At 39.1% G+C, this 576,716-nt stretch overlaps 3 protein-coding genes across 3 annotated transcripts; 1 reads left to right on the forward strand and 2 right to left on the reverse strand.

Annotated features, from left to right (window-relative positions):
- Positions 1 to 15,939: 15,939 nt before the first annotated feature.
- Positions 15,940 to 17,067, reverse strand: LOC148777601 (endogenous retrovirus group K member 6 Gag polyprotein-like). The gene has a single exon (XM_088837010.1). The coding sequence runs from the start codon at positions 17,065 to 17,067 to the stop codon at positions 15,940 to 15,942; it is 1,128 nt and encodes a 375-aa protein (XP_088693136.1).
- A 112,642-nt stretch (positions 17,068 to 129,709) lies between these two features.
- On the reverse strand, positions 129,710 to 130,612 carry LOC129537119 (histone H3.3A-like). The gene has a single exon (XM_055396465.2). The coding sequence runs from the start codon at positions 130,434 to 130,436 to the stop codon at positions 130,026 to 130,028; it is 411 nt and encodes a 136-aa protein (XP_055252440.1). The 5' UTR covers positions 130,437 to 130,612; the 3' UTR covers positions 129,710 to 130,025.
- Positions 130,613 to 131,402: 790 nt separating this feature from the next.
- On the forward strand, positions 131,403 to 468,005 carry CPNE8 (copine 8). Its single transcript, XM_055396464.2, has 20 exons — positions 131,403 to 132,484; positions 181,951 to 181,991; positions 183,633 to 183,679; positions 217,074 to 217,177; positions 230,171 to 230,210; positions 244,918 to 244,994; positions 282,637 to 282,700; positions 294,410 to 294,513; positions 303,617 to 303,721; positions 305,070 to 305,111; positions 360,187 to 360,262; positions 379,654 to 379,707; positions 380,606 to 380,667; positions 398,280 to 398,326; positions 411,720 to 411,901; positions 419,481 to 419,608; positions 447,390 to 447,492; positions 449,590 to 449,647; positions 455,609 to 455,682; positions 466,075 to 468,005. The coding sequence occupies exons 1-20, from the start codon at positions 132,351 to 132,353 to the stop codon at positions 466,261 to 466,263; spliced, it is 1,731 nt and encodes a 576-aa protein (XP_055252439.1). The 5' UTR covers positions 131,403 to 132,350; the 3' UTR covers positions 466,264 to 468,005.
- Positions 468,006 to 576,716: the final 108,711 nt, after the last annotated feature.

Genomic DNA, 576,716 nt, shown 5'->3' on the forward strand with positions numbered 1-576,716 from the left:
TGCTCCACGTTTTGTAAATAATGACTATGTAACAGCTAAAATCATTTATAGCACTGTGCATGAACATCATGAGGTACGTGCTTGATCATAGGTTTGTGTGCGGTATACCTGTATAAGCTTCACCTGGAAAAGCCCTGATGGGTTGTGTGCAGTAATGTGTTATACTATGTCTGCTGCTATGCTGTTGCACCAGCAAGGAGAGAATAAATGTGTCTGCAGTTCCTATGGCTCCTTGCATCTTCTTCTAGCCTCTTAGCTAGAGCCTTGCCTACCCTAGTTTCAGTGAACAATGTGGACAGTGTGAACAGCAAGACAACTGGGGCTCTGAGCAGAATGAACAGCAAGACAGTTGGTGTCACGAACAAGATCAGCAACATAGGCTGGTATCTGTGAAGTGCAATTCTTCTTCTTACCCATTTCAATCTGAGTGTTCTAGATTTTGCTCCTGTGGGATACTACAACTTCTTAACTGGATTCTAGAGATCTCATAAGGTATTTTGGCAGGTCTATCTTTGGTAAATCAGTGGTTCCAGGAGAAAACAAAGGCTGAACTTTCTATTCTGCTGTCTTACTGCTATCTGTTTTTAAGTTTATATTACCTAGGAAATTCTATTACAATGATAGGTAAATATAGCAACTCCCTTATGTCCAATATAGCTTCTCCAACTTAATCATAAAGTTGCCAGATAAAGTGATAATAAGCTTACATGTTAAACAGGGTTTTACTTCATGTGCCCGTTAAGTTACTATCAAATAACTGCCAACATTTTTAAAAATATTTCTGAATAGACTATTTAAAATTTAGTTAATAAGATATTTAGACTTCTAGTATTAATGTAAGATAGGAAGTCTTTCATATCAAGTGTACTGAATAAGTACAGGACTGTGAAAGTATCTGAATTTGAATCCTAGCTCTGACCTTTGTTAGCTTTTCAAATTTGGACTAGTTTATTAACCTGTTTCCTAGAGTTTACTTGTAAAATGAGGATAGTGAAACTACTTACCTTATATGGTCTTAGGGATATTCCATACATATACAATATCAAAATATATAAAAGTATATAATAAATGCTATGAGTTAATTACAGTTATTATAAAAATTTTATTAAATAAATTTTAATAAAAGATGCCATTATCTTTTGTTTTGAGGCAACAAAGTTGGTTCAGAATTGCATGTTTTGTTAGAGGAAATCTTTCTATAATTTATGAAAATATTTAAATAAATTTACATGGACAAGTGAAACATAATAAAAGGTATGCAAGATAATAATGAGGCAGTTTAAAAAGATGAAAGCCTTAATCATTTGGAGATAGGAAATTATAATTGAATCTAACAAAATTCAGTTTAATAAATCAGCAATGAAGACTACAGATAGAAAACAATAATGACTGGTTTAAAAGCATGGATAAAGATTTGTTAGACTCTGTATCTGAGACTGTATCAACAGAAATTGAAAGAAAAAAGATTATTAATTTGTCATTAAAATGTATAAAATATTTGATATTGACATTTAAAGAATCTATAGAATTTTCTTTACTTCATTTAAAATGGAAAATGTATGGCACATTGATAAAATTAAAATGATTTAAATTTCCCTCCATTTTGATTTCTCATAAGCATTCCTAATGCTAACTTATATAAGCAGCTCTGTTGAGGTTGAGAAATATATTATACGTTGTTGATTTCCTATGCAGCTACTCTTTCAGTACTCAACCATTTTCTTCTTAACGAAATCTTGTTTTATTTGGAATATCAGGGAGTCATGCACTTCAGAGGAAACTAGGCCACCTTTGATTTCAAGGGATGCATCTTAGTTTTTTATTCAATTAAAAAAATTCTGATAATATACACATAACAGAAAATTTACCATCTTAACCATTTTTTAAGTGTAAAGTGGAAACAAATACAGTCATGATGTTGTGCTATCATCACTACCATGGAGGGAGGAATCTTGGTTAATCTAATGCACTTGTGGAAATTCTAAACCCTTTTGTCAGAAACTGGTTTAATTATGAGCATGTGATGCAATTCTGGCCAATGAGATGAAAGCATTACTTCTAGAGGGCATCAGAAATATTTCCTCATCCTAAAAGTAAGACACAAAAAAGAGGTACTCTGTCTTCTAGCTTTCAATCATAAAAAGAAGTGTCTGAGGATGTGAGAGTTGGACTGTGAAGAAAACTGATCACCGAAGAATTGATGCTTTTGAACTGTGGTGCTGGAGAAGACTCTTGAGAGTCCCTTGGACTGCAAGGAAATCCAACCAGTCCATTCTAGAGGAGATCAGTCCTGGGTGTTCATTGGAAGGACTGATGCTAAAGCTGAGACTGCAATACTTTGGCCACCTCATGTGACGAGTTGACTCACTGGAAAAGACTCTGATGCTGGGAGGGATTGGGGGTAGGAGGAGACGGGGACGACAGAGAATGAGATGGCTGGATGGCATCACCGACTCGATGGAGATGAGTTTGAGTGAACTCCGGGAGTTTGTGATGGACAAGGAGGCCTGGCGTGCTGTGGTTCATGGAGTTGCAAAGAGTCGGACACGACTGAGCGACTGAACTGAACTGAACTGAGGACAAAAATCAGCAGACCAAAGATGGCAGAGATGGAAGATGGAAAGGACAGGGGTCTATGATGAGGTTATAGAGTTCTTGAACTAGATTTCTCTGGGATGTCAAACTTCAGAATTTTTCATTTTATGAGTTAATAACTGTCTTATTGTTTAAGACATTTTTAGTAGGTTTTCTGTTACTTGACACTGAAAATTTACTCAAGAAAAGAGGGAGAAAGGAGTATGTGTGTTGTGTGTTCAGTCAGTCAGTTGTGTCCAACTGTTGGTGACCCAAAAGACTGTAGCCCACCAGTCTCCTCTGTCCATGGAATTTCTCCAGCAAGAATACTGGAGTGTGTTGCCATTTCCTACTCCATGGGATCCCCCCAACCCAGGGATTGAACCCAAGTATCCTACATCTCCTGTGCTGCATCTTCAGGTGGCTGGTTTCTTTCCCCTGAGTCACCTGGGAAGCCCCATGAATAGAGTATATTTGCATGTAATAAACAGAGAACATAGTCTTCACCTACTAACAGAAGAAAACTTGCCATAGTTGAGAAAGAAAATTTCTCACTTTTTAAAACTGTGTGGGGTTTTTGGTGAAAAGAAACAACAAAACAACCACAAAACTTTTCAGGATCTTCTTGGTGGAAAATCTGTAGCTTTTATTATATAGTCAGTCTTCAATCTTATGGGAGCATGCACTGAAGCCTTGGATAGAAATAGTGACTATACTACTTCTTTGTAACCTCATGGACTGCAGCATGCAAGGCCTCCCTGTCCATCACCCACTCCTGGAGTCTATTCAAACTCATGTCTATTGAGTCGGTGATGCCATCCAACCATCTCATCCTCTGTCATCCCCTTCTTCCACTGCTTTCAATATCTCCCAGCATCAGGGTCTTTTCAAGTGAGTCAGCTCTTTGCATCAGGTGGCCAAAGTATTGGAGTTTCAGCTTCAGTATCAGTCCTTTCAATGAATATTCAGGACTGATTTCCTCTAGGATGGGCTGATTGGATCTCCTTGCAGTCCAAGGGACTCTCAAGAGTCTTCTCCAACACCACAGTTCAAAAGCATCAGTTTCTTCTGTGCTCAACTTTCTTTATGGTCCAACTCTCACATCCATACATGACTACAGGAAAAACCATAGCCTTGACTAGATGGACCTTTGTTGGCAAAGTAATGTCTCTGCTTTTTAAAATGCTGTCTAGGTTTGTCATAACTTCCCTTCCAAGGAGTAAGTATCTTTTAACTTCATGGCTGAAGTCACCGTCTGCAGTGATTTTGGAGCCCCCCAAAATAAGTCAGCCACTGTTTCCACTGTTTCCCCATCTATCTGCCATAAAGTAATGGGATGGATGCCATGATCTTAGTTTTCTGAATGTTGAGCTTTAAGCCAACTTTTTCACTCTCCTCTTTCACTTTCATCAAGAGGCTCTTTAGTTCTTCACTTTCTGAGTTAAGGGTGGGGTCATCTTCATATCTGAGGTTATTGATATTTCTCTTAGCAATCTTGATTCCAGCTTGTACTTCATCCAGCTCAGCATTTCTCATGATGGGCTCTACACATAGGTTGAATAAGCAGGGTGACAATATACAGCTTTGATGTACTCCTTTTCCTATTAGGAACCAGTCTGTTCCATGTCCAGTTCTAATTGTTGCTTCCTGGTCTGAATACAGATTTCTCAAGTGGCAGTTAGGTGGTCTGGGTTTCCCATCTCTTGAAGAATTTCCACAGTTTATTTTGATCCATACAGTCAAAAGCTTTAGCTACTTCAATAAAGCAGAAATAGATGTTTTTCTGGAACTCTATTGCTTTTTTCATGATCCAGCGGATATTGGCAATCTGATCTCTAGTTCTTCTGCCTTCTCTAAATCCAGCTTGAACATCTGGAAGTTCACGGTTCACTAATTGCTGAAGCCTGGCTTGGAGAATATTGAGCATGACTTTACTAGCGTGTGAGATGAGTGCAATTGTGTGGTAGTTTGAGCATTCTTTCATTGCCTTTCTTTAGGATTGGAATGAAAACTGACCTTTTCCAGTCCTGTGGCCACTGCTGACTTTTCAAAATTTGCTGACATATTGAGTGAAGCACTTTCACGGCATCATCTTTTAGGTTTTGAAATAGCTCTACTGGAATTCTCTCACCTCCACTTTGTTCATAATGATGCTTTCTAAGGCCCACTTGACTTCACATTCCAGGATGTATGGCTCTAGGTGGGTGATCACACCATCGTGATCAACTGGGTTGTGAAGATCTTTTTTGTACAGATCTTCCGTGTATTCTTGTCACCTTTTTTTAATATCTTCTACTTCTGTTAGGTCCATATCATTCCTGTCCTTTATTGTGCCCATCTTTGCATGAAATGTTCCTTGGTATCTCTAATTTTCTTGAAGAGATCTCTATTCTTTCCCATTTTATTGTCTTCCTCTATTTATTTGTATTGATCACTGAGCAAGGCTTTCTTATCTCTCCTTGCTGTTCTTTGGAACTCTGCATTCAAATGGTATATATTTCCTTGCTCTGTGGCTTTGGCTAAATCACTTGACTTTTCTGTCTCTGTATCTGGAGTTACTTTTGAGGGGTTACCAGAAACTGGGAGTGGAGTCAATAAAATGTAAATTTTGTGCTAAGCTATTTATGTTCTAACCAAATCCTTTGTGGGCTATTTCCTGTCTAGAACTGTTCCTACAGAGTCGACGAGCAAGGAACTCAATTAGGCTATACACATGGGTCAGACAATCGAGTGTTAAAAACAGTAGTAGCAGTACTGTGTAAAGTTCTGTCTGATGTCATTTTGGAATTTGTCATGAGGTGAATTCCAATGGAGCTATTTGAAATCCTGAAAGATGATGCCGTGAAAGTGCTTCACTCAATATGTCAGCAAATTTGGAAAACTCAGCAGTGGCCACAAGACTGGAAAAGGTCAGTCTTCATCCCAATCCCAAAGAAAAGCAATGCCAAAGAATGCTCAAACTACCGCACAATTGCACTCATCTCACATGCTAGTAAAGTCATGCTCAAAATTCTCCAAGCCAGCCTTCAGCAATATGTGAACCATGAACTTACAGATGTCCAAGCAGGTTTTAGAAAAGGCAGAGGCACCAGAGACCAAATTGCCAACATGCGCTAGATCATGGAAAAAGCAAGAGAGTTCCAGAAAAATATCTATTTCTGCTTCATTGACTATGCCAAAGCCTTTGACTGTGTGGATCACAATAAACTGTGGAAAATTCTGAAAGAGATGGGAATCCCATAACACCTGACCCTCCTCTTGAGAAACCTGTATGCAGGTCAGGAAGCAACAGTTAGAACTGGACATGGAACAACAGACTGGTTCCAAATAGGAAAAGGAGTACCTCAAGGTTGTATATTGTCATCCTGCTTATTTAACTTCTATGCAGAGTACATCATGAGGAACGCTGGGCTGGAAGAAGCACAAGCTGGAATCAAGATTGCTGGGAGAAATAACAATAACCTCAGATATGCAGATGACACCACCCTTATGGCAGAACGTGAAGAGGAACTAAAAAACCTCTTGATGAAAGTGAAAGAGGAGAGTGAAAAGGTTGGCTTGAAGCTCAACATTCAGAAAACAAAGATCATGGCATCTGGTCCCATCACTTCATGGGAAATAGATGGAAAAACAGTGGAAACAGTGTCAGACTTTACTTTTTTGGGCTCCAAAATCACTGCAGATGCTGATTGCAGCCATGAAATTAAAAGACACTTACTCCTTGGAAGGAAAGTTATGACCAACCTAGATAGTATATTAAAGAGCAGAGACATTACTTTGCCAACAAAGGTCCGTCTAGTCAAGGCTATGGTTTTTCCCGTGGTCATGTATGGATGTGAGAGTTGGACTGTGAAGAAAGCTGATCGCCGAAGAATTGATGCTTTTGAACTGTGGTGCTGAAGAAGACTCTTGAGAGTCCTTTGGACTGCAAGGAGATCCAACCAGTCCATTCTAAAGGAGATCAATCCTAGGTGTTCATTGGAAGGACTGATGCTAAAGCTGAAACTGCAATACTTTGGCCACCTCATGCGAAGGGTTGACTCGCTGGAAAGACTCTGATGCTGGGAAGGATCTGGGGTGGGAGGCTAAGGGGATGACAGAGAATGAGATGGATGGATGGCATGACCGACTCGGTGGACATGAGTTTGAGTGAACTCCAGGAGTTGGTGATGGACAGGGAGGCCTGGCGTGCTGTGATTCATGGGGTCGCAAAGAGTTGGTCGTGACTGAGCGACTGAACTGAACTGAACTAAGATTGAACTTAGCAAAAGACAGAAGACTCCTGCAATTTCATTTTTGGGTGTCATAACTTATGCCCAGTTTTCAAGGCTCAGAATGACAGCAGAGTCAGCCGTAAAGACATTGACCTAACAGGAAGAGTTTTCTACTGATAAAGAATAGACAGACTAATGCATTAGCTCTAAAGAATCTGCATTTGAACCCTGTCTTCACTACTTGATAATTGAATTTTTGGGTAAGTCAATTAAGTTCTTTATTCTTCAGTTTCCCTGTCTAAAATAATGGGCCTTATTATTATAATAAGCACATATGTGATGATGCTGGAATTTTTATTCCTTGTTTCCAAATCTTTTATTAAATTTCACTTTCTTACTCATATCTCCATATTTAAAATTATAACTCTCTTGTCATACCAAGAATTTCCTTTTATCTGCTCTATTTTAAAAATAAACTTGTTAATAACTATGTATAATTATATATACACAGAACATTGCCCCAATGTGAGCACATTCATAAAATAATCACCCAGAACAAGACATATAATGTGACCACCAGCACCTCATAAATTCTCCTTGTGCACTCATTGCCCCAAAGGAACCACTATCTTGATTTCTAATACCATACCCTTTGTTGAATTTATATGAAATTTACATGAATGAAATAATATAGTCAACCATCATGGCCTTATTTTTTCCTCAACTTGATTAACCTTGAGTTTCATTCTGACTCTAGGCCCCTGACCATCCTTAGAGCATTTATTTTGGAAAATTTGTGATTGTAAATTCTTTCTTTACCCCCTTAAAATGCATTCAAATCTTCTCCCAACCAATTGAAACATTGTTGAACCATGAAAGACACCGAGATTCTTGGCCTCTGGAGGAGAAGAATTCAATCCGGAGCCAGTGAGGGGGCTTGATCACTCAGAGCTTTTGTGTAATAAAGTTTTATTAAAGTATAAAAGAGATAGAAAAATGTTCTGACATAGACGTCAGAAGGGGGCAGATAGAGTGCCCCTCTGCTAGTCTTTAGTCAGATGTTTTATGTCTGTTAGAAAGCTATTAATCAGATAAGAGAGATAGCTCAAGGCTGATGAAGTTTCACCAGGCCCCTCTCCCACAATATGCATTTTTGAGATAGAATGGTACTAGGTGTGTCATCCCCCAGCCATAAAACAATTGATATGAATACTGGTTTGTTGAGTTATTATCAGCCCAAGGTTTTGGAAAGGAAAAAAAGTTAGTCTTAGGTGGAACCATTTTGAAGAAAGGTGAATTCCAAAGTAAATACATATTTCATTAACATAACTTAAGAAAAATATTTCCAAAAGAAAAACACATTGGTTAGTTCAAGGCTTGAGAAAAGTTAAGTTCAGGTGAAACCAAGTGTCATCACAGCAACACAGAACTTTAAGAGAAAAAAATCTGACACTTGCAGCCTATTTCCTTGGTTTGGAGATCCTTGACCTTCCTGCCTGTTACCCTCTCACTATGACCAACTTTATGGTCCAGGAATATCTCTCCCAATGACCTGGGTGTCATCCCTTTGAAATGTCCTCATTCACCACAGATAGTCTAATCACAGAAAAACACATTTGCCCACTCAGTATATTGGACGCATCCCATTGGCCAGCCTCTCTCCTCGTTTCTTCTTTGTCCCATTGAACCAGTTGGAACTGCCAATAAAATGTGGGTCCTTCCAGCACCAAACGTGGAATCCCCTCTCTCCCTTTCCCTTCTCCTGCCCTGTAGCGCTCCAAGACAGAAGCCAGAGATTGAGGGGAGCCTGGGTCTCGACAAGAGAGCCGCCCGAGATTAGCCCCTCCGGGGGTCTAGATCAGAAGGAGCAAGCCCCAAAGAAGAGGTGAGTGGACTGCCCGCCCCACAGCCTCCCTCGCCTGGAGAGAGACACTCAGACGCAGCAGGGGTTATGTCAAGGCAGTTCCGTTTTATTGGTGTAAGTTCCTCGTATATATAGGCAAGCGCAGGGTTTTTGAAAAAGGCTTTCCAATCACATTAAAGCATGCAAGGGGAGGTGTTCAGGAGCCAATCAGAATTTTTTGTGGCTATCTGGGGCCGCGTCCTCCTGACATCTGTCAGGCGCCATCTTGTTGTGAGCACATGTAAGGCGCCCTATACATCCCACTTTTTTATTTGTTTTTTACGGGGGAAGGAGCCATCGGGGGGCCACCGGCATGGCCTTGCTGGAGACTCAGTGACTGTGCCTGTCTTAGGTTGTCCCCCTCTGGGGATCTCACCTGTCATTGGCTACCCAGTCAAGCATAGGCTCTGGTGGCTTGAGACCTGGCTGAAGGTCTTTTGGAGGGCTGGCTGGACTTAGGCTCTGTGGCGAGGGGCTTGGCCCTAGACCCACCGGGTATTGAGGTTCTTGGGCCCTTTGTGTCCTGGGCGAGTAGATTGGCTTGTTGGGGCAGTTAGAGTGTCCCTCACCTTAGGCTTGTAGCCTAAAGGAGGCAGACGGTTGCCAGGGATGTTTTGGGATTTTGGGTCTGTCCCCCGTATTTGAGCGAGGAGGATGGTCTTCACTTGTTCCCAGGAAATGGTCCGAATCCGCTCCTGTAGGAACTTTTGGAAAAGGTTGACAAGACAGGGTCCAACCAAAAGAAGAATAACAATGATCATTATTGGTCCCAGGATGGAGAGCAGCCAGGGGGACTTATTAAACCAAGCCTTGAACCAGTCCTGTGCCTCTGTTTCCTTCTTTCTCTTGGCTAGTCCTTCTCTAACCTTAGCCATAGATTCTTTTATTACTCCCATGTGGTCAGCATAAAAGCAGCATTCTTCTCTTAGCATGGCACATAGCCCCCCCTGTTGGAGGAACAGCAAATCAAGCCCTCTTCTATTTTGGAGTACTACCTCGGACAGGGAGGTGAGGGATCTTTCTAGATGACTAATAGAGGTCTCTATTCTTTCTAGATCTTCATCGACGGCTGCCCTCAGGGAGGTCATGCCTGTTTGTTGATTGACCAGGGAGGCTATGCCGGTCCCGTCCCCATACTCCCAAGCTGAACAGAGTGGCAATAGTTAGTGCAGTGAAGACCTCTGTCTCACTTCTCCCGCCTGTACCTCTACTCCAGTGAGAATACATGGTTTCTTCGGAGTGGTAGAGGATGCGGGGAATCACAGTCACTAGAATGCAGAACTCTTTAGAGACTTTAAAGACTGAGGTTGAGAGGCACTGGGTGAGGCCCGTTTCAGTGCACACCCACCACCCGCCGTCTCTCAGGACAAGCCATTTTGAGCCATCATTCCAACTAGGGGAGCTACTTATGGAGGCGCATAAATCTTGTCTATCCCATGGCACCTTTCCTAGGCAGGTCCCGCTACCACTCATATGCTGCAGGGTCAGGCCGACTTTGCGGTCCCCCCACAAACACTGAGAGGGACTTGTATCAGATGATATATCATAGGTGATGTTTAGTCCTAAAGCTTCATTAAATGGTGGCTTTATATCATAACATAACCACCATGAGGCTGTGAGGTTAGGGTTGGTAGCATTAAGGGTCTCATACATAGTGCGCATCAGCTTCCACAATGGGTCCTTGGAGGCCTGTAACCTCTGGGGTTGAGAAGGACTCCTAGCAGGTGTTTCCCCCCTGGGTGGTCGGGTGGATCTGGTGACCTCCCTGGGGCTTTGGGGTCTTGTAGTCTTATTTGAGGTGCCCTTGTCACCTGGGCTCTTGGTAGGGGTGGAAGGCTCTAATACCTTATTTGGACCTATAGGAGCTGTATTGTTCTGTGCCTCCTTGATAACCTGTTTAATGGTTAAGAATCTACCTGGGTAAGGGCCGGGCCAATTCAAGTGAAGCTGAAAACCCCAAGTTAACCCAGACTTCCAGTGCTTTTCTGCTTTAGCCCGTTCCTGGTTAAACTGTACTCGCACCTGGGGTACCCTGTATCTGGGGTCGGGGATGGTGAATTTAACTAAATCTCTGTTTCCGACATTCCATTTCCAGGGCCCATCACAAGAGGTCACACAACTCCAGTCCTTGCAATAAAAACTTTCCATGCCACCGCAGATTTCCCAGTTACCTGCCAGGACAAGCCCAGAACCCTACCGTCCATTTCCCATTGACCCTAACTGATGCTTCCCGCTACGGTCGTTACCTCCTATCCTCTGTCTGGATCCAAAGAGTTCCCTGATGTCAAAATATAAATCTGGCCACCATGTGGAGAGTGGGGCTGTGTGGGTAGTCTTGTTAAGTGTTTTACCCGTCTGTCCATCAGTCAGGATCCATGGCTGTTCCCAAGGTTTATGAGGATTGGCTCTTGTGTGGTCTCCCTTCCAGTCGTTGAGCAGGGTCAGGACCAGTAGCCATTTCACCATCATTATTCAGATTTAGCAATGGGTAGTAATAGGGTTTTGGGGATAAAGAGTTTAGTAGGATTTGAATTGTGTTTTGAAAGGTTGGGGGCGGGAGGAGAAGGGGACGACCGAGAATGAGATGACTGGATGGCATCACCGACTCTGTGGACATGAGTTTGAGTGAGCTCCGGGAGTTGGTGATGGACAGGGAGGCCTAGCGTGCTGTAATTCATGGGGTTGCGGAGAGTCGGACACGACTGAGCGACTGAACTGAACTGAACTGAATTGTTTTTAAGTTGGAGTAGAAGGCTGGGAATGTCTGTCTCAGGCGAAGAGGATATAGGCAAAAATCAAAGTGGAAAAGCCTATTTGGGTATCAGTGTAGGGGAGGAAGGTGCCTTGTAACCAGAAATTGGTAGTTGCTTGAGTAGAGGTGATAAAGTCGGTGATAGGAATCGCCAATTGGAGGTCTTAGAGCAAGTCTGTCAGGAGAAGTTTAAGGCTGGCTAAGGTTAGAAACCTGAACTGGTAGGGAAGAACGAAGGAACAGTAACAGCTGCCTAGGCGTATACAAACTAGTAGATAGAAGAAGCCTTAAAGGAAGTGTTGAAAGGGCGACCAGTCGCTGGGGGCAACAGAAATTAAGCCAACAGCAAACAATAGGGCCAGCAAGGATGGCAAGGCTAAAGGAACTAGGTCCCAACTGAGCATTACTAACTTCAGCAGTAGGGGTCATTCGTAGATAGGTGTTGGCCTCTTCTGTGGGCAATCTGAAAGAGAGAGAGAGAGAGTACCGCCTCATGAACTTTTTATTGTTCTTGGGCTGAATGTTTATTATCTTCAGGATGGTCAAGATATTTAAGATTTTGGGCTGGCACCCAGATTGGGTTGGTTTCTCCTATGGGATAGATGCATCCAAATCCTCTCCCGGTGGTTAGCAGCTGATCGGGTCCGCTCTATTGCCCCGTGAGGGGATCCTTCCATCTTACTACCACCTCTGGCCTTGGCTCCTGGCTGGTCCAATGTTTTTGGAAGGCTGTGAGTGGCTCATTTTTTGAAAAATTTAAAATATTTAAGGTAAAAAGGGCCATTCCTGGCTGCTGGTGGGGGTTTATTCCCCCTTTTTGTTTTTGTAATTGAGTTTTTAATGTTCTGTTTTGTCGTTCTATGATTGCCTGTCCCTGAGGGTTGTAGGGGATCCCTGTGGTATGTTGAATATTCCATTGTTTGAAGAATTCTTGTAGTTGTTTGCTAATAAAGCGTGGTCCATTGTCATTTTTTATCTGTATTGGTAGCCCCAAAGTGGCAAAACATTGAAGGAAATGACTCAGCGTGTTGTGCCTTTTCTCCGATGTGAGCTGTGGCCCAGCATGCATGGGAGTAGGTGTCAATTGAGACAAAAATGTATTTAAGTTTGCAAAGGGGGGGTAGTGTGTGACATCTGTCTGCCAGAGAGTGTTGGGCCTCATTCCTCTGGGACTGACTCCTGCTGATTGTAGAGGGCGGACCTGGAGGAAGGGGATGCATGATCGGCAGATATGTATGATTCTTTTTAGGTCTTTGATAGGGACCTGAGGGAATCTTTGATGTAGTCCTTTCCAATTAACATGGGTAAGATCATGGAATTTTTGGGCCTGTTGAACAGTGTATGTATTGGCAGAGGTGGTTTGGTCGGCCATTGAGTTTCCTAAGGAAAGAATCCCTGGTAGGGCTTGATGGCCTCGGAGATGATGTAGGTAGAGGGGTTGGTTCCTAGCTTGGAGAAGGGAGGGGGGTAATAGGATTATCATCAAGCTGAATATGAGAATCAATAAACCCACGGAGGAGGTTTTTTACATAGAGGCTACCAGTGAATAGATTCATGGCTTCAGGGACCTTGGAAAGTGCAAGAACGATAGCAAATAGCTCTTCGTATTGCGCTGACCCTTCACAGGGGGAGTAATGTGTATGGGGGTTGTCTTTAAGTCGGTAAAGATGATTATGCCACTCCCTGTTTTCCCCCATCAGTGAAAACATTAGTAGTATTTAAGATAGGCTTAAAAAAAAAGCCTCTTGATGAAAGTGAAAGAGGAGAGTGAAAAGGTTGGCTTGAAGCTCAACATTCAGAAAACAAAGATCATGGCATCTGGTCCCATCACTTCATGGGAAATAGATGGAAAAACAGTGGAAACAGTGTCAGACTTTGTTTTTTTGGGCTCCAAAATCACTGCAGATGCTGATTGCAGCCATGAAATTCAAAGACGCTTGCTCCTTGGAAGGAAAGTTATGACCAACCTTGATAGTATATTGAAAAGCAGAGACATTACTTTGCCAACCAAGGTCCGTATAGTCAAGGCAATGGTTTTTCCCGTGGTCATGTATGGATGTGAGAGTTGGACTGTGAAGAAAGCTGATCGCCGAAGAATCGATGCTTTTGAACTGTGGTGTTGGAGAAGACTCTTGAGAGTCCCTTGGACTGCAAGGAGATCCAACCAGTCCATTCTAAAGGAGATCAATCCTGGATGTTCATTGGAGGGACTGATGCTAAAGCTGAAACTGCAATACTTTGGCCACCTCATGCGACGAGAAGACTCACTGGAAAAGACTCTGATGCTGGGAAAGGTTGGGGGCGGGAGGAGAAGGGGACGACAGAGAATGAGATGACTGGATGGCATCACCGACTCTGTGGACATGAGTTTGAGTGTACTCCGGGAGTTGGTGATGGACAGGGAGGCCTGGCGTGCTGTGATTCATGGGGTCGCGGAGAGTCGGACACGACTGAGCTACTGAACTGAACTGAACTGAAAGGGGAATAATTGGGGAACCTTCCATGGCAGCCGAGAGAAAGCGGCTACCCATTTATGGGGCCCGTAGTGGCAATCAACCTTTCCTAGGAAACCTTCTAGGGCCAGGGTTATCCTTTTATTATTTCTTTGAGCCCATTGGAAATCTGCCATCCTATATGGTACAACAATCTTGTCAGGATCCCGGGCGAAGCATCTAAGAGCCGTATCTCTGCCCCTTTGGATTAAATCGGCCATTTGATCTAGATGAGTATAGACCCAAGGGGCTCCCCCCAAGGAGATATGTATCCATTGAAGGGGCTTGTCTTTTTGTATCAATGTGGCTAGGAGTGTCTTGGGAGAGGTTATCACCCATAGTTGAAGCTCTTGGATGGGATCAAATCTGGAGAGTTGGACGGCATCAAGGGCTTGTTGGACCTTCTGGAGGATTGCCTCGTGGGGGGGGCAAGAGGATTATCGTGTCATGAGGGAGTTTACCTCGAAGGAGGTCGAAGAGTAGCATTAGCTCACCAGTGGATATGGAGAGCCAAGGTCGTAACCAGTTAATCTCTCCCAACAGGCTTTGGAGTTCTGTTAGGTAGTAGGATTTTTTGATTGCTATCTGAGGTTTTAATGGGGAAACGGCCTCTAGGGTAAGTTGAGAGCCCAAAACCCTAAAGGGAGGCACATGTTGAATTTTGTCGGGGGAAATTATGAGTTGCCCTCTGGTGAGGCACCCAAGCAATAACTCGGATGCCTGCAAGAGTTTTGGGGCACTGGGCATGCCAAGGATGATGTCGTCCATGTACAAATATAATAAAACACTTGGCAGTTGTCGAACGGGTTGTACTAGATTTGATACAAATTGTTGGCAGAAAGAAGGACTATTGGCCATACCCTGGGGCAAAACAACCCATTCATACCGTTCGTCAGGTCCCTCAAAGTTGGTGGAGGGCACCGAGAAGGCAAATTTTTCACAATCTTTAGGGTTCAAAGGTATTGAGAAAAAAACAATCCTTAATGTCTATCACTAAAAGGTGTAAACCAGTGGGAATGGCTGGGACCCAGGGCATTCCCCTTAAGGGGGTTCCTTGTACTTTCATTCTTTCATTAATTTTTCTAAGGTCTTGTAGTAGTCTCCATTTCCCTGAGGCCTTTTTGATCACAAAAATAGGTGTATTCCAAGGACTGTTGGAGGGTCTGATATGTCCAAGTTGGAGTTGTTCTTTTATCAATAATTTTAGGGCTTGAAGTTTTGCTGAGGGGAGTGGCCACTGCTCCACCCATATTGGGGGTCCCAGCGTCCATGTGATAGGGGGTTCCGAGGGAGCAATGGCCTTTAGAATTGGGGGTGCTTCTCCTTTTCTCAACTTTTCGAATTCTGGGTCCCCTCGGTAGTTTGGGATACCAGGGGGTGTAAATTGCTGTTGGTATCCTTCCTCATCTAATATATCTTGATAGAACCCTCTGTAATCTGTGGTTATGTAAGCGTCTGCCTGTCCCAGGATATCCTGACCTAGTAAGTTGGCATTAATCCTAGGGGCGATGAGAGGCTTGACTAAACCTTCAGTCCCGTCTGGGTCTTCCCATTTTAGCCATTTAGCAGACTCTCGAGAGGGGGTGCTACCCCCGATGCTTGCTAATTGAGGGCCGTATATTGTAGACCAGGTGGGGGGCACTTCTTCTTGTCTCAATATAGTTCTGTCAGCACCTGTATCAACTAGGCATCTGAACTTTTTTCCTCCTATAGTCATGTCCATTTTTGGCCTAAGTCCGGGCACTATGGGGACTGTCCATTTGACTTCAGGCTTCCTATATATAGGCTTATTAATGCCTATTAATTGGTAAGGGGGCTTTCTGGTAGAATTGCACCCGGGGAAGGGCTTTTCTAATTTATCAGACATCTCTTGGGAGAGTTCGATAACCTCAGGAATGGCATACCCCAGGAGGAGGGCTTGGGGCTTCCCCTTGGGATGACGGGGCTGGGGAGTGCCCCTCACTTAGTTTAAAGGCTTCCCGTCTTTATCAAATCTGGACTTTATCAATCTATTCTCCAATGGTATCCCTTTTTACAACGTGGACAGGGGCTTGTAGGTGGTCCTCTATTTCCAATTCTCCCCGGCCTCAGGGGGCAGTCCTTTTTAAAGTGCCCTTCCTTTCCACATTGGTAACAGCATCTGCCCTTATTCTCCTTTTGGGTCCCTTCTGAGCCTGAGTTTTGAGTGTTTGTCACTTTGTTAAGAGCCGAGGACAAAGCTTCAGCCAGAGCCTTAGTTTGAGCCTCTAGGGCTGCCACCATTGTTTGCGCCTGGTGATGATGTGTTCCAATATCTTTGGTGGCTATTACCCAACGTTCCATTGACCTATCTTTCTGCCCAGCACAAGCCAACTTGTGGTCTGAATTCATTCCTTCCCATACCAACATTTTAATGAATTGGTCTCTCAAAGGGCCTGGAGGGAACTTTCTTTGCATGCTCTTTTCTATTCTGTCGATAAAGGTGGGGAGGTCTCCATTATTTTCCTGGGTGATCCCTGATATTACAGGCTCACTGGGACCCTCCTCTAACTTTTCCCAGGTGGCTAGGCAAATGGTCTGAACTTGATCCATGTATTGGGCCAGTATGGTGGCTTGTTGTATATCTGTACTCCATTGATCGGCCGTGCCAGATAACATTCCAAATGTTATGGGGATAACAGGATTGGCGGCCTGGTTCCTCTCAGCTTGGGTATGGCATTCCTCCTTAAAGAAGGCGCACCATTTAATGTACTGGTTACTAGGAAGGACCACTTTACATAACATTTTCCAATCCTGTGTCATACAGGGTTGGTGGGCTAGGCCCTGGAGAATAGTCTCTGCCCATGGGGAGTTGGGGCCATCTTCTGCTACTGCCTTTTTGAGCTCTTTGAGATCATTTGGTTCCCAGGGGTACCAAGCTGCTGGTCGATTGCCCCCAGGGTTTACATTAACAGGGAAGGCTTGTATTGAATTTGTAAAAGGTGGTGGCCTTCCCCAAGGGTCCTCTGGGTAGCTTTTTCTTCTCCAAGGGGATTCTCCTACCAGATGGGGCTGGGCATCATTGACCTCTTTTTTGTTGGTGGGCATCAATGGAGGGTAGAGGTGGGATTTGGGAATCTTCAGGCTCGGGTGCACTAGGTGGGTTTTCGCCATTATTGGGTTTATCTTCCCCCTATATTGGTGGCCATAGGTTATTATTTATGGTGATGCCCTTTTCTCTCTCCTCACTTCCCCGGGGTCAGCTGTTCTTTCTCAAATTGTTCCCATTGTTTATCACAATCAGGTGTAGAAGCTCCTTCTCCATTGGGGGATTTAGATTCAGTAGAGAAACAACTCTTAAGGGCAGTAATGGTGGGGTAGAACCCTAGGGGTGGGTCTTCCCCGTCTCGTATTTCCCTTTCTTGCTAGGACATGTATTCTGTCCCAAGTATCCCAGGAGAATAGGTTGGCTGAGTCTACCCATGGGGCCAACCGGGTGATAGTTCCCCAGACCTTAACGCCCTGGGTGTCAGAAATTTCTAGTCCCCTACTTTTGAGCATATATCGTAGGGCCTTAAGGGCAAGTTCATCTGTCTTACTTATGGAGTCCCCCATGATTCAAGAGAGACTGCAGATAGTTAAAAGGTTGCCAGGGATATCCACCGAAAAAGCCTCATGGGGTGCGGGGGTGGCCTATATCTTGGGGTGGTGGTATGCTTTAACAATGGTGTGCCTGAACGTTGCACGGAAATTTGTTTCCAGGAGGTGGGCACCCTGATGGCTTCTGGCCCGTTCTGTGCCCTCCTTATCCCATCACGGGAGTCTTCTAGTGGCGGGCGCCCTAGTGGCTCTTAAGTGACCGACCCGTGCCCACAGGTTGGTATTGGTCTTGCCCCTGGCAATGAAAGAGAAGGAGGGAGTTCACCCGACTGGGCTCCCGTTACTAGACCACCAACTCAGAGAGCCTTCAGTTATCCCCCAGGGAGTGCCCTGGGCAGGAAACCTCAGTTGCTCCACCGAATGATTGCCGTTCACTGAACTCCTTAGAAAGAAGGAGAAGAAGAAACGGGAAGAGAGAAAAATGAAGAAAGGATGAAAATGTGAAGAAGTAGGGTCAGTTGGTGTACTCACCCCTGGAGATGTCTTTTCAACCTGCAAACACTTACCTTGGGGTTGTGGCCCTCAGTGGGACCGCTGCACTGAAGCCGGAGGGCTGTCTCGTTGTCTCTCTTTCAAGACCGTGCAGTGGGGGTGGCTCTCACAGAGAAGATCCGAGTCATGGCACCAGATGTGGGTCCTTCCAGCACCAACCGTGGAATCCCCTCTCTCCCTTTCCCTTCTCCCGCCCTGTAGTGCTCCAAGACGGAAGCTAGAGATTGAGGGGAGCCTTGGTCTCGGCAAGAGAGCCGCCCGAGATTAGCCCCTCCGGGGTCTAGGTCAGAAGGAGGAAGCCCCAAAGAAGAGGTGAGCAGACCGCCCGCCCCACAGTCTCCCTCGCCTGGAGAGAGATGCTCAGATGCAGTGGGGGTTCTGTCAAGGCAGTTCCGTTTTATTGGTGTAAGCTCCTCGTATATATAGGCAAGCGCGGGGTTTTTGAAAAAGGCTTTCCAATCACATTAAAGCATGCAAGGGGAGGTGTTCAGGAGCCAATCAGAATTTTTTGTGGCTATCTGGGGCCGCACCTTCCTAACATCTGTCAGGCGCCATCTTGTGAGCACATGTAAGGCGCCCTATAAATAAAATGTAGGATACAAGTTGTGAGATTAATTTGCCTAATTGCCAAAGTCAGTGAGAGAGATGTAAATATTTTACTATTATATTTTATGTCTATTTTAGGCTTTTCATAGTACTCAGAATGAAGTTCCATTCTATTCTTAATTTGTTAAGAATTCTTTTCATCTGTACATGTTCATTTCTTTTCAAATGTTTTTAATTTGCAACATGTATTCATGTGATTTTTTTCTCCTTTTGTCTGTTAAAATGGTGGATTATAATAGTTAATTTCAAACTTTAATATCTTGCATTCTTACAATTAAAACAACTTAGTTGTGAGATATTATTTTATTTTATATATCTCTGGATTCATTTGATATTGTTTTTGCTTAGTATTTTGTGTGTATTTATGAGACATAATGACCTGTAATTTTCTTATAATTAAAAAAATTCGGTGTCAATTTATTCTGGCTTAGAAAAAATAAATCCAGCTAGGAAATGTCCATCTTATATTTCAGAAAAAGTTTATATAATATTCACTGGGAAGCCATTAAAGCCTGTAGATTTACTTGTGGGACAATAATAGATTCACCTTCTGTAATATACATAGGACAATTCTGATATTCTATTTCTTCTGTCCATTTCAGTAATTATGTTTTTCAAGAAATTTATTTCATGCAAATTTTAATTTTTTCTGATATAAAGTTGTTTATAATTTCTTATTTTCTTTCTAATGTTTTTAAGACATGTAATGTTGTGTTGGAAATGTCAGAAAAGCCATTTATTTCCCATTGAGCTGTTTTGGGACCCTCTTGTAAAGTTAATCATAAATGGAAGAGTTTTCTTCATTCTACTGCATTGACCAATGTGTTTAGCCTTATGTCAGTACCACACTATCTTGGTTACTTAGCTTTGAAATGAGTTTTGAAATCCAGTTGTGAAGGAGGAAACAGACAGAACAGGCTCCATCTTGAAAGCAGGACTCCATCTTGGGCTTGACTGTGGACTTTGAGCTATATGCCCAGTTCCTATGGAAACGACATACCAACTGGAAAACCAGACCCCCCAGATGGAAGAGTCCCAGGGCTTGTACCTAGACTTTCCTTTGCCTAAAAGAATACCCTAATTACCTGTGTAACCAAATAGAATTATAAATTGTATTATGCTTATTGGGGTATGACCACAGGCCAATTGATAATTGTCCACTGTTAACTACCTAGACTTAAGGCATATGAATCATGGGTTAACTTTGATTGTATCTTTCTTTTCCTTTGTTCAGACTAGTTTCAGAGAATTTGGGGAGGTGGGTTTGAGCATGTACACTTAAGGTATGTAAGACATTCACAAAAACTGGTCGGGGTCCTTGGCTAAGAGGAGACTCTGTCTTGGGCATGCTGGTGTAATAAACTGCACTCCACTATCTGCATTGTCCTTCTGAGTGAGTTTGTTTCCCAGAATGCATGGCTACAACATTGCAACTCCTTCATCTTTTTTCTTTTTAAAGATTTTTGAGCTATTCTGGATTCCTTGTATTTCCATATAAAGTTTAGGAGTAGCTTTGCCATTTGGCAAGAAAGGAAGCTGAGATTTTGATAGAGATTACACTGAACTGTAGATCAATATGAAGATCATTTCCATCTTACAATATTAAGCCTTCTTATTCATAGAGAATCCAAGGGAACATTTCACGCAAAGATGGGCTCAATAAAGGACAGAAATGGTATGGACCTAACAGAAGCAGAAGATATTAAGAAGAGGTGGCAAGAATACACAGAAGAACTGCACAAAAAAGATCTTCACGACCAAGATAGTCATGATAACATGATCACTGACCTAGAGCCAGACATCTTGCAATGTGAAGTCAAGTGGGCCTTAGAAAGCATCACTATGAACAAAGCTAGTGGAGGTGATGGAATTCCAGTTGAGCTATTTCAAATCTTGAGAGATGATGCTGTGAAAGTGCTGCACTCAATATGCCAGCAAATTTGGAAAACTCAGCAGTGGCCACAGGACTGGAAAAGGTCAGTCTTCATTCCAATCCCAAAGAAAGGCAATGCCAAAGAATGCTCAAACTACTGCACAATTGCACTCATCTCACATGCTAGTTAAGTCATGCTCAAAATTCTCCAAGCCAGACTTCAGCAATATGTGAACCGTGAACTCCCAGATGTTCAAGCAGGCTTTAGAAAAGGCAGAGGCACTAGAGAACAAATTGTCAACATCCGCTGGATCATGGAGAAAGCAAGAGAGTTCCAGAAAACCATCTATTTCTGCTTCATTGACTATGCCAAAGCCTTTGATTGTGTGGATAACAATAAACTGTGGAAAATTCTGAAAGAGATGGGAATCCCATACCACCTGACCTGCCTCTTGAGAAACCTGTATGCAGGTCAGGAAGCAAGAGTCAGAACTGTACATGGAACAACAGACTGGTTCCAAATAGGAAAAGGAGTGCGTCAAGGTTGTATATTTTCACCCTGCGTTTTTAACTTATATGCAGAGTACATCATGAGGAATGCTGGGCTGGAAGAAGCACCAGCTGGAATCAAGATTGCCGGGAGAAATATCAATAACCTCAGATATGCAGATGGCACTACCCTTATGGCAGAAAGTGAAGAGGAACTCAAAAGCCTCTTGATGAAAGTGAAAGAGGAGAGTGAAAAGGTTGGCTTGAAGCTCAACATTCAGAAAACGAAGATCATGGCATCTGGTCCCATCACTTCATGGGAAATAGATGGAAAAACAGTGGAAACAGTGTCAGACTTTATTTTTTGGGACTCCAAAATCACTGTGCATGCTGATTGCAGCCATGAAATTAAAAGACGCTTACTCCTTGCAAGGAAAGTTATGACCAACCTTGATAGTATATTAAAAAGCAGAGACATTACTTTGCCGACAAAGGTCTGTATAGTCAAGGACATGGTTTTTCCAGTGGTCATGTATGGATGTGAGATTTGGACTGTGAAGAAAGCTGATCGCCGAAGAATTGATGCTTTTGAACTGTGGTGCTGGAGAAGACTCTTGAGAGTCCCTTGGACTGCAAGGAGATCCAACCAGTCCATTCTAAAGGAGATCAGTCCTGGGTGTTCATTGGAAGGACTGATGTTAAAGCTGAAACTTGACTCAATTAGAAGAACCTAAAACTGGAAAGGAAAAAAAAAAAGGCAAAAAGACGCCTTTTAAAATCAAGTGAGTAAACTTAACTGATTCCAACTGTTATTTATAAACCAATGAATTTTATATTATAATAACTGATTCATGACTGTCTTAAAATGAAGCTACAAGATCTCTGATAATGTCTACCTTTATGTCTGTGTGTAAATTACAAGTATGAAATAGCTTAAACTCTGGATGATTTTACCAAAATTAATTTGTAAATGAGCTCTAATTGGCTTAAAGGAAAACAAGGGATAGAGAAATTCTCAGAAATTTAAATAAAACTACTCTGAATGAATTTCAAGTTCACATGATCTGAGAAATATTCAGCATTAAATTAATATCTAGTATTAAAGTTAGCTTAAATTTGTTGTTTTAATTAATACAGACATGTATTTAGAGTCATCAGTCTTAAGTATGATATTTTTATTTTGCCTAGGTTTATGAAAAGACAGTAAGTTCCTATTATCTTTGCTGCAAAATTTCTCAGCAAGAAAAATAACATGATATGATAAAATTTTAAGTAAATAAAATGTAAATGAGATAATGATGTTTCAGTTCAGTTCAGTCGCTCAGTCGTGTCCGACTCTTTGCCACCCCATGAATCACAGCACCCCAGGCCTCCCTGTCCATCACCAACTCCTGGAGTTCACTCAAACTAACCTCCATCGAGTCGGTAATGCCATCCAGCCATCTCATTCTCTGTCGTCCCCGTCTCCTCCCTCCCCCAATCCCTCCTAGCATCAGTCTCTTTTCCAGTGAGTCAACTCGTCGCATGGAGTGGCCAAAGTATTGCAGTTTCAGCTTTAGCATCAGTCTTTCCAATGAACACCCAGGATTGATCTCCTTTAGAATGAACTGGCTGGCTCTCCTCGCAGTCCAAGGGATGTTCAGGTCAACTCTTTAGAATGATCGTGTTTTAGACTGTCTACTTAAAAATAGCTTCTCCAGATTTTTGATAACGTGAAACTTTAGAGTTTTGCTAAGTTAAATAGAAAGATGAGCATTCATTGAATATCCAGGTCATTCCAAATAAGATAAGACATTGGAACGAAAATCACTAAACAGGTCTATCTCCTTTGTCTCCTTATGAAAGAACAACTAAAGATACTTGGATTTATTATACACATATCTTTTGCCACATTAAGGAAAGAAATTACATTGTGAAAAAATGTATATTTCTAGAAGTTGTCATATATGTTCATAAGTTTGCCAAACAGGAAATGCTGATATGACAAACTATCAACAGTTATTTACTTCTTGGTTTTTGCTAGAAACAACCTAGACATCATATTAAAAAGCAGAGACATTACTTTGCCAACCAAGGTCCGTCTAGTCAAGGCTATGGTTTTTCCCGTGGTCATGTATGGATGGGAGTGTTGGACTGTGAAGAAAGCTGATCGCCGAAGAATTGATGCTTTTGAACTGTGGTGCTGGAGAAGACTCTTGAGAGTCCCTTGGACTGCAAGGAGATCCAACCAGTCCATTCTAAAGGAGATCAGTACTGAGTGTTCTTTGGAAGGTCTGACGCTATAGCTGAAACTCCAATACTTTGGCCACCTCATGCGAAGAGTTGACTCACTGGAAAAGACTCTGATGATGGGAGGGATTGGGGGCAGGAGGAGAAGGGGATGACAGAGAATGAGATGGCTGGATGGCATCACCGACTCTACAGACATGAGTTTGAGTGAACTCCGGGAGTTAGTGATGGACAGGGAGGCCTGGCGTGCTGTGATTCATGGGATCGCAAAGAGTCAGACACGACTGAGTGAATGAACTGAACTGAAGATTTGTGAAGGTTAAAAACTGTAACATATAATTAAGTCCGCTAGAAATAGTAAGGGAAACATTTCAATATGCAAGAAAAGTAGGACATGTGTTTCAGTAAAAGAAGGCATAAGGGATTGAAATGCACTTGTTAAAGGAAAAGAAAGTGATTTTTTAAAAAAAGCTGGTTATTTATAAATGTGAAACAAAAAAGGGAGAAACTAATATGGATACAGAAAATTATAAAATTTGGTTGAAAAGAACCCTGGCGAAAAATGTTTTGTACATGGTCAGGACTGGCTAAGATTAGATTGAATTTATTTAAGTAAATGAATTTTGTTATTAAAAGTAAGCTGATTCAAGACTGGAGTTTGGTTCTCTCTCTCTGTTGAGAGAACTAAGTTTTCTTGGACTATTGAGCTATTTTTTTTTTTTATTACAGATTGTAAATTTCTTTACCTTTTAAGTGATCTGTTGTAACATTCTGTACTTGCATTTCAAATATTTTATTATCACTATGGTTAAATGAATAGGTATTATTTCACAGTGACCTATGATCACATTTATCCAAATGTTTTAAAGCCTTTTTGATATCTTTAACATACATCCCAAGGATTGAATTCAAATTGAAGTTCTTCTGACCTCTAGCTAACTCTGGGATTCTTCAGAGGACCCCTTGGAGCATCTCAGAAAAAAAAAAAAAATTGAACTAATTAGAAGTATTTTGTACATTAAATTACATGAAAAATATTATCACAGGGGTGGTGATAAATCTTCTTTGGTTATCTTGCATGGTAAATGTCATAAATGTTATGGAAATTATATGAAATTTTTAAAAATTATATATGTCCTGGTATAACATGATAGTCATCTTAAAATATATGTTACAGCAATAGCCAGTTTTTTTTTGTCTAGCATGTTGTAGTCAGATGTGTCCTTTAGTATTCTGTCATTCATAGACAGTTATTGTGTCACTGATGCTTTTGCAAAAATGTTTTATCTTCAAGACTTACAATAGAAAAAATTTTTGATAAGTACATATTTCTGATACCTTTCATATCATATGGCTGAAATTAAAGAAATCGAATAGGTCAAAGGGGAACCCTGATGGCTTCATAAAACTGCTAAAAACTAAAATCAAGGATTAGTTACGTATGTCCTAGTGAACTGATGGATATGATTATAGTTTTTATAGTTTTTGTCTGATATACTATGTTTTTTACATATAAGGAAATGTCATACCTTCAGTAAATTATGACTTAGAACATCGTGGACCTTAAACTTTTGTAAGTAGAATTGGAACATTTATCTGTTCTAACCTAGTTCTCCCAGAATATGGAAGATCCTAGTGAATATTCTTATTTTCATGGATATAGTTATTTTCATGAGTTTAGAAAGAATCTCTTCTCATTATAACAGGACACAGTGAAAATATGGGTATATTATCATGGCTTTGACTGAAATGTCATATATGGGAATATACATAAAATAAAATATGACCAGATAGTTTAAAGAACTAAGGTGGACTCTTTGAAGGTATAAAACTTCTTGGAAAGACAACCTAGTACGTACTTACAGAGTTCCCAGAAGGATTTCCAGGTAAGAAAGAAAGGCCACTTCTCTGTAGGTACAGGAACCTGTATATTTTGTACCCCAAGAAGAGAGGCAGTCACCCAAATCTATAGATATTGCAGGCAAAATCTGTAACTTTCTTGGCCTTGAGACCTCTTTCAAAAAACTCAGCTTGAAATTCCTTATGAAAAGTCCTAGCAAAAACCCATTTTAAAAGAACCTATGTGGTAAACTACACTTACATAAGTAATTAGGCAAAATTTATTGAAACCAGGTTATATTGTAAACAAATTGGTCTTCATCTGGCTATGTTTGGTAGAAATGATAATTTTTGGAGGGAAATTATGTTTTAATAATTTACTTTTGTGTATATTGAGGTTTCACATACACTGAGATTTGGCATTTATTATTGTGTCTAAGATGGCTCCTTGTTGTTATGATACACGATTGTAAGGTTCAATTGAAATATTAAAAGGAAGTTCTCAGCTTGTTTCTGAAGCTGATCATAATAATCTAGCTTTGAAGATCAGATGCCTAATGGCTGGCAACCAGGAAATTTTGCATATTGGAAAATAAATTACTTAAAGAATTCTCCAACCTAGATGAAAGTGTGCTCATGAGGTATTCTTAAGTAGCTCATACACAGTGAAACTGAAGGTAATTGACTCTCCAATTCATATTTCCCACTTACAAAGGGTTTTGGCACTGGTCTAGTCTCTTAAAAGGACTGTTAACCCCAAATGACATCAACACCAGGACGAAAAGATGACAGCAGTGGTAGACAATTAATTCAAGAATCTAGACTAGACCTGTAAGAACCATCCTTCTAATTCAAGTGAACTGTTACCAAATGTTTGTCTCTCAATCAAAATGAAGTTATTGTTTTACTTCTAAATATACTTTTGACCACAGTGTTCAGAATGGAAAGAAAATTCTCTAGTGTAGTTGTCACAGAGTATAATCACTCATGACATGTACCACTGCTTGTTTTAAATCTACTAATAATGGATTAAACGCCTCGACTGAAAGACACAGACTGGATGAAAGTATTCAGAAACAAGACCCGTGTGTATGCTACAAGAGACACACTTCAGACTGAAGGACACATGCAGACTAAAAGAGGATGGAAAAAGATATTCCATGAAAATGGGAATCAAAAGAAAGCAGTAGTAGCAATATTCATATCAGGCAAAATAGACTTTAAAATAAAAACTGTTACAAGAGATAAGGAAGGATACTAAATTATAATCAAGGGATCAATCCAAGAAGATATAATATTTGTAAATATTTATGAATATAACATAGAAGCACCCCAATACAAATGTGGTTGTTTTACCCCAACAACTGTAAAAGGGGAAATCACAATAATCATAGGGAACTTTGACACCCCAGTTACACCAATGGACAGATCATCTGGACAGAAAATTAATAAGTACAATCCTTAAATCACTTATTAGATTAGATGGACCTAATTGATATTTTCAGGACATTCCATCCCTGAAAGCAGAATGCACTTTTCTCTCAAGTGCACATGGGGCATTTTCCAGGATAGATCAAATCTTGGGTCACAAATCAAGCCTTTGTAAATTAAAGAAAATTGAAATCATATCAATAACCTTTTCTGACCACAACACTATAAGATTACATATCAACTACAGGAAAAAATAATGTAAACCACAAAAACACACGGAGGCTAAACAAGACACTTCTAGATAACCAACAGGTCACTGAAGACAACAAAAAGAAAATAAAAAACAATAATTAGAAACAAATAACAACAAAAACCCAATGACACAGAACCTATGGGACACAGCAAAAGCTGTTCTAGAGGGAAGTTAATAGCAATACAAGCCTACCTTAAGAAAAGAGAAAGACGTAAAATACACAGCCAAACATTACACCTAAAGCAACTAGAAAAAGAAGAACAAAAAACTTTCAAAGTTAGTAGAAGAAAAGAAATCATAAAATAAGAGCAGAAATAAATGAAAAAGAAATGAAGGAAACAATAGCAAAGATTAATAAATCTAAAAGCTGGTTGAGAAGATAAACAAAATAAGCAAACTACTGCTGAGACTCATTAAGAAAAAAGGTAGAAGACTCAAATCAGTAAATTTAGAAATAAAAAAATAAAGGAGATACAACAGAAAATGGGGAAATACAAACGATCTTAAGGGACTACTATGAGCAACTATGTGCCCAAAAAATGGACAGTCTGGTAGAAATGGACAAGTTCTTAGAAAAGTACAACTTTCCAAAACTGAAACAGGAAGAAATAGAAAGGATGAACGACCCAATTACAAGGACTGAAATCAGAAATGTAATAAATAATCTTCTGACAAACAAAAGCACAGGTCAGATGAAGTCACAGCAGAATTCTAACAAAAGTTTAGAGAACAGCTAACATATAACAATATGGACATCGCCAGATGGTCAATGTGGTCAAAGATGGTCAAAATCTGATTATATTCTTTGCAGCCAAAGATGGGGAAGCTCTTTACAGTCAGCAAAACAAGACCTAGAGCTGACTGTGGCTCAGATCATGAGCTCCTTACTGCAAAATTCAGTCTTAAATTGAAGACAGTAGGGAAAGCAACTCAACCATTCAAATATGGTATAAATCAAATCCCTTATGATTACACAGTGGAGGTGACAAATAGATTCAAGGATTAGATCTGATAAACAGATGTTTGAAAACTATGGAGAGAAGTTTGTAACAGTACATGAGGTGGTGACAAAAACCATCCCCAAGAAAAAGAAATGCAAGAAGGCAAAATGATTGTCTGAGGAGGCCTTACAAATAGCTGATCAAAGAAGAGCCATGAAAGGCAAAGGAGAAACAGAAAGATATACCAAACTAAATTCAGAGTTCCAGAGAAATTAAAAAGTATTTAAGTAAACAATGCAAAGAAATAGAGGAAAACAATAGAATGGAAAAGACTAGAGATCTCTTCAAGAACATTAGAGATACCAAGGGAACATTTCCTGCAAAGATGGGCTCAATAAAGGACAGAAATGGTATGCACCTAACAGAAGCAGAAGATATGAAGAAGTGGTGGCAAGAATACACAGAACTATAAAAATTTATGACCCATATGACCATGATGGTATGGTCACTCACCTAGAGCCAGACAACCTGAAGTGTGAAGTCAAGTGGGCCTTAGGAAGCATTACTATGAACAAAGCTACTGGAGGTGATAGAATTACAGGTGAGCTATTTAAAATCCTAAACAATGATGCTGTTAAAGTGCTACACTCAATATGTCAGGAAATTTGGAAAATTCAGCATATCCACAGGACCAGAAAAGATGCACTCCAATCCCAAAGAAAGGCAGTGCAAAAAAAATGTTCAAACTACCACACAATTGCACTCATTTCACATGATAGCAAGGTAATGCTCAAAATCCTTCAAGCTAGGTTTCAGCAATACATGAACGAAGAAATTCCAGATGGACAAACTGGATTTAGAAAAGGCAAAGGACCAAGAGATCAAACTGCCAACATCCACTGAATCATTAAAAAGTGAGAGAATTCTAGAAAAATATCTGCTTCTGCTTCATTGACTACACTAAAGCCTCTGGAAGTGAAGATCACAACAAACTGTGGGAAATTCTGAAAGAGATGGGACTATCAGGCCACCTTATTTGCCTAAAGAAAAACCTGTACATGGGTCAAGAAGCAACAGTTAGAATCAGACATGGAACAACAGACTAGTTCCAAAGTGGGAATCCTTTCAAGGATTTCAGTACGTTAAGGCTGCATATTGTCACCCTGCTTATTTAACTTATATGCAAAGTACATCCTGTAAAATCCAGTCTGGAAGAATCACAAGCTGGGTAAAGATTACTGTGAGAAATAACCACCTCAGATATGCAGATGACACCTCTCAAATGGAATAAAGTGAAGAGAAACTAAAGAGTTTCTTGATGAGGGTGAAGAAGGAGACAGAAAAAGCTGGCTTAAAATTCAACATTTAAAAAACTAAGATTACAGCATCCAGTCCCATCACTCCAGGGCAAATAGATGAGGGAAAAGTGGAATCTGTGGCAGATTTTATTGTCTTGGGTTCCAAAATCACTGTGGATGGAAACTGCAGCCATGAAATTAAAAGATGCTTGCCCCTTGGAAAAAAAGCTATGACAGAACTAGACAAGCATATTAAAAAGCAAAGACATCATTTGCTGACAAATGTCCATCTTGTCAAAGCTATGGTTTTTCCAGTAGTAATATATGGATACGAGGGTTGGACCATAAAGAAGACTGAGCACTGGAGAACTGATACTTCTGAGTTGAGATGCTGGAGAAGATTCTTGAGAGTCACTTGAACTGCCAGGAGATCCAACCAGTCAATCCTAAAGGAAATCAGTCCTGAATATTCATTGGAAGGACTGATGCTGAAGCTGAAGCTCCAATATTTTGGCCACCTGATGCAAAGAGCTGACTTGTTGGAAAAGACCCTGATGCTGGGAAATATTGAAGGCAGGAGGAGAAGGGAATGAGAGAGGATAAGATGGTTGGGTGCCATCATATATTCAGTGGATGTAAGTTTGAGCCAACTTTGGGAGATAGTGAAGGACAGGGAAGCCCTGTGTGTTGTAGTCCATGGAATTGCAAAGAGATGGATATAACTTAGCGACTTAATAACAACGATAACAACATCTATCCTGTTCAAACTGTTCCAGAAAATTGCAGAGGGAGGAAAGCTTCCAAACTCATTCTACAACATCACCCTCATACCAAAACCAGAAAAAGGTATCACAAAAAAGAAACAACATCACCCTCATACCAAAGAAACAACACCCTCATACCAAAGAAACAACACCCTCATACCAAAGAAAAAAACATCACCCTCATACCAAAACCAGAAAAAGGTATCACAAAAAAGAAAACTACAGGCCGATATCATTGATGAACATAGATGCAAAAGTCCTCAGCAAAAATTTCCAGCAAACAGAATCCAACAACACACTAATGGTATCATACACCATGATCAAGAGGGATTTATCCAAGGAATGCAAAGATTCTTCAATATACACAAATCAATATGATACTCCATGTCAACAAACTGAAAGATGAAAACCTATGATCATCTCAATAGATGCAGAGATAACTTTTGACAAAATTCAGCATCCATTTATGATTTTTAAAAACCCTCCAGAAAATAAGCATAGAAGGAACCTACCTACACATAATAAAGGCCACATACAACAAAACTACAGCAAACATTATTCTCAATCATAAAACACTGTAAGCATGTCCTCTAGATCAGGAACAAGACAAGGGTCTCCACTCACCACTATCATCTAATATAGCTTTGGAAGTCCTAGCCATGGAAGTTACAGAAGAAAAAAAATTGGTGAAATCATCTTTTTGGAGTCTAAGAAAATAGTCTGTCACTGTTTCCATTGTTTGCCCATCTATTTGCCATGAAGTAATGGGACTGGATACCATGATCTTAGTTTTTTGAATGCTGAGTTTTAATCCTGTTCTTTCACTTTCCAATCTATATTCCACCTCTAGATTTCATGAGGACAAGGGGACGACAGAAGATGAGATGGTTTGATGGCATTACAAACTTGATGGGCATGAGTTTGAGCAAGCTCGAGAGCTGATGATGGGAAGGAAAGCCTAGCTTGCTGCAGTTCCTGGTGTCTCAAAGAGTCAGACATGACTGAGCGACTGAATTGAACTGAACTGAGATTAGAGATGAAGTAAAACTCTCACTGTTTGCAGATGATATATTACTATACATAGAGTTAATCAATGAATTTAATAAAGATGCAGGATACAAAATTAATACACAGAAATCCCTTGCATTCTTATACACTAACAATGAAAAATCAGAAAGAGAAGTTAAGGAAACAATCCCATTTACCACTGCAGTAAAAATGATAAAATACCTAGGAATCCATCTAAATAAAGGGACAAAAGATCTGCATGATGAAAACAATAAGACACTGATGAAAGAAATCAAAGATGATAAAAATAGATGGAGAGATATACATGTTCTTGGATTTGGAGAATCGATATTATGAAAATAAGCACATTACCCAAAATAATCTACAGATTCAATGCAATTCCTATCAAACTACCAATGGTATTTTTCACAGTAATAGGCCAAATATTTTTGCAATTTTTGTGGAAACACAAAAAACCCAGAATAGCTAAAGTAATTTTGAGAATGGAAAAAGGAGCTAGAGAAATCCACTTTCATTACTTGAGACTATACTCCAAAACTACAGTCCTCAAGACAGTATGGGACCAACACAAAAACAGAAATATAGACCAATGGAACAAGACAGAAAGCCCAGAGATAAATCCACATACTTATGAGTACCTTATCTTTGACAAAGGAGGCAAGAATAATATACAATGGAGAAAAGACAGGATCTTCAACGTGGGGTGCTGAGAAAACTGGGCAGCTACATTTAAAAGAATGAAACTAAAATTCTTCCTAACAACAAACACAAAAATAAACTCAAAATGGATTTAAAGATGTAAATATAAGTTTGGAAACTATAAATTTCTTAGCAGAAAACATAAGCAGTACACTCTTTGACATACATCACAGCAAGATTCTCTTTGACCCTTCTTCTACTAGAGTAACGGAAATGTAAACAAAAATAAACCAATGGGACTTAATTAAACTTAATTACACAGTAAAGGAAACAATGAACAAGATTAAAAGAACCCTCAGAATGGGAGAAAACAATAATAAATAAAACAACTGACAAAGGATTATTCTTCTAAATATATAAGCAGCTCATGCAGCTCAATAACAGAAAAACAAACAGCCTGTTCAAAAAGTACACAGAAGACTTAAACAGAAATTACTACAAAGATGTTAAACAGATGGATGATGAACACGAAAAGATGCTCGACATCATTCATTATTTGTTGTTGTTCAGTCGCTCAGTCGTGTCTGACTTTGTGCTTTCCTGTCCTTCTCCATCTCCCTGAGCTTGCTCAAACTCAATGTCCATTGAGTTGCTGATGCCACCCAGCTATCTCATCCTCTGTAGTCCCCTTTTCCTCCTGCCTTAAATCTTTCCCAGCATCAGAGTCTTTTCCAAGAAGTCAGTTCTTCAAATCAGGTGGCCAAAATATTGGAGTTTCAACTTCAGCATCAATCTTTCCATTGAACACCCAGGACTGATCTCCTTTAGGATGGCCTGGTTGGATCTCCTTGCAGTCCAAGGGACACTGAAGAGTCTTCTCCAGCACCACAGTTCAAAAGCATCAATTCTTCAGTGCCCAGCTTTCTTTATGGTCCAACTCTTACATCCATACATGACTACTGGAAAAACCATAGCTTTGACTAGACGGACTTTTGTCAGCATAGTAGTTTCTGCTTTTTAAAATGCTGTGTCGGTTTGTCATAGCTTTTCTTCCAAGGAGCAAGTGTCTTTTAATTTCATGGCTGCAGTCACCATCTGCAGTGATTTGGTCAAGCAAACCAAAGCTTAGTTTGCTACCAGCTGGGTCTATTAATTAGCCTGCTTTTTAAATTTGCCTTTCAAAGCAAATTTTAAGTAAAAATATTTTTAAAAGTAGTGCCCCTACCCTGAAATGCTAAAGTGGGAGCCCCAAATAGACATTATTGAATAGATTAGCAGCAAAGTGCCAGTGACATTTTATAATTATAGCTTGCCAGGGTTTTTGAAATCCAAAGTGGGAGAAGAGAGAAGGATTGGAAAACTCTAATTTAGCAACACGCCTTTGCCCATCTCTAATAAGCTGCTTCCTTTCTTGCCTGGGAGTTTCCTAGGAAATAAGCTGCCTGTGACATAGTCAGGGCAACTTCAGTGGCTTTATTTTTTTGTCTCCTGTTTCAGTGAACAGGCAGTACACAAACCTGTGAAGCTAGTCAAGAATTTAATTTTTTATCTAGACTGGGAAATTAAACTAAATCCTTTAAAATGATCATAAACTAAATCCTTTAAAATGATCAGCTACAGACACTGCAGAACAAACAAGTGTGTGGCCATGGGAAAAGCAGGCTGAGAGAAAATTCAGAGCTAAAGCAGGAAGAGCACCTCTTGTTTCAGTCTTCACAGGTGAGTTACCAGGGAGATGATTTAATAGCGTCTTCTTGCTCAGCTGTTGGAAGATATATTTTTATTATTCTTTCAAAGAGCCTCCCTGGTGACTCAGACGTGCAAGAGACATGGGTTCCATCCCTGGGTTGGGACAATCCCCTGGAGAAGGGAATGGCTACTTACTCCAGTGTTCTTGCCTGGAGAATTTCTTGGCCAGTGGACTCTGGCAGGCTATAGTCCATGGTGTTACAAAGATATATTTTTACTATTTTTTTCTCTCAACAAAAGTTACCACTGGGTTTAACAGTACAGCATCACATACTATATATAATAATACCTTTTGTGAATGGATGGGAAAACCATGCTACCCAAAGTGGAGAGAGCCATCCAGAAGGATTTTGTATTTTTGGTCACTATTTAATCATTTTCTAAAATTAAGTAAGATGATTAAACTTTAGATACGATTAATCATTCAGTCCATACAAAGACATGATGTAAGGTTCCCATACAAGTGGATATTAAGAGACATATTCTCATCAAATCACTCTGGGGAATTTACTCAGAGGTAATGGACTGGAGTCCCACCTCTGCGTTTTACTTGGCTCTGTCTCTTAATCCTTCTTTGGTTTAGACTTCCCACATGCAGACAGGGATAATGATACCAGGCCTGCCTAGTCACAACTTTCTGTGAGCAATTCCTAAGAAAATAAATTTAAAAATATTCTGGAAAGCACTGGGATACCACTGAATATGAGACAGTAGTACTAATAATTTTATAATTTTGCCTTAAAACTTGACAGCTAAAAGTGTGTTAATTCTGTGTCAAATAAGCTGTTTGCAGTGTAAGCTGGTTGATCTGTTAGTTACTTCAGCTGAAACTGAACATAGATGTTTGTAAGAAATTGATTCTCTAATCCAAATGTCTTCCATCATTTATCAGTTGATTTCATAAGCTTCACAGTGTTGGGAAATATTTAACAGTAAAATTCTTATATTGGTAGGGGTTGAGTTCTTTGGTTACATCATATTTTAGTTTGAAAAATCTTGATTATTTGTATATGATTTTTTTATAGACAATTTTCTGGCTCACAGAAAATTACAAACTTATTTTGTGTTTTCTACCCAAATTCTGGTCCTCTTTTGGTTTGACTCTAGCAGTTTGAACTTGTGAAGCTATAGTTTACATTATATGGTGAGAAAGCAATCTGCCTTGTGTTATCTGCTCTGTCCAGTTCTAACAAATGTGTAGTGTTGCATCAAGCTTCTCTGTAATTTAGGTTTCCTGTGACTAACCAAAACCATTACTGTAGCTAATTTTAAAACATTTCTCTATATATGTTGTCTACAAGAGATCCACCTCAAAACAAGGGACACAAACAGATTGAAAGTAAAGGGCTGGAAAAAGATATTCCACACAAATAGAGATCAAAAGAAAGCAGGAGTAGCAATGCTGATATCAGATAAAATAGACTTTAAGACAAAGGCTGTGAAAAGAGACAATGAAGGACACTATATAATGATCAAAGGCTCAATCCAAGAAGAAGATATAACAATTATAAATATATATGCACCCAACATAGGAGCATCACAATATGTGAGACTAATACTAACAAGTATGAAAGGGGAAATCAACAATAACACAATAATAGTGGGAGACTTTAATACCCCACTCACACCTATGGATAGATAGACTAAACAGCAAATTAACAAGGAAACACAAAAGTTAAATGATACAATAGACCAGTGAGACCTAATAGATATCTATAGGACATTTCACCCCAAAATAATGAATTTCACCTTCTTCTCAAGTGCACACAGAACCTTCTCCAGGATAGATCACATCCTGGGCCATAAATCTAACCTTGGTAAATTCAAAAAAATTGAAATCATTCCAAGCATCTTTTCTGACCACAATGCAGTAAGACTGGATCTCAATCGCAGGAGAAAAACTATTAAAAATTCCAACATATGGAGACTGAACAACACGTTGCTGAATAACGAACAAATCATTGAAGAAATCAAAAAAGAAATAAAAATATGCATAGAAATGAATGAAAATAAAAACACAACAACCCAAAACCTGTGGGACACTGTAAAAGCAGTGCTAAGGGGAAGGTTCATAGCAATACAGGCATACCTCAAGAAACAGGAAAAAAGCCAACTAAATAACCTAATTCTACACCTAAAGCAACTAGAAAAGGATGAAATGAAGAACCCTAGAGTTAGTAGAAGGAAAGAGATTTTAAAAATTAGGGCAGAAATAAATACAAAAGAAATAAAAGAGACCATAGCAAAAATCAACAGTCAAAAGCTGGTTCTTTGAGAGGGTAAATAAAATTGACAAACCACTAGCCAGACTTATCAAGAAACAAAGGGAGAAAAATCAAATCAATAAAATTAGAAATGAAAAGGGAGAGATCACAACAGACAATACAGAAATACAAAGGATCATAAGAGACTATTATCAGCAATTATATGCCAATAAAATGGACAACTTGCAAGAAATGGACAAATTCTTAGAAAAGTACAACTTTCCAAAACTGAACCAGGAAGAAATAGAAAATCTTAACAGATCCATCACAAGCATGGAAATTGAAACTGTAATCAGAAATCTTCCAGCAAACAAAAGCCCAGGTCCAGATGGCTTCACAGCTGAATTCTACCAAAAATTTAGAGAAAAGCTAACACCTATCGTATTCAAATTCTTCCAGAAAATTGCAGAAGGTAAACTTCCTAACTCATTCTATGAGACCACCATCACCCTAATACCAAAACCTGGCAAAGATCCCATTAAAAAAAACAAAACAAAACAAAACAAAACTACAGGCCAATATCACTGATGAACATAGATGCAAAAATCCTTAACAAAATTCTAGCAATCAGAATCCAACAACACATTAAGAAGATCATACATCATGACCAAGTAGATTTATACCAGGATTGCAAGGATTCTTCAATATCCGCAAATCAATCAATGTAATACACCATATTAACAAATTGAAAAATAAAAACCATATGATTATTTCAATAGATGCAGAGAAAGCCTTTGACAAAATTCAGCATCCATTTATGATCAAAAGGCGGGAATAGAAGGAACATTCCTCAACGTAATAAAAGCTATATATGACAAACCCACAGCAAACATTATCCTCAATGGTGAAAAACTGAAAGCGTTTCCCCTAAAGTCAGGAACAAGACAAGGGTGCCCACTCTCACCATTACTATTCAACACAGTTTTGGAAGTTTTGGCTACAGAAATCAGAGCAGAAAAAGACATAAAAGGAATTCAAATAGGAAAAGAAGAAGTAAAACTCTCACTGTTTGCAGATGACATGATCCTCTACACAGAAAACCCTAAAGACTCTACCAGAAAATTACTAGAGCTAATCAATGAATATAGTAAAGTTGCAGGATATAAAATCAGCACACAGAAATCCCTTGCATTCCTATACACTAATAATGAGAAAATAGAAAGAGAAATTAAAGAAAGAATTCCATTCACTGTTGCAACGAAAAGAATTAAATACTTAGGAATATATCTACCTAAAGAAACAAAAGACCTATATGTAGAAAACTATAAAACATTGGTGAAAGAAATCAGAGAGGACATTAATAGATGGAGAAACATACCATGTTCATGGATTGGAAGAATAAACATTGTGAAAATGAATATATTACTTAAAGTAATTTATAAGTTCAATGCAATTCCTATCAAGCTACCAACGGTGTTTTTCACAGAGCTAGAACAAATAATTTCACAATTTGTATGGAAATACAAAAAGCCTCGCATAGCCAAAGCAATCTTGAGAAAGAAGAATGGAACTGGGGGAATCAACCTGCCGGACTTCAGGCTCTACTACAAAGCCACCGTCATCAAGACAGTATGGTACTGGCATAAAGACAGAAATATAGATCAATGAAACAAAATAGAAAGCCCAGAGATAAATCCATGCACCTATGGACACCATATCTTTGACAAAGGAGGCAAGAATATTCAATGGAGAAAAGACAATCTCTTAAGAAGTGGTGCTGGGAAAACTGGTCAGCCACTTGTAAAAGAATGGAACTAGAACACTCCCTAACACCATACACAAAAATAAACTCAAAACGGATTAAAGATCTAAATGTAAGACCAGAAACTATAAAACTCCTAGAGGAGAATATGGGCAAAACACTCTCCGACATAAATCACAGCAGGATCCTCCATGACCCACCTCCCAGAATATTGGAAATAAAAGTAAAAATAAACAAATGGGACCTAATTAAAATTAAAAGCTTCTGCACAGCAAAGGAAACTATAAGCAAGGTGAAAAGACAGCCTTCAGAATGGGAGAAAATAATAGCAAATGAAGCAACTGATAAAGGATTAACCTCAAAAATATACAAGCAACTCCTGCAGCTCAATTCCAGAAAAATGAACAACCCAATCAAAAAATGGCCAAAGAACTAAACAGACATTTCTCCAAAGAAGACATACAGATGGCTAACAAACACATGAAAAGATGCTCAGCATCACTCATAATTAGCGAAATGCAAATTACAACCACAATGAGGTATCATTTCATGCCAGTCAGAATGGCCACTATCCAAAAGTCTACAAGCAATAAATGCTGGAGAGGGTGTGGAGAAAAGGGAACCCTCTTACACTGTTGGTGGGAATGCAAACTAGTACAGCCACTATGGAGAACAGTGTGGAGATTCCTTAAAAAACTGGAAATAGAACTGCCATATGACCCAGAAATCCCACTCCTGGGCATACACACCGAGGAAACCAGAATTGAAAGAGACACATGTACCCCAATGTTCATCGCAGCACTGTTTATAATAGCCAGGACATGGAAGCAACCTAGATGTCCATCCACAGACAAATGGATAAGAAAGCTGTGGTACATTTACACAACGGAGTACTACTCAGCGATTAAAAAGAATACATTTGAATTAATTCTAATGAGGTGGACAAAACTGGAGCCTATTATACAAAGCGAAGTAAGCCAGAAACAAAAACACCAATACAGTATATTAACACATATATATGGAATATAGCAAGAGGATAACGATAGCTCTGTATACGAGACAACAGCAGAGACTTGGATGTGTGGAGCAGTCTTTTGGACTCTGTGGGAGAGGGTGAGGGTGGGATAATTTGGGAGAATGGATTGAAACATGTATATTATCATATGTGAAATGAATCTGACGTGGTTGGGGGCTCTCCACCTCAACACTCTGTGTTTTTAAGAGGCTGTTCCTTCCGGAAGTGTATAAATTAGCCTGAGATAGAAACTGCATGCTGAATTTACTAATTAAGAAATGAGAAACCAGAACTATAAAGGTGGAATAGAAATACGAGAAACTATTCTTAAGTAATCTTTTAAAACTTTGAACAGAGTTACAGATTTTGCCATTTGTTATAAACTGGTATATGTAATTTAACCAGAACCATGAGAAAGTTGGTATTGTGTGAATTCTGAGGCACTTTTAACATGTTGTAGGAGTGATGTGGACTTTTTTGAGTTTTACACATTCATAAGTGAATGGTCTGTATCTCGTGCCTTTGTTGGTTTTCTGTGAGCTGTAGTTTCTGGGAAATGAGCAGCTCTCATATCTGTAACTCTTGTAACCGAGTCATTCGTGTGCCTCCTTTATGAGGATTCAGTGCGGCTGTGGTGCTGTTATCCCTCTGATAGGAACTCTAACTCAGTGTAAAGCCCCAAAGATCTGTTACTTATTAGCAAAGTGATACAGTCATATATATATATATATGAATTAACAAAACCAGTTTCTGTCTTTTGATGGGGAGTTCGTGGTTTATAATATAAATGGCATTATTTTTAGAGAGGGATAACTTAGGTAAGGTATTGGGTTTTTTTTCTTTTTGCAGCTTGAGGCAGTTGTAAAATAACTTAATGTAGCTTTTTGCAACTGTGTATTCTATAGTATTTTTTTCATTTGGTGATATTTTAACTGTTAATGTTTATGGCAGTGTACTTTGTACCATTTATTAAATTTTATAAATAAAAAATAAAAAAATAAACTTAATCATTGATAAGTTAAAAAAAAATAATAAAACATTTCTCCTAATTAGCTTTTTATAGCTCCCTCCTACATTTGTTACTAAGAAAAAATTTAGACGAATATCATAACAGCGGCTTCCCAGGTGGCACTAGTGGTAAAGAACTTGCCTGCCAGTACAGAAGATGTAAGAGAGGCAGGTTCAATCCCTGGATCAGGAAGATCCTCTGAAGGAGGAAATAGCAATCCACTCCAGTATTCGTGCCTGGAGAATCCCATGAACAGAGGAGCCTGAGGGGCTGTAGTCTATAGGATTGTAAAGAATTGGACACAACTGAAGTGGCTTAACACACATCATAACATCTTGAGTCATGAGTTGTGTAACTCATTTGAAGTCCTTGAATTTCAAAGGAAACTTCAGAGTAAATCCATACGTACAATCCTCCCTGAAGCTTATCAGGCTAAAAAAAGTGAAAACCACTTACTCAGCTTTTGAGCTTTGCATTTCATTTCCAAAGTCTATACACAGTTGGTATGAGGCTCGCTGTAGTCAATCATAGAGGAAAGAAGAGACTCCTATTCAGCTCCTTTACTGACTAAATGAGAAGATGGAGCTCTGGAGAGATAAATTGACTTGCTTAAAGTTACACAGCTGGCCCTGAGTACAGAGCTGGAGTCAGGATGCAGGTCTTCAGTACAGAGAAATGCCTTTTCCACTACTCCACTACTTCATGGAGCCTATCTAAATTCTTTACTGCTTCATGTGCCTTTCTATAAGAAAGTCCAGAAATGCAAGAATTTTGCCTGTTTGAATACTTTATTTCCTGACAAAGTCTATTTGACTACTATGAAAATGTTGATCAGTGGAAATGCAACTGATCATAGGCTTTCTTTGAAGTACAAACACAAATGGGAAAAGATAGTAAAAACTTTTTAATTGTTATCAAATCAAATTATAGGAAAAGAAACTTTCCCATCTCAATGAACAACTATTCAGAGAAGCATCAACATGAAAATACATTTGTTGATATATGAAAAGCAAATGAATTCTTCCTGCTTCACAGAACTGACTTCTTTAACCTCTGTAAGTTCATCTAATTGACTTTGAATAGAATAAATAATCTGATGATTTATTTAAGAATAAGAATTACTCATGTCCTCACTTAGTACTCAAGTTCTTGCTTAGTACTAATGAGATTTTTGGTTAACAAGCATGTTTTACCTTTCTAGTTAATATATTCACATTTATGAGAGCAAAATAGTCAGTATTAGAATTAGTATTAAAATATGATGAATAATTCCTGAGCACTGAAATCTTTAACAGTCCTCAGCTTTTTATTTGCCATTTAGTTATGGATCAGGCCCACAGAAATTTGGGCATAAGAATTTTTCTAAGCATACTGAAGGATTATTTGGAAGATAATTTTTTCTTCTTCTTCTCTAGAAAGCATATATTAATAATGTGGGGATGTTTTTCTAGTTTAAAGATTAAGAAGTTACTTGAAGTTAATTTTCAATAAATTTGAAATCACAGAATAATCTCATGTGATGAAACCATCATAGTGCAGTGGAAAGAGTAATGAATTTAGAATAAAAGCAGCTGATTCAACCTCCCATTGATTAAGAGATTAAGGGAAAGTTGTTTAAGGTTCTCATTTTGAGGTAAAAATTCTTACCATTCAGAGTTGTTCAGACAATTCCATGAGAGGATTTTTTTTTTAAAAGAAATAACAGGACCTAGTGCATATGGAATCCATAAATGAAAAATTATTCAATATACAAAATTTAATTCAAAGTAAGATAAAGTAAGGAAAGATAAGGCATTAAAATAAAGTAGGTAGTGATGACAAGCTTTCGACTTTATTTTTTATTCCTCAGAATATTTAAACATTTTGTTTCAGTGAAGTTCTATTTATGTTAGAAATTATAATGGGATTAGTTTTCATTAGCCAAACTAGTGTCTATTAAATTTTGTCTTTAATTAATGTCTTGGCCTGTAAGAGTGCTATGAGTGCTGACTCAAGCAAATCGAAAGGACAATGTTCAGAGCTGGAGTAAGAAGTGAGGTCATTTAAACTATGTCATGTTCAGTTATACATAATTAGTAACATTTATCAAATGTCTAAAATCTTTCTTCAAAACAAAACTAAAATAGCTATTTAGAAATAAAATGACAAAAAAACTTTTGTGACAATGTCCAAGCTTGCTCTGCTCACCACATGACAGGCCAGTGAATCCAAGAGATGAGGTGTTGAGGCAAGGAAGAAACTTTAATCAGGGAGCCAGCAGACTGAGAAGATGGCAGACGGCTGCTGCTGTTACTAAGTAGCTTCATCATGTCCGACTCTGTGCGACCCCGTAGATGGCAGCCCACCAGGCTCCCCCGTTCCTATGATTCAGACTAGCACCTCAAAATAAGCATGCTATTGGGGTATGGATGCCAGGTTCTTTTATAGATCAGAGAGAAAGAAGCAATGGGGAACTAAAGTCAAAAGACAGACTAGAGAGGGAGATGCAGTGGGGAAGTAAATTGAAAGGGTCTTCAATCTTATAAAACATCTCCAAGGGAATGTCCGGCTTTCAGAAGGGGTGTGTTCATCTCTTTTATTCACAGAAGGGCAGGGACAAACTATCTCTGAGCTGAACAAAGGCACTTTAGTTTACAGTCAAGCAGAAGGCAGAGTTCTCCAGGCAAGCTATTGAGTATGATTATAATAATAAAAACAAGTCAAAGAAACAGTTTCAAACATGGAGTCAGAATTGGCTTCTACCCTGAAACAATTCACCACTGTCAAAGTCCATTCCACAATCTTGTGGGAAAAGGTAGTGATAACCTTTCTGCTTAGTCAGGTGGATCTTTCTGGGAGTGTCCACTATCTTTGCCAGTGTTTCAAGCATTGATATTTGTCTTCTTTTTGATCCTCTTTTGGAAACTGTCTATTTTACACCTGTAGATTTAGAAACACTGAACTTCAAATACATGAGACAAGATCTCACATTAAGAAATTCAGTGCTTTTATATAAATGGGAAGATGCAAGAGTCAGGGTTCACTAAAATTATTTCCTTGGTATGTACCTCAGCCATCTGGGGCCTGTAATCCTGCATTCTGAGTTTCTTCAGGGTTCACTGTAGGAAGTGGCTGGAGTGGCTGCAGTCCAATGACTGCCAGGTGGCAGGTATTCCCCTTCCTCAGGGTTCACTGGCTCATGCTGAAGGGCTGCAATAGCTGGTTCCATTACTGAAGTCTTCCCTTTTTGGTCATGAATAACCATTATCTGGGAGACATTTCATGATCAACTTTTGTCAGCAGCACTGGGAGGCTCATTCCAGTTCAGTCAAACATTCTTGATATGGCACTCCAAGTGTTAAGTTTTGCACCAGGTCCCATGAATAATTAAAATTCTTTGGATTCTAACTACAACCCAGGAGACATTTTCCCTTGTTGCTTCTTTCATACTTAGAATTGTTAGGTAGTTAGAATAGGAAAAAGGAGTCCAGAATGGCAGAGGCTAAAAGACAAGGAATGGAAAAGCCTACGCAAATATAACAAAGGAAGGTCCAGGGATGGGAGTGAAGACCTCGGGTAGAATAAACAGAACTCCTGGTTAGTGCAATTTACATAGGGCAACCCCAGGGGGAGGAAAAAAGACATATAAAAAGAGGAGCCAAAGGGCCGGGGGTCGGTCTCTCTTCTCTCCTTTGAGTCTTTTGGTCAGCATACCCTCATGCCTCAAGGATGTATTTTCCTTTATTTTCTAAATAAATCTAAGCTGTAATAAGGAGCTGTAACACTGATCTGTCCAAGAGCTGTGACATGGTCTGTCTGAGGGCTGTAATGCTGGTCCGTTGCTGCAAATTTTTGTTGTGATGAGACAGAACCGAGGAAATTACACGTTCCTCCGACAGAATCATACTACTGCAATTTTTTATGTTACAAATGTGATCTTCTCAAAACATTTAGACATGGAAGTTTTGGTGGAGTCCTAATTCAGTTCAGTTCAGTTCAGTCGCTCAGTCGTGTCCGACTCTCCGCAACCCCATGAATCACAGCACGCCAGGCCTCCCTGTCCATCACCAACTCCCGGAGTTCACTCAAACTCATGTCCACAGAGTCGGTGATGCCATCCAGCCATCTCATTCTCTGTCGTCCCCTTCTCCTCCCGCCCCCAACCTTTCCCATCATCAGAGTCTTTTCCAGTGAATCATTTCGTCGCATGAGGTGGCCAAAGTATTGGAGTTTCAGCTTTAGCATCAGTCCTTCCAATGAACACCCAGGATAGATCTCCTTTAGAATGGACTGGTTGGATCTCCTTGCAGTCCAAGGGAGTCTCAAGAGTCTTCTCCAACACCACAGTTCAAAAGCATCAATTCTTCGGTGATCAGCTTTCTTCACAGTCCAACTCTCACATCCATACATGACCAGGGGAAAAACCATAGCCTTGACTAGATGGACCTTTGTTGGCAAAGTAATGTCTCTGCTTTTTAATATACTATCAAGGTTGGTCATAACTTTCCTTCCAGGGAGAAGGCGTCTTTTAATTTCATGGCTGCAATCAGCATCCGCAGTGATTTTGGAGCCCAAAAAAATAAAGTCTGACACTGTTTCCACTGGAGTCCTAATTACACATTAGTTATTACAAGAGACCAAAATCTTATTTATAAATTAAACAGTATATAAGTAACGCAGACAATGATAGAGTGCAGCAGGGAGACACAAAGCACAATTTGAAAACAAAGAACAAATTTAAACAATGATTATTATAACAAGTGTAATCCAGTTGTGGGGCTTCCCTGGTGGCTCAGAGGTTAAAGCGTCTGCCTCCAATGCGGGAGACCCGGGTTCGATCCCTGGGTCGGGAAGATCCCCTGGAGAAGGAAACGGTAACCCACTCCAGTATTCTTGCCTGGAGAATCCCATGGACGGAGAAGCCTGGTAGGCTACAGTCCATGGGGTCACAAAGAGTCGGACACGACTGAGCGACTGAACGGAATCCAGTTGTGGCTTATTTTAGTCTTAGTCAATCCTGACTGATCATGTGCAAAATCCTTTTGGTGGTCCATTTTTCACAAATCTTTCAGCACAACTTATTTCAACACAATTTTAACTATCAAGTTGTAAAATATCTGAAGAAGTTACTTTACAATGAATTGGGACACCACCTACTTGTGGGAGCATCATTTAGCTTGCTGATGTGTTTCAAAGGGCATGTACTGAGGCTTAAGGTTCAGTTGAAGTTGACTACTGCACTATCATGGCTCACATAGCCATCATTTTGATGTGGAACTGCTGTAACTGCTTTCTTAGTCTTCCTGTAAATCTCCTTGATAGTGAAACCCTTTCTTGATATCATGACAGTTCAAAATAATCTACAAATAACAAAAAGTTAAATTCATGGTTAAACATCTGATAAATTGATAAAGACACTTAGACAATACTTATTCTTTAATCAAAATAACAAGAGATCTCAAAAGCAAATATAAATCACTTTAAAAATGAAAACTTTTCTCTGGAAGAGAGAAAAAGCCAAATCCAAGTCTTAGGAAATCCTGATCTTGCATAACTCTTTTCAGTATTTCTTTTTCTTCACAGCTTTTTCTACTGAAAAGATGTCTTAGTTTCCCTAAAGTTTTTTCCACAATGAAGTACATAACTTGTTGACATATTTGTAACATATATAATACCTTATTTATGTTAAACTTGGCACAATGGAAGTACTATTACTTAATATTATATTAAATATGTTGATGACTCAAGACATGTCTATATTATTATAATTAGATCAGAAAACTTAAACATTAATACCAGGTAGTAATTTAATATTAAATATTTCCCAGTTCACATGAACCTGAAACTCATTTAACTTAATTTTTCATATATTTAGAATTGTTTGGTTTGTAAGTGCTTATTGTTATTGAAGCTAATTAAATAGAGCTCTTTTTACAAGTCAACTGGGGAAATTTTATTCAAATATATCTATATGTAGATATAGAAATACACACACACACACACACACAAACAGTGAGGCCTCAGTTCTTACCTCAAGATTTCAGTTCTGACTCAGGTGCAGTAAAGTAAAACCCATCTGTTTACAAAAGAGGTTGGATTAAAATTGGGGTTCTCACAGATGAAACAAGTCAGACTCACTTGACTAAATATTCTATTTGCAAAAAAAGCAATTTCTCATTATCTTGGACAAGCCAACTTCTAAATTACTTTACCCCCCTCTAAAATTTGCATCTCAGAAAGACAGCAGAGATAAGGTTCCAAGGAAAATCAGAGGGTACTTTCATCTCAAAGATACAGGCAAGTTCTTCCTAGGATGACTCTTTTTCCCCTTTGTTTAGCATTTATGAGCTTCATAAGATGAACAGAGAAGGTTTGGGGAGTGGTGAAAGGATTTTTGGAACCACGCTTCTGGTCCTGAAAAGACTAAAATTGTAAACCAAGAGCAGTTTTGTTTTTTCCTTCTTTCCCAAAATTATTGAGTGCCTTTCCCAAGAAGGACAGTTACATCTATCCATCCATGTTAGAAAGTCTCACATCTCCTCCTCTAGCCTAATGGAGAAGGCCTCTATGGAAGGCTTAGGGGAAACACTCAGGCTTCCACAAGAAAGAGACAAAAATAACAGGAAAGATAGGGAAGACTGAGAAATCCATTCTGTGATCCACTGGCCTGGTCCTCAGAAAGGAGTAAAAAGGAGAGACCCTCACCCATTTGGGTAGCAGCTACTGGGGCCCAGTGAGCATTGGGGCCTTTGTTTTTTTTTTTTTCACTTTCTTTATTTTATTTTATTTTTATTTTTTTATTTATTTTTTAATTGATAATGAATTTACAGAATTGTGTTGTCTTCTGCCATACATCATCATGAATCAGCCATAGGTATACGTACGTCCCCTCCCTCTGAACCTCCTTCCCATCTCCCTTCCCATCCTACCCCTCTAGGTTGATACATTGGGGCCTTTGGAACACACCAGAGGGTAATCCTGGTCAGAGTTCCTCAGTTGCTTCCATAGCCACTGGCCTGTTTGCAGAGGGTGTAAAGAGAAAGAAACGAGGAGAAAACCATAGAGAATGCCTTAGAAGAAGCAGTACCACATGTATGCACATCACCAAAGTGATCAGAATAAAGCAAAACCTAACCAACTGGAAAGTCATTAACATGGCTTCCCAGTCCTGTTAGACTGTTGACCTTTCTCCAAAGCACCTTATAAATGGAGTTTCCCTTCACAGGGTGACTAGCCCATGTCGGAGCCATAGCCTGCCGGGTGGGAGCCAAAGATCAGATTGTACAAGGTCAAAAAGGCCACCATGGTATCCTGACGTCAAACTGTTCGGGCCAAAAGGTTATTTGAGCATTTAATTTACAAAGGAGAGTAGTATCTATTGGAGAGACGGTCAACTCATTCCCCACTGTCAAAATTACCTGGGGCTCCTGTAGGGAAAAATAGAATTGGATGCTGCAAGTGCAAGGGAGCCCCCGTGGGCGTTTATTATCAGCACTTTGTCACGTGTTCCTTGAGTGACAGATTGTTCTTCTGATCTAACATGTCTCATGTGCACCCTGAAGATCTTTCCTTCAAAATATATAAAATATTTCCCACTTTTATAAACTGTCTTAACACCAAACAGAAAAGACACAGACAAATTTCAACAAAAATGGCACAAACAGATTCTAGCATCGATGCATCCAGACGAAGTGATTCCCAGATAGGGTTACCGTATAAAAAATGAATTAATTCCAACTAGGCTACCCACCCCCACATGGACTAGCTCCCAATTAACCTGTTCCTACTGGACCAGTTCCCAAATCAGGTAAATAAATACCTTACAAATGAACTAATTCCTAGAGTGGGCTTGCCCCATGAGGACTAGTTCCTTATGAACCGGTACAGGGTAGAGTCCAAAAACACCTCCCCTTTGCAAATGGATACCCAACCAAATGACTAATCCTGTAGAGGAAAAGCCCAGACTGAAGTGGGAAAATGTTCCTGGTGTGCACACCTTAATGACTTCAGTTCAGTTCAGTTGCTCAGTCGTGACCAACTCTCTGTGACCCCATGAATCACAGCACTCCAGGCCTCCCTGTCCATCACCAACTCCCGGAGTTCACACAAACTCACCTCCCGGTGATGCCATCCAGCCATCTCATTCTCTGTCGTCCCCGTCTCCTCCCACCCCCAATCCCTCCCAGCATCAGAGTCTTTTCCAGTGAGTCAACTCGTCGCATGAGGTGGCCAAAGTATTGGAGTTTCAGCTTTAGTATCAGTCCTTCCAATGAACACCCAGGACTGATCTCTTTTAGAATGGACTGGTTGGATCTCCTTGCAGTCCAAGGGACTCTCAAGAGTCTTCTCCAACACCACAGTTCGAAAGCAGAAATTCTTCAGCGCTCAGCTTTCTTCACAGTCCAACTCTCATATCCATACATGACCACTGGAAAAACCATAGCCTTGACTAGACGGACCTTGGTTGGCAAAGTAATGTCTCTGCTTTTTATTATGCTATCTAGGTTGGTCATAACTTTCCTTCCAAGGAGTAAGCGTCCTTTAATTTCATGGCTGCAGTCACCATCTTCAGTGATTTTGGAGCCCCAAAAAATAAAGTCTGACACTGTTTCCACTGTTTTTCCATCTATTTCCCATAAAGTGATGGGACCAGATGCCATGATCTTTGTTTTCTGAATGTTGAGCTTCAAGCCAACATTTTCACTCCCCTCTTTCACTTTCATCAAGAGGCTTTTTAGTTCCTCTTCACTTTCTGCCATAAGGGTGGTGTCGTCTGCTTATCTGAGGTTATTGATATTTCTCCCAGAAATCTTGATTCCAGCTTGTGCTTCTTCCAGCCCAGCGTTCCTCATGATGTACTCTGCATATAAGTTAAATAAGCAGGGTGACAATATACAACCTTGACGTACTCCGTTTCCTATTTGGAACCAGTCTGTTGTTCCATGTCCAGTTCTAACTGTTGCTTCCTGACCTGCATACATTTTTCTCAGGAGGCAGGTCAGGTGGTCTGGTATTCCCATCTCTTTCATAATTTTCCACAGCTTATTGTAATCCACATGGTCAAAGGCTTTGGCATAGTCAATAAAGCAGAAACCCTCCAAAATTAAACCTGTCAGCTCTTAACACAAAAGGACACATAAAACGAGTGAACTGGCTGAACCAGCTATTGAATTGGGTAGACTTACCCGACAAACAAAATTGAGTCCATCAGCTGTAGAATTTTGTTGGTTCCTTGTCTCAATGGCCAACCATTGGGGGCAGCAGGTGCCTCTTCAGGGAATCTTGAAGGAATAAACCTCAGGACAACAAATGGTCCTGGCAACTGCTACGGTCTTCCCTGATTGGGCCCGGCTAGCCACGGGTAGCAAGGCTTCTGTTACCAACTGTTACCAAATCCAATCTCTCTCTGCATGATAGGCCAGTGAATACAAGAGATGAGTTGGTGAGGCAAGGAAGAGACTTTAATTGGGGAGCTGGCAAGCCAAGAAGATGGCAGTCTAGGGCTTCAGAATAACCATCTGATTGGGGCCTGGATGCCAGGTTCTTTTATATATCAGAGAAAAAGAAACAATGTGGAACTAAATTCAAAAGGCTGAATAGACAGGGAGATGCAGTGGGGAAGTAAAGTGAAAGCGTCGTCAATATTGTAAAACATCTCCAAGGGAATGTCCAGCCTTTAGAAGGGGTGTTTTCATCCCTTTTATTCACAGGCAGGCAAGGACAAACTATCTCTGAGCTGAGCAAATACAGTTTTGTGCCTTTTGCAATCAAGCAGAGGGGCAAGGTCCTCCAGCAAGCCATTGAGAATGATTACAATAATAAAACCGAGTCAAAGAAACAATTTCCATCGTGGAGTCAGAATTGGCTTCCTTACAGCAACATTTCTTTAAAAATATGAAAATTAAACTCAGAAAATTAAGAAAAATTGAAAAGAAAATTAAGCTCTGAAAAAAATAATGCAACATTGATACAACTCAGCTGACTTCAAAAGTTAATCTGCCATTATCAAGTGTGACTGCCTTGGCAGAGTTTTCCTTTGCAACAAAAACATGTGGCATGCAGTGAACCAGGTAGCTTGTTGCATGTGTTCCAGCAATAGAATTTGTAATGGCCTCTTTCCTTAATATCAATTCTACACATGCATGCCTAAATGCCACACCTCCAATACAAACTTACCTTTTATTATTTCCAGCCTAAATTCTCTACTTCTGTCTTTAGGCGTCAATCTTACTCATTTCTACCTGTTTCTCTTTGTACACTTCTGTTAGTTACCTATCTACCTAGAAAAAGCTATATTTTCCATTGCTTCTATGACATTTTTCAGCTTACTCCAGGCTTTTCTAATTTTCTCTTTTAGCCCAGGCCTACTTATGGCACTTTTTATCTGTTTCAGACATTTTGGTACATGATTATCTTCTGACCAAATAATTTCATATTTGTATATACATATATATACTTAATAGACACATTAAAGGCAAGAATAAATATTATATATTTTATCAATACTTACTAAATTATTTTTTATTGAACTGAATAAACACTTGTATCTCAAGAATTTGTGTAATCCTTATTGCATTTCTACCTCTTATTTACTTCCCAAAGTTCTAATATTTGAAAAATGTCTTAACTTGCAGTAATAACAAATAAGTTTTCTGTCAGAAATTGGAAATGAAAATCTTCTCACTTCTTACTGGAAGTAACTGTACTATCAAAAAATAAAGATTCAACACAGGCTTTGTTTCTTCTTTTCTTTTTGTTTCTCTCTGTGTTCTATCTATTCCATCTACCATCTGATATTTATCATCCATCTACTTGTAGCAGGAGCTTCCCTTGTGGCTCAGCTGGTGAAGAATCCTGGGTTTGAGACCCTGGGTTGGAAAGATCCCCTGGAGAAGGGAATGGATGCCCACTCCAGTATTCTGGCCTAGAGCATTCCATGGACTGTCCGTTCACAAGTGAAAAGAAATATGATAGCTAGTTGTTTGGTGCTTCCCTCATAGCTCAGTGGGTAAAGAATCTGCCTGCAATGCAGGAGATTCAGGTTCGATTCCTGGGTTGGGAAGATCTCCTGGAGAAGGAAATGGCAACCCACTCCAGTATTCTTGCCTGGAGAATCCCAAGGACAGAGGAGACTGGCAGGCTACTGTCCATGGGGTAGCAAGAGTCAGATACGACTTAATAAATAAACCACCACCACTTGTAGCAGGCACTATACTAAACAATTTATATGTATATTTCCCCGTTTTCTCCATTTTTTGCAATACTTCAATAAGTCTCTAACATTCTCTGAACCTTGATTGTTCCACCTGTAGAATGGAAGCCATAGTATCTCTCAAAGTTATAGAAGGATTACACGAGATCATATCACACCTTGCACTCAGTCTATAAAATACAACCATCTAACTTATTATAGTCTTCCTTGCTTACATAATCTTTTACTTGAAGGACAAATCAATAATGCCATAAAACTGTAAACATCTAGTTATGGAAACATTTCTATTTGTTATTTCAAAATTCCAGAGAGGTTTATAAATGTGGATTTTAATTTAATCAGCTCTTATAAGGATCTAGTATTTTGAAAACAGAGACACATGTCATTTACACGATGTCATTTTATAAAATCAAATGTTGCACTTAAGCTTATACTAAGGATATATCCTGCAGAAGTGACATGCTTATCTTTGTATTTTGAGATTCCATCAGAGGATAGGTAGGTGAAAGGGAATTTAAAATATAACTTGAGAATCCACTTTTTTTTTTCCTCTTGCATTTTAAATGATAGATTGATTTTAATTCTTTGTTTAAAAATTCTGTTCTCATGAAGGGTTTGAATGTGAGGGCATTAGAGATCTTTGGCATTTAGATTTTCCATCAATTTCACAATCAGAACAGACAGGTGGAGTCATCCTTGTGTTTAAGCAATTATTTTGCATAAAATTGGAATCTGTTGACATATCCCTATTAAATATTTCCACCCATAATACAACTCACCATCTCACTTTTTGTTAACTGTTGCAGTCAGAAAACCTTCATTTTGTGATATTTTTTCTATGCTGTGCTATAGTCCATGTATCTGGAAATATGGGATTTTTCTTTTTTATGAGCAATAGGCACTTGACTTTATAAACACTCTCAAATTATTATTGTCCAAATTTCATAACTTTGACAAATGAAAAAATTTGCCATAGTTCAGAACAAAAAATTACTAACTTTACGATTACTAACTTTACGAATGTGAACTGAAAATCCATCTCTTTTTTCCTTTCCTGTCTCTGTTCCTACACTTCACTGTGTACTGAAGGCAGGTTACTTTTCCTCCCTTAGTTTCACTTTTGTTTTTAGTAAAACTAGAAAGATACCTTGTTCATTCCAACTGAATTTAGGTTTCACTAAAATATTTCATTTTAAAATGGATCCTTTGAAAAGTTCCTGTAGTTTTTATATTTTGTTAGTGTCAACAGCAATGGTTACCCAAACATAATGGTATTTGGATCCATCTTATTTTCAACTCTGCCCAGAAAAAAATATAAGCCAGAGAAATGTAAAGACATTGGATTTTTTTTTTTTTTTCCTTTTCTTGAGTCTGGCAATGTAGTGTTCTGGAGATGAAAATTTATCAGGTTCTGAGTCGGTTCTGACTCAAGGCTCAGTCAACATATACAATAACTTTGATTAAAGATTTGTAACCTTTGATAATTTGTAACCAAAAATTAGACCCTTTGTGAACATCCTCACCCTAATATTTCTTTTGCATTTTTCAGCAGGCAGGATCCATGACTTTCATCAGACAAATCAAAGGGTCTATGAGACAAAACTTGTTAAGAACACAGTTTCCTGTGGTTTTCCAAATTACAGATTGCTTAGGAACTTCAGAAAGTGACAGTCAAAACACTAAGTTCAACAAAGCTGTTATAATAAAAGGAAAACAGAGTTGTAATTTTCCAGAACTTGGATTACTCTTCAGAGATACTTCAGTATTATGAATAAGAGGATGTTTAGTGCTGAAAATGAAAGTGAAGTTGCTCAGTCGAGTTGCAGCCCCATGGACTGTAGCCTACCAGGTTCCTCCGTTCATTGGATTTTCCAGGCAAGAGTACTGGAGTGGATTGCCATTTCCTTCTCCAGAAGATCCTCCAGACCCAGATATTGAACCTGGGCCTCTGACAGTGCAGGCAAACATTTTACCATCTGAGCCACCAGGGAAGTCCTGTTTAGTGCTGAATGAGAAGGTAAACCTATGAGGATACAGCAGACCACAGAATAATGATTAGGAGCAGAACACCTTTCCTAAAACTGAGAAAGGGTAGCCTATCACATCATAACCTGTGATATATGTTGAATATGAGGCTGGTCTTATTTTTTAAATGTTAATCTTCCTTATTTTACCTAAAATATTATCATGAGATATTTGTTCTTTCTATTAAGAAGGCTGTCTTCTGAAAAACTCATATTAAAATATATACATCTGTAAAAATGATTCTTAAAAGTCTGTTCTGGGATTCATCCTAAATATATATTTATTACATTGTTTTTCAGTCACTAAGTCATGTCCAACTCTTTGTGACCCAATAGACAGCAGCATGCCAGGCTTTCCTGTTCTTCACTATCTCCTGGACTTTGTTCAGACTCATGTACAGAGTCAATGATGCCATCCAACTGTCTCATGCTCTGTTGTCCCCTTTCACTCCAGTTCTCAATCTTTCCCAGTATCAGGGTATTTTCCAGTGAAAAATATTGGAGCATCAGCATCAGTCCTTCCAATGAATATTCAGGGTTGATTTCCTTTAGGATTGACTGATTGGATCTCCTTGCTGTCCATGGGACTCTCCAGAGTCTTCTCCAGCATCACAATTCAAAAGTTTCAATTCTTTGGCACTTAATCTTCTTATGTTCCAAATCTCACATACATACATGGCTACTGGAACAAACATAACCTTGACTATGTGCACCTATGTCAGTAATGTGATGTCTCTGCTTTTTAATATACTGTCTAGGTTTGTCATAACTTTACCTTCAAGCAGTAAGCATCCTTTAATTTCATGGCCGCAATTGCCATCTTTAGTGATTTTGGATCCCAGAAAAATAAGTCAGCCACTGTTTCCACTGTTTCCCCATCTATTTGCCATGAAGTAATGGGACAAGATGCCATGGTCTTAGTTTTCTGAATGTTAAGCTTCAAGCCAACTCTTCTTTCACTTTAATCAAGAAGCTCTTTAGTTCTTCTTCACTTGACGCCATAAAGGTGATGTCATCTGCATATTTGAGGTTATTGATATTTCTCCTGGCAATCTTGATTCCAGCTTGTGCTTCTTCTAGCCCAGCGTTCCTCATGATGTACTCTGCATGTAAGTTAAATAAGCAGGGTGACAATATACAACCTTGACATACTCCTTTTCCTATTTGGAACCAGTCTGTTGTTCCATGTCCAGTTCTAACTGTTGCTTCCTGACCTGCATGCAGGTTTCTCAAGAGGCAGGTCAGGTGGTCTGGTATTCCCATCTCTTTCAGAATTTTCCACTGTTTATTGTGATCCACACAGTCAAAGGCTTTGGCATAGTCAATGTAGCAGAAATAGATATTTTTCTGGAACTCTCTTGCTTTTTCCATGATCCAGCAGATGTTGGCAATTTGATCTCTGGTTCCTCTGCCTTTTCTAAAATCAGCTTGAACATCCGAAAGTTCACAGTTCACGTATTACTGAAGCCTGACTTGGAGAATTCTGAGCATTACTTTTCTAGTGTGTGAGATGAGTACAATTGCGCAGTAGTTTGAGCATTCTTTGGCATTGCTTTTCTTTGGGATTGGAATGAAAACTGACGTTTTCCAGTCCTGTGGCCACTGCTGAGTTTTCCAAATTTGCTTGCATATTGAGTGCAGCACTTTCACAGCATCATCTTTCAGGATTTGAAATAGCTCTACTGGAATTCCATCACCTCCACTATCTTTCCTCCAGTGGTGCTTCCTCAAGCCCACTTGACTTCACATTCCAGGATGTCTGGCCCTAGGTGAGTGATCACACCATCGTGATTATCTGGGTCATGAAAATCTTTTTTGTACAGTTCTGCTGTGTATTCTGTCCACCTCTTCTTAATATCTTCTTCTTCTGTTAGGTCCCTACCATTTCTGTCGTTTATTGAGCCATCTTTGCATAAAATGTTCCCTTGTTTGTAGTAATGCTTCCTAAGATCCATTCCAAGATGTTTGGCTCTAGATGAGTGACCACACCATCATGATTACCTGGGTCATCGTTATGGTCTTTACAGACCGGGACCTGGAGCCTGGAGTCGAAGAAAAGAGGCCAAGAAAAGAAGGATGTGGGGGATCCAATTCTCGAGTGAAACAAGGGTATTTTATTTGCAGAAATGCATGCTTATATATCTTCAATAAAATGATTCCTCAGCCATTAAGATTTAAATTCCATCAGTTGCAACAAAATGGATAGTCCTTTAAGTAAAAGATCACTGAAGAGAGTCACTGAAGGGAGTCACTGAAGGGAATCCAAGCAGGTGCTCTTTCCCATGATCTCAGTCCTGAGAACTGCGTGCAGCTCTGCTCATTCCTGCCTGCATTCCAGGAACTGATAAGGAACAGAGAGTCCTTGAGAAACGGCACACAAAGGAAGAACATGCAACATATTGGATCCCTTAAAGTTGAACGTCCCCTGACAGGTCATTAAAACCTTTTTAAATAAAACATGTCAGGGTCAACTGGAAAAGAGAGTGTGAAGATTAAACATCTTGCCAAATCCTTTAAAAGTCTCAGATGCTGATATTGACTCAAGATCTCCAGTTTAAAAAATGTCCTGGGGCAGAATAAATTTCCCAAAATCCTAGCAAGGACTCCTGCACATCAGAAGAGACAATGGGAGATTTTAAAAAGCTATTCTGGCTTTGATGAACAAGGGGAAAACATCAAATATTTATCACTGTTGAGGAACATCTTACCTATAAATTTATCCCCAGAGACATTTTAAATTTTCAAGAAGAACTTTTAAAGAACAACATAAAACAAATTTTTCTTTTCAGAAGATACAGGCCACACCACTGACAGCGTGTCACATTCCATCAAAACATCACATCATGACTATCTCCCTGAACAAGCTTTCTGCTGTAAGAATTTTTCAAGTCATTCCATTGAATTCTTAGCAGCATTATCAAATTTCTCTCATGATACGCCTTTCAAAACAAATGTGATTTTAAAAAGAGAAAAAATTGCAACATATTGAAATGAATCACTTGATTATCACCTTTAAAATGGCTTTTGAACTGTTCTCTGCCACTTTGTTAAATCAATCTTCTTGCACTTTAAAAAATCTTAGATCACATAGAACTGTCACAAAATCCTTTACACAACATCCATTAATAAAGGCTTTTATGGTTTCTTTGTTTTTATTTATACATGATATATAATATTAATGTATTTTACTAGAAACAGGCATTAAACATAAATAACATTCAATGAAAATATTATGATTGTCAAGCCTAACTCTACCAGGAAGCATGGCATTATTTTTTTTTCAAATATATTCTGAGGCCTAATTACAGTCTGCATTGTTTTGATAGCACATATCAAAATAGTATTACCTAGGTCCAATTTCAACCCCAGAACATGTTATCACATGGGGTGAGGAAGATGGAGGGTGTATCACAAAGTGTAATTCACATATTGATTATGAATCAAATTTCTTTATTTTCTAGCAAAACAGGGCTCTCTACTTATTTTCCTCAGTGAATTTATACAGAAGGCAGACTCACTCTGCTTTTCCACATCAAGGAAAACAAACAATACTGCAATCGGAAGGAAATTGGTACCAATTAAGACAATTGTGCAGCTGTGAAAGAGGGCATGTTTATGCTTAGACTACTGCCATTATGGTATGCTTAATAATGGCAAGTCTAACAATATGATATAGAAATCAGGCTTATGATTTCCTGCAAAGTTTTAACTTTTATTTACCAAATGGTACTATTTTTATTCTGGCTCACAAATTGGAACAGATATGTGTAAATTATTTAAAACACATTCTGTAGTGTTCATTGTGTTGTCACATTTTTCCATTTGCATTCTCCGTTCTGTCATTTTTTTTCCTCAGAGAATTCTGTATATGTTAAAATAGATCACTTGTTGAGTTGTTAATTATGTATAAGGGAAGACCCAACTGTGAATAGATTGGCCTCATCAAGGGTTTTCCAGTTTTAGCCTTTAATGTTTTCTTATATGTGGTAGTATTCAGAGCTAGGTGGACACAAAATAATGTCAGGAGCACATCCTGCATTCTCAGATATTTTGTAGATGGATTTGTGGGCACCTTACAGACATACAAGAGAAAGGATTCCAAATACAGAACATATAGGCATATGATTAAATTTTGCTGTTGTACAGTTGTTCAGTTGTGTTCGACTGTTTGCAACCCCATGGACTGCAGCACACCAGGTCTCCCTGTCCTTCACTATCTCCCAAAGCCTGCTCCAACAGAAGTATTTCTGATTAAATACATATATATATATATATATATATATATAAGCATGCTGCTGCTGCTGCTGTTCTAAGTCACTTCAGTCGTGTCCAACTCTGTGTGACCCCATAGACGGAAGCCCACCAGGCTCCCCCATCCCTGGGATTCTCCAGGCAAGAACACTGGAGTGGGTTGCCATTTCCTTCTCCAATGTGTGAAAGTGAAAAGCGAAAGTGAAGTCGCTCAGTCGTGTCTGACCCTTAGCGACCCCATGGACTGCAGCCCACCAGGCTCCTCCATCCATGGGATTTTCTAGGCAAGAGTACTGGAGTGGCTTGCCATTTCCTCCTCCGATATATAAGCATATATATATATATATATATGTAATTAAAGACATATATATGATTAAATACTCATATTGCATAGAAGCATAGTACAAGCTAGTTTTTTTTAAGTAAACATGATGGCATTAAGATAAAGTAAGTGGCTTCTCTGATTGTTAAAATTTTCGTACATGAGGAAGAATTCAGCTTTCAAATGAATTTTTTAAAGTGATCTTATTGGACCTAAGGAAGGAAATTGGAGGGATCATAAAGTATAAGACAGAAAACACTTTCAAAGTAGAAAATTTTGCAAAGCTTTCTAAAGGATGGAAAGTAGCTTATAATGTCACCTCTGAGAAGTTCATTTTAAATCAAATTACAGTTGCACTGAAGGCATTCCTCTCTGTTGAAAGTGAAATAAAAATAAGACTGTGTGCTTTTGGACATAAGAGATTAGTTGCTTTACTCTCCCATCTTTAATAACTGATAAAAACAAAATACATGAAACATTTTGCAGGCAGTGGAAAACAGGCAGTTCAGGACAGTAATCCTTGAGACAGAAAACAAAGGAGGCAAATTTTAGGAGTACTCCAGGGTTGACTTTAAAAGTGCACAACTTGAAAGTTGCGAGTTAAGTTTTATTTGGGACAAAATGGGAGCTGTAGCCTGGGAGACAGGAACTCAGATAGTTCTGAGAAACTGCTCTAAAGAGATGGGGGGAGGACAGTATACATGTGGTTTTGATGAAGGAAGAGTACATGCAATCAAAGCACATAGGCCAGAGGATTTCTACTAGTTTCATGAAACTTTCTTCTAGTTACAAGGAACAGTTGTCACCATGAAGGCTATAAAGAGATACAAGAATTGGACTCATAAAATCAACTCTTGAAAATATCTATCTGAAGACCTGTCCTGAGGTTTTCCTCCAAGAACAGAGTGCTCATTCTGCTCTTCACCTTGAACTCCTTTCAAGGAGTGTTGAAAATGAGCAGCTGCAGCAATACTTGTTTTAATCCTTGTAGAGGTATATGACAAGTGCCAGTGGTAAGTGCCAATTTTTAGTTAACATCAGCTTCTTTCCAGGGCAGAGTTTCCAGGCCATGGCTCACAGAAGGGACTCAGACACAGCACAGCTGACTGCCCAACTCAGGAGACATCGAATTTGGAACCCAGACGCCAAGGCAGAGAACCAGAGAGGAGAGAGTTGCTTTATACTTCCATGAAAGGAGTCTAAGATTGTCAAATAAATCAAATATCATTTTTTTAAATTGAGTTCTAGCCTATTAATCTAAAAATCTAATTAACTAATGAAAGTAAAACTGAAACAGTCCTGGCATAAGTCCTTTTGAAGGACATACCATAATTTGATCTCAGGCCAACCTACAGGCAGGGAACACAGCCCCACCCACAAACAGAAAATTACATTAAAGATTTACTGAACATGGCTTCTCCCATGAGAGCAAGACCCATTTTCTGATATATAGAGTGCCTGAAGAATTATGGATGGAGGTTCATGACATTGTTCAGGAGGCAGTGATCAAGATCATCCTCAAGAAAAAGAAATGCAAAAAGGCAAAATGGTTGCCTGAGGAGGCCTTAAAAAGGTTGAGAAAAGAGAAGTAAAAGGCAAAGGGGAAAACGAAGGATATATCCATCTGAATAAAGAATTCCAAAAAATAGCAAGGAGAGATGGAAAGCCTTCCTAAATGATCAAGGCCAAGAAATAGAGGAAAACAATAGAATGGGAAAGACTAGAGATCTCTTCCAGAAATTTAGAGATACCAAAGGAATATTTCATGCAAAGATGAGCACAGTAAAGGACAGAAACTGTATGTACCTAACAGAAGAAGAAGATATTAAGAAGAGGTGGCAAGAATACACAGAACTATACAAAAAAAGAAATGACCTTTCTTTTTATCTTAATGACCCAGATAACCATGATGGTGTGATCACTCACCTAGACCCAGATATCCTGGAGTGTGAAGTCAAGTGGGCTTTAGGAAACATCACTATGAATAAAGCTATTGGAGGTGATGGAATACCAGCTGAGCTATTTCAAATCCTAAAAGATAATTCTGTGAAAGTGCTGCACTCAGTATGTCAGCAAATTTGATAAGCTCAACAATGACCACAGGGCTGGAAAAATTCAGCTTTCATTCCAATCCCAAAGAAAGGCAATGCCAAAGAATGCTCAAACTACCACACAATTGCGCTCATCTCACATGCTAGTGAAGTAATGCTCAAAATTCTCTAAGCCATGCTTCAACAGTACATGATCCATGAACTTCCAGATGTTCAAGCTGGATTTAGAAAAGGCAGAGGAACCAGAGATCAAATTGCCAACATACATCAGATCATAGAAAAAGCAAGGGAAGTCCAGAAAAACATCTACTTCTGCTATATTGACTATGCCAAAGCCTTTGACTGTGTGGATCACAAGAAACTGTGGGACATTCTTCAAGAGATGGGAATACCAGACCACCTGACCTGCCTCTTGAGAAACATGTATGCAGGTCAGGAAGCAACAGTTAGAACTGGACATGGAACACCAGACTGGTTCCAAATTGGGAAAGGAGGATGTGAAGGCTGTAATTGTAACCTTGCTTATTTAACTTATATGTAGAGTACATCATGTGAAATGCCAGGTTGGATGAAGCACAAGCTGGAATCAAGATGCTAGGAGAAATATCAATAGCTTCAAATATGCAGATGACACCACCCTTATGACAGAAAGCAAAGAGGAACTAAAGAGCCTCTTGATGAAGGTGAAAGAAAAGAGTGAAAAAGCTGGCTTAAAACTCAACTTTCAAAAAACCAGTATTATGGCATCCCGTTCCAACACTTCATGGCAAATAGATAGGGAAACAAAGGATTCAGGGACGGACTTTATTTTCTTGGGCTCCAAACTCACTGCAGATGGTGACTGCAGCCATGAAATTAAAAGATGCTTGTTCCTTGGAAGAAAAACTATGACAAACCTAGACAGCTTATTAAAAAGCAGAAACATTACTTTACCAACAAAGCTCTGTATAGTCAAAGTTGTGGTTTTTCCAGTAGTCATGTATGAATGTGAGAGTCGGACCATAAAGAAACCTGAGTACTGAAGAATCGATGCTTTTGAACTGTGCTGTTGGGAAAGACTCTTGAGAGTCCCATGGACAGCAAGGAGATCAGCCCATTCAACCCTAAATCCTGAATATTCCTTGGAAGGATTGATGCTGAAGCTGAAGCTCCAACACCTTGGCCACCTGATGAGAAGAACTGACTCATTGGAAAAGACCCTGATGCTGGGAAAGATTGAGGGCAGGAGGAGGACAACAGAGGAGGACAAAGATTGAGGGGCCGATAGATGCTGAGATGCTTGGATGGCATCACCGACTCAATGGACATGGGTTTGGGTGGACTCCGGGAGCTGGTGATGGACAGGGAGGCCAGGCGTGCTGAGGTTCGTGGGGTTGCAAAGAGTCTAACACGACTGAGCGACTGAACTGAACTGAACTGAAACTTACAAGACAGATAGCAGAGTTTCTACAATAAACAAATTTCAAAGGTGGGAGGGGAATGATCGAGGGAAGGAAATCTTATATTAAAGCAAATTTGACGCATATACCAAAAATGTGCAGTCTTTATTTTGATCTGATTAAACCAAATAACATAAAAAAATGTGAAAAAATATTTGTCAGGAAAATGTGAATTCTGTTTGGATATTTAATAATAATGAGGAGCTGTGATTAACTTTTCAAGTAATATGTTGGTTTTATGATTATGTTTTTAAACTTGACTCCTTATTATTTTAAACTACATGTTGAAGTGTTTAAAGATGCAGTGATATGATGTCTAGAATCTGCTTCAAAATAATTTAGAATAAGGGTGGAAAGGAACTAGATAAAAATGAAACAAAATTGGCTTTGAGTAGGTAAATACATAAAAGAGGTGATAGGTACATGAGGTTTTATTATACTATCCTTTATGTATTTTTATATTTTAAAATTTCATAATAAACTCAAAAAATCTCTAAGGAAAAAAAGCAATTATTTTTCTTTTTCTTCTTCCTCTTCTTTCCCCCTCTTCTTGCTTCTCTTCCTTTTTTCTCCCTTCCAACTTATGTTTCTCTTCAGTTCAGTTCAGTTAAGTCGCTCAGTCGTGTCTGACTCTCTGCGACCCCATAAATCACAGCACGCCGGGCCTCCCTGTCCATCACCAACTCCCGGAATTCACTCAAACTCATGTCCACAGAGTCGGTGATGCCATCCAGCCATCTCATTCTCTGTCATCCCCTTCTCCTCCCGCCCCCAACCTTTCCCAGCATCAGAGTCTTTTCCAGTGAGTCTACTCGTCGCATGAGGTGGCCAAAGTATTGCAGTTTCAGCTTTAGCATCAGTCCTTCAAATGAACACCCAGGATTGATCTCCTTTAGAATGGACTGGTTGGATTTCCTTGCAGTCCAAGGGACTCTCAAAAGTCTTCTCCAACACCACAGTTCAAAAGCATCAATTCTTCGGTGATCAACTTTCTTCACAGTCCAACTCTCACATCCATACATGACCACTGGAAAAACCATAGCCTTGACTAGACAGACCTTTGTTGTCAAAGTAATGTCTCTGCTCTTCAATATACTATCTAGGTTGGTCATAACTTTCCTTCCAAGGAGCAAGCGTCTTTTAATTTCATGGCTTCAATCAGCATCTGCAGTGATTTTGGAGCCCAAATAAATAAAGTCTGACACTGTTTCCACTGTTTTTCCATCTATTTCCCATGAAGTGTGGGAACAGATGCCATGATCTTTTTTTTCCGAATGCTGAGCTTCAAGCCAACCTTTTCACTCTCCTCTTTCACTTTCATCAAGAGGCTTTTGAGTTCCTCTTCACTTTCTGCCATAAGGGTAGTGTCATCTGCATATCTGAGGTTATTGATATTTCTCCCAGCAATCTTGATTCCAGCTTGCGCTTCTTCCAGCCCAGCGTTCCTCATGATGTACTCTGCATATAAGTTAAATAAGCAAGGTGACAATATACAGCCTTGATGCACTCCTTTTCCTATTTGGAACCAGTCTATTGTTCCATGTACAGTTCTGGCTGTTGCTTCCTGACCCGCATACAGGTTTCCCAAGAGGCAGGTCAGCTGGTCTGGTATTCCCATCTCTTTCAGAATGTTCCACAGTTTATTGTGATCCACACAGTCAAAGGCTTTGGCATAGTCAATGAAGCAGAAATAGATATTTTTCTGGAACTCTCTTGCTTTCTCCATAATCCAGCCAATGTTAGCTATTTGATCTAGGGTACCTATGCCTTTTCTAAAACCTGCTTGAACATCTAGGAGTTCACGGTTCACATATTGCTGAAGCCTGGCTTGGAGAATTTTGAGCATGACTTTACTAGAGTGTGAGATGAGTGCAATTGTGCGGTAGTTTGAGCATTCTTTGGCATTGCCTTTCTTTGGGATTGGAATGAAGACTGACCTTTTCCAGTCCTGTGGCCACTGCTGAGTTTTCCAAATTTGCTGGCATATTGAGTGCAGCACTTTCACAGCATTATATTTCAAGATTTGAAATAGCTCCACTGGAATTCCATCACCTCCACTAGCTTTGTTCATAGTGATGCTTTCTAAGGCCCACTTGACTTCACATTCCAAGATGTATGGCTCTAGATCGTGATTATCTTGGTCCTGAAGATCTTTCTTGTACAGTTCTTCTGTGTATTCTTGCCACCTCTTCTTAATATCTTCTGCTTCTTTTAGGTCCATACCATTTCTGTACTTTATCGAGCGCATCTTTGCATGAAATATTCCCTTGGAATCTCTAAGTTTCTTGAAGAGATCTCTTTTTTTTCCTATTCTGTTGTTTTCCTCTATTTCTTTGCATTGATCACTGAGGAAGGCTTTCTTATCTCTCCTTGCTATTCTTTGGAACTCTGCATTCAGATGCTTATATCTTTCCTTTTCTCCTTTGCTTTTCGCTTCTCTTCTTTTCACAGCTATTTGTAAGGCCTCCTCAGACAGCCAGTTTGCTTTTTTGCATTTCTTTTCCATGGGGATGGTCTTAGTCCCTGTCTCCTGTACAATGTCATGAACTTCTGTCCAGAGTTCATCAGGCACTCTATCAGATCTAGTCCCTTAAATCTATTTCTCATTTCCACTGTATAATCATAAGGGATTTGATTTAGGTCATATCTGAACGGTCTAGTGGTTTTCCCTACTTTCTTCAATTTAAGTCTGAATTTGGCAATAAGGAGTTTATGATCTGAGCCACAGTCAGGTCTTGTTTTTGCTAACTCTACAGAGCTTCTCCATCTTTGGCTGCAAAGAATATAATCAATCTGATTTCGGTGTTGACCATCTGGTGATGTCCATGTGTAGCTTCTTCTCTTGTGTTGTTGGAAGTGGGTGTTTGCTATGACCAGTGCGTTCTCTTGACAAAACTCTATTAGCCTTTGCCCTGCTTCATTCCATGCTCCAAGGCCAAATTTGCCTGTTACTCCAGGTGTTTCTTGACTTCCTACTTTTGCATTCCAGTCCCCTATAATGAAAAGGATGTCTTTTTGGGTGTTAGTTCTAAAAGGTCTTGTAGGTCTTCATAGAACCGTTCAACTTAGGCTTCTTCAGCGTTACTGGTTGGGGCATAGGCCTGGATTACTGTAATATTGAATGGTTTACCTTGGAAATGAACAGAAATCACTCTGTCATTTTTAAGATTGCATCCAAGTACTGCATTTCAGAGTCTTTTGTTGACCATGATGGCTACTCCATTTCTTCTAAGGGCTTCCTGCCCATAGTAGTAGATATAATGGTCATCTGAGTTAAATTCACCCATTCCAGTCCATTTTAATTCACTGATTCCTAGAATGTCTCTGTTTACTCTTGCCATCTCCTGTTGGACCACTTCCAATTTGCCTTGATTCATGGACCTAACATTCCAGGTTCCTATGCAATATTGCTCTTTACAGCACCGGACCTTGCTTCTATCACCAGTCACATCCACAACTGGGTATTGGTTTTGCTTTTGCGCCATCCCTTCATTCCTTCTAGAGTTATTTCTCCACTGATCTCCAGTAGCATACTGGGCACCTACGACTTGGGGAATTCCTCATTCAGTAGCCTATCATTTTCCCTTTGATACTGTTCATGGGGTTCTCAGGGCAAGTATACTGAAGTGGTTTGGCTGTGGTCCTAGTGATCAGATCGACTAGTTTCCTGTGATTATGATTTCATTGTGTCTGCCCTCTGATGCCCCCTCGCAATACCTACCGTCTTATTTGGGTTTCTCTTACCTTGGGTGTGTGATATCTCTTCACAGCTGCTCCAAGAAAGCGCAGCTGCTGCACCTTACCTTGGATGACGGGTATCTCCTCAAGGCCACCCTTCCTGTCCTTGAACGTGGAGTAGCTCCTCTCGGCCCTCCTGCACCCGCGCAGCCACCGCCTATTGGACGTGGGGTAGCTCCTCTCAGCCTCCGGCCCTGGCTTCATGCGTGGGGTAGCTCCTCACCTTCACGCCTCTTTGCATGGTCGGTTGCGCCGGGACCGGCGGTGCAGACGCGAGAGACGCCGGCCCTGGAAGCTAGTTGAGTAACATTTCTAAGTCATAGTAATTTCCAAACTGTCTTACCAATTTCTAAAATGGAGATCATTAAACTCATAACCCTACAAGAAATATTTGTGTGTGTGTGTGTCCTTTTGTATGTTTCTCCCTGAGAGGGAGGGAGATCTTTTCCTTTCTTTGGACTCTCAAATAGATGCAGATCTCTTTGAGAGCAAATATAAGTGCAGTGTGCAGAATTTTATGAGAACATAGAACTTAGACTATGTATTTTACTATTTAATTTTCAGTAAATAATTAATTTTGTGCATTCAGATAAATATAGCTTGATTAACTATAAAACATAAAGCATACACCGTCTTCTACCTTTAGTCCTGACCAAACTGAAACTATAATAATTGAAAACTTCATCTGAAAACAATTTTACCATGAAGAAATAAGTTCCTTTTTCTTCTGATTACTCAAGATGCATATTACATGTGGGGGAAAAAACCCAAAACTGGGTAAGTATAAATAACTAAAAAAGAAATCCTACTGCTTCACAAAATATTCTTCTTGAAAATATCTACCATATAGTTTAGTGTGTATCCATTCAAATTTTTCTATGAGTATATATCTATATGTCTATTAGAACGAATGTACATTTTAAAAATACTTAAATGGAAACATTCTATATATTTTTCCTGTGATTTGCTCTTTCTCCTTAACAATAATCATTAGGATATAATCCTGGGCAAGCTGGTATAGATCTCCTTGTTCTACTTAACCACTGTGAAGAAGGCTGATCGCCGAAGAATCGATGCTTTTGAACCGTGGTGTTGGAGAAGACTCTTGAGAGTCCCTTATACTGCAAGGAGATCCAACCAGTCCATTCTAAGGGAGATCAATCCTGGATGTTCATTGGAGGGACTGATACTAAAGCTGAAACTGCAATACTTTGGCCACCTCATGCGACGAGTTGACTCACTGGAAAAGACTCTGATGCTGGGAAAGGTTGGGGGCGGGAGGAGAAGGGGACGACCGAGAATGAGATGGCTGGATGGCATCACCGATTCTGTGGACATGAATTTGAGTGTACTCCAGGAGTTGGTGATGGACAGGGAGGCCTGGCGTGCTGTGATTCATGGGGTCGCGGAGAGTCGGACACGACTGAGCGACTGAACTGAACTGAACTGAACTGATGAATGCATTATGATGCTAGTCCCTTACTGTTAGATACTAAGTTGTTTCCAGTGTCCATATTACAAACAGTACTGTGATACATATGCTGTACTTGTAATGGGTGACATGAAGGATACTTGCTTATATCGGTAGGATTAATTGTGAAATTACTCAGTCAATAATTTTCTTTAAAGCTCTGTTCAGTACCAATAAGTTTCCCTTGAAAAGCTATACAAATTACTTTCTCATGAGCAGGGATTTTCAGGGCCTATTTCCCCATACCCATGATAATAATAGCTATTATCAACTCACTGAATTTAATTACATTTTATGTATAAAAGTAGTAACTCATTTATTTTTCTAACTCTTAGACAGTTTACACATCATTTACAGATTTATGGACCATATCTATTTTTTTTTTTTTTTTTTGTAATTTTTTCTCTCTATTCTTCTGTGTTTAAAAGAAAAAAATTGTGTGGACACTCTTTCCATACAATTGCTACTATTTTCTCTATATTTCAATTTCAGATATTAACATTCAGCTCTGTGTCTTTAATTATGATTATACAATCCATTCACATAGAGAAATTTTGATTTTTGTGCAACTTTCTAGCAAATATCATATTGTTTCTTGCTAGGAAAGCCCTCCCTGAACATCAACATTTTAAAAATATAGGTGTATATGTTGATTTTAAAAATGTATTCTTCAGTAGTGTTACAAACTTGTACTATACATTGTGACTTATAATCCACTTGATATTTTTGGAATGGGGTGTGAGGTAGGGATAATTTTTTTAAACTTTATTGTTAATTCCCTTAACAGGATTTAATAGATAAATTAAATAAATTATGCTTTTGGTATCTCAGACAGTAAAGAATCTACCTGCAATGCTGAAGGCCCTGGTTTGATTCCTAAGTTAGGAAGAGCTCACAAAGAGTCAGACATGACTGAGCAACTAACATTTTCACTTTCACGCTTTTCCCATTTATTTGAATTGTCAATTTTATCTCATTTCCATTAAAACATTTTTTTCTTTTTATAAATTCTTCTGTAAAAAGAGTGGTATTTTTATTTGTTTTAATTAGCAGAGACTTCTATGTATTTTGGCGTAAATGACAACAACTTCAGTATTCATGCCTAGAGAATTCTGGGACAGAGGAGACTGGCAGGGTACAGTTCATGGGGTCTCAAAGAGTCTGACGTGGCTGAGTGACTAGCACTCACTCACTGTATGTATTTTAACATATGCTAAGTCTAGTCAAGTCTATGGTTTTTCCCGTGGTCATGTATGGATGTGAGAGTTGGACTGTGAAGAAAACTGATCACCGAAGAATTGATGCTTTTGAACTGTGGTGCTGGAGAAGACTCTTGAGAGTCCTTTGGACTGCAAGGAGATCCAACCAGTCCATTTTAAAGGAGATCAATCCTGGGTGTTCATTGGAAGGACTGATGCTAAAGCTGAAACTGCAATACTTTGGCCACTCCATGCGACGAGTTGACTCACTGGAAAAGACTCTGATGCTAGGAGGGATTGGGGGTGGGATGAGACGGGGACGACAGAGAATGAGATGGCTGGATGGCATCACCGACTTGATGGACATGAGTTTGAGTGAACTCTGGGAGTTGGTGATGGACAAGGAGGCCTGGCGTGCTGTGACTCATGGGGTCGCAAAGAGTCGGACACGACTGAGCGACTGAACTGAACTGAATGGTGAATATTGGGGTTTCCTTGGTGGTTCAGATGGTAAAGAATCTGTCCACAATGCAGAAGACCCAAGTTCGATTCCATGGTCAGGAAGAGCCCCTGGAGAAGGGAACACCAATTCCAGTATTCTTGCCTAGAGAATTCCATGGACAGAGGAATCCGGTGAACTACAGTCCATGGGGTTGCAAAGCATCAGACAGGACTGAGCGACTAACACTTTCACTTTTCGCACTTTACTGCTAAGTCTGCTAACCGTTTCAGTCGTGTCCGACTCTGTGTGACCCCATAGATGGCAGCCCACCAGGCTCCCCCGTCCCTGGGATTCTCCAGGCAAGAACACTGGAGTGGGTTGCCATTTCCTTCTCCAATGCATGAAAGGGAAAAGGGAAAGTGAAGTCACTCAGTTGTGTCTGACTCTTAGCGACCCCATGGACTGCAGCCTACCAGGCTCCTCCATGTATGGGATTTTCCAGGCAAGAGTACTGGAGTGGATTGCCATTACTATTCTGTTTCACACTTTCTTTTCTTTCTTTCTTTCAGTCGCTCAGTCGTGTCCAACTCTTTGTGACCCCATGAATCACAGCATGCCAGGCCTCCCTGTCCATCACCAACTCCAGGAGTTCACTCAAATTCATGTCCATAGACTCAGTTATGCCATCCAGCCATCTCATTCTCTGTCGTCCCCTTCTCCTCCCGCCCCCAATCCTTCCCAGCATCAGTCTTTTCCAGTGAGTCAACTCTTCACATGAGGTGGCCAAAGTATTGCAGTTTCAGCTTTAGCATCAGTCCTTCCAATGAACACCCAGGATAGATCTCCTTTAGAATGAACTGGTTGGATCTCCTTGCAGTATAAGGGACTCTCAAGAATCTTCTCCAGCACCATAGTTTAAAAGCATCAATTCTTTGGCGATCAGCTTTCTTCACAGTCCAACTCTCACATCCATACATGACCACTGGAAAAACCATAGCCTTGACTAGATGGACCTTGGTTGGCAAAGTAATGTCTCTGCTTTTTAATATACTATCTAGGTTGGTCATAACTTTCCTTCCAAGGAGTAAGCGTCTTCTAATTTCATGGCTTCAATCAGCATCCGCAGTGATTTTGGAGCCCCCAAAAATAAAGTCTGACACTGTTTCCACTGTTTCTCCATCTATTTCCCATGAAGTGATGGGACCAGATGCCATGATCTTTGTTTTCTCAATGTTGAGCTTCAAGCCAACCTTTTCACTCTCCTCTTTCACTTTCATCAAGAGGCTTTTGAGTTCCTCTACCCTGTCTGCCAAAAGGGTGGTGTCATCTGCATATCTGAGGTTATTGATATTTCTCCCAGCAATCTTGATTCCAGCTTGTGCTTCTTCCAGCCCAGCATTCCTCATGATGTACTCTGCATATAAGTTAAATAAGTAAGGTAACAATATACAGCCTTGACGTGCTCCTTTTCCTATTTGGAACCAGTCTCTTTTTCCATGTCCAGTTCTAACTGTTGCTTCCTGACCTGCATACAGGTTTCTCAAGAGGCAGGTCAGGTGGTCTGGGATTCCCATCTCTTTCAGAATTTTTTACAGTTTCTTGTGATCCACACAGTCTAAAGCTTTGGCATAGTCAATGAAGCAGAAATAGATGTTTTTCTGGAACTCTCTTGCTTTCTCCATGATCCAGCGGATGTTGGCAATTTGATCTCTGGTGCCTCTGCCTTTTCTAAACCCTGCTTGAACATCTAGGAGTTCACGGTTCACATATTGCTGAAGCCTGACTTGGAGAATTTTGAGCATGACTTTGCTAGCATGTGAGATGAGTGCAATTGTGCGGTAGTTTGAGCATTCTTTGGCATTGCCTTTCTTTGGGATTGGAATGAAGACTGACCTTTTCCAGTCCTGTGGCTACTGCTGAGTTTTCCAAATTTGCTGGCATATTGAGTGCAGCACTTTCAAAGCATTATCTTTCAAGATTTGAAATAGCTCCACTGGAATTCCATCCCTTCCACTAGCTTTGTTCGTAGTGATGCTTTCTAAGGCCCACTTGACTTCCCATTCCAAGATGTCTGGCTCTAGGTCAGTGATCACGTTATCATGATTACCTTTGTCGTGAAGATCTTTTTTTCACACTTTAGTACTTATCAAATGAACATAATTTGTAATATATGATGCATTCATGTGAACAATACAGTTTATAAACAATTTTCAAAAGATTTTACTCTTAATACATATTTCCTGTTCTCTTAAAATTTCAGTTCAGTTCAGTCGCTCAGTTGTGTCCAACACTTTGTAACCCATGGACTGCAGCATGCCAGGCTTCCCTGTCCATCACCAACTCCCAGGGCTTGCTCAAACCCATGTCCATTGAGTCAGTGATGCCATCCAACCATCTCATCCTCTGTTGTCCCCTTCTCCCCCTGCCTTCAATCTTTCCCAGCATCAGGGCCTTCTCCAATGAGTCAGTCTTTGCATCAGGTGGCCAAAGAACTGTAGCTTTAGCTTCAGCATCGGTCCTTCCAATAAGTATTCAGAACTCATTTCTTTTAAGATTGACTGGTTTGATCTCCTTGCAGACCAAGGGACTGTGAAGTGTCTTCTCCAACACCACAGTTCAAAAGCATCAATTCTTTGTGCTCAGCTTTCTTTATAGTCCAACTCTCACATTCATACATGACTACAGGAAAAACCATAGCTTTGACTAGACAGACATTTGTTGACAAAGTATTGTCTCTGTTTTTTAATATGCCGTCTAAGTTGGTCACAGCTTTTCTTCCAAGGAGCAAGAGTCTTTTAATTTCATGGTTTCAGTCACCATCTGCAGTGATTTTTTAATCCCCCCAAATAAAGTCTGTCACTATTTCCATTGTTTCCCCACATATTTGCCACGAAGTGATGGTACTGGATGCCATGATCTTGGTTTTCTAAATGTTGAGTTTTAAGCCAACTTTTTCACTCTCCTCTTGCACTTTCATCAAGAGACTCTTTAGTTCTTTGTTTTCTGCTATAAAGGTAGTGTCATCTGTGTATCTGAGTTTATTGATATTTCTCCCGGCATTCTTGATTCCAAATTCTGCTTCATCCAGCCAGGCATTTCTCATGATATATTCTGCGTGTAAGTTAAATAAGCAGGGTGACAATATATAACCTTGATGTACTCCTTTCCCAGTTTGGAGCCAGTATGTTGTTCCCCATATGGTTCTAACTGTTACTTCTTGACCTTCTTACAGTATTCTCAGGAGGCAGGTCAGGTGGTTTGGTATTCCCATCTCTTTAAGAATTTTCCACAATTTATTGTGATCCACACAGTCAAAGGCTTTGGCATAATCAATAAAGCAGAAGCAGATATTTTTCTCGAACTCTCTTGTTTTTTCAGTGACCTAGCGGATGTTGGCAATTTGATCTCTGGTTTCTTTGCCTTTTCCAAATCCAACTTGGACATTTGGAAGTTCACAGTTTACATCCTGTTGAAGTGTGGCTTGGAGAATTTTGAACATTACTTTGCTAGCGTGTGAGATGAGTGCAATTTTATGGTAGTTTGAGCATTCTTTGTCATTGCCTTGCTTTGGGATTGGGATGAAAACTGACCTTTTCCAGTCCTGTGGTCACTGCTGAGTTTTCCAAATTTGCTGACATATTGAGTGCAGCACTTTCACAGCATTTGAAATAGGATTTGAAATAGCTCAACTAGAATTCCATCTTAAACTTTAGCATCTCAAATTCTTGCTGTTCTATTACCATAATTGCATATAGTAACTTCATAAATTTGGCTTTAATTTATTGACAAAAGCAAAATATATCTATTTAATTGAAGCTTATTTTATACTATTCAAATTCAATAGTTTTATTCTCAGAGCTTTTAGATAATTTTCATTCTTATTCTAGCTCTGGAACAAGGAAATGTAGAAGATGAACATAAATCTTATCTTTCCATACCATCAAGCAAGAAGCTATCAAAGAGTCATGTCAAAAAAGCTTAGGATCCAATTTGAATAGGCTCTTAGGCTAAAGATGAGAAAAAGTGGTTGCCAACCAAAGTAGTATCTTCAATGGCTTTAGACAAGAATATATTTAAATTGATATGTTCATAATAGTAGTAGAAAGTCATTTGATAATTTTGAGATTGCTAATGAAAGCATTATTTGGAAAGCTAAGAAACAAAAGGAAATAATAAGTTGTCATGCCTTTCTTATACACACTGTACCTCAGGTAACCAAATATTTAATGAGGGATGTATTAATATTAATATTTAAAGAGACAAAGAGCCACTAGATCTATCAATTTCTAACAAATGCAGAGGGTAGAAGAATATGTTAATATATAAAGCACAGAGGTACTCAGCAAAATAATGACTATAATAAACTCTGCAGCACAAGTAACACAGTTGCTTAAAACACAATAAAACCTCTCCAGAAAAAAAGAAAAATCACAAGAAAAAATATGGAGGGGAAAACTTGAGAATAAAAGAGACATAAAATATTTATCAAACAACTAAAACATATGTGTGCTTTGTTTCCTAGTCTAAACACTAAAAGACAATGTAAACTAGCTGGATATAAAAGAATAAAAGAAATTTGTTTCTTTTTAAATTGTATAACAAAATCGAAGTTATGTTTTAAACTTTATCCTGAACAAATGTTGACCTTGTAGTCAATAATGCAATCTAGCTACATTTATATTGCTATACATCCATTTGCTAAAGTTTTAATACCTTATCACTTTTTACATTTCCACACTCTTTTTTCTGAGTTCAGTTCAGGTGCTCAATTGTGTCCACCTCTTTGTGACTCCATGGACAGTAGCACGCCAAGTTTCCCTGTCCATCACCAACTCCCACTACTTGTTCCAATTCACGTCCATCAAGTTGGTGATGCCATCCAACCATCTCATCCTCTGTCATCCCCTTCTCCTCCAAGTGCCTTCAATCTTTCCCAGGATCAAGGTCTTTTCCAATGAGTCAGTTCTTCACATTAGGTGGCCAAAGTATTGGAGTTTCAGCTTCAGCATCAGTCCTTCCAATGACTATTCAGGACTGATTTCCTTTAGAATTGACTGGTTTGATCTCCTTGCAGTCCAAGGGACTCTCAAGAGTCTTCAACACCACAGTTCAGAAGCATCAGTTCTTTGGCACTCAGGTTTCTTTAAATCCAGTAATATGCTGTGAATATAATAGGTTTTAAATTTTCTTTCAATACATCATTTTTAGCTTAATGTGTTTTAATGTAGTACTCTACTCATTCTTCCCTCCCCCTCAGATATTAGTCATTTCATTGACTGAATTCAGTGCTTCTCTTTCAAAATGTTGATTTTCCCTAAATTATTACAACTCTTTTTTAGAGTCTTAATATTTTAAATATGTGTAATTTCTAAGGTGAAATCTGACATACAGGTGAGAATTAGCTAGGTAAGACAAGGAGAAGAGCAGAAAGAGTGACAAAGTGAGGAAAAACTCAGGATGAGTACAAAAATGTACATTGTTTAGTAGAGCTGAGATAAAACTTTTAAAGGGGTGTGATTATTATTTTTTTGTAGGTGGCAATTTTTAATAAACAAGGGAACTTACATACAAGGCTTGCCTTGGATAGCTATGGATAAGTAGATTTCTGCACCCACCAGACAGAATCTCAATGTTTTTATAGAGGTTTTAATGGGGTACCCAGTCAGATAGAAATACCACATTTCTTTCTCAAAGCTGTATCCTCAGAACACTTCTGGAAGTGAAGAAGGCAAGCGGAAGGCACATTCCAAGCAAGGGGGAAGGTGATAAGCTGCCAATTGTTGGGGTAAATATGTGTGATTATGATAGAGTAGGCTAGAAAGTTAAAAAAAAAAAAAAAAGGAATGGCTTTATGTGTAATACTAAGACACTTTGGACTTTATTATACAATTTATGTGGAGTAATAATTGTGGTTTACAGAAATTACTTAGAATAAATGGTTTTCAAGGAAATGTGAAGCATCTTTTTGTTTGTTTGTTTGTTTTTTAAGAGAATGAGCTTCAAAGACATAGGCTTGGTTTGATAGCTGGCTTCACAACTTGCAAACTTCACAGTGTAAGGCAAGTTATATTACCATGCCTTGATAAATTTCAATGCCTTTCAAAAATTTCAGCTAATAATACTCATCTCATGTGTTCTGTAAGAATTAAGTTAGTCTAACATGGCACTAACAAGACCATGAGAGAATACTTGAGGAGATAATAGTTGAAAACTTCCCTAAAATGGGGAAGGAAATAATCACCCAAGTCCAAGAAACCCAGAGAGTCCCTAACAGGATAAACCCAAGGCGAAATACTCCCAAGACACATATTAATCAAATTAACAAAGATCAAACACAAAGAACAAATATTAAAAGCAGCAAGGGAAAAGCAACAAATAACACACAAGGGGATTCCCATAAGGATAACAGCTGATCTTTCAACAGAAACTCTTCAGGCCAGGAGGGAATGGCAAGACATACTTAAAGTGATGAAAGAACATAACCTACAGCCCAGATTACTGTACCCAGCAAGGATCTCATTCAAATATGAAAGAGAAGTCAAAAGCTTTACAGACAAGCAAAAGCTGAGAGAATTCAGCATCACCAAAGCAGCTTTCCAACAAATACTAAAGGATCTTCTCTAGACAGGAAACACAGAAAGGGGATATAAACTCGAACCCAAAACAATAAAGAAAATGGCAACGGAATCATACTTATCAATAATCAACTTAAACGTAAACGGGTTGAATGCCCCAATCAAAAGACAAAGACTGGCTGAATGGATACAAAAACAAGACCCCTATATATGTTGCCTACAAGAGACCCGCCTCAAAAATAGGGACACATACAGACTGCAAGTGAAGGGCTGGAAAAAGATATTCCACGCAAATAGAGACCAAAAGAAAGCAGGAGTAGCAATACTCATATCAGATAAAATAGACTTTAAAACAAAGGCTGTGAAAAGAGACAAAGAAGGAAACTACATAATGACCAAAGGATCAATTCAAGAAGAAGATATAACAATTATAAATATTTATGCACCCAACATAGCAGCACCACAATATGTAAGATAATTACTAACAAGTATGAAAGGGGAAATTAACAGCAATGCAACAATAGTTGGAGACTTTAATACCCCACTCACACCTATGGATTGATCAACTAAACAGAAAATTACAAGGAAACACAAACTTTAAATGATACAATAGACCAGTTAGACCTAATAGATATCTGTAGGACATTTCACCCCAAAACAATGAATTTCACCTTTTTCTCAAGAGCACACGGAACCTTTTCCAGGATAGATCACATCCTGGGCCATAAATCTAGCCTTGGTAAATTCAAAAAAATTGAAATCATTCCAAGCATCTTTTCTGACCACAATGCAGTAAGATTAGATCTCAATTACAGGAGAAAAATTCTTAAAAATGCCAACATATAGAGGCTGAACAACATGCTGCTGAATAATGAACAAATCATAGAAGAAATCAAAATATGCATAGAAATGAATGAAAATGAAAACACAACAACCCAAACCTCTGGGACACTGTAAAAGCAGTGCTAAGGGGAAGGTTCATAGCAATACAGGCACACCTCAAGAAATAAGAAAAAAGTCAACTATTTTACCTAACTCTACACCTAAAGAAACTAGAAAAAGAAGAAATAAAGAATGGCAGGGTTAGTAGAATGAAAGAAATCATAAAAATTAGGGCAGAAATAAATGCAAAAGAAATAAAAGAGACTATAGCAAAAATCAACAAAGCCAAAAGCTGGTTCTTTGAGAGGGTAAATCAAATTGACAAACCACTAGTCAGACTCATCAAGAAACAAAGGGAGAAAACCCAAATCAATAAAATTAGAAATGAAAATGGAGAGATCACAAGAGACAACACAGAAATACAAAGGATCATAAGAGACTATCAGCAATTATATGCCAATAAAATGGACAACTTGGAAGAAATGGACAAATTCTTAGAAAAGTACGACTTTCCAAAACTGAACCAGGAAGAAATAGAAAATCTTAACATAACCATCACATGCACGGAAATAGAAGCTGTAATCCGAAATCTTCCAACAAACAAAAGCCCAGGTCCAGATGACTTCACAGCTGAATTCTACCAAAAATTTAGAGAAGAGCTAACACCTATTCTACTCAAATTCTTCCAGAAAATTGCAGAGGAAGGTAAACTTCCAAACTCATTCTATGAGGCCACCATCACCCTAATCCCAAAACCTGCCAAAGATCCCACAGATAAAGAAAGCTACAGGCCAATATCACTGAGGAACATAGATGCAAAAATCCTTAACAAAATTCTAGCAATCAGAATCCAACAACAAATTAATAAGATTACACATCATGACCAAGTGGACTTTATCCCAGGAATGCAAGGATTCTTCAATATCTGCAAATCAAACAATGCAATACACCACACTAACAAACTGAAAAATAAAAACCATATGATTATCTCAATAGATGCAGAGAAAGCTTTCAACAAAATTCAACATCCATTTATGATAAAAACCCTCCAGAACGTGGAGGAAGGAACATACCTCAACATAATAAAAGCTATATATGACAAACCCACAGCAAACATTATCCTCAATGGTGGAAAACTGAAAGCATTTCCCTTAAAGTCAGGAACAAGACAAGGGTACCCACTCTCACTACTACTATTCAACATAGTTCTGGAAGTTTTGGCCACAGCAATCAGAGCAGAAAAAGACATAAAAGGAATCCAAATAGGAAAAGAAGAAGTAAAACTCTCACTGTTCGCTGATGACATGATCCTCTACAAAGAAAACCCTAAAGACTCTACCAGAAAACTACTAGAGCTAATCAATGAATATAGTAAAGTTGCAGGATATAAAATCAACACACAGAAATCCCTTGCATTCCTATACACTAATAATTAGAAAATAGAGAAATTAAGGAAATTATTCCATTCACTTTTGCAACGAAAAGAATAAAATACTTAGGCACATACCTACCTAAAGAAACAAAAGACTTATATATAGAAAACTATAAAACACTGGTGAAAGAAATCAAAGAGGACAATAATAAATGGAGAAATATTCCGTGTTCATGGATTGGAAGAATAAATATAGTGAAAATGAGTATACTACCCAAAGTAATTTATACATTCAATGCAATCCCTATCAAGCTACCAACGGTATTTTTCACAGAGCTAGAACAAATAATTTCACAATTTGTATGGAAATAGAAAAGACCTCGAATAGCCAAAGCAATCTCGAAGAGGAAGAATGGAACTGGGGGAATCAACCTGCCGGACTTCAGACTCTACTATAAAGCCACAGTCATCAAGACAGTATGGTACTGGCATAAAGACAGAAATATAGATCAGTGGAACAAAACGGAAAGCCCAGAGATAAATTCACCCACCTATGGACACCTTATCTTTGACAAAGGAGGCAAGAACATAAAATGGAGAAAAGACAGTCTCTTTAACAAGTGATGCTGGGAAAATTGGTCAACCACTTGTGAAAGAATGAAACTAGAACACTTCCTAACACCATACACAAAAATAAACTCAAAATGGATTAAAGATCTAAATGTAAGACCAGAAACTATAAAACCCCTGAGGAGGACATAGACAAAACACTCTCCGCCATAAATCACAGTAGGATCTTCCATGACCCACCTCCCAGAATATTGGAAATAAAATCAAAAATAAACAAATGGGACCTAATTAAAATTAAAAGCAAAGGAAACTCTAAGCAAGGTGAAAAGGCAGCCTTCAGATGGCAGAAAATAATAACAAATGAAACAACTGACAAAGAATTAATCTCCAAAATATACAAGCAGCTCCTGTAGCTCAATTCCAGAAAAATAAATGACCCAATCAAAAAATGGGCCGAAGGACTAAACAGACATTTCTCCAAAGAAGACATAAAAATGTCTAACAAACACATGAAAAAATGTTCACCATCCCTCATAATCAGAGAAATTCAAATCAAAACCACAATGAGATACCATTTCACACGACTCAGAATGGCTGCTATCCAAAGGTCTACAAGCAATAAATGCTGGAGAGGGTGTGGAGAAAAGAGAACCCTCTTACACTGTTGGTGGGAATACAAACTAGTACAGCCACTATGGAGAACAGTGTGGAGATTCCTTAAAAAACTGGAAATAGAATGGCCATACCATCCAGCAATCGCACTCCTGGGCATACACACCGAGGAAACCAGAATTGAAAGAGACACATGTACTCCAGTGTTCATTGCAGCGCTGTTTATAATAGCGAGGACATGGAAGCAACCTAGATGTCCATCTGCAGATGAATGGATAAGAAAGCTTTGGTACATATACACAATAGAGTATTACTCAGCAATTAAAAAGAATACATTTGAATCAGTTCTAATGAGGTGGATGAAACTGGAGCCTATTATACAGAGTGAAGTAAACAAGAAAGAAAAACACTGATACAGTATACTAACGCATATATATGGAATTTAGAAAGATGGCAATGATAACCCTGTATATGAGACAGCAAAAGAGACACAGATGTATAGAACAGTCTTTTGGACTCTGTGGGAGAGGTGAGGGTGGGATGATTTGGGAGAATGGCATTGAAACATGTATATTATCATATGTGAAATGAATCACCAGTGCAGCTTCAACGCATGATACAGGATGCTTTTGTCTGGTGCACGGAGATGACCCAGAGGGAGGATAAGGGGAGGAGGGAGGTGGGAGGGGGGTTCAAGAAGGGGAACACATGTACAACCGGGGCGGATTTATGTCAGTGTATGGCAAAACCAACCAATATAATATTGTAAGGTAAGTAGCCTCCAATAAAAAAAAAGAAAAAGAAAAAAATATTGAAGAAGTGTAGAAAGTAATGGAGGAGATGGAGAAAGTTCTCAGTACATGGATGTAGGATCAGTATCAACTTCGAGTTCCACTCAGCTTATTGTTGATTCAAGGGAAAGCTAAAATCTTTTATGAAGACTTAAAGAAGAAACACAGCAAAGAATCAGAGGACATATCTTTTTATTTTTTTGTACTATAAAGAAAGCTGAACTCGGAATTGATGCTTTTTTAAAATTTTTTATTTAATAAATGGTAAAAAGCACAATGCCAAAAACATTAACAGTTAAAATTTCACCAAATGAAAAAATACTATAGAATACACAGTTGCAAAAAGCTACATTAAGTTATTTTACAACTGCCTCAACCTGCAAAAATAAAAAAACCCAGTGCCATACCCAAGTTATCACTCTCTCAAAATAATATCATTTATGTTATAAACCATGAGCACCCCATCAAAAGACGGGAACTGCTTTTGTTAATTCATATATATATATATGACTGTATCACTTTGCTATACACCTAAAACAAACACAACACTGTAAATAAAATATGCTACTGCTGCTAAGTCGCTTCAGTCGTGTCCGACTCTGTGCGACCCCATAGACAGCAGCCCACAAGGCTCCCCTGTCCCTGGGATTCTCCAGGTAAGAACATTGGAGTGGGATGCCATTTTCTTCTCCAATGCATGAAAGTGAAAAGTGAAAGTAAAGTTACTCAGTCGTGTCCAACTCTTTGCGACCCCACGGACTGCAGCCTACCAGGCTTCTCTGTCCATGGGATTTTCCAGGCAAGAGGACTGGAGTGGGGTGCCATCACCTAGTATACTGTTAATCTCCACAAGGAGGGATATTTTATACAGCACTTTCCAAATTTATTTAACCACATTAAAAGCTCTTAATATCATACCTATTATAACATTTCCCAGAGAAGTGCTGCTAGAACACAACTTAGGAAACACTGGAAGGGATCATTTGAAGAAAAAGAAAACTAAAGACACATAACTGAACAAAACTTTAAATAAAGCAATACAAAAGAGCTGTTGCAAAACCTAGCAAGATCTTACTGTTACAAGCATGTGCTGTGCTGTGCTTAGTTGCTCAGTCCTATGTGACTCTTTGTGACACCCCCAAACCTCTACCCCCATCCGCCACTGTCTGTAGCCCTTATGGCCCCTTTGCTCCTTTGTCCATGGGATTTTCTGGGCAAGAATACTGGAGTGGGTTGATATTTCCTCCCTCAGGAGTTCTTCCCAACCCAGACATCAAACCCTCGTCTCCTGTGTCTCCTGCACTGCAGGCAGATTCTTTACTGCTGAGCAACTCGGGACTCCTAATACATGTATATAATTCAAGAAAGAGTTGTATCTCAAAAGAACTCATAAAGATTAAAAAAGATAATACCAAATGAAGGTGAGAATATTAATTGCAATTAGTACAAACTTGTCTTCCAAAAAGGGTGTAATTTTTATCAAACTTTTTAAAAGCAGATCCTGTTTACCCAAAAATTCTATTTACAGTAATTAATCTTACATTTAAAAAACTCACAAATATGCACCAATAAATGTGCTATGTTATCATCTACAGTAATTGACACATGAAAAATTAGAAACCTCTATGTCCATCAATTGAGGATTGATTAAATATACCGTAACCTATGATGATATATAACAAACATTAAAAAGAAAGATGTGCATCTCTATGAACTATTAAATGCCAAGGAGTATACTATAGTGGTTAAGAGCTTTACTCTAGGAACAGCCTCTGTGTGTGTCCTTAGTCACTCAGTCGTGTCTGATTCTTTGCGACCCCATGGATCACAGTCTACCAGGTTCCTCTGTCCAAGGAGTTTCCCAGGCAAGAATATTTCAGTGGGTAGCCATTCGTTTCCCCAGAGATCTTCCTGATCCAGGGATCAAAACCAGATCTCCTGCACTGCAGGCAAATTCTTTACTGTCCGAGCTGCCAGGGAAGCCCTAGGAACAGCCCTAGGAACAGTTCAACTCATAGTTTAGCCTTTTCTCATTGTGGCCTCTTATTACAGTAATTTGAGCAAATTACTTAATCTCTCTCTGCTACAATTTCTTCTAATGCAAAATGGAGATATTGATACTATAATAAGAATTAAATAAATTAATAGATTCTATGGCAGGCTCTAGAAAATTATCTCATACTTGGTAACTCTCAGTTAACTCTGTATTATTACTTCCACTAACATGAAAAGTTGTCCGAACTATTATGAAAAAAGAGGAAGGTACAGAATACATATGAGTAAAGATCACAAACTCAAACACCTACCAGGCAAGGCAGATAACAAACAGGTTAAGTGGGAATTGTGGGAAACTGGAGAATACATGCCCTATCTCAAGAGGACAGCTACTCTAACCAACTACTGTCCTATGGGAAGAGATTACAGCATTGCTGATCTTAAAAAACTAAAAATACAGGTTAATATAAAATGCCTTTTTTAATGTTAGAAAGATACTTTCTTGTAAAGACACAGTTTGGGCCTAATGAAAGGTTGCACTGGTTACTTATGGTCCATAGTCTACCACTGACTGCCACAAAAAGGCATCTATAATAGATGAGAAACTACAAGTAGGGAAGGGGGCAAGTGTGTAAAGTCACAGCAGAAAAGAAGACACTACAGAGAACTACAGTACCATACACCACAACAAAAGGGATTCAGAATAGAATACAGAAATATAACTGCTCAGAGTACAGTTGGGCCTGTGCTTGAATTCTGGCAGGGCTGCAGGTGCAACCTTGAGCAAGTTACCTAATCTCTATTTCTCAGGCAGAATAAAAAGGAATAATATATTTCCTTATAAAGGCTATAAAGAGTAAATTACATGTGCTAAGTGCTAAGTACAAACAGGACATATTCATGCCATACAAATATGTATATATATATAAACTCGACAGATGTTAGCTATAATTACTTAAACCTGATTAAATAAGATAATTAAATTATGTTCAATACTTTCTATCTTAGAAAGCAGAAAATGTGTAATAGTTTAAAAATTTGTATCAAAAATGGTTTAACGTGAAACAGTTTTGGTACTTATACTTAACCACATCAAATAAAATACAGAAGCACTTTATTCCTCAAAATGCAACATAAATGAAATATGATTTGTCAGAATCTCACTGACTAAATAGTGTGTTCCTGTTGGTACTAAAATATAATCTGCAAGAGGATGACTGTGTCTGTCTCACTCACTGTGGTATCCCTCACTTTAGCACAGAGCCAAGCACATAGTAGGTACTATGTGCCTACTATTGCTTTCTGTCTCCCTCACAGTAACTGGATAAGGTAAGTAACAGACCTTTGGGGCTTTACACCGAGTTAGAGTTCCTATCAGAGGGATAACAGCACCAGAGCCATACTAAATCCTCATGAAGGAGGCACACGAATGACTGGATTACAAGAGTTACAGGAATGAGAGCTGCTCATTTCCCAGAAACTGCAGCTCACAGAAAACCAACAAAGGCACAAGATAGACCATTTACTTATGAATGTGTAAAACTCAAGAAAGTCCACATTATTCCTACAACATATTGAAAGTGCTTCAGAATTCACACAATACTAATTTTCTTTGGGTTCTGGATAAATTATATATACCAGTTTATAACAAATGGTAAAATCTGTAACTCTGTTCAAAGTTTTAAAAGATTACTTAAGAATAGTTTCTTGTATTTCTGTGCCACCTTTATAGTTCTGGTTTCTCATTTCTTAATTAGTAAAATCAGCGTGCAGGTTCCGGAAGGAACGGCCTCTTAAATCCACAGAGTGTTGAGGTGGGGAGTCCCCAATCACATCAGATTCGTTTCACATATGATAATATACATGTTTCAATCCATTCTCCCAAATTATCCCACCCTCCGCCCTCTCCCATAGAGTCCGAAATACTGCTCCACACATCCATGTCTCTGCTGTTGTCTCGTATACAGGGTTATCATTATCTTTTAATGCTACCTATGGCTGGTTGTGATGGAATTCCAGTTGAGCTATTTCAAGTCTTGAAAGATGATGCTGTGAAAGTGCTGCACTCAATATGCCAGCAGATTTGGAAAACTCAGCAGTGGCCACAGGACTGGAAGAGGTCAGTCTTCATTCCAATCCCAAAGAAAGGCAATGCCAAAGAATGCTCAAACTACCGCACAATTGCACTCATCTCACACGCTAGTAAAGTCATGCTCAAAATTCTCCAAGCCAGGCTTCAGCAGTATGTAAACCGTGAACTCCCAGATGTTCAAGCAGGTTTTAGAAAAGGTAGAGGCACCAGAGATCAAATTGCCAACATCTGCTGGATCATGGAGAAAGCAAGAGAGTTTCAGAAAAACATCTATTTCTGCTTCATTGACTATGCCAAAGCCTTTGACTGTGTGGATCACAATAAACTGTGGAACATTCTGAAAGAGATGGGAATCCCAGACCACCTGACCTGCCTCTTGAGAAACCTGTATGCAGGTCAGGAAGCAACAGTCAGAACTGGACATGGAACAACAGACTGGTTCCAAATAGGAAAAGGTGTACGTCAAGGTTGTATATTGTCACCTTGCTTATTTAACTTCTATGCAGAGTACATCATGAGGAACGCTGGGCTGGAAGAAGCACAAGCTGGAATCAAGATTGCTGGGAGAAATATCAATAACCTCAGATATGCAGATGACACTACCCTTATGGCAGAAAGTGAAGAGGAACTCAAAAGCCTCTTGATGAAAGTGAAAGAGGAGAGTGAAAAGGTTGGCTTGAAGCTCAATATTGAGAAAACAAAGATCATGGCATCTGGTCCCATCACTTCATGGGAAATAGATGGAAAAACAGTGGAAACAGTGTCAGACTTTGTTTTTTTGGGCTCCAAAATCACTGCAGATGCTGATTGCAGCCATGAAATTAAAAGACGCTTGCCCCTTGGAAGGAAAGTTATGACCAACCTTGATAGTATATTAAAAAGCAGAGACGTTACTTTGCCAACCAAGGTCCGTCTAGTCAAAGCAATGGTTTTTCCCGTGGTCATGTATGGATGTGAGAGTTGGACTGTGAAGAAGGCTGATCGCCGAAGAATCGATGCTTTTGAACTGTGGTGTTGGAGAAGACTCTTGAGAGTCCCTTATACTGCAAGGAGATCCAACCAGTCCATTCTAAAGGAGATCAATCCTGGATGTTCATTGGAGGGACTGATGCTAAAGCTGAAACTGCAATACTTTGGCCACCTCATGCGACGAGTTGACTCACTGGAAAAGACTCTGATGCTGGGAAAGGTTGGGGGCGGGAGGAGAAGGGGACGACGGAGAATGAGATGGCTGGATGGCATCACCGACTCAGTGGACATGAGTTTGAGTGTACCCCGGGAGTTGGTGATGGACAGGGAGGCCTGGCGTGCTGTGATTCATGGGGTCGTGGAGAGTCGGACACGACTGAGCGACTGAACTGAACTGACTGATGGCTGGTTTCATTGGTTCAAGCTAGAACCAAACTTCACAACCTAAAAGTAAGTGGTAAGGCAGTGAGTGCAGATATGGTAACTGCCCAGCAATTTCCTGAAATGCTCTGAGAAACTATTGATGAAGGCACTCATTTACCTGAAGAAGTTTTTAATGTGGATGAGACAGGGCTGTACTGGAAGAGAATGTCAGGCTGAAGTTACCTCAGTAAGAAGGAAACGTTGATGCCAGGCTACAAAGCAGCAAAGGATAGGCTAACTGTTTTTTGGTGGCAGTGCTTCTGGCAATATGAAGCTGAAGCCTCTTAGTTTATCATTCAGAGTACCCAAAAGCCATTAAAAACAAAGCCAAGGGCTTTTTTCTTTTTGTGTGGAAGAGTAACCCCAAAGCCTGGGTTACACAGGCCATTTCCCAGGACTAGTTTATCCCAGAGGTAAAGAAATATTGTTTGGAGAAAGACATCTCATTCAACATTCTTTTGCTCCTCGTCAATACTCTGGACCACCCAGCCATTCATGAATAACTTTCATCCCAACGTCTAAGCAGGGCATTTGCCACTGAATACTACCTTATTCCTTGTTCATCCAACCTATGCGCCAGGGAGTTACAGTGACTTTCAATAAATATTACTTATGTCACACTTTTTGTTAAACAGTAACGGCAAGTAATGAATCAGGAATGACTTTGTGATAATTGGAAGGACTAGTCAAGGCTATGGTTTTTCCAGTGGTCATGTATGGATGGGAGAGTTGGACTGTGAAGAAAGCTGATCGCCATAGAATTGATGCTTTTGAACTATGGTGTTGGAGAAGACGCTTGAGAGTCCCTTGGACTGCAAGGAGATCCAACCAGTCCATTCTAAGGGAGATCAGTCCTGGGTGTTCATTGGAAGGACTGGTGCTAAAGCTCCAATACTTTGGCCACCTCATGTAAAGAGTTGACTCACTGGGAAAGTCTGATGCTGGGAGGGACTGGGAGCATGAGGAGAAGGCGACGACAGAGAATGAGATGGCTGGATGGCATCACCGACTCGATGGACATGAGTTTGAGTGAACTCCGGGAGTTGGTGATGGACAGGGAGGCCTGGCGTGCTGTGATTCATGGGGTCGCAAAGAGTCGGACATGGAACCAAAACCTATGCCATCATCATCAGGTATGAGTGAAATTGCAGCTAACACTCTGTCTCACAATGCTGATGATCCCTCAGCTTTACCATCTCCCACATCTCCTCCCTTCTCCAGTCAGTAAGTCTTCTTGCCTGTTCACTTGATGTTAGACCCTGAGGATCAGGTGTTGTACTTCCTACTGTACTTTTCAAGGTACTATACTGTAAGATTAAAAATGTTTCTGTTATTTTTTAATGCATTATTTGTGGGAAAGTATGAAACCTATTCCAGTACAGTACTATATAGCCAATTGTGTTAGTTGGATACTTAAGCTAACTATGTTGGGTTTATGAACAAATTGGACTTAGCAAACATGCTCTCAGATCAGAACTCAGTCATATGTAGGGCACTTATCACAGTAAAAATCAAGGAGTTTACATTTTAATTTGGGCAGAGATTCTTAGTGCAAGCAAAATGTTCTATATTTCCTTGTGTCTCTTTCAGTAAATTAGGGGCCATTTAATTAGTTTTAGCTACTGAAATCTGAGATGTGGTATATGGCCATACCATAAAGAACTTATAACAGTGAAAGAACTTCTTTGGTATTATTGTTCACCAGTATGGGGGTTGCCCACTCACCCAGTGGGTATGGGATTTGATTTTATTATGATTGTACCTGCCATCCCCCCACCGTCTCATTGTGTCTTCTCTTTTGTCTTTAGACATGAAGTATCTTCTTCTGTTAGGTTCCAGTGTCCTCCTATGATCGTTGTTCAAAAGCGAGTTGTGATTTCAGTGCTCTCATGGGAGAAGGTTTGCACACATCCTTCTACTTTGCTCAGTGAGGTCCTACAGTATGGCATAGGGAACTTGGCTCAATGTATTATGCCAGCCTGGAAGGGAGAGGAGTTTGGGGAAGAATGGATATCTGTATAGGTATGGCTGAGTCCCTATGCTGTCTACCTGAAACTATCACAGCATTATTAATTGGCTATACTCCAATATGAAATAAAAGTTCAAAATACACACACACACATACACCTTATAGATCATATGTTGCATATAGCATAGCTAAAATATAGAAGTGAGATACATGATTTACACAGGTGTGTGATATTGTTGTAGCCTCGCATTCCGGGAAAAAAACTCACTTGGAAGGATAATGCAGATAGAGGAGTGCAGTTTATTACACAGGCGGGCCCAAGGCAAAGTCTCCTCTTAGCCAAGGACCCCGACCAGTATTTTTTTTTTATTGGAGGCTAATTACTTTACAATGATATATTGGTTGGTTTTGCCATTCATTGACATGAATCCGCCCCAGGTGTACATGTGTTCCCCTTCTTGAACCCCCCTCCCACCTCCCTCCTCCCCATAGCCTCCCTCCAGGTCACCCCCGTGCACCAGCCCCGAGCATCCTGTATCATGCGCCGAACCTGGACTGGTGATTCGTTTCACATATGATAATATACATGCTTCAATGCCATTCTCCCAAATCATCCCACCTTCACCCTCTCCCACAGAGTCCCAAAGACTGTTCTATACAACTATGTCTCTTTTGCTGTCTCGTACACCGGTTTAAGGTTACCATCTTTCTAAATTCCATATATATGCATTAGTATACTGTTTGATGTTTTTCTTTCTGGCTTATTTCACTCTGTATAATAGGCTCCAATTTCATCCACCTCATTAGAACTGATTAAAATGCATTCTTTTTGATGGCTGAAAAATACTCCATTGTGTATATGTACCAAAGCTTTCTTATCCATTCATCTGCAGATGGACATCTAAGTTGCTTCCATGTCCTCGCTATTATAAGCAGTGCTGCAATGAACGTTGAAGTACTTGTGTTTCTTTCAATTCTGGTTTCCTCAGTGTGTACGCACAGGAGTGCGATTGCTGGATAATATGGCAGTTCTATTTCCAGTTGTTTGAGGAATCTCCACACTGTTCTCCATAGTGGCTGTACTAGTTTGCATTCCCACCAACAGTGTAAAAGGGTTCCCTTTCCTCCACACCCTCTCCAGCATTTATTGCTTGTAGACTTTTGGATAGCAGCCATTCTGACTGGTGTGAAATGGTACCTCATTGTGGTTTTGATTTGCATTTCTCTGATTATGAGGGATGTTGAGCATTTTTTCATGTGTTTGTTAGCCATCTTTATGTCTTCTTTGGAGAAATGTCTGTTTAGTTCTTTGGCCCATTTTTTTATTGGGTCATTTATTTTTCTGGAATTGAGCTGCAGGAGCTGCTTGTATTTTTGGAGATTAATTCTTTGTCAGTTGTTTCATTTGCTATTAATTTCTCCCATTCTGAAGGCTGTCTTTTCACCTTGCTTATAGTTTCCTTTGCTGTGCAGAAGCTTTTGATTTTAATTATGTCCCATTTGTTTATTTTTGCTTTTATTTCCAATATTCTGGGAGGTGGGTCTTGGAGGATCCTACTGTGATTTATGGCGGAGAGTGTTTTACCTATGTTCTCCTCTAGGAGTTTTATAGTTTTTGGTCTTACATTTAGCTCTCTAATCCATTTTGAGTTTATTTTTGTGTATGGTCTTAGGAAGTGTGCTAATTCCATTCTTTTACAAGTAGTTGACCAGTTTTCCCAGCACCACTTGTTAAAGAGACTGTCTTTTCTCCATTTTATATTCTTGCCTCCTTTGTCAAAGATAAGGTGTCCATAGGTGTGTGGATTTATCTCTGGGCTTTCTATTTTGTTCCATTGATCTATATTTCTGTCTTTATGCCAGTGCCATACTGTCTTGATGACTGTGGCTTTGTAGTAGAGCCTGAAATCCGGCAGGTTAATTCCCCCAGTTCCATTCTTCCTCTTCAAGATTGCTTTGGCTATTCGAGGTTTTTTCTATTTCCATACAAATTGTGAGATTATTTGTTCTAGTTCTGTGAAAAATATCGTTGGTAGCTTGATAGGGATTGCATTGAATGTATAAATTACTTTGGGTAGTATACTCATTTTTACAATATTTATTCTTCCAATCCACGAACATGGTATATTTCTCCATCTATTAGTGTCCTCTTTGATTTCTTTCACCGGTGTTTTATAGTTTTCTATGTACAAGTCTTTTGTTTCCTTAGGTAGATATATTCCTAAGTATTTAATTCTTTTTGTTGCAACAGTGAATGGAATAGTTTCCTTAATTTCTCTTTCTATTTTCTAATTATTAGTGTATAGGAATGCAAGGGATTTCTGTGTGTTGATTTTATATCCTGCAACTTTACTGTATTCATTGATTACCTCTAGTAGTTTTCTGGTGGAGTCTTTAGAGGATCATGTCATCAGCAAATAGTGAAAGTTTTACTTCTTCTTTTCCAATTTGTATTCCTTTTATGTCTTTTTCTGCTCTGATTGTTGTAGCCAAAACTTCCAGAACTATGTTGAATAGTAGTGGGGAGAGTGGGCACCCTTGTCTTGTTCCTGACTTTAGGGAAAATGCTTTCAGTTTTTCACCATTGAGGATAATGTTTGCTGTGGGTTTGTCATATATAGCTTTTATTATGTTGAGGTATGTTCCTTCTATTCCCACCTTCTGGAGGGTTGTTATCATAAATGGATGTTGAATTTTGTCAAAGGCTTTCTCTGCATCTATTGAGATAATCATATGATTTTTATTTTTCAGTTTGTTAATGTGGTGTATTACGTTGATTGAATTGTGGATATTGAAGAATCCTTGCATTCCTGGGATAAAGCCCACTTGGTCGTGATGTATGATCTTCTTAATGTGTTGTTGGATTCTGATTGCTAGAATTTTGTTAAGGATTTTTGCATCTATGTTCATCAGTGATATTGGCTTGTAGTTTTCTTTTTTTGTGGGGTCTTTACCAGGTTTTGGGATTAGGGTGATGATGGCCTCATAGAATGAGTTTGGAAGTTTCCCTTCCTCAGCAATTCTCTGGAAGAGTTTGAGTAGAATAGGTGTTAGCCCTTCTCTAAATTTTTGGTAGAATTCAGCTGTGAAGTCGTCTGGATCTATACTTTTGTTTTCTGGAAGATTTCTGATTACAGCCTCTAATTCCGTGCTTGTGATGGGTCTGTTCAGATTTTCTATTTCTTCCTGGTTCAGTTTTGGAAAGTCGTACTTTTCTAAGAATTTGCCCATCTCTTCCAAGTTATTCATTTTATTGCCATATAATTGCTGATAGTATTCTCTAATAATCCTTGGTATTTCTGTGTTGTCGGTTGTGATCTCTCCATTTTCATTTCTAATTTTATTGATTTGGTTCTTCTCCCTTTGTTTCTTGATGAGTCTGACTAGTGGTTTGTCAATTTTATTTACCTTCTCAAAGAACCAGCTTTTGGCTTTGTTGATTTTTGCTATGGTCTCTTTTATTTCTTTTGCATTTATTTCTGCCCTAATTTTTACGATTTCTTTCCTTCTACTAACCCTGGTGTTCTTCATCTCTTCCTTTTCTAGTTTCTTTAGATGTAGAGTTAGGTAATTTAGTTGACTTTTTTCTTGTTTCTTGAGGTGTGCCTGTATTGCTATGAACCTTCCCCTTAGCACTGCTTTTACAGTGTCCCAGAGGTTTGGGTTGTTGTGTTTTCATTTTCATTCATTTCTATGCATATTTTGATTTCTTTTTTGATTTATTCTATGATTTGTTCATTATTCAGCAGCGTGTTTTTCAGCCTCCATATGTTGGCATTTTTCTCCTGTAATTGAGATCCAGTCTTACTGCGTTGTGGTCAGAAAAGATGCTTGGAATGATTTCAATTTTTTTTTGTATTTACCAAGGCTAGATTTATGGCCCAGGATGTGATCTATCCTGGAAAAGGTTCACTTGAGAAAAAGGTGCACTTGAGAAAAAGGTGAAATTCATTGTTTTGGGGTGAAATGTCCTATAGAGATCTATTAGGTCTAACTGGTCTATTGTATCATTTAAAGTTTGTGTTTCCTTGTTAATTTTCTGTTTAGTTGATCTATCCATAGGTGTGAGTGGGGTATTAAAGTCTCCCACTATTATTGTGTTGTTGCTAATTTCCCCTTTCGTGCTTGTTAGTAATTGTCTTACGTATTATGGTGCTCCTATGTTGGGTGCATAAATATTTATAATTGTTATATATTCTTCTTGGATTGATCCTTTGATCATTATGTAGTTTCCTTCTTTGTCTCTTTTCACAGCCTTTGTTTTAAAATCTATTTTATCTGATATGAGTATTGCTACTCCTGCTTTCCTTTGGTCTCTATTTGCGTGGAATATCTTTTTCCAGCCCTTCACTTTCAGTCCGTATGTGTCCCTCGTTTTGAGGTAGGTCTCTTTTAGACAACTTATATGGGGGTCTTTTTGTATCCATTCAGCCAGCCTTTGTCTTTTGGTTGGGACATTCAACCCATTTACGTTTAAGTTGATTATTGATAAGTATGATCCCATTGCCATTTTCTTTATTGTTTTGGGTTCGAGTTTATATCCCCTTTCTGTGTTTCCTGTCTAGAGAAGATCCTTTAGTATTTGTTGGAGAGTTGGTTTGGTGATGCTGAATTCTCTCAGCTTTTGCTTGTCTGTAAAGCTTTTGATTTCTCCTTCATATTTGAATGAGATCCTTGCTGGGTATAGTAATCTGGGCTGTAGGTTACTTTCTTTCATCACTTTAAGTATGTCTTGCCATTCCCTCCTGGCCTGAAGAGTTTCTGTTGAAAGATCAGCTGTTATCCTTATGGGGATCCCCTTGTGTGTTATTTGTTGCTTTTCCCTTGCTGCTTTTAATATTTGTTCTTTGTGTTTGATCTTTGTTAATTTGATTAATATGTGTCTTGGGAGTATTTCGCCTTGGGTTTATCTTGTTAGGGACTCTCTGGGTTTCTTGGACTTGGGTGATTATTTCCTTCCCCATTTTAGAGAAATTTTCAACTGTTATCTCCTCAAGTATTCTCTCATGGTCTTTCTTTTTGTCTTCTTCTTCTGGGACTCCTATGATTCGAATGTTGGGGCATTTAACATTGTCCCAGAGGTCTCTAATATTGTCCTCATTTCTTTTAATTTGTTTTTCTTTTTCTGTCTCTGTTTCATTTATTTCTACAATTCTATCTTCTATCTCGCTTATCCTGTCTTCTGCCTCCGTTATTCTACTGTTTGTTCACTTGAGAGTGTTTCTGATCTCATCTATTGCATTATTCATTGTATATTGACTCTTTTTTATTTCCTCTAATTCATTATTAAACATTTCTTGCATCTTCTCAATCCTTTTCTCCACTATATCTGGAACTCCATTTTGCTTTCCAGATTTTGAATCATTTTCACAATTAAAATTTGAAATTCTTTATCAGATAGGTTCCCTATATCTTCCTCTTTTGTTTGTGTTGGGGAGCATTTATCCTGTTCCTTTGTTTGCTGGGTATTTCTCTGCCTCTTCATCTTGCTTATATTGCTGTGCTTGGGGTGGCCTTCCGTCTTCTGGCAGTTTGTGGAGTTCTCTTTATTATGTAGTTTCCTCACTGTGTGTGGGGTTGGACGGATGACTTGTCAGGGTTCCCTGGCTAGGGAAGCTTGTGTCAGTGTTCTGGTGGGTGGAGCTGGATTTCTTCTCTCTGGAGTGCAATGAAGTGTCCAGTAATGGGTTTGAGATGTCAGTGGGTTTGGATTGGCTTTGGGAAGCCTGTATATTGAAGCTCAGGGCTATTCTCCTGTGTTGCTGGAGAATTTGCGAGGTATGTCTTTCACTGAAACTTGACCCTTGGGTGGTGCCTGGTTTCAGTGTATGTATGGAGGCATTTGATGAGCACCTATCAATTAATGTTCCCTGGAACAGGAGATCTCTGGTGTTATCAGGATTTGAACTTAAGCCTCTGACTCTGGTTTTCAGTCTTATTCTTGCAGTAGGCTCAAGACTTCTCCATCTGTTACTTCCAAGGCCGTTCCTTCTGTTAAAGCTCTTTTGTTTGCTGGTCTCTTTAGTGTCTAATTCCCGTCCTGACACCAGGGGGCGGTGGTGGACCCTTTTTTTTTTTTTTCCAGCTCACCTGTTCAGTCCTGCTATGGGGAGGGAGGGACCTTGCTAACAAATATTCCTGGCATCTGTGGGGAGTATGCGCAGTGTCTCAGCAACACTGGGATTGCCCCCACTCGCGGCATGTGTGCTTTCCCTGTTTATGCTGCTTAGGCTCTAGGTTGCTCTGCTGGGAGCTGTCCATGGCCAGTGCTGGGTTGCATGCACTTCCCAGGTCTGATAGGCTCAGGTTCAGGTCCTTGGGTACTCCACAAAGGCACAGACCTGGTTGGGCCTGCGTTTTGTGCCTTCCCTGGTCTGAGCAGCTTAGGTGACCAGGCATTTGGTGAGCGCAGTCACTGCGACTTATCGCCTCCCCGGTCCCTGCCGCTGGGTTTTCTAGGTGTACAACCGACGCACCTTCTCCGGCGGATATCGACTGGCCGGGACCCAAGAAGTTGGTTAGCAATGAAGCCTGCCTGCCGCTTGGTATAGGAAGCCTCTCTGGGGCCACGGTTGCCCCTTCTGACGCTGGCTGCCCTCCCTGCCTGTCCAGGCGGGGGCTGGGGGATGGGCCGCCCACAGCCGGCTCACTCTGCTGAGTCCTTTGTTCTGTGAGCGGGGCTGGTGGAGTCTTGCTGCTGCTGCTGCTAAGTCGCTTTAGTCGTGTCCAACTCTGTGTGACCCCATAGACAGCAGCCCACCAGGCTCTGCCATCCCTGGGATTCTCCAGGCAAGAACACTGGAGTGGGTTGCCATTTCCTTCTCCAGGCGGAGTCTTAGGTTGGGGCTTTTCGCCTTTTAGCTGCAGTCTGCTTAGCTGTCTCCCGTTAACGCCCTCAGCTTGCCCTCAGGGAGTTCAGGCCCGGTCCTCTCTCTAAGCGCTGCTGCCGCGCCTCCCTGCCCGGTCCCCACTTGCTAGTGGGGGGTGTGGGTGTCTGCGCCACTTCTCCGCTGAGAGTTTCCTCTGAACACTTAGTCTGTGGGTTTTAATTATTTATGTCTTTTCTCTCCTGGTTATGTGGCCCTCTGAGGTTACAAGGCTGGCCACAGACTCGTCAGTGCCTGTTTCCAGGCGTTTGGAAATGTCTCTCTTTTTTTTAAAGCCTCCCTTCCTGGGACGGAGCTCCATCCCTCCCTCTTTTGTCTCTCTTTTTATCTTTTATACTCTTTCCTACCTCCTTTCGAAGACAATGGGCTGCTTTTCTGGGTGCCTGATGTCCTCTGCTGGCATTCAGAAGTTGTTTTGTGGAATTTACTCAGCATTCAAATGTTCTCTTGCTGAATTTGTGGGGGAGAAAGTTGTTGCCCTGTCCTATTCCTCTGCCATCTTCTCCACCCCGCCCCAACCAGTTTTTGTGAAAACTTTATATACCTTAAGTGTACATGCTCAAACCCACCTCCCCAAATTCCCTGAAACTAGTTTGAATAAAGGAAAAGAAAGATACAATCAAAGTTAACCCGTGATTCATATGCCTTAAACCTGTGATGTGTATGCCTTAAGCCTAGGTAGTTAACAGTGGACAATTTTCTATAAGCCTGTGGTCATACCCCAATAAGCATAATAGAATTCATTATTCTATTCACTTACACAGATAATTAGGGTATTATTTTGGGCGAAGGATAGTCTAGGTATGAGCCCTGGAGCTCTTCCATCTGGGGGATCTGGTTTTCCAGTTGATATGTTGTTTCCATAGATACTGGGCATATAGCTCAAAGTCCACAGTCCAGCCCAAGATGGAGTCCTGCTTTCAAGATGGAGCCTGTTCTGTCTGTTTCCTTCTTCAATATAAAGGAGAAATAAAACTTTGTTTTGTTAAGTTTTATTGCTTTGTTAAGTCACTCAGGTTTGAATGTTTATTTGTTACTGAAACCTATTTGACAGTACTAATAGTAAAATATGATCAAATTATAAATGGTAGAATGGGGGACCTACAAAAAATTTCTAAAATACTGGAACATAGCGAAAATGTTTTTACAGGAGAGTTTGTGAATTGGCTGTAAGTAAAGAGGGAAATTTGGGGGACACCAAGGGAGTAAAGTTTAGAACATAGTAAACATGTTGAAAGGGAAGCCTCTAAGGCACCAGAATAGACCTTCTGATTGAGAATTTAAGTGATAACTTGAATCTTTCACAAGTGACTAAGATGAAATTTAATCTGTACTGTAAACTTTGATAGTCCCTGATCTGAAATATGGCTTTAAGACATTCAAATTACTAGAAGAAAGAATGCATGTGTTGACTTTAAAAAATAGTCAAAACCTAAAAGTTGAGAGATATGTTTTATTTGGTGAGAATTTTTAGGACTTTAAGCCCAGAGACAGTATCTCAAGTGACCCTGAGATAAGTGTTCTGAGGACGTGGGGGGAGGAATCAGGTTATAGAAGTTTGCAGCAAGGTGCAGGTCATCTGAACATCAAAAGATTATTGTTAATTAAGGAAAACCATATATCCCAAGTTAAGGACTTTAGTGCTTTTCTATGCAGAACCATTCAGAAGAGGCAAGAGTCTGGGCTTGCTGAAATCATTCCTGTCATATGCATCTCAGCTTTCTGGGGCCAGTTCTTACCATGAGGAGTGGCTAATCGTGCTGCCTGAGCTTTTTTACATCTCTGATGGCTGCTGGATATTCATTATTGCTCTTCCTGAACAGAAATTCATATTGCAGGGCCAGAATTACTGATTGCTGTGACATCCTTGTTTATTGATATAGCAGGAAATACTTCATTTCACACATGATAATTATGAGAGATATAAAAGTAAAGTGGTAGAAGAGCTGTTGACTTAAAAAATAGTCACAACCTAAAAGTTAAAAGTTATGTTTTATTCTGTGGAAATTTTTAGGACTTAAGTCTGGGTAGCAGCATCTCAAGTAGCCCTGAGAGAACTGTTCCAAGGAGGCAAGGGAAGGAGCCAGGTTACACAGAAGTCTTACAGCAAAGTGCAGGTAGTCATAACATTAAAAGATTATTGTTAATTAAGGAAAACCAGATATCCCAAGTAAAGGAATTTAGTGCTTTTCTATGCTCGGAAAAATGCAAGAGTCTGGGCTCACTGAAATCATTTCTTTTGCATGCATCTCAACCATCCTGGAACCAGTATCCTGTGTTTTTCACATCCTGAGTTTCTTGGGTTCAGCAGAGGGATTGGCTTCAATCTGATGGCTGTTAGATAGTGGGTATTTTTCTTACTCCTGAGTGCCCCAGAAAGCTGGAATTGCTGATGACTGTAACATCCTTGCTTACTGATATGGCAGGAAATACTTCATTTCTCAGAGCTGAGTGTACATTTATAAGATGTTTTATGTCTAGTTCTGTTTTAGACACTGGGGAAGATGTGGAGATGGTTGATTTGAGATGGGAGATAAAACTGTCAGGTGAGTGTAATCTCCTTGGTTCTTGTCACAACAGAGATTTGAAGCGATGGACATTAAAGCCCTCAGTGCATCACAGCTCTTGGACAGACTGTGTTATTGCTCTCGGGTCTCAAACAGACCGTGTTATAGCTTTTAGACAGATCAGTGTTACAGCTCTGTGTTACAGCTCAGTTTTATTTTAAAAATAGCAGGAAAATACATCCTCAAGGCGTGAGGGAATGCTGACCCAAAGACGTGAAGAGAAGAGAGAGACCCGGCCCTTTGGCTCCTCTTGTTGTATGTTTTTTCCTCGCCCTGGGCCTGCCCTATGTAAACTGGGCTAGACAGGAGTGCTGTTCGTTCTACCTGAGATCCTCACTCTGGTCGTCAGACCTTCCTTTGTTCTGTTTTCACAGGCTTTTCCCTTCCTTGTCTTTTTGTCACCACCATTTTGGACTCCTGTTTCCTATTCTAACTACCTAACAAAACTATGATAAAATTCTGATAGATGAACATAGGCAATTCAGGTGAAGGAAATGATATAAGCCAAAGGATAATAGGTAGCTCAGATGGTAAAGGATCACCTGCAATGCAAGAGACCAGGATTCAATCCCTGGATCAGGAAGATCCCCTGGAGAAAGACATAGCTACCCACTGTAGCTTCTTCCCTGGAGAATTCCATGGACAGAGGAATCTGGCAGGATACTGTCAATTGGTTCACAGAGAGTGGGACATGACTGAACAACTAACACTTTGACTTTCGCTTTCATTTTCAAAGGAGAGTAGAGGTAGATATTGAGCTTGCATCAAAGGCAATCTAATAGCTAATCTTTGTAAATTGCTTACAAAGTTTAAGCTGAAGATTTTTAAGTATAACTCTCCAACTTTGATTTCTCTCCCTATGTTATAGCAGGATGGTAGCTAGGTATGGGGAGAAAAATGGGGGCAGGGGCCAGGTGGCAGGAAATTAAACATCTTGCAAACAACTGGGGCCCATAGGCAGACAAAGGAAAGAAGGAACCTCCACACTGACTGGAAACCACACATTTTGTGATAAGAGTCTAGGTAGCAGACAGAGAAAGGTGGCAAAGGGCGGGAATCTGCTGCATCCAAATGTAACTTGTTGATCACTGTTAGGGTTCACAAGTGGCTCATAGTGTATTCTTTAAAAATGGCCCATTGTGGTGACCTGACAAACAAGGGATGAAGCCACAGTGGCCACATAGCCCTGGTGGCATTCCATTTTTTCCTTAAGGCGACATCCTGTTTTTCCCTGCTGGTGCCAATTTCTCAAGACTACATGATCACCCAATTATGACCAGCTGTGGGCTGAAGACAAACTAAGGCCCCCTCCCTTTGGGGTGCAATTTCCCATCAATAAGGTATAAGAAGTGTGACTGTAAAGGGAGAGCACTGGTTTTTCACTAAAGCCAGTTACTTTCTCTCTTCCTATAATAAATCCTTATCTGCCTGACTGCCTGGCTTGCTCTCTTTTTCTCTGGTTTAAATGTTCTCATTACAAAAGAAATAACCTTACAGATAATAAGTACCCATCATGCACCGACATCATGACACTTTCTGATCTAAGCTAAATAAGGACAACAATCCCTCCTCCCCTCGGGAAATTGGAATTGGGATGAGAATCCTGGGAAGATGACCCCCAAACTCCTCCTTCATTAGTGAATATTCTGCCCCTTCGTTTGTACATCCCTCCTAACCACCTTGCCAAAGAAACCAAGAGCAGCAGGTTCTCACTGGTCTGCCTGCTCTCCCTCAGAGAGCACACAGCATATCCTTGCTTAAGTAAACTTTTACTTTACTTTCTTAACTTCTCTGTTTCTTCTCTGAATTCTTTCATGATGAAGAACCTTAAATTCACTGACAACATCAACATCCTGTTGCAAAGACAAAGATTAGAGTTTCTGGTTTCATATAGATGTTTGAATTAACCTATAATATCTTAGAAATTCCTTTTTAAATTGATAATTTCATAATTAAAGAAAATAATTTTCTGCTAATATTGTGCACTGATTTTTATTATAAATTTATAATGCTGTAATAGCAAGACTTAAATTTATTACTTGTTTAGATTTTTTCCATAAATGGATGGATTACTAATCCTTCTTGCTATGACAATTGTTAAATTTTCCTAGCTCTTCAACTAAATAACAGTTTTTAGAACTCTCCTTAGATTCTGAGTCATGAAAGATCTCCAAGATGTGTTAATTAATGACTTCCAATGGAAACAAAGAAGGAGATTGTGGAGGAGTGATTGATATTTACATCCTGTGGTACTTCAGTTAAATTATACCACTGAAACCTAGAACAACGCAATACTTTAAAGACCAGGTTTTGCATTCTTAAATGTTCTATGCCTACTTATTCTGGAGAACTGTAGGTTATTTACAGGCTCTAGGGGGGAAGGTCTTTGTGTTTTAAGCTAGGTGAGAACTCATTATTTGGTGTCTATTATTTTTTATGACACCTCATCATCAACGACTACTGCTACGGCCTTTACACAATATTACTCTAACTCCTGTTTAGTGTGTTACTATAGAAATACATGTTAATATAAAAATACCTCTTTTGACTTAAAAATTAAGTTTTAGCTCAATTTCCTACTTATTTGTTACATTCCTTGAGTAAAATGCATGAAATCCTTTGGAACAAGTGTCATAATGTGAAATATAATAGGAAATATATTTTTCTATACCGTTTGTGTTAACTTTTCCTACCTTTCAGCTAGAGAAAATGATGTGTTATTTCCTACAATTATTGGTAGGAACTGTATAAAAGCACACAATGAGTAAAACTTATAAAAGCACACAATGAGTAAAACTTTTCAAGTCACCATCTCACAGGAAAAACAAGTCTTGGAACAGGCTCTTTCTAACCAAATTTTAAGTATAGCAACACAGTGCTATTTAATACCAAAAATCAAAGTAGGAAGTAAGGAAAATATGAAATAAGTGGCCCCTGGTGTCAGTATTTACGGGTCACTTGGGTAACATTTCAGAATATTGGTCTTATGATATTAGCTTTTTCTGCCAATTGGCACATAGGGTTGCATTTTCTGGTCTAAATTCCAGACTTAGAATGAGTAGCTTAGAAACTGAGGAGAAAGGGTGCCTGCTAACTTCTAGTTTAATTTTAGAAATGTTTTTAAATGTAGTCAGCTTAATTTTTAGTAAGAGTATGCATATAAATTAATGGAAGAAATGGATCAGTTCATTACTGTTGACACTGCACAACTAACAGAATCAATCTGCGAATGTGGTTTTTCCTTAATTTATTTATTCAATTATTCAACACTTTAGAGGATTTATTTCTATGGTAAGATTTCTATCAAAGTTTCTGAAAAGAAATAGAGACATGAATAAGACGTGGCTCCTGGCTTCCAGAAATCAGTACAGGCTAGTGAGAGTTTAATATTGCCCTTGCACGTATGGGGGGATTTTAAATTGTTGATCATTTAGATTAAAATTTGGCATTTGCAACTGACTAAAAATAGAAGAGCATAATTGGATGAAGTTTATTAAGAAGATATCATTCTAAATCACTAATGCAGAGAAGGAACAGATTTCTCATTCTATGAGACTCATGTCCCCCTCTAACTGAGGTTACTCACAATCTCAAGTCCCTATTCTAATCAGCAGTGAAAGCCTGTTCTTGACTTTACTCTTTAGGTGCTGCTGCTGCTGCTGCTGCTAAGTCGCTTCAGTCGTGTCCGACTCTGTGCGACCCCATAGATGGCAGCCCACCAGGCTCCTCCGTCCCTGGGATTCTCCAGGCAAGAACAGTGGAGTGGGTTGCCATTTCCTTCTCCAATGCATGAAAGTGAAAAGTGAAAGTGAAGTTGCTCAGTCGTGTCCCGACTCTTCGCGACTCCATGGACTGCAGCCTACCAGGCTCCTCTGTCCATGGGATTTTCCAGGCAAGAGTACTGGAGTGGGGTGCCATTGCCTTCTCCGCCTCTCTCCCTTGGTAAGCATTTAATTTTCTTGCATCTCAATAGCATCATAAGAACATAAGGTAGAGATACAGAAGTTTGAATTCACTCATGCTTGATTCCTGTCCCTGTGTTCTGGCCTCTACTTTGTAATAATGAAGATACATTTCTTGGATAAAAGTATGTTATAAGGGATGCAATGACAGTGATTAATGTTTGGCTGTATGAGCACTTAATGCAGAATGCTTTCAACTAGTCCACACAGTAATGATTCTGTTGAATTAGAGCTGTGTCTACCAGCTGGGCAGATGATTATTATCTTGCTTTTTGAGGTTATTCAGTCAATCAGTATTCATGAGATACATATTTGTGGTACAGTGAGCTGATTTGCATGGGTTTTCCTGGGTTTACCATATACCCTAACATTGAGAGGGTTTCCCTGGTAATTCAGCTGGTAAAGAATTTGCCTGCAATGCGGGAGACCTGGGTTTGATTCCTGGGTAGGGAAGATCCACTGGAGAAGGAATAGGCTACCCATTCCAGTATTCTTGGGCTTCCCTGGTGGCTCAACTGGTAAAGTATCTGCCTGTAAGGTGGGAGACCTGGGTTCGATCCCTGAGTTGGGAAGATCCCCTGGAGAAAGGAATGGCTAGCCACTCCTGTATTCTGGCCTGGAGAATTCCATGGGCTGTATACTCCATGGGGTCACAAGAGCCAGACACAACTGAACAACTTTCACTTTCACTACCACTGAGAAGCAGTTTGTCTTATAAAAGAGTAGAAAACTCGGGAAGAGTTGGGAGTCAAATACCTGTGAGGTTGTGAAGTGTTAGTCACTCAGCTCAGTTGTGTCCAACTCTGTGATCCCATGGACTCAGGCTCACCAGGCTCATCTGTCCATGGGATTCCCCAGGCAAGAATACTGGACTGATTGCCATTTTCTTCTCCAAGGGCTCTTCCCCACTCAAGGATAGAAGCCATGTCACTTGTGACTCCTGCTTTGGCAGGTGAATTCTGTACCACTAATGCCACCTGGGAAATTCCACTTTAAAGATTATTGAGACAAAATTATGTTGGAATAAGAAAAGCCATGAGCATCCTCTAGAGAGGATCTTGAAACAGGTTATAGTAACTAATATGTCTTTGTGGTGATAATGAGTGTCCATTTGATGTGCAAGGCATAGTTACCATGTGTTATATGTAATCATACAAGTGGGTGTATGCATCCAAATATATATTTAGAAAGTCTGTATTTAGAAATTCAGTGAAATTTGTATTTAGAAATTCAATGAAATACAAAGAAATTTGTATTTAGAAATGGCCTCAATATGATCTATCTGATGGTTAAAAATGCCCCCCTGAGGACTCACTTAATTATAATACCATCCTCCAACTAGACCTCTTTTGTAGATGAGAAGGAAAATGGTCAGAAGTCCCATATGTAAAGGTTATCTTTGTTTGGAGATAAAAATCCTTCTTATGCAGGAGTTGTGGGCTTGTTCCTTCTATGATACCTATAATTTCCCCCAAACCTTCAGGTTCAAACTGTCCCCCTTTTCTAGGGCTGCCCAAACCTAGCCCACAGGGGCCTCCACAATCTCCAGTAATGCCTCCATCACGAGCAGCAGCTCCTACCCCAGTGGATCCTAACCCAACTCCAATGACCTCTAGGCTGTATCCTTCTGTCCTTCCAGTACAGGAAGTTACTAATGGGGACTTGGGGCCCACACCAGTCCATGCCCCTTTCCCTCTCCAAGATTTAAGACAAATTAAATTAGACCTAGGAAGCTTTACTGAAGATCCTGACAATTATATAAGTGTTTTCCAGGATCTAACACAATCTTTTGAAATGGCATGGAAAGATGCCATGCTTATCCTGACTAGCACCCTTACTGACAATGAAAGTAGTAGAGTAATTAAACATGCCCAGTAATGGGGAGATGAATGGTATTGTACTAGCATGCAGGGTAGATCTGACAGTGAATAAGCCTGGTTACCTACAGGATTCCAGGCAGTGCCCATAGATGATCCTAATTGGTCACATAACAAAGGCAGTGTGACTGGAAGAGACTTCACTTTTTCACTTGCATTAAGAAAGGCTTAAAAAAAATCATGAGTTAAGCCCTTAAACTATTCCAGATGGTTTAAGTATCTAGGGATACTGGATACACTGGATATATATCTGGAGTGACTCAAGAAAAGGAGGAAAATCCCACAGCTTTTCTGGAAAGGCTCAGGGAGGCATTGAGAAAGCACAGTTATTTGGACCCAGATTCCCCAGAGGGCCAACTTATTCTTAAAGCCAAAGTTACTATTCAGTTGGTTTCAGATATTTGGAGGAAACTCCAAAAATTGACCTTTGGCCCTGATATGGATTTACAGTGCCTCCGAAGAGCTGCCACATCAGTATTCTTTAATAGAGATTAGGAGGAACATAAGGAAAGGAGAGAAGCGATAAGAGAAAGGCCAAAGCTCTCATTACGGCCTTACAGGGAGTTAACTTTAGGGCTCCAAAGGTGAAAGGACAAAAGCAAAAACCTGGAGCCCATTTCTGTTGTGGCAAGGATGGACATTTTAAGGAACAATGCCCCCAAGGCAAGCAGAGGCCACCACCCAGGCCTTGCCACACTCTCAAAGGAGATCATTGGAAGAGTAACTGTTCCCAGGGAAGTGGGTTTAAAGGGTCAGAAACTCAGATCCAGGATCAAGACTAACAGGGCCAAGGGCTTTCCACTTTGGCTCCTGTCCTGATCACGACACAGGAACCTTGGATGACTCCAACTGTAGGAGGCCATCCTGTTAACTTCCTACTTGATACAGGAGCCACTTTCTCAACCTTCCTCTCTAATCCAGGTCCTTCTTCTACTAATTCAGCTACTATACATGGCATTTCTGGAAAGTTGATTACAAAATTCTTTACACAACAGTTGAGTTGTAGCTGGGATTTCATACTTTATTTCTCATGCCTTTCTGATAATACCAGAAAGCCCAACCAGCAGCGTAGAAAGAGATATTCTATCTAAAATGCAAGCTTCAATTCATATGGAAAAACTTACCCCTGACAGAAGCAGAAATTAACCCCCAAACCTAGGCAACTAGAGGAAAGACAGGAAGAGCCATCTCAGCTAAACCAGTACAGATAACTCTTCAGTTCAGTTCAGTCTCTCAGTTGTGTCCGACTCTTTGCAACCCCATGAATCACAGCACACAAGGCCTCCCTGTCCATCACCAACTCCCGGGTTTCACTCAAAGGCATGTCCATCGAGTCAGTGATGCCATCCAGCTAACTCACTCTCTGTCGTCCCCTTCTCCTCCTGCCCCCAATCCCTCCCAGCATCAGAATCTTTTCCAGTGAGTCAACTCTTCGCATGAGGTGGTCAAAGTATTGGAGTTTCTGCTTTAGCATCAGTCCTTTCAATGAACACTCAGGACTGATCTCCTTTAGAATGGACTGGTTGGATCTCCTTGCAGTCCAAGGGACTCTCAAGCATCTTCTCCAACACCACAGTTCAAAAGCATCAATTCTTTGGCGATCAGCTTTCTTCACAGTCCATCTCTAACATCCATACATGACCACTGGAAAAACCATAGCCTTCACTAGATGGACCTTTGTTGGCAAAGTAATGTCTCTGCTTCCTAATAATTTTCCACACAAAGTTACACACATTTTGTGTAACTTACACACACACTTCCACACTTCCACCCAAAGAAACAATACCCTTTAAAGCCAGAGGCAAAACAGGGATTCATTCCCTTGATTGAGAACCTCAAAGGGCAGGGGCTCTTAATTGAATGTAACAGACCTTGTAATACACCTATCCTGGGAGTCCAAAATTCTAACGTGGAAAAGCATCTAGTTCAGGACCTCCACCTCATTCAGTTCAGTTCAGTTCAGTTCAGTCGCTCAGTCGTGTCCGACTCTCTGCGACCCAACGAATCACGGCACACCAGGCTTCCCTGTCCATTACCAACTCCCGGAGTTCACTCAAACTCATGTTCATCGAGTCGGTGATGCCATCCAGCCATATCATTCTCAAAATCAAAATCAATATCAAAATCAAAAGCTCAAATGAGCCAACAGTCAAATATTTAGGACTCAAACTCTCCCATAGAGTTCAAACCCAGGGAAAGGAAAGAATGGAACCCATTTTACAACACCCTCTCCCTAATACTTTTAGACAACTCCTTGGTTTCCTCACCATAATTGGCTACTGCCAGATTTGGATTCCATGATATGGAGAGCTGGCTTGACCTTTATATAAGTTACTAAAAGAGGCTCAGCAATCAAGACAAAGGTACTGCAATGGGAATCTGGAGAAATATCTGTGATTATGACTTTAAAACAGGCTCTTCTTCAGGTTCCTGCTCTAAGCCTGTTTACAGGAGACCAATTTAATCTTTTTGTAACAGTCAGTCAGTCAGTTCAGTCTCTCAGTCATGTCCAACTCTTTGAGACCCCATGAACCACAGCACGTCAGGCCTCCCTGTCCATCACCAACTCCCAGAGTTCACCCAAACCCATGTCCATTGAGTCGGTGATGCCATCCAACCATCTAATCCTCTGTCATCCCCTTCTCCTCCTGCCTTCAATCTTTCCCGGCATCAGGGTCTTCTCAAATGAGTCAGCTCTTCCCATCATGTGGCCAAAGTATTGGAGTTTCAGCTTCAACATCAGTCCCACCAATGAACACCCAGGACTGATCTCCTCTAGAATGGACTGGTTGGATCACCTTGCAGTCCAAGGGACTCTCAAGAGTCTTCTCCAACACCACAGTTCAAAATTTCTCTAAATTTTTGGTTGAATTCAGCTGTGAAGCCGTCTGGTCCTGGGCTTTTGTTTGCTGGAAGTTTCAGTTACAGTTTCAATTTGCATGCTTGTGATGAGTCTGTTAAGATTTTCTATTTCTTCCTGGTTCAGTTTTGGAAAGTTATACTTTCCTAAGAATTTGTCCATTTCTTCCAAGTTGTCCGTTTTATTGACATATAGTTGGTGATAGTAGTCTCTTACGATCCTTTGTATTTCTGTGTTGTCTGCTGTGATTTCTCCATTTTCATTTCTAATTTTGTTGATTTGATTCTTCTCCCTTTGTTTCTTGATGAGTCTGGCTAATGGTTTGTCAATTTTATTTATCTTCTCAAAGAACTAGCTTTTAGCTTTGTTGATTTTTGCTATGGTCTGTTTTGTTTCTTTTGCATTCATTTCTGCCCTAATTTTTATTGTTTCTTTCCTTCTACTAACCCTGGGGTTCTTCATTTCTTCCTTTTCTAGTTGTTTTAGGTGTAGAGTTAGGTTACTTATTTGACTTTTTCTTGTTTCTTGAGGTAAGGCTGTGTTGTTACGAATTTTCCCCTTAGCACTGCTTTTACAGTGTCCCATAGGTGTTGTGTTTTCATTTCCATTCGTTTATATGGATATTTTGATTTCTTCTGTGATTTGCTGATTATTCAGAAGCATGTTGTTTAGCCTCCATATGTTGGAATTTTTAATTTTTTTCCTGTAATCCTACTGCACTGTGGTCAGAAAAGATGATTAGAATGATTTCAATTTTTTGAATTTACCAAGGCTAGATTTATGGCTCAGGATGTGATCTATCCTGGAGGAGGTTTTGTGTGCACTTGAGAAAAATGTGAAATTCATTGTTTTGGGGTGAAATGTCCTATAGATATCAATTAGATCTAACTGGTCCACTGTGTCATTTAAAGTTTGTGTTTCCTTGTTAATTTTCTGTTTAGTTGATCTAGCCATAGGTGTGAGTGGGGCATTAAAGTCTCCCACTATTATTGTGTTATTGTTAATTTCCCCTTTCATACATGCTGGCATTTGCCTTACATGTTGCAGTGCTCCTATGTTGGGTGCATATACATTTATAATTGTTATATCTTTTTTGGGGTTGATCTTTTGATAATTATGCAGTGTACTTCTTTGTCTCTTTTCACAGCCTTTATTTTAAAGCCTATTTTATCTGATATGAGTATTGCTACTCCTGCTTTTCTGGGGCCTCCATTTGTGTGAAATATCTTTTCCCAGCCCTTCATTTTCAGTCTGTGTGTGTCCCTCATTTTGAGGTGGGTCTCTTGTATATAGCATATTTAGGGGTCTTGTTTTGTTTCCATTCAGCCAGTCTTATTCTTTAGGTTGGGGCAGTCAACCCATTTTCATTTAAGGTAATTATTGATAAGTATGATCCCGTTGCTATTTACTTTGTTGCTTTGGGTTCGAGTTTATACACCCTTTCTGTGTTTCCTGTCTAGAGAAGATCCTTTAGCATTTGTTGGAGAGCTGGTTTGGTGATGCTGAATTCTCTCAGCTTTTGCTTATTGTAAAGCTTTTGATTTCTCCTTCATATTTGAATGAGGTCCTTGATGGGTACAGTAATCTGGGTTGTAGGTTTTTCTCTTTCATCATTTTGAGTATGTCCTGTCATTCCCTTCTGACCTGAAGAGTTTCTATTGAAAGATCAGCTTTATCCCTATGGGAATCCCCTTGTGTATTATTTGTTGTTTTTCCCTTGCTGCTTTTAATACTTATTCATGTTTGATCTTTGTTAATTTGCTTAATATGTGTCTTGGGGTTTATCCTGTTTGGGATTCTCTGGGTTTAGTGGACTTGTGTGACTATTTCCTTCCCAATTTTAAGGAAGTTCTCAACTATTATCTTCTCAAGTATTTTCTCATGGCCTTTCTTTTTGTCTTCTTCTTCTGGGACTCCTATGATTTGAATGTTGAGGCCTTTCACATTGTCCCAGAGGTACCTGAGGTTGTCCTCATTTCTTTTAATTCTTTTTTCTTCTCTGCTTCATTTATTTCTACCATTCTATCTTCTACTTCACTTATCCTATCTTATGCCTCAGGTATTCTACTGTTGATTCCCTCCAGAGTGTTTTTGATCTCATTTATTGCATTATTCATTATTGATTGACTCTTTTATTTCTTCTAGGAAGAAATAAAAAGGAAGTTAGTCATGAGTGTTCATTGGAAGGACTGATGTTGAAGCTGAAACTCCAATACTTTGGCCACATGATGCAAAGAGCTGACTCATTTGAAAAGACCCCAATGCTGGGAAAGATTGAGGGCAGGAGAAGGGGCTGACAGAGGATGAGATTGTTGCATGGCATCACCAACTCCGTGGAGATGAGTTTTAGTAAACTCTGGGAGTTGGTGATGGACAGGGGAGCCTGGCATGTGGTGGACCATGGGGTCGCAAAGAGTCAGACACAACTGAGTGACTGACCTGAACTGACGTACATCAAAAGATTTGCTTACTTCATCAAAAGTATGCAGGAAAAGTATTGCAAAGATCTTTTAAAGCAATGCTAATCAAAGTTCTGCTAATATTTAGTATTCACATTTTAATAATGGTATGCAATAAAACAGAAGTAAAATAATTTCAAGGGGGATAAAGTGTAATGATTTGGCTAGGCATTATACCAAAGTGGCTAAAAAAAAAAAGAGCAAAATTCAAAGAAAGCCCAGAGGGTATATGGTAAAAAGTCTATTTCATGCTTTCATCTCCAAATCAACTACATTCAGGGCAGATGTAAATGGGGACAAATGATAAGCATCAATTTTATGTGAACCATTTCAGATAATTTTAAAACATAAATACATGTATATGTACATGCAAATATATTTTTAACTTTTTAAATACAAAGGTTAGCATAACATACACACTGTTCTGCATCTGTTTTCTATTGCTTGATATATTAGAGATAATTCTATACTAGGGACTTCCCTGGTGGCTTTGGGACTTTCTTTCCCAATGAAAGGCAATGACAAAGAATGCTCAAACTATCGCACAATTGCACTCCTCTCACACGCTAGTAAAGTAATGCTCAAAATTCGGCAAGCCAGGCTTCAACAATACATGAACCATGAACTTCCAGATATTCAAGCTGAATTTAGAAAAGGTAGAAGAACCAGGATTGAATTGCCAACATCCATTGGATCATCAAAAAAGCAAGCAAATTCCAGAAAAAATATATATTTCTGCTTTATTGACTATGTCAAAGCCCTTGAGAAGGACATGGCAACCCACTCCTGTATTCTTGCCTGGAGAATCCTGTGAACAGAGGAGCCTGGCCGGCTGCTGTCCTTGGGGTAGCACAGAGTCGGACATTGGAGAATCCCAGGGATGGTGGGCTGCCATCTATGGGGTCCCACACAACTGCAGTGACTTACCAACAGCAGCAGCAAAGCCTTTGACTGTGTGAAACAAAAGAAACTGGAAAATTCTGAAAGAGATGTGAATACCACCTGACCTGCCTCTTGAGAAATCTGTATGCAGGTCAGGAAGCAACAGTTAGAACTGGACATGGAACAACAGACTGGTTCCAAATCAGGAAAGAAGTACGTTGAGGCTGTATATTGTCACCCTGCTTATTTAACTTTTATGCAGAGTACATCAGTACATCATGAGAAATGCTGGGTTGGATGAAGCACAAGCTGGAATCAAGATTTCTGGGAGAAATATCAATAACCTCAGATATGCAGATGACACCACCCTTATGGCAGAGAGTGAAGAAGAACTAAAGAAACTCTTGATGAACATGAAAGAGGAGAGTGAAAAAATAGGCTTAAAGCTCAACATTCAGAAAAGTAAGATCATGGCATCTGGTCCCATCACTTCATGGCAAATAGATGGGGAAACAGTGGAAACAGCGACTTACTTTATTTTTTGGCCTACAATATCACTGCAGATGGTGACTGCAGCCATGAAATTAAAAGATGCTTACTCCTTGGAAGGAAAGTTATGACCAACCTAGATAGCATATTAAAAAGCAGAGACATTATTTTGCCAACAAAATTCCATCTAGTCAAGGCTATTGTTTTTCCAGTAGTTATGTATGGATGTGAGAGCTGGACTGAGAAAGAAAGAAAGCTGAGCGTCAAAGAATTGATGCTTTTGAACTGTGGTGTTGGAGAAGACTCTTGAGAGTCCCTTGGTCTGCAAGGAGGTCCAACCAGTCCATCCTAAAGGAGATCAGTCCTGAGTGTTCATTGGAAGGACTGATGTTAAAGCTGAGACTACAATATTTTCGCCATCTGATGTGAAGAGCTGACTCATTTGAAAAGACCCTGATGCTGGGAACGATTGAGGGCGGGAGGAGAAAGGGATGACTGAGGATAAGATGGTTGGATGGTATCACCGACTCGATAGACATGAGTTTGGATAAACTCCGGAAGCTAATGGACAGGGAGGCCTGGTGTGCTGTGATACATAGGGTCGCAAAGAGGTGGACACGACTGAGTGACTGAACTGAACTGAACTGATTTTATACTAGCAGACAATAAACTTATTCTTTAATATGCCTACCTAATATTCAGTTGTGAAACATGATTTATTTATCAAGATCCTTACTGGTGAACATTTCACTTGCTTACATTCTTTTGGTATTATTAACTATGGTACAATAATTTATCATGGGAAAATATAATTTCACACACTTGTAAATACTGATATTTTTGTAGAATAAGATAGATTTCTGAATTGAAATTTCCAGGTCAAATGGTTTATGCATTTTAAAAGTAGCTTTATTGAGGTTTTATTGACATACAATAGACTATACATGATTAAAGTGTTCAATTTAATAAATTTTGATGTATATGTACAACCATGTAGCCATGATCACAATCAAGATTATGAACATATCCATCTCCTGCCAAAATATATTCATGCCCCTTTGTATTCTGTCCTAGTCTGTCCTTTTGCCTAAAACCTTCTGGTTTTTAGGCAACCAGTGATCAGTTGTATTTCACTGTGGGCTAGTTTACATTTTATAAAATTTTATGTAATCAGATTTATGCAGTATGTAATCTTTTCTTTGGAGTTCTTTCATTGGAATAATTATTTTGAGATTTATTTGAGTTGTTGCCTCTATCAATAAATCATTGTTTTTATTGTGTGCCTGTCAGCAAATCTGGAAGTTCCAGCAGTGGCACAGGACTGGAAAAGATCAATCCTCTTTCCAGTTCCCAAGAAGGGTACTAAAGAGTGTTCAAACCATCAGACAATTGCACTCATCTCCCATGCTAATAAGATCACGCTTAAAATCTTACATGCTAGGCTTCAACATTGTTCAAACCAAGAACTTCCAGACATCCATGCTGAGTTTAGGAAAGGCAAAGGAACCAGAGATCAAATTGCCAACATTCTCTGGATCATAAGCAAACAAGGGAATTCCAGAAAAACATCTACCTGTATTTCGTCTTCTAAGCTAAAGCCTTTGACTGTGTGGATCATAGCAAACTATGGAAAGCTCTTAAAGAAATGGGAATACCAGACCATCTTACCTGTCTCCTGAGAAACCTGTATGTGGGTCAAGAAGCAACAGTTAGAACACTGTATGAAACAACTTATTAGTTCAGGATTGAGCAAGGAGTAGGACAAGGCAGTCTGCTGTCACCCTGTTTGTTTAACCTACATGCTTCATAAGAAATGCTGTGGTGAATGAGTTACAAACTAGAATCAAGATAGGTGGGAGAAACTTCAACATTCTCTAATGGCAGAATGGCAGAAAGTGAAGAGAAATGAAAAGAGCCTCTTGATGAGGGTGAAGGAGGAAAATGAGAGATCTGGCTTAAAACTAAATATTAAAAAACTAAGATCATAGAATCTGGTCCCATCACTTCATGGCAAATAGAAGGAGAAAAGGTGGAGCTAGTAACAAAGTTCCTCTTCCTTGGCTCTAAAATCACTGCAGATGGTGACTTCAGGCATAAAATCAGAAGGTGATTTCTTCTTGGAGGAAAGCTATGACAAACCTAGACAGTTGTGTTGAAAGCAGAGACATTACTTTGCTGATAGAGGTCAATATAGTCAAGGCAATGGTCTTCCCAGTGGTCTTGCATGGTTGTGAGAGTTGGACCATAACTAAGGCAGAGGGCCAAGAATTGATGCCTTGTCTGACTCTTTGTGACCCCATGGACCAAAGCATGCCAGGCTTCCCTCTCCTTCACTATCTCTGGGAGTTTGTTCAAGATCAAGTCCTTTGAGTGGGTGATTCTATCTAACCATCTCATCCACTGCTGCCTCTTCTTCTTTTTCCTTCAGTCTTTCCAAGCATCACAGTCTTTTCCAGTGAGTTGGCTCTTCGCATCTAGTGGTCAAAGCACTGAAGCTTCAGCTTCAACATCAGTCCTTCCAATGAATATTCAAGGTTGATTTCCTTTCAGATTGACTGGTTTGATCTCCTTGTAGACCATGGGACTCCAAGAGTCTTCTCTAGCATCACAAAAAGAAAGCATTTTTCTTTTTGCCCAGCCTTTGGTGGGCAAAATTCTTTGGTGCCCAGCCTTCTTTATGGTCCAACTCTCACATCCATACATGACTACTGGGAAAACCATAAATTTGACTAGACAGAATTTTGTCAGCAAAGTGATGATTCTGCATTTTAATGTGCTGTCTAGGTTTGTCATAGCATTCCTTCCAAGGAGTAAATGTCTTTTAATTTCATGCTTACAGTCAATATCAGCAGTAATTTTTTAAATGTTTAACTTTTTAAAAATAGATGGTCAAATTGTTTTGTCTGTATTTTGCTATCTTATTAATATATTTAAATTGAAACATAATTGATTCACATAATTATATTAGTTTCAGGTGTACAGCACACTGATTCAATAATATAGATTATACTCCTCTTAAATTTATTGCAAGATAATGACTATATTTTCCTGTGCTATACAATGTATCCTTGTTGCGTATCTATTTTACAAACAATAGTTTGTATCTTTGAATCCCATGTCCCTGTCTTGCTTCTACTAGTTTTCCCCCACTGGCATCTACTAGTTTGTTTTCTATATCTGTGAGTTTGTTTCTGTTTTGTTATATGCATTCATTTATTTTATTTTTTAGATTCCACACACATGTGATAACGTACAGTATTGTCTTTCTCTGAGTTATCTCACTAAGCATAATAATATCTAGGTCCATTCACACTGTTGCAAATGGCAGAATTTCATTCTTTTTAATGGCTAATTAATATTCCATTATGTGTGTGTATGTGTGACATTTTTCTTTATCTTTTGATAGGTACTTAGATTGCGTACATATCTTGGCTATTGTAACTAGTGCTGTTATGAGTATTTGGATGCATACATCTTTTTAAAATAGCATTTTCATTTTCTTTGGATATGTTCCCAGCAGTGGAAATGCTAGATCATATGGTAGATCTCCTATAATTTATCTTCCTGTGTTCCATAGTGGTTGCAGTAATTTACAGTCCCACCAACAGTGTACTAGGGTTACACTTTGTCCACATTTTCACGAACATAGACTTCTTGGTGATAGCCATATGTATAGGTATGAAGTGATAACTCACTGTTTTTATTTTTTGGTCTGTGTATCTCTGATGATTGGTGATGTTTTACTTTTTTTTCATGTACCTATTAGCCATCTGTATATATTCTAACTTCTTATTTCTTAATGAAGTTCTTTATGTTTTTGATGTATGAGCTGTTAATATATACTGAATATTAACTACTTGGCCGTATGATTTGCAAATAATTTCTCCCATTCAGTTGGTTGCCTTTTCATTTTATTAATGGTTTCCTTTGCCACACAAAAGTTTTGAAATTTAAGCCGGTTTCACTTGTTTATTTCTGTTTTTACTTATTTTACCTTAGGAGATAGATCCAAGAAAATATTGTAATTGTGACCTTACAGAATGAGTGTTTCTGAATAGATTGGAAATGGGTATTGAATCTTCTTTATATGTTCAGTTGAATTCCTACGTGAAGACATTTGGCATTGAACTTAAAAAACAAAACACTTTTTTCTGCACTAGGTTTCTATTGCAAAGCACAGGCTCTTTGTTGATGCATGTGGGCTTTCTCTAGTTGTGGTACATGGACTCTTGAGTGAGTGGGCTCAGTAGTTGAGATGTGTGGGCTTTGTTGCCCCATGGCATGTGGAATCTTAGTTCCCTGGCCAGGGATCAAACTTGAATACTTGCATTGGAAGGCAGACTCTTAACCACTGTACCACCAGGAAAGTCTGTGGTTTTGAACTTTTGTTTGCAAGGAGATTTTTGCTACAAATTCAATTCCACCACTAGTGATCAGTTTGCTCAGATTATCTATTTCCTCCTGATTCAGCTTGAAAGGTTGTATGTTTCAAGAAACTGCCAGTTTCTTTTTGGTTGTACATTTTATTGGTATATAACTTTAAAAAATTTTTATTGCAAGAAACATTATTGACATAGCTATGTTAAATCATAGTTTCCTTTCTTTTTTCTTTTTTAAATCTCTATGGTATTGGTTGTGATTTCCCCTCTTTTATTTCTCATTTTATTTGTTCAGGTCCCCTCTCTTTTCTTCTTGATGAGCCTGGATATGGTTTATCCAATTTGCTTATATTTTCTAAGAAGAGCTCTCAGTTTCTTTGATATTTTCTGCTGTATTTTAGTCTCTATTTTATTTATTCCTCTCTGATCTTTATTTTTCCCTTTCTCTTGCTGATTTTGGGCTCTCATTGTTTTTCTTTTCCTAATTCCTTTAGTTGAAAGGTTAAGTTTGTATAGCAGATTTTTTCTTGTTTGAGGTAGGCCTGCAATTGCTATTCTAAAACTTCCCTTTTTGAACTGTTTTTGCTGCATCCCATTTTCATTTGTCTTGTGTGTCTTATTTTATGATTTCCTCTTTGCTTCCTCATTGCCTTTGGTTTTGTAGTGCTATGGTGTTTATTCTACAGGCATTTGTACTTTTCCCATTTTCTTTCCTGTGATTAATTTATAGTTCCACTCATTGTGGTCAGAAAAATGCTTGATATAATTTCTGTCCTCTCAAATTTGTTGAGATGTGTTTTGTGGAATAACATATAATCTATTCTATAGAACGTTCCTTGTGCACTTGAAAAGAATATGTATTCTGCTGGTTTAGATCAAATGTCTTATAGATATCTATTAAGTCCTCTGGTCTATTATGTTATTTAAGACCACTGTTGCCTTATTGGTTTTCTGTCTGGGTGATATGTAGATTGAGGTAAGTGGGTCATTAAAGTACCCTTCTCTTAATGTATTGTTTTCAGTTTTTCTCTTAATGTCTGTCAATAATTGCTTTATATATTTAGGTGTTCCTTATTGGGTCCATTTGCATTAACCAGTGTAATGTCCTATTTTGGTATTGATCCTTTCTTCATATTCTTCTTTCTTGAAATATTCTTCTTTGTCTTTTGTTAAAGATTTTGTTTTAAAGTCTGTGTTGCCTGTTATGAGTATTGCTAATCCCACTTTCTTGTTATTTCCATTTCCAACTAATGACTTTTTCCATTCTCTCACTTTTAGGCTCTGTGAATCTTTAGTTCTCCGGTGAGTCTCCTGTGAGCAATATATAGATGGATCTTGTTTTTCATTCAATCATCCATCCTCTATCTTTTGCTTGGAGCATTTAGTCCATTGCCTTTTAAAGTAATTTTTGATAGGTATGTTCGCAATGCCTGCCATTTTGCTACTTGTTATATATTTGTTTTGTAGTTCTTCTCTGTTCATTTCTTCGTCATTATGTTTCTTCCTTGTGGTCTGATGATTTTCTTTGGTTGTATACTTGTGCACCTTTCTTTTTCATTTTGCATTATCTATTGTAGGGTTTTGATTTGTGATTACCATGAACTGTGAAGAAAGCTGATCGCTGAAGAATTAATGCTTTTGAACTGTGGTGCTGGAGAAGACTCTTGAGAGTCCCTTGGACTGCAAGAAGATCCAACCAGTCCATTCTAGAGGAGATCAGTCCTGGGTGTTCATTGGAAGGACGGATGCTAAAGCTGAAACTCCAATACTTTGACCACCTCATGCGACGAGTTGAATCACTGGAAAAGAGTCTGATGCTAGGAGGGATTGGGGGAGGGAGGAGAAGGGGACGACAGAGAATGAGATGGCTGGATGGCATCACTGACTTGATGGACATGAGTTTGAGTGTACTCCGGGAGTTGGTGATGGACAGGGAGGCCTGGCGTGCTGTGATTCATGGGGTTGCAAAGAGTCGGACATGACTGAGCGACTGAACTGAACTGAACTGAACTGATGGGGTTCCAACCAGTCCATCCTAAAGGATATCAGTCCTAGGTGTTCTTTTGAAGGACTGATGTTGAAGCTGAAACTCCAATACTTTGGCCACCTGTTGTGAAGAGCTGACTCATTGGAAAAGACCCTGATGCTGGGGAAGACTGAGGGCACGAGGAGAAGGGGACGACAGAGGATGAGATGGTTGCATGGCACACTGACTCAATAGACATGGGTTTGGGTAAACTCTGGGAGTTGGTGATGGACAGGGAGGCCTGGCATGCTGCGGCTCATGGGGTTGCAAAGAGTCGGACACGACTGAGTGACTGAACTAAGCTGAACTGAACTACTATGGGGTTCATTATGTGGACCTATAACTAGATCTATTTGTCTCAAACAGGTATTCCTTTAAGTTCAAGCATATTCTTAAAAAGCTATATTTTTTACCCCCTTCTCCTACATTTTGTGTTTTGATTTAACATTATCATGTTTATCCCTTTACTGATTATTGTAGATATACTTTATTTTGCATTTATCTTTAAGCTTCATACTATCTTATTTAAGCTATCATCTTCAGCCTTTATTATATGTTTGCCTTTAATAGAGAAATTTTGCCTTTTCAATAGATATTTAACTCTTACTGTAGCTTTTTGTTTTCCACTTTGACAACAGCACTTAATATTACTTTTAGGGCTCTGTGCATGATGTCACTTCAGTCATGTCCAACTCTTTATGACCCTCCTCTGTTCATGGGATTCTCCAGACAAGAATACTGGAGTTGTTTCCCATGCCCTTCTCCAGGGGATCTTCCTGACCCAGGGGTTGAACCCACATCTCCTAAGTCTCCTTCATTGCAGGTGGATTCTTTACCACTGAGTCACAAAGGGAGTCCATTTTAGGGTTAATTTAGTAATTATGAACTCTTAGTTTTTCCTTGTTTGATAAGCTGTTTATCTCTCCTTCAATTATAGCTGTCTTCCCTGGTGGCTCAGATGGCAAAGCATCTGCTTACAATGCAGAAGACCGGGTTTGATCCCTGGGTTGGGAAGATCCTCTGGAGAAGGAAATGGCAACCCACTCCAGTACTCCTCCCTGGAAAATCCTATGGATGGAGGAGCCTTGTAGGCTACAGTCCATGGGATCACAGTAGAGTATCCTAAGTTGTAGGTTTTTCCCTTTTGGCACTTTAAATATATTATGCCACTCCCTTCTAGCCTTCAGATTTTCTGTGGAAAAGTCAGCTGATAGCCTCATGGGGACTCCCTTGGATACGACTCTTTGTTTTCCTCTTGCTGCCTCTAAAAATCTCTCTTTATATTTACCCTTTGCCATTTCAATTATATATATTAGCATGGGTCCATCTCAGTTTATCTTATTTGGGACCGTCTGTGCTTCTTACACCTGGATATCTCTTTCCTTCTTCAGGTTGAGAATTTTTCAGCCATAATTTCATTAAGTTCATTTTCAAGTCCCTTCTCTTTCTCTTGCTTTCTAGAACCACTATAATGAAAATGTTGGTTCATTTCCTGTTATCTCAAACATCATTTAAACTGCTATCATTTTTTTAATTTGCTTTTGTTAGTACTATTCTGATTGGGTGATTTCCATTATTCTGAATTCCAGATCATTTGTGTGTTGTTCTGATTCATCTACTCTGCTATTTATTCCTTCTACTCTGTTTTCCATTTTACTTACTGTATTCTTCAATTCTGACTCATTCTTTTTATGTTATTTTTAGCTCCTTGTTAAAATTCTCACTGTGTTTATCTATTCTTTTCCAAAGTTCAGTTAGCGTTCCTGTTTCTGAGAGGGTTAACAGGTAGGAAGGTCAGAGGTCGCCAAGCAGCAGGAAGAAATAAATTGTAAGTGGCAGACTTTTTCTTTTTTCCTTCTCTATTGGTTCAGAACATCTGGTTCTGTATGAACTTAAATTTTCTCAAACCTTGAGCTAACCAATGTGTTTTTCTTATGAAAACATTTGGCTTAAGCTATGTTAATGAACTATACAAAAAAAATCTTCATGACCCAGATAATCACAATGGTATGATCACTCACCTAGATCCAGAAATCCTGGAATGTGAAGTCAAGTGGGAGTTAGAAAGCATCACTGTGAACAAAGCTAGTGGAGGTGATGGCATTCCAAATGAGCTATTTCAAATCTTAAAAGATGATGCTGTGAAAGTGTTACACTAAATATGCCAGCAAATTTGGAAAACCCAGCAGTGGCCACAGAACTGGAAAAGGTCAGTTTTCATTCCAATCCCAAAGAAAGGCAATGCCAAAGAATGCTCAAACTACCACACAGTTGCACTCATCTCAAACTCTAGTAACGTAATGCTCAAAATTCTCCAAGCCAGACTTAACAGTACATGAACCGTGAACTTCCAGATGTTCAAGCTGGATTTAGAAAAAGCAGAGGCACCAGAGATCAAATTTGCAGCATCCTCTGAATCATTGAAAAAACAAGAGAGTTCCAGAAAAATATCTACTTCTGTTTTATCAGCCATGCCAAAACCTTTGACTGTGTGGAGCACAAGAAACTGTGGAAAATTCTGAAAGAGATGGGGATACCAGACAACTTAACCTGCCTCCTGAGAAATCTGTATGCAGGTCAGAAACAACAGTTAGAACTGGACATGCAACAACACACTGGTTCCAAATCCAGAAAGGAGTACGTCAAGGCTGTATGTTGTCACCTTGCTTATAACTTATATGCAGAGTACATCATGAGAAATTCTGGGCTGGACAAAGCCCAAGCTGGAATCAAGATTGCCGGGAGAAGTATCCATAACCTCCGATATGTAGATGACACCACCCTTGTGGCAGAAAGTGAAGAAGAACTAAAGAGCCTCTTGATGAAAGTGAAAGAGGAGAGTGAAAAAGTTGGCTTAAAGTTCAACATTCAGAAACCTAAGATCATGGCATCTGGTCCCGTCAGTTCATGGAAAATAGATGGGGTAGCAATGGAAACAGTGAGACTTTAGTTTTTGGGCTCCAGAATGACTGCAGATGGTGATTGAAGCCATGAAATTAAAAGACTTTTGCTCCTTGGAAGAAAAGCTATGAACAACCTAGACAACAACATATTGGGAAGTAGAGACATCACTTTGCCAGCAAAAGTCCATCTAGTCAAAGCTATGGTTTTTCCAGTGGTCATGTATGGATGTGAGAGTTGGACTATAAAGAAAGCTGAGTGCTGAAGAATTGATGCTTTTGATCTGTGGTGTTGGAGAAGATTCTTGAGAGTACCATGGACTGCAAGCAGATCCAACCAGTCCATTCTAAAGGAGATCTGTCCTGAGTGTCCACTGAAGGACTGATGTTGAAGCTGAAATTCCAATACTTTGGCCACCTGATGCGAAGAGTTGACTCATTGGAAAAGACCCCGATGCTGGGAAAGATTGAGGGCAGGAGGAGAGGGGGACGACAGAGGATTAGATGGTTGCATGGCATCACTGACTCAATGAACATGGATTTGGGTAGACTCTGGGAGTTGGTGATAGACAGGGAGGCCTGGCATGCTGCAGTTCATGGGGTCACAAAGAGTCAGACATGACTGAGCAACTGAACTGAACAGACATAAAACACCTTGCTAAAAACTAGCAAACAGACATTCTTTCTGCCCTCTTCTGATGTCTATGTCAGAATCTTTCCCTATCTCTTTTACACTTTAATCAAATTCTGTTACACAAAAAGCTCTGAGTGGTCAAGCCTGGTCTTTGGCCCCAGATCGAAATCCTCTCCTTAAGAGGTCACAAATCCCAGCATAGCACACAGCTTGCAACTGCAACCTTTCATCTCTAATGCTTTGAATTATTTATCTGATCATACATCATGGCCAAGTGGGCTTTATCCCAGGAATGCAAGGATTCTTCAATATCCGCAAATCAATCAATGTAATATACCACATTAACAAATTGAAAAATAAAAACCATATGATTATTTCAATAGATGCAGAGAAAGCTTTTGACAAAATTCAACATCCATTTCAAAACCCTCCAGAAGGCGGGAATAGAAGGAACATTCCTCAACGTAATAAAAGCTATATATGACAAACCCACAGCAAACATTATCCTCAATGGTGAAAAACTGAAAGCGTTTCCCCTAAAGTCAGGAACAAGACAAGGGTGCCCACTCTCACCATTACTATTCAACATAGTTTTGGAAGCTTTGGTCACAGCAATCAGAGCAAAAAAAGACATAAAAGGAATTCAAATAGGAAAAGAAGAAGTAAAACTCTCACTGTTTGCAGATGACATGATCCTCTACACAGAAAACCCTAAAGACTCTACCAGAAAATTACTAGAGCTAATTAATGAATACAGTAAAGTTGCAGGATATAAAATCAACACACAGAAATCCCTTGTATTTCTATACACTAATAATGAGAAAATGGAAAGAGAAATTAAGGAAACAATTCCATTCACCGTTGCAACGAAAAGAATAAAATACTTAGGACTATATCTACCTAAAGAAACAAAAGACCTATATATAGAAACTATAAAACATTGGTGAAAGAAATCAGAGAGGACACTAATAGATGGAGAAACATACCATGTTCATAGATTGGAAGAATAAATATTGTGAAAATGAATATATTACCTAAAGTAATTTATAAGTTCAATGCAATCCCTATCAAGCTACCAATGGTGTTTTTCACAGAACTAGAACAAATAATTTCACAATTTGTATGGAAATACAAAAAGCCTCGCATAGCCAAAGCAATCTTGAGAAAGAAGAATGGAACTGGGGGAATCAACCTTCCAGACTTCAGGCTCTACTACAAAGCCACAGTCATCAAGACAGTATGGTACTGGCATAAAGACAGAAATATAGATCAATGGAACAAAATAGAAAGCCCAGAGATAAATCCATGCACCTATGGACACCTTCTCTTTGACAAAGGAGGCAAGAATGTTCAATGGAGAAAAGACAATCTCTTTAACAAGTGGTGCTGGGAAAACTGGTCAACCACTTGTAAAAGAATGAAACTAGAACACTATCTAACACCATACACAAAAATAAACTCAAAATGGATTAGAGAGCTAAATGTAAGACCATAAATTATAAAACTCCTAGAGGAGAACATAGGCAAAACACTCTCCAACATAAATCACAGCAGGATCCTAGATGACCCACCTCCCAGAATATTGGAAATAAAAGCAAAAATAAACAAATGGGACCTAATTAAAATTAAAAGCTTCTGCACAGCAAAGGAAACTATAAGCAAAGTGAAAAGACAGCCTTCAGAATGGGAGAAAATAATAGCAAATGAAGCAACTGATAAAGGATTAACCTCAAAAATATACAAGCAACTCCTGCAGCTCAATTCCAGAAAAATAAACGACCCAATCAAAAAATGGGCTAAAGAACTAAACAGACATTTCTCCAAAGAAGACATACAGATGGCTAACAAACACATGAAAAGATGCTCAACATCACTCATAATCAGAGAAATGCAAATTAAAACCACAATGAGGTACCATTTCACGCCAGTCAGAATGGCTGCTAACCAAAAGTCTACAAGCAATAAATGCTGGAGAGGGTGTGGAGAAAAGGGAACCCTCTTACACTGTTGGTGGGAATGCAAACTAGTACAGACACTATGGAGAACAGTGTGGAGATTCCTTAAAAAACTGGAACTAGACCTGCCATATGATCCAGCACTCGCACTCCTGTGCGTACACACCAAGGAAACCAGAATTGAAAGAGACACATGTACCCCAATGTTCATCGCAGCACTGTTTATAATAGCCAGGACATGGAAGCAACCTGAATGTCCATCCGCAGACGAATGGATAAGAAAGCTGTGGTACATTTACACAATGGAGTACTACTCAGTGATTAAAAAGAATACATTTGAATCAGTTCTAATGAGGTGGACGAAACTGGAGCCTATTATACAAAGTGAAGTAAGCCAGAAACAAAAACACCTATACAGTATATTAACACATATATATGGAATATAGCAAGAGGATAACGATAACTCTGTATACGAGACAACAGCAGAGACTTGGATGTGTGGAGCAGTCTTTTGGACTCTGTGGGAGAGGGCGTGGGTGGGATAATTTTGGAGAGTGGATTGAAACATGTATATTATCACATGTGAAACGAATCTGACGTGATTGGGGCTCCCCACCTCAACACTCTGTGGTTTTAAGAGGCCGTTCCTTCTGGAAGTGTATAAATTAGCCTGGGATAAAACCTGCACACTGAATTTACTAATTAAGAAATGAGAAACCAGAACTATAAAGGTGGCATAGAAATACAAGAAACTATTCTCAAGTAATCTTTTAAAACTTTGAGCAGAGTTACAGATTTTGCCATTTGTTATAAACTGGTATATGTAATACCAGAACCATGAGAAAGTTGGTATTGTGTGACTTCTGAGGCACTTTCGACATGTTGTAGGAGTGATGTGGAATTTCTTTTTTTTTTTTTTTAAAAAAGAATTATTTATCTGGTAAATTCTCTACTTTTGTTTCATTCATTGTTAATTGTGTTTTCCTTTCTTTCTTTTGCTGGGATTTTCTCTTGCTTTTTCAATTGAAACCAGTTCTTCTCTGTCTTTTCATTTTACTAAAAACTCTGTCTCTATGAATATAAGTGAAACGATTATCTGTTGTTTTTTCTAAGCATGTACTTATATTTTAGTGTCCTTATCAGTCACCTTGTGCCCATATCTTTTTGATCTGAGAGCCCGAGTTGATGGGAATAGGAGTCATGTCTTTCCTCAGGGTATATTTGCAGAGATCATCTTTGTAGGTGGTGGGCCTGGAAATGAAGGGCCTAGGTCCAGTCAGATGTCAGCTGAGGCTTCCAGTCTGTTTAGTGACCATTACCACCCTATCAAGGGCTGGTTTCGATTCCAAGTATCCTTGCACCAGAGGGTAGCAACACTGTAGTAAGAGAGGTCCATGTGGGCTTTTGGCTTGTAACAGGCATAAGCTGTGATAGGCTGGCCTGAAACAGAGGTTTGGTCTGCCTCTGTTGTGTAGTCTGTGCAACCACCAGCAATGTCAGACCCACTGTATCTGAGTCTCCTTTATATCTCACAGCTGTTGACCCCAGCTTCCACTGCTCCCACTCCTTTGTGGCATTGTTCTCTAGGACATGAAGGGCCTGTGTGGGCTTTCAGAATGTACGTGGTATGGGCTGTGGCTGTCTGGATGCTGTCAAAGTTTGGGACCATCTATCAACTCTCTCTGTGCAAGCAATTGCAATGGCCACTTGCAGTGTGTTCACATACTACCCCTGGTCCAGTTCACCTCGTGTCCCACAGTTGAGCTCTCACTCAGTTTAACTTTAGGCACACATGTGGAAGTCATGGGAAACTAGGCAGTCACTGAAACAGTCCTCAGTCTGTCCTCTCTGCTCTGCCTCAGTGGCAAGTCAGTGTTCATATGCTCCTCGTGAGCAGAGCTCAGGATTCCCAAAGTTTAGCCTGTTAGTCTAAGTTGCCCTCCAACAAACCATGGGGGATGCTCTTCTCTGTGTCTGACTTCAGGGCTGGCACACCCAATATGTGGCTTATAGCTCACTCCCAAGGGCAGATCTCCACAAGTATATTATCCCGTTTACTCTGAGTCCTCTCCCAAGGACAAAAGTCCCAACCCGATCACATTTATTCCCTTACTATTCAATTCTGTGTGGGTATTTCTTACAGCTTTGGTTATAAAGGAGTCTTTCTGCCAGTTTCCAGTTAGTTTTCAGTGGTATTTATTCTACACATAGACATATTTTTGATGTGTTCATAAAGGTAATCGAGTTCTATGTATTCCTACACTACCATCTTGATCAACTTCTCTATGTTGAACTTTTAAGGAACTACCAAACTGTTTCCCAAGGTTGTTATATCATTTTGTGTTCCCACTAGCTGTATAGGAGAGTTCCAGGTGTTCTAGACCCTTGTCAGTGTTATGTAGTGTTATGAAGTGTTATGTCAGTGTTATGTAGTGTTATGAAGTCTAACTTCAACATTCTAACAAATATGTAGTGGTATCTAGTTGTGGTTTTAATTTATAGCTTTCTAACCAATAATGTTGAGCATTTTTTTTGTGTTCTTATTTGCTATTTGTAATCTGCCTCCAATGTGGGGTACCCGGGTTTGATCCCTGGGTCGGGAAGATCCCATGGAGAAGGAAATGGTAACCCACTCCAGTATTCTTGCCTGGAGAATCCCATGGACGGAGAAGCCTGGTAGGCTACAGTCCACAGGGTCGCAAAGAGTCGGACACGACTGAGCGACGGAACAGAACGGAACGAACAGAATCTTTGGTGAAGCTGTTATTTCTTATAGATTTTGAGTGTTCTTTATATATTCTGGATATATGTTATTGATCATATATATAAATATTATAAAATGTTCTCCCAGTGGGTGCTTTGTCTTTTTATTTTCTTCATAACATCTTTCAAAGAAAAGGAAAATTTTAATTTGAAGTTCATTGTAATAGTGTGTTCTTTTATGGGTCATGATTTTTGTATTTTATCTATGAAATCTTTGCCTAACTCAAGTTTGTAAAATTTTTCTCTTACGTCTTTTTCTAGAAATTTTATAATATTAGGGTTTTTGTTGAGATATATGATATATTTCAGGTAATTTTTGTATATGGTATAAGGTTTGGATTAAAGCTTATTATTTTTCAAATAGATATTCTATTAAATTATTTTTAACTGGGATAAATATTATCACATTGTACTCTTTAAAGGTCATACAATTTAAAATTCTAACAAAAATGTATGAGGGTGTCTCTCAGTCTGACTATACTTGTATACTAGGAAAGAGTAGTGTCTTCATCTATTGTTGAATTGCTTTTTAAAATTGTGAAGTTAAGCATCATTTTTGATACGTTAGAGCTATTTCATTTCCTTTCTGTGAACTAATTATTTCTGTCCTGTGCTCATTATTTTCTATGGGATGTTGGTCATTTTTTTTCTATTTTAGGAAAATAATTTAAAATGTTGAATTTTATTTTATTGCTTTTGTAAAAATAAAATAACTTTCAGAGTATAACACATGAACACTGAGTTTGTAAAAAGTATTTGAACTTTTAGCACTCTAAAATAGTCTTTTAAAAGGGCATCTCAAATGGTTTCATTAGAAAACTATTGCCAAGTTAAATGTAGGACTTTCAGTTCAGTTCAATTCAGTTCAGTCTCTCAGTCGTGTCCGACTGTCTGTGACCCCATGAATTACAGCATGCCCGGCCTCCCTGTCCATCACTACCCAGAGTTCACTCAAACTCATGTCCATCAAGTCGGTGATGCCATCCAGCCATCTCATTCTCTGTCATCCCCATCTCCTCCTGCCCCAATCCCTCCCAGCATCAGAGTCTTTTCCAGTGAGTCAACTCTTCGCATGAGGTGGCCAAAGTATTGGAGTTTCAGCTTTAGCATCAGTCCTTCCAATGAACACCCAGGATTGATCTCCTTTAGAGTGGACTGGTTGGATCTCCTTGCAGTCCAAGGGACTCTCAAGAGTCTTCTCCAATACCACAGTTCAAAAGCATCAATTCTTTGGCAATCAGCTTTCTTCACAGTCCAACTCTCACATCCATACATGACCACTGGAAAAACCATAGCTTTGACTACACGGACTTCTGTTGGCAAAGTAATGTCTCTGCTTTTTAATATAGTATCTAGGTTGGTCATAACTTTACTTCCAAGGAGCAAGTGTCTTTTAATTTCATGGCTGCAATCAGCATCCATAGTGATTTTGGAGCCCCCCAAAATAAAGTCTGACACTGTTTCCACTGTTTTTCCATCTATTTCCCATGAAGTGTTGGGACCAGATGCCATGATCTTTGTTTTCTGAATGTTGAGCTTTAAGCCAATCTTTTCACTCTCCTCTTTCACTTTCATCAAGAGGCTTTTGAGTTCCTCTTCACTTTCTGCCAAAAGGGTGGTGTCATCTGCATATCTGAGATTATTGATATTTCTCCCAGCAATCTTGTTTCCAGCTTGTGCTTCTTCCAGCCCAGCATTCCTCATGATGTAGTCTGCATATAAGTTGAATAAGCAAGGTGACAATATACAACCTTGATGTATTCCTTTTCCTATTTGGAACCAGTCTGTTCTTCCATGTCCAGTTCTAACTGTTGCTTCCTGACCTGCATACAGGTTTCTCAAGAGGCAGGTCAGGTGGTCTGGGATTCCCATCTCTTTCAGAATTTTCTGCAGTTTATTGTAATCCACACAGTCTAAAGCTTTGGCATAGTCAATGAAGCAGAAATAGATGTTTCTCTGGAACTCTCTTCCTTTCTCCATGATCCAACGGATGTTGGCAATATGATCCCTAGTTCCTCTGCCTTTTCTAAAACCTGCTTGAACATCTGGAAGTTCACGGTTCACATATTGCTGAAGCCTGACTTGGAGAATTTTGAGCATGACTTTACTAGTGTGTGAGATGAGTGCAATTGTGCAGTAGTTTGAGCATTCTTTGGCATTGCCTTTCTTTGGAATTGGAATGAAGACTGACCTTTTCCAGTCCTGTGGCCACTGCTGAGTTTTCCAAATTTGCTGGCATATTGAGTGCAGCACTTTCACAGCATCATCTTTCAAGATTTGAAATAGCTCAACTGGAATTCCCTCACCTCCACTAGCTTTGTTCATAGTGATGCTTTCTAAGGCCCACTTGACTTCACATTCCAAGAGGTCTGGCTCTAGGTCAGTGATCACGTTATCGTGACTATCTTGGTTGTGAAGATCTTTTTTGTACAGTTCTTCTGTGTATTCTTGCCACCTCTTCTTAATATCTTCTGCTTCTGTTAGGTCCATACCGTTTCTGTCCTTTATCGAGCCCATTTTTGCATGAAATGTTCCCTTGGTATCTCTAATTTTCTTGAAGAGCTCTCTTGTTTTTCCTATTCTGTTGTTTTCCTCTATTTCTTTGCACTGATCACTGAGGAAGGCTTTTTTATCTCTCCTTGATATTCTTTGGAACTCTGCATTCCGATGCTTATATCTTTCCTTTTCTCCTTTGCTTTTTGCTTCCCTTCTTTTCACAGCTATTTGTAAGGCCTCCTCAGACAACCATTTTGCTTTTTGCATTTCTTTTCCATGGGGATGGTCTTGGTCCCTGTCTCCTGTACAGTATCATGAACCTCCGTCCATAGTTCATCAGGCATTCTATCTATCAGATCTAGTCCCTTAAATCTATTTCTTACTTCCACTGTATAATCATAAGGGATTTGATTTAGGTCATATCTGAATGGTTTAGTGTTTTTCCTCACTTTCTTCAATTTCAGTCTGAATTTGGCAATAAGGAGTTCATGATCTGAGCCACAGTCAGCTCCTGGTCTTGTTTTTGCTAACTCTACAGAGCTTCTCCATCTTTGGCTGCAAAGAATATAATCAATCTGATTTTGGTGTTGACCATCTGGTGATGTACATGTGTAGAGTCTTCTCTCGTGTTGTTGGAAGAGGGTGTTTGCTATGACCAGTGCGTTCTCTTGGACTTTGTAAGATTCAGATCTCTTTATTTACCAAGATAATTTTCAGTAACATAGACTGATCAGAACAGCATTTGAGAAGTCCAGAGACACTGTGAGGACATCTAAATAAGCTGCTTTGACTTAAATGGGTTGTTGCTTTACTTTATTTTACTGTCTATATTTGCAAAACAAGACCTCAAAATAAAAAAGCTTGACGCCAGTCAATAAGATAACTTGGATAACTATTCTAACTAGGATAACTATTATCACATTGGGTCTCAACTGACTGATTTCCTACTATGAATCTCTTTAACAGTATCAATATTATTTGGCAAATATATCTATGGAGCTTTGGTCCCTCAACCTCCATAGGCAAAAACAGGAATATGTTGCAATGTTAAATCATTAAGATTCCTTGGACAGCTGTTGATGGATGAATTTTAACTAAGGAGGAGCTTAATAAATGCCATAAATTATCTTTCATTAAAGCAGAAACTAAACCACGACACATTTTCATAGAATAAATAACTCAGGTTATTCTTTTTAAAACAAAATCATCATCCTCAGTGTCTATGTAAACTTTTCTTGAGCATCTAAAAACTAAAATCCATGTTTATTTCTGTTAACTTACAACATTCTAAGAGACTCACTTGAGAAACACAGTGGTTTAATTATTCGAATTTGAATAGAAAATACCCCATTTACTGTGACAAATCATGGTAAATTTAACAGCAATTGTTAAGGTATGAAACAGTTTTGTGAATTACAGAATTTTGCCCAATCTCTTGGGCATTAAGGGAAGTTCCACTGAAATAACTATTTTAAAATATACCAAAAATGGTGCTAAGTGTTAATATCACTAAATTATTAAATATGTAAGATTTATATACTTATCTTGTATGCTTCTCTAGTTTCCAATAAAACTTTCACTTTAATGCACCTTCTAATTGTCCAAGCAGGTAAGAAACCAGAGTATACTCTGACCATAGACTAATTAAAACTTTATCTGCCTTGCCTTAAGAAAGGTCTAAATAAGGTTTAAAAATTAGGCATTAGTTTCTTACATACTACGGCCATAAAATGCCAGAGAGCTTGTTTCTGTGTGAGGTCCTCAGCAATGCAATTACTTACTCGATGCCTAGTTTTTGCACTAATGACTTCTGAAATAGGGTGGGCTTCATGCTCAAGGCAGTAATATGGGGCTAAAGGTGAGTTTCCAGAAGCATTTCAGCAGAAGAATCTGAAAAATAGACCTGGAATAATAACTGAAAATCTTTAGTGTTCTGTAATATCGGTAATTGTCCAAGTAAGAGAACGAGGCAAGTGCAGAAACAGAAAAACACAAGGCAGTAATGTGACCTCTGCAGGATCTGCTACAACGATCCTGTTGGTCTTTTTCCCTTGAAAGCCTCTTCTTCCTTTTCTTTAGTGTCTTTGTCTTGTTTTCTTTTTTCTTTCATATTTGTTCAAGTGCTTCTTCCCTACCCATTTCTTTGGTGGGATACTTCTTTGTCTTTCGTCCAGGGCAGATACTCATCCTACTTGATTCTTATTTTTATATTTTTTTCTCCTTTTTTCCCTGGAGTGTTCACCCATATCCTTGGATTCAACTCTAACTCTAAGTCATTGGCTCCAACCTCAGAAATCCTGTTTCTTCATCATAGCTTCAAAAGCCTCTTGTACTTTCCACCTGAGTGTTCAGCTCTCAATTGAACTCATGTATCAAAGCAATTATGACACATTCAACAGTTGCTAGCCAAATAGCACCTGAATCACATCTTTTTACTCCATCATTTAGTTCAGTTCAATTCAGTTCAGTAGTTCAGTCACTCAGTCGTGTCCGACTCTTTGCGACTCCATGGACCGCAGCATGCCAGGACTCCCTATCCATCACCAATTCCCGGAGTTTACCCAAACCCATGTCCACTGAGTCAGTGATGCCATCCAACCATCTCATCCTCTGTCATACCCTTATCCTCCTGCCCTCAATCTTTCCCAGCATCAGGGTCTTTTCAAATGAGTCAGTTCTTCGCATCAGGTGGCCAAAGTATCAGAGTTTCAGCTTCAACATCAGTCCTTCTGATGAACACTCAGGACGGATCTCCTTTAGGATGGACTGGTTGGATCTGCTTGCAGTCCAGGAGACTCTCAAGAGTCTTCTCCAACACCACAGTTCAAAAGTGTCAATTCTTCTGCACTCAGCTTTCTTAATAGTCCAACTCTCACACCTATACATGACTACTGGAAAAACCATATCCTTGACTAGTTGGACCTTTGTTGGCAAAGTAATATCTCTGCTTTTTAATATGCTGTCTAGGTTGGTCATAACTTTCCTTCCAAGGAGTAAGCGTCTTTTAATTTCATGGCTACAGTCACCATCTGCAGTGATTTTGGAGCCCCCCAAAATAAAGTCAGCCACTGTTTCCACTGTTCCCCCATCTATTTGCCATGAAGTGATGGGACTGAATGCCATGTTCTTAGCTTTCTGAATGTTGAGCTTTAAGCCAACTTTTTCACTCTCCTCTTTCATGTTCATAAAGAGATTCTTTAGTTCTTCTTCATGTTCTCCCATAGGGTGGTGTCATCTATGTATTGGAGGTTATTGATATTTCTCCCAGCAATCTTAATTCCAGCTTGTGCTTCATCCAGTACATCTCGTGATGTACTCTGCATATAAGTTAAATAAGCAGGGTGACAATATACAGCCTTGATGTACTCCTTTTCCTATTTGGAACCAGTCTGTTGTTCCATGTCCAGTTCTAATTGTTGCTTCCCGACCTGCATACAGATTTCTCAAGAGGCAGGCCAGGTGATCTGGTATTCCCATCTCTCTCAGAATTTTCCAGTTTCTTGTGATCCACACAGTCAAAGGTTTTGGCATAATCAATAAAGCAGAAGTAGATGTTTTTCTGGAATTCTCTTGTTTTTTCAATGATTCTGAGGATGTCGGCAATTTGATCTCTAGTTCCTCTGCCTTTTCTAAAACCAGTTTGAATATCTGAAATTTCACAGTTCATGTACTGTTGAAGTCTGGCTTGGAGAATTTTGAGCATTACTTTACTAAAGTGTGAGATGAGTGCAACTGTGTGGTAGTTTGAGCATTCTTTGTCATTGCCTTTCTTTGGGATTGGAATGAAAACTGACCTTTTCCAGTTCTGTGGCCACTTCTGGGTTTTCCAAATTTGCTGACATATTGAGTGCAACACTTGCACAGCATCATCTTTCAAGATTTGAAATAGCTCCACTGCAATTCCATCACCTCCACTAGCTTTGTTCATAGTGATGCTTCCTAAGGCCCACTTGACTTCACATTCCAAGATCTGGCTCTAGGTGAATGATCATACCTTTGTGATTATCTGGGTCGTGAAGATCTTTTTTGTACAGTTCTTCCATGTATTCTTGCCACCTCTTCTTAATATCTTCTGCTTCTGTTAGGTCCATACCCTTTCTGTCCTTTATTGAGCCCATCTTTGCATGAAATGTTTCCTTGGTATCTTTAATTTTCTTGACGAGATCTCTAGTCTTTCCCATTCTATTATTTTCCTCTATTTCTTTGCATTGATCACTGAGGAAGGCTTTCTTATCTCTCCTTGCTATTCTTTGGAACTCTGCATCAAATGGGTATATCTTTCCTTTTCTCCTGTGCTTTCATGTCTCTTCTTGTCACAGCTATTTGTAAGGCCTCCTCAGACAGCCATTTTGCTTTATTGCATTTCTTTTTCTTGGGGATGGTCTGATCCCTGTCTCCTGTACAATGTCATGAACCTCCATCCCTAGTTCATCAGGCACTCTGTCTATCAGATCTAATCCCTTGAATCTATTTCTCACTTCCACTGTATAATCGTAAGGGATTTGATTGAGGTAATCCCTGAATAGTCTAGTGTTTTTCCCCACTTTCTTCAATTTAAATCTGAATTTGGCAATAAGGAGTTCATGATCTGAGCCACATTCAGCTCCTGATCTTGTTTTTCCTGATGGTATAGAGCTTCTTCATCTTTGCCTCCATCATTACTTAGTCAAATTTCAATCATCCCTTATGGCGTATATGTGTCCAATAAATACCTCTGCATTGTTTTCAAATAACTAATCTGACAGGATGACTTTATGAACAGAGAAGAATCAAAGATGAAATTCTATGATTATTTTATTTTATTTATTTTTTTTTATAGTTTAATGTATTTTAATAGCAAACTTACAGGAACAGCACAGAAGACAGACAACATTAAAAACATGTACTTGCATGTAGGACAACTCAGTTAGAAAAGTATAGTGAATGGATGGAAACTACCGTATGATAAAAATGCTACAAACACCATTTAGTTGCAGTCAATAAGAAATTTACTTGTTTTAAAAAAATCCAAATGCTGGCATTGTCCAGAAAAATTTAACAGGTTTATTTATAATTGTTATAAAGTTGAACTGCTGAAACTTGTTCACTGAAACATTTTGACTTTCATTAATGCTTTATGTCCCCGCATTTATATTAAAAATTCACACACAAATGAAAATGGAAAAACTGCCAATACCCGATTTCTGTCCCCTATTTTTCCACTTGCAATCATATACTTAGGTACCTTTTGACCCCATGGAAAAAAAATATCTAACGTTCAGAACTACCAATAACAGGAAGAAGAGAATTTTTTTTTTTTTTTTAAAGAATGAAATGTTTCCCATCATAGTGGATTCTTAAGCACGTTCTCCACGTATGCGGCGTGCTAGCTGAATGTCTTTTGGCATAATTGTTACACGTTTGGCATGGATAGCACACAGGTTGGTGTCTTCAAAAAGGCCAACCAGATAGGCCTCACTTGCCTCCTGCAAAGCACCGATAGCTGCACTCTGGAAGCGCAGATCTGTTTTGAAGTCCTGAGCAATTTCCCGCACCAGACGCTGGAAGGGAAGTTTGCGAATCAGAAGTTCAGTGGGCTTCTGATAACGTCTAATTTCACGGAGTGCCACAGTACCAGGCCTGTAACGATGAGGTTTCTTCACCCCTCCAGTAGAGGGCGCACTCTTGCGAGCGGCTTTTGTAGAGAGTTGCTTCCTCGGTGCTTTACCACCGGTCGATTTGCAGGCAGTCTGCTTTGTACGAGCCATGGTATAGAGACCTCCTTACTTACCCCCCTTCTCCTTCGGCTGGAGCTCGGCGAGCTAGAGGCGGCGCTGGTGTTGGAGAGCAACGGCGGCGCGGCGGCGGCTGCGAACCTAAATTCTATGATTATTTTATCTAACAAGAAAATTGAAGTTTACATTTCTTCTAGAATTATAGATGTTCATCTGAATATGGTTATCTAGTGATAACTAGCCAACTTTAAGAACTTTTTCGGAATAAACCCAGCATTTCTTGAAATGCTTAAAATGTCTTTAAATGATGCTTTTATTAAGAATTTTACAAGAACTTATTTTCATGATTACTAAACACAGAATAAGTCTTATTTTTATTTCTTCAATAGACTTCTATAAAAGTATGGTTAGCTTAAAAAATATACTTAAGTCTCTTCCCCAAAACTAATTTTGGTTATTACAATGGAAATGTCTAGAATTTTAGGGCATCTCCAAACAGGGAATGGGAAAGAGAAACAGACAACTCTAAACTAAACTAAAGGGTGACAAGTGCTGGGTTGGGGGGACAAGAATGAAACGTGGGAAGGATTCTTGGCAACATAAAGCCTCAAGACTGCACTCACACATCCTCATCTGCAACTCTATAGATTCTCTAGTCAGGTGGCTCCCAGCGTATTAAAATATTACAACGTAGGGCAGGTCCTCAACCACGAAAACGGTTTGCCCCCTGAGTCAGTCTTGCCAGCTGGCAACTCTCGTTATTGGTGCTGTAAAGGAAGATGGATATGTTCTCACTCATCTTCCCTCCTCCAGTCCCCGCCCCTCTCCTACTTTTGCATTACTCCGAGTGCTGATCTCTGTCTCCCCCTGGTGGCAACCGTCCAGGGACAAGCAGGCGCTCCGGCAAGGCAAGGAGGGAACATGCCTCTAATAAAGATCGCGGCAAAGGAGCTGGGAGGAGGGTACCTCCTATGGCTTTTGCAGCTTCTACATACTGGTACAAGTCTGGCCTTCCCAGAAAACAGTTTCCCCAAAGTGGCGCTCACTCTGTCCCGCTTCATTCAGGTCTTACGGGTTGGGAGTCCTATTTTGTTGTGACTTTCAGGTTTTAGGGCGTCACTTCCACGCATTTGGAAGTGAGGGGGCGCAGGAGAGTCCAGACGGTAAAAGGATTACAGGCATCAGCGCCCCCCGCCCCCCGCCCTTATTCAGAAGAACTGAGGGAAAGGGAAACCAGATTGCTCCCTTAAATCGCAAATAGTTCCCCGCCCGCCCCTCGCTCCACCTTAGGTTTCCCCTGCTCTCGCCTTGTTCCGTATATTGATCCGTTACTTTACCACTGCTTAGAAAAGGTTGGAGATCGTCCCGAAGGCCGTCTCATTGTCCCCAGCCCTTAAGTGGCCGAGAGTGGGCAGTCCAGAAGCGAGGATTCGGCTCATCTGCTGTAGGGAACAGTGTGTGTTGGGGGGGACCTCCGTGGACTCCGAGGGCGAGATGAGGATCGCCGGTAAATGGGAAGGGGTGGGCTTGTGACGCGGGATTTAGGAACAGGCGTGGGTGTAAAGAGGCGGAGATAAAACACCAATCGCTTGCCAAGCCGGCCAGGGTTTGTACTACTAGACGGCTGGGGTCTGTGTCTGATGCCCCCAACCCCGCTAGGCTGCCCAGTGGCTCCACCGAGCCTGAAGCCTAGAGAGAGTAAAGGATCGCGGAGTGTCCTCAGCTCGGGCTGAGGGGGCAGGGAAGCCGAAAGCCCCGGGCGCCACTTCCTCAGCAGCTTCAGCTTCTGCGGGCCTGTTCCCTTGCGGCTTGACGCTGAGATCCGCCTCTTCGCTGCCTCCCCCTTTCCGCGAACTGCCTCCGCCTCCTTCCTCTGCCTCCACCCTCGATTCCCAACCCTGTTTGTCTGAAGCTGGGCTGGGAGCCCTCGGTCGGCCAGAGCTCTGGATGTGGGTGCCAGACAATTCCACGGCGCCTCTCAAGATGGACAGCCGCTGCACCAGCTCCGCGGGACTCGGGGATTTAAACCCGCTGAGCACGGCCATCCCGGCCACGCGAGTGGAGGTGTCCGTGTCTTGCAGGTGAGGACGCAGCCCTTCCCCTCCGTCCTTTCCCCCGCATCTACTGGGTCGGTAGCGTTTGGCGAGCGCGCAGGGTACGCCGAGGCGCTGCGAGGGTGAGAAGTCGCGCCATGAGTGGGAAATAGCTCAGTTGTGGGTCTCGAGTCACCGCCGGGTCGAATCGCAGAGCGAAGAGTCAGAACTCGGAGCGAGTGGTCGGCTACCGGACTGAGACTTTCTTTCTGGGAAATGCTGTAAAAGTTGGCAGGGCTGTGACTCAGCGCCGGGAACCCCTGGCCGCCGCCCACTTTACGAGCCCTTTTTCACGTCCCAAACTCGAGCTGTGGGGTTGGATGATGACAGGAATCGAAGGGCACAGCGTTGCCAAAAGCGCTTGTGACCAATGCGCGCAGTGGCCCAGGACTCCCTCTGCTAGGCTATGCAAACCTGAGGTTGGCACAGTTGGCTCCAAACCGGGCAGTTCCTCCCAACCCACTTCCTGGAGCCCTTCAGCTTGGTTCCCCGCCTCCCCGCCCCCACCTTCCCCGGGGGAGCCTTTTCGCCTTTGACCTACTACGTAGAGATTTCGACCGCAGCCTTACCTAAACTGTGGGAAGTCACGACTTTATGCCTGCAAGTGGATGCTCTGCTGTACATTTCGAACTCCTTTGGCTGACGTTCTTTGGGTCAGTTTCCTTGTAAATAAAGTAGCGTAATTGCTATATCACAGATGATTTTAAGATGACAACACTGAGTGGAGCCGACTCCCATGTTTGCAGACTTTGATCTTTCTCAGTGGAAAACTCTTAACGTGTACACTTTTCACTTGTTTTTAAAGCCCTCAAATCCTTTCCTCCTTTTTTTAAAGAAAAAAAAAAAAAGGAAGAAATCTAATAAACATGGTTAAGGTTAAGCCCCTAGGCTTAAAATACTATTAATCTAATGATATTTAATTTTGCATTGTCACAAGACTAAACCTGAAAGCCAGATGAATGATTTCTTAAGGCTGACTTCAGACCATTAAACACCAATGCTGATAGTGATGGCTAAATGCTGCCTGAGATTTCTGTCAGTTGAACAAGTGAAACTGTATGGAAAATTCTTCTTAGACATTTATTTCTAGATATTTTTCTCTTTTCTGAAGCTGGCTTTGGATGCTAGAGGGAGGTTATCAGTATTTAACAAGTAATGCATAGGCTGAAGTCCTACCATAACAGCATTTTCTAGAGTTCTTATTTTCTGCTGAAATACTGTAAATCTGAATGGTATGTGGCCTGTATGAGGAATGAATACAAATGTAAGTTAAGTCTGAATTTCCCATAAACTTTTTAGGGGTTGTGGGGAAATTATACTTTAGCTACTCTTCCTGCCAGTAAGGTCCATATTTAACCACTTTCTCTACTCCCTCTGATGCTTGTTTGCTGTGGTGCTGGGAATCCTGGTCAATTGGCTTTAATCTAGTTTCTTTCAGCTTGCTCCCCTTGTTTCACCCCCTTTTTTTGATACCATTGATTTCATGTATTGTTTTTAATTTTTAATGTTCAAATAAAATAGTTCTGGAAGAGAACCCAAGTACTTGTAGTACTTATATTGTTGATAATCGAATCTTGTGATGATAGATGTTGGTGTCCCTGGGGCTTTGGCATAAGAGATCTGGTTATACATTCTGGCTTTATATATATTCTGATGTCTAAAATGAATATAATTTTGGCATTTATCTTATATAGGATGCTATCAGAGTTTAATAAAATGATATCTGAAAAACACTAATAATATAGACATAAAAGAAAATGTTAAAAATATTAGCTATTATTATGATATTGGAAATAGTACTTATTGAATCAGTGTACTTACTGAACTTATTGCATATGGTTCAGCTATGGAATTCTGTAAATAGTCCTTCTCTTTTGAACTTCAATAAATTGGTGAAAGAAGACACAGATAGAGGCAGCCTCAGGATATCTGTTCTTTATTTCTCTTTCCTCTTTGATATATATATAAAGAGCATATTTCCTAGATATTCTGTGGGGATTTTATCTAGCAGCAAGGCAGAGTTGTGGGTCCCTTACCCTTACCATTGGCAAGCAGAGCAAGGAATCACCTTGCTTTTTCATATTGAAGACTTCTGATGATTTGCTGATGACCCTTTGATAACCTCCTTTCATTGTACCCTTTCTAAAGTTTTTTAAAAGCTTTATAATGTTTGTATCTTCATTTTGAGTAAGGTGAGAAAATCAACAATTGAAGCTTGAAGTTAAATATAATTCATGGAAATCATTTAGTCTATTCACTTAAGTAAGTGTTTGAGTGTCTTTTATGTTTAGCACTATGCCATGTTCCATGAGAAATGCGTGAGAAGTTCTCTAGAAAAGTGAAATCTTCTTGGGAGATAAATATAATATTATATAACACATAATAACATAGGACTAAATGCAAAGATTAGGTTCATGAAGAGGAATGGAAGAGATCATTGTGGAACAGAGTACTTGGAATGTGTTGCAAAGAGGAGATGGGGGCGTGAGCAGAGACAAAACAGACTGGCATGGTTTTATGAGAGAAAGAGCAGTGGAGTTTCTGTAGTAGCTACAAAGTTGGTGTGTTAAAGTGACAAATATTTTCTAGCTTTATTTATGCAGAGATAAAACTCCTACTCTTTAACTTACCTTCTACTCATTATTCAGCTCTTCTTGCATTCATTAAAAAAATTTATGTTAATTTGTAAGTTTTAAGATTTTTAAGTTATTGGGTTACCTAATTAAAATGTCTATAGATGAAATGACACAACCTTAGAAACATAAAATAACATTCCTGTTTTATTCGGAAAACAGATTAATATAAAATAAAGGTAAAATCAATGGGAAAAGTAATACGCAGTAATTAACTGTTTTCCCTGAGAACTTGGTTTGTTGCACTGTTTCTTACACATTGTTTTGATGATTTTTGTGATGCCATTTTGATAAGCCAATGAGAAACTGGCTTATCAAGTATAAAAGCAGGGATAGCAGTCTATATTTCTAGACATTGTAGATTGGATATCACAAGTGAATCTTATTGAAGTAATAATCCTATAATGTTAATAAAATTAATTTTAAAATCTAGTGTGGAAGGAAGAATACAAAGTGGAAAGTAATGAGTGCCTATTTTGTACTCAGTTCAGTTCAGTTCATTTCAGTCGCTCAGTCGTATCCGACTCTTTGCAACCCCATGAATCACAGCATGCCAGGCCTCCCTGTCCATCACCAACTTCCGGAGTTCACTCAAACTCATGTCCATCGAGTCGGTGATGCCATCCAGCCATCTCATTCTCTATTTTGTACTAAGAATTCTAAAAAGCACTTCCTGACATGGCTTTAGGAGGAGGCAATGGCAACCCACTCCTGTACCCTTGCCTGGAAAATCCCATGGACGGAGGAGCCTGGTAGGCTACAGTCCATGGGGTCGCTAAGAGTAGGACACGACTGAGCAACTTCACTTTCACTTTTCACTTTCATGCATTGGAGAAGGAAATGGCAACCCACTCCAGTATTCTTGCCTGGAGAATTCCAGGGATGGAGGAGCCTGGTGGGCTGCTGTCTATGAGGTCGCACAGAGTCGGACACGACTGAAGCGACTTAGCAGCAGCAGCAGACCTGACTTTAACTGTCTTGCCTAATCTCCCACTACTCCTCACATAAGCTATATGACTGAACATAGTGTCGATTTAAAAAATAGTCACAACCTACAAGTTGAGAGTTACGTTTTATTTGGTAGGAATTTTTAGGACTTTAAGCCCAGGAGACAGCTTCTCAAATGACTCTGAGAAAACTGCTCCTAGGAAGCACAGGGAGGAGTCAGGTTTTATGGAAGTTTGCAACAAGGGGAAGGTAGTCTGAACATCAAAAGATTATTGGTAATTACGGAAAACCAGATATCCCAAATTAAACAATTTAGCGCTTTTCTATGTATGGGAAGATGCAAGAGTCTGGGTTTACTGAAATTATTCCTTTCATATGCATCCCAGCTATCTGGGACAAGGTGCTTACCAGGGGGATTGGCTGATGGCTGCCGGATTGTTTTTCTTGGGTGCCCTCTGGGCTCAGAAATTCATATTTGGTGGGCCGGAATCACAGATTGCTGTGATATCCTTATTAGTTGATATAGCAGGAAATACCCATTTCACAATAACCTAACAACTATATGCTTAGTATATGCAAAAGTTGGTGCCAGATAAAAGTTGATTACAGAACAGTACTAAGAGGTACAGTCCCAAAGCATGTTCTGTTATCCTGTTGAACTAGACTTTCTTTGCGTGTGTGGCTGTGCACATGCTTTTCTCTGACCTGAATATCCCTTCCTCCATACCCTTCCTTTCTTGATTAGCATTGTCTCCTTCTTCCAGATTCAGATATAACATAATTTTCTATCATGATCCCCTCCCAAGCTGTATTTTGCTATAGTCTCAGAGCAGCTGGAAATGGACGCCTACTCCAGTATTCTTGCCTGGGAAATCTCATGGACAGAGGAGCCTGGCAGGCTACAGTCCATGGGTTGCAAAGAGTTGGACATGACTGAGTAACTAAGCATTCAAAACAACTTATATGTACCAATATCATAGTTATAATTACTGGTCTCTGTAGTCTTCTTGAGGACAAGTTTTGTCTCTTTCATGTTTATGCATTCTGAACTTGGCACAGAATAAGTAGTCAGTAAATGCTGCTGCTGCTTCTGCTGCTGCTGCTAAGTCGCTTCAGTCATGTCCGACTCCTAGCGACCCCATGGACTGCAGCCTACCAGGCTCCTCTGCCCGTGGGATTTTCCAGGCAAGAGTACCGGAGTGGGTTGGGTTGCCATTGCCTTCTCCATCAGTAAATGCTAGATGCTGTAATTTTCTGAATGATTCATCTGGCATGGGATGGAGGTTTGCTTGTTAAAATATAGACTCTTAGGTTCCAAACTAGATCTGCTGAATGAAAATGCCTGGAACTAAGGCCCAGGAATCTGTACCTTTAGCATGTTTACCATGTGCTGGTGACACACATTAAACTAAAAAAAATATTGGTGGAATGAACAAATCTGTGATTAAATCAACACTGAACCTAGTAGTCAGAAATTTCTGTTTGCTTTGTATAGTGTCATTAGTGATTAATTCTCAACTTGTACCACCCACCCCAGCAAGCTGACAAGATGTCAGGCTCTCTTGGCACTGAAGTCTTCTCAGACACCTCATATATATATATGTTTTAATTGGAGGATAATTGCTTTACAATGTTATGTTGGTTTCTGTCATACAACAACTTGAATCACAGAGAGCATGGAACTCAGTTCCCTGTCTTATACAGCTGCTTCCCTCTATCTATTTTACACACGGTAGTATATTTGTCAGTGCTATTCTCTTAGTTCGTCCCACTCTTTCCTTTCCCCACTGTGTCCACAAGTCTGTTCTTTACAGCTGTGTCTCTATTACTGCCGTGCAATAGGTTCATCAGTACCATTTTTCTAGATTCCACATATATGTGTTAATGTATATTTGTTTTTCTCTTTCTGATTTACTTCACTCTGTACAACAGGCTGTAGGTTCATCTCCACCTCACTACCACTGTCTCAAATTTGTTCCTCTAATGGCTGCGTGATATTCCATTGTATAACACAATTTTTTTATCCATTCGTCTGTTGATGGATATATAGGTTGCTTCCATGTCCTGGCTATTGTAAATAGTGCTGCTGTGAACATTGGGGTATATGGATCTTTTTGAATTATGGTTTTCTCTGGGTATATGCTCAGGAGGAAGATTGCTGGGTCATATGGTAGTTTTATTCCTAGTTTTTAAAGAAATCCATATTGTACTCCGTAGTGGCTGTATCAGTTACCTTCCTAACAACAGTGCAGAAGGATTCCCTTTTCTTCATCCTCTCCAGCATTTATTGTTTGTAGATTTTTTTTGATGATGGCCATTCTGACTGGTAAGAGGTGATACCTCATTGTAATTTTGATTTGCATTTCTCTAATATGTGATGTTGAGCGTATTTTCATCTATTTGTCAGTCATATGTATGTCTTTTTTGTCAGACACCTCATATTATATAAGACTTATGGATTGTCTTTTGGAAATTTTTTACCAGACTGTTTTTTTTTTTTTATTTTACCATTTCTCTGTATACCAAAAGTTTTTTTTTTTTTTCCTTTTCATTCTTGAAAAGGTGTTTTTCTTTTTTTTTTTTTTGTAGTTAATTTATTTTTTATTGGAGGCAAATTATTTTACAATATTATATTGGTTGGTTTTGCCATACATTGATATGAATTTGCCCCGGGTTTACATAAGTTCCCCCTCCTGAACCCCCCTCCCACCTCCCTCCTCCCTTTATCCTCCCTCTGGGTCATCCCTGCATGCCAGCCCCGAGCATCCTATAACATGCATTGACCCTGAACTAGTGATTCATTTCACATATGACAACATACGTGTTTCAATGCCATTCTCCCAAATCATCCCACCCTTACCCTCTCCCATAGAGTCCCAAAGACTGTTCTATACATCTGTGTCTCTTTTGCTGTCTCGTATACAGGGTTATCATTTGCATCTTTCTAAATTCCATATATATGTGTTAGTATACTGTATTGGTGTTTTTCTTTCTGGCTTACTTCACTCTGTATAATAGGCTCCAGTTTCATCCACCTCATTAGAACTGGTTCAAATGTATTCTTTTTAATGGCTGAATAATACTCCATTGTGTATATGTACCAAAGCTTTCTTATCCATTCGTCTGCAGATGGACATCTAGGTTGCTTCCATGTCCTGGCTATTATAAACAGTGCTGCAATGAACATTGGAGTACACGTGTCTCTTTCAATTCTGGTTTCCTTGGTGTGTATGCCCAGGAGTGCGATTGCTGGATCATATGGCAGTTCTATTTCCAATTTTTTGAGGAATCTCCACACTGTTCTCCATAGTGGCTGTACTAGTTTGCATTCCCACCAACAGTGTAAGAGGGTTCCTTTCTCTCCACATCCTCTCCAGCATTTATTGCATGTAGACTTTTGGATAGCAGCCATTCTGACTGGTGTGAAATGGTACCTCATTGTGGTTTTGATTTGCATCTCTCTGATTATGAGGGATGTTGAGCATTTTTTCATGTGTTTGTTAGCCATCTTTATGTCTTCTTTGGAGAAATTTCTGTTTAGTTCTTTGGCCCATTTTTTGATTGGGTCATTTATTTTTCTGGAAAAGACAGCCTTCAGAATGGGAGAAAATAATAGCAAATGAAGCAAATGATAAAGGATTAATCTCCAAATTATACAAAAGTTTTAATTTATTAGTTTGATGACTTTATGTCTCTGTGACTATAGTTTCTTGGTTTGGATTAACAATACTGTCAATTAAAAATAAAAACACATGCAACCTAAAAGTTGAGAGTTAGGTTTTATTCGGTGAGAATGCTAGGATTCAAGCCTGGGAGACAGTATCTCAGGTGACTGTGAGACACTGACTCAGAGGAAGCAGGGGAGGAGCCAAGGTATATACATGTTTGGAGGAGGGGAGGTAATCTGAATATTAAAAGATTACTGTTAATTAAGAGAAAGTTAAATCTCTCAAGAGATTTAGAGGTTAAATCAAAAGAGATTTAGTGATCTAAAGAGATAAAGTGATCTATGTATGGGAAGAGATTTAGAGATCTTCTAAATAAAGAGATTTAGGGATCTTCTATATATGGGAAGCTGCAAGCATACAGTCTTGTGAAATCATTTTTCATATGCATCTAACATTCTAAAGGGATGGGAATCCCAGACCACCTGACCTGCCTCTTGAGAAACCTGTATGCAGGTCAGGAAGCAACAGCTAGAACTGGACATGGAACAACAGACTGGTTCCAAATAGGAAAAGGTGTACGTCAAGGTTGTATACTGTCACCTTGCTTATTTAACTTATATGCAGAGTACATCATGAGGAACGCTGGGCTGGAAGAAGCACAAACTGGAATCAAGATTGCTGGGAGAAATATCAATAACCTCAGATATGCAGATGACACCACCCTTATGGCAGAAAGTGAAGAGGAACTCAAAAGCCTCTTGATCAAAGTGAAAGAGGAGAGTGAAAAGGTTGGCTTGAAGCTCAACATTCAGAAAACGAAGATCATGGCATCTGGTCCCATCACTTCATGGGAAATAGATGGAAAAAAAGTGAAAACAGTGTCAGACTTTATTTTGGGGGGCTCCAAAATCACTGCAGATGCTGATTGCGGCCATGAAATTAAAAGACGCTTGCTCCTTGGAAGGAAAGTTATGACCAACCTAGATAGCATATTAAAAAGCAGAGACATTACTTTGCCAACCAAGGTCCATCTAGTCAAGGCTATGGTTTTTCCTGTGGTCATGTATGGATGTGAGAGTTGGACTGTGAAGAAGGCTGATCGCCGAAGAATCGATGCTTTTGAACTGTGGTGTTGGAGCAGACTCTTGAGAGTCCCTTATACTGCAAGGAGATCCAACCAGTCCATTCTAGAGGAGATCAATCCTGGATGTTCATTGGAGGGACTGATGCTAAAGCTGAAACTGCAATACTTTGGCCACCTCATGCGACGAGTTGACTCACTGGAAAAGACTCTGATGCTGGGAAAGGTTGGGGGCGGGAGGAGAAGGGGAAGACCGAGAATGAGATGGCTGGATGGCATCACCGACTCTGTGGGCATGAGTTTGAGTGAACTCCGGGAGTTGGTGATGGACAGGGAGGCCTGGCGTGCTGTTATTCATGGGGTCGCGGAGAGTCGGACACGACTGAGCGACTGAACTGAACTGAACTTTCTGGGGCCAATCCTGCTTTCTTTATTATTCACATACTAGTTCCTTGTATACTGTAAAAGATGGTGAATGTGGCAGATGGCTACCTAGCTCTCACTTCCCCCTAGCTCCTCTGTGCTTACTGGGGAGGAAGTATCTGATGGCTTTCTAATAACTGACTTTCTTTAACCTGACCTCAGAAATTTGCATTTGGAAAAGACTTGTTTACTGGTAGACCATAGAGGAGAAAACATTTCATTTCATAGTCTCTCCCCATGGTTGGAAATTCGACCATATTGGGAGATATTTCATAACCATTGTTTCTTTTTGTCCCATGGTGCTGGGAGACTGATCCTAGGTCAGGTGGAAATTTTTTGTTGGTAAGTCATTCTAGGTGTTAATTTCTGGATTAGACCCATTGATGAATAATACAAAGATTCTCTGAATCCTCTATCTTCTAACCTTATAGGATCCAGGAGATATTTCCCTTGTTGTTTCTTCCTATACCTAGAATCACACTATTAAAATTATTCTACATTATAAATATGATCTGTTTCTTCAAGCTGTTTGAAAAAAAAAAGTGAAAGTGAAGTCGCTTAGTCGTGTCAGACTCTTTGCGATCCCTTGGACTGTAGCCTACCGGGCTCCTCAGTCCATGGGATTTTCCAGACAAGAATACTGGAGTGGGTTGTCATTTCCTTCTCCAGGGGATCTTTCCGACCCAGGGATCGAACCCGGGTCTCCAGCATTGTAGGCAGATGCTTTACCGTCTGAGCCACCAGGGTAGCCCAAAATAAGCTAGATTGAACCCAGGTCTCCCACACTGCAGGCAGATTCTTTACCAGCTGAGCCACAAGGGAAACCCAAGAACACTGGAGTGGGTAGCCTATCCCTTCTCCAGCGATCTTCCTGACCCAGGAATCGAACCAAGTTCTCCTGCATTGCTGGCAGATTCTTTACCAACTGAGCTATCAGGGAAGGCCAAGCTGTTTAGCTGTCATTAATTTGGCTGGGGCCTGGTTATACATAATCTAATACAAGAGACAACAATCTTATGAAATAAACAGATTACAAGCAATATAGCTAATAACTTGTTAAAGTTACAAGTAGAGATTCAAACCATGAGCTTCCGAAACAAAACTGTCTTCCTAAAAGATCACCAAGGCTAGGAAATGGATCATCTAAGGCAGCAATATAATTTTTCCTGTGAGTCATTAAATATGTTATATTAGAAGATTCATCTGGTATGAAAACATAACATTTAGTTTGAATTATAGCACTGTTGTCCCCTTGAGATGTGCTAAAGATATCAAGGGCCATACGATTTTGTAATACAGCTTTTCTCCACATAGAGACTCAAAATTTAGTAGGCTAATAGCCTGGCTGCTATCATTTAAGGCCTTTTGAGTGAATTCTGTTAAAGTTTCAATGTGAGAAATAATATTTTTTCACGTTGCAAAGAAGGTGGAAAAGTAGCTGCTAAGTGATCATACCAGTGAAATACAGATCTCTTGATTCTTCAGGCTCATGTTGATGGTAAATTTGCTGGAGTTACATCTAAGTTTGTACATAAATGGCCTTGAGCCTAAGGGAATCCTAATGTATACCTTCCTAGCCCTCTTGGCAGAAGCCAGGGTCATAAATTAAACCCACAAAGCCATTCAGTCCCATGAGTTGCCAGTCAGTTTATTTCTCGGAGAAGGCAATGGCACCCCACTCCAGTACTCTTGCCTGGAAAATCTCATGGATGGAGGAGCCTGGTAGGCTGTGGTCCATGGGGTCTTGAACAGTCAGACACGACTGAGAGATTTCACTTTCACTTTTCACTTTCATGCGTTGGAGAAGGAAATGGCAACGCACTCCAGTGTTCTTGTCTGGATAATCCCAGGGATGGGGGAGCCTGGTGGACTGCCATCTATGGGGTTGCACAGAGTTGGACACGACTGAAGTAACTTGGCAGTAGCAGCAGCAGGAACCCAATCTGTTCCATATCAATCACTGTCTTGAAGAGACATGGTACACTGGCAGTTTTCATAAGATACCCAGCCTAATTTTCTAGTGTTATTAAGTTGGTTTTCCTTGATATGATTTAGTTGTTCTAAGCATAGGGGGGGCCTTTAGGCTTAGATGACCATAGCCTAGTGTTAGCAGATAAAGCCATCCCATAACTGAGGAAGTGTCCCTCCTAAAAGTCTAGAGTTAACATTTTTTTTTTTGTTTTTTTTTTTAGTGGAATTTAGCATGTTGTTCCGGAGAAGGCAATGGCAAGCCACTCCAGTACTCTTGCCTAGAAAATCCCATGGACGGAGGAGCCTGGTAGGCTGCAGTCCGTGGGGTCGCTAAGGGTCGGACACGACTGAGCGACTTCACTTTCACTTTTCACTTTCACACATTGGAGAAGGAAATGGCAACCCACTCCAGTGTTCTTGCCTGGAGAATCCCAGGGATGGGGGAGCCCGGTGGGCTTCCGTCTATGGGGTCACACAGAGTCGGACACGACTGAAGTGACTTAGCAGCAGCAGCAGCATGTTGTTCTGACTAAACTAGAATAATCTTAAGGGAAAATTCATATTTATGTCCAGGGTTAGAATAAGTGTGTTTGACTGGGCAAGTAAGTGAGTCCCATTTAGTAGCCCAAACAGAAAACTGTAATTCCTTTCTTCTAAAATAAACTTTCTAAGAGCCATCCAATCAGAACTTTGGAGGGGACAAACCTACCAAGGTAAACCAGAGGTAATGGATGCAGGTAATTGACCACAACCAAACAATTTGATTGATTTCTAAAATTTGCATAAGATTGTTCCAATGATAGAAAAAAAAATTTGATTTACCTGCAAGAGTTCAAGAGAACAAGAAGAAAACATGAACAATCATAAGGTCAGGTCCAGGATCTCGGTTCAGTTGTCTACTTCTGATGTCATCTTCTTGTCCTGGCGTTGGTCTTTCCCTGTTGTCAGAGCACTGATTTAAGGTGACTTTGAAAGTCAGCAGTTCTCTTTATATACCAGTCTCATGCAGGAGCCCTTTTTAGGTGAGAATTATGAATTCAAGAGTCAATTCCCTGTCTCCCAGGCTTGAGTTCTAGCATTCCCACTGAATAAAACTTAATTCTCAAATTTTAGGTTGTGCATATGTTTTTAGCTAACAATACCTTCCTCAATAAGGTGTTAGAAATATACTTTTCAATGGCATGTTGCAACTGCTTTAATGGGATTCAGATAGGAATTTATGTGCTGCTAGTTAAACAAAATGATTGTAAAAATGTAAGTTATATAAACCTAAAGTTAAATAGATTACAGTAAAACAAAATTAAGGCATACTCAAAAGTTATTACTTTCTATTTAAGTAGCTGCATTTTGTTAGACATCTAGATTCTCTGCTATAATCTATGTTCTGTTTTTTTAATCTGCGGGTTGAGAATATTATGCATTCATGTGCTATTGCTCATCTCATTTCAATCCATGTTCAGTGACATCACATTTGGTTGCTTGAAATTGACCATAGTGGGAATATTTATATTATGGAAAGTGACAAACACTGCAAATCAGAGTTTGATTTATTGTTTTGTTGTTGTCTACACATAAGACAGTCTGTGGGAATCAGTTGGCTCTACAGAATTTATAAGAAAAGTATTATATATATATTATTTATATATTGTGTGCTCATCTACACATACTTTATATCCATAAAATTTATAATAAGGTACACACAGCACATACATGCATTTAGCTTTTTTAGGGAAAACCTGTGGTTAAAGATATTTGCACATCACTGTTTATAGGCCTTTTATAAAAGATACAGCATATTCAGGGGAAAATTATTGCTGTTGTTTGTCACTATTAGAGATGGTGGAAAATTCTGAAATAGATGGGAATACCAGACCACCTGACCTGCCTCTTGAGAAACCTGTATGCAGGTCAGGAAGCTACAGTTAGAACTGGACATGGAACAACAGTCTGGTTCCACATAGGAAAAGGAGTACATCAAGGTTTTATATTGTCACCCTGCTTATTTAACTTCTATGCAGAGTACATCATGAGGAACACTGGGCTGGAAGAAGCACAAACTGGAATCAAGATTGCCGGGAGAAATATCAATAACCTCAGATATGCAGATGACACCACCCTTATGGCAGAAAGTGAAGAAGAACTAAGAAGCCTCTTGATGAAAGTGAAAGAGGAGAGTGAAAAGGTTGGCTTGAAGCTCAACATTCAGAAAACAAAGATCATGGCATCTGGTCCCATCACTTCATGGGAAATAGATGGGGAAACAGTGTCAGACTTTATTTTGGGGGACTCCAAAATCACTGCGGATGCTGATTGAAGCCATGAAATTAAAAGACGCTTGCTCCTTGGAAGGAAAGTTATTACCAACCTAGATAGTATATTAAAGAGCAGAGACATTACTTTGCCAACAAAGGTCCGTCTAGTCAAGGCTATGGTTTTTCCCGTGGTCATGTATGGATGTGAGAGTTGGACTATGAAGAAAGTTGATCGCTGAAGAATTGATGCTTTTGAACTGTGGTGTTGGAGAAGACTCTTGAGAGTCCCTTGGACTGCAAGGAGATCCAACCAGTCCATCCTAAAGGAGATCAGTCCTGGATGTTCATTGGAAGGACTGATGCTAAAGCTGAAACTGCAATACTTTGGCCACCTCATGCGAAGAGTTGACTCACTGGAAAAGACTCTGATGCTGGGAAGTATTGGGGGCGGGAGGAGAAGGGGACGACAGAGAATGAGATGGCTGGATGGCATCACCGACTTGATGGACATGAGTTTGAGTGAACTCCGGGAGTTGGTGATGGACAGGGAGGCCTGGTGTGCTGTGATTCATGGGGTCACGGAGAATCAGACACGACTGAGCGACTGAACTGAACTGATTAGAGATGGTGATATCAAGTTTGGCTCTGTCTCTGGTTTTACTCTTTATTATAAATGGAGTTATGTGGTCTTTTATAATCTATGAAAATTTTGGCAGCCTGCAAGTATTTTGGGAGTGAAATAAGATGATTGAAATTGTGTATACTTTTCCCTTTCTTCTCCTTTTCATGTGGTTCTCTCTATATCCTTATTCTTCTTTACTTTGAAGAGTTTTTTGTTTCTCCATCTACTAGTGGAATGTACTTTGCAAATTTAGGTGTTACAGTTCCAACTCATTTAGTGATTCATTGACCACTGGGGGAAGCAAACTGAGATTTGAAGAGACAGAATCTGATTGGTCCAGTGAGAAATGGTCTAGTTTGAAACAGATACTGTTACTGTTTTGAATTCTTTGGTGAAAGAGAATCAAAGTGCTCAAACACAATTGGCAGCTCTACCCCAGTCCACCTTGGTCTATTTCTTAGACACATTTTACCATTCTTTTGTCAGACAAAATGTTTGATGTTAGCATGTAAGTAGTGTTTCACATGATGCTGATAAATTATAAAGTTACTATGAGCTAGGAAAATAAGTCACAATGTGGGAGTTGCCTAGATATTTCTTAGCAGAGAAAAGCTTTGCTCATGTTCTGTCAGTAGTTTGGTCCACCCTGCATGTATGTATGTATGTGTGTGCTGCTGCTGCTGCTAAGTCACTTCAGTCGTGTCCGACTCTGTGTGACCCCATAGACGGAAGCTCACCAGGCTCCCCCATCCCTGGTATGTGTGTATATATACATATATATATATATTAATGCTAACATACATATTAGCACTTGGTTCAAAACAGCCTTGTGATGTCGAGAATGTGCCTCTAGAAGCAATTCACAAAGCAGGGCCCCATGAGAGAGGGTGCTTAAGCTGTGCTTTTTTAGGTATGCTGTTTGTTGCATGACAGGCAGAAACCTGAATTCCTTACTTGATTTTATGCAAGTCAGAGAAGAAAAACTATTCCTCTCAAAGAGGTTTTATTCATTTGTTAGCCTGTTTTATAGCAATAGCCAGTTTGCTTACTCTTGAGGAGCATGGGTGTGGAACCAGACCACATGAACCTCTTTGTTTCTCAACTTCTTCGTTTGTAGAGTGGAGATAACAATAGTCCCTACCTCTTATATTCGTTTTGAGGGTTACATAAGCTAATACAGCTACATGAGTTAAAATAATGTTTGTCATGTAATTGCAAATAGATATAGGCACAAAATAAAAATCACCCAGTATTTCATCAAACTATATCCGTTTAGTTCATTTCTCTCTGTTAGGAGGTGAAGATATTGAGTAATAGCCTCTGAACTGAGAAGGAATTTTGAGACTGAAAAAAGGAGCAAGCAAATGAAGCTTCTGTCATGAAGTTTACTGTAGTAAAGTATAGGCAGGAAAGATGGGGTGGACAGAAGATCCAGAGGCATTGACAACTTTACTCTGCACTGCCAAAAGAGATACAGGGGGTTCTAAAGGGGCCAAAGGTAAAAACAGAATCTGACTACCAAGTGAGAAGCATATCCACAGTTTAGAACTGGGGGCACCCACCCAACTTAACCATCTCAGCAAAAGGCACTATTCCAGCTTTCATTTTAAATGAAGGCAAGGGTAAAAGGGAACTCAGTCTGGCTTGAGTGCATTAGTTTGTGAGTTAGGCTAAATCTCAGTCAGGTGGAAAGCACTGCAGACCTAGATGGAGCTGAAAAGGTGGAGCCAGTATGGTTCAGCTACACATTCCACCCACACCATCTATATGGCCCACACTATATTTATCCACCATTCTTCCAAGAATACTCTAGAGCCAGATATCAGGAGTTTACCTGCCGTCCCCACATATTGTCCCCATGTTATAAGGTTGAAAGATAACGACCCCTGACATAACTTCAGCAATGGACATTGGCAGCAATCTATACACCTGTAAGTCAGAGCAGTTGTGGATGTCAGCATAGGTAGTGGCCCAGGACAGGAATGCAATAGTGGAGATATGTGGCACTAATCCTAGAAGGAAAACGCTAAGGATAATAAGTGTTTTAAAGGTAGTGCTTGCCTTAGTTGTTCAACCATGTCTGACTCTTTGCAACCCCACCAGGCTCCTTTACTCATGGGATTCTCCAGGCAAAAATACTGGAGTAGATAGTCACTCCCTTCTCCAGGGGATCTTCCTGACCCAGAACTTGGGTCTTCTGCATTTCAGGCAGATTCTTTATTGTCTGAGCCACTGGGGAAGCCCCTTTAAAGGTAGTAAGAAAGACAAATCTTCATTCAGGATCTGTACTGTAGTTTGTTCTCCATGAACCAGGATCACCCTGGACTTTGACACTTCTCCCATAGGACAATACCAGACATTTTGTCCCTTTACATTAGAACCAGGCAGGGAGATATTATATGTGGGGACTTTAGTAGGGCCCATAAAAGAAGCCCTATTTCAGTCTCCCATTTGATTTCTATATCAGAGATCACCTTGGTTATTCTGGGCCTTCACTTAGACAGAAAGATTGAGGAATTACTACGTCAAGGCCTAGCCTAGCCCTTGTCCCCAAGGTAAAAGAATGCCAAACCCCTGTGAGGAGTATACCATTACATCTCCAATCTAAAATAATCTCCCCAGGTAGGAGGTTCTGTGGCACCCCTAGGATAAGGCCTGAATCCCCCTGGATAGGTCTCAGTCCTTCTTCTAACACTTGAAATTTTAAGGATCTAGTTGGTAGAATAGGTACAGTCAGCCTCTCAGAAGCAGACATGTGGCCTGCTGCGGTTCGGTGTTTAACAGCCAGATGGCCTCTAATAGTGGTCAAGATAGCCTCTTAAAGACTCATCTGGAGAAAGCTTCTTCAATGTCTCTTTCAGTTCTTTCTACCAAGCCTGCATCTGTTGGGTTATATGGCAGATGGAAGGTCTGTGAAACCTCATGGGCTTCAACCCATTCCTTTAGGTTGTGCCCAGTGATATGGGTCCCTTGGTTGCTATTTATATAACTGGGGACTCAATGCATACTTTCTAAGTTGGTCAAGCCCCTAATAGTGGCTTTTTGATTTGCTCTTTTACTGGGAACAGTTTCTATCAGTCAGATCTCTGAATCTGCACAGGTCAGTCACACTTGTGTCCTTCTGATAAAGGCAAGGGGTTGATATAGTCCACTTATCATCTGGTCACTGGGCTAGTGGCTAATCTGATGTGATCAGGAATATGTCTCAAGGGTTGTCACCACAAGCTGCGGTGGGTCAGTCCCTGTCAAATGCCTGCCCGTCAGTGTATTTGATATGGAGGTGTAACCTCTTGGCTGTCTCCCAGGTGGTTTTGGGGCCTCAGTGTCTGTCTGTTTTCAGTGAAGGCACTGTGCTATATCCAGAGAAGTCTTTAAGTCTTCTAGGACAACAGTTCTTGCCTTGGCTAAGGTGTCTGCTTTGTGGTTCCCAGGTAGTGTAGTTGGAGAATATACAGAGATGTGTCTTACCTTGACGGCAGCACTGGGTCGTGTGCACACATCCCATATGTCCCTCCATAGGTTAACTCCCCACAGGGGCTATCACAAGATAGCCTAAATTTTCTGATATGCTGTGGCATCCACATGGCCAGACCCTTCACACAGTCCACCTGTCTGTGTTTGTGTAGAAGGGCATAGATTCCTGAGTTACCATAGTCCTTACTGCCCTCAGTTTAGTCCATTGCCTGCTGTGCTTAATGTCTTCTGCAAACCAAGTGATATTGAAATCCAGGAGAACTGCTGAAGTGGGCCAAGTGTAGGTATTGCCTTGACTGCTGCCATTGTGAAGCGTGTCTCAGGATGGAGGGAGCCCTAATTCTCTTTTTGACTTGGCTGAGAAGGAGAGAGATGGGTGGTGTCTGAGGGGCCATATCTGGATGCATGTAAGACACTGGCCCAAAGACAGAATGTAATTCCATAGATGGCAGACTTGAATTGTGCACATTGCCTTGTTGCAGATACGGGTGTCACTTTTGCAGTATGCTTACTTGGGCACAGTTACTTTCTGGTTTGAGAGGCATGTTCTTAATCCATTTACTTACAGGAAGTAAAGTTTGAACATACACTTATAAGTCAATGGAGAGGCCTGTTTGCTGCAGGGCCAGGATGACTATCAGAGCTGTTTTCCAATAGAACTTTACTTCACTTGGGGTCCCTTCCACAACTGAGACTAAAATCCTAGTGGGATGTGTTTCCATTCCTGCCTTTCCCACAGACCCTAGCCAAAACCTTCTTGGTACAAGTTTACATCTAATTCACAGGCAGCATTCCATATACATATGCCCAGAGCTTGAACTTGTTTTACTACAATTTTGGCCTTTTCAAAGGCTTCCTAATGGTGGATGCCCCATTCCCATTTTTGTCCCTTTCTAACCAGAGAGTATTATGTGAAGAGAATGTCGCTCAGTTGTGCCCGACTCTTTGCGACCCCGTGGACTATACAGACCATGGAATTCTCCAGGCCAGAATACTGGAGTGGGTAGCCTTTCCCTTCTCCAGGTAATCTTACCAACCCAAGGATCGAACCCAGGTCTCCCACAATGCAAGTGGATTCTTTCTGAGCCTCCAGGGAAGCCCAAGAATACTGGAGTGGTAGCCTATCCCTTCTCTAGTGAATCTTCCTGACCCATGAACTAAACTGTAGTCTCCTGCATTGCAGGCAGATTCTTTACCAACTGAGCTATCAGAGAAGCCCAGAGAGTACTGTAGGAGCCAAATTATTTGTGCCAAACACATTATGAAAGGATCACATTCTGGTGATCCCAGAAAGGATTGTAATTCCTTGACTGGCTGGTGTGGCTCAGGCTTGGATTTTATTGATAACTGAGGCTGGGATAACTTTTGTCTTACCTGACCAAATAACTCCCCAAAACTTTACTTACTACCTGGGTCCCTGGATCTTGTCAGTTTTTACTTCCCATCTTTGGTTCTGTAAATGTGTCTATAAAGAGGCAGCAGTTTGGGAGAGAAGGGACAAGTCATCACAGGTTATTGATGTCATCAAGACATCAATCTAATGAAATAATTCCAACTCAGGGTGGGACATTCACCAGATTTCTAGGTCCTGACTGACCAAACTATAACAAATGATAGGACTGTAAATAACCTTGAGGCAACACCTGAAAGGTTCATTGCCTCTCATCCCAGACGAAGACAAATTGATCTTGAAAGCTAGTACCCAAAGGAATGTTGAAAAAAGGGATTACACAGGTCAAGCACACAATGGAAAGTTTTCAGTGCAGAGAAGACCTGTTGTAAGAGAACAGCAATATTGGAGACCTCCACACGAATGAAACAACACTGGTCAAGAATCAGCAGTTAGAACCCTGTATGGAACAGGGTTCAGGACTGAGAAAGGAGTACAACAAGGCTGTTTATTGTCACCCTGTTTATTTAACTTATATGCAGAGTATAACATGTGAAATGCCAGGCTGGAAGAGTTAGGAGCTGGAATCAAGATTGTCAGGAGAAATATCAACAAGCTCAGGGACGCGTATGATACCACTCTAAGGCAGAAATCGAGGAGGAACTAAAGAGCCTTTTGATGAGGGTGAAGGAGAACAGTGAAAAAGCTGACTTAAAACTCAACATTAAACTAAGATCATGGCATCTGGTCCCGTCACTTCATGGCAAATAAAAGGGGAAAATGTAGCAGCAGTGACAGATTTTCTCTCCTTGGGCTCTAAAATCACTGCAGATGGTGACGGCAGCCATGAAATGAGAAGATGATTACTTCTTGGCCAGAAAGCGATGACAAACCAAGACAGTGTGTTAAAAAGCAGAGACATCACTTTGTCGACAAAGGTCACATGGTCTTTCCAGTAATCATGTACAGATGTGAGAGCTGGACAGTAAAGAAGGCAGAACACTGAAGAATTGATGCTTTTGAACTGTGGTGCTGAAGAAGATTCTTGAGAGTCCTTTGGAAAGAAAAGAGATCAAATCAGTCAATCTTAAAGGAAATCAACTCTGAATATTCTTTGAAAGGACTGATGCTGAAGCTGAAGGTCCAATACTTTGGCCACCTGATACGAAGAACTGTCTTATTGGAAAAGACCCTGATGCTGGGAAAGATTGAAGGTAGGAGGAGAAGGGGAATCCAGAGGATGAGGTGGTTTATGGCATCACTAACTCTATGGACATGAGTTTGAGCAAGCTCTGGGGGTTGGTGATGGACAGGGAGGCCTGGTGTGCTGCAGTCCATGGGGTCACAAAGAGTGGGACACGACTGAGCCACTGAACTGAACTAAACTGAAGGTCTACTCAACTGTGGTGTCTACAGCTCTAAGATTTTTTGTTTCTGCTCAGTAAGTCAGTCAATAAATCATCAATTCCACTTGGAGCCTCCAGTTACTTCCCACCACACACAGTAGAGGACAACATTGTCCCAACTTCTGGTTACTCTGCATGTAGGGAATCTACTCTGGGGTTCTACTTGCAGTGATGGGACTCTGGGACACATTGCCAAACATTTATGGTCAGTAGACACAGGAGTGAACTGTCTTTTGTTAGGGCTTTCTGCAAAGATAACAGGTCTGAATTATGTGGTTTATCAGTGTCTTCTTTGAAGTCCTTGCTACTAATAATCCTCCAAATTTGTTTCCATGTCAGCTGCGTTGGTCCTTTCTCTGTTTTTTTTCCATCCTTTGTTTCACCTTTATTTTTTTATTTTCTGTTTCCCTGGTGGTGGACTCTCTCTGTTTCACTGAAATCTGCTATAATTGCAGCTATTAGAGCTACTGCTTTACTAACCATTGGTGCCAGGACTGATAATAAGGTGCCACACCAAACACCAGGAGTAAAACTGTAAGATGCAATCCTTCATGTGTGTGTGCTTAGTCTCTCAGTCATGTCCAACTCTTTGCAACCCCGTGGACTGTAGCCTACCAGGCTCCTCTTACCATAGGGATTCTCCAGGTAAGAATACTGGAGTGAGTTTCCATGCCCTCCTCCAGGGGATCTTCCCAACCCAGGGATCAAACCCAGGTCTCTTGCATTGTAGGTAGATTCTTTATCATCTGGTCCACCAAGGAAGCCCAAGAATATTGGAATGGGTAACCTATTCCTTCTCCAGGGGATCTTCCTGACCCAGGAATCAAACCAGGGTTTCCTGAATTGCTGGTGGAGTCTTTACCAGCTGAGCCACCAAAGAAGCCTGAAATCCTTCATACCTGCTACAGATAGCTATTTATCTGGTCCCTAAAGTTTTCTGCATATATAGCATGTCTCATTCCCAATTCTCTAATGAAATCATAAGTCTTCTATTGGAGTTTTACCTGAGTCCTAATTCAAGTAACCAATTCAGCTACCCATCCTCAGTTTGTCTCATTCCAGCATCATATGACCTTTATCTCAGGACTGGCTATTCTTTCACTGAGGCTATTTGGACACCTCTAGGTCATTTAGTATGATATTGTCTCCATCCTTGTCCCATAGGCAGTTGCCATGCAGCTACTTCTTGCCTGGTCTCTTTTTGAACCTAATGTCAACTCAGCTACTTCTGCAGAGGAGTATTTCCTCATAGTTATCTTTTGGCTAGTTATTATCTCTTATTGATTCACAAGTTACCTTAGTCTTTGTTTAAATGAGGGAATGAACCTTTAGGTCATTTTTTCTTCAACAATTTTATCTTCCTACTCAGAGGAATCATTATACCTTGGATCCACTATTTGGGATTCTGGTCTTCCTGTGTTCATTTTCTTGGTGAATGCAGGTGCTGTATGTGTGCTTAGTTGCTCAGTGGTGTCCAACTCTTGGCAACCCCATGGACTGTAGCCTGCCAGGCTCCTCTGTCCATGGGATTCTCCAGGCAAAAATACTGGAGTGGGTAACCATTCCCTTCAGGGGATCTTCCTGACCCAGGGGTTGAACCTGGGTCTCCTGCTTTTCAGGAGCATTCTTTACCATCTGAGCCACGAGGGAAGCCCAAATACAAGTGCTACCTTTGCATTTTTAGCATGCTTTCCAGGTGTTCTTATTGTTATATCTTTTTGACTAGTAGATCCCAGCTAGAGGAACAAGCCACTTGTAGATCTTATTCTTATGCCAGAACTTCTTTAGATTTTTCTAGTTCCTACCTGAGCTGGAGCTCATTTTCTCTAGCAGTCTCAGGACCCAAAGCAGAGGGCATAACCTACCTACTTTCACACCTTAGTTTCTTTTTCCCTGTTGTTTTGGTTAGAATGTCTAGTAACTCTTTTGGTGTTTTCAGGGTGTCCTCAAACTCATGTGCCTATCTGGAGCATTCCAAACTTGGCAAGATATCCCTACATGGAGGAGGTTGGGCACCCTGGGATTTCCACCACTGACAATGGGCTTTCCCTCGAAACAGTTTCTTTACCCATGCCTGTTTCATTTTTGGTCTCTGGCTGGCTTGCCAATTGTTGGGAGGCTGAGATATTGAATAATATCTCCCAAAATGTGAAAGAACTTTGAGACCAAAAAACGAAGCAGGCAACTCCATAAATTTCGGTGGGTGGATGGGAAGGGAGTAGGCCTGGGGGCTTAAGATAGAGCTGACAAAATGGAGTCAGTGCGATTCAACGATTCAACCACATACTGTCATTTATAGTATCACATTTATACTCTCTCCTTCTGTATATGTAATTATGTGTATGTTCACAAACACCGTATAGTGGGATTACACTATAATTCTATACAATTTATCTTTTGCACTTTTCTATTAATTTTATGTCATGAAGAATGTTATTAGTTTTTTTGCAAATACAACCCTCTATACCTGTGCTGTAGTCTGTTATTTGGGTATACCATATTTATTTAACTCATCTCTTATTTTCCAAAAGTTACTGTTCAAAATATGCTTCAGATGAGCATTCTTAGTTATAAACACATGAATACATTCTTTTTTTCTAGGGAATAATTTTCTAGAGCTAAAGTTATTGATAAGCTATCTTCTCAGGGGGATTTTAATAGCTTATTTTGGTTATTTCTCCTTATTCCTCTTTAAATAAACAGAGCCAAGTATAAACTTCTTGCTGTACCTTTCTAAATACTTTCATTCCCATGAGTAAGTTGCACTTAAAGATTAATGAGAATTTGGGGCAGCAGAGTGAAACAGCAAGAAAATGGATTTAGCAGTCAGAAGGTATCTTTAAATCTCATTTTTGTCACTTTTTGTAATGTTATTTTGGATAACATTTCAACTTCTGGAATCTTATTTCCTAATCAGTAAAATTGAAATGATTAAAAACCAAATTAGTAGGATTATTGGGGAAGTAAATGAAGTAAAGTCTATAAAATGCCTAGCACTTTATAGTCACTGAAAGGAACTCAATAACTGTTAGTCTTATCTCAGTTTCTTATCAGTACATTTCCATGTGGCATACAGGCAATGGGGCTTCCCTAGTGGCTCAGACTGGAGAAGGCAATGACACCCCACTCCAGTACTCTTTTGCCTGGAAAATCCCATGGACGGAGGAGCCTGGTGGGCTGCAGTCCATGGGGTCGCGAAGAGTCGCACACAACTGTGCGACTTCACTTTCACTTTTCACTTTCATGCATTGGAGAAGGAAATGGCAACCCACTCCAGTGTTCTTGCCTGGAGAATCCTAGGGACGGCGGAGCCTGGTGGCTGCCGTCTATGGGGTCACAGAGAGTCGGATCTGACTGAAGCGACAGCAGCAGCAGCAGCAGCAGCAGCAGCAGCAGTGACTCAGACAGTAAAGAATCTGCCCGCAATGTGGGAGACCTGGGCTTAATCCCTGGGTCAGGAAGATCCCCTGGAGAAGGAAATGGCTACCCACTCCAGTATTCTTGTCTGGAGAATTTAATCGACAGAGGAACCTGGCAAGCTACAGTCCATGGGGTCGCAAAGAGTCAGGCACAACTGAGGGACTTTCACTAGTGTATTTTTCATTTCAGTTATTATGTTCTTTATCTCTCGTTGTCTTTTGTATTTTCTAATTCTTTGTTGAAAATCTCTAACTTCTTGCTCTATGCCTCTACTCCCAAGTTTTTCAAACATTTTTATGATCATTACTCTGAACTCTTTCTCAGGTAGATTGACTTATTTCCACTTTGTTTAGTTATTATTCTGAAATTTTATCTTGTTTCTTCATCTGGACTTTATCCCTCTGCTGCCGATTTTGTCTAAGTTGTTACTTTTATTTTTGTATCTGTGGTATGTTAGTTATGTTTCTTAACCTTGAAGAAGTGGCCCATTCTAGGAGACATCCAATGTATCCCAGTGATCTACTCTGTTATTGCCCAAGTTATATGATCTAGGGACCATCAGTTCGGTTCAGTTCAGTTCAGTTCAGTCGCTCAGTCTTGTCTGACGCTTTGCGATCCCATGAATCACAGCACGCCAGACCTCCCTGTCCATCACCAACTCCCGGTGTTCACTCAGACTCATGTTCATCGAGTCGGTGATGCCATCCAGCCATCTCATTCTCTGTCATCCCCTTCTCCTCCCACCCCCAATCCTTCCCAGCATCAGAGTCTTTTCCAGTGAGTCAACTCGTCGCATGAGGTGGCCAAAGTATTGCAGTTTCAGCTTTAGCATCAGTCCTTCCAATGAACACCCAGGATTGATCTCCTTTAGAATGGACTGGTTGGATCTCCTTGCAGTCCAAGGGACTCTCAAGAGTCTTCTCCAGCACCACAGTTCAAAAGCATCAATTCTTCAGCGATCAGCTTTCTTCACAGTCCAACTCTCACATCCATACATGACCACGGGAAAAACCATAGCCTTGACTAGATGGATCTTTGTTGGCAAAGTAATGTCTCTGCTTTTTAATATACTATCTAAGTTGGTCATTACTTTCCTACCAAGGAGTAAGCGTCTTTTAATTTCATGGCTGCAATCAGCATCCGCAGTGATTTTGGAGCCCCCAAAAATAAAGTCTGACACTGTTTCCACTGTTTCTCCATTTATTTCCCATGAAGTGATGGGACCAGATGCCATGATCTTTGTTTTCTGAATGTTGAGCTTCAAGCCAACATTTAGGTTTTTCTGTTATGGCGTAGGTTCTTCTGTTATGGCAAGCTATTAGGGAAATTAGATGGAGGTAGTCTTGTTCAGACTTCAGAGACAAAGAAAGCAGAGCAGGCCTCAGACCTTGCTTCTAACCTGCCTGGATACTGCCATGATTGAGCGCCTGCTGTGAGTACAAGCAACATGGCACCATAGAGAAGATACGGGAAGGATCTTGAGATTGTTGAGACCCTGGAGGGGGTCTGGTCAACCATTAAAAACACTCCAAGATTTACAAAGCAAAGCAAACAGCAATAACATGAAACCAGAGCTGCAATTTGCTCACAAGTTAATGAGGATATCATTTTGAGCCCTGAGATTATAAATGAGAATCCTCAAACTGCAATTCTGAGGTCTCACCTGTGGAGTGGATGTGCTACCCAGCACCTTTCCCAATTAGAATTACAGATTGTGGTGACACAGGGATTTCCCAATGCTGTTTCAATTCTAGATGTTGGTCAAAATACAATTTGGTGATGTTATCTGCAGTTCTATTTCTCTTACCTTTTCAGTTCAGTTCAGTTCAGTCACTTAGTCATGTCCAACTCTTTGCGACCCCATGAATCACAGCACGCCAGGCCTCCCTGTCCATCACCAACTCCCGGAGTTCACTCAAACTCATGTCCATCGAGTTGGTGATGCCATCCAGCCATCTCATTCTCTGTCGTCCCCGTCTCCTCCTACCCCCAATCCCTCCTAGCATCAGAGTCTTTTCCAGTGAGTCAACTGGTCACATGAGGTGGCCAAAGTATTGGAGTTTCAGCTTTAGCATCAGTCCCTCCAATGAACACCCAGGATTGATCTCCTTTAGAATGGACTGGTTGGATTTCATTGCAGCCCAAGGGACTCTCAAGAGTCTTCTCCAGCACCACAGTTCAAAAGCATCAATTCTTCGGCGATCAGCTTTCTTCACAGTCCAACTCTCACATCCATACATGACCACGGGAAAAACCATAGCCTTGACTAAACGGACCTTGGTTGGGAAAGGAATGTCTCTGCTTTTTAATATGCTTTCTAGGCTGATCATAACTTTCCTTCCAAGGAGTAAGCGTCTTTTAATTTCATGGCTGCAATCAGCATCCGCAGTGATTTTGGAGCCCCCAAAAAATAAAGTCTGACACTGTTTCCACTGTTTTTCCATCTATTTCCCATGAAGTGATGGGACCAGATGCCATGATCTTTTTTTTCTGAATGTTGAGCTTCAAGCCAACCTTTTCACTCTCCTCTTTCACTTTCTTCAAGAGGTCTTTGAGTTCCTCTTCACTTTCTGCCATAAGGGTGATGTCATCTGCATATCTGAGATTATTGATATTTCTCCTGGAAATCTTGATTCCAGCTTGGGCTTCTTCCAGCCCAGCGTTCCTCATGATGTACTCTGCATAGAAGTTAAATAAGCAGGGTGACAATATACAACCTTGACACACTCCTTTTCCTATTTGGAACCAGTCTGTTGTTCCATGTCCAGTTCTAACTGTTGCTTCCTGACCTGCATACAGGTTTCTCAAGAGGCAGGTCAGGTGGTCTGGTATTCCCATCTCTTTCAGAATTTTCCACAGTTTATTGTGATCCACGCAGTCAAAGGCTTTGGCATAGTCAATGAAGCAGAAATAGATGTTTTTCTGGAACTCCCTTGCTTTCTCCATGATCCAGCGGATATTGGCAATTTGATCTCTTGTGCTCTCTGCCTTTTCTAAAACCTGCTTGAACATCTGGAAGTTCACGGTTCACATATTGCTGAAGCCTGGCTTGGAGAATTTTGAGCATGACTTTACTAGTGTGTGAGATGAGTGCAATTGTGTGGTAGTTTGAGCATTCTTTGGCTTTCCCTTTCTTTGGGATTGGAATGAAGACTGACCTTTTCCAGTCCTGTGGCCATTGCTGAGTTTTCCAAATTTGGTGGCATATTAAGTGCAGCACTTTCACAGGATCATCTTTCAGGATTTGAAATAGCTCAATTGGAATTCCATCACCTCTACTAGCTTTGTTTGTAGTGATGCTCTCTAAGGCCCACTTGACTTCACATTCCAAGATGTCTGGTTCCAGGTGAGTGATCACGCCATTGTGATTATCTTGGTTGTGAAGATCTTTTTTGTACAGTTCTTCTGTGTATTCTTGCCACCTCTTCTTAATATCTTCTGCTTCTGTTAGGTCCATACCATTTCTGTCCTTTATCGAGCCCTTCTTTGCATGAAATCTTCCCTTAATATCTCTAATTTTCTTGAAAAGATCTCTTGTTTTTCCTATTCTGTTGTTTTCCTCTATTTCTTTGCATTGATCGCTGAGGAAGGCTTTCTTATCTCTCCTTGCTATTCTTTGGAACTCTGCATTCAGATGCTTATATCTTTCCTTCTCTCCTTTGCTTTTCACTTCTCTTCTTTTCACAGCTATTTGTAAGGTCTCCTCAGACAGCCATTTTGCTATTTTGCATTTCTTTTCCATGGGGATGGTCTTGGTCCCTGTGTCCTGTACAATGTCACGAACCTCCGTCCAGAGTTCATCAGGCACTCTATCTATCAGATCTAGACCCTTAAATCTATTTCTTACTTCCACTGTATAATCATAAGGGATTTGATTTAGGTCATAGCTGAATGGTCTAATGGTTTTCCCTACTTTCTTCAATTTCAGTCTGAATTTGGCAATAAGGAGTTCATGATCTGAGCCACAGTCAGCTCCTGGTCTTGTTTTTGCTAACTGTATAGAGCTTCTCCATCTTTGGCTGCAAAGAATATAATCAATCTGATTTCAGTGTTGACCATCTGGTGATGTCCATGTGTAGAGTCTTCTCTTACCTTTTAATGATTGTTTATTGAAATTAAGTTCAGTAATTCTCTATTAAATATTAAAATTGTTTATTTGTGTATAACAAGTGGTTCATTTTCTTAACAGATCCTTTGAATGTGAGATGAAAGTTAATAAAACTTTGGAGAGAACATAGGCTATGTGGGTAGTCTGGTAGGCTTGGTTGGTCCCTAGTCTGATTGGTTGCCAGATCCTGCCTTGTGCAGGTGCTGCTGGCTGCTGTGGTCACAGAGTGACTGGGTTGCAGAACCCTAGGAGGTCCTAGGGCTACTTCTGGCTCACTGAAGGGTGGAGTTATGGTCCCATAAACTCTGGGGCCCACCACTGGCAGGTGAAGCCAGATTATGGCATTAATGCTAGCAGTCAGGGCCACTTCCTGGAGTCTGACTTCAGGGCCCAGGAATCCCAGAGCTCATTTAAGGTCATTGGTTGAGGAGGGTCAGTTCTTAACATAGCTGGGTATGTAGTCTTGGGTGTACTAAAGGTCGTGTTGGTCTGCTATTGGGCAGGGTCAGGGACCAGCTGGTTCTAGGGTAGGATCTGGCTTGTGTTATGGGATCACAGTTTTCTTGATTCTTGCATCTGCCCCTTGGTGAGTGAGGCTGGTCTAGAGGCTTGTGCAGGTTTTCTTGAAAGAGGGACAGTGCCTGCACATCAGTGGGTGGAGCTGGGCCTTGGCCCTCCTGTAAGCAGGGTGGTATCTAGGGACATGTCTGTAGGCAGCTGTGGGCTCAGGAAGCCTTTAGATATCCTGTGCTGATGGGTGGGGCTATGTTCCTACCCAGTTAGTTGTTTCACCTGAGGTGTCTCTGCACTGGAGCCTATGAGCTCTTGGATGAGACCAGGTCATCTTGCTAATGATCTAATAGGTCAGCCTCCAGAAGTATTCATCTGTTTGAATGTTCCCCAATATGTGTGTCACCCGTGTCTGTCTCCCACTTAGCCACGGCTGCCCACTGCCTCTCCAGGAGACTCCTCAAGACCAGCAGGTAGGTCTGGTCCAGTGTCTTATCAAGATACTGCTTATACTCATATATGGGTCCCAGTGCAAGTGGGATTTTGTGTTTGCCCTTTAAAAATGAGATCTCTGTTCTCCCATTCCCATGGGACTAATGAAATTAAAAACCCTACTGACCTTCATAGATGCACTGGGAGCTCATTTTCCTAGTGCTGGAGCCCCACACCAGGTGCTCAGAACTCTCACTCCTTTGGGAGACCCCCTGCAATGTAATTATTCTCGTTTGTGGATTGTGCACCCATAGGGTATGGCATTTGATGGCATCACAAGTCTGTCCCTCATACCTATCTCACTGTAGTTCCTTCTTTATGTCTTTAGCTCTAGAAAATCTTTTCTGCTAGGCTCCAGTCTTTTCTTCTTCTTTTTTTAAATCAATGTCTGTTTTATAGATGTGATTTTGGCGTGCTTGTGAGAGATGAGCTCAGGGTCTTTCTACTTTACTCTCTTGGTCACTCTCCCCTTTGATTTTAGCTTGACTTTTCATTTTAAAAGTATGTCTATAATATCTTTACTTTAGAATTTAAGGGTGAAGGTGTTTCTTATCAGAATTTAGGTGTTGGTGACTGAAGAAAAACCACAAAGCTGGGAGAAATCATTATAGTAGATGATTATCAATACTATCCCAAAGGGGTGTATGGAATTCTTTTGTATTTTTTCCATCATCACTTGGTGAGACTATGGGGAGAACAATTCAAATGAGTGACAAACTTTGACAATTTGAGTTTTATTTTCCACCTTTTTTCACTGCTGAGTTACCTAATGAAGATATGAGAAATTAAGTAAGGAGAGGACTATTTAACTAGAAACCAAAAGGCAGGGTGAGATGAAAGCTAAAGACTAGAGAACGGTGATGAAGTGGGCAAATGAAAAGTGTAGGAATATTAATTGAATTATTCTTTAGAATTCAATGTAAATAAAATAATTACTTAGATTTTGAAAATGTTGCAATAGTTTTATGACTGAGTTGTGACATGAGTTTATAAAGTCAGTATTTTCTACTTTGCTAATTAACTGCTCTCTTTCTTTGAGTCTATATATGTGTGTGTGTATATATATGTATACACACATACACGATATGTATATATTTATAATATGTGTATGATAAGTACAGACTATTTTTTTGGGCTCAAAAATAACTTTGGATGGTGACTGCAGCCATGAAATTAAGAGATGCTTGCTCCTTGGAAGAAAAGCTATAAGAAACTTAGACAGTGTATTGAAAAGCAGAAACCACTTTGCCAACAGAGGTCCATCTAGTCAAATCTATGGTTTTTCCAGTAGTCATATATGGATGTGAGAGTTGGACCCTAAAGAAGCCTGAGCACTGAACCATTGATGCATTTGAACTATAGCTCTGGAGAAGACTCTTTAGAGTCCTTTGGACTGCAAAAAGATCAAATCAATCAATCCTAAAGGAAATCAACCCTGAATATTTAATGGAAGGACTGATGCTGAAACCCCAATACTTTGTCCACCTGATGCATAGCCGATTCCTTGGAAAAGACCCTGATGCTGGAAAAGATTGAGGGCAGGAAGAGAAGGAGGCAACAGAGAATGAGATGATTGGATGGCATCACTGACTCAATGGACATGAGCTTGAGCAAACTCTGGGAGATAGTGAAGGACAGGGAAGCCTGTGTGCTTCAGTCCTTGGGGCTACAAAGAATCAGACATGACTGAAAGATTAAACAACAACAACAAATTTAATAAATAACAAGTGATGCATTAGTTTCGTTAAGGTGGGGGTGGTGGTTTAGTCACTCAGTCATATCCACCTCTTGTGACCCCGTGGACTGTAGCCCACCAGACTCCTCTGTGCATGGGATTTACCAGGCAAGAATACTGCAGTGGATTACCATTTTCTTCTCCAGTTTTATTAAGAATGATCTTAAATGTTATTAGAGAATGTAATGAACCATATATGTTTATCATTGTCATAACTGGTTAAAAACAACACATTTCTCAGCCTTAGTTAGCATAATAGTGATTTTAGAATCATTTTGAGAAATTTGTTCCTCAATGTGTATAACTCTATGAGCATTCTTATAAACTTTAAAAAAAGAAAAATCTAAATGAACTCCCATAAAGGGAGTATCATATTATTTATGGTTTTCTGGGTAATTGAAAGCTCAATTGTTCCTCTTTAATGTCTTCTGTCAGGTTTCATGTTTCTCTGCTATAAAGCAAAGAATATAAAAGCCAGAGAGAGAGCTAGTAGAGTGAGAGCTACCGAGACTGATACTTCAGAACTGTATCAGAATAATACATTTATTTGCTAAGCACTTCTAAATGACCTAAAGCTATTTTGGACATAGCTTATTTTCTGACTTTCCTTGATATCTCAACTTTCAAATTAATCATGAAAGCAGAAATATTAAGAAAATTGATTGCGATTGATTTTTATGCTGGTGGTTTCATATAATGGGTTTTGGTAGGCATTGGGAGACAATGCATCATCAATATTAAGTTAATAATGAAAACTTTTCTTAATGGTAAGTTCAGTTAGTAAATTGAAAAATATATTTGGGGACTTCTCTGGCTTACCAGTGGTTAGGACTCTGCCCTCCCAATGCAGTGGGCATTGGATTAACCCCTGGTTGAGGAGCTAACATCCAATAGACCTCACAGCATGGCCAAAAATTAACTAAATAAAGTACAAAATCACACAATATATTTTAAAAAATAAAAATATATTTGTAGTGAAGCTTGAAATATACTTTTAGCTAAAAGATTGATTTCAACTTGATATTTGCATCATGGGGTTCTCAAGGCAAGAATGCTGAAGTGGTTTACCATTCCCTTCTAATTGGCAAAGGAGTACGTCAAGGCTGTATATTGTCACCCTGCTTATTTAGCTTGTATGCAGAACACATCATGCAAAATGCCAGGCTGGATGAAGCACAAGCTGGAATCAAGATTGCCGGGAGAAACATCAATAACCTCAGATATGCAGATAACACCACCCTTATGGCAGAAAGCAAAGAGGAATTAAAGAGCCTCTTGATGAAGATGAAAGAGGACAGTGAAAAAGCTGGTGTAAAACTCAACCTTAAAAAAACAAACAAGATCATGGCTTCCGGTCCCGTTACTTCATGGCAGATAGATAGGGAAACAATGGAAACAGTGAGAGACTTTATTTTCCTGGGCTCAAACAATCACTGTGGATGGTGACTGCAGCCATGAAATTAAGATGCTTGCTCCTTGGAAGAAAAGCTATGACCAAACTAGACAGCTTATTAAAAAGCAGAGGCATTACTTGGCCAACAAATGTCTGCCTAGTCAAAGCTGTGGTTTTTCCAGTAGTCATGTATGGTTGTGAGAGTTGGACCATAAATAAGGCTGAGTGCTGAACAATCAATGCTTTTGAATTGTGGTGTTGCAGAAGATTCTTGAGAGTCCCTTGGACTGCAAGGAGATCAAACCAGTCAATCTCAAAGGAAATCAGTCAAGAATATTCATTAGCAGGACTGATGCTGAAGCTCCAATACTTTGACCACCTCATGTGAAGAGCCTGATGCTGGGAAAGATTGAAGGAAGGAGGAGAAGGGGACGACAGAGGACAAGTAGTTTGATGGCATCACTGACTCAATGGATATGAGTTTGAGCAAGCTCCAGGAGATGGTGAAGGAGAAGGAAGCCTGGCGTGCTGCAGTCCATGGCGTCACAAATAGTCGGACACTATGAAGTGACTGAACAACTGAACAGCAACTGCAAAATTTGCTTCACAATTTAAATGATTTCAGTTTCTTTGTTTCACTTAAGTCATTTTGCCATTTTAATGTCCTTTATATGACTTTGTTTCCTCATAGAAAATGTCAGCAAGTACAGTGGAAATCTCTGAGTTTTCATTATGTTTCTGACACTGGTTTTATGACCTTTGACAATCTCACCATTCTTGGGCATTTTTTTCTAGTTGATTTGATATGTTACCTGCAACTTAATAATTATTAATAATAATATCACATGCTTAATAATAATAGCATCTATGATTTTAGATGTGGGAAATTGTGTTTTAGTCACTCAGTCCTGTCTGACTTTTTGCAATTCCATGGACTGTAGCTCATTGGGCTACTCTGCCCATGGAATTCTCCAGGCCAGACAACTGGAGTGGGTAACCTTTCACTCCTCCAGGGGATCTTCCCTATTCAGGGATTGAACCCAGTTCTCCTGCATTGCAGGTGGACTCTTTACAGTGTGAGGCATCAGCCAGAAGAGAACCTTGAAATAAAGTGCAAACATGCTCTGTTTTAAGGAAAGGTAATCATCAATGCACATTTGAAAACTTAGGCTCTAATTCTAGTGTCTGAGTTTTTAGAGGAATATTTTGGTAGATTTAGAATGTTAACTACTTTCTACTTCAGAGCCCTCATTTTACTTAATATTCTCCCTCAGGGATGCCAAGTTCTGTAGTTGCTGTTCTAGTTTTTCCTCTCAATAGGGATCTACAGCTAGCTTGCTTCATCCTGAAAATGAATGTTTGATATTAATAGATATCTGTACCTTTTTGCAATTTACTTTTGTAATATGTTACCATTTTCTCTCTCCCCTCACCATTTATATCTCTGTGGCAAATCTAGGGCTTATGGTGGAGAAGACAAATGGATTCAATCTTGTGTTAACTGGTTAGTTGTTAGTAAATGCTGGCTCCCTGATGTTGCACCTAGAAGGGCTTTTGAGGGAGTATCTAGGTTTTGTGGGAAAAAAATACAATAGTTGACTTTTGAAGTAAAGTAAATGTAGCTTGTAAACTATTACTTTTTTATCATTAACCTTTGATTTACTGACTGATCAGTCACTGAAACTTGTTATTCAGCAGTTCAGAGTATCTGTTGCTTCCCTCCCTTTCTATTTCTGCTGCCACCATTCTTATTCAGGAAGTTGTCACCTTACCCCAACTGTTAAAATGTTTTCTGAATTATTCTCTGTGACAACAGAATTCATGTCTGATCTATTTTTCAGTTAGCTTCTCAAGCAAACATTGAATTGTGTGATTTTTCTTTACAGAAACTTTCAAGTGTTTCTCCTTTGCTTACAGAATGGGATCCAAGCACCTTAACATGCTGTTCAAAATCTTTCCTCATCCTGACCACATATCCCCTTCCAGTCATGTCTCAGACATGAGGTCTAGAAAAAGTGGATTATTTATTAAATGCCAAATCGCTTGTGTGTACTCTCACTTCCCACTATTGGTACTTTCCTTTGGGGTGAGACTTCACCTTCTCCCTGGCAATTTCTGTATGTATCCTTGCTTATCAAGGTTAACTCATGATGTTTTACTGGATTTCTGAAACTGGAAATAATTTTCCTTCTTTGAGTTCTCACACTACATTTCCTATAAGTTCAGTTCAGTCACTAAGTTGTGTCCGACTATTTCAGACCCCATGGACTGCAGCACGCCACGGTTCCCTGTCCATTATCAACTCCCAGAGCCTACTCAACTCATGTCCATTGCGTCAGTGATGCCATCGAACCATCTCATCCTCTGTCGTCATCTTCTCCTCCTGCCTTCAGTCTTTCACAGCATCAGGGTCTTTTCCAATGAGACAGTTCTTCTCATCAGGTGACCAAAGTATTGGAGTTTCAGCTTCAGCATCAGTCCTTCCAATGAATATTCAGGACTGATTTCCTTTAGGATTCACTGGTTGGATCCGCTTGCAGTCCAAGGGACTCTCAAGAGTCTTCTCTAACACCACAGTTCAAAAGCATCGGTTCTTTGGCACTCAGCTTTCTTTACAGTCCAACTCTCACATCCATACATGACTACTGGAAAAACCATAGCTTTGACTAGACGGACCTTTGTTGGCAAAGTAATGTCTCTGCTTTTTAACACACTGTCATGGCTTCTCTTCCAATAAGCAAGCATCTATTTATTTCATGGCTGCAGTCACCATTTGTAGTGATTTGGGAGCCCAAGAAAATAAAGTCTCTCACTGTTTCCATTGTTTTCCCATCTGTTTGCCATGAAGTGATGGGACCAGATGCCATGATCTTACTGTTCTGAATGTTGAGTTTTAAGCCAACTTTTTCACTCTCCTCTTTCACTTTCATCAAGAGGCTTTTGAGTTCCTCCTCACTTTCTGCCATAAGGGTGGTGTCATCTGCATATCTGAGGTTATTGATATTTCTCCGGCAATCTTGATTCCAGCTTGGGCTTCATCCAGTCCAGTGTTTCTCATGATGTACTCCGCATATAAGTTAAATAAGCAGGGTGACAATATACAGCTTTGACGTACTCCTTTTCCTATTTGGAACCAGTCTGTTGTTCCACGTCCAGTTCTAACTGTTGCTTCCTTACCTGCATACAGATTTCTCAAGAGGCAGGTCAGGTGGTCTGATATTCCCATCTCTTGGAGAATTTTCCACAGTTTGTGGTGATTCACACAAAGGGACTCAGACATACATATACATGCATTCATTCTCCCCCATGTCCCCTTCCCATCCAGGCAGGCACATAAATTTGAGCAGAGTTCCATGTCCTATACTATAGATCTTTGTTGTTTATCTGTTTTGTATATAGCAGTGTATATTGACCTTCCAGAAGTCCCTAAGTATCCCTTCCCCCAGGCAACCATAAGTTTGTTTTCTAAGTCTGTGAGTCACTTTCCCTTTTGTAAGTAAGTTCATTTGTATCATTTTCTTTTGAATTCCTCATATAAGGGATGCCATATGATATTTTGCCTCTGTCTGATTTACTTCACTCAGTATGACACTCTCTAGGTCCATCCATGTTGCTGCAAATGCATTATTTCATTTATTTTAATGGCTGAGTAATGTTCCATTGTAATTGTATACCACATCTAGGCTGCTTCCGTGTTTTGGCTCTTGTAAACAGTACAGAAAAGAACACTGGGGTGCATGGTATATTTTGGGCCATGTTTTTCTATAGATATATGACCAGAAGTGGGATTGCAGGGTCATATGGTACCTATATATTTAGTTTTTTAAGGAATGTCCATACTTTTCTCCATAGTGGCTGTACCAGTTTACATTCCCACTAACAGTGCAAGAGAGTTCCCGTCCATCCACATCCTCTATAGCATTTGTTATTTGTGGATTTTTTGATGATAGCCATTTTCACCAATGTGAGGTGATATCTCATTGTAGTTTTGATTTGCATTTCTGTAATAACTAGTGATTTAAACATCTGTTCATGTGCCTGTTGGCCATCTGTATGTCCTCTCTGGAGAAATGTCTATGGTGGTCTTCTGCCCATTTTTTGAGTGGGTTGTTTGTTTTGATGCTATCATCATATGCTGCTAGTAAATTTTGGAGATTAATCCCTTATCACTCACATCTTTTGCAAATATTTTCTCCCAATTTGTGGGTTGTCGTTTCCTTTTGTTTATTTTTTCCTTTGCTGTGCAAAAGTTTTTGAGTTTAAGTAGATCCTTCTTTTTTCTTAATTTTTGCTTTCATTTCCATTATTATGGAGATGGATCAAAAAAGATATTGTTGTGAATTATGTCAGAGATTGTTCTGCCTCTGTTTTCCTCCAGGAATTCTGTAGTGTTCAGTCTCACATTTAGGTCTTTAGTCTATTTTGAGCTTATTTTTGTGTATGGAGTTAAGGAATGATTTGATTTCATTTTTTTACGTGTGCACTATATGTACACTATATTTTTCCCTTGTACTATATGTTAAAGAGACTGTTTTTCTAACATTGTCTTGTCTCCTTTGTCATAGATTAATTGACCATAGGTGCATGGGCTTATTTCTGTGTTTTCTATCCTGTTCCATTGATCTATATTTCTGTTTTTGTGCCAGGACCATACTGTTGTGATGACTGTGGCTCTGTAGTATAGTCTGAAGTCAGGGAGCCTGATTAGAACTGCTTCTGCTACATCCCATAAATGTTGGACTGTTGTGCTTTCATTTTCATTCGTCTCTAGGTAATTTTTAAATTTCTTTTTTGATTTCTTCAGTGATCCAGTGGTTGTTTAGTATCATATTGTGTAGCTGCCACATGTTTGTGTTTCTTAGAGGTTTTTTCTTGTAATTTATTTCTAATCTCATAGAATTGTGATCAGAAAACATGCTTGACATGATTTTGATTTTTTTTAATTTACCAAAGCTTTCCCTGTGGCCAAGCTTGTGGTCAGTGTTGGAGAATGCTCCATGATAACTTGAGAAGACTGTGTATTCTGCTGCTTTTGGATGGAATGCTCTATAAATATCAGTTAAGTCCAACTCATCTAAAGTGTCATTTAAGGCCTGTGTTTCCTTATTGATTTTCTTTCTGACTTATCTGTCCATTGATGAAATTGGTAAAGTCTCCCACTATTGTGTTATTATCGATTTTGTCCTTTATGTTTATTAGTATTTACCTTACATACTGAGGTGCTCCTATATTGGGTGAATTTGGATTCATAATTGTTATATCTTCTTGTTGATCATTATGTAATGTCCTTCTTTGTCTTTTATAACAGTCTTTGTTTTAAAGTATATTTTGTCTGATATGAGTATTGTTACTCCAGCTTTCTTATGATTTCCATTTGAATGAAGTACCTTCTCCCACCCCCTTACTTTTAGTCTGTAAGTGTCCACAGGCCTATGTATGGGTCTTGTTTTTGAATCCACCCATCCAGTCTATAACTTTTGGTTGGTACATTTAATCCATTTACATCTAAGATAATTATCAATATGTATGAACCTATTGAAATTCTGTTCATTGTTTTGGCTTTGTTTTTGTAGATTTTTTCCTTCTCTTGTGTTTCCTGCCTATAGAAGTTCCTTTAGCATTTGTTGAAAAGCTGGTTTAGTGGCGTTGAATTCTTTTAACTTTTGCTAGTCTTGAAAGTGTTTAATTTCTCCATGAAATCTGAACAAGAGTCTTATTAGGTTGAGAATTCTTGGTTGTAGGTTCTTCCCTTTCATCACTTGGAATATATCATGCCATCCACTTCTGGCATGTAGTTTCTCTTGAGAAATTGTCTGATAACCTTATGGTGTTTCCCTTCTATGTTGTCATTTTGTCCCTTGTTTGTTTTAATATTTTAAGTTTGTCTTTAATTTTTTCAGTTTGATTACTGTGTGCCTGGGTTTGTCCCTCCTTGATTTTATCCTGGTGCACATAAGATTTTGTTTGTGCCCTTCTAGACTGGAGTCTCTTTTTCCCCCAATACTGAGGAAGTCATATAATCAAATCCCACTGGCCTTCAAAGTCAGATTCCTTGGGGATTCCCAATCCATTGGCTGGACCCCTAGGCAGGGGAGCCTGATGTGGGGCCTAGAACCTTCATAACAGTGCAAGAACTTCTTTGGTATTATTGTTCTTCAGTTTGTTGGTCACTCATTTGGCAGGTATAGGATTTGATTCTATCGTTTGTGTCCTTCCTACCATTTTATTGTGGCTTCTCTTTTTTCCTCGATTTGGAATATAGTTTTTGTTTTTCTTGTGGGTTCCACTGTGCTGGGAGAAATATCAATAACTTCAAATATGCAGATGACACCACTCTAATGGCAGAAAGTGAAGAACTAAAGAGCCTCCTGATGAAAGAGAAAGAGGAGAGTGAAAAAGTTGGCTTAAAGCTCAACATTCAGAAAACTAAGATCATGGCATCTGGTCCCATCACTTCATGGCAAATAGTGGAAACAGTGGCTGACTTTATTTTTCTGGGCTCCAAAATCACTGCAGATGGTAATTGCAGCCATGAAATTAAAAGACGCTTACTCTTTGAAAGGAAAGTTATGACCAACCTAGACAGCATATTAAAAAGCAGAGACAATACTTTGTCTACAAAGGTCCATCTAGTCAAGGCTATGGTTTTTCCAATGGTCATGTATGGATGTGAGAGTTGGACTACAAAGAAAACTGAGCACAGAGGAATTGATGCTTTTGAAGTGTGGTGTTGGAGAAGACTCTTGAGAGTCCCTTGGACTGCAAGGAGATCCAACCAGTCCATCCTAAAGGACATCAATCCTGAGTGTTCATTGGAAGGATTGATGTTGAAGCTGAAACTCCAATACTTTGGCCACTCTGTGCAAAGAACCAACTCATTTGAGAAGACCCTGATGCTGGGAAAGATTGAGGGCAGGAGGAGAAGGGGATGACAGAGGGTGAGATGGTTGGATGGCATCACCGACTCGATGGACATGGGTTTGGGTGAACTCCGGGAGTTGGTGATGGACAGGAAGGCCTGGCGTGCTACAGTCCATGGGGTCGCAAAGAGTCGGACACAACTGTGTGACTGAACTGAGCTGACTATTCCTGTCAATGGTTGTTCAACAGCTAGTTGCGATTTTGGTGCTCTGGCAGGAGAAGATGCCTAACTGATATTTATCATGATGATCTCTCCACTGATGTCAGTACGGTGTTGAAGTCTACTTTTATTGTATTATTGTTGATTTCTCCCTTTATTTCTGTCAGTATTGGCTTTACATATTTAGACACTCCTCTACTGGGTATACCTATGTCAGTAAGTATCATTTTCTCTTCTTTTAGCAATCTTTTTATCATTATACAGTGCTCTTCTTTTTCTTTACAGTATTAATTTCAAAGTCTGCTTTGTTTGATACAAGTATTGTTTAGTATAAGTATCCCTGCTTTCTTGTTATTATCGTTTCATGAAATATCTTTTCATTCTATCTCTGTCTTTCACACTGAAGTGAGTTTATTCCCATGGATGGAGGAGCCTGGTAGGCTGCAGTCCGTGGGGTCGCTAAGGATCGGACACGACTGAGCGACTTCACTTTCACTTTCACACATTGGAGAAGGAAATGGCAACCCACTCCAGTGTTCTTGCTTGGAGAATCCCAGGGACGGGGGACCCTGGTGGGCTTCCGTCTATGGGGTCACACAGAGTCGGGCACGACTGAAGTGACTTAGCAGCAGCAGCAGCAGCATGTTGAAGTTTTTTTTTTTTAATCTAATAAGAATTCTATATTTTTGATTGGTGCATTTAGTTCATTGATATTTAAAGTAACTATTGATAGTTTGTATTCATTACTATTTTTATTTCTTATTTGTAGATTTTTTAGTTCTTTGGTCATTTCTTCTTTTTTCCTACCCACCATTGTAGTTTCATAATTTTCTGTGGTAGTATGATTGAGTTCCTTTCTTTTTGGTTTTCTTGAATACTGTAGGTTTTCGATTTGTGGTTACCATGGAGTTCCTGTAGCTTGACCTATAATGATATGTACTTCTTTAAACTGATTATCACTGATGTTCAACACATTCTAAAATTTCTACATTTATTACTCTACTTGTCCACATTTTGTGTTTGATGTCATGTTTTCATCTTCATGCTTATTCTTTTACTGTTTATTGTAGCTATCGTTGCTTTTACAATCTTTTATTTATTTACTTTTTAATCTGTGTACTGGCTTATTTTGCTCTTCCCCCATGGCTCTATGATAAAGAATCTCCCTCTAATGCAGGAGACTCCGGATTGAACGCTATCTTGGGCAGATCCTCTGAGAAGGAAATGTCAACCCACTCTAGTATTCTTGCTTGGGAAATTCCATGGACAGAGTAGGCTTGCTACAGTACGTGGGGTCACAAAGAATTGGACGTGACTTAGCAACTAAGCAACAACAATTCAAACTGGCTTATTTAAGTGTCCTTCAATTCTTACCATATACTTGGCCTTCCTGTTGTGGATTCCTATTGGGATTCTTTCTAGTTAGGGAAGACTTCAAGATTTCTTTAAGGGTAGGTTTGAAATTGCTGAATTCTTTTAGTTATTACTTGTCTGAGAATTCTTTTCCTTTCCTTGTATTCTAAATGATAAAATTTAGTGGTAGAGTATCCTAGGTTGAAGGCTTTTCCTTTCCAGGACTTTTACTATATTCTGTGACACCCATTTGGCCTGAAAAGTTTCTATAGATAAATTAGCTGATAGTCTTATCCTTTCATATAGAGAATGCCCTATATGAGTGGTTTTCTCATGCTTCCTTTAGAATTCTCTACTTTTAGCTTTTGCAATTTTAATTATATGTCTTGGTGTGGGTTTTTTTCTTTCTTTCTTTTTTTTTTGTTGTTGTTGTTATTGTTCTGGTTTGGGAGCCTCTGTGCTTCCAGGGCTTGGATATCTGTTTCCTTCTTGAGGTATGAGAAGTTTTCAGCCATAATTAATTCACATACATTTTATCCTTTGTCTCTCTTTCTGGAATCTCTGTTATATGTAGTTTGGTATGTTTCATATTATTCCATAGATCTTGTATGTTGTTTTGTTTTTATTTTTCTATTTGCTGTTCTGTTTGGGTGATTTCCAATATTCTGTCTTCCAAATCACTTTTGAAAACTTTTGTGTCATTTGTTTATAGTTGGCTATTCATTGATTCCTATCTTAGAAATTGAGATATCTATTTTTATGTCACCTTTATAATTTTTAATTTCTTGTTAAAATTGCCTTTCTTGATATCAATAAACTTTCTCAATTCATTTAGCATTTTTATTACTGACATTTTGAACTCATTGTCTGGTAGGCTGATTATCTCTGTTCAATATTTTTTCAGGAGTTTCCTTTTGCTATTTCAGTTGAGAATAGTTTCTCTGCCTTTTTATTTTATTTAACTTTGTCTTTCTCTGTGAATTCAGAAGAAACAGTTATTTTTTGTGGTCTTAAAATGTGTTTTTATGTAGCAGCATCCCTGAGTAGACTGTGTGTGTTTGGTGTCTTTCATATGATGGGTGGTTTTGATATGGATGCCTGTCATGTCTTTCCTTAGGATGTGCTGGCCATTGTCTGTCACTGCCCTGTGAGAGGGGGCTGTTCTCTGTAGTTGTTTGACTAAAGCCCTGAGGGTGAAGGTGATCAGGTATTATTAATCTTTAGTGTCTGTCCTGTACCAATAGAAAGGATTGCTGAGGCAAGTCCCATGCACTCACCAAGGTCTAATGTGCTACTTATCTAGGCATATGCAGCTCTTTATACTTGATCTAGTACAAGTCTATGTATGGAATGGATGGGTCTAGAGCATTTGCTGGACTGGAACTGGACTTTTGCTGAAGCTGAAACTCCAATACTTTGGTCACCTGATGCAAAGAACTGTCTCATTGGAAAAGACCCTGATGCTGTGAAAGACTGAAGGCAGGAGGAGAAATTTTTTAAATTCATGAAAAATTTTAAATTCATGGCTACAGTCACCATTTGCAGTGATTTTGGAGCCTAAAAAAAGAAAATCTCTCACTGTTTCCATTGTTTCCCCATCTGTTTGTCATGAAGTGATGGGACTAGATGCCAGGATCCTCGTTTTTTGAATGTTGAGTTTTAAGCCAGTTTTCTCACTCTCCTCTTTCACTTTCATCAAGAGGCTCTTTAATTCTTCTTCGCTTTCTGGCATAAGCATGGTGTCATCTGCATATCTGAAGTTATTGATATTTCTCCCAGCAGTCTTGATTACAGCTTGTGCTTCATCCAGCCAGGCATTTCACGTGATGCATTCTGAGTATAAGTTAAATAAGCAGGGTGACAATATACAGCCTTGATGTACTCCTTTCCCAATTTGGACCCAGTCTGTTGTTCCATGTCTTGTTCTAACTATTGCTTCTTGACCTTCATACAGCATTCTCAGTAGGCAGATAAGGTGATCTGGTATTCCTATATCTTGAAGAATTTTCCACAGTTTCTTGTGATCTACAAAGTCAAAGGCTTTGGCATTGTCAATAAAGCAGAAGTAGATGTTTTTCTCGTAATCTCTTGCTTTTTGTATGATCTAATGGATGATGGTGATTTGATCTCTGGTTCCTCTGTTTTGTCTAAATCCAGAGTGAACATCTGGAACTTCACAGTTCACGTACTGTTGAAGCCTGGCTTGGAGAATTTTGAGCATTACTTTGCTAGCATGTGAGATGAGTGCAATTGTGTGGTAGTTTGAACATTCTTTGGCGTTGCCTTTCTTTGAGATTGGAATGAAAACTGCCATTCTACAGTCCTGTGGCCACTGCAGGATTTTCCAAATTTACTGGCATACTGAGTGCAGCACTTTCAAAACATCATCTTTTAGGATTTGAAATAGCTCAACTGGAATTCCATCACCTCCACTAGCTTTGTTTGTAGTGATGCTTCCTAAGGCCCACTTAACTTCGCATTCCAAGATGTCTGGCTCTAGGAGGGTGATCACACCATTGTAGTTATCTGGGTTGTGAATTTCTTTTTTGTATAGTTCCTCTGTGTATTCTTACCACCTCTTCTTAATATCTTCTGCTTCTTTTAGGTCCATACCATTTCTGTCCTTTATTGTGCCCATCTTTACATGAAATGTTCCCTTGGTATCTCTAATTTTCTTGAAGGTATCTCTCATCTTTCCCATTCTGTTGTTTTCCTCTATTTCTTTGCACTGATCACTGAGGAAGGCTTTCTTAGCTCTCCTTGCTATTTTTTGGAACTCTGCATTCCAAATGGATATATCTTTCCTTTTCTCCCTTGCTTTTAGCTTTTCTCCTTTTCTCAGCTCTTTCTAAGGCCTCCTCCGAGAACCATTTTGGCTTTTTGCACTTGTTTTTCTTGGGGATGGTGTTGATCCCTGCCTCCTGTTAAATGTCAGGAATGTCCGTCCATAGTTCTTCATGCGCTCTGTCTGTCAAATCTAATCCCTTGAATCTATTTGTCACTTCCACTGTGACAAATTGGTGCTTTGTGGTTTTTTTAGGTCTTGGGCATAGACTAAGTATTTGCTTGACATTAACTTGCAAAATCACATTGAAGTTTAAATGGAATCGCTATTTTCCTATTGGAGAAAGACAAGCCTGAGATGTCATTTTTAGAGGTTAATTGGCTGTTCAGTCTTGGTATGCCACTTAAGAATAAAAACTCTAATGGTCAAGAAAACTGTAATGTTCATCTTGGCCACTCTGCACAGTTCTGTGCTAATATCTTTATGAGAAGCTATCTTAAAATTGTCAAGTGGCTTGCTGAGTGTAAAATCAGAGTAAGCAAGGTTGTCCAATGAGGTAACTGGCTATTGTCATCAAAGGAAGGTCGCTATATGCATTGGTCTGTTTTAAGAGACTAGTATCAATGATGGTTGAATAATAAAGGGAGAAGTCAGGAAAGCTTTTCTCCTGGACGGTGCTGGAAAGATGTTACTAAACTCTTGCTTATCTTTTCCTATTTCAGGCTTCATGCAAAATATGCTCTTGCTTTAACCTAGTACTTCTTCATACAGGTTAGAGTTTAATTTCTTGGGCTTCAGCTTTAGTTGTGCTATTTCAATCATACTCTTAAGTCCAGGCATTTTAATTGGAATTTGAGATGAGTGGTTATTACTGGAACAACTCATGAAATTCACAGATCAAAGTTTTGATTAAATTATTTCTTTAGGTAAGTTTTCTAACTCATACACTGTATTTTTCCATGATTTCTTCTCGGGAGTTTGTTCTCTACCTTGGTTTATCTACATCAATATTTATAGAATAGAAGGGGCTGTTCAAGATTTTAACTTAATGTTCAGTTCAACCTCACATTATAAAATTGTAGGCATAATATTAAAGGCATCCTAACTCAAGCAAATGACAATACCATGGAGGGAAGTGTATTTAGCTTTCCTATATAAGAGCTGATGAGGAGTGGGGTGTGTGTGTGTGTGTATTTTTTCTTAAGAACTGTTTTATGTAGAAAAAATGATATTTTTCTGTGACAAAATACCATTATATTTGGCTTCCTATTCTAGTTATTTTTGTTCATTGCATATGTGGCATCTCTCTTCTCATTAGTCTATAAACAATATTTTATATATACTTTTTTGACATAACCAACAGGTATAAGATGAAACTTTTCCTTTCACATTTCCAACAGTTGTAGGAAAACAGGTGTTTCTCTCAGGCTTCTCCAGACAATGTAGCCTTTTGTAAAGTTGAGGGAAATTGGGTTCCAAAAGTTGACTTCTTTGGAATATTTCATACAGGGCTGTGTGCTCTTATTCATTTACTCAATTTCTTTGACCTTCAACTTAGTTTCTATTCCTTTTTTTTTTTTTTTTATAAAATAGCCATTGCAATAATGCTTCTCATTTAACTTAATGTGGGTGTTTTGCATCTATATTAGGAAGGAAAAAATCTTGCGTTTCTGTCATCAATCCACTTTGTGATTCATTTTGATAATCACTGGTCTTTTGCAGTGTATATATCATTTAAAAATATTTGTCTTTTCCCAAATTTAAAAATCATACAGTTCAGTTAGTTCAGTCGCTCAGTCATGTCCAACTCTTTGTGACCCTATGGACTGCGACATGCCAGACCTCTCTGTCCATCACCAACTCCCGGATTTCACACAAACTCATGTCCATTGAGTTGGTGATGCCATCCAACCATTTCATCCTCTGTTGTCCCCTTCTCCTCCCGCCCTCAATCTTTCCCATAATCAGAGTCTTTTCCAATGAGTCAGTTCTTTGCATCAGGTGGCCAAAGTATTGTATTCAGCTTTAACATCAGTCCTTCAAATGAAAACCCAGGACTGATCTCCTTTACAATGAACTGATTAGAGCTGCTTTCAGTCCAAGGGACTCTCAAGAGTCTTATCCAGCACCACAGTTCAAAAGCATCATTCTTTGATGCTCAGCTTTCTTTATAGTCCAACTCTCACATTCATATATGACTACTGGAAAAACCATAGCTTTGAATACACGGACCTTTGTTGGCAAAGTGAAGTGCTTTTTAGTATGCTATCTAGGTTGGTCATAGTTTTTCTTCCAAGGAGCAAGCATCTTTTTATTTCATGGCTGCAGTCACCATCTGTAGTGATATTGGAGCCCCCCAAAATAAAGTCAGCCACTGTGTCCACTGTTTCCCCATCTATTTGCCATGAAGTGATGGGACGGGATGCCATGATCTTAGTTTTTGAATGTTGAACTTTTAGCCAAATTTTTCAGTCACCTCTTTCATGTTGTTCAAGAGTTTCTTTAGTTATTCTTCACTGTGCCGTAAGGGTGGTGTCATCTGCAAATCTGAGGTTATTGATATTTTTCCCAGCAATCTTGATTCCAGCTCGTGCTTCTTCCAGCCCAGCGTTCCTCATGATGTACTCTGCATATAAGTTAAATAAACAGGGAGACAATATACAGCCTTGACGTACACCTTTTCCTATTTGGAACCAGTCTGTTGTTCCATGTCCAGTTCCAACTGTTGCTTCCTGACCTGCATACAGATTTCTCAAGAGGCAGGTCAGCTGGTTTGGTATTCTCATCTCTTTCAGAATTTTCCACAGTTTCTTGTAATCCACATAGTCAAAAGATTTTGACATAGTCAATAAAGCAGAAACAGATGTTTTTCTGGAACTCTCTTTCTTTTTCGATGATCCAGTGGATGTTGGCAATTTGATTTCTGTTTCCTCTGCCTTTTCTAAAATCAGCTTGAACATCTGGAACTTCATGGTTCATGTATTGCTGAAGCCTGGCTTGGAGAATTTTGAGCATTACTTTACTAGCGTGTGAGATGAGTGCAATTGTGTGGTAGTTTGAGCATTCTTTGTCATTGCCTTTCTTTGGGATTGGAATGAAAACTGACCTTTTCCAGTCCTGTGGCCACTGCTGAGCTTTCCAAATTTGCACACATTCAGTGCAGCACTTTCACAGCATCATGTTTTCGAATTTGAAATAAGTCAACTGGAATTCCATCACCTCCACTAGCTTTGTTGGTAGTGATAATTCCTAAAGCTCACTTGATTTCACATTCCAGGATGTCTAGCTCTAGGTGAGTGATCACACCATCGTGATTATCTGGGTCCTAAAGATCTTTTTTGTACAGTTCTGTGTATTCTTTCCAACTCTTCTTAATATCTTTTGCTTCAGTTAGGTCCATACCATTTCTGTCCTTTATTGAGCCCATTTTGCATGAAATGTTCCCTTGGTATCTCTAGTGTTCCTGAAGAGATCACTAGTCTTTCTCATTCTATGATTTTCCTCTATTTCTTTGCGTTGATTGCTGAGGAAGGCTTTTTTATCTCTCCTTGCTATTCTTTGGAACTCTGCATTCCAGATGAGTATATCTTTCCTTTTCGCTTCTCTTCTTTTCACAGCTATTTGTAAGGCCTCCTCAGACAGCCATTTTCCTTTTTTGCTTTTCTTTTTCTTGAGGATGATCTTGCTCCTTGTCTCCTGTACAGTGTCATGAACGTCCATCCATAGTTCATGAGGCACTCTGTGTACCAGATCTACTCCCTTAAATCTATTTCTCACTTCTACTGTATAATCATAAGGGATTTGATTTAGGTCATACCTGAGAGGTCTAGTGGTTTTCCCCACTTTCTTCAAGTTAAGTCTGATTTTGGCAATAAGGAGTTCATGATCTGAACCACAGTCAGCTCCCGGTCTTGTTTTTGCTGACTGTATAGAGCTTCTCCATCTATGGCTGCAAATAATATAATCAATCTGATTTCAGTGTTTGCATCTGGTGATGTTCATGTGTCGAGTCTTCTCTTGTGTTGTTGGAAGACGGTGTTTGCTATGACCAGTGCATTCTCTTGGCAAAACTCTATTAGCCTTTGCCCTGCTTCATTCCGTGTTCCAAGGTCAAATTTGCCTGTTACTCCAGGTGTTTCTTTACTTCCTACTTTTTCATTCCAGTCCTCTATAATGAAAAGGACATCTTTTTTGGGTGTTAGTTCTAGAAGGTCTTGTAGGTCTTCATAGAACCATTCAACTTCAGCTTCTTCAGTGTTACTGGTCGGGGCATAGACTTGTATTACCGTGATAGTGAATGGTTTGCCTTGGAAACAAACAGAGATAATTCTGTTGTTTTTGAGATTGCATCCAAGTTCTGCGTTTTGGACTCTTTTGTTGACCATGATGGCTATTCCATTTCTTCTAAGGTATTCTTGCCCACAGTAATAGATATAATGGTCATCTGAGTTAAATTCACACATTCTAGTCCATTTTAGTTCGCTGAGATGGACCTAACATTCCAGGTTCCTATCAGTATTACTCTTTACAGCATTGGACCTTTCTTCTATCACCAGTCACTTCCACAACTGGGTGTTGTTTTTGCTTTGGCTCCATTCCTTCATTCTTTCTGGAGTTATTTCTCCACTGATCTCCAGTAGCATATTGGGCACCTACTGACCTGAGGAGTTCATCTTTCAGTGTCCTATCTTTTTGCCTTTTCATAGTGTTCATGGGGTTCTCAAGGCAAGAATACTGACGTGGCTTCCATTCCCTTCTCCAGCAGACCACATTTTGTCAGAACTCTCCACCATGACCTGGCCATCTTGAGTGGCCCTCCATGGCATGGCTTAGTTTCATTGAGTTAGACAAGGCTGTGGTTCATGTGATCAGTTTTGCTAGTTTTCTGTTATCATGGTTTCAGTCTGTCTGCCCTCTGATGCTCTCTCTCAGCTCTTACTGTCTTGCTGGGGTTTCTCTTACCTTGAACTTGGGGTATCTCTTCACGGCTGCCCCACCAAAGGGCAGCCACTGCTCCTTACCTTGGACGTGGGGCATCTCCTCTCCAACGCCTCTCCTGACCTTGGATGTGGGGTATCTCCTCTCGGCAAATTGCACTCCAGCGCCGTGCAGCCATTGCATAAATCAATCTTTGGGGAATTAAATCTAGTCAGAAGCAGTCTATTCTATGTTGCTCATATGATCAAAGTATAGCTGAAATTTATTATCAAAGAGCAATGAGAAATTTAAATTGCAAAGTTTAGGGACTAAGTTATGAAGAGTTTATGGATTTTTTTTCTCATATTATAAAGGATCTAAATTTTGGGTTTTTTTTTTTTTTTTTACCTTACCACTATATGTTATGGATCTTAATGGCTAGAAGAAATAATGTTCAAATAAAGTCTATGATTAAGAATATTTATCTTTTTGTTGTTTGAAATCCATTATTTTCTGTTTGTGGTTAAAGATTTTGTGGGTTTTTTTTTAAGATAAGTAAGGTACCAGAATCACATTATTTTTATTTATATGTGTATAACACTGTTTTTGAGTTCTAAGCTCACTGCAGTATTTGTACTGTGTTTCCTTGATTTTTATGAACTCTGAAAGAGCTGAATTACAATTTTTAAGGACACTTAATGAGAATTGATGCTTCTGAACTGTGGTGCTGGAGAAGACTCTTGAGAATACCTTGGACTGCAAGGAGATCCAACCAGTCCATCCTAAAGGAGATCAGTCCTGGGTGTTCATTGGAAGGACTGATGCTAAAGCTGAAACTCCAATACTTTGGCCACCTCATGTGATGCATTGACTCACTGGAAAAGAGTCTGATGCTAGGAGGGATTGGGGGTAGGAGGAGACGGGGATGACAGAGAATGAGATGGCTGGATGGCATCACCGACTCGATGGACATGCGTTTGAATGAACTCTGGGAGTTGGTGATGGACAGGGAGGCCTGGCGTGCTGTGGTTCATGGGGTCTCAAAGAGTCGGACACGACTGAGTGACTGAACTGAACTGAACTGAACTGAATGAGCAAAACTAGACACAGGGAAAACTGGAAAATTTCCACTTAAGTGGAGCACTTCCATTATAAATATATAACACAGTATATTGTCAAATGGAAATGTTTTAAAACTTTACTGGTTTTTCAATCCTTGCTGGAGTCATAGTGTCTGCTTAAGGGACAAATGAATTATTTCAATTTGATTTCTGAGTAGTAGTTTTAGAAACTGACAGTTCCAAATATAAACATGTCTGATAGTTCCTTTTCTTTTTGGGAATATTTGAAGATGTAGTGTGATTTTGTTTTCTTTTTTTGGTGTGTGCTTTTCTGTTGACTATATTTGTATTTTCTCAGTGTATCATGATTCCATGGAAAGAGTAATTTTTAAGAACCTTGAATATGGAAGTGTATCAGGTTGATATGAAAAAAAAGCATTTCAAATATTAAGCACAGTACTGATAAATGCACATGGGTGGTACTCTTGGTAGAAAAATAGGACAGGGTAAACATGAGATTATTAATGTAAATATTAAATATAAAAATGTAATATAGCTTTTATAAATTATTACCAGTTAGTAGAGGATGAATATGCAGCACAAATTTAAATTTGAGAACTTCTAAGTCATTATTAATTTAATGTATATATTACATTACATTTATATGTTTATACATTTATATAAATACTTTGGTATTACATTTATCTAGCATTTTCTTTTTTCTTCAACAGAAATCTTCTTGACAGAGACACATTTTCTAAATCTGATCCAAGTAAGTATTTAACTTGCTTTTTGAAATAGTCTATTCAGGAGGAGAAGGGGGAAACAGAGGATGAGATGGTTCAGTGGCATCACTGAGACAATGGACATGAGTTTGAGCAAACTCTGGGCGATAGTGATAAAAAGGGAAGGTTGGTGTGCTGTGGTTCATGGGGTCACAGAGACTTGGACACGACTTAGCAACTGAACAACAACAACTTATTTTACTTACTTGATTTTATAGAAAGTTGTATGAAAATTATAATTTTTACTTAAATATTGTCTTAAAGACTAGAAAGCAAGGAGGAATATGGTCTCAGGCCCTGCATTCTTATCTATCTTGGCAGTACTCTGACTAAAGAGAGGGAATTGCTTAACATTTTGAGACTAAGAAGAAAATACAAATGACTCCAATGCAGGACAATTCATTTTGAAATTAAAACCTCATTGTAAAGCCATATGATAGAAATTATATTTGAAAGACAGCTGTAATGGACCATAATTCTAAGTGATCAAGTCACAGAGTAACAATTTTCGGGGTTTTTTGTAAATAAAGGAAGTATATAGAGTCATGTATAACCAAGTGAATTATATAACACATGAATGAGCTGAATTTTTTTATTGCTAATTATGTATATATTGAAAACTGGAGATATTTATACAATGAAAGCCAATTTTAATTAGAAAACCAGAGAAATAATGTATAAATCAAAAAAGTTGATATCCATTTACTCTCCATCTCTACAAATGTATGAAACTATGTGGTTTAATGATGGGAGAGAGGTTTTTTCAATTGATGAAAGAATTCTTGAGATTGTCACTGGAGAAAAGGTATTACAATTTGTGGGTATTAAAAGTTCCCAGGACTCATCAGTAAGTGAATGGGATATTTTTATCCCTTAATCTTTACTCTAGACTCTTAATCTACCTTTTTTGGACTTCCATTTGTGGTTGACAGGATTTCTTGTTTACAAACATTGAGGATAGGAATTGCAGATATTAAATTTAACATTTGATTTGGTGCAGATTGTCCTTCCTATGATGCTTCTGAGAATTATAAGTATCCTAGGAAGAGCATGACATATGGCTGGTAACATACTGAAATACTTCAAAACTATGTGTGTGTGTGTGTTAGTTGCTCAGTTGTATCCAACTCTTTGAGACCCCATGGACTATAGCCCACCAGGCTCCTCCATCCGTGGAATTTTCCAGGCCAGAGAACTGGAGTGGGTTGCCATTCCCTTCAACTGGGGATTTTCCTAACCTAGGAACTGAACTCTGGTCTCCTGCATTGCAGGCAGATTCTTCACCAGCTGAGCCCCTAGAGAATTCACAAAACTGTTTAACCTTACTTTAAAAAAAAATCATCTACATTTGTTGCATAATGTAAGTGAAGACGTTAGGAAATAACTATTATCTTTTTGTGCCAAGACCTATACATGTTAAGGTCTAAAGACATTTTGTAGTTTTTTTGCTTATTTACAAAAATTTTAATCATGTGATGATTTATTAGCAATTTTCCTGCCAGAGTTAGGTGAGGTATTAAGAACTGATTTTAACATACCTTTTGGACAGCTGAAGAATAAATTTGGTTTGTTCACTTGATATTTATAAAAAATATTTAGATATATTTATTTTTTTCATCTTTTTGTAGTTTGTGTCTTATATATACAAGGAGTTGGAAATAAAGAGTGGAGAGAGGTAAGAATTGAAATTTTAAAAATATGATTTTTATGCTGCAAGACATGGTATAAGTTACAATATAATCAAGATGATACTTAACTGTTTTTAGTTATTTTAAGTCATTTTCAACCCAAATATTGAATTTCTTTTTAATTTTATTTCATTTTAATTTGATGAAAGCAATTTTTGTGTTTTATTTTTAATAGTCTTCAATGGTTAGCTCATTTATGATCTTTCTGTGAAATAATCTAGCCTTGATTTGTGTTTTCCTCAGTCTTACATAAATTTCAGTTCAGTTCAGTTCAGTCACTTAGTCGTGTCCGACTCTTTGTGACCCCATGAATCACAGCATGCCAGGCCTCCCTGTCGATTACCAACTCCCGGAGTTCACTCAAACTCATGTCCATCGAGTCGGTGATGCCATCCAGCCATCTCATTCTCTGTTGTCCCCTTCTCCTCCTGCCCCCAATCCCTCCCAGCATCAGAGTTTTTTCCAGGGAGTCAACTCTTCGCTTGAGGTAGCCAAAGTATTGGAGTTTCAGCTTTAGCATCAGTCCTTCCAATGAACACCCAGGATTGATCTTCTTTAGAATGGACTGGTTTGATCTTGCAGTCCAAAGGACTCTCAAGAGTTCTCCAACACCACAGTTCAAAAGCATCAATTCTTCAGCAATCAGCTTTCTTCTCAGTCCAACTCTCACATCCATACGTGATCACTGGAAAAATCATAACCTTGACTAAACGGACCTTTGTTGGCAAAGTAATGTCTCTGCTTTTTGATATGCTATCTAGGTTGGTCATAACTTTCCTTCCAAGGAGTAAGCGTCTCTTAATTTCATGGCTGCAAACAGCATCTGCAGTGGTTTTGGAGCCCCCCAAAAAACAAAGTCTGACACTGTTTCCACTGTTTCCCCATCTATTTCCCATGAAGTGATGGGACCAGATGCCATTATGTTAGTTTTCTGAAAGTTGAGCTTTCCAACTTTTTAACTCTCCTTTTTCACTTTCCTCAAGAGGCTCTTTAGTTCCTCTTCACTTTCTGCCATTAGGGTGGTGTCATCTGCATATCTGAGGTGATTGATTTTTCTCCCAGCAATCTTTATTCCAGCTTGTGCTTCATCCAGCCCAGCATTTCACATAATGTACTTTGCGTATAAGTTAAATAAGTAAGGTGACAGTATACAGTCAAAGGCTTTGGCATAGTAAATAAAGTAGAAGTAGGTGTTTTTCTGGAATTCTCTTCCTTTTATTATGATCCAACAGATGTTGGCAATTTGGTTTCTGGTTCCTCTGCCTTTTCTAAATCCAGCTTGAACATCTGGAATTTCTCAGTTCACATATTGTTAAAGCCTAGATTGCAGAATTTTGAGCATTATTTTGCTAGCATGTCAGATGAATGCAATTGTGTGGTACCTTGAACATTCTTTGGCATTGTCTTTCTTTTGGATTGGAATGAAGACTATTCTTTTCCAGTCTTTGGCCATTGCTGTGTTTCCCAAATTTGCTGGCATATTGAGTGCAGCACTTCCACAGCATTATCTTTTAGGATTTGAAATAGCTCAGCTGGAATTCCATCACCTCCACTAGCTTTGTTTATAGTGATGCTGTCAAAAGCCCACTTGATTTCACACTTTGGGTTGTCTGGATCTAGATGAGTGATCCCACCATTGTGGTAATCTGGGTCATTAAGATCTTTTTTGTACAGTTCTTCTGTGTATTCTTGCCACCTCTTCTTAGTATCTTCTGTTTCTGTTAGGTACATTAAATCAATACCATTTCTAGACTTTATTGTGCCTGACTTCGTATGAAGTTTTTCCTTGGTATCTCTAATTTTCTTGACGAGATCTCTAGTCTTTCCCATTCTGTTGTTTTCCTTTATTTGTCTGCATTGATCACTTAGGAAGGCTTCCTTATTGCTCCTTGCTATTCTTTGGAATTCTGCATTCAGATGGCTATATCTTTCCTTTTCTCCTATGCCTTTCACTTGTCTTCTTTTCTTAGCTATTTGCAAGGCCTCCTCTGACAACCATTTTGTCTTTTTGCATTTCTTCTCTTTTGGGATCATTTTGATCATCACCTCCTGTACAATGTTATGAAACTCTCTACATAGTTCTTCAGATACTCTACGTATCAGATCTAATCCCTTGAATCTATTTGTCACTTCCACTGTATAATCAAATTGAATATACTTATCTTCCACTTACTATATGACTGACATATAGTAAGACACTCTATGATTAAGCCTACAGTGGTTCTCTAAGAGATCAGAATACCTTTTTAAGAATAAAAAACTGGTAAGTGGCTGGTAAGTAAACTCCTACATTATAATATACTGTAAAGTTTATTGCAGAAGACCAGCTGTCAATGGGAAAATTGCAGTGGGATTTATTTGACTTCAAACCTAATATGATGCTGTGGTATTACATAGCTGTTAAAAAAGCTAATGGAATTGGAGAATTTATTGAGGAATATGCAATACTTACATTAAGGAAGATAATGCTATTATGTTGAACTGTATGCAGCTGTCATTATTGTAGCTTAAAAATTGAGTGTTGCAATTTGTCAATTTCATGTGATTTCAATTAAATACTCTTGTATTTTGCTCTGGTAGAAGCAAATCTGGAGTATTTGTTTTCATTTCTCCATTTGAGATTATTAAATGCCAACTATATATCTGAGGAGGGCTACCATCTTGAATAAAGTGATAGATGATATGTCATATGAATGAAGGAATGTTTAACCTGAAAAATGCAAAGTCTCTGAATAGTCATAATAATTGTCTTCAAATTCTTAAAGTATTTTGCTCTAGACATGGGGGAACAGTTACTTGATATTGAGACAAGAAAGCAAAAATTAAAATATAGATTCAAAGGATGAAGAGACAGAGAGCCATTATTTTGTTCACTACAGGGAAGACATTTGTAACGTTTAGAGTATCTTATGGTAGAATGGATTTCTTTGAGCAGTATTCTGGAGCTAGAACTATAGTGGGTGCTTTGTGCTCAGTCTGGGGTTGGACTAATTCATCAGGAAAACATAATTGAACTTGTTCTAATTTCTTGAAAGTCTGATAATATGATGCTATAGATGTCATAGTTTTGGATTCTTATCAATGTTCTCATTATCTTTTAAGTATTAAACATTATTTTACAGAATAGTAGCAAGAACCACCCTTTTTGATCTTCTGTTTGTGCTAAGTCCCTTCAGTTAGTGTCCAACTCTTTGCGATCCTATGGACTGTAGATTGTCAGCTGCTCTGTCCATGGGATTCTCCAGGCAAGAATACTGGAGTGGATATTCCATGTGTCCATGCCCTCCTCCAGGGGAATCTTCCCAACCCAGGGATCGAACCTGCATCTCTTGTCTCCTGCAATGGCAGGCCGGTTCTTTAACAGTAGTGCCTCCTGGGAAGTCCCCTTTTGATCTTAAAACATTTATTTCTCTCATGAAGGAGTTATTTAAAAAACAAAATAAACAGCTGGAATTTAGAGGAGATGAAGTTTAATAAGGGAGTGAAATAACTGTAGATGTCCTTCTACTTCAAAAATTTTCTGACATCTGAGCCAGAGGACTTTCTGCATCTATCAGTGACTTCCTCTTTATGTGTCACAAGAAGAGTGCAACACGCGTTACTAAATTCATTACATTTTAAGACCATTTCCAACAGCTGCTACCATAAATTAAGAAATCCATTTATTCAAGGTTACTTATGGAGAATTAATCACACAAAAAACCACTCTAATAATTACTCTCAGTATATTTGGAGTTAGACAAGTAAAATAATACTAGAGATACTTTGTTAAATACAATATCCGTTTATCAATTTGACTTGTTTCTATTGTGTGCCTATCATACAGTTGTTGTGTTGGAAAGAAATTTAAATAGATAGCATTTTTATCTCAAGAGCATACTGTATAGTTGAAGAGTTTTACCAGCAATTTCAGTATGTCTATACAGTCCATTTACTGATTTAGGTATCAATACTACTCAAAAGCCTCTTGATGAAAGTGAAAGAGGAGAGTGAAAAGGTTGGCTTGAAGCTCAACATTCAGAAAACAAAGATCATGGCATCTGGTCCCATCACTTCATGGGAAATAGATGGAAAAACAGTGGAAACAGTGTCAGACTTTGTTTTTTTGGGCTCCAAAATCACTGCAGATGCTGATTGCAGCCATGAAATTAAAAGACGCTTGCTCCTTGGAAGGAAAGTTATGACCAACCTTGATAGTATATTAAAAAGCAGAGACATTACTTTGCCGACCAAGGTCCGTCTAGTCAAGGCAATGGTTTTTCCCGTGGTCATGTATGGATGTGAGAGTTGGACTGTGAAGAAAGCTGATCGCCGAAGAATCGATGCTTTTGAACTGTGGTGTTGGAGAAGACTCTTGAGAGTCCCTTATACTGCAAGGAGATCCAACCAGTCCATTCTAAAGGAGATCAATCCTGGATGTTCATTGGAGGGACTGATGCTAAAGCTGAAACTCCAGTACTTTGGCCACCTCATGAGACGAGTTGACTCACTGGAAAAGACTCTGATGCTGGGAAAGGTTGGGGGCGGGAGGAGAAGGGGACGACGGAGAATGAGATGGCTGGATGGCATCACCGACTCTGTGGACATGAGTTTGAGTGTACTCCGGGAGTTGGTGATGGACAGGGAGGCCTGGCGTGCTGTGATTCATGGGGTCGCGGAGAGTCGGACACGACTGAGCGACTGAACTGAACTGAACTGAACTATGTCCGTAATATAGTGGTCATGTTTTTATTTGAATTTAGATGTATCCTGGGAAATTATGTATTAACTAGGAACATGATTTTATTTTCTGTGATGAATTACTTTTATATAATAAGGAGGAAAAAAGGAGCTTAAAATATGCGGAGACAAATGCTCCAAATAAAGTTGAAAAATTACTTAAAATTAATCTGTAGTTGAAATCTGCAAATTAAAAATTATATCTTCAGTTCAGTTCAGTTCAGTTCAGTCGCTCAGTCATGTCTGACTCTCCGCGACCCCATGAATCACAGCACGCCAGGCCTCCCTGTCCATCACCAACTCCCGGAGTTCTCTCAAACTCATGTCCACAGAGTCGGTGATGCCATCCAGCCATCTCATTCTCCGTCGTCCCCTTCTCCTCCTGCCCCCAACCTTTCCCAGCATCAGAGTCTTTTCCAGTGAGTCAACTCGTCGCATGAGGTGGCCAAAGTATTGCAGTTTCAGCTTTAGCATCAGTCCCTCCAATGAACATCCAGGATTGATCTCCTTTAGAATGGACTGGTTGGATCTCCTTGCAGTATAAGGGACTCTCAAGAGTCTTCTCCAACACCACAGTTCAAAAGCATGGCTTGAAGCTCAACATTCAGAAAACAAAGATCATGGCATCTGGTCCTATCACTTCATGGGAAATAGATGGAAAAACAGTGGAAACAGTGTCAGACTTTATTTTTTGGGGCTCCAAAATCACTGCAGACGCTGATTGCAGCCATGAAATTAAAAGACGCTTGCTCCTTGGAAGGAAAGTTATGACCAACCTTGATAGTATATTAAAAAGCAGAGACATTACTTTGCCAACAAAAGTCCGTCTAGTCAAGGCAATGGTTTTTCCCGTGGTCATGTATGGATGTGAGAGTTGGACTGTGAAGAAAAATTATATCTTACACTATCACAATTACCTGCATATTTCCAATAAATTCTAATGATCATGAGTTATCAAAGTAATTGATCTTTTAAAACTAAAATGTTATTTCAGTGAATAATAATTTTGAAGCTAGAAATGATGAAGTGACATGGATTTTAAAAATATGAAAACTCTTACTGGCAAATGGAAATAGCAAAATATCTCTAAAGATGCACACATATTTGGTTTTGAGAGTTTCTGAAAATGTTAGGATTAACTTCTTTGAGTTAAATTTGAGTCATCCATAGGTCATGTATTTTGTGAATTCTTTTAAATATTTAAAATTATAGTTGGTTCCCAATTCCCTAGGTTAGTGTGTAATGAAGGAACCTGAAGTTGTTTATAACTCACTTTTTGAGTGTAGTTTGGAGGCAAATCTACTGCCAAATGCTGATTACTGAATTTTGACATTGTCTCTGCTCTGCACCATTCCATTGACATTGAGCTGTTTTAATATTTATTCATGTCCATGCTGAATAATATATTTATAATATGTAAACGCACACATATTCAGAAAGGATTAGAAACTTATTCATAGCTCACCTTAAATGTTACTTTACCCATTAGTCTTTTCTAACCTTCACAACTAGAATTTCCTCCTTTCACCTTTATGAAATACCATAACTTAAATAACTTTCTTATGGTCCTTGTCACCGTCTACTTTATATCATTCAACAAATATCAAAGATTTTTTGAACTTATTTTCCCTTATGTCTTAACTTCACTTCTTAATTCAGTGCTGTTTAAAGGTCAAGCTTCTCTGCTACAGCATTTAGGATACGGCTTTTGTTCTTAGAAGATGTTCAGTTAAGATTTGTTAAAAGGATGAATTTGAGGATGCCCTCAAATATGGGCTAACACTTAACAACTGTCCTTTCAGAAATTGTGAGCTGCAAGAATCATCTGTAGAAATTTTTGTACTAGTGTTACATTTGTCAGATGAGAACATTTGTGTCACATGCTAAATAACTTATAAGAGCCCAGGGCTTATTCTGATGCTTTTTGTCATAACTTTAACTACATATTTAGGAATTTGAATTATAGCATCTATTGAAAAACATGCTTTTTACATCTTAAAACTTAGGCTTGAAAGCTCATTTCATTCTATCCTTTTGTTCTGTGAAAATTATAGACGGAAGCATCTGAAGTTATTGACACAGGAAAGAGGAAATTCCCCACAGTCTTTAGGCAGTCACGTGTTGCTAAACTGTTAAAGGTCCTGCATTTTTACTGACACTGTCTTCACTACTGGATTCATGCTGCAGAGCAACTGAATATTTTTGTTTGGTTTGCTTTTATTTTCTGACTCATAAAAGAGATTTTAATTATAATATACTGCAGAGCATTCAGTCTATTGATACTATATTCCTGTAGTAGATATTTGAAGGTTTCTTAATGTATGTATCATGTCTCCATTATTGTGATTAAGGGAATCTTAACAGAAGAGAATTGATGAGAAGCTGTGTGGCATGTGGTTGAAAGAATTTCATAAAAACAACATTTTCTATGGAAGATATAGTCAGTTTTAAGGAATTACTGTTTTAGCTTCTTTTTCCCCAAGAAAAGAAAATGCAAAAAGGCAAAATGGTTGTCTGAAAAGGCCTTACAAATAGCTGAGAAAATAAAAGAAGTGAAAGACAAAGGAGGAAAGGAAAGATATACCCATCTGAATGTAGAGTTCCAAAGAATAGCAAGGAGAGATGAAAAAGATTTTCCTAAGTGATCAATACAAAGAAATAGAGCAAAACAATAAAATGGTAATGACCAGTGATCTCTTGAATAAAATTAGATATACCAAGGAAACATTTCATGCCAAGATGGTACAATAAAGGACAGAAATAGTATGGACCTAACAGAAGCAGAAGACATTAAGAAGAGGTGGCACGAATATACAGAAAAACTATACAAAAACGTCATAATGACCGAGATAACCACAATGATGTGATCATTCACCTAGAGTCAGACATCGTAGATTGTGAAGTCAAGTGGGCCTTAAAAAGCACTATTAACAAACAAAGCTAGTGTAGGTGATAGAATTCCAGGTGAGCTGTTTCAAATCCTAAAAGATGATGCTATTAAAGTGCTGCACTTAATATGCCAGCAAATTTGGCAAACTCAGCAGTGGCCACAGGACTGGAAAAGGTTAGTTTTCATTCCAATCCCAAAGAAGGGTAATGCCAAAGAATGTTCAAACTACTGCACAACTGCACTCCTTTCACATGTTAGCAAAGTAATGTTCAAAATCCATCAAGCTTGGCATCAGTATTATGTGAATGAAGAAACTCTAGATGTACAAGCTGAATTTAGAAAAGGCAGAGGAACCTGTGATCAACTTGCCAACATCCATTGGATCATAGAAAAGCAAGAGAATTTCAGAAAAACATCTGCTTCTGCTTCATTGACTAGGCTAAAGGCTTTGACTGTGTGGACCACAACAAACTGGAAAATTCTTAAAGTGGTGGGCATACCAGACCACCTTACCTGCCTCCTTTGAAACCTGTGTGCTGATCAAGAAGCAATAGTTAAAACCAACAATAGTTAGTCCCGTATAGAACAATGGACTGGTTACAAATTGGGAAATGACTATGTCAAGGCTGTATATTGTGATCCTGTTTATTTAACTTATATTCAGAGTACATCATGCAAATGGTGGGCTGGAAGAAGCACAATCTGGAATCAAGATTACCAGGAGGAATATCAATAACCTCAGATATGCAGATGACACCACCCTAATGGCAAAAAGCGAAGAGAAACTAAAGAATGTCTTGCTAAAAGTGAAAGAAGAGAGTGAAAAACCTGGCTTAAAATTCAACATTCAAACAACTAAGTTCATGGCATCTGGACCCATCACTTCATGGTAAACAGATGGGGAAAAAATGGAAACAGTGACATACGTTATTTTCTTCAGCTCCAAAATCACTGCAGATGGTGATTGCAGCTATATAGTCAAAAGATACTTGCTACTTGGAAGAAAAACTATGAGAAACCTAGGCAGTGTATTAAAAAGCAGAGACATTACTTTGCTAACAATGGTCCGTATAGTCAAAACTATGGGCTTTCCAGTAGTCATGTACAGATGTGAGAGCTGGACAGTGAAAAAGGATGAGTTCCAAATAATTGATGACCTGGAACTGCAGTACTGGAGAAAACTCTTGAGAGTCCCTTGGACTGCAAGGAGATCAAACCAGTCAATCCTAAAGCAAACCAACCCTGAACAGTCATTGGAAGGGCTGATGCTGAAGGTGAAGCTCCAATATTTTAGCCACCTGATACCAAGAGCCAACTCATTGGAAAAGACCCTAATTCTGGGAAAGGTTGAAGGGGACAACAGAGGACAAGATGGTTGGATGGCATCACTAACTCAATGGACATGAGTTTGAGCAAACTCCAGGAAACAGTGGACAGGAAGCCTGCTATGCTGCAGTCCATGGGGTGACAAAGGAGTCACACACGACTGAGTGACGAACAACAGCAACAATTGTTTTAGCAATGTGTGTACCTAAAAAAAAAAAAAAAATACCATGTTATAATCTTTTGAATTCCTAACATCAGCCATACCAGTTTTGCAAACAGAAATGCAGATTGGTCTTGAAATTTTTCTGCTTCGAAAGGGACATAAAGTAGTTTTTACAAATATTTCTGGTTAGAAAGAATCAGAAGTTTCATCTTAATGTAATTGTTTATGTTTAGAAAATTAATTTGAATTTTGTGAGCTCTGTAAGTGGGCTTCCCTGGTAGATCAGCTGGCAAAAAATCCACCTGCAATATAGGAGACCCCGGTTTGATTCCTGGGTCAGGAAGATCCCTGGAGAAGGGATAGATTACCCACTCCAGCATTCTTGGGCTTCCCTGGTGGTGGCTCAGATGGTAAAGAATCTGCCTGCAGTGGGAGAGACCTGTGTTCCATCTCTGGGTTGGGAAGCTCCCTTGGAGGAGGGCATGGCAACCCACTCCAGTATTCTTGCCTGGAGAATCCCCATGGACAGGAGAGCCTGGTGGGCTGCAGTCCATGGGGACCCAAAGAATCAGACTCAAAGAATGGGGACTCAAAGAATGATTGAGTGACTAAGCACAGCACAGGTCTATCAGTATTTTATATCCAACTGAAAAGACTCTGATGCTGGGAGGGATTGGGAGCGGGAGGAGAAGGGGACGACAGAGCATGAGATGGCATCACCGACTCGATGGACATGAGTTTGAGTGAGCTCCGGGAGTTGGTGATGGACAGGGAGGCCTGGCGTGCTGTGATTCATAGGGTCGCAAAGAGTCGGACACGACTGAGCGCCTGAACTGAACTGAACTGAACAAGAATTATGCTTTCAAACTGAATTTTTCTGATTGTTAGCTGAAAATCAAATCCAGAATAATTTTCTTCTCTTGAACTATTTTTTTTCCAATCAACTTTTATTTTTTATCTTTCCAACTTTCAGTTCAGTTCAGTTCAGTCGCTCAGTCGTGTCCGACTCTTAGCGACCCCATGAACCACAGCACGCCAGGCCTCCCTGTCCATCACTAACTCCCGGAGTTCACTCAAACTCATGTTCACCGAATCGGTGATACCATCCAGCCACCTCATTCTCTGTCGTCCCCGCCTCCTCCTACCCCCAATCGTTCCCAGCATCAGAGTATTTTCCAGTGAGTCAACTCGTCTCATGAGGTGGCCAAAGTATTGCAGTTTCAGCTTTAGCATCAGTCCTTCCAATGAACATCCAGGATTGATCACTTCTAGCATGGACTGGTTGGATCTCCTTGCAGTCCAAGGGACTCCCAAGAGTCTTCTCCAGCACCACAGTTCAAAAGCATCAATTCTTCTGCAATCAGCTTTCTTCACAGTCCAACTCTCACATCCATACATGACCACGGGAAAAACCATAGCCTTGACTAGACAGACCTTGGTTGGCAAAGTAATGTCTTTGCTTTTTAATATGCTATCTAGGCTGGTCATAACTTTCCTTCCAAGGAGTAAGCGTCTTTTAATTTCATGGCTGCAATCAGCATCCGGAGTGATTTTGGAGCTCCAAAAAATAAAGTCTGACATGGTTTCCACTGTTTCCCCATCTATTTCCCAAGAAGTGATGGGACCAGATGCCATGATCTTTGTTTTCTGAATGTTGAGCTTCAAGCCAACCTTTTCACTCTCCTCTTTCACTTTCATCAAGAGGCCTTTGAGTTCCTCTTCACTTTATGCCATAAGGGTGGTGTCATCTGCTTATCTGAGGTTATTGATATTTCTCCCGGCAATCTTGATTCCAACTTGTGCTTCTTCCAGCCCAGCGTTCCTCATGATGTACTCTGCATACAAGTTAAATAAGCAGGGTGACAATATACAGCCTTGACGTACTCCTTTTCCTATTTGGAACCAGTCTGTTGTTCCATGTCCAGTTCTGACTGTTGCGTCCTGACCTGCATACAGGTTTCTCAAGAGGCAGGTCAAGTGGTCCGGGATTCCCATCTCTTTCAGAATTTTCCACAGTTTATTGTGATTCATGCAGTCCAAGGCCTTGGCATAGTCAATGAAGCAGAAATAGATGTTTTTCTGGAACTCTCTTGCTTTCTCCATGATCCAGCGGATGTTGGCAATTTGATCTCTGGTGCCTCTGCCTTTTCTAAAACCTGCTTGAACATCTGGAAGTTCATGATTCACATATTGCTGAAGCCTAGCTTGGAGAATTTTGAGCATGACTTTACTAGTGTGTGAGATGAGTGCAACTGTGCAGTAGTTTGAACATTCTTTGGCATTCCCTTTCTTTGGGATTGGAATGAAGACTGACCTCTTCCAGTCCTGTGGCCATTGCTGAGTTTTCCAAATGTGCTGGCATATTGAGTGCAGCACTTTCACAGCATCATCTTTCATGATTTAAAATAGCTCAATCGGAATTCCATCACCTCCACTAGCTTTGTTCATCGTGATGCTCTCTAAGGCCCACTTGACTTCACATTCCAAGATTTCTGGTTCCAGGTGAGTGATCACGCCAACGTGATTATCTTCGTCGTGAAGATCTTTTTTGTGCAGTTCTTCTGTGTATTCTTGCCACCTCTTCTTAATATCTTCTGCTTCTGTTAGGTCCATACCATTTCTCTCTTTTATCGAGCCCATCTTTCCAACTTTATTAAGAAGTAATTGATATAGAACAGTGTGTGAGTTTAAGGTGTAATGATTTTATATATATGTGTATATATTCTTTTTTGTTTTTGATGAGAACTTTAAAAATCTACTCTCCTAGCAACTTTCAGAAATACAGTATGGTATTGTATCATCACTATGATGTACATTACATCCCAGGAACTTATTTATATTTGTATTATAACTGGAAGATTTTACCCTTTGGCCTGCTTCACTCATTTCTCCTACCTGCTGATCCCTGGCATCCACCAATCAGTTGTTTCTGTTACTTTGGTTTTCTTAGATTCCACGTATAAGTGAGATCATACAGTTTTTGCCTCTGTTCATCTTTTTTCACTGGCCTAATACCCTCAAGATTTATCCACATTGTTGCAAATAGCATAATTTCCTACTTTTTAATGGCTGTATTCCTGTTCTAATTTTAGTATATCTCTTAATTGAAATAAAACACCCAGATGAAGGGGATACATCATACAGCACACTGAAATTGTTAGATGCAAATACATCTTGTAAGCACCCCCATATGAAGAGTAGAATATCACTAGCATTCAGGAATTCTGACTGTGTCTTTCCTTCCTCCCATATTAAACCTGAATCCTAACTTCTAGCACTGTAAAATAGTTTTGCATATTTTTAAGTCTCAAGTAAATAAAATCATATATTTATGTATTTGTTTGTGTCTAGTTTGTGTCTATCAGAATTATGTCTGTGGAATCTATCCATGGATGTGGCAAAGTTTTTTATATTTGTTGTTGTATGATTTTCTATTTTTTGAATATATCCCAATTTATTTATCCATTCTACTAGGGACAGATTTTTGAATTGTCACCAGTTGCTGAATATTATGATTAACTGATTGGAATATTCCAGTATTTTAGATCTTATAATTGTAATTTGGTATTGTCTGCACGTGTAGGAGTAAAATTTCTGAGCCACAGGGTATGTGTATTTCATCTTCAGTAAAAATTAATTGTTTTCCAGAATTTTTCACATGCCATTCTCACTGTAGTATGTCTCTGTTGGTACTTTTTATTGTTAATTTAAAAAATATATTTCCATTTGGATATTAGCTTCCTGATAATTTACATGACTGAGCACACTTTGGTAGGCTTAATAGCCATTTGGTTATCCCCTTATGATGTGTATGTTCAGGTGTTTTCCTTATTTTCTTGCTTCTTTCCTTATTCGGTTCAGTTCAGTTCAGTTCAGTCACTCAGTCGTGTCCAACTCTCCGCGACCCCATGAATCACAGCACACCAGGCCTCCCTGTCCATCACCAACTCCCGGAGTTCACTCAAACTCATGTCCATCGAGTCGGTTATGCCATCCAGCCATCTCATTCTCCGTCGTCCCCTTCTCCTCCTGCCCCCAACCTTTCCCAGCATCAGAGTCTTTTCCAGTGAGTCAACTCTCTTGCAAATATCTTCTCCTCTGTAGTAGTGTGACATTTTTACTCTTTGAACTATGTATTTTGTTGAACAGAGGTTCATAACTTTAATTTAGGTGGTAATAGTAATTTATTCTTTCTGATCTCTTTTGTTCTGTTTAAGGAATATTTGCTATTCAAAGCCCATGATGATGTTTCCAGTGTTATGTTCTATAAGTTTTACTGTTTTAACTTTCATATTTATATCTATGATTCCTCTGGGATTGATTTTTGTGTATGATTTGAGATAAGATTTACTTTGATCCAGGGGCATTTGTTGAAGATATTTTCTTTATTGCACAATCTTATGTCCTTTGACATTAATGAAATGACTAAATATGTGAGCACCTTGTTTAGGATTCTGTTTATGTTTATCCTATGCTATCTTAATAAGTAGTTGTATGTATTTTATAGTTATTTTCTTTTTTTTTCCCAAGATTTTCTAGGTCAGAGGTCAAGATATAAAGAAGAAGATACAAATAGGGACCAGAGCAAATATTTTAGACTAGGTTGCCCCTATGTTCTCTGGGGCTATTGTAGCATAAAAGCACCATAGACAATATATGAATGGTTAATTAGGGCTATGCCCCAATGAACCTTAATTTACAAATGAGTGGAAGGCCAGATTTGGCTTACAGAACAATAGTTTTCTGAACACATAGGATATTCTTAGCTTTTTACATCACCATATAAGTTTTAGAATTTGTCAGTGTATACACACATGCATGCATAAATGCATATACACACATGCATGCACACACACACACGCTTGAGATTTGAGTTTGTATTATAGGTTATTAATAATTTCAGAGAACTGAAGTATGTAAAATAGTTTGCCTTGTAACCTTGAATATGGATATTGCTCTATTTATTTAAATTTTATTTAGTTTTTCTGAATAATATTTTATAGTTTCTGTGGGAGAGTCTTGTACATTTTTAACTGTATTTGTCCCTAGTGATTAGATATTTTTGATGCTAATGTAACTTGTCATTTCTTATTTTTGTTTATTATTGTGGCATGTAAAATATTATTTGATTTTTTGAATAATTGAGGTCACCTTGCTTAACTTGCTAAGTTAATTATTCACAAATAATTTGTGAATTAAAAAAAATTTCTTCATATACTCTTGTAATCTGTACCTAATGTCTTATTTTTTTCCTTTCTAATCATGATGTTTATTGTACTGACAACTACTTCTGCACAGTGTTGAAGTAAAGCGGAGGTAGGAAGCATTCTGTCTTGTTCCTAACACTAAGGGTAAAATTTTCATATATTTGCATCTATGAGATGTTCATATGATTTTTCTTTCGTTTGTAAAAGTAGTGAATTACATGCTTCATTTTCTGTATTAAAACAAATATATTTCAGGAATAGTCCAACAGATTCATGATATATTGGAATGAAGACTAACATTTTCCAGTCCTGTGGCCACTGCTGAGTTTTCCAAATTTGCTGACATATTGAGTGCAGCACTTTAACAGTACCATCTTCTAGAACTCTAAATAGCTCAGCTGGAATTCTATCACCTCCCTAGCTTTGTTTGTAGTGATGCTTCCTAAGGCCCACCTGACTTCAGATTTCAGGATGTCTGGCTCTAGATGAGTGATCGCAACACCATTATCTGGATCATTAAGTTCTTTTTTGTATAGTTCTTCTGTGTATTCTTGCCACCTCTTCTTAATATCTTCTGCTTCTGTTAGGTCCATTCAGGTTTTGTCCTTTATGGTACTCATCTTTGCATGAAATATTCCCTTGGTATCTCTAATTTTCTTATCTCTAGTCTTTCCCATTCTATTTTTTCCCTCTATTTCTTTGCATTGATCACAGGTAGGCTTTCTTATCTCTTCTTGCTATTCTTTGGAACTCTGTATTCAGATGGGTATATCTTTCCTTTTCTCCTTTGCCTTTAGTGTCTGATCTTTTCTCAGCTATTTGTAAGGCCTTCTCAAACAACCATTTTGCCTTTTTGCATTTTTAGTTCTTAGGAATGGCCTGCCATGCCTCCTGCACAGTGTCATGAACCTCCATTCATAGGTCTTCAGGCAGTCTGTCTATCAAATCTAATCCCTTGAATCTATTTCTCACGTCCAGTGTATAATCATAAGGGATTTGATTTAGGTGATACCTGAATGGTCTAGTGGTTTTCCCTACTTTCTTCAGTTTAAGACTGAATTTGGCGATAAGGAGTTCATGATCTGAGCCACAGTCAGCACCTGGAATTGCTTTTGCTGACTGTATTGAGCTTCTCCTACTTCGGCTGCAAAGAATATAATCAATCTGATTTCAGTATTGACCATCTGTTGATGTCCATGTGTAGAGTGATCTTTTGTGTTGTTGGAAGAGGTTGTTTGCTATGAGCAGTATGTTACTCTATTGTATTCTCCTAGAAAGTCATAATGTAATAATAAAAAATTTAGCATTGACATATTTTTACCATTTAATTTTAAGACTCCACTCAATTTCACAAGTTGTCCCAATAATATCTTTTAGCAAATGGGTCCCATTCAGAATCGAATATAACCATCTCCTCTTTGTTGTTGTTTTGTTGTTGTTGTTTTCCACTTGATCTGAAATAGTTTCTCAGTTTTTGTTAACTTGGTATTTTTGACACTTTTGTAGATGGAATGTCAGCTACTTTTCAAAATTTCTTTTATTATGACTTTGTGTGATTTTTTTTTCCCCTCATGATGAATTTTTGAGTAGAGTATCACAGAAGTGGTACCATGCTCTTCTTGTTGTCTTATTGTATGGTATCTGGTGGCATAAAATTTTGAAAAAGCAAAGACATTACTTTGCCAACCAAGGTCCGTCTAGTCAAGGCTATGGTTTTTCCCGTGGTCATGTATGGATGTGCGAGTTGGACTGTGACGAAAGCTGATCGCTGAAGAATTGATGCTTTTGAACTGTGGTGCTGGAGAAGACTCTTGAGAGTCCCTTGGACTGCAAGGAGATCCAACCAGTCCATTCTAAAGGAGATCAATCTTGGGTGTTCATTGGAAGGACTGGTGCTAAAGCTGAAACTGCAATACTTTGGCCACCTCATGCGACACTTTGACTCACTGGAAAAGACTCTGATGCTGGGAAAGATTGGGGGAGGGTGGAGAAGGGGACGACAGAGAATGAGATGGCTGGATGGCATCACCGACTCGATGGACATGAATTTGAGTGAACTCCGGGAGTTGGTGATGGACAGGGAGGCCTGGCGTGCTGTGATTCATGGGGTCGCAAAGAGTCGGACACGACTGAGCGACTGAATTGAACTAAACTGAATGTTTATATCATTTATCTTACCTCATGGATTTGCTTTTGACTTTCTCATGTTTTATATTTGACATGTATCTCAAAAACAGTAGATAGTTTTGCTTAAATATAAACTTAAATTCAAATCTTTGACATTTATTGGGAGTGTTTAGATCATTTATAAGTATATCTGGTAAAACATCATTTTACTATTTCTTTTTATTTTATTCACATGTCTTAAAATTCTTTATCTTTCCTTTCTTTCCTCCTGTGGATTTGAATACTTATCTATCATCTGTCCTCCTTTCTTCGTATCTATCTCTTTATATATTTTCCATTATTACCTTGTTAGTTTTACTTTCTTTAACTGTTGTCTTAATAGTCGCCCTAAAGATTTCAACATACATAATGGATATTTTAGAATCTGTTAGAAACTAGTTTTGTAACAAATTCTCAGAAAGTGCTTGGTCCTCAAAACATTTTAACTCATTATCTCAACTCTTATTCTCTTTATCATTGTTAGTTTTGTATATAATATGAACACACAAGGCATTTTAGTATTTTCTTTTATCATCGATAGATTTTAAGATTTTACATATATTTCCCTGTGTTTCCTATCAGGTACTCTTCATTTCTTCATATGTTTGTATGTTTCCTTCAAGGATCATTTTTCATCCTGTATGAAGAAATCCCCTTAAAATATCTGTTTGTACAATTTTTCAGTTAGACTATCAGTGAATTTTCTTAATTGTTTTTAAGTGAGGAAATAATTTTTTTTTCTCTTTCTCATTGTTAAAAATAGAGAAAACAAGACAAAAAGTAGAAAACACAATGAATTATCATAAGGCAAACATCTTTGTAACCATTAGCAAGGTCAAAAATGCACCTTTACCAGCCACCCAGAATTTCCTTCCATGTGCCCCTCCTAATCAGAGCACTCAGTTTTCAAAGAATAATGACACACGTGTTCATGCATGCACCTTTATGGTTTTATCATCCAAGTGTGTACCCCTTGACATTATAATTTAGTTTTGCACACCTAAAAGGAATTGGCATGCATTTTCTTTTTGTTTTAACCTATGGCTCCCCTTCTACCCTTTAGTTTTCCTTGCAATTTTCCTCTTAGAGAGTTCAGACCATTTTACCTGTAGTGTTCATAGTCAGGATCTTACTGACCCTATGCTTATGGTTCAGTGCATCATGTTTTTCTGTTCTTTGTATATCTTCAATTTGACAAACTGACTCAAAAGGGTAATCAAACACAGGTTCAGTTCTTTAGCAAATATGTTGGTGGTGGTGTGAACGTTCATTAGGAAGCACTTTTTTTTTTTTTTTTGCTGTTAGTATCCTTTTATGTTTATTACCTAAATAATAAGGAATTTTCACTTGCTAGTTGGAATTATCCTATTTTATATCAACATTGTCAAATCATATTGCCATTGCATACCCTCATTTAGACCTAGTTAAACCTTAGTTCTATAAGTAATTCTCACCACTAATCCTACTTAGAATGATTTGACTTATGATTTTTGATTTTTTTACATCAGTGTTAATCTGTATCCAGTAGAAACTGTTACTTAGAACTTTCAATTTTGAACTCTTCTTGAGCTGGAAATGCTGTCTTCTCATGCTGAGCATGAGATCAAAAGAAAGCAGGAGTAGAAATATTCATATCAGACAAAATAGACTTTAAAATAAAGACCATTACAAAAGACAAAGAAGAACATTAAATAATGATCAAGGGAACATTCCAAGAAGAAGACATAAAAATTATAAATATATATGCACTCAACATAGGAGCACCTCAATACATACGGCAAATGCTAACAATTATAAAAGGTGAAGTTGAGAGTGACACAGTAATAGTGAGGGAATTTAACACCACTTCCACACCAAAGGACAGATCATGTGGATAGAAAGTTAATAAGTAAACGGTAGCCTTAAATTATATTGCCGCAGATGGACCTAATTGATATCTATGGGACATTCCATCCAAAAGCAGTAGAAATATGCCTCTTTTTTTCCTCAAGTGCACAGGGAACATTCTTCAGGATAGATCACATCTTGGATTATAAATCATATCTTGATAAATTTAGAATACCAAAATTGTATCAAGTACCTTTTCTGACCACAGTGACATAAGATTAGATATCAACTACATGGAAGAAAACTGTAAAAAACACAGACAACTGGAGGCTAAACCATATGCTTCTAAATAACCAAGAAATTATAAAAAAAAAATCAAAGAGGAAATAAAAAAATTCCTAGAAACGAATGACAGCAAAACACAACTCAAAACATGTGGGATGCAGTAAAAACAGTGCAAAGAGGGAAGGTTATAGCAATACAAGTCCATGTCAAAGAAATGAGAAAAGTCTCAAACAACCTAATCATATACATAAAACAACTAAAGAGAGAAGAAGAACAGCAATAAAATCAAAGTTACTAGAAGGAAAGTTATCATAAATATCAGAGCAGAAATAAATGAAAAAAAAATGAAGGAAACAATAGCAACACTCAGTAAAACTAAAAGCTGGTTCTTTGTGAAAATAAAACTGAGAAACCATTAGCCAGACTCATCAAGAAAAAAAGCTGTCATACAATTCAATATCAGAAAACAAACATCTCTATAAAAAAATGGGCATAAGACCTGAGCATACCTTTATCTAAAGAAGACAGAGAGATGTCCAATAAACACGTGAAAAGATGCTCAACAATGCTCATTACTAGAGAAATGCAAATTAAAACTATATTGAGGTCAGAATAGCCATCATCAAAAAATGTACAAACAATATATGCTGGAGAGGATGTGGGGATAAAAAGGAATTCCCCTTGCACTGTTGGTGGGAATGTAAATTGATACAGTCATTATAGAGAACAGTATGGAGATTCTTTAAAATCTAGGAATAAATCTACCATATACCCCAACAATCCTACTACTCTACATACAACCTGAGAAAACCACAATTCAAAATGACATATATAGCCAATATTCAGAACAACTCTATTTTCAGTAGCCAGGACATTGAAGCAACCTAGATGTCCACCAGCAGTTGAATGGATAAAGATATTTTACATATATGCAAGGGAATACTTCTCAACCATAATAGGAATGAATTTGAATCAGTTTTAGTGAGGTGTATGAACCTAGAGCCTGTTATACAGATTGAAGTAAGTCAGAAAGATAATAGAAAATATTGTATATTAACACATGTATATGGGATCTAGGAAAATGGTACTGATTTTGTTGAGAAGGAATGGAGACTCAGACACAGAGAACAGACTTGTGGACACAGCAGGAGGAGGAGGTGGGATAAATTGAGAAAGTAGCATTGACATATATACAGTATTATATATATCATAGTAGGAAGCTGCTATGTAACACAGGGAGCCAGCCTGGTGCTCTGTGATGACTTAGAGGGAAGGGATTTGGGAGAGGGGAAGCTCAGGAAGGAGGGGATTTATATATAATTATGACTGATATGCATTGTTGTATGGCAGAAACCAACACAACATTTTAAAGTGGTTTTTCTCCAGTTAAAAAAAAAGAATATTTGTCTCACATGAAGGAAAATGTCACTGATATCAACCCATATTTCCCAGTAAAGACCTCCTGAATAAATTTAGTCCTTTTTTTTTTAATATTCACATGATAAAACTTGTCACTAATCACAGAATCAATAGCCAGCAATGACATGGTTAAAGTAGTTCCTTAAGCTGTTGTTATTTTTGTAATTATGATTTAATATTAAATGTTTTAATTAAGGTATGAAATGACTATAATCTAATTTTTAAAATTGATGGAGTTTAGTCTTATCTATATTTTATGTGTGATAATTACAGAGATATGATCAAACTGTTTGTTTTTATGGTAATGGATTTAGGTTCATCCTAAAAATAAAGGACTCCCCCCAAAATGAATGAAATCCCCTTATATGAAATTCTCTGTCTTAACCAAGAATATTGGAAGTCAGTTTACTTCTCTTTGTGGTGTGTGCGTTTGTGTGCACATCTATAGTCATCTCATTCATATATGATGATATAAGATCTAGACAAAATCTTCAGATTTCCTATGTGTCTTCTTATAACTTAGTGAATTTGAAATCATTGGTTTGGGGAAAAAAAGTCTTATTTAATGAGTTATATGACAGTACTTTTATCTTTTATCCTCAGATGAAAAGATCCATGGATTCTCTGGTAATCCCATTGTTTAACTCCCAGTAGGAGTTGTTTACCAATGTAAATTTGTAATTTTGGTTGTTTGTGTGTGTGTGTGAGCATGTGTATTTGTGTGTGTTTGCACGTGCGAGCCAATGCACTTGCCCGTACTTACACTTGGCATCCTTTATGCAGGTTAAATATGTATCTTCTTAAACTGAAACATTTTTTTTTACCTAAGTTTCTCTTAATATTATGTCTGAAGTATTCAGTTTATCTAATCTTCTTGTCTAATCTTTGGAGACTGTCCTCTGTATATCACTGCTCAGTTCAGTTCAGTTCAGTCACTCAGTCGTGACCGACTCTCCGCGACTCCATGAATCACAGCACACCAGGCCTCCCTGTCCATCACCAACTCCCAGAGTTCACTCAAACTCATGTCCACAGAGTCGGTGATGCCATCCCGCCATCTCATTCTCTGTCGTCCCCACTGCTATACTCAGGTTTAATTCTAATTTAATAACTGATATAAAGAATGTGCTGTAGTCCACATGAGCTCTTTTCCTTCATGGTTTTCATTTAGACAAATGAATGTGAGATAGAGTGATTGTTCTGGCCTTCCACCATACAATAAACCTTCATGAACATTTTTCTCATGAGTTCATTTGCTTGGTTCAATCAATAGATGAATGTTCTTTCCAGTATAGCTCTTGTGGAGCAGTTTAACAATTGATTTAAAAATCAGGACTATTTCCATTCTGTTATTTTCAGCAAGATTTGTTCTTATATGGAAAAAACAGGTATTTATCCAATTAGCTCAAGTATAAAACAAAGGAAAACTTCCAATGACTTGATTGTGAATTGTATTTTATTTTTTTTGTGTAAAGTTTTACAACAAACAGTGTTTTGTGTTCTAATAAAATTAACAGTTTACATGCTTTTTCAAATAACTTAAAACTTTCACATTTGTGGAGATAAAAAATTATTTTCTAACAGTTTTTTATTTATGAGATAAGGAAATTAATGCTATATAATTATGTTAAAGCATTCTCCTGTCCACGTATTTATATATGTTCTTTGTGCCAGAGCTTATTGTAATCAGGTGTGTAGGTACTTCTAAAAATTCAGTATTCTTGATATTCAGAAAAAGATGTTTTAGGATACTGGTTGTAATTTTTTTTAAAGTAGCTGTTTTCTGGATGTATACAATTAGCAAATATTAATAATTCTCTTTCCGCAAAATTGTTAACTCTTTGTGGCCTTCACAGAATAATATGCAGCTGTGCATTTTCCAAGGAATTAGAAAAATTTTATTTTGTGATTTAAGTTATTAGCCAAGACCTAAACTTGAGTTTGAGCAAACTTCAGGAGATAGTGAAGGACAGGGAATCCTGGTATGCTGCAGTCCATGGGGGTTGCCAAGAGTCAGACATGACTTAGCAACTAGACAAAACAACAACAACAACACAAATTTCATTTAAGTCATGAAGATTAATCACTTGGTTGATAGTTAATAATTCCACCCTCTGGGTAAAAATGAGCATTTTATTCTGTAAGATGAACTGTCATAATTTATATGTAAATTTCTTATTATGACAGTTTGCACTTTTTATGAGGAAGCTTCCACAAACCTCTTATCCTTATTCCTTAGAGGGCAGAGAGAATGAAAACCTTAATCATGAAAAACTAACCAAACTGATCGCATGGATCACAGCCATGTCTAATTCAAATGAAACTATGAGCTATGCCATGTAGGGCACCCAAGACGGATGGGTTACACTGGAGAGTTCTGACAAAATGTGGTCCACTTGGGAAGGGAATGGCAAACCACTTCAGTATTCTTCCCTTGAGAACTCCATGAACAGCACGAAAAGACAGAAAGATATCACCCTGAAAGATGAACTCCCCAGGTTGGTAGGTGACCAATATATACTGGGAAAGAGTGGAGAAATAACTCCAGAAAGAATGAAGAGACAGAACCAAAGTGAAAACAATGCCCAGTTGTGAATGTGATTGGAGATGGAAGTAAAGTCCGATGCAGTAAAGAACAATATTGTATAAGGAAATTGGAATGTTAGGTCCATGAATCTAGGTAAATTGGAATTGGTCAGACAGGAGATGGCAAGAGTGAACATTGACATTTCAGTGAATTAAAATGGATTGGATTGGGTGAATTTAATTTGGATGACCATTACATCCACTACTGTGGGCAAGAATCACTTAGAAGAAAAGGAGTAGCACTCAGAGTAAACAAAAGAGTTCAAAATTCAGTACTTGGGTACAGTCTCAAAAATGACAGAATGATCTCTGTTCATTTCAAGGCAAACCATTCAGTACCACAGTAATCCAAGTCTATGCCCCAACCACTAATGCCAAAGAAGCTGAAGTCAAATGGTTCCATGATGACCTATAATATCTTCTATATTTAACATCCAAAAAAAAAAAGTTCTTTTCATCATCAGAGACTGGAATGCAAAAGTAGGAAGTCAAAAGATACCTAGAGTAACAGGCAAATTTGGCCTTAGAGTACAGAATGAAGCAGGGCAAAGGCTAACAGAGTTTTGCCAAGAGAACGCACTGGTCATAGAAAATACTGTCTTCAAAAACACAAGAGAAGACTCTACACATGGACATCACCGGATGGTCAATATAAAATCAGATTGATTACATTCTTTGCAGCCAAAAATGAAGAAGCTCTTTACATTCAGCAAAAACAAGACCAGGATCTGACTGTGGTTCAGATTATGAACTCCTTATTGCCAAATTCATACCTAAATTGAAGACAATAGGTAAAACCACTAGGCCATTCAGGTATGACCTAAATCAAATCCCTTAAAATTACACAGTGAAAGTGACAAACAAATGCAAGGGATTAGATCTGATAGACATATTGCCTGAAGAACTATGGGCCAAAGTTCATTACATGGTACAGGAGGTGGTGATCAAAACCATCCCCAAGAAGAAAAACTGCAAAAAGGCAAAATGGTTGTCAGAGGAGGCCTTATAAATAGCTGAGAAAAGAAGAGAAGTGAAAGGCAAGGGAGAAAAGGAAAGATATATATATCTGATGAGGAATTCTGAAGAATAGAAAGGAAAGTAAAGCCTTGCTAAGTGAACAATGCAAAGAAATAGAGGAAAACAATAGAATGGGAAAGAATAGAGATCTCTTCAAGAAAATTGGAGATACCAAGGAAAGATTTCATGCAAAGATAGGCACAATAAAGGATAGAAATGTTATGGACTTAACAGAAGCAGAAGATAAGAAGAGGTGACAAGAATACACAGAACTATACAAAAAAGATCATAATGACTCAGATAACCATGATGGGGTGATCACTCAGTTAGAACCAGACATCCTGGAATGCAAGGTCAAGTGGGTCTTAGGAAGCATCACTATGAACAAAGCTAGTGGAGCTGATGATATTCCAGCTGAACTATTTCTAATCCTAAAAAATATTCTCTGAGAGTGCTGCAGCACTTGCCAGCAAATGTGGAAAACTCAGCAGTGGCCACAGGACTGTAAAAGTGCAGTTTTCATTCCAATCCCAAAGAAAGGCAATGCCAAAGAATGTTCAAACTACCACACAATTGCAGTTATCTCACACACTATCAAAATAATGCTCAAAACTCTCTAAGCTGGCTTCAACAGTATGTGAACTGAGAACTTCCAGATTTTCAAGCTGGATTTAGAAAAGGCAGAGAAACCAGAGATCAAATTGTCAACATACATTAAATCATAGAAAAAGCAAGAGAATTCTGAAAAAGAAAAAAAAAACACATCTATTTCTGCTTTATTGACTACATGAAAGCCTTAGACTGTGCGGTCACAGCAAACTGGAAAATTCTTCAGTTCATTTCAGTCACTCAGTTGTGTCCAACTCTTTGCGACCCCATAGACTGAAGCATGCCAGCTTCCCTGTCCATCATCAACTCCCAGAACTTGCTCAAACTCATGTCCATCGAGTCAGTAATACCATCCAACCATCTCATCCTCTGTCATTCCCTTCCCCTCCCATCTGCAATCTCTCCCAGCATCAGGGTCTTTTCCAGTGAGTCAATTCTTTTCATCAGGTGGCCAAAGTATTGGAGTTTCAGCCTTAGAATCAGTTCTTCCAATGAATATTCAGGAGTGATTTCCCTTAGGATGGACTGGTTGAATCTCCTTGCAGTCCAAGGAACTCTCAATAGTCTTTTCCAACATAACAGTTCAAATGCATCAACTCTTTGGCACTCAGCTTTCTTTATCCAACTATCCCATCCATACATGACTACTGGAAAAACCATTGCCTTGACTAGATGGACCTTTGTTGGTAAAGTAATGTCTTTGCTCCTTAATATTCTGTCTTGGTTGGTCATAACTTTTTTTCCAATGAGCAAGTATCTTTTAATTTCATGGTTGCAGTCACCATTTGAAGTGATTATGGGGCCCCCAAAATAGTCACTGTTTCCACTATTTCCCCATCTAATTGCCATGAAGTGATGGGACCAGATGCCATGATCTTAGTTTTCTGAATGTTGAGTTTTAAGCCAATTTTTTCACTTTCCTCTTTCACTTTCATCAGGATGCTCCTTAGTTCTTCTTCGCTTTCTGCCATAAGGGTGTTGTCATAATTTTCCACAGTTTGCTGTGACTGACACAGTCAAAGTCTTTGACGTACTCAATAAAGCAGAAGTAGGTGTTTTCTTGGAACCCTCTTGCTTTTTCGATGATGCAACAGATATTAGCATTTTTGTCTCTGGTTCCTCTGCCTTTTTTAAATCCAGATTGAACATCTGGAAGTTCATGGTTCACGAACTGTTGAAGCCTGGCTTGAAGAATTTTAAGCATTACTGTGCTGGTGTGTGAGATAAGTGCAATTGTGCAGTAGCTTGAGCATTCTTTTGGCACTGCCTTTCTTTGGGATTGTATTGGAAAATTCTTAAAGAGATGGGAATACCAGACTACCTTACCTGCCTCCTGAGGAATCTGTATGCAGGTCAAGAAACAACAAATAGAACAGGACATAGAACAACGGACTGGTTCCAAATTGGGAAAGGAATATGTCAAGGCTGTATATCGTCACCCTGCTTATTTAATTTATATGCAGAGTGAAGTGAAGTGAAAGTCGCTCAGTCATGTCCGACTCTTTGCGACCCCATGGACTACACAGTTCATGGGATTCTCCAGGCCAGAATACGGGAGTGGGTAGCCTTTCCCTTCTCCAGGGAATCTTCCCAACCCAGGGATTGAACCCAGGTCTCCCGCATTGCAGGCCGATTCTTTACCCGCTGAGCCACAAGGGAAGCCCTTGTGCAGAGTACATATACAAAAAGCCATATGCAGAGTACATCATGCAAAATGCCAAGCTGGATGAAGCACAAGCTGGAATCAAGAATTCCGGGAAAAATACCAGTAACCTAAGATGTGCTAACACCACCCTATGTCAGAAAGCACTGGGATGGTAGCTGTGGTATAAAATAAATATTTCAGTTTAAATGTTAATTGTGAGGACCCTATAAGAAAACCACATGTATAAGTCAACAAGATAGCTGTGTGCATGAGTCTTTGTTGTTGTTGTTCAGCCACCATGTCATGTCTGACTCTTCGTTACCCCATAGACTGCAGGATGCCAGGCTTCCCTGTCCCTCACCACCTCCTGGAGTGGTGCCCAAGTTCATGTCCCTTGAATGTGTGATTCCATTCAACCATCTCATCCTCTGTCACCTTCTCTTTCTGCTTTCAATCTTTCTCAGCATCACGGTCTTTTCTAATGATTCTTCAGGTCATATAAGGTAGCCAAAGTATTGGAGCTTCAGCTTCAACATCAGTTCTAAGAAAGAGTATTCAGGGTTGCTTTCCTTTAGGATTAACAGGTTCGATCTCCTTGCTTTCCAAGGTATTCTCAAGAGTTTTTTCCAGAATCACAGTTCAAAAGCATCAGTTCTTCAGTGCTCTGCCTTCTTTGTCTTCCCTGATAGTGCAGTTGGTAAAGAATCCACCTGCAATGCAGGAGACCACAGTTTAATTCCTGGGTTGAGAAGATCCACTGGAGAAGGGATAGGGTACCCGCTCCGGTATTCTTGCCCCTTCCTTGTGGCTTAGCTGTTTAAAAGTCTGCCTGTACTGAAGGAAACCTGGGTTTGATCCCTGGGTTGGGAAGATCCCCAGGAGAAGGGAAAGTCTATCCACTCCAGTATTCTGGCCTGGAGAATTCCATGGACTATTATATAGTACATAAGGTCACAAAGAGTCGGACATGCCTGAGTGACTTTCACTTCACTACCTTCTTTATTTTCCATCTGTCACATTTGTACATGACTATTGGAAAGACCATAGATTTGACTATGTGGACCTTTGTCAGCAAAGTGATGTCTCTGCTTTTATTTATTAATTTTTTTTGGTTTTTAAACTCAAACAAGCTTTTAATCGGAAATTTTTAGGTGTTACACACACTCCTACATAATGAGGAAGGGGGATGCCTTGCCTAAGGACAACTTACAAAGATCACAGCCTGCCTTCTTTGAGAAGGAAACTCAGTGATTCTGTGATGGCTTCAGAGAAATTCCAGCCCTGGGAGGTGCTTTCCCTTAGTTCCTCCAGAACAGGAACCCCACCTACTTTGTTTTGTTTGTTTTTTTGGATGAGCATATATACATCAGTGAATTTTTTTTATTTATAGAAATTATATCAAACTCTATGCACTATTGTAGCCTTCCTCTTCATTTTTTAAATTTTTTTTTTAAAATTTATTTTATTGGAGGCAAATTACCTTACATTAATATATTGGTTGGTTTTGCCATACATTGACACGAATCCGCCCCGGGTGTACATGTGTTCCCTTTCTTGAACCCCCCTCCCACCTCCCTCTTCCCCATATCCTCCCTCCAGGTCATCCCCGTGCACCAGCCCCAAGCATCCTGTATCATGCGTCGAACCTGGACTGGTCACATATGACAATATACATGCTACAATGCTGTTCTCCCCAATCATCCCACCTTCACCCTCTCCCACAGAGTCCCAAAGACTGTTCTATATACCTATGTCTCTTTTGCAGTCTCATATACAGGGTTAAGGTTACCATTTTTCTAAATTCCATATATATGCGTTAGTATACTGTATTGATGTTTTTCTTTCTGGCTTACTTCACTCTGTATAATAGGCTCCAATTTCATCCACCTCATTAAAACTGATTCAAATGCATTCTTCTTGATGGCTGAAAAATACTCCATTGTATATATGTATGAAAGCTTTCTTATCCATTCATCTGCAGATGGACATCTAGGTTGCTTCCATGTCCTGGCTATTATAAACAGTGCTGCAATGAACATTGGAGTACATGTGTCTCTTTCAGTTCTGGTTTCCTTGGTGTGTATGCCCAGGAGTGCGACTGCTGGATCATATGGCAGGTCTATTTCCAGTTTTTTGAGGAATCTCCACACTGTTCTCCATAGTGGCTGTACTAGTTTGCATTCCCACCAACAGTGTAAGAGGGTTCCCTTTTCTCCACACCCTCTCCAGCATTTATTGCATGTAGACTTTTGGATAGCAGCCATTCTGACTGGTGTGAAATGGTATCTCATTGTGGTTTTGATTTGCATTTCTCTGATTATGAGGGATGTTGAGCATTTTTTCATGTGTTTAAACCTCTGGGACACTGTAAAAGCAGTGCTAAGGGGGAAGTTCATAGCAATACAGGCACACCTCAAGAAACAAGAAAAAAGTCAACTAAATAACCTAACTCTACATCTAAAGAAACTAGAAAAGGAAGAAATGAAGAACCCCAGGGTTAGTAGAAGGAAAGAAATCGTAAAAATTAGGGCAGAGATAAATGCAAAAGAAACAAAAGAGACCATAGCAAAAATCAACAAAGCCAAACCTGGTTCTTTGAGAAGGTAATAAAATTGACAAACCACTAGCCAGACTCATCAAGAAACAAAGGGAGAAGAACCAAATCAATAAAATTAGAAATGAAAATGGAGAGATCACAACCAACAACACAGAAATACAAAGGATTATTAGAGAATACTATCAGCAATTATATGGCAATAAAATGAATAACTTGGAAGAAATGGACAAATTCCTAGAAAAGTACACCTTGCCAAAACTGAACCAGGAAGAAATAGAAAATCTGAACAGACCCATCACAAGCACGGAACTAGAGGAAGTAATCGGAAATCTTCCAGTAAACAAAAGCCCAGGTCCAGACGGCTTCACAGCTGTCTCTGCTTTTAAGCAGTGTCTAGGTTTGTCATAGTTTTCCTGCCAAGAAGCAGTCTTCTAATTTCCTGGCTGCAAGTCACCATCCACACTGATTTTAGAGCCCAAGAAGAGGAAACTGGTCATGCTTCCACCTTTTCCCCTTCTATTTGCCATGAAGTGATGGGACCAGATGAGATGATCTTAGGTTTGTTTTTTTTTTAACATTGAGTTTTAAGCCAGCTTTTCCACTCTTCTCCTTCACCTTTATAAAGAAGCTCTTTAGTTCCTCTTTGCTTTCTGCCATTAGAGTGGTATCATCTGCATGTCTGAAGTTATTGATATTTCTCCCTGCAATCTTGATTCCAGCTTCTGCTTCATCCAGGCTGGCATTTTTGCATGATGTGCTCTGCATATAAGTTATATAAACAAAGTGACATTAAACAGCCTTTTTCATACTCCTTTCTCAGTCCTGAGCCAGTCAGTTGTTCCATACAGGGTTCTAACTGTTGCTTCTTTTATGGCATACAAGTTTCTCAGGAAGAGAGGTAAGATGGTGTGATATTCCCATCTCTTTAAGAGATTTCCACAGTTTGTTATGATCCATATAGACAAAGGCTTTAGTGTAGTAAGTGAAACAGAGGTAGTTGTTTTTCTGGAATTCCCTTGCTTTGTATGATCCAGCAAATGTTAGCAATTTGCTCTCTTGTTTCTCTGCTTTTTCTAAACCCAGCTTGAACATCTGGAAGTTCTCAGTTCGTGTAATGCTGAATCCTAGCTTAGAGGATTTTGAGCATAACCTTAGTAGCCTTGGAGATGACTACAATTGTCCAGTGGGTTGGACATTCTTTAGTACTGCCCTTCTTGGGAATTGGGATGAAGATTGAACTTTTCCACTCCTGTGGCCACTGCTGGGTTTTCCAAATTTGCTAACATATTGAGTGCTGTGCTTTAGTAGCACCATCTTTTAAGATTTTAAATAGCTCAGCTGGAGTCCATCACCTCCACTAGCTTTATTGGCAGCAGTGCTTCCTCACACCCACTTGACTTCACACTCCAAAATATCTGGCTCTGAGTGAGAGATCACCATTGCAGTTATCTGGGTCATTAATATCCTTTTTGTACAGTTCTTCTGTGTACCCTTTCCATCTCTTCTTGATCTCTTCTGCTTCTATTAGGTCTTTACTGTTTCTGTCCTTTACTGTGCCCATCTTTGAGAGTGTTATACATTTGCTAATTTGATATGTTTTGCTTTGGTCTGAGAACCATCTTGCCTCCTGGCAGGACAAAGGCTGGGAGGGCCCTGATTCTCTCTGATTCAGATTTTTACTTCTTGACCTCTGCACTGCTTTTGTTGGGTGCGTGGGTTCCCCTGGGTTATTCGGTACATGTCTTATTCCCATTTCTTTAAAATTAAAGACCAAGGATAGGCTTATTTTTTTAATCTTCCCAGGGCCTAATATATTCTATGCTGAAATAGAGAAGAGTCCTAGAAAGAATGAAAGTAGATTTTGTAACCAAAGTGGGTTAGGTTGGGACACTATACATCAGTTTTCTCATCTTTAAACAAGAATACTAATACCTACCTTGCGGAGTTATGATAAAGATTTCAAGTAATGTGTGAAAAGTGCTTAGAACAAAGTAAGTGAAAGTGAAAGTGTTAGTCTCTCAATTGTGTCTGATTTTTGTGACCCCCATGGACCATAGTCTGTCAATGGGAATTCCAGGCAAGAAAATTGAAAGGGGTTGCTATGGGGGGAGAGCAAATTAGCCAAGATGGCTGTTCAGGCTCACTCACCTCAGTTCAGTTCAGTTCAGTTCAGTCACTCAGTCATGTCCAACTCTTTGCGACCCCATGAATCACAGCACACCAGGCCTCCCTGTCCATCACCAACTCCTGGCATTCACTCAAACTCACGGCCATCAAGTCGGTGATGCCATCCAGCCATCTCATCCACTGTCATCCCCTTCTCCTCCTGCCCCCAATCCTTCCCAGCATCAGAGTCTTTTACAGTGAGTCAACTCATCGCATGAGGTGGCCAAAGTATTGGAGTTTCAGCTTTAGCATCAGTCCTTCCAATGAACACCCAGGATTGATCTCCTTTAGAATGGACTGGTTGGATCTCCTTGCAGTCCAAGGGACTCTCAAGAGTCTTCTCCAACACCACACTTCAAAAGCATCAATTCTTCGGCGATCAGCTTTCTTCACAGTCCAGCTCTCACATGCATACATGACCACTGGAAAAACCATAGCCTAGACGGACCTTTGTTGGCAAAGTAATCTCTCTGCTTTTTAATATACTATCTAGGTTGGTCATAACTTTCCTTCCAAGAAGTAAGCGTCTTTTAATTTCATGGCTGCAATCAGCATCTGCAGTGATTTTGTAAATACTATGTAACAGCTGAGGTCATTTGTAGCACTGCACAGGTGCCACATGAGGTACTGGCTTGGTCACAGTTTACTTTGTGCTATATGGATATATAAGCTCCACCTTAGAGCAGCAGGCATTACTGCTGCATCACAGCTGTGTCCGTTGGGTCAGCCATGAGAAGATAATATAGTATGTCTACTGCTACAGCTGCTGTATCAGCCAAGAGTGAATACTGTTATGGCCTCTGTGCCAGCCAGGAGAGAGGTTTGTGTTATGTGAGGTTATGCTATGGCTGCTGCTTTGTCTGCTGTGTCAGCCAGGAGAGAATAAATGTGTCTGCAGTTCCTACCTCTCCTGGAGTCTTCCAGCCTTTTACTTCGTGCTTTGACTACCATGGGTTCAGCAAACAGTACAGACAGTGTGAACAGCAAGACAATTGGCACTGTGAGTAGTATCAGCAATACAGTTGCCATTCCAGTACCCAGGGGATCATCCCAAACCAGGGATTGAACCCATGTCTCTCACATCTCTCACGTTGTCAGGCAGATTACCATCTGAGCCACCAGGGAAGAACGAAGTAAAGTACTCAATAAATGGTGACTGTAATTACTATTATTGTTCAGATAAATGTTTAATATTTTTGAAATGTTGAATTAGTTACCTGGGTTATGATTTCCCTTTATGGTTTTGTTCCAAGATATAAAAGCCCAATGCATAAGCTTCTGCAACCTAGTTCTTTTTTGGATAGTTAGTAATAGCCATATTGAATCTTCATCATCAATATTTTCTGTCATAGTTTTATTAACACAGTTTATGTGATAAACTCATGACCTTAACGGTGGATGAATAATTTTCTTGTTGTTTAGTCACTAAGTTGTGTTGGACTCTTTTATGATCCTATGAACTCTAGCCTACTAGGTCTTCCATCCATGGGATTTCTTAGACAGTATTCTACTGGACTAAGTTGCCATTTTCTTCTCCAGGGGATTGAACCTGGGATTCAGTCTTCTCCCTGGGATTTCTGGCCTAGGGACTGAACCTGCATCTTTTGTATTCTCAGGCAGATTCTAGTTATTTTCTTATTCCTAATAAAAAGTTTTACTTTGAACTTTAGTAATTTAGTTTTCTGATAAGACAACATGCATCATATTTTCATGGGGTGCTCAAGATGCGAATAAATAACTCATTGGGAAAGACCCTGATGCTGGAAAAGATTGAAAGCAGAAGTGGACGACAGAAGATGAGACAGTTGGATGGCATCACTGATTGGACGGATATGAGTTTGAGCAAGCTTTGGGAACTGGTGATGGACAGGGAAGTCTGGCGTGCTGCAGTCCATGGGGTCGCAAAGTTTCAGACATGACTGAGCCACTTAACTGAACTGAAGTGAACTGATAATATTGTTCAGAACTAATTGTTAAGATTCCCTCTTTAGAATTCCATGTCAGTAGAAGGGGAAGAAGTAAAGCCAAATACAAATAAAGAGACATGAGATTTGTATTTTTGATCATCTTTGAAAGCAGTGCAGATGACCTTCCTTCACGTTGCAAAGAAAGAGTACTATATATGGAGTTTTGTTTATTGGTTTCCACTTACCCTAAAATGGAAAAGCTTATTTTTTTTTTAAGCAAAAATAATACAGTAGCTTAAAAACATGCAATAATCATAGGTCTCATTCTGACTCTCTAGATACTTTAAGAATTAAAAGAGAAGGAAACAAACAAAACAAATGACTGAAGTGTGTAATATATTATAAGAAAGTTCTTCCCAGAACATAGCTAAGAAACTATTCTATGTAGAGGACTGCTTGATTATAACCTGAATATGAACACATATTCTTACAGCTGTGCCCTCCAGTTGTAAGAATATGCATTTGTTGGACTAGTTATGCACTAGGTCAAGAAGAATATTTGTAATAAACTAAACGTAGAAATAACTTCTTTTGAACGGAAAAGCATTGGCTTTCAAGTGGGGGGAAAAGTGAAGGAAGTATTACAGTTGTTATGTGCATTTTCAGAAGCTGCTTTTCTAATAAATTTGAATGAACTCAGGGCTCATTTTCTGAATTCCCTGGGTGTTGAAGAGGGATGATTTGATCTTTAAAACCTTTTCTGAAGGACTTTATCAAGCATTTCAATATTTATTGTGTTTTCAAGGAAATATATTAATAATAAGTTCTATACTGCAATAAGTAACCATGAAAAGCTTGATTTTTAACCTCTCTTTTTTTTTTTTCTCAACAGTTTGGAAGAACTGAAGTAATTGATAATACTTTAAATCCTGATTTTGTAAGAAAATTTATTCTGGACTACTTTTTTGAAGAAAGAGAGAATCTTCGTTTTGATTTGTAAGTTCCAGGAAAACTTGTATTTGGGAAAAAAAAAGATTTTTAAAGACTACATTCATAACATGATGCTGGGTGCTATGGTTGTACTAAATAGATATTAGCAGGAAATCAGATTAAATCTGTTTAGAGTGTGGCCTGAGCACTGTCCCCAGCACTGCTTTACATATAAATTATTTGTTATTTATTAAAAATATATATATTTTCAACTTTACCTTGTTGAAATGCTGGGTGGAATATACGGGCATTCTTTCAAATCCTCCAGTGGAATAGGTGTCTTACAAATTCTGCATATACTCCAGGGGGATCCTCATATATTTCCATGGCTGACTTTCTCAGATCTTTAGATTTCTCTCAGTTGATTCTTTTACATGGTGTGTGTGTGCATACTCAGTCATGTCTTGACTATTTGCAACCCCATGGACTGTAGCCTGCCAGGCTCCTCTCTCCATCAGATTTCCCAGTCAATAATACTGGAGCAGGTTGACATTTCCTCCTCCAGGGGATCTTCCCAACCTAGGGATTGAACCCGCATCTCCTACATCTCCTGAATTGGCGAATGGATTCTTTACAACTGAGCCACCTGGGAAGCCCCATATTACATGGATCTTTACCTAATTATGGCTCCTTTTATTTGCTCATGGACTCATATTTCTAAACTTAGGCTGCCAAAGCTAAAATTTTTTAATATTCTTGTTATTTTGATACTGAATCAGGCATATTAGACTATTATCTTTAAATTCAACTCCCTGTCCACAGAGAATCTGGAATCAGTCTATAATTGAGATATTACACTTTTGTTCCCCAGAGGTGAACTGTAGTGATTGTTGAAGGAAATATATTGAAAGGGAAAACTATAACATGTATTACAGTATGTGCTTTATATATAAAAATAACCAGAGGCTTTATGAACATCACAAGTATTTAAAAAGAAAAATGTCTTAGGTAGCTGAAAACAATATAGTACACACACTGCAACAGTTTATAGATATTTTTGATAACAAAAGCTATCAGAGTCTTATTTGAAAATGCTATAATTTTCCTCCTAATGAAAAACAAAGGTTCTTTGCTGTTAGCAGTCTTTCTCATTTTCCTCTAAAATGTGTGCAATAAAATAACCTGTAGTGTTTCTGTTTAAAAAAGGAGAATCTTATACCACTCCCTTTCCTCATGAGCTGTAGGAGTTCTAAGTATTTATTATTTTATCAAACAAAGTTTATTATGCCCCATTTGGTTGTTATTTCCTTGAAACACTTTTCCAAATAATAAAAATTAAGTTCCTGAGAAAAAGTTTAAATGTGGAATGTAATGATTCTCTGACCCTGTTTATCATGGTGATTGCATATAGCGTTACTATTTAAAAACAGACATATAAATCATACAGAACATGGTTTCATTCTTCCATTGTTCAAGGCCTCCATAGGAATCGTTTTTAAGAAATTTCCTTCTTTCTCAGCATGGTACTCCCTTAATTTTTATCAGTTAATTTCAGATCTAACTTTATTATGTTAGTCAGTATTTCATGATTCTTTATTCTCATTCTTTATTTTCCTTTCTCTTTTATTCTCTTTCTCAATTATCTGTATTGTTTTCTTCATTTAAGAGAAATACATTCTTATTATAAACTTTAAATAATACAGGCATTTATAAAGTGAAAGTTCCCTGTTACCCCAGCACCAGAACACACACATACCCACAAACAACCAAAACTGTAAATGCTTTTGCAGAACCTTTTCTTTAAATATATTCCTGTATATGGAATCTAAATATGTTGAATATCTCAAATACTTTCTAGTCACTTGTATTATTTAGATATCTTTCTATGCCATCTATATCTATATAGATATTCTTTCTAATGGTTGTATAATTTTCATTATTCAAAGAAATTCAGTTTACTTATCCAGACATTTACTGATGAACATTTTGGCTGGTTCTATTTCACTATTACATGTACTCCTGCAGTAAGTATTTTTTTACAGAAACATTTTGCTGATTCCTTGCGTTTTCAGAATATATACTACTCAGTCATATTTTAAGATGATATGATATGGCCAAGACTGCTTCTAACCTTTGAGACCACCTTAAAGATCATATGTGCTTTGTTGGTTCTTTAAACTCCTTGTCTAGATATTTGCTCTGATTTTTAGAATCATCCTTCTGTTTTCTTTTAGTTACTATCTATCATCAGGTCCCTGTCATCATCATGAGCAGCTGCTGCCAGGGGACTCTACTCACTCATTTTTCCACAGTGTCTCATTTTGCCCCTCCTTTTATTGGTTTCTTAAGTTCATGTCATTTGACATTCATAATGGTGACTATTATAGAATTATACAAGTAGAATGAAAAGAAGGGAAATGTTGGTCTCAAAGGAGTATAGCAATCAAATGCAAACCGGTAGATTAGAGAGCAAAATTTAAGAGCTGGACAGGTCATTCTGGAAAGAAGTAGGTAAACAATGATTTACCTGAACACAGATGGTGATCACATGCTCATCTCTACTGAACATGAGATGAAGGAAGCTAATGAATTTTAAGGAGTTTTCAGTAAGAAAATAAATTTCACTGAATTCAGTGTTGGTTCAGTTCAGTCACTCAGTCGTGTCTGACTGTTTGCGACCCCATGAATCACAGCACTCCAGGCCTCCCTGTCCATCACCAACTCCTGACATTCACTCAAACTCATGTCCATCGAGTTGGTGATGCCATCCAGCCATCTCATCCTCTGTCGTCCCCTTCTCCTCCTGCCCCCAGTCTCTCCCAGCATCAGAGTCATTCCCAGTGAGTCAACTCGTCCCATGAGGTGGCCAAAGTATTGGAGTTTCAGCTTTAGCATCAGTCCTTCCAATGAACACCCAGGATTGATCTCCTTTAGAATGGACTGGTTGGATCTCCTTGCAGTCCAAGGGACTCTCAAGAGTCTTCTCCAACACCACACTTCAAAAGCATCAATTCTTCAGCGATCAGCTTTCTTCACAGTCCAACTCTCACATGCATACATGACCACTGGAAAAACCATAGCCTTGACTAGCCGGACCTTGGTTGGCAAGGTAATGTCTCTGCTTTTTAATATGCTGTCTAGGTTGGTCATAACTTTCCTTCCAAGGAGTAAGCATCTTTTAATTTTATGGCTGCAATCAGCATCTGCAGTGATTTTGGAGCCCAAAAAAATAAATTCTGACACTGTTTCCACTGTTTCCCCATCTATTTCCCATGAAGTGATGGGACCAGATGCCATGATCTTTGTTTTCTGAATATTGAGCTTTAAGCCAACTTTTTCACTCTCCTCTTTCACTTTCATTAGTCATTTCAATATTATGTCTGTTTTGCTAAATATCATTTCAAGAGTTACTTTCACAAATTAATGACTCAAATGAGAACATATTAGGTTTAGGAAGCACTAGATACTTGTACTATATTTGACCGGCTTACCTAGGCATCCTTAGCATGGATAAGGAAGTCTTAAATATAGGACGGAAGTTAGGGCATTGATAGAACTTAATAAACATCTCTAGGATTTTGTCATAAATCAGTAATATTGTTTAACTTGACTGTACATGATTCAGGGAATTTAAAAAAAAAGAAAGCAGAACTTCAGCACACTCACTGATGGAAACATAGAAGAAAAGAATGATTGGATGGATTAATATGTTCGTTACAAACATCTACCAGTTATTTTTAAGCTAAAATAATTATAGAAATTCATGTAGTTTGAGGGTTAGTATGTAAGTTCTGTAAGTACCAGACAAAAAGATGTGGTGTGTGATAGTAATACTACTGCTATTATTTACAGCTTGTAGTAGAATCATTAATATATGTAAATAGATTTAACCAACCCAATAAATTTCTGAGGCAGAGTTATCCCATTGTTATAAAAGAAAATACCAAGGCCTGGATATGGGTTTAACTTGACATGCTCAAGGGTCTGGGCTTTCCAATATAAAGTCAAATTTTGCATAAAAATAGTTAATTTTTTTTTAATCTTCTTTGTAAACTGGCAGAATCAACCGTCTTTCTTATTTGCTTTTGGTTGTCCTGGGTCTTTTTTACTGCGTGAGGGTTTTCACTAGTTGTGGTGAGTGGGGACTACTGCTTGTTGCGGGGCGTGGTCTTCTCAGTGCAGTGGCTTCTCTTCCTGCAGAGTTCTAGGCATGTGAATTTGGTAGTTGTGGGGCATGCAGGCCCTAGAGCATAGGCTCAGTAATTTTTGTTTATGGGTATAGTTGCTCCATGGCATGTGGGATCTTCTTGGATCATTCATGTTCTCTGCATTGGCAGGTGGATTCTTAACCATTGGACCACCAGTGAAGCCCATGCCTGAAATAGTTTATAATTTAATGGTACAAAACCTGAGTTTCTAAAACTTTATGGAGAGTAAATAATTCCTGAACTATGTAATTTTAATTTTCCTCTTGGTTACCTAAAACTAATGAAAGTATTATGTTTGAAGTGTTCTACTTAACTCTGAATATAACAATAAAATATATTTACTCTAACTATGCAAAAGTAGGAATATGTAGGAAAGTAGTATGTTGGATTGGAGAAGGAAAAGGCTACCCACTCCAATATTCTGGCTTGGAGAATTTCATGGACAGTAAGGAGATCCAACCAGTCCATTCTAAAGGAGATCAATCCTGGGTGTTCATTGGAAGGACTGATGCTAAAGCTGAAACTCCAATACTTTGGCCACCTCATGGGACGAGTTGACTCACTGGAAAAGACTCTGATGCTGGGAGGGATTGGGGGTGGGAGGAGAAGGCAACGACAGAGAATGAGATAGCCGGATGGCATCACCGACTTGATGGACATATGTTTGAGTGAACTCCAGGAGTTGGTGATGGACAGGGAGGCCTGGCCAACTGAGCGACTGAACTGAACTAAACAAGAATAAAGAAAGTACCAAAGCAGTGTACATGAATGATATATTTTAACTTCTTCAACTTTTTCTTTTTTCCAAAAAAAAATATAGTATTTCTCATAGGAATTGTATAATGTTTGAAATGTGAGAGCATGTTTTAAAATGTAATTAAATAAGCATCAGTTAGAGGAGGACATGACAACCCACTCCAGTATACTTGCCAAGATAATCCCATGGACAGAGAAGCCTGGTGGGTTACAGTCCATGGAGTCACAAAGAGCTGGACACAACTGAGTGACTGGGCATGCAAGTATCATATAAACTTTTGAATGTAGTTGGTTAATTTCAGAAATTTGAGTCAAGTAATATTATTTGAATTTTATATGATCTCTAAAACATTCAGAAAATTATGACCTGATAAAGGGATACCTGAAGAAGATTATCAAGAAAAGTAACAAATATATTTTATCAGTTTATGCACTATTTTTGATATCACTTTAACATGGAAAGAAAGTTATGACCAACCTAGACAGCATATTAAAAAGCAGAGACATTACTTTGTCTACAAAGGTCCATCTAGTCAAGGCTATGGTTTTTCCAGTAGTCACGTATGGATGTGAGAGTTGGACTATAAAGAAAGCTGAACGCAGAAGAACTGATGCTTTTGAAGTGTGGTGTTGGAGAAGACTCTTGAGAGTCCCTTGGACTGCAAGGAGATCCAACCAGTCCATCCTAAAGGAAATCAGTCCTCAGTGTTCATTGGTAGGACTGATGCTGAAGCTGAAACTCCAATACTTTGGCCACCTGATGTGAAGAGCTGACTCACTGGAAAAGACTCTGATGCTGGGAGGGATTGGGGGCAGGAGGAGACAGCGACGACAGAGAATGAGATGGCTGGATGGCATCACCGACTCGGTGGACATGAGTTTGAATGAACTCCGGGAATTGGTGATGGACAGGGAGGCCTGGTGTGCTGATTCATGGGGTCGGAGAGTCGGACACGACTGATTATTTATTTATATTAATATATTTATTATATTTATTTATTATATTAATTTAAAAAATTTATATTACTTTTTTTATTGAAAAGAAGCTTTTCAATTGCATATTATGGAAGGTTTCAAAATGGCTTTCAGGAGGTTTTTTTAGTTAACTTTCAATGCTGATCAAAAATTGTTATCAGAGAGAGAGAGAGAAAGAGAGAGAATGAATATATATTTCTGGCAGCACTGGCCCAAATTCCTGGAAGTTCTGATTAATCTAAAATTATTATTATTATGGTGATTTGGTTGAGATATTTTAAGGTTAGTTTGTCAGCTATGAGTTGTAAATATCTCCTGCCTGTTTGATTTGATGTATCCTTCAAGAGACATGGTTTCTGTTATTATGCTATTTTTTATCACAGTGCTATGCTTTATCACAGATAAAGTCATAAACTTTATCATTCATTTATTTTGTTATAATTGTTACATGTATAATAGTATAGATACTTCATAATTCTCCTTGTCATAATTGAAAACTTTATTATTGGTAGAACAGTTGTCATTGAGCAAGAAGTGTGGGTAACTGTTTTAGTATGTAGTATTTTCTGAAGAATATGAGAAATCATATATAACTACTTATGCTCTAATTTTTCCATTTGGGTACACCAACAAGGGAGTTACAGGTCTAAATTTGACTTAGGTGAAAAGTGAAAGTGAAGTCATGAAGTCGTGTCTGACTCTTTGCGACCCCATGGACTGTAGCCCACCAGTCTCCTCCATCCATGGGGTTTTCTAGGCAAGAGTACTGGAGTGGGTTGCCATTTCCTCCTCCAGGAGATCTTCCCAACCCAGGGATTGAACCGGTTCTCCCGCATTGTAGGCTGATTCTTTACCATCTGAGCCACAGTAGATGATTTCCCTCCTTCATAAATGAAATGGTGATAATTATGGAATTATCAAAATTCAGTTGAAGCTGAAACTCCAATACTTTGGCCACCTGATGTGATGAGCTGACTCACTGGAAAAGACCCTGCTGTTGGGAAATACTGAAGGTGGGAGGAGAAGGTGATGATAGAGGATGAGATGGTTGGATGGCATCACCGACTCAATGGACATGGGTTTGGGTGGACTCCGGGAGTTGGTGATGGACAGCTGTGCTGCGGTTCATGGGGTCGCAAAGAGTTGGACACAATTGAGCGACTGAACTGAACTGATAATTATGGAATGCATATTGTTATTGCAATCTATTTTTGAAGCTTCTCAACACTTTGAGGGAAAATATGTTCCTTTATTTCTTCCAATAATTGTCCCAACACTGCCAATTTCAGTTTCTCCAATTGGTTAAGTGTCGTCTTAATAATGCCAAGGTCTATCTGCATGACTTTTTAGTCACTTTGTATATTAGAACTATCTCATTTGTTAATCGTTATATACTATTCATTTTAAAACTTTAATCTCAAACTTAATCCAAAACTCTTTGTTTTCTCTCCCTTCAGTTGGAGATAGTCATAGCTACTTACAAGATAGAAGGGGGTTGGAATAGCAGAAAGGTAGGGGAGTTGGGAAGCAGACAAGTGTGTCTTTCTCCTATGTTCTGAAAAACCTAGGCCTTAGAGTGTACTGGCCTCAGGGGATACATATCGAACACTCTGTCCTCCTCACTGTGGAGGAGGAACTAAAAAGTTGCTCACTAGTGCTGAATCAAATCTCAGAGGTATAATTTTGGATGAAGTAGAAAAAAAAATAGCTTTATTGCTTTGCCTGGCAAAGGGGGACACAGAAGGCTCCTGCACTTAAAAACTTGTGTCCTATCTTGGGAAGATTTGGTGAGGAATTTTACAGCAATGGTTCAAGGGTGGTGTTGTTGATAAGATTAGGGTCTGTGAAGGGCCTGTACTCTTCTAATCTGGTCTCAGGTAATCTCTTGATTTGCTTCTCTAGTTCCTTTAGTCTGCCCTTGGGTGGTCTTCTCTGGGAAAAACATCTTCCATTTGTTGAGAGTATTACTTCTATAAAGTGTTTGATGATATTGTTAAGTGGAATGAGTACCCTGCTCCAAGGCTTCACTATTGTTTCTTGGCTGCTCCTCCTCTGTCTTTGCATCCCTTCACTTCCTTGATTAGCAAGTGTGAAATCTGCAGTTTTGGAACTCAGGAAAGGTCATGGAGGTGGGAGTCTGTTCCCTACAAACAAGAAATGGGAGACATTGAAGGCTTCCATACCCAGGAGCCCCACAGGTCCTGCTTGATTTCAAAAAGATGTCATTCTTTGTACCTCAGCTTTCAGAAGGCACTTCCCAGCATTGTCAGCTAACATTCTCTTCCATTGGTAGCCAAGGGTGGACATATTGCTGTTGTTCAATTGCTAAGTCGTGTCCAACTCTTTGCAACTCCATGACTGAGGGCTAGACGCTATCCTCCCCTTCACGCAATCATCGTAGATTTTGGAGCTCCCCTTCACCTTGCTTTGGGGAATGGAAAGAACCTCCTCCTTCCCCTTCAGAGATAGTGAATAGCCTGTCACTTCATGAGTAAGCTTGGTAGAGAAGGGTTTGACTCTGATGAGAGTGACTTACTGGCAGCTCTGAGCTAAGCATGAGGAGGAACTTAGTATCTCTCGTTTTCAGCTTTGGGCCTTAGTTGGAATTTCAGAAATACAGGAAAAATTCCAGTCAACAGCTGTTACCCTCCATTAGAAAACGTAATCATTAGGAGTCACCCAATCTGCCAGTTCAGTATTTTACTAATAAAATTTCAACAGCAGGATGAAGTGGTTTACAAAATTCCTGTTAGTAAATTTAGGCACAACTGTACAATCCTGGGGGTAAACTACTGAACTTTTGCTTTGCAATCTATTCTTTTTTATTTAAGGGGATCATGGCATTCATAGACACATACCCACACTCACACTCTCCATCCCCATGCACACAGATATATTTTTTACCATTTAGGATGTAGTGTTTATGTTCTGACTTATGAGAATTAAAGCCAGTGATATTTTTTAGAAAGTTAGAAGGAAAATTCCCATAAAAGAAAAATTATGGTAATTTTGAAGGCATTGTAATATAGCATATTATCTAAAGCCTTGGGAGTAAGGCTGTAAATTACCTATTTTTGAGATAATAGCATTAAAAAGCTTTGTTAAAGACAATTAAGGAGGATTGTATTTGAAGATACTTAAATTCTTTGTGATGAAAACACAAACACTTCATTTTTGCTTATTGAATTGAACTGAATATACCATGTTCAGTTCTGTTCAGTTCAGTTCAGTCACTCAGTCGTGTCCGACTCTCCGCGACCCCATGAATCACAGAACGCCAGGCCTCCCTGTCCATCACCAACTCCCGGAGCTCACTTAAACTCATGTCCACAGAGTCGGTGACGCCATCCAGCCATCTCATTCTTGGTCGTCCCCTTCTCCTCCCGCCCCCAACCTTTCCCAGCATCAGAGTCTTTTCCAGTGAGTCAACTCGTCGCATGAGGTGGCCAAAGTATTGCAGTTTCAGTCGCTCAGATTTCCCCTTTCAGATTTCCTTTTCCCTTTAGGTTCACCACAGAGCATTGAATTGAGTTCCCTGTGCTATACAGTATGTTATTCAGTACAGTCGCTCACTTGTGTCCGACTCTTTAAGACCCCATGGACTGCAGCACGACAGGTCTCCCTGTCCATCACCAACCCTCGAGTTTATTCAAACTCATGTCCATTGAGCCGGTGATGCCATCCAACCATCTCATCCTCTGTCGTCCCCTTCTCCTCCTAGCTTCAGTATTTCCCAGCATCAGGATCTTTTCCAGTGAATCAGTTCTTCGCATCAGGTGGCCAAAGCATTGGAGTTTCATCTTCAACATCTGTCCTTCCAATGAATATTCAGGACTGATTTCCTTTAGGATTGACTGGTTGGATCTCCTTGCAGTCCAAGGTACTCTCAAGAGTCTTCTCCAACACCACAGTTCAAAAGCATCAATTCTTCAGCACTCACATCCATACATGACTACTGGAAAAACCACAGCCTTGACTAGACAGACCTTTGTTGGCAAAGTAATGCCTCTGCTTTTTTTTTTTTCTCTGCTTTTTAATATGCTGTCTAGGTTGGTCATAACTTTTCTTCCAAGATGTCAGCGTCTTTTAATTTCATGGCTGCAGTCAACATGTGCAGTGATTTTGGAGCCCCCCCCCCCCCGCAAAATAAAGTCTTTCACTGTTTCCACTGTCTCCCCATCTATTTGCCATGAAGTGATGGGACCAGATGCCATGATCTTAGTTTTCTGAATGTTGAGCTTTAGGCCAACTTTTTCACTCCCGTCTTTCACTCTCATCAAGAGGCTCTTTAGTTCTTCCTTCCTTTCTGCCATAAGGGTGATGTCATCTGCATATTTGAGGTTATTGATATTTCTCCTGGCAATCTTGATTCCAGCTTGTGCTTCATCCAGCCCTGCGTTTCTCATGATGTACTTTGCATATAAGTTAAATAAGCAGGGTGACAATATACAACCTTGCTGTACTCCTTTTCCTATTTGGAACCAATCTGTTGTTCCATGTTCACTTTTAACTGTTGCTTCTTGACCTGCATAGAGATTTCTCAAGAGGCTGGTGAGGTGGTCTAGTATTCCCATCTCTTTCAGAATTTTCCACAGTTTGTGGTGATCCACACAGTCAAAGGTTTTGGCACAGTCAATAAAACAGAAGTAGATGTTTTTATGGAACTCTCTTGATTTTTCGATGATCCAGTGGATGTTGGTGGTTTGATCTCTGATTCCTCTGCCTTTTCTAAAACCAGCTTGAACATCTGAAAGTTCACAGTTAACGTATTGTTGAAGACATGTTGGCGAATATACAATGTTATTTCTCCCCAATCCACCCTAAACCCTTTATAGAAACCAGTTCCCAGGGATGATACTTGAGAAGGAGCCAGGAGAGTTATACTTTACCTGTGATATTGCTACAGTTGCTAATTATAATCTTACCTCAAAAATTGTCTTGTTAAGAATTTTTTTTTTGCTAATATTTATAGGCCTTTAGTAGATGTTGGCCCAGGAACGGGGGAGCCTGGTGGGCTGCTGTCTATGGGGTCGCACAGAGTCGGACATGACCGAAGCAACTTAGCAGCAGCAGTAGCAGTAGATGTTGGCAATTTGCTGATTCAGAACTCTAGTTTACAGCTGTTGAGAGTGACCAAACTGCCCTGATATGAAGGAAAGTAATTTGTAACTCTTCTGAGATGGTCATTTGCATCACATAAATTTAAAGCCAGTTTGTTGCAAACATTCTTTACTAGGGAGTAAGTGTACCTTTGCCAAGAATCAGTATACACAGTGAACTGTTTCTATGCTTTTTTTTTTTTGACTGGGATGCTTTTCTTTCTCTGGGAAAACATTCTTGTTATGTGAGAGGGAAGATTTTAATGAGCCATTAAAAAAAAAGTTATTTTTTTGTAGGCAGTGGAGTCACATGACTTGAATTCCTTTTTGCCTCCACCAGTATCTTGTAAGGAAAAACTCCTGGCTTTAGCACTTTCTATAATTACTCACCACCCAATCATTTCTGAGCATTTGTCTTAATTGTCATGCATTTGCATTCACGTGTCTGTTGAGCATAAATGAGATGTTTCTTGGTACCGAAGTATTCAACTGCCGGTAAGGATGTTTCTGAAGAGTTCGCACCTCCAGCCCCCACATTTTAGTTTTCTCTCTAATAATCTTTCTGATAGCAAAAGTGGCAAAATTTGATGTTTTCCTCCTTTTTTAACACTCTGTGCTATCCCCACTTGTATTGAAGCGTGCCATGGTCTCAGACTCCTTTTTTTATTTGATTGAAGGGCCCACAAAGAAATATATAAGGAGGTCAGTGACCTTGTATTCTTGTGTGCAGAGAAATAATCTCAGCGGCCTATTGTCATATGAGGTTTTGGTTCTGTGAAAGAGGCCCTAGATATTCTCATTTGATAATATATTTCTAGCAATGGTTGCAAGTTGTCTGAAAATGGTAACTTTAAAGTATCAGTAATAATTGTGTGTAACATAGAATAGTGCTTTCTTTTTCTTTAAGATGAGCAAAAACCACTTTATCTTATATTACCCATGGAATAAATGAATATTATGAGTGTTTTCAGAAGAGTAGAACTCAATTATATTGTAATGTTTAAAATATCTAATTTTTCAAGGAGAATTAATATTAGGGCTCATTATGCATCTTAAAGTTTGAAAGATTTATGTGTGTAGAATCACATGAAGTATGGCCTTTCCTTGTGCCCAGTTGATTAGCTTTCCTCATAGTAAGGAATGGGGAAGGAAATGGCAACCCACTCCAGTACTCTTGCCTGGAAAATCCCAGGCACAGAGGGGCCTGGTGGGCTACAGTCCATGGGGTCCCGAAGAGTCGGACACGACTGAGTGACTTCACTTTCACTTTCATGCACAGGAATGGGAAAAGAATATGATTTGGGAGAAACACTGAAACCAGTACAAATATTTTCCTATTCAAGAATTCAGCAAATTGATGTTCCTTTAAATGTTCGCAACCTTTCTGCTTTTGAAAAAAAAAAAATTAAGACGAGGGACTAAGTGATAGTGAGTGATATTTTTCCCAGGATCTCTTCAAAAAGTCATATGCTTCCAGTACCATCTGATCAAAAGTAGGAACATAGTAGTCCTATATAAACACATTTTTCTTTCTATAAAATACATGTTTTCCCTAAATCCTATGATTGGAGAAAATTAATCTCTCATTACTTTGCCAATTTCAGAGTTAATAAGAGAATTTATGATATTAAACAAGAATTATTATATATACAAATGAAAGCCTGTTATCAGCACTTTTTTAAAAGAGGAATTTCAGTTTTTAGGGAGGATTATGAATCTATTGATTCACAGAAAAGGGAAGTTTTAAAATTTTCTTATCAAGAAGAAGAGTTGATGACTGTGAATGTATTAAATTTAAGACTTCTACTTAGGTGGTAGAAATAAAAGGACCCAGGCTTTATGAATCTGCCTTTAGTATGTAGGCCAGAGTTTATGAGAAATTTCTAAATTTGCTAAGTTTTTCTCCCTATCATATACTTTTGGTTCATTTTTTATATCGTTTGTATTTTGGGGAAAATACTAATGTTTTTCTCTAGTTTCACTTGTGGAAATAATTTAAAGTGTATATTTCAATTTTTTAGGTATGATGTTGATTCGAAGAGCCCCAACTTGTCCAAACATGTAAGTTCACATCTTTATGTTTTTTAAGATGATTTAAAATTAAATTAGTGTATCATGATTTCATGGGTATTTATGTTAATTGCTTCATATTAAAGTTGTATGTCCACAACTTACCTAATAATTACACTGAAAATAAATAATATTTTATTTACATTTAATTTTTTAAATTAGAGTGTTGTTACTTTGCAATATTGTGATGGTTTTTGCCATACATCAACATGAATCAGCATTAAGTATACATATATTCCCTCCTAATTCAACGCCCCCTCCCACTTCTTTCCCCCTTCCACCCCTAAGGTCACAGAGCACTGTCTTTGTGTTCCTTGTCCCATACATTGAACTCTCATTGGCTATCTATTTTACATATGGCAATATATATATTTCAATGCTATTCTCATATATCATGCCACCCTCTCCTTCCCTCACTGTGTCCAAAATGTCTGTGTCTCCTTGTGCTTTGCAAGTAAGATTTTAAGTACTGTCTTTCTGGATTCCTCATACGTGTGTTAATAGATGCTATTTGTCTTTCTTTTCCTAACTTACTTTTCTCTGTATAATAGCCTCTAGGTTCATTCACCTCATTAGAACTGACTTAAATGCATTCTTTTTTATAGCTGAGTAATATTCCATTGTGTATATACCATAACTTCCATATCAATTCATCTGTCTATTGCACATCTAGCTTGCTTCCAAGTTCTAGTTATTGTAAATAGTGCTGCAATGAACATTGGGGTGCATGTGCCTTTTTCATTTATGGTTTCCTCCAGATATAGGCTGAGCAGTGAGATTGCTGGGTCATATGGTAGTTTTATTCCTAGTTTTTTTTGATGAAATATCTATGCTATTTTACATAGTGGCCATATCAGTTTTTATTCCCACAAATGGTATAAGAGGGTTCCCTTTTCTCCACAACCTCTCCAGCATTTATTATTTGCAGACATTTTGATGATGGCCATTCTGACCTGTGTGAGATGTTTCCTCATTATAGTTTTGACTTGTATTTCTCTAATAATAAGCAATATTTAGCATCTTTTCATGTGATTCTTAGTCATCTGCATGTCTCTTTTGGAGAAATGTCTGTTTATGTCTTCTGTCCACTTTTTGATTAGGTTGTTTGTTTTTCTGATACTGAGCTGCTAAACTGCTTTGTTATTTATTTTGTTTGCTATTTTCTCCCACTCAAGGGTTGTCTTTTCACTTTACATATAGTTTAATTTGTTGTGCAAAAGGTCTTAGACTTAATTAGGTCCCATTTGTTTATTTTTGTATTTATTTCCATTACTCTAGGAGGTGGATTATAGAAGATCTTGTTGTGATTTATATCAGAGAGAGTTCTGCCGATGTTTTCCTCTAAGAGTTTTATAGTTTCTCACCTTCTGTTTGGGTCTTTAATGCATTTTCACTATATCTTTGTGTATGGTGTTAGGAAGTGTTCTAATTTCATTCCTTTACAAAGAGCTGAGCAGTTTTCCCAGCACTGCTTGTTGAAGAGATAATATTTTCTCCATTATACACTTTTTGCCTCTTTTTTTAAAGATAAAGTGTGGATAAGTGCATGGGTTTATCTCTGGGCTTTCTATCTTGCTCTATTAGTCTATATTTCTATTTTTGTGCCAGTACTATACTGTCTTGAGGACTGTAGCTTTGTAGTGTAGTCTTAAGTCAGGAAGGTTGATTCCTCCAATTTCATTCTTCTTTCTCAAGATTGCTTTGGCTATTCAGTATCTATTGTGTTTTCATACAAATAGTGAAATTATTTGTTCTAGTTTTGCAAAAAATACCTTTGGTAGTTTGATAGGGATTGTGTTGTAGCTGAGGATTGCTTTTGGTAATATAGTTGTTTTCACTATGTTGATTCCTCCAGTCCAAGAACATGGTATATCTCTACATCTGTTTGTGACATTTCTGATTTCTTCCATCAACATCTTACAGTTTTTTGCATACAAGTGTTTTGTCTATTTAAATAAATTTATACCTAAGTATTTTATCTTTTTGTTGCTGTGGTGAATAGGATGGTTTTCTTAATTTTTCTTTCTGATTTTTCATTGTTAGTGTGTAGGAATCCAAAAAGATTTCTGTATATTAATATTCAGTTCAGTTCAGTCACTCAGTCGTGTCTGAGTCTTTGCGACCCCATGAATCACAGCACGCCAGGCCTCCCTGTCCATCACCAACTCCCAGAGTTCACTCAAACTCATGTCCATCGAGTCAGTGATGCCATCCAGCCGTCTCATTCTCTGCTGTCCCCTTCTCCTCCTGCTCCCAATCCCTCCCAGCATCAGAGTCTTTACTAGTGAGTCAACTCGTCGCATGAGGTGGCCAAAGTATTGGAGTTTCAGCTTTAGCATCAGTCCTTCCAATGAACACCCAGGATTGCTCTCCTTTAGAATGGACTGGTTGGATCTCCTTGCAGTCCAAGGGACTCTCAAGAGTCTTCTCCAGCACCACAGTTCAAAAGCATCAATTTTTCGGTGATCAGCTTTCTTCACAGTCCAACTCTCACATCCATACATGACCACTGGAAAAACCATAGCTTTGACTAGACAGACCTTTGTTGGCAAAGTAATGTCTCTGCTTTTTATTATGCTGTCTAGGTTGGTCATAACTTTCCTTCCAAGGAGTAAGCGTCTTTTAATTTCATGACTGTAGTCAGCATCCGCAGTGATTTTGGAGCCCAAAAAAATAAATTCTGACACTGTTTCCACTGTTTCCCCATCTATTTCCCATGAAGTGATGGCATCAGATGCCATGATCTTAGTTTTCTGAATGTTGAGCTTCAAACCAACTTTTTCACTCTCGTCTTTCACTTTCATCAAGAGGCTTTTGAGTTCCTCTTCACTTTCTGCCATAAGGGTGGTGTCATCTGCATATTTGAGGTTATTGATATATCTCCTGGCAATCTTGATTCCAGCTTGTGCTTCTTCAAGCCAAGCGTTCCTCATGATGTACTCTGCATATAAGTTAAATAAGCAGGGTGACAATATACAATCTTGATGTACTCCTTTTCCTATTTGGAACCAGTCTGTTGTTCCATGTCCATTTCTAACTGTTGTTTCCTGACTGCAAGTTTACTGTATTCATTGATTAACTCTAGTATTTTTCTCTTGGCATCTTTAGGATTTTCTTTGTAAGTATTCATGTTTTCTGCTAACAAAGTTTTACTTCTTTTTCAATCTTGATTTATTTTATTTATTTTTCTTCTATGATTGTTGTGTCTTGAGCTTCCAAAACTATTTTGAATAATAGTGGTGAGAGTGGGTACCCTTGTCTTGTTCTTGATTTTAGAGGAAATGTTTTCAGTTTTTCACCATTGAGTATAATGTTTTCTGTGGGTTTGTTGTGTATGGCCTTTACCATGTTGAGTTATGATTAGTCTTTGCCTACTTTCTAAATTGTTTTTATCATAAATGATACTGAATTTTGTCAAAGTCTTTCTCTGCATTTATTGAGATGACCATATGCTTTTATGTTTGAATCTGTTAGTTGGTGTATCACACTGATTGATTTGTGGATATTGAAGAATCCTTGTATGCCTGGTATAACGCCCACTTGATGATGATGTATGATCTTTTTAATGTGTTGTTGGATTCTGTTTGCTAGAATTTTGTTGAGAACTCTTGCACCTTTGTTCATCAGTGATATTAGCCTGTAATTTTCTTATTTTGTGGCATCTTTGTCTGGTTTTGGTATTATTATGATACCAGGGTATAGAATGAGTTTGTGAGTTTTCCTTCCTCTGTGATTTCCTGGAAGAGTTTGACTAGGATAGATAACTCTTCTCTAAGCTTTTGGTAGAATTTGCCTATGTAGTCATCTGCATGTGTGCCAGGTTGCTTCAGTCGTGTCCAACTCTGCAACCAAATGGACTGCAGCCTTCCAGGCTCCTCTGTCCATCAGATTCTATAGACTAGAATACTTGAGTGGGTCGCCATACTGTCCTCCAGGGGATCTTCTTGACACAGGGATCAAACATGTGTCTCTTATATCTCTTACATTGGCAGGCAGATTCTTTACCACTAGTGCCACCTGGGAAGCCCGTATAGCCATGTAGCCCTGGGCTTTGTTTGTTGGAAGATTTTTTTTAATTATAGTTTTGATTTCTGTGCTTGTGATTGGTCTGTTCATATTTTCTATTTCTTCCTGGTTCAATTTTGAAAGATTATACATTTCTAAGAATTTGTCAATTTCTTCAAGGTTTTCCAATTTTATTGGCATATAGTTGCTCATGGTAGTCTCATGAGCCTTTGTATTTCTGTGTTGTCTGTTGTAACTTCTTTTTCATTTGTAATTTTATTGGTTTGTGTCTTTTTCCTTTTTTTTCTTGATGAGTCTGGCTAATGGTTTTATAATTTTGTTTATCTTCTTGAGGAACCAACTTTTAGTTGTATTGATCTTTGCTATAGTCTCCTTCATTTCTTTTGCATTTCTTTTGCTGTGATCTTTATGATTTATTTCCTTCTACTAACTTTGAGATTTTGTTGTTGTGTTTGGGTTTTTGTTGTTATTTTGGTTTTGGTTTGTTGTTTTTATGTTTGCTTTGTTGTTCTTCTTTTTCTAGTTGCTTTAGGTGTAGTGTTACATATATTTGATGTCTCTTGCTTATTGATATAGAATTGTATTGCTATAAACTTCCCTCTTAGCACTACTTTTCCTGCATCCCATAGATATTAAGTTGTCATGTCTTTGTTGTCATTTGTTTTTAGCCATATTTTGATTTCCTTTTTGATTCTTCAGTGATCTCTTGGTTCTTTGTAAGTGTATTGTTTAGCCTCCATGTGCTTGTGTTTTTCATAGTTTTTTTTTTCCCTATAGTTGCTATCTAATCTTACAAAGCTGTGATCAGAAAAGATACTTGAAATTATTTCAATTTTTAGAAATTTACCAAGGCCTGGTTTGTGGCCCAGGATGTGATCTATCCTAGAGAATATTCCACGTGCTTCTGAGAAAAAAGTGAAATCTATTTTGGGGGGTTGAAATGCCAATAGATATCAATTAGGTCCAACTTGTCCTATGTATCATTTATAGCTTGTGTTTCCTTACTAATTTTCTATCTGGATGATTTGTCCATTGATGTGACTGTGGTAGTCAAGTCTCCCACTATTATTGTGTTACTGTCAATTCCTTCTTTAATAGTTGTTAGCATATGCCTTACATATTGTGGTGCTCCTATGTTGGGTGCATGTATACTTATAAATTTTTTTTCAGTGATGTGTCTTTAATCAGTGTCTTATTTTTTTTTAAATTTTTATTGGAGGCTAATTATTTTACAATATTATATTGGTTGGTTTTTTTGCCATACATTGACATGAATCCACCCCAGGTGTACATGAGTTCCCCCTCCCGAACCCCTCTCCCACCTCCCTCCTCCCCTTGTCCTCCCTCTGGGTCATCCCCGCATACCAGCCCTGAGCATTACTTATAATTTTTATGTCTTCTTGGGATGATCCCTTGATCATTATATAGTGTCCTTTGTCTCTTGTAACAATCTTTGTTTTAAAGTCTATTTTATCTAATATGAATATTGATACTCCTGCTTTCTTTTGATCTCTATTTGCATGGAGTATCTTTCCAGCTTCTCACTTTCAAGGCTGTATGTGTCCTTAGGTTTGAGGTGTTTCTCTTGAAGACAGCATATATAGGGATCTCCCTTTTGTACCATTCAGCCAATCTATGTCTTTGGGTTGGAGCATCTAGGCCATTTACATTTAAGATAATCATTGATAAGCATGATGCTGTGAACATTTATTCTTTTGAGTTTGTTTTTATAGCCTTTTCCGTCTTTCTTGTCTGGAGACATTCCTTTAGCATTTGTTAAAGAGCTGGTGTGGTGGTGTTGAATTCTCTTAGATTTTGATTGTCTGTAAAACTTTTGATTTCTCTTCCAAATCTGAATGAGATCCTTGCTCAATAGAGTAATCTTGGTTCTGTGCTTTTTTCTTTCATCACTTTAAATATATCCTGCCATTCCCTTCTTGCCTGCAGAGTTTTTGTTGAAAGATCAGCTGTTAGCATTATGGAAATCCCCTTGTATGTCATTTGTTGCTTTTCCTTGCTGCTTTTAATATTTGTTCTTTGTGTTTAATTTTTGTTAGTTCGATTAATACATTTTTTGGCATATTTCTCCTTGAGTTTATCGTGGATGGAACTCTCTGGGCTTCCTGGACTTGGGTGGCTATTTCCCTCCCATTTTAGGGAAGTTTTCTACTATAATCTCCTCACATATTTTCTCATGCCCTTTCCTTTTGTCTTCTTTTTCTGGTACTCCTATGATTTGAATGTTAGAGCTCTTAGTGTTGTCTCAGAGGTCTCTGAGACTGTCCTCATTTCTTTAACATGTAAGATAAGACACTTTTGAATTTTATAATGGCACTCAAAATGAGCATTTGTACTGACCAAGAATGTAAAACAGTTTGGAAAAGAAAATATATTATTTTATTCATATATTTATAGTATCTCCAGTACTATAATCTAGTGGCTAGCAGAAAGTTGTGAGTATATAGTAATCTTTCATTCCAGGAAAGTAGGGGAAGAGAGAGGAGGCATATTTTTATTAAACTCTTACTATGTTCCAGGTATTTATTCTAAGTGTTTTGAATATGTTATCTAACTTAGATCTCCCAACAATTTAATTTGTAAGTATTATTTATAAAGTTTATTTTATCGATTAGAATACTGAAGGTAAAGGCTTTAGTAAATCTTTCAGTCAAAATACAAACACAGGTGGTCTAGGTTTGTTCAATATGGTTTATAGACATTTCAACAGACTTTAAAACTGAGTTCTATCTGTATATTATTTAGACTGTAAAATAATGATGAATACATTTAACAGGTATTTGTTGACCTCCTGATCAGTTTTTCAAAGCCATGTAGTTAATATGATGAAATTATTTGAAGCATTCTCAATTGCTAGCCACTCTAAAGTGGATTTTGTCTATGTGTTTGTTAGAGTTCTAGTAAAGTACTTGGTCTCTTGTTTTTCCTATTCTGTTGTTTTCCTCTATTTCTTTGCATTGATCACTGAGGAAGTCTTTCTTATCTCTCCTTGCTATTCTTTGGAACTCTGCATTCAGATGCTTATATCTTTCCTTTTCTCCCTTGCTTTTCGCCTCTCTTCTTTTCACAGCTATTTGTAAGGCCTCCTCAGACAGCCATTTCGCTCTTTTGAATTTCTTTTCCATGGGGATGGTCTTGGTCCCTGTCTCCTGTACAATGTCACGAACCTCCGTCCAGAGTTCATCAGGCACTCTATCAATCAGATCTAGTCACTTAAATCTATTTCTCACTTCCACTGTATAATCATAAGGGATTTGATTGAGGTCATATCTGAATGGTCTAGTGGTTTTCCCTACTTTCTTCAATTTAAGTCTGAACTTCGCAATAAGGAGTTCATGATCTGAGCCACAGTCAGCTCCTGGTCTTGTTTTTGCTAACTGTATACAGCTTCTCCATCTTTGGTTGCAAAGAATATAATCAATCTGATTTCGGTGTTGACCATCTGGTGATGTCCATGTGTAGAGTCTTCTCTTGTGTTGTTGGAAGAGGGTGTTTGCTATGACCAGTGCATTCTCTTGACAAAACTCTATTAGCCTTTGACCTGCTTCATTCCGTGCTCCAAGGCCAAATTTGCCAGTTACTCCAGGTGTTTCTTGACTTCCTACTTTTGCATTCCAGTCCCCTATAATGAAAAGGACATCTTTTTTGGGTGTTAATTCTAAAAGGTCTTGTAGGTCTTCATAGAACCGATTAACTTCGGCTTCTTCAGCATTACTGGTTGGGGCATAGGCCTGGATTACTGTAATATTGAACGGTTTGCCTTGGAAACGAACAGAAGAGGAGAGTGAAAAGGTTGGCTTGAAGCTCAACATTCAGAAAACAAAGATCATGGCATCTGGTCCCATCACTTCATGGGAAATAGATGGAAAAACAGTGGAAACAGTGTCAGACTTTGTTTTTTTGGGCTCCAAAATCACTGCAGATGCTGATTGCAGCCATGAAATTAAAAGACGCTTGCTCCTTGGAAGGAAAGTTATGACCAACCTTGATAGTATATTAAAAAGCAGAGACATTACTTTGCCAACCAAGGTCCGTCTAGTCAAGGCAATGGTTTTTCCCGTGGTCATGTATGGATGTGAGAGCTGGACTGTGAAGAAAGCTGATCGCCGAAGAATCGATGCTTTTGAACTGTGGTGTTGGAGAAGACTCTTGAGAGTCCCTTATACTGCAAGGAGATCACCAGTCCATTCTAAAGGAGATCAATCCTGGATGTTCATTGGAGTGACTGATGCTAAAGCTGAAACTGCAATACTTTGGCCACCTCATGCGACGAGTTGACTCACTGGAAAAGACTCTGATGCTGGGAAAGGTTGGGGGCGGGAGGAGAAGGGGACGACGGAGAATGAGATGGCTGGATGGCATCACCGACTCTGTGGACATGAGTTTGAGTGAGCTCCGGGAGTTGGTGATGGACAGGGAGGCCTGGCGTGCTGTGATTCATGGGGTCGCGGAGAGTCGGACACGACTGAGCGACTGAACTGAACTGAACTGAACTGAAAGTACTTGGATTTATTACTGGAAATTCTATTATGATCTAATTATAGTGGCTCATTAACTAAAATGCAACATATAATAAGAAACAATAAAGCAGTTTATGTTTTAGCTAGTCTTTATTTCTCTATCTAAATATAGACCAAATATCTAAAAATATCTATTAAGGGACACTAATGTACTACTACTTATTTAGGCCTCATTATATCTACTACCCACTATATCTACTATTTTGGGTAATAATCCCTTAGAAGAAATGGAGTAGCCCTCAGAGTCAATAAAAGAGTCTGAAATGCAGTACTTGGGTGCAATCTCAAGACTGACAGAATGATCTCTGTTTCCAAGGCAAACTGTTCAATATTACAGTTATCCAAGTCTATGCCCCAACCATTAATGCTGAAGAAGATGAAGCTGAAGAGTTCTATGAAGACTTATAAGACCTTATAGAACTTACACCCCAAAAAAGTTGTCCCTTCCATCATAGGGGACTGGAATGCAAAAGTAGGAAGTCAAGAAATACCTGGAGTAACAGGCAAATTTGTCCTTGGAGTACAAAATGAAGCAGGGCAAAGTCTAACAGAGTTTTACCAAGAGAACACACTGGTCATAGCAAAGATCCTCTTCCAATAACACAAGAGACGACTCTACACTTGGAAATCACCAGGTCGTCAACACCTAAACTAGATTGATTATATTCTTGGCAGCCAAAGATGGAGAACTCTATACATTCAGCAAAAACAAGACCAGGATCTGACTGTGGCTCAGATCATGAACTCCTTATTGTCAAATTCAGATTTAAATTGAAGAAAGTAGGGAAAACCATTAGACCATTCAGGTATGACCTAAATCCAATCCCTTATGATTATACAGTGAAAGTGACAAACAGATTCAAGATATTAGATCTGATAGACAGTGCCTGAAGAACTATAGACAGAGGTTTGTGACATTGTACAGGAGGCAGTGATCCAGATGATCTCCAAGAAAAAGAAATGCAAAAAGGCAAAACGATTGTCTGAGGAGGCCTTACAAATAGCTGAGAAAAGAAGAGAAGCAAAAGGCGAGGGAGAAAAGGAAAGATATACCCATCTGAATGCAGGGTTCCAAAGAATAGCAAGGAGAGATAAGAAAGCCTTCCTTAGTGATCAATGAAAAGAAATAGAGGAAAACAATAGAATGGGAAAGACTAGAGATCTCTTCAAGAAAATTAGAGATACCAAGGGAACATTTCATGCAAAGATGAGCACAATAAAGGACAGAAATGGTAGGGACCTAACAGAAGCAGAAGATATTAAGAAGAGGTGGCAAGAATACACAGGAGAATTATACCAAAAAGATCCTCATGACCCAGATACCACGATGGTGTGATCACTCACCTAGAGCCAGGCATCTTGGAATGCGAAGTCAAGTGGGCCTTAGGAAACATCACTACGAACAAAGTTAGTGGAGGTGATGGAATTCCAGTTGAGCTATTTCAAATCCTAAACGATGATGCTGTAGAAGTGCTGTACTCAACATGCCAGCAAATTTGGAAAACTCATCAGTGGCCACAGGACTGGAAAGGTCAGTTTTCATTCCAATCCCAAAGAAAGGCAATGCTAAAGAATGCTCAAACTACCACATAATTGCACTTATCTCACACGCTGGCAAAGTAATGCTCAAAATTCTCCAAGCCAAACTTCAGCATTACGTGAACTGTGAACTTCCAGATGTTCAAGCTGGCTTTAGAAAAGGCAGAGGAACCAGAAGTCAAATTGCCAACATCCACTGGATCATCAAAAAAGCAAAAGAGTTCCAGAAAAACATCTACTTTTGCTTTATTGATTATGCCAAAGCCTTTGACTATGTGGATCACAGCAAACTGTGGAAAATTCTTCAAGAGTTAGGAATACCAGGCCACCTTACCTGCCTCCTGAGAAATCTGTGTGCAGTTCAAGAAGCAACAGTTAGAACCAAATATGGAACAACGACTGGTATCAAATTGGGAAAGGAGGATGTCAAAGCTGTACATTTTCACCCTGTTTATTTAACTTACATGCAGAGTACATCATGCAAAATGTGAGGCTGTATGAATTACAGGCTGGAGTCAAGATGGCCAGGAGAAAAATCAATAACCTCAGATATGCAGATAACATGACCCTTATGGCAGAAAGTGAAGAGGAACTAAACAGCCTCTTGATGAAAGTGAAAGAGAAGAGTGAAAAAGTTGGCTTGAAGCTCAACATTCACAAAACTAAGATCATGGCATCTGGTCTCATCACTTCATGACAAACAGATGGGAAAACAATGGAAACAGTGAGAGACTCTTTGGGGGGGGGGCTCCAAAATCACCTCAGATGGTTACTGCAGCCATGAAATTAAAAGACATTTGCTCCTTTTAAGAAAAGCTATGACCAACCTAGGGAGCATATTAAAAAGCAGAGACATTACTTTGCCAACAAAAGTCCATCTAGTCAAGGCTATGAATTTCTAATAGTCATGTATGGATATGAGAATTGGACTATAAAGAAAGCTGAGTGTGTAAGAATTGATGGTTTTAAACTGTAGTGTTGGCAAAGACTCTTATTGAAATTTCCTTGGACTGCAAGGAGACCCAACCAGTCCATCCTAAAGGAAATCATTCCTAAATATTCATTGGAAAGACTGATGTTGAAACTGAAACTCCAATACTTTGGCCACCTGATGCGAAGAACTGACTCACTGGGAAAGACCCTGATGCTGGGAAAGATTGAAGGCAAGGGGAAAAGAGGTCAACAGAGGATGAGATGGTTGGATGGCATCACCAACTCAATGAATATGAGTTTGACCAAGCTCTGGTTTTAGTGGTGGGGTTGCAAAGAGTCAGACACTACTGTGACACTAAACTGAACTACCCGAATGAATTATGAGTATTGTGTAAAATGCATAGGGAATGTAGACCATTGAGCTGACTTGGTATGGTCTTACAGACCGGGACCTGGGGACTGGAGTCGGGGAAAAGAAAGCGATGAAAAGAAGGACTTGGGGGACCCAAGTCTCGAGTAAAACAAGGGTGCTTTATTCATGGCAGCGTGTGCTTATACATTGTTATACAACAAAACTTTAGGCAAAAAATAAAGTTGAGCAAAAACACCGAAAAGCAGACACATAACTGCAGTGGCTAAGGGAATAACAGTCGTCACAGGGCTGTAACACCCATAACTAGGGAAATAACAATCGTTACAGGGCCAGAAGACAATCCACATCTTGAGAAACAGAAACATGATTAAGTAGTTTTACAGAAAAGTAAAAAGTTACTGAAAGGAATCCACATGTGCATTCCATCTCATGACCTCAGTCCTGAGAACTAAGTGAAGCTTTGCTCGTTCTTGTTTTCCAGGAACTGATAAGGAACAGAGGGCCCCTGAGAAACAGAAACCAACATACAGGACTCCTTAAAATTAAACATTCCCTGACACTGACCGAAAAACGGATTCAGTAGAGCTTTTCCAACACAAGGAGTAGTTGACAAATATTAAGTATTATGTGCTGATTTTTGCATTATGAATAGCACATAAATTGTATGTACATCATGACTACATGAACGTAGGCAGATGTAAAACAATTACATAAGTACCATAATATTTAGGGACAGAGATTGCAGTGGCAGTAGTTACTTTATTGCAGTAGCAGTAAAATGTTTCAATGCACACTATATCTTTTTGATGCTTATTTTATTGATTTTATTAATTTTATTTCCTTTTAGTTCAGTTATGATGATATGTGTGTGTTCTATGCTAGTATATGTGGACTCTAATATGGAATGTTCAATATATCTGTTCTGTTTTCTTGAGTTATTATAACAGTGAACAACTTTTAGTGAGACTTGTTCTTTTATTGACCAAATCCATTTAATATGCAGAATGAGCAGCTGCCCATCAATATTAATATCCTTAGAAAACAGTTCTAGAATCCCTATGTATATTTTGTTGTTGACTTAGAAGACCAATGACATATTTCAAATCTTTAGAATCAAACTCTCATTCACAGTGTGACTTAGAAAAAGTTATGTTTGTTTTTTAAAAATCCGTAGACACATTTGTAAAGTCTGTTATGAAGTTGACAAAGACATGTTATTTTTAAGGATATTTAATTTAAATGTGTCAAGCCTTTACTTGAAGTACATTTTACTTACTTGAAAGCAAAATTTAAAATGATTTGCAGTTTAATGAAAGTATTGCTATTCTGTCAGCAATCAAGATCCAAATCCAGATTTATTTTCTTTGTCTCCCTATCTTCATTGCCCCACCCCAACTATGTGCAAGTATCGGTGTGCTAAGTCACTTCAGTCATGTCTGACTGTTTGCAACCTGCTGGACTGTAGCCCTCTAGGCTCCTCAGTCCATGGGATTCTCCAGGCCAGAATAATGAAGTGGGTTCTCATTCCCTTCTCCAGGGAATCTTCCCAACCCAGGGATCAAATCCCCATTTCTTATGTCTCACTGCCTTGGCAGGCAGGTTCTTTACCCCTGTTGCCACTTGTGAAGTCCATGTGCAGGTACAGTTTACACCAAATCCTGACATTTTCTGCACATTTCCCAAGTGTTTCTTACAACTTTAGCTTGAGACTTAACACTTTGCTTCTTGTTAACTACTGTAGCCTTTTGATTGATCTTACTTTCAGATTTTTCTTCACTCCTCAGTCCTTTCTGCAAATTGGTAGCTGAGTAATCTTGTGAATCCATTGTTCTAATGGTGTCCCTGCTTTGATGAAAGGTTGCTGAAAGGCTGCCAGTTGCTTCTGATTCTAAGGCTTTTTTTTTTTTTTTTTTGTCTTGGCCAAGAGGGCTCTCCACAGTGTTGGTTCTTCATCTCTGTCTCTGCCCTTTATTTAAGGTCTGCTCCTTTTTTCATTGTACTCTTGTCTGTTATTCTGATTTATTCTCTAGGACTGCAATGCTCCAACTTTTTCCTATTCGTAGTCTGATTCCTACATGGCTCTCAACACTTATGTACTTTGGAAAAATATTCCCTCTATTCTAGTCTACAGTGGCCTTTTATTTCTCTCATGAGATTTAGGGCAGCTTCCTGTGAATAACACAGTTTTTACTTTTGTGGCTTGTTAGGTATTTAAAATTTTTATTTAGTAAAACTTAAAACAGCATTTTGTTTGGTATCATTCTTTCTTAGGGATTTTCCTGGGCCAGTGCACAGTACAGTTTAGACAGATCTCCTACTTTCTCCTTTAAGGCAGCTTGGGATCATACACAGGCTATGATGTGCCTCTCCCTGAACCACTTCTATGTTTTCTTGACGCACATATCTGGATGGTGTTGGAACCCTTATTTTATTAACATGGGGCGTTGCATTGTGTTTATGATATTTAAATCTTTAGGCAGTATTTCGATTTTAAATCAGAATATCTGGGTTAGTTTTATCTCTGCTATTCATTGACTGCTTAAAACATGAAGGAAAACCTCTTAGATGATTAGTTGCTTTATATGTGAAATTTATTAATAGTAACAAATCTCTGATTTTGCAGGGTTATTCTGAGTCTTGAAAATAAGACTTAATATTATGCTTAACCCATTTGGGAGCACTTAGTATCTACAAATATTACCTCATGCAATAATAACTCATTGAACTCTCACAATAGCTTTATAGGGGGGCAACTACATGTTTGAGGAAACTGGACAGCATAATAACTGCCATTTCATAAATGGCCAGTGATTGTGCTGGAATAGACATCTGGCAGCGTGACTCTGGATCCTAGTTGTAGCCGTGCTATCACACTGCTTTTCTGTAAGTAGCACTGTTAGTGTTTGCCACCCCTGCCCTGTGCGTTTATGATTTGCCTTCTCAGACAAAATTTAGTAATTTCAGGGACATCTCAAGTCAAGTCAATTGTGAATTCAAATCCTGGAACTTGTTTTCCATTTTCATTTTAATTTAAAAAAGAGAAGGAAAGCAAATACAATGTCTGAACACTCATAATAACAAACCAACTTAGTGATTAAAAGAACAGAAGGCTGTGCAAACTTAGGGGACAGTCATATGCTAAAATTCATGCATTTTGAGCTTATTTTTGTTTATGATTGAAAGTTAGAGAATTCAGTATCTTAACAATGAAAACAATGCAGATATGATGTACAAAATACGTAAGAACAGTTTGGGGACTTAAGAGCCTTAATCTTTTTATCTATTTTAGGACTTTCTGGGACAAGTGTTTTGTACATTGGGGGAGATTGTTGGTTCACAGGGAAGTCGCCTGGAAAAGTCCATAGTGTAAGTATCTTTTTTAATTTTAGACAATGAAATGTTAACTTTTCATTTTCTATTTGGAAAGTTTTGAATTGATGCTGTGTTTTAAAATCTTGAGTTTTTTACTTCCAACAAATCATTTTGACATTTGGTAAAGGATAATTTGTATTTCAGCTGTCATATGCCATGCTACAAAATGTTCTCAGAATGAAATGAGAAAATTTAAGCTCGAAAATATGCTGTCTTCCTTTTAGTTTTAATATTATTTCTTAGATACAGTACTTTTTGAAGAAGAGATTTTACTTCTTTGGGCCAGCGAGTATATGTCGTACTACCTTTTATGTTTAACAAATGCATATTTAGTGATTGAGATTTTAATGATAATTTTTCCTGAAAAATTTGTCTGAAAAGAAGACAATGTATAAATGTTAAGAAAAGGTGTTCACTAAGAATTATATTTTTCATATTCATCTTCATTTATGGAAAAAATGTTTAATTTCCAGATTAATTGCATAGGCTGATCTATTTTCTCTAGTTCCATAAAAGACAGTAAACAAACTGTAAACATTCTCCCTAATCTTTTCCTCTCCTCTTCATCCTTCTCCCATCCCTAAATTTTGATGTTTTGGAGTCAGTTAACTGTTTTAAAACATCAAAAGATCTAAGAAGATCTAAGGCAACTGCAGACTACACCACAGTGTCTAAAGATTTGGGGAGTTTTGAAGTCTCTATCTTCACCAATCTTTTAAGAATCTCAAACTCATCATATAATGATGTCAAAACCCCTCAAATCTATTCACCTTTGACATCAAAAATTGAAATGATTAAAGCGTCATTCTCACATTCCCTGTATATAATGAAACTTTATACTTAATGTGTTTTTCTTAGGTTAATAAGAAGTCTATAAATTCTAAATTCTTTTATTTAACTTGATTTTCTTAGAAAATTATTGTGAAATATCAGTAGGAAAGCTTTTGCATACCAATTGCCTTTTAAACATTCTTTTCACATGTAATTTGTTTTTATATCATTGTAGGATTTGGAAGGATTATAGGATTTGGTTCACATATATTTATGCTCACTTAAATAAACCAATGATAAATAATCTATAAATAAAATATAAATATTTTTATTCAGTTCAGTTCAGTTCAGTCGTGTCTGACTCTTTGCGACCCCATGAATCACAGCACGCCAGGCCTCCCTGTCCATCACCAACTCTCGGAGTTCACAGCATATATAATTCTTATTGCATTATCTAGGCTAGTGAGGTAGGCCCATAAGCATTCTTAGAAAATTACTAAAACACCCTTTATTTTGCTAAAAAAATAATCAGCGTTATCTATTCAATGCCACCTTAACTATGCCTTTAACATTCTTTGAGAGAAAACAAAAGAAGTAAAAATGTAGAATTTTTATTTTGAACAGAGATTTCTACTCATATTTTTTAATTGCTAATTTTATTAAACAGTTTTATTTCATTTTATTTTTTCCATAAAAGGAAATCATAGCTCATTTCAGAAAACTCTTAAATACCATAGAATTTTTCCCAGTGGAAAAACAGCTTTATATTAGTCTTCAGTACAGTTCAGTTCAGTCTCTCAGTAGTGTCAAACTCTTTGTGACCCCATGGACTGCAGCATGCCAGGATTCCCTGTCCATCAACTCCCAGAGCCTGCTCAAACTCATCTTCATCGAGCTGGTGATGCCATCCAACCATCTTATCCTCTGTCATCCCCTTTTCCTCCTGCCTTCAATCTTTCCCAACATCGGGGTCTTTTCCAGTGAGTCAGTTCTTCACATCAGGTAGCCAAAGTACTGGAGTTTCAGCTTCAGCATCAATCCTTCCAATGAATATTCAGGCCTGATTTCCATTAAGATTGACTGATTTGCTCTTCTTGCAGTCCAAGGGACTCTCAAGAGTCTTCTCCAACACCACAGTTCAAAAGTATCAATTCTTCAGTGCTCAGCCTTCTTTATAATCCAACTCTCACATCCATACATGACTACTGGAACAACCATAGCTTTGACTAGATGGAAACATGCAAAATATTAGTCTTGAAAGATAAATAAATAATAAAAAATATTAGTCTTGAAACATCCAAATGTTGTTATTATATTGACTGGGGTATGTGGTAAATAGAATGTATTATAAGATGTGGTCCTTATTCAACTAATTCAGTAAGTTCTACTACACAAGACCAACAGAAGCAAATTCATGCTATGGAGTGAAAATTCCTAGAGTAATGATTGGCAGAATATACCAATTGTAGGGAGTATTTGCCCACATTTGAGTCATAATGATTTTACATAATCCGAAAGGATAAAATGCTCTCTAGATTTTTCTAAGCTTCTGCTGAGGATGGGGTAGCACAAATGAGGCAAAACCTTGGAAACCTTTTCAGACAACATGGATTATTATAACTACATGTTTTGTTTCATCTGTAGGATATTTTGTAATTTAGGCAAGTTTATCATAAGTGTTAATATTATACCTTATTTAAAAAGATATAATTCATTCATTTTTTAGGTATGTGTAACTAACCTTATATTCAGAGTCTCCCTTTGGCTTTATTGGGCAACCTTACCAGATGCATTCACATTAAGGAAAGGGCTTAAAGGTGGGCTTGTTGTTAAAATTATGGAAAATGTTTTGATCTTCTAAGTAAGTTTAGCTGCTGCTGCTGCTGTTGCTGCTAAGTCACTTCAGTCGTGTCCAACTCTGTGTGACCCCATCGACAGTAGCCCACCAGGCTCCCCCATCCCTGGGATTCTACAGGCAAGAACACTGGGGTGGGTTGCCATTTCCTTCTCCAGTGTGTGAAAGTGAAAATTTAAAGTGAAGTTGCTCAGTCGGGTCCAACCTTTAGCGACCCCACGGACTGCAGCCTACCAGGCTCCTCCGTCCATGGGGTTTTCTAGGCAATAGTACTGGAGTGGCTTGCCATTGCCTTCTCCGAAGTTTAGCTAGGCAAATGTTAATACTAAATGGGTAATGAAGTGTAGAGTTTGAGTATAGCAAATAAATTGGCTACCAAAAGAACCAAAGAAGAAACTATAATTGTAAAATGGTGGCCTATTACATGAAGGAATTAAATTAGATACTTGAGAAAAAGAGAACAAAGGAAAGAGTTGAGAGGGTTCTGAGGAGATTAATCAGAAGTACTACAGTACAACAGTACAAGTGAATGCATTTAGCTTGCTAGTAGAAGGATATTTTGGACTTATTCATCAAAACATCAGGTAACATATTCTCTCACCTGAGCAGTTACTCCAACCCAGGTGGATACTGGATAACATAAAACACACAAACAAATATTTTGTAGTCACCCACCCTCTTGCTTGAGAAAATACTGGCTTTTATTAAAAACTTTGTGTGTGTGTATCTGTGCTCAGTCATGTATGACTCTTTGTAACCCTATGGAGCATAGCACACCAGGCTCCTCTGCCCATGGGATTTTTCAGGCAAGAATACTGGAGTGAGTTGCTATTTCCTACTTCAGGGGATCTACCTGACAGAAATCAAACCCGTGTCTCTTGTGGTTCCTGCATTGGCAGGTGATTCTTTTCCACTGTGCCACCTGGGAAGCTTTAAAAACTCTAGCTATGAGAAAGGTATTTGTCTAGAGAAAGGGGAACATGTGAATTAAAGAACCAGGTACATTGGCTAAGCATTCTATCTTGGGGTCTTGGAAGTTCAAGTGCTTTGGAAAAAGATACAGCTTCTATTCAAATGGCATTCTACCTCTTTACCTCAACTTCAAATGAAAAGCAATCTAAACTATTCATAGTTTTTGTTTGAAGGAGCATGGTTTAGTTGAGGACAAAAGTGAAATATTGCTTGCATGGAAGCTGTATTGCTCATAGTGTCTAAGTAAGACTTCATAGCATTTGGTGCACTCCATGGATGTGTTCAGATTCCACACTTATTCTTGCTATCTCCATGTATTTGACTATTTTGAACAAATGTAATGGACAGATGGTAGGGAGAGATGGGAAGATCGGAAGATATGGCATTTCAGTGCAGAAGGGAACGGCTTTGTAAGAAAGGGTAGGGCCAGGTTGGGTACTGGAGTTGATGCAAAGTCAGGGAAGTGTTTTCCCTGACAACTTCTAAAGATTTCTTGTTTTATCACATGATATAGAAAAACAGTGGAATAAATGAAATCCTGGTAGAAATGATGAAGTTCATATTGGACAAATAGTATAATATATATTTAACATGCAGATCTTACATCTATTTCTCACAGTCCATTTTGTTTTCTCCCAACTTTCGCCTCCCTTGTGAACAGCTTTAGCCAGACTTAGCTATCTAGGGGAAAGATAATATTGTAGGATGGTCATTAAAGATGTTTTCATGGTCTATTTCTTAGAGCTGGAGATAGAGAATTTGTAAACTCTCCTGCAGCTATTACCTTTGGCAATTTTGTTCAAGAGTTAGGCAGTTTTTTTCTGTGTGGTTAGGTATAGGCTTAAGAATAGTAGCACAGGCTACCTCCTGAGGCAGATAATCTACCTGCAATTAATACAAATGGCTCATTGTGAACTTTAAAATCTTGTGTCCCATATATCATTTATCTAAAATAACATCATCCAAATGATTTAGTGTTTAGAGTTTTGTTTTCCAAATATTATCTCATTTATATTCTAAGTTATTAAAAATATTCCCTTGTTTTCTTCTCTATAAATGCCTTAGTTTAAATTATTTTTGGCTAAGGTATTGCGAAGAATGTCTGTAGCGTCTTAGTTGCAATTGTATTATAATATACCCTCAAAGATGGCCTTTTTTTAAATGATGTTAAATATGAAATCTGGAATTTTAGTATGACCAGTGCCAAGGGACTGCGAAATTGCCAAGGGAACACACTGGGTATAGCAAACACCCCATTCCAACAACACAAGAGAAGATTCTATGTATGGACATCACCAGAGGCTCAATGCTGAAATCAGATTGATTATACTCTTTGCAGTTGAAGATGGAGAAGCTCCATACAGTCAGCAAAAACAAGACCAGAAGCTGACTGTGGCTCAGATCATGAACTCTTTATGGCAAAATTCACACTTAAATTGAATTCCGTAGGGAAAATCACTAGACCAATCAGTATGACCTAAATCAAATCCCTTATGATTATACAGTGGAAGTAACAGATTCAAGGGATTAGATCTGATAGAGTGCCTGAAGAACTATGGAGGGAGGTTCAGGGCATTGTACAGGAGGCAGTGGTCAAAATCATCCATAAGAAAAAGAAATACAAAAAGGCAAAATGCCTGTCTCAGGTGACCTTACAAATGGCTGAGTAAAGAAGTTAAAGGCAAAGGAGTAAAGGAAAGATATACCCATCTCAATGCAGAGTTGCAAAGAATAGCAAGGAGAAATAAGAAAGCCTTCCTAAGTGAACAATGCAAAGAAATAGAGGAAAATGATATAATTGGAAAGAATAGAGATCTCTTCAAAAAACTTAGAGATACTGAGGAAACATTTCATGCAAAGATGGACACAATAAAGGACAGAAATGGTATGGACCTAACAGAAGCAGAAGATATTAAGAAGAGGTGGCAAGAATACACAGAAGAACTATACAAAAAAAGATCTTCATGACACAGATAACCACAATGGTGTGATCACTCACCTAGAGCCAGACATCCTAGAGTGTGAAGTCAAGTGGGCCTGAGGAAGCATTACCATGAACAAAGGTAGTAAAGGTGATGGAATTCCAACTGACTTGACATCTTTTCAAATCCGAAAAGATGGTGCTGTTAAAGTGCTGCACTCAATATTCCAACAAATCTGGAAAACAGCAGTGGCCATAGGACTGGAAAAGCTCAGTATTCATTCCAGTCCCAAAGAAAGGCAATGCCAAATAATGTTCAAACTACCACACAATTGCACTCATTTCCCACACTAGCAAAGTAATGCTCAAAATCCGCCAAGCCAGGTTTCAAAAGTACATGAACGAAGAACTTCCAGATGTTTAAGCTGGAATTAGAAAAGGCAGAGGAACCAGAGATCAAATTGCCAATGTTCGTTGGATCATAAAGAAAACAAGTGAATTCCAGAAAGACACACGTTGCTTCTTCATCGACTACTTGAAATTCTTTGACTATGTGTATGACAACAAACTGTGGAAAATTCTTAAAGAGATGGGCATACCGGACCACCTTACCTGCCTCCTGAGAAACCTGTATGTAGGTCAAGAAGCAACAGTTAGAACTGGACATGGAATAATGGACTGGTTCCAAATTGGAAAAGGAGTACATCTAGGCTGTATATTGTCACCCTGCTTATTTAACTTATATGCAGAGTATACCATGTGAAATGCCAGACTTTATGAAGCACAAGCTGAAATCAGAGTTGCTGGTAGAAACACCAGTAATCTCAGATATACATATGACAACACCCTTATCGCAAAAAGTGAAGAGGAGCCAAAGAGTCTCTTGATGAAAGTGAAAGAAGAGAGTGAAAAAGCTGGCTTACAACTCAGCATTCAAAAAAAATGATCATGTTATCTTGTCCCATCACTTCATGTCAAATAGACGGGGAAACAATGAAAACAGTGACAGACTTTATTTTCTTGGGTTCCAAAATCACTGCAGTTGGTGACTGCAGCCACAAAATTAAAAGATGCCTGCTCTTTGAAATAAAAGCTAAGACCAACCTAGGCAGCATATTAAAAAGCAGAGACATCAGTTTGTTTACGAAGGTCCATATAGAGTTGGACAATAAAGAAGACTGAGCGCTGAAAAATTGATGCTTTTGACCTGCAGTTTTGGAGAAGACTCTTGAGAGTCCCTTGTACAGCAAAGGGCTCAAACCAGTCAATCCTGATTATTCATTAGAAGGACTAGTGCTGAAGCTGAAACTCCAGTACCTTGGCCACTTATGTGAAGATCTGACTTATTAGAAAAGACCCTGATGGTGGGAAAGATTGAAGGCAGGAGAAGAGGTTGACAGAGGATGAGAGGGTTAGATGGCATCATTGACTCACTGGACATAAGTTTTGAGCAAGCTCTGGGAGATGGTGAAGGACAGGGAAGCCTGGCTTGCTGCAGTCCATGGGATGGCTAAGAGTAGGACATGACTGAGTGACTGAACAATGCTAGAGCTTTAAATTATTTATTAATCAAGACTTTGAAAATTGCTATGTTGACTACAAAGGAAAAATGATTTCTTGGACATAGCTTGATTACCTATTAAATCATCAGAATTTGAATATAAACTTATCTTTTCATTTTCTGTGCTTTTGTTACTGCTGTCACTTTTAAAAGTAGATTTTTCAATTTTTATGATAATAAAAATTTTTAGCATTCTATAGGAAATTTTATGTGGAATTTTAAAAAATTGATGTTAAAGAATTCATAGTATCTTATAATTTTCATAATTTCTAAGTGTTTTCTGTTGGATTCATGTTTGAGCAAACATATTTTTCACATTCCTTGTATTCCATCCTACACTTTAATCTTTTCCGTGAACTCCTGAAGTGAGTCTTGTGCTGCTTAATTTATCTGCAACATTTACTGTGTCTTCCTATGACTCATCAACTTCTCTCTTTACGTCATCCCTTTATTATGTACCATTAAACCCACTCAGCAGTGTGTTTTCTCATGCTGTGAGATTACAGCCAGTTTTCTTCAGATAAATCTGTCAGAGAATCTCTATCTTTAGAGATCTCATTCATGGTACTGCAAAACCTTCCAAAATACTAGAATAGCACCAGTTTAATAATGACTGCCATTGCCTTCTCTGGAAGGAAAGCATTTATTATATTTATAATGTAATATACCTGTTTGTTCCTGTTACTCACATTCAGACTTGACTGATTCCAAATAAAAGGATCGAGTAAAAATGTAGGGACAAGTTATGGTTAGAAAGAAGATTCTTACTCTGGGGAAGACTGGAAATTCCAGGGGTTATGGAATCAAGAGCTCTTTTGGCTACAGGGAAAGGTTATGTTCTTGGTACGTTGACTATAGCAGCTTGTGATCTGGCAATGAGTAGAAAATAAAGGAGGGATCCAAGAGGGATTCATGAGTGTCCTAAGAGGTGTGAAGAGTACAGAGATAGGAACTTGAAGGCAGGTGATAATTGGAAGAGTAGCTTTTAGTTGTCTGATTGATATTGGAATCTCGGTTCTAACATAGAGTTCAAGGGCAGAGCCCATTATATGCTTAAGTTCAACAGGAGAAATCTGGAAAGAGGAATAAACCAGAAAGAGAGCCTGGAAGTAAGGCAGAAGATTCAAATAAAAGAATAGCGCTCAAGGGAGACCTCAGAACCTTAAAGGGTTGGCTTAGAGATCTGTTTCAAATGTAGTCTTGCCCTGAATGTTATGCTGAGGCCGTGAGTGTATGTAAAGATCAAGAATCAACATGAGGAAGAAGAGGAGTACAAAGAAGGATAGAAGAATGTTTAGTCTTAAAGGTGAGCCACATACAAATTTACAATAAAGCAGTGCATGTCTTTATTGTGCAACTTTTGCATGTGAAAATGTAGTCAACTCGGGATGAAATTTTGACTTTCAAAATCTTCTTGACTTTATTCAATTCTCTAAAAATTAGATTGATACAGTTACTCCGTCTGGTTTATTTTGTTAGAAAGAATATGGGGCTGGGAATCAAATGATGTTTTAAGTCCCAACTTCGCTACTAATTTGCTTTGTAATATTACAAAATTGATACATCTGTGTTTATGTATATATATATATATATATATATATATATATATATATATATATATATATATATACACACACACATACGGAGAAGGCAATGCAAGCCACTCCAGTACTCTTGCCTAGAAAATCCCATGGATGGAGGAGCCTGGTAGGCTGCAGTCTGTGGAGTCGCTAAGGGTCGGACACGACTGAGCAATTTCACTTTCACTTTTCACTTTCACACATTGGAGAAGGAAATGGCAACCCACTCCAGTGTTCTTGCCTGGAGAATCCCAGGGAAGGGGGAGCCTGGTGGGCTTCAGCCTATGGGGTCACACAGAGTCGAACACGACTGAAGTGACTTAGCAGCAGCAGCAGCATATATACATACACACACATATATATATATGTCACATTTTTAATATGAAAAATTTAGTCTATAGATAAGTAAATAGCCACCATAGTAAAGTTGATAATACATAAACTTTGGCATCAATCAGACCTGGGTTTCGTAATTCATTAGGTATATAATTTGAGCAAATTACTTAAAATTCCTGAGCTCCAGTTTCCTCATATGAAACATATGAATAATATACTTTCAAAAGGATTGTTATAAGAAGTAGCAATACATAATATAATACATTTGTCATGGAGAACACTGGAATTTAATAAGCACTTAACAGTGGTTATTATTAATGTTTTTGTCACTATTAAAATAGTCAATATCTTTTAAGAAAAGTCTCTTAAATTGACTCACTCAACAATCTTCCTTCCTTGCTCCCTCATGGAGTTTGCCATTTAGTCATTAAAGAATAACGTCAAATAAGTATAATTACATATTGATATATGAACTATGAAATGGAGAAGGGCATAGCGGCCCATTCCAGTATTCTTGCCTGGAGAATTCCATGAACAGAGGAACCTGATGGGCTTTCAGTCCATGGGGTCACAAAGAGTGAGACATGACTGAAAGGCTATAGCATGCACTTAAGCTATGAAAATTAGGGTACAGACTAAAAAATAGGCTGTTTTAAATAATTTGAATTTTATCAGATGCAGTTGAAAGATTCATGATTTTAATTCAAAGATATTCATTCACTTCTTTGTGGAAAAAGATTGTGGGTGATTAAAAGATTTATCAGCTATTTAATTATTGATGAAATAATCTAGTTTGGAAGAGACAACTACTTCAGACTAAGAAGATAAGGAGAAATGAACAGATTAAAAACATGCTCTGAAGGCTGATTTTTTTTTTGTCATGCAGTTTGTTTTTAAGAATGGGTTTTGTTTCTGAAAAAATGATGCAAAGAATATCATGTATGAAGACTTAAATATTGGAAATTATCCATTCCAAAGAACATTTTTTGCAGCTTTTTTATTGTGGTGAAAAACTATTTTTCAAATTGTGAAACATGAGAATGTCTTAAGATTTTTCCACAAAAATAATTTGTGAGTATATTCTGACCAGGTCAAAGCTATTGTTTTTATAAGCGTTATTTGAGTTCTCCATTGATTACTCATTATATCATCATAGCTTTGATTGTTGATAAGTTGATAGTCTTGGTTGAAGAGGAAGATTTCAAGGATGACTTTCAGATTTCTTATACAAGTAACTGAGAGGATGGATGTATCATATTCTTACAAAGAAAGAATAATCCATTTCCAGGTTGAATGGATGGGTGTACCATATTCTGACAAAAAGAAAATCATTCATTTCCAGGTTTATCACTGATCAGTAAGCTTTAGGAGTGATGGGTCATTCCGGTCTTCTGTTGTAGATGTTTGTATTCACCTAGAGTGTAATCATCTGCAAAACTTTACTTCTGTTTGTATTTGCCTAACCGACGAGTTGACTCACTGGAAAAGACTCTGATGCTGGGAAAGGTTGGGGGCGGGAGGAGAAGGGGACGACGGAGAGTGAGATGGCTGGATGGCATCACCGACTCTGTGGACATGAGTTTGAGTGAACCCCGGGAGATGGTGATGGACAGGGAGGCCTGGCGTGCTGTGATTCATGGGGTCGCGGAGAGTCGGACACGACTGAGCGACTGAACTGAACTGAACCTTACTGGGTTGGACCGATAAACTGGTGGAAAATCCTAATGGAAGGAAAGAAATGATGAGACGTGATCTGTGTTATTTTGAAAGTGTGAGTTAGTCTCCCAGTCATGTCCTACTCTTCGCAACCCCATTGACTGTAACTAGCCAGGCTCCTCGATCCATGGGATTTTCCAGGCAAGAATATTGGAGTGGGTTGCCGTTTCCTTCTCCATTATTTTGAAAGATGGGTTCTAAATTATATAGTACCTGCCTTTATTGAATAAACATTCTTAGTTTCACTTAATTTTAATATTGGGTCAGTTTCTAAAGGGTAACTGCAATAACAAGGTTTAGATACCACATTGGTGTAAAATCTTCCAAAGAAATCAATTTCTTCTGCTGTGAAATTAATTGCTCCTTTCTTCCTACTTCCCTTTTGTATATGGTCTTAATTTGCTGATTCTGAAGTTAAAAAATGCAGGCTTGGATTATTAGTTCTACAGTTAAGCAAGGTAACTGGTGACTTGCCCATAAGCATCTTGGTCTAAATTCTAACATGCTGATGAAATCAATGTTTGGAACAAACATTTGGGGATTACCTCAGCTCCTGTGCTTAGACTCAATAGGTACTTTATCATGAAAGCAAGTGAGACGGAGTGGTGAATTGTTTTATTTCAAATAATATCAGGGCCTAACTTGATTGAGTTCTTAATTCAGTTCAGGTCAGTCACTCAGTCCTGTCCAACTCTTTGCAACCCCACGAACTGCAGCACACCAGGCCTCCCTGTCCATCACCAAATCCCAGAGTTTACTCAAACTCATGTCGATTGAGTTGGTGATGCCATCCAACCATCTTACCTCTGTCATCCCCTTCTCCTCCCACCTTCAATCTTTCCCAGAAACAGGGTCTTTTCAAATGAGTCAGCTCTTCACATTAGGTGGCCAAAGTATTGAAGTTTCAGCTTCAACATCAATCCTTCCAATGAGTATTCAGTACTGATTTCCTTTAGGATTGACTGGTTGGATCTCCTTGCAGTCCAAGGGACTCTCAAGAGTCTTCTCCAACATCATAGTTCAAAAGCATCAATTCTTTGGTGCTCAGCTTTCTTTATTGTCCAACTCTCACATCCATACATGACTACTGGAAAAGCCATAGCCTTGACTAGACGGACCTTTGTTGGCAAAGTAATGTCTCTGCTTTTTAATATGCTATCTAGGTTGGTCATAATTTTTCTTCCAAGGAGTAAGTGTCTTTTAATTTCATGGCTGCAGTCACTATCTACTGTGATTTTAGAGCTCCCCAAAATAAAGTCAGCCACTGTTTCCACTGTTTCCCCATCTATTTTCCATGAAGTGATGGGACTAGATGCCATGATCTTCGTTTTCTGAATGTTGAGCTTTAAGCCAACTTTTTCACTCTCCTCTTTCACTTTCATCAAGAGGCTCTTTAGTTCCTCTTTACTTTCTGCCATAAGGGTGGTGTCATCTGAATATCTGAGGTTATTGATATTTCTCTTGGCAATCTTGATTCCAGCTTGTGCTTCATCCAACCAGGCATTTCTCATGATGTACTCTGCATACAAGTTAAATAAGCATGGTGACAATATACAGCCTTGACGTACTCTTTTTCCTATTTGGAACCAGTCTGTTGTTCCATGTCCAGTTCTAACTGTTGCTTGCTGACCTGCATACAGATTTCTCAAGAGGCAGGTGAGGTGGTCTGGTATTCCCATCTCTTTCAAATTTTCCACAGTTTATTGTGATCCACACAGTGAAAGGCTTTGGCATAGTCCATAAAGCAGTAATAGATTATTTTCTAGAATTTCCTTGCTTTTCTATGATCCAGTGGATGTTGGCAATTTGATCTCTGGTTCCTCTGCCTTTTCTAAAGCCAGCTTGAACATCTGGAAGCTCATGGTTCACATATTGTTTAAGCCTGGATTGGAGAATATTGAGCCTTACTTTACTAGAGTGTTCTTATTTAGTCATTAGTTATTCTCCCAGCTTATACATAAAGTAATTTCTCTCATAGCACCATTATGAGGTTCATCAGAGGATGCACTGAAACAAGGACTCTGGCGAAACTAATAACTAATACACAAATAAAGGTTGAATATGCCCATCTGATATACCAATCTGAATGCAGAGTTCCAAAAAATATCTAGGAGTTATAAGAAAGCATTCCTAAGTAAACAAAGCAAAGAAATACAGGAAAACAATAGAATGGAAAAGAATAGAGATCTCTTCAAGAAAATTAGAGATACCAAGGAGACATTTCATACAAAGATGGGCACAATATAGGACAGAAATGGTATGGACCTAACAGAAGCAGAAGATGTTAAGAAGAGGTGACAAGAATACACAGAAGAACTATATAAAAAAAAAAAATGAACTAAATGACCCAGATAATGACAATAGTGTGATCACTCACCTAGAGTCAGACATCCTGAAGTGTGAGGTCAAGTGGGCCTTAGGAAGCATCACTATGAACAAAACTCGTGGAGGTGATGGAATTGCAGCTGAGCTATTTCAAGTCCTACAAGATGATGCTGTTAAAGGGCTGCACTCAGTATACCAACAAATTTGTAAAACACAGCAATGGCCACAGGACTGGAAAAGATCAGTTTTCATTTCAATCCCAAAGAAAAGCAATGCCAAAAAATGTTCAAACTACCGCACAGTTGCACTCATTTAACACTTTACCAAAGTAATGCTCAAATTCTCCAAGTGTGGCTTCAACAGTATGTGAACAAAGAACTTCCAGATGTTCTAGCTGGATTTAGAAAAAGAGAGGAATCAGAGAACAAATTGCCCACATAAGTTGGATCATGGGAAAAACAAGAGAATTCTGGGAAAACATCTACTTCTGCTTAATTGACTATGGTAAAGCCTTTGACTGTGTGGATCACAATGAACTGTGGAAATTTCTTTTTTTTTTTTCATTGGAGGCTAATTATTTTACAATATTATATTGGTTGGTTTTGCCATACATTGACATGAATCCGCCCCGGGTGTACATGAGTTCCCCTTCCTGAACCCCCCTCCCACCTCCCTCCTCCCCTTATCCTCCCTCTGGGTCATCCCCATGCACCAGCCCCGAGCATCCTGTATCATACGTCAAACCTGGACTGGTGATTTGTTTCACATATGATAATATACATGTTTCAATGCCATTCTCCCAAATCATGCCACCCTTGCCCTCTCCCACAGAGTCCCAAAGACTGTTCTATACATCTGTGTCTCTTTTGCTGTCTCATAAACAGGGTTATCATTACCATCTTTCTAAATTCCATATATATGAGTTAGTATACTGTATTGGTGTTTTTCTTTCTGGTTTACTTCACTCTGTATAATAGGCTCCAGTTTCATCCACCTCATTAGAACTGATTCAAATGCATTCTTTTTAAAGGCTAAGTAATACTCCATTGTGTATATGTACCAAAGCTTTCTTATCCATTCGTCTGCAGATGGACATCTAGGTTGCTTCCATGTCCTTGATATTATAAACAGTGCTGCAATGAACTTTGGAGTACATGTGTCTCTTTCAATTCTGGTTTCCTCGGTGTGTATGCCCAAAGAGTTAGGAATACCAGACCACCTTACTGCTTCCAGAAGAACCTGTATTCAGGTCAAGAAGCAACAGTTAGAACTGGACATGGAACAATGGGCTTGTTCCAAATTGGGAAAGGAGTACATCAAGGCTGTATATTATCACCCATTTTATTTAACTTATATACAAGGTACATTATGTGAAATGCTGGTCTGGATGAAGCACAAGCTGGAATCAAGATTGCCAGGAGAAATATCAATAACCTCAGATATGCAGATGACACCACCCTTTGGCAGAAAGCAAAGAGGAACTAAAGATCTTCTTCATGAAAGTGAAAGAGGAGAGTGAAAAAACTGGCTTAAAACTCAACATACAAAAGTGAAGATCATGGCATCTGTCCCACCACTTCATGGCAAATAGATGGTGAAATAATGGAAACAGTGACACTATTTTCTTGGGTTCCACAATCACTACAGATGGTGACTGCAATCATGAAATTAAAAGACGCTTCTTGGAAGAAAAGCTATGACCAACCTAGACAGCATATTAAAAAGCAGAGACATTACTTTGCCCACAAAGATCCATCTAGACAAAGCTATGATTTTTCCAATAGTCATGTATGGATGTGAGAATTGGAACATAAAGAAGGCTGAGTGTTGAAGAATTGATGCTTTTGAATTCTGGTTTTGGAGAAGACACTTGAGAGTCCCTTGGACTGCAAGGAGATTCAACCAGTCCGTCCTAAAGGAAATCAATCTTGAATATTCATTGGAAGGACTGATGCTGAACCTGAAACTCCAATACTTTGGCCACCTGATGCAAAGAACTGACTCATTAGAAAAGACCCTGGTGCTGAGAAAGATTGAAAGCAGGAGGACAAGGGGATGATAGAGGACGAGAAGGTTGGATGGCATCACGGACTCAATGGACATGAATTTGAACAAGCTTCAGGTAATGGTGAAGGACAGGGAAGCCTGGCGCGCTGCAGTTTATGGAGTTGCAAAGAGTTGGACAGGACTGAGTGACTGAACAACAACAACAAAAGGTTGTTTGACTTCTGAATCCGTACACTTAACCATAGCACTGTATTACCTTCAACAAATGGATATATCTATGTGTAACTTTGAAGTAAATTTTAAAATTTTATTATTCCTTTTTTAAATACAAAAGTAAAAATGTCTCTGGTTGGTGAAAAGAGCTTTGAAGGGACACCCATTCTGACTCAGGTCATTTTAAGGATGAAGTCCTTCTCATTATTTCTTAGCCACACAACTCTTCTTCAATGGTAGTCTAATGTACAATTTTTCCTTGAGGTAAACAGTACTCATCTCTCTAACAGTTTCTCCTTGCATCTACCTGGGTATGAAGACTTATCTGCTATAGATTACTCTAATCTTCCTTAGGATGTGCACTGAAACTCTTTCTTTCCTGTGGCTACTAAGAATCTGGCTTCCCAGTGCCCCAGTCTTCACTCTAGGGGGACAGCAATCACTCTTTCTGTGGTCAGCTAAGATTAATGGACTCTTCTCTAGAGGCAGTGTTAAATTTTCTCAGCACCAACACAGTCTTAATAGGAAGATCATTAGATGGAGATAATAAATCCATATCTGATTTTAGATAGTAGTAAGTAAGTTTATCAGTTTTTTTTTTCTGGATCTTCTGGAGAATCATTCAGCTTGAATTCAATGTGTGCTAACAAGTAACTACATGATGTTCTTTCCTGGTTACTTCTTCCATTCAGTAATGGAAGATGACTTGCCTCCATTACTAAAAATATTGCTTTCTTCCTTTTCAAAGGTTGTAAAGGAGAGAGTATTAAACATCCTGTTAGTGTTTCCCTCTCATCCTCCCTCCTTTCTTTCCTTCTTTCTTTCCCGTTTTTCTTCAGAGCAACTTTTGTGAATATTTAGCTTTGATTAGGCTATGGTTTCATTTTAGGTACAAGTAGATTCTCATGGCTTCCCTGATGGCTCAGATGGTAAAGAATCTACCTGCAATGTGGGAGATCTGGGTTTGATCACTGGGTTGGGAAGATCCCCTGGAGAAGGAAAAGGCTACCCCCTCCAATATTCTTGCCAGAATTTATGGACAGAGGAGCCTGGTAGGCTTAAGTCTATGGTGTTGAGTAGACACAACTGAGCGACTTTGAGAGAGAAATTCTCATGGTTGCTTTGAGAATAAGTTCTTTGGTTGACTCTGATGAGAGACTAAACACAGAAGATGATTTAGTAAACTGACATTTCTAATAGATCTAGATTCCAACATATATTAGCAGTCACTTGTATGCATTTATTGTTTTTTTAAAAAATATAAATATACCAATTCTAGCTAACTAAATAGTTAACTTCTCCCTTAACATGTCGTTATGTCCCTCTTCCTTTCACACTATTTTTGTTTGTTTGTTTTAAATTCTTTATCATCCTTTCTTATTCAAGTCCATTGGAAAACAAACAAACAAAAAACAAAGGAATACACATTAGATGTTCCTGATCTATTCTTATTAATTCTTCTGCGAACCATGACACATGTGGGTTCCTCAGCATGCTGGCGCAAAACACCTGGACAACCTTCTACAATTCAATCAAGAGGCTGACTACTCCCCTATCCCATCCCTTTCTTCATGTAACACTTGTGAAAAGACTTAAAAATAAGCCATTGTATCCGCTGTGTGGTAGAGATCTGTTGTACCTTGTAAATAGCAGAATTCAATAAATGTTGGACTGAATTTTCCAGAAAAATAGTCACATTATTATGCTTCTTTTTTGTTAAGTTCACTAAATGTCTGTTTAGCATATTTACAACTTTGTTTCCTAGGACTTGGAATTTTTAGATTATATTGTTACTACATATGGTGTTTTACTGCATTACAAATGCAAAGTATACTCTTAGCAGTATTAGCAGCCTAATGCTTATGTAGGTAGATGGATCAGTTCAGTTCAGTTCAGTTCAGTCGCTCAGTCGTGTCCGACTCTCTGCGACCCCATGAATCACAGCACGCCAGGCCTCCCTATCCATCACCAACTCCCTGAGTTCACTCAAACTCATGTCCACAGAGTCGGTGATACCATCCAGCCATCTCATTCTCCGTCGTCCCCTTCTCCTCCCGCCCCCAACCTTTCCCAGCATCAGAATCTTTTCCAGTGAGTCAACTCGTCGCATGAGGTGGCCAAAGTATTGCAGTTTCAGCTTTAGCATCAGTCCTTCCAATGAACACCCAGGATTGAGCTCCCTTAGAATGGACTGGTTGGATCTCCTTGCGGTACAAGGGACTCTCAAGAGTCTTCTCCAACACCACAGTTCAAAAGCATCAATTCTTCGGCGATCAGCTTTCTTCACAGTCCAACTCTCATATCCATACATGACCACGGGAAAGACCATAGCCTTGACTAGATGGACCTTTGTTGGCAAAGTAATGTCTCTGCTTTTTAATATATTATCAAGGTTGGTCACAAGGTAGATGGATAGATCTAGTTTATCACAAGCAAATTTTTAAAAAAATTTTTTTGACAAATGTGATTTTTAATTTTTTATTTATTTGAAAGTTTTTTTTTTAATTGGAGTACAGTTGATGGACAGGGAGGCCTGGCGTGCTGTGATTCATGGGGTCGCGGAGAGTCGGACACGACTGAGCGACTGAACTGAACTGAACTGAACTGAACAGTTGATTTATAATGTCCTAATGGAGAAGGCTGGAGAAGGCAATGGCAAGCCACTCCAGTACTATTATTGCCTAGAAAATCCCATGGATGGAGGAGCCTGGTTGGCTGTAGTCTGTGGGGTCGCTAAGGGTCGGACACGACTGAGCGGCTTCACTTTCACTTTTCACTTTCACACATTGGAGAAGGAAATGGCAACCCACTCCAGTGTTCTTGCCTGGAGAATCCCAGGGACGGGGGAACCTGGTGGGCTTCCGTCTATGGGGTCACACAGAGTCGAACACGACTGAAGTGACTTAGCAGCAGCAACGGAGAAGGCAATGGCAAGCCACTCCAGTACTCATGCCTAGAAAATCCCATGGATGGAGGAGCCTGGTAGGCTGCAGTCTGTGGGGTCGCTATGGGTCAGACACGACTGAGCGACTTCACTTTCACTTTTCACTTTCACACATTGGAGAAGGAAATGGCAACCCACTCCAGTGTTCTTGCCTGGAGAATCCCAGGGACGGGGGAGCCTGGTGGGCTTCTGTCTATGGGATCACACAGAGTCAGACATGACTGAAGTGACTTAGCAGCAGCAGCAGAGGTTTCAGGTACTCATCTCTCAGGTGTATAGCAAAGTGAATCAGTTATACACATACATATATCCATGCTTTTTAGATTCTTTTCCTGTGTTTGATATTAAGAGTTAGGATTGCACCATTTCTTTCAATAATTAACTACTTCTGAAGAAAATCTCAATCTCCTGAGATTTTAAGCAGTTCAGTTCAGTTGCTCAATTGTGTCCGATTGAACTGTGAACTGCAGCACGCCAGGCCTCCTTGTCGATCACCAACTCCTGGAGTCCACCCAAATCCACGTCCATCAAGTGGATGATGCCATCCAACCATCTCATCCTCTGTCATCCCCTTCTCCTCCTGCCCTCAATCTTTCCAAGCATCAGGGTCTTTTCCAATGAGTTAGCTCTTCGCATCAGGTGGCCAAAGTATTGTAGTTTCAGCTTCAACATCAGTCCTTAAAAATGAACACCCAGGACTGATCTCCTTTAGGATGGACTGGTTGGATCTCCTTGCAGTCCAAGGGACTCTCAAGAGTCTTCTCCAACACCACAGTTCAAAAGCATCAGTTCTTTGGCGATCAGCTTTCTTTATAGTCCAACTCTCACATCCGTACATGACCACTGGAAAAACCATAGCCGTTACTAGATGGACCTTGGATGGTAAAGAAATATCTCTGCTTTTTAATATACTATCTCGGTTGGTCATAACTTTCCTTCCAAGGAGTAAGCGTCTTTTAATTTCATTGCTGCAATCACAGTTTACTTTGTTTCTAGTACTAGAAAATGTGTATTAAATTATTGATTGTACTGTAATAATAACCATCTTGATTTTCTTTTAATGTCAGTGTTTACTGTCTCAATGGACATAAGTTTGAGCAAGCTCAGGGAGATAGTGAAGGGCAGGGAAGCCTGGCCTGCTGCAGTTTATGGGGTCACAAAGAGCTGGACATGACCTAGCAACTGACAACAACAATTTACATTTTAACTACAAAACAAGATCAGATTTAAGTAAATATTATTAAAAATTACAGGATAACAGATGAGTTTCTTCAACACAGTGTTTCAAATTATAAACAAAATTTGTGGTTGCATTTTTTTGGCATATGACATATTTTAACAGTGAGCACAATGATTTTCCTTTTCTGATAACTGATTTAATAAAAATCTTAGAAATGACATTTTACCAATACTTAAAGATAAAACATATTTTTGTCAACATTTTAGAGAAAAAACAGGAAGATATATGCATCAAATTTAAAATAAGTGAATCATTAGATATGTAAAATACTTGCATGAGTCTTTGTTTTTTATTTGGAAGTGACATGATTTCCTCATTCAGAATTAGTAATCAGATCTCAAAAGAAAACTAACATAGTAAAAGTAACATTCTTTCTACTTGAACGTTTGTGTTAGAGTTTTCAATTATTGAAAACTTTATGTAGCTTTGATTTTTCTTTGTTTAACAAGAAATAGTTAATATCTATGTCATCAGCCCCAGCTATTTACCTTCTCTGCATCTACAGTCATGTGGTCCGAGAATCACAAGGTCATAGTACAGAACCAAATCATCTGCTGACACCACTGACTCCTGGTCTCCAGCACCAGTTCCATCTTTGATGTTTTGTGACCCTCATGGGCACATTTTTCATTTCTCTTCAGCAGCTTTTCAAAATATTTTAAGTAACCTTCTTCAAGCAACCTTTAAGTAACTCTTTTCTCTCTTCTCTCCCAATCTTTTACAACTTTACCATTTATTCTCATAGAATACCATAAACATCAGTTACTATATTTGTTATGTGACACTCTACAAGACTGCAACAGAGCTTTACACATTGCATTTAATCTTTCCTCAGCCAATCAAAATAGAAATTATTGGTTATATTTTGTAGATGAGAAAAGTTACATTGCCCAAATTCAAGGAAGGATGGAAGCAAGAGCAGAACTGTGCTTTATTTAATAATTTAGTTGCATATTTAAAAATTTGTTTTCATTGGTGGATAATTACTTTATAATATTGTGATGGTTTTTGCCATCACATATCGACATTAATTGGCTATAGGCATACATGTGTCACGTCCCTCCCGAACCGTCTTTGTCAGAGATAAGTTGTCCATAGGTGTGTAGGTTTGTCTCTGGGCTTTCAATCTTGGTCTATTGATCTATATATCTATTTCTGTCCCAGTACCATACTCTCTTGATTATGTTTAGCTTTTTAGTATAATCCTATGTCAAGAAATGGTATGGACCTAACAGAAGCAGAAGATAATAAGAAGAGGTGGCAAGAATACACAGAAGAACCGTACAAAAAAGATCTTCATGATCAAGATAATCATGATGGCATGATCAGTCACCTGGAGCCAGACATCTTGGAATGTGAAGTCAAGTGGGCCTTAGAGAGCATCACTATGAACAAAGCTAGTGGAAGTGATGGAATTCCAGTTGAGCTATTTCAAATCCTGAAAGATGATGCTGTTAAAGTGCTGCACTCAATATGCCAGCAAATTTGGAAAACTCAGCATTGGCCACAGGACTGGAAAAGGTCAGTCTTCATTCCAATCCCAAAGAAAGGCAATGCCAAAGAATGCTCAAACTACTGCACAACTGCACTCATCTCACACGCTAATAAAGTCATGCTCAAAATTCTCCAAGCCAGGCTTCAGCAATATGTGAACCATGAACTTCCAGATGTTCAAGCAGGTTTTAGAAAAGGCAGAGGCTGCTGCTGCTGCTGCTGCTAAGTCGCTTCAGTCGTGTCCGACTCTGTGAGACCCCATAGAAGGAAGCCCACCAGGCTCCCCCATCCCTGGGATTCTCCAGGCAAGAACACTGGAGTAGGTTGCCATTTCCTTCTCCAAAGGCAAAGGCACCAGAGATCAAATTGCCAACATCTGCTGGATCATGGAGAAAGCAAGAGAGTTCCAGAAAAACATCTATTACTGCTTCATTGACTATGCCAAAGCCTTTGTGTGGATCACAAGAAACTGTGGAAAATTCTGAAAGAGATGGGAATCCCAGACCACCCGACCTGCCTCTTGAGAAACCTGTATGCAGGTCAGGAAGCAACGGTCAGAACTGGACATGGAACAACAGACTGGTTCCAAATAGGAAAAGGAGTACGTCAAGTTTGTATATTATCACCCTGCTTATTTAACTTATATGCAGAGTACATCATGAGGAACGCTGGGCTGGAACAAGCATAAGCTGGAATCAAGATTGCCAGGAGATATATCAATAACCTCAGATATGCAGATGACACCACCCTTATGGCAGAAAGTGAAGAGGAACTCAAAAGCCTCTTGATGAAAGTGAAAGAGGAGAGTGAAAAGGTTGGCTTGAAGCTCAACATTCAGAAAACTAAGATCATGGCATCTGGTCCCATCACTTCATGGGAAATAGATGGGGAAACAGTGGAAACAGTGTCAGACTTTAATTTTTTGGGCTCCAAAATCACTGCGGATGCTGACTACAGCCATGAAATTAAAAGACACTTGGTCCTTGGAAGGAAAGTTATGACCAACCTAGATAGCATATTAAAAAGCAGAGACATTTCTTTGCCAACAAAGGTCCGTCTAGAAACTCCAATACTTTGGCCACCTCATGCGATGGGTTGACTCACTGGAAAAGATTCTGATGCTGGGAGGGATTGAGGGCAGGAGGAGACGGGGACGACAGAGAATGATATGGCTGGATGGCATCACCGACTCGACAGACATGAGTTTGAGTGAACTCCGGGAGTTGGTGATGGACAGGGAGGCCTGGCATGCTGTGTGTGATTCATGGGGTCGCAAAGAGTCGGACATGACTGAGCCACTGACCTGAATTGAACTGTACTACGTCAAGAAGGTTGATTCCTCCAGCTCCATTTTTTTTCCTCAGGGGATTGCATTGTCTATTCAGGATCATTTGTATTTCCATACAAATTGTGAAAATTTTTGTTCTATCTGTGAAAAACACCATAGGTAGTTTGATATGGATTGTACTGAATCTGTAGGTTGCTTTTGGTAGTATAGTCATTTTCAAAATATTGATTCTTCCAATCCAAGGACATGGTATATTTATCCATCTGTTTGTGTCATCTTTCATTTCTTTCATCAGTGTCTTATAGTTTTTTGCATGCAGGTCTTTGGTCTCTTTGTTGTTGTTTGTTACTCAGTTGCTAAGTTGTGTACATGTCTGAGACCCTATGAACTGAAGCACGCCAGGCTTCCCTGTCCTTCACTATTTCCCTGAGTTTGCTCAAACTCATGTCCATTGAGTCAGTGATGCCATCCAATCATCTCATCTTCTGTCGTCCCCGTCTTCTCTTGCCCTTAATCTTTGCCAGCATCAGGGTCCTCTCCAACGAGTTGGCTCTTTGCATCACGTGGCCAGTGGTTTGGAGCTTCATATTCATCATCAGTCCTTCCAACAAATATTCAAGGTTGATTTCCTTTAGGATTGGTTTCTTTAGGTAGGTTTATTGCTAGGTATTTTATTATTTTAGTTGCATTGGTGAATGGGATTGTTCCCTTAATTACTGTTTCTGATTTGTCTTTGTTAGTGTATAGGAATGCTAGGGATTTCTGTATATTAATTTTATATCATTCAGCTCTACTATACTGTTTGATTAGCTTTAGTATTTTTCTTGTGACATCATTAAGCTTTTCTATGTATAGTATCATGTCATCTGCAAATAGTAAGAGTTTTACTTCTTTTCTAATCTGGATTCCTTTTCTTTCTTTTTCTTCTTTTATTGCTGTGACTAGAACTTCCAAAAGTGTGTTGAATAGTAGTGGTAAGACTGGGTATCCTTGTCTTGCTCCCAATCTTAGAGGAAATGATTTCAGTTTTTCACCATTTTTAGAGTAATGTTTCCAGAGGGTTGTTGTGTATGACCTTTACTATTTTGAGGTATGCTTCTTCTATGCCTACTTTCTAAAGAGTTTCTATAATAAGTGGGTGTTGGACTTTGTTGAATGCTTTCTCTGCATCTATTGGGATGGGATCTATGTTTTTTATCCTTCAGTTTGTTAATATGGGGTATCATATTGATTTGCATATATTGAAGAATCTTTGCATCCCTGAGATAAAGCCCCACTTGATCATGATGTAGGGTACCTTTAATGTGTTTTTGGATTCTGTTTGCTAGAATTTTGTTCAGAATTTTCACATCTATGTTCATCATTTAATTGGCTTTTTTTTTCTGTGTTTGGCATCCATGTCTAGTTTTGTATCAGGGTGATGGTGACCTCGTGGAATGGGTTTGGGAGTTTTCTTTCATCTTCAGTTTTCTGGAAGACTTTGAGAAAGATAGGTGTTGCCTCTTCTCTAAAATTTGGTAGAATTTGCCTGTGAGACTGTCTGGCCCTGGGTTTTTGTTTGTTGGAAAATTTTGATTACATTTCCATTTTCCATGCTCATGATTGGTCTGATTGTATTTTCTATTCCTGATTCCGTTTTGGAAGGTTATACATTTCTAAGAATTCTATCAGTTCTACCAGGTTGTCCATTTTGTTGGCATATATTTGCTCATAGTAGTCTCTCATGATTGTTTGCATTTCTGTGCTGTCAGTTGTAACTTCTCCTTTTTCATTTCTAAATTTATTGATTTGTGTCTTCTCCCTTTTTTTCTTGTTGAGTCTGTCAATTTTGTTTATCTTCTCAGAGTGTCAGGTTTTAATTCATTTTTGCTATTGTCTCCTTCATTTATTTTTTCACATTTTATTAATTCTCTCTGATCATTGCAATTTCTTCCCTCCTACTAACTTTGAGGTTTTATTTTGTTCTTTTTCTGGTTTTCTTTTTTTTTCAACTTTTTTTTTTAGTTGCTTTAGGGTGTTTATTTGATTTTTCTCTCATTTCTTGAGGTAAGCTTGTATTGCAGTAAACTTCTCTCTTAGCTCTACTTTTACTGCATCCCTTTGGTTTTGATTTGTCTTGTTCTCCTTCTCATTGTTTCTAGGTATCTTCTGATTTCCTATTTAATTTCTTCAGTGACCTCTTGATTATTCAGAAACATAGTGTTTAGCCTTCATGTGTTTGTGTTTTTCTTAGTTTTAGTTTTTCCTGGTAGTTAATGTCCAACCTTGTAGCGTTGTGGTCAGAAAAGATACTTGAAATTATTTAATTTTTAAAAATTTGCCAAGGCTTGATTTGTGACCCAAGATGTCATATGTCCTGGAGAATGTTCCATGTTCACTTGAGAAAAAAGTGAATTGGATGAAATCCCTTGTAGGTATCAGTTAGTTTCAAATGGTCCAATAATAATTTAATGTTTGTGTTTCCTTATTAATTTTGTCTTGATGATATGTCCATTGGTGTGAGTGGTGTATTGAAGTCCTCTAGTATTATTGTATTAATGTTGATTTCCCCTCTAATAGTTATTAGCATTTGCCTTATGTATTGAGGTGCTCCTATGTTGGGTGCATATATATTTATAATTGTTATATCATCTTCTTAAGTTGCTCCCTTGACCATTATGTGGTATCCTTCCTTGTATCTTATATTAGTCTTTATTTTAAAGTCTATGTTATCTTATGAGTATTGCTACTCTTGCTTTCCTTTGATTCACCGTTGCATATAATGTCTTTTTCCAGACTCTTGCTTTCAGTTTTTATGTGTCCCTACATGTGATGTGGGTCTCTTGTAGACAGCATATATAGTGATCTTGTGTTTTTTATCCATTCAGCCAATCTGTGTCTTTTGCTTGGAGCATTTAGTCCATTTTCATTTAAGGTAATTATTGATATGTATAATCCAATAACCATTTACTTTATTGTTTTGGGTTTCATTTTGCAGGACTTTCTCTCATTTTTTCTATCTAGAGAAATTCCTTTTGCGTTTGTTGTAAAGTGGTTGGTGGTGCTGAATTGTCTTAAGCTTTGCTTGTCTGTAAAATTTTTTATTTCTCCTTCGAATCTTAATGATATCCTTGCTGGATAGAGTATTCTTGATTGTAAATTTTTTCCTTTCACTTTAAGTATGTCCTGACACTCCCTTCTGGCCTGCAGTTTCTGTTGAAAGATCAGCTATTAGTCTTATGAGGGTCCCCTGTATGTTATTTGTTGCTTTTCCGTTGCTGTTTTTAATACTTGTTGTTTGTGTTTAATTTTCATTAATTTGATAAATATGTGTGTTGGCATGTTTCCTCTTGTGTTTATCCTTATGGGACTCTGGGCTTTTCTGATTTGAGTGGTTATTTTCCTTTTTCATGCTAGGGAAGTTTTCTACTATAATCTCCTCAAGTATTTTCTCATACCTTACTATTTTTCTTCTTCTTCTAGGACCACTTTAATTGTAATGTTGCTGTGCTTAATATTGTCAGAGATGTCTCTGAAAGTGTCATCATTTCTTTTCATTCTATTTTCTTTATTCTGCACTGCTTCAGTTATTTCCACCATTCTGTCTTCCACCTCATTTACTTGTTCTATTTATCTGTCTCTCCACTTATTTCTGAGATTGTGGATGATCTTTACTATCATTACTCTGAATTATTTTTAAGGTCGGTTGCTTATTTCCTCTTCATTTATTTAGGTTTATGCATTTTTACCATGTTCCTTCATCTGCTGCAAGTTTCTCTGTCTTTTCATTTTGTTTAATTTACTGTGTTTGAGGTCTTCTTTTCCAGGCTGGAAGGTCATAGTTCCTCTTATTTGTGGAATCTGCTCCCTATGTGTCGGGTTGGACCAGTGCCTTGTGAAGGTTTCCTGGTTGCGGGAACTTATGCCTGTGTTCTGGTGGATGGATCTGGATCTTGTCTCTCTGAAGGTCATTGTGTTGTACAGTAATGTGTTTCTGGGGTCTATAGGACTGGCATGGCTTTGTGCAGACTTTCTGCTCATTGGTAACATTGTGTTCCTCTTTGGCTAAAGGTTTGGTATAAGGCATCTGGTATTGGAGCTTTCTGGCCTTTTGGTGAGGCTTGCTGTTAGTTTTTATATCAAGGACTTTGGAAAAACTCTCACCAATTAATGTTCCATGTTGTTGTTCTTGTTGTTCAGTCACTAAGTCACATGAATTCTTTGCTGCCTCATGAACTGCAACATGCCAGGCTTCCCTGCCATTCACTATATCCTGGAGTTTGCTCAAACACACGTCTTGTGTGTTTGAGTCAGTGATACCATCCAACCGTCTCATCCTCTGTTGCTCTTTTCTCCTTTTGCATTCAGTCTTTCCCAGCATCAGGGTTTTTTCCAATGAGTCGGCTCTATGTATCAGGTGGCCAAAATATTGGACCTTCAGCATCAGCATGTTCCATGGAGTCAAGAGTTCTCTGGTGGTCTGAAGTCCTGGGCCAGGCCCACCTCAGAAGTTCCAGCTTGATCCCTTATAATATTACCAAGACTTCACGGGCCACACAGCACAGTAGACAAATCCCCAAGATTATGGTGAGAGCAACACTCAACAGCCAAGAATGCCCAAAGAAACTCACACACAAAGAGAAAAGAAGAGAAAAATAAATAAATAAATAAAGAACAACATGAGAACAATATTAAAAAGAAATAAATAGAAAGTCTTTCCTAGGATTTTTTATACACAGTATTATGTCATCTACAAAGAGGAACAGTTTTAATTGTTCCAGTCCAATTTGAATTCCTTTATTTGTTTTCTTATCTGATTATTTTTTTCCCTTCTATTATCTCTTGGTTTTGTTTGTTCTTTATTTTATAGTTGCTTTACATGTGAAGTTTGATTCTTTACTTAAGGTTTTTTTCTTGTTTTACAAGATAGACTTGTATTAATATAAACTTCCTTCTTACAACTGCTTTTATTGTGTCAATAGATTTTGGAATATTGTGTTTCCATTTATATTCATCTCCAGCTATTTTTTGATGAACTTTTTATTTCTTCAGTCAACCATTGGTTTTTTAGTAATATGTTAGACTCCATATGTTTGTGTTTCTTTCTTTCTTTCTTTTTGTAGTTGATTAAAGTCTTAGAAATCAGTGAACTAAAATGGACAGGAATTGGTGAATTTAATTCAGATAACCATTATATCTACCACTGTGGGCAAGAATCCCTTAGTAGAAATGGAGTAGCCCTCATAGTGAACAGACGAGTCCAAAATGCAGCACTTCAGTGCAGTCTCAATAATGATATAATGATCTTGGTTTGTATCCAAGGCAATCCATTCAGCATCACAGTACTCTGAGTCTATGCCCCAACCACTAATGCTGGACAAGCTGAGATTGACCAGTTATAGGAAGACCTACAAGACCTTCTAAAACTATCATCAAAAAAAAAAAAGAGAAAAACATGTGTTTTTCATTATAGGGAATTGGAATGCAAAAGTAGGTAGTCAGGTGATACCTGAAGTAACAGGGAAGTTTGACCTTGGAGTACAAAGTGATTTGTACTTGGATTTGCCATTGGAGTACAAAATAAATTTCTAGATTTAGTGAATAAACTATGTTCAACTTATCAGTAGCATTGATATTTTCAAAAATATCAATCAAAGCTCTCTATTAACAATTCATATTTAAATAGGATAACTAAAAACCTGACTGACCTGAAACTGGCTTGTAATAAGAAAAACTTACAAGTAATTTTTCTCAGACTATAGGTGATCACATTAAATGGTACAAAGTCCATTTACTAAAACATGTATAATTAAAGGACAAGTTTTCATCTTTCACTTAGAACTCAAGATTTAACAGAAGCAGAAGAGATTAAGAAAAGGTGAAAAGAATACACAGAAGAACTATAAAGAAAAGATCTTAATGACCCGGATAACCAGGCATCCTGAAGTGTGAAGTCAACTGACACCTTAGGAAGATTACTTTAAACAAAACTAATTGAGGTGATGGAATTCCAGCTGAGCTATTTAAAGTCCTAAGAGATGATGCTGCTAAAGTGCTCCCCTCAGTATGTCAGTATGTCCCCTCAGCCAATTTGGAAAACTCATCAGTGGCCACAGGACTGGAAAAGCTCAGTATTGATTCTAGTCCCAAAGAAGGGCAATGCCAAAGATGTTCAAAGTATCATTCAATTACACTCATTTCATATGCTAGTAAGGTCATGCTCAAAGTTTTCCAAGCAAGGCTTTAGCAATACATGAACTGAGAACTTTGAGATATACAAGCTGGCTTTAGAAGAGGTAGAGGAACTGGAGATCAAATTGCCAACATTCGTTGTATCATAGAGAAACAAGGGAGTTCTGGAAAATCATCTACTTCTGCTTCATTGACTATGTTAAAGACTTTGACTGTGTGGATCACAAAAAACTGTGAAAAGTCTTAAAGAAATGGGACTACCAGACCACCATACCTGTCTCCTGAGAAACCTGTATGAGTCAGTTAGATCCAGACATGGAACAACTGACTAGTTTAAAATTGGGAAAGGAGAATGTCAAGGCTAATACATTGTCATCCTGGTTATTTAACTTCTATGCAGAGTACATCATGTGAAATGCTGAGTTGGATACATCACATGCTGAAATCAAGATTTCTGGGAGAAATATCAACAACCTCAGATATGCAGATGAGGTTGCATCATAGTGGTATATGGCACTATAATGGCAGAAAGTAAAGAGGAACTAAAGAGTCTTTTGATCAGGGTGAAAGAGGAGAGTGAAAAAGCGGGCTTAAAATGCAACATTAAGGAAACTAAGATCATGGTATCTGGTCCCATCACTTCATGACAAATAGAAGGGGGGAAAGCGGAGACAGTGACCGATTTCATTTTCTTGGGCTCCAAAATCACTGCAGTTAGTGTCTGTAGTCATGAAGTTAAAAGTCACTTTCTCATTGGAAAGAAGCTATGACAAACCTAGACAGCATATTAAAAACCAGAGACATTTTTTGCTGACAAAGTTCTGTATAGAAGAGCTATGGTTCAGTAGTCATGTACAAATTTGAGAGTGGACCATAAAGAAGGCTAAGCATTGAAGTGTTGATGCTTTCAAATTTTTGTGCTAGAGAAGACTCTTGAGATTCCCTTGCACTATGAGGAGATCACAGCAGTCAATCCTAAAGGAAATATACCCTGAATATTTGTTGGAGTGACTGATACTGAAGCTGAATTTCCAATTCTTTGGCCCCCGGATATCAAGAGCCAACTCACTGGAAAAGACTGATGCTGGGAAAGATTGAAGGCAAAAGGAGAAGGGACCAGGAGAGGTTGAGATGTTTAGATCGCATCATAAACTCAATGGGCATGAATCTGAGGAAATTCTTGGAGATAGTGAAAGATAGGGAAGCCTGGTGGCTGCAGTCCATGGGGTCACAAAGAGTCAGACATGACTTAGTGACAGAACAGCGTTCTGATTGATGTGGGATAATACTTTATTGTAATTTTGATTTGTGTTTGTGTTTATCTAATAATTAGTGGATAAGGAAATGGATCTTATAATTAGTGGATAAAGAAATAGAGAAGGAAATGGCAACCACCTCCAGTGCTCTTACCTGGAAAATCTTATGGACGGAGGGAGGAGGCTGGTGGGCTACAGTCCATGGGGTTGCAAAGAGTCAGACACGACTGAGCGACTTCACTTTCATTTTGAATAATTAGTGATGTTGAGCATCTTTTCATGTTATTTTTGACTGTCTCTATGTGTTGGAGAAATATCTATTTAGATCCTTTGCCCTATTTTGTTTAGGTTGTTTACTTATTTAATATTGAGTTGTTTGAGCTATTTGTGTATTTTGGAGATTAATGCCTTGTCAGTTACTTTGTTTGCTATATTTTATTTTATTTTTTGATCCACCTCCAAGAATAATGATAATAAAAATAAACAAATGGGACCTAATTAAATTTAAAAGCTTTTGAACCTCAAAGGAAACAGCAAACAAAATGAATATGTCTTTCTTATAAGCATATTCTGTTATAGAATCACAGTTCAATAATCAAAATCAGGAAACTTTGCAAGAAAATAATGAAGTTATATACTCCACATTCTATATTCAAATTACACCAGTTGTCCCAATTTTTATAGCTATCATTCTCTAGTCTAGAATTTTAGTCAAAAATTGTACTTTGAGTTTAGTTGTTCTAATTTTTGTCACTTTTAACCTAGAATACTCAGCCTGATTTTTTTTTTTTTTACCTTGCCTTGTTTTGAATAAGAACTTTAGCTTTACAAAAACATTGAGAAAATACGGCAGAGAATTTTGCATATTCCTCACCCACTTTCATTTAATATTCATATTTTGCATTGTATGTGTGTGTGTTCCTCGCTTAGTCATGTCCGATTCTTTGCAACCCCATAGACTTATTACAAACCAGGCTCCTGTGTCCATGGTATTCTCCATGTGAGAATACTGGAGTGTGTAACCATTACCACCTCTAGGGGAATCTTCCCAACCTAGGAATCAAACCCAGGTCTCCTGCATTGCAGGCAACTTCTTTACCGTCTGAATCACCAGGGAACCCCATGTTTTATATTACTGTGGTATGTTTGTCAAAATATACCAATGTTGCTACACTTCCCTCGTAGCTCAGTTGGTAAAGAATCTGCCTGCAATGTAGGAGACTGGGGTTCAATTCCTGGGTCAAGAACATCCTCTGGAGAAGGAAATGGCAACCCACTCCAGTATTTTTGCCTGGAGAGTTCCATGGACAGAGGAGCCTGGCAGTCTACAGTCAATGGGGTTGCAAGAGGCGGACGTGACTTAGCAACTAAACCAAGCTACAGACTATTAGAGTTTCACATGTTTTTCCATGAATGTCATTTTTCCATGAATGTCATTTTCCATGAATGTCATCAGAATTCACTTCAGGATTCCTTTTTCCATGTAGTCATCCTCTCTCCTACTGTTCTCTGTTATGTGACAATTTCTTAGTCTTTCCATGATTTGGATATCTTTGGCAGTTTGAGGAGTACTAGTCAGATATTTTGTAGAATGTTTTTCAAATTGGGATTGTCTCATATTTTCAATATGTCTAGATTGTGGTTATAAACTTGAAGGGCAAGATTACAGTGGTGTAATGCCCTTCTTATTACATCATATCAGTGTTACATGATATCAATGTGGCTTATCACTGGTGATTATTAGCACTGATCACTGACCAATGTGCGCATACCAGGGTAGAATTTCTCAACATAATGGTATATCTTTTCTTTTGTTTGTATGGTCAGTTCTTAATGTATTTTGCATAGATGCATGTAATACTGAGATTATTGTATCTTACTAATCAATTGAACCTTTTATTATTGTACAGTGATGATTTTCAGATATGTTTACCATTAATGTAGATACACTGATTTGCATTAGTTATTTTTATTTCCTTTAGTGTAACTTTCCATTTTTTTGAATTTTCTAAATTTTAAAATTTTAATGTCTGTTTTAAATAGCTATGTATGAATTTTATTCTTTATATACTGCTAAGTCACTTCAGTCGTGTCCGACTCTGTGTGACCCCTGGGGTATAGACGGAAGCCCACCAGGCTCCCCCGTCCCTGGGATTCTCCAGGCAAGAACACTGGAGTGGGTTGCCGTTTCCTTCTCCAGTGTGTGAAAGTGAAAAGTGAAAGTGAAGTTGCTCACTCGTGTCTGACCCTTAGTGACCCCATGGACTGCAGCCTACCAGGCTCCTCCATCCATGGGATTCTCCAGGCAATAGTACTGGAGTGGCTTGCCATTGCCTTCTCCTTCTTCTTCTTTATATAGAATGACAATTTTTGTTTTTAATCTGTAGCATTTAGTTCACCAGCTTCCCTGGTGGCTCAGTGGTAAAGAATCCACCTGCAATGCAGGAGTTGTGAGTTTGACACCTGTCGGGATCATCTTGTCAGGAAGATCCCGTGAAGAAGGAAATGGCAACTCACTCAAGTATTCCTTCCTGGGAAGTCCCATCAACAGAGGAGGCTGGCGGGCTACAGTCCTATGAACAGAGGAGCCTAACAGTCACAAAAGAGTCAGACCTGACTTAGCAGCTAAACAATAGCAACAGCAGCAACATTTAGTTTATTAATGTGTATTTTCGTAACTGTTTCTCTGGATTTAATTTGATCACTTATTTAATGCTTCTCATGTGCTCCACTGTTTTTTCTTAGTGTCTTTGGAATTGCTTATATTTTTAAAACATCATTCCACAATCTTCCTTATCTTTTAGATATAAAGTCCTTAAGAATGGCATTTTCCTAGGAATTTGTAAATATTTTTATGTAACATCAAATTCTATTTACTTTAAAGCATCTTGTACTTTCTTCCTGAATAATAAAAGTACATCAGGGGACTTTAACCTAAATTCTCAGTTTCCTGATCAATGCTATCATCATTTGCATTTGTTGTTTAAGTTTTTTAATATTACTATTATTGATTTATTGTTAATATTAAGATTTTAAGTAAATATTTATTATATTTTTTCATATTTACAACTTCCCTTATTATTTCTTCATTCATCTCATGTTTGGTTATTCTCCTTCATCTTTCAGAAATTCCTAAACAAATGTGCTTGGCTATGTTTTTGCTGGTTTTTAGTTGCTAAGTCGTGTCTGACTCTTTTGTGACCCCATGGACTGTAGCCCCCCAGATTCCTCTGTCCATGGGATATCCTAGGCAAGAGTTCTAGAGTGGGTTGCCATTTCCTTCTCCAAGGGATCTTCCCAACACAGGGACTGAATTTATATCTCCTGCATAGTGAGGCAGATTCTTTACCACTGAGCCACAACAGAAGCCTGTTCTTGGCTATAAATTCACTCAATTCTATTTTGTTTAAAAATATCTGAGGTTCATACATGTTCTTAAAAGAGATATATACAGTCCTAGGGTAACAGTTATTTTCTTTTGAAACCATTCAAGAAATTTTTTCAGTTGTCTTTTATCTTCCAATACTCCTTCTCAGTAGTCAGCTCTAGTAGTCCTATTTTTTCTCCATATAGTCTTGATTATTTTCATAGTTCTTTGCTAGTTCCTCATATTTCCATTCTTCTCTTTACGTTTTAGGTATAGTATACATACTTACAAGCTTCCCAGGTGGTGCTAGTGGTAAAGAACCTGCCTGCCAATGCAGAAGACATAAAAAATCCAGGTTCCGTCCCTGGGTTGGGAAGATCCCCTGGAGGAGGGCATGGCAACCCACTCAAGCATTCTTGCCTAGAGAATCCTGTGGACAGAGGAACCTGGCAGGCTACAGTCCATAGGGTCACAGAGTCTGACAGGACTGAATGTCATGTATATTATGCATAGTATTTTTAGTGTTTAAGTCTGTTTTAGATTTTATAGCCTGCTTTCTCTGGGGGCTCTAAAATATGGTACATTTTTTCTTTAGAGTTTTGAGATATTTTTAAATGAGCTCACATATATTTTTACACTTTAATGTGATAGTATTTTGAGATGTAGTTTGAATATAAACCCTTCCACAGAGATTTTTCATTTATCAAGTAACTGTGATCACTTGAATGAAGCCAAATTCTCAGTTTGAAGTTTGTCACTACTCTAGTAGTGAAGATTAAGATGGCAAGCCTGATTGAGGTCTGAATTATTAGGAGACGTTTTCTGTTTCATTAATCACCACATTTTAAGGCATGGATTTATTTTGTAGATCCTGTCAAAGAGAATGTTTATGTCTAATTCATGCTACAATCAGGCAATACAGTCATTGTGATCCAAGCTTCATGCTGTGAACTTGTTTATTTATTGAATTTCCCACCTTGTGAGTCCTTCCTCACCTTTTGGCAGGGAGGAGGATTCTCATTTTTATGCCCTAAGGAGCCATAAAAAACAAGTTTAAGAGTAAACACTATAAGGTTTACTTCTGTTCATCTTTCTGGCTTTACGTCTTCAGTTTCTGGTTGGTCCTTACTTATTTTGATAGGTTTTCAGAGCATTTATAAATACTATTTGCAAACTTTATTCAGCATATTAAATTATTTTCAGGTAGATGTTCAGTCAAGATGCTTTGCTGCTGCTGCTACTGCTAAGTCGCTTCAGTCGTGTCCGACTCTGTGCGACCCCAAAGACGGCAGCCTACCTGGCTCTCCCGTCCCTGGGATTCTCTAGGCAAGAACACTGGAGTGGGTTGCCGTTTCCTTCTCCAATGTGTGAAAGTGAAAAGTGAAAGTGAAGTCGCTCAGTCGTGTCCGACTCCTAGCAACCCCGTGGACTGCAGCCTACCAGGCTCCTCCGTCCATGGGATTTTCCGAGCAAGAGTACTGGAGTGGGTTGCCATTGCCTTCTCCGATCAAGATGCTTTAGTTTGCCATAATATTGAAGGTATAAATCTTGTGATTCACAAACAGAGAAAGGAATGTTTTTTTTTTAATTCAGCAGTATTACAAAAATTAACTGATTACTGATGATGGAAGGATACTAAAATTGATGCTTTTATTATTCTAAGAAAAAATGTGCAAGGATAAAGTAACTTATCTTTTAGTCATAAAGATCTGGAGAAAATGTCACATACAAACTGGCATAGATTATTGGAGATGAATCATATTTTTGAAGACAAAAACACTCATTTTATTCTAATTCAATAACCTGTAGTTCCCTGGGAAAGCAGAAGAGTCTGGACTATGATTTGTGACAGGATAAAAAGAAGCATGAAGTATGCCTTTAGATCATTAGGATTAGTCTTTGAAACATTCCCTCAGGTAAAGCAGGGAACTATGAACATACCTTGCATTCTCCTAGTGCACTTTGCTTTTGGTGTCAGCAAGTTTTTGAGCATAAATATTATATGCCATAGACATGTAGAAAGAAAACTGGGTGGAACTGTTGCTTTGCATAATTTTGCTTATGTATTTATATATTCTCCTAAAACAATGAGTGCCTGTTATTAACAGATATTTAAATCTGTTGCTTTACAAGGGATTTATCGGATGAATTTTGCTCTTATAGAGTTTGTAATCAACTTGAGGAAAAGGGTTAAAAACATGGGATTGTAATAATTTATGAAAAATTAAATGCTAAACTTATGGAACTGGCTTTAAGTGTGATAGAAATGCAGAGAAGGTCAAGTTTTGTGTGAGGTTGACTTGGATACAGTTTCTTGGAACAAGTAAAACTTCATCTGCGGATGTATGGAGTTTGAGGCAGAATAGGGAAGAGTTTATTCTTACCATCTTCTTTTTTTTTTGTAATTAATTAATTTTTTATTGGAGGCAAATTATTTTACAATATTATATCGGTTGGTTTTGCCATACATTGACATGAATTCGCCCCGGGTTTACATAAGTTCCCCCTCCTGAACCCCCCCTCCCACCTCCCTCCTCCCTTTATCCTCCCTCTGGGTCATCCCTACATGCCAGCCCCGAGCATCCTATAACATGCATTGACCCTGAACTAGTGATTCATTTCACATATGACAACATACGTGTTTCAATGCCATTCTCCCAAATCATCCCACCCTCACCCTCTCCCACAGAGTCCCAAAGACTGATCTATACATCTGTGTCTCTTTTGCTGTCTCGTATACAGGGTTATCATTTGCATCTTTCTAAATTCCATATATATGCGTTAGTATGCTGTATTGGTGTTTTTCTTTCTGGCTTACTTCACTCTGTATAATAGGCTTCAGTTTCATCCACCTCATTAGAACTGATTCAAATGTATTCTTTTTAATGGCTGCATAATACTCCAATGGAGTATTATGCAGCCATTAAAAAGAATACATTTGAATCTTACCATCTTCTGCTTGACCACTTCAATTTACTTTGATTCATGGACCTAACATTCCAGGTTCCTATGCTATACTGTTCTTTGTAGCTTCAGATTTTACTTTCATCTCCAGACATATCCACAACTGGGAGTTTTTCTGCTTTGGCCCAGTCACTTCATTCTTTCTGGGGCTATTTGTAGTTCTCGTCTGCTCTTCTCCAGTAGCATATTAGACATCTTAAGACCTGGGGGACTCATCTTTTGGTGTCATATCTTAGCAACAGTTAGAACCCTGGTAAAGAACAACTGGTTCAAGATTGAGAAAGGAGTATGACAGGGCTGTCTGCTATCACCTTGTTTGCTTAATCTATATGCTGAGCACATCACGAGAAATGCCAGACAGGTTGAGTTACAAGCTGGAATCAAGATAGGCAGGAGAAACATCAACATCCTCAGATATGCAGATGATACCACTCTAATGGCAGAAAGGGAAAAGGAACTAAAAAGTATCTTGATGAGGGTGAAGGAGGAGAGTGAAAGAGTCAGCTTAAAACTGAATATTAAAAAAACGAAGTTCTTGGCATCCAGCCCCATTACTTCATGGCAAATAAAAGGGGAAAATGTGTAAGTAGTGACAGATTTCCTCTTCTTGGGCTCTGAAATCGCTGCAGATGGTGACTGCAGCCATGAAATCAGAAGATATTTGCTTCTTGGCAGGAAAGCAATGACTAACCTAGACAGTGTATTTAAAAGCAGAGGCATTACTCTGCCAACAAAGGTCTGTATAGTCAAGGCTATAATATTCCCTGGGGTCGTGTATGGTTGTGAGAGCTGGACAGTAAAGAAAGTGAAGCACAGAAGAATTAATACCTTCAAACTGTGGTGCTGGAGAAGACACTTCAGAGTCCCTTGAACAGCAAGATCAAACCAGCCAGTCTTAAAGGAAATAAATCCTTAATACTAGTTGGAAGGACTGATGCTGGGGCTGAAGCTCCAGTATTTTGGTCATCTGACTGGAACAGCTGATTCGTGGGAAAAGTCTCTGATGCTGGGAAAGACTGACAGCAGAAGGAGAAGAGGGCGTCAGAGGATGAGATGGCTGGATGGCATCACTGAAGCAATAGACATGAACTTGGGCAAACTTCGGGAGGTTGGGGACAGGGAGGCCTGGCGTGTTGCAGTCCATGGGGTCGCAAAGAGTCAGACATGACTAGACGACTGAACAACAGCAGAAAAGAGTTTTAACACGGTATAGTATGCTAAGGTGTAGGAATTGCACAAAGAAAAAATAAGCCCAAATAATAACCATATTAAAAGAAGAAAGAAATATTGAAAACCAAATTAGGAATATGTTGTAATCACATAATAGATATCTTAGAAGTCATGGGAGAATATTTCTCATATTATAGATATTGCATTGTATTGTATTAATTATCTATTATAAACAGTATGAATCTATTGGAGATTCTTGGGCAAAGTACTGACATGTTGAAAAGATTTATTAGTAAGTGTGAATTTATTAGTAAGTAGGATGAACTCAAGTTTGAAACTGGGGATATATTTTATTAGAGCACAATTATTAGTAGTATGCTTTTTTTGGTTATATAAAAATAGCATATATATTTAAAATTAATTTATTTGTTATATAATGTTAATAGAAATATCATTGTGTTTAAATATGCTTTTTGTTGTTTTAGAGGAATTCCAGGGAAGAAATGTGGTACAATCATACTTACAGCAGAGGAATTAAACTGTTGCAGAGTAAGTAAATATCTCTTTGGATTAGACAGTAGCTCCAAAACTTCTTTGAAATGGTATTTCTCAAACTATATTTAAATGATTTTTCTTGAGTAATTTTAGCAAAAATAATTAAAACTAAATTATATAATTCTGTGATTCATAAAAATATTATTTTATGTAGTACTTTAGCTACAGAGGCTACATTCTATAGTCCAGTTTTAACAGTCTTTTTAATGAATAGAAATTGTTAAAATAAAACCTAATATCATTTTGGGGTGGCATTAATATAAGGAATTGTCAATTGTATTAGTTAAATTTTTGTAAAAATTTGAAGATTTTATATGTGATCCTCAAGAAATATTTCTAGTCACTTGTCTGCAACCATTTTGTGTAACATACTTGTTCTTCTATCTTTCTGACTGAATTAATTCAGTATTTATATATGGTGTCATGTGTTCTTAGCTTGGGAAGCCCACATTTATAGAAATAACCAGCTACCACTCCAATTGAGTGTAATGACATAATGTATATTTATTAATCTTAGAAAATGACTAGCTTTAGTTGTGATTTGTGGACCTAATCAGCTTTCATACTTCTTGTTGGATTTGTATATGTGTATGATAATCTGCAGAGAAGGCAATGACACCCCACTCTAGTACTCTTGCCTGGAGAATCCCATGGACAGAGGAGCCTGGTGGGCTGCAGTCCATGGAGTCGAAAAGAGTAGGACACGATTGAGCGACTTCACTTTCACTTTTCACTTTCATGCATTGGAGAAGGAAATGGCAACCCACTCCAGTGTTCTTGCCTGGAGAATCCCAGGGACGACGGAACCTGGTGGGCTGCCATCTGTGGGGTCGCACAGAGTCAGACACGAATGAAGCGACTTAGCAGCAGCAGCAGCATGATAATCTGTGTTTATATGATGGAGGATATATATTCTTTATTGTGACATTAAAATGCTATTTTGACAAGCTCTTGATATTATTTTGTATAACTGTGCTAATGAACAAACTATTTTAAGTTCTATTTTGAAATAGATGTAACATATCAAGGGCATAGATTGAGTATTGCCAGTCTGCATCTTAAACATATTTTGCTTTCAATTCTGTTGTTTAATTTGGAGGAACAGAAAATTATAAAGCTTCCATGCAAATGAAGTGGAATATGTTATTTAGTGATCTAGAGGCATTTTCACCACTCTTTATAAAAATAAAGCTTTTTAAACATCTGAAATTTCCTTTTAATATATTTATTAATAATGCTAATTTATTTTTTACATATTTCCCATACTTAGAAATTATAGAACTAGAATTTTTAAATTTTTAGGAATCTTGACCTAACTTCACGTATGCATCCTACATTCTGATTCTTAGCTAAAGACATTGATAATCAGCATCATTGAAATAATATGGCTGTGCTAGTATAATAGAAGAAACAAGTGTTCAAAGCAGTGATTATAGTTAACTTCAGAAGTAAGAATGTGTTTTATTTATTTTTTTTAACTTTTTATTATATATTGAAGTATGGCCAATTAGCAATGTTGTTATAGTTTTAGTGGACAGCAAAAGGACTCAGCCACATATATAAATGTCGCCATTCTCCTCCAGGCTTCCCTGCCATTCATGCTGCCACATAACATTGAGCAGAGTTCCCTGTACTACATAGTAGGACCTTGTTGATTTTCTATTTTAAATATAGCAGTGTGTACCTGTTGTACCAAAATTCTCAAGTGTCCCTTCCCCCAACGCATCCCCCTAGCAACCATAAGTTAAGTCTGTGAGTCTGTTTTATAGATAAGTTCATTTGTATCATTTTCTTTTAGATTCCACATATAAGGGATGTCATAGAATATTTCTCTGTCTCTGTATGACAGTTCACTCAGCATGACAGTTTCTAAATTCATCCAAGTTTTAAGTGTGTATTTTATGGCACTTTAAAAATATCAGGCATTATCACTTACAATTTGTCATGAAATAATTTTATTTCATATTAGAAATTATCAAATTGACAAGTACTTTCTTGAAAACACATTGCCAGTTGCTAGCTTGAGCTTACAATGTAGACTCAGGACACCTAAATTTCAGTATGTCTCTTTCACTATTTGACTGAGTGAAAAGTTTTGGAACTTTAATTTCTACATTTGTAAACTGCTAAAAGTCTTCATACAGGTGCACTTCATTTTATTGTGCTTCACTTTATTGCATAGTGCATATAGTGTATTTTTTGCAAATTGAAGGCCTGTTTTAGACCTGTGGTGAAAAAGTCTTTTGGCACCATTTTTCCAGTAGTATTGCTCACTCCAGTCTCTGTGTCACATTTTACTAGTTTTTTTCAAAATATCAAAATTTCTCATTATTATTACATTTGTTATAGTGATCTGTGATCAGCAGTCTTCGATGTTACTATTGTAATTGTTTTGGGGCACCAAGGAATTAATAAAAGTGTGTGTGTTGCCTGCTCCACAAACTGGCCATTTCCCATCTCTCTCCTTCTTGCCAGGCATCCTTATTCTCTGAGATACAACAATATAGTAATTAGGACAGTTAATATCCCTATAACGGCTGCTAAGTGTTGAAGTGAAAGGGAGATTCACACGTCTCTCACTTTAAATCAAAAGCTAGAAATGATTTAGCTTACTGAGGAATGGCTTTCTAAAGCCAAGCTGAGATAGGCTGAAAGCTAGTCCTTTTGGGCCAAATGACCCAAGGAAAAGTTCTTGAAGGCAATTTCATGTGCTACTCCAGTGAATATATGTGTGGTAAGAAAACAGAACATTCTTACTGCTGATACAGAGAAAGTTGTAGTGGTCTAGATAGAAGATCAAGCCAGCCACAACATTTTCTTAAAAGCCAAAGTCTAATCCAGAGGAAGGCCCTAGTACTCTTAAATTGAAGGCTAAGAGAGGTGAGAAAGCTGCAGAAGAAAAGTTTGAAGCTAGCAGAGGTTAGTTCTTGGCGTTTAAGGAAAGAAACTCTGTCCATAAGATAAAAGTACAGATGTACTATATCAGCAGGTGCTCATATAGAAAGAAGCTGCAACAAGATATCCAGATGTTCTAGCTAAAATAATTAAGGATGGTTGCTGCTGCTGCATCGCTTCAGTTGTGTCCGACTCTGTGCGACCCCATAGATGGCAGCCCACCAGGCTCTGCCGTCCCTGGGATTCTCCAGGCAAGAACACTGGAGTGGGTTGCCATTTCCTTCTCCAATGCATGAAAGTGAAAAGTGAAAGTGAAGTCGCTCAGTCGTGTCCGTCTCTTTGCGATCCCTTGGACTGCAGCCTACCAGGCTCTCCCCTTCATGGGATTTTCTAGGCAAGAGTACTAGAGTGGAGTGCCATTGCCTTCTCCGAATGATGGTTGCTACACTAAATAAAAGATTTTCAATGTAGATGCTGCTGCTGCTGCTACTGCTAAGTCGCTTCAGTCGTGTCCAACTCTGTGTGACCCCATAGACAGCAGCTCACCAGGCTCTGCCATCCCTGGGATTCTCTAGGCAAGAACACTGGAGTGGGTTGCCATTGCCTTCTCCAATGCATGAAAGGGAAAAGGGAAAGTGAAGTCGCTCAGTTGTGTCCAACTCAGCAACACCAATGTAGATGAAACAACCTTATTTTGGAAGAAGATGCAATTTAGGACTTTCACAGCTAGAGAAGAGAAATAAGGGCCTGGTTTCAAAGCTTCAGAGGACAGACTGACTCTCTCGTCTTGCAGATGGTAACTATAAGGTGATGTCCATTTAGAAAGGTACTTCTCATGTGACTCAGTGGTAAAGAATCTGTCTGCCAATGAAGGAGGCAGAAGATGCAGGTTTGATTTCTGGGTCAGGAAGATCCCATGGAGGAGGAAGTGGCAACACTCTCCAGTATTCTTGCCTGGAAAATCCTATGGACAGAGGAGCCTGGTGGACTATAGTCTGTGGGGTTGTAAAGAGTCAGACACAACTTAGCAACTGAGCACACATGCAGCACGTCATTTAGACAATTATTGGGCCCTTAAGAAATATGCTCTATTTGCTCTGCTTATGCTCTATTACTGAAACAATAATGCCTGATTGACAGCGTATCTGTTTACAACATGGTTTACTGAATTTTAGAAATTAATTAATTAATTTTATTTTATTTATTTTTTTTTTTTGCGATGTCTTTGCTTTTTAATATGCTGCCTAGGATTGTCATAGTTTTCCTTCCAAGGAAGAGGCATCTTTTAATTTCATAGCTGCAGTCACCATCCAATTAATTTTAATTGGAGGATAATTGCTTTACAATATTATGACAGTTTCTGCCAAACATACCAGTTTCAGTAATGGGTATATATTTGTCTCCCCATCCTGAATCCCTCACCAACCTCCCTCCCCACCCCTATCCCTATGGGTTTTTCCAGAGCACTGGCTCTGGGTGCCCTGCTTCATGCATCAAACTTGCACTGGTCGTCTGTTTTACCTATGGTAACATACCTATTCTCTCAAATCATCCTACCGTCGCCTTCTCCCACAGAGTCGTTCTTTACATCTGTGTCTCTTTTGCTCCCCTGCATGTCAGGTCATCACTACCAAATTTCTAAATTCCATATATATGTGCTAATATACAGTATTTGCCTTTTTCTTTCTGACTTTCTTCACTCTGTATAATAGGCTCCAGTTTAATACACCTCATTAGAACTGACTCAAATGCGTTCCTATTTATAGCTGGATATTTAAGCCCATGAGCTTCCCAGGTGGTGCTAGTGATAAAGAACCTGCCTGACAATACAGGAGACATAAGAGATCCAGGTTCAATCCCTGGGTTGGGAAGATCCCCTGGAGAAGTGCATGGCAACCCACTCCAGTATTCTTGCCTGGAGAATCCCATGGACAGAGGAACCTGGCAGGCTACAGTTCATTAATAGGGTCACACAGAGTCGGACATGACTGAAGTGATTTAGCACAGCACAGCACATTTAAGCCCACTGTTGTGACCTATTGCTCCGAAAAAAAGGTTCCTTTCAAAATAATACTGCTTATTTACAGTGCACCTGGCCACACAAGAGTTCTGATGGAGATGTATGAGTTTGATGTTATTTTCATGCTTACTAACACACTAATTCTGCAAACCATGGCTCAAGGAGTAAGTTCTGCTTTCAATTCCTATTACTTAAGAAATAATGCATTTCATAAAGTTATAGCTTCCACATTCCATAAAGTTATATGAAATAATACATTTCATAAAATCATAGTGATTCCTCTAATAGATCTGGGCAAAGTCAATTGAAAATCTTCTAAAAAGGATTCCCCATTCTAGATGCCATTAAGAACATTTGTAATTCATGGGGAGAGGCCTAGATATCAACATTAACAGGAGTTTGGAAAAAGCTGATTAAAACCCTCACAAGAGGATGACTGTGAGGAGTTTAAGACTTCATTGGAGGAAGTAACTGATGATATTGTGAAAATGGCAAGAGAATTAGAATAGAAAGTGGAGCCTGAAGACATGACTAAATTGCTGTAATCTCATGATAAGATTTGAATGGATGACAAGTTGCATCTTATGAATGAGCAATGAAAGTGGGTTCTTCAGATGGAATCTACTGGTAAAGATGCTGTGAAGGTTATTGAAAGGACAACAAAGTTTGTAGAATATTATATGTACTTAGTTGACAAAACAGCAGCATGATTTGTGTGGATTTACTTTGGTTTTGAAAGAAGTTCCAACTATGGGGCAAATGCTAGCAAATAGCTTTGCATGCTACAGGGAAATCAATCCTGAAAGGAAGAGTCAATTGCAAATTTCATTGTTGTCTTATTCTAAGAAATCACCACAGCCACCCCAAACTTCAATAACCATCACCGTGATCAGCCAGCATCTGTCAACATCAAGTCAAGGCCCTCCACCAGCAAAAAGATTGTGACTTGCTGAAGACTCAGAGGATAGTTAGCATTTTTTAGCAATTAAGTATTTTTAAATCAAGGTATGGACATTGTTTCCTTAGACATATGCTACTGAGCACTTAGTAGACAAAGTAGTGTGAGCAATAACCTTTATGTGCACTAGGAAACCAAAAAATTGATGTGACTTGCTTTATTGTGATAGTCACTTTATTGTAGTGGTCTGGAACAGAATCCACAATATCTTTGAGATGTGTATGTATCTCCCCCAGGTGGTTCTTTGCAGAATTAAAAAGGGACTGTATTTCTTTCTTGAGAGAGGAAAAAAGCTGGAAGAATCAGACACCCCAACTTCAGACTATGCTACAAAGCTGTAGTCATCAAGCAGTATGGTACTGGGACAGAAATAGACATATAGATCAATGGAACAGGATAGAAAACTCAGAAACAAACCCACACACCTGTGCCCAATTAATGTACAAAAAAGGAGGCAAGACTATGCAACATTGGAAAGACAATCTCTTCAACAAATGATGCTGGGAAAACTGGACACCTACATGTAAAAAAATGAAATTAGATCATTCCATACACAGAAATAAGCTCAAAATGGATCAAAGACCTAAAGGTGAGACCAAACACTATAAAACTCATAGAGGAAAACATAGGCAGAACACTCACTGACATAAATTGCAGCAGTATCTTTGTCTGTCTCCCAGAGTAATGGGAAAAAAACTAAAGATAAACAGATGGGACCTACTTACACTCCAAAGCTTTTACACAGCAAAGAAGAAAGTAAACAAAATGAAAAGAAAACCCACAGATTGGGAGAAAATGTTTGCAAATTAAATGACCCATAAGAGATTAGTCTCTAAGATTTACAAATAGCACATGAGGCTTAACATCATCTAAGCAAAGAAGCCAAACAAAAAAAGCACAGAAGACCTAGATAGCCAACAGGCAAATGAACAGATGTTCAACCTTGCTAATTACTGGAGAAATGTAAATCAAACCTAGAATCAAAATGGATATCTTAAAAAAATCCAACAACAGTAAGTGCTAGAGAGGGTGTTTCAAAAAGGGAACCCTCCCACAGTTGGTGGAAATGTAAATTTCTACAGCCATTATGGATAGCAGTATCAGTTCAGTTCAGTCGCCCAGTCGTATCCGACTCTTTGCGACCCTATGAATTGCAGCACGCCAGGCCTCCCAGTCCATCACCAACTCCCGGAGTTCACTCAAACTCATGTCCATCGAGTCGGTGATGCCATCCAGCCATCTCATTCTCTGTCGTCCCCTTCTCCTCCTGCCCCCAATGCCCCCCAGCATCAGAGTCATTTCCAATGTGTCAACTCTTCACATGAGGTGGCCAAAGTATTGGAGTTTCAGCTTTAGCATCAGTCCTTCCAATGAACACCCAGGACTGATCTCCTTTAGGATGGACTGGTTGGATCTCCTTGCAGTCCAGGGGACTCTCAAGAGTCTTCTCCAACACCACAGCATCAATTCTTCGGCGCTCAGCTTTCTTCACAGTCCAACTCTCCCATCCATACATGACCACTAGAAAAACCATAGACTAGACTAGGTGGACCTTTTTTGGCAAAGTAGTATCTCTGCTTTTTAATATGCTATCTAGGTTGGTCATAACTTTCCCTCCAAGGAGTAAGTGTCTTTTAATTTCATGGCTGCAATCAGCATCTGCAGTGATTTTTGAGCCCAGAAAAATAAAGTCTGACACTGTTTCCACTGTTTCCCCATCTATTTCCCATGAAGTGATGGGACCAGATGTCGTGATCTTACTTTTCTGAATGTTGAGCTTTAAGCCCACTGTTTCTCATGATGGATAACAGTATGGAGATTCCTTAAAAGACTAAATATAAAACTACCATATAACCCTGCAATTCCATTCTTGGGCATATGTCCACAGAAAAACATTATCTGAAAAGGTACATACACTCCAATGTTCATCGCAAAATTTTATAATAGCGAAGACAAGGAAACAACCTAAATGGCCATCAATGGAGAAATGGATAGAAAAGATATGGTACATATAAACAATGAAATATCACTCTGACATTAAAAAAAATGAAATAATGCCATTTACAGCAACATGGATGGATCTAGAGAGTGACATACTGGGTGAAGTCAGTCAGACAGAGAAGGAGAAATATTGTATTACATCCCTTAGTTGTGGAATCTAAAAAGAAATGATACTAATGAACTTATTTACAACACACAAACAGACTCACAGACTTAGAAAACCAACTTATGGTTGCTAGGGGAGAAGGATGGAGGGAAGCAGTACACACTACTATATTAGAAATGGGTAACCAACAATGTCCTACTATATTAAAAAAGGGGGGGCATATTAGAGAAATGGATAAATTATAAATTTATACAAATGTTTATTTGTAGTGTGGTAATCCTAAATTTCAACTTAGCATTCCATAGTTTATTTCAAATGCAACTTTTGTGATATATCTTATCAAATTCTAGGATAGATATTAATTTTGAAGTCATATTGGAAATGTTTCCCTACTCAGTATTTTTAAATAGTTTCAAATTGTCCACAAATAATATTTTTCATTCTGATTGATTTAACAATATTCACAAAATGTGTAATATGCTATTCTGTGGTAAGGAAGCTGGGAATAGAATGGCGAGAAAAATAACAAGAAGCAACCTCTGTCCTTTTATTCAATACACATGTATTTTTTGAAAACAATATGCATTAATCAGATGATTCTGTAGGCAAATATTGATTCTACTATGGAGAATTAATTTATAATGGGTGGAGGTAACCAGGACTCTTTAAGAAAATTCCGTTTTAACTTAGCCCCAAGTAATGATAAAGATTACCAGCAGGACGCGCAACTTATATGGGGCTCAAAGAGGGAAAGAGTGTGTCTGGTGTGTGTCAGCAGGGGGATGGGAGTTGGGGAATGACTGATATAAAACTTTGTCAGATGAATATGGAAAAGGTTGCTCAGAGTTTTTTTTGTTTTGTTTTTGGTGTTGAGCTTTGTAGACTATGTTAAAGATTCTGTGTTTATCCAAAGGAAAGGCTTGAATAATTTTAAGTTATGAACAAAATTATTTATTTGATGTTTAAAGTCTGTTATCCTCCCTTCTGAATGGAGAATCGGTTGGATAGGTCCAAGAGCAGAAGAGGGAGAAGTGAACAAATGCCACTGTGCATATCCAGGTGATTGAAGACCTGATAAATGTTTTAGAGATAGCATCTCGCAACTTGGAGATGAACTAGATAAGAGGTCAGGAGAGGGAATAGTCAAGGACAACTTCCTTGAGCACTTTGGGTGGATGACAAGTCACTCATTGAATTTGGAAAAATGTCACAACAAGTTTGGTTTGAACTTGTTAGAACTTGTTAGAAATGTGAAACATTTAACTGCATTTCTTCATTAGGAAGTTTGTTACATTAGTGTGGAGTATTAAAGAAAGTCTTAAAATTCTCTCAGGGTGCTTTAAGCACAAGAGTTTTAAAAAATGTAATGATGTTCTTATATTTCTAAAAGTAAGTGAATGCTTGTGTTTTCCCCAGAAATTAGATTTCTTTTGTGTTTGATATAGATGGAATCTCTCCTGTTATTATCCTGAGTAATTACAAAAATATTTTCCACAAGTTTATATCATTTGGTGCATTGAAAGCAATATTTTATTTTGAGTTATTCATTTCCCAAGCCTTATGAAATGTAATTTGAAAAACTACAATTTGGTATTACATTTACCAGTGATCCGGCTTCCCAGTTGGTGCTAGTGGTAAAGAAACTGCCTACCAATGCAGGAGGTATAAGAGACGTGGGTTGGATCCCTTTGTTGGGAAGATCACCTGGAGAAGGAAATGTCAATGTATGGCAAAACCAACCAATATAATATTGCAAAATAATTTGCCTCCAATAAAAAATAAATAAATTTTAAAAAAATTTAAAAAAAAAGAGAGAGAAGGAAATGTCAACCCACTCCAATATTCTTGCCTGGAGAATCCCATGGAAAGAGGAGCCTGGTGGGCTACAGTCCATGGGGTTGCAAAGAGTTGGACATGACTAAAGTGGCTTAACATGCATGCACACATTAACAGTGATCTTATGAAAATTCATTTTACTCTTTGAAGTGTAATTCACCATCCATTTGAAATATACACAGTTCAGAATTCTACTGTGTATTTTAAGTGCATCATAATGTTTTTTGGTAATTTATGTTTTGTTTTAGGTGCTTTGGAAGAATGTCTTAGAGGAGTCATTTATTTCTGTGGCAAGACTAATGTCTTTGTCCCATGTTCTTGGAAAACCACACTCTCCTAAGGCCTTTTTAATATATGTGAAGATGAGAGGGAAAGAAAAGAAACAGAAAAGTAAAACCAGTCTTTCCTTTTCCATTTGCCTTGATTTTATTGTTTTATTTTCACGGTGACTCTGTCACTACTTCCTTAAAAGAAATTTTTGATTTTTTAACCTCAAATTGATCATGGTTGCAAAGTTTGAGTTGATGGTGATATCCATATTTTTATTTTCTCTGTTCTTGCAGTTTTCTTTAAAATATTTATTGTTACTATGCCAGCTTAGGCGTGTATTTCCTGCTCTATTATGGGTGTTCAACTGGTAAAGTTGAACTTCTATATGACTTCTATATGTTAAATAACAAAGTAAAATGATACCCCCCAATGCTTTTGAAATCCAGAAATCTGGAGTTATAAACTTCTCTGAAACCATCTGTTCATTCCCAGACCCTAGCCTAAGCATTCCTTGAGAAATGTTTGCTAAGTATATGAATGAATTAATCAATGAAAAAGACAGATAGCATCCATCACATCTTGAGTGGAGTTCTGGAATTACTGAAAGAAAATAAGGAGAATTAGGTGGATGCTTAGTAACTTTTGTTGAACTCTGCAAAATGAAGCAGTGAATGAGAGAGTGCCTTTTTAATCTTTGTCAACATTTTCACCAAACAGTATTTAAAAATGTGACCTCTTGATTTAATATGAATTACTTTGACTCTTCCATCTTTAAAAATTAATATCTGCTTTCAGTTAAAGAAAAACAAATCCAGGATACCGATTTTAATTTTTAAATTACTATATAATTTATACCTTTTAAATATGTTTATCATCATTGAATAATGTTTAACTTTCTTGATTTATGATACCTCATTTTGTTTAAGTTAGTTATGAGGATTATAAGTGCTTGAGTATATAAACTGATAAAAATAATTGCTTTGATATAGTAATTAGCATACAAATAAGTGATTTAAATTGGGGGTGAAAATGAAAGTGCTTCACTTCAAGCCCAATATAATTCACATTATTTATAAATGTAGCTATTGGGAATTTGTGATGCACTTTTGCTTAATTAAGAAGGAACCTTATCCCTCATTTAGATAGCAAACTATGTTGTCAGTCTGGATCTGTCTTACGCTTCATCTAATCATCTGATACATCCAATATCTAATACATAGTAGATACATAGTAGATGCTTAACAAATATTTCCTGAGGAAATTAAAGAAAAAAAAACACTCCTAAAAATGTGTACCTGAATAACTGAATATGTAAATAGAGATCTTATAATATTGGCTACACAGAGTTATCTAGCTTACTAGCAATTTTCCAGGGCAGGAAAGGTTAAAGGGTTTTAATAAATAATAATTCTGTGACTAGAACAAGAACTTCCAAGAGTCAATTTTTTAGTCTCATAGTCTCTTAAAACGTAATTTGATGTTGTCTGGAATGTTCCCACATTTGGCCATTTGTATGAAAATGGAAAATTTGTTTTCTTGTCAGGTCTTGCTTGTGATCTGCAGTTTCTAGTTACTTATAACCCAGGTTTTGAGCTTTTATATTAATTTTGTTTGTAGGATGCTGTTCTAATGCAATTTTGTGCAAATAAATTGGACAAGAAGGACTTCTTTGGAAAATCAGATCCTTTTCTTGTATTTTATCGAAGTAATGAAGATGGCAGGTAGATTTATCTTTTATGCATTTTAAGTCTATGATAAGTATGCTATTTAAATTATTTTTTCTAGAGAAGCTTATTAAACTGATAAACAGTGCAATATTTTGGTATTCACAAAATTATAGGATTTTTTTATTTCAATAACAATGTATAACTTTATAAGCATTTTATATGTTTTGTTTGATTTTTATAATGAGTGATTTTCAGCTTCATAGAAATATTTCCTCTTCTATTACATTAATAATATGGAAGCTTTATTTTGTTATAGAAATCTGAAATGCTGAAACTAATGGATTTTGTTAATAGAACTGAACTCTTAAGCAGATTTCTTGGAGAGGAACATGGATTTTTATTGGTTGCTTTTTATACTACATGGTTTTTTCATTAATATATGGCATTCAAGAAAATTTTTTTATTGTATTCTAGTAATTTGAATATTTTGCCAGTTATGATTAAACTGGTTTCCATGTGACTTGAAAATATATTATAGAGCATAATTTGTCTTAATTTTTATTGCCGTATTGTTGATCTGTAATATTATATGTTACAGGTGTGAGAAATAATGATTCACAATTTTTAAAGGTTGCACTTCATTTATAATTATTATAAAATATTGGCTGTATTCCCTGCATTGTACAACATATCCTTGTAGCTTATTTTATATGAAATAGTTTGTACCTCATAATCTCTTCCAGTATTTCTCCTCCTATGTCCTGTCTCCTATCTCCTCACTGAGAATCACTAGTTTGTTCTCTGTATCTGTGAGATACTTTTTATCTGTACTTCTTTTTGTTATGTTCACTAGTTTGTTGTATTTTTTAAAGTCCCCATATAAGTGACATCATATAGTATTTGTCTTTTCTGTCTGACTTACTTTACTTAGCATAATACCCTCCAGGTCTATCTATGTTGTTGCAAATAACAAAGTTTTATTTCTTTTTTCATGACTGAGTAGTATTCTGTTGTATAGAGTATAATTTAATACATATGACTTTACCATGAAATACATTTCTATTAGTTTCTGTGATTCTTACTGTATTTTCAATATTAATGAGAAAGTTTGTTAAAATTATGAGCTAAAAACGGTCCTACTACCTAGGTGTAAACTATGACCCTGCTACTTAATAGTTATGGGACCATAAGCAAGTTTTAAAACTCATGTGGGGCTCATTTTTCACATGTGTAAAATGGGTTAATAATCATAGTTACCTCCCAGGGCTGTTTAGAGTATTAAATGCATTACTACACAAAAATCATTCAGAGCTTACTTAACATAAGAATTATGTTTGCTGTTATTGTTATTTTATTATATTATGGTATAATGTTTCCTGTTTTCCTTAACTATGCATAATAAAGTAGTAGTTAAAAAGAAAATGTCATTGGGAGATTAAAATGAGAGGAATTGGCTGTTTTTTAAAAAAGGTAACCTTCAATACTTGTAAATGAAATTATACATGTTAATGTTATATAATAAGTATAAAATAGTATATAAAAATAGAAAGTTTTCTATTTAGTATGAATATACAGAAATATAAAATGATGCTTTACATAGTGTAGAATTTTTGTTGATGCAGTCACTGGGCAACTATTGATTATTTTTGTTATGGTATCATATTGTTAGATTTTGCATAATTCTTTTATATTTCAGTGGTAAAAATGTTAGAGTAGCATTACATCTGAACACTAATTTTACCCATGTGAAAAATATTGGACAGTGAAGAAAATAATAATTTTTTCAGTTTTTTGCAGAGTCAAAAATAAAAAACTAAAAATTCATTCAAAATTTCTTGAATAACAAAGAATAAAGTTCATGTTTATTTCTGTCTGAACAACCTATTTGCTGAATTTTCTCTTTTATTCTTACTTCATTACTTACAAATATTAGTTACACAGAGTTTCAGTCCACCACACATATAATGCCACTGGTAAGAGAATATTACAAAATTTTATTATGCTTGTAAAAAAAAACTTATTTATCAAATAAAATATGAATATTGAGTGTAACTAACCTAAAAATCTAAAATCATTTAAAAATAACTAAATGTATTTTAATACACGTTATTCAATAAAAATATTTTTCTTATAACACTATTTGTAATAAATATATACACATACTTATATATATATAGCAGGGCTCCTGAATATTAGCGCTGCAGCAGACTCCTGTCAGAGTTTTCACTAGTGACACTAGTGCTCGAATTATTAGTGAGTTTTTGCTCTCTATATAGCATATCAGTTTAGTTCAGTTCAGTCGCTCAGTCGTGTCCGACTCCTTGCAACCCAATGAACCACAGCATGCCAGGCCTCCCTGTCCATCACCAACTCCCAGAGTCCACCCAAACTCATGTCCATTGAGTTGGTGATGCCACCCAACCATCTCATCCTCTGTTTTCCCCTTCTCCTCCTGCCCTCAATCTTTCCCAGCATCAGGGTCTTTTCAAATGAGTCAGCTCTTTGCATCAGGTGGCCAAAATATTGGAGTTTCAGCTTCAACATCAGTCCTTCCAATGAACACCCAGGACTGATCTCCTTTAGGATGGACTGGTTGAATCTGCTTGCAGTCCAAGGGACTCTCAAGAGTCTTCTCCAACACCATAGTTCAAAAGCATCAATTCTTCAGCCCTCAGCTTTCTTTATAGTCTAACTCTCATATCCATACGTGACTACTGGAAAAACCATACCTTTGACTAGATGGACCTTTGTAGACAAAGTAACGTCTCTGCTTTTTAATATGCTGTCTAGGTTGGTCATAACTTTTCTTCCAGAGAGCAAGCATCTTTTAATTTCATGGCTGCAATCACTATCTGCAATCATTTTGGAGCCCCAAAAAATAAAGTCAGCCACTGTTTTCACTGTTTCCCCATGTATTTGCCAGGAAGTGACTGGACCGGATGGCATGATCTTAGTTTTCTGAATGTTGAGCTTTAAGCCAGTTTTTTCACTCTGCTCTTTCACTTTCATCAAGAGGCTCTTTCGTTATTTTTCACTTTCTGTCATAAGTGCTTTACAAATGAGAATGACAGATGACTACCTAGTTTATAAGTAGCTCACTAAGAAGGTGAGTCAGTTTATTAAGAGACATTTCAAAGTAATTTTGATTAATCTTTTAGAGTTTTCTCTTTCATTTATGTTTCTTTTAATGTTTTTTTTGCTCTGGCAGATTCCTATATTGCTTTGGGTGATTCAGCTTTGAGAGCATTTGACCACATTATACAAACACATATTCTCTTTTTTAATTTTTATTGGAGGCTAATTACTTTACAGTATTATATTGATTGCTTTTGCCATACATTGACATGAATCTGCCCCGGATGTACATGTGTTGACCCTCCTGAACCCCCCTCCCACCACCCTCCTCCCCTTATCATCCCTCTGGGTCATCCCCGTGCACCAGCCCCGAGCATCCTGTATTATGCGTCAAACCTGCACTGGTGATTCATTTCACATATGATAATATACGTGTTTCAATGCCATTCTCCCAAACCATCCCACCCTCACCCTCTCCTACAGAGTCCCAAAGACTGTTCTATACACCTGTGTCTCTTTTGCTGTCTCGTATACAGGGTTAAGGTTATCCTCTTTCTAAATTCCATATATATGCGTTAGTATACTGTATTGATGTTTTTCTTTCTGACTTACTTCACTCTGTATAATAGGCTCCAGTTTCATCCACCTCATTAGAACTGATTCAAATGTATTCTTTTTAATGGCTGAGTAATACTCCATTGTGTATATGTACCAAAACTTTCTAATCCATTCGTCTGCAGATGGACATGTAGGTTGCTTCCATGTCCTGCCTATTATAAACAGTGCTACAATGAACATTGGAGTACATGTGTCTCTTTCAATTCTGTTTTCCTCTGTGTGTATGCCCAGGAGTGTGATTGCTGGATCATATGGCAGTTCTACTTCCAGTTTTTTGAGGAATCTCCACACTGTTCTCCATAGTGGCTGTACTAGTTTACATTCCCATCAACAGTGTAAGAGGGTTCCCTTTTCTCCACACCCTCTCCAGCATTTATTGCATGTAGACTTTTGGATAGCAGTGAAAGTTTTACTTCTTCTTTTCCAATTTGTATTCCTTTTATGTCTTTTTTCTGCTGTGATTGCTCTAGCCAAAACTTCCAGAACTATGTTGAATAGTAGTGGTGAGAGTGGGCACCCTTGTGTTGTTCCTGACTTTAAGGGAAATGCTTTCAGTTTTTCACCGTTGAGGATAATGTTTGCTGTGGTTTTGTCATATATAGCTTTTATTATGTTGAGGTATGTTCCTTCTATTCCCACCTTCTGGAGGGTTCTATCATAAATGCATGTTGAATTTTGTCGAAGGCTTTCTCTGCATCTATAGAGATAATTGTATGATTTTTATTTTTCAGTTTGTTTATGTGGTGTATTACATTGATTGATTCGTGGATATTGAAGAATACTTGCATTCCTGGGATAAAGCCCACTTGGTCATGATGTATGATCTTCTTAATGTGTTGTTGAATTCTGATTGCTAGAATTTTGTTAAGGATTTTTGCATCTATGTTCATCAGTGATATTGGCCTGTAGTTTTCTTTTTTTGTGGGATCTTTACCAGGTTTTGGGATTAGGGTGATGGTGGCCTCATAGAATGAGTTTGGAAGTTTCCTTTCCTCAGCAATTTTCTGGAAGAGTTTGAGTAGAATAGGTGTTAGCTCTTCTCTAAATTTTTTGTAGAATTCAGTTGTGAAGCCATCTGGACCTGGGGTTTTGTTTGCTGGAAGATTTCTGATTACAGCCTCTATTTCCGTGCTTGTGATGGGTCTGTTCAGATTTTCTATTTCTTCCTGGTTCAGTTTTGGAAAGTTGTACTTTTCTAAGAATTTGTCCATTTCTTCCAAGTTGTCCATTTTATTACCATATAATTGCTGATAGTATTCTCTAATGATCCTTTGTATTTCTGTGTTGTCAGTTGTGATCTCTCCATTTTCATTTCTAATTTTATCGATTTGGTTCTTCTCCCTTTGTTTCTTGATGAGTCTGACTAGTGGTTTGTCAATTTTATTTGACCTCTCAAAGAACCAGCTTTTGGCTTTGTTGATTTTTGCTATGGTCTCTTTTGTTTCTTTTGCATTTATTTCTGCCCTAATTTTTAAGGTTTCTTTCCTTCTACTAACCCTGAGGTTCTTCATTTCTTCCTTTTCTAGTTTCTTTAGATGTAGAGTTAGGTTATTTAGTTGACTTTTTTCTTGTTTCTTGAGGTGTGCCTGTATTGCTATGAACTTCCACCTTAGCACTGCTTTCACAGTGTCCCAGAGGTTTTGGGTTGTTGTGTTTTCATTTTCATTCATTTCTATGCATACTTTGATTTCTCTTTTGATTTCTTCTATGATTTGTTCATTATTCAGCAGCGTGTTGTTCAGCCTCCATATGTTGGCATTTTTAATAGTTTTTCTCTTGTAATTGAGATCTAATCTTACTGCATTGTGGTCAGAAAAGATGCTTGGAACGATTTCAATTTTTTTGAATTTACCAAGGCTAGATTTATGGCCCAGGATATGATCTATCCTGGAAAAGGTTCCATGTGCACTTGTGAATAAGGTGAAATTCATTGTTTTGGGGTGAAATGTCCTATAGATATCTATTAGGTCTAACTGGTCTATTGTATCATTTAAAGTTTGTGTTTCCTTGTTAATTTTCTGTTTAGTTGATCTATCCATAGGTGTGAGTGGGGTATTAACATCTCCCACTATTATTGCATTGTTCTTAATTTCCCCTTTCATACTTGTTAGTAATTGTCTTACATATTGTGGTGCTCCTATGTTGGGTGCATAAATATTTATAATTATATCTTCTTCTTGGATTGATCCTTTGATCATTATGTAGTGTCCTTCTTTGTCTCTTTTCACAGCCTTTGTTTTAAAGTCTATTTTATCTGATATGAGTATTGCTACTCCTGCTTTCTTTTGGTCTCTATTTGCATGGAATATCTTTTTCCAGCCCTTCACTTTCAGTCTGTATGTGTCCCTCGTTTTGAGGTGGGTCTCTTGTAGACAACATATATGGGGGTCTTGTTTTTGTATCCATTCAGTCAGCCTTTGTCTTTTGGTTGGGGCATTCAACCCATTTACGTTTAAGGTGATTATTGATAAGTATGATCCTGTTACCATTTTCTTTATTGTTTTGGGTTCAAGTTTATACTGTGTTTCCTGTCTAGAGAAGATCCTTTAACATTTGTTGGAGAGCTGGTTTGGTGATGCTGAATTCTCTCAGCTTTTGCTTGTCTGTAAAGCTTTTGATTTCTCCTCCATATTTGAATGAGATCCTTGCTGGTTATAGTAATCTGGGCTGTAGGTTATGTTCTTTTATCACTTTAAGTATGTCTTGCCATTCCCTCCTGGCCTGAAGAGTTTCTATTGAAAGATCAGTTGTTATCATTATGGGAATCTCCTTGTGTGTTATTTGTTGCTTTTCCCTTGCTGCTTTTAATATTTGTTCTTTGTGTTTGATCTTTGTTAATTTGATTAATATGTGTCTTGGAGTATTTTGCCTTGGGTTTTTCCTGTTGGGGACTCTCTGGGTTTCTTGGACTTGGGTGATTATTTCCTTCCCCATTTTAGGGAAGTTTTCAACTATCATCTCCTCAAGTATTCTCTCATGGTCTTTCTTTTTGTCTTCTTCTTCTGGGACTCTTATGATTCGAATGTTGGGGCATTTAACATTGTCCCAGAGGTCTCTAACATTGTCCTCATTTCTTTTAATTCATTTTTCTTTTTTCCTCTCTGTTTCATTTATTTCTACAATTCTATCTTCTAGCTCGCTTATCCTGTCTTCTGCCTCTGTTATTCTACTGTTTGTTCCATCCAGATTGTTTGTGATCTCATCTATTGCATTATTCATTGTATTTTGACTCTTTTTTATTTCCTCTAAGTCCTTATTAAACCTTTCTTCATCTTCTCAATCCTTTTCTCCAGGTATTTATCTGTAATTCCATTTTGCTTTCAAGATTTTGAATCAATTTCACTATCAAATTTCAAAATTCTTTATCAGGTAGATTCCCTTTATCTTTCTCTTTTGTTTGCAAACACATATTCTCTTGAGCTCTGTCAGTTTAGTAACATGAATTTCTTTAGATAGGTGAGGCTACTACCAGGAAGAGTGTAGTGCTAATGCCATAAATCTTAAAATGAATACATGATCCATTCATATTATGTTTCTTTTTGATCTCTTAATGAAGAGAGACCCTTTCTCGACTGTGAAGCAGAAAATGGACTCAGTGCCCTTTCAAAATGGAATTATTTTCTTATAGGGTTTAGTTCCGATATGTTCACCATGGTGTAGTTTAGTTATGTAATACTCTCATGTTCATGACTATAAGAGGGATCCCTGCATTTAGAACACTACATGACTAAGGGTTTAGTAAAAGTTGAATTTAGGTATTCTAACCAAGATCATTTAAAACATTTTATAGCTCATGAACTGCAGCATAAATTTGCATTAGGCAAGAATATTACCAGGACCTGATTGATGTCCAGATGTTAAATGGCTTGGTGGAATCAATACTGGAATTTGAATCAGGAAACTAGTTTAAGGTTTCATGGATTCTACCCCTTATTATATATTCTTTAATTGCTATCTTTCTTCCCTCTAGGAGTAATCGACAGTTCAGATAAAAAAAAGAACCACATATTGAATGATCTCTCCTATAAATCCATTATGTTAATCCTAAATAAGCCTTTGATCCTCCTCAAAAATCATTCCTTTTTCTTAATCCATCAACGTTCTTCTCGCCCAGACACTTATGCACTTTTTTCCTCTTTCTTATTTACTGTTTATCTTGTTTCCTATTTAATAAGAAAATGGAAGCAAATGGAGAAATTCCTTAAAATCCCATCACAATATCCACCCCTGTGTTTGGCCTTCCCAAATGCTCTGCAAAATGACTATCCAAGCGCTTCCAAGGCCTACTACTCCATATTGATGCCCTCTATCCCATCCACTTCCATCTACTTCAGGAGATTACTCTAGCCTTCTTCCCCTTTCTCTCACACATCACAAATAGTCTTTTCTCTAATGTATTTTTCTTTTAGCATACACCCTTGCTGTTTTTAATTTCTTCTTGAAAAAAAGTTTAAAAGTGACAAAAACACACCTTTCATTTGACTAATCTTTCCCCTTTAAGTTATCCTAAGTTCTCTTTTTTCTTATTATAGCTAAACTGCTCAAAAATGTTTACACATTCTGCCTGTTTCTCTTCTCTTTCTTAGACATTCTAACCAGATTTTTGTGCCCAGCATTCCAACAAAACTTCTCAAAATTACTGAAACCTTCATGTTTAGTGACCAATAAATACTTTACACTGTAACAATATGTCACTACAATATTTATAGAGATTGTTTACAAGGCAGTTTTAGGATTTATTGAATGTTCAGGTCATTTTTAGTAAACTCATTGCACAGTTGCAATTTTTTATTTTTTTTATATGTATTCATTTATTTTTGGCTGTGCTGGATCTTTGTTGCTGCATGTGGGCATTTTCTAGTTGCAGAGACCAGAGGCTATTCTCCAGTTGTGGTGTACAGACTTATCACTGTGGGGGCTTCTTTTGTGGAGCCCAGGCTCTCGGGCATGCAGGCTTCAGTAGTTGCTGCACATGGGCCCAGTAGTTAATAGTTCACAGGCTCCAGAGTGCAGGCTCAGTAGCTGTGGTGCACGGGCTTAGTTGGCCCATGGCAATGTGGGATCTTCCCAGACCAGGGATAGAATTGGTGTCCCCTTCATTGCAAGGTGGATTCTTAACCACTGGGCCACCAGGAAAGTCCCTCATTGCTTTATGTTATGATGCTTCTGCTGCTAAGTCGCTTCGGTCGTGTCTGACTCTGTGTGACCCCATAGATGGCAGCCCACCAGGCTCTTCTGTCCCTGGGATTCTCCAGGCAAGCATACTGGAGTGGGTTGCCATATGTTATGATGAGCTAATCTTTAAAGTTTTGAAACAGCAAATCTCTTTTTATTGACTGATATAACAGTAACAGAGGGACTGGCAACCTGTATTCTGTACAAAATATAAAGAAAGAAATGATTACTGAGGCATATATTAGAACTAAATCATGAAAATAACTGGAAAACTTTTTTTTTTTTACAGTTTTACAATCTGTCATAAAACAGAAGTTGTCAAAAACACTCTAAATCCTGTATGGCAAGCATTCAAGATCTCAGTAAGAGCTTTATGTAATGGCGATTATGACAGGTAAAATAAGTGTCAACTTGTCTGAGTTTTAAATACTCACTGTAGATTTTGTATCCAATAATCTAAGTTGAATTTTTAAAATTAAGATGGCTTATTTACCAATGTAAATGTGTATTTACAAAAGCAGGGTTGACTTATTAAGAATTTTTAAGTAGCATTTTTTTACCCACAATGATATGGGCAAGAGTAATACTTTAAAATTTGATTTAACTGAGTTTTCAAAAACAAAAATGTGCAAAGTGCTAAAAATATACTATTTGTTTATTTTAACATATTCAAAAGTATCCCATAATTTTTATAGCCTCAAGGTTTTTATTTGGTATTTTCTTTTTAGAAAGGAATAAGTAAATATACAAGAGATGGAAAACTATGATTATGTATGTTATCAACCCTGTTTACTCCTGAGAATCCTATTTGACATCATCATTCTCATGGTCACTAAATTATAAAAGTTTTGTAGATCTAGAACAGGGAGATTCTGGTGTTTTACAAATAAGTAGGTGATGTGGCCCTGAAGATCTTCCCATGATATATCTGAAGATTTATTAATATCAAAGTTTTTTCTTTTTATTATGAAGATGGATTGTAAGATTACTATATAAAAACCCCTTCTCATGCCAAAACAGATTTTATCTTACTACTTGCATATTAGAAAAATGAGAATTTATTCTATACTAAAATCATAGGAAAAACTATCCATTACCAATATATCATTAGATGTTCTTAAAATGTATTATGCTACTTGCCTGTCACTTTATTCATTTAATAATGTCACAACTTTATTTAATTGAACTCATTCTTCCTAAGACCATGATTTGTATAATACAGTTCTAACTATATTGCATAATATAGTTAGCAGCATCAGCATCACTTTATGAAACATAAAAATTCAAGTTCTTGGGTCTACCCCAGGGACTACTGAACCAGAAACACTTGGGCATGAGGTCAAGTAATTCACATTTTTACAAGCCTTCCATGTGATTCTGATCTATGCCGAGTTTGAGAAATACAAACTCAATGTCAAAATACGAAGACAACTGTTTTGAAGAGTGGAAAAGTAGCTCTATGCTCCTCATTGAAGAGCTGAGTCAAACTATAAATGGTTTTCCTGTTTAATTTCCTACTCTGTTTAAAGAATTTAATAATCTGTGTGATTTTAAAAACCTATTTTAAAGTAAAAATTGAAGACTAGTGCAAAAATTAGGAAATCAACTTTATTTTGTAAAACTTGAAAGTATAAAATATTTTATCTAAGAAAATCTATAACTTATTTTTTAACTTTCAATCATATGTTAATTTGATCTTAATAAGTAACTTTATCCTGTGTGTATGTTTTCACCATGGACAGAACAGTCAAAGTAGAGGTGTATGACTGGAATCGAGATGGAAGGTAAGACATTGTCTTCTGTTTTGTTTTGCTTTTACAAATTAATATGCTTTAAGAAGCAAATATACTAAAATGGCCACATTTTCACGTTTTAAATTTTGAATTGCGTATTTTTGTCTTGTTTTTCTGTTACTAAAGTGTTCACATGAGATTTTAAGAATGAGTGTATTCAATTTGCAAAATAAAATAGAGGTCTTCCTCTATTTTTAATAGTAATAAAAAGCATAGTAATTTTAGAAACTACTAAAATTGCTAGTAAGATAGTAAAGATTGCTAGTAACATAGTAAAGATTTTCAACTTGGACTTGATTTCTCATTGTGTACAATTTATAGACATCTAGTTTTATAGCTGTAGAGTTGTGATTCTCAAATTTCTGCATCTCATAATCTCCCTGAAGATTTCTATAACCTTTCTACCCCACATCATCCATGGGAATACATCTGAGCTCCCCTTCCACAAAAAAGGAGCACATACCTCACAAACAAACAATAAAACGAAACTCTAGAATTACGTCTGCTAATTGCCAATAAAAATAAGTAAGCAGAGTTCTGAAATTATAGTTTTCCTCTGCATAGCGCAGCATGTTAATAAGTAAAAGAGAGGCACACACTACTTTTTTTTCTTTAGATATTTTCTATTTCTAATGTTTTAAGTAAGACTGATATTGGGGTGTTTTTTTTAATTTATTTACTTTTTAAAAAAATGTATTATTTAAATTTATAAATTTATTTAATTGAAGGATAATTGCTTTACATTATTGTATTCAGTTCAGTTCAGTTCAGTTCAGTCGCTCAGTCGTGTCCGACTCTCCGCGACCCCATGAATCACAGCACGCCAGGCCTCCCTGTCCATCACCAACTCCCGGAGTACACTCAAACTCATGTCCACAGAGTCGGTGATGCCATCCAGCCATCTCATTCTCCGTCGTCCCCTTCTCCTCCCGCCCCCAACCTTTCCCAGCATCAGAGTCTTTTCCAGTGAGTCAACTCGTCTCATGAGGTGGCCAAAGTATTGGAGTTGTATTGGTTTCTGCCAAATACCAATATGAATCAGCCATAGCTAAATCTATGTCCCCTCTCCCCTGAACCTTCCTCCCGCCTCCCTCTCCATCCCACCTCTCTGTTACAAAGCCCTGGTTTCAGTTCCCTGAGTCATACAGCAAATTCCCATTGGCTATCTACTTTACATATATTAATATATGTGTTTCCATGTTACTCTCTCCTTACATCCCATCCTCTCCTTCCACACCCCAGCCCTGTGTCCGTAAGTCTGTTCTCTATCTTTGGGCCTCCATTACTGCTCTGCATATAGGTTCATCAGTACTGTCTTTCTAGATTCCATATATATGCATTCAGTTCAGTTCAGTTCAGTCGCTCAGTCGTGTCCAACTCGTTGCGACCCCATGAATCACAGCACACCAGGCCTCCCTGTCCATCACCAACTCCCGGAGTTCACTCAAACTCATGACCATCGAGTCGGTGATGCCATCCAGTCATCTCATTCTCTGTCATCCCCGTCTCCTCACACCCCCAATCCCTCCCAGCATCAGACTCTTTTCCAGTGAGTCAACTCATTGCATGAGGTGGCCAAAGTATTGGAGTTTCAGCTTTAGCATCAGTCCTTCCAATGAACACCCAGGATTGATCTCCTTTAGAATGGACTGGTTGGATCTCCTTGCAGTCCAAGGGACTCTCAAGAGTCTTCTCCAGCACCACATTTGTTTTGTCTTTCTGACTTACTTCACTCTGTATGATAGGCTCTAGGTTCATCCACCTCATTAGAACTGACTCAAATGCGTTCCTTTTCAAATGCTGAGTATTTAAGCCTATGGGCTTCCCAGGTGGTGCTAGTGGTAAAGAACCCGCCTGACAATGCAGGAGACATAAGAGATCCAGGTTCGATCCCTGGGTTGGGAAGACCCCCTGGAGAAGTCCATGGCAACCCCCAGTATTCTTGTCTGGAGAATCCCGTGGACAGAGGAGCCTGGCGGGCCACAGTTCATAGGGTCACACAGAGTCGGACATGACTGAAGTGACACAGCACACTTAAGCCCACTGTTGTGACCTATTGCTCAGAGAAAAGAAAAAAAAAAAAAGGTTCCTTTCAAAATAATACTTATTTACAGTACACCTGGCCACACAAGAGTTTTCTGTTGGAGATTATTTTCATGCTTACTAACACACTAATTCTGCAAACCATGGCTCAAGGAGTAAGTTCAACTTTCAATTCCTGTTACTTACGAACTAATACATTTCATAAAGTCATAGCTTCCACATTGCATAAAATTATTTGAGATACAATGAACATTGGGTTACATGTGTCTTTTTCAATTTTGGTTTCCTCAGGGTATATGCCTAGTAGTGGTTTGATGGGTCACTGCTGCTGCTGCTGCTAAGTCACTTCAGTCGTGTCCGACTCTGTGTGACCCCATAGACGGAAGCCCACCAGGTTCCCCCGTCCCTGGGATTCTCCAGGAAAGAACACTGGAGTGGGTTGCCATTTCCTTCTCCATTGTGTGAAAGTGAAAATGAAAGTGAAGTTGCTCAGTCGTGTCCGACCCTTAGCGACCCCATGGACTGCAGCCCACCAGGCTCCTCCATCCATGGGACTTTCTAGGCAAGAGTACTGGAGTGGCTTGCCATTGCCTTCTCCGTTGCTGGGTCACATGGTGGTTTTATTCCTAGTTTTTAAAGGAATACTCCATACTTCCATACTGTCTTTCACGGTGGCTGTATCAATTTGCATATCAATCCCACCAACAGTGCAAGAGGGTTCCCTTTTCTCCACATCCTCTCTAGCATTTATTGTTTGTGAATTTTTTGATGATGGCCATTCTGACCATCTCATTGTAGTTTGGATTTGCATTTCTCTAATAATGAGCAATGTTGAGCATCTTTTCATGTGTTTATTAACCATCTGTGTGTATTCTTCAGAGAAATGTCTGTTTAGGTCTTTTTCCCAATTTTGATTAGGTTTGTTTTACTGGTATTGAGTTGTATGAGATGCTTGTATGTTTGGAAATTAATTCTTTGTCAATTTTTCATTTCCTATTATTTTCTCACACAATGAGAGTTGTCTTTTCATCTTGTTATCATTTCCTTTGCCGTGCAAAAGCTTTTAAGTCCAATTAGTTTCTATTTGTTTATTTTTGCTTTTATTTCCATTACTTTAGGAGGTGGATCATAGAGGATCTTGCTGCGATTTATGTCACAGAATGTTTACCCTATGTTTTCCCCTAAGAGTTTTATAGTTTCTGGTCTTGCATTTAGTCCATTAATCCATTTTGAGTTTATCTTTGTGAACAGCATTAGGAAGTGTTCTAATTTATTCTTTTACACATAGCTGTTTACCTGCCAGCACTTATCGAAGAGACTTTCTTCGCCCCATTTTATGTTTTTGGCTCCTTTGTTAAACCCCCTTAGTTGCATGGGGTTTTCTCTGGGTATTCTATATTGTCCCATTAGCCACTATTTCTGTTTTTGTGACAGTGCCATACTATCTTGATGAGTGTAGCTTTGTATTATAGTCTGGATTGCTTTGGCTATTCAGGGTCTTTTGTATTTTCATATGAATTGTGAGATTTTTTTTTGTTCTAGTTCTGTGAAAATGCTGATAGTAATTAGATAGGGATCACATTGAATCTGGAGATTTCATTTGGTTGTATAGTCATTTTCACAATATTGATTTTTCCCACTAAGGAACACGTACTGTCTCTCCATCTGTTTATGTTCTGTTTGATTTCTTTCATCAGTGTCATAATTTTCTGTATACAGTTCTTTTGTTTCCTTAGGTAGGTTTATTCCTAGGTATTTTGTTCTTTTTGTTGCAGTGATCATTGGGATTGATTCCTTAAATTTTCTTTCTGATTCTTCCTTGTCAATGTATAAGAATGCAAGTGCTTTCTGTGTACTGATTTTGTATCCTGTAACTTTGCTAAATTCACTGATTATCTCTAGTAATTTTCTGACAGTATCTATAGGGCTTTCTATGTGTAGTATCATGTTGTCTGCAAACAATGAGAGTTTTACTTCTTCTTTTCCAATCTGGATTCCTCTTATTTCTTTTCCTTCTTCAATTGCTGTAGCTAAGACTTTCAAAACTATGTTGAATAACAGTGGTGAAAGTAGGCATCCTTGTCTTTTTCCTGATCTGAGGGAGAATGCTTTTAGTTTTTCACCACTGAGCATAATATTTGCTGTGGGTTTATCATATATGGCCTTTATTATGTTGAAATAGTTTCTTTCTACACCCATTTTTTGAAGAGTATTTATCATAAAAGGGTGCTGAATTTTGTTGAAAGCATTTTCTGCATCTGTTAAGTATCATATTGTTTTTATCTTTCAATTTAATATGGTGTATCCCATTGATTGATCTGTGTATATTGAAGAATCCTTGAATCCCTAGGATAAACCTGACTTGATCATGATGTATGATCTTTTTAATATGTTGTTGAATTCTGTTTGCTAGAATTTTGTTGAGCATTTTTGCATTTGTGTTCATCAGTTATATTGGTCCATAATTATCCTTTTTGTGTTTTCCTTGTCTGGATTTGGTATCAGGGTGATTGTGGCCTTGTAGAATGAGATTGGAGTGCCTTACACTGCAATTTTTTGAAAGCATTTTAGAACCATAGGTATTTTCTCTAACCTATTAAGAAATCTTACCCTGGGCTTTTGTTTTTTGGGAGAGTTTTTATCACAGTTTCATTTTCAGTGCTTGTTAATTCACTTGTTCATAATTTCTGTTTCTTCCTGATTCAGTCTTGAAAGGTTGAAATTTTCTAAGAATCTTTCCATTTCTTCTAGGTTATCCATTTTATTGGCATGTAGTCTTTTATGATCCTTTGTATTTCTGTGTTATCTGTTGTAACCTCTCCTTTTTCATTTCTAATTTTGTTGATTTGATTCTTCTCCCTTTTTTTCTTTATGTTGGCTAATGGATTGTCTTTTTTTTTTTTTCATTTTCTCAACAAACCAACTTTTAATTTTGTTAATTGTTACTGTTGTTTTCTTCATTCCTTTTTCATTTATTTCTGCTCTTATCTGTATGATTCTTTCCTTCTACTAAATTTCAGACTATTTTATTCCTCTTTTTCCAGTCGTTCTAGGTGTAGTTAGATTGTCTGTTTCTCTTTTTAATGTCTATTAGTATTTATTTATGCATTGCAGTGCTCCAATGTTGGGTGTTAAATATTTACAATTGTTATGTCTTCCTCTTGGATTTATGCCATTAATCATTATGTAGTGTCCTTTTTTACCTCTTGTAATATTCTTTATTTTAACGTCTAGTTTGTCTGAAATGAGGATTGTTACTCCGAGTTTCTTTTGATTTCCATTTGCATGGAATATATTTTTCCATCCTCTCAGTTTCAATCTGTATGTGTCTCCAGGTCTGAAGTGGGTCTCTTGTAAGCAGCATATTTATGGTTTGTTTTTTTTTTTAATCCATTCAACCAGTCTGTGTCTTTTGGTTGGAATGTTTAACCATTTAAATTTAAATTAATTATTGATATATATGTTTTTATTGCCATTTTCTTAATTATTTGGGGTTTATTTTTGTAGGTTTTTATCTTCTCTCGTGTTTTCTGTCTGTATAACTCCCTTTAACATTTGTTGTAAACCTGGTTTGATGGTATGAAATTCTCTTACCTTTTCCTTGTCTTCAAAACTTTTGATTCTCCATCATTTTTGAATGAAATCCTTACCAGATATAGTAATCTTGGTAGTAGATTTTTCCCTTTCAGTACTTTAAATATACCCTACTTTTCCCTTCTGGTATGAAGAGTTTCTGCTGAAAGATCAACTGTTCATCATATGGGGTTTCCATTGTATGTTATTTGTTGCTTTTCCCTTGCTGCTTTTAATATTCTTTATTTGTATTTAATCTTTGTAAGTTTGATTAGTATGTGTCTCAGCATGTTTGTCCTTGGGTGTATTCTGTATGGGACTTTCTAGTCTTCTTGGACTTGGTTGAGTATTTCCTTTCCCATGCTGGAGAAATGTTCAACTCTAATCTCTTAAAAAATATACTCAGATGCTTTCTTTTTCTCTAATTCTTCTGGGACTCTTAGAATTCAAATGTTGGTGGATTTAGTAATGCCCCAGAGGTCTGAGGGTACCTCAGTTCTTCACTCTTCTTCCTTTATTCCACTCTTTGGCAGTTATTTCCACCATTCTATCTTCCAGCTCACTTATCCATTCTGCCTCAGATATTCTGCTATTGAGTCCTTCTAGAATATTTTTAATTTCAATAATTATGTCATTCATCACTGTTTTCTTGGTCTTTATTTTTCGCAGCTCTTTGTTTAATATGTTAATTGATTCTTGCATTTTCTCTATTCTGTTTTTGAGGCTTTTGGATCATCTTTACTATCATTAGTCTGGATTATTTTTCAGGTAGTTTTCTTATTTCCTCTTTGTTCGTTTAGTCTTGTGTGTTTCTAGCTTGTTCCTTCATTTGTGCAATATTTCTCTGCCTTTTCATTTTTTTTTAGCTTATTTTGTTTGAAATCTTTTTTTCCCAGGCTTCAAGGTCGAATTCCTTCTTCCTTTTGGTTTCTGCCCTTGGTGGGTAAGGTTGGTCCAATAGTTTGTGTAGGTGTCGTATTGAGTGTGACTTGTGCTTCCTTTCTGATGGGAGGAGGTGAGGTTTTTTTTTTCTCTGATGTTCAAGATTGTTTGATGTGGTAATCCTCTCTGCTGCTGATTGGGTTTGTGTTTTTGTCTTGTTTGTTGTTTGAGTGAGACACCTGCACGGGGTCCTGGTGACAGCTGGGTGATGTCAGGTCTTATATACAGGTGGAGGCCTTTGCGGAATTCTCACTAATGAATACTCCATGGGTTAGAAGTTCTCTGGAAGTATAGGGTCTTGGAGTCAGTATAGGGTCCCACTCCAAAGGCTCAGGGCCCGATCTTTGGCCAGGGAACTGAGATTACACAATGACTTTTTATGGCATTAAAGGAGATTAAAACAAACAGAAAAATCAAAAACAAAACAAGAAACAAAAGATGAACCCCAGACAAATGGTACATACAAAATCAGGCAAATAGTAACTAAAATATTGTAATACACATACACATACAAATATAAACAAAACTAAAACAATCCAAAAAAGAAAGTATAAGTAATTGACCCAGCAAGCAAGGCAAACCAAAAGTGTTATCAACCAGTTAAAAATGAAACTAATTGGAATAAATTGGAAATCAAAACCTTAGTAAGATAACACCTGGGGAATAAAGCAACAAAAACAAAGCAAACTAACAAACATGGTGAGAAAAATAACAGGAAGAAAAAATAGAAAAGCAAAGTTAAATAGAGGTAGATAAAAACTATTTAAATATAAATAAATTTATATATAAAAGAATAACTACTGCAGAAAGAGAACAATCAGAAAGGCAAACAAAATAATCTAAAATGTTAATAATAAAAATTTAAAAGTTTTTATTTTTAAATAAACCACAAAAATACTCAACCACAAAAGCCCAACATAGAGGCAGAAGTATATAAAGTAAGTAAGAAGTGTGATTTTAAAAAATCTCAAAACTTGAATAGATTTAATAGTACTAATGAAATCAACAATTAAAGCAATTGAGGAAAATCAAGAAATCCAGAAGCAACTACGGAGCAGGTCAAAATATAATAATAATAAATTATTTTTTTCTTGGATCTCAGCTGTCTTCATCCTGTTCCTCACTGTGAGTCACAGTCTGCTTGAGGTATTTTTAAATGATGTTAAGCTAAGGAACACAGAGATGCTCAAATCTCAGCTTGCTATAGATAACTGTTTCTTCTGGTGTTCCTGAAAGAGCTGAATCTACAGATGTTAAGGGAGAGTGACAAATGAGAAAACAAAAAGCACAATTTTACTTGACTAGTATTCTCCACTCCAGCCTGGAGCTGGTAAATGGAGCTGAAGTGTGAGATTGAAGCACAAAATATAAGCAAGGTCATTCTCTCTGTGTTTTATGTAAGCCAGCAGCCAGACACTAAAAGATGAGAAAATCTACATAGCAGAGCACTACTGTTAATTGAGGAACAAATTTGATTGAGAAAGTGACCTTTCCCAAGAAAGTACCTCCCCTTATTCCTTCTGCTTACATAAATAGAAAAATTCATTGAAGCAAGGCCTTCCATGACCAAAAAGTTGTGACTTATCAAAGTCTCAGATGATAATTAGCATTTTTAGTGATTAAGTATTTTAATATTATGGTATGTACATTGTTTTTTGAGACATAATTCTATTGCAGACTTAACAGACAACAGTATAGTATGAACATAACTTTTTAAAAAAAGAAATATAGTTGGTAAACAATATTGTTAATTTCAGGTGTACTGCAAAGTGCTTTAACATTTGCATAGATTATGATTATCACCAAGATAGGCTTTATAACCATCTATCCTCATAGGAAGTAATTGCAATATTATTAAACATATTGCTTCTGTTGTATGTTACATGCCTATGACTTGTCATTTGTGTGAGCTTGTGCTCAGTGTTGTCTGACACTTTGCAACCCCATGGACTATAGCGTCAATGGAATTTTCCAGGCATACTGGAGTGGGTTACCATTACTTATTCCAGGGGATCATCCCAACCAAGGGTCTGAACCTATGTCTCCTGAGTCTTCTGCAATGGCAGGTGTATTTTTCACCACCGAGCTACCTTGGAAACATCGCTGTGTCTTAGTTATTCTCAGCTTCCTTCACCTGTTTCATATACCCACTGGATGGAGGAGCCTGGTAGGCTGCAGTCCGTGGGGTCGCTAAGGGTCGGACACGACTGAGCAACTTCACTTTCACTTTTCACTTTCACACACTGGAGAAGGAAATGGCAGCCCACTCCAGTGTTCTTGCCTGGAGAATCCCAGGGAAGGGGGAGCCTGGTGGGCTTCCGTCTATGGGGTCGCACAGAGTTGGACACGACTGAAGTGACTTAGCAGCAGCAGCAGCAACCTCCTTTCTGACATCCACTGAGTTGTTCTCTGTATCGACAGCCTGTTTTCATCATTTATTAGCTTTGTTTTTTGTGGTTTTTTTTCTTTTACATAACAGATAATTAAGTTCATGAGATATTTTGTCTGTTTCACTCTTACTTCACTTGCTACAATATCCTTTATATTCATCTATATTGCAAATGGTGAGACTTCAATTTTTAAAACATTTCAGCAATATTCCTGTGTGTGTGTGTGTGCGTGTGTGTGTGTGTCTGTGTGTGTGTATAACATCTTCTCTTTATCAGGTGAAAGTTCAGTTGCTTCCATATGTTGGCTATTTTAAATAATGCTCTAACTAAACTTTTCTATATATATCCTTTCAAAGTAGTATTTTTGTTTTCTCTGGGAAAATACCAAAAACGAACTTGCTGGATCATGAGACAGTTCTTTAATTTTTTTGAGAACTCATCATACTGTTTACCTTAGTAGCTTCACCAATTTACAATCTCACCAGCAATACATGAGGATTTCCTTTGCTCCATGTTCTCACAAAAACTTGATATTTATCGTCATCTTTTTAATGATAATCACACTAAACTTGTGTAAGGTGATATCTCCTTGAAGTTTTGATTTAGAATTTGTCAGATGATTAATGATGTTGAGCAACTTTTCATGTGCCTGTTGGCAATTTGTATGTTGTCTTTGGAAAAATGCTCTTTATACCCTCTCTCACTTTTTATTCTGCTTGTTTTTATTACTGTTGAGTTGTATGAGTTCCTTCCATACTTTTTATATGATCAGATACATTGTTTGCTAATAACTTTTTCCACTTAGTAACCTGTGTCTTTACTTTTTATAGTTTCTTCTGATGTAAAAAAATTTTTTTATTTGATACAGTCCAATTCATTCAGTTTTCTTTTGTTTCCTTTGATTCTGGAGACAGATTCTTAAAAATATTGCCAAGATGAATGTAAGAGAGAGAGCATACTGCCTATATTTTCTTTTAGGTGTTTTAAGAGTTTCATGTCCTAAATTTGTCTGATTTCATTCTGGGTAAATTTTTCTACATGGTGTACGTAAATCATCCAGGTTAATTATTTTGCATATAGCTGTCCAGTTTTCCCAACATCATTCTTTGAATAGTCTGTCTTTTCCCTGTTTTCTATTCTCTCTCCTTTTTTGTAGATTATTTAACCAGGTAGTATGAGTTTATTTCTGGGTTCTTGATTCTGTTCCACTGATGTATGTTTCTGTTTTTGTGTTAGTACCATAATTTTTTCATTTTTACTGTAGCTTTGTGTAGTCTACTGTGAAATCAAGGAGGATAATATGTGAAGCTTTCTTCTTTTCCTTTGCAAATAGCTGAGAAAAGAAGAGAAGTGAAAGGGAAAGATATAACCAACTGAATGCTGGTTTCCAGAGAATATCAAGGAGAGATATAAAACCCTTCTTAAGGGAATGATGCAAAGAAATAGAAGAAAAGAATAGAATAGGAAATTCAAGGGATCTCTTCAAGAAAATTGGAGATGCCAAGGAAACATTTCATGCAAAAATGGGCACAATAAAGAAATGGCAAGGACCTACCAGAAGCAGAAGAGATTAAGAAGAGGTGGCAGGAATACACAGAAGAACTATACAAAAAGGTGGCATATTAGCATATTGCTGTTATGCTGATATGCTTATATTCATTTTTAATTTGGCATTGTTTTTATATATAGATGTTCTTTTCTTAAATCAAGTGGACATATCATAATCATTGTGTTTTATGATAGAAGGTAATTATCAGCAGAGGCTTTTCATTCTTTCTCTTCATGCTTTCTTTTTTTTTTTTTAATTGGAAGATGTTTGCTTTGCAATTTTGTGTTGTTTTCTGCATAAAACGGTTTGAATCAGCAGTAAGCATAGATACATCCTCTACCTCTTGAGCCTATCTACCACCTGCCCCTCCTCTGGTCCCTGTGTGTCATGACACAGCACCATGCTAAGCTGCATGTGTTATACAGCAATTTCCCACTAGGTATCTTTTTTACACATGGTGATATATATGTTTCAATGCTGCCGTCTCAATTTGTCCCACCATCTTCATCCCCCACTGTGCCCACAACTCCATTCCTTCCTCGCAAATATGTTCATAAGTACCATTTTTCTTGATTCCATGTACATGTGTTAATATACAGTATTTATTATTCTCTTTCTGTTTACTTCATTCTGTATAACAGGCTCTAGGTCATTCACCTCAGTTCAACTGACTCAAATTCATTCCTTTTTATGACTGATTACACTTCCATTGTATATATGTACCACAATTTCTTTACCCATTTATGTGTCTAGGTTGCTTCTGTATCTGGGCTATTGTGAACAATGCTTCAATAAACATTGGAGTACATGTCTCTTTTTGAATTATGTTTTCTAAGGGTATATGACCAGTAGTGGTATTGTTGGCTCATGTTTTACTCCTGTTGTTGTTTTTTTTAAATTCCATACTGTTCTCCATAGTGGCTGTATCAATTTACATTCCCATCATTACCATGAAGAGTGTTCCCTTTTTTCTACATCCTCGCCAGCACTTATTGTTTGTAAGTTTTTTTGATGATGGCCATACTGACTGGTGTGAGGTGATACTCACTGTACTTTTCATTTGCATTTCTCAAATAATGGACAGTGTTGATCATCTTTTCATGTACCTTTTGGCCATCCATATGTCTTTTTTTGAAGAAATGTCTATTTAGGTCTACTGCCCATTTTTTTGGGGGGAGGAGGGTTGTTAGTTTTTCAGATATTGAGCTGCATGAGTTGCTTATATATTTTCGTGATTAATCCTTTACCCATTGCTTCATTCACATTTATATTCTCCTATTCTAAGGGTTGCCTTTTCAGGTTGTTTATGGTATCCTTTGCTGTACAAAAGCTTTTAAGTTAATTATGTCCCATTTGTTTATTTTTCTTTTTATTTCTATTACTCTGGGAGGTCAGTCAAAGAGGACTTTGCTGCTATTTACTTCAAAGTGTGTTCTACCTATATTTTCCTCTAGAATTTCATAGTTTCTAACCTTACATTTACATCTTTAATCCATTTTATTTTTTGTTTGGTTTTAGGGAGTGTTCTAATTTTATTTTTTGACACACAATTATCCAGTTTTCCCACACCAATTATTGAAGAAGCTCTTTTCTCCATTGTATTATTCTTGCCTCTTTCGTCAAAGATAAGGCGCCCAAAGGTTCATGAGTTTATCTCCGGACTTCCTCTCTTGTTCTGTTGATCTGTAGTTCAGTTTTTGTACCAGTGCCATATTTTCTTGATTGCTGTATCTTTCTAGTATACTTGGGAGTCAGGAAGGATTATTCCTCCAGCTCTGTTTTCCTTTCTCAAGTTTACTTTGGTTATTTGGAATCTTTGTTTTACCATACAAATTGTAAATTTTTTTCTTCTAATTCTGTGAAAAATGCTAATTGGTAATTTGATAGATTTTTTGTTTTTGAATCTGTAGATTGTTTCGTATGGTATAGTCATTTTCACAATATTGATTCTTCCAATCAAAGAGCATGATATGCCCTCCATCTCTTGGTATCATCTTCAATTTCTTTCATGAGTGTCTTATACTTTTCTGCTTACAGATCTTTTTTCTCCTTCAGTTCAGTTCAGTTCAGTCGCTCAGTCGTGTCCGACTTTTTCTCGTTAGGTAGTTTTATTCCTAGGTATTGCATTCTTTTTCTCACAGTGACAAATGTGATTATTTCATTAATTTCTGTTTCTTATATTTCATTATTAGTGTATAGGAATGCAAGGGATTTCTGTGTATTAATTTTGTATCTGGCAATGTTACTAAATTCATTGGTTAGTAATTTTCTGGTGGTATCTTTAGGGGTTTCTTTATACAGTTGCATGTAGTCTGCAAATAGTGAAAGTTTTATTTCTACTTTTCCAGTCTAGATTGCTTTCATTTCTTTTGCTTCTCTGATTTCCATGACTAAGATTTATGTTGACACTGGTGGTGAGATCACTTGTTCCTGATCTTAGAGGAAATGCATTCAGGTTTTCACTGTTGTGAATAATGATTGCTGCTTGTCTGTCACAAATGGCCTTTATTATGTTCATGTAGGTTCCTTCTATGCCCATTTTCTAGAGTTTTTTAAATCATAAATAGGTTTTTAATTTTGTCAAAAGCTTTTTCTGCATATTTTGAGATTGTCATATGGTTTTTATCTTTCAATTTATTAATCTGTTGTGTCATGTTGATTTGCATATATTGAAGAATCCTTGGATCCCCGAGATAAATCCCACTTGATCATGGTGTATGATTCATTTATTGTGTTGTTGGATTCTATTTGCTAGTATTTTGGTAGGATTTTTGCATATATTTTCATCAGTGATATTGGCCTATAATCTTTTTTGTGCTATCTTGTCAGTTTTGGTGTCAGGGTCATGGTGGTCTCGTAGTATGGGTTTTGGAATGGTCCTCCCTATGCCCATTTTTCGAAGAGTTTGAGAAGAATAGGTGCTAGCTCTTTTCTACATGTTTGATAGAATTCAGCTGTGAAAGCATGTGGCCCTGTGATTTTTGTTGTTGTTGGAAGATTTTTGATCACAGTTTCAATTTCTGTACTTGTGATTGGTATGTTTATCTTCTCAAAGAACCACATTTTGGTTTTATTGATTTTTGTTATTGTTTTCTTCATTTCTTTTTCATTTGTTTCTACCTTGAGTATTATGATTCTTCTACTAACTTGGGTCTTTTGTTGTTATTCTTTTTCTAATTGCTTTTGGTGTAGAGTTAGGTCATTTATTTGATACTTTTCTTGTTTCTTGTGGTAGGATTACATTGCTAGAAAATTCCTCTTTGAACTGCTTTTGCCATGTCCCTTTTGTTTCTGATTATTGTATTTTCATTGTCATTTGTTTCTAGGCATTTTTGATTTCCAATTTGATTTCTTCATTGACCTCTTGGTTATATAGCAGCATCTTGTTTAGCCTGTATGTGTTTGTGTTTTTTATTTTTTTTCATGTAATTGATATCTAATCCCATATTGTTTTGATCAGAAAAAATGCTTGATATGACTTCAATTTCTTTAAATTTACTGAAATTTGATTTGTGGCCCCAGATGTGTTCTATACTAGAGAATGTTCCATATGAACTTGAGAAAAAAAATATATTTTGCTTCTTTTGGATGGAATGTCCTATAGATATCAGTTAGGACCACATGGTCTAATGTGACATGTAAGGCTTGTGTTCCCTTACAAATTTTCTGTCTGGATGATTTTTCCATTGGTGTAATTGAGGGTGTTAAAACCCCCTACTATGTTTTTACTGTTGATTCCCCTTTTTACATCTGTTAGCATTTCCTTTATGTATTGTAAGTTCTCCTATGTTGGACACATATATATTTACAATTTATGGACTGTAAATTAGATGGAGCCATTGATCATTATGTAGTATCCTTCCTTTTCTTTTTTAATAGTCTTTATTTTAAAGTCCATTTTGTCTGATATGAGAATTCATACTCTAACTTTCCTTTGATTTCTATTTTCATGGAACATCTTTTTCCACACCCTCACTTTCAGTCTGTACGTGTCCCTAGGTCTGAAGGGGGTCTCTTGTAGACAGCATATATATGGGTGCTGCAGGCACATGGGTGATGCCAGGTCTTGGATTCAGTTGGAGGCCTTCATGGACGTTCTCACTGATTAATACTCACTGGAATCTGGAGTTCTCTAGCAGTCTATCATCCTGACCTTAGTGCCCCCCACCCCAGATTCTCAGACCCAACTTCCAATTGGGGATCCAAGACTCCAAAAGCTTTACATCATGACTATAAAGAGGTTTAAACACTCCCCCCCCAGAAAAAAAACAGGAAATGAAAGCAAGATAAATGGTAAAAGCAAAGTCAACAAACAGAAAGAAAAACAACAGAACTTGGAGATCAATCCTGGATGTTCATTGGAGGGACTGATGCTGAAGCTGAAACTGCAATACTTTGGCCACCTCATGCGGCGAGTTGACTCACTGGAAAAGACTCTGATGCTGGGAAAGGTTGGGGGCGGGAGGAGAAGGGGACGACGGAGAATGAGATGGCTGGATGGCATCACCGACTCTGTGGACATGAGTTTGAGTGTACTCCGGGAGTTGGTGATGGACAGGGAGGCCTGGCGTGCTGTGATTCATGGGGTCACGGAGAGTCGGACACGACTGAGTGACTGAATTGAACTGAACTGAACACACACAAACACATATGCACATACATACATACATATACTCAAAAAGAACCAAAATATAGCAAAGAAAACAGTACAGGAATGTGACCCTAGAAACAATGAAACTGAAAATAAAATCAACTAATTAAAAGCAAAACTATCTAAAACACAAAACAGAAAATAAAACCAAAGCAGAGTACCAACTGTAGAATAAAGCACAAACCCAAACAAACAAAGATGTTAAAATATATATATAAAAGCAAAGTTAAATAGAAGTATTTAAATAAAAATCCATATGTATTCAAGAAAAACAAGAAGAAAGCAGAACCAAAAAGAAAACAAAAAAACACAAAACAGCAGAAAGGCAATGTGGAAGTAGAAATATATGAAAGAAATTAAAAGTATGATAAAAAATAATCTCATGTGCCTAAATAGAAATATAACAACAACCACAACAACTGAAATATGAAGAGAAACAAAATACTAAAACGAAAGGTAAAAAATAAAAACATAAAAAAAATAATAAATATTTTCTAGATTCTCAGCTGTCAGCATTCTTGCCCCTGCTGTGAACCATGACCCACCTCTGCCTCCTAGGAGGTTCTCCAGTGGTGGAAAGCGCTGTTTCCTAGACCAGCTGTTGGGACAGCTCACACTGTAATTTGGCCCCACTGCCATGTATGCTTGCCTCCATGTCCATAGCTTCCAGATCTAGAGCATTTTCTTCTGTGGGAACACTCATTGTCTTTTTATATAGTCCATAGACACAGAGTCTGCCTAGTTGAGCATGTGGATTTATTCTGAAGCTTGTGTAGCTGCTGGAAAATTTTTCCATCCTCTTCCTTAGTCTCTCTACCCCTGGAGCTGAATTGCAATTTTATCCCTACCTATGCTTGTGTGCCATTCACAGGAGTCTGCTCCTGAGGCTGCCTTGAGTACTTTGGACTGCCCCAGTGAGGATGGGGCATGGAGGTGATATGGCTTGTTGGATCATAGAGTCCCTTGCAGTGCCATTTCTGTAGGAAAGCTGGTGGCCACAGGCACGATATGGTTTTATTATTAGTCTTTTCTAGCCTCTAGCTGCTGGAGTTCAAAGGGCCTCCCTGGCTGATCGTTCTTTATTGTTTGGAAACAGCAGCCTTCACTGGGGTCTGTCTCTATTGCTTGACTGGCTGCCAGTGCTGATATTTGTAGGGAGAGAGGCTACACTGGGGGCTCGACCCCTTCACGTGACTCAGCAGTAGTACCCTGACTCCGTGGTCACCGAGTTTTCCTCCAAAGGCATTTCTTGCTGTGGATTCTACCCCACGTTCCCTCAGGCCATCCCCTCACAGTCAACTATAGTCCATGCCCCTGGATTGCTATCTGATCCCCATGGTTCAGCTCCCAGCCACCCTGCTCACTGGTAGGACACTCATCCTGTTCTGGGGTACCTAGGGCTAAGGCACTGGTTATCCGTGTGGTTCTCACTCCATTCAGGCTATTACAGCTCACCTGCTTCACTCAGACAGCCTCAAATGCTTCCCTTATGTCGCAACTGATTTTTTGAATGTGGGAATTTCTCCCTTGGCTTTAGCTCCTCCACCCCTGGCTGCAGGTCCATTCCCTCTTGCTCTCCTCCTCTTTCTCCCTTCTATCTTTCATTTTACCCAGTTATGTGTGGGTCCATATAATTCTTTCTGGTGATCAGTGACTCCTATTAGTCTTCAGCCAGTGTTCCATGTATTTCTGATGCATCAGTGGAGAGAGATGCATTCCACATCTACGTGCTCCTCCCCCATCTTGCTAGGTGTTCCTGTCATTTTTAATATTTGTCATAAATACTATATGTGTATCATTATTTAAATTGTATATCTAAGCGTATATCTGAGTGCTTTTGATTCCTCTTTTCAAGGAAGAGTATATGCTTGGTGGATTCCATCTTTTTTTTTTTTGACAGCTCGACTTAGTTTTGATCACTGGAAAAACAATGTTAGTCACATATGTATTTCAAATTTTCTAGTGGCAGCATTAGCAAGTATCAGGATAAAAAAAAATAGTTACAGTTTAGAAGTTGGGAGTTATGCTTTACTTGGTGGGAATTTTTAGGATTCAAGCCTGAAAAACATCATCTCAACTAACCCTGAGATAACTGCTCCAAGGAGGTGGAGGGAGAGGAGTAAGTTTATATAAAAGCTTATGACAAGGGGCAGATAGTTTGAACATCAAGAGATTATTATTAATTAAGGAAAACCAGAAATCTCAAGGAACTTAGCACTTTTCTATGTTTGGGAAGATGCAAGAGTCTAGGCTTACTGAAATCATTCCTTTCATATGCCTCTCAGCTATCTGGGGCCAGTGCTCACCATGGGAGTTGGCTGATGGCTGCCAGATAACACATACTATTCTTCCTGGACTTAGAAATTCACATTTGGAGGGTGGGAATCCCTGATGGCTATGACATCCTTGTTTATTGATATGGCAGGAAATAACTCCCTTGCACAGAAGTAAAACTGAACCAGTGAAACTGATGTACATATTAATTTTCTAATGGCAGCATTAACAAGTAAAACTTAACCAGTGAAATTGATGTAATATTTTAATTTTAAATATGCAAAATGCTTTTGATTGTGCAATCAATATCAACTTATTACGGAGAAAATTTTAAATTTTTATACTAAGTCTTTGAAATCTGATATGCTTATGGTACATCTCAATTGAGACTGGCTACAATTCAAGTGCCCTATAGCAACATCTGGTTGTCAGTTGTCATATTGTATAGCACTCTGTAGAGTGTAACAAAATTATTGACCTGAAACAAATAAGCTGCCAAATATTCCTTGACCAAAGAAGGAATCTCAGTTCAGAGACTGTGACCAGGACAAGTCATGTGCAAGTCCCTTCAGGCAAGTGAAGGTGCTGATGTATAGAGAAAAGGGAGTTAGGAGGGCCATAACAAAGAAGAGTCTGTGGCTTTTGATTATCTGAGTCCTTACCAAGAAGGAAGAGGAAGTTTCTTCTGCTTTGCATGTATGTGCATGCTTAGTTGCTTCATTCATGTCCAACTCTGTCGTCTGCCAGGTTCCTCTCTCCATGAGGTTCTCCTGGCAAGAATACTGGAGTGGGTTGCTAGGTCCTCCTCCAGGGGACCTTCCTGACCAAGAGATCCAACCTGCATCTCCTACAACTCCTGCATTGGCAGGCAGATTCTTTATCACTGAGCCACCTCACCTCAGAAGCTCTTATGTTGGAGCTCTTCTATTGTTGCAGGGTGGGAGAGCTCCCCTGTTGGTCTCCTTGCTATATTTATTTGAGGTTTCTGGTTTTATAAAGTCCATATACAGTGATATAACTAACTTTATATCAATTGTCTTATTCTTAAATCAGTTTAATTTTTCTGCATTTGATACAAGTTGAGAGTTTTCCCCTTATAAAGTGGAGGAAAACTGGTCAGACATATGTATTATTTTGTAAGTTTAACCATAGGAAGTGAATAGAGTAATATGATGTTTCTATCCAGAGAGTATTTCAGTCAAAAATTGAAGTGAAAAATGTTACATGCTTATATTGTTTTATTTGCTAATGTACATTATATAATTGAAGTGTTAATAATATTCGCTGATTGTTCTATATAGCATCAGACTTTACTTTCACCACGAGACACAACCACAACTTAGCATCATTTCTTCTTTGGCCCAGCCTCTTCATTCTTTCTGGAGGTAATACCCTGCTGTTCCCCAGTAGCATATTGGACACCTACCAACCAAGGGAGCTCATCTTCCACTGTCATAACTTTTGCCTTTTCATAGTGTTCATGGGGTTCTTGAGGAAAGAATACTGGAGTGATTTCCAGTTCCCTTCACCAGTGAACCACGTTTTGTCAGAACTCTACACTATGACCCATCCATCTTGGGTGATCCTGCATGGCATGGCTCATAGTTTCATTGAGTTGCACAGGGCAATGATCCATGTGATCATTTTGGTTATTTTCCTGTGATTGTGGTTTTCATTCTGGAGGCTATGGGATTGAAGTTCTTGTTTCTTCTGGAGATGACAGAGTTGAAGGACATGGGCTCTTCTTCTCCTTCCTGTGAGTGTTTGAAGGTCTCCTGCAGAGGCATGTAACAGCAGTGTCCCTTGTCCAGGGACAAGGGGACTGACAACTGCAGTCCTGGGAGGTGCATGTTGGCATAAGTCCCTTTGAAGAATGCCTTTAGACCTACCGCAAAGCGTATAGACTCTAATATTGTGTAGGAACCTGGAAGGTTAGGTCCATGAATCAAGGTAAATTGGACATGGCCAAGTGGGAGATAGGAAGCGTGAACATCAACATCTTAGGAATCAGTGAACTAAAATGGAAGGGAATGGGAAATTTTAATTTATTTGACCATTTTATCAACTACTGTAAGAATCCTTTAGAAGAAATGGAGTATCCCTCCTAGTCAACAAAAGAATCCAAAATATGGTACTTGGGGGCAGTCTCAAAAATGACAGAATGATCTTGGTTCTTTTCCAATGCAAACCATTCAACATCAGAGTAATCCAAGTCTGTGCCCCATCACTAACACCAATGAAGATGAAGTCAAACAGTTCTATGAAGACCTACAAGATCCTCTAGAACTAAAAAAAAAAAAAAAAATGTCCTTTTCATCATAGGGGATTGGAATGCAAAAGTAGGAAGTCAAGAGAACCTGGAGGAACAGGCAAGGTTGGTTTTGGAGTACAAAAGGAAGCAGAACAAAGGCTAACAAGTTTTGCCAAGAGAACACACTGGACATAGCAAATGTGCTCTTCCAAAAACACAAGAGATGACTCTACACATGGACATCATGAGATGGGCAGTACTGAAATCAGATTGATTATATCCTATGCAGCTGAAGATAGAGTCAGTGTAAATTTTACTATAAAGTCAGTAAAATCGGGACCAGGAGCTGACTGTTGCTCAGATCATGAGCTCCTTATTGCAAACTTCAGGCTTTCTTGAATAAAGTAGGTAAAACCACTAGGCCATTCTGATGTGACCTAAATAAAATCCCGTATAATTATACATAGAGGTGATGAATAGATTCAAGGTATTAGGTCTGATGGACAGGATTCCTGAAGAACTATGGATAGAGGTTTGTAATATTCTACAGGAGGCTGTGACCAAAAGCATCCCAAAGAAAAAGAAATGCAAGAAGGCAAAGTGGTTATCAGAGGAGGCCTTACTAATAGCTGAGAAAAGAGAAGTGAAAGGCAAAGAGAAAGGGAAAGATATTCCCAACTGAATGCAGAGTTATGGAAAATAGAAAGGAGAGAAAAGAAAGCCTTCTTATATGAACGATGCAAAAAAATAGAGAAAAACAACAGAATGGGCAAGATTAGAGATCTCTTCAAGAAAACTGGCGATACCAAGGGAACATTTCATACAAAGATGGCCACAATAAAGGACAGAAACAGCAGACACTCACCAGAAGCAGAAGAGATTAAGGAGAGGTGGCAAGAATACACAGAAGAACTAGGAAAAAACAGGCCTTAATGGTTTGGATAACCACTCTGGTATGATCACTCACTTAGAGCCAGATATACTGGAGTGTAAACTATAGTGGGCATTCAGTTCAGTTCAGTCACTCAGTCATGTCTGACTCTTTGTGATCCCATGGACTGCAACACGGCAGGCTTCCCTGTCCATCACCAACTCCCAGAGCCTACTCAAGCTCATGTCCATCATGTTGGTGATGACATCGAACCATCTCATCCTCTGTTGTCCTCTTCTACTCCCATCTTCAATCTTTCCCAGCATCATTGTCTTTTCCAATGAGTCAGTTCTTTGCATCAGGTGGCCAAAGTATTGGAGTTTCGGCATCAGCATCAGTCCTTCCAATGAATATTCAGGACTGATTTCCTTTAGGATTTCCAGGTTGGATCTCCTTGCAGTCCAAGGGACACTCAAGAGTCTGCCAACATCACCGTTCAAAAGCATCAAGTCTTCGGCACTCAGATTTCTTTATAGTCCAGCTCTCACCTCCATACATGACTACTGGAAAAACCATAGCCTTGTCTAGACAGACTTTTGTTGGCAAAGTAATGTCTCTGCTTTTTAATATGCTGACTAGGTTGGTCATAGCTTTTCTTCCAAGAAGCAAGCGTCTTTGAATTTCATGGCTGCAGTCACCATCTGCAGTGATTTTGGAGCCTCAAAAAATAATGTCTCTCAGTGTTTCCATTGTTTCACCATCTATTTGCTATGAAGTGATAGGACTGGATGCCATGATCTTAGTTTTGTGAATGTTGAGTTTTAAGTAGTGGGCATTATGAAGCATTACTATGAGCAAAGCTAGTGGAAGTGATGGAATTCCAGCAGAGCTATTTCAAATCCTAAAAGATGATGCTGTTAAAGTGTTCCACTCAATATGCCAGCAAATTTGGAAAACTCAGCAATGGCTACTGAACTGGAAAGGGTTAGTTTTCATTCCATTTGAAAAGAAATGAAATACCAAAGATGTTCAAACTACAGTACAGTTGTGCTCATTTCAATGTTAGGAAGGTGATGCTCAAAATATTTCAAGCTGGACTTCAGCAGTATGTTAACTGAGAACTTCCAGATGTACAAACTGAATTTACTAAGGACAGCAGAAACAGAGATCAAATTGCCAACATCCAAGGGATCATAGAAAAAGAAAAGGATTCCTAGAAAAGCATCAACATCTGCTTCATTGACTATGCTATAGCTTTTGACTGCGTGGATCAAAATAAAGTGTGGAAAAATTTTAAAGAGATGGAAATACCAGACCAGCTTCCTGAAAAACCTGTATGCAGTTCAAGACAGCTAAAACCAAGCATGGAACAATGGACTGGTTCAAAATTGGTAAAGGAGTAAGACAAGGCTGTATACTGTCAACATGTTTATTTAACTTGATGCAGAGTACATCATGCAAAGTGTCAGGCTGGATCAAGCACAAGCTGAAATCAAGATTGCTCAGTAGAAATATCAACAACCTCAGTTATACAGATGATACCACTCTAATGACAGAAAGTGAAGAGGAACTAAAGAGCCTCTTGTTAAGGTGAAAGATCAGAGTGAAAGTCCTGACTTAAAACTCACATTCAAAAGCTAAGTTAATGGCATCCAGTGCCATCACTTCATGGCAAATAAATGGGGGAAATGTGGCAGATTTCATTATCTTGTGCTCCAAAATCACTGTGGATAATGATGGCAGCCATGAAATTAAAATATGCTTGCTCCTTGGAAGAAAAACTAACTATGACACACTTAGACTGTATATTAAAAATCAGAGACATCACTTTGCCAACAAAGATCCTATTGTCAAAGCTTTGCTTTTTCCAGTAGTCATGTACAGATGTGAGCTGGACCATAAAGTAGGCTGAGCACTGAAGAAGTGATGCTTTCCAATTGTGATGCTGGAAAAGACTCTTGAAAATCCCTTTGACAGCAAGGAGATCAAACATGTCAATCCTGAAGGAAATCACCCCTTAATTTAAAATTCATTGGAAGGACTGAGGCTGAAGCTGAAGATCCAATACTTTAGCTACCTGATGTGAAGAGCTGACCTGCTGAAAAAGACTGAGGGCAGGAGGTAAGGGAATGACAAAGGATGAGATGGTTGGATAGCATCACTGACTTAATGGATATGAATCTGAGCAATCTCTGAGAGATGGTAAAGAACAGGGAAGCCTGACATGCTGCAGTCCATGGGATTGCAAAGAGTCAGACACAACTTAGTGACTGATTAACAGCAACAATAATAGTCACTGATTAGGAACTTCAGGAATTTATGTGATCTTTAATTTAGAAATCTGATGCTGTATTTGTCTGAATACATATACTTGAAATTAATTCTGTAGCAAATATCTTGTGCATGTATGAGGCATACAAAAACGTGATAATGTTGTTGAGCAAACAGACATCTGACATTAAAATGGGTATCCTGAACTCCTTAAAATAAAATAATTATAGTCATATGTACTATTTTTTAAAGTATAAACACATTAAAAATGACCTGTGAACGCAGAGGCATTGCATCACCTTGGTATGAATGATTAAGTGTACTTATGTACTTAATTTCAACAAGTTATACCACTTTTCTAAAATCATTCCCATAATTCCTACTATATGTTCAAGTCATGTGAGAGAAGAATATTTAAACCTCGTTTTAACAATTGAAAAGCTGAAATGCTGAAAAACTGACTTGTCTAGGTTACAGAGCAATCAGTGGTAGTATCCTTAAAATGATTCAAATTCTTCCAGTTGCTTCAGCTGAGTTAGTAGCTTAGTTTTAAATTCAGAGTGCATTAATGGAACAGCTCTGCCTTAAAACCATGTGATTCCAATGTAGGACTGATTATAAAAGGCCCACTGAGTAATTTGCTGTCTCCCAGAAAATGATTTGATGAAACAGTTGAATTAGTGAACTTCCAGTCATAAAATCCTGGCTTGTAGTGTCCTTTGAACAGAGAGCAAAAATTTCATTTTTATTACTGTGCACTTTATCAAATGTAGTCATTTTAAAAAGTGATAATACTTATAAATAAATAAATCTGTAAAATGCTATCCAAATGCTATCATTCTCTTGTATGTCACTTTTGAAAGTAATATTTGTTAAATGCATTTGATGTTTTATATACATAATTATAGGTCATCATGGTAAGAAATAACAGTGATTCCTGGTTCAGTGCTTTACTCACGAATTTAAGTTTTCTGAGTCATTATAACTCATTTACAAGGAGCCTTTTATATATACCTTTATATTTTTCTGATTTATTTTAATTTCCTCACATATTCTGATTAGTCTTTTTCTAGCAATAACCCTCCATTTGACTGTAATTAATCTTTAGTGCCCTAAATACATATTTAATGATGGGATCAGTATCTTTTCTTATTCCATTACCTATCACTCATTTGAAACCTTTTAAAATGTTAATTATTTTATTTACTTATGATCCAATTAATTCTATTAATTTTAGAATAAATTATTATTCTGTGCCAAACAGGTTACCATGGGATTGATTTAACAAAACACTCCAGTCTTTATACAACAATATTTTAATTTTTCATATTTTCATATCTTTTCACTCATTTTTATTATATATTCTCTTGGATGTGTATTTCAAGGAAAAAAATATTTTTCTTATTTTCAATAAGATTTTAAAGAAAATTATATAAACATTTCACATTGGTGCTTAACTAAAAGGTATATGCAAGATAGATTTTGGGAAGTATGATTGTAATAAAGACTGGTTCTACATCAGGAAAGGAGTACATCAAGACTGTATGTTGTCACCCTGTTTATTTAACTTATATGCAGAGTACATCATGAGAAATGCCAGGCTGGATGAATCACAAGCTGGAATCAAGATTGCCAGGAGAAATATCAATAACCTCAGATATGCAGATGACACCACCCTTAATGCAGAGAGTGAAAAACTAAAGAGCCTCTTGATGAAAGTGAAAGAGGACAGTGAAAAAACTGGCTTAAAACTCAGCATTCAAAAAACAAAGATCATCACTTTATCCCATCACTTCATAGCAAATAGATGGTGAAACAATGGAAACATTGAGAAACGTTATTTTCTTGAGCTCTAAAATCACTGCAGATGGTGACTGCAGCCATGAAATTTAAAAATGCTTGCTCCTTGGAAGAAAAGCTGTGACCAACCTAGACAGCATATTAAAAAGCAGAGAAATTACTTTGCCAACAAAGGTCCATACAGTCAAGGTTATGGTTTTTCCAGTAGTCATGTATGGATATGAGAGCTGGACTATAAAAAAAGCTGAGCACCGAAGAATTTATGCTTTTGAACTGTGGTGTTCAAGACTTCTGAGAATATCCTGGACTGCAAGGAGTTCCAGTCAGTCCTAAAGGAGCTCAGTCCTGAATAGTCATTGGAAGCACTAAAGCTGAAGCTGAAACTGCAATACTTTGGCCACCTGATGTGAAGAACTGACTCCTTGGAAAAGTCCCTGATGCTGGGAAAGATTGAAGGCAGGAGAAGAGACGACAGAGGATGAGATGGTTGGATGGCATCACCGACTCAATGGACATGGAGCTGGTGATGGACAGGGAGGCCTGGCATGCTGCAGTCCACGGGGTCTCAAAGAGTCGGACACGACTGAGCAACTGAACTGAACTGAACATTGTAAAATTGATGCTTTCAAACTGTGGTGCTGGAAGAGTCATGAGAGTCCGTTGGACAGCAAGGCAATCGAGCCAGTCAATTCTAAAAGAAATATTCATTGGAAATCAACAGAAGATGAGATAGTTGGATGGCATCACCAACTCAATGGACTTGAGTTTGAACAAGCTCCAAGAGATGGGATGGACAGGGAAGCCTCCAGTTGAGACCACTGCTCTAATGGTTCACAGTGTTTCTGGCACATTTTTTGGTGCCACATGTTTGCATTTTTCCATCTTCTTTCCTTCCTCCCTTCCTTCCTCCTTCTCTCTCTTGCTCCCTCTCTCCATCTTCCTAGCGTCCTCCCTTTTTTCTGTCTTCCTTCCTTTCTTTCTTTCATGGTTGATTTCTAACCTCATTCTTTTGCGACTAGAAAAAATACTTGATATTATTATTATTGTCTAAAATTTATTGAGGTTTGTTTTGTGGTCTAGGATGTGATCTATGCTGAAGAATATTCCATGAGCTCTTGAAAAGAGCATGTATTCTACTGCATTTAGATGTAATGTTCAATTTGTATCTATTAGTCCATCTGCTCTAAAGTTCAGGGTATTCTCATAGTTTTTCTGCATCTGTCTGTCGATATAAATGGAATGTAAATTCTATCATTATTGTGTTACTCTCAACTGCTCCCATTATTTTTTTTCCCAAACTTTATTTAGATATAATTGACATACAACATTGTGTATGTTTAAGGTGCACAACATGATGATTTTTTAAATTGATTAATTTATTTTAATTGGAGGCTAATTTTTGTAAATATTTGCTTTATCTATTAGGAACTTGTCAGCTGGGAGAATATGCATTTACAATTGTTATATCTTCTTGTTGGATCAGCCCCTAAAATTATGTAATGTGCTTCTTTGTCTCATTTTATAATTTTGTTTTAAAGTATCTTTTGGCTGATATATGTATTGATTCCTTAGCCTTTTTTGTGTGTTTTGTTTTCATTCACATAGAATACCATTTTCCATCCTATAAACTTTCAGACTGTCTCTTTAAATCTGAAATGAGTCTCTTGCTGGCCACATACGTATGAGTCTTGTAATTTAATTCATTGATCCACTCTATATCTTTTTAATTGGAGTTAGTATCAGTTTGCATCTTTTTTGAGGTATAGTTGATGTACAATATTATATAAGTTACAGATGTACAACAGAGTAATTCATGATTTTTAAAGGTTATACTCTATTTACAGTTATAAAATACTGACTGTACTTACTGTGTTGTAGGCTATAGCCTTTTGGCTTATTTATTTTACATGTCATTGTTTCTACCTCATAATTCACTGCCACTATGCTGAACACCGCCGCCCCCCCTGCCCCACACTGATAACCACAAGTTTTATCTCTGGATCTGTGAGTCTGTTTCCTTTTTGGTTGAATTCCCTGCTTATATTTTAAGATTCCACACGTAAGTGATATCACACATTATTTGTCTTTCTTTATCTGATTTATTTCACTTAGCATAATGCACTCTCAGTCCATCTATGTTGTCACAAATGGCAAAATTTCATTGTTTTTTGTGGCTGTGCAGTATTGCATTATAGATAAATGTTACATTTTTTTATCCATTCATCTATTGAAAGACACTCAGCTTGCTTCCATATCTTGGCAATTGTAAATAATACTGCTATGAACATTGGAGCTCATGCATCTTTTCACATTAGTGATTTTGCTTTTAATTATACATGCATGAGTGGAATTGATGGATCATATAATAGTTCTATTTTTCCTTTTTTGAGAACACCATACTATTTTTCACATGGTGTGCACCAACTTACATTCTCACCAACAGTACAAGAGGGTTCCTTTTTCTCAACATTGAACCACCAACATTTGTTATTTGTGCTCTTTTTCATGATACCCATTTTGACAGATGTGAAGTGGTATCTCACTCTGGTTTTAATTTATAATTCTCTAATGAATAATGATATTGAGCATCTTTTCATGTACCTGTTGGCCATCTGTCTATATTCTTCAGAAAAAAATACCTGTATAGTTCTTTGGTCCTTTTTTTAATTGGTTGAGTCTTTCTGATGTTGATTTATATGAGCTCTTTATATATTTTGGATGTTAAACCCTTATATTAAATATTTTCTCTAATATTTTGTCTTTTCATTTTGTCAATGGTTTTCTTTGCAAAAATTTTTAAGTCCAAGTCCCATTTGTTTGTTTTTGCTTTTATTTCCTTTCCTTTCAGAAACAAATCCAGAAAATATTGCTATGATTTTTGTTAAAGGGTATTCTGTCTGTGTTTTCTTCAAGAAGATTTAAGGTTTTTTAGTCTTTCATTTATGTCTTTATTTCATTTTTAGTTTATTTTTTATATGGCATAAGAAAAATGCCTGGCTTCATTTTTTATATGTAGCTTTCCATTTTATCAGCACCACTTATTGAAGAAACTGTATTTCCTCCATTGCATATTTTTGTATCCTTTGTCATAGATTAAATGACTGTTAATGTGTGGATTTCCTTCTGGGCTCTCTGTTCTGTTGAGCTAAGTGTCTGATTTTGTGACAGTACCATTCTGCTTTGATTATTGTACCTTTGTACTGTAGTTTAAAGTTGAATGTTATTCCTCCAACTCTATTCTTCTTTCAAAAGTTTTCACAAGATTTGCAGTCTTTTGTATCCGCATACTAATTTTAAAGTTACTTGTTCTACTTCTGTGAAAAATACCTTTGGATTCACTTTAAATCTTTAGATTGCCTTTGGCATTATTGTCATTTGAACAATATTAATTCTTCCAAATCATGAATGCAGTAAATCTTTCCATCTGTTGATGTCACCTTAAGTTAGTTTCTTTAGTTTCTTATATTTTTCCAAGTACAAGTCTTTTGTCTCTTTAAGTAGCTTTATTCCTGGGTAGTTTATTCTTTCTCATGCCATTGGAAATGAGGTAGTTTCTTTAATTTCTCTTTTTAATAGTTTGTTGTTATTGTATAGAAGAGCAATAAATTTCTTTATATTAACTTTATATCCTGCAATGTTACCAAATTCATTGCTGCACTCTAATAGTTTTCTGGTGGTATATTTACAATTTTTTATGCATAGTATCATATTATCTGCAAACAGTAAAACATGTACTTTATCCTTTGCAATTAGGATTCATGTTATTCATGTTCTTGTCTGATTGTTGTGGCCAGGACCTACAAAACTATGTTGAATAAATGTAGTGACAGTGAGAATCCTTTTGTTTCTGATCAAAGAGGGAATGATTTCACCTTTCCACTGTGGAGTACTATGTTAGCTGTGAGTTCACCATATATGGCATTTACTATGAACAACTATATGCCAATAAAATGGACAACCTAGAAGAAACAGACAACTTCTTAGAATTTGCTTTCTCCCAATATTGAACCAGGAAAAAAAGTGGAAACTATAAACAGACCATTGATCCAGACCTGTATGATATTTGATCAGTAATCAAAACACTCCCAACAAACTAAATCCAGGACCAGATTACTTTACAGCTGAATTCTACCAAAAAATTTTGAGAAAAGTTAACACCTATCCTTCCCAAACTTTTCACAAATTTCAGAGAATGGAATGCTTCTCAACTCTTCTGTGAGGTCAGTTTCATCCTGATACCAAATCCAGAAAAGATAACACAGAAAAAGAGAAAATTAAGTACCTATATCAGGGATTAAAATAGGTATACACATCCTCAATAAAATATTAGCAGCCAAATCAAGCAATACATGAAATTGACCATAAAGCATGATTAATAGAATATATCCCATGGATGCAAGGATTTTTCAGTATCTGCCAAGCAATCAGTGTGATACACCGCATTAAAATATTGAAGAATGAACACCATATCCGTTTCTCAATAGGGGCAGAAAAACCTTTTGCCATACTTCAACTTCCATTTACAAAACAAACTCTCCAGAAATTGGGTATAAAAGTATCATACGATGATGAAAACAGATGAATAAATATACCACAGTCTTCAATTGGAAGAATAAATATTGTGAAAATGAATATACTGCTCAAAGTAGATTCAATGCAATCCCTATCAAATTACCAGTGGCATTCTTCCCAGAGTTAGAACAACAACAAAAATTTGACTTGTATGGAAACACAAAAGACCACAAATAGCCAAAGCAATCTTGAGGAAGATAAACAGAACTGGAGGAATCAGGCTCCTTGACTTCAAACTATACTGCAAAGCAACAGTAATCAAAACAGTATAGTATTGGCACAAAAACAGAAATATAGATTAATGGTACAAGGATAGGAAGCCCAGAGATAAATGAATGCATCTATGGACACCTTATCTTTGACAAAGGAGGCAAGAATATACAATGGAGAAAAGACAGTCTCTTAAGCAAGTGATGTTGGAAAAGTTGGACAGCCACATGTGAAAGAATGAAATTAGAACATTACCTAAGACCATACACAAGCATAAATTCAAAATGGATTAATTAGCTAAATGTAAGACCAGACACTGTAAAATTCTTAGAGGAAAACATAAGAAAAACACTCTTTGAACTAAACCACATCAAGATATTTTTAGACCTACCTTTTAGAGTAATGAAATTAAAAACACAAATAAACAAATGTAATGTCATTAAACTTAGAAGGTTTGTACAGCAAAGGAAACCATAATCAAGATGAAAAGACAACCCTCAGGATAGGAGAAGATATTTGCAAATTAAGCAATGGACAAAAGATTAAACTTCAAAATATACAAATAGCTCATGGAACTCAATATCAAAAACCAAGCAACCCAATCTAAAACTGGAAAGAAGAACTAAATATCTCTCCAAAGAAGACATACAGATGCCAAAGAGGCACGTGAAAAGATACTCAGGCTCAGTAATTACTAGAGAAATGCAAATAAAGTCTACAATGAAGTATCCCCTTACACTGGTGAGAAAGACCATCATCATAAAATCTACAAACAATAAATGCTGGAGAGAATGTGGAGTAAAGAGTACCTTCTTGTACTGTTGGAGGGATTATAAACTGATATAGTCACTGTGGAGAACAATATGGAGTTCCCTTAAAAAGCTGAAAAGTACCATATGACCCAGAAATCCCTCTACTGGACATACACCTAAGAAAACCATAATTCAAAAGGTCACATGCACCGCAGTGTTCATTGAAGCACAATTTACATTACCCAGAACATGGAAACAACCTAAATGTACAATGACAGATGAATGGAATAAAATGTCTGTGTGTGCTCACTCAGTCATATCCAATTCTTTGTGAAACTTACAGAATGTAACCCACCAGGCTCAGCTATCCATGGGATCTTCCACGCAAGAATACAGGAGTGGGTTGCCATTTCTTCCACCAGGGGATTTTCCTGACCAGGGAATCAAGCTACATCTGCAACATAACTTTCATTCCAAGGAGGAAGCGTCTTTTAATTTCATGGCTGCAATCAGCATCCGCAGTGATTTTGGATGACCAACCTAGATAGCATATTAAAAAGCAGAGATATTACTTTGCCAACAAAGGTCCGTCTAGTCAAGGCTATGGTTTTTCCAGTGGTCATGTATGGATGTGAGAGTTGGACTGTGAAGAAAGCTGAGCGCCGAAGAATTGATGCTTTTGAACTGTGATGTTGGAGAAGACTCTTGCAAGTCCCTTGGACTGCAAGGAGATCCAACCAGTCCATTCTAAAGGAGATCAGTCCTGGGTGTTCATTGGAAGGACTGATGCTGAAGCTGAAACTCCAATACTTTGGCCACCTCAAGCGAAGAGTTGACTCACTGGAAAAGACTCTGATGCTGGGAGGGATTGGGGGCAGGAGGAGAAGGGGATGACAAAGGATGCAATGGCTGGATGGCATCACCGACTCGATGGACATGAGTTTGAGTGAACTCTGGGAGTTGGTGATGGACAGGGAGGCCTGGCGTGCTGTGATTCACGGGGTCACAAATAGTCGAACACGGCTGAGCAACTGAACTGAACTGAACTGAATGGTAGCTCTACTGCTATTTTTTGAGGAAACTGTATATTGTTCTCCATTTTAGCTGTACCAATTTATATCCCCAGCAACAGTGTAAGATGGTTCCCCTTTCTTCATACCCACCCCGCCATTTATTGTTTGTAGATTTTTTGATGATGGCCATTCTGACCAGTGTGAGGTAATATCTCATTGTAGATTTGACTTTCATTGCTCCAATAATTAGTGATATTGAACATCTTCTTATATGCCTCTTAGCTATTGATAAGTCTTCTTTGGATAAATGTCTATTTAATTCTGCCCATTTTTTGTTGTCCTTTTCGGTTTTGTTTTATATTGACCTGCATGAACTGTGTTTGTAAATTTTGGAGACGGTTCCTTTGTCATTTGCTTCATTTGCAAATATTTTCTCCCATACTAATGGTTGTCTTTTCATTTTCTCGATGGTTTCCTTAGTTGTGGAAAAACTTTTGAGTTTAATTATTTGCTTATTTTTGTTTCTAATCTCATTACTGTAGAGGATGGATCCAAAAAGGTATTGCTATGATTTATATCAAAGAGTGTTCTATGTATGTTTTCCTCTTAACAGTTTCATAATATCCGATTTTATACATTTAGATCTTTAATCCATTTTTAGTGTATTTTTGTGTATGATGTTAGGGTGTGTTCTAGTTTCTTCTTTTTTACATGTAGCTATATAGTTTTCCCAGCATCACTGGTTGAAGAGACTGTCTTTCCTCCATTGTATAGCTTTGCCTTCTTTCTCATAGAATAATTCACCATAGGTGACTGAGTTTATTTCTGGGCTTTATATCCTGTTTCATTAATCTATATCTCTGTTTTTGTGCCATTATCATAGTGTTTTCATGACTGTAGCTTTATAATATATAGAGTGAAGTCATGGAATTCCATTGATTCCTTCAATGCCGGCTTTCAAGATTGCTTTGTTATCCAAAACCTTTCGTGTATCCATACAAATTTTAAGATTTTTTTGTTCTAGTTCTGTTAAAAATGCCATTGGTAATTTGATAGGGATTGAACCAAATCTTTAGATTGTCTTTTGAGTAGTAGAGTCATTTTAAAAATGTTGATTCTTCCAATCCAAGAACATAATATATATTCTGTTTAAATCTGTATGTCATCTTCAGTTTTTTTCATCAGCTTCTTATAGTTTTCATTGTACAAGTCTTTTGTCTCTTTAGGCAGGTTTATAACTGGGTATATCCTTCTTTTTGATGTGATGGTAAATGGCCATTTTGTCTGACTTAATTCACAATGGTATTTTTTTTTTAACTTTTCTTTCTGATGGTTCATTATTACTGTATAGAAACACAAGAGATTTCTTTGTATTAACTTTGTATCCTGCATCTTTACCACATTCATTGGTGAATTCTGTTAAATTTCTGGTTTTCTTTTTTTTTTTTTTTTATTTATTTTTTTTTTTTACATTACTGGGCTTTTTATTTTATTTTATTTTATTTTTTAGTTCTTTTCTTTTTTTTTTAATTTTATTTATTTATTTATTTATTTGCATTACAATAGTTTAATATGAACAATCAGAACTAATTAACAGTATAACAATATTTTACAACTGAAATAATTAAAATAAACTATAAAATTACTACATAAAACAGGTCTGATCTAGCTTATTTACTTTCTATAATCTCTTCAGTGCTGCAAAACCATTTATTTCTTTTTTTTTTTTTTCATGTTTTAATAAACACTTCGTCTTTTTGTATTGCTTTTTTTTTCATCACAATAATAGAAATATAACATCATATATCACTGTAAAACACATTTCCACATAAATGCTGATAAGCACAAAATATTTTTCATCATTTACATTTTAACTGTAATAATATATGGCAGAATTAAAGCTGCATCCATCATGTGTCTAACTCACCTTGCTGTAATGAATTTTTAAATGTAATGGTTTCTGTCGCAAAGTAAAATCGTACATAATGTCTAGTGACACAGTACGCTGGTGGATGGGTGGATTTGGAAAATGGAAATGCAACTTCATTTTTAATTAGATTTATAAACTTCACCACCTCCACCTCCAGCCAGCTTCCCAACCCTCCCTCCCACCACCATTATTTATTTATTTATTTATTTTTTTAAAATGAGGCATTTAATTAATGTTTGACAGAGCTGATTCAGGTTGAATAGACTAAATTTCTTTAAACAAACTTACTTATACTCCAGAGTCCTTTAAAAACTTAATAGCATTTATACATTGAAGGTATTTGATTTTCTTGTAACTAGCACTTCAAATGCAACAAGCATTTGAAGCAACAAGCATTTGACCCAACAAGTAAAACTTTCTACAGTTCATAACTTTTATAAATAAAATAAATTAAATGTACAGTGAATAAATTCTCTGAAATATTTCAATATTTCTGCAGGTTTAGTAACATCGTAAAATACATTTCAACTAAAATTCACAAATCTAAAAACCTGTTAGGCATTTTTAGGCGTTTTAAGTTGGAAATGAAGACCAATGTTACATCGTAATATGCCAATTACAAATAGTACTTCAAAGAGCAAATACTACAGTTTGTCCCAAACTTTAAAAACTATTCATGAACTCAACACTGAACAATTGATGGCTATGAGAATTGTTTCCTAGCCTTTTTGAAAATTTCAACCCATTTACGTTTAAGGTAATTATTGATAAGTACGATCCCGTAGCCATTTTCTTTATTACTTTGGGTTCAAGTTTATACACTCTTTCTGTGTTTCCTGTCTAGAGAAGATCCTTTAGCATTTGTTGGAGAGCTGGTTTGGTGATGCTGAATTCCCTCAGCTTTTGCTTGTCTGTAAAGCTTTTGATTTCTCCTTCATATTTGAATGAGATCCTTGCTGGGTATAATAATCTGGGCTGTAGGGTATTTTCTTTCATCACTTTAAGTATGTCTTGCCACTCCCTTCTGGCCTGAAGAGTTTCTGTTGAAAGATCAGCTGTTATCCTTATGGGAATGCCCTTATGTGTTATTTGCTGCTTTTCCCTTGCTGCTTTTAATATTTGTTCTTTGTGTTTGATCTTTGTTAATTTGATTAATATGTGTCTTGGAGTATTTTGCCTTGGGTTTATCCTGTTGGGGACTCTCTGGGTTTCTTGGACTTGGGTGATTATTTCTTTCCCTATTTTAGGGAAGTTTTCAACTATTATCTCCTCAAGTATTCTCTCATGGTCTTTCTTTTTGTCTTCTTCTTCTGGGACTCCTATGATTCGAATGTTGGAGCGTTTAACATTGTCCCAGAGGTCTCTAATATTGTCCTCATTTCTTTTAATTCGTTTTTCTTTTTTCCTCTCTGTTTCATTTATTTCTACAATTTTATCTTCTAGTTCGCTAATCCTGTCTTCTGCCTCTGTTATTCTATTGTTTGTTCCCTCCAGAGTGTTTCTGATCTCATCTATTGCATTATTCATTGTATATTGACTCTTTTTTATTTCTTCTAAGTCCTTATTAAATCTTTCTTCCATCTTCTCAATCCTTTTCTCCAGGTTATTTATCTGTAACTCCATTTTGCTTTCAAGATTTTGAATCATTTTCACCATCAAAATTTGAAATTCTTTATCAGGTAGATTCCCTATATCTTCTTTTGTTTGTGTTGGTGGGCAATTATCTTGTTCCTTTACTTGCTGGGTATTTCTCTGCCTCTTCATCTTGCTTATATTGCTTTGCTTGGGGTGGCCTTTCCCTCTTCTTGCAGTTTGTGGAGTTCTCTTTATTATGTAGTTTCTTCGCTGTGTGTGGGGTTGGAAGGGTGACTTGTCCGGGTTCCCTGGTTAGGGAGGCATGTGTCAGTGTTCTGGTGGGTGGAGCTTGATTTCTTCTCTTTCCTTTAGAAGACAATGGCTGCTTTTCTGGGAGCCTGATGTCCTCTGCCAGTATTCAGATGTTGTTTTGTGGACTTTAGTCCGCATTCAAATGTTCTTTTGATGAATTTGTGGGGAAGAAAGTGGTCTCGCCGTCTTATCCCTCCGCCATCTTGTTCCTTCCTCCCCAGAACACTGGATTCTTATATTCCACTTGATCGTGGAGTACCTCTTCCCAGCTGCTCCAGCAAGGCGCAGCCGCTGTACCTTACCTTGGACGAGGGGTATCTCCTCAAGGCCGCCTCTCCTGCTTTGAATGTGGATCAGCTCCTCTTGGCCCTCCGGTGCCCAAGCAGCCACCGCCTCCTGGACGTGGCACAGCTCCTCTTGGCCACCGCCCTAACCCTGGGCGCGGGGCAGCTCCTCTCAGCCACGATTCTGCACGTGGTCGGTTGCGCCGGGAGCCGGGCGTCTCTCGCGTCTGCACCGCCGGGAGCCGGGCGTCTCTCGCGTCTGCGCCGCCGGGAGCCGGGCGTCTCTCGCGTCTGCGCCGCCGGGAGCCGGGCGTCTCTCGCGTCTGCACCGCCGGGAGAAATTTCTGGTTTTCTTTAGGGTTCTCTATGTATGTATGTATAGTATCGTGTCTTCTGCAAACAATGACAGATTTGCTTCTTCTTTTCCAATTTGGATTTTTTTTTTTTCTCATAGCTAACACTTCCAAATTATGTTGAATAAAGTGAAAAAAGTGGACATCCTATATGGTTCCTGATCTTTGAAGAAATACTTTCAGCTTTTCACCATAATGTTAGCTGTAGATTTGTCATACATGGCCTATATTACATTCAGCTATGTTCCCTCTTATGCTCACATTCAGTACACATTTTTGTCATAAATGTGTGCCAAATTTTGTCAAAACCTTTTTCTGCATGTATTGAGATAATCAAATGGTTTTTATTCTTCAGTCATTTAATGTGGTGTATCACACTGATTGATTTGTGCAAAAATGAAAAATCCTTGCATCCCTGGGATAAATCCCACTTAATCATGGTGAATGCTCCTTTTAATGTATTATTAGATTCAAATTGCTAGTATTTTGTTGAGTACTTTTATGTATATTCAAAAGGGATATTGGCCTGTTATTTTCTTTTTGTGGTGTCACTATCTATTTTTTGTATGAGAGTGATAGTGATCTCACAGAATGCATGCAGTCATGTACAATGTATCCATTCTCCTTCAATCTCCTTTCCCATCCAGACCACCACATAACATTGAGCAGAGGTCCATGTGCTATACAGTAGGTCCTTTTTGATTATCAGTTTTAAATATAGCAGTGTGTATATGTCCATCCCAAAGTCCCTAACTGTCTCTTTTTTAAATCACACTTTCAATTTCAGTACTGGTGGTTGGACTATTTATATTTTCCAAGTCTTCCTGGTTTAGTCTTGGGAGATTTTTATAATGCCCTTCTAAGAATTTGTCCATTTCTTCAAGTTTGTCCATTTTACTAGCATACAGTTGCTTGTAGTATTTTCTTATGATCCTTTGCATGTCTGTGGTGCTCACTGTAACTTCTTTTTCGATTCTAATTTTATTGATTTGAACATTCTCCCTTTTTTTCTTGATAAACCTGGCCAAATATTTATCAATTTTGTTTACGTTTTGAATGAACCAGCTTTTACTTTCATTTATCTTTTCTATTGTTTTGTTCATGTCTATTTTATTTCTTCTCTGATCTTTATGATTTATTTCCTTCTACTAACTTTCTATTTTGTTTGTTCTTCTTTCTTTAGTTACTTTAGGTATAAGGTTAGGTTATATGTGATTTTTCTTGTTTCTTGTTATAAGATTATATTGATATAAACTTTCCTGTTAGAACTGCTTTTGCTATGTTCCATAGGTTTTGGATTGTCATGCTGTCATTTTCACCTGTCTCTATGTATAGTTTTATTTCCTCTTTGATTTCTTCAGTGATCCATTGGTTCTTTACAAGCATATTGTTTTAGCTTCCGTATGATTGAGTTTCTTACAGATTTTTTTCTTATAGTTGATTTCTAGTCTCAGCATTGTGGTAGGGTAAAAAATTTTATTTCAGTTTTCTTAAATTTACTGAGGCTTGCTTTATGGCCCAGTGTTTGATCAATCCTGGAGAATGTTCCATGTGCATTCAAGAAGAATATTTCATTCTTCTTGAGAAGAATGAGTATTCTGTTGCTTTCAAATGAAATGCTCTATCAATATCAATTAAGTCCATCTAATCTAATGTATCATTTAAGGCCTGTGTTTCCTTTATGATTTTCTGCCTGGACGATGTGTCTATTGAGACATGTGAGGGAGGTTTAAATTGCCACACTATTATTGAGTTACTTCTGATTTCTCCTTTTATGATTTTTAGTGTTTACCTTATATATTGAGGTGCTTCTAATGTGAGTGCCCCTATAAATTGTTACATCTTCTTGGATAATTTACTGATCATTATGCAATGTCTTTTCTTGTCCCTTGTCTACTTTGTCTAATATATATATTGCAACTTTAGGCTTTTTTTGATTTCCATTTGTATGAAATTTCCTTTTCCATCCTCCCACTTCCAGTCTGTATGTGTCCCTGTATCTGAAGTGGTTCTCCTGTAGGCAATATATATGTGAGGTGTTTGGTTTTTTTTAATCCATTCAATCAATCTATGTCTTTTGGTTGAAACATTTAATCTCTTCATTTAAGATTATTATTGTATATATGTTCTGATCGCCATCTCATTGTTTTGTTAGTCTTTTTTCTTCCCTTCCTCTTTTGTTCACTTCTCTTATGATTTGATGACTAATTTTTGTGTTGTGATAGGATTCCTTTTTGTGTGTGTGTGTATGTATCTCTTATAGGTTTTCAATGTGTGCTTACCCTGAAGTTTTGTTATAGAGGTCAATATACAAACAAGATTGTTTTAAATTTCTGTTCTTTGCATTTCAAATGTATTCCCAATATCCTCCATTTGTGCTGTCCTCAAAATTGCTGGTTTTGATATCCTATTTGTGTGCAGATGATTTTCTACCTTTTCTGTGCATTTACCTTTACATGATTTTTCATTCATAATTCACTTTTTTCTTTTCCATTTAAAGAAGTTCCTTCAGCATTTGTTGTGAAGCTGGTCTGGTGGTGATGAATTCTCTTCACTTTTGCTTGTCTGCCAAGCTTTTGGTTTCTCCATTGAACCTGAATAAGAGCTGTGCTGAATAGAGTACTTTTGGTTGTAGGTTCTTGCCTTTCATCATGTTAAATATATCATGCCACTCTTTTCAGGTCTGCAGATTTTGTGCTGAGAAATCAGTTGATAACCTTACCTGCATTATTTTGTATGTTATTTGTTGCTTTTCCTTTGTTTCTTAATATTTTTTTCTTTCCTTTTAATTCTTGTCAGTTCGATTACTTTTTGTCTCAACATGTTACTCCTTGGGTTTAACCTGCTTGAGTCTCTGTTTTTCCTGGAATTGGCTGACTGTTTCTTTTCCCATGTTAAGGAATTTTTAACTATTATCTCTTCAAATATTTTCTCAGATCCTTTCTCTCCCTCTTCTCCTTCTGGGACCCGTATAATGCAAATGTTGGGTGCATTTAATGTCCCGGAGGTCTCATATACTGTCTTCACTTCTCTTCATTCTTTTTTTATTATTATTATCTTCTGCAGCAGTGATTTCCATCATTTTGTCCTCCAGCTTACTTAACAATTCTTCTGACTTAGTCATTATGCTATTGACTCCTTCTAGAATATTTTTCATTTCAGTTCATTTATTCTTCATCTATATTTGCTTGCTTTTTAGTTCTTCTAGGTCTTTATTAATCATTTCTTCTATCTTCTTAATCCGTGCTTTCCTTCTTTTTCTGAGATCTTGGATTGTCTTTATTATCATTACTCTGAATTCTTTTTCAAGTAGATTGCCTGTCTCCATTTCATCTAGCTTTTCCTCAGATTTTTATGTTGTTCCTTCATCTAGGACATATTCATCTGCTGTCTCATTTCTACAGGCTGCAGGATTGCAGTTTTTTTCTTGCTTATGCTGTCTGTCCTGTGGATGAGGGTGAGCAAGAGGCTTCAGAATGCTTCCTAGTGGGAGGGACTGTTTCCTTCCCACTGATGTGTGGAGCTGATTCTTCTCCCTCTGGTGGTCAGGGATATGATCAGGAAAAATCTTAAGCAGGCTTTCTGCTGATGGGTTGGGCTGTATTCCCACACTGTTGGTTGTTTGGCCTGAGATAGCTCAGTACTGGAGCCTACAGGCTAATGACTGGTCTAGGTCTTGAGGAAGAGATTGTGACCTCCAAGAGGACTCCCACCAATGGATACTCCCCCAAAGTACGTCTATCCATTGTTTGTCCCTGGAGTGAGGCACAGCCATCTTCCACCAACAGGAGACCCTCCAGCGCTAGGAAGGTGTTGTTCAGTTGCTGTCATGTCCCATTCTTTGCAACCATGTGAATTGCAGCATGCCAGGCTTCGCTGTCCTTCACTACCTCCCAGAGTTTGTTCAAACTCATATCCATTGAGTCAGTGATGCCATTCAACCATCTCATCCTCTGTTGTCCCCTTCTACCCCTGCCCTGGATCTTTCCCAGCATCAGGGTCTTTTCCAGTGAGTCAGTTCTTTGCATCAGGTAGCCAAAGTATCAGAGCTTCAGCTACAGCCTCAGTACTTCCAATGAATATTCAGGGTTGATTTCCTTTAGAATTGACAGGTTTGATCTCCTTGGCTGTCCAAGGGACTCTCAAAGTTTTCTCCAGCACCACAGTTTGAAAGCATCAATTGCTGTGGAATTTCTGTGATTAAACCCCACTGCCTTTCAAAGCTAGATTCTTCTGGGGCTCCTCCACCCATGCCATACCCCCATACTGGATAACCTGACATGGGACTCAGGACTTTCACTCTTGTGGAATAACTTCTGTGGTATAATTATTTTCCAGGTTGTCCATCACCTACCTGGCAGATATGGTTGATTTTATCACAGTTGCACCCTTGTTCGGAGAAGGCAATGGCAAGCCACTCCAGTACTCTTGCCTAGAAAATCCCATGGATGGAGGAGCCTGGTAGGCTTCAGTCTGTGGGGTCGCTAAGAGTCGGACACGACTGAGAGACTTCACTTTCACTTTTCACTTTCACACATTGGAGAAGGAAATGGCAACCCACTCCAGTGTTCTTGCCTGGAGAATCCCAGGGACAGGGGAGCCTGGTGGGCTTCCGTCTGTGGGGTCACACAGAGTCGGACACGACTGAAGTGACTTAGCAGCAGCAGCAGCAGCACCCTTGTTACCATCTCATTGCGAATTCCTCTTTATCTTTGGATATAGGGTATCTTTTATTTTTGGTATGTTCCAGCATATTTTGTCAGTGGTTGTTCAGCAATTAGTTGTGATTTTGATATTTTGTAAGAAGGGATAAGCACATGACCTTGTACACTGCCATCTTGAGCTACCATTTTAATTACAGTATATCTTCCTGTGGACCTCGTTCTTCAGTGAATTTCTCTGCCTGTTTATCTCTCCTTTTTTCTTCTTGTATAAGTGTTGGTATACTTGGTGTTGTCCCGGTAGTCTCTTTAAAATGTCCTCTATTTAAAAAAATTTTTTTTTCCTTTTGTGCTATTCATCATGGATATTTTTCACTACCGGTCTTCTAATTTGTTGATTTGTTCCTCTTTATCATCTAATCTACCAATAAGTCCTTCTCGTGAGTTTTAAATTTCAGTTATTATATTCTTCAGATTTGTTTGGTTCTTTATATTTCTCTGTCTTTATAAACTTCTCACTGCATTCGTACCTTCTCTCCTGAATTTGTTGAGCATTTTTATGATCATTGGTATTCGTGCATTCTCCTTGGTAATGTTCCTTATTCCAGGTCATTTTTTTTCCTGAGGTTTTTGTCTTACTACTTCATATGGAATAGACTCTTCTCTTTATTTTGTTTAATTCTCTGTGCTTGATTTTATGTTTAGGTGGCTTTGTTATGTTTCTGTCTTGGAGAAGTGACTTTATGTTGGAGACATCCTATGTAGTCCAGTAGCCTACCTCCCTCTGGTCACCATATCATTCTTGCAGAGCCCCCATGTGAACAGTGTATGCCTTTATGTTGTGTCAGTGCCAACTGCTGTAGCATGTTGGTGAGCAGGGCTGACTCATATCCTGGCTACCTGCAGGCCCTGCTTTGTGTCTTGACTAGTGGCCTGCTGGCAGGTATAGTTGAGTTCCAATAATACTGGTGGTTGTCTGGCCTGGAAGTTCTCAGGATTGGTGCTAACTGCTGGTGGTGGGGACTGGGTCCTGGTCTTAAGAAAAGATGTCAGCCAAATGTATAAAAATATCAACATTATAAATGAATCAATTTGGCATACCAACTCGCCACTTCCACAATGTGACTGAATAGCTCAATTCCTAAACCAGTTCATACCTCCTTATATGTGGAGTTAAGAGACAGTTGATTAAGTCAGTAAGCAGAGATTTTCCTTCTGGGACAGATACACAGTGGAGGGTATGTAACAAAGGATTCTATCTAGAAAATCTTTGGCAATAGATGCAAATTTAAGTAATAGTAGCATGATTAACTGTTATTAGAAAATGTGGTGTCTTTTTAGAGTTACAATCTATTATTCTCTTTCAATTAAGTCCAGAAAAATCTGGTTGCTTCAGATGAGCTTGGGAAGATCCAATTGATGGAATTCTATATTCCAAAAATAAATACTTAAGCTTCCCTGATAGCTCAGTTGGTAAAGAATCTGCCTGCAATGCAGGAGACCCTGGTTCAATTCCTGGGTCAGGACGATCCCCTGGAGAAAGGATAGGCTACCCACTCCAGTGTTCTTAGGCTTCCCTTGTGGCTCAGCTGGTAAAGAATCCACCTGCAATGAGGGAGACTTAGGTTCAATCCCTGGGTTGGGAAGATCCACCGGAGAAGGGACAGGTTACCCACTCTAGTATTCTAGCCTGGAGAATTCCATGGACTGTATACTCCATGAAGTTGCAAAGAGTCAGACATGACTGAGTGACTTTCACTTCCCTAAGTATAAATGACTGGCAAAAGTTAACCTAGCTCCCAGATCACTCATTTGTTCCAAATTTCAAATTCATCTTTATAGAAACTATGAATTAATTTTTTTCTCGCTCATTTAACTAATACACATTGTGTTTTCATCTTAATGATTCAAGTGACAAAAACTTCAAAAGCATATTTAAATTCAATCTGTATATTCCCTGTATAGGAGACTGGCTCTTGTTTTAAAGTTGAACAATAATAGAGGAAATTTTTGTTAGCATTTTATTCTCCATAAACATAAGGTAACACTTGTTTTACTACTGATCATTTTGATATCATTTCCTCTGAATCTTAGGATCTCTGTGAATCCTTATTGTTTGTCCTTAAACTGAAAACCTTTATGTTTCTATTTTATTCAAAATATTGAAGAATAATTTATTTAAGGAGACTTTTGGCCTTCTTGAAGGAACAGTCTCCCAATTAAATAAAACAGAGTTCTCAATGGCATTTTGAGAAACTGATATTTGCAAACAACTTTGAAGCAACTCATTTTTTTTTGAGTGTCGTTTTTGTTACTTCATGGTGTCTTTAACCTATCTTATAGTTTGCAATTTTGTAAAAAAAATCAGTGTGAAAAAAATACAGCTTATTTATATTATAGTATGCATGAGAAATGTATTAAGGTTTCCAGTGAAAAAAAAGGCAAAAAAGCCTTACTTTTTTTCCTAATTCATGATAACCATTTTTGACCTCAAATTTACTGGATAAAATATTGCATTGATTTATATTTTTGTGACTTTAGTTAACTTTACCATCTATATCCACAAAGATTTTGATTCATATTCAAAAGTTTTTACCTTTTGCTTAAATTGAAGAATGTTTTCCACATCTTTGTAATGACCTTAAGTGATATCTTCATTCTGTGAAATAGAAAATCTTGATTTTTTTTTTCTCTAGTCAGGATCAAAATATGTTGAAATTTTCTTATTGCCAGAAATATTTTGGGCCATTTACAGTAGTGGTCTCAACTGCAGGCTTGGTTGAGAATACCCTGGAGAGCTTTTCTCAAAATAGAACCTCTCCAGATCCTGTTTTAGGAGGCTTGGGATGCAATCTAAATGCTTGTTATTTGAAACTATTATTTTTTCTGAGATTTAGAACAGAAAATCAATACAATTAAACCATGTTTATGGATATAATGGGCTTGGTTTTGGACTTGGTGAATTTAAAATTCTAATTCTAGCTTTTGCTTAGTGTTTTCTAATATTATTAATTTATTATTATTATAATATTTTTAATTTCTAAATTTTATATTATTAATTTTCTAATATTTTAAATGGTTAATTCTAATATTAGCTTTTGCTTAGTCTCAATCAGATAATACTAAATCTTTCCTGATGACCTGATGCCAGAAAAATGAAAACATTTTAGATGACATCAACCTAATTCTGTTGTGCTTTCTTATACCTGGCCGAACTCTCTCTTCTAACAGATTCAGATATTTCCAAGTTCTAAATATGTGAGCTTCCCTGATAACTCAGTTGGTAAAGAATCTCCCTGCAATGCAGGAGACCCCGGTTCAATTACTGGGTCATGAAGATCCCCTGGAGAAGGGAAAGGCTACCCACTCCAGTATTCAGGCCTGGAGAATTTCATGGATTGTATAGTCCATGGGGTCTCAAAGAGTCAGACACAACTGAGTGACCTTCACTACCACTACAGTAACTACATTTTACCCTGCTTCTCTTTATTTCTCTCAAAAATGTATTGCTTAACACACAGATTTTGGCATTCAGTGTATTTCCTTTTCTCTTTCCAACCCCCAATTCCTCTTTTCAAAACTGTGTATCACACTGGAGACATGCAACAGGCTATTAGAAATATGAGACTAGGGAATTGGAGAGATGTTGAAATATAAATTAAAGGTATAAACTGGAGAACCTAATACTTTAAAAATTTGTTTGAAGCAATGTGAATATATGTGATTACTTCATGAAAGTTTTGGGAGAAAATTTAAAGCCAATTCCTTTTTGGCTATAAAGAACTTTCAGTTACATGAAACTTCTAGTTGTACATGATGAAGACTTTTTGTTGATAATGATGCTGGTCCTTTATACAATATGATGATTATTGGTATGTAATGGTTAACATGACCACGGGTAGACTCTTGAGAGTCCCTTGGACTGCAAGGAGATCCAACCAGTCCATTCTAAAGGAGATCAATCCTAGGTGTTCATTGGAAGGACTGATGCTAAAGCTGAAACTCCAATACTTTGGCCACCTCATGCGATGAGTTGACTCACTGGAAAAGACTCTGATGCTAGGAGGGATTGAGGGTGGGAGGAGACGGGGATGACAGAGAATGAGATGGCTGCATGGCATCACCGACTCGATGGACATGAGTTTGAGTGAACTCCGGGAGTTGGTGATGGACAGGGAGGCCTGGTGTGCTGTGATTCATGGGGTCACAAAGAGTCGGACACGACTGAGCAACTGAACTGAACTGAAGTGAATGGTTAACAACTATTTTCTCTGTGATTCTAAACACAGAAATAATTTGAGATTATGTGTTAACAACATGTATTGTGTAGCTCTGTGCTTATCAGTCATCAGTGTTCCAAATATACATGAAATTAAACAGCAGTAAGTAAGTCCTGTAAAAAGTTTGTTAAAATTCAGCCAGTGAGAAGTTCACGATATAGATTTGCCAAGTACATTTATTTTGTAATAATTTTAATATTCCATTGCAATTGGTTAGTCAGAAAGAGAGATAAAGAAAATAGAGACAATAAGAATGGGAAAGACAGAATGTTGTGATGTGGTCTTTTTGTTTTATAAATTTCTCTGACAGAATAGTTTGATAATCCCAGTTCATTATTATTCAGTTATAAGAGTTTTAAATTTTGAAATTCCAAGCAATTGTCCATAGCCATCTCAATTGTTTTACTAACTGTATAGAATAAGATATTTAATATGTAGAAAGAGTTGGCCATATATGTATTACTACTTTAGATTACATGCTAGTATATTCGTATATATTTTAGCACAGTTTAAACAAATAAATGGATTGTAGGTATTATAAATTTATATTTAACCTCAAATTAATTTTAACATATATTGAGACTATGCACGTATGGCTATTTTTTAAGATAATACCTTTCTTCCAATAACCCAAAATATATTTCTGGTGTTCTGTTCAAAACAACTCAAGTTAATCAATTCAACTTTTTTTTAATGTGGATGCTGCTGCTGCTGCTAAGTCGCATCAGTTGTGTCAGACTCTGTGCGACCCCATAGATGACAGCCCACCAGGCTACCCCATCCCTGGGGTTCTCCAGGCAAGAACAGTGGAGTGGGTTGCCATTTCCTTCTCCAGTGCATGAAAGTGAAAAGTGAAAGTGAAGTCACTCAGTCGTGTCCGACTCTTAGCCACCCCATGGATTGCAGCCTACCAGGCTCCTCCGTCCATGGGATTTCCCAGGCAAGAGTACTGGAGTGGGGTGCCATTGCCTTCTCCAATTAATTGGAGAAGGCAGTGGCACCCCAAATGTGGATGAGAAAATATATTTTATGATTTTGAGTGGTGAAAAAATTTTACCAGGAAGCTTAATGATTTACCCAGAGTCAGTAGAAATACGGTAAAACCGATAGGCAAACACTATTCTTTTTAGTTCCATGGATAGTTCTTTGCTTTCCACTAAGAAATTAACAGATTTTTAGGATAGGTTCCAAGGACAAGGTTCCTACTGTGCTTATTGCTAAAGAAGAAGGGCTTCTATAAATGGATAATACATGTAAGCATAAGTACACTTGGTACTTTTTATGTTGCTTAATATCTTAGATCTGTGTCTCTTAACTCAGATATTCTGATATTTTGCTTCATAGTCTTCTGGAGCCTTATATGGTTAAAAATATATTAACTTATTCTGAAGTCTCCTAAAATACCTAGTTTGTTTCTCCATAAGTAGTGTAAGAAAATAATATAGATATAATAATAAGCACATGACTTTCTCAAGCTGAAGCTCTTTCAAATGTGCAAGTTCTGAGCTGCCATATGAGATCTGTGTTAAGGATTACAGTAAACTCTGTCAGTTTGTGAAATTTCATCAAAGTGGGATGATAATTTTTTAATTTAAAACATGTACATTTTTTTTTTTTTTGCTGACAATGCCTGACCTACACAGCACAAAATAAAAGTAAATTTTGTAAATTCCTTGGTTTTATTTGAGATAAATATTCTAGGCAATTTGGATGACTACTTTCAGATTTGAATTATCTGAATTATATCTACATATTTATTAAAAATTGCATCAATAAGTCAGTTTTCTACTGACTAAACACTTTTTTTAGCTTATGTCTGTTAAATGTATGTGTGTGTGTATATATATATATATATAGAGAGAGAGTATTTATATCTTTCAAAAATTCTGTCTGTATTAGAAATGGATCAAGGAACAGGTGTGAATCAGACTGATAAAATTAGCCTATTGTCCCTGTAAACTGTTAACATTTGAGAGTAATTATATCACTTTCTTTCTTGGAAGCTAAGAAATGTAGTTGTGATCTACAGAGCGGCAAAGAAAGCGTAAACTTTTTGAAATTACTTAAAATTTCAGTAAAAATAGAGAAAAATGATAACTTCTACATTAAACACATTCATTTATATGTTATATATGATAATTCAGTTCAGTTCAGTCGCTCAGTCATGTCTGACTCTTTGCGACCCCATGAATCACAGCACGCCAGGCCTCTCTGTCCATCACCAACTCCCGGAGTTCACTCAAATTCATGTCCATCGAGTCGGTGATGCCATGCAGCCATCTCATTCTCTGTCGTCCCCGTCTCCTCCTACCCCCAATCCTTCCTAGAATCAGACTCTTTTCCAGTGAGTCAACTCGTCGCATGAGGTGGCCAAAGTATTGGAGTTTCAGCTTTAGCATCAGTCCTTCCAATGAAAACCCAGGATTGATCTCCTTTAGAATGGACTGGTTGGATCTCCTTGCAGTCCAAGGGACTCTCAAGAGTCTTCTCCAGCACCACAGTTCAAAAGCATCAGTTCTTCGGCGATCAGCTTTCTAAACAGTCCAACTCTCACATACATACATGACCACGGGAAAAACCATAGCCTTGACTGGACGGACCTTGGTTGGCAAAGTAATGTCTCTGCTTTTTAATATGCTATCTAGGTTGGTCAAAACTTTCCTTCCAAGAGTAAGCGTCTTTTAATTTCCTAACTGAAATCAGCATCCGCAGTGATTTTGGAGCACAAAAAAATAAAGTCTGACACTGTTTCCACTGTTTCCCCATCTATTTCCCATGAAGTGATGGGACCAGATGCCATGATCTTCGTTTTCTGAATGTTGAGCTTCAAGCCAACCTTTTCACTCTCCTCTTTCACTTTCATCAAGGGGCTTTTGAGTTCCTCTTCACTTTCTGCCATAAGGGTGGTGTCATCTGCATATCTGAGGTTATTGATATTTCTTCCAGCAATCTTGATTCCAGCTTGTGCTTCTTCCAGCCCAGCGTTCCTCATGATGTACTCTGCATATAAGTTAAATAAGCAGGGAGACAATATACAGCCTTGACGTATTCCTTTTCCTATTTGGAACCAGTCTGTTGTTCCATGTACCATTCTGACTGCTGCTTCCTGACCTGCATACAGGTTTCTCAAGAGGCAGGTCAGGTGGTCTGGGATTCCCATCTCTTTCAGAATGTTCCTCAGTTTATTGTGATCCACACAGTCAAAGGCTTTGGCATAGTCAATGAAGCAGAAATAGATGTTTTTCTGGAACTCTCTTGCTTTCTCCATGATCCAGCGGATGTTGGCAATTTGATCTCTGGTGCCTCTGCCTTTTCTAAAACCTGCTTGAACATCTGGAAGTTCACGGTTCACATATTGCTGAAGTCTGGCTTGGAGAATTTTGAGCATGACTTTACTAGAGTGTGAGATGAGTGCAATTATGCGGTAGTTTGAGCATTCTTTGGCATTGCCTTTCTTTGGGATTGGAATGAAGACTGACCTTTTCCAGTCCTGTGGCCACTGCTGTTTTCCAAATGTGCTGGCATATTGAGTGCAGCACTTTCACAGCATCATCTTTAAGGATTTGAAATAGCTCAATTGGAATTCCATCACCTCCAGTGATGCTCTCTAAGGCCCACTTGACTTCACATTCCAAGATGTCTGGCTCCAGGTGAGTGATCACACCATCGTGATCATCTTCATCGTGAAGATCTTTTTTGTACAGTTCTTCTGTGTATTCTTGCCACCTCTTCTTAATATCTTCTGCTTCTGTTAGGTCCATACCATTTCTGGCCTTTATCGGGCCCATCTTTGCATGAAATGTTCCCTTGATATCTCTAATTTTCTTGAAAAGATCTCTTGTTTTTCCTATTCTGTTGTTTTCCTCTATTTCTTTGCATTGATCGCTGAGAAAGGCTTTCTTATCTCTCCTTGCTATTCTTTGGAACTCTGCATTCAGATGCTTATATCTTTCCTTTTCTCCTTTGCTTTTCGCTTCTCCTCTTTTCACAGCTATTTATAAGGCCTCCTCAGACAGCCATTTTGCTTTTTTGCATTTCTTTTCCATGGGGTAGTCATGGTCCCTGTCTCCTGTACAATGTCACGAACCTCTGTCCAGAATTCATCAGGCACTCTATCTATCAGATCTAGACCCTTAAATCTATTTCTTACTTCCACTGTATAATCATAAGGGATTTGATTGAGGTCATATCTGAATGGTCTAGTGGTTTTCCCTACTTTCTTCAATTTCAGTCTGAATTTGGCAATAAGGAGTTCATGATCTGAGCCACAGTCAGCTCCTGGTCTTGTTTTTGCTAACTATATAGAGCTTCTCCATCTTTGGCTGCAAAGAATATAATCAATCTGATTTCGGTGTTGACCATCTGGTGATGTCCATGTGTAGAGTCTTCTCTTGTGTTGTTGGAAGAGGGTGTTTGCTATGACCGTGTGTTCTCTTGACAAAACTCTATTAGCCTTTGCCCTGCTTCATTCCATGCCCCAAGGCCAAATTTGCCTGTTATTCCAGGTGTTTCTTGACTTCCTACTTTTGCATTCCGGTCCCCTATAGTGAACAGGACATCTTTTTTGGGTGTTAGTTCTAAAAGGTCTTGTAGGTCTTCATAGAACCGTTCAACTTCAGCTTCTTCAGCATTACTGGTTGGGGCATAGACTTGGATTACTGTAATATTGAATGGTTTGTCTTGAAAACGAACAGAAATCATTCTGTCGTTTTTAAGATTGCATCCAAGTACTGCATTTCGGACTCTTATGTTGACCATGATAGCTACTCCATTTCTTCTAAGGGATTCCTGCCCACAGTAGTAGATATAATGGTCATCTGAATTAAATTCACCCAATCCAGTCCATTTTATTTCACTGATTCCTAGAATGTCGATGTTCACTCTTGTCATCTCCTGCTTGTCCACTTCCAACCTGCCTTGATTTTGGACCTAACATTTCAGGTTCCTATGCAATATTGCTCTTTACAGCATCGAACCTTGCTTCTATGACCAGTCACATCCACAACTGGGTATTTGTTTTGCTTTGGCTCTATCCCTTCATTCTTTCTGGAGTTATTTCTCCACTGATCTCCAGTAGCATACTGGGCACCTACCGACCTGGGGAATTCCTCATTCAGAATCCTATCATTTTGCCTTTTGATACTGTTCATGGGGTTCTCAAGGCAAGTATACTAAAGTGGTTTGCCATTCCCTTCTCCAGTGGACCACATTCTATCAGACCTCTCCACCATGACCCATCCATCTTGGGTGGCCCCACACGGCCTGGCTTAGTTTCATTGAGTTAGACAGGGCTGTGGGCCATATGATCAGATCAGCTAGTTTTATGGGATTATGATTTCAGTGTGTCTGCCCTCAAATGACCCCTCGCAATACCTACCGTCTTATTTGGGTTTCACTTACCTTGGTTGTGGAATATCTCTTCACAGCTGCTACAGCAAAGCACAGCCACTGTACCTTACCTTGGACGCGGGGTAGGTAGCTCCTCTCGGCCACGCTTCTGCATGTGGTCAGTTGCGCCAAGCCGGCGTCTCTCCCGTCTGCGCCGCTGGGGCCGAAGTCTCTACCAGTAAAAGCAAGCCAGGAAAAAAAAATTAGTTTTTCAGAATATGCTTACAATCTCTGTTTACTGGGGAAGTAAAGAACCATGATAGTTCTATAAATTTAAATTTAGACCAACTCATAATTGAATAATATTTAAAAGCATATTTCTGAACTTTTTAAAGGAAACTAACTTTTCTGTCAGGACTTAAGGAAATTACAAGGATAAAAAAGACTTGATTTTATTGAAATTTTAAGAATAAAGGAAGGGTAGTGTTATGGCATGAATAAAAACATTCCTAAATGCTGAAAAGTTATATTAAAGTCAAAAGTTTTGTCTGGAAGAAAAGTAAAGAAATAAAAGCAAAATCAAGGACAACTGGTACATTGTTAGCTGGACTTTTGTGATGATCATGGGAAATCAACATTTTCATGATACACTTTACCTACAATTATGGAATTAATGTCTTGATTTCAGTCACCTCTGGAAAAAAAAAACATTGCTGCTCTTCTCCTACAGTAAAAATAATATAAATTATTCTTAAATGTAGCTATTGAGAAATTGTGGTGTACTTTTGCTTAATTAACAAGGAACCTTAAAAAAGCAAAAAGAAGGAAATTTATCCCCCATTTAGATAGCAAACATGTTGTCAGTCTGGATCTGTCTTATGCTTCATCTTATCATCTAATACATCTCCACATCTAATACATGGTAGATACATAGTAGATGCTTAATAAATATTTCCTGAGGAAATGTTAAAAAAAACTCTTAAAAATGTGTACCTCAATAACTGAAGATATGAATAGAGATCTTATAATACTGTCTTCCAAATATCAATTTATAAGCCTGTTATATCTTCAGATATTATTTTGATTAAAGCTTCTTTAAGACACATATAGGTTTCTAGAGTCATATTACTTAAAAATCAGAAAAAAATGTATTTTAATAATGACTTGTATAAGGAATTATATGCCTTTCACAGGAAAAAATCAAATGAATTATCTAGGTTTATTTTCAAAACAGTAAATTGGCATTGCCTCCAATTTTTAGATGAATACATAAAGATCCCAAAGTGACTTACTCAAGACAACGTGATGATAGAGAAAAGGATAAGATAGATTCAGTATGTATTTGCTATTTGTACATATATGCAATATTAATTTAATGATTGCAAGGAAAATAAGAATCATCCATTGTGCCTAAAGCAGGATGTCCTTCAGGAAAACCATTGGAAATGCTTAGAAAAGGCAATATTCTGTCTCTTTTTTTATATCTTTTGTGTGATAATGTGGTTGCATTTTTATGGGAAAATAACGGTTATCAGCATTACCCTCAAAGAGAGTTGTTTCAAAGGAATAGAGTAGGAGTGGCTAATATGCTCAACACTTGTCCTATTCTTTTGTAGTAAAGGTAATTCATGTGAAGCAAAATTGTTAATATTATTGGTAAGGTAAGATTACAGCATGATTGTGACATTGACTTGAATATATTTGCAACAGTCAATAATGCCCATTGGTTACCAGGTGCTGAAGTAGATGCTGAGAACATGGTGATGAAATTAACATCTTTCCTTTTAATTTTATTTATTTGTGTTGAGATCTTTGATCTTCATTGTGGCATTTGGGATCTTTTTTTTTATTTGCAACTTGTGGGATCTTTAGTTGTGACACTGGAATCTTTGTGGCATGTGTGATCTAGTTCCCCAACCAGGGATTGAAACAGGGCATCCTACACTGGGAACAGAAAGTCTTAGCTACAAGACCACCGGGGAAAGTCACTCAGCTTTCTTAACTTTGAGTATGTTATAAAAACTAAAAGGGGAGATATATAAACAACATTTATTATGCAATATAGGAAGTGTGATGATAGAATTGTTTTTAAAAACAAAGAGAAAGCACATAAAGGAGGAGAGATTTTTTTAGAGGAGATAATAGTTAAGCAGTAGTGTAAAAGGTAAGTGAAAGAAGATGTCAAAAATGGGAAAGATGGACACTTTGTTAAGTAGGGACGGTCTTACAGGTTTCAGACGTAAATATAAATATGAAAAATACTCTTTTTACACTATTAATAGAATATAGAAATACTTATAATATTCAAATTTTATTCAAAAATTCAATCAGTTTACTCTAGACATTTTGAGGGCTGACTTACTACCTGTATTATTAATCAGTTTGTTCTCAATACCTGTTTATTCCTTCAGATTTTAAATAATATATTTCAATTTTAAAAAAATTGAAAAAAAATTAGAAATGTAAATGGACACAAATCAGATCAACCACCATGGAGTAAACTTTATTTTGTAAATGCAGAGAGCTTTGAGACTTATAACACAGAATAATTATTTTCGTTAGAACTAAACTAACAAGAAATATCAATGCAGTATTATTGAGTCTCAAGAAAATTGTTGGTTGTAACTTATTATCAGAGTACTTTTCATCATATTCCTCTGTGTAATGAGAATTGTTTCAATACTTTTGTATTGACAACTGTGAACAGATAAAATATTAAAATAAATTTCTTTCTTTTAATCTTAGTAAAATCTAGTAATAATTGATGATAAGGGAAAAAAGAATAAATCAGTGAAGAGCACCTTCAATACTCTCTTTAAAGTACTTATTTATGATTTAATATACAGTATTTGAATTACAGAAGTTCACAAAGGAAACTAAATATTCTCATTCACTTCAAGAGATCTGTAATAAAACTGACCTGAGAATTATTCACTTATGCACCTAGATGCTTGATATGTATTTGGGACAAAGCACCTTATGTCTAGGCTTGGCTATTATATTGCTGTCACCACTCACTGCCTTGTTTTTATGATTAATGTGGTGAGTTCTGGTATACGAAGCTTGTCCATACTTAACCAATATAAAGGTATTGTGCTTGAAATGCTTTAATAGAACCTTTTCTTGGTGACCATTACTTAAGATATCAAAACACACATACCAATGAAGAGAATAGATTCTAAGCAGAGTCTCAGAGATTTCTATAAAGATATCATGGTTATAAGCTTGCATTTCTGAAAGTCAAAGAGATTTATTTTATTTATAAGAAATATGTAGCATGAAATTACTGTTTTGTAATTTTCCCCATATAAACTGAAAGAGCAAATGCTGAGGGCTTTGGAATCACAAATACAAATATATTTTATTTATGGTTTTCAATCCTCTTTTCATTTACTAATTTCATGTGTGTATATCTTCTTTTAAAACTTAACTGTAGAAGAGGTCAAGGTGATACTGGAATAAAGAGAAATGCCCTACATAGATTATTGTCATAAATGTACAAGATCTTTAAAATATGGGAGAACTGGGAAAATGGATATCTAAATGAGTTGCATCTTACATCTTAATTTTAAAAAATTTATTTCAAAAACACTACTTAATGACCACTAGTTTTTTTCTTTGAAATCCAAACTTTAGAAATCAGTTGTGGTTGGCTAGCCACAATTTGCTTATTGCTTGTTACTGGTTATCAGATCTGTGGATTTTAGTGACTCAGAGTTAAGTATAAACCTGCCTGGAGTTTGGGGGAAATATCAGTTTTTATGATAACACCTCATATTTACAAGCAAATGGGCCGAGCTTAAATTCTATCAGACAAATAACAACGGCAATACCCTTTTTTGTTATACTAATTCAGCTCCTACAATCTTTTATCTTCCTCCTTTAATGTATTACATTTCAGCATTGCACCAAATACCAGCATTTTATGTTTATGTCTCAGTGTGTGTTCTGTGTGTGTTCAAACTAGTTTTGACCATAAAATTAGTGTGTGTGTATTAGTTGCTCAGTTGTGTCTGACTCTTTGCAACCTTACAAATACTCTCTAATCTGCTGAATGCATAACTCCTCTTTTACAGTTGCATAAATTGAGCTCAGTAATTACATTGTTAAGTATTTTATAGTGAAAACAAACATATACTTTCTCAATCTTTACCCTTCCATGTCTAAATTGAGAAGGCACTTGTAGAAGTTCTGCTTTCTGAGAAGGCAGTGATGATAGTTTTATGGTAAAGTTCAGAATAACCATATTTGGTATTATCAATGTACTTTAAAATTATTAGTATAATGCTTAGTGACTATTTTCTGTCAGGGGAGTATGTAATTTCCTCAGTTCTGTCTTGTCACAACAAAAACTTGAAGTGATGGACCAGTGTTACAGCCTTCAAATGGACCAGTGTTACACCCCTCAGATGGACCAGTGTTACAGCTCAGTTTTATTTAGAAAGTAAAGGAAAATACATCCTCAAGGTGTGAGGTCATACCAGCCCAAAAGATGTGAAGAGAAAGGAGGCACCCAGCCCAATTTTGGCTCCTCTTTTTATATGATTTTTCTCCTCCCCCTGGGCCTGACCTATGTAAATTGAGCTAGCCAGGAGTACTGTTTGTTTTACCTGAGCTCCTCACTCCGGTCCTTGGGCCTTCCTTTGTTCTATTTTCGGGGTTTTTCCCTTCCCTGTCTTTTAGCCACCAGCCATTCTGATTTTTCTTATTCTAACTACCTAACATTCCATATCAACATGGGATTCCCTTTAAAAAATAGCGATCTATTACATACTGGTCACTGGAAGATTTGAAGATTTTGTATATTTGTGATTATTGATATGTATGGTAATAAATTTTGTGTCTTAAAATTTCATCCTAGTTAATAAGTTAATCATTAGGATACCATAAATGAAATGCTTTTGAAATATGAGTTATTGACACTAATAACCCTATTTGAAATATTAACATTGGTGAGTTAAATGAAATATTTTTGAATACTAACAAAATGTAACTGGGGTATACATAACAAAGTATCAGTGTGTTTTAAATTATCATATTATTATTATTTTCATAGTAATATCAAGAATTTTTTCATGATAAGAATATATATGTAAAGTTTTAATATATAAGTAAAGTTTTAATATATAATTAACAAATGTCTGAAAGCTAATACTATATGTATTTTCTCCTTAATTATAGTCATGATTTCATTGGAGAATTTACAACAAGCTATAGGGAACTTTCTAGAGGGCAATCACAGTTCAATGTATATGAGGTAAGAGGAATTTTACTTTATGTTTTCTGGAATAAGTACATTTATGCTTTTAAAATATAGATTTTTACAAAAGATAATTGTCAAAGGCTACCAATATAAATAAGAATCTTTAAACTTATTGAGAAGATTGATTTTTGAGATTAAATAATATTTCTGTTCAAATCACATGGTCATTTGAATCTACTTTGTTGATTTAAAATTCTTGCCGATGAAACATTTTCTTATTTAAAAAACATCCAATATGGATATGTTTATTTTTCCTTGAGCTTCAGCCTTTATGTTTTATCTTCCTACTAACATTCTCCTCATCCTTTTTTTTAAAATTAATTTATTTTGTATTGAAAGATAATTGCTTTACAGAACCTTATTGTTTTCTGTCAAACCTCAACATGAATCAGCCATAGGTATACATATATCCCCTCCCTCCCATCTCCCTCCCCATCCCACCCTTCTAGGCTATACAGCAAATTCCTTTTGGCTATCTATTTTACATATGGTAATATAAGTTTCCATGTTACTTTTCCCATACATGTCACCCTCTCCTCCCCTCTCCCCATGTCCATAAGTCTATTCTCTATGTCTCTTTCTCCACTGTTGTCCTGTAAATATTCAGCATGATTTTTCTGGATTCCATATATATGTGTTAGACTACAATATTTATCTTTCTGTTTCTGACTTACTTCACTCTGTATAATAGGTTCTAGGTTCATCCACCTCATTAGAACTGACTCAATGGGTTCCTTTTTATGGCTGAGTAATATTCCATTGTTTATATGTACCACAACTTCTTTATCCATTCATCTGTCGGTGGATATCTAGGTTGCTTCCATGTTCTAGCTATTGAATAGTGCTGCAATGAACAATGGGATGTATGTGTCTTCTTCAATTCTGGTTTCCTCAGAGTATATACCTAAGAATGGGATTGCTTTTATACCTAGTTTTTTAAGGAATCTCCATACTATCTTCCACACTGGTTGTATCAATTTACATTCCCATAAGAGCATTCCCTTTCCTTCACACCCTCTCCAGCATTTATTGTTTGAAGACTTTTTGATGATGGCCATTCTGACCAGTGTGAGGTGATATCTCATTGTAGTTTTGGTTTGTTTTTCTCTAATAATGAGCAATGTTGAGCATCTTAGGTCTGAAGTGGGTTTCTTGTAGACAGCATACATATGGGTCTTGCTTTTGTATCCGTTCAGCCAGTCTGTGTCTTTTGGTTGGAACATTTAATCCATTTACATTTAAAGTAATTATTGATATGTATGTTCCTATTGCCATTTTCTTAATTGTTTGGGGTTGATTTTATAGATCTTTTTCCTTCTTTTTTATTTCTTGACTATATAAGTCCCTTTAACATTTGTTGTTGTAAAGCTGGTTTGATGTTGTAAAGCTGAATTCTCTTAACTTTCGCTTGTCTGTAAAGCTTTTTATTTCTCCATCAATTCTGAATAAGATCCTTGCCAGGTACAGTAATCTTGGCTGTAGATTTTTCCCTTTCAGTACTTTAAATATATCCTGCCATTCCCATCTGGCCTGCAGCATTTCTGCTGAAAGAGTGTGGGGAGAGAGAGGCTATGGTGATGGCTCCACCCCCTACACGTGACTCAGCAGTATCGCCTTCCTTCCATGGCTGTCTGGCATTCCTCCACTGGTATTTCCCACCACAATCTCCTCCCTCACATCCCCTCACAGTCTCTCCACAGTCAACAGCAGCCCTTGCACTGGGATTGCTCCACAATCCCTAAACTCCAGCTCCCAGCCACTGAGCCTTCCAGGGGACCAGCATCCCTGTCCAGGGTATGTATGGCTGTTGCAAGGACTGTCTAATTCTCATCCCATGTAGTCTGCCACAGATCAGCTGTTTCACTCTCAGCCTTGGATGTTTCTCCTTTGACTCAGACAATTGCCTTGATATGAGGATCGGACCCCTGCTTCAGTACTCCCACCCACTGAGGACAAGTCCAGTTCTACTAACACTCATTTTTTCCCCCCTAGTTCCTTCATCGTACCAAATTTTGCATGGTTCTATATATTCTTTTCCACTGGTCAGGTATTCCTGTCCACTCTCAGCTGGTGTTCTGCATGTACTTCTGTGTCTGAAGGGGTATTCCTGATGTATCCATGGAGAGAGATGTACTCCACATCCACCTACTCCTCCTCCTTCTTGTTCTCACTCTCCTCAACGCTTTTTTAATAAAAAAAGAAAAATATACATTTTAGTTGTGTCAGCAAGGTGTTACATAATAAGTTGTTTTTATGCTTAGTGTATTTGAACATCTTAAGCAAAAAGTCAGACACGACTGAGCAACTGAACTGAACTGAACTGTTGTTTAGATGAAGACTGAAGGAAGTGAAAAAGTATGGTTCAGTCATTAAAGAAATCCAAGTTATCGAAGCAAACACATTAGTTATTTCTGACTTAAACCTACCCTGCCAGTTAACTGCCACATATTTGTTGAGCATAAGATATGTTCTAGCACTATTAATCCTTGAGGTTTGTCATCTGTTACATTTTCTGTAATTATTTAAATTTAATATACATCAGTAGCAAAGGAGAATATCTCAGTACTTAGTCAATACTGATACTAAACTATAATTGACCTCCTTTAAGTTAAGTGGAGAAATCTCCTCCTGTTGCCTTACTAGGCTAAAGCACTTGTATTTCACATATTCATTCGTTTATTAGTTTATGAATAAGATATTTATCACATGACTTCTATATTCTGCACTCTATATTAGACCCAAAGGATGGAGAGATAAATGAAAACTTCACTGTCTAATGGGAGAAAAAAACACATAAAATATGATGTTTACATTACCTTGATAGGTGCTATATAGCTAGCAGACAATAAGATATCTAGAGGGGTGTGCAGCAAATTTATCCCAAGAAACCTTCCCAGGCAAAGACAAAGTTGGAGTAATGGAGCAATTTTTCTATCTGGGTCTTTCAGAAACCCATATTAAGGCTTGAAATAGACACTGAAATTAATATTACAGGTTGTACTTATATAGATATTTGTTCTTTCTCCATATCCTTAAAAGTTGAAGAGGAACAAGGCAAACATATTAGATCTTTTGTACTTAGAACACAGGTACTGCCTGTGTTCAGTAATAATGCTCCAGAGATCAATTACATTGAATTTCCTTATCTTTAAAATGTGTTTTTCTCTTTGGATCTCTCTATCCAACAAAGTTCGCTTAATGAAATTGGTGTCACATCTAATGACAAAGAAGTTTAGTAATAATTGTTCCTTATTAAATACCCTGCATGAAAATTGTGCCATAATTTCAGATAACAATGTGTTCTTATTCTTTATGTTGTCAATAGAAGAGATTAGTCTGAAGAATATCTGGAAGAACTTTGTATGTTATATATGACATATATATAGATCTTAGTCCTATATACATTGGAAACTTCACTTTTTGCACACACGTAAGGGGATTCAGTTTTGCTGAGGCAACTAGGGAAATTTTCAATCATTATTTCTTCAAATATTCTTTTGCCCCTTTCTCCCTTTTCCTTCTGGTACTCCCAGTACTTTCTATATCTCTATCTATCTTTGTATCTATCTATACATGTTTTTATGTTTGTTCATATCCCACATGTCTCATATGATTTGTTCTTATTTTTTATTTTTGTTTCTTACACTATAAAATCTCAGTTGACCCATCTTCAAGATTACTCATTATTTCTTCTGCCAACTCAAATGTTCTATTAAGCCCATCTAGCAAATTTTTCATTTGTTACTGTACTTTTAAAGTTGAGAATTTCTATTTGGTTTTTTTTAATAATTTTGATCTTACTGATTTTTCTATTTGGTGAAATGTTATTTCATAGTTGATTTCACACTTTATTTCTTTATTTCATAAATGTATTAATAGTGACTGATTTGAAGAATTTATTAAATAAATTCCATATCTACAAGTTACCAAGGATATAGTCTATTGATTGCTTTTTTCTATTTATGGAGCATACTTTCTTGTTTCTTTGCATATCTTATAATTTTGGTTGTTGTTGAATGCTGGAAATTTTTTAAAATATAATATAGTTACACTGGAAATCAGATCCTCTGCTTTTTCCAGGGTTTATTGTTATTGCTGTTGATGGGTTTAATGACTTTCTTGAAGTAATTCTGTAAAGGCTCTTTTTATTTTCTGTGTGGGTCACACATAATTTGACCGAGATTTGTGTATGTTGGTTCACTTCTTATATGTTCCAAATATAATATTCTGCCTTGGCTTTCACTTGATGCATAAACAGAGACTCAGAGTCAGCCATAGATGAAGAATTATGGTTTCCTCAAGGTCTTCCTTGGCCATTCACTCAGTTCTACACAAGCACAGGGCCTTCTAGATCCCCTGATCTAGAAGTAATATACCTGAGCTTTTAAAAGCCCTCCTATTTGACACTGGATCAAGATGGTGGAAGAGTAGGATATGGAGCTCATTTTCTCCTATAAACACATAAAAATACATCTGCAAATGGAAGAGTTCTCATAGAACATCTATTGAACATGGGCAGAAGCCCTCTGACTTCCAAAAAGGCAAGAAAATCTCTGGGCATGGCAAAAGAAAAAAGTTTTTTAAATAAAAAAGGAGACGGGGAGAAAGGAATCAGGATGGGACCTGTGTCCTTGGGAAGGAGCTGTGAAAGGGAAAAATTTTCTGCATGAAGGGAAGTCCGTTCACTGGCAGGCATATCAGCAGGGACAGAGAGGGAGCTTTGGAGCCTCCGAGGAGAGCATAGTAACTGGTTCACTGAGGCCAAAGCAGAGAGAGACTTGCACAGTCAGTGCTGCCCAGCACTCCCAAGCTTGAGGTTCTCATCACTGAGGTAGTGAGAGGCTTGTGCTTTGGAGGTAAGACCCAAGGAAGAGGACTGGGGTTGGCTGCATGGAGATAGCCTGAGGAGGCTAGGGTGTGGTGTGAGAGGAGGCCTGGGCCCAGCAGGGAGGGAGGGCGACATTGTTGGGTGGGTGTGGGAGGAGAGGGGTGGGCCCAACACAGGAGCTTCTTTCTCTGCACTCACTCTGAGTTGGAAGTTCAGTTCAGTTCAGTTCAGTCGCTCAGTTGTGTCCGACTCTCTGCGACCCCATGAATCATAGCACGCCAGGCCTCCCTGTCCATCACCAACTCCCGGAGTTTCCCTAAACTAATGTCCACAGAGTCAGTGATGCCATCCAGCCATTTCATTCTCTGTCGTCCCCTTCTCCTCCCGCCCCCAACCTTTCCCAGCATCAGAGTCTTTTCCAGTGAGTCAACTCATCGCATGAGGTGGCCAAAGTATTGGAGTTTCAGCTTTAGCATCAGTCCTTCCAATGAACACCCAGGATTGATCTCCTTTAGAATGGACTGGTTGGATCTCCTTGCAGTCCAAGGGACTCTCAAGAGTCTTCTCCAGCACCACAGTTCAAAAGCATCAATTCTTTGGCGATCAGCTTTCTTCACAGTCCAACTCTCACATCCATACATGACCACTGGAAAAACCATAGCCTTGACTAGACGGACCTTGGTTGACAAAGTAATGTCTCTGATTTTTAATATATTATCAAGGTTGGTCATAACTTTCCTTCCAAGGAGTAAGCGTCTTTTAATTTCATGGCTGCAATCAGCATCTGCAGTGATTTTGGAGCCCCCAAAAATAAAGTCTGACACTGTTTCCACTGTTTCTCCATCTATTTCCCATGAAGTGATGGGACCAGATGCCATGATCTTTGTTTTCTGAATGTTGAGCTTCAAGCCAACCTTTTCACTCTCCTCTTTCACTTTCATCAAGAGGCTTTTTAGTTCCTCTTCACTTTCTGCCATAAGGGTAGTGTCATCTGCATATCTGAGGTTATTGATATTTCTCCCAGCAATCTTGATTCCAGCTTGTGCTTCTTCCAGCCCAGCGTTCCTCATGATGTAGTCTGCATATAAGTTAAATAAGCAAGGTGACAATATACAGCCTTGACGTACTCCTTTTCCTATTTGGAACCAGTCTGTTGTTCCATGTACAGTTCTGACTGCTGCTTCCTGACCTACATACAGGTTTCTCAAGAGGCAGGTCAGGTGGTCTGGTATTCCCAACTGTGGCTCAGATCATGAACTCCTTATTGCCAAATTCAGACTCAAATTGAAGAAAATAGGGAAAACCACTAGACCATTCAGATATGATCTAAATCAAATCCCTCATGATTATACAGTGGAAGTAAGAAATAGATTTAAGGGAATAGATCTGATAGATAGAGTGCCTGATGAACTCTGGACAGAGGTTCGTGACATTGTACAGGAGACAGGGACCAAGACCATCCCCATGGAAAAGAAATGCAAAAAAGCAAAATGGCTGTCTGAGGTGGCCTTACAAATAGCTGTGAAAAGAAGAGAGGCGAAAAGCAAAGGAGAAAAGGAAAGATATAAGCATCTGAATGCAGAGTTCCAAAGAATAGCAAGGAGAGATAAGAAAGCCTTCCTCAGTGATCAATGCAAAGAAATAGAGGAAAACAACAGAATAGGAAAAACAAGAGATCTTTTTAAGAAAATTAGAGATTCCAAGGGAACATTTCATGCAAAGATGGGCTCGATAAAGGACAGAAATGGTAGGGACCTAACAGAAGCAGAAGATATTAAGAAGAGGTGGCAAGAATACACAGAAGAACTGTACAAAAAAGATCTTCAAGACCAAGATAATCACGATAACGTGATCACTGACCTAGAGCCAGGCATCTTGGAATGTGAAGTCAAGTGGGCCTTAGAAAGCATCACTACGAACAAAGCTAGTGGAGGTGATGGAATTCCAGTTGAGCTATTTCAAGTCTTGAAAGATGATGCTGTGAAAGTGCTGCACTCAATATGCCAGCACATTTGGAAAACTCAGCAGTGGTCACAGGACTGGAAGAGGTCAGTCTTCATTCCAATCCCAAAGAAAGGCAATGCCAAAGAATGCTCAAACTACCGCACAGTTGCACTCATCTCACACGCTAGTAAAGTCATGCTCAAAATTCTCCAAGCCAGGCTTCAGCAATATGTGAACCGTGAACTCCCAGATGTTCAAGCAGATTTTAGAAAAGGCAGAGGCACCGGAGATCAAATTGCCAACATCCTCTGGATCATGGAGAAAGCAAGAGAGTTCCAGAAAAACATCTATTTCTGCTTCATTGACTATGCCAAAGCCTTTGGCTGTGTGGATCACAATAAACTGTGGAACATTCTTAAAGAGATGGGAATACCAGACCACCTGACCTGAGGTGGAAAGGCACCACCAAAACAAGCTCCAGGGGTAGGTACAAGCTACTGCTGTCATCTCAGACTCCAGAGGTAGAATCAGACTGCTGGTGAGGGTTTGTGACCAGGAGCCAACCACTGCTTCTCTCTTTCTGGGAGCCCGCTTGAGGGATAATGGCCAGTACACAATAAGGAAAGAGACAGCAGTCTCCAAACCAAAAATAGCCTTCATACCAAAAAAATATTAAACCATTAATGCTACACAGAGAAGCTTCTACATATAAATAGCCCTTTAAGACTACAGTAGATGATTGTTTCTGCTAAACTCACAAGAGAAATATAAGTAAAATGACAAAGCAGAGGAACCACTCTCAGTTAATAGACCAAGAGAATTCCCCTGAAGGAACAAACAATGAAACAGACGATTTGAATCTAATAGACATTTAGTTCCAAATGGAAAAGGAAATGGCAACCCACTCCAGTGTTCTTGCCTGGAGAATCCCAGGGATGGGGGAGCCTGGTGGGCTGCCACCTATGGGGTCGCACAGAGTCAGACAATGAAAATACTGAGGAAATGAAAAAGTAATGAAAATACTGAAGAAATTAAGAAAGGATATGGACAGAAATGCAGATTACAGTAAAAAGGACTAGAAACTATAAGGAAAAGCCAAGAAAAGTTATAAAATTCATTTACTGAGATGAAAACTGATCTAAAAGCAAAATGAATAATGCAGAAGAAAGAATAAGTGATATGAAAGATAGAATAATGGTCAGTAACCAATCAGAATAGAAGACAGAAAGCCAAATTGGGGGGAAAAAATTGAAAGCAATATAAGAGACCTATGGGATAATATAAAGTGTGCCAGTCTACACATAATCAGGATTCTAGAAGGAGAAGAAAGAGAAAGGAGGACTGAAAATGTATTTGAAAAAATTGTGGCTGAAGCTTCCAAAATATAATCAAGGAAACATATATTCAGATACAGGAAGCACAGAGGGTTCTAAACAAGATGAACCCAAATAGACCTACACCAAGACATGTTAAAATGGCAAACATTAAAGAGAGGATTCTAAGTACAGCAAGAGAAAAACAAGTTCATTACAAGGAAATTCCCAGAAGGCTATCAGCTGATTTCTCTACAGAAACACTGCAGACTAGAAGAGAGTGGCAGAATATATTTAAAGGCTTGAAAGGGAAAATCTGAAACCTAGAATACTCTATCCAAAAGTTTATCATTTAGAAAAGGAGGAGAAACAAACAATTTCTCAGACAAGTAAAAGCTAAAAAAATATGGCAATACTAAATCTATCCTGCAATAAATATTGAAACATCTCCTCTAAGTGGAAAAGACGCAAGAAAACATAGGAAGAAGAAAATCATAATTTGAAAGTAAATCACTTAAATTAGCCAGCACACATATCAGAGATAGAGAAAAAAAATGTATTTTTTAAATCAATGATAAACACAAGGAACAGCAAAAGGATAAAGATGAAGGTATAAAAAACAACATCAAAATCATAAAATATAAGCAAAGAGTGAGAAAATGCAGATTCTTTTTTTTTTTTTTTTTTACAGTTTGAGCCTATATTGCTGTCAGATATAGGAAGGTATTAACATACTTGAAAAATAGGAAAACCACAATCAAAAACATACAGTGGATTCACAAAAAATCAAGAGAACACAAGCATAAAATAAATCATCAAATCACAAAAAGAAAGAAACAAGGAAAAAACAAAGAATCAATCACAAAACAAGGTTTAATATGTTAATAAATATTTGCTTATCAATAATTGGGCAAAATAATATTATTGTTGTTGTTTAGTTACTAAGTCATTATGAACTCTTTGCCACCCCATGGACTGTAGCCTGCCACACTCCTCTGTCGATGTGGTTTCCCAGACAAAATTTTTGAGTGGGTTGCCATGTCTTTCTCCAGGAGATCTTCCCAACCCAAGTAGAGAAACCACATCTCCTGCATTGCAGACAGGTTCTTTACCACTGAGTAGACACCCTCTTATTCACAGTCTCAATAAAATGCTCTGTTTTTATTAATATTTATTGGTGTATCAGTTCAGGCTCTCAGTCGTGTCTGACTCTTTGTGACCCCATGGACTGTAGCAGGCTTCCTTGTTCATCACCAACTCCCAGAGCTTACTCAAACTCACGTCCATCAAGTCGGTGATGCCATCCAACCATAGTTCCTTTCAAATCTTGTTAGTTTCTTGCTATAAAGCAACGTAAATCAATCATACAAATGCCTTTATCCACTCTTTTAGATTTCCTTCTGATTTAAATCACAACAGAACAATGAGTAGAGATCCCTGTGCTAAACAGGAAGTTCTCATTAGTTGTCTATTTATACATAGTAGTGTAAATATTTCAGCCCCAGTTTCCCAATTCATCCAACCCATTTTCCTCCCTTGGTAACCATATCTTTGATCTCTACATCTGTAGCTCGATTTTTGCTTTGCAAATAAGTTCATTTTTCAAGATCCCACATATAAGCCATCTCATGCGATATTTGTTTTTCTCTTTCTGACTTACTACACACTCTTCATGACAACCTCTAGCTGCATCCATGTCTCTGCACTCTTTCATTCCTTTTTATGATTGAGTAATATCCCATTGTGGGCTTTCCTGGTGGCTCAGCAGTAATCTCCCTGCAAGGAAGGACAGACAGCCTCAATCCTTGGATCAGGAAGATCCTCTGGAGAAGAAAATGGCAACCCACTTCAGAATTCTTGCCTGGGCAATCCCATGGGCAGAGGAACCTGGTAAGCTACAGTGCATGAGGTCACAAAAGCGTCAGGCACAACGAGATTACAATATGCTGCCTATAAATGACCCACTTAAGGGAAAAAGACACACATAGATCGAAAGTGAGGGGATGGAATGCTTGTATATTTTGGAGATTAATCATTTATCAGTTGCTTCCTTTGCAGTTATTTTCTCCCATTCTGAGGGTTGTCTTTCCACCTTGTTCATAATTTCCTTTGCTGTGCAAAAGCTTTTAAGTTTAATTATGATCCATTTGTTTACTTTTGTTTTCATTTCCATTACTCTAGGAGATAGGTCAAAGAAGATCTTGCTGTGATTTATGTCATAGAGTGTTCTATCTATATTTTCCTCTAAAAGTTTCATAGTTTCTAGCCTTACATTTAGGTATTTATTCCATTTTGAGTTTCTGTTTATGTATACTGTTAGAGTGTGTTCTAATCTTATTCATATACATGTAGCTATCCAGTGTACCCAGCACTATTTATTGAAGAGGCTATCTTTTCTCTATTGTATATTCTTGCCTCCTTTGTCAAAGATGCCAATAGAGACACAGGTTTATCTCTGGGCTTTCTATGTTCTTCCTTTTGTCTATATTTCTATTTTTTTGCCAGTACCATACACTCAACTATAGCTTTGTAGTATAGTATGAAATCAGAAAGTTTGATCGATCCAGCTTCATTTTTCTTTCTCAAGAATTCTTTGTCTGTTTAGGTCTTTTGTATTTCTGCACAAACTATATAATTTTTGTTCTAGTTCTCTGAAGAATGCTGTTGGCAATTTGATGAGGCTTGCATTGAATCTGTTGATTGCTTTGGGTAGTAGAGTTATTTTCACAGTATTGATTCTTATGATCATAGAACAGGCTATATCTTTTCATCTGTCTGTGTCATCTTTGATTTCTTTCATCAGCATCTTACAGTTTTCTGCAACCGATCTTTTCTCTCTTTAAGTAGGTTTATCCCTAGTTATTTTATTCTTTTTGTTGCAGCTTATGCAGCTCAATTTCAGGAAAAAAAAAATACCCAGTCAGAAAATGGGCAGAAGACCTAAACAGACATTTCTACAAAGAAGACATACAGATGGCCACCAAACATATGTAAAGATCCTCAGTATTGCTCACTATTAGATAATCGCAAGTCAAAATTACAAAGAGTTATCACTTCACACTGGTCAGAATGGCCGTCATTAGAAAATCTACAAACTATAAATGCTGAAGAAAGTGTGGAGAAAATGGAGTCCTCTTTCACTATTGGTGAGAAGGTACACTGATACAACCACTATGGAAAACAGCATGGAGATTCCTTCAAACACTATATGACCCAGCAATCCCACTTCTGGGCATATATCCTGAGAAAACCATAATTCAAAAAGACCTTTGTGCTCCAATGTTCATTTTGCACTGTTACAATCACCAGGATATGGAAGCAATCTAGATACCCATTGACAGATGAATTGATAAAGAAGTTGTAGCTCATATATACAATGAAATATTCAGCTCAGTTCAGTCACTCAGTCGTGTCCGACTCTTTGCGACCCCATGAATCACAGCACGCCAGGCTTCCCAGTCCATCACCAACTCCCGGAGTTCACTCAAACTCACCCCCATCGAATCGGTGATGCCATCCAGCCATCTCATCCTCTGTTGTCCCCTTCTCCTCCCCCCAATCCCTCCCAGCATCAGAGTCTTTTCCAGTGAGTCAACTCTTCGCATGAGGTGGCCAAAGTATTGGAGTTTCAGCTTTAGCATCAGTCCTTCCAATGAACACCCAGGACTGATCTCCTTTAGAATGGACTGGTTGGATCTCCTGGCAGTCCAAGGGACTCTCAAGAGTCTTCTCCAGCACCACAGTTCAAAATCATCAATTCTTCGGCGCTCAGCTTTCTTCACAGTCCAACTATCACATCCATACATGACCACTGGAAAAACCATAGCCTTGAATAGACGGACCTTTGTTACTCAGCCATAAAAATAAATGAATTTGAGTCAGTTGAAATGAGGTTGATGAACTTCGAGTATGATATACAGTGAAGTAAGTCAGAAAGAGAAAACAGATATCATATGCTAATGCAAATATATGGAATCTAGAAAAATGGTGCTGATGAAGCTATTTGCAGGGTATTTCTAGAGACACAGATGTATAAGACAGTCTTGTAGACACAGTGGGGGAAGGAGAGGGTGAGATGAATTGAGAAAATACCATTGACATGTGCACACCACCATGTTTAAAACAAATAATGGGAAGCTGCTCTGTAACTCAGTCTGGTGCTCTGTGACAACTTCAAGGGATCAGACGAGGGGGTGAGAGGGAGGTTCAAGAGGTATGGAATATATATAGTCATGCTGATTTGTGTTTTTGTACAGCAGAAACCAACACAACATTGTAAAGCAGTTACCCTCCAATTAAAAATAAAAAGTGAGGGGCTAGAAAATGTTTTATGCAAATGGAATGAAAAGAAAGTGGGAGTTGCAATACTCATATCAGACAAAATAGACTATAAAGCAAAGACTATATAAAGAAGGTTAAAAGGTATATAAAAGAAGGTATAAAAAGAAGATACTTAATGAAAAAAGTCAATACACAAAGAGGATTTTATAGTCATCAACACATATGCATCTAATATAGAAGCACACAAATACATAAAATAAATACTAACAATCATAAACGGAGAAATCCACAGGATTATAGTAACAGTAGGAGACTTTAACACCCCTCTCACATTAATGGAAAGATTTTCTGGACAGAAAATCAATAAGCAACAGAGATCCTGAATGATGCAATAGAGCAGTTAGACTTAATTGGTATTTTTAAGACATTACATTTAAAAAATCATAATACACATTCTTGTCAAGTGCACATCAAACATTCTCTAGGATGGACCACATACAGGGCACAACAAACCTCAACAAGTTTAAGAGTATAGAAATTATTTCAGGCATATTCTCTGACCACAACAGCATAAAACTAGAAATAAACCACAGGAAAAAACATGGGAAAAAAAAGGGATTACATGGAGACTAAAGGACAAGTTACTAAAAAATGAATGGATCAAAGAGGAAATCAAAAGGAAATTTAAAAATACCTTGCAACAAATGACAAAACACAGCCAACAAAATCTATGAGGCACTGCAAAAGCAGTTCTTGGAGAGAAGCTCATAGCAATACAGGTCTTTATCAAAAATCAAGAAAAATCTCAAGTAACCGAACCTATCACCTAAAAGAATTAGAGAAAAAAGGATTAGCAAAACCTAAAGTCAGGAGAAGGAAGGGAATATTAAAGATCAGGGAGGAAATAAATAAAAGAGACTAAAAAAAAAAAAAAAACAACCAAAAATTCAATAAAATCAAGGTCTAGTGCTTTAAAAGGATAAAGAAAATTGAATGCCTCTGGCCAGGCTCACCACAAAGAAAAGAAAAAGAATCCAAATAAAATAAGAAATTAAAAAAGAGAGTATCAGAAATCTGATACAACAGAAAACCAAAAAAAACATAAAAGAATACTATGAACAATATTTGACAACCTAGAAGAAATGAACCACTTTCTAGAAAGATACAGCCCACCAAAATTGAATCAAACGGAAATAGATAATTGAACTGACCCATCACTTGAAGTGAAATAGAATCTGTAATTTTTTAAAAAAGAAAACTACCTTTAAAAAGCACCTTATAAACAAAAGTCTAGGACCAGATGGTTTCACAGGCAAATATGATCACACGTACAAAGGAAAACTGTTTCTCTTCAAACTCTTCCAAAAGAAAGGAGTGAACACTCCCAAGACATTCTGTGAAGCCATAATCTCCCTTTACCAAAACCAGATAAGATACCACCGCTAAAGCAAATTACAGGTCAACGTCTTTTATGAATATAAATTCAAAAATTTTCAACAAAATATTAGCAAATCAAATCCAACAACACGTAGAAAAAGTTCCTACACCATGACCAAGTGGGATTCATTCAAAGTTCACAAGGATGGTTTAACATGCACAAATCAATCAATGCAGTACACCACATTGAAAAAGAAAAAAACCACATGAACAAATCAATAGATGCAAAAAAAAAATTTTTTTAATTCAATATTCATTTATGATTAAAAAAAAACTCTTACCAAAGTGAAAATAGAAGGAACATAGCTCAACAAAATTAAAGTCATTTATGGCAAACTCACAGCCAATATAATACTCACAGGTGAAAAGCTAAAAGCCTTCTCACTAATCTAGAAAAAAACAAAGATGCTCACTCTCACCACATCTAGTCAGCATAGTATTGGAAGTCCTAACCTGAGGAATCAGACAAGAAAAAGAAATAAAAGTTATCAAAATTGGAAAGGAAGACATAAAATTGTCACTGTGTGCAGATGACATGATAGTATATATAAAAGACTTCCCAGCTGTTCCCGTGGTCAATAATCTACCTGCCAATGGAGAAGACATAGGTTTGATCCCTGTGTCAGGAAGATCGCCTGGAGTAGGAAATGGCAACTTATTCCACTATTCTTGCCTGGAAAATTCCGTGGAGAGAGGAGCCTGGAGTGCTATAGTCCAGTGGGTTGCAAAGAGTCAGACACAACAGAGTGACTGAGAATATGGCACACAAGGACTCTATACAAAAATTGCTAGATCTAAAACATTAATTTAGCAAAGTTGCACAATATAAGATTAACATCCAGTTGTTTTGGTGCTATTATTTTCTCCCAGTCTGAGGGCTGTCTTTTCACCTTGTTTATAGTTTCCATCATTGTGCAAAAGCTTTTAAGTTTAATTAGGTCACTTCTGTTTATTTTTGTTTTTATTTGCATTACTCTTGGAGGTCATAGAGGATCTTGCTGTGATTTATGTTGGAGAGTGTTCTGCCTATGTTTTCCTCTATAAGTTTTATAGTTTCTGGTCTTACATTTAGGTCTTTAATCCATTTTTTAGTTTATTTTTGTGTATGGTGTTATAAAGTATTCTAGTTTCAGTCTTTTACACATAGTTGATCAGTTTTCTCAGCACCATTTGTTGAAGAGACTGTCTTTTCTCCATTGCAAATTTTTGCCTCCTTTGTCAAAGATAAGGTGTCCATAGGTACGTGGATTTATCTCAGGACTTTATTTTGTTCCAGTGGTTTTGCACAACAAAGGAAACTGTAAGCAAGGTAAAAAGACAACCATCAGAATGGAAGAAAATAATAGCAAATGAAGCAACTGACAAAGAATTAATCTCCAAAATATACAAGCAACTCATGGTGCTCAATACCCAAAAAATGAACAGTCAAAAAGTGAACAAAACACCTAAACAGGCATTTCTCCAAAGAGGACATACAGATGGTTAATAAACACATGAAAAGATGCTCAACATCACTCATTATCAGAGAGATGCAAATCAAAACCACAATGAGGTACCATCTCACACCAGTCAGAATGGCGATCATCAAAAAGTCTACAAACAATAAATGCTGGAGAGGGTATGGAGAAAAGGGAACTCTCTCACACTGTTGGTGGGAAAGCAAACTGATACAGCCACTATAGAGAACAGTGTGGAGATCACTTAAAAAACTGGTAATAGAACTGTCATACTACCCACCAATCCCACTGCTGGGCATACACCCCAAGGAAACCAGAATTGAAAAAGATGCATGTACCCCATTGTTAATTGAAGCACTATTAGCTAGGAAATGTAAGCAACCTAGATGTCCATCAACAGGTGAATGGATAAGGAAGTTGTGGTACATATACACAATGGAATATTACTCAGCTATAAAAAGGAATGGGCTTCCCTTATAGCTCAGTTGGTAAAGAATCTGCGTGCAATGAAGGAGACCCTGTTTGATTCCTGGGTCAGGAAGATCCACTGGAGAAGGGAAAGGCTACCCACTCTAGTATTCTGGCCTGGAGAAGTCCGTGGACTGTATAGTCTATGGGGTTGCAAAGAGTCAGACACAACTGAGTGACTGTCACTAAAATGGGATGCATTTGAGTCAGTTCTAATGAGATGGTTGAACCTGAAACCTATTATACAGAGTGAAGTCAGAAACAGAAAGAACTATACTGTAAGACCTATACTGTATATTAACACACATATATATATGGAATTTAGAAAGATGGTACAGACGATCCTACATGCAGGGCAACAAAGGAGACACATACAGAACAGACTTTTAGACTCTGTGGGAGAAGGCAAGGGTGGGATAATTTAAGAGAATAGCACTGAGACATGTTCATTGCCATATGTAAAACAGATGACCAGTGCAAGTTTGATGCATGAACCAGTGTACCCAAAGCTGGTGCTCTGGGACAACCCAGAGAGATAGCATCGGGAGGGAGATGGGAGGGGGGTTCAGGACGGGGGGGACATGTGTATACCTGTGGCCAATTCATGTTGATGTGTGGCACAAAGCCATCACAATATTGTAAAACAACTATCCTCCAGTTAAGATTAATTAATTTAAAAGAAAAAAAAAACCTTATCTTGGAAGCAGATGGAAAAAGCTGCCAATGTCATCCTGCTGTGCTTTTGGCCCCATCACTGTCTTGTACAAGTTCAACAGTCCAACTGTTTCTGCTCCACTAAAGTGGCTTTTTCTTTTTTGCCTGCAGCCTTCTAAAAGCCTCCACATGCTTCTAGGGATTTTGATATAAGGATAGCAGAGTCCATACCTTCAAGGTGCTATTCATTCCTACCCCTAACCCCCGCCAATTGAAAACAACCTTAGTATCAGAGGCTTTTGAGACCTGACTGATGGTCTCATTCAGCCATTTTTCAAACTAGTGTTTCAAGGAGGACTTTGATAGTTTTGCATATGTTACCTAGCTTCAAATTCCATTTATAATTGTAATTTTAAAATACATATTGGATAGCAGTTTTTAAGGTGTTGAAGATAACTAACATGGGATTCTCCCACCATCTTCATTTAACTTAGAGGGGAGGGGAGTCCTTGAAAAAAAAAAAAATAGCTACTCCTTGCCACTATGTCTCTGTGAGTCAGGGGTTTATCCAATGCAGAAATAAGATTTATCTGCAACTTCTGGCTTAAAATGTGTATGTCCATCTAAACAGCCTCAGTGAGAATCAATTGCTTTGTTCAGTTCAGTTCAGTTCAGTTGCTCAGTCGTGTCCGACTCTTTGCAACCCCATGAATCACAGAATGCCAGGCCTCCCTGTCCATCACCAAATCCCGGAGTTCACTCAAACTCATGTCCATCGAGTCGGTGATGCCATCCAGCCATCTCATTCTCGGTCGTCCCCTTCTCCTCCCGCCCCCAATCCTTCCCAGCATCAGACTCTTCCAGTGAGTCAGCTCATCGCGTGAGGTGGCCAAAGTATTGGAGTTTCAGCTTTAGCATCAGTCCTTCCAATGAATACCCAGGATTGATCTCCTTTAGAATGGACTGGTTGGATCTCCTTGCAGTCCAAGGGACTCTCAAGAGTCTTCTCCAGCACCACAGTTCAAAAGCATCAATTCTCTGGCGATCAGCTTTCTTCACAGTCCAACTCTCACATCCATACATGACCACTGGAAAAACCATAGCCTTGACTAGACGGACCTCTGTTGGCAAAGTAATGTTTCTGCTTTTTAATATACTATCTAGGTTGGTCATAGCTTTCCTTCCAAGGAGTAAGTGTCTTTTAATTTCATGGCTGCAATCAGCATCCGCAGTGATTTTGGAGCCCAAAAAAATAAAGTCTGACACTGTTTCCACTGTTTCCCCATCTATTTCCCATGAAGTGATGGGACCAGATGCCATGATCTTTGTTTTCTGAATGTTGAGCTTCAAGCCAGCTTTTTCACTCTCCTCTTTCATTTTCATCAAGAGGCTTTTGAGTTCCTCTTCACTTTGTGCCATAAGGGTAGTGTCATCTGCATATCTGAGGTTATTGATATTTCTCCCGGCAATCTTGATTCCAGCTTGTGCTTCTTCCAGCCCAGCGTTCCTCATGATGTACTCTGCATACAAGTTAAATAAGCAGGGTGGCAATATTCAACCTTGACGTACTCCTTTTCCTATTTGGAACCATTCTGTTGTTCCAAGTCCAGTTCTAACTGTTGCTTCCTGACCTGCATACAGGTTTGTCAAGAGGCAGGTCAGGTGGTTGAGAACCAAATAAAATTCCTAAAGTGAAAATAAGTAAGTAAATAAATAAATGCTGCCTGCTGATTTATAGACTTGTTTTGTCAGGTAAAAACCTTCTCCTGGTAGTTCTCAAGGGTTATGGGGCTACCCTCAAAACTGCAGTTGTGGTGGTTTAGAGCTGGCATTGAAGCAATTGCTAGGTATACAGTAGGATCTACTGATGGTATGCTTCTTACTACGGGCTCAGATGAGTGTGGGTTAGGTTTGCTGCTGGGTGGATGAGACTGGCTCCAGTACCTTTGTTCAGTAGTGTGGTCCTGGGCCAAGGTTCCTTTCAGAGTGCGCAGTTGAGACCTCAGTCAGTCAGCCTATTTCTAGGTTTGTGAATCCATGTGACTCCCACCAGGACTCCCACAAGGACTCCAAACTTTTACACATTATTATGTGTCTGATGGAAATTACTATCATTATTAAGCAATAAGTAGAGCCCTTAAATGCTTTCCCAGGTGATGCTCTGAGGGGCTTCCCTCCCAGCTAAGTTGGTAAAGAATCTGCCTGCAATGCAGGAAATCTGGTTTTGATCCCTGGGTCAGGAACATCCCCTGGAGGAGGAAATGGTAACCCACTCCAGCATTCTTTCCTGGAGAATCCCATGGACAGAGAAGCCTGGCAAGAGCCTTGTCCATGGGGTCACAAGAGTCAGACACAACTTAACAACTATACCACCAGCACCAACATCTCCACCAGGTGATGCTAGTGGTAAAGACCACCTGCCAATGCAGGAAGCATAAGAGACGTGAGTTTGATCCCTGGGTAGGGAAGATCCCCTGGTGGAAAGCATGGCAACCCACTCCAGTATTCTTGCCTAGAGAATTCCATAGACAAAGAAGTCTGGAGTGCTATTCTCCATAGGGTCAAAAAGAGTCAGACACAATTGAAGCGACTTAGCACTCATGCACAGAAACCTTAAAGAGTCAAATATTTGAATGATTTGTCATTAGTGTATATAATCAAATTAGAACTGTTATGTCTTAAATATATTTTATTTGAGAAATCTATAGTTTTTCTACAAATCAATCACTAATATTTGAGACCTCACAGCAGGAAGATGTATGTGGGTAGATTAATCAATGCATAAGGTAACTGAGAAGAATATTACTGAAAAAAAGATTTTTTTAAAGAAGATAATCACTAGTAATTTTGCAGAGATGTTTTGACTAATAAACTATCAAGGAGTTATACTAAAGACATTAATAAGTAAATAAATCCATAAGATGTGAAGACACAGGTTGGACTACACGTTTTTAAAATATTTCAGTATAAATCCTAACGTAATTGTTTTATCTGCTCTTTAAGGTGATAAATCCCAAAAAGAAAGGAAAAAAGAAGAAATATACTAATTCAGGAACAGTAAGTCAAATTTTATGTTATTCATTAAGGATTCAAATAGATGAATTAAAAAAAAAGCACAGATGTACAGAACAGTCTTTTGGACTCTGTGGGAGAGAGCTAGGGTGGGATGATTTGGGAGAATGGCATTGAAACATGTATATTATCATATGTGAAACGAATCACCAGTCCAGGTTCGATGCATGATACAGGATGCTCGGAGCTGGTGCACTGGGATGAACCAGAGGTATGGGATGAGGAGGGAGGTGGGAGGGGGGTTCAAGATGGGGAACACATGTACACCCGGGGCAGATTCATGTCAATGTATGGCAAAACCAATACAATATTGTAAAGTAATTAGCCTCCAATTAAAATAAATTTAAATATATATATATATAACACTTGTATCAAATAGAATCGACTAAAAACTGAACTGTTTCATTAGGGTTTTAATATGAAGGTATATAATAAAAAATTAACTCTCTATTGAAATGATTGTAGTAGAGAACACCTCATAGGACATAGCAACCCAGCTTCCTGCAAGTTGTTTAGGGTTTGAATTGTGTCTGAGGGAAGAAGAAGTTTCATTATGAATTCTTCATTTAATGAAATCACATGAGAAAATCAAGCAGACCTGAAAAAGTGAAGTAACCCTGTGTCTTTGTAGATAATTTGCATGTTGTTCTTCAAAGGAAGTAAATTGGTCATAGAAAGGAGTTACTTAATTTTTAACCCCTTTTCTTCTGATAATTTTAAATGTAAGAATAATCAGTCCTAGCAAAGTTTGAAATAGAATATCTTTACTGATTTTCAAGATGCTAGGGAATATAATTTTCTCTCTAACACTTAGAAAAAAGTCCGATTGGGATTGCAATTAGTACTAGTATATAATTCTCTTGTTTTTGCTTTCTTTCTTCAGGTCACCTTGCTGTCTTTCTTGGTAGAAACAGAAGTTTCATTCCTTGACTATATTAAGGGAGGGTAAGTCATTTTCTGAAATTGTTTCATTTCTTAAGCAACGCTGAGAGACAAGTTTGAATCTGTTTAGAAACTTCGTGACAACAGCGGTCAGAGACATCAATTCTGTAAACCTCTTCCAAATGATGATTAAGAGGGTTTTATTGTTCATTTTTGTTTGTTTTTGCAAATACTGGTTTATTGCTAGAGTGTTGTCAAGCCAAAGAAGTAGGGGCAAAGGAACAAACACAGTTGCCCCCAAAACAGAGAGCTTAACCCCTATTGCTGCTGCTGCTGCTGAGTCACTTCAGTCGTGTCCGACTCTGTGCCACCCCATAGATGGAAGTCCACCAGGCTCCCCCGTCCCTGGGATTCTCCAGGCAAGAACACTGGAATGGGCTGCCTTTTCCTTCTCCAATGTGTGAAAGTTAAAAGTGAAAGTGAAGTCACTCAGTCCTGTCTGTTTGTTAAGAAAGAAAAACAAAAGCTGTACTAGCCCAGATGGGCAATCTTTGCTATATATGGGCATCTTGAAACCTGCCACTTGGACATAGACTGATACTACAGGATGATTGTTTCAATAAAGTCAAAGGAAAACATACTAAGAAGGAAAAATGTTTGCAAACTCTCCTTAGTATTCCAATATCTGTGAATATTGTTGTCTTTTGAAGATGGGAAAATAGAAAGTTGAATTTGTCATAAAAAATATATTCCTAAGTAAATAAACTCCTTGGTAGCTGTAGGTAAAAAGATAAAAAAGATGAACTCTCTTAGCATGCTCTTTATAAACTTTTTTTTTTTAAAGAAAAAAAAGCACTTGATAGATCTGGCTATAATTTGCATGATGAAATGATAATTTAAAGTTTTAAAATTAAAAATTCCTTTCAAGTTTGTTTTCTTGGCTTTGCTTTGTGAGTCTTTGAGCGGTGCGTGTGTGTATGAGAAAGAAATACCCAATATGTATTGTCAGCAGTACAAATCTAGTAATATTTTCATGTGAATCTATCATTAAAGATATTTTAAGAATCTGTTATGAATAAATCAATTTTATTGGGTATTCATATTCTCCTTTCGAAGATTTCTAGGGCTAATTAGAACAAATGGGTTTCAATAATACCTAAGCAATAAACTCCTTGACCACTGTCATTTTTATACTGCTTACCACCTCCAAGATTTTATTTTATTTATTTTTGGATTCAGTTCAGTTCAGTCGCTCAGTCGCGTCCGACTCTTTGCGACCCCATGAATCACAGCACGCCAGGCCTCCCTGTCCATCACCAACTCTCGGAGTTCACTCAAACTCATGTCCATCGAGTCGGTGATGCCATCCAGCCATCTCATTCTCTGTCGTCCCCGTCTCCTCCCACCCCCAATCCCTCCTATTTTTGGATTACACGTGTCCAATTTATAGCACTGTCTCTGCTGGAAGAAATGTGACCTTTTCTGCTAGATTGTTGTTTTTCAATAGCTACATTGTGTTTGACTCCTTGCAACCCTGTGGACTTTAGCATGGCAGGCTCTTTGTCTTCCATTACTACCTGGAGTTTGCACAAATTCACGTTCATTGAATCGATGCTGTCATCCAACCATCTCATCTTCTGCCACCTCCTGCTACTTTTGCCTTCGATCTTTCCCAACATCAGGTATTTTTCATCTCTTCGCATCAGGTGGCCAAAGTATTGGAGATCCAACTTCAACAATAGTCTTTCCCATGAACATTCAGAGTTGATTTCCTTTAGAATTGACTGGTTTGGTCTCCTCGCAGTCCAAGAGACTCTCAGGAGTCTTCTGGCATCACAATTTGAGAGCATCAGTTCTTTGGTACTCAGCCTTCTTTATAGTCCAACACTCACGTTAGCATATGACTACTGGAAAAACCATAGCTTTGACTATGCAGGCGTTTGTTGACAAAGTGATGTCTCTTACTTTTAAACACAATGTCTAAGTTTGTCATAGTCTTCCTGCCAAGAAGCAGTCGTCTTCTTAATTTCATGACTGCAGTCACCATATGCAGTGATTTTCGAGCCCAAGAAGTGGAAATCTGTCCCTGCTTCCACCTTTTCTCCTTCTGTTTACCATGAAGTGATCGGATCAGATGCCATGATCTTAGTATTTTTAATATTGAATTTTAAGGCGGCTTTTTTTACTTTCCTCCTTCACTCTTGTCAAGAGGATCTTTGGTTCCTCTTCACTTTTTGCCATTAAAGTGGAATCATTTGCATATCCGAGGTTGTTGTTATTTCTCCCAACAGTCTTGATTCCAGCTTGTAACTTACCCTTACTGAATAGCTTTACCACTTTTAAACTTTGTTAATTTAATAGATAAATATTATAAGTCACTGTCAGTTTTTAATCTGTGGAACCTCTTTTTTAGTCATTGTGATATTCTTTGTAAAAGTCCATGTTTAACCAGCCGTATCTTTGGAAACACAGGTTTCAGAACCTTTTGATTTTGCTTTTCCTCTGCTCCATCTTCCCTAGCCCCACAAAAAGAGATTGAGGGTTTTCAGCTAAGGTCTTAAGACCAAATTCAGCTGGGAGCTACATACTTCCCTGCAGCTAACACTTCAACTAAACTTCCCCAAAGCTCACATCTTAGTCTTTGACACAACTCTTCCACACATATCTGGTGTGCGGGGATGACCCAGAGGGAGGATAAGGGGAGGAGGGAGGTGGGAGCGGGGTTCAGGAAGGGGAACTCATGTACACCTGGGGCAGATTCATGTCAGTGTATGGCAAAACCAACCAATATAATATTGTAAAATAATTCAGTTCAGTTCAGTTCAGTTCAGTTCAGTCGCTCATCGTGTCCGACTCTCCGCGACCCCATGAATCACAGCACGCCAGGCCTCCCTGTCCATCACCAACTCCCGGAGTACACTCAAACTCATGTCCACAGAGTCGGTGATGCCATCCAGCCATCTCATTCTCCGTCGTCCCCTTCTCCTCCCGCCCCCAACCTTTCCCAGCATCAGAGTCTTTTCCAGTGAGTCAACTTGTCGCATGAGGTGGCCAAAGTATTGCAGTTTCAGCTTTAGCATCAGTCCTTCCAATGAACACCCAGGATTGATCTCCTTTAGAATGGACTGGTTGGATCTCCTTGCAGTATAAGGGACTCTCAAGAGTCTTCTCCAACACCACAATTCAAAAGCATCCATTCTTCGGCGATCAGCTTTCTTCACAGTCCAACTCTCACATCCATACATGACCACGGGAAAAACCATTGCCTTGACTAGACGGACCTTGGTTGGCAAAATAATGTCTCTGCTTTTTAATATACTATCAAGGTTGGTCATAACTTTCCTTCCAAGGAGCAAGCGTCTTTTAATTTCATGGCTGCAATCAGCATCTGCAGTGATTTTGGAGCCCAAAAAAATAAAGTCTGACACTGTTTCCACTGTTTTTCCATCTATTTCCCATGAAGTGATGGAACCAGATGCCATGATCTTTGTTTTCTGAATGTTGAGCTTCAAGCCAACCTTTTCACTCTCCTCTTTCACTTTCATCAAGAGGCTTTTTAGTTCCTCTTCACTTTCTGCCATAAGGGTAGTGTCATCTGCATATCTGAGGTTATTGATATTTCTCCCAGCAATCTTGATTCCAGCTTGTGCTTCTTCCAGCCCAGCGTTCCTCATGATGTAGTCTGCATATAAGTTAAATAAGCAAGGTGACAATATACAACCTTGACGTACACCTTTTCCTACTTGGAACCAGTCTGTTGTTCCATGTCCAGTTCTAACTGTTGCTTCCTGACCTGCATACAGGTTTCTCAAGAGGCAGGTCAGGTGGTCTGGGATTCCCATCTCTTTCAGAATGTTCCACAGTTTATTGTGATCGACACAGTCAAAGGCTTTGGCATTAGCCTCCAATAAAAATAATAAAAAAAAATAAAATAAAATATGGCTGTTACAACTGAAAATTATTACAGGCCTACACTATCATGGATATTTTGGTCACCCAGAAATAATAAATGACAATGAATACTAAAAAAAATAAAAATAGACTCTTCTTAATCTGGCCTTGCCTTTTGCCCTGTGATTACACTGAAGAAAAGCAATAAAATTCACTGCATTTTGGGTTGCAATTGATGAAGCAATCCAAAAGATTATTTTAGAAATCGAAACTATTTGCACATTTGTGGAGTTATCAAGGTTTGGTCTTTTGAAGAGATGTTCCACCATATTTCTGAATAAGTATGACATTTCAGAAGTGATTGGAATCAAGTGTTGAATTCAGTTTTATTTTTATAAAAAATTATAGTAACTACTTACTTTTAACTTAAAATATCAAGATATCAGAATTTGCTACTAGTATTTGTGGATTTTTTTGTTGCTAACTTAGGTAAGCATCATTATGCTAATTTGTCTGGCATCAATTTAGAAATTTACTCACCCTACTCTAGTTCAGGAGAAACTATTGTTAGGTTTTGCTTGTGCTAAATCTTGATAAAACCAGAGGTCTTCAAAAAAGGTGAAAAATCATCATATAAAATATGAGTAACTACAATTAAACTGGTACTCTGACTAGCTGTGGCTTATTCAAAATAACATTAGTTTAGGTTTTCCTGTTTTCATTTTGTTCTCTACATGAATTTAGTATAAACTATTTTCCTTACCCTGGACAACATGAACATAAGAATAGACAAAGAGGGTAAAACAGGTGACTGGTGTGGAACATGTAGGACTAACAGATTGTGATTAAACTCTCAGAAGGAAATTCTTGAATTGCACTTTAAAATGTAATCTCTGTTTTTCATCTCACAAAAAATAATTGAATAGAAAATTGTGAAAATACTGTTTTCGCATGAATCCAGGTAGAAATTATGCATAATTAAGAAGGAACACATTTAAATATTAAACAAAATTGTTTTCATAATCCTTTAATATCTTCCCCTTCAAAGGAACTCCTTTATAGGTCTAATTCTTAATATTGGATATTCTAGGTTTCCATTCTCTAGTAATGATTTAGTTATTGATATAGATATGTACCTGATTGATTGTGAAATCATGTTAGCATGTTACTTTTCATTCATTTTCTCATTTCCTAACACCCTTTGCTTACCTGCAGTAGACAAGTGTATGGATGGAAGTACATACTGAGCAGATGAGACAAATGCATTCTCAGTTAGTCAAAGCCCAATTTTTATGGAAATATTATGTGAAATAAAAACTTAATTTTTAGTCCTTTTTCCCTTTAACTTTTTGTTTGTTTGTTTCCTTTTTTGTTTTTTTTTTTTTCTAAACAGCACCATGCTTTCCCTGGAGCATAACATACAATTAGATAGAATTCATGACTTGTTGTAGTAAAGAGTTTTATTTTCTAAATAGAATAATATCCACAAAGGAGACCTTACTGTAGAGTAAAAAAAAAAAAGAAAGAAAATAATTGCCTCTTCTGGATTGTTGACCTTGTGGTTATTATTTTTAATCATACTCTGTATGTTTTTCCCTGTGTTCATTTTATTTCTTATTAAAAATAATTTTAATTCCAAAAGTCTGGTATAATTGGCAACCAAAGATGTTTACTTAGCAATCCTTAATGTATGACACTGAATATCCCAATTGTCATTGGTAAGGACAATGTCAGATTCATTTAAAATCAGAGACAGTTCTGAAATCTAAATACTCCTTTAAGGTAACATCACCATTTTTGTAAAAATAATTATTACTTGTGAAGTGAGTTTATTGGCCTCTACAGACAATAGCTCACAATATAAGTATCTGAAGACAGCATCATAAATTTCAAGTTTGTTTTGTCTGCCCTTCCATCATCTGTGTCTCTCAGGTCTTCATGAAACTCCACTCTACCACTAACATGACCAAGGAAAAAATTACCTATAAAATTTTTCGCATTTCTTTGACTGGCAGATGAACAGAAAAAACAGATCTCAAGTTCTCATGCACACTGACTACTCCTAAGCAACCATCATGTCAATCTGAAACCCTATTCTACATTTTTATCAGAAAATTCAGTGTATTAGAATCTTGCAGGCCTAAAGACTGTCATTTACTTCCTCTGACTAAAGCCCAAAATGTCATCTGCCTGGTCCCAAATGAACCTCACAATCACTTATATACAGTGGTTGCTCGTTTCTCTGAGTGTCATTTTAGTTGTTCATTTGTATCACTTTTCTCCTCAAATGTCACTTAGTTGTGTCCAACTCTCTGTGACCCCATGTAGTCAGCCAGGCTCCTCTGTCCATGGGTTTCTCCAGGCAGAAATACTGGAGCGAGTCGCCATTCCTTTCTCTAGGGGATCTTACCGACCCAGGGATCTAACCGAGGTCTTCTGCATTGCAGTCAGATTCTTTACCATATGAGCCACCAGGGAAGTCTTTTTCTGTAAAGAGACTGGCAATCTAAAAATATTTTTATAGAGCACAACATACAGTAGACCCTGAATAGATACATATTAATTAGAAAGACACTTTAAGCCTGACTTCCCACTCTTTTCCCCAAATCTCTTAGCATGATGAAATATTAGAAACAAGCATGAACTTTAAGAAAGAGTGTGACAATTTATTTTACTGGATTACAAACCTCCATGTCTGTCTAGCTCAGATTTTATCATCTGTGACCTTCCTCTTTCTATAGCTCATATCACAAGCACCAAAAAACGAAACAGATAGACTAAACTTTCCAGGAAAAGAAAAAAATGCTTTTGTGTTGCCTCTGCCATAAATTACCTCAACTCTATATCTGGTTTCAGTGATTTTAAGGAAGGCAAGATAAAGATTAGGAGCATGAACTGCTTATTTTCATTACATACTAACTGAAAGGGGACATAGAGAAGGTAGGAGGAGAGATACTAAGTGGGCAAGTTCCAGGAAAGACAAAATAAGAGATAAATGTTTGGAAAAACATTAAGTCAGTTAAATAAATGGTTGCTGATGGCAGTGCCAGACCAGCTTACCTGCCTCCTGAAAAATCTGTATGTAGGTTAAGAACAACAGTTAGAACCAGACAAGGAACAATGACTGGTTCCAAGTTGGGAAAGGAGTACATCAAGGCTGTATATTGTCACCCTGCTTATTTAACTTATATGTAGAGTACATCATGCGAAATGCTGGGCTGGATGAAACACAAGCTGGAATCAACATTGCTGGGAGAAATATCAACAGCCTTAGATGTGCAGCTGACACCACCCATATGGCAGAAAGAGGAACTAAATAGTCTCTTGATGAAAGCAAAAGAGGAGAGTGAAAAAGCTGGCTTAAAACTCAGCATTCAAAAAACAAAGATCATGGCATCTGGTCCCATCACTTCATGGCAAATAGATGGGGAAACAATGGAAACAGACAATAGTGACAAACTATTTTCTTGGGCTCCAAAATCACTGCAGATGGTGACTGCAGCCATGAAATTAAAAGACGCTTGCTCCTTGGAAGAAAAGCTATGACCAATGTAGAGAGCATATTAAAAAGCAGAGACATCACTTTGCCAACAAAGGTCCATCTAGTTAAAGCTGTGGTTTTTTCAGTAGTTATGTATTGATGTAAGAGTTGAACCCTAAAGAAAGCTGAAAGTAAAAGTCGCTCAGTCGTGTCCTACTCTTTGCAACCCCATGGACTATACCGTCCATGGAATTCTCCAGGTCAGAATACTGGAGTGAGTAGCTGTCCCCTTCTCCAGGGGATCTTCACGACCAAAGAATCAAATTGGGGTCTCCTGCATTGCAAGAGGATTCTTTACCAGCTGAGATACCAGGGAAGCCCGAAAGAAAGCTGAACACTGAAGAACTGATGCTTTGAACTGTAGTGTTGGAGAAGACTCTTGAGAGTCCCTTGGACTGCAAGGAGATACAACCAGTCAATCCTGAAGGAAATTAGTCCTGAATATTCATTGGAAGGACTGATGCTGAAGCTGAAGTTCCAATACTTTGGTCACCTGATGGGAAGAACTGACTCATTGGAAAAGATCCTGATGGTGGGAAAGATTGAAAGCAGGAGGAGAAGGGGATGACAGAGGATGAGATGTTTGGAGGGCATCTCTGACTCGATGGACATTAGTTTGAGCAAGCTCCAGGAGATAGTGATGGACAGAGAAGCCTGTCATGCTCTATTCCATGGGGTCTCAAAGAGTCAGACATGACTGAGTGACTGAACTGAACCAAATTCTAAAATACTCACATTTTTCAAGTGCTCTTAAAAAGTACAATTTTTAATCCATAATAGTTTATCCTAAAATCCACTTCTGTCATATCTTTCAGCTGAACTGGAGTCATAATTTGTTGAATTCTGAATTTAACTGATGACAGTACATTATAATGACCAAGAATTTGGGTTCTGATACTAACTGCCTGGTTCAAATCTTAGATCTTTCCTTGCTAGCAAATCCAGTTTATGTTTCTGTGAAATAGGAACAAAAGTAAAAATAATAATACCTATCTCATAGGCTGATTTTGTGGATTAAATGATAAATAGCTATCATTTTTCTGAATAATCCGAATTTGTTTGAAGTTCTAATATGTCTTTACTCATTTGATCATCCTAATTGTCAGAGACAGGGAGAGAAAAAGACATTCAACTTTATAAAGTCAGTAAAACTCTTTTTTAAAGTTCAATTCTCTTTAAAGGATAATGCCAGGTTATTCCTCCCATTGCAGTCAATCGCCCAAACTCTTGACACTGAATCTAAAACTTGTCTGAAATTATACATAAAAGATTTATATTCCACTCTATAGTTAAAAAGTCTTAGAGTTAAAGCTACCTTCCTACCTATTATAAGCTCATTGTAGAGGCTCAAAGCTGGTTTCTTAATATGCCATTTTAAAGGTGAGTTGAATATCAGTAAGTGCCAGTATTAACAAGCCCCATAAGGATTTTTTGAAAACTACTTGAAGCAGTACATGATGTTATAAAACGCTTGTCTTAGTTTTATAAAATCAGTGGCATTGTATTGGATATCTCAGGAACCACATCTTGCCAGAAGATGCAGCACTTTAATATGCTGTATTTTGTTTTTTTGAAAAATGAATATACATATCTAGAGTTTTTATAGTACTTTACAGTGCTTCTTGTGGCACCTAGGCGTTTTACATTCATCAAATAAATTAAGAGCTAAACCCTTCAGTGCTGAGTGGGGATGAATGTAATAGAAAATAAAGCCATTCTGCCTTCCAAAAATGCATTCACATAAAACATTATCTTATCCAAACTAACATCTAAAATGTGATTTGGAAAAGAAACTTTTGGAAGTATTAAGATTCATAAGCAGTATTTTGGCTAATGCTAGATTCTAACTTTTGTATATACAAATTCAGGCTTGAGAATTCTAGAGATGTCCAGTTATAGCCTTCAAGATTGCGATTTAATTGCCAACTTATGCTATTTTTTTCAAGTGATTCTTTTCAGAACTATAGATTTCAAAGTCAAAGAAAACTGCATGTATGTTTCATCATCAGAACCAATGCTAATTTAACCAAAATATTGACAATCTATTTTGTACTAAGAAGTTTCTTAGTTATGTTTCATTATCAGAGTGTGCACTACTAGCCACAGTATGTCTAAAATTGTTTCTTTCTGTTGACCAACTTAAACCTTGGGAGCCAGCGGAAAGGAATTCAGTAAAGGTGGTTTACCAAGGGCAAGCTGTGAAAGGGTGGGAAGTTATCACTGACATTGTTTAGAACTGTTAAGAATGTGGGCTTCCCAGGTGGCGCTATTGGTAAAGAACCTGCCTGTCAACGCAGGAGACCAGAAGTCATGGGTTTGGTCTTTTGGCCGGGAAGATCTCCTGGAGGAGGGCATGGCAACCCACTCCAGTATTCTTGCCCGGAAAATCCCATGGACAGAGGAGCCTGGTGGGTTGCAGTCCATTGGGTTGTAAAGAGTTCAACATGACGGAAGCAACTTTTCATGCACACGCATGTTAAGAGTATGCTGATATTAAGATGTAGTCTGTGTATTAGTAGATTACATTATTGTGTTTTTTTAATTTATTTTAATTGGAGGCTAATTATTTTACATTATTCTATTGGTTTTGCCATACATTGACATGAATCTGCCCCAGGTGCACATGTGTTCCCCATCTTGAAGCCCCCCTACCTTCTCCCTCCCCATCCCATCCCTCTGGTTCATCCCAGTGCACCAGCCTCAAGCATCCTGTATCATGCATCGAACCTGGACTACATTATTGTTTTTAAGTTGTCTGCAGATTGTGTACCTCTTACTGCCTATACTCCTCGGGGTTCACTATACCAGTTGTGATACACCACTTACCACCTCTATGGGAAGAATTAATTGAAAAAGAAATATCTATATGTTAATGTAATGGGAGAACTGTCTCTTCTGATTCAACAGAGGAAAGGATTAATGTGAGTAAGGAAAGGACAACATGGATTGCTCAAGAGATATGTCGTCCAGCATGCAGAACATTTATTATCTTCCAGTACTTCAGAATTTTATTTCTAATAACCAGATAACTTCTTCAGAGCAGCTGTTACCTATCTATCATGTGAGCAAATTGAGATTCAGAAATGTGGTAATTTTGTAAATGAGTTATAACTCCAATCTGTAACATAAAAGTTCATAGGTTTTCTGCTAGGCATCATTCATCTCTTCAGCAACTACCTCATTTCACATGAGATACTAGGAAATTCCTTGGAGGTCTAGTGGTTAGGATTCAGTGCTTTCACTGTTTGGGCCTGGATTCAATCCCTTTTAGGAAACTAAAAGTCTGCCAGCCACAGCATGACCACAAATAAAATAAAAATGATATTCTAACGGATAGTGCTTCTATTTTTGGTTAGGTATAATATGACTTATTTTGTTTGTTTTGATTATGTCACTCATGAGATATTTTCTAAACTAGATTTGAGAAAATGTTGGCCATCTTGCATACCTTCTTTGATAAACAGTTCTTGAACTACAGGATTATGAGCTTATCTGCTTGCAAAGTTGTATTTTGGAATACTTTAATTGTGTTAAAAAATAACACTGAAATCAAGCTTCAAAGTCTGGAGAGTGTACAAAAGTTTGTTAATTTATGAAAGGTAAATTTAATAAGGACAAAAATATTAGCATAAACGGTTCAGGAATCATATCACTTGTCTCCAGTTTCTTTTTAGTCTTACTTTTGACGTTTCATTGATCCCACAGAAATCCAAAATTTCAGGAAGGAAAATAGAGCCATAATAAAAGCTTATAATTACTTCTTGGAGGGCAGTTTTGTTTAAAGTACCCAGATGACTGACATCTTCTAACAAAATTAGATCATTTATAGCTCTGTTTTGGGTTAAATAGATCGGGACCTTAAATGGCAAGCCACTCCAGTACTATTGCCTAGAAAATCCCATGGATGAAGGAGCCTGGTAGGCTGCAGTCTGTGGGGTCGCTAAGGGTCGGACACAACTGAGCGACTTCACTTTCACTTTTCACTTTCACACATTGGAAAAGGAAATGGCAACCCACTCCAGTGTTCTTGCCTGGAGAATCCCAGGGATGGGGGAGCCTGGTGGGCTTCCGTCTATGGGGTCATGCAGAGTCGGACACGACTGAAGTGACTTAGCAGTAGCAGATCGGGACCTTAGAAGCCAGTGTGAAGAAAAGGAAATTTGACATGGGAGGATCAGGTTCTAGAAAAAACCTGAAATTCTGGTAGATCCAGAAATTTGATAAACCCCACACATCAGTTTTCAAAGAAAGATGCTAAACTTGGATTCTAAAAAACTAACTTCAATAAGATGGTAATAACCATAACAATTCTTAAGTGTCTGCTATAAAGGACAGGTACTTTTCTTGTCCTTACAGCAACAATCCAAGAAAGATTTTGTTAATCTTATTACAAAGGAGGTGTAGGAAGGTTAAATAGCTTTTCTAAGATCATATTTCAAGTAGGTGAAAGTAGTTAAATTGCATTTTGCATCTCAAAGCATGATCTTATTCTAGCAGATCTAACTTGTCAAGGGCAAATAATCCTGTCGGTATTTTAATGGGCCCAGGAAGCAGGAATTTTGAAAGTGAAAGTCACACAGTCATGTCCGACTCTTTGCGACCCCATGGATTGTCCATGGAATTTTCCAGGTCAGGATACTGGAGTGGGTAGCCTTTCCCTTCTCCAGGGAATCTTCCCAACCAGACAGCTCTAAATTTGTTATTCAGGTAGTCAAACTGCTTTTAAGAAAAAGGAAAAGGTAAGACAGAAAAGGTCAAAGTTTAGGCCATGGTGAGCTTGGCACTAGAGGGTTAGGCTGGATAATAATTCCTGAGGAAGTGAACCTGAGTTCAGGGCGGGTCCCAGAACCCAAGAGTGAACTACAGTGCATCAGTTCAGTTCAGTCGCTCAGTCGTGTCCGACTCTCCGCGACCCCATGAATCACAGCACGCCAGGCCTCCCTGTCCATCACCAACTCCCGGAGTTCACTCAAACTCATGTCCACAGAGTCGGTGATGCCATCCAGCCATCTCATTCTCCGTCGTCCCCTTCTCCTCCCGCCCCCAACCTTTCCCAGCATCAGAGTCTTTTCCAGTGAGTCAACTCGTCGCATGAGGTGGCCAAAGTATTGCAGTTTCAGCTTTAGCATCAGTCCCTCCAATGAACATCCAGGATTGATCTCCTCTAGAATGGACTGGTTGGATCTCCTTGCAGTATAAGGGACTCTCAAGAGTCTTCTCCAACACCACAGTTCAAAAGCATCGATTCTTCGGCGGTCAGCCTTCTTCACAGTCCAACTCTCACATCCATACATGACCACGGGAAAAACCATTGCCTTGACTAGACGGACCTTGGTTGGCAAAGTAATGTCTCTGCTTTTTAATATACTATCAAGGTTGGTCATAACTTTCCTTCCAAGGAGCAAGCGTCTTTTAATTTCATGGCTGCAATCAGCATCTGCAGTGATTTTGGAGCCCAAAAAAGCAAAGTCTGACACTGTTTCCACTGTTTTTCCATCTATTTCCCATGAAGTGATGGAACCAGATGCCATGATCTTTGTTTTCTGAATGTTGAGCTTCAAGCCAACCTTTTCACTCTCCTCTTTCACTTTCATCAAGAGGCTTTTTAGTTCCTCTTCCCTTTCTGCCATAAGGGTAGTGTCATCTGCATATCTGAGGTTATTGATATTTCTCCCGGCAATCTTGATTCCAGCTTGTGCTTCTTCCAGCCCAGCGTTCCTCATGATGTACTCTGCATATAAGTTAAATAAGCAAGGTGACAATATACAACCTTGATGTACACCTTTTCCTATTTGGAACCAGTCTGTTGTTCCATGTCCAGTTCTAACAGTTGCTTCCTGACCTGCATACAGGTTTCTCAAGAGGCAGGTCAGGTGGTCTGGGATTCCCATCTCTTTCAGAATGTTCCACAGTTTATTGTGATCCACACAGTCAAAGGCTTTGGCATAGTCAATAAAGCAGAAATAGATGTTTTTCTGAAACTCTCTTGCTTTCTCCATGATCCAGCGGATGTTGGCAATTTGATCTCTGGTGCCTCTGCCTTTTCTAAAATCTGCTTGAACATCTGGGATTTCACGGTTTACATACTGCTGAAGCCTGGCTTGGAGAATTTTGAGCATGACTTTACTAGCGTGTGAGATGAGTGCAATTGTGCGGTAGTTTGAGCATTCTTTGGCATTGCCTTTCTTTGGGATTGGAATGAAGACTGACCTCTTCCAGTCCTGTGGCCAGCGCTGAGTTTTCCAAATCTACTGGCATATTGAGTGCAGCACTTTCACAGCATCATCTTTCAAGACTTGAAATAGCTCAACTGGAATTCCATCACCTCCACTAGCTTTGTTCGTAGTGATGCTTTCTAAGGCCCACTTGACTTCACATTCCAAGATGTCTGGCTCTAGGTCAGTGATCACGTTATCGTGACTATCTTGGTCGTGAAGATCTTTTTTATACAGTTCTTCTGTGTATTCCTGCCACCTCTTCTTAATATCTTCTGCTTCTGTTAGGTCCATACCATTTCTGTCCTTTATCGAGCCCATCTTTGCATGAAATGTTCCCTTGGAATCTCTAATTTTCTTGAAGAGGTCTCTTGTTTTTCCTATTCTGTTGTTTTCCTCTATTTCTTTGCATTGATCACTGAGGAAGGCTTTCTTATCTCTCCTTGCTATTCTTTGGAACTCTGCATTCAGATGCTTATATCTTTCCTTTTCTCCTTTACTTTTCGCCTCTCTTCTTTTCACAGCTATTTGTAAGGCCTCCTCAGACAGCCATTTTGCTCTTTTGCATTTCTTTTCCATGGGGATGGTCTTGGTCCCTGTCTCCTGTACAATGTCACGAACCTCCGTCCAGAGTTCATCAGGCACTCTATCAATCAGATCTAGTCCCTTAAATCTATTTCTCACTTCCACTGTATAATCATAAGGGATTTGATTGAGGTCATATCTGAATGGTCTAGTGGTTTTCCCTACTTTCTTCAATTTAAGTCTGAACTTCGCAATAAGGAGTTCATGATCTGAGCCACAGTCTGCTCCTGGTCTTGTTTTCGCTAACTGTATACAGCTTCTCCATCTTTGGTTGCAAAGAATATAATCAATCTGATTTCGGTGAACTACAGTGCATATCAGTAAATCAAACAGAAGCATAGTCTTGGTACTGGCATGGCAAGAATGAAAATACTAGAGGTGTGTGGGCATCTCAACTTCATTTATGGGTTCTAGATTTCAACAGCTAGTTGGTGCGCATCTGCCTTTGTCAAGATGACAAACTGCTGTGCTGTTTTGTTGTTCTTAGTTGTAGAAAGTTGAAGTGGAACTCTATGAATTCCAGGATAGTTGCTTTGCTCCCATTTTCTCTTTTTTCACTTCGCACAGTCCTTGACAACCAGAAGATGCTGAATAAATAACTGTAGATTTTTGGATGGAAAAATCCAAATGGCGTGATAATAAGTTAAAGGATCATCACAACCCTGAAATGATTTATGAGCCATCATATTTTCCTTTCTGATTAGAATACTGCTGATTCAAAACAATAAGGGAGTGAGATTCTTCCTGATACACAGAAGGAGGCAAGGGAGTAATCAGGTCTTGAAATCAGCTAAACACCAAGTGGTTGTTTTTACTTGTTGACTTTCTCTGTGGCACCATTATTATCAGATGGTCTTAGTTATCTTTAGTGCTAAATGCACTTATCTTTTATATTGTCTTGGAATGCCCCACCCTTCAAAGTTTCATAAGTACTCTTGGCACAGCCTGGCTCCCCTCCTCCCCCCTTTTCTTCTTTCTTTCTTTTTCCCTTCCTTCCTCCCTCTCTCCCTCCCTTCCTCACCTCCCCTCCTTCTTTCTTTCCTTCCTTTCTTTTCATTTCTTTTTAAATTTTCCTTCCTTTTTTTACATTTTTTGTTGTACCTAATCTACTTGTTTTTTTTTCAAGACAGATATTATCTTTTATTAAAGGATAGTTGATTCACAATGTTCTATTAATTAGTGCTGTACAAAGTGATTCAGTTATACGCATATATACATTCTTTTTTATATATATTCTTTTCCATTATGGTTTATCATAGAAGTATAGTTCTCTGTATTTATAGTAAAACCTTCCTTTTTATCCATTCTATATATAAAAAGCTTATATATGCTAACCCCACGCTCCTCCAACCCCCTCTCCATTGGCTACTTGGTTTTATAATTTAGTTTGTTTATCTAGCTAAGCTTTTCAGGAAATACTTTCCTCTCTTTTTTTATCCTTATGTATAGTATAGGTCTTTAGTTAGTAGCCTGTCTTCTCTTTGAAGTTTATGAATATGGTCTTGGAGGTTACATGTGAATTTGAATTTCAGAACTTGCATTTATAACTTATGTGGAAAGTTAAGTGTTATAATGATTAATTTCCTCATCTGTAAAAAGAAGAGACAGACAGATAATATTTCATGTAGTTTTTCTGTCAGTCCTTGCTTTATTGTTACTTGCCAAGCACCTGCCCGCTGGGAGTTTTTAAACTTGGCTAATGTCAGCAAGTGGGTTGCTGAAATTCAAACCCAGTTCATTCAGACTTAAAATCTAATAAACCCTTTCTAATACACCATACTATACCCTGTATTATAGTTACTTTCTCTCTATCAGCAGAATGACAAAGCAATGTGCTGATGGTGACTGTTCTTTCCAATTCCTCAAAGGGATTTATTATCTAAAAATAGTCTCCCAAATGTTTCACTGATTCTTTTTCTAAATGTTTTATGTGTTTTAAACTGTTATGCTCCAAATTAGCCTATATTCTTAGCCTATAAACCTAATTTCTACTCTGAGAAAAAAATTACCATCTAGCTATAAAGAGGATCCATATTAGTTTTCATTAATGTAAAGCACAAACTTGGTAAGCCACTCCAGTACTCTTGCCTAGAAAATCCCATGGACGGCGGAGCCTGGTAGGCTGCAGTCCATGGGGTCGCTACGAATCAGACATGACTGAGCGACTTCACTTTCACTTTTCACTTTCACACATTGGAGAAGGAAATGGCAACCCACTCCAGTGTTCTTGCCTGGAGAATCCCAGGGAAGGGGGAGCCTGGTGGGCTTCCATCTATGGGGTCACACAGAGTTGGACACGACTGAAGTGACTTAGCAGCAGCAGCAGCAGGGAGTAGAAGTGAACTTTTTTCAACAACTGAATCATACTAAGTATTTTTCAGGCTGAATTTTTATAGAAAGAAAGAAATAGTGTATACTATACTTTATACTAACAGAACCACAAGTAACTCTATACTGTCACACCTGTCATCATCACCATCATCATTAGCATCACCACCACCATTTAAATAACAGCTCCAACTTTGATGTGTTAAATAAATTGTACAGTGTATCAAAAGTAACTTGTTATTAAAGCACACAAACATAGACTATGTACTCATATTTTCAAATTATTTACTTTTTAAATTAAAAGTTATTTTGTAAATTATATTTGATAGTAGGTTTCCCCATGTCATTTTCATTTATTTGTGCTTTATTCCTTCTTTGGTGAGAAAGAAGTGGAATTACATATAGGAAGAGTCAGAGGTATATCCAAAAAAATGAATTTTTACTGTGAATGCCAGTTCCTTGGTTCTAATCCAGCAAAATAATTTTGGGTAATTACCATGTGCTGAAAATTTTAATTATATATACCCAACCTCATCTATGTAGATATTTTTATAATCTATAAATACACACATGAACACAAGAAAACTGTGAGCACTGAGGGATGGATCGGTATTTGAAACACTTGAGTTATGAAAAAAGCAAAAGAAAATCCTGTTTTTCAGGATTGTTGGGAACAATTATTTTAAGGAAAAATATTATTAGACATGGTTTTAGCAATGCCATACTTTTAAGAGTATAATAATTTCACTTTGACTAAAGAATAGTCTTGAAAGTAAATTAATAATAAATATTGGCATTGGATACTGGCAAATTATTATTTACAGTTTGACTTCATTATGAGCTCCTCACTTAATTATTGTGCTCTCAAACAGGATCTATATTTATTCCTGATGCTTTATTTTGTATTTTATAGTTGCATGATTGTAAAAGTATTTTGCCAAGTTCTTAGCTTGTAAAACTGCCTATCTGATACTATTCAGTGTGTGCTGTAACATAGTTGTAGTAATACCATTTAAGAAAATTAATGATATTAAAAATATAGCAAAAAATAGAAATCAAACTCCTTTTTATGAGGTTATTCAATTATTAATGATTCTTATTTATTTATATTTTAGAACACAAATCAATTTCACAGTGGCTATTGATTTTACTGCATCAAATGGTGAGTATTATGACTATCTTATAATAAGAATTATCATCTGTTACATTAAAAATAAATATTCATGAGGTTTGGATATTTTCTTTCCACATATATACACTTCTGAAATGCTTCATAAAAAATTCAGATAATTTTTCTTTTTTTAATATAATGAAATAGTTTAGGTATGTAAGACTATAAGAAATACAACAGAAGTGCATAGTAGTCCCATTCAAATTTTTTAACTATTGAAATACTATCTGTTTTGTTTTACACATTTTTAAAAGGAAAACTTTAAATTTAGTTAAGCTCATTGTGTACCCTTCCCTTTTTTTCCATACATAGCTGTAATTCTGAAGCATGTCTAACTATAATCCTCATTTTTATAGTACTTTTTTGTACATTATTTAAATGTAATTCAAGTACATGAACCTTCACAGCTTACTTTTATTTTATTTAACTGTTTTTAATAATTACTTATGCTGCTGCTGCTGCTGCTGCTAAGTCACTTCAGTCGTGTCCGACTCTGTGTGACCCCATAGACGGAAGCCCACCAGGCTCCCCTGTCCCTGGGATTCTCCAGGCAAGAACACTGGAGTGGGTTGCCATTTCCTTCTCCAATGTGTGAAAGTGGAAAGTGAAAAGTGCAAGTGAAGTCGCTAAGTCGTGTCCGACCCCCAGCGACCCCACGGACTGCAGCCTACCAGGCTCCTCTATCCATGGGATTTTCCAGGCAAGAGTACTGGAGTGGCTTGCCATTGCCTTCTCCAATTACTTATGCTAGCACATTTATATTTAATTAATTCAGAGGGACCGTCAACTAAATCCCATGCTGAGTTTAGAAAAGAGGAACTAGAGATCAAATTGCCAATATTCACTAGTTTATAGAGAAAGCAAGGGAATTTCAGTAAAACATCTATCTCTGTTTCATTGACTATGCTAAAGCCCATGACTGTATAGATCATGACATATTGGAAGTTCTTAGAGAGATGGGAATACCAGACCATCTTACCTGTTTCCTGAGAAACCACCTGTATGTGGGTCAAGAAGCAACAGTTAGAACCCCATATGGAAAAACTGATGGGTTCAAGATCAAGAAAGATGTACAACAGGGCTGTCTGCTGTCACCGTGTTTATTTAACCTATATGCTGAGCATATCATGAGAAATGTGGGCTGGATGAGTTACAGGCTGGAATCAAGATAGGCTGGAGAAACATCAACAACCTCAGACATGTGGATGATACCACTGTAATGGTAGAAAGTGAAGAGGAAGTAAAGAGCTGCTTGATGAGGGTGAAGAAGGATAGTGAAAGAACTGACTTAAAAATAAATATTTTAAAAACTAAGATCATAGCATCCACCCCCATTACTCCATGGCAAATAGAAGGGCAAAAGGTGGAAGTAATAACAGATTTCCTCTTCTTGGGTGCCAAAATCACTGAAGATGGTTGACTGCAGCCACGAAATCAGATGATTGTTTCTCAGCAGGAAAGCAACGACAAGCCTAGACAGTGTGTTGAAAAGCAGAGACATTACTCTGCCAACAAAGGTCCATATAGTCAAGGCTATGGTCTTCCCAGTGGTCACGTACAGTTGTGAGAGCTGGACCACAAAGAAGGAAGAATGCCAAAGAATTGATGCCTTCAAAATGCGGTGCTGGAGAAGACTCCTGAAAGTCCCTTGAACAGCAAGGAGATCAAACCAGTCAATCTTAAGGGAGATCAACTCTGACTATTCACTGGAAGGACTAATGCTGAAGCTGAAGCTCCAGTATTTTGGTCATCAGATGGGAACAGAGGACTTGTTGGAAAAGTCCCTGATACTGGGAAGATTGATGGCAGAAAGAGAGGAGAGTGTCAGAGGATGAGATACCTGGATAGCCTCACTGATGAAATGAACATGAACTTGGGCAAACTCTGGGAGATGGTGAGGGACAGGGACGCCTGGTGTGCTGCAGTCCATGGGGTCACAAGGAGTTGGACACGACTGGGTGACTGAACAACATGGATAATTTGTATATCAAACATTTTTAAAAAGGAAAGACAGTGAGTGGACTTTCAATCTTATTTTGAAGTGACTTTATTTCAACAGTTATTATGTACTATAAAAAAAGAATATCATTATTTAACTTTTACCAAAAGTTTCCATCAGTTTTTATATTTATCTAGTTTTTTCAAATTGGTTATTATGCTGTAACTCTCACATTAAATTCCCTTTTCTTCACATTTCTCTCATATTCACTCACATTTCACAAAATAATTGAATTTTTAAGTAAGAAAGCATCTCAGAGGTCAATTACTACAGCCGTCATTCTCTTAGGGCTTCCCTGGTGATTCATTCAGTAAAGAATCTACCCACAATGCAGGAGACCCAGGTTCTATCCCTGGGTTGGGAAGATCCCCTGGAGAAGGAAATGGCAGCCCACTTCAGTATTCTTGCCTGGGAAACCCAGTGGACAGAGGAGCTTGGCAGGCTACAGTTCATAGGGTCTCAAGAGTTGGACATTACTTAATGACTACTACCACCATCACCCTCATGTACAAAGAAGGATATTAAGATCTAGAAAATCTTTTACTAATAAGTCCTCTGCCTTGTTAGCAGAGGTGAGGAGACCAAACTCTAATATAGCCTTTGACTACATGGTAAATTTATTCTTCAACATTGTGGCTTCAAGTTGATGATTTTTACACATGTGTTTTATTCAGTAAAATATGAAATACATATACCTAAAATCCAACTGGATTCAAATGCTACCTTTTGTTTACCAATGAACATTAACACAAGCTAGAACAAGAATGTATTCAATGGAGTAATACAAGCAACTGAAACTGTCTTAAGAAAATAGACAATCTGAAAATCCTATAATAGAGATTGAATTAGTAATTTAAAAACTATTCACAAAGTTTTTGTGGGCCCAGGTTTAGATAGCTCCACTGATGAACTCTTTTAAAGAGGAATCAATACCAATTCTTCACAAATTCTTCTAAAAATAGAAGAGGAAGGAATATTTCTAACTCAACCCAAGAGGAATTACCTTGATACCAAAACCAGATAAAAACATAAGAAAAATCAGAAAACAATACCTTTTATGGATATAAAAATTCTCAGCAGAATACTGTCAAAATGAATCCAGCAGTATGTAAAAAGAATTATGTATCATGACCAATTAAAATTTATCTCAGTAATGCAAGGTTGACTTAACATTCAAAAGTCAAATAATATAACACCATACCAATCGAAGATAATGTAAAGCGCACATGGCCACCTCAAAGTTTGACGTACTTTTATAATGTGTGTGTGTGTGCTGAGTTGCTCAGTCATGTCTGACTCTTTGCAACCCCATGGACTGTAGCCCGTAAGGCTCCTCTGTCCATGGAATTTTTCAGGCAAGAATACTGAAACTGGTTGCCATTTCCTGCTCCAGGGGATCTTCCCGAACTGGAGACTGAACCCACGTCTCTTGCATCTTTTGCATTGACGGATGGATTCTTAAGTGCTGTGCCAAATAAAAATATATAAACTGGAATAGAAAGTGACTTATTAACCTTATGAAGGGAAAATATGAAAAATTATAGCAAACATCATTCTTAAGAGTGAAAATCTGGATGCTTTCACCTTAAAATGAGGAAAAGAACAAGGAAGTGAGTTCTTGCTTCTATTTTACATTGTACTGCAGGCTAGGGCGGAGAGGGCAATGGCACCCCACTCCAGTACTCTTGCCTGGAGAATCCCAGGGAAGGGGGCGCCTGGTGGGCTGCAGTCCGTGGGGTCGCGAAGAGTTGGACAGGACTGAGCGACTTCACTTTCACTTTTCACTTTCATGCATTGGAGAAGGAAATGGTAACCCACTCCAGTGTTCTTGCCTGGAGAATCCCAGGGATGGCGGAGCCTGGTGGGCTGCCATCTATGGGCTCGCACAGAGTCGGACACGACTGAAGCGACTTAGCAGCAGCAGCAGCAGCAATCTAGGGCAATTAGGCAAGAAAAAAATAAAAGAGATCCAGATTGGAAAGGAAGAAGTAAAATTATTTTTATTTGCAGATGACACAATCTTGTATGTAACACACAAAATCCTAAGGAATCCACTAAAAATCAATTAGAACTAATAAATGAGTTTAGCAAGCATGAAGGATGATCAATATATAAAAATCAGTTCATTTTCTGTACACTTCTAATGAACAATCTGAAAATGAAATTAATAAAACAATTCCATTTTTTAATAATATCAAAAGGAATACAGTACTTAGAAATAAATTTAACAAAAGATTCTTTACCATCTGAGTTACCAGGATCATTGTCGTCTTTGTTGCTCAGTCGTGTCCGACTCTTTGCGACCCCATGAACTGTAGCCTACCATGCTCCTCCCTCCATGGGATTCTCCAGGCAAGAGTAATGGAGTGGGTTGCCATTTCCTTCTCTAGGGGATCTTCCCAACCCAGGGATCGAACCCGGGTCTCCTTCATTCCAGGCAGACGCTTTAACCTCTGAGCCACCAGGGAAGAAGCCCCATTCATCTCCATCAGTTCAGTTCAGTCACTCAGTCGTGTCCGACTCTTTGCGACCCCATGAATCACAGCACGCCAGGCCTCCCTGTCCATCACCAACTCCCGGAGTTCACTCAAATTCATGGCCATCAAGTCGGTGATGCCATCCAGCCATCTCATTCTCTGTCGTTCCCATCTCCTCCCACCCCCAATCCCTCCCAGCATCAGAATCTTTTCCACTGAGTCAACTTGTCGCATGAGGTGGCCAAAGTATTGGAGTTTCAGCTTTAGCATCAGTCCTTCCAATGAACACCCAGGATTGATCTCCTTTAGAATGGACTGGTTGGATCTCCTTGAATAAGCAACCACTTTTCCCAAAACTCCACTTTTTGAGTTGGGAGTCAGCGTTTGTCCCAAGACATACATCACATCCTTCCAAGTAAGGTCATAAAGCAGAGTAACACCTTTAAAAGCTCTAATATATTTTTCTGGGTCCTCTAAATAGTCTCCCAGATCCTCCTTGATTCTTTGTATTTCTTGATAAGAAAAAGGCTTATTAACTCTCAGACTGTTTCTCCTGGTGGGTGCTTCATGAAAAGGCAACAGCTTGTGTGACTGTTCCTCAGTCTTTCTGGCGGCTCTGCACATATGATCCCAGGGATAGATTGGGGAAACCTGCTTTTCTTTATCTCTTTGTCTCCTGTCCTCCATCTCATCTAGCAAAGTAGAAGGACAGGAGGGAGCTAAAGGAGTCACACCCAAATCTATACCCTTAGGACATAAGTCTGGCATATTTCGCAGAGAGAAAAAGGGCAACACATATGCTGCTGCTGCTAAGTCACTTCAGTCGTGTCCGACTCTGTGTGACCTCATAGACGGCCTCCTACCAGGCTCCCCCGTCCCTGGAATTCTCCAGGCTACTTCTACCCATTTCCTTTGTTTTCTAAAGAACCAGTCTAACTTAAGAGACCCTTCAACCGGCCACCGTTCACCATCCTCCAGTGGATACCGTGGCCATGCAGTATCACATAGGAAGACCAGGTGTGTCTTCTTTAAGCCCTGGAGATCAAATCTATACCAGTTTTTCAGGATACAGTTCAAAAAGAGTGAGGCTGGAATTGTTAGCTCCCATCTGTAAGACAGAATAAAAGCGACCAGCACCATCTGTCTACCGGAGGTGTCCCTCCTTGCTCTAGATGGGGGTGTAGACAGATTTTGCTAAGTCACGTCAGTCGTGTCCGACTCTGTGCGACCCCATAGACGACAGCCTACCAGGCTCCCTCATCCCTGGGATTCTCCAGGCAAGAACACTGGAGTGGGTTGCCATTTCCTTCTCCAGACAGATTTTACACCAAAGCTTTTCTTTCCTGGTCGGACTTAATCTGTCCCTTACCGACACAGGCGCGGTACTCCTCCCTCCGGGTTCTACCACCAAGACGGGATGGGGATGCACCAGGGGTAGACCTGATGGCATCCCTAGCCGCACTCACCAGGATAGTGAGTGCAAAACTTATACCCTGAAATTATAAGCTGAAAATTTTTGAAAGAAATTAAGTATGAATATAAGCTGAAAAACATGCCATGTTCATTGATTAGGAAATTTAACATTGTTAAGATAGCAATATTTTCCACAGAGATTATCAGATTCACTGTAATCTCTATCAGAATCTGAAAGATTCTTCAAATTTTTTGAAGAAGTGGATAACTGACCCAGAAATTCATATGGAATTTAAAGAGATTCAGAAGAACCAAAGCATACTCTTCATTTTCAAAACTTATGATAGTAATTTCAAGGCAGTATGGAGCTGGCATAAAAATATTAATAGATACACAGATCAATGAAATAGAATTGAGATTCCAAAAATAAACCCATGCATCTTCAGTTAACTGATTTTGAGAAGAGTACCAAGACAGTTCAATGGGAGAAAGAATATTGTCTTCAGCAAATGGTACTGGTACAACTGAATGCCCATATGAAAAAAAAAAAAAAAATGAGGTTGGACCCTAGCATCATATACAAAACTAACAGAAAATAGACCAAGATCTAAATGTAAGGGTTAAAATTTTAAAGCTATTAAAAGAAAACAGGGATATATTTTCATGATCTTGGATTTGACAATTGATTCTTAGATATGACACCAAACACATGAACAACAGAGCAAAAAATAAATAAATTGAACTCTATCAAAACTAAGTTTTTTATGCTCCATGAAGCATAATTAGCAAAGTCAAAAGATGAACTCCAGAATGAAATAAAATGTTAGCAAATCAGATATCTCATAGAGGATTTGTATCTAGAAAATATGAAGAACTCTTATAATGCAAAAAAAAGACAAATAGTGCAAGTAAAAAATGATATTCCAGTTATTCAAAAGAGCTATATAAATAACCATTAACCCCATGAAATGGTACTTGGCAACTTATGTATCAGGAAATGCAAATCAGAATCATAATGAGATACAATTGGGTTGGCCAAAATGTTCCCTCTTTTTTTGTTTTGATTTTCCTGTTAGATGCCTCTAATAGAGTTTAGTTGTCTTTAACTTCATTTGAAACAATTTTATTAGATTGAATTGTAACAGCTGTCATATCAGTATGAATTTTTAAAAAAATCAAGATTGGTGGATTTTTGTGTGCCATTTGAAAATTGAAGATGGAAGAAAAAAGCAATATTTTCAGCATATTTTGCTTTACTATTAATATTTCAAGAAAGGTAAAAAAGCAACTGAAACACAAAAATAAGACAGAGAGAGATTTGTACAGTTTATAAAGAATGTGCTGTGATTGAACAAACATGGCAAAAGTGCTTTGCAAAGTTTCATGCTGGAGATTTCTTACTGGATGATACTCCACAGTCTGGTAGACTAGTTGAAATTGATGACAATGACATCAAAACTTTAATTGAGAACAATCAATATTATACCACACCAGAGATAGCCAACATACTCAACATTTCCAAATCAAGCTTTGAAAATCATTTGTACCAGTTTGGTTATGTTCATCACTTTGATCTTTGAGTTTCATATAAGTTATGCAAAAATAAAACCTACTTGATCGTATTTCTGCATGTGATTCTCTACTTAAATATGAAAGCATTCCACTTTTAGAACAAATTGTGACAGGTGATGAAAAGTGGACATGCTAGAATAATGTGAAATGGAAGAAATCATGGGAAAAGTTAAGTGAAGCACCATCATCCACATCAAAGGCTGGTCTTAATCCAAAGAAAGTAATGTTGTGTATATGGTGGGATAGGAAGAGAGGCCGCTATTATGAACATCTTCTGGAAAACCAATTAATTAACTCGTTGGGTTAATTTCAACAAGTATCGCACCCAATTAGAGCAACTGATAGCAGCACTTAATGGAAAGCATGCAGAATTAGTCAACAGAAAACACATACTCTTCCATCAGGATACTGCAAGACCACATGTCTCTTTGATGACCAGGCAAAAACTGTTACAGTTTGGCTGGGAAGTTCTGATTCATCCACCATATTCGCCAGACATTTCACCTCCCATTATCCATTTATTTCAGTCTTTACAAAATTACCTTCATGAAAGAAATGTCAATTTCCTGGAAGACTGTAAAAGGCACCTGAAATAGCTCTTTGCTTAAATGATAAAAAAAAATTGGGAGAAGATGAAATTATGAAGTTGTCTGGAAAATGATATAAGGTAGAGGCACAAAACATTGAATATGTTGTTCAATAAAGTTCTTGGTGAAAAGGAAAGGTGTGTATTTTTTTATTTATTTATTTTTTAATTGAAGGATAATTGCTTTCCAGAATTTTGTTGTTTTCTGTCAAACCTCAACATGAATCAGCCATAGGTATACATATATCCCCTCCCTTTTGAACCTCCCTCCCATCTCCCTCCCCATCTCACCCCTCTAGGTTGATACAGAACCCCTGTTTGAGTTTCCTGAGCCATACAGCAAATTCCCATTGGCTGTCTATTTTACATATGGTAATATAAGTTTCCATGTTACTCTTTGTATTTTAGTTTTACTTAGAAAAACTGAAAAAACTTTCTGGCCAACCTAATATTTCATACCACTAGGATGACTATAATCCAAAAGTCAAAAAACAGCAAGTGTTGGCAAATATGTGAAGCAATCGGAACCCATCCTCACATACTGCTGATGAGAATGTAAAGTAGTGCAGTCACTTTGGAAAACTCCGTGGCAGTTCTCCAAGTTGTTACACATAGTTACCATATGAACTAGCAATTCCACTCTTGGATATATATACAAGTGAGACGAAAACATATGTCCATACAAAAATTTGTACATGAATGTTTATAGCAGCATAATAGCCCAAATGTGGAAACAACCCAAATGTCCATAAACTGATAAATGAGTTTGAAAGTGTGATATACTCATGCAATGGAATACTATTCAGCAATAAACAGGAATGAAATATGGTGCACTAAAACATGCTACAACATGGATGAACCTTGAAATCACTGTACTAAATGAAACCTAGTTACAAAAGACTACATGTTATGTGATTCTATTCATAGAAAATGTCCAGAACAGGTAAATTAAAGAGACAGAAAGTAGATTAGTCATTGATTAATTCTGGGATGGATAGAATAATAAGGGAATGATAGTCAATAGGTACATTTTTTGAGGTGATGAACATGTTCTAAAATTGACAGTTGATGCTTGTGGATATTTGTAAATATACTTAAAAGCATTGAATTGTTCATTCTAAATGGGCTAATTGTAAGTTATATAAATTATATCTCAATAAATTTTTTTAAAGAGTTTGGTGGTTGTTTAGTCACTAAGTCATGTCTGACTCTTGTTACCCCATGGACAGTAGCCTGACAGGCTCCTCTGTCCGTGGGATTCTCCAGGCAAGAATACTGTAGTGGGTTGCTATTTCCTTCTCCAGTTAAAAGAGCTTATTCAATTGTTATTTTTTTATGAAGTCATCAGTTCAGTTCAGTTCAGTTGCTCAGTTGTGTCTGACTTCTTGCGACCCCATGAACCACAGCATACTAGGCCTCCCTGTCCATCACCAACTCCCAGAGTTCACTCAAACTCACCTCCATCGAGTCGGTGATGCCATCCAGCCATCTCATTCTCTGTTGTCCCCTTCTCCTCCTGCCCCCAATCCCTCCCAGCGCCAGGGTCTTTTCCAATGAGTCAACTCCTCGCATGAGGTGGCCAAAGTATTGGAGTTTCAGCTTTAGCATCAGTCCTTCCAATGATCACCCAGGACTCATCTCCTTTAGGATGGACTGGTTGGACCCCCTTGATAGTGACCTCTAAAACAAAATCATATATGTTTGATAATATTCAAGGTTTAAAATATTATAAAATCTTCAAGCAAAGAGTTATAACTAACAGTAGGAGCTATGAAATATACCTAGATTCTTATTCTAGTTTGACCAATTATTACAGAGTAATTTGGGCAAGTTACTTAATCTGAAAGTTATTTGATATGAAAAACAAGTGTAATAGGCTTGTTGAAAAGGGACTAAGTGAAACATGAAGTAAGTCCATACATGTTATAATAGCATGTATGTTATGTTCTATGCTATTATAATTATTATTGTTCAGTTCAGTTCAGTTCAGTCACTCAGTCGTGTCCGACTCTCCACGACCCCATGCATCACAGCACGCCAGGCCTCCCTGTCCATCACCAAATACCGGAGTTCACTCAAACTCATGTCCGCAGAACTCAATGTTATTAACTTACTACAAGTTCACTTTTCCGTGTGTGTTGCTGCTGATACGGAGGTGGTACAACTATGGTCCCAGTTTCAAGAAGTTGCCAAATTCTGTGGTGCAGAACACAAAAGCATAAGAGTAGAAGCGGAAAGACAATAAAGGCTAGACTAAATAAGGAAGGTCATCTCATGTGTGAGAAGAAAACTGTAGGAGGAGAAAGTGAATTTCAGGATTGGGTGGCAAACTGAGTGGTAGAGATGGAAAGAAAGATAGTATTAGTGATACAGTGAAGAGATTGGTCTGGGTAAAGATGCTGGAAAGAGATAGGGAACATCTTTGAATGGGTACAATTGGGCTCTGCTAGGCATGATAGGCCAAAGTATTTAGATATGCTGGGGCACTAGTAGTACTTTTAAGTTGTGGTTCTCTTAGAGAAATAGAATTAGTTGTGTATTGCAACCGTTGGGTAGCAACGCTTATATTTGAGAGTTGGGTTAAATAATCCCTTAGGCAAGTAGAGACGTTATTTATCTGTGGTTCCAGTAGGTCTTTGAACAAGAAACAAAAATCTCTGCTTTAGAAAGAGCTGTCAAAAATTACACCAGGTAAGTTAAACAGACAAGGAAGACTGTTCAGGATTTTTGCCATAGAGACCAAAGCTACAGCAATGGAAGAAAGAAATTGCACTCTTCTCCTCCAAAACAAAAGATGAAAGAGTTTATAAGTATTGTTGGGAAATAGTTGAAAGGTATTGAGAGATACTAGAGGCGAAATTAGTTGGTGTGATTAGGCCATCTGTGTTTACTGCATGCTCAGTCGCAACCAGCTCTTTACGACTGTTTGGACTGTAGCCTGCCAGGTTCTCTATCATGGGATATTTCAGTCAAGAATTCTGGAATTAGTTGCCATTTCCTCCTCCAGGGGATTTTTCTGACCCAAGGATCCAGGGATCGAACCCCAGTTTCCTGGTTTCTTGCGTTGCAGCCAGATTCCTTACCACTAAGCCATGGAGAAGCCATCTGTGTCTACTAATTAGCAGCTATTGAAGTTAGGCTCCTAGTCTCCCATAGAGACTAAGCAACAGAGGTGATATTTTTCTTGATTATTACATTTCAAAGGAATGACTCCCAGGTCCCTGAGAAAGACATTCCTGAATTGTAGAAGATTTATACTTCAAAGGAACAGAGAAAGAATTCACAATTCCAAGTTTTCTAAAGTAACTACTCTAAGAAATAAGAGGTCAAGGGCCTATAGTCAGGAGAAACCTTTCTAAAGTTAGTCAAGCTGAAGGAAACATTAGTGCCCATCTCGATCATAAGACACTTTTTTAAAAAAAATTTGTCATGTGGCCCTTGATTGCTGATAACCCTTGTAAATATATATGCATTTACACGATGAATATCTTTTTTTTTTGTAATTAATTTATTTTTTATTGGAGGCAAATTATTTTACAATATTATATTGGTTGGTTTTGCCATACATTGACATGAATTCGCCCCGGGTTTACATAAGTTCCCCCTCCTGAACCCCCCTCCCACCTCCCTCCTCCCTTTATCCTCCCTCTGGGTCATCCCTGCATGCCAGCCCCAAGCATCCTATAACATGCATTGACCCTACATTAGTGATTCATTTCACATATGACAACATACGTGTTTCAATGCCATTATCTTTAAGCCAAAAATGTTCTGGGTATTGTTATATACATTATAAACTAAAGGGAGATCTTTACTTTTTTTCTTTCAGGAACCCAAGTGCTTATAATTACCTTTTCCTTAACAAAAAACAACTGTGCTTTGCGGGCTTCCTTCTTTGGGCAATGTTTTAATGTAGAAGTGAGCTTTATGAACTGCTACAAGTCCCATTTAATTTCCATTTTCACTTAAGAAACTAAAGGGACTTTCAGGCTACCTTTATGCTGTTAATTAGGGCAACTGAATCTGAATCTCAGTGTGTTTGAGTCGTGGCGCATATATTGCTTTCTTTGTCAAATTCATCTTTATTCAAGTGAGACATCCTACACTTGGGGATGACTCAGGAGAAGGACATGGCCTCCCACTCCAGCACTCTTGCTTGGAAAATCCCATGGATGGAGGAACCTGGTAGCCTGCATCCATGGGGTCGCTAGGAGTCTGACACGACTGAGCAACTTCATTTTCACTTTTCACTTTCACTCACTAGAGAAGAAAATGGCAACCCACTCCAGTGTTTTTGCCTGGAGAATCCCAGGGACGGGGGAGCCTGGTGGGCTGCCGTCTATGGGGTCGCACGGAGTCGGACACAAGTGACCCGACTTAGCAGCAGCAGCAGCAGCAGACAATAATAACAGTAGTAGTTAAACTTTACATTTCAATTTGTTTAGTCACGAAGTCCTGTCTGACTCTTTGATGTGCTATAGCCCACCAGACTTCTCTGTCCATGGAATTTTCCAGGCAAGAATCCTGAAATGGGTTGCCATTTCCTTCTCTTACATTGCTATGGTACTCTATAATTTTTAATCACTTTCACACATATAATCTTAGTTTGTCTTCTCAGTGAACACTGTAGTAGGATTTCTAACAGGAATTTTATAGTTGTCCTACAGATGGAAAGATTTGACCTTGGGCCTTTTTACTCTTAATGTCTACTTAGAAACTGAATAATTTTTCAGATTCAGATTTTCAGCATGAATTTGAAAATCACCATGTTCGTCTCTTTTCAAGTGGTTAAACTGGGATAGGTCTCACATATTCAATTTATGTTTGTGATACAACTTTAAGAAGGCTCACAATTGTTGAAGCCTATTTATATCAGTTGGGTCCTTATAGGCATAAGAAGTCAAGCTAAAGGCACATAGTTTGTTTGTTTTAAATAAAGATTACAGTAAAATATGATCAACAAAATTATTTTTATGCTTCTGGGGCTAAAATTCAAGAATAGCCTATGACATTGACAATGGGAAATAATTTTTGAAAAAAGTATGAATATCTTTGGGAAATTATCTACACATCTGATCTAATTTAATAAATATCTCTGTGTCATTGTGTGTCCAAAAGAAACTATTGGGCTGACCAAAGGTCTGCTTGGATTTTTCCATAAAATGTTATGTAAAAACCTGAATGAACTTTTTGGCCAATCCAATATTTAACACATTATGAATGTAGGCAGAAAAACATATTATTGATATTTCAACCTGAAATAGATATCAAGAAAAATGTCTAAAAATTATATCTTTAGCTTGATCTCTCATGTTTTCTTTTTTTTTCTGTCATCAGGCCACCCTGCCCAGCCCACTTCTCTCCACTACATGAATCCTTATCAACTGAATGCCTATGGTATGGCACTGAAAGCAGTGGGAGAAATCGTTCAAGATTATGACAGTGATAAAATGTTCCCAGCTTTAGGTTTTGGTGCAAAACTGCCTCCAGATGGAAGGATATCTCATGAGTTTGCTTTGGTAAGAATACATGGAAACAATTGATATTTTGAAAAAAAAATAGTATTTTGGATCTTTTCATAGGTTCACTGCTTATGTTTTACTTACTCATGTAGCAACATCTTATGATTATACAATCAACTCAGTTTTAGTGAATGATTGATTTAGAAGTGTGATATTAATGTGAAAATTGACGAATAGACTAGCAACAAATCTACCTAAAGTGCATATGATTTAAAACCTATTTTGGTTTTCTGTTGCTACATAAGACCTTCCATTATATTCATGTTTTGTGGGTCAAGAATTTGAGCACGATACAAGGAGAATGGTACGTTTGTTCAAGATACCTGTGGCCACACCTGGGATGCCTTGATTGGCTAGAGATGGCTGGAATTGTTCTACTGGATCCATGTATCTGTTCCATTCTGACTGTTGTTGGATCCTCGGTTTTCTTCATGTCTTATCTCCTGGAGCTAGTACATCCACTAAGATGTCTCATTTGCTCATGACTAATGCCTACAGCTAGGATGGCTGAAAAACCTGGATTCTCTAGGCATCTTTCCTTCTTTCTACATACAGTTTGTACAGGTGGTTTTGTGGGCTTCATCACAGTGTAGTGGTCTCAAGGCAGTCATATTTCTTACACAGCAATCAGCTTTCTCAAAGTGGATATTTTAAAAGGCTGGGGAAGAAACTTCAAGGACTTAGAAGTCTCAGAAAGTTATTTCTCCTACATTCTTTTTTGTCAAGCAAGTCACTAAGTTCAGCCCAGTTTCAAGATAGTGGAAGTAACCTTCACCTCTCAAGGGGAACGGTATCCAAGAATGAGTAGCTATCCTTATTCTTCCATCTTCCCAAATGTCATTTCTTTTCAAATATAAAGGATCAGTTATTGGTAGAATTATTATTTTTCAAATGTAAAGCAATAATTATAGGTATAATTAATTATGGTTTCAATATAATGGAGTAGATGTGACTCAAATATTTATCTATTTAATGTTTAATTTACATAAATCCACTCCTGTCGTATGATTACAAATGAGCAATGTACTGTATTCTACCTTTAAAATAAACTTCACACAGATATACTTATAGGCCCAATCAGTCTTATTCTCACTTGCATTTTTTGATAAAAATAATGGGAAAAACTATGTGGGAATGGTTTGATATCATTTTGGAAAAAATTTAAATTTTCCTAATAGAAATGCCTCCCTGCTTTACCCTATATATTGTGAAATCAGAGTCTTCTGTGCCCAAAATTATTGTGCCCAATATTTTTGTAGGTATTCTTTGTGTGTTTTTATTCTTGTTACAAAAATAACATGTGGGATTTTTTTTTTTTAGTTCTGCAAGAAGAATAGACAAATAAACAATAATTCAATTATTTACTAATTACTGAGTATCAAGCCAGGTACTTTATGCTCATTTCTTGTACAATCTTCATAAAATTATTGTCTGATAGGTTTTCATGAGACGAGTGACATATCACACTACTATCAAGAGCCACTCACATTAAATACAGTGAAAAGAGTACCCCCAGGAGTTGTATAATTTAGCCCAGAGTCACAGAATTTAATCAGGTTTCCAGAAGACAGGACTTGAACCCAGGTCAGTCTTATTATAGAATCTTTGTTCTTAACCACTGCTAAACCACATTTTATAAAAGCATCTACAATAATACCACCTGTTAGATTATGTCCTTTATGAACCCCATTATGCACACAGACACACACACACACACACACTTCCAGGAGCTCCTATATGATTAGACTTTATCTTCTTTAATATATTTTAAGAATTGTATTTTAATTTTTTCCCCATATGTATTCTTGATTTTTCTGTTCCATCACCCCCATTTTGGGAAAGATTACTGGAGTTTTTAATTTTCTTCTGTGAAATAGCCCATATGCTACCACCCCCAATGTCATATAAAAAATGAATATCAATTGGGTTTTTGTTGTGTCCTGGAGAATTAAATTTTCCCAGGAACTTATAAGACCACAAAAATCACTCATGTGATCATATGTCTTGTGTGCCTCAGGAAAAAGGTCCTGACTATTTTAAAGCTTAAGAAAGGAATAATAAAAAAAAAATTATGTTAAACTAAATGAGATTAATTTTCCTTCCACAAGTTTTTCCTCACCTTTGTGTATGATTTTTTCCATTTGTTCTCTAATTCTCTCCTTTCCTGCGTTTCCTGCATCCATATTCATTCCTTACAACCAAACCTATGCAAAGGACTTTTTATTATTTGCATCTTAAATGATTCTTTGAACCAAACTCAACTATTTATAGAAGGTCACACTCTAAATTTATGAAAAATAGTTTCTAAAATTGGTGAAAGTGATGATGACAATGCCTCGTCTTTAATTTTACTTAATAATTATATGACTAACTTTTTTCAAAACACTTTTTTCTTGAATAAGACAAGGTTAAGTAGGTCTTCAGAGAGATAGTACTCCATTTAATTTTTGTCAACTTCATCCTAAATAACTGCAAAATATAACTGTAGATGCTGAAAATGGCAAATAGAAAAATTTCAGTCCGTGTCAATCTGGCAATTAGTGTACTACCTAATGTTACCAAACCCTCATATTTCCATGATAAGAATTTGTGATATATATATTAACAATTGGTAATATGTTTATCACATTGAATTCAAATAATCTTTCAGATAGCAAGGGAGGTGTCTCACTATTCACACTGTTCGCTGAACCCAGGGTAGGTAAGGTGCAAGCAAGGAAGCTGGAAGAAGATTCAAGGAGCCATAGGAACTGCAGACATGTTTATTCTCTAATGGCTGGTGTGGCAGCCATAATACAGCCAAGCTGTATTCTCTGATGACTGACCAAGCAGACACAGCCATAAACAGCTGCAAGGGCTTTTCAGGTGGAGCTTATATAGTTTTACAGAAAAAAAAAGTGGCCCATGACAAAATGAGTACATCATGACACTCAGGCACAGTGCTATAAATGATCTCAGATGTTACATAACCATGGAAAGTCATTGTTTATGAAACATGAGGCAAAAGCACGAGGTCCTGGGGCAAGAGAACCTGATCATTGTCATCATGGCCAATTGCTCTTTCCCTACAAGAGCTCTTTAACAAAAAATTTAAATCCCTAATTGGTGAATTTGAGGCCAGCACAAATGTTGAAGTTGAGCTTTAATCAATCAAAAGGGTCTAAGGTAAACCCTGGCTTTTTATTTGAAATGTGTATAGGAATAGGTATTGTGGGGAAAAAAAAGGGAAAATATCACCGTATTGCCACTTTAGCACTTTTGATTGTGGAATGCCATGGCTAACAGTGATACTTGGTGACTCATTACACTGTACCTAAAGATGCAATTACTCATTATACTGTACCTGAAGATACTGAAGTTTTCAACAGTATGTGAACCGGGAACTTCCAGATGTTCCTAACTGGATTTAGAAAAGGCAGAGGAACCAGAGATCAAATTGCCAACATCCATTGGATCATCGAAAAAGCAAGGAGTTCCAGAAAAAACATTTAGTTCTGTTTTATTGACTACGCCAAAGCCTTTGACTGTGTGGGTCACAACAAACTGTGGAAAATTCTTCAAGAGATGGGAATACCAGACCACCTGACCTGCCTCCTGAGAAACCTGTATGCAGGTCAAGAAGCAACAGTTAGAACTGGACATGGAACAACAGACTGGTTCCAAATCAGGAAAGGAGTACGTAAATGCTGTATATTTTCACCATGCTTATTAAACTTATATGCAGAGTACATCATGAGAAATGCTTGGCTGAATGAAGCACAAGTTGGAGTCAAGATTGCCGGGAGAAATATCAATGACACCACCCTTAAGGCAGAAAGCGAAGAAGAACTAAAGAGCCTCTTGATGAAAGTGAAAGAGGACAGTGAAAAAGTTGGCTTTAAGCTCAACATTCAGAAAACTAAGATCATGGCATCTGGTCCCATCACTTCATGACAAATAGATGGGGAAACAATGAAAACAGTGATCATTGAGACTTTATTTTTTTGAGCTCCAGAACCACTGCAAATGGTGAGTGTAGCCATGAAATTAAAAGACACTTGCTCCTTGGAAGAAAAGCTATGACCAACCTAGACAGCATATTAAAAAGCAGAGACATTACTTTGCCAGCAAAGGTCTATCTAGTCAAAGCTATCATTTTTCCAGTAGTCATGTATGGATGTGTGAGTTGGACTATAAAGAAAGCTGAGTGCTGAAGAATTGATGCTTTTGGACTGTGGTGCTGGAGAAGACTCTTGAGAGTCCCTTGGACTGCATGGAGATCCAAGCAGTCAATTCTCAAGGAAATCAGTCCTGAATATTCATTGGAAGGACTGATGCCGAAGCTGAAACTCCAATCCTTTGACCACCTGATGCAAAGAACTGACTCATTGGAAAAGACCCTGATGCTGGGAAAGATTGAAGGCGAGAAGAGGAGATGACAGAGGATGAGATGGTTGGATGGCATCACCGACTCAATGGACATGAGTTTGAGTAAGCTTCTGGAGTTGGTGATGAGCAGGGAAGCCTGGCGTGCTGCAGTCCATGGGGTCGCAAAGAGTCAGACACGACTGAGTGACTGAACTGAACTGAGGATACAATAAGGAAATATTAGGAGGAAATATTTCTAATAAGCACATGGTCACAGACCTTAAAAGAAAATCTTCTGCACTCTTCCTTAATAAACAACAAAATTAAATGTATTTATTTTCAAAAACATTCTGCATTTTACTTTTGTGTTAGAGCCTCACATAAGCTTATTTTTATTTGTCTTAACAAGCCAAAAACAATTCCCCATGTAATTTTAAGAAATACATTTTTTAAAGATTTAGAAAATCATTCTATCAACATAAATAAAATGATGGGGAAAATGGTACCTTGTTATTTCCAGAGGAATAAAGGAAATACATAGTTTTATAGGAATATAAATCTGGTCCAAGTCAAAATGTTAAAATGCTGATCAAAAAGTAACTCAGAACTATCCTGGTTTGTAACTATTCCCTTAAGGCAGATATATAATATATTTTATATGCCCAAAATCAGTAATGAGTTTTAATTTTAACTAGCTTTATACCTTATCAAGCAAAAGAACAACCTAAACTTATATTCAAAGGAAAGTTAATTAAAGGTCGGCTCAGATTAACATCAAAACCAATCAATTACTATTTTTATACTAATGTTTGTGCTAAATATTATACTTTCATGTTTTAATTTCAATTTGTATAGTCAATTTTATAATATAAATAGTTATTTTATTACTTTTATGTTTTAAAAGTTACATGAGGGTTAATTAATACATTTTGAAGGAGAAGACAAAATTTAAAGAACAAAGTGGATATAAATTATTCTTTCACAGGCGACAAAATTGAAGTCATTGGTAACATTTGGCTTAGTTCACTAAGATCCTCAGTCTTTCAAAATGCTTAGGATTTTTAATATCGTTACATAGTGGTGGTTTCCTGGTGGCTCAGATGGTAAAAAATGTGCCTGCAATGCAGGAAACCTGTGTTCAGCCCCACAGGCTTGGAAAGATGCTCTTGAGCAGGAAATGGCCACCCACTCCAGCATTCTTGCCTGGAGAATTCCATGGACAGAAGCTACAATCCATGGGGTCGCAAAGAGTCAGATGTGACTGAGCAGCTAACACTTTCACACTTTGATTGTTCAGATAAAAAATGTACAGGCTTATTATGTTTAAGCATAGTAACTATGTTTAGTTGGGCTTCCCTGATAGCTCAGTTGGTAAAGAATCCACCTGCAGTGTGGGAGACCTGGGTTATCCACTCCAGCATTCTGGCCTAGAGAATTCCACGGACTGTATATTCCATAGGGTCGCAAACAGTCAGACATGACTGAGCGACTTCCACTCACATGCTTAAGCATGGTTACTGTCTCTAGTGTTTTAAAAACATAACTACATTTTTTTTTTAATATTACCCCCTTCCAGGGGTGTAGCCTAATTCCTCCTCCCTTGAATGTAGGCTACACTTGAAAAAGAAAGTGAAAGTGAAGTCACTCAGTCGTGTCCGACTCTTTGCAACCCCATGGACTGTAGCCCACCAGGCTCCTCCCTCCATGGGATTCTCCAAGCAAGAGTACTTCTCCAGGGGATCTTCCCGACCCAGGGATCCAACCCTGGTCTCCTGCATTCCAGGCAGACGCTTTAACCTCTGAGCCACCAGGGAAGCTCTTAGAGACTCATTTCTAAAAAGCAGATGAAAGTAATTTTCTGCAACTTATTAGTTTTTGGGCTTATTGGAGATTCCTCCTTGCTTTCTCTCATTTTGGAGAAGTTAGCCACCATGTTGTTGGAATACTCAAGCAGCCCTATGCAAAGTTCCTTTAGCTTATTGCCAGCAAACCGTACAGGTGAGCCTTCTTAGAAGCAGATTGCCCAACTCTGGTCATGCTTTCAGATGACTGCAGCCGAGGTCGGCTTCTTGACCTTAAGCTCTTGAGAGATCCGGAGCAAAAATCACCTGGCTAAAAAATAAATGGGGTAATAAATGCCTACTGTTTTAAGCCACTACCTTTTGGAATGGTTTGCTAAATAGCAGTAGATAACAATGCCTTATTTGTGTTATTTGTGGAATCTGGACTCAGAGAATTAAACCCTAATAACAGAGCATTCAGAGTATGAGAAAGCTGGACTAAGTCTCCAGTTGCCCTTCTAGAGTCTATCTGCCAAATAAGAACTCCTGTGCTGTGCTAAGTCACTTCAGTCACATCCGACTCTTTGTAACCCCATGGACTGTAGCCTGCCAGGCTCCTATGTCTATGGGATTCTTCAGGTAAGAGTACTGGAGTGGGTTGCCATGACCTCCTCCAGGGGATCTTCCAGACCCAGATATCAACCCATGTCTCTTACATCTCCTGCATTGCAGAAGGATTCTTTACTGCTGACCACTTAGGAAGCCCAAGAACTCCTGTGGCAAGCTCCAATTCCAGTGAACAATATGAACAAGTTTCTCTGATTCTTTTCACTTTACCTTGTCTTGATGCTACTCACACCAAATTACATTCCCTTTGATCCCTTCTTTATTTGGGGTTATCAATTTTGGCTTAAAAATGTGCAAGTGGCAGATATTTTATGTTTTTACTTCCATAAAGTAAAACTATTTGAATTGATAGTATTTTTCCTGATTTTGATACATATCACTGCAGAAAGCTTGGACTAAACAATGAAATAAAAATTGACAGTTATAAAACCACTCAGAGGTAACCATATTTTGTTTCCTTCTTTTCAGATTTTTATATGTTCGTCTCTATATGTTCATAGATCTGTGTATAAGACAGTATTACTCATAAAATGTTGTGATATTCAACTTCTCAACATTATTTAGAATTTTCTTCTGCCCATTAGTTGAAAAGTATCCATTTTTAATGAATGCGCATTATCGCATATCACAATCTATTTAATGTTGATATATTATAATCTATTGTTGATTACTCAATTTATTATTATTGTTTGCTATTATAAATATATAACAGTTTTTTTTGAAAAAAAGCTTTATGGATATCAACCGTATTGTTCTCTTTTTTAGTTTATTTTTATATACATCATTCATTCCTTGCCTGTTTTTGCTGTAACTTTCTACAGAATGGAAACCCCCAAAATCCCTACTGTGATGGCATTGATGGTGTCATGGAAGCTTATTATAGGAGTCTGAAATCTGTGCAACTGTATGGGCCAACCAATTTTGCTCCTGTAATTAATCATGTAGCAAGGTAAGTGGGAGTAAATAATTTGTTTATTTTAGTGTGCTGGACCAGAATGAAATCATAATTTTGTTGTTGGCATGGCTCCACAAATGAAAGTTGTTTTCTAATAATTTATCTCTAAGAAAGTGAAGGAAAAGATATACAGTAAAAAGAATCTCCATTGAGCTATCATGATACTTCAATAAAAACTTTATATCAAAATATCAAATGAAAACTATACACTGGCTTATGTTAGGGCCTGTATTTGTTCAACCAAGGAAAAAAATTTTTATATTTGAATAAGCATCCATGAGAGCAATATCAATCACAATCTCAATTGTGAATGAGTGAAATCACTCATATCTAAGATTATATTCCATAGCAACTTAGAAGTAATAAGAGATTGAATTCTATGAAGACAACTAAAGCCTTTCAGTGATGTATAGGACACATTATTTTAACCTCCCTGATATTAATATATAGTATATGATATTGAGATTAGAATATAATTGCTTATGATTCCAAATACATGTTCTGAAAAAATTTTAATATAAAATTGTATATGCATTTGCTTAGCATTTTTACTAATGCATTAGTAAATTAGACACTACTTTTAAATCCCTAAAAAATTTTTACAGACACAGTTTTAAATCCTGTGAAACCCTGCCTAATTTTTAGATAATCAAAAAGGAACAACTCGCATGGATTTCCCAATATGTAACCAAAACTAAAAAAGTACTGCATTTGAATTACTGAAGTTCTCTGTTTGAAGGTTTCGGTACTTTACCATTTCCCTGTTAGATATGGTCAGGCTTCCCTAGTGGTTCAGTGGTAAAAGAATCTGCCTGCCAATGCATTTTCAACCCCTGCATCAGCATAATCCCCTAGAAGAGGAAATGGCAACCCACTCCAATATTCTTGCCTGAGAATCCCTTGGACAGAGGAGTCTTGGTGGGGTACAGTCCATAGGATTGCAGAGTCAGACATGACTGAGCACACACGAGTGCATTAGACATGATCAGCAGCTGAAATATATTCCACTTTTCATTACCTGGGACATAGACAAGATAATAAAATATCCCCGCACGCATGCAGGGCTGGACCCAGGGGACTGTCCTGTGGAATTCCATCTCAGGTTTACACTGATATATTGACAATGTTTTTTCTGAGTGTGACCCTTTAGATTAGGTTTTTCAAGCATTTTCAGCTACAGTTTGTATTCTTATAAATTTTATGGGCTTTCCTGGTCACTCAGTGGTAAAGAAACTACCTGCCAATGCAGGAGATATGGGCTTGATCCCTGGGTCAGGAAGATCCCCTGGAGAAGGAAATAGCAACCCACTAGAGTATTCTTGCCTGGGAAATCCCATGGACAGAGGAGTGAGGCAGGCTTACAGTCCATGGAGTCACAAAAAGTCAGACATGACTTAGCAATTGAACAACAGCAATGAACTTTATATATCAACCCTGGACACACATAATTAAAATAAAATAATATGAAATAATGCTTATTCTTAGCTCATATTTTCTTTTTTTATTACTATGGTTTCCTGTTCTTTTCTATTACTTTTTTAATGCAGGTCTTGACCCGTGAAATTGATTTCAAAATTCACTGAATCATTATTTGTAATTTGAAAAATACTTCCTAGCTTATTGTGTTAGCATGCTGCTTTTCCTGACTCTTTGATAGCTGTCAAATAAAGCAGAATGAACAATTATATTAATGCAAGATAAATTATAGTTGATTCTTATTCTCTTACACTCTATCATACCCATCACTCTTTTATGAAAAGATAAGAAAAATGATAGAACCTCTTTTGTGTGAACTCATGCTTTTTATTATAAATTGCATTTATAATAACTTATTATCAGTGTTTACCAATTAATTTCATAGATTTTATGCTGGTATATCTTTACTGTAATAGTTAAACTTTTAGATATAAAATTCCTAGGTGCACTTTTATGTACCACCTAAAACTACAGGCCCCATGATATAATATTGCCATTTTTTATATTTTGTCCAGCATTTAAAAAATTCTTAAATTATAGAGGTAGTTGCCAGTTAATACTTTAAGAGTCTTTGAAAATAATCTGGGATCTAATAATTCTTTATTGTTACTTTTATTAATAATAAAATAAGAAATATAAAAAGATATGACTTTGGGGGAATCATCTTTTCCTTCCAATGCAATTTGAAATTGCATTCATCTATCTCTTGAAGTGAAGTGAAGTGGCTCAGTTGTGTCCTACTCTTTGCGACCCCATGGACTGTCGCCTACCAGGCTTCTCCGTCCATGGAATTTTCCATGCAAGTATACTGCAGTGGGTTGCCATTTCCTTCTCCAGGGGATCTTCCCAACCCAGGGATCAAACCCAGGTCTCCTGCATTGCAGGCAAACACTTTACTGTCTGAGCCACCAGGGAAGCTATCTATCTCTTACTATCAATCTACCTAAGAAATACCTTTCTCCTGTTTTTCTAATCTTTGAGAGTTGTGTTTAAATTTTATTTTTAATCTTTTATGAAGACAGACAATTTCTGTCTTAACAAATTATCATATAGAAAATTTGTCAACTAAAAGACAAACTACTTTCAAGAATAAATCACTTTAGAACAAATAGTTCAAGACAACTGTCTGTTTCTAAATCAGGAGATGGTGCCATTATGCCCATGTATATGGCCTTTATTTATTTAAAGCTCCTTGTGCTTTAAATTTTGTCACTCTTACATACAGTTCAAAGATGCTTCAACATGTACTCAACAAGTAACTAGTAAGTGAATTCTGGATATTTGTCTATACAAATAATTTTTGTAAACTCAAAAGTAAATATATACCCATATTTTTTCTATTTCCTTAAATTTTCCGCTTAAAATGTATGTGTTTGATATTTGTAAAAGCTTAGTTATATGTTGCAGTTTTCTATAAACATTAAGAATGCTTATTGTTATTCTTTTTAAGAATAATCATTTAAAACACATGCTCATTTAACTAGTATCTATATGATAAGACTTTTGAAATAATATTGAGATTACTGATATTTTGAAATAGTCAAGACCCAAGGCATCAACTATACAAAACTTGAAGTCTTTATATGCTATTCTGAGATTTTCCAACCCTAACTCTTATTTCCTGTCTTCCCGGTTCTCATTTCACAAAGCTGTCCAGCGAACAACATTTCAAATGATGTCATGCCTTAATGACTTGTCACAAATTTAAGTTTCAACACTCTAGTTTGGTATTCAAGAACTTCCAGTATCTGGCTACCACCATCAATCCTATCTCATTTCCTTTCACATTCTCCAAAGTGTACTGCACTTCAGTCATTGAGGATCACTACGTCTGGCCTGTGATGTCATTCTTACATACTTTTATCACAGCATTGACTAATTTGATCCTGCTCCATTGTTATGTGCAGATCTTTTCAACACTGAAGAAAAGAATGTTTCACTGTTTTATTCACCTGACTAAAATAATACTTATTGTTTCCCAGTAATTATTCATGTTTCTGATGCCTAACCAGTCACTTGTCTTGAGGCTGTCACATTTCAGTTCTTAAGAGAGATACATCAATTTCTATTAGCTGTGCATGCTTTAGTCACACAGTTGTGTCCAACTTTTTGCAACTCTTTGGACTGTAGTCCACCAGGCTCCTCTGTCCATGGGATTTGTGAGGCTCAAGAATACTGGAGTGGGTTGCCATTTCCTTCTCCAGCTAGAGTGGGTAACCATTCCCTTCTCCAGGGTATCTTCCCAACCCAGGGATTGAACCTAGGTCTCCCACATTGCAGGTGGATTCTTAACCAACCGAGTTGCCAGGGAAGCCCTATTTGTGGTGGAGCTAAAATTTCAAACAAAGTAATCTAATTCTAATTCACTGTATTATATTCTCGGAGAAGGCAATGGCAAGCCACTCCAGTACTCTTGCCTAGAAAATCCCATGGACAGAGGAGCCTGGTGGGCTGCAGTCCATGGGGTCGCTACGAGTCGGACATGACTGAGCGACTTCACTTTCCCTTTTCACTTTCACACATTGGAGAAGGAAATGGCAACCCACTCCAGTGTTCTTGCCTGGAGAATCCCAGGGACGGGGGAGCCTGGTGGGCTGCCGTCTGTGGGGTCACACAGAGTCGGACACAACTGAAGTGACTTAGCAGCAGCAGTAGCAGCAGTGTTATATTCTGCATGCATTTTATCTCTGCTACAGAGGTAAAAACTCACAACAGAAAGTGCAACAAAGTGACCTATTATTGTGAATACTGTTGGTCTCTTCAGTACACTACCAAAAGTAGTTTGGGTAACAACTGAGAAACATAAAAATTGCTGTGTTACTTTGTATTGAAATATTTAAATGTATGCCATTTTAAGAAGAATTAATTCATAATGTAGATCAAAATTTACTTAAAGAAAACATTTCTGAGTCAGTTTTTCTTTTCTTGTTTGCCCTCTCTATTCCTATAAACTATTTAATACTGAGCTGAAAGAATATTCAAAAAATCTGAACCAACCATTTATGAACTTTTGTAAAAAATAATCCCAGAACTTGACCTGACAGAGACTCCACAGAAATGTGTTTGAATTCTGAAATGCTGGCAAAGTTGACCTCTCCCTAAAATTTGTCATAGTAATATTAAAATATAAATTATAGATTCTCTAATTTGAAAACAGACAGGAGAAGCAACTTTCTTTAACATCTTTAAAATTTAATTTGATTCTGTAGGTCTATATATCAACTTTACCTCCTTGATGAACAATTATGATGTTGATCAGCCTCTATTTTGTATTTCGTACATTTCTATAGTTTAATTATTTTATCATAAATAAACATAACAGTTTTTAAAAGGCTAAGTTAAAAGAAATCTTAGTACATAATATTATTTTGTTTGAAATTTAGACTTCCCTGAAAAGTGCAAAGTTATGTCAATGTACAGAACAAATACCATAGAAATAAATGTTTTAAAGGATTAATTTATGCTGCTGATGGTGACAAGACTAAAATGGATTGAATAGTTCTTAGGTAAAATGTAGTTTATTTTCAAATTAGTGTTCATAACAGTAGTGAGAGCCACACAATCAACTTACTATTTTTTCTGCAACATTGATTTTCCTCAAAGTTAAGACATAAAGCGTTAATACAGGCACATATTTGTTATAAAGTACTGCAAAGTTTCTATGAATTTTTAAGATAAAACAACAAATGACACTATTTCAAGCTTTATATCTGTTTTAGGCTCTATCTTTAACTGTCTTGATAGTATGACTGTTTTCTTCCCTTCTCTTACATATATATTATGTTGAATCAAAAAAAATCAAAATATAAGTGGATTAAATTCACCAATCAGAAGATATCAAGTGGCTAAATGGATAAAAAAGTCCAGTAATATGCTGTCTATAAGAGATTCAACTTAGATTTAAGGACAGAAATAAGATGAAAATTAACAAATGGATAAGAAGATACTCCATACAAATGGCAATCAAAAGGCAGAAGTCAAGGATGGTTATGTTTAGACAAAATAAACTTTAAATAAAAAGTGTCACAAAAGACAAAGAAAGTCATTACATAATAAAGGATCAATTTATGTGATATGTGTCATTATATATATCTATAGATATAGATATATAGCCTGCCATTTGCAACAACGTGGATGAACCTGAAAGATGTTATACTAGGTGAAATAAGCCAGAAACAGAAAAAAACTACACAGTCTCATTTATATGTAGAACTTTAAAAACCCAATACGTAGAACTTTAAAAACCCAATACGTAGAATTTGAGAGTTAAAACAATGGTTAACAGAGGTATGGTAAACGAAATGGGATGATATTGGTCACAGGGTACAAAGTTGCATTACATAGAATGAATAAGTTTAGAGATTTTGTGTATTGCATGATGATTATAGTAAATACTGTACTGAATGATGGAAATTTGCTAAAAGAGTAAACTTCAAGTGCATTGATCACATCCCCAACATGTGGTAACTATGTGATATCATGATATCATGCTTGACTGATTATTTCACTGTGTATATGTGTACCAAATCACCATGCTGTGCACCTTAAGTACAAATTTTATTTTAAAAAAAGAAATTTTGAAAAGGTAAACTCAGGATGACATATTTATAAATAGGTATATGCTGCTGCTGCTGCTAAGTCGCTTCAGTCGTGACTGACTGTGCAACCCCATAGACGGCAGCCCACCAGGTTCCCCCATCCCTGGGATTCTCCAGGCAAAAACACTGGAGTGGGTTGCCATTTCCTTCTCCAATGCATGAAAGTGAAAAGTGAAAGTGAAGTTGCTCAGTTGTGTCTGACTCTTAGCAACCCCATGAACTGTAGCCCACCAGGCTCCTCTGCCCATGGGATTTTCCAGGCAAGAGTACTGGAGTGGGGTGCCATTGCCTTCTCCATGTACACAGTACTATTTATAAAATAGATAACCCAAAAGGACCATTCCACAGGGAATGCTGCTGAATATTCTGTAATAACCTAAATGGGGGAAAATGGAAAATAATAACTGCATGTTTATATATAACTGAATCACTTTGCCATCCAACTGAAACACAACATTGTTAATCAACTATGCTTCAATATAAAATAAAAGTTTTTAAAAAGGAAAAAAAGAAAAAAATTATAAAGGTAGCAAGAGAAAAAAATAGATTTATATACAAGGGAACCCCTCATAAGGCTATCAGCTGATTTTTCTGCATAAACTTTACAAGGTGGAAAGGAGTGGCATGAAATACTTAAAGTGCTAAAAAAAAAAAAAAGTTGCAACCTAGGATTATCTACCCAGCAAGATTATGATTTAGAACTGAAGAAGAGATAAAGAACTTCTCTGAGAAGAAATAAATAAGATTTCTTCTATACTAAACCCACCTTACAAGAATGTTAACATGTATTATTTAAGTAGAAAACAAAAGGCTTTAACAAGAAGTACCTAGACAAAATGAAAAATCCCACTACTAAAGGCAAATATATGGCAAAGACTGAGATTCCACCTCTTAAATCAGCCAGTATTAAAATTAAAAGTAAAAATAAAATGCAAAATCAAATATAAGTGTAATAATCAGCAAAGGGACAAACATAAAGATATAAAATGTAACATCAGAAACATAACGTATAGTGGAAGGTAGCAATATTAATAAATTTAGGTTCTTTAGTACTTGCTTAAATTTCAAGCACTACCAGTTTAAAATATGTATATACCCAGCATCAAAGCACCTAAATATATTTTCACTTGACATATCTGAAGGGAGAAATAGACATCAATACAATAGTATTAGAAGGCTTGACTGCCCCACTTTCAATACTGAATAAGTCACAAAGGCAGAAAATATATGAGGAAACAGCAAACTTGAGCAATGTGCTAGACCAAATGGAAACTAACTGACTTAAAGATAATTCCACTCAGCAGCAACAAAATACATATTGTTTTCAAGCACACATGGAACATTCTCTAGAAAAGATCACAAACCAAATATTAATTGTAAGAAGATTGAAATCATTATGAATAGCTTTTCTGAACACAATGAAAAAAATCAGATGTCAATAACAAAAAGAAACCACAAAATTCACAAATGGAAATTAACACACTCTTGAATGATCACTGGGTCAAAGAAACCAAACAAGAAACTAGAAAACACAATGAGAAAAATTAAAGCAAAATATACCAAAATTTATGGAATATAGTAAAATCTGTACTATTGGGGAAATTTATAATGATAACACCACATTTTTAAAAAGAGGAAAAATCTCAAATGATCTGGGTTTACAGCTCAAGGAACTAGGGGAAAAAAAGGACAACAAACTAAGCATAAGTTAGCAAAGCAAAGAAAATAATAATTACAATTAAATAATATTTAGAACAGAAATAGAATAGGGACTAGAAAATAAATAGAAATAAATTGGCAACATTAAGAGTTGGTTTTGTTGAAAATGAAACTTACAAAGTTTTACCTAAACTAAAAGTGACTCAAATAAAATGAGAAATGAAAGAGGAGACACTACAACTGATGTCACAGAAATAAAAATTATTATGGGGGAATATTATTGATAATTGGACTTCAATAAATTGGAAAACTTAGAATAAATGAATAAATTCCTAGTACGTTATAACTTACCAAGAATGAATCAAGAAGAAATAGAAAGTCTGCAGAGACTGATAACAAATAAGGAGACTGAATTACACACACACACACACACACACACAGGAACACAAAGAAATGGGGCTAGTGGATACATTTATTACCTTGATTATTTTGATGATAACATGAGTATATAAATATTTTGAAATTCAAAATATTTTTGAAACAGTAAGGGATCATGCATGCATGCATGCTGGATCACTTCAGTCATGTTTGACTCTTTGGAACCCAGTGGACTGTGGCCTGCTAGGCTCCTCTGTCCATGGGATTCCCCAGGCAAGAATATTGGGTCAAGAATGCTAAAGCGGGTTGCCATGCCCTCCTCTGGGAGATCTTCCTGACCCAGGGATCAAACCCACGTTGCTTGTATCTCCTTCATTTGAAGGCAGATTCTTTGCCACTGATCTACCTGGGAAGCCCAATATGATAATTTTTTGTTGTTCAGTCACTCATTCATGTCTATTTGCAACCCCATGGACTGAAGCACATCAGGCTTCCCTGTCCGTCGCCAGCTCCCGGAGTTTACTCAAACTCATGTCCATCGAGTCAGTGATGCCATCCATGCATCTCATCCTCTGTCATCCCCTTCTTCCTCCTGCCTTCAATCTTTCCCAGCATCAGGGTCTTTTCTAATGAGTCAGCTCTTCACATCAGGTGGCCAAAGTATTGCAGTTTCAGCTTCAGCATCAGTCCTTCCGATGAATATTCAGGATTGATTTCCTTTAGGATTGACTGGTTTGATCTCCTTGCCGTACAAGAGACTCAAAAGTATTCTTCAAAAAATCAAATCAGCAAAATTAGAAATGAAAAAGGACAAATTACAACAGACAACACAGAAATACAAAGGATCATAAGAGAATATTATGAGCAACTATATGTTAATAAAATGGACAACCTAAAGGAAATGGACAGATTCTTAGAAAAGGTCAATCTTCCCAGACTGAACTAGGAAGAAATACAAATTATGAATAACCCAATTACAAACACTGAAATAGAAACAGTGATCAACAAAATCTCCCAAAGTACAAAAGTCCAGGGCCAGATGGCTTCACAGCGGAATTCAATCAAACATTTACAGAAGTGCTAATACCTATTTTTCTGAAACTCTTCCAAAAAATTGCAGAGGAAGGAACACTTCCAAACTCATTCTTCAAGGTCACAATCACCTTGATTCCCGAACCAGGGTCTCGATGATATAAATCAAAGGAAGATCTTCTATGGTCCACCTCCTAGAGTAAATAAAAACAAAAATAAACTAATTAAACTTAAAAGCTTTTGTACAGCAAAGGAAACTACAAACAAGATGAAAAGACAACCCTCAGAAAGGGAGAAAATAATAGCAAAGGAAATAACTGACAAAAAATTAATTTCCAAGATACACAAGCAGCTCATACAACCCAACACCAGAAAAGCAAACAACCCAATCAAAAAGTATGAAAAAAACCTGAAGAGACATTTCTCCAAAGAAGACATACAGATGGCTAACAAGCACATGAAAAGATGCTCAATTTCTCTCATTATTCAGTTCAGTTCAGTTCAGTCGTTCAGTCGTGTCCGACTCTTTGTGACCCCATGAATCACAGCACGCCAGGCCTCCCTGTCCATCACCAACTCCCGGAGTACACTCAAACTCATGTCCATCGAGTTGGTGATGCCATCCATCCATCTCATCCTCTGTCGTCCCCATCTCCTCCCACCCCCAATCCCTCCCAGCATCAGAGTCTTTTCCAGTGAGTCAACTCGTCACATGAGGTGGCCAAAGTATTGGAGTTTCAGTTTTAGCATAAGTCCTTCCAATGAACACCCAGGATTGAGCTCCTCTAGAATGGACTGATTGGATCTCCTTGCAGTCCAAGGGACTCTCAAGAGTCTTCTCCAGCACCACAGTTCAAAAGCATCAATTCTTCAGCAAAATGCAAATCAAAACTACAATAAGATACTACTTCAAACCAGTCAGAATGGCCATCTTTAAAAAGTCTACAAACAATAAATGCTGGTGAGGGTTTGGAGTAAAGGGAACTCTTGCATTACTGGTGGGAATGTAAACTGATACAGCCACTATGAAAGATGGTATGGAAATTCCTTAAAAAACTAGGAATAAAATCACCCTATGACCCAGCAATCCCACTCCTACATATATACCTTCAGGAAACAAAAATTGAAAAAGACACATGTACCCCCATGAGAGAAAAGATTTTCAAATTATACAACTGATTAGGGATTTGTTTCCAGAAAATATATTATTTATATATATGTATAATATAAAGAATTCTTGAAACTCAGCAATAAAAACCAAATGTCAAGTTTTAAAATGGAAAAGGATTTGAATATATTGTCTTTTTCCAGAGAAGATTTATGAACAACCAATAAGCAAATGGAAAGGTGCTCAACATCATTAGTCATTTGGGAAATGCAAATCAATAACACAATGAGATACCAGTTCAAAGACATATAATCATAAGCGTTGACAAGGAGTTGAAGAAACTGAAACTCTCATATGTTGCTAATGGGAATATAAAGTGATACCAACACTCTCAAAGCAGTTTAGCAGTACCTCAAAACATGAGACATAGAGTTACTATGTAACCCAGTAATTTCACTCCTCGCTATCTACATGTGAAACTTATGAAAAATTATGTCCCCATAAAAACCTGTACACAAATAGCAGAAACCCAAATATCCACCAACTGATGAGAAGACAGACAAAATGTGGTCTATCCAGTGGGCTACTATTTGGCAATAGGATGAAGTACTGACACATGCAATAAGGATGAATATTGAAAACAATGTGTTAAATGAGGGAAGTCAAACACAAAAGGCCACATATTACATGATTCTATTCACATGAAATGTCCAGAATAGGCAAATCTATAGAAATAAAAAAATAAATTGATTATTTCCAGGGACTGAAGGAGAAGTGAGGTGGGGGTGGGGAGTGACTATTAATAGGTACAGGGTTTCTAGAATGATGAAATGTTCTAAAATTAGATTTTGGTGAGACTGTCACAATTTTATAAATATAATAAAAACCACTGAAGTGTAAAAAAAAAAAAAGAAAGAAAACAAGAGTATTCTCCAACACCACAGTTCAAAAGCATCAGTGCTTCTTCTCTCAGCCTTTTATATGGTCCAAATCTCACATTCATACATGACAACCAGAAAAACCATACCTTTGACTCTATGGACCTTTGTGAGGCAAGTGATATATTTCCTTTTTACTATGTTGTGTAGGTTGGTAGGATCCCCTGGAGAAGGGAACGGCTACCCACTCCAGTATCCTGGCCTGGAAAATTCCATGGACTATATGGTCCATGGGGTTGCAAAGAGTCAGACATGACTGAGTAACTTTCACTTGGTTGGTTATAGCTTTTCTTCCAAAAAATAAGCTTATAATTTCATGACTGCAAATCACCATCTACAGTGATTTTGGAGCCCAAAAAAGTAAAGTCTCTCACTGTTTCCATTGTTTCCCCATCTATTTGCATGAAGTAATGGACTGGATGCCACGATCTTCATTTTTTGAATGCTGAGTTTTATGCCAGCTTTTTCACTCTCTTCTTTCACTTTTATCAAGAGTCTTTTTAGTGCTTCTTCACTTTCTGCCATAAGGGTGGTGTCATCTGCATATGTGAGGTTATGATATTTCTCCTGGCAATCTTGATTCCATCTTGTGCTTCATTCAGCCTGGCATTTTGCATGACGTACTAATATACATCGATAGTTACCGTAAATGTAAATGGATTAAATGCACCAGTGGAAAGACATGGACTGGCTAGGTGGATGAAAACATATGCATGGATGCACTTCAACTTACCACATCACTCTGCTTAACCCCCTCAAATTGTATGTAGTTAAGGAGAAGGCAATGGCAACCCACTCTAGTACTCTTGCCTGGAAAATCCCATGGACAGAGGAGCCTGGTGGGCTGCAGTCCATGGGATCTTGAAGAGTGGGACATGACTAGCCACTTCACTTTCACTTTTCACTTTGATGCATTGGAGAAGGAAATGGCGACCCACTCCAGTGTTCTTGCCTGGAGAATCCCAGGGACAGGAGAGCCCGGTGGGCTGCTGTCTATGGGGTCGCACAGAGTCGGACACAACTGAAGTGACTTAGCAGCAGTAGCAGCAGTATTTTATATTGTTAAGTTAATCATGTTCTTATTATGGTTTGCAATTGTAATTAGCTTTTTTGTCTGTTATTGACTGTAAAAACTGATAAACATCTTTTACTATTGTGATTATGTAACTATTACTGACTTAATACCATTGTATCATGATTGGTCAACAGAAAAATAATGGAACTCTATATCACCAAAACTAGGATTTAATAGAAAAACCTGTAATCACTTAAAAAAATCCAAATACATATCAGAATTATCTTGAAATTTTTTGAAACATGCAAATGCTCAGATATTACTTTTTTTTTTTCTCTAGAGATCTAGATATGCTTCTAATGAGCAACTATGTTTAAAAACAACTGGACTATATGATGATCTTTTACTTTAATCTAGTTTTCACTTTCACTTTTTCTATTTCATATTCAGTGCTCCAATTTCATTTAGTTTATGTTCTCCAATTTCTCTGTCTCTTTTTTTATGTTCTTTCTCAAGGCTTTATCAAGTGTAGTAGAAAAAACTTTGTATACATATATATAAATATGTATAATATATAGATTTTAGAAAACTTATGAATTTTTGCCTAACTAAAAAGATTATGACATTTTGATTCCACTTGTTTGACTTGGCATGAATAGAATGCTAGATATTTTAAATGTATTTATTTTTTAATTGAAGCATAATTGCTTTAAAGAATTTTGTTGTTTTCTTTCAAACATTGACAAGAATAAGCCATAGGTGCCCCCATGTCCCCTCCCTCCTGAATCTTCCTCCCATCTCCCTCCCCATCCTACCTTTCTAGATTGTTACAGAACCCCTGGTTTAGTCCCCTGAGTCATACAGCAAATTCCTATTGGCTATCTATTTTACATATGGTTTGTAAGTTTCCATGTTACTCTCTCCATACATCTCAACCTCTCTCTCCACACCTCCCACCAGGTCTATAAGTCTGTTCTCTATGTCTGATTTTCCATTGCTGCCCTGCAAATAAATTCATCAGTACCATCTTTCTAGATTCCATATATATGCATTAGTATATGATAGTTATATTTCTCTTTCTGACTTACTTCACTCTATTTAAAAGGCTCTAGGTTCGTCTACTTCATTAGGACTGACTCAAATGTGTTCCTTTTTATGGATGAGTAATATTCCATTATATATATGTACTGGGCTTCCCTGTTAGCCCAGTTGATAAATAATCTGCCTAAAGTGCAGGACCCAGATTCAGTCCCTGGGTTGGGAAGATCCCCTGGAGAAGGAAATGGCAAACCACTCCAGTATCCTTGCCTGGAAAATCCCATGGACAGAGTAGCCTGGTGGGCTGCAGTCCACAGGGTCACAAAGTGTTGGGCACGACTGAGCAGCTAACACTTTTATATATGTACCACAGCCTCTTTATCCATTCATCTGTTGATGGACATCTAGATTGCTTCCATGTTCTGCCTGTTGTAAATAGTGCTGCAATAAACGTTGGGGTACATGTATCTTTTTCAATTTTGGTTTCCTAAGGGGATATGTGTAGGAGTGGGATTGCTGGGTCATGGGCTGGTTTTATTCCTCGTTTCTTAAGGACTCTCCATACCATCTTCCATAGTGGCTGTGTCAGTTTACATTCCCCACCAGCAATGCAGAGAGTTCCCTTTTCTCCACACCCTCTCCAGCATTTATTGGCTGTAGACTTTTTGATGATGGCCATTCTAACTGGAATAAGTGACACCTCATTGTAGTTTTGATTTGCATTTCTCTAATAATAAGTGATGTTGAACATCTTTTCATGTGTCTGTCAGCCATCTGTCTGCCTTCTTTGGAGACATGTCTCTTCAGGTCTTCTTCATATTTTTTGATTGGGTTGTTTGCTTTTCTGGTATTGAGTTGTATGAGCTACTTGTATATTTTGGAAATTAATTCTTTGTCAATTGTTTCCTTTGCTATTATTTTCTCCCATTCTGAGTGTTGTCTTTTCACCTTGTTTATAGTTTCCTTTGATGTTCAAAAGCTTTTAAGTTTAATTAGGTCCCACTTTTTAATTTTTGCTTTTATTTCCATTAGGCAATGGCAAGCTACTCCAGGACTCTTGCCTGGAAAATCCCATGGATGGAGGAGCCTGGTAGGCTGCAGTCCGTGGGGTCGCTAAGGGTTGGACACAACTGAGCGACTTCACTTTCACTTTTCACTTTCACACATTGGAGAAGGAAATGGCAACCCACTCCAGTGTTCTTGCCTGGAGAATCCCAGGGATGGAGGAGCCTGGTGGGCTTCCATCTATGGGGTCACACAGAGTCAGACACGACTGAAGTGACTTAGCAGTAGCAGCAGGAGGTGGATCATAAAGGATCTTGCTTTGATTTATGTTGATTGTTCTGCCAGTGTTTTCCTCTAAAAGTTTTATAGTTTCCAGTCTTACATTTAGGTCTTTATTCCATTTTGAGTTTATCTTTGTGTATGGTGGAAAGGAATGGTCTAATTTCATTCTTTTACATGTAGTTGTCCAGTTTTGCCAGCACCACTTTGTCCAGGCTTTCTTTGTCCCATTGTATATTCTTGCCTCCTTTGTCAAAAATAAGGTACCCATAAGTGTGTGGGTTTATCGGTGGGCTTTCTATCCTGTTCCATTGGTCTATATTTCTCTTTTTGTATCAGTACCATACTGTCTTGATGACTGTAGCTTTGTAGTATAGTCTGAGGTCAGGAAGATTTATTCCTCCAGCTCCATTCTTCTTTCTCAAGACTGCTTTGGCTAGTTGGGATCTTTTGTGTTTCCACATGAACTGTGAAAATTTTGTTCTAGTTCTGTGAAAAATGCCATTGATAATTTGATAGGGATCATGTTGAATCTGTAGATTACATTTGATATTATAGTCATTTTCACAATATTGATTCTTCCTACCCAGGAACATGGAATATCTCTCCATCTTTTTTTGTCATCTTTTTTTTCTTCCATCAGTGTATTATAATTGTACACAATTATTTTGTCTCCTTAGGTGGTTTATTCTTAGATAATTTATTCTTTCTGTTGCAATGGTGAATGGTATTGATTCCTTAATTTTTCTTTCTGATTTTTCAGAAAGAATATAGGAATGCAGTATAGGAATGTTAGTATATAGGAATGCAAGTGATTTCTGTGTATTGACCTTGTGTCCCTTTTGTGTACATGCATGTAAATATGATAATGTATATAAATTTTGGAAAACAAGAATTTTTGCCTAACTAAAAAATTATGATATTTTGATTCAACTTATTTGACTTAGTATTAATAGAATGCTAGATGTCTAATTAAAAAATAGATATGTAACAAACAACAAAAAGGTTTACTGTATAGCATAGGAAGCTATAGTCAATATCTTATAATAACCTATGCTAGAGGATAATTTCAAAAATAATATATGTGAATTTGCATAACTGAATCACCTTGCTGTGCACCTGAAACATTGTAAGTCAACTATGCTTCAATAAAATATATCTGTATTTAGAGAAAAAAAAGAAAAGATGAGGGATCATAACAAGTAAGTGAGCTGGAAGACAGAGTAGCAGAAATCACTACCTCAGAACAGAATTTTTTTTAAAAAAGAATGTATAAAAAACAAGGTCCTAATATATAGTGCTAGGAACTATACTCAGTAGTCTGTGATAAACAGTACTGAAAAAGAATATAGAAAAGAATGTTTAAGTGTATATAACTGAGTCACCATGCTGTGCAGCAGAGACTGGCACAACACTGTAAATCAATTATATTTTAATAAAAATTAAAAAGAAAAAGGAATGAAAAGAAATGAGGACAGTCACAGAGACCTTGGGACCTCATTTGTATTATAGGGGTCCCAGAAGGAGAAGAGAAAGAATCTGAGAAATTATTTGAAGATATTATAGGTGAAAAATTCCCTAACATGAGAAAGGAAACACTGAAGTGAAGAAGTCACAGGGAGTCCCATACAGGACAATTCCAAGGAGGAACATGCCAAGATACGTATTAATAAAACTGATAAAAATTACAGATAAAGAAAATATGTTGAAAGTGAAAAGAGAAAAGCAATAAGTAACATAAAAGGGAATTCACAAGAGATTATCAACTTATATATCAGCAGAAACTCTACAGATCAGAAGGGCATGGTATGATATACTTCAGGTGATGAAAAGGAAGAACCTACAACCAAGAATACTCTATGCAGAAAGGCTCCCATTTAGATTCAGTGGAGAAATCAAAAGCTTTACAGGGAAGCCAAAACTAAGAGAATTCAGAACTACCAAACCAGCTTTCAACAAATGCTAAAGGAACTGCTCAAGGCAGGAAGGACACCAGCAACTTAAAGCAACCTTGAACATATATAGACTACCATATCAAAACCTCACAGTAACAGCACACACTCCCAAGAAAAGTATCCCAACCACAACACTAAAGATAGTCATCAAACAACAAGAGAAGAAGGCAAAAGAAGAAGGGAAGAAATATATGTATGGCTGAGTCCCTTTGCTGTTCACCTAAAACTGTCACAACATTGTTTGTTAACTGGCTATATGCCAATACAAAAAAGTTTTTAAAAATCCAAGATAATTAAGAAAATGGCAATAGGAACATACATATGGATAGATACTTTAAACAGATTAAATACTCCAATCAAAAGACTGGTTGAATAGACGCAATAACAAGATCCATATTATGATGTCTACAAGAGACCCACTTCAGACCTAGGGACACATGCAGACTGAAAACGAAGGGATAAAATGAGTTTCCATGCAAATGGTGAGTACAAGAAAGTTGAAGTTTAAATCAGTACAAACTTACGTCAGGAAACAAGAAAAAATGTCAAATTAAGAAACTAACCTTACACATAAAACAACTAAAAAAGAAGAAAAACCAAAACCTAAAGTTAACAGAAGGAAAGAAATAATAAAGAACAGAAATAGAGACAGAAGAAACAACAGCAAAGATCAGTGAAACTAAAAACTGGTTCTTTGAAAAGATAAAATTTGATAAACTTCATCCAGACTAATCAAGAAAAGAGGAAGAGAACTCAAATCAATACAATTAGAAATGAAAAAGGAGTATAACCAATACCACAGAAATACAAAGAAATCATAAGAAACTGCTACAATCAACTATATGCCAATAAAATGGACAACATATAAGAAATGGACAAAGTTACAACCTCCCAAGACTAAACCAAGAAGAAACAGAAAATATAAACATACCAGTCACAAATACTGAAAATGAAACTGCTTCAAAAACTTGCAACAAACACAAGTCTAAGACCAGATGGCTTCACAGTCAAATTCTATTAATATTACATATTTGGAGAAGCATTAACACCTATCCTTCTCAAGCTTTTCCCAAAAAATTGCAGAGGAAGGAACACTCCTAAGTTGTGTGGTCACCATCTCCCTAATACCAAAACCAGACAAAGATATTACAAAAAAGAAAATTATAGGAACTGAACTGAACTGATCACTGATGAACATAGATGCAAAAATATTCAACGAAATACTAGCAAACCAAATCCAACAACACATTAAAAGGATCATTCACAATGATCAATTGGAATTTATCCAGAGATGCAAGAATTCTTCAATATGCACAAATCAGTGTAATACACCACATGAACAAAATGAAGAATCAAATCCATGTAATTATCTCAGTAGATACTCAGAAAAAAACTTTTAACAAAATTCAACACTAGTTTTTCTATAAAATCTCTCCAGAAAGTGAGCATACAGGGAACAAGTCACTGCTGCTGTTTAGTCACCCAGTCATGTCTGACTCTTTGCAACCCCATGTACTGCACCACACTAGGTCTCTCTGTTTCTCATCATCTCCCAAAGTTTGCCAAGTTCATGTCCACTTCATCAGTGCCATCCAGCCGTCTCATCCTCTGACACCCTCTTCTTCTGCTCTTATATTTCCCCACATCAGGAACTTTCCCAATCAGCCAGCTGTTTGCATCAGATGACCAAAATACTGGCATTTCAGCTTCAGCCTCAGTCCTTCCAAGTATTCAGGGTTGATTTCCCTTAAGACTGACTGGTTTGATCTCCTTGCTGTCCAAGGGGCCCTCAGGAGTCTTCTCTGGCACCATAGTTCAAAGGCATCAGTTCTTTTGCACTCCACCTTCCTTATGCACCTTCGGTCACAACTGTACGTGATCACTGGGAAAACCATAAGGAACATACTTCAACATAATAAAGGCCATGTATGACAAGCCCACAACAAACATCATTCTCAACAGTGACAAATCGAAAGCATTTCCTCTAAGATCAGGAACAAGACAAGGATGTCCATCCTGCCACTTTTATTAAACATTGTTTTAGAAATCCTAGCCAAGACAATCATATAAGAAAAAGAAATGAAAGAAATCCAGATTGGAAAATAAGAATTAATACTGTCACTGTTTGCAGATGACATGATACTATACATAGAAAATCCTAAAGATGCTATCAAAAAGCTACCAAAGCTCATCAATGAATTTGGTACAGTTGCAGGATACAGAATTTATACATGGAAATGCCTTATTTTTCTATACACTAGCAATGAAAGATCAGACAGAGAAATTAAGGAAACAATCCTATTTACCATCACATCAAAAAGAATAAAATACCTCGGAATAAACCTACTGAAAGACCTGTGCTCAGAAAACTATAAGATAGTGATGAAAGAAATTAAAAGATAACACAAACAGATAGAGAGCTATACCATGTACTTGGACTGGAAGAATCAGTGTTGTCAAAATGACTATATTACTGCAGAGTAATCTATAGATTCAGTTCCTGCCAAATTACCAATAGCATTTTTCACAGAATTAGAACAAAAACATTTACAACTGTTTGGGAACACAAAATCTCTAAAAAACAAAGCAACATTGAGAAAGATGGAGCTGAAGGAATAAGGCTTCTTGACTTCAGATTAAAGTAGAAATCTACAATAATCAAGACATATGGTACTAGCACAAAACCAGAAATATAGATGAGTGAAACAGAATAGAAAGTCCATAGATACACCCATGCACCTATGGTCAACTAATCTATGACAAAGGAGGCAAGACAATCCATTAGAGAAGATAGTCTCTTCAATAAGTGGTGTTGTCCAATGGAACACTGGACAGTTCAGTTCAGTTCAGTCGCTCAGTCGTGTCCAACTCTCCACGACCCCAACTACATGCAAAACAATGAAATTAGAACATTCTCTAACACTATATGAAAAAAGAAATTTAAAATGGATTAAAGACCTAAATATAAGACTGGATATTATAAAACTGTTAGAGGAAAACATAGGCAGAGCACTCTTTGACATGTTGCAGAAAGATTTTTTGTTCCACCTCCCAGAGGAATGAAAATAAAAACTAGAGTAAACAAATAGGACCCGATTAAACTTAGAAGTTTTTGCACAGTGAAGGAAACCTTAAACAAAATGAAAAGACAACCCCACAGAATGGATTAAATATTTGCAAAAGAAACAATTGACCAAGGATTAATCTCCAAAATATATAAACAACTCATGCATCTCAATACAAAAAAAAATTTTTTAATTGAGCAAAAGATCTAAAGACATTTCTCCAAAGTCTTACAGATGACCAAAATGCACATGAAAAGATGTTCAACATCTGTAATTATTAGATAAATGCAAGTCAAACTACAATGAGGTATCACCTCACATCAATCAGAATGTCATCATCAAAAAAAAAAAAAATCTACAAACAAAAAATGCTAAAGAGAGTGTGGAGAAAAGGAAACCCTCCAACCCTGTTGGTGGGAATGTAAATTGGTATAGCCACTACACAGAACAATATCAGTTCAATTCAGTCACTCAGTCGTGTCCAACTCTTTGCAACCCCATGAACCGCAGAACGCCAGGCCTCCCTGTCCATCACCAACTCCCAGAGTCCACCCAAACCCATGTCCATTGAGTTGGTGATGCCATCCAACCATCTCATCCTCTGTCATCCCCTTCTCCTCCTGCCCTCAATCTTTCCCAGCATCAGGGTCTTTTCAAATGAGTCAGCTCTTTGCATCAGGTGGCTAAAGTATTGGAGTTTCAGCTTCAACATCAGCCCTTTCAATGAACACCCAGGACTGATCTGCTTTAGGATGGACTGCTTGGATCTCTTTGCATTCCAAGGGACTCTCAAGAGTCTTCTCCAACACCACAGTTCAAAAATATCAATTCTTCGGCGCTCAGCTTTCTTTATAGTCCAACTCTCACATCCATGCATGACCACTGGAAAAACCATAGCCTTGACTAGACAGACCTTCCTTTGTTGACAAAGTGATGTCTCTGCTTTTTAATATGCTGTCTAGGTTGGTCATAACTTTCCTTCCAAGGAGAACAGTATAGAGGTTCCTTAAAAAACCTGAAAATAGTTATCAGTTCTGTCACTCAGTCATATCTGACTCTTTGTGACCCCATGGACTGCTGCACGCCAGGCTTACCTGTCCATCACCAATGTGATCCAGCAATCACACTCAGGAGCATATAATCCAAGAAAACTGTAGTTCAAAAGAATAATTGCATCCCACTGTTCATTGTAGCCAGGACGTGGTAGGAACCAAAATATGCATTGATGGAGAAATGGATAAAGATTTGGTGCATATGTATAATGGGATATTAGTCACGAAAAATAATGAAATAATGCCATTTGCAGCAACCATGGATGGACCAAGAGATTGTCAAACTGAGTGAACTAAAGCAGACAAAGAAAGACAAATATTGTATGATATTGCTTATATGTGGAATCTAGAAATAAAAAATGGTACAAGTGGACTTATTTTTAAAAAGAAATAGAAATAGTCACAAATGTAGAAAACACATTTATGTTTGCCAAGGGGGAAAGGTGAGGGAGGGATAAATTGGCATATCTGGATTAATACCTACATACTACTATATATAAGGTAGGTAATTTATAATAACCTACTGTATAACAGAGGGAACTCTACTCCATACTCTTCAATGTCTTTTGCATGGAGAAATTATTGACAAAATAGTAAATATATGTATAACTGATTCATCTTGCTCTACAGCAGAAAGAAACTAACACAACCTTGTAAATCAACTACACTCCAGTGAAAATTAATTTTCAAAAGGTAAACAATCCCCCCCACCAAAAAGAGATCAATTAAGCCACATAGAGTAATATTTATATTACACAATACTCAATTTTCTATAGTCCATCTCGCCATTTTTAAAGCCTAATTTGGTATGAAAATCGTAAAGCCATACTGTTGAAGTCATGGATGCATCTCTCACTACCATTTATTGTTGCTATTGTTCAGTCGCTAACTCACGTCCCAGTCTTTGAGACCCCATAGACTGCAGGGCGCCAGGCTTCCCTGTCCTTCACTATTTCCCGGAGTTTGCTCAGACTCAGGCCCTTTGAGTCAGTGATGCTATCCAACCATCTCATCCTTTGACCCTCCTCCTCCTGCCAGCATCAGGGTGTTTCTCAGTGAGTCAGCTCTTAGCATCAGGTGGCCAAGGAATTGGAACTTCAGCTTCAGCATCAGTCCTTCTAGTAAACATTCAGAGTTGATTTCCTTTAGGGCTGACTGGTTTGATTTCCTTGTAGTCCAAGGGACTCTCAAGAGTCTTATCCAGCACCACAATTCAAAAGTATCAGTTCTTCAGCACTTGGCCTTCTTTGTGGTCCAACTCTCATATCTATACATGATTACTGGAAAAACCACACTTTTGACTATATGGACCTTTGTTGGCAATGATGTCTCTGCTTTTCAATATGTTGTCTAGGTCTGTGATAGCTTTTCTTCCAAGTAGTATCTTTTAATTTGATGACTGCTGTCACTGCCCACAGTAATTTTGGAGCCCAAGAAAATATGCCTTTGTCTCCACTTTTTCCCCTTCTATTTGCAATGAAGTAATGGGACCAGATGTTGTGATCTTTCTTTTTTGAATGTTGATTTTTAAGCCAGCTTTTTCACTTTCACACTCATCAAGAGTCTCTTTAATTCTTTTTCACTTTCTGCGTTAGAGTGGTATCATCTGCACATCTGAGGTTGTTGATATTTCTCCCGGCAATCTTGATTCCAGCTTGTCCTTCATCTAGCCCTGCATTTCTCATGATGTACACTGCATATAAGTTAAATAAGCAGGGTGACAATATACAGCTTTATTGTACTTCCTTTCTAATTTTAAATCAGTCCATTGTTCCATGTTTGGTTCTGACTGTTGCTTCTTGACCTGCACACAGGTTTCTCAGGACACAGGTAAAGTGGTCTGGTATTCTCATCTCTTTAAGAATTTTCCACAGTTTGTTGTGATCCACACAGTTGAAGGCTTTAGTGTAGTCAATGAAGCAGAAGCAGATGTTTTTCTGAAATTCTCTTGGTTTCTTTATGATCCAGTGAAAGTTGGCAATTTGATCTCTGTTTCCTCTGCCTTTTCTAAGTCAAACTTGTACACCTGGAAGTTCTTGGTTCACATGCTACTGAAGCCTGCTTGAAAGATTTTGAGCAACACCTTGCTAGTATGTGAAATAAGCACAATAGTATGGTAGTTTGAACATTTTTTGTCATTTACCTTCTTTGGGATTGGAATGAAAACTGACCTTTTCCAATCCTTTGGCCACTGCTGAGTTTCCCAAATTTACTGGCATATTGAGTGCAGCACTTTAACAACATCACATTTTAGGACTTGAAATAGCTCAGCTGGAATTCCATCGTCTCCACTAGCTTTGTTTGCAGTAATGCTTCCTAAAGCCCACTTGACTTCACACTTCAGAATGTCGGGCTCTATGTGAGTGACCACACCATCATGGTTTATCATCAGATAACCATGATGACCTTAAAGGTCATAAAGACCTTTCTTGTGTAGTTCTGTGTATTCGTGCCACCTCTTAATCTCTTCTGCTTCTGTTCGGTGATTACTGTTTCTGTCCTTTATCATGCCCATCCTTGCATGAAATATCCCCTCAATATCACTAATTTTCTTGAAGAGATCTCTAGTCTTTCCCATTCTGTTGTTTTCTTCTATTTCTTTGCATTCTTCATGTAAGAAGGCTTTCTTATCTCTCCTTGCTATTCTCTGGAACTTTGCATTCAGTTGGGTATATCTTTCCCTTTCTCACTTGCCTTTTGCTTCTCTTCTTTTCTCAGCTATTTGTAAAGGCTCCTCAGACAACCACTTTGCCTTCTTGCATTTCTTTTTGTTTTCAGTGCTTTTGGTCACCACCTCCTGTACAGTGTTATGAACCTCTGTCTGTAGTTCTTCAGGCAGTCTCTCTACCAGATCTAATCCTTTGTATATAATTGTCACCTCTACCATATAATCATAAGGGATTTAAGTTAGGTCATTCCTAAATGGCCTAGTGGTTTTCCCTACTTTCTTCAATTTAAGCCTGAATTTTGCAGTAAGGAGTTGATGATCTGAGCCACAGTCAGCTCCCATTCTTGTTTTTGCTACTGTATAGAACTTCCTCCTGACAATCACATGGAATATAAACCTTATGGTTTTGAGGAATAGTCAGTAAAAAATGCTTTTTATTTATTTATTTATTTTTATTAATTTATTTTTTCCATAGGGTAATTTTTTTTCTTTTTTTTTTATTGGAGGCTAATTATTTTACAATATTATATTGGTTGGTTTTGCCATACATTGACATGAATTCGCCCCGGGTGCACATAAGTTCTCCCTCCTGAACCCCCCTCCCACCTCCGTCCTCCCTTTATCCTCCCGCTGGATCATCCCCGCATACCAGCCCCGAGCATCCTATAATATGCATCAACCCTGAACTGGTGATTCATTTCACATATGATAATATACATGTTTCAATGCCATTCTCCCAAACCATCCCACCATCACCCTCTCCCACAGAGTCCCAAAGACTGTTCCATACATCTGTGTCTCTTTTGTTGTCTCGTATACAGGGTTATCATTTGCATCTTTCTAAATTCCATATATATGCGTTAGTATATTGTATTGTTGTTTTTCTTTCTGGCTTACTTCACTCTGTATAATAGGCTCTAGTTTCATCCACCTCATTAGAACTGGTTCAAATGCATTCTTTTTAATGGCTGAGTAATACTCTATTGTGTATATGTACCAAAGCTTTCTTATCCATTTGTCTGCAGATGGACATCTAGGTTGCTTCCATGTCCTGGCTATTATAAACAGTGCTGCAATGAACACTGGAGTACATGTGTCTCTTTCAATTCTGGTTTCCTCAGTGTGTATGCCCAGGAGTGCGATTGCTGGATCATATGGCAGTTCTATTTCCAGTTTTTTGAGGAATCTCCACACTATTCTCCATAGTGGCTGTACTAGTTTGCATTCCCGCCAACAGTGTAAGAGGGTTCCCTTCTCTCCACACTCTCTCCAGCATTTATTGCATGTAGACTATTGGATAGCAGCCATTCTGACTTGTGTGAAATGGTCTCTCATTGTGGTTTTGATTTGCATTTCTCTGATTATGAGGGATGTTGAGCATTTTATCATGTGTTTGTTAGCCATCTTTATGTCTTCTTTGGAGAAATGTCTTTAGTTTCTATGGCCCATTTTTTGATTGGGTCATTTATTTTTCTGGTATGGAGCTGCAGGAGCTGCTTGTATATTTTGGAGATAAATCTTTTATCAGTTGCTTCATTTGCAATTATTTTCTTCCACAATGAGTACTTAAAAATAATTTTTTAATTAACTCCTAAGGGACATTATCCTACTTCTTAAGAAAAAACAATTTAATATAAAATAGAAGAGTAGGTTCATACTTTGGATTTTCCATTGCCTATGTTCAGTTCAGTTCATTCATTCAGTCGTGTCCGACTCTTTGCAACCCCATGAATCACAGCACACCAGGCCTCCCTGTCCATCACCAACTCCTGGAGTTCACTCAAACTCATGTCCATCGAGTCAGTGACGCCATCCAGCCATCTCATTCTCTGTTGTCCCCTTCTCCTCCCGCCCCCAATCCCTCCCAGCATCAGAGTCTTTTCCAGTGAGTCAACTCATTGCATGAGGTGGCCAAAGTATTGGAGTTTCAGCTTTAGCATCAGTCCTACCAATGAACACCCAGGATTGATCTCCTTTAGAATGGACTGGTTGGAGCTCCTTGCAGCCCAAGGGACTCTTGAGAGTCTTCTCCAGCATCACAGTTCAAAAGCATCAATTCTTCGGCGATCAGCTTTCTTCACAGTCCAACTCTCACATCCATACATGACCACTAAAAAAGCCATAGCCTTGACATGACGGACTTTTGTTGGCAAAGTAATGTCTCTGCTTTTTAATATACTGTCTAGGTTGGTCATAAATTTCCTTCCAAAAAGTAAGCGTCTTTTAATTTCATGGCTGCAATCAGCATCTGCAGTGATTTTGGAGCCCAAAAAAATAAAGTCTGACACTGTTTACACTGTTTCCCCATCTATTTCCCATGAAGTGATGGGATCAGATGCCATGATCTTTGTTTTCTGAATGTTGAGTTTCAAGCCAACCTTTTCACTCTCCTCTTTCACTTTCACCAAGAGACTTTTGAGTTCCTCTTCACTTTCTGCCATAAGGGTGGTGTCATCTTTATATCTGAGGTTATTGATATTTCTCCCAGCAATCTTGATTCCAGCTTGTGCTTCTTCCAGCCCAGCGTTCCTCATGATGTACTCTGCATAGAAGTTAAATAAGCAGGGTGACAATATACATCCTTGACGTACTCCTTTTCCTATTTGGAACCAGTCTGTTGTTCCATGTACAGTTCTGACTGTTGCTTCCTGACCTGCATACAGGTTTCTCAAGAAGCAGGTCAGGTGGTCTGGTATTCCCATCTCTTTCAGAATTTTCCACAGTTTATTGTGATCCACACGGTCAAAGGCTTTGGCATAGTCAATGAAGCAGAAATAGATGTTTTTCTGGAACTCTCTTGCTTTCTCCATGATTCAGCGGATGTTGGCAATTTGATCTCTGGTTCCTCTGCCTTTTCTAAAACCTGCTTGAACATCTGGGAGTTCACGGTTCACATATTGCTGAAGCCTGGCTTGAAGAATTTTGAGCATGACTTTACTAGCGTGTGAGATGAGTGCAATTGTGCGGTAGTTTGAGCATTCTTTGGCATTGCCTTTCTTTGGGATTGGAATGAAGACTGACCTTTTCCAGTCCTGTGGCCACTGCTTGGCTTTCCAAATTTGCTGGCAAATTACTTATGTTACTATCATATTAATACAAATGTCTTAGCGCCAAGATCAATTGTTCAACATTGTGTGAGCATTTTGACTGTATGTTGTAGAACTGGTTCCATAGTATATGGAACTGTCACTTAGACTGTATTCTCTTCATAAGTCTATAAAATTACCATACATTTTGTTAACAGATGTGTAATTATTAGTTTCTCTTGTCTGTGGCAAAGTTGTAGTATTTCTTGTTCATATAATTATTAATTCTGCTTTGCAAAGAAATAAATTTTAACCTGATCTATTAGGCCATTGGTTTGTCCACAATGTATTCAAACTTTATTAATATAGAGTATATCAGGTACTGATTTTCATTGATAATCGACAGATATTTTGTTGAAATAATTTTTCTGTGATTTACTTGATGAGTTTTTTTAAACTGTCCTCTATGAGCACCATAATGCTTCCTCATTACTATATATTACCATTATACTAGTTATGTACTAAAAGCCATAAAACATATTCTATTCAGAATATCATCAGGATACTCAGAATGGTATAACAAAATTGAAAAAAAGAGAAAATATAGTAATAAAATTCTCCTGTATATTTCTGGTATTATTTGGTGAGAATTCTGCAGTCGAGTATAGAAGATGTAGAATATGTTCTCATTACATGCCTAATTTTTGTCTTTGTTTTTTACATTTTCCTTCTTATATTTCACCAATTTTACATGTATTAAAAACCTAGAACTATAGCTTTGTCAAAAAATATTTCTTCCATTGCATTTTTTTAATGAAGGTGAAACTCACATGACATAAAAGCAACCATTTTAAAGTTTACAGTTCAGTGACATTCAGCATTTTCACAATGTTATGCAATCATCACTGCTATCTTGTTCCAAAACAAGAATAATAATAATAATTTATATAATTTAACATATATAAAATCTACCAGTGTATAAGAGTATAAATATTTACTACTATACATGAAATTTCCTTGTTAACAATAGAAAGTTGTGTTATCTTGATTTTAAAGATAAGAAAATAAAGTTCAGATAGCTTATTTTATTTATGCAGAAGATCATACACATTATGTGTTGCTTAGACAAGATGTCTATTTCCAAAAGCCATAGCCATTCCTCTGTAGTAACAGCTCACCTTTTATTAGTGAATGAATTTCTAAGGCGACCCAGCATTTCTGTATGCCAGCATCCATTATGCTGTTATTCTAGTGTGATATCTTATATGCTGTTATTCTAGTAGCATGCTGTTATTCTAGTGTTCTATTTCAGAGAAAAAAAAATGTATATTTGAGAATTTGCATAATACAGGCTCCTAACAAATGTTTAAATATTTTCTTGAGATTAACAGATGTGTTGACTATTCCTAATTATATTTAGCAGCTATCATGTGAGAGAAACTGTTTTATTTTGGGTATTGTTTACCTTTTATTTGCCTTTCAGATATGCTGCTTCCGTAAAGGATGGCTCCCAGTATTTTGTGCTCCTGATTGTGACAGATGGTGTTATCTCAGATATGGCTCAAACTAAGGAGTCCATAGTTAACGTAAGTAGGAGTCATTCTGTCTTGGGCTGGCTATAATGAAAGCATGGTGCTACTTAGGTTAATTAACTGAAGTCTTCTTAGTTGACTTAACAGTGAAGCAAAATGCCCATGCCTTTGCAGCCAGTGCATTATCTAGACAACTCTTTTATAAATAAAAATAAATAATATCATCAACTTCATACATGAGTATGTTTATTAGTTTGATGTATATAGTCTTACAATTTGTTTCGAATATTTCTTAATATTTTCATTTCAGTTACAGGAGAACCGTACTCATTTCTATGTTTATAGAACTGGATGGGGACTAGTTTCCAATTATGTGCTACATTTATGATTAATTGATTATCTTCTTTATTATAGATTATAGATTATTATTTTTTAGACTATAATCTATAAAATCTATATTTACTAGATTGCAATCTATAAAATTATATCTGGTTTTACTTACCTTTCTATATTCAGGTTGAGCAGTATTTGACACAAAGTAGACATTAGTAAAAATGGTTGTGTGAAAGATTGTTTATCATATTTCATAATTATTAATGGCATATGAATGACATAATTATTAATATGATATAATTAACTGTTTGTGTGAGAAAAACTAGTTACATGTGGGAAAAAAATCAATTTTTTATAGACATATGCTTAGCAAAACCAAACACAAAATGAAAGAGGGGTAAAAACAAGCTTGCACATTATGTGGCACACTATCTTGCATAATATGTGGGAGCCTGGATGGAAAGGAAGTTTGGGAAAGAATGGATATATATATATGTATGACTGAGTCCCTTCACTGTTCACCTGAAACTAGCCCATTGTTAATTGACTATATTGGGCTTCCCTGGTGGCTCAGATGGTAAAGAATCTACCCGCAATGCAAGAGATCTTGGTTTGATCCCTGGGTCAAGAAGATCCTCTGGAAAAGAGAATGGCAATCCACTCCAGTATTCTTGCTTGGAGAATTACATGGACAGAAGAGCCTGGTGGTCTACAGTCCATGGGGTCGCAAAGAGTCAGACATGACTGAGCAACTAACATTTTAGCTTTCACTCCTATACAAAATAAAAAGTTAAAAAAAAAAACTTGAAAGGTGTTTCTCCAAAGATACACAAATGATCAACAAGGTAAAAGATCCTCAACATCACTAATATTTGTAAAATGCAAACTCAAACCACACTTAGATATCACTTCACACATGTTATGGTGGCCAATATTAAAATTTTTTTAAAAACTTAAAAAATAAACTAATAGGACATGTACTGAAGAACAGTTATTCATATTTCATTGACCTGATGATGTGGTTGCTATATTGTTCCACCTTTCTGTTGGTGGATCTCATAGTCTTACCATAAAATTATTTAATCATGCTAATAATAACTTTCTATAATTATCATTTGTAATCACGCACTTACTATAAAAATTGCTTTTCCTAACCATAACTGTAAATGAGATAAGAGTACTACTTTTTCTTCCCAGGTGACCCTATTGGTAAAGAACCTGCATGCCAATGCAAGAGTGGCATGAGTTTGATCCCTAAGTTGGGAAGATCCCCTGGAAGAGGGCACTGGCAACCCACTCCAGTAATCTTGCCTGGAGAATCCCACGGACAGAGGAGGCCGGCAGGCTACCGTCCATAGGGTTGCACAGAGTCAAACACAACTGAAGCGACTTAGCATGCATGCACACACTACTTTTTCACAAATATGGTATCTTTTTTCACCTTTCAGTAACAAAAAGATCTTCAAATAGAGAGAGAACATGAAAAAAAGAGACTAAAAGACCCAGAGTCAGCTTAGGAAGATTTTGTCTGAGAATAGCAAGTGTAAGCAAATGCTCAGTTTTTTAAAAAAAAAATATTATCCAAGACTGGTCATTCCTGAAGAAAATCCAAGTGAATTAGCATATGTGCGTAGTTCAGAAAGGATAAGAGTGGATTCAAATATATTATTCTATGTTAATATTAAATATGTTGAAAAATATTTTAATGAACTTCTGTGAAAAATTGTCAATACTTAGGATATTATTTTCTTCCTAATTCTTAGTTGTTTTCCTAATTCAGTTTCTTAATTGTGAACAAATTCTGTATTCTCTTTGAAGGCTTCAAAACTTCCAATGTCAATAATTATAGTAGGTGTTGGACCAGCAGAATTTGATGGTGAGTAATAAAATTTCAATAGCATTCATTGGGAATTTATTAACTGTAACTCATCATGTATTTACATATCTATCACTCCTTTTTTTTCATATAGGGATATGATTGTGCATGTGGATTTGTATACTATGTCCATGTATGTACAGACATAGATATCACATGATGGAGTCTATTGAAGTAAGCAAATTAAAAGACTGTCTTCTGAGTAGTTCATTATCTCTCTGCTGCTGCTGCTAAGTCACTTCAGTCATGTCCGACTCTGTGCGACCCCATAGATGGCAGCCCACCAGGCTCCCCTGTCCCTGGGATTCTCCAGGCAAGAACACTGGAGTGGTTTGCCATTTCCTCCTCCAATGTGTGAAAGTGAAAAGTGAAAGTGAAGTCGCTCAGTCATGTCTGACTCGTAGAGACCCCATGGGCTGCAGCCTACCAGGCTCCATCCATGGGATTTTCTAGGCAAGAGTACTGGAGTGGCTTGCCATTGCCATCTCCACATTATCTCTCTAGTATAGGTGAATTCAACATGTAGCTTTCTGTTTTATTAGAGATGAATTGTACCTCAAAATATTTCTTAATATTGAGTGATAAATTGAGTTTTTGTTCCTAAGGCAAAACACACTCTGAGTTCCCTAAAAACTTTTAAGGGTGAGCACTAAATTAATAAACCACTATGTTGTGAAGCATAATAATGGATTTTCAGACCTTGCCTAGTTGATAGACATTATCTTTATAAATATTTATGTTCTGTCATATGAAAGAGCAAAGTAAAATGAAAATGGATCTGACCATCTGAAACTTAATAAGATTATTTGCTGCTGCTAAGTCGCTTCAATCATGACTGACTCTGTGCGACCCCATAGACAGCAGCCCACCAGGCTCCCCCGTCCCTGGGATTCTCCAGGCAAGAACACTGGAGTGGGTTGCCATTTCCTTCTCCAATTCATGAAAGTGAAAAGTGAAAGTGAAGTCGTCCAGTTGTGTCCGACTCTTAGCGACCCCATGGACTGCAGCCCACCAGGCTCCTCCATCCATGGGATTTTCCAGGCAAGAGTACTGGAGTGGGGTGCCATTGTCTTCTCCGAATAAGACTATTTAATTATGCTCAATCCACATATTGGGTAGTTTTCTGTTTCTGTTGGCTCAGTCCATCTTCAAATGCCAATTAGTGATGGGTGTTCATGTAACTAGTAATCTGGGTAAACTCTAAAGTTAATCTGTTTCTTGTCACCTGATGGATTCCTTTAAGAGAACTCTATGCTAGATAGCAACTGCATAACCACATAATATTCACTTGATTATTGTGTTTTTACATTAATAATGAGAGTATTTAGCTTGGAACTTTAAAAATTAGAATAATTTTAAAATATTTGAAACAACTTTTGGTATGTTACAGGTTAAATTAGGCACATAGGTGACTAATCATAATATGATCATCACTAAGATGATTCTTGCTTAACCACCAGTGCCACCCCAATATGGACAGCATAGATCTGTCAGTCTCAGGTAAAACAACACAGCAGTTATATTGCTGATCTTGGAGATTTTTTCATTTGATTCCACATTTGGCTGGTCACACTTTGCATCATTATAATCTTCCAGTTTCTAAAGCAAAATCAGTTTAGCCCTGCCTGCTGTTGCTCCTGCTAATATTTTCTCTGTCTCTGAATATTTACATCTGTTTTCATTGTCCATCAGGCATGAATCTGAGCTATCTCTCTGGAGTCAGGAAGACACATCTTTCTTGTTAATACTTTGTGTACTTGATCATCTGCATTGAGCAGTGATAGGCTACAGTTCACAAACTTTACCAATTGCTAGGTTAAAGTAATTCATGATTTCCTTTTCAGTTATTAATTTGCTTTTGCCTCTCAAGTATGCACTTTTCACTGGGCACATCCCCGGTCTCCCAGAGTCCTGTGGAAGGCCATTGTTAGGTGTAAGACCTCAGTTACTTGTTCCTCAACCTCCCACACATAATGTGTGAATACAGAGCAACTGACATTTCCTGGTGAATATTTCTGGTCATATATTTCTATTCAAAGCAGCAGGCACAGCTATTTGGGTAGTACCCTCATACAATAGCCACATTTATTTTCTTCAGTTCTTTTGTTCCCAATGAATTATTTGTCAGAGTTTTAAGGTATGAAAATTCATTATTTCCCCCTCTGACTTCTTGAACTAACTAAAAAAAAAAAAAATATGCAAGAGTCACTCAAATAGAAATCAAAATGTAAGTTTTATTAACAGTAGTTCAGAATTGGAGAATCGGAGTTACCCTGTGCACAAACTCAGACTTCTTGTTTCTTTTCTGCCCCAAAATTAAATGACCTCACCTTTATCTCAAGGCCTCCTCTGGACAGGAGCAGAGCCTTACCTATTTATCATGCCACAGGGAGAAATTGCCTTCAACCTGAGGACAGAGTACTCCCAAAAGAGATTCAAGGTCAGTTCCGTCTCCTAATCTTAGTTATCCTGTGAATCACTCTTCTCATGAGGAAGAGTGAGTGAAGATTATAGACATAGGGAAGTTGCCTCCCCATAGAATTCTGTCCTGGGAATTAAAGTGAAATTTTCCTCTGGCAAGCCTATAAATAGGGAATTAGGGTCCTGAAAAAACTGATTTTTGTTTTCAGCCTGATGGAAGAAAATTTCTGAGCTACATTCAAGTTGGTACTATCTTATCAGAGGTGCCTTTTTCTAGGCACTTCCAAATCTGCCATAAGTAAGTTTATATAGTATGCATATAAATTAGTAGGAAAAAACTGAAGTAAAACTTTCATATGTTCTCAGTTAGCTACATAAATCCAACATCTACATGTATTTCAATCAAGAGGTTTACATAGGCAAGAAATACAACATATTGCCATCTATCCTTTGAAAGTAGAGGAAATATAAATTAACTGTTAGATTAATGAGTATTTAAATGTCTTATTTATGAATTTCAATGAGAATAATGTAAACCTTTCTATATAATTTTTCAAAGCAGAATTTCTTTGTCCTTAAAATGCAACAAGTCAATGTGGTATCCATTTAATTGCCTTGATCCAAGTTTAGGAAAGGGAGGAAAATATAAGGGGTTCTAACGTCATTTTGTCTCCCAAGGCTAGAAAGAAATACAGGTCTGTTTCTTATACATCTTTTTTCCAGGGAGAGGATCAGGTGGAGAACTGGGGCTTACAATTTCAGGCTCCTTGAGGACTAGATGATCTGAAAAATTGAAGGGTGAACATTTCCCTTACACCACTTACATGCCAATTCTTTTCTTCTTGCTCTCAAATGTGCAGTTTCCAATTCTGCTTCCTGCAGCCTTTTAACCCAAAGGACATACTGAAAAGTGGGTGATATTTTTATAGCATCTCATTCCAATACATTATTGCTGAATAACTGCCATTTTCTTTAACTGAAATGAAACACTCACAAAGTCCAATGGAGATTCTAGAGGATGAGGCCCAGAACATCATCTAATTTTTGTTTTCTATTTTTGAGTGAGTATAGGGTAATCATTATGAGTTATTAGCAAATTAGATAATATAGGAGAAAAATTCTCTGATTGCTGACATGTATGTCACCATCAATGTTCATTTGTGTCTCAAAGTAATATGAAAATTTTGAAAACAAACCTAGAAGAAAAAAAATTTAATTATTGAAAATATTTGAGTATATTGAATTTTCCTATTTAGATCCCTAATAAATAAGATAAAAAAGAAATAGTTCTTTTATATTTTGAATAATTCAATTGCCTTGTTATTGGAAATTTATACAATTTACTAAATATTGATATATATCTAAGCAGATTACTAGATGATGGTTCACTCAGTTATGTTTACTGGCAATGTTTCACCCCAGATATTTATTCCTGAAAATATGTAGAAAAGTAAAACTTTAAAAATATGTTTTGGTTTTTTTTTTTTTTTAAAAAAGCTTGATGATATAAAGAACAGTTTGATGGTTGCCAGAGGCTTGCCAGGGTTGGAGGAGGGTGAAATGGGTGAAGGAAGTCAAAAGGCACAAACTTCTAGTTATAAAATAAGTCATGGGGATGTAATGTACAGTGTGGTGAGTATAATTAATATCATGTTGCATATATGAAGGCTGCCAAGAGAACAGACTTAAAGTTTTTATCAGAAGAAAAAGAATTTGTAATCATGTATGGTCAATTAGACTCATTATGGTGATCATTTCACAGTATACACAAATAGTGAATCATTTCATTTTACTGAAAAAAATAATATAATGTTATTTTTCAGTTATACCTCAATCAAAAAAAATAGGAAAAACAGTAAAATATCTTTAACTGAAATGCATTATCCAAGCACTGAAGAAAACAGTGAAAAGTTGAGGACTGTATTCTAGTGTTATTTAGAAGGCAAAAAGCAAACAATTGCAAATGGCTCTCTGGAGTCTGGTGAATATCATGTGTGTACAAAATGAGTTATTAGTAAGAGAATTAGTTTAAGTACAAATTAGCATTCCTCATGTAATTAGTTATCTACAGAATTCGCACCAAATACATTAAACTCTGGAAAATGTTCTCGATTGCAGCATAACACTACTGTATACCAGCAATCCTGTTATATCACAGCATTCCCAAATAACAGTTGACCTATGTAATGTCAAAATTATTTTTAACCAATGAAAAAAATCATACCTCAGAAAAATCATGATTTACCCAGTCACTAAAAGATGCCTTTTTGTTTTAAAATCTATTCACAAAAAGATTACAGACAATATGATTGCATCAGTTCAGTTCAGTTCAGACGCTCAGTCGTGTCCGACTCACCACGACCCCATGAATCACAGCACGCCAGGCCTCCCTGTCCATCACCAACTCCCGGAGTACACTCAAACTCATGTCCACAGAGTCGGTGATGCCATCCAGCCATCTCATTCTCTGTCGTCCCCTTCTCCTCCCGCCCCCAACCTTTCCCAGCATCAGAGTCTTTTCCAGTGAGTCAACTCGTCGCATGAGGTGGGAAACCTGTATGCAGGTCAGGAAGCAACAGTTAGAACTGGACATGGAACAACAGACTGGTTCCAAATAGGAAAAGGAGTACGTCAAGGTTGTATATTGTCACCTTGCTTATTTAACTTATATGCAGAGTACATCATGAGGAACGCTGGGCTGGAAGAAGCACAAGCTGGAATCAAGATTGCTGGGAGAAATATCAATAACCTCAGATATGCAGATGACACTACCCTTATGGCAGAAAGTGAAGAGGAACTCAAAAGCCTCTTGATGAAAGTGAAAGAGGAGAGTGAAAAGGTTGGCTTGAAGCTCAACATTCAGAAAACAAAGATCAGGGCATCTGGTCCCATCACTTCATGGGAAATAGATGGAAAAACAGTGGAAACAGTGTCAGACTTTATAGACTTTATTTTTTGGGGCTCCAAAATCACTGCAGATGCTGATTGCAGCCATGAAATTAAAAGACGCTTGCTCCTTGGAAGGAAAGTTATGACCAACCTTGATAGTATTTTAAAAAGCAGAGACATTACTTTGCCAACCAAGGTCCGTCTAGTCAAGGCAATGGTTTTTCCCGTGGTCATGTATATGATTGCATAGTTTGTTGTAATTTCAAGGAGAATAAAGTTCAAACTGTTATTGGAAATTCTATAATGATTAGTACCAAGTTTCTTAAGTTAGAAAAAAAAACATTAAAACTGAATGAATTAGCTTCATTTGATGAATCCATCATAAGCATGTAACCCAGAGTTGAGAATTTTTAGGATGGGAGATGTACATAAAGACTTCTACACTGTACAGGCTCTCCTCACTTTTCAAAGCATCACATGCTTTCTTCATTTGTAAAATTGGCATTCAGGTAAGTTTTGTAAGGATCAGCAAACTTTCTGCCTTTACATAGGACATATTGTTACCTCATACATCTTGATTTCCTTATTGCCTACATTGTTAGAGTATATGGCTAAAATGCATTGGATAAATTATCCTATTTTGTTTTCAAGCAATGGTTGAATTGGATGGAGATGATGTAAGAGTTTCCTCCAGAGGAAAATATGCTGAAAGAGACATTGTGCAGGTAAGAAATTTGATGAAAATTATTTATTTTGTTCATTGTGAAGAGTCCATGTCAGTTCTAATTTGTAAATAAACAGTTTAAATTGAAATCAAATCTCAGGTTCTGTTTAATTTACGCAGATGATTATGAGATGCATGTTAAGTAACAGGGCCTAAAATAAGCACCCAATTACTTCATGTTCACCACATATAAAACAGAATTGTTAATAAGTAGCTTTTCTTACTTTATTATTACCAGAAAATATCATTGAGGTCTTTAGTAAAATTAAAATTCAGAAACACAACAGACTTTTAATTACACTTATTAATGTATTATTTAGTCCTCAATAAAGATTAAAAATATTTTAAGATAGCTGATATATATTCTGCATAACTAAACTTAGTAGAAACAAACAAAAAATGTAAAATTTTTATTTTTCTCATAGATTATTGCTGGAAAAGTAGAAAAATAGATCTTAGAATTATATATAAATATAAAAATTATTTAAAGGGTATGTGTTAATATACCAATATATAATAACATAATAATTTGTATAATAATATAATAAAATGTAGATTATATGTTTCTATATATAAATATATATATATACACATGATTCATAATTCTGTTAGAATAAAGAAAAATACTTAACTAAAGTCTACTATTCTGGGAGGGAATAGAAAGAAAAGAATCAGTTTAACCAAATTTTAACCAATACAGTAAGTTTATGATTGAAGCAATGGAGTTAAATCAATTAAATTTCTGCATACTTTAGAGTGTTTATATGTTTTAGGATGTCAGAAACAAAAAAGACTGCGAAGTACACCTTTTAAATAGGAAATGGAAGTCCCCATTACAATTTGAGCACATGATTTAAAAGTTTTGAAAGTGCAAATAATGGAATTCAATATTATCTCCTAAATAATAACTTATACATTCACCCATAATATAGTCATTAAGAGAATCTATTTGGAATCTAACAGAATTTGGTTCAAATCCTGGATTGTCCTCTCTGATAACTTGGACGAGGTTTCTAAACTTCCATGTTCTAGCATTGTTGTAAAGATTTAATCATTAATGTATATAAAATGCATTACTTAAATAACACTCAAAATGCAACAAAAATAATTTTTAAAATTACAGAGGGAAAATAATATAAAATAATCCATAAATATAGAAAACAGAAAACCAACAAAGGCACGAGATACAGACCATTTACTTATGAATGTGTGAAACTCAAGAAAGTCCATAAATATAATAAAAAAGATTAATCTTGACAAATACAAATGCGTTGTTCTTTATCAGTCAGCAAAATTGTTTTAAGATAGAAACATCCGTATAACAATTTTTTAGGGAGACAATTAAATATGATTTAAACTTTTAACCTAATGATCTTGGTAGAGTAAAAAGCACACACACATGAATAATTTGTTTAAAAGCATCTGACAAAGGGAACATGGTGATGTGGTCATCTATTTAAGAATCCCACAATGTTTTGTTTTTATAATTAGACACTTTATTCACCTTAACCTGGTTAGCATAATTATAGATCCAGGTAATTGCACTTTTTTCTAAAAGTCTCTCCATAATATTTGGTTCACAATTTCCTTAAAATCAAATTACTGCAAGGAAGTATAAATTTGAAGTCCCTTAAAATGTGTTATATTGCTATTTTAATGCATTTTTACAAAGTTAAAAGAGGCAACTTCATCTTTCGTAGTATCATCTAAATGATGCTTAAAGGAAATTGTCATTACTCTCTCCCTTAGAAGGTAGCTGCTTCCCAGGTGGTGCTAGTGGTAAAGCATCTGCCTGCCAACACAGGAGACACAAAAGATATAGGTTCGATCCCTGGGTGGGGACGATGCACTGGAGGAGGAAATGGCAACCCACTCCAGTATTCTTTCCTGGAAAATTCCATGGACAGAGGAGCCCTCAGGCTACAGAACATGGGGTTGCAAAGAGTCAGACACAACTGAGCACACACACATGTTAGAGGGTGGTTAAGATTGTTCGTATCATTAAGATTTCCTTTGAGATGACTAATATGTTAGTGACAACCAAGTTTTTTAGTTATTTTATTTATAAAACAAAAGTTCCCTTGATCATGAAAGTCTTTCATCTCTAATTGGATTTGCTACATTGGACAGAATATTGAGATAGGACTCAGGTCTATGAAATTATAATGTTGTCATTCTGATCTTGAACAAGTCAATATATTTCCCTTGAGCCTTTCTTTCATTATCTCCAGACTCCATCTCCATATATATATATAATATAATGTATATATATAATATATAATGCATAAATGCATTACAACAGCAACACAACACATTTTTAAGGACTTTAAATATATATATATATTCTCATTCTCATTAAAAGTCAGAATCTTGAGACTAATCTATCATCATAAAGTGACACTGAGGTCACCAAAGATTTTGAAGACACCTGATGACATATAGCTAAAGACTCAATGAATTTACTCAAGCTATTCTACCATATAAAGCTGAACTGAAAAAGTCATGAGATGTTACAGATACTGAACAGGATCTCCCCAGAGAATTAGTAGCCTCCTGAATGACAATGGCATCTTGACTTACATGTCTATATTTATTTAAAGATATTTGATGAATCCTTTTCTAATCTCATGGAAAAGTTCCTAAATGCTGACTGTCTTTTAAAAATAGTTTGCAAGGTAATCATTTACATATCACATTGTATTCAAGAAGAATTAGCATTTTTTCTCTCACTGTAATTAAAATCTAATAACATTGCACAATTACAGGTTTCCTGGTTCTACCATTCACTAAAACATTTTTAAATGAGGTATTTTTATGAATAGAAATATTCTTGAATATTTATAATATTGAGGTTGCAAAGACATACCAAGAATAATATTGTCAATCTTCCTACCAACAGAAAATATCTAAGTCATCATAATCAATGCTGTAAACACTGGTGGTTAAAATAATGTCAGAAAATAAGATCTATTTAAGCTGTCTGAACTTTTTGCTACTTTCTATTTCTTTCACATTGCTAATCAAGTTCAGTTCAGTTCAGTTCAGTTGCTCAGTCGTGTCCGACTCTCCACGACCCCATGAATCACAGCACGCCAGGCCTCCCTGTCCATCACCAACTCCCGGAGTTCACTCAGACTCATGTCCATTGAGTCAGTGATGCCATCCAGCCATCTCATTCTCTGTCGTCCCTGTCTCCTCCCGCCCCCAACTTTTCCCAGCATCAGAGTCTTTTCCAGTGAGTCAACTCGTCGCATGAGGTGGCCAAAGTATTGCAGTTTCAGTTTTAGCATCAGTCCTTCCAATGAACACCCAGGATTGATCTCCCTTAGAATGGACTGGTTGGATCTCCTTGCAGTCCAAGGGACTCTCAAGAGTCTTCTCCAACACCACAGTTCAAAAGCATCAATTCTTCGGCGATCAGCTTTCTTCATAGTCCAACTCTCACATCCATACATGAACACTGGAAAAAACCATAGCCTTGATTAGATGGACCTTTGTTGGCAAAGTAATGTCTCTGCTTTTTAATATACTAATCAAGTTAACACACTCCAAATGATATCCCAAATTTCTTAAGTGGACAAAGAAAAGCCTAACTGTAAACAGTAGAAGGAGGCTGAGTTCCACAGACAGCTGGGAGTGGTAGATGGGATTTTTATTATTATGTCAAATATTAAGTGGCATCCAACTTCTCCATTGTTGTTGCTGTTCAGTCACTCAGTCATGTCAGAATTTTTGCAACCCCATGGACTGCAGTACACTAGGCTTCCCTGTTCTTCACTATCTCGCAGAGACTGTTCAAACTCATGTCTGTTAAGTGGATGATGCCATCCAACATCTCACTCTGTCATCACCTTCTCCTTCTGCCTCCTATCTTTCCCAGCATCAGGGTCTTTTCCAATGATTGGCTCTTCAATTCAGGTGGCCAACGCATTGGAGCTTCAGCATAAGTCCTTTCAATGAATATTCAGGGTGGATTTTCTTTAGAATTGACTGGTTTGATCTCCTTGCTATCCAAGGGACTCTCGAGAGTCTTCTCTAGTACAACAGTTTGAAAGCATCAGTTCTTCGGCGCTAATTCTTCTTTATGGTCCAGTTCTCTCATCCATACATGACTACTGGAAAAACCATAGCTTTGACTATACAGAACTTTGTTGGCAAAGCATGTCTCTGCTTTTTTAATATGCAGTCTTGTTTTGTCATAACTTTTCTTTCAAGGACCAAGCATCTTTAAATTTCATGGTTATAGTCACCATCCACAGTGATTTTGGAGCCCAGGAAAATAAAGTCAGTCAGTCTCCACTCTTTCCCCATCTATTTGCCATGAAGCGATCGGACCAGATGCCATGATCTTAGTTTTCTGAATGTTGAGCTTTAAGTCAGCTTTTTCACTCTCTTTCACCTTCATCAAGAGGCTCTTTTCATTCCTCTTCATTTTCTGCCATAAGGGTGGTGTCATCTGCATATCTGAGGTTATTGATATTTCTCCCAGCAACCTTGATTCCAGCTTATGATTTATCCAACCTGGCATTCTGTGTGATGTACTCTGCATGTAAGTTAAATAAGCAGGGTGACATTATACAACCTTGACATATTCCTTTCCCGATTTGGAACCAGTACATTGTTCCATATCCAGATCTAATTGTTGCTTCTTGACCTGCATACAGGTTTCTCAGGAGACAGATAAGATGGTCTAGTAATTCCCAAATTTAAGAATTTTCCACAGTTTTTTGTGATCCACACAGTCAGGGGCTTTAGCATAGTCAATGAAGCAGAAGTAGATGTTTTCCTGGAATTCCCTTACTTTTTCTATGATCCAGCAGATGTTGGCAATTCAATCTCTGGTTCCTCTGTCTTTTTAAAATCCAGCTTGTACCTCTGAAAATTCTCAGTGCACATACTGTTTGAAGCCTAGCTTGAAGGATTTTGAGCATTACCTTCCTTCTATGTGAAATGAATGCAATTGTGTGGTAGTTGGAACAATTTTTTTACATTGCCCTTCTTTGTGATCAGAAAAAAAAACTGACCTTTTCCTTTATGTCAAATCTTAAGTGGCATCCATCTTCTTCATATAATAATAATACTTAATCATGTATTAAGTCCTTCATATGCTAGGCAGGCTAACAGCTATAACATTACTTCACCTTGACCTTATGAGACAAGTACTTTGATTACCATATTTTATTTTTTAAAAAATGAAGTTTTATCTCTCTTGTCCATACTCACATAGCTAGTAAGAAGTAGTGAAGTGAAAGTGTTAGTCATTCAGTTGTGTCCAACTCTTTGCGACACCATTGACTCAGCCCCCCAGGCTCCTCTGTCCATGGAATTCTCCATGCAGGGATACTGGAGTGGGTAGCCATTCCCTTCATCAGCGGATCTTTCCAACCCAGAGATCAAACACAGTTCTTCTGCATTGTAGGCAAATTTGTTACCATCTGAGCTACCTGGAAAGCCCAGTAAGAAGTAGAGTCACAGTGTAATCTTGAAATTTCTTATTCTAAAATATTTAACAAGTATTTTGTATATCTTTGATTCTAAAACCTAAACATAGCATTTAAGAGAATACATGGCCTGACTCTAATCTTCCTTTTTAGCTATACGCAAACACAAGCAAACACTCATGCCCACTTTGCCCAGGCAAATAGGACAATTAATTGTCTTTGCTTCACCCATTTCTGTAGTTCTGCTCTTATTTTCTCTTGTCATTTTACCTGGAATATTCTTCCCCCTCACTGGGCTGATTAAAACCCTGCATTTTGAAATTTCCCAGTGTACATAGCCTTTTACAAAACTCTCCTCCTGAACACTTGAATAAATTTCCCCATTCTTTCACTTTATTAACATATTACTTATATCTTCCTCAAAGTACTGGCCACTTTGCCTTTTAATGTTTATAAATAAGGACACCGAAGCCCAAGATGGAATGTTAACCAACTTGTGAGAAGTTATTTTAGGTCACAAGTCTGTGGATCCAAAAAGCCAACAGAGTTCTGATTCCAAAATCTTTTCTTTTATAATGTATCCACTCTCCTAAAAGGCCAAATTATAATTAAGATTAGAAAGATCTATTCCCCTTTTCATATCACTTTAGTAGTTAATGTATAAGAGATCAATTTGAATTTAATTAATATCTGATGCATGCAACTATCTGATCTTGGGGTAAGTAATTAAACTTAAAATTTTTATTTTCTTCTTTGTAAATTCATAATATGCTTATAAAAACTGAATAGATATTGTACTAAATCACTCAACAGAAAGCCTCCCAACTGCCAGTTGCTAAAAAAATTAATATCAGTACCCACTATTATTGACAGTATATTAGCATAATCCAGTAGGAAGGCATTTTTATATCATTGTTTCCTAGCAGCTGTACCTTGACATATGACATTGTAGTCAGCCTCATGTGTGATTATACTCATTGTCTCAAGATTCACTTTCATATGGCTATAATATAAACAGCATGCAGGATGAGATTCTATTGTTGTTATTATAAAACTTAAGTGAGTTATTTTCTAATAGATATGTAATATATGTATATTACATATGTATGTATATATCAATATATGTAAAGGTTTTCCATTTATTTGTTTACTTGCTTATGCTATGGATTGGCCACTGAATATAATGCAGTATCATTTATCCTGGCTTCATTCAGCTGCTATCCAGCCTATCATTCCCTTAAAAAATATATTTAAATCATATCTTCCATTAAAAGGTAAATGATAACCTTGAAGGCTTAGACATGAAAAGCACTAATGGAGCTCTGCAAAGTAAGAACAAATAAATTGAACAGAACTGCAACTAAAAGCTCATTTGCCCAAACTGATTCAAACTTTTTATACAAATAGGCTGTTAGAGCAACTCTGTAGAACATTTAGATGCAGAGTGTCAAGGATATGGTATATTTCCACTGAATAGAATGCATTTATTGGTATTCTTCGTATGAATGTGATAAATTAGTTCAAAGTAAAAATTGATTTGTTCCTCTAACCTGAACAGTTTAAGGGTCCAAGTTAATTTATGGTTCTAGTCAGTGATCAACATACATTCGTAAATGTGTGGGTGTTATTTTGAACAGGAGGTCCCTAGGTACAGTGATCAGAAATAAGTGATTAAAAAGGACAATAAACAGAAGGGTCTGATAAGTTGAGTGGAAAATTGTTACTGTAGAAGGATATGAACAATAGTCCAAAAAGAAAGAGAGTATATTTTTGTCTTGAATAGTGTGAGGTTCAACATTGATAAGAGGTAAATGAAACAGAGTCACTTGTCATTTTCATGTCACACTTAGGGAAGTGCTTCTTGACTTACTGAAGAGTTGAATGTTCCTTTGGAAAGGATGAGATAATTTAGGTTAGTGAGTAGAACATTCTCAGCATCTTTTTCTCCACTCCCAACACATATGGCATACTGCTGTTGATAATATCACAGGTACTCTTAGCTCAGGTACTCTTAACTCAGGGGCAAGGTCCATACTCAACAGGCATATCAGAATCTGTGCCCACATTTAGTAAGCATAAATTAAATGAGATATATACCTCCCTGCTTGGTTGAAAACTAAGATTTCTTTCTTACCTATTATTTATAAACATGTTCTAAGGATAAGTAGAACTGTATGTATTGTGAGAACAATGATTTTGAATCTTAGTTTTGACATTCCAGAGTGTCATAACGTTATTAAAAATAAATTTATATTTACTTCAATAAAAATTTAACACACCTTACAGCATTTGCTGGAAAAGTAGAAAAAACAGATGTTTTAAAATAACAAATAGGTCAGGAATTACTTTTTTTAGATTATAGTACTAGTACCTAAATTTGAAAGAGATAAAAACTTGATAAAAAATTTTTGTAAAGTTTGATATGAGTGTAAACAAAAGACTAGTAAGAAAAGAGTTCAATATTTATATTGTATATATAAATGTATAAATTAATGAATAGTAATAATAATGACTATCATACTTATATATATTTTGAGTTTAAAACTGTTTTAAGCACTTATTTGTTGATTTTTTAATATAACAACCAAATAAAGGTATTATTATCTTCATTTTATAGAAGAGGAAACTGAGTGACAGTAGAAAATAGACTTGTCCAAGTAGAAAACAACTTGTCCAAGATCACGCAGCTATTAAGCAGCAGGACCAGCCTCTGAACCTTGGAAGTCTAATTCCAGAGTTTGTGAGTTGAAGGAATAAAAAGATAACTAAATTTAGCTTCCATGGTCTAGGAAAAAAGTCAAACCCAAAATAAAAGTAAATATGAGAGCAAAGTTGAGGTAAAGGAAAGACACAAGCAGGTAAGGTCTCCCTCTTCCCTAGAGAAGTATCAACTATTTGCCAGAGTGTTGCTATTTCCCTGAAATATAGGTATTAGCTATAGATTGTTCAAAAACTGATCTCCTATTATATATATATATATATGCTTGCATATATATATATATATATATGCTTGCATATATATATATATATATATGCTTGCATATATATATATGCTTCCCAGGTGGTGCTAGTGGTAAAGAACCTGCCTGCCAGTGCAGGAGACATAAGAGACATGGGTTAGATCCCTAAATCAAGCAGATGCCCTAGAGGAGGTCATAGAAATCCACTCCAGTATTTTTGCCTGGAGAATCCCATGGGCAGAGAAGCCTGGTGGGCTACAGTCCATAGGGTTTCAAAGAGTCAGACACAACTGAAGTGACTTAGCATGCACACAGGCAACCAAACCATTACTAAATGTTTATTTTTAAAATAAGAATGAAATAAGCTATAGCAGAAATTAGGTATTTTTTCTCACCAGTCCTTCACTGTGTTCACCTTATAGTGTCAGAGAGAAAATAAGCCTAACTTTGTTTGCACCTCTTTGCTTTTTTGTTAAAAAAGTCATCTTGTCCAAGTTAGATAATAACTTTACATTCATATATGCCTATTTCTTTTCTCAACTGGAGATTATATTCACTCTGTCAGTGTTTTTCTTATCCTTACTTTGCTACCTTTAAGATAAGAGAAAGATTTTTCACCTTCTATCACATTTCTAAAAGTTGTGCTGTTTTCCTCTTGGTATCATAACAGGGTAAAATGAAGTATGCTTCTGTCTGTAGTATGCCTAGTATTAAAAAGAAAGAAGTACTTTTCTGTTCTTCCTGAAAAGATATTGCTTTCACCATATAAATAGTATTACATTTGCTACTTAATTTAACATTTTAACTTGCTTTATCTATCACAAGTATCTGACTGGTTTAAAGTCTGCTTCCTAATAACAGTTGTTTTCTGAAAGCACATCTTGAGTAACTGCTTAAATCAAAAGTAAATTTCTCAAAATAAACTTAAAGTAGTTATGTATGAGATGAGAGTGTGCTCACTCCCTGATTCTCTGGGGGAAAAAAAATTATTTGACTGAAACTTCAAAACATTAAATTTAAAAGTTGTTCAACCTCCTGCAATGTCTTCACTGTGCCTTTTCTCCAAAGCCTAAAATTACTGCACGCCCAAACCATCACATTACCAGTTCTCAAGTTGCTTTCCAGAATCATCATGTCTCTAAGGGGAAATTGAATTACTGCTCTCAAACAGCACAGTGTTTCATTAAGTAACCTTTATAACTGAGAACAGAATCAAGCAATCTATTGTCAGAGTGTTCAGTGATACAGATTCTCACATGATTGTTTATATAAAGATAGAGCAATCATTTTTATGTATTGTAAAAATAATATTGATATTTGGTATATGTCAATAAGAAGTATACCAAAATCTATGCTGAATTGTTTATTGTTTATTGTTTGCCTTTCTAAATAACATATAAAAATCAAGCATATTTTAGGTTCATACTAATGTGAACTGTATAAATTTTTTATTCATTGTCCATGTGATTTGATGGTCTGGTAATATAATTTAAAATACTTAACATGTGTTCAGGAATCTTTAGCAATTTACACTATTTTTTAACCCTGAATTGAATAATATTTCTACACTGAAAGCTGAGTTAAGCATGCATTAACTTCATTTGAGAAGAAACTGAACCCTGAAGAGGATAGTGCTCCATTCAATTGGGAGTCAGGTTAGGTGTAGAACTCAGAACTGTACAATGCATGCAGCAACATGATGGGTGTATCAGGACCAGGAGACAAAAGTTATTGTGGGGAAAAAACATAAATAACAATTACATCTCATTTTAGAAAAATTATTAGAACGGTGTGGCCACTGTTAGAGCTATTTATAATGAATCAAATCTCTTTAAAATCATAGTAATTATTATGCAACTTTCCATTACTCCAGCTTCTCTGATTAACCTACAACCAAATGTTTATATATGATGGTTTTGTGCCTATTTTTTTTAATTTATTTAAATAGCATGGTAAGCTCTGTTAAATAACTTGCTTTCAACTCTGTTTTAGTTTGTGCCATTCAGAGATTATATTGACAGAAGTGGAAACCATATTCTGAGCATGGCTAGATTAGCTAAAGATGTCCTAGCGGAGATCCCGGAGCAGTTTCTCTCCTACATGAGGGCCAGAGGAATCAAGCCATCACCTGCACCTCCCCCATACACCCCATCTACACATGTGTTACAGACTCAAATATAACTCTGCTCTGAAATGCTCATGTAACTACACTTTGGTTAGAACTGCTGAGTCCATGCTTTTCTCCTGGTGCTCTGTAATGAACCAGGGAATAAAATATTCATCTCAGTTTTGTTTCAGAAGAATTGGTTAGTATGCTATTTTCTATCCAAAATTTATTGTCTTCCTAAACCAAAACTGTAAATACTGTTGTTGCATGAGCAACAGAAAAAATTGTTTATATGCTTGATGCAAAATATGATGTCTTACATGAATCTTTAAAAGTTTTTGGACAGAAACAGCTGATTTCCAGTGAATTGTTGGGAAAAAGCACAACCTATGTTTTTAACTCAGATATGTCTTAGACTGCTCTGTGTATAGGAAAGCAGTCTCTCTATATCAATGTTTACATGTTACTACTTTTTAAATTATAATACTTTTATAGCTATTCTTAAGAATACAAGTTTTGAATATTGATTCCTTTGTCTTCTAAATTGCAATAGCTATAATCACAAGAGCAATATCTCTTTGAATGACTGATCAAATGCAATTGCAAAGAAGGGAAAGTAAAAATAAGTTCACATTCCTCAGTGAGTTGTCTTATGAAGCTGCATCTGTTTAGTAAACAGTTTCTCTATGCTATTTGTCAAGTGTGGGAATTTACTCTTAGCAGATGTGTATCCTGAAAGAACATGCACTTTTTCATCAAGTTTGGGTTCTAAATTTAAACTGCAGTTTGTTTATGTTCTGTAATGATAAATAGAAATAATAAAAAGTCAAACATTGTGTACTGTAAATGAACAGAAAATACTTTGTGTAAAAAGTAATGTCTTTATATTGCAATACTATGTAGAAAGACTAAAATTCAGACTATTTAACTGTGCAGCAGATGCTTTAAACACTTTTTTTCATTATTCCTTGCTTAGATGTTATTTTAATTCAAAGGGATACTGGCTCTTTTGATTTGGATTCCTTTCCAAGTTGCCACACAGCATGTACAGGCGAGAAGTTTTTTATGAAATTCCCAATTAAATATATACAACTGCGTGACTTAATACTCAACACATTTGTAAAAAAAAAACCTGCTCCTCTGTTCTGATCTGATAGTCCACAATTAAAAATTGTAAAGAGCTTTTGCATGTACAATTTTTACAAGGATTACAGTTTTATGACAAGAATAACAGTTGTATCTAAATTAAAGCATTTCTCTAGAACAAATGGCCTTAAATTCTTAAAGAATTCCTGGAAATGATTGTGCATTTCCTTTAAGTGATAGAAAAGTATGTTTATTTTTTTCTTTTGTGTCAATGGTGTACCTGCTTTATAATATTTTCCTTACTTATATCCTATTTATTACTTGGTTTATTCCTACTATAAGTTGTTCTCTTTGTCCCAAGTTGACTAAGGGTGACTTTTATAAGCATGAATTTATTTTACAGAAAAGAAAAATATACATGTATTCACATATCTAAAAATATCAATGTTATATAATTATGCAATCTTTAATTGTTCATTTTGGAATATAAGCTAAAATCTTTGAAAGGATGACTGTTTGCTCTCTACATTTTATGTATAAATGACATAGAATCTGATGATTTCCTTTACTGGTCCTATGTTTTTAACTCAGATATTGTCTTAGACTGCTATGTGTATAGGAAAGCAGTCTATGCCAGCATAGTTTATTACCCTGCAATTTTATTATTATTTGCCTTCATTCTTCAGTTCAAAAATAAAAATAAATAAAATAAATATTCTTTCCCTCTTGTAAAACATTACTTGTTTCTTTTTGAATTGATCAGAAATAAATGAAAGATGTGTGCTTCTTTGTCTAAATATTAGTGTGCCCAAATCTTGAGGGGGCACAGGGTTAAGAAACAGCCTCAGTTACAAGCTTTATCCTTTGCATGGTTGAGAATAATAATCAGAAATGTATGTGATATTAGTAACAAATATAAGATTAGAAAATACCTAGACTTGTCTCTTTGTTGCATAAATGAAGAAACCAAGACTGAAAGGGTTAGGTGATTTATCTAAAGCTGAAAAAATAGAATGAGAAAGACTAGACATCTCTTCAAGAGAATTAGAGATACCAAAGAAACATTTCATGCAAAGATGGGAAAAGTAAAAAATAGAAACAGTATGGGACTTAAAAGAAGCAGAAGATATTAAGAAAATGTAGCAAGAATAACTGAAGAATTACACAAAAATATATTAATGACCTGGATGGTATGATCACTCACTTACAGCCAGAGATCTTGGAGCGCAAAGTCAATTGGGCCTTAGCATCACTACGAACAAAGCTAGTGGAGGTGATGGAATTCCAGCTGAGCTGTTTCAAATCTAAAAGATGATGCTGTGAAAGTGCTGCAGTCAGTATGCCAGCAAATATGGAAAACTCAGCAATAGCTACAGGACTGGAAACGTCAGTTTTAATTCCAATCCCAAAGAAAGGCAATGCCAAAGAATGTTCAAACTATTGCTCAATTGCATTCATTTCACATGCTAGCAAAGTAATGCTCAAAATTCTCCAAGCTAGACTTCTACAGTACATGAAATAACAACATTCAAGATGTTCCAGATGTTCACGCTGGATATAGAAAAGACAGAGGAACCAGAGATCAAATTGCCAACATCCATTGGACCATAGAAAAAGCAAGAGAATTCAAGAAAGATATCTACTTCTGCTTCATTAACTACGCAAAAACCTTTGACTGTGTGGAAAATTCTTAAAGACATGGGAATACCAGACCACCTTACCTGACTCCTGAGAAACCTGTATGCAGATCAACAAGCAACAGTTAGAACCAGACATGGAAAACCAAACTAGTTTCAAATTGGGAAAGGAGTACATCAAGGCTGTATATTGTCACCCTGCTTATTTAACTTATATGTGGAGTATATCATATGAAATTCTGGGCTGGATAAAGCGCAAGCTGGAATCAAGATTGCTGGGAGAAATATCAATAACCTCAGATATGCAGATGACACTACCCTTATGGCAGAAAGTGAAGAGGAACTAAAGAGCCTCTTCATGAAGGTGAAAGAGGAGAGTGAAAAAGCTGGCTTAAAACTCGACATTCAAAAAATGAAGATCATGGCGTCTAGTCCCATCACTTCATGGCAAAATAGATGGGGAAATAGTGGAAACAGTGACTATTTTCTTGTGCTCCAAAATCACTGTAGATGGTGACTGCAGTCATGAAATTAAAAGACGCTTACTCCTTGGAAGGAAAGTTATGACCAACCTCGATAGTATATTAAAAAGCAGAGACATTACTTTGCCAACAAAGGTCCGTCTAGTCAAGGCTATGGTTTTCCCCGTGGTCATGTATGGATGTGAGAGTTGGACTGTGAAGAAAGCTGATTGCAGAAGAATTGATGCTTTTGAACTGTGGTGTTGGAGAAGACTCTTGAGAGTCTCTTGGACTGCAAGAAATCAAACCAGTCAATCCTAAAGGTAATCAATGCTGAATGTCTTTGGAAGGACTGATACTGAAGCTGAAGCTTCCGTACTTTGGTCACCTGATGCACAGAGCTGATTGATTAGAAAAGACCCTAATGAAGGGCGATCCCTTATGGCAAAGGAATAGGACAGGGAGACACTTTCTCCCCTACAAATTCATCAAAAGATCATTTGAATGCAGAACAACTTCCATAGAACAACTTCCATAAAACTACTTCTCAACACTGTCACAGGACACCAGGCACCCAGAAAGGCAGCCCAGTTGCCTCGAAAGGAGGTAGGACAAAATATAAAAGATGAAAACAGAGACAAAGGATTTAGGAATAGAAGACTTATCCTGGGGAGGGAGTCATGAAGAAGTTTCCACGTAATAGGAAACCCTCTGACAGCCATGTCAGTGGGGAGATTTGGAATCTCAGAGGGCTACATAACTGGAAAAATAAAATAAAATCCACAGAGTATGTGCCTAGCTGCAACTACCAGTGGAGAAGCAGCTCAGACACTCGCATCCACCAGCAGTGAGTGGGGGCTGGGCAGAGAGGCACGGGCTGCAACATCGGTCTTTAGGGTAATGATCAGGCTTGAATGCCCTGAGGACAATCTGATGGGGCTAATGTGACAACCAAACCATAGAATCACCAGAGAGACAAAGAAAAAGGACCTTTCTGGCAAAAGGCTCTAACACCACATGGTGACCCCTGGCATGCTCACAGAACAAAGACTTGTGCCCTAGCAAATACCAAAGGAGAGCAAGCCAGCTACCATTTAGGATCCTCTCTACCTAGAGGCAGAGAGGTAGAAGTGCAGCAGCCAGAGCCAGAAGGCAAGGGGCTGCTCCAGTCTCAGGTCCAGTGACTGCATTTTCCACCAAACTGTGAGCAGGCTGCCAGTTGCTAAGCACGTCTTCCTGGGATCCTGGAAGGTTCGCATCTACCAGGAATATCACAGCCTTAGATCAGCTCCTCAGAGGAGACACACGGCACACCTAGGGCTGTGCCCTCATGGCACACCCGGGAAACTGAGCAGCCAAGAATGGGGAGGTGCATAAGGCTTCACAGCCCACCTGGGACAGTGCGCTCACCAAGCACTCAGTTGCCTGAGCAGCTTGGACCTGGGAAGGGTGAAAATTGCCCAGCCCATCTGGATCTGTGCCCTTGTGCAGCACCTGAGAACCTGAGTGGCTTAGACCTGGGAAAGGCACAAAACTCAGGGCTCACTTGGGACAGTACCCTTGTAGAGCACCCTGGAGCCTGAGCAGGGTGGACCTGGGAAGTACACACCGTCTTGGGCTGTGGCAAACCCACTGTAGTCCATCCAGTGTGACCACTCCCCACACATGCCAGTGGTATTTGTTTGCAGAGTCCATCTCCACAGCACAACTGAACAAGTGAGCCTAAATCACTGGCCACATTTGCCCCCTCTTGTCAGAGCAGAAATTAGACACTGAAGATACTTGCAAACAGAGGAATCCAAAATAAACAAAGAAGGGTGAAATGCCCTGGAAGTGACAAGTGCAACAGATTAAAACCTTGCAGTTAATGCTGAGACTATGCATTTAAGGGGCAACTATAGAACTTTAGAACAAGTACAAGCCAGAACAAGGGACTATATGTCACTGAATCGACCCCACACTTCCCGCAACAGCTCCAGAGAAATTCCTAGATGTATTTTTACTGTTATCACTTTTTAATTTTTTTAAATTTTAATGCTTTATTACTCCTTTAACTTTCATGTTTATAGTCTACTATTGCAAGGAGATCCAAACAGTCTATCTTATCTAGTCTATCAGGAAATCAGTCCTGAATATTAATTAGAAGGACTGATGCTGAAGCTGAAACTCCAATCCTTTGGCCACCTTACATGAAGAACTGAATCATTGGAAAAGACCCTGATGCTGGGGAATATTGAAGGCGGGAGCAGAAGGGGACAACAGAGTATGAGATGGTTGGATGGCATCACTGACTTGATGGACCTGAGTTTGAGTAAGCTCCAGGAGTTGGTAATGGACAGGGAAGCCTAGCATGCTGCAGTCCATGAGGTTGCAAAGAGTAGGACACAACTGAGCAACTGAATGGAACTGATTACCTTTCTTAAAAAATGACCTTATTTTTTTAAATTCCATATATTTTTATTAATCTTTGTGACCAATTTTGTTTTGTATTTTTATATTGTATTTTTGAGAGTCTAACCTCTATTCTAGGTTTTTAATCTTTGCTTTTTGATATTTGTTATCAATTTTGTACCTTTAAGAATCTAATCTTCAGTATCCATTTTCACATAGGGATTTGATTACTGACTTGATTGTTCTCTTCCCTTTTGACACTCGTTTTCTTTTCCTAGTCACCTCTGTCTCCCCTCTCCCTTTTCTCTTCTCTATGAATCTCTCTGGGTGTTCCTGGCTGTGAAGAGTTCTTTCACCATTAATCTAGGGGTTTTATCTTCAGTGCTGTGTGGATGGAGAAGTCTCGAGGAGAAACCTTCTTCTGTAAGAGGAGGACGAAAGCCCAGAGGCAAGAGACTCAACTCCAGAACTTTAGAACATCAGACAACTCCTGTCTTTAGGGAGCATTAATATACAAGAGCCCACCCAGAAGTCTCCATGTGAAGTCATTCAGTCCTATCTGACTCTTTGCAACCCCATGGACAGTAGCCAACCAGGCTCCTCCATCCATGGGATTTTCCAGGCAAGAATACTGGAGTGGGTTGCTATTTCCTTCTCCAGGGGATCTTCCCGACCCAGGAATGAAACCTGGGTCTCCCACATTGTAGGCAGACGCTTTACCATCTGAGCCACCAGGGAAGTCTCAAAAGTCTCCATACATACACTGAAACCAAGCTCCTTCCAAGAGACAGCAAGTTCCAGTGAAAGACACATCATACTAATTCTCCAGTAAAACAGGAACACAAACCCTGAACATTAAAAGATGGGCAGCCCAAAGCCATACCAAACCCATATACAACCAAAAGTCACTACTGGACACTTCACTGCACTCCGGGGAGAAGAGATCCAGCTCCACCCGCAAGAACACAGACACAAGTTCCTCCAACCAGGAAACCTTGAGAAGCCATTGGTCCAACCCCACCCATCAGAGGCAGACTCCACAATTAAGAGGAACCACAACCTTCTAGCCTGCAGAAGGGACACCCCAAACACAGCAATCTAATCAAAATGAAAAGGCAGAGAAATATTCAGCAGTTAAGGAACATGATAGTTGAGTTCAGTTCAGTCACTCAGTTGTGTACAACTCTTTGCAACCCCATGAACTACAGCACACCAGGCCTCCCTGTCCATCACCAACTCCTGGAGTTCACACAAACTCATGTCCATTGAGTCAGTGATGCCATCAAACCATCTTATCCTCTGTCGTCCCCTTCTCCTCCTGCTTCAATCTTTCCCAGCATCAGGGTCTTTTCAGTTGAGTCAGCTCTTCGCATCAGGTGGCCAAAATATTGGAGTTTCAGCTTCAACATTAGTCCTTCCAATGAACACCCAGGACTGATCTCCTTTAGGATGGACTGGTTGGATCTCCTTACAGTCCAAGGGACTCTCAAGAGTCTTCTCCAACACCACAGTTCAAAAGCATCAATTCTTCAGCACTCAGCTTTCTTTATAGTCCAACTCTCACATCCATACACGACTACTGGAAAAACCGTAGCCTTGACTAGATGTACCTTTGTTGACAAAGTAGTGTTTCTGCTTTTTAATGTGCTGTTTAGGTTGGTCATAACTTTCCTTCCAAGGAGTAAGCGTCTTTTAATCTCATGGCTGCAATCACCATCTGCAGTGATTTCACTGTTTCCCCATCTATGTCCCATGAAGTGTTGGGACCAGATGCCATGATCTTAGTTTTCTGAATGTTGAGCTTTAAGCCAACTTTTTCACTCTCCTCTTTCACTTTCATCAAGAGGCTCTTTAGTTCTTCACTTTCTGCCATAAGGGTGGTGTCATCTGCATATCTGAGGTTATTGATATTTCTCCCGGCAATCTTGATTCCAGCTTGTGCTTCTTCCAGCCCAGCGTTTCTCATGATGTACTCTGCATATAAGTTAAATAAGCAGGGTGACAATATACAGCCTTGACATACTCCTTTTCCTATCTGGAACCAGTCTGTTGTTCCATGTCTAGTTCTAACTGTTGCTTCCTGACCTGCATACAGGTTTCTCAGGAGGCAGATAAGGTGGTCTGGTATTCCCATTTCTTTCAGAATTTTCCTGAAAGTATTTGAGCTTCCCTGGTTGCTCAGCTGGTAATGAATCTGCCTGCAATGCAGCAGACCTGGGTTTGACCCCTGGGTTGGGAGGATCCCATGATAAAGGAAACTGCTCCCCACTGCTGTATTCTAACCTGAGAGAATTCCATGGATTGTATAGTCCATGGAATCTCAAAGAGTCAGACAAGACTGAACAACTTTCACTTAAGTATTTTCCACAGTTTGTTGTGATCCACACAGTCAAAGGCTTACATAGTCGATGAAGCAGAAGTAGATGCTTTTCTGGAAATCTCTTGCTTTTTCTATGATCCAGAATATGTTGGCAATTTGATCTCTGGTTCCTCTGCTTTTTCTTAATCCAGTTTAAACTTCTGGAATTTCTCAGTTCACATACGGTTCAAGCTTAGCTTGTAGAATTTTGATCATTACTTTGTTAGCATGTGAGATGAGTGCAATTGTGCCATGATATAAACATTCTTTGGCATTGCCTTTCTTTGGGATTGGAGTGAAAATTGATCTTTTCCAGTCCTGTGGCTGTGTGGATCACAACAAACTATGGAAAATTCTTCAAGAGATGGGAATACCAGACCACCTTACTTGGCTCCTTCGAAACTTGTATGCAGGTCAAGAAACGACAGTAAAAACTGGACATGGAACAATGAACTTGATCAAAATTGGGAAAGGAGTATGTCAAGGCTGTATAGTGTTACCCTGCTTATTTAACTTATAGCAGAGTACATCAAGCAAAATGTCAGGCTGGAGGAAGCACAAGCTGAAATCAGGATTTCTGGGAGAAATATCAATAACTTCAGATATGCTGATGACACTGGAAGGTTGTTGCTGAAAGACACAAAGACGCCAGGATTCTCGGGCTCCAGAGGAGAAGAATTCAATCCAGGGCCAAAGACGAGGCTTGATCGCTCAGAGCTTTTGTGTAATAAAGTTTTATTAAAGTATAAAGGAGATAGAGAAAGCTTCTGACATAGGCATCAGAAGGGGGCAGAAAGAGTACCCCTTTGCTAGTGTTGGCCCTGGAGTTATATACTCTTTAATTAGCTATTACAGTGAATCAAAGGAATGTCTGGAGGTTGTAAAGACCTCACTAGACCTACTCCCATAATTTACACCTTAAAATAACAGGATTAGCCAGAAGGTTTTTTCCAGAGACTATCCTCAAGCAGGATACATGATTGTTATATAATCCTAAGGAATGTAGAGAGACAAAAAGTTTGTCCTTTCCCCCTCCTTGAGAATTCCAGACCCCTCTTTCCTTGGGGACCCCTAGACGTCTTATCAACCTGCCTAGGAATTGACTCTCTCAACACCACCCTTATGGCAGAAAGCAAAGAGGAACTAAAAAACCTCTTGATGAAAGTGAAAGAGGAGAGTGAAAAAGTTGGCTTAAAACAACATTCTAAAAACAAAGATCACGACATCCAGTTCCATCACTTCATGGCAAATAGATATGGAAACCGTGAGAGACTTTTTTTTCTTGGACTCCAAAATCACTGCAGATGGTGACTGCAGCCACAATACTAACAGGCAACTTGCTCCTTGGAAGAAAAGCTATGACAAACCTAGACACCATATTAAAAAGCAGAGACATCACTTTGTCAACAAAGGTCCGTCTAGTCAAGGCTATGGTTTTTCCAGTGGTCATGTATGGATGTGAGAGTTGGACTATAAGGAAAGCTGAGCACCAAAGAATTGATGCTTTTGAATTGTGGTGTTGGAGAAGACTCTTGAGAGTCCCTTGAACTGCAAGGTGATCAAGCCAGCCGATCCTAAAGGAAATCAGTCCTGAATATTCATTGGAAGGACTGATGCTGAAGTTGAAGATCCAGTCTGTGGCCAGCTGATGCATAGGGCTGACCCATTAGAAAAGATTCTGATGTTGGGAAAGATTGAAGGCAGGAGGAGAAGGGGACAACAGAGGATGAGATGGTTGGATGGCATCACCCATTCAAAAGATAGGAATCTGAGCAAACTCTGGTAGATAGTGAAGGAAAGGGAAGCCTGGTGTGCTGTAGTCCATGAGGTTGCAAAGAGTCAGTCGTGACTGATTGACTGCACAGCAACAACAAAGTAAATGAGCCATGAGGGACCCCCTACTGTGCTCTAACATTAAAAGCTAAACAAATTTGTTTTATTTACCCAAGTTTCATCTATTTAAGGGACTAGAAAACTTTACACTGAGATATCTGACCAATTATTTTGGGACAATTAGGCCAAAGGGCCTGACTTCTGGTTCTTTAACTGACTCTGGGGATAGGATATCCTTCCACATAAAAGTAGGTAAAACAGACAGGGAACAACAACAACACAAAGACTTCTACACTCTCCTATCTCCTATCTCCAATCAAAGCTTGTTGATTGGATCCTTATGAAAAATAAAGCTAAAGAATTTGGTGGAATTTAGATAGACCTCGTGAAGAGTTGACTCACTGGAAAAGACTCTGACGCTGGGAGCGATTGGGGGTAGGAGGAGACGGGGACGACAGAGATTGAGATGGCTGGATGGCATCACCGACTCGATGGACATGAGTTTGAGTGAACTCTGGGAGTTGGCGATGGACAGGGAGGCCTGGCATGCTGTGATTCATGGGGTCACAAAGAGTCGGACACAACTGAGCGACTGAACTGAACTGAACTGAACTGATATAAATTGGTATATTTAAATAGTCTTTATATAAGGTGATTACAGCTCTTAATTAATTATATTTTGGGGAAAGCAAGGCATATAGATTGCCACTAAGGAAATATTGACTAAAGGTGCTGAAGTTACCAATAGTTCCCCGAGTCACACAGACTAAGTACACTGGGAGTTCACATGCAAGGGTTAATAAAAAAAAAATGGTGGTTTTGCTTTGGTTTAATTTATAAACTCAGAAAAGTCTCTGATAAATGCCTTATACAAATCTTTGAAGACATGGTAAATTAAAACTTTAAGTTATGAAACAGAATTCCATAAATTAAATTTCAGTTTTATTAAAAATCTTGCCACTGATTTTAATAACTTTAGGTGACAGAACTGTTCTTCGAAAAGCTAAACTGTCTTTTTCTTGCAAGTATGTAAACCAGAATATGGATACAAGCCTCTAGGAGCTGAGACTAAGCCAAATTAAGCAGGCAAGTCCTGGGAAACCTAGGAAAAAAAAAATGGCAGCTTTAAATCAAAACTGCTGAGAATGTTCCCTCAGCCAAACCTTACAAATAGTAAGTCTTAACCATCTGAACAAGCAACCTGAAGATATTTCAACTGTTTGTTAACTAGTAAGTTTATATCAATATTGTAATACCTGGTTCATATCTAAGCCTTTAGTAAGTCATGAGATCTCGTAAATCTCTGCAAATTGTAGCTCGTGTAAATCATAGCTACCATATAAAGAACACAATGATGGGGGGAAATAACAGTAGGTAAGGTATTATTTTGGGGTTTCCCAGGTGGCGCAAGTGGTAAAGAACCCACCTGCCCAAACAGGAGACAGGAGATACGGTTTCTATCCCTGGGTCGTGAAGATTCCTGGATCTCACTACTGAACACACAGCACGGCATTTTGGTTTGTAACACTAGTAAAATCCTGTGTTAATTACACAAGCCTCTGAGCTTCCATCTCACCCTCTAGAAAATGTGATTAATAGTGTCTACATCATAGTTAAGAAATTTGAAAGGGAGAACTACACAGAAAGCACACTGTGCTGTCTGGGAAGAGTATATGCTCACTAATGCTAGTGAGAAGTTGCTTCAGTCATGCCCGAGTCTCTGCAACCCTATGGGCTGGAGGCCACCAGGCTCCTCTGTCCGTGGAATTGTCCAGGCAAGAACACTGCAGTGGGTAGCCATTCCTTTCTCCAGGGAATCTTCCTGACCCAGAAATTGAACCTGTTTGTCTTAAGTCTCTGGCATTGGCAGGCAGGTTCTTTACCACTAACGCCACCTGGGAAGCTCAGATGCCCACTAAGTCATAACATAATTTGGATTCAGCTTTTTTTTTTTTTTTTTCAGGAGCAAGAAAACATATTGAACCACTATTTCTAATAGATGATTCACAAGTTCATTTTTAAAAATTTAAGGAAGTTCAACAGGCTGCCTTTGTCATCATTTTTATTTTTCACTCAGAAATCATGTTATTTCAGACCAATGGGATCAGTACGGTAGCGGCACCATAACTAGAAGCTCAGAGTGGAGCGCCGCATTCCCACGGTGGCCATACTGACCCCTACGCACAGGGCCACCAGGAAGAGCGTGCCAAAGGGGTGGGGTGGGTTGCTTGGGCAGAAAGAACTCTGACTGAGTCCTCCAGTCCTGTCTGGTTTATATTAGTATTCTTCAGACACAACACCATTTTCTGTAAGCCTTATGTGGAAGAGGATGAAAGATGAGAATTTCCATTGCAATTCTGCCTTTGACCAGTGGGATAGTATGTGCGTATTTGGAGAGAGAAGCCAGGATAGACTGATTATGAGGAATTGACTCACACAGATATGAAGGCTTAGAAGTACCGTGATGTGCCATCTGATTCTGGAGAGCCAGGGAACTATAGGAGCCAATGATGGAAATCCCAGTCTGAGGACAGAAGATGGCGTGAGATGACCCAGCGCATCAGAGGAGGGAATCCTCCTTCTTCCATCTTGCTATAGTCAAGCCCTCAATTGATTGGACCATCCCCACCCACAAGGGGTGAGGGAGGTTTACCAAGTCCACCAACTCAAACACCAATCTCCTCTAGAAGCATGTCGAAATAATGTTCAATCTGGGTAACCCACAGCCTTCAGTTGCCCCATAAGATGAACCATCACAACTGCACATTGTTGATGGAAGTGTAAAATGGTACAATCACTCAAAACATTTGTTCTGCAGTTTGTCATAAGACAGGCTCAGCAACCCTACTCTTAGATATATCTTCAAGGCATGTGAGTGTGAAGTCACTCAGTCGTGTCCGACTCTTTGTGACCCCATGGACTGTAGCCCACCAGGCTCCTCTGTCCATGGAATTTTTTAGGCAAGAGTACTGGAGTGGGTTGCCATTGCCTTCTCCATGTGAGCCCATAAAAAGACTATTACAAGAGTTTTTGATTCATAACACTTCAAACTGTTCAAAACACTGCAAATAGTTAAAAACTGGGAACAATTCCATCAAATGGTCAGTGTATCCACAAAGTGTGATACAGTCACACAGTAAAACACTGTGTGTATAACAAAAAGTAACAGTAACAAGAAGGAATAAACCACACTCAGGAGCTGAGATGAACCTCAAAACCATTACACCGCATGAAAAAAAAAAAAAAAACAGACCTGGAGCAAACTCTCTGCCCCAAACTGTGTGTCACTCTCTACCTAAATGAGCACCAGAGTGTCTGCAGGTGCATTCCCTCAGCCCAGGGCCTGGACCAGAAAGGCTGGTGGTGGAAGGGTCCCAGCACCTGTGTCCCGATACAGGATCTCCTCCCTCCACACTCATCCTTCAATGGCTTGCATAAAGCATCCCTACTTCCCACCCGGCCCCACCCACAACACCTGTGATGGCTGACAGGCCAAGGGGACACTTCAGGGGGTGGGTGGGGGAAGCAAAACCCGGGAAGCAGAGAGGAGGCAGAGGCACCCAGGGAGATAAGTGAGGCGGGGTCACGCAGTGCTGGCAGTCACTGGAATCTGGAGGGGGAGAAGGAAGCATTGTTCCAGGCAGGAATTCCAGACTCTTTTGTTCCCGGAGAGCTTGCTGCAAGGACTAAGCTGCTTTCTTGCTTTGCTCTGTCTTCAGTGAGAGGAGGTGAAGGGCAGGGCTCTGGGCAGGGAAGGCGGCTGGGACCGGCCTTGCAGATTTGGAGGCCGGGGGTGGGGGGGGTGGGGGGGCAGGGCCGGGGGGAGGGGATACTGGAGAAGGCCCTCCATCTCAACACTTCAGGGTCACATGCAGGCTCCTAAGGGCCAGCAGGTGACACCCCGACGTGTGAGGGCCCCTAGGGTGGGGTGAGGGGTCTGCGCGCTTCCCTCCCTCTTTCCCCCTCCCCTCCTGTCCTCTAGCAGAACAGTTCAAAATTTGGGGATCTCGAACTGGGAAGGAATGTCAAAGAAGGGACAGAGAAAGAGGGATGGGTGTTCGAGAAGGTTCTTTCTTGCTCTCCACGTCCTGGTCCTGCCCAGAACAAGCTCTGATTCTTGGCAGGGCTGGTGCAGGGGTCACCGGTATCTAGCAGATATGTAGTCTGGAAGGTGCCATGGCTCGAGGAGCCCCAAGAAACGGCCAGCACCCCACTCCTGTGCATAGGTACATCCCTTTTTCTGTCACTGTGGCCTGAGGTTCTCTGCAGCAGCAGCAGCAGCAGCCCCCGCGGGCCCCCCTTCCCCCACCATCCTGTAAGAGGCCAGCACACCTCAGAATTGGACCGTCAACACCTTCACCTTGTCATCCGGGGACCCACTAGAAAGATCGGAGTGGGGAGTGGGCAGTGAGGGTCGGGTCTGGGCTCTGGGAATTCTATGCGGAGCCGTCTGAGCAGCAGAAGAGAGGGAGGAGCCTGCAGTGGACAGAGGGACTCAGACCAACCCGACCGCATTCCCTGCTTCAGCTTCCCTGCGGTTTCTGGAGCTGTGACCCCACGCCCCTTCGCCAGGATGTTTCCTTTGCCCAAGGTCATTTCCACCCACTCCAGGAAGATCACAACCCTGACCAATCCACTGGGCTCTTCTCCCACCCCTGACCTCTGCCTTTCCCTCTCAGCAGGATGCTGATTCCCACCGTATCTAGAACTGTGGAAGCGGGGTGACCTCCCAGTGTCCACTTCCATCCACACCGAAAGGACGTGAACGCCTTTCTGGGGACGAAGAGTCCCGGCTCCTGCCCAGGGCCACCTCGGCTACTTTGTAATCTGTGCTGCCACAACCCGCAGACCCACCTCCCCGACTTCCAGACCCTCGACAGGGCGCCTGCAGGCGGCCACCTCTGCTCCTGGGACCCTTCACGCAAATTTTGCACAAATTCTGGTCTGTGTCTGCAGAACTCCAGCTGAGATGCGCGCGCTTCCACTTCCCAGCCCCCTGAGCACCACCCTTCTCCCGCCTGGCTGTGGTCACGCAGCTGTGACCCAGGGGACAGAAGCCTGCCCCAGGGCCTGCCCCAGAACCCATCAATCCCATGGGGTTTCCTTGGTGCTGGGAGCGTGTTTGTTCTAATGAAGTGGCTTCAGGACGTGCTCCAAAATTACTGAGCCTGGATTAGAGGAAAGAGGCTGGAAGCTGAGTTCATGATGGATCGTGACGGTGCCTACGTGATGAAGCCTCCATCAAAACCCAAAAACTAAGGGGTTCAAAGAGCTTCCAGGAGCATAGGCATAGCCCAGCTCCTCCTGGCAGAAGCTCCTGTCTGCCCCCGCTCCCCGCCAGACACTCCCAGACCTCACCTTCTGTGCCTAGTCATCTGACTGTCTGTATCCTTTAACCTCACCCTTTCCTGTATTAGATAACAAACGTGTAAATATAAGTAGTGTTCCCTGGGTACTATGGTTCCCTGAGCAAATTGCTGAACCCAGGGAAGGGAGGAGCCCGGGTCAGTCAGAAGTGGCAGAGGTCTGGGCTAGTGTGTGGAGCTGGGCATCTGTAAGACCCAGCTCTTAACCACAGTGTCCCTCTCTTCATCCTCATTGTAATCCCCCGAAAAATGACCCTTCAGTTCAGTTCAGTCGCTCAGTCCTGTCCGACTCTTTGCGACCCCATGAATCACAGCACGCCAGGCCTCCCTGTCCATCACCAACTTCCGGAGTTCACTCAAACTCATGTCCATCGAGTCGGTGATGCCATCCAGCCATCTGATTCTCTGTCGTCCCCTTCTCCTCCCACCCCCAATCCCTCCTAGCATCAGACTCTTTTCCAGAAAGTGAAGAGGAACTAAAAAGCCTCTTGATGAAAGTGAAAGAGGAGAGTGAAAAGTTTGGCTTGAAGCTCAACATTCAGAAAATGAAGATCATGGCATCTGGTCCCATCACTTCATGGGAAATAGATGGGGAAACAGTGGAAACAGTGTCAGACTTTACTTTTTGGGGCTCCAAAATCACTGCAGATGCTGATTACAGCCATGAAATTAAAAGACGCTTACTCATTGAAAGGAAAGTTATGACCAACCTAGATAGCATATTAAAAAGTAGAGACATTACTTTGCCAACCAAGGTCCGTCTAGTCAAGGCTATGGTTTTTCCCGTGGTCATGTATGGATGTGAGAGTTGGACTGTGAAGAAAGCTGATCGCTGAAGAATGGATGCTTTTGAACTGTGGTGCTGGAGAAGACTCTTGAGAGTCCCTTGGACTGCAAGGAGCGCCAACCAGTCCATTCTAGAGGAGATCAATCCTGGGTGTTCATTGGAAGGACTGATGCTAAAAAATGACCCTAGTCATTTAAAAGGAGATGTTTGCTCCCGAGAATGAGAAGGTGGTGAATTTTGACAACACCAAGTGCTAGCAAGGCTGGAATTCTCATGTTGATTTTGAGGGTGCAGATAGAACATTTTATCAGGAACATCATCTGTAGTCTCATAAATTAAGTGTGTAAATTCCATCTGATCCAGCAGTTCCACTGGGTATTTATCCCAACTACATAAAAACATTCATCTACAAGACTTGTACAAGGAGTGTTCTAGGCAGCTTTATTCAAAACAGTGCCTGTGGAGAGACACCCCAACAGCAGGTAACTAAATAAATCCTGTTACATCCATGCAGTGGAATGCTGTTGCTGGTGTTTAGTCGCTCAGTCGCATTTGACTATTGCAACCCCATGGACTGTAGCCGGCCAGGCTCCTCTGTCCATAGGATTCCCCAGGCAAGAATACTGGAGTGGGTCATCATGCCTTCCTCTGCTACCCGGTATTTTAAAAAGAACAATGTTGATAAATCTGAAAAAAATAAAATACCTAGACTCTCTATTCCCATGTATGTGAAGTTCTTGAACAGGCAAAAATAATCTTCAGTGAAGCCTAGGATGAGACGCAAGGCCTGGGAGGAGCCCTGAGGTCATTTGGCTGTTGGAGATATTGGCTGGGCAGCCAGTAATAGGAGCGTTTGTGTTCTTCTAAACTCATCTCACTGTGCATTTAAAAGGGGCCTATTCATTTGATATTATACATATTATCCCTCAAGAGAGTTGTTTTTTTTTCCCCCCCCCCAAGGGAGTTGGATATCAAGGTAAAGAAGAAGCAGAATTTAAAGTAAGTTTTGATGTGATCAAAAAATACTGGGAATATTCAAGTCCATCATTCCTTTGGGTTCTCTCAGACTCTCAAGGCTCTCCTTCTGTCTTCTTTAATTAAATTTACTTGTGGGGGCAGCTGGAGAAGACAATGGCACCCACTCCAGTACTCTTGCCTGGAAAATCCCATGGATGGAGAAGCCTGGTAGGCTGCAGTCCATGGGGTCGCTAAGAGTTGGACATGACTGAGCGACTTCACTTTCACTTTTCACTTTCACACATTGGAGAAGGAAATGGCAACCCACTCCAGTGTTCTTGCCTGGAGAATCCCAGGGACGGGGGAGCCTGGTAGGCTGCGTCTATGGGGTCGCACAGAGTCAGACACAACTGAAGTGACTTAGTAGCAGCAGCAGCTGGGGGGGGGGCAGCAACATTTAATATAAAATTTAAATAATTTCATGTTTAGTTCTACTATTTTCAATTATTTTCACTTTGGTTTACTTGTGTGTATAGAAACAGTGTGTTTCATATTATAGTTCTAAATGCATGGTATTATAGCTTTGTTAGGTTTTGTGAGCTTGCCTGAGTAGAAGGCAACAATCAGAGCAATAGTCACAGATATTAACTTCATCTAAGGCTCGGGATGTGAAGTTCTGTGTCAGGAGCCACTCTCAGGTTAGGGACACTCAGTCATCAGATTCTCCCCCACAAGGTGCCAGTCCTCTGGTAAGCCCTCAGTAGCAATAGATTCAGTTTTCCTCCTACATCCAAAATCAGACCTTATATTAGTTTTTATCATTTTTTACCTTTTTGGATTTCACTTAATTATCCCCAAACTTAATCTGACTGAATTCTTCAATGAGCAGACAACAAAGAATCTGTTCTCAAAAACAAAGAGACCTGCCATTTCTAGTTCCTGGCCCATGGTGGGTCAACTCCAGCCAAGATTTGAAAGCATCTGTGGAAAAGCTATGATTCAGTATGTGCTCACCATATTGTTGTTTTCCTGTTTCCTTCCCAAGTGAAACTTGGGACAAGACCACCGTGTTGAAGATGAACACACTAATTTGAGGTGGGGAAGCAGTACCAGTTTCTAAACTCTGAAATATTTCTTTCCTTTATTTGTACTACTATTTATTACTTGTATCACTATTTATTGCTTGTAGCACTATTATTTTCACTGAGGACTTGCTGAGAGATTCCGTTTTGCCACACACTGCAGCAAAGCAAAGCGGATTCCTATTTCATTTCTGCTGAAACTGGCCTCCAGTCCACTTCCCCAGTCTGCTCCCTTCTCCCTGCATGAAGCCTCAGTTTCTAGAGCATGGTCCAGCCCTTCTCCCTAAATTCACACTTATGGAGTCTCTTCCCTATACAAGGCTCATCACTGTCCTTCTTGCAGTCCACAAAGTGGAAGTACAGAGCTTGGTGAGTGGAGCTCTTGGATTTCAGCTGCCACAAGTCCCTTGTGTAGTCAACAATCTGCACATCCGTACAGGCCAGACTTGTGCCCTCGAGGCTCCCATCTAACTCCAGACTTAAGTCTTATCTGCTTTGTAGCCCCCACAGCCTGGCGGTTTCTTCTTCCTCTAAACATTTTTGAGTCAGGTTGCTTACTTATGTGACACTTAAAAACATTTTAAACTTTGCTTGTACGAGTTTTAAGGCCACTTTTGTTCCTGAGATTCTGATCCTCAGAAATGCTGGCTGTCACTTTAAAATAAGAGATTAAGTACAGGTATATTCAGTACTAGACTCAGTATATTCAGTTCCAACTCATTCAGTACTCCTCTGAGGTTGGATTATAAAGAAAGCTGACCCCGAAGAATTGATGCTTTTGAACTGCAGTGTTGGAGAAGGCTCTTTAGCGTCCCTTGGACTGCAAGGAGATCAAACCAGTTCATCCTAAAGGAAATCAGTCCTGAATATTCATTGGAAGGACTGATGCTGAAGCTGAAACTCTAATACTTTGGCCACCTGATGCAAAGACCTGACTCATTGGAAAAGACCCAGATGCTGGGAAAGTTTGAAGGCAGGAGAAGGGGATGACAGAGGATGAGATGGTTGGATTGCTTCACCGACTGGATGGACATGAGTTTGAGCAAGCTCTGGGAGTTGGTGATGGACAGGAAAGCCTGGCTTGCTGCAGTCCATAGGGTCGCAAAGAGTGAGGGACTGAACTGAACTCCTCGGAGTCATTGCTCCGGGTTGCCATAGAAGAAGGCAGGCAGGAGACACAGTCTGTTCTCTCACAGAGCTCGTTAGTAGTGAGGCCAGGTTTCAACCTCACAATCCAGCATCTCTTGGTGGCTCTAGTCCCTTGATCAGTGCTATGTCTAACACCTCCTTGGGGGCTCAGCTGCCTGGTTTGGAGTGAGACAGTTGAGCCTGGATAGGATCACTGACCCTTTAGCTGGGTCTGCACAGACCTGGAGACCTTGTGATGTTTGGAGGCCTGGAGCCTAGTTGCTCCTGCACACAGGGACCACTAGGCACCTTTTTAGAGTCGGGATTCTGGCCCTCCCCCAGCTACCTATGCCCCCCAGGTTCCCCATGCCCCCAAGGTTCCCAACGCCCTGAGTCCCCACCCCTACACCCTGACTTCCCATCCATGCTCCCCCACACCCTGCCTTCCCACATCCATGGTCCCCCGTGCCCTGCCTTCCCACATCCATGCTCCCCCACACCTTGCCTTCCCATCCATGCTCCCCCACCAGTCCCCACCCCCTCGCCCAGCCTTCCCATCCATGCTCCCCGACCCCCTGCCATCCCGTGTCCACATCCCCCAGCTCTGCATTCCCACACCACACAGCCCTTGTCAGCTGTCAGTCACCTGTTTCCGGTCAGTTCCTGGGCTTCGCTGAGGTGTTTTGGAAGCTTGTCATCCTTTTTCTTTGTCCAGTTGTGAATATCCCCTTTCCGTGCTTTGCCTGTTTGCTTGCATTGAGCAAAACTAACTTGGTGATTCATTTGGTGATGAATTTGGAAGCGGGCTGAGAAGGAGGGCGTACAGGGGACCTCGGCCGAGGACTTGGCCGCTCAAGGGGACTGAGAGGCCTAGCCTGAGCCTTGGGTCTCTCTGCTGCAGAGCCGCCCCCCAGATCCTACCCAGTACCCTGACCTCCTGTGCTCGTTTTCGTTTTGTGGCAGAAAAGCAGTTTTGGGGTTCTGGTAGGAAGACGTCTTCTGGGTGTGTACCCTAGTTAAAGAGATGCTTCTGTGCCAAGTCGTCTGATGGTCCTGACAGGGGCGGGGCTGGAGGCCGCCTGGAGGGGTTTGGAGACAACTGGGGAAGGTCCGGCGGCTGAGGGGCTTCCCGTGGCTCAGGGGTAAAGAACCCGTCTGCCAATGCAGGAGAGAGAAGAGACCAAGGTTCGATCCCTGGGTCGGGAAGATCCCCTGGAGAAGGAAACGGCAGCTCACTCCAGTATCCTTGCCTGGAGAATCCCTATGGACAGAGGAGCCTGTGGGCTACAGTCCATGGGGTCCCGAAGAGCCGGACACGACTGAGCCAGCACACTGCTGCTGAGGCGCCAGGGCTGGAGGTCTCCTATCTTCATGTCTATGTCTGATTGTCTTAACTGTTGAGAATTGGCTGCTGGGTTATTGGTGATATAAAATGGCCCCAGATACTGGTTCTGTGCAAGAAACAGTTATCCAAAATGGTAATAAACTGAATATGCCCCTCAACTCTGAAAGAGTTAACGCCCTTTAAGGCGGAGGTGAACATTCTGACTCATGGTTTCCTTAAGTCTTGTAGACCATTGGATCTTGCCCGAGAAGTGGCTTTTCTTTAGGAGCTGGTGATCACACAGCTTAATGTCTTACTCATGGAAATGCTTTTCTTAGGCTCTATATTAATAATTATAATTGTAACAAATCTTGCCTGGGAATCTCTTTCTCAAGACTTGTACCCATGATTACACAATAGTATATCTTGCCCAGAGACGTTGCCCAGAACCCGTTCTCCCTGGCTAATGTTGTGCCAAAGTTATCTCAGGATGTATATCTTGGGAAAGGAACTGGTGGAACTCCTACAACCCTGAGGTATTCTTTTCATCTATTCTCAGTGGCCAGTTGAGAAGTATATAATGCCCTGCTTAACTAGTGAGGGTGGATACTCTCCTACCCGCTTCTGATGTCTATGTCATAAGCTTTTTCTGTCGCTTTCACTTTAAATAAAAATCTGCACAAAGCCCTGAGTGACTGAGACCCAACTTTGTTTCCGGAGTTAAATTTTCTCCTTTGGAGACTACGAATCCGGTGGCACCAAACACCTTAACCCATCAGCTCTAAGAAAATTATACAAATTAAGAAAATACACTTTAATCTGAGTGAGGTTGTCTAGAGTATAGAAGTGTGTGGATGAAAGGGCTGATGTGAAGAACTTTTTTTATTAATCTTTATATTTGTGGATAACTGTTGAAATTGAACAGTTGAAACATACAGAAATCCTGTATGCCTTGTACCCAATTTCCCTCATAATATCACCCGTGAAAATCTGTAGTTAAACATAGTAACTAGCATATTGACCCTGATACAGTCACATGCTGTTGCTTCTGTCATGTCCAACTCTTTGCAACCCCATGGACTGCAGTCTGCCAGGCTCCTCTGTCCGTGGCATTCTCCAGGCAAGAATACTAGAGTGGGTTGCCATGCACTTCTGAGGATCTTCCTGACACAGGGATAGAATCTGTGTCTTTTATGTCTCCTGCATTGGCAGGCAGGTTCCTTGCCACTAGCGCTACCATACAGTCACATACAGAATATTTCAGTGCCTGCAAAGATCTTGTTTCTTGCCTGCCTTTTAACAGCTACACTTGCTTTCCTCCTGTCCCTCCTGCTACCTCATTCATCCTTATCTCCATTTCTGTAATTTCCCCATTTCACAGATGCTGTTTATAAGCAATCATGTGGTATGTAACCTTTGGCTTTTTTTCACTCAGAATAATTCTTTGGAGATTCATACAGATTGAGGGCTTCATTAGTCTTTTCATTTTCATTGCCAAGTAGTATATCATTGTATGGATGTATTACAGTTTATTTACCTGATGAATGACATCTGCGTTGTTTCCTGTTTTGTGTTATGATAACTAAATCTTCTGTAAGAAAAACAAATTTTGATATTGGGGACTGAGCTTCTTGGTGATTACTTCAAGGACGCTTACATTTCATTGCTGTGACCACTGGAAACAAAGTTTTGCAAGTTTCCCCCTTGTGATTCCCTTATACACACACACACACACACACACACACACACACACACTCCTTTAGACTCCAACAGCCTGGAAATGGATTCTTAAGTTACAATACAACTTTTCAACCAGATTTATGTTGTTAAGGTGAAATGCTTTTTCACAGGCTCCTATATCAGAATAAACCTGTGCCAAGAAGATGTAAAGTCCCACAGGGAAGGAAAGAAACCTATTTCTCTAGGTCCTAATAAAAAAGAGAACAACCTGCTCTCAGTCAAACCCACCCGGGCACCCAACTGGGCCAGGAAGCTACCCAAACTCAGGTGGAGCAACATCTGTTAAAGCAGGTTCCTCTCGGGGGTGTGAATGCGAGGTGGATGGGATGGATCTGAGTCCACACTTCTGCAACTTTGGATTTATTTGGAAGAACAATATGCCAACTTACAGGGATGACCCCAAGGGGATAGAAAACATTTTTTTAATCTTTTTTTTCCTCTTGCAACCTGCAACCTGACCTGGGCAGTTGTTCAAACTGTATTAAACGCATTTCTCACTTCAGAAGAACGTAGAATAGTGCGGGATGCAGCTCAAAAAGAGGCGGATGGGCTTCTTATAGAAACACCTGGTGACCCAGCTTAGGCTGCAGCAAGCGTAGCTGTGTTAACAGCAGATCCCAGTTGGGATATGAATGCTGGGGACAGCCTGAAATGTGATCATGATAGAGACTGCATTCTTGCAGGGCTGTGAAGAGGGGGGCAAAACCAAGAAGCCTGAATGAACTACGGATGGGAAAACAGAAGCCGAATGAGGAGCCTTCAGAACTTCTGGGCAGGGTCTGTAAAGCCGACTGGCAGCACAGATACAGATGATGAGGACCCAGGGAATCCTAAACGGTCCCTGTGATTCTCATTGGTCAGAACGACTCTGACAGAAGAAGCTGCGAAAGATGGGAGGAGCTCTAAGGATGTCAATGTCCCAACTTGTTGGAATGGCCCTAAGTTTCTAATTTCAGGGACCAGTTTCAGGAGAAAAGGAAACCATGGAGGATAAAACAGGCCATTGTGCTGGTGGCTGCCTGAACCCAGGGAAGAGTAGACCAAATCGAGGCCCCAGTGAGGGAGTTGGCAAAAGGTAGGAAGCCACAAACCCCAACTCGAATGGGGCACCCGATAGTGGGACCACACTAATGTGCATACTGCAAGCAGGAGGGCCCCTGGAATAGTGTCCCGCACTGAGACTCTTAACGAAAGTAAGCAGGCAGCGTATGCGGTGCCTCAGGTAACTGACAATGACAGTGACCAAGGGTGATGCTGCCTAGCCTTCACCGCTTCCCACATGGAGCCCTGGGTGACTTGCCAAAGGGAAATCGTTACTTGGGAGTCGGGGAACTGATTTTAAACACCCAGCTTTCTAAACTTTCTTTTGAGACTGTTAGTAGCAAGGACTGTCAGAGGACCCCAGGGAAAAGCTTTTCTCGAGTAGGGGAAGAGCCCTTGATAGCTTTCTGTCTATGCCTGATGGCCTCACTTCCCCTCTGGGGTGAGACTGACTGAACTAAGTGCCAGGGTAGCCTCTGCACCTGGATGCTGGGTGGACGTTAAAGCTCCACCAGGGCAGTCCTGCGAGTTGCAGGATCTACCGCAGCGGTTCTGGGAGAGAAACCCCAGACGGTGAGTCCGGGGGATGGGCGAATGGGGGTACTGGGAAGATGGAAACGACCACAGCTGTATGGGTCAGGCTCTGCAGGGGTCAGGCATCCAGATTTTATGCAGTATCCATGAAAAGGAGGAAGAAAAGCTGGGGTGGACTCCTAACAGCCTTCCTTCAGGATGACCTATATGCTCCTGCTGGTCACTTTGTGATTGGCTGGTCCACAGCTGAGTGTTTGTACCTGACTGAAGAAAACTCAATAGGTTGTAGGAATACTTTGCTGTCCCTAACCAGTACTCTGCTCATGACTTTGTCCAGGGACTCCTGTTGGATGACCATTTTGGACTTGAAGGAGGCCTTTTCTGCACACTCTTGAGTTTTGAATCCCAAGTCTGCTTGCGAGTGGGAAGATGGGGATAAAGGAGTTAGGCTACATTAGTGCTGGACAGCGCTTCCTTGGGGACTTACACACTCACAATACTTGAAGAAGTCCTGGCCAGACTCAGGAGACCTTGAACAGGGAGGCCCTGCCCCAGGATACAGACGATGTTCTGATCACCAGTGAGACAGAGGACACCTGAGACTAAGGTACAGGTTTTGCTTCAGACTTCATGGCTGAATGAGGCTGTAAGGTGTCTGGGATGAAGGCAGACTCTCAGCCCTTATTAAATACTTGGGGTTTTGAACTCAAGGACAGAGAGCTGCCCACTGACCAGGGAGGTGGAGCTCTAACCAGGATTGCAGTTGCCACCAGAAGACACTGTGGGGGTCCTGGGAGTGACCGGGCTCTACCACATCTAGATCCCCAACTTTGGACTCACAGAAAACCCTTCTAGCGATGCTTTTAAAGGAGACAGGGAACCTCTAGGCTGGAATCTTGGAAGATGACCATCCAGAAGACTGGCTCCATCCCTGCTGGGCCCTCAGGAGAACTGGAATGGCAAATGTAGTGTCAGCAAGCTTTATATGCACTGGACACCAACCAGGTCACATGACTCACACTGTGTGATCAAGTCCTGGTGATAGACTTGAACCCAAGTTCTCTCCCATGTTTGCTTGTCACTCACCTCAGCGGGAGCCTGTGGAGTTCTGCAAGCAGGACTGGGGGTTCAGGAATACTGTGGAGCCCCCTGCACTGTGGAGAATGGACATTCTGGGCCAGTGTGACAGTGACAAGTGGGCTGGAGCAGAGGAAGGTCACAGTCTCCCGTGGACCAGACTCTAGTCGGGCTCCTCTGAGTGGCTCCCAGTGAGGTCCTGACTCCTCAGGCTTCGGGGTCTGTTTATTTATTGTCCAATTTTAGCAAGATTCCGGTTGAGTCAAATTAGTCAGAGCTCCCCAGCCTCAACATTGACCACACTGCTCATCCATCTTCCCCCATTAATGAGGTCTGATCCCCTGCCTGCCCTCAGCATGAATCCTGTAGGTCGGTTTAGTGCGGTCTTTCTGTTACATTCTGAGGGTGTATCTCCCCAAAACTCAGGTTGAATCCAAATGCCCAGGGTGATGCTGTTGGCCTTAGCAGGGGTGATGAGGTCATAAGGGTGGAGCTCCCCATGAATAGGATCAGAGTGTCCCCAGCCCTTCGGTCACTTGTGGACACGGGGAGATGGCACCATGTGTGAACTGGGAAGGGGTCTCACCAGACATCAAGTCTGTGGTGCATTGATCCCAGACGTCTGTCCTCCAGACTCTGAGGACTCAGCTCATGGTTCTGTTGTTACAGGAGCCCGACAGACACCCCCACACCTGCTATTTCCTCTCATCGACTTCCTGTTGGTGGCCCCACCCTGCTCCTGGCTGTCACCCCCAGAGTGGGAGGTGAGCCTGACCTCATCCCCACGTCAAAGTCCACTGCAAGAATGAATTCCTCTTGCCTGGATCTTCTACTGTCCTGACAAGCATTGGAGGGTGGACAAGGATGGGATCCAATGACAAAGGGGCGGCTGCCACGTGTCCAGTCCGGCAGTGTCCTCACGTGTCTGCTGTCAGACCGGTTGCCCCCTGACTTCACAGAGGAGAGTGTGGGGCTGAGATTTGCTGGGCTTTATCCATGCTTGTCTCAGTTTTCACTTGTGCTGCTGCTGCTGCTAAGTCACTTCAGTTGGGTCCAACTCTGTGCGACCCCATAGACAGCAGCCCACCAGGCTCCTCTGTCCCTGGAATTCTCCAGGCAAGAATACTGGAGTGGGTTGCCATTTCTTTCTCCAATGCATGCATGCATGCTAAGTTGCTTTAGTCGTGTCCAACTCTGTATCATTACTGTCTGACTAGTAATCATTAAAATATAGTAAACCCATTATATTTTGGCATAATATTTCCTGTCTTATGAGAACTGCTTTCTAAAACCAACCATTCACTGATCTGTTCCTCTGCTTCAATCTGTTGATGTCCTCTACCGTATTGATTTCAGTTATGTACTTCACCTCTGGTGGGTTTTTACCATTTTCTGTTTAAAACTTCTGTCTTCTTACTCAGTAAGAAGTACTTCTTACTTACTTAATCCATTCTTCTCCTTAGTTCTTCAGTCAGGTTTATGATCATCATCCTCCTGTAGATTCCCTGTCTTCCCGTCACTTCTACAAAGAAGAAGAAGAACTGATTTCTTCATTTGGAATACATTCCTCTGTCTCCTCGTGTTGCCTAAATTGCTACACTTTTTGTGCCTGTGACGTTTGGTTCAGTTTCCCGAACTTGGACAAGTGGCCCCTGTAGGAGACACCCTACATGTCCAAGAAGCACACTCCCCTCTTGTGGCCAGAGCTGTCTGCTCTAGGGATCCCCCTGAGGGCTGCATTGGTCCTGTGCATAGTGTTCACAGGCTGAACACTATGGGTGGTCTGGTAGACGTGGCTGGCCATCCCACCCATTTGGTTGCCAGGCCCTGCCTCGCACAGAGGTTGCTAGATTCTGGTTAGAAGGGGAGGTCCTGAGAAAGTGGCTGCAGCATCACAGGGGGTCCCCAGGGCTAGTGCTCGCTCACAGGTGAGATGAGTCAGGGTCCAGGTGGTGACACCAGGTTCTGAGGCTAGTGCTGGCCCACTGGCAGAAAGAGTCTGGCTAAGGGCCTGTGAGTCCAGTGGCTGGTGTCAGACGGCTGATGGGTGAAGAACAGGCATCCTGAAGCTTGCATTGGCCTGCTGGTGAGTGGGCTGGGTCCTGTCACAGCTGGCTGTGGTTGTCCTGGGGCTGGTGTCTGGTCCACTGTGGGTGAGGATGGACTCAAGGCTAGAGCAGGCTTGCTGACGCCAGGACTTGGTTTGGGGTCTCTGGATACAGGGCTCTGGGAGTCCACGGTCTAGGGACTGTGTGATGCATATGTATGGGGCTAGGTCCTGGGGCCTGTGGTTGGCAGGGCCAGGGCCATCTGTGGGTGCGCTTCAGGGGGTGGAACTTAAAGCAGCCTGTCTAGTGGGTGGGGCTTGTCCCTGCTCAGTTGGTTGCAGAGCCTGAGGATACCAGTCATGGTGCCCACAGGCTGTTGGATAGGGTCAGGGCTGGGTCCTGAGGCTGACCAGCTAGAGGGAGGATCCCACAGCGGTGCTGGCCGGCATGCGTCCATGTGGTCCAGTGAGATCGCAAGTGGCTACTGCCAGTGGCTGTAAATCCAGGGCAACTGGTCTCCTGAAAGTAAGCCCCACTGGCCTTCAAAACCAAATTGTGTAGGGTCTTGTATTCCTATTACAAGGCTCCTTGGGGAGCCTGATGGGGACCCAGACCTCTTGCTCCTTGGGGAGAACCTCTGCAACTGTAACCATTCTCCCATGTGTGGGTGACCCACTCTGGGTTCAGTTCAGTAGCTCAGCAGCTCCTATCTGGCTCTTTGCAATGCTATAGACTACAGCACACCAGTCACTGTCTCCCAGAGTTTGCTTAAACTCATACCAATTGAATGGGTGATGCCATCCAACCATCTCATTCTCTGTTGCCCTCTTCTCCTCCTGCTTTCAATCTTTCCCAGCTTCAGGATCTTTTCTAATGGATGAGCCCTTTGCATCAGGTGGCCACAGCAATTGGAATTTTAACTTCAGCATCAGTCCTTCCAATGATTAGGACTGATTTCCTTTAGGATGGACTGGTTTGATCTCCTTGCATTCCAAGAGACTCTCAAGAGCCTTCTCCAAAACCACAGTTCAAAAGCATCAATTCTTCAATGCTCAGCTTTCTTTACGGTCCAACTCTCACATCCATACATGACTATTGGAAAAACCATGGCTTTGACTAGACAGACATTTGTTGGTAAAATAAGGTCTCTGCTTTTTAATACGCTATCTAGGTTTGTCATAGCTTTTCTTCCGAGAAGCAAGCGCCTGTTAGTACCGTGGCTGCAGTCACCATCTGCAGTGATTTTGGAGCCCAAGAAAATAAAGTCTCTCACTGTTTCCTTGTTTCCCCATCTATTTGCCACGAAATGATGGGACCAGATGTCATGATCTTCATTTTTTGAATGTTGAGTTTTAAGCCAACTTTTTCACACTCCTCTTTCGCTTTCATCAAAGGGTCTTTAGTTCCTGTTAGCTTTCTGCCATAAGGGTGGTATCATCTGCATATCTGAGGTTATTGATATTTCTCCCAGCAATCTTGATTCCAGCTTGTGCTTCATCCAGCCTATCATTTCGCACGATGTACTCTGCATAGAAATTAAATAAGCAAGGTGAGAATATGCAGCCTTGACATACTCCTTTCCCAATTTGGAACCAGTTCCTTGTTCCATGTTTGGTTCTAACTGTTGCTTCTTGACCTGCATACAGATTTCTCAGGAGGCAGGTAAGGTGGTCTGGTATTCCCATCTCTTGAAGAATTTTCCACAGTTTGTTGTGATCCACACCGTCAAAGGCTTTAGCATAGTCAATGAAGCAGAAGTAGATGCTTTTCTGAAATTTTCTTGCTTTTGCTATGACCCAGTGCATTTTGGTAATTTGATCTCTGTTTCCTCTGGCTTTTCTAAATGCAGCTTGAACATCTGTAAGTTCTTGGTTCATGTACTGTTGAAACCTAGCTTGGAGAATTTTGAGCATTACTTTGCTAGAGTCTGAGATGAGTGCAGTTTGAACATTCTTTGGCATTGCCTTTCTTTGGGACTGGAATGAAAACTGACATTTTCTAGTCCAGTGGCCATTGCTGAATTTTCCAAATTTGCTGGCATACTGTGTGCAGCACTTTCACAGCATCATCTTTCAGGATTTCAATTGGCTCAACTGGAATTCCATCACCTCCACTAGCTTTGTTCATAGCCATGTTTCCTAAAAGCCCCACTTGACTTTACAATCCAGGATTTCTGGTTGTAGGTGAGTGATCACACCATCGTGGTTATCTGGGTCATGAAGATCTTTTTTGTATAGTTCTTCTGCATATTCTTGTCACCGCTTCTTAATATCTTCTGCTTCTGTTAGGTCTATACTATTTCTTTCCTTTGTTGTGCCCATCATTTTATGAAATGTTTCCTTGGTATCTCTAATTATCTTGAAGAGATCTCTAGTCTTTCCCATTTTATTGTTTGCCTCTGTTTCTTTGCATTGATCACTTAGCAAGGCTATCTTATCTCTCCTTGCTGTTCTTTGGGTTAGTGATACCATATAGTATTTGTCTTTCCCTGACTTGTTTCTCTAAGCATAATATTCTCTAGATCCATCCGCGTTGCTGCATGGCATTACTTCGTTTTATTTTAGTCATTTTTTCCATTTCTATGTACCACATCTTCTTTACCCATTCTTATGATAATGGACACTTAGGTGCCTTCTATATCTTGGCTACTGTAAATAGTGCAGCTATGGACATTGTGGTGCACATATATTTTCAGATTAGTGTTTGTCTTTTTTTTTATTTTGAAATGAGCCCAGAAGTAGAAATGCTGAATCATGTGGCAGTTGCATTTTTGGCTTTTTAAGGAACCTCTGTGCTGTTTTACATAGTGGCTACATCATTTTGCATTCTCATAAAAAGAGTACCAGAGTTCCCTATTCTCTACATCTTCTCTAACATTTAGCTTTTCACCATTGAGTATTATGTTGACTGTGGGTTTGCTTTAGTAACCTTTTTTATGTTGAAACATGTTCCTTCTATACCCACTTTGCTGAGAGGTTTTAGCCTGGATGGATGGTGAATTTTATCAAAAGCTATTCTGCATCTATTGAAATGAAGACTAGGTTTCAGTCTTTCTTTTTGAGAGTATAGTTATCACACTGTGTTTTTGTTTTCATTTTGCATATGTTGAACTATCCCTGAAACCCTCAAATGAATCCAGTTTGAGAGTGGTATTTGATCCTTTTTGTGTATTATTGGATTTGGCTTGCTAATATTTTGTTGAGGATTTTTGCATGTATGTTCGTCAAAGGTGTTGGCCTGTAATTTTCTTATTTTGTAGTGCCTTTGTCTGGTTTTGGTGTCAGGATGATGGTGACTTCATGGAATGAATTTGGGAGTATTCCCTCTTTAGTTACTTGGAAGAGTTTCAGAAGGATAGACAGAAGTCCTTTGTGTGCCTGGTAGAATTCCCTTGTGAACTAGACTAGGTTAGACTTTTCTTTGATGGGAGATTTTTGTGGTTTTCTTGTTTTTTTATTACAGATTCAGAGTCACTTCTAGTGATCAGGTCAGATTGTCCAATTCTGCTTGACTCAGTTTTTGCATTTTTCCATTTTCTAAGTTGTCCTATTTGTTGGTCTATTCAAAGAATATGATTTTTTTCTTTTTTTATTTTCATGGTACCTGTTATGTATCCTTTCATTGCTCTTTTTTGGGGGGTCCTTTCTCTTTTTTGTGAGTCTGGCTAAAAATTTTTATCAGTTTTAACTCTTAAAATACTGCATGGTTTCTTTGATCTTTTATTTTCTCTCTGATCTTCATTTCATTCCTCTGTTCATGTTGTGTTGTTTTTTCTTTTGCTAATTCTTTTCATTGGTAGGTTAACTTGTTTATGGACATGAGTTTGAGTGAACTCCGGGAGTTGGTGATGGACAGGGAGGCCTGGTGTGCTGTGATTCATGGGATCGCAAAGTGTCTGACACGACAGAGTGACTGAAGTTTTTTTTTTTTTTCTTGAAGGTCTGTATTGCTATGAACTTCCCTCTTAGAACTAATTTGGCTGAGTCCAGTAAATTATACAGAGCTGTGTTTTCATCTTCATTTGTCTGAGGTATTTCAGTTCTTTTATGATCTCACTGTTGACACATTTATTCTTTTCAGAAGCATGTTTAGTCTCCATGTGTTTCTTTTTTTCAGTTTTTTCTTTAGTTGATGGAACAGTCATAAAAATGCTTGATATAAGTTCTATCCCCTTATATTTGTTGAGGCTTATTTCTTGACCTAGTAGATGATCTATCCTGGAAAATATTCCATGTGCACTTCAAAAAAATTGAAATTCTGCTTTGTTAGATGGTATGACCTACTGATCTATTGTATCATTTAAGACTATGATTGACTTATTAATTTTTTTATTGTCTTTTCTGTTTGTTTTTTATGTCATTGGGCTGTTAGTCTCCTCCTATTATCAATATCTGTCTTCATGTCTATTCATATTTGCTTTATGTATATTGTTGATATTTAGTTGCTAAGTTATGTCTGACTCTTTGCAAACCCATGGACTGTAGCCTGCCAGGCTTCTCTGTCCATGGGATTCCCCAGGCAGGAATACTGGAATGGGTTGCCATTTCCTTCTCCAGGGGATCTTCCCAACCCAGGTATTAAACCAGCATTTCCTGCATTGGCAGGCAGGTTCTTTACCACCTAGACACTAGGGAAGCCCTTTTATATATGTTCAGTTCAGTCGCTCAGTCATGTCTGACTCTTTGCAACCCCATGAATCACAGCACGCCAGGCCTTCCTGTCCATCACCAACTCCCGGAGTTCACTCAAACTCATGTCCATCAAGTCGGTGATGCCATCCAGCCATCTCATTCTCTGTCGTCCCCATCTCCTCCCACCCTCAATTCTTCCTAGCATCAGACTCTTTTCCAGTGAGTCAACTCGATGCATGAGGTGGCCAAAGTATTGGAGTTTCAGCTTTAGCAGATGTTACATGATCTTATATTAGATGTGTCTATAGTAACAAACATTCTCTTCTTGCACTGATTCCTCAATCATTATATAATGATCTTTTTGTCTTTTTTGTCCTTTGATTTAAAGTCTGTTTTGTCTGATAGGAGTATTGCTACTCCGGCTTTCTTCATTCCACTTGGATGAAATCTTTTTCTATCGTCTTCTGTCTCTGTGTCTTTCACCGTGAAATGAGTCTCTCGTGGGCAACCTATTGAAAGGTCTTATTTTTTTAGTTCAGTCAGCCACCCTATGTCTTTTTGCTTTTCAAGGCTAATTTTTAGCTACTGAAGAGCATATACTTATTTAGTGACAGTAATTAATTCAGTGTACATAAAATGACTAAATTCCACAACTCTTGCTAGTTGTAACAGCAGAATGTGTTGAATAATGTTGATTCCAATTGTGCATGCATTGAAGCATATTTTAAATAGGATTGGCTTACCTGTAAATAAACTATTGCTACTTAAACTAAAAGAACATTATTAACCCAGATCTCCTGCATTGCAGGCAGATTCTTTACCATCTGAGCCACCAGGGAAGCCCAAAGAATATAAAACAGTATCAATGTTTGGGCTTCTCAGGTGGTGCTAGTGGTAAGGAACCTACCTGCCGGTGCAGGAGATATAAGAGATGTGGGTCCAATCCCTGGGTCAGGAAGATCCCCTGGAAAAGGGAATGGCAACCCACTCCAGTATCCTTGGCTAGAGAATCCCATGGACAGAAGAGCCTGGTGGGCTACAGTCCATAGGGTAGCAAAGAGTTGGACGTGACTGAAGCGACTTAACACACAATATCAAAGTTAAAAGAATATAATGATTTGGGAATTTAGGGGCAGTTTTTCTTTTTCATTTAATTTTTTATATTAAGATACAGTTTATTATCAATGTTATGTTATGTTCAGGTGTACAGCAAAGCAGTTCAGGTATACATACAAATAAATATATACATCTTTTTCAGATTTGTTCCTCATACAGATAATTGGAGAATATTGAGTAGAGTTCCCTGTGCTACACAGTAGGTCCTTGCTGATTATCTATTTTATAAATAGTAGTTTATATGCATGTTAATCTCAAACTCCTTATTTATCCTTCCCCTGCCTGCCTTGTCTCAGAGAAGGCAATGGCAAGTCACTCCAGTACTCTTGCCTAGAAAATCCCATGGATGGAGGAGCCTGGTGGGCTGCAGTCCGTGGGGTCGCTATGGGTCAGACATGACTGAGCGACTTTACTTTCACTTTTCACTTTCACACATTGGAGAAGGAAATGGCAACCCACTCCAGTGTTCTTGCCTGGAGAATCCCAGGGACGGGGGAGCATGGTGGGCTTCCGTCTATGGGGTCACACAGAGTCGGACACGACTGAAGTGACTTAGCAGCAGCAGCAGCAGCCTGCCTTGTCCATTTGGGAACCACTAGTTCGTTTCCAAAATCTGTGGAAAATCCCATGGACAGAGAAGCCTGGCAGGCCAGAGTTCATGGGGTCACAAAGAGTCAGACACAACTTAGCAACTAAACAACAAAAACAATTACAACCTTATTTACTCCTAAATGATATTTTTAGAGGAAGTAGCAATCTATATTTCAATTAATTTTCTAAACACACACTAGATTTTGACCAAAATTAATTATTCATTTAAGTGGGCAGTAAATTTTCTAGTTGCCATTGGACAAAAATGAAAGCAATATTTTAAAATACACATTAATCTGTGTATTTTAGTTTAAAGGACTGTTCTTTTAAGGAAATTTAACATATCATCTTAATAGTATGTCAGTATGTTTATTTTAAAGCTATGATTTCTAAATTTCTATACATAATTACATACATGTATGCAGAGGAGAGTAGATAGATAACAAATAGATGATAGATAGACAATTGATAAATAGATGATCAGGAGAGACAGAGTAGGAGACGAGAGCGAGGGCGGGGTGGGGATCAGGAGGAGAGAGAACTGACACCACCAAGGCTTCACTGTGCTGTAAGCTGCAGAGAGCAGAATGTCAGTGATCTACAAAGCTCCTGTATTCTCAATTTTAAGCAGTAAACTAACTTTATAGCCATTTCCAACTCTTTTGCTCTATTTCTTTAGACACACATTTTTAGTGTTGGTGAATATATAACATAGGCCTGTTATTTTTGAGACCATAGCTATTTAGTGGTAGGATATAAGTTTGTGTCCTTGACATTGGTTCTGCTTTTTAAACTTACAAATCTATGAACTCCAGAATGATACACTAATGACTAACAAAGTTGTGTATTTACAAATAAAAGTAATACCAAGTCAGAGCTGACAGCATCACACCTTCAGCTTCTCCACCAAACCACGCTTATACCTGATAGCTAAGCAGCAGAAAAAGACATGACAGAGCGTGACACAGCCCATGCCTTTAGCGGTAGCTTCTTAGAGCTTCTTTTAGTTCTCACTTCTCAATTCTGAAAGAAAGAATTCTCCTTCTGTGAGTTAGAATGCAAAGATGGGCTCAATAAAGGACATAAATGGTAGGGATCTAACAGAAGCAGAAGATATTAAGAAGAGGTGGCAAGAATACACAGAAGAGCTGTACAAAAAGTTTCTTCATGACCCAGACGATCACAATGATGTCATCACTCACCTAGAGCCAGACATCCTGGAATGTGAAGTCAAGTGGGCCTTTGGAAAAATCACTACGAACAAAGCTAGTGGAGGTGATGGAATTCCAGTTGAGCTATTTCAAATCCTGAAAGATGATGTTGTGAAAGTGCAGCACTCAGTATGCCAGCAAATTTGGAAAAATCAACAGTGGCCATAGGACTGGAAAAGGTCAGTCTTCATTCCAATCCCAAAGAAAGGCAATGCCAAAGAATGCTCAAACTACCGCACAATTACACTCATCTCATACGCTAGTAAGTAATGCTTAAAATTCTCCAAGCCAGGCTTCAGCAATACGTGAACCGTGAACTTCCAAATGTTCAAGCTGGTTTTAGAAAAAGTAGAGGAATCAGAGATCAAATTGCCAACATCCACCGGTTTATCGAGAAAGCAAGAGAGTTCAAGAAAAGCATCCATTTCTGCTTTATTGACTGTGCCAAAGCCTTTGATTGTGTGGATCACAATAAACTATGGAAAATTCTGAAAGAGATGAGAATACCTGATCTGCCTCTTGAGAAATCTGTATGCAGGTCAGGAAGCAACAGTTAGAACTGGACTTGGAACAACAGACTGGGTCCAAATAGGAAAAGGAGTATGTCAAGGCTATATATTGTCGCCATCCTTATTTAACTTATATGCAGAGTACATCATGAGAAATGCTGGGCTGGATGAAGCACAAGCTGGAATCAAGATTGCTGGGAGAAATATCAATAACCTCAGATAAGCAGATGACACCACCCTTATGACACAAAGTGAAGAACTAAAGAGCCTCTTGATGAAAGAGAAAGAGGAGAGTGAAAAAGTTGGCTTAAAACTCAACATTCAGAAAGCTAAGATCATGGCATCTGGCCCCATCACTTCATGACAAATAGATGGGGAAATAGTGGAAACAGTGGCTGACTTTAGTTTTTTGGGCTCCAAAATCACTGCAGATGCTGATTGCAGCCATGAAATTAAAAGAGGCTTGCTCCTTGGAAGGAAAGTTATGACCAACCTAGATACCATATTAAAAAGCAGAGACATTGCTTTGTCAACAAAGGTCCGTCTAGTCAAGGCTATGGTCCTTCCTGTGGTCATGAATGGATGTGAGAGTTTGATTGTAAAGAAAGCTGAATGCAGAATTGATGCTTTTGAACTGTGGTGTTGGAGAAGACTCTTGAGAGTCCCTTGGACTGCAAGGAGATCCAACCAGTCCATCCTAAAGGAGATCAGTCCTGGGTTTTCATTGGAAAGACTGATGTTGAAGCTGAAATTCCAATACTTTGGCCACCTGATGCAAAGAGCTGACTCATTGGAAAAGACCCTGCTGCTGGGAAAGATTTAGGACAGGAGGAGAGGGGACGACAGAGGATGAGATGGTTGGATGGCATCACCGACTTGATAGACATAGTTGTGAGTGAACTCCGGGAGTTGGTGATGGACAGGGAGGCCTGGTGTGCTGCGGTTCACAGGGTTACAAAGAGGTGGACACGACTGAGTGACTGAACTGAACTTAACTGAGTTAGATATCCCCAAGAAACCCCTTTCTGCCCTCAGGATCCCCCTGGAAACCGTCTTCTGCCTCAGGATCCCCCAGAAACTCCCTTATGCCCTCAGGATTTCCCTGGAAACCACCTTCTGCCTCAGAATTCCATCAGAAACCCCCTTTCTGCCTCTTAGGATACCGCGACACCTCCCTTCTCTCCATGGTGAATCCCCCAGAAACCCCCTTCTGCCCCTCACGATCCCCAGCAACCAGTACTGCCTGTGGGGAATCCCAGGGAAACAGCCTTCATGTGGTGGGGAATCCCCTGAGACCACCAGCTGCTGATGGGGAATCCCCTGGCCACCACTTTCCTCTGGTGGGGAATCCCCTGGAAACCATGTTCTGCTGGTGGGGAATACCCTGGAAACAACCTTCTGGTCCTCAGAATTCCCTGGGAAAACCCCTTCTTTTAGTTGGAAATCCTACACGGGACCATCTGCCAGTGGGGAATCCCCTTGAGACCACCTTCTGATGTTGGGGAATCCCCCGGAAACCACAGATATCCCGGGAAACCCCCTTATGTTGGTGGGGAATACCCAGGACACTGTCTTCTGCCCTCAGAATTCCCCAGGAAACCCTATTCTGTCATTCAGGAATCCCCTGAACACCACCTTCTGCCCTCAGAATTCCCTTGGAAATCCCCTTCTGTCAGTGGGGAATCCCCCAGACACCACTATTTGGTGGTGGGGAATCTGTCAGAAACCCCCTTGTCCATAAGGAACCCCTGGAAACCTTCTTTCATGGGGAATATCCCCCAAACCCCCTTCTACCCCTCAGGAATCCCTGGGAATCCTCATTCTGCCCATCAGGAATGCCCCTGGAAACCCTCTTCTGCTGCTTAGAATGCCCTGGGAAACCCCTTTTGTCGGTGGGGAATCCCTGGGGCCCCACCTTCTGCTGGTGAGGAATCTCCAGGAAACCAACTTCTATCAGTGGGGAATCCCCAGTAACTCCCTTCTGCCTCTCAGGAATCTCCGTAAACCACTTTCCCTGTCAGGATTTCCTTGGAATCCTCCCACTCTTGTCAGAATTCCCCCAAAACAGCCTTCTTTCTGTGTGAATCCCCTCAGAAACTTTCTCTCTGTTGAATTCACATTAGGAATTAAGATACTCATGTTTCCCTTGGCCCTCTCTCACAGAAATAATTGAACACATACTTTTAAAAAGTGATAATTTGTAGTTTGATACAAAACTATGAAAGTGAAGAGATTTTGAGTTAAATCTAAGTCGATAGACCAAATTAAACATTTTGCAGAGGAAGTGTTTTGATGTTGTTCACTACTACCTCGTGAGTTCATTGATTGCGGTGGGGATTTGGAAAACTGAAAGGGATTATGGTTCTTTTATGTAATTTTATAAATTACCTTTCCCTTGTGGGCAGGAGATTTCACAAAGGAGTGAGAAACACTCCTTTACAAGGCTGTCTGTTGTAACACACTGAATGCACAAGTCAGATCCAAACTGATTTCCACTAAGAAACTCAGATTTCCCACAAAAGCAAAGGATATTCTGCTGTGAATATATGAGTTTAAAATGAACATATATAAGATATTCCTATATTGTGGATTCAAGAAATCTGAAGAAACAAACATTGCTTCAGCTTGACATTTTTTCAAACTTATTAAAAATATTTTTTGAAATTGATAATTTGTGTCTTTTTACTGGGAAATAGATGGGGAAACAGAGGAAACCATGTCAGACTTTATTTTTTTGGGCTCCAAAATCACTGCGGATGGTGACTGAAGCCATGAGATTAAAAGACGCTTGCTCCTTGGAAGGAAAGTTATGACCAACCTAGATAGCATATTAAAAAGCAGAGACATTACTTTGCCAACCAAGGTCCGTCTAGTCAAGGCTGTGGTTTTTCCCATGGTCATGTATGGATGTGAGAGTTGGACTGTGAAGAAAGCTGATCGCCGAAGAATTGATGCTTTTGAACTGTGGTGCTGGAGAAGACTCTTGAGAGTCCCTTGGACTGCAAGGAGATCCAACCAGTCCATTCTAGAGGAGATCAATCCTGGGTGTTCATTGGAAGGACTGATGCTAAAGCTGAAACTGCAATACTTTGGCCACCTCATGAGACGAGTTGACTCACTGGAAAAGACTTGATGTTGGGAGCGATTGGGGGTAGGAGGAGACGGGACGACAGAGAATGAGGTGGCTGAATGGCATCACCGACTCAATGGACATGAGTTTGAGTGAACTCCAGAGGTTGGTGATGGACAGGGAGGCCTGGCGTGCTGTGGTTCATGGGGTTGCTAAGAGTCGGACACAACTGAGTGACTGAACTGAACTGAAAGGAGTGAGAGAAGTTTATGAAACAGTTACTAAAATTCTAGGTTTGTATACCAGAACAGCTACAGATTTAAATCAACTGTGATCTGTTCTCTACTATGCTGCTGCTGCTAATTCTCTTCAATCATGTCCAACTCTGTGCGACCCCATAGACAGCAGCCCACCAGGCTCCCCTATCCTTGGGATTCTCCAGGCAAAAACACTGGAGTGGGTTGCCATTTCCTTCTCCAATGCATGAAAGAGAAAAGGGAAAGTGAAGTCTCCCAGTCGTGTCCGACTCTGAGTGACCCCATGGACTGCAGCCTACCAGGCTCCTCCGTCCATGGGATTTTCCAGGCAAGAGTACAGGAATGGGGTGCCATTGCCTTCTATTATGTTGTGTCCAACCAAATAAACAGATTTTTGATTCCTTTAGTCCATGAACAAGTTAATGTTTCAGTTCTTTAAAACACCAAGCCCACACATATTCCTGTTTCACTCATAACCATGGTTCATTAATGGATCACAATACTTTACTTAAAAGGAAAACTTCTGTTGCTGTCCAATGCTGTTTTATTAAAAGGTTCCTTGGGCACTTTGTAGGCAGACGTGGACATCAGATGTTGACCCAGAATGTGGTATACCAGACAGCCTTATGAAAAGGGTTATGCGTCTTTCCTCCACATGAGGAAGCTCCAGTAAACAACACATCATAACAGCATCAGCTGTGCATTCCAGCAGTTCAAATGTGGGGCTGTATCCTTCCCCAAGTATCTCCAGCATCAGACATCCTCTGCCTCCAATACATTTTTTCTCATTTTCTGTTGTGTGTGATACCTTGGCTAATGCATGCTGCAGCAAATGGGAAAGGTGCAGGTTTATTTCCTAATGAAGATTCTCATTACTCCAAATCACCTGGCCTGTTGTACCTGTTATAAATTTAGAGAATATTTAAATAAGACGATGTGTCCACAAATTATAATGCTAAGTCAAAGTTAAAAAAAAAAATAGAACAGGAAACACTTAGATAAGTACACTCAAACTCATGTCCACAGAGTCGGTGATGCCATCCAGCCATCTCATTCTCCGTCGTCCCCTTCTCCTCCCGCCCCCAACCTTTCCCAGCATCAGAGTCTTTTCCAGTGAGTCAACTCGTCGCATGAGGTGACCAAAGTATTGCAGTTTCAGCTTTAGCATCAGTCCTTCCAATGAACACCCAGGATTGATCTCCTCTAGAATGGACTGGTTGGATTTCCTTGCAGTCCAAGGGACTCTCAAGAGTCTTCTCCAGCACCACAGTTCAAAAGCATCAATTCTTCGGCGATCAGCTTTCTTCACAGTCCAAATCTCACATCCATACATGACCACGGGAAAAACCATAGCCTTGACTAGACGGACCTTTGTTGGTTTTAACAGGTCCTTATTTATGAATTCATACTCTAGGGTCCCCAAAATTACCTTGCACCTTGACCCTGTGAATGTGTAAATAAGACAGACCAGGTGCTCAGATTAATCCTGTGTCAGAATAAGCTGAGACTTTATAAAATATTCAGATTTCTTAAGCTTACCTAGGTCCTTTGGATAATATGTCTCTTCATGGAGTTAGGATATTTTTCCCCAAAGGAAATGCTCTCCAGTGTGACTTTGATGCAATTAGGTTTGGATTTGGGAAAGAGGTTGGATCAAGTTGTTCAGATTGAGTCCCAGTGGACAGAAGTCCCCCTGCCATGTACAGTCTGATTGGGAAGGATCATACAGGAGGAAGCGGAAGTCCTGTTCATGGAGGACCAGCCAGGACCTGGTGTCCTGTGGGGTGCTGTAATTTAATCACCATAAAAATCTCCTGAATACATGTATCTTATCTCTACTGATATACACCCTGACCCCCTGGACAAAACCATTCAGCAGTCATTCTGAGGACCTTTGTCCACCATGCCATTCATTTCATTTTAATAAGTGCAGCTCATCTGTATAAATAGCTATATTTGGGGCTATTTTTATGGTCTCTCTCCTTTTTTATATTGAAAAATATTTGTTTTAAGTTTTACAAGAATTTTGCACAAACTCTTCACGTTTTTGACATAGCTGTCTTTATCAAGACTTTTTTTAGTTATTCAATATTTTTATAGAGTATTCTACATTTAATATTATTGTAAAATATTTGGTGTATTCCCTGTGCTGTATAATATATCCTTTTGGCTTGTTTATTTCATACACAGTAGTTTAATCCCCTAGGCTATGGCTCTTTTTCTTTCCTACAATGCATACCCCTGTCCTCAGAAGTGAGTAGAACCTGAATAAAAACATTGGACCTAAAAAATTAATATAACTGAATATTACTTTTGTTCCTTCTGCAGAATAAAAATGTTGAAATGAGTGACGTAGTTGATACTCAAGACAGATGAGGACTTCAGTAAGAGGTGGTTTTAGGAAAAAAGGACTGCAACTAAACTTTAAAAATAAAAACTTTAGTCTCTGTTATTAAAAACACTGTCCTCTCTGTATCATATTCTACAAAATGGGACAAGTGCCTACTTTCCTGATCATGAGTGTTCTTATGATGTAAGAATAACCCATGATCCTCTCCTAAGTGTTTATGAGAAGGAGGAGGCCCACTTACTTCTGAAAGCTTTTCAGATTAAAGGCCCAGTGGATATCTTCATCAGCAACTTTGAGAACAACAACTGGGGACTGGACGGTTATGTGAGTACTTCCTGGAGGGTTATCTAATCATCATGTCTGCACTGAGGTGGGGGCACCAACAGAGGGATTCCTTCTAAGGCAATCTGGGTCCTGTCTGCACTGAGAAAACTCAGGGCCCTCGTCCTGGCCTCTCAGCCACATCACCCCTTCATCATCTGATGAAAGAAACCCATCTCTGAGACGAGGAAGAAACTGTCCAGGAACGACAGTCTGTTCCTCCCAGACACACGAGAGCTTAGATGCAGACCACACCACACTGTCAGAGTGGGGCCAGACTCTTAGCAAGGCCATGGTAACCACCCTTCATACGCTGAGAAAGAGAGATTCCAGATGGCCCTTCATAGTCTCTTTGCAAGTTAACCCTTTGTTTGTGCTACTTCAGCATCAGACTTGAGCGTAGAGGGCCTCACGTGATACACAAGAGACAGTAGCTGTGACACAGTGAGTTTTACATACTGTAGGCTCTGAAGTAAGTCATACGTGTGTCACCCTTTACAAAGGACACTCAACCTATAAATTTAGTGTTAAATTTACTACTGTTTTTCAGATCAAAATGAGACAGAGTTTGTTAGTTGAAATTCAAGTCTGTATTTTTCAATTTTAACTGTAAATGGGAAACTCCAAAGAATGACAGATTTTTAAAAGAATTAACCATTAATGTCTGGGGCTTCCCAGGTGGTGCTAGTGGTAAAGAACCCACCTGCCACTGCAGGAGACATATGTGGGTTCGATCCTGGGTCAGGAAGACGTCCTGGAGGAGGGCATGGATGAACACATGGATTCACTCCAGTGTTCTTGCCTAGAGAATCCCCATGGACAGAGGAGCCTAGCAGGCTACAGTCCACCCAGTCGCAAAGAGTCGGACATGACTGAGGCAAGTTAGCATTAATGTCTAACTAGGAGAAATAATATTTATATTATGATAAAGGAATAGGTTATGATTAATCCTTATTGTTTTCTTCCTTTTCATGTGTATCAGGTATCATCTGGACTTGAAAGGGAAGGGTTTACTTTGGAAAATTCAAGCTGAAAGGCATAGTATGCTGTACTTAGATGATTTTTCAAAGCAAATATCAGGTTGGTCTGCAGATGACTGAGCTGAGTGTGATGGAAAGGATGTGACACAAAAGAAACAGAGACAAAAATACGAGAGAGACTCATGTATTTTACAACTGGCTGAAAAAAATCCCATTCACTGGCAAGCAAAATGGAAAATATCAGCTGGCATAAATTCATTAAATATGCCAGACACAGAATTAATATCCTTAATTTACAAAGAGATATTGTGAAAAACAGGAAAAAAAGCAAAGTGGAAATTCAAAGAATAAACTACATTACCCTAAGAATATCATTAATTATAAGTAATTAAAAATGGGCCAATAAATTATGAAAAGATCTTAACTTGAAAAATATGTATTATGACAACAGAGATCATTTTAAGCTATGAGAATATTGAAGTTTCTTAAAAATGATTTGGGGTGGATTAGAAAAAGGCACCTGAGTGTTCATTTTTGGTGAGTGTGTGAGTAGATATGTACAATTTGACCATATTCTTCTATCAACAATTGTACCTCTCAAATGTTCAATCAGACAAGGGTGATCATTATTTTTTGCATATTCAGGTATGTGTATAGCAGGACTATTTCAACAGTGGAAATTAGAAATAACCTGGGTATCTTACACATCTATCATAAATGAATTGCTTCTTATATCAATCTTTTACAATGTGTAGGCTCCCCTGTCCCTGGGACTCTCCAGGCAAGAACACTGGAGTGGGTTGCCATTTCCTTTTCCAGTGCATGAAAGTGAAAAGTGAAAGTGAAGTTGCTCAGTTGTGTCCAACCCTCAGCGACCCCATGGACTGCAGCCTTCCAGGCTCCTCCATCCATGGGATATTCCAGGCAAGAGTACTGGAGTGGGTTGCCATTGCCTTCTCCGGTTACATTACATAAAATACAGTTAATTTGGCATATGTCATTAGAGAACAAAGATTACATAATGATGTAGAAAGTTCTTCATGACTTATATAAGAGAAAGAAGCTTGTTCTAGATAAAAGAGACAAATATGTCTGCCTGCCTTCTTTCCGTCTTTCTTAAGTACTAGATCAAAAAAATGTCTGGAAAAAAAAAAAAAACACTAGATGTGATGTTTACATCATCCACTTGCTAGTTTTGTGATCCAGGAGGAATTAAAACATTCTTGAGATTATTTTTTCATCTAAAATTTCAGTAGAGCTTTCCTGGTTGCTGTGAAGATTGAGAGTCAATGTGAGGGTTTGCTTTATGCTAAAGCTCTTCTCACATTCGTCTTTACTCATGTTGGTACTAACACAGATGAGAAGAGGCATCTCTCACGGAGATGAGATAATGAGCACCATGTTTTGTAATGAGACAAGCACAACGTTTCTCCTTAGTAGTATCGGCCACTTCCTACTTTACTTACAGAATGCTACCAATATATTAACTGTACACAGAGGAGTACTGCTATGTACAATTTAACACTGAGCAGCCTCTCATGAGTGTATTACTTGGTGATGGCTGTCACTGATGTACTCATTTCACAAAACCTTTATCAATATCCTGAGGGATTCCGAAGGAAATGTATACCAACCTGTATAATAATCACCCTTGAAAAACAAAAAACGTGACCAAAAAGGATAATTACTCATAAAATATTCTAAACCCACCTTTCCAAACTAAGACCTTTTACATAGAAGAATTCTAAACTACAATGTCAGCCGTGGCCGAGATGGTGCTTTCAATGGGGTTATGTTATTTTGAGATAATGAAAACAGGCCAGATCTAATGTTGGTGAAGTTTTCTCTTACTCTGAGCCAAATCCTGTGGTTATCTGCCCTCCTTCCTCCAACGCACACACTCTAGTAATTCTGTCTAAGGACACTCCAACCAGTCTTGCACTGTACTCTGTGGATGTCGGAGTTTACTGATCCAGTCAGTCTGACTGGAACCATCACTTTGCTGTTGAAAATTTTCTTTGCACTGCCCCATTTCTTTTTAATCTAACAAAATAACAGCTTGCTTTAACAAGTAGTCTTTCTTCTCATGTGATAATGAGCTTACTGTCAGGGAAAACAATCTGCCTCACAAAATAATTTGAATCACAAGCAAGTCTCCCATCCAACTAAGGAGAAAAGGCTATGTGTTTAAGTAATGCTTCAACAACAGCCATTCATTTCTGAGTCATGGCTACACTCTGCTTTTATGGATATAAATAAACAACCTCTTAATTATCTCCAGTCAGTAAATAAACTGTAAAAAAACAAAAAAAGTCAGTAGATAAATAGAAACTTTGTGCTCCAAGTTCCCAGGCTGAAAGAGGGAAAAGTTCCTATTTCAGGCCGGCAATTCTGCGGGCTGAAAGGTGAACATTGGTTCATTTCACTTTATACTATTCCTGAAAACTGTACTTCTTCCAGGAAAATTTATGTACATATTCTCATCTAAGTCAAGGTTGTCAGAAACACAGAGAAAACTGCCATAGAAAATCACATTTAAGTTCCATCTAAAATAAGACACAAATGGATTTACCTATGAAACAGGAAGAGACTCACACAAATCCAGAAACTAACAGATGCCTGTGGGGATTTGGTTGTGAGTGTTGCCAGGTTGAAGTAGAAATGAAGAAATGAAAATCACTGTGTATAATGTAAGAAAAATAGTAGGATATTGTATGCAGCAGAGAGAAATATAGCCATGATTTTTCAATATCTTTAAATGGTATATATTCCATGAAAATACTGAATCACTCTGTTGTATCCCAAAGCAAATAGAGTAATATGAAATGTAGCTCAACTGAAAAATAAAGAGTGGATGGATGGCTACAAACACAAGAAACAAGAATGAAGATGCGCAAAATAAAAATGGGAAAGTTTTAGAAATAAAAACTCCCATCAAGAAATTAATTTGGATGTGATTACTTAAAATCTCCATTGGTTCATCCACTAGAAAGCACAATATGGAGGATCTTCAGAAAATGAAACATGGAAGTGCCGGAGGAAGCAGCAATCATATGCCTGTGCATACAGTCAGGGAAAAGAAACATTTTTGAAGAAAAGGGTACCCATGCCATCCCCGCCAGATCAGTTTCCAAAGGAAGGACACTGCTGCAGTGTAAGTGCACGAGAACACAGAAATGAATAAAGAAGATGGTTCTATATAAACAACGGTAAATGGATCAACCATAAGGAAGAATGAAGCAATGCCATGTTCAGGCACAGGCTAGAAGGTAGAGATGATCATACCAAGTGAAGTAAGAAAGACAGGGAGCAACAAATAGAATATGATGTCACTTGTAGGTGGAATCTAATAATGGTTACATAGGAGTTCTTTGAACCAAGATAAACACTTCCCAGACTTAGAAGAAACTTGTCTCCCTTACTATTAGCAGAGAAGAAAGGTGTTGGGCACATAGAAATAAGGTACTTGTGTAACATGAGCACACTACTATTTAGAAAATAAGCCCCAAGGACCTACTGGGTAACACTAGGAATGACACTCCACTTTCTGTCATAATCTGTGCAGGAACAGTTCCTAAATACAGCCTATACACATCAATGTGTGAGGGAATCAAGTGACTATGAATTAAAAAAAAAAAAAATCCACTGTCTTGCAATTCACCTATATATTCAAGTTCAAATAACTGGGTAAACACAGTAAATATAGAAACATATGCTGACTCTATTCCCCTCATCCCATGGCTACTTTGGCTGCTATCATATGTCTGGAGACTAGGCAGGCTTGGGTACCAAGGCTGGATTGTTTTTGGGTCCTGGGTCCGGGAAGGATGTGGCAGGCAGTGTGACCCCACAATGTTCTGGGGTGCCTCTTGCCCTCTGCAGGAACCTTCAATCTCTACGTACAGGCAAAGTATATGAAGAGATTTGAATTAACGCAGACACACATACGGGTATGCAATGCTGCTGCTGCTGCTAAGTCACTTCAGTCGTGTCCGACTCTGTGCGACCCCATAGACGGCAGCCCACCAGGCTCCCCCGTCCCTGGGATTCTCCAGGCAAGAACAATGGAGTGGGTTGCCATTTCCTTCTCCAACGGATATGCCATAGATGATCCAAAACGACCTACTGAATAGCAGGTGGAAGTTTATTGAACAGTGTAATCGACGACAGAGAATGAGATGGCTGGATGGCATCACCGACTCGATGGACATGAGTTTGAGTGAACTCCGGGAGTTGGTGATGGACAGGGAGGCCTGGCGTGCTGTGATTCATGGGGTCGCGGAGAGTCGGACACGACTGAGCAACTGAACTGAACTGAACTGAATCACCTAGAAGGGAACAAGAACTTGAAAGAGAATAGATAAATGTTCATCCATGAATGTATCAACTTCCTGTACACCTGAAGCACACATAAGATCAGAAATCACTTCTGTTCCAAGGTAAAATCACACAGAAATGACAGGGCTGGGGTGGGGGTGGGGGAACTTGTGGGACTGGGTAATGTTGCCGCCTTGTGGCCATTTTCTGTAACAACAGTTTGAAAACCTGTGCTGCTGAGCATTGAGTATTCTCAAGGCCAAAGGGTCTGGAAGTCAAAAACTGCTGGTCTGAACAACTGACGTGAAGGAGTCCTTGGGCCTAGAAAAGAAAACAAAGGGTTTCAAAGGCCCTTGCTGAATCATGCAACTTCAGAGAAAACAAAACTGAACTTTAAGTCCCGCCCTGATGCTCCGGGCCTGTTACATCTACCTGGGACTTATCACCCCCTGCCCAAAACCTCCCACTCCCTGTTCAACTACAAATGCTATCTCAACTAAAGATTACCCCAAACGTCCCACCTGACTAACGTTTCCTTTATCGCTTCCACAAACCTCCCCTTATATATGAAGCTTCCCTGACCCCTCTCGCGCTCAGCCTGGTCGTTAGGCCTACCGTCGCTCCTCCTTGCCGAAATAAAGGTACCCTACCCCACTGAGGTCCTCTCTCCTTCTTTTCTGCCTCCGCCGGAACTATATCTTACAGGGGTGATTATCAGAAAAGAATTTAGAACAGGGCCAAGTTACAGGAAGCTGAATTAAGAGGTAACATGAACTCACCCTTGAAAAGAAAGCACATGAAAAGAGGTCAATTTCGGTAAATAAGAGAAATGCAAATCGAAAGAAACCACAGGAAGGAATCATATCACAGCCCTCAGAATGGCCATTGTCAGAAACTTGACAAACACTGAAGAATGGAGGTGTGGACAAAGGGAATATTCCTCCACTGATGTTGGCAATAGACATTGGTAAGAGACACTATGAAGGATCGTGGCAGGCTAATTAAAACAAAGTAAACAAAAATGAGGTTAGAACACTCTCTAATACCATACACGAACTTCAAATCATAAATATCTAAAGGTTAGAAGATTCTATGAAACTTAAGGAAAACATAGACAGCACACATGAGGATATAAACTACAAGGTCTTTTTGGGTTTGGTTGATTTCATTGCAAGGTCTTTTGGAATCCATCTCCTAGAGCAATAAGACATAAAACCAGGAAAATGCGACCTACTTCAATTTCAAAGCAGGTCTTAAAACGGAAACCTTCAGGAATGAAGAAGGCAACCTGGAATGCAAAGAAACATTTGTAAACCAAGATACCCACAAGCATTTCATCTCCAAAACCAACAAAAAGCTCATGTCATAATATTTCAATAAAGTGGGTTCCGTAAAAGTATTGCACCCTTCTGTTGTTTAGTTCAGTTGCTTAGTCTTCTCTGACTCTTTGCAACCTCACAGACCACAGCACACACTGCTTCCCTGTCCATCACCACCTCCCGGAGCTTGCTTAAACTCATGTCCATTGAGTCGGTGATACCATCCAACCATCTCATGCTCTGTTGTCCCCTTCTCCTCCTGCTTTCAATCTTTCCCAGTATCAGGGTCTTTTCAAATGAGTTAGCTCTTTGCATCAGGTGGCCTAAGTATTGGAGATTCAGCATCAGTCCTTCCAATGAATATTCAGGGTTGATTGCCTTTAGGATTGACTAGTTTGATCTCCTTGCAGTCCAAAGAACTCTCAAGAATCTTCTTCAACAACGCACACAGTTCAAAAGCATCAATTCTTCAGCACTCAGCTCTCTTTATGGTCCAACTCTCACATCCATACATGACTGCTGGAAAAACAAGAGCTTTGACTAGACAGGCCATTATCAGCAAAGTAATGTCTCTGCTTTATAATATGCTGTCTAGGTTGGTCATAGCTTTTCTTCCAAGAAGCAAGCATCCTTTAATTTCATGGCTGCAGTCACCATCTGCAATGATTTTGGAGCCCAAGAAAATAAAGTCTGTCACTGTTTCCATTGTTTCCCTATGTATTTGCCATGAAGTGATAGGAATGGATGCCATGATCTTCGCTTTTTGAATGTTGAATTTTAAACCAACTTTTTCACTCTCCTCTTTCACTTTCATTAAGAGACTCTAGTTCCTGTTTGCTTTTTGCCATAAGAATGGTGTCATCTACATATCTGAGGTTATGGATATTTCTCCCAGCAATCTTGATTCTAGCTTGTGCCTCATCCAGCCTGGCATTTTGAATTATGTACTCTGCATAGAAGTTAAATAAGCAGGGTGATATATACAGTCTTGATGTACTCCTTTCCCAGTTTTGAACCAGTCTATTGTTCTATGTCTGGTTTTAACTGTTGCTTCTTGATCTGCATACAGGTTTCTCGGGAGTTAAGTTGGGTGGTATGGTATTCCCATGTCTTTAAGAATTTTCCACAGTTCGCTGTGATTCCCTCAGTCAAAGGTTTTGGTGTAGTCAATAAAGTAGATGTTTTTCTGGAACTCTCTTGCTTTTTTTATAATCCAGCGGATGTTGGCAAGTTGATCTCTGGTTCCTCTGCTTTTTCTCAATCCAGCTTGAACATCTGGAAGTTCTCAATTCATGTACTGCTGAAGCCTCGCTTGGAGAATTTTGAGTATTATTTTGGGAGCATGTGAGAGGAGTGCGATAGTTTGAACATTCTTTCGCATTTCCTTTCTTTGGGATTGAAATGAAAACTGACCTTTTCCAGTCCTGTAGCCACTGCTGAATTTTCCAAATTTGCTGGCATATTGAGTGCAGCACTTTCACAGCATCATCTTTAGGACTTGAAATAGCTCAGCTGGAATTTCATCACCTCCACTAGCTTTGTTCATAGTGATGCTTCCTGCTGCTACTGCTAAGTCGCTTCAGTTGTGTTCAACTCTGTGCGACCCCATAGACGACGGCTCACCAGGCTACCCCATCCCTGGGATTCTCCAAGCAAGAGTACTGGAGTGGAATGATGCTTCCTAAGGCCAACTTAACTTCAGATTCCAAGGTGTCTGACTCTAGGTGAGTGATCACATCATAGTGGTTATCTGGGTCATTAGGATCGTTTTTGTATAGTTCCTCTGTGTATTCTTGCCACCTCTTCTTAATATCTTCTGCTTCTGTTAGGTCCATATCATTTCTGTCCTTTATTTTGCCCATCTTTGTATGAAATGTTCCCTTGGTATCTCTAATTTTCTTGACAAGATCCCTAGTCTTTCCCATTCCATTGTTTTCCTCTATTTCTTTGCATTGATCACCGAGGAAGGTTTTCTTATCTCTCCTTGCTATTTTTTGGAATGCTGCATTCAGAGAAAGTCTCTGCTTTCCTCTTCTTTGCCTTTCACTTCTCTTCTTTTCTCAGCTGTTTGTAAGGCCTCCTCAGACAATCATTTTGCCTTTTTGCATTTCTTTTTCTTGGGGATGGTCTTGATCACTGCCTCCTGTACAATGTCACAAATTTCCATCCATATTTCTTCAGGCACTCTGTCGGATCTAGTCCCTTGGATCTGTTTGTCGCTTCCACCATATAATCATTAGGGATTTGATTTAGATCATACCTGAATGGTCTAGTGGCTTTCTCTATTTTCTTCAATTTATGTCTGAATTTGGCAATAAGGATTTCATGATCAGAGTCACAGTCAGCTCCCAGTCTTGTTTTTGCTCTCTGTATGGAACTTCTCCATCTTTGGCTGCAAAGAATATAATCAATTTGATTTTGGTGTTGACCATCTGGTGATGTCTGTGTGTAGAATCATCTCTTGTGTTGTTGGAAGAGGGTGTTTGCTATAACCAGTGCGTTCTCTTGGCAAAGCTCTGTCAGCCTTTACCCTGCTTCATTTTGTACTCCAAGGCCAAATTTGCCTGTTATTCTAAGTATCTTCACTTCTTACTTTTGCATTCCAGTCCCCTATGATGAAAATGTCATTGTTTTATGGTGTTAGTTCTAGAAGGTCTTGTAGGTCATCATAGAACTGTTCAAGTTCAGCTTCTTTGGCATTAGTGGTTGGGGCATAGACTTGGATTACTGTGATATTGAATGGTTTGCCTTGGAAATGAACAGAGATCATTCTGTCATTTTTGAGATTACACCCAGGTACTGCATTTGGAACTCTTTTGTTGACTATGAGAACTACTCCATTTCTGCTAAGGGATTCTTGCCCACAGAGGTAGATATAATGGTCATCTGAATTAAATTCACTCATTCCATTCCATTTTAGTTCACTGATTCCTATAATATCGATGTTCACTCTTGCCTTCTCTTATTTGACCACTTCCAATTTATCTTGATTCATGGACCTAACATTCCAGGTTCCTATGCAATATTGTTCTTTATAGATAGGACTTTAGTTACACTACCAGTCACATCTACAACTGCGTGTTGTTTTCACCATGATCTTAGTTTTTCTTAATAATTAGTTTTAAGCCAGCACTTTCACTCTCCTCCTTCACCCTCATCAAGAGATTCTTTAGTTTCTCTTCACTTTCTGTCATTATAGTGTTGTCATCTGCATATCTGAGGTTGTTGATGTTTCTCCCATCTATCTTGATTCTAGCTTGTAACTCATCCAGCCTGGCATTTTTCATGATGTGCTCAGAGTACAGATTAAACCAACAGGGTGACAGCAAACAGCCTTGCTGTACTCCTTTCTCAATCTTGAACCAATCACTTTTTCCATACAGGGTTCTAACTGTTGCTTCTGGACCCACATACAGGTTTCTCAGGAGACAGTTAAGATGGTCTGGTATTCCCACCTCTTTAAGAGCTTTCCACAGTTTGTTATGGTCCACACAGCCAAAGGCTTTGATATAGTTGATGAAACACAGGTAAATGTTTTTCTGGAATTTCCTAGCTTTCTCTATAATCCAGTGAATGTTGGCAATTTGATCTCTGGTTCCTCTTCCTTTTCTAAATCCAGCTTGGACATCTGGAAGTTCTTGGTTCACACAATTCTGAAGCCTACCATGCAAGATTTTAAGCATGATCATACTAGCATGAGAGATGAGTGCAATTGTCCGATGGTTAGCACATTCTTTAGTATTACCCTTCTTGGGAATTGAGATGAGGATTGATCTTTTCCAGTTCTGTGGCCATTGCTGGGTCTTCCAGATTTGTTGATATATTGAATGCAACACCTTGATGGCATCTTCTTTAGGGATTTTAATAGCTCTACTGGAATTCCATTACATCCACTAGGTTTATTAGCAGCATGTGCTTCCTAAGGCCCACTTGACTTCACTCTCCAGAACGTCTGGCTGTGTTGGCTGACCACACCATGCGGTTCATTTGGATCTTTTTTATGCAGTTCTTCTGTGTATTCTTTCCATCTATTCTTAATCTCTTTTGCGTCTACTAGGTCTCTACCATTTATGTCCTTTATTGTGCCCACCTTTGGGAAAAATGTTCCCTTGATATCTCCAATTTTCCTGAAGAGATCTCTGGTCTTTCCACTTCTGTTGTTTTCTTCTAGTTTTATACACTGTTCATTGAAGAAGGCCTTCTTGTCTCTCTGTGCTGTTCTTTGGAAATCTGCGTTTAGCTGGATATGCCTTGCCCTTTCTCCCTTGCTTTTCACTTCTCTTCCATCTTTAGCTATTTGTAAGTCCTCCTCAGATAACTACTCTGCCTTCTTGCTTTTCTTTTTCTTTGGGGTGGTTTTGTGTGCTGCCTCCTGTACAATGTTATGGACCTCCATCCATTGTTCTTCAGGCACACTGATCTAATCCTTTGACTCTATTTGGTACCTCTACTGCATATTCATAGGGGATCTGATTTAAGTCAGACATGGATGGCCTAGTGGTTTTCTCCACTTTCTTTAGTTTAAGCCTAAATTTTGATATGCGAAGCTGATGATTTGAGTCATAGTCAACTCCAGGTCTTGTTTTTCCTGACTGTGTACTGATTCTCCATCTTCAGCTACAAAGAATGCAATCAGTTTGATGTTGGTATTGGCCATGTGGTGACGTTGCATGTGTCTGGTGTTAGAAGTAAAGCATAATGCTGTAATGAACAATTTTGCATAGGGACCTGTAATGTTAGTTCCATGAATCAAGGTAAACTGTGTCAACTACAAACTGCACTTACCAAGAGCATTGCCAACAAGTGAACAACAAAAGCATTTGCCATCTGCCTCTACGGAGATTGAACCCCATGCTGCTGTAACTGTTGACCTTCATCAACCCAAGGGGGGTGTTCAGGGTGGAGTGAGGCACTCTGTACTCCAGGGAATCTGGTGGGGCAGGTCTTTAGATAGTTGGATGTTTTTAGGAACAGATTTTATGATCTCCATCCCTGCATCTTCTCATATCTAGAGAAGCACTAAATCCCTTCATGGTGACATCACGTCCTCATGACTAACAAAAAATCTTTTGTAAAATGAATGCTTCACAGTATTGAGCTTCCCCTTCACCAAAGCCTTACCTATTGACCTTCCCCCACTGCTGCCTTGGAGTAGTCTCTCAAAGCAATCTGACTTACTGCCTCCCGGTCTGCAGTCCTATTTTGCCCAAATAAAACTTAACTCACAACTCTCAAGTGGTACATCTTTTTTATTCAACAACTAGAAGTGGTCAAACAGGAGATGGCAAGAGTGAAAATTTACATTTTAGGAATCAGTGAACTAAAATGGACCAGAATGGGTGAACTTAATTCAGAAGACGATTGTGTCTACTACTGTAGGCAAGAATCCCTTAGAAGAAATGGAGTTGCCCTCATAGTCAACAAGAGTCTGAAATGCCACATTACCTGCCTCCTGAGAAACCTGCATGCAGGTCAAGAAGCAACAGTTATAACTGGACATGGAAAAACAGACTGGTTCCAAATTGGGAAAGGAGTACATCAAGGCTGTATATTGTCACCCTGCTTATTTAACTTCTATGCAGAATACATCATGCGAAATTCCAGACTGAATGAAGCACAAGCTGGAATCAAGATTGCTGGGAGAATATCTATAACCTCAGATATGCAGATGACACCACCGTTAGACAGAAAGCAAAGAGGAACTAAAGAGTCTCTTGATGAAAGTGAAAGAAGAGAGTGAAAATGTTGGCTTAAAACTCAACATTCAGAACACTAAGATAATGGTATCTGGTCCCATCACCTCATGGCAAATACATGGGGAAACATTAGAAACAGTGAGAGACTTTATTTTCTTGAGCTCCCAAATCACTGCAGGTGGTGACTGCAGCCATGAAATTAAAAGATGCTTGCTTCTTGGAAGAAGAGTTATAACAAACCTATACAGCATATTAAAAAGCAGAGCCATTGCTTTGCCAACAAAGGTCCATTTAGTCAAAGCTATGGTTTTTCCAGTAGTTGTGTATGGATGTGAAATTTGGATAAAAAGAAAGCTGAGTGCCGAAGAATTGATGCTTTTGAACTGTGTGTGGTGTTAGAGAAGACTCTTGAGAGTTCCTTGGACTGCAAGATCAAACCAGTCAATCCTAAAGGAAATTGGTCCTGAATATTCATTGGAACGACTGATGCTGAAGCTGAATCTCCAATACTGAGGCCACCTGACGTGAAGAATGGACTCATTGGAAAAGACTCTGATGCTGGGAGAGATTGAAGATGGGAGGGGACGGGGACAACAGAGGATGAGATGGTTGGATGGTACCACCAACTAAATGGACAAGAATTTGACCAAGGTCCAGGAGTTGGTGATGGACAGGGAAGCCTGGTGTGCTGCAGTCCATGGGGTCACAAAGAGTCAGACCTGACTGAGCAACTGAACTGAACTGAATTGAGGGTGGGCTTGCTCCGTAACCACTCATTCCCAATGAATCAGTTCAGGGTGAGTCCAACAACACCTCCCCTCTGCAAATGGGTACCCAAACCAAATTGGCTTGTCCTGTAAAGGAAAAGCCCAGATTGAGGAGGAAAAAAATGTTCCTGGTATGTGCACCGTAATGATTTGCCCTCTAGAATTGAGCCCATAGGCTCTTGACACAGAAGGACACACAAAACAGATGAACGGGCTGAACTGTCTATTGAACTGGGTAGACTTACCTTCATTGGAAGGACTGATGCTAAAGCTGAAACTCCAATACTTTGGCCACCTCATGCGACGAGTTGACTCACTGGAAAAGACTCTGATGCTGGGAGGGATTGGAGGCAGGAGGAGAAGGGGACGACAGAGAATGAGGTGGCTGGATGGCATCACCAACTCGATGGACATGAGTTTGAGTGAACTCCGGGAGTTGGTGATGGACAGGGAGGCCTGGCGTGCTGTGATTCATGGGGTCGCAAAGAGTCGGACACGACTGAGCGACTGAACTGAACTGAACTGAAACTTACAAACCCAGTCTGACTCTATAAGTCTGTCTGTTCCTTGTCTCAACTGCCAAGCTCTGGAGCAGCTGGCACTTCTTCACGGAATCTTGAAGGAAAGAACATCAGGACAACAAATGGTCCCAGCAGCTTCTAGGGTCTTGCCCCAATATTCCCTGATCAGGGCCAGCTAGCCACAAGTAACAAGGCTTCTGGCAGGCTAAGCCAAATTTTTACCAAGTCCAAGCTCACTCTGTTCACTGCACGACAGGCCAATGAATTCATTGAGAGATGAGGTGTTGAGGCAGCGAGAGACTTTAATTAGAGAGCCAACTGACTGAGAAGAAGGCAGGCTAGTGCCCCAAAATAACCATCTTGTCAGGACCTGGTTGGCAGGTCCTTTAAGGATCAGAGATGGCAGGGAGGTGAGGTAATAAAGAAAAAAGGCTATTCAGTCTTTGCAAATGTCCCTTAGAATGGCAAGCCTCAGGCAGGGGAATGTGTTAGTTTCACTTCCTCCAGTCCTTTACAGGAGGGCGGCTCAGGTTGCAGGCCATTTTGTTTGCTTACAGTAACAAAAAGGGTTAAAGTCACAAAAGCAGAGGCAGTGTAAATTTAAAGTTAATCCTTCTGGGTTACACTTCCAATAGCAAAGATGCCCAACCAGAAAAATCTCCAATGAGAGGTTAAAGCTGGAACAAGACGTGGTACAATTATACAGTAGACTATTTCTCACTCATTAAAAACAGCTACTGAAATTAGGGAATTAAGACACTGTTAGCCACAGGGACGGACCTTGAAGGATCACAGGCAAAGGGAAATCAGTCAGTGAGAGGAAGACTACGGTATAGGATGTACCTAGCCAGCAGAATAAAATTAGACATACAAAGCCAAAAATTTACAATCCAAAAAGAGACTCAGAGAATTCAAAGATGAACAAAGGATTCCAGGGAAATAAAATATGGGAATGGCCTTGAATGAATTAGGAAGTCCTTTCCCTCATAGACAAGAAATGTGAATCTGCAATAGATAATCCACAAGGAATATTATTTTATCTCCTTCCATCCTTCCTTCCTTGCACAGATACACAGAAATCTGTAATTCAAAGAGATAATCCACAATAATTATCTCCTAAGTTTTTTCTAAGAGAAACTAAAAAGCCTCTTGATGAAAGTGAAAGAGGAGAGTGAAAAAGTTGACTTAAAGCTCAACATTCAGAAAACTAAGATCGTGGCATCTGGTCCCATCACTTCATGGCAAATAGATGGGGGAAACAGTGTAAACAGTGTCAGACTTTATTTTTTGGGACTCCAAAATTGCTGCAGATGGTGATTGCAGCCATGAAATTAAAAGACACTTACTCCTTGGAAGGAAAGTTATGACCAACCTAGAGAGCATATTAAAATTCAGAGACATTACTTTGCCAGCAAAGGTCCGTCTAGTCAAGGCTATGGTTTTTCCAGTGGTCATGTATGGATGTGAGAGTTGGATGGTGAAGAAAGCTGATCACCGAAGAATTGATGCTTTTGAACTGTAGTGTTGGAGAAGACTCTTGAGAGTCCCTTGGACTGCAAGGAGATCCAACCAGTCCATCTTAAAGGAGTTCAGTCCTGAGTGTTCATTGGAAGGACTGATGCTAAAGCTGAAGCTCCAATACTTTGGCCACCTCATGCGACAAGTTGACTCACTGGAAGACTCTGATGCTGGGAGGGATTGGGGGCAGGAGGAGAAGGGGATGACAGAGAATGAGATGGCTGGCATCACCAGCCAGAGAATGATGATGGCATCACCGACTTGATGGACGTGAGTCTGAGTGAACTCCGGGAGTTGGTGATGTACAGGGAGGCATGGCGTGCTGTGATTCATGGGGTCGCAGATTCGGACACGACTGAGCGACTGAACTGTAGTTTTTTTTGTCAGTTCAATTCAGTCTCTTAATTGTGTCTGGCTCTTTGTGACCCCATGGACTGCAGCACACCAGGCCTCCCTGTCCATCACCAACTCCTGGAGTTTACTCAAACTCATGTCCATTGAGTTTGGTGATGCCATCAAACCATCTCATCCTCTGTTGTCCCCTTCTCCTCCCGCCTTCAATCTTTCCTAGCGTCAGGGTCTTTTCAAATGAGTGCTCAAACTACTGCACAACTGCACTCATCTCACACAGTAGCAAGTGAAAGTGAAGTCGCTCAGTCGGTCCGACTCTTTGCAACCCCATGGACTGTAGCCCACCAGGCTCCTCTCTCCATGGGATTCTCCAGGCAAGAATACTGGAGTGGGTTGCCATTTCCTTCTCCAGAGGATCTTCCCAACCCAGGGATCAAACCCGGGTCTCCAGTATTGCAGGCAGATGCTAGTATAGTAATGCTCAAAATTCTCCAAGTCAGGCTTCAACAGTACATGAACCGTGAACTTCCAGATGTTCAAGCTGGATTTAGAAAAGGCAGAGGAACCAGAAATCAAATTGCCAAAATCCGCTGGATCATCGAAAAAACAAGAGAGTTCCAGAAAAACATCTATTTCTGTTTCATTGACTAAACCAAAGCCTTTGACTATGTGGATCACAATAAACTGTGGAAAATTCTGTAAGAGATGGGAATACCAGACCACCTGACCTGCCTCTTGAGAAACCTGGATGCAGGTCAGGAAGCAACAGTTAGAACTGGACATGGAACAACAGACTGGTTCCAAATAGGAAAAGGAGTACATTAAGGCCGTATATTGTCACCCTGCTTATTTAACTTATATGTTGAGTACATCATAAGAAACGCTGGTCTGGAGGAACCACAAGCTGGAATCAAGATTTCCGAGAGAAATATCAATAACCTCAGATATGCAGATGACACCACCCTTATGACAGAAAGCAAAGAAGAACTAAAGAGCCTCTTGATGAAAGTGAAAGAGGGGAGTGAAAATGTTGGCTTAAAACTCAACATTCAGAAAACTAAGATCATGGCATCCAGTCCTATTACTTCATGGCAAATAGAAGGGGAAACAGTTGAAACAGTGTCAGACTTTATTTCTGGGGGCTCCTAAATCACTGCAGATGGTGATTGCAGTCATGAAATTAAAAAATGCTTGCTTCTTGGAAGAAAAGTTATGACCAACCTAGACAGCATATTAAAAAGCAGAGATATTACTTTGCCAACAAAGGTTCATTTAGTCAAGGCTCTGGTTTTTCCAGCAGTCATATATGGATGTGAGAGTTGGACTGTAAAGAAAGCTGAGTGCTGAAAAATTGATGCTTTTGGACTGTGGTGTTGGAGAAGACTCTTGAGAGTCCCTTGGACTGCAAGGAGACCCAACCAGTCCATTCTAAAGGAGATCAGTCCTGAATAACACTGGAAGGACTGATGTTGAAGCTGAAACTCCAATACTTTGGCCACCTGATGCGAAGAACTGACTCATTTGAAGAGTTTTTTCTTTTCAAAAAAAAACTTGTCAGAGGCCGCTGAAAAGTTTTTCTATGTACACACAGAAGAATATAACTGAGATAGATAATTCAGAAAGACCTGATGTTCAGCACTCTTCTTATCCGGTATGGCAAAAAAAAAAAAAAAAGAGAGAGAGAGAGAGATACACCACACCATAAATACTTAGCCTGAGTCAGGAGGCTGTATGCTGACAACAACCGCAAGATTTCAGATTCAGTGTACTGCATTGCAGCATCGACAAGATGGTAAGAAAAGGAGAGAAAAGCAGTGCCTGCTCTCTTACCTCTGACCTCCGTGGCTTGGGATGCTATCACATCCCTGGAGCCTGGACAGGCTTGGGTCCCACTGCTAAACTGGAGGTGATTGACACAACCTAGCAGGGTGCTCTTGGCTGACCCTTCTAAAGGTCTACTGTCTCCTACGTCTGGCTGGGACCAGAGTCCCACATGGCATCAAGGCCTCAAGGCATTTGAAAGCACATTTCATCTAGCCTCGACCTCTCCTAATGCTGGGGATCCCAGCTCCAGCCTCGTTCCTAAGAGTGCAGCCTCCTAGCACTAGTACCTAAGCACCATCAGCAGCATACTGTGGCCCTGGAAAGATTAGCCAGGGCGGCTGTTTGTGTGATGCTTTAGGGGGAAAGATTACTGAGACCAAAGCCCTTTCAGGTTAGCTCATGCTCACTCATCCCTATTTCATTGCCAAGAAGCAAACTTTCCCTAAGGTTTTGGTTACCCCAGGAACCAAAGGTAGGCCTGAATAATGCTGCTGCCTTGTACACATTTTATGTAACTATATTTTCTCCAGTGTTCACTGGCAACTCAAATCACGAGGGCTGGATTTCTACTGATGACAGAAATTAACATTACCCGCCTCAGGAAATGTCCTGGGGCAGGTAATGGAGAAATTAAAACACAGCTGACTTTCAGTAACACAATTGTGAAAGGCAAATTCTCCTGAAAAACTTTCAGGGAAAAAAGAAAAAAAAGCCAAAACAAAATCAAACCTCCACAACAGGACAAGATACTAAGGATCCCGAATTGCTGGAGGAATGTCATTCAAAATGACAATGGGAAATCAAATTCCACCAGTCACAGTGGTCATCATCACCAATCTACAACCAATAAATGTGGGAGAGAGCCTGGAGGAAAAAGAATCCCCTAAGAAGACCTACAAGACCTTTCAGAACTAACACCCAAAACAGATGTCCTTTTCATTATAGGGGACTGGAATGCAAAAGTAGGAAGTCAAGAAACACCTGGAGTAACAGGCAAATTTGGCCTTGGAGCACGGAATGAAAGCAGGGCAAAGGCTAATAGAGTTTTGTCAAAAGAACGCACTGGTCATAGCAAACACCCTCTTCCAACAACACAAGAGAAGACTCTACACATGGACATCACCAGATGGTCAACACCGAAATCAGATTGATTATATTCTTTGCAGCCAAAGATGGAGAAGCTGTATACAGTTAGCAAAAACAAGACCAGGAGCTGACTGTGGCTCAGATCATGAACTCCTTATTGCGAAGTTCAGACTTAAATTGAAGAAAGTAGGGAAAACCACTAGATCATTCAGATATGACCTAAATCAAATCCCTTATGATTATACAGTGGAAGTAAGAAATAGATTTAAGGGACTAGATCTGATAGATAGAGTGCCTGTTGAACTCTGGACAGAGGTTCGTGACATTGTACAGGAGACAGGAACCAAGACCATCCCCATGGAAAAGAAATGCCAAAAAGCAAAATGGCTGTCTGAGGAGGCCTTACAAATAGCTATGAAAAGAAGAGAAGCGAAAAGCAAAGGAGAAAAGGAAAGATATAAGCATCTGAATGCAGAGTTCCAAAGAATAGCAAAGAGAGATAAGAAAGCCTTCCTCAGTAATTAATGCAAAGAAATAGAGGAAAACAACAGAATAGGAAAAACAAGAGATCTCTTCAAGAAAATTAGAGATTCCAAGGGAACATTTCATGCAAAGATGGGCTCGATAAAGGACAGAAATGGTATGGACCTAACAGAAGCAGAAGATGTTAAGAAGAGGTGGCAAGAATACACAGAAGAACAGTACAAAAAAGATCTTCATGACCAGGATAGTCACGATAATGTGATCACTGACCTAGAGCCAGACATCTTGGAATGTGAAGTCAAGTGGGCCTTAGAAAGCATCACTACGAACAAAGCTAGTGGAGGTGCTGGAATTTCAGTTGAGCTATTTCAAATCTTGAAAGATGATGCTGTGAAAGTGCTGCACTCAATATGCCAGCAAATTTGGAAAACTCAGCAGTGGCCACAGGACTGGAAAAGGTCAGTCTTCATTCCAATCCCAAAGAAAGGCAATGCCAAAGAATGCTCAAACTACTGCACAATTGCATTCATCTCACCCGCGAGTAAAGTCATGCTCAAAATTCTCCAAGCCAGGCTTCAGCAATATGTGAACCATGAACTCCCAGATGTTCAAGCAGGTTTTAGAAAAGGCAGAGGCACCAGAAATCAAATTGCCAACATCCGCTGGATCATGGAGAAAGCAAGAGAGTTTCAGAAAAATATCTATTTCTGCTTCATTGACTATGCCAAAGCCTTTGACTGTGTCAGGATCACAATAAACTGTGGAAAATTCTGAAAGAGATGGGAATATCAGACCACCTGACCTGCCTCTTGAGAAACCTGTATGCAGGTCAGGAAGCAACAGTCAGAACTGGACATGGAACAACAGACTGGTTCCAAATAGGAAAAGGAGTGCGTCAAGGCTGTATATTGTCACCTTGCTTATTTAATTTATATGCAGAGTACATCATGAGGAACGCTGGGCTGGAAGAAGCACAAGCTGGAATCAAGATTGCTGGGAGAAATATCAATAACTTCAGATATGCAGATGACACCACCCTTATGGCAGAAAATGAAGAGGAACTCAAAAGCCTCTTGATGAAAGTGAAAGAGGAGAGTGAAAAGGTTGGCTTGAAGCTCAACATTCAGAAAACTAAGATCATGGCATCTGGTCCCATCACTTCATGGGAAATAGATGGAAAAACAATGGAAACAGTGTCAGACTTTATTTTTTGGGCTCCAAAATCACTGCAGATGCTGATTGCAGCCATGAAATTAAAAGACGCTTGCTCCTTGGAAGGAAAGTTATGACCAACCTTGATAGTATATTAAAAAGCAGAGACATTACTTTGCCAACAAAGGTCCGTCTAGTCAAGGCTATGGTTTTTCCCGTGGTCATGTATGGATGTGAGAGTTGGACTGTGAAGAAAGCTGATCGCCGAAGAATTGATGCTTTTGAACTGTGGTGTTGGAGAAGACTCTTGAGAGTCCCTTGGACTGCAAGGAGATCCAACCAGTCCATTCTAGAGGAGATCAATCCTGGGTGTTCATTGGAAGGACTGATGCTGAAGCTGAAACTGCAATACTTTGGCCACCTCATGCGACGAGTTGAGTCACTGGAAAAGACTCTGATACTAGGAAAGGTTAGGGGAGGGAGGAGAAGGGGACGACCGAGAATGAGATGGCTGGATGGCATCATCGACTCTGTGGACATGAGTTTGAGTGAACTCCGGGAGTTGGTGATGGACAGGGAGTCCTGGCGTGCTGTGATTCATGGGGTCGCGGAGAGTCGGATGCGACTGAGCGACTGAACTGAACTGAAGCTGTCTCTGGGAATATACATTGGCAACAGTCAGTATAATGGATGGTTTCTGAATGCCTGAAAAAAGACTCTCAGATTAAAACTAGGGTCTGACATTCCCACACCTTGGCCTATATCCTGAGAAAACCATTGATCAAAAGGCTTGGACACCCCAACAAAGTTTCCGCACAGCTTCTGATAGCTGAGACACACTACCAGCAAAATCTCCCATGAGGGATTAAAGCTGAAACAAGGTCTGGTACATATATACAGTAGACTATTTCTCACTCATAAAAAACCATCACTGAAATTAGGTAATTATGACAGTAGTAGCCACAGGGATGGTCCTTGAAGGATCACACACTAAGGGAAGTCTGTCAGGCAGAAGACGACCATGGTATAAGAGGTACCTTCCAGGCAAAATAAAAGAAGACATACAAGGCAACAAACTTAAAACCCAAAATGAGACTCTGAGAATTCAAAGTCAAAGGAAGGGTTCCAGAGAAATATATGTGACAGCGCGGGAATGAATTAGGATGCCCATGCCTACATACACAAGAAATCTGTATTGTAATATATAATCTACATTCATTGTCCCCTTCCGTCCTTTCTATCTTCCATATACAGACAGCAATCTGTATTTCTAAAGACAGAAATCTGTATCTCTAAGAGATAACCCACAAAAATTATCTCCTAAATTCCTTTCTTTATGTACACAGAAAAGTGTATCTGAGATATATAATTCACAAAGACCCAATGCTTGGCACTCTTCTCAACCTTCTATGGCAAAAGGTTCAAAAATGCAACAGAGATACACGGTGAATACGTTGTTCCTGAATCGGGCGGCTGTACGCTGAGGACAAGAACAACGCTGCGGATCTACTGTCCTCCAGCACAGCATCGGCATGATGCTAAGAAAAGAAAAGCAAGGCCTTCTTTATTCCCTCCCATCGCCCTGACCTGGGGTGTGGTCCATCCTGGAGCCAGTGCAGGTTTGGGTCTCCAGGCTAGACTGCTATGTTTTTGAGACAGCCTGGCAGGGTGTTCCTTGAGCCCTTTTTAAGCCTATATAGTTCACTGTGCTCTGGTTGGGACCAGAGACCCGAGTGAGATCAAGTCCTCGGAGACCTTGGGGGCAAGAGTCACCTAACATCCACTTCTCCTGATGCTGGAGTTCCCAGCTCAAGCCTCCTTTCTGAGAGTGCAGACTTGTAGGCATTGAAGCATAGTCAGCAAGGTGCTGTGGCTCCGGTTGGGATTAGTGTGGAAGCTGTGTGTGTGTGTCTGTGTGTGTGTGTGTGATGCTTTAGGGGGAATAAGTAGTGCGACACAAGCCCTTAAATATTCGCTCAGGTACATTCCACTCTATTTCACAACCCTGGAAGCCGACTTTACCTAATGCTCTGTTTGCCCGAGGAACCAGAGCGAGCATTAAACGTGCTGCCACCTTGTGGACATTTTCTGTAACTACAACTTGACCAAAGGCGTTTACTGGCACCTCCAATTCACAAGGGTGTGGGGGTGCTGTCAGTGACAGCTTGCCTCAAGAAAGGTCCTGAGGTAAATATTAGAGAAATAAATTGCAAACACTCCCAACTTGCATGATGCCAACAGAAACGTAAATTTTCCACACACGCCTAACTAAAAGGAAAAAACAAAAAAATACCCTAACCACCATAAGACAAGATGCTCAGCATCCCTAATTATTGCAGGAGGAATGTTAATCAAAACGACAACAAGAAATCAAATTCCACCAGTCAGAATGGCCATTCTCACAAGTCTACAAATGATATATGGGGTAGAGAGCTTAGAGGAACAGGAAACCCCCACATGGTTGGCAGAAGGATCACTGGCAACAGCCACTAAAACTGACAGCCTCTGCACAGCAGGAAAAAAAATTAAGAGAGCTAACCCTAGGATCTGACATTCCCACATCTCAGCCTATATCTTGAGTAAATCATTATTCAAAAATTCATATCACCCCAACATTCACTTCAGCACTACTTACAAGAGCCAAGACAAAGACCCAGCAAAATGTCCACTGATAGATTAAAGCTTAAAAAAGGCCTGCTACTTACAGACAATGGATGATTATTCAGCCATGAAAAACTGGCAATGAAATTAGGAAATTATTCCACTTGTAGCAATACTCCACCAGGACTTGATGATCAGCACAGGGAACTACGATGACCTTCAGCAAAAACCTCTATGGCAAAAGGATACAAATAGAACTGATATGCTGTAAGTATATGTCATAGAGGAATCAGGCAACTGTACACGGACGGCAAACAGAAAACCGCAAAATTAGTATACTCCAAAATAGCATAGGCATGAAATTAAAGAAAATAAAAGCATTTCTTTGTTTATTCCCTCCAACCTTCCTGATTTGCACTGCTATTCCATCCCTGGAGCCTGAGTAGGCTTGGGTCCCATCGCTGGATTGGAGTGGAGTCAAGACAGCCAAGCAATGAGCCCTTAACTGAGACCCCTCTTCAACCTATTCTGTCTGGTTTTCCTGACTGAGACCAGAGTCCCTAGTGCTCCCAAAGGATGGGGACCCAAACCTCTATCTTCCAGGACCTTGGAAATGCTACCTAGACCCCAGGACCTCTGGTGCTGGGGTCCCCATCTCAAGCTTCCTTTATGAGTGTGTAGCCTCCTAGGCCCCTCAGTACGGTGCTGTGGCCCCGGTTGGAGTCAATCTGGAGGGAAGGGGTGACGCTTTAGGGGGAAGAAGTGAGACACAATCCCTTAATTTATTGCTCAGACACATTCCACTCCAATTCACAGCCCAGGAAGCCAGGTTGCCCTGACTCTGGTTGCCCAAGGAACCAGAGGTGGCCTGGGGAAAGTGCTGCCGTCTTGTGGACACTTTCTGTAACTACAACTGCACCTCCAGCGCTTACTGCTGCTGTTGCTGCTGCTGCTGCTGCTAGCGCTTACTGACAACCTCTATTTCTCAAGCGTTGGGGTCTGTTAAGGACAGCTGTCCTCAGGAAATGCCCTTGGGCAGAAATTGCAGAAATAAATTCCAAACACAACCGGCTTTCAAGAAGCCAACTGCCACAGGTAAATTTTCCTCACACCTTTCATGGAAAAAAACAAAGACCCAAATCCACCACAGGACAAGATGCTCAGCATCCCTAATTACAGAGGAATGCCAATCAGAATGAAAACAAAAAATCAAGTCCCATCAGTTCCATCAGAGCATCCTCAGGAGGCTACAAACACTAAAGGCAGGAGAGCCTGAAGAAAGGGAACGCCCCTACATAGTAGGTGGGAAGGCACAGTGACAACACCTAGTAAAATGGACAGTCTCTGAATGCCTAAAAAATACTACCAAGAGAGGCTAGGTCTAGGATCTGACATTCCCACCTCTGGGCCTAGATCCCAATAAAACCATCATTCAAAGAGGCACATGCACCCCAATTTGCACTGCAGCACACTCACAATAGCCCACACAGAGAGACAGCAAAATCTTTATTGACAAATTAAGCTTAAACAAGATGTGCTACGTATATACGATGGACTTATTAGCCATAAAAACCAAAGCTGAAGTAAGGAAATTATGTCACTGGTAGCCACAGGGATAGATCTAGAAGGATCATACCCTAAAGGAACTCAGCCAGACAAAGGAAGCAAATAACACAAAATGTCCCTTCTAGACAAAATGTAAAAAGTGAAACAAAAGAAAGAGTTTACAACCTGAAGATAGGCTGCGAATTCAAATTCAGACCAAGATTTCAAGAAAAAAGTGAAGGGCCTGGGTTGAATTAGGAGGTTGGGACTAATATATACACAGAAATCTGTATCTGTAATAGTAACCCACAAGAATTATCAGCTTCCTTCCTTCCTTCCTCCCTTCCGCATACACGCAGAAATCTCTGTCTCTGACCTGTAAACAGAAATGTGCATCTACATTTCTATAGAAATACTACACACAATTTTCTTCCGTCCTTCCTCATACACACAGAACACTGTGTGTGAGATAGATAACCCACAAGGACCAGATGCTCAGCACAATTCTTGACCTTCTGCAATACATTCTATGGGAAAAGAATCCAAAAAAGATTAGATACACTCTGTGGATACGTCATACCTAAATCAGCCAACTGTACACTGACAAGCACAAGGTGGCAGGTTGACTATACTCCTACACAGCATTGGCATGAAGTCAAAGCAAAGGAGAGAAAATCAATCCAACTTTATTCCTTCCAACCTCCCGCATTTGGGCTTCTATGGCCTCCCGGGAGCCTGAGTAGACTTGAGTCCCAAGCTGGACTGGGGTGGGGTCCAGACAGCTGGGCAGGGTGCCCTTCGTTGAACCCCTTTTTATTATTTTTATTCCTGAGCCCCTTGAAAATCACTGTCTGCTTGTCTTGGCTGGGACCAGAGTCCCGAGTGGGATCAAAACCTGGAGGATTGTGGAGGCAAAAGTCACCTAGCCTGCACATCTCCTGGTGGTGGGGCTCCCAGTTCAAGCCTCCTTCCTGAGAGTGCAGCCTCCTAGCACCTAAGTACCTTCAGCTGGGTTCTGTGGCCTCAGTTGGGATTAGTCTGCGGGTCAGGTGTGTGAAGCTTTAGGGGGAAGAAGCAGTGAGACGCAAGGCTGCAGGTATTTTGCTCTGGCACATTCCACTCCAATTCACAACCCAGGAAGCCCACTTTCCCTAAGGCTCTGGTTGTCTGAGGAACCAGAGGCAGGCAAGAGAAGGTGCTGCCACCGCCTGTGGAGACAAGGCGCACCACCTGTTCTTACTGGAACTTCTACTTCAAATGTCCTTGTTGTTCGGTCGCTCAGTCGTGTCCGACTCTTTGGGACCCCAGGGACTGCAGCACGCCAGGCTTCCCTGTCCTTCACCATCTCCCAGAGCTTGTGCAAACTCGTGTCCATTGAGTCAGTGATGCCATCCAACCATCTCACCCTCTGTCGTCCCCTTCTCCTCCCGCATTCAATTTTTCCCAGCATCAGGATCTTTTCCAATGAGTCAGTTCTTCGCATCAGGTGGCCAAAGGTTTGGAGCATCAGCTTCAGCATCAGTCCTTCCAATGAATATTCAGGACTGATTTCCTTTAGGATTGACTCGTTGGATCTCTTTGCAGTCCAAGCGACCCTCAAGAGTCTTCAGCACCACAGTCAAAAAACATCAATTCTTCGACACTCAGCTTTCTTTATAGTCCAACTCTCACATCCATACATGACTACTGAAAAAACCATAGCTTTGACTAGGTGTGCCTTTGTCAGTAAAGTAATGTCTCTGCTTTTTAATACACTGTCTAGGTTTGTCATAGCTTTTCTTCCAAGGAGCATGTGTCTTAATTTCATGCCTGCAGTCACCATCTACAGAGATTTTGGAACCCAAGAAATAAAGTCTGTCACTGTTTCCATTGTTTCCCCATCTATTTGCCAGGAAGTGATGGGACCGGATGCCATGATCTTCGTTTACTGAATGTTGAGTTTTAAGCCAACATTCAAATATCCTGGAAGGTTGTTAATGACAGCTACTCTCAGGCCATTTCCTGGGATTGGATTTGTGAAAGAAATTCCAAACACAATGGACTTTAAAGAAGCCAACAGCAAAGGGAAATTTTCTGCACATCCTTTAAGGAATGAACAAAACAATACAAAACCCATATCTCCACCACAGGCCAAGAGGCTCTGCATCCCAATTACTGCAGGAATGCCAATCAAAAATGACAACCAGAAATCAAACCCCACCCTTCAGGTTGGGCATCATCATGAATCTACAAAGAATAAATCCCGGAGAGAGCCTTCAGTAAACAGAACCTCCTAGACAGTCGGTGGGAAGGTAGTCTGGCAAAACGAAGGATAATTAACAGTCTCCGAATGCCTGAAAGTAATCTACTGGGAGAAGTTAAGCCTAGGATCTAACATTCTCCCATCTGGCCCTAGATCCTGAGAAATCCATCATTCAAAAGACACATGCACCCCAAGAAGCTCTGCAGAACCCCCTACAAAAGGCAACACTGATAAACAGCAAAATCCTCACCGACAGATTAAAGCTTCAACAAGATGCGCTCCATATGTATGATGGACTGTCACTCAGTCATATCAAAACACTCAATGAGGAAATTGAGCTGATCGGGTCTACTTGGGGGCTCAAGATAGAAATGGCTCGTGATGTTGACCTCACAAACAAAGAATAAAATCACAGTGACCCTTGAGACTGACCAAATTGCCAAAAGACATTCTGTTTTCCCATGGGCACCTACCTTCTCGAGGCTTCCAGACCACCAGATTCCAGACCTCCAACTACGTGACCATAGGATTTAGGTACAGGCTAAAAATTAACCATCCCTTCAGAGAATTTTTCATTGGCTGGTACAAGAAAGACCCTGTCAGAAAAGGAGGACACCGGTTCTCCTTAAGAGCCAGTCACCCTCTCATTTCTCTCTAATAAATTTCATTTTCTTGCCTGACTGCCTAGCTCACTCACTCGCTTTTCTCTGCACTCGACTTACATTCCAGTGCCGAAACCTGGGAGGGAAGATCCACTGTGATGGTGGATTCCTTTCACAAGACCACCGGTCCCCTCCCTTGGGCCTTGCTGAGAAACTCACACAAGCTCGGAATGGGACTATCCACTTGCCTTGCTGGACTGACATCCACACATTGGCCCAGATTTCATCCATAGGCTACAAGGGTGAATGAAATCCCATTCTCTCAGATCCTCTCCCTCTCTTGCCTTGTTTCCAAGTCCTAGTGCCAGGTGGGAGGATCCCCATGGCCCTCGGGCCCTTGGGCCCTCAGCCTTGTGCCCCATCTGACTTTAAAACAGGGGACACCCATTGAAAAGCAGGCTATTTTTACTCTCTGAGAAGGTCCTGAGAATCAGTTCAGTTCAGTCGCTCAGTCAAGTCCGACTCTCTGTGACCCCATGGACTGCAACATGCCAGGCCTCCTTGTCCATCACCAACTCCTGGAGCCTACTCAAACTCATGTCCATCGCGTTAGTGATGCCATCCAACCGTTTCATCCTCTGTCTTCCCCTTCTCCTCCCACCTTCAATCTTCTGCAGCATCAGGCTCTTTTCCAGTGGGTCCATTCTTCGCATCAGGTGGCCAAAGTATTGGAGTTTCAGCTTCAGCATCAGTCCTTCCAATGAATATTCAGGACTGATTTCCTTTAAGATTGACTGTTTGGATCTCCTTGCAGTCCAAGGGACTCTCAAGAGTCCTGGGAAATTTTTTTCTCGGACCGTTCTCCTCACTTTCCCTCGCTCTTGTCTAACCTCCCCTTTTGGCTGCAATGGGGAATTCTCAATCCCAGGCCTCAAAATCTATTCCTCTAGGATGCCTTCTCCAAAACCTAAAAGCCTTGGGCTTCCAAGGGGAGATTAGACCAAAAAGACTTATTTACTAATCTCACACTGTCAGGCCACAATACAGACTTGATAATTATAGGGCGCCTTACATGTACTCACAACAAGATGGCGTCTGACAGATGTCAGGAGGGCGCGGCCCCAGATAACCACAAAAATTTCTCATTAGCTCCTGAACACCTCCCCTTGCATGCTTTAATGTGATTGGAAAGCCTTTTTCAAAAACCCTGCGCTTGCCCCGCGCTTGCCTATATATAGGAGGAACTTACACCAATAAAAGGGAACTGCCTTGACAGAACCCCCCCCCCCCGCTGCGTCTGAGTGTCTCTCTCCGGGCGAGGGAGGCTCTGGGGCAGGCGGTCCACTCACCTCTTCTTTGGGGCTTGCTCCTTCGGACCTAGACCCCCGGAGGGGCTAATCTCGGGCGGCTCTCTTGCTGAGACCAAGGCTCCCCTCAATCTCTGGCTTCCGACTTGGAGCGCTACAGGGCGGGAGAAGGGAAAGGGAGAGAGGGGATTCCACAGTTGGCGCTGGAAGGACCCACATCTGGTGCCGTGACTCGGATCTTCTCAGTGAGAGTCACCCCCACTGCACGGTCTTAAAAGAGAGACGACGAGACAGCCCTCCGGCTTCAGCGCAGCGGTCCCACTGAGGGCCACAACCCCAAGGTAAGTATTTGCAGGTTGAAAAGAAACCTCCAGCGGTGAGTACAGCAACTGACCCTACTTCTTCACATTTTCATCCTTTCTTCATTTTTCTCTCTTCCCGTTTCTTCTTCTTCTTCTTTCTAAGGAGTTCAGTGAATGGCAATCATTCGGTGGAGCAACTGAGGTTTCCTGCCCAGGGCACTCCCTGGGGGATAACTGAAGGCTCTCTGAGTTGGTGGTCTAGTAATGGGAGCCCAATCAGGTGAACTCCTTCCTTCCCTTTCATTGCCAGGGGCAAGGCCAATACCACCCTGTGGGCACGGGTCGGGCACTTAAGAGCCAGTAGGGCACCCGCCACTAGAAGACTCCTGTGATAGGATAAGGAGGTCACAGCACGGGCCAGAATCCATCAGGGCGCCCGCCTCCCGGAAGCAAATTTCTGTGCAACGTTCAGGCACACCATTGTTAAAGCATACCACAACCCCAAGTTACAGGCCGCCACCGCACCCCGTGAGGCTTTTTTCGGTGGATATCCCTGGCAACTTTTCTAACTATCTGCGGTCTCTCTTGAATCATGGGGAACTCCATAAGTAAGACAGATGAACCTGCCCTTAAGGCCCTACGATATATGCTCAAAAGTAGGGGACTAGAAATTTCTGCCACCCAAGCCATTAAGGTCTGGGGAACTATCACCCGGCTGGCCCCATGGGTAGACTCAGCCAACCTATTCTCCTGGGATACTTGGGACAGAATACATGTCCTAGCAAGAAAGGGGGAAATACGAGATGGGGAAGACCCACCCCTAGGGTTCTACCCCACCATTACTGCCCTTAAGAGTTGTTTCTCTACTGAATCTAAATCCCCCAACGGAGAAGGAACTTCTGCACCTGATTGTGATAAACAATGGGAACAATTTGAGAAAGAACAGCTGACCCCGGGCAGTGAGGAGAGAGAAAAGGACGTCACCATAAATAATAACCTATGGCCACCAATACGGGGGGAAGATAAACCCAATAAAGGTGAAAACCCACCTAGCGCGCCCGAGCCTGAGATTCCCAAATCCCACCTCTACCCTCCACTGATGTCCACCAACAAAAAGGAGGTCAATGATACCCAGCCCCATCCGGTAGGAGAATCCCCTTGGAGAAGAAAAACCTGCCCAGAGGACCCTTGGGGAAGGCCACCACCTTTTACAAATTCAATACAAGCCTTCCCTGTTAATGTAAACCCTGGGGGCAATCGACCAGCAGCTTGGTACCCCTGGGAACCAAATGATCTCAAAGAACTCAAAAAGGCAGTAGCAGAAGATGGCCCCAACTCCCCATGGGCAGAGACTATTCTCCAGGGCCTAGCCCACCAACCCTGTGAGACACAGGATTGGAAAATGTTATGTAAAGCGGTCCTTCCTAGTAACGAGTACATTAAATGGTGCGCCTTGTTTAAGGAGGAATGCCATACCCAAGCTGAGAGGAACCAGGCTGCCAATCCTGTTATCCCCATAACATTTGGAATGTTATCTGGCACGGCCAATCAATGGAGTACAGGTATACAACAAGCCGCCATACCGGCCCCATACACGGATCAAGTTCGGACCATTTGCCTAGCCGCCTGGAAAAAGTTAGAGGAGGGTCCCAGTGAGCCCATAATATCAGGGATCACCCAGAAAAATAATGAAGACCTCCCCACCTTTATCGACAGAGTAGAAAAGAGCATGCAAAGAAAGTTCCCTCCAGGCCCTTTGAGAGACCAATTCATTAAAATGTTGGTATGGGAAGGAATGAACTCAGACCATAAGTTGGCTTGTGCTGGGCAGAAAGATAGGTCAATGGAACGTTGGGTAATAGCCACCAAAGATATTGGAACACACAATCACCAGGCGCAAACAATGGTGGCAGCCCTAGAGGCTCAAACTAAGGCTCTGGCTGACGCTTTGTCCTCGGCTCTTAACAAAGTGACAAACACTCAAAGCTCAGGCTCAGAAGGGACCCAAAAGGAGAATAAGGGCAGATGCTGTTACCAATGTGGAAAGGAAGGGCACTTTAAAAAGGACTGCCCCCTGAGGCCGGGGAGAATTGGAAATAGAGGACCACCTACAACCCCCTGTCCACGTTGTAAAAAGGGATACCATTGGAGAATAGATTGTAGGTAAAGATTTGATAAAGATGGGAAGCCTTTAAAGTAAGTGAGGGGCAATCCCCAGCCCCGTCATCCCAAGGGGAAGCCCCAAGCCCTCCTCCCGGGGTATGCCAGCCTGAGGTTACTGAACTCTCCCAAGAGATGTCTGATAAATTAGAAAAGCCTTTCCCCGGGTGCAATTCTACCAGAAAGCCCCCTTACCAATTAATAGGCATTAATAAACCTATATATAAGAAGCCTGAAGTCAAATGGACAGTCCCCATAGTGCCCAGACTTAGGCCAAAAATGGACATGACTATAGGAGGAAAAAAGTTCAGATGCCTAGTTGATACAGGTGCTGACAGAACTATATTGAGACAAGAAGAAGTGCCCCCCACCTGGTCTACAATAGACGGCCCTCAATTAGCAGGCATCGGGGGTAACACCCCCTCTCGAGAGTCCGCTAAATGGCTAAAATGGGAAGACCCAGACGGGACTGAAGGCTTAGTCAAGCCTCTCATCGCCCCTGGGATTAATGCCAACTTACTAGGTCAGGATATCCTGGGACAGGCAGACGCTTACATAACCACAGATTACAGAGGGTTCTATCAAGATATATTAGATGAGGAAGGATACCAACAGCAATTTACACCCCCTGGTATCCCAAACTACCGAGGGGACCCAGAATTCTAAAAGTTGAGAAAAGGAGAACCGCTAACAAGATGGAAGGAGGCCGACCCCCAATTCTAAAGGCCACTGCTCTCTCAGCGCCCCCTATCACATGGATGCCGGGACCCCCAATATGGGTGGAGCAGTGGCCACTCCCCTCAGAAAAACTTCAAGCCCTAAAATTATTGATAGAAGAACAACTCCAACTTGGACATATCAGACCCTCCAATAGTCCTTGGAATACACCTATTTTTGTGATCAAAAAGGCCTCAGGGAAATGGAGACTACTACAAGACCTTAGAAAAATTAATGAAAGAATGAAAGTACAAGGAACCCCCTTAAGGGGAATGCCCTGGGTCCCAGCCATTCCCACTGGTTTACACCTTTTAGTGATAGACATTAAGGACTGTTTTTTCTCAATACCCTTGAACCCTAAAGATTGTGAAAAATTTGCCTTCTCGGTGCCCTCCACCACTTTGAGGGACCTGACGAACGATATGAATGGGTTGTTTTGCCCCAGGGTATGGCCAATAATCCTTCTTTCTGCCAACAATTTGTATCAAATCTAATACAACCCGTTTGACAACTGCCAAGGGTTTTATTATATTTGCACATGGACGACATCATCCTTGGCATGCCCAGTGCCCTGGAACTCTTGCAGGCATCTGAGTTATCTCTTGGGTGCCTCATCAGAGGGCAACTCATAATTTCCCCCGATAAAATTCAACATGTGCCTCCCTTTAGGGTTTTGGGCTCTCAACTTACCCTAGAGGCCGTTTCCCCATTAAAACCTCAGATAGCAATCAAAAAATCCTACTCCCTAACAGAACTCCAAAGCCTGTTGGGAGAGCTTAACTGGTTACGACCTTGGCTCTCCATATCCACTGGTGAGCTGATGCCACTCTTCGACCTCCTTCGAGGTAAACTCCCTCATGACACGATAACCCTCTTGCCCCCCCCCACGAGGCAATCCTCCAGAAGGTCCAACAAGCCCTTGATGCCGTCCAACTCTCCAGATTTGATCCCATCCAAGAGCTTCAACTATGGGCGCTAACCTCTCCTGAGACACTCCTAGCCACATTGATACAAAAAGACAAATCCCTTCAATGGATACATATCTCCTTGTGGGGAGCCCCTCGGGTCTATACTCATCTAGATCAAATGGCTGACTTAATCCAAAGGGGCAGAGATACGGCTCTTAGATGCTTCGCCCGGGATCCTGACAAGATTGTTGTACCATATAGGATGGCAGATTTCCAATGGGCTCAAAGAAATAATAAAAGGATAACCCTGGCCCTAGAAGGTTTCCTAGGAAAGGTCGATTGCCACTACGGGCCCCATAAATGGGTAGTCACTTTCTCTCGGCTGCCACGGAAGGGTCCCCAGTTATTCCCCTTTAAGCCTATCTTAAATGCTATTAATGTCTTCACTGACGGGGGAAAACAGGGAGTGGCAGTAATCATCTTTACCGACCTAAAGACAACCCCCTATAGACATTACTTCCCCTGTGAAGGGTCAGCGCAATACAAAGAGCTATTCGCTGTCGTTCTTGCACTTTCCAAGGTCCCTGAAGCCATGAATCTATTCACTGATAGCCTCTATGTAAAAAACCTCCTCCCTGGGCTTATTGATTCTCATATTCGGCTTGATGATAATCCTATTACCCACCTTATGATGCAAGCCCGCTCCCTTCTCCAAGCTAAGAACCAACCCCTCTACCTACATCATCTCCGAGGCCATCAAGCCCTACCAGGGATTCTTTCTTTAGGAAACTCAATGGCCGACCAAACCACCTCTGCTAATACATACACTGCTCAACAGGCCCAAAAATTCCATGATCTTACCCATGTTAATTGGAAAGGACTACATCAAAGATTCCCTCAGGTCCCTATCAAAGACCTAAAAAGAATCATACATATCTGCCGATCATGCATCCCCTTCCTCCAGGTCCCCCCTCTACAATCAGCAGGAGTCAATCCCAGAGGAATGAGGCCCAACACTCTCTGGCAGACGGATGTCACACACTACCCCACCTTTGGCAAACTTAAATACATTTTTGTCTCAATTGACACCTACTCCCATGCATGCTGGGCCACAGCTCACGTAGGAGAAAAGGCACAACACGCTAAGAGTCATTTCCTTCAATGTTTTGCCACTTTGGGGCTACCAGTACAGATAAAAACTGACAATGGACCATGCTTTATTAGCAAACAATCACAAGAATTCTTCAAACAATGGAATATTCAACATACCACAGGGATCCCCTACAACCCTCAGGGACAGGCAATCATAGAACGACAAAACAGAACATTAAAAACTCAATTACAAAAACAAAAAGGGGGAATAAACCCCCACCAGCAACTAGGAATGGCCCTTTTTACCTTAAATATTTTAAATTTTTCAAAAAATGAGCAATCAAAGCCTTCCAAAAACATTGGACCGGCCACGAGCCAAGGCCAGAGGTGGTAGGAAGATGGAAGGATCCCCTCACGGGACAATGGAGGGGACCCGATCCGCTGCTAACCACTGGGAGAGGATTCGGATGCATCTATCCCATAGGAGAAACCAACCCAATCTGGGTGCCAGCCCGAAATCTTAAATATCTTGACCATCCTGAAGATAATAAACATTCAGCCCAAGAACAATAAAAAGTTCATGAGGCGGTACTCCCTCTCTCTCTTTTTCAGATTGCCCACAGAAGAGGCCAACACCTATCTACGTGTGACCCCTACTGCTGAAGTTGAGTAATGCTCAGTTGGGACCTAGCTCCTTTATCCTTACCATCCTTGCTGGCCCTATTGTTTGCTGTTGGCTTAATTTCTGTTGCCCCCAGCGACTGGTCACCCTTTCAACGCTTCTTTTTAGGCTTCTTCTATCTACTGGCTTGTATACTCCTAGGCAGCTGTTACTGTTCCTTCGTTCTTACTTCCCTACCAGTTCAGGTCTCTAACCTTATCCAGCCTTAAACTTCCCCTGACAGACTTGCTCCAAGACCTCCAATTGGCAACTCCTTTCGGGAAGATCCCCTGAAGAAGGAAATGGTAACCCACTCCAGTATTCTTGCCTGGAGAATCCCATGGACAGAGAAGCCTGGTAGGCTATAGTCCACGGGGTCGCAAAGAGTCGGACACGACTGAGCGACTTTACTTTCTTTCTTTCACTTATCACATCACCGACTCTGTGGACATGAGTTTGACTGAACTCCAGGAGTTGGTGATGGACAGGGAGGCCTGGCATGCTGTGATTCATGGGGTCGCAGAGAGTCGGACACGACTGAGCAACTGAACTGAACTGAACTGAATCACAGACTTTATCTCCTCTACTCAAGCAATCACCAGTTTCTGGTTACAAGGCACCTTCCTCCCCTACACTGATACCCAAATAGGCTTCTTCACTTTGATTCTTGCCTATATCCCCTTTGCCCGAGACAGACATTCCCAGCCTTCTACTCCAACATACTCATATACTTAAAAACAATTTTATTCCTACAAAACTCATTATCCCCAAAACCCTATTACCACCCATTGCTAAATCTGAATAATGATGGTGAGATGGCTACTGGTCCTGACCCTGCTCAATGACTGGAAAGGAGACCACGCAAGAGCCAATCCTCATAAACCTTGGGGACAGACATGGATCCTGACTGATGGGCAGACAGGTAAAACACTTAACGAGACTACCCACACAGCCCCACTCTCCACATGGGTGGCCAGATTTATATTTTGACATCAGGGAACTCTTTGGATCCAGACAGGGGGTAGGAGGTAACGACCGTAGCTGGGAAGCATCAGTTAGGGTCAACGGGAAATGGACGGTAGGGTTCTGGGCTTGTCCTGGCAACATACGAAGTAACTGGGAAACCTGCGGTGGCATGGAAAGTTTTTATTGCAAGGACTGGAGTTGTGTGACTTCTTGTAATGGGCCCCGAAAATGGAATGTTGGAAACAGAGATTTAGTTAAATTCACCATCCCTGACCCCGGATACAGGGTACCCCAGGTGTGAGTACAGTTTAACCAGGAACGGGCTAAAGCAGAAAAGCATTGGAAATCTGGGTTGACTTGGGGTTTTCAGCTTCACGTGAATTGACCCGGCCCTTACCCAAGTAGATTCTTAACCATTAAACAGGTTATCAAGGAGGCACAGAACAATACAACTCCTATAGGTCCAAATAAGATATTAGCACCTCCCACCCCTACCAAGAGCCCAGGTGACAAGGGCACCTCCAATAAGACTACAAGACCCCAAAGCCCCGGGGAGGTCACCAGATCCACCCGACCGCCCAGGGCGGAAACACCTGCTAGGAGTCCTTCCCAACCCCAGAGGTTACAGGCCTCCAAGGACCCCTTGTGGAAGCTGATGCACACTATGTATGAGACCCTTAATGCTACCAACCCTAACCTCGCAGCCTCATGCTGGTTATGTTATGATATAAAGCCACCATTTTATGAAGCTTTAGGACTAAACATCACCTATGATATATCATCTGATACAAGTCCCTCTCAGTGTTCGTGGAGGGACCGCAAAGTCGGCCTGACCCTGCAGCATGTGAGCGGTAGCGGGACCTGCCTAGGAAGGGTGCCACGGGATAGACAAGGTTTATGCGCCTCCATAAGTAACTCCCCTAGTTGGAATGATGGCTCAAAATGGCTTGTCCTGAGAGACGGCGGGTGGTGGGTGTGCACCGAACGGGCCTCACCCCGTGCCTCTCAACCTCAGTCTGTAACGTCTCTAAAGAGTTCTGCATTCCAGTGACTGTGATTCCCCGCATCCTCTACCACTCCGAAGAAACCATGTATTCTCATTGGAGTAGAGGTACAGGCAGGAGAAGTAAGAGGGAGGCCATCACTGCACTAACTATTGCCACTCTGTTCAGCTTGGGAGTAACTGGGGCCGGGACCGGCATAGCCTCCCTGGTCAATCAACAAACAGGCATGACCTCCCTGAGGGCAGCTGTCGATGAAGATCTAGAAAGAATAGAGACTTCTATTAGTCATCTAGAAAGATCCCTCACCTCCCTGTCCGAGGTAGTACTCCAAAATAGAAGAGGGCTTGATTTGTTATTCCTCCAATGGGGGGGCTATGTGCCGCGCTAAGAGAAGAATGCTGCTTTTATGCTGACCACACGGGAGTAATAAAAGAATCTATGGCCAAGGTTAGAGAAGGATTGGCCAAGAGAAAGAAGGAAACAGAGGCACAGGAAAACTGGTTCGAGACTTGGTTTAATAAGTCTCCCTGGCTGCTCTCCATCCTGGGACCAATAATGATCATTGTTATACTTCTTTTGGTTGGACCCTGTCTTGTCAACCTTTTCCAAAAGTTCCTACAGGAGCGGATTCGGACCATTTCCTGGGAACAAGTGAAGACCATCCTCCTCGCTCAAATACGGGGGACAGACCCAAAATCCCAAAAGACCCTGGCGACCATCTGCCTCCTTTAGGCTACAAGCCTAAGGTGGGGGACACTCCAACTGCCCCAACGAGCCAGTCTACTCACACAGGACACAAAGGGCCCAGAAACCTCAGTACCCAGTGGGTCTAGGGCCAAGCCCCTTGCCACAGAGCCTAAGTCCAGCCAGCCCTTTAGCCAGGTCTCAAGCCGCCAGAACCTATGCCTGACTGGATAGCCAATGATGGGTAAGATTCCCAGAGGGGGACAACCTAAGACAGGCACAGTCACTGAGTCTCCGGCGAGGCCATGCAGGTGGCCCCCCCGATGGCTCCTTCCCCCTAAAAAACAAATTAAAAAGGGGGATATATAGGGCCCCTTACATGTGCTCACAACAAGATGGCGCCTGACAGATGTCAGGAGGGCGTGGCCCGAGGTAGCCACAAAAAATTCTGATTGGCTCCTGAACACCTCCCCTTGCATGCTTTAACGTGATTGGAAAGCCTTTTTCAAAAACCCCGCGCTTGCCCTGCACTTGCCTATATATACAGGAGCTTACACCAATAAAAGGGAACTGCCTTGACAGAACCCCCCACTGCGTCTGAGTGTCTCTCTCCAGGCAAGAGGCTGTGGGGCGGGCGGTCTGCTCACCTCTTCTTTGGGGCTTGCTCCTTTGGACCTAGACCCCCGGAGGGGCTGATCTGGGGCAGCTCTCTTGCCGCGACCGAGGCTCCCCTCAATCTTTGGCTTCAGTCTTGGAGCGCTACAGGGCGGGAGAAGGGAAAGGGAGAGAGAGGATTCCACGGTTGGCGCTGGAAGAACCCACAGATAATAGGTCCCAATGGCCAGAAAACAGAACTCTCAATTTCTAATACTCTACAGGCCCTCAACTTCTGCCGCAGAAAAGGTAAGTGATCAGAGATCCCTCATGTCCAAGTTTTCTTCGCTCTTCACTCTGTGAATCCTGTTCTACTTTTCAAACACTCTTAGCCCACTCTGGGCCACATCTTCCTAACACAATATCTCCTGATTCCTGTTCAGACTTTTCTTCTTCTTCCTCCGACCCTTCCGATCACAGCCCACCCCCTATCTCTCCCAATCCACTTGCAGCCGCTCCAGATCTAGTTCCACAACCTCCACCTTATGTCCCCTCCTCCCTCCCTCCTTCTCTAGAGCAGGCAGCTGCTGCTCCCAACCCCACTCCCCTGCCTGTTCCAGAGGCAAGCTCTAAGACCTCAGCCCCACCCTTTACCCCAAGGGTCCCAAGGCTCTACCTCAACCTCCCTAGATCCCCTCCCCATACCTGGTTGGAACAACTTTAAAACAGGAAACTTCACAGCAGGACCCGGCTCCTTTCCCTACTCCGCTCCTTCCTTTAAGGGAAGCAGCTGGAGCAGGAGGCATTGTTCGGGTTCACGTCCCATTCTCCCTCACTGATCTATCTTAAATCAAAAAGCAACTTGACTCCTTCTCTTCAGACCCTGATAATTATCTAAAAGAATTCAAATACCTTATCCAGTCTTTCAACTTAACCTGGCATGATATTTATATCATATTTTCCTCCTCTCATCTCTGAGAAAAGAAGGAACCAGTATGGCAAGCCTCACGGGTGCATGCTGATGAGATACACAAGACTAATGACACTAAGCCCACAGGGGCCATGGCTGTCTGCTGAGATGATGCCAACTGGGATTATCAGGGAGGGAGACCTGGAAGAGCAGTCCATAATCATATGGTTGCTTGCCTCATTGTGGGCCTTCAAAAGGCAGGACATAAAGCCATCAACTTTGATAAGCTCTGGCTAAAAATTCAAGGACTAGATGAAGACTGGGCACAATTTTTAACCAGGTTAATGGAAGCCCTAGAAAAATATACAAGATCAGACCCCACTTCAACAGAGGGCACCATTGTCCTTAACACACATTTTATCTCCCAATAGTCCCCAGATATCTGAAAGAAACTAAAAAAGGCAGAAGAAGGCCCTCAAACCCCTCAATGAGGCTTTTTAAACTTAGCCTTTAAGATTTTCAATAACCAGGAAGAGCAGGCAACTCTAGACAAAGAACCAAGGAGATCAGATCCATCTTCAGCTGAAAGCCACTGTCCTGCATGGCTCCACATTTCCATCAACAAAGACAGGAAGCCACCTGGGCACTGCTTCAAATGCAGGAAAGAAGGTCACTGGGCCTGCTCATGCCTAAAGCTGAGGCCCCCACCAGGTCTGTGTCCCAGCTCTGGCAGAAAGGGACATTGGAAGGTCAACTACCCAAATCTCCCTTTAGGGTTCTGGACATCCTCCCCTGGTCCTGAGCAGGAGTCCTCCGACCCAGCTCTGCCCAGCCTCCTCGGACTCGCTGCTGAAAACTGAAGGTTCCCTGGGCCCCAGGCCCTGATGCTCATCACCTCTGCGGAGCCCAGGGTAGCTCTCACAGTGGCAGGTAAGCCAATCTCTTTTCTCATCAACCACGGGGGCCACTTACTCTGCTATGCCTACCCACTCTGGAAAAACCAAGGTCTCTCGGGTCTCTGTTATGGGGGTTGACAGTTTAATATCTACACTACAAATAACCAAGCCTCTAGTTTGCACACTTCAAGATACCCCATTTCCCCATTCTTTTCTCATACTCTCAAAATGCCCCACTCCTATTCTTGGAGAGACCTTCTCTCAAAAGTCAAAGCCTCTATTACTATCACAAACCCACCTTCTGATCTGTATCAGGATAGGCTACTGCTCCTCACCCCCAACTTCTCTTCCCCTACCCCATTGCCTCTTCATCCGTAAACCCCATAGTCTGGGATACAGACAACCCATCTGTCACCTCTCACCATACTCCAGTTCATATCCGCCTCAAAAAGTCCTCTAAATCCCCCAATCAACAATATTCAATCTCCCAAAAACATCAAGAGTTAAAGCCTATCGTCACTAAACTCCTACATCAGGGCCTCTTGCACCCAAGCCACTCTCCCCATAACACCCCTATCTTACCCATCAAAAAGCCAAATGGCTCCTATCAACTGGCTCAGGGCCTGAGACTTATCAATGCAGCTGTTATCGCCATACACCCAGTAGTTACAGATCCCTATACTCTTCTCTCTCTCATTCCCTCTTCCACTGCCCACTTCACTGTTCCACACCTCAAGGATGCCTTCTTTACCATTCCTTTACACCCAAACTCTCAAGACCTCTTTGCCTTTAAATGTGCTGATCCAGACAATCATTGCTCCCAACATCTCACAGGGACAGTCCTCCCACAAGACTTCCATGGTAGCCCTCATTTCTTTGGCCAATCTCTCGCATCAGACCTAACCTCTCCTGACCTTACTCCGAGTACTGTCCTCCAATATGTGGATGAGCTCCTCCTTCGTAGTCCTTCGCTTACACACTCTCAACAACACACTATACAACTCTTCAATTTTCAAGCCGATTGAGGCTATCAAGCATCCCCCACCAAGGTTCAGCTCTCTCTTCCTAGAGTCACCCATCTTAGACTCCTTTTATTACCAACCAAAAGATATACTGCTACCAATAGAAAGCCCCTTATATCCACCCTACCACTCCCAACATCAAAAACAGAGATCCTGTCCTTCTTGGGGTTAGCTGGATATCTACACCTCTGGATTCCTAATTTCACCCTCTTGGCAAAACCCCTATATCAAGCCATCCAAGGGGATCTTTCAGAATCCCTAGAGCTAAAATCAAATTCCATTCAGCCTTTAAGACCCTTAAGCAAACTATTCTCTCAGCCCCAGCTCTCGCACTTCCTGACCTTTCTTGCCCCTTTATACTCTACACTACGGAGAGAGACAAAATTGCCCTAGGAGTTTTGGGACAAAATCAGGGCCCCTCCTTCACCCCTGTCACTTATCTATCAAAGTAACTAGACACCACAATTCAAGGGTGGCCAGACTGCCTACGTGCTCTGGCAGCCGCTGCACTCCTCACTCAGGAAAGTAAAAAGCTTTCTTTTGGAGCACCCACAGTCATTCTTTCACCACATGACTTTAGGGACTTACTTTCTCACAAATCCATGACCCTTCTATCTCTTTCACTCATCCAACTAATTCATGTCACCCTTCTTGAATCTCTTGAGTTCTTTGAATGCTGTCCTACTGTCAGCTCCACCACCCTTATCCCTAATTCTTCTGAGCCTTCCCATCCACACTTGCAAAGAGGCATTAGAAGACCTGATGCCCCGTTTCTCCCACATTTCCTAAACCCCTTTAAATAACCCTGACTTTGCTTGGTATATTGATGGCAGTGCCTCTATGACATCAAAAGGAAAAAGGTAGCTGGATGTGTAATTGTCTCTGACACCGAAATTATTGAATCCCAACCTCTTCCGACTATGTGGACATGAGTTTGAGTGAACTCCGGGAGTTGGTGATGGACGGGGAGGCCTGGCGTGCTGTGACTCATGGGGTCGTGGAGAGTCGGACACGACTGAGCGACTAAACTGAACTGAACTGAACCTCTTCCCTAAAGGTAGAACTTTACCAGAACAATAAACAACTCAAACAAAAAGTGGGAAAAAGACCTAAACAGACACTTCTCCAAAGAAGACATAAAGATGGCTAACAAACACATGAAAATATGCGCAACACTGTCATTATTTGAGAAATGCAAATCAAAACTACAATGAGATATCTCCTTACACCGCTCAAAATGGCCATCACCAAAAAGTCTACAAACAATAAATGCTGGAGAGGTTGTGGAGAAAAGGAAATGCTCTTGCACTGTTGGTGGGAATGTAAATTGATACAGCCACTATGAAAGACGGTATGGAGAGTCCTTTAAAAACTAGGAATAAAACCACCATATGACCCAGCAATACCACTTCTAGGCATATACCCTAAGGAGACCAAAACTGAAAAAGACACACGTATCCCATTGTTCATTGCAACACTATTTACAATAGCTAGAACATGGAAGCAACCTAGATGTTCATCAACAGATGGATGGATAAAGAAGTTTTTGTACATATACACAATGGAATATTTCTTGGCCATAAAAATGAACATATTTGAGTCAGTTCTAATGAGGTGGATGAAACTATAACCTATTATACATAGTGAAGTGAGTCAGAAAGAGAAAGATAAATACTGTATTCTAATGCATATATATGGAATCTAGAAAAATGATACTGAAGAATTCATTTACAGGGCAACATTGGAGAAGCAGACATAGAGAATCTACTTATGGACATGGGGAGAGGGGAGGAGAGGGTGAGATGTATGGAAAGAGTAACATGGAAACTTGCATTACCATATGTAAATAGATAGCCAACGGGAATTTGCTGTATGGCTCAGGAAACTCAAACTGGGGCTCTGTATCAACCTAGAGGGGTGGGATGGGGAGGGAAATGAGAGGAAGGTTCAAAAGGGAGGGGACATATGTATACCTGTGGCTGATTCATGTTGAGGTTTGACAGAAAACAACAAAATTCTATAAAGCAATTATCCTTCAGTTAAAAAATAAATAAAATTTTAAAAAGGCAGAATTTATTGCACTAACTAGAGCCCTTACCCTCCCGGCTAATAAGAGAGCAAACACGTACACTGATTCTAAATATGCTTTCCACATCATACATTTCCATCCTGCCATCTGGAAGGAATGAGGCCTCCTATCTACTGAAGGCTCTCCCATAAGTAACACTCCCACTAATACTCCAGCTTTTAAAGGCAACTGACACACCAACTGAAGTAGGCATCATACATTGCCGAGGTCACCAGGTGGCCTCAGACCTCATTTCACGGGGCAACAACACCACAGGCAGAGAAGCAAAACAAGCCTCACTCCGGTTCTCAGCACAACAACTTGTAGGAATCCCCAACATAAAGCCCCTTCACCTCCCCAAAGAAAACACACGATTATTACAAAAGGGAGCACAACCATAAGGAGACTGCTTACAAAACAGGGCTGCTGTGTCCTTCCCCAATCTCAGGCCACACAGATTCTTACGGACATTCATCAGGCCCTACATATAGGCACTAAACCTCTTTGTCATCTCTTAAGACCTCTTATGGCATCACCGACTTGATGGACACAAGTTTGAGCAAGCTCCGAGAGTTGGAGATGGACAGGAAAGCCGGGTGTGCTGCAGTCCGTGGGGTCGCAAAGAGTCAGACATGACTTAGCAACTGAACTGAACTGAAGACCTCTCATCACCTATCCTAACCTTCTTTCACTCCTATGACAAATCACCTACTCTTGCATTATCTGCTCCTCAGTCTCCCCGCAGGGAACCCTAAAGCCTATTCCTTCATTTCCAACACATCAGGCTCAAGGGCATATCCCAGGAGAGGACTGGCCAATTGACTTCACTCATGAAAATTAAAACTCATGCTCACTTTCAGAAACACTTTCTCAGGTGGATTGAGGCTTTTCCTACGAGATCAGAAACTGCCCCAGAAACTGAGTAACACAGTTTCTCATACAAGAAACCATCCCTTGCCTTGGCCTCTTGCTGTCTCCAATCCAATAATGGGCTACCTTTTATCTCCCAAATCACTTAACAAGTAACCCAATCCCTTGGCATAACCTGGAAACTACATATTCCTTACAGACCCTCCTTATCCGACTAATTCATAATCGACCTAAGTAGGTGATTCAATTCATTCCTCTATTAATAACTATAGGAATAGTGGCTGGATTGGAACAGGGACAGCAGGACTCACAACTTCTTTAAATTACTACTGAAGCCTTTCTAAAGACCTCACTGAGGGCTAGAAGAAATAGCTACCAGCCTTATCACTATCCAGAACCAGCTAGATTCCCTGGAATTTGTGGTCCTCCAAAATAGAAGAGGATTAGACCTTCTCATGGCAGAAAAAGGGGGCCTGTGTCTATTTTTGGAGGAAGCTTGCTGCTTCTAGGCCAACAAATCAGGCGTTGTAAAGGAAGAAAGTGAAAGTCGCTCAGTTGTGTCCTACTCTTTGCTACCCCATGGAATTCTCCAGGCCAGAATACTGGAGCTGGTAGCCTTTCCCATCTCCAGCGGATCTTCCCAATCCAGGGATCAAACCCAGGTCTCCTACATTGCAGGCAGATTCTTTACCAGCTGAGCCACCAGGATGTAAAGGAAACAGCCAGAAATCTGACAAACAGGGCCTCAAGAATACATCAGCACCAAGAAAATTCATGGGAACACTGGTTAAGCAATTGGAATTGGATGCCCTGGGTCCTACCTGTTCTAGGCCCTCTTCTTCTCCTTACTCTTATTTTAATTTTTAGCCCATGTTTAATGCATCTTTTTTTCAAAATTTCTTTAGGACCGCTTATGAGCCTTCACCAACTGAACTATCCATGAGCTACTTCTAACTCACTCAAATTATCAAAAACTTTGACCCCACACAAATCCCCTTGACCCACATTCCAGGCTTTTCTCATCTCATTTCCAAGACACCCCTGTTCCACGGGAAGCAGTTACGGAAGATTGGCCTTTGGCCTTTATCCCAAATGAAAAAGGCTGAATGACAGGGTCTACGTGGGGGCTCATGGTAGATATGGCTCATGATGTTGACTTCGCAAACAAAGAATAAAATCACAGTGATCCTTGAGACCGACCAGTTTGTCCAAAGAGCATTCTGTTTCCTGCTGGCACCTAACTTCTCAAGGCTACGAGACCACCGGATTCCAGACCTCCACCTATGTGACCACAGGACTCAACTACAGGCTAAAACTCAACCATCCTTCAGGGAATTTTTCGTTGGTGGAGTGTAAGAAAGACCCTGTTAGAAATGGAGGACAATGCTTCTCTTTAAGGACCAGTTACCCTCTCAATTCCCTTCAATAATTTCCCTTTTCTGTGCCTGACTGCCAGACTTGCTCTCTTTTCTCTGTCTGCACTTGCCTTACAGTAACCACAGGGGTAGGTCTAGAATAGTCATACACTAAGGGAAATCAGCCAGACAGAGCAAGACAATAACTCAAGATGTCCCTTCTAGGCAAAATAAAAAGAAAGTGAAAAAAAGAACTAATTTACAACTCAAAGAGATTTTATTGAGTCCCAGATTGTTCTGCTCACCACAAAGTGATGTCTCTGCTTTTTAATATGCTGTCTAGGTTAGGCAGAGCTTTTCTTCCAAGGAGCAAGCATCTTTTAATTTCATGGTTGCAATCACCATCTGCAGTGATTTGGGAGCCCAAGAAAATAAAATCTGTCACTGCTCCCACTTTTCCCCCTTCTATTTGCCACGAAGTGATGGGACCAGAGTGATCATACCATCGTGATTATCTTGGTCGTGAAGATCTTTTTTGCACAGTTGTTCTGTGTATTCTTGCCATTTCTTCTTAATACCTTCCACTTCTGTTCAGTTCAGTCAGTCAGTTCAGTCACTCAGTCGTGTCTGACTCTTTGCAATCCCATGAATCAGCACGCCAGGCCTCCCTGTCCATCACTAACTCCCAGAGTTCACTCAAACTCATGTCCATCGAGTCGGTGATGCCATCCAGCCATCTCATTCTCTGTCATCCCCGTCTCCTCCCACCCCCAATCCCTCCTAGCATCAGAGTCTTTTCCAGTGAGTCAACTTGTCACATGAGGTGGCCAAAGTATTGGAGCTTCAGCTTCAGCATCAGTCCTTCCAATGAACACCCAGGATTGATCTCCCTTAGAGTGGACTGATTGGACATCCTTACAGTTCAAGGGACTCTAAGAGTCTTCTCCAGCACCACAGTTCAAAAGCATCAATTCTTTGGTGATCAGCTTTCTTCACAGTCCAACTCTCACATCCATACATGACCACGGGAAAAACCATAGCCTTGACTAGATGGACCTTGGTTGGCAAAGTAATGTCTCTGCTTTTTAATATGCTATCTAGGTTGGTCATAACTTTCCTTCCAAGGAGTAAGCGTCTTTTAATTTCATGGCTGCAATCAGCATCCACAGTGATTTTGGAGCCCCAAAAAATAAAGTCTGACACTGTTTCCACTGTTTCCCCATCTATATCCCATGAAGTGATGGGACCAGATGCCATGATCTTTGTTTTCTGAATGTTGAGCTTCAAGCCAACCTTTTCACTCTCCTCTTTCACATTCATCAAGAGGCTTTTGAGTTCCTCTTCAATTTCTGCCATAAAGGTGGTGTCATCTGCATATCTGAGGTTATTGATATTTCTCCCAGCAATCTTGGTTCCAGCTTGTGCTTCTTCCAGCCTAGCGTTCCTCATGATGTACTCTGCATATAAGTTGAATAAGCAGGGTGACAATATACAACCTTGACGTACTCCTTTTCCTATTTGGAACCAGTCTGTTGTTCCATGTCCAATTCTAACTGTTGTTTCCTGACCTGCATACAGGTTTCTCAAGAGGCAGGTCAGGTGGTCTGGGATTCCCATCTCCTTCAGAATGTTCCACAGTTTATTGTGATCCACACAGTCAAAGGCTTTGGCATAGTCAATGAAGCAGAAATAGATGTTTTTCTGGAAATCTCTTGCTTTCTCCATGATCCAGCGGATGTTGGCAACTGAATCTCTGATGCCTAGGCCTTTTCTAAAACCTGCTTGAACATCAGGAAGTTCATGGTTCACATATTGCTGAAGCCTGTCTTGGAAAATTTTGAGCATGACTTTACTAGTGTGTGGTGAGTGCAATTGTGCGGTAGTTTGAGCAGTTTTTGGCATTGCCTTTCTTTGGGATTGGAATGAAGACTGACCTCTTCCAGTCCTGTGGCCACTGCTGAGTTTTCCAAATTTGCTGGCATATTGAGTGCAGCACTTTCACAGCATCATCTTTCAGGATTTGAAATAGCTCAATTGGAATTTCATCACCTCCACTAGCTTTGTTTGTAGTGATGCTTTCTAAGGCCCACTTGACTTCACATTCCAAGATGTCTGGCTCCAGGTGAGTGATCACGCCATCGTGATTATCTTGGTCATGAAGATCTTTTTTGTACAGTTTTCTCTGTATTCTTGCCACCTCTTCTTAATATCTTCTGCTTCTGTTAGGTCCAAACCATTTCTGTCCTTTATCGAGCCCATCTTTGCATGAAATGTTCCCTTGATATCTCTAATTTTCTTGAAAAGATCTCTTGTTTTTCCTATTCTGTTGTTTTCCTCTATATCTTTGCACTGATCACTGAGGAAGGCTTTCTTATCTCTCCTTGCTTTTCTTTGGAACTCTGCATTCAGATGCTTATATCTTTCCTTTTCTCCTTTGCTTTTCACTTCTCTTTTCACAGCTGTTTGTAAGGCCTCCTCAGACAGCCACTTTGTTTTTTTGCATTTCTTTTCCATGGGGATGGTCTTGGTCCCTGTCTCCTGTACAATGTCACAAACCTCCATCCAGAGTTCATCAGGCACTCTATCTATCAGATCTAGTCCCTTAAATCTATTTCTCACTTCCACTGTATAATCATAAAGAATTTTATTTAGGTCATATCTGAATGGTCTAGTGGTTTTCCCTACTTTCTTCAATTTCAGTCTGAATTTGGCAATAAGGAGTTCATGATCTGAGCCACAGTCAGCTCCTGGTCTTGTTTTTGCTAACTGTGTAGAGCTTCTCCATCTTTGGCTGCAAAGAATATAATCAATCTGATTTCGGTGTTGACCATCTGGTGATGTCCATGTGTAGTCTTCTCTTGTGTTGTTGGAAGAGGGTGTTTGCTGTGACCAGTGCGTTTCTTGGCAAAACTTCATTAGCATTTGCCCATCCATTAGACTTTGGATGCCCTTGAACATCCAAGTCCAAATTTGCCTGTTACTCCAGGTGTTTCTTGACTTCCTACTTTTGCATTCCAGTCCCCTATAATGAAAAGGACATCTTTTTTGGGTGTTAGTTCTAAAAGGTCTTGTAGGTCTTCATAGAACCATTCAACTTTGGCTTCTTCAGCATACAGGTTGGTGCATAGACTTGGATTACTGTAATATTGAATGGTTTGCCTTGGAAACGAACAGAAATCATTTTGTCGTTTTTAAGATTGCATCCAAGTACTGAATTTTGGGCTCTTTTGTTGACCATGATGGCTACTCCATTTCTTCTAAGGGCTTCCTGACCACAGTAGTAGATATAATGGTCATCTGAGTTGCAGAGAGTCGGACACGACTGAGCGACTGAACTGAACTGAACTGAACTGAACTGAGTTAAATTCATCCATTCCAGTCCATTTTAGTTCACTGATTCCTAGAATGTCGACATTCACTCTTGTCATCTCCTGTTTGACCACTTCCAATTTGCCTTGATTCATGGACCTAACATTCCAGGTTCCTATGCAATATTGCTCTTTACAGCATCGGACCTTGCTTCTATCACCAGTCACATCCACAACTGGATATATGTTTTGCTTTGGCTCCATCCCTTCATTCTTTCTGGAGTTATTTCTCCACTGATCTCCAGCAGCATACTGGGCACCTACCGACCTGGGGAATTCCTCATTCAGTATTCTATCATTTTGCCTTTTGATACTGTTCTTGGGGTTCTCAAGGCAAGTATACTGAAGTGGTTTGCCATTCCCTTCTCCAGTGGACCACATTTTGTCAGACTTCTCCACCATGACCCACCTGTCTTGGGAGTCCCCACACGGCATGGCTTAGTTTCACTGAGTTAGACAGGGCTGTGGTCCCTATGATAAGATCAACTAGTTTTATGTGATTATGATTTCAGTGTGTAGGTCCCTACAATTTCTGTCTTTTATTGAGCCCATCTTTGCGTGAATTTTTCCCTTGGTATCTCTAATTTTCTTGAAGAGATCTCTAGTTTTTCCCATTCTATTGTTTTCCTCTATTTCTTTGCACTGATTGCTGAGGAAGGCTTTCTTCTCTCTCCTTGCTATTCTTTGGAACTCTGCATTCAAATGGTTATATCTTTCCTTTTCCCCTTTGCTTTTCGCTTCCCTTCTTTTCATAGCTATTTGTAGGCCTCCTCAGACAGCATTTTGATTTTTTGCATTTCTTTTTCTTGGGGATGGTCTTGATCCCTGTCTCCTGTACAATGTCATGAGCCTCCGTCCATGGTTCTTCAGGCACTCTATCTATCAGATCTAGTCTCTTAAATCATTGTATGATCATATGGGATTTGATTTAGGCCATACCTGAATGGTCTAGTGGTTTTCCCACTTTCTTCAATTTCAGACTGAATTTGGCAATAAGCAGTTCATGATCTGAGCAACAGTCAGCTCCCGGTCTTGCTTTTGCTGACTGTATAGAGCTTCTCCATCTTTGGCTGCAAAGAAAATAATCAATCTCATTTCGGTGTTGACCATCTGGTGATGTCCATGTGTTAGAATCTTCTCTTGTTTTGTTGTAAGAGGGTGTTTGCTATGACCAGTGCATTCTGGTTGGCAGAACTCTATTAGCCTTTCTCCTGCTTCATTCTGTACTCTAAGGCAAAATTTGCCTGTTACTCCAGGTGTTTCTTGAGTAGAATCTTCTCTTGTTTTGTTGTAAGAGGGTGTTTGCTATGACCAGTGCATTCTGCTTGGCAGAACTCTATTAGCCTTTCTCCTGCTTCATTCTGTACTCCAAGGCCAAATTTGCCTGTTACTCCAGGTGTTTCTTGACTTCCTACTTTTGCATTCCCATTCCCTATAATGAAAAGGATATCTTTTCAGGGTGTTAGTTCTAGAAAGTCTTGTAGGTCTTCACAGAACCTTTCAAATTCAGCTTCCTCACTGTTACTGGTCGGGGCATAGACTTGGATTACCATGATATTGAATGGTTTGCCTTGGAAGCAAACAGAGATCATTCTGTCATTTTTGAGACTGTATCCAAGTAATGCATTTTGGACTCTTTTGTTGACCATGATGGCTACTCCAATTCTTCTAAGGGATTCCTGCCCACAGTAGTAGATATAACGGTCATCTGAGTTAAATTAACCCATTCTGGTCCATCTTAGGTCTCTGATTCCTAGAATGTCGATGTTAACTCTTGCCATCACCTGTTTGACAACTTCCAATTTGCCTTGATTCATGGACCTAACATCCCAGGTTCTTATGCAATGTTGCTCTTTACAGCATCAGACCTCGCTTCTATCCCCAGTCCCATCCACAGTTGGGTGTTGTTTTTGCTTTGGCTCCATCCCTTCACTATTTCTGGAGAAGGAAAGAATTTTCACACTCACCTAGAGCCAGACATCATGGAATGTGAAGTCAAATTGGCCTTAGGAAGCATCACTATGAACAAAGTTAGTGGAGGTGATGGAATTCCAGTTGAGCTATTTCAAATCCCAAAAGATGACGCTGTGAAAGTGCTGCACTCATTATGTCAGCAAATTTGGAAAGTTCAGCAGTGGCCACAGGACTGGAAAAGGTCAGCTTTCAATCCAATCCCCAAGAAAGGCAATGTCAAAGAATGCTCAAACTACCACACAATTGCACGCATCTCACAGGCTAGTAAAGTCATGCTTAAAATTCTCCAAGCCAGGCTTCAGCAATACATGAACTGTGAACTTCCAGATGTTCAAGCTGATTTTAGAAAAGGCAAGGAACCAGAGATCAAATTGCCAACATACCCTGGGTCATCAAAAAAGCAAGAGAGTTCCAGAAAAACATTTATTGCAGCTTATTGACCATGCCAAAGCCTTTGACTGTGTGGATCACAATAAACTGTGGAAAATTCTGAAGGAGATGGGCATACCAGACCACCTGACCTGCCTCTTGAGAAACCTGTATGCAGGTCAGGAAACAACAGTTAGAACTGGACATAGAACAACAGACTGGTTCCAAATAGGAAAAGGAGTATGTCAAGGCTGTATATTGTCATCTTGCTTATTTAACCTATATGCAGAGTACATCATGAGAAATGCTGGACTGGATGAAGCACAAGCTGGAATCAAGATTACCAGGAGAAATATCAATAACCTCAGATATGCAGATGGCACCACCCTTATGGCAGAAACTGAAGAAGAACTAAAGAGCCTCTTGATGAAAGTGAAAGAGGAGAGGAAAAAGTTGGCTTAAAGCTCAACATTCAGAAAACTAAGATCATGGCATCTGGTCCCATCACTTCATGGGAAATAGATGGAAAAACAGTGGAAACAGTGTCAGACTTTATATTTTTGGGCTCCAAAATCACTGCGGATACTGATTGCAGTCATGAAATTAAAAGATGCTTGCTCCTTGGAAGGAAAGTTATGTCCAGCCTAGATAGCATATTAAAAAGCAGAGACATTACTTTGTCAACAAAGGTCTGTCTAGTCAAGGCTATGGTTTTTCCAGTGGTCATGTATGGATGTGAGAGTCGAACTATAAAGAAAGCTGAGTGCTGAAGAATTGATGCTTTTGAACTGTGGTGTTTGAGAAGGCTCTTGAGAGTCCCTTGCACTGCAAGGAGATTCAACCAGACCATCCTAAAGGAGATCAGTCCTGGGTGTTCATTGGAAGGACTGATGTTGAAGCTGAAACTCCAGTATTTTGGACACCTGATGTGAAGAGCTAGCTCATTTGAAAAGACTCTGATGCTGGGAAGGATTGAGGGCAGGAGGAGAAGGGGACGACAGAAGATAAGATGGTTGAATGGCATCACCGACTCAATGGGCATGGGTTTGGGTAGACTCTGGAAGTTGGTGATGGACAGGGAGGCCTGGCGTGCTGTGGTTCATGGGGTCACTAAGAGTCAGACAAAACTGAGTGATTGAACTGAACTGAACAAATGGGACCAGATGCCATGATCCTGGTTTTTTGAATGTTGAGTTTTAAGCCAGCTTTTTCACTGTCCTCTCTCACCTTCATCAAGAGGCTCTCTAGTTCCTCTTCACTTTATGCAAATGAGTGGCTTATCTTTAGGAATGCAACCAGTGCAATTTATCACATTAAAGATCAGAGGGGGAAACCACTGTAATTTCTATTAAGAATTACACTTGAACCAGTGTAATTAGGCTACAAGGAAGAGATGAAAGTCATAGGAATTGAAAAGTAAGAAATACAAATTGTATACAATACAATGGTGTCAAAAATCCAAACAATTTTTAAAATAAATTCGAATTTAATATGATCACTGGTCATAGGTCAGTGAGCCATTGTGTTCCTTTATAAAAATAAAAAGAAACTGAAAACAAAAGAATTTAAAATACCAAAAATGCATTAAAGACCAAACACTTAGGAATAAATCTAGTGCAAGTTAGACTGCAAACTACAAAGTACTATTTTACACTAAGAAAATTAAAGGGGAAGCATTTAAAGACATAAATAGAGGATATATCAGATTTGTGGATTAAAATTTTCAATATTGTAAAGCTGTCAGCTGTACCCAGATTGATTCATAGATTTAATCTTAATTAAAATCCCTGTAGAATACTCCAGTAATTTTTTTTTAATCCCAGTAGAAGTTGTTGTGGAAATTATCAAGATGGCTGTAAAATCACATGGCAAGTCAAAGGGTTTAGAATGTTCAAGCAAGAACAAAGCTGGAGAATTTACATCATCATCTATGGAGAATTTTTATTATGAAATAATTAACACAGTAGGAAATTGGGAGAGAAAGCCCAACTAAGGGAACAGAATTGAGAATTTAGAAGGAAATACACACACAGAATTACCTGATTTATGATAATAGAGACAGTGTAATGGAAAGAATGACTTTTTAATGATGGTTTTGGGTTGATTGGCTCACTATAGGGGAACAAAATGCCTTGAAATCCAGCATAAAAAAATATCAATGTCCAATGTATTCCAGGTGTAAAAGTGAAACATGGAATCATATAACTAACAGCCTGGGAGTATTAAATATGCCATAAACATTAGTGTATTACATAGCTTCTCCGTTTCTGTTTATGAGGTGTGCATGGGTGCTCTGTCGTGTCTCCTGGAGGTAGTTACTAAATACTTGTTAACTGAATGAAACAGTGGTTTAACTCAAAATATTAATTGAAGGATCACATTATTTCTTTGTAGAAAATATCTATAATTCCAACTATAACATTATTAGTCTTTTTGCTATAGACATCTTTTCTGCATGGTATTTAATGAGGTAAGCCATCCATTGATGTAACACATACAAAAGATAGGCATTCTACTTTAAATTACATACTAATCACATTAGGATGTTTTAATAAAAAAAGTCAATGCCTTTACAAATGTTGCCATCTTTACGTGTTTCTGTACACCTAAAAGGAATTCAGGAATGCTGTATTTTCTCCATCTAGAACGGTCTGCATACTCTTATCCCTATACTGTATCTAAGAAATCTATCATGGTCATCCTTTCCTGAATAACATCAAGGATATGAATTTTGCTTCCTTCCTGAACTTCTGTACTCTCTGTACTTGTTGGTCACTTATCAAACACTGCCTTTCTTTGTTAGAAAATTAAAGTGTTAATCGCTCAATCATGGCCAACTCTTTGCGACCCCATGGACTGTAGCCCACCAGGTTTCTCTGCCCATGAGATTTTCCAGGCAAGAATACTGGAGTAGCTTGCCATTCCCTTCTCCAGGAGATCTTCCCAACCTAGGGATCAAACCTGGATCTCCCACACTGCAGGCAGATTCTTTACCAACTGAGACACCAAGTGTAGTGTAAAGTTGTGTGCCTCCAGATGAATTTTAAACCCTTTTGCTGGAGACAGACATCACACCTACTTACCAATAATCTAGCACAGCATAATTCAACTGACTAGTTACAAAGACTGATCAAGATTGAGCTCTCTAATATCTAATATATGAAACAAATCTCCAAATATTAAGAATAATATCTCTTGAAGATATAGTAAAAGTTATAATTAACTTCCAAGCAATGGAAGTTGCAAGGAAGTCTGGGGTTGAAGAATAAAAACAAAACCTATTCAAGGAAGTCTGGGTTGAAAGAACAAAAATAAAATATATTCAAAAACAAAGGTCTTGTAGGTCTAGAAGGTCTTGTAGGTCTTCATAGAACCGTTGAACTTCAGCTTCTTTGGCATTTGTGGTTGGGGTATAAATAAAACTGCTATAAACCTTCAGAGATGGTAGAATGCTAAAATATTGTGAAAAATCAGACCTACTCCATTTAGTTCCTGACATATTCTGAAAAGGCAAAGAGGAGATCCAATAGGTTTCATCAACCAGTCAGTTGCTAAGCAACTCATCGCTAAGATGGATGCAAAGTGCCTTGATAATGATAACGGGCATCAGGGGCATCCTTGCAGTAGTCCAGTGACACAATCATAGGGGAATACAAAAATAAAGGATAAAGCCAGGCAGCCCTCAGAAACTAACCTCAAACGACTGACCTTTGAAAAGGTCTTCTGTCTTAGCACAAACATAAGTACTGAACACTTGACCATTTCAGAGCAGATATTCTTCATTATAGAAGTACTTCATGAGTCACAAGAGTACTACGAAAACAATCTGAGTAATGACGTGCTTAAAATAAAACAAAAATCTTCATTTTCATATTTTCAATTTATGTTGTAAAGTAGTATGCTTAATATTAAATCCCAAGTTCTCAAGTTATCATCACTGTCATTTTCACTGCTGATGAGTAAAAACTTCATTTATGATTAAAAAAAAAAAGTTCTAAAAAGTGTACTAGTTGCAAGGGAAGGTTTTTGAAAATGCACCAGGTACCTTTTATTAACTAGTGGCAATTACATTTTTAAAAATTATACAGTCATGCAGAGAAATAAGAACATACTGAAATTAAAGAGAATAATAAAATAGTAGAGGTAAAATAAAGTCCTAATTTTTGAAAATCTCAAAAATGACAGAATGATTTCTGTTCATTTCCAAGGCACACCATTCAATATCACAGTAAACCAAGTCTGTGCCCCAACCACTAATGCCGAAGAAGCTAAACTTGAATAGTTCTATGAAGACCTACAAGAACTTGTAGAACTAACACCAAAAAAAGATGCCCTTTTCATTATAGGGAACTGAAAGGCCAAAGTAGGAAGTCAAAGGATAACTGGAGTAAGAGGCAAATTTGGCCTTGGAGTACAAAACAAAGCAAGTCAAAGGCTAACAGAGTTTTGCTGAGAGAACACACTGTTCATAGCAAACACCCTCTTCCAACAACACAAGAGAAGACTCTACAAATGGAGATCCCCAGATGATTAATACTAAAATCAGGTTGATTATGTATTTTGCAGCCACAGATGGAGAAGCTGTTCACAGTCAGCAAAAACAAGACCGGAAGCTGACTGTGGCTCAGATCATGAACTCCTTATGGCCAAATTCAGACTTAAATTGAAGAAAGTAGGGAAAACCACTAGACCATTCAGGTATGACCTAAATAAAATCCCTTATGATTATATGGTGGAAGTGACACATAGATTCAAGGGGATTAGATCTGATAGACAGAGTGCCTGATGAACTATGAACAGAGTTGGGTGACATTGTACAGGAGACAAGGATCAAGACCATCCCCAAGAAAAAGAAATGCAAAAAGGCAAAATGGTTGTCTGAGGAGGCCTTACAGATAGATGAGAAAAGAAGAGAAGCAAAAAGCAAAGGAGAAAAGGAAAGATATACCCATTTGAATGCAGAGTTCCAAAGAAGAGCAAGGAGAGATAAGAAAGCCTTCCTCAGTGATCAATGCAAAGAAACAGAGGAAAACAAAAGAATGGGAAAGACTAGAGATCTCTTCAAGAAAATGAGAGATACCAAGGGAACATTTCATGCAAAGATGGTCTCAATAAAGGACAGAAATGGTAAGGAACTAACAGAAGCAGAAGATATTAAGAAGAGGCAGCAAGAATACACCGAACAACTATACAAAAAAAGATTTTCATGACCCAGATAATCACGATGGTGTGATCACTCACCTAGAGACAGACATCCTGGAAATCAAAGTCAAGTGGGCCTTAGGAAGCATCACTATGAACAAAGACAGTGGAGATGATGGAATTCTAGTTGAACTATTTCAAATCCTAAAACACGATGCTGTGAAAGTGTTGCATTCAATATGTCAGCAAATTTGGAAAACTCACCAGTGGCCCCAGGACTGGAAAAGGTCAGTTTTCATTCCAGTCCCAAGGAAAGGCAGTGCCAAAGAATGTTCAAACTACTGCACAATTGTACTCATCTCACACACTAGCAAAGTAATGCTCAGAATCCTCCAAATCAGGCTTCAGCAGCACATGAACTGTGTACTTCCAGACGTTCCAGCTGGATTTAGAAAAGGCAGACAAACCAGAGATCAAATTGCCAACATTTATTGGATCATTGAGAAAGAAAGAGCGTTCCAGAAAAACTCTACTTCTGCTTTATTGACTATGCCAAAGCCTTTGACTGTGTGGATCACAACAAACTGGAAAATTCTTCAAGAGCTGGAATAACAGACCACCTGACCTGCCTCCTTAGAAATCTGTATGCAGGTTAAGAAGCAAAAGTTAGAACTGGACGTGGAACAACAGACTGGTTCCAAGTTGGGAAAGGAATAAGTCAACACTGTATATTGTCATGCTGCTTATTTAACTTATATGCAGGGTACATCATGCGAAATGCCAGGCTGGAGGAAGCACAAACTGGAATCAAGATTGTTGGGCAAGATATCAATAATCTCAGAAATGCAGATGACACAACCTTTATGGTAGAAAATGAAGAAGAACTAAAGAGCCTCTTAATGAAAGTGAAAGAGGAAAGTGAAAAAGTTGGCTTAAAACTCAGTATTCAGAAGACTAAGATCATGGCGTCTGGCTCCATCACTTCATGGCAAATAGATGGAGAAACAGTGGAAACAGTGCCAGACTTTATTTTCTTGGGCTCCCAAATCACTGCAGATGGTGACTGCAGCCACAAAATTAAAAGATGCTTGCTTCTTGGAAGAAAAGTTATGACCAACCTAGATAGCATATTAAAAAGCAGAGACATTACTTTGCCAACAAAGGTCCATCTGGTCAAAGCTATGGTTTTTCCAGTAGTCATATATGGATGTGAGAGTTGGACTATAAGGAAAGTTGAGTGCCGAAGAACTGATGCTTGTGAACTGTGGTGTTGGAAAAGACTCTTGAGAGTCCCTTGGACTGCAAGATCAAACCAGTCAATCCTAAAGGAAGTCAGTCCTGACTATTCATTGGAAGGACTGATGCTGAAGCTGAAACTCCAATACTTTGGTACCTGTTGGGAAGAGCAGACTCATTTGAAAAGACCCTGATGCTGGGAAAGATTAAGGCTGGAAGAAAAGGGGTTGACAGAGGATAAGATGGTTGGATGCCATCACCGACTCGATGGACATGAGTTTGAGCAAGCTCGGTGAGCTGTATGCGCCTTTCTTCTTGATCATAAATTCTCAGAACATACATAGAGCGACCCTCTACAAATTGACGACAGTAGATAATCTTGCGGTTTTCCTGTTGGTTCAGACAGTAAAGAATCTGCTGTAATGCAGGAAACCCAAGTTCGATCCCTGGGCTGGGAAGATCCCATGGAGGAGGGTATGGTAACTCACACCAGTAATCTTGCCTTGAGAATCCCATGGACAAAGGAGCCAACTGGGCTACAGTCCATAATCTGGTTGTGTGAGCACATGCCATTAATGTCATGAATTGTTTCTGCTTTCAGGTTCAGCCCAGAGTGTTCTACATGCGAGTTTCTTATATATAACTGAGCAGACTTCAAAGAAAAATGAACGATACTCTTCAATTATCTTCTTTCCAGGGTAATTTTAAAATTGTGTTCCCTCTGATTCATTTATGTCCTCAAAGTAAGTTAGGCCGTCTTACTACTGACAAGAGTTGCCAAGAGCTACACAAAACAAGGTTGAAAAAGTTGGGACTAAAAGAAAGTGCGATACTTTTTGACAATAAATATGTAATCTTTCACTGAACATTTTCTAAAAGTTACATTTGTATCTCAATTTCTAAAGATAAATTTTTATAATTTAACAAAAAATTAAATTAAAAGTGAAATGTCTTTGATAAATTAACTATGTAAACCCTTGAAATGTATAAAAATGATAAGCTAGTTCATGGTGTTGATTGAAATCACATGTCAACTGTCAGGTACAGTGTGAGTGCCTCTGAGCTGAGAGTTCTCTGTTGTTCAGTCATTCGGTCATGTTTGACTCTTTGTGACCCCATGGACCGTAGCCCACAAGGGTCCGCTGTTCATGGGGTTCTCTAGGCAAGAATACTGGAGTGGGTTGTCATTCTCTTTTCCAGGGTATCTTCCCGACCCAGGGGTTAAACCCACATCTCTTAAATTGGCTGGCAGGTTCTTTACCACTGAGCTACCTGGGAAGTTCCCTTCCCCTCCAAACAAACTCCTTTAAGCCAAGGTTACTGGCTTGCTGTTTATTCTGTGGCAGCTGGAATAGAAACCACAGCCAGCTCCCTGCCCCGCCTCAGCTTGCAGACCAAGTGGGCAGCTCACTCTCCCCCACATCATGCCTCACCGAGCATCCTCTGGCCAGCATTTTTCCACTGGAATCACTGAACAGGCCATTTTCATATATTCTGTGTAGATTAAGTACAAAGAGCATTGTGTACCTTCATTAAAATAGAAACCTAATTGTTCCGACTTAACAAACATGAATCAAGTGTTATTATTAACAAATAAAAAGACCAACACCTTTGGGAGTTGCCAAGGGTTTTCACAGATGTCTACCTTCAAAGAGTCAGTTCTTTCTCCTTTTCCACTCCATTTAATCAATTAGAAAAGGCAAGTCTGCTTATTTTCAAAAGCCACATTTCCCAGTAGGAAATCAAAAGTCCAGGAAACAATTATGGAAAATGGGGCACAGCAAAATGCAACAGCCATTCATGCTGTTTAAAGTTTTCCTGAACATCCATTTTCTGTTGCTTCTTTCTCTCTTAAACGGATTATACCTAATGACTTCAAAAAGCTAGAGTCTGGAATATGAAGAACTGTTTTGGCTAATATAGAAAGTACTTTCTTACAATATCAGAACTAAAGGTACAGAGTCTTAGAGAGTAGGTAAAAACATCCTTTCTCTTTTGGTCTACTAATTTCTTCAGTCTGATGAAGAATGATCTGATTTCTTCAAGCTGATTTGATCCAAATCAAAAATAGAGCTAATGTACATAGTTTTGAATTTGAAATATTAATAAATCAGTTTCAGCTCATAGTTACTGTTTTAAGTATCTCCCAAGAACTTTCATCAACTGATCCATAAATAGGATGACTAAATAGAGTTTTGCAATGTATGTTTTTGAAAAAAAAAAATTCATCTTCTTCAGGTAATTGTATTATGACTTTATTTTGAGAAGTATTAGTTTAGATTATTTTAAATCAGGACACAGTTGAGAAAGGCCGTAATAATGCCTTTCAAAGAAGTAAGAACTGGGCGTGCTGCTGTCTCTGCCCAGCACTGCGGAGACTGGGCTCAGCACCTAAAAGAGCTGTCTGCTGAAGAGCTAGACCTTATCTGTGCTCAGCATCAGCAAGAGCCCCAAGGCAACAATGAAGAAGGTGTCAAAGTGTAGCTGGGAATCTGTTAGTGATTCTCACGAGTCGTTGAAGGCAGTTTTACAGTCATCACTTTGAAACTTGTAAGCCAGAGTTTTGGTAAGAGTGCACGCTTTCTGCAAATGTATGAAGAAACACTTTGTGCTTTGTGTGTCTAAAACCTGTTGAAATAACTGTGTGACTTGGCAAATGCACTCATCTGTACAGTTAGGTATCACAAATCAGGGAACTAGATCCCACATGCTGCAATGAAGACCCAGCACAGCGAAATAAGTAAATATTTTTGGACTTCCTTGGTGGCTCAGATGGTAAAACCATCTGCCTACAATGCGGGACACCTGGGTTCGATCCCTGGGTCGGGAAGATCACCCTGGAGAAGGAAATGTCAACCCACTCCAGTACTCTTGCCTGGAAAATCCCATGGAAGGACTGAGGAGCCTGGTAGGCTGTAGTCCATGGGGTCTCAAAGAGTCGGACACGACTGAGTGACTTCACTTTCACTTTCCCAAATCAAACTGGTTACCAGTTTTTAAAAGTGAAATTTTTAGGGATTTTCCCGGTGGTTCAGTGGTTAAGAACCCACCTTGCAATGCAGGGGGACTCGGGGTCAATCTGAGTGGAAAACTAAACTCCCACATTTTAGTGGGGAGAGTCCCACATTTAGAGGAGGGGCTGAGGACAGAAGTTCAGTTGTGAGGATGCTATCACCATCACCTTCTGCATCCTGAAAGAATTTAGAAGCTTAGGAAAGAGTTTTCTCACTCTCTCTCTCTTAATGAGACGCTTGGGGCAGGTTATCTGGGAGCTCGGTGTCTGCAGGATGCAGGCGGAGTGTCATGAGCACTGCGGACATCGGAAGGCTTGGCTGGAGCTGGGGCATCTGCCTTTGTGTGGTCCAGCCGCACAGGTGAGGGCGGAAGGGGAGCCCCCACTTGCGGATCACCTGTGCCTTTCCAGAGAAGCTGAGTCCTCCCTCGAGTGGCAGCCACTTCCCCCCAAGGGCCCCAGGGGGAGGCGGAGGAAGCTACCGGTTCCATACCAGGAAAAGACTACCTCAAGGCTGTATATTGTCATCCTTATTTATCTTCTTTGCAGAGTTCATGAGCAAAATGCTGGGCTGGATGAAGCATAAGCTGAAATCAAGATCATAACCTCAGATAGGCAGATGACACCACCCTTATGGCAGAAAGCAAAGAGGAACAAAGGAGCCTCTTGATAAGGGTGAAACAGGGGAGTGAAAAAGCTGGCTTAAAACTCAACATTCAAAAAATCAAGATTATGACATCTGGTCCCATTACTTCATGGCATAGATGGGGAAATAATGGAAACAGTGAGAGACTTTCATGGTGATTGTCGCCATGAAATTAAAAGACGCTTGCTCCTTGGAAGAAAAGTTATGACTACCTAGACAGCATATTCAAAAGCAGAGACATTACTTTGCTGACAAAGGTCCGTCTAGTCAAAGCTGTGGTTTTTCCAGTGGTCATGTATGGATGTGAGAGCTGGACCACAAAGAAGGCTGAGCACCAAAGAACTGATGCTTTTGAACGGTGGTATTGGAGAAGCCTCTTGAGAGTCCCTTGGACTGCAAGGAGATCCAACCAGTCAATCCTAAAGGAAATTAGGCCTGAATATTCACTGGAAGGACTGATGCTGGAAGCTGAAGCTCCAATCCTTTGGCCACCTGATGCAAAGAGCAGACTCATTTGAAAAGACCCTGATGCTGGAAAAGATTGAGGGCAGGAGGCAAAGAGGACGACAGAGGATGAGATGGTTGGATTGCATCACTGACTCAATGGACATGAACTTCAGCAAACTCTGGGAGATGATGAAGGACAGGGAAGCCTGGTGTGCTGCAGTCTATGGGGTTGCAAAGAGTCAGATTCAACCGAGCAACTGAACAACAACAAATCTACAGAAAACTGTACAAGTCCATATTCATTGTGAGCTGCTCTTATGTCTAAATTAAAATGTTCCTACTGGGATAGCAATGCATTTCCACTTGCTCTTTTTTGGATGAAGACTAATGCCTGTCCACTGCCTCCCAATGATTTTGGCAAAGCTGAGCGATGAGCAGAGAAAAGAGAAAGAGAAGAAAAGGCAGAACTGGAAAGGGAAGAGAAGAGCCAATAGTCCGTTATTGGACCAGACCTTCTGCTCTGTGGGCTGTCGTCACCACAGTCAACAGGAAGGAAGTGCAAGGGACAGAATTCATTAAAGTAAGGAGCTCAGAATCTGCCTGCAATGCAGGAGACCCCAGTTCAATTCCTGGGTCAGGAAGATTCCCTGGAGAAGGGATAGGCTGCTGCTGCTGCTGCTGCTAAGTCACTTCAGTCGTGTCCAACTCTGTGCGACCCCATAGACGGCAGCCCACCAGGCTCCCCCGTCCTTGGGATTCTCCAGGCAAGAATACTGGAGTGGGTTGCCATAGGCTACCCACCCCATTAATCTTCAGCTTCCCTGGTGGCTCAGCTGGTAAAGAATCTGCCCACAGTGCGGGAGACCTGGGTTCCATCCCTGGTTTGGGAAGATTCCCTGGAGGAGGGAGCGGCTACCCACTCCAGTATTCTTCCCTGGAGAAGTCCATCGACTGTATGGTCTGTGGAGTCGCAAAGAGTCGGACAAGACTGAGCAATTTTCACTTTCAAGGAGCTCAGGAAGTCACAGAGATTCAGAGTCAGTGGGAGGCGAGAGGTTCCTGTCACAGCCCCTGAAACCCTTGGTTTCTGGTTGGTAGAAGATTATGCTCAGTGACATGTATGTATATCAGTGACCCTTCCATACTTACGAGGTGTATTATGCATCAGCAGCAGTGAGCTCAAGCCTCGCAGTTTCTTGTGAGACAAATCACTTACCAGACTGTCTTAGGACATCTGAGGTGTCTCGTTTTTTTTTTTTTTTTCCATTCTCTTTTATCAAACTGCCTGAGCCTAATGGGCAAAAGCACCGTGTGGTTTAGTTTCTCAGAGAAGAGTTCAAAATAAACGGAAAGAAGGTTTCAAATACCTCTACTGTTTTAACACAGAAATGCAATTTCGACCAAAGTTTGGGTTATTTCAAAATCATTCTTCATAAAGAAAGACTTCAGTTCAGTTCAGTTCAGTTCAGTCGCTCAGTCGTGTCCGACCCTTAGCGACCCCACGGACTGCAGCCTACCAGGCTCCTCCATCCATGGGATTTTCTAGGCAAGAGTACTGGAGTGGCTTGCCATTTCAGCTTAATTACTTCCAAATAATTTGGAGCATGTTATTTCATAATCAGATTTCTAACTTTGGTGGTATTATTTTTGTTCTGCTAATGCAGATAAGGGGTTTCCCCAGTGGCTTAGATGGTACATTAAAAAGAAGTGGAAGTTACGTCTCTAGAATTTAATCAGGGTACAATGGTGAGGAAGCAGAAATAACAGCAAAATCGAAAATATATTCAGTTCACATGCCACCACCAACACGTTGTGTATCAATGTTACTATAATATGGAATAAAGGTTAATTTAAAAAAGAATACTCAGGAAAAACACAAAAACTTTTGGGTGTTTGTTCAGGTACATTCAACATTAAATTACAGCCCTGAATTAAAACTCTCAAAAGCTTTCATTTTCCAGGTAATTACAATTGAGCTTGAGAAAAGTCTGCCGCCTTGTGGCCATTCCCTGCAATAGCAACCGTAAAAGTTTTCCTTGTGAGTCCTTGTTCAGTTGCTCAGTGGTGGTCCGACGTTATGACACAAATTATTTAAGGCATATATAGCTCACTGTGGGGCTTCAGCGTAGTGGGTCGCCAGCCTGGGCCAGGCTCCAGGGCAGGGAAAGCCGGTCCAGGGTCCAGAAGAAGAAAGTCTTTCAGGGGAAGTGCTCAAGTGCACTCCCTGATTAGGATTCAATTTAGAGACGTTAACACTCCTGTTACCTCTTAGAGGATTTGGGGAGTTTTCCAGGCAGTCAGAAAAGAACAACGTGTGCAGAGGTGATGAACAGAAATAATCACAAATGACTCTGCATACCTAAGATGAAGTGTTTGGGTATAAGAGAAGGAGAGGGTAATTTACAAGGTTCAGATTAGGAGCACTTCTGTGTACCATTTCAGAGACTTTGAATTTTGCACATAGGAACTGAAGAAACACTGAAACTTCAGAAGGGGAGACTGGTGTTTGAGACTGGTGTTAGAATTCCCCTGAAGGCAGAAGGCCTCTCATGGGGCTTTTCTAAATGACCCCCAAAGACCTATTTTTTTGTTTCTTAATTTTGAAATTTATTTTCTTACTTTTCAGCTTTATTAAGAAATAATTGACATGCATTACTGTATAAGTTTAAGGAATACAACATGACAGTTTTGACTGATATGTTTTGTGAAGCGACGGCCACAGTAGGCTCAGTTAATATTCATCTTCTTGTTCATCATTTTCTTATCTCATGAATTATGCTTTGAGTACTTCATAAGATTTTAGAAGATTCACTTATCTCCTCTAGCTGAGCTGTGCTCATTCTAATGCCTTTAAACAGAAATGTAACAGTCTCATTATTTTTCTTTACATTTTTTAATTGCAGTAAGTTACTTTACATTGTTGTGTTAATTTCTGCTGTACAGCGAAGTGAATCAGCCACCTGTATATACATATCCCCTCTTTTTTGGGTTTCCTTCCCATTTAAGTCACCACAGAGCACTGCGTAGAGTTTCCTATGCTATATAGTAGATTCTCATTAATTATCTATTTTATACTTCACAGCCTTGCCCTGGCGAAGGGTCTTGCATGACTCAATGAAGATATGAGCCATGCCGTGCAGGGTCACCTAAGACAGACAGGACAATAGTGAAGAGTTCTGACAAAATGTGGCCCACTAGAAAAGAAAATGGTAACCCACTCTAATATTCTCGCCTGGAAAACCCCATGAACAGTATGAAAAGGCAGCAGTCCATGGGACCACAAAGAGTTGGACACAACTTAGCAACTGAACAACAGCAAAGTGACTATTAGACCCAATTTTTAAAAAAAGTATTTTTTGTTCTTTTTATAGAAGTACAATGGAAATATCTAGATTACTCGTAGTTACTGTTTCTTAAACTGTTTCATTGAAGTACTTCTTTATGGTGCAACTCTCACATTCATAAATGACTACTGGAAAAACCATAGCTTTGACGATATGGACCTTTGTCAGCAAAGTGATGTCTCTTCTTTTTATCAGAGCTTCCCTTCCAAGGAGCAAGTGTCTTTTAATTTCATGGAATATTTCAATGGAATATTACTCAACACTAGAAATGAGCTATCAATCCATGAAAATACATGGAGGAAACGTAAATGCATATTACATAGTGAAAGAAACGCACCTGAAAAAAGCCACATGCTATATGATTCCAACTGTACGACATTCTGGAAAAGGCAAACTATGGAGACAATGAAAAGATCTGCGGTTGCCATGGGGACTGAAGAGGGAAGGGTGAATAGGTGGAGTACAGAGGATATTTAGGGAGTGAAACTGCTTTGTGCAATACTATCACAGTGCATACATGCTGTTATAAATCTGTCCAAACCGATAAAATGTGAAGCACCAAGAGTGAACCTTAATGTAAACTATGATTCTTAGGCGATCATGATATCAGTGTAAGATGATCAGTAGTAAAAAATGCACTACTCTGGAGAGAGCTGTTAATAAGGGGGAATCATCTATGACTATAAGAGGGGAGGGAATGTATGGAAATCTCTGTATTTGCCACTAAATTTTGGTGTGAGTTTAAAACTTCTCTAAAAGAAAAGTCTATTAAAAAAAGTCAATAACCTGGCCAACTTTGATTTTTCCCGTCTGTTTTTTCAATCTCTTCTACATGGAAAACTCTATATACACCAATCACATTTAAAATCATGGAATTAAAAAATGTCTTTTACAATTATTTCAGTGTACCTTTGCTTGAAGGACAGTTATTCAGATGGTGGTCAAAAAGTAAAGTGAAGTAGTGATTAACAGTCAAAGCTCTAAAGATTCCATTTTAATCAAATGATCTGGAAAATTTATTGGTCAAGTAAGTAGTGACACTGAAATTTTAGATAAAGTAGATCTTAAATTTGAGGGTCCCATTCCCCTAGTTATAGCAACAATTAGACTTGGTTTCTCCTGAAAAAACTGGCTAAAGTAATCTGAATTTTGCATGACCATATGGGCATTAGTTGAAAGGATCTCGTTACATACCTGTGATCTATTTTGGTTAAGATAAACATGAAAGTTTTCATATTTGCTGCTGCTGCTGCTAAGTCGCTTCAGTCGTGTCCAACTCTGTGCGACCCCATAGATGGCAGCCCACCAGGCTCCCTCCCTGGGATTCTTCAGGCAAGAACATGGGTTCTATTTGCTAGGATTCTTAAATTCTTTTGGGAATCCCAAGTCTTGTAGCATTTAATGTCAAGTATTGTTCAACGAAAAATGATCTAATGCCAAGGATACTTAGAAAGGCTTTCATAAATACATTAAAGTAGACTTGAGCTGTAAAACAGAAGTAAATGTATTATCAAAAGAATATAAAGAATATATCACAAGAATTTTGGAAGGGAGATTACATAGGTAGCTTCTAAGTTGGTCTTCAAAAAAGAACCTGGATAACCAACAAGGACATACTGTATAGCACACAGAACTCTGTTCAGTATTGTGTAGCCTTGGGAAAAGAATTTGAAAAAGAAGAGGTGCAACTGAAACTCACACAGTGTTGTTAATCAACTACGCCAATATAAGATAAAAAAGTTTTTTGAAAAGGAACATAATAGATCAGTTAGCAACAAAGCTGCTAAGGGAATACTTGGATAAAAATGGAGAATATACGTATCAGCAACTCCAGATGACATGGTTTTGAGGATTAACTGATAACCAAGGGAATGAAAAGAATGGGTCAAATGACAAGCTAAGTGGATATCTAGTAATTGCTAATGTTTAGAAGTCAAACAAAAACCAGGGGAAATGGAAAACACAGGTTCAAAAAAAGAATCAATGTGGCAAAATAGAAAACATATTTATGGTTACCAGAGAATGGGGTGAGGCAGACAGCAATAATTTGGGAGACTGGGATGGCATATACACACTCAGTTCAGTTCAGTTCAGTTCAGTCGCTCAGTCATGTCCGACTCTCCACGACCCCATGAATCACAGCACGCCAGGCCTCCCTGTCCATCACCAACTCCCAGAGTTCACTCAAACTCATGTCCACAGAGTCGGCGATGCCATCCAGCCATCTCATTCTCCGTCGTCCCCTTCTCCTCCCGCCCCCAACCTTTCCCAGCATCAGAGTCTTTTCCAGTGAGTCAACTCGTCACATGAGGTGGCCAAAGTATTGCAGTTTCAGCTTTAGCATCAGTCCCTCCAATGAACATCCAGGATTGATCTCCTTTAGAATGGACTGGTTGGATCTCCTTGCAGTATAAGGGACTCTCAAGAGTCTTCTCCAACACCACAGTTCAAAAGCATCGATTCTTCGGCGATCAGCTTTCTTCACAGTCCAACTCTCACATCCATACATGACCACGGGAAAAACCATTGCCTTGACTAGACGGACCTTGGTTGGCAAAGTAATGTCTCTGCTTTTTAATATATTATCAAGGTTGGTCATAACTTTCCTTCCAAGGAGCAAGCGTCTTTTAATTTCATGTCTGCAATCAGCATCTGCAGTGATTTTGGAACCCAAAAAAATAAAGTCTGACACTGTTTCCACTGTTTTTCCATCTATTTCCCATGAAGTGATGGGACCAGATGCCATGATCTTTGTTTTCTGAATGTTGAGCTTCAAGCCAACCTTTTCACTCTCCTCTTTCACTTTCATCAAGAGGCTTTTGAGTTCCTCTTCACTTTCTGCCATAAGGGTAGTGTCATCTGCATATCTGAGGTTATTGATATTTCTCCCAGCAATCTTGATTCCAGCTTGTGCTTCTTCCAGCCCAGCGTTCCTCATGATGTACTCTGCATATAAGTTAAATAAGCAGGGTGACAATATACAACCTTGACGTACATCTTTTCCTACTTGGAACCAGTCTGTTGTTCCATGTCCAGTTCTGACTGTTGCTTCCTGACCTGCAGACAGGTTTCTCAAGAGGCAGATCAGGTGGTCTGGGATTCCCATCTCTTTCAGAATGTTCCACAGTTTATTGTGATCCACACAGTCAAAGGCTTTGGCATAGTCAATGAAGCAGAAATAGATGTTTTTCTGAAACTCTCTTGCTTTCTCCATGATCCAGCGGATGTTGGCAATTTGATCTCTGGTTCCTCTGCCTTTTCTAAAACCTGTTTGAACATCTGGGAGTTCACGGTTCACATATTGCTGAAGCCTGGCTTGGAGAATTTTGAGCATGACTTTACTAGCATGTGAGATGAGTGCAATTGTGCGGCAGTTTGAGCATTCTTTGGCATTGCCTTTCTTTGGGATTGGAATGAAGACTGACCTCTTCCAGTCCTGTGGCCACTGCTGAGTTTTCCAAATCTGCTGGCATATTGAGTGCAGCACTTTCACAACATCATCTTTCAAGACTTGAAATAGCTCAACTGGAATTCCATCACCTCCACTACCTTTGTTAGTAGTGATGCTTTCTAAGGCCCACTTGACTTCACATTCCAAGATGTCTGGCTCTAGGTCAGTGATCACGTTATCGTGACTATCTTGGTCGTGAAGATCTTTTTTGTATAGTTCTTCTGTGTATTCCTGCCACCTCTTCTTAATATCTTCTGCTTCTGTTAGGACCATACCATTTCTGTCCTTTATCGAGCCCATCTTTGCATGAAATGTTCCCTTGGAATCTCTAATTTTCTTGAAGAGGTCTCTTGTTTTTCCTATTCTGTTGTTTTCCTCTATTTCTTTGCATTGATCACTGAGGAAGTCTTTCTTATCTCTCCTTGCTATTCTTTGGAATTCTGCATTCAGATGCTTATATCTTTCCTTTTCTCCTTTGCTTTTCGGCTCACTTCTTTTCACAGCTATTTGTAAGGCCTCCTCAGACAGCCATCTCGCTCTTTTGCATTTCTCTTCCATGGGGATGGTCTTGGTCTCTGTCTGCTGTACAATGTCACGAACCTCCATCCAGAGTTCATCAGGCACTCTATCAATCAGATCTAGTCCCTTAAATCTATTTCTCACTTCCACTGTATAATCATAAGGGATTTGATTGAGGTCATATCTGAATGGTCTAGTGGTTTTCCCTACTTTCTTCAATTTAAGTCTGAATTTTGCAATAAGGAGTTCATGATCTGAGCCACAGTCAGCTCCTGGTCTTGTTTTCACTAACTGTATACAGCTTCTCCATCTTTGGTTGCAAAGAATATAATCAATCTGATTTCGGTGTTGACCATCTGGTGATGTCCATGTGTAGAGTCTTCTCTTGTGTTGTTGGAAGAGGGTGTTTGCTATGACCAGTGCATTCTCTTGACAAAACTCTATTAGCCTTTGCCCTGCTTCATTCCGTGCTCCAAGGCCAAATTTGCCAGTTACTCCAGGTGTTTCTTGACTTCCTACTTTTGCATTCCAGTCCCCTATAATGAAAAGGACATCTTTTTGGGGTGTTAGTTCTAAAAGATCTTGTAGGTCTTCATAGAACCGATCAACTTCGGCTTCTTCAGTATTACTGGTTGGGGCATAGGCTTGGATTACTGTAATATTGAATGGTTTGCCTTGGAAACGAACAGAAATCATTCTGTCATTTTTAAGATTGCATCCAAGTACTGCATTTCGGACTCTTTTGTTGACCATGATGGCTACTCCATTTCTTCTAAGGGATTCCTGCCCACAGTAGTAGATATAATGGTCATCCGAGTTAAATTCACCCATTCCAGTCCATTTTAATTCACTGATTCCTAGAATGTCGACGTTCACTCTTGCCATCTCCTGTTTGACCACTTCCAATTTACCTTGATTCATGGACCTAACATTCCAGGTTCCTATGCAATATTGCTCTTTACAGCACCGGACCGTTCTTCTATCACCGGTCACATCCACAACTGTGTATTGGTTTTGCTTTTGCTCCATCCCTTTATTCCTTCTATAGTTATTTCTCTACTGAGCTCCAGTAGCATACTGGGCACCTACGGACCTGGGGAATTCCTCATGCAGTATCCTATCATTTTGCCCTTTGTTACTGTTCATGGGGTTCTCAAGGCAAGTATACTGAAGTGGTTTGCCATTCCCTTCTCCAGTGGACCACATTCGGCTGTGGTCCATGTGATCAGATCGGCTAGTTTCCTGTGATTATGATTTCAGTTTGTCTGCCCTCTGATGCCCCCTAGCAATACCTACGGTCTTATTTGGGTTTCTCTTACCTTGGTCGTGGAAAATCTCTTCACAGCCGCTCCAGCAAAGTGCAGCCGCTGTACCTTACCTTGGACGAGGGGTATCTCCTCAAGCCCGCCCCTCCTGACCTTGAACGCGGAGTAGCTCCTCTCGGCCCTCGTGCGCCTGCGCAGCCACCCCCTGTTGGACGTTGGGTAGCTCCTCTCGGCCGCCGGCCCTGGCCTCAGGCGTGGGGTAGCTCCTCACGGCCGCACCGCTTTGCGTGGTTCGTTGCGCCGGGGCCGGCGTCTCTCGCGTCGCG

Source organism: Moschus berezovskii, chromosome 6, assembly GCF_049115385.1.
Source record: "Moschus berezovskii isolate FMDL1 chromosome 6, NW_MosBer_1.0, whole genome shotgun sequence".
NCBI lineage: Eukaryota > Metazoa > Chordata > Mammalia > Artiodactyla > Moschidae > Moschus > Moschus berezovskii.

Bases quoted from the DNA above. Each gene is read 5' to 3' on its own strand.
- LOC148777601 (XM_088837010.1), bottom strand. From the start codon at position 17,067: ATGGCGAAAACCCACCTAGTGCACCCGAGCCTGAAGATTCCCAAATCC.
- LOC129537119 (XM_055396465.2), bottom strand. From the start codon at position 130,436: ATGGCTCGTACAAAGCAGACTGCCTGCAAATCGACCGGTGGTAAAGCA.
- CPNE8 (XM_055396464.2), top strand. From the start codon at position 132,351: ATGTGGGTGCCAGACAATTCCACGGCGCCTCTCAAGATGGACAGCCGC. The intron at 230,211-244,917 runs GTAAGTTCACAT...TATCTATTTTAG, and splicing joins GCCCCAACTTGTCCAAACAT to GACTTTCTGGGACAAGTGTT. The intron at 449,648-455,608 runs GTGAGTAATAAA...TTTGTTTTCAAG, and splicing joins TGGACCAGCAGAATTTGATG to CAATGGTTGAATTGGATGGA.